At 39.4% G+C, this 461,937-nt stretch overlaps 3 protein-coding genes and 1 pseudogene across 10 annotated transcripts; 3 read left to right on the top strand and 1 right to left on the bottom strand.

Annotated features, from left to right (window-relative positions):
- The first annotated feature begins 40,517 nt into the window (after positions 1-40,517).
- On the top strand, positions 40,518-172,829 carry HRH1 (histamine receptor H1). Of its 2 annotated transcripts, XM_056804661.1 has the most exons (5): positions 40,518-40,735; positions 41,839-41,934; positions 132,219-132,327; positions 160,471-160,567; positions 168,385-172,829. In XM_056804661.1, the coding sequence occupies exon 5, from the start codon at positions 168,426-168,428 to the stop codon at positions 169,920-169,922; it is 1,497 nt and encodes a 498-aa protein (XP_056660639.1). In that variant the 5' UTR covers positions 40,518-40,735; positions 41,839-41,934; positions 132,219-132,327; positions 160,471-160,567; positions 168,385-168,425; the 3' UTR covers positions 169,923-172,829. The 2 variants fall into 2 exon arrangements, with proteins under 2 accessions (XP_056660639.1, XP_007500288.2); XM_007500226.3 differs by lacking the exon at positions 160,471-160,567 and having other exon boundaries at positions 40,524-40,735.
- A 9,878-nt stretch (positions 172,830-182,707) lies between these two features.
- Positions 182,708-199,616, top strand: LOC100617481 (zinc finger protein 420-like). Its single transcript, XM_007500233.3, has 5 exons — positions 182,708-182,864; positions 187,227-187,353; positions 188,007-188,102; positions 194,040-194,146; positions 194,827-199,616. Exons 1-5 carry the CDS (start codon positions 182,751-182,753, stop codon positions 196,690-196,692), a joined length of 2,310 nt encoding a protein of 769 aa, XP_007500295.2. The 5' UTR covers positions 182,708-182,750; the 3' UTR covers positions 196,693-199,616.
- Positions 199,617-223,770: 24,154 nt separating this feature from the next.
- ATG7 (autophagy related 7) lies at positions 223,771-459,372 on the top strand. 7 transcript variants are annotated; one of them, XM_056804664.1, is made up of 21 exons: positions 223,771-223,899; positions 237,281-237,347; positions 238,146-238,341; positions 238,886-238,940; positions 246,700-246,817; positions 248,596-248,673; positions 257,559-257,675; positions 259,319-259,468; positions 267,345-267,433; positions 270,130-270,251; positions 277,572-277,662; positions 277,795-277,939; positions 279,255-279,413; positions 284,863-285,057; positions 290,006-290,206; positions 290,706-290,821; positions 292,618-292,693; positions 306,422-306,502; positions 332,344-332,466; positions 366,085-366,161; positions 457,847-459,372. In XM_056804664.1, the coding sequence occupies exons 3-20, from the start codon at positions 238,164-238,166 to the stop codon at positions 366,145-366,147; spliced, it is 2,157 nt and encodes a 718-aa protein (XP_056660642.1). In that variant the 5' UTR covers positions 223,771-223,899; positions 237,281-237,347; positions 238,146-238,163; the 3' UTR covers positions 366,148-366,161; positions 457,847-459,372. The 7 variants fall into 7 exon arrangements, with proteins under 7 accessions (XP_056660642.1, XP_056660641.1, XP_056660643.1 ...); XM_056804663.1 differs by having other exon boundaries at positions 238,149-238,341; XM_056804665.1 differs by lacking the exon at positions 366,085-366,161 and having other exon boundaries at positions 223,773-223,899; positions 238,149-238,341.
- Positions 282,769-284,015, bottom strand: LOC130455361 (solute carrier family 25 member 16-like; annotated as a pseudogene).
- Positions 459,373-461,937: the final 2,565 nt, after the last annotated feature.

Here is a 461,937-nt window from a genome sequence, read left to right on the forward strand (position 1 = left end):
AAGGCATGGAAATGGAGCTATGTGTGGGAAAGGGAGCAAGAGACAGCCCCAGGATTCTAACCTACATCCTCTGACTTCAATCCTGCACCATTGTAGCAGTGATCTGGAAAGGTTTAAGAAGCAAAAATCTCTGAGTCAGAAAGTATTGTCCTCTGGAAGAGGTCTGGGACCCCAGAATGAACCCTTAAAGCACTAAGGTGACTCATTGAATCCTTACTCGGAAGTCAAAAGCAACAAATCATTGCATCCACACCAAAGCTACTCAGGGTGCTTCTGCCCCACCCCACCCCTATTCCCACCCCCATTCATTATCTAAATGGAAATAAACATCAGAGTGAAGGATGGAGGCTGGTGGATGTTGTTATGGCAACTGATGAGCCTTTTTGTATCTGAAGGCAACTAGGATTCTTTGAAAGAGGAAGAAGTTTCTAATTCATTAAAGGAAAACCAGGAGGAGAGGAAGGGAAGAAATGAGAGGGGGGAAATGCCAGGGACTCAGGGAGCAAGAAATCAAGGGGTTAGACCAAATGAAAACTAACTCTCTGCCAGAGGTGATTCCCCCCTCCCTGATCCATGAATTACCTATCAGCTGGCTCTTTCAGTAAGTAAGCAGCCCTTAAAAATTCAGATCTTAACCTCAGTTTTAGGGAGAAGGGAAATGAAGGATGGGGTGAGAGATCCAACCAAATGGGGTTCCTTGTTGTTCTGGCCACATAACATTCCATTTTCTCTCACATTCAGAACACTTCCTCCTCACCCCAGCCTCTTGGAACTCCTAGCTGCCTTCAAGGGGCAACTCAAATTTACCTCTTAGAAGAGACTTTTCCTGCTCCTCCAAGTTGTTGGTACTCCCTGAAAAAAAAAAGCACATTGATTAATTGATTGACTTACTGGTCATATCTCCCATTACTCTCTGGTCTTCTATTCCTTAGAAGAGGCAGGAGGGAATTATGGGTTAGAGACTAAGAATTCTGTTAGAGTAGGATGCATCACAGACTCCTTTAGGGTGAGGTTTTTTTTGTTACCATTTTATTTTCATTTCATATACATAACATAATATAATATGTAACAATAATATAATACATATAATTTGTCATACATATGTAACAAATTATAATAAATATGCTTATCCAAGAGAAACAAATTGTCACATTAGTTATGTCCAAAACCTATGTCTCACTCTTTTTTTGTCCCTTCCTCACAGCCCTCCCCAAGAAGACAGGTGATATGATATAAGTTGTACATATGTTATTATATTTTATATACATATTATATATATATTATTGTATATTATTTATATATAATTATATATAATACATATTATAATATATATTATAACATATTTCTCTGTTAGTCATGTTATGAAACAGCATGAATTCTTAAATGCAATCTCTCTTAACTCAAATACTGTCCCTCTTAATTTTTTCCTATTTATCTTCCATTTTGCTTGTTTTGTAGTATTTGTTTGCATGTTGTCTCCTCCATTAGATTATAAGCTCTTGAGCTCTTGAATTATCTTTGTCTCTTTTTTGAAAACCCAGAGTACTTGGCACAGTGCCTGGAAAAGAGTAGGTGCTTAATAAATGTTTATTGATTGATTTCATTGAATGATTAATTAAAAATAAAATATTTAAGGTTAAAAAGGAAACCAATCATATTGAAATACAATTATCAAAAAAAATTTTCATTCAAATTTAAGGACCCCAGGTTAAGAGAGTATTAGAGAGTGGGGTGTATAGCATTGTCCCTTTTTTTCTGATATGCCTACCTGTAGGCAATGTGTTTCCAAGCCAAACCCAGGGGAAGGATGCACTTAAGGGACAGCAGTGACTGATCCTAAGCAGCAGCGGGCACCAGAAGAATGGCACAGCATAGTATGATATTGGAGCAGAGGCACCAAGCCCCAAGACAAGGGTCATTCAGGGAGTGTTTGGGAAGATAAATATTTCACCAGGGAAACAGCATTGAGGTCAAAGTACACTAAACTAAGTCACAGGAGACTTGAATTCTAGTTTTGGCTCTGTTACTAACTGCTTGTATAACTTTGAATAGGTCTTGCCTTTTGGGGGCTCTCACTTCCCTCATTTTCAATATTTTACAACATCTCTAAGAACTGAGATTCTAAGAGAGTTGAAACCTCGACTTGAACTAGGGTTCAATAAAATAAATCACTATTCCAGGTCACAGAGGGTCTGAAGGTAGATTTGAACTCATGAAGATGAGTCTTCCTGATTCTGGGCCTGGCACTCTAAGCCATGTAGCTGCCCTAGTACTAGAGATACAAAAACTTAAAAGAATCAGTAACTAACTTCAAGGAGCTTTCATTCCATAGGAATGGACAAATGTAATGCCAAAAAATATCCAATCTGCAAATAAAATCACTGAGGCAGATCCCTGAGCCAATAATTGCTTATTAAAGGGACTTGGACCCCTTCAACAAATAGGATCCCAGAACTTCCTCATGATCTGACAACCCTCCATGCTCCAGAATACAAGTTTTATAACTCTCAGATCTCAGACAGTTCAGACATGTATCACAAAACACAAAATCTCATTGGTGGTCCCACAGTCACACTGAGGTTCACATAGTAAAGAGTTATTAAATCCTTGGGTAACAGGCTGGTAGATCTCCACTCCAATGATTGACTAATGGGCTTTCAATTGTTCCGATAATTTTAAATGCAGAACAGCCAGAATCCCACCCAAGTATTGGGCAATGGAGTTCTAAAATAAGTAGAGGACCTTATGTAGGGATTTTCCACCCCATCAGAACATAGCTATGATGCAGTATTCAGATGGCCAAGGGTGGAGATCAAAGGATCTTCTTTGCTTACTGACACTTACTAATCAGGTCACATGGACGGAGGTCAAGTAATTAGGACATTTTTGTTGTCAGGAAAGGACATTCTGACAATTTAAAAATCTAACAGAAAACATTCTATAAGTTTAAAGTCTAATGCAAAGAAGAATCCATTTAACCTGCTCTAATTACTCTTAATTATGTATTAGAATTAGTTGATTATCCTTGTCCAGCTGTATATTAATGTCTGTTAATATAAAAGAAATAATTACTATCCCTATAGAACAGTGATGGTGAACCTTTTAGAGACCAAGTGCCCAAACTGCACCCTCACATCTCATGTGAGCTGCCCCCTTACTCCAGACAAGGGAGGAAATCACTTTCATTAGGCTTCTGGGCAGAGGGGCAAGTGAAGTGAAAAATGTCCTCAAATACAGTGGAGAGGGGGTAGGGAGCAGCCCCCTTCAGCCACATGCCATAGGTCTGCTGACCCAGCTATAGAATCACATTAGGTCAAAGGGTATTGCTAAGGACTTAGCATAGGGTTAAAATCATTGATTTAGGATGACCAGGGATCTACTCAAATAAAATAGTGGTCGAATTATTTCTCACGTTCATGAGGATGGAGCATGTTTAATAAAAAGGGAAGGACCCAAAAAGTTAGAGAGTTTATGATTTGATGATGTAGGAAACCTACCAATTGAGAAGGAAGAAAATATAAGTCATTATACATAGGAAGTCATACAGGACCTTTCCACATTAGCCATGTTGGAGAGCAGGGGGATAAGAAAATTAAAGAGAAAAGATTTCTAAAGATAGATACCATTTAGAATTTACAGGAATTATTGTATTGATCAGAGTTACTAAGTCATTTGAAATTAATTATTGTTACAATATTGCTGTTTCAATGTAACAATGCTGTTCAGTGATCCCCTGATTCTTTTCACTTACTTTGACTCTGTTCACATAGATCTTCCCAGCTTTTTTGAAACCTTCCATCATTTCTTATTGCACCATCATATACCGTAACTTATTCAGTCATTCCCCAATTGTTGGGCATCCCCAGTTCTAATTCTTTGCCAACCCAAAAAGAGCTACTAAAATATTTTTGTATGAATCAAACCTTTTCCATTTTCTTTTATCTCTTCCCAATTCAGTCCTAGGTGTTAATGGATCAAAGGGTATGCATAGTTTCATAGCCCTTTGGGCATAATTTCAAATTGTTCTCCAGACTGGTTAGGACAATTCACAGCTCCATCAACAGTACCTTAAGGGGTTTTTTTTCTACACTATTTTTTATATTTTTACATTTTTCTACATTCCTTCTAGCTTTTGTCATTTTCCTTTTCCATCATCTTAGGCTATCTACTGAATGTGAAGTGATACCTCAGAGTTGTTGGGGTGGAGGAGTTGGGAGATCTGGACAGTTAGGTGGGTTTTTTAATTTAAATGTATTTATCTGTTTGTTACATTAAAATATCTGGGCAACTCCCTCCCTTCCTTACCCTCATTTGGAGAAGGCATCAACTGACAAAAAGATATATGTATATAAAAAATTCTCTCTTGGTTATTTATCAATTACTTCTCTGAAGGTAGACCTACATAAGTCATTCTTCAAATAATATTTCTTTTGCTACATATAATATTCTCTTGGTCTATTCATTTCATTCTTCATAATTTCAAATATGTCTTTCCATGTTTTCTTGAATTTACATGCTCATCATTTCTTACAACGGAGTAGTATTCCATCACAATCACATGTCACACCTCAGTTAGCCATTCCCCAATTAATGGGCATCCCTTAAATTTCCAGTTCTTTGCCACCACAAAGACAGCTGCTGTAAATATTGTAGAACATAAAGGTTCTTTTCCTTTTCTCCTAATCTCCTTGGTAAATAAACCTAAGGATGATGTTGCAAGTAAAATTGCAAAATGACATTAAAATGACAAAAATCATTTGACTATATCACTAACTACAGAAAAAGCTTTTGACAAAATACAACTCAGTTCTATTAAAAGCACTTGAAAGTATAATGGATTTTTCCTTAGAATGGTAAGTAAGTATATACCCAAAATCATCAGCAAACATTATCTGTAACAAAGATAAATTAGAAGCCTTCCCTATAAGATCAAGAGTGAAACGAAGATACACATTATCATCAATATTATTTAGTATTGTATTAGAAATGTTAGCAATAGTGATGAGAAGAAAAAGAAATTGATTGAACCAGAAATGACAAAGAAGTGATAAAATTATCTTTTTATTGACAATATGATGATATATATGCTTGTTATAATTTTCATTTCTCTAATTATTATTGATTTAGAATATTTTATATTATTATTGATAACTTTTCTAAAAACTACTTATTCATATCATTTGACCTTTTATCAATGAAGGAATGGCTCCAATTTTATAAAGTTGGCTTAGTTCTCTAAATAGTTGAGAAGTAAGACTTTTATAAATTTTGATTTAAATTTTTTCCCAGTTTCCCATTTTCCTTCTAATTTTGGCTGCATTTGTTTTGTTCTTCTAATACCCCTATTTGACTTTTTAAATTTTTTTCCTCTTTTTTTATCTATTTCTTTAGCTCTTCTAGGAATTCTTGTTGAGTTTGTGTCCAATCTATATTTTTCTTTGAGGCTTTGCTTGTAAATTTTTTTTTATGGTAGTGTTTTTTTTTAATCCTTACTTCCCATTTTAGAATCAATACTATATATTGGTTCTTAAAAAAAATTTACCTTCTCTCTTAGAATCAATACTGTGTATTGATTGGTTCCTCAGCAGAAGAGTTGTAAGGGCTAGGCAATGGAGATTTAGTGACTTGCCCAGAATCACATAACTAAGTAGTGTCTGAGGCTGCATTTGAACCCAATAGCTTCCCCTTGTAAATGTTTTAAAGTTACTATCTTTTTCTGAGTTTATGTCTTGAACTTCCCCATAATCATAGAAAATTTTTATGATAAGGTTTTTGTTTTGTTTTGTTTTGTTTCATTTTCCAGCCTATTTCTTGACTTTGGACATTATATTAGAATTAGTCTCTGCCCACCTGGGAGTAGGTAGGATGACTAGCCTCAGCTTCAGATGATTAGTGTGTAAATTGAATCTGTTACTCTAAAAACTACTGGATACCCAGCAAAACTATGATTCCCAGAACCCCACTCACTTCCTGTATACATGCTGACAAAGACAGGATATAAATTGGGTGGAGGTTCATCTCTCTCGATTTTTTCCTTCCTGTCACAGCTTCAATGGAGTAGGGATTTTTGAGCAGGTAGAAAACTTAAATCCCGTGTTTCTATTTTGTCATATAATACTTAATTAAATAATACTTGCAGTATTGCACATTAACTTAACTCCTACATTAGCCTTCAGCTATACTTTTGATACTTCCAAAGTGGTATGATCTAGGGAAAGGTCTGAGCTCTTGCCTCCTGGCTTGCACTCCGGTCCTTAATCATGTAGAGCACCTTCTCCCTCATAGTCCACACTGGAGAATTATGACTCAGAACTGAGCAATAGACTACGGAACTGCCAAATAGCACCCAATCTTTTACCTAATGCTAGAACAAAGAACCCTTTCTCTGGCCAGGGATTTAGTCTCCTTACTGCTCCTTTGTGATGGGCACTTCTGGGTCTCCTATTACTGCTCCTGTTGCTGCAGTCCTGCAAAAGCCTATACATACTGCTTCCTAGCCCCATAATCCTCCACTCCTGGCCAGCTGACTCAATGAAAAAAAAAAGGAAAAAAGAAACAACCTCTCTTTCTGCCTTTCTAAGCTTCTCTAGACTAGGAAAAAAAAAATCACTCCCTGGGAATTTTGTTGGTTCTTCACTTCAGAATTTGATTTGGTGTTTTCTGTAGTACTCCACCTGTGTCATGCTTTAATTCTCCCTATGGTGAATCCAAGTTCATTGGTCTCCGGACAGATCTGAACTCAGTTTTAACTGACACTAAGCCTAGCATTCTAACCACCATTAACCTAGCTGCCCAGCAGACCTATCTATTCAATGAATTGGATCACAGCTTTTCGGTTTCACAGAAGGGATAAGAAACTCTCAGGGAGGTTCAAGGATAGATCCCTAAGGGAGATGGAAGCTGAATAGGGAGCATGAGGTGGTGGAAAGAGCACCAAAGATTAGTGAGATTTGAGTCCTAGACCCAGATCCATTATTTACTAGCTATGTTCTGGATAAATTATTTCACTTCTTTAAGCCTTAGTTTCCTTATCTGTAAAATAACGAGATTAATATGTTTGCTACCTCCCTCATAGGATGACTAAGGGGGTCAAATGAAATTATAAATATCCATCATTTTTTCCACTAAAATGCTGTATAAATATGAACTAGGGTTATTATTTGCTCTTCGTGTTTATCCCTCAATTCCTTTCTTCTTACTTTTTTCCTGAATCTTCCCCAAGTTGCCACCCAGGTCCTCTCTAGCTTTTTCTCCCCAGAGAACCCCATTATAGTGAGGTCTTCAGTATGGTTTCTATGCTATTCATCCAACTCATGCACCCATATCTCTTCCTTCTTCCCACCTCACTGAGCCCCTTTCACTGCATCTTCAGTCTAAGCAGAGAAATGCCCCCAAAGTTCAATCCTGACTACCATAGAACCTCAAAGGAAAATATTCTTTAGTGTTCTAGAACCTCTGCTCAGAGCCCAGAATCCTTAATAACTGTCTCTACTAGAGGTAAGTCAGCATTTTCCCCCTGACCTCTCCAAAACCCAGATCAGTCTTTAGTAAAATGGGAAAGATAAGACACGACTCATTAAGAACATCAAAAGAATTTGGTACACAGAAGATGGATCTCTTCTGATATAAACTTGGAAGTGATCATCACAAGAGATCCATCAGCAGGTAAGAGAAAAAGCAATTGCCTTAGGTAAATAAATTCAAATAAACAAGCATTTATTATGCATCTGCCATCTACTAGGCACTCTGGTATTCTTGGGGCCATAACTAGTCATTTTTGTTCCTGGAGCAAGTTGGAGAAGAAGACAGGCTCAATCAACTAAGTTATGGCTGCCAAGGAGAGAAAGCATGTGTAGGACATCACCAAGTTATGAAGCTACAAAAGGAGCAGGAAAGTGACTGTCACTATTATGAGGGTGAGGCCAGGTAAAGACAGAATTGCACCTTAGGATGGAGCTATTCTAAATTTCCTTCTCAAGCAAAGCCCATCACCTTGGTTATGGTTCTTCAAGAAGCAGGAATTTACTTTAAAAAGATGTCAACTGGGGGACAGCTGGGTAGCTCAGTGAATTGAGAGCCAGGCCTAGAGACAGGAGGTCCTGGGTCCTCTGGCCTCAGACACTTCCTAGCTGGGTGACCCTGGGCAAGTCACTTAACCCCCTCTGCTTAGCCCTTACTACTCTTCTGCCTTGGAACCAATATACAGTATTGAGTCTAAGATGGAAGGCAAGCATTTGGAAAAGTAAAAATTAAATCAAACAAAATAAAAAGATATCAGTCCCTTCTATTTCAAGGATAGATGTGTATTTCACATGGTGGTTATGGAGGAAACACTTTGTAAAACTTAAATCAGTTGTATAAATGTGAATCATTGTTTGCCAAGTCAAATACTTGTTGGAAATCAACAGACAACAGAAACAGTGGGTCTTCTATTCGCTATGGCTGAGAAGATAACACTTGATCTCCTTGCCAAGTGGAAAGACACAGCAGCCAAGGACAACATTGCTTTAAAAGTACAAGCTCATTTGCAAAACATTACAAAAGCAGATGAATTCAGATTACGAGAAATATCACTTCACAAAACAGCAGAAAGCAGTAGAGGGGAAAATGAGCCTGTAGAGAGCTTGGCATGGGACCCAACGAATGCAGATCATTCCAAAAACACTTGTCCCTTTTGTAATCTACTAAATTCTATCTTCCTAATCCTCTTTTCTTAAAAGGATAAGAGAAACCTGGGCAGCGATGGTATTGGAATCCAGTTCTGAGTCTTAGCTCTGGGGCTTTTTCAGGATATCATATCACCAAGCAGGCAGGTGAAAGTATTGGGATGACTCAAGCAATCTCTCTTAGGTGCATCCTATTACCTAAAGTCCCTTTCAAATAAGATAACCGACTACAGGGGTGGAGGGGATATGACTGAGGAGAGACTCGAAAAGAACACTCTGGTGCAAATGCCAACAACATGGAAATGGGTTTGAATCAAAAACACTTGTGATACCCAGTGGAATTGCACATCGGCTACGGGATAGATGGGGGTGGGGGAGGAAAAGGATCTTTGTCTCCAATGAATAATGCTCAGAAATGACCAAATAAAATGTTAAAAAAAAAAAGAATATCAAATAAGATAACCTGTAAGCTCTGAGCACAGTGCCTGACACATAGTAGGTGCTAAATATATGCTGGTTCCTTTGTTCTCTCCCCTGCTTGTTCTGTCCCCTCTCTATCTCTAAGTAAAATTTCTTTTCCTCAGTGCCAACCACCACCATTTTGTTCTCTTTTCCTTTCTTTACTTCTCTTTTTCCTCAAGCCAGTTAAATGCTGGACCAAATCATGGCCAATAAGCATTAGAACATTGCCAATGGCATCCTGGATTGGAAGAAAAGAGAGTCACAAATTAAGATGTGAAATTAGAATTAATTCCCTCAATCTACAAAACTCTATCAAGTACTCAGAAATGCCCTTTGGAATCTCCTCAAAAGCTTCCTTCTACCTCCTCCTCTTAAACAATCTCTTTCTCTATATTATAGCTTTTCTAACCAAATGCTCTAATGGGAAGAGCAATGGATTGCAAGTCATGTGATCTGGATTCAAATCGCAGTTTTCATACCTTAGACAAGTCACACAGTTTCCTACTCTGTAAAATAAGGTGGTCAGACTAAATTGTCTCTAAATTAATGTCTATTCAAAATTCGTCTGATCAAATATGATAGATTTTTTGTTTCTGCTTGAGGCAGATGATGTGATATCTATGTGGCAGACACTTGAAATTAAAAGCATAACCCAAATAATGTATGATATCATTTCCAGGGAAAATGTGTTCTGAGATACTAAAAGTAACTTATAAATGATTTGGGGGAACACGGGGTTTTCAAATAGTTTGAGACAGTATGTACTTTGAAATCCAAGAGTCCCTGACCTCTCCTTTGAGCATTCAGCTAAATTGCTGTGGATGAGGTGACCCAATGAGAGACATAATAAAAACTCACAACTTGGTAATACTTTAATGTACTTTCCTCTCAGGAGTTTTCTGCTGACTATAGTACATGGATCTAAAACATTGAAGAGGTGAGGAAACTGGGATTCGGAAAGTTTGAGGAACTTATTCAGGCTCACACAACTATAAGGGATTAGTCAATCAATCCATCAACCAGCATTTATTAGCTCCTACCAAGTGTCAAGTATTTTATTTCCCATCATGCCACAGTATTCCAGATTTCTCTAATATGCCCCCAGAAATGTCTTCATCTTTCTTTTTGCTTATACTTGTATCCCCAGAGTTTATCCCAGTACCTGGCACATAGAAAATGCTTAATAATTGCCTGTTGGCTGCCTGGGGAGAGAACCCAACAAATGAAACAATTCCTAATAAGTAATGGAGTCTGATGGAAAGTCAGGTCTCTCTTACTCACGTTCATTTCTCTTCCTGCTCTACCTCTTTGCTACTTGCTTTCTTGTGGTACCTTTTTTAAATGTTGTCCTTACTTTACCCTTCCTCATTCCCCCCAACCCCCCATGAAGAGCTACCTAGTTCCTCATTTTAGCTTCATCATAATCTGAGAGAAAGAGAAGGGCAGAGGTTGCAAAGTCATAGGGGAAGGAGCAGATATAGTCCTTGGCACATAGTTGCAAATTTGTGAATGTTTTTCTCAATTGAATTTATCTTCAAAATCATCTAATCCAACCTCCTTGTTTTACCAGGGACTAAACTGAGACACTTGCCCAAGATCACAAAAATGCAAGTGTTAAAAATGGATCTAGACCCACATCCTGTGATCCAAAATCCACTATTTTTCCTTCTCAAAGTCCCCATCCTCATTTGTTTTCATCTTTACCTTCTTTCTTAGAATCAATACTAAGTATCAGTTCCAAGGCAGAAAAGCTGTGAGGGCTAGCAATGGGGGTTAAGTGACTTGTCCAGGGTCACACAACTTGTGGGCACATTTGAACCCAGGACCCACCATCTCCAGGCCTGGATCTCTATCCACTGAGCCACATAGCTGCCCCTCCCTATCCTCATTTGCTAGATGGGGGTTGTCAGATACTTAGAAACTAATTTTCTCAAATATCCTTAATGACAGTGACTCATAATTCAAGAATCTTCACCCTATGTCTCATGTGGGACTTGTATAAGATATGTAGATATAGACATATACATATATATATATATATGGAGAGAGAGAGAGACAGAGAGAGACAGAGAGAGAGAGAGAGAGAGAGAGAGAGAGAGAGAGAGAGAGAGAGAGAGAGAGAGAGAGAGAGAGAGAGAAATTGGGATTTTTGTTTCAAGGATTACTAAAAGCTGAAAATGAGATTTGCATATCAACAATCAATGTCTCCCAACCTCTCAATATTGCTTGAAATTCCATTTCTTAGATTCCTTTTTTAATCCTTACCTTAGAACCTTAGAACCAAGTATCAGTTCCAAGGCAGAAAAGCAGAAAGAGCTAGGCAATGGGGGTTGACTTACCCAGGGTCATTTAGCTAGGAAGTGTCTAAGCCTGAATTTGAACCTACCATCTCCAAGCCTGGCTCCCTATCCACCAAGGCACTTAGCTGCCTCCCTTCCTTAGATTCTGGAGGATTTTATCCTTGTCAGGATACAAATATAGCCCCCTGACACTCACACACACACACACACATACACTTAAAGCTGTTATCATTCATTTTTGTCTTAGTGTGAATGACTTTTAAAGCCCTGTCCCTAAAAGAGCCCAGAGTCCCGGTGAAAGTTTGGATGTTGGAAAAGGGAAAAGTCCAAGATTATTGGAAGTCTGAGGACGGTAGGAAATTAAGAAAGACTCCATTCCAGGAAACAGTCTTAGTCAATATGCAAAGTGTTGTTTCTGGCGCTGCTCTCTAAACTATGTAAAACCATCCTTCCCTCACCCTATGCCTCAGCATTCCCACATAGTTAGTAAGTTTGATTGATAAGAGAACTCTGTGCCAAATGACATTCTTTCAGGGCACATTCTTCTCTACTCCCTCCAGCTAAGTGTTCCTTCATTATTAGTAATAGCCAAGTAGAAAATATGGAGTGCTTTCTTCCCCATATCATTTTCTATCTTTGTATCCCCAGTCTCTAGCACATTGTAGGTTCTCAGTAAATTATTTTGGAATGATTTCAAGATTAAATTCATCCATACAGAACACTGGCTGATCCCATATCCTGATAAAGTGCTGGCTGAACTTTGCCTAAACTTATCTACCCCCTAAAAGGGTAAGAAGCTATGGTTTGGGATCTTCTGAGAGGTCACAGAACACCAATATAGGCCTGCAGGCACTGATATATACTCATTTACTAACCATGAGACTTTGAACAAATTGCTCAACCTCCCTCGACCTCAGTTTCCTCATTCGTAAAATGAGAGTGTTCCACTAGAGGGAGTCATGCCCTCAGGTCCCTTCCAGCTTTAAATCTATAATTTCTCAACTTGGGAACTACAGACCCTATGGGAAGTCCATTAGTCAGACCACCTATGGTATACAGAGCACTTTTGGGACTTAAAGGAAAGAGAAAGTCTAGTTCCCAATTAACAAGAAGAGAAAGGCAAGCCCCTTCTCTCTAGAGAAGTATTCAATCAAAGAAGATGGCTTCTGCAGGCAGGTCCACACTACAGAAACATATTAAAATATACATGATATTAATGATCCTTGACATCTTTGGGGCACTTTATGGTTTACAAAATGCTTTCACATCCATTATCTCATTTGATCCTCAAAATCTCTCCAAGTATTCTCCAGGGTAAGAACTTGCAGACATGTGTCCAGCTACTAAGAGGAGGGGTGTCTGGCTTTTTCTCTTGATAGATAGTTCTATCCATCTAAGAATCCCATGAGACATAAACAGATACAGTGATAGCTAGCAATGCCAACAATTGGCATGAAATATGGAGACAATAAGTGCTATGGAAGTTCAGAGGAAGGAGAGAGGTCACTGAAATCTCAGAAGGTTTCAAAGATGAGAGGGGGCTAGATAGTACTAGGCTTTGATCATGATGACAACTAGTAACATTTATATAGTATTCTAAGATTTATGAAGATTTACGAAGTACCTTATGCAAGTTATCTAATTTGTTTCTCATCCAATCCTGTGAGTTGGGTGCTATTCTTATCCTTATTTTATAGATGAGGCACCGAGACTGAAAGAAGGTGAGTAACTTCCCTAGAGTCACACAGATGAACCTTATATTTAATTTTAATATTTTAGTTTAATAAGAAGCCATTGAAGTTTATTGATCAGAGAACTGGCATAGTCAGACCTAAGCTTTTGAAAAATCATTTTGGCACCTGAGTGGAGGATAAATTGAAGTGGGAAAAAAGTTGATTCAGCAAAACCAATGGGAAAGATAAGTCAACAATATAAAAGAAGGCTCAAAATCACCAATACAAAGAAAAATCAAATGAAAACTATCCTGAGGTCCTTCCCCATACCCAGTAAACTGGCAAAGATGACAAAAGATGGGAATAATAAGGATTGTAGGGATTGCAGAAAGATAGAAACACGTATATATTAATGATATAAATCTGAGTTGGCACAACCATTCGGGAAAGCAACTTAAAATTATTCAGAAAATCAATGGATAAATGAATGAAGCCTTTATTAAGTGCTTCCCATGTGCTAAGTGCTAACGATACAAACAGAAAAGTTAGACAATCCCTACTCTCGAGGAGTTCATGTGTTAGTTAGGTAGACAATACCTATGGAAGGTTTTCCAAATCACATAAAAAGGTCACATTGTCCTAAGGGTTTGGTGACAAACTTTTCTTTAAAGTCGTTTCCACTAAACAAAATCACATCAACTTCTGATGTTGATCTATTTGACAATGGACTACAGTCACTGATATTACAAAGGTTTTGGGGTTTGGTATCCTGGGCCATCTCCAGCAAGGAGATGAGGATGGGGAGTGCTGGGTTATCTCCCTCAGGGGAGATGGTGATCAAAGTGGTGGTGACTAGTTCTGCCTGGAATAAACTGCTTCCTGTTTCTCCCCCAGATGCCTTGCTGTTTTGGCCAGACTGTCTTGTTTATCCTATGAATGGCAATTGGTTGGCAGTTTATGGGGATGGCTGGCTCCTTGTCCACAGGAGTTGTTTCTCTAAATGAGGGTCTCAAGGGCTGTAATAGAGGCAGGACTGATAATTGGAGCGGGGGGAGTACTGATTATATTAATTATTATAAAAATGGCTAACTTTATATAGTATTTTAAGGTTTGCAAAGAGTTTTACTTGTGTTATTTAATTTTATTTCTACAACATTAGAAGGTAAGTGTTATTATCCCCATTTGACAGAAGGAAAAACTGAGGCAGACAGACTTGAGGTGACTTGCCCAGTGACTGAAGTCAGATTCTAACTCATCTTTCTGACTCTCATAGTCTATCTATTACACCATCTATTTGCCTTAAAAAACAACTATACACATTAATCCAAGGGAATCATGATTAGGCATATACCCAATGAGATCATTCATAAGAAAAAAGGTTCCATCTATTTAAAAATATTAATAAAAGTCCATTTGTGGTGGCAAAGAACTGGAAAAAAAGTAGATGCCCATCAACTGATCAATAGCTAAGCAGATCATGATACATAAATGTATCCGATTACTATTACTCTGCTGTAAAAAAAATGGATTTGAATAATTCAGAGAAGCAGAGAAAGGTTTAAATGAACCCATGCAAAAGAAAATAAACAGAGCCCTGGAAACAATGCCTATAATGGCTACAATAATGTAAATGGGAAGAAAACATCCCCAAAACAACCAAAAATTCATGTTGCAAAATTATGAATAACAAAGTCGACTCCAAAGAGGAGATAAGTAAAGATTTTCACCTTATTCCTTTACAGATATGCAATATTCCACTAAATGTTCTCCACCTCTGCATAGACATTACATATAACATCATTTTTCTTTCAATGTGTTCATTGGTTTTACTGATTTTTTTCTCTTCTTTCTCTTTTAAAAAATGTTGTTACAAGGGATGGCTATCTGAGAGGGATAGAGGAATGGAAGGAAAATTAACATTATATAAAAAATAAAAGCCCTATTAAAAAGTATATTTTTAAAAGAAGATTATTATAACAGTCTATGAGGGAGATGACAAGCTCCTGAACTAGGGTAGTGTCTGTATAAATGGATAAGAGGTAGTATATTGGAGAAATACTATTAAGGCAAAAATTACTAGATTTGGTACCTAACTGGATATGTGGGTTGACATCTAGGATGACATTGAGGCTGCCAGTCTGGGTAACTGGAAGGATAGTGTTGGTACCCTTAACAGCAATAGGAAAGTTTAGACTCTAGCCCAAGCAAAGTCTTTGGAAATTTTGGAGAAGGTCAGAGGAGGGTCAAAATAAGGACTGTGTGCAAGGAAAGTATGGTACAAGAATAAAGGCAAAAGGAACTGGGATCATTTCAATGAAAGAGTTAGTTTGAGTTGACCACAAAGACTTCAAAAACTTACCCATCTCTTCTATTTTATTCTCCATTTCCTTTCTATGGAAATGGAAGAAAGGACTGAAAAATTGAAAAGAAGAACTGCAGAGTCAGAAGATTTAACAAAATTCAGTTCAGCAAACACATTGAGCATTTAGTATATTCAAAATACTGAGAGAAACAACCATCATATCCTATATTTACAACCAAAGCCTCCAAGTAAAATGACGTGCAGAGTGAGAAGACATTTTTTATGGAATTCAATCCAATAAATATTTTGGCCTTGCATTCTAGCCAGGAGGAATACAAAAATTATAAATAATATTATCTTTACTCCCAAGGAACTTTCCAGCTAATGGTGGGAATGAAAAGAGAGAAAATGTACACATTAACCCTGTCTTCAAGTGCTCCTTCTCAGTGCCCCCAAAGATCTTTGAGTTCATAGAGAACAAATTCTGTCCTGGGGGCCAGATTTCAGAGGGTGTGGATTTCTCAAGGGGAAAAAAAACTACTAAATTAAGTAGGCATGACTCATGTCTATGGTTTCCCCAAAAGTGATTGACCAATACCCCAAATTCTATGAGTATCAACTATGAGACCCCTTTTTATTTTATCCACCATGGAGAATAAATAAAATTCACAAGAAATATAAACACATACAGAAAATGTAATACACTAAATAGTCCATTAGCCTCTCCCTACCCCAGAGGAATTGTCAAACAAATACTCCTCACTCACCTAAGATCTGTAATGTCTGAGCAATTCACAACACTGTCATGGAGAGTTGGCAAGTTACATATTTCTTGCCCTGCTGTGACATGGCTCTGGTCTTCCAAGTGCTGAAAAGTTCTCATTCACCTCCAATTTGCATATTATTGAGGCAATTTTCCTTTGCAGGACCAGTGCCTAACTCGAAAACTTTCAAATTCTCAAATTCAAGGGATTACCTATGAAATCACTGAGGCTGGAAATGTCCTTTCTTGATTTTCTCTCCTTTATGCTCAGAAAAGAAATAAAGGGAAAAGGTAGCCAGGAAACAGAGGCCCAAGAACTCCACACTCAAGATTGTTTCAATAAGCATAGGTCACCCATCGAACTACCAAAAAACTTTTTTACTGAATTAGAAAAAACATAACAAAGTTCATTTGGAAGAACAAAAGATCAAGGATTTCAAGGGAAATAATGAAAAAAAGTGAAGGAAGGTGGCTAGCAGTACCAGATCTCAAACTGGTGGTGATCATCAGTGGTCATCAAAACAATATGGTACTCATTAAGAGACTGAAGGGAGGATCAGTGGAATAGACTTGGGGTAAATGACCTAAGCAAGACAGCCTATGACAAACCCAAAGACTCCAGCTTTTCGGACAAAAATCCACTATTTGATAAAATCTGCTGGGAAAATTGGAAGACAGTGTGGGAGAGATTAGGTTTGGATCAACATCTCACACCCTACACCAAGATAAACTCAGAATGGGTGAATGACTTGAATATAAAGAAGGAAACTATAAATAAAGTGAACACAGAATAGTATACATGTCAGATCTTTGGAAAAGGAAAGATTTTAAGGCCAAGCAAGAGTTAGAAAAAATCACAAAATGTAAAATAAATAATTTTGATTACATTAAATTAAAAAGGTTTTGTACAATCAATAAGCATAGGTCAATCACTATTCACTTCTGAGATCCACCATTTTCTGCCCCTTGGAGGGATAGAGTGAAGAATCCCCACGCCCTACCCACTTTCTTGTGCTGTGGTTTTTCCATCCGATGAAAAGAAAGCCCCCAAAATAGAACGGGCAAAAGATCAGTAATTTTACAACCCATTTTCATAGATCAAAGAGGGGGGAAATCCTTTCACTTTTGAGCCTCAGCTAACTAAAAAATTGGGATACAGGCTCATTCTCTAGGGACCAATCAGGGGAATTTTCTGTATCCTTTCTACAAAAAGCATGCTGACTTCCATGAGGGACCCTTTCCAACAAAGATCCTTACCTTGTAATCTCATCAAGTTGATGGGAACTCTCCCAATCACTCCATTTCATACAAGCAAAGCAAGTTTGATCTAAGGTAGAATGCAATAAGGACAAAGGAGGAATTTAGATAGATTAAAACAAGGAATGTGACAGTACTTTCAGCTAAAAGGTACAGGGAGAAGGAGGAAGAAATAAGAATAGGTTTCATGAATGAGAAATCACTTAAGCTGGACTTTAAAGGATGATAGATTTAGAACTGGAAGGGAACTTGGAAGTCCAACCACCTCATTCTACAGATAAGGAAACTGATGCCCAGAGAAGGTAAACAAATAACCCAAAGTTACTCAGGTGGTAAATGATAAAGTCTTATGGATCCAAATCAACTAATTTTTATAAAATATCATGCTACTAAATCTCAGCAGACAGCTTTAGAGAGGGTACAGCATGGAACACTAGATTTAGAATTAAAAGTTAGAAAATTTGAGACGTACTGACTGTCATTTAATAACTTGAGCAAAGAGGAGCTTAATTTCTTAACCTATACACATGTAGGGAGGCAGAATAAATGAGCTCTAATGTCATTTACTAGTTCATTTATTTATTCCCTTTGGGTCTCAGTATCTTCATTTGCTAAATAAGGGAGCTGTGCCATAAACCCAAAGATCCCAGCTTTTGGGACAAAAATCCACTATTCGATAAAAACTGCTGGGAAAATTGGAAGACAGTGTGGGAGAGACTAGGAATAGATCAACACCTCACACCCTACACCAAGATAAATTCAAAATGGGTGAGTGACTTAAACATAAAGAAGGAAACCATAAGTAAATTGGGTAAACACAGAATAGTATACATGTCAGACCTTTGGGAGGGGAAAGGCTTTAAAACCAAGCAAGATATAGAAAGAATCACAAAATGTAAAATAAATAATTTTGACTACATCAAACTAAAAAGCTTTTGTACAAACAAAACCAATATAACTAAAATCAGAAGGGAAACAACAAATTGGGAAAAAATCTTCATAGAAACCTCTGACAAAGGTTTAATTACTCATATTTATAAAGAGCTAAATCAATTGTACACAAAATCAAGCCATTCTCCAATTGATAAATGGGCAAGGGAAATGGATAGGCAGTTCTCAGATAAAGAAATCAAAACTATTAACAAGCACATGAAGAAGTGTTCTACATCTCTTATAATCAGAGAGATGCAAATCAAAACAACTCTGAGGTATCACCTCACACCTAGCAGATTGGCTAACATAACAGCAAAGGAAAGTAATGAATGCTGGAGGGGATGTGGCAAAGTAGGGACATTAATTCATTGCTGGTGGAGTTGTGAATTGATCCAACCATTCTGGAGGGCAATTTGGAACTATGCCCAAAATGTGACAAAAGAATGTCTACCCTTTGACCCAGCCATAGCACTGCTGGGTCTGTACCCCAAAGAGATAATGGACACAAAGACTTGTACAAAAATATTCATAGCTGCGCTCTTTGTGGTGGCCCAAAACTGGAAAACGAGGGGATGCCCATCAATTGGGGAATGGCTGAACAAACTGTGGTATATGTTGGTGATGGAGTACTATTGTGCTAAAAGGAATAATAAAGTGGAGAAGTTCCATGGAGACTGGAACAACCTCCAGGAAGTGATGCAGAGCGAGAGGAGCAGAACCAGGAGAACATTGTACACAGAGACTAATACACTGTGGTATCATCGAACGTAATGGACTTCTCCATTAGTGGTGGTGTAATGTCCCTGAACAACTTGCAGGGACCCAGGAGAAAAAAACACCATTCATAAGCAAAGGATAAACTATGGGAGTGGAAACACCGAGAAAAAGCAACTGCCTGAATACAGAGGTTGAGGGGACATGACAGAGGATAGACTCTAAATGAACACTCTAATGCAAATACTATCAACAAAGCAATGGGTTCAAATCAAGAAAACATCTAATGCCCAGTGGACTTACGCGTCGGCTATGGGGGGTGGGGGGGGGAGGAAAAGAAAATGATCTATGTCTTTAACGAATAATGCTTGGAAATGACCAAATAAAATATATTAAAAAAAAAAATAAGGGAGCTGTGCCAAATGACTTCTAAGTCTCCCTCCAGCTCTTAATCTCTGACCCTAATTAGTGACCTCTAAAGTCTTTAAGACTTCTATGAGTCCCTCTGATTGGTGAGTTTGTCCCTTAAATCTCTATTTGTGAAAGCACCTCCACTAGCCATCTTTACTCTATCCTTTCTCAGCCATGAAGTTACAGAAAACTTCTCAATCTCTACCCTAGAGTAAGTACTTTCCTCCTAAAGATCATTTCCACCAATTCTAAAGTTCTAGGATTCAATTGGACAAAGTTGAGAGAATGACAGTAGAAGAAATTAAGCTATCAAGGAAGAAAAAAGAGCAAGAGCTAAAGCATACATCAAGGAAAGCAGATTGGGTTCAGTGAACTGGAAGCAGAACTGAAGGAATGGGAGTTAATTTTGAAAAAGTAAGTTTGGGGCAGTTGGGTGGCTCAGTGGATAGAGAGCCAGACCCTATCAGTCAGGAGTCCAAGCAATAAAAGCTCATTGAAGGTAAGGACTCTTTTCATTCTAGTTTATTTTTGTTTTTTGTTGTTGTTTTTTTTTATGTTCCTAAGGCCTACCACAGTGCCTGGTATATAATAGGCACTTAAAAGATGTTTATTTAATTGAATTGAGTTATAGAATCTGGCCTGAGATACTTCCTAGCTGTGTGACCCTGGGAAAACCACACGACCCCAATTGCCTAGCCCTTACTGATCTTCTGCATTGGAATTGATACTTAGCATGGATTCTAAGATAGAAGGTAAGACTTTTTACAAAGAAAAGAAAAAAGTTAAGTGAGAGTCAAATCAAAAGGATTGGAGAGGGTCAAATACCAATTCAAGGAGGCTGGATTTTAATACTTTCCCTGCCATGGATTAGCTGTGTGATAATGGGCAGCTTACTTTATATCCCTAAGCCTCATATATAAAATGAGGAGGTTGGACTATATAATCTCTAAGGTCCCATCCAGCTCCAACATTGTGATTCTATAATTTCAGTGGGTAATGTCTGCCCTGACCCTGTCCTGGATTCAAGGATCCTTGTGACCGAGAAGGAAAGGAGAAGAAGACATAGGCAGCACTTTCAAAATTCTAGGAAAGCCCTTCAGTGCCTGATGTTTGAATTCACAAGCCATTGTGAGAAACTTATATTATGGTAAGATTCCCCTTGCAAAGGACAAGATCTTATTCTATTTGGGTTGAGCAAGCTTGATTGCCAGGAAATGAAGAATAGAGTCAACCTCAAATGGCCATTGATCGATGACATAAAAAGTCCCTTGAGCTCAAATCATCTATTGGGTTTTTATGGGTAACCCAGGAGCTTATGACAATGCCTTCTTGAGATGAGCCAGGGCTTGATCAAATTCAACATTCTTCTTCAATCTTTGACTTAGAAGCCTCCACAATCTGATCCTAATTAATCTTCCTAATTAATTTTATCTGACTACTATCCAACACAGCTCCAATCAGTCAGGAGTCAAAACAATAAAAGCTCATTGAAGGTAAAGACTCTTTTCATTCTCATTTATTGTTTTAATGTCCCTAAAGCCTACCACAGTGCCTGGTGTATAGTAGGCACTTAAAAAATGTTTACTTAATGAACTGAGTTGTAGAATCATAGTCATAGTTTATGAGAGTTGAGACCTGAGAAAATCAAATGTCAAGGTTGGAAGAGACTATATTGCATAATGTCAGTGCTAGTAGGAACCTTAAAACAAATTTTCAGAGAAAAAAAACTTAAACTTTTAGCAATTAAAGATACCTAAAAGTATTAAATATAGAAGCTAGAAGTGGCTTTAGTCTATTCCAGTTCCAGAATGTTGCTGGCCACATCCCCAGTCCTCCTTCAAGGATGAGAGCACTGAGGATCTCACTTGTAGCAAATATGGAAAATTTTCCAATGGTGTTTATGTTTTCCCCAAGATTTAAAGATGATTCTTTAAGATCCAAGGGTAAGCTGATCTCCCTCCTAGGAGAAAAATAATTTTTAACTTGAGGAAGGTCTCTCCATTCTCTAAGTTATCAAGGAAAATGATTTTTTCCTTGAGATAAAAAAGAACAATAAGAGAGCTTTAATGTAAAAAAAGGGAATAAAAAGGAACTGGGATTTATTTTTGTGGGGAAACTATAATGTGACAGAAGAAAAAAGAAGGTGAAAGGGCCAAAGACAATTTGAAGCTAAGCAATAGATATGAAGGTATTCCCCAAATGGCAGGAACTATATAGAACTTCTGAGGAGGAAAAAGCTTCTCAACTATCAAAGAATGATGACATGGATTCACACGTGATGTTAGGGAAGAGACATTCCTATAAGGGTAAGAGGAATAGTGGTGGTTAGTGATTTTTTGATAAAGGATACTGACAGCTCTTCTTGCACCTGCTAATAATTGAGCACTTTACCACCTCAAAGGGACCCAGAACTAGGATGTGACAAACAACCTAAGACTTGTCAAACCACACGAGTTCTCCCCACTCTTAATGATTCTCATAAGCATAGACAATATTGACAAAAGGAATCTGAAAAGAATTACTAAAGATTACAAGTGGTGAGCAAGAAACTGAGGACCTTTGGGAAGCAGGTAGTGTTCTCATCACTACTTTCAATTAAAAGCAATGGCGTCTAAAGAGAAGGATAGAACTCAATCAAGGGAATTTCATTCAACTGAATCATCTCAGGAGGCATCCTCAAATGTATATCCTTTTTGAATATTCTTCTCCTGTTATGGCTAAGTAAATATCCTTTTGTCAACTTATTTATGTAAATAAAAATTTAAAAATATATTTTATAAAATTATATTAGTAAGATTATTTTATTTATATAAAAGAGAGAGATTGGAAGTAAACAGCTGGACACAAAGAAGGCATCTAAGAACAAATTTTGGATTTCTGGTCCATAGATTTAATAATAGGAATGACATTGTCTTGGTCAGTGGTGGAATGCAGGTAAGAAGAGTTGTCAAGAATGTATTTGACTATAGTATGATTAAACTTAATCCAAGGGGATTTAAATTGAAAATGAAAGGGGCAGGAAGGGGCTGGGAGTGGAGAAGCCAGTTGAGAATACTCCCAACACATCTACCAATCTTGAAACCACAGAGAATATCTACACTTCAAGAAAACACCTCATAATTCACAGAAGACAAAAACCAAGTAAGGAGAAAGCAAATGCATAAAGTAAGGGTAACATTTAAGATGAATGAGACAATTCAAAGAGATTCATAGTTATCACTGATATGGACTGAAACTCATCACTAGGATGTGGTTCTGCAAGTATATACCTTACTATAAATAAATAAGACAGGTAAAAAGGGGGAGAGTTGGGCTGGAGTTTCATTATAGATTAAATGTACATACTCTTTCTTTGTGAGAAAAGTCCAAGCACCATAGAGGGTGGTGAGCATTTGAGTAAATGCAGAAATAAATAAATAAAATAAATATATATTTAAATATATATATAATACATATAAAAATAAATATATAAAAAATAAAAAAATAAAAAAGCAGAAATAGAAGCAATATAATCATTGGCATAGACATTCCATTAGGATGTGAACTCCATAAAGGTAGACGGTTTCATTTTTATCTATGTATTATCAGATCTAGCATAATGCCTGACACATAGAATACATAATATATTTTTGTTGAATTGGAATTTGCCACAGACTATCTAGATAGAAAAGGATGATAGAAAAGGAGTTTGAGAAACAAATCCCAAGCTACCCATGGAGGCATGGTATCCATAGTGACAACACTGGCATAGGGAATTCCTAATAGAAGATCTCTCTCCAACAATGCAAATGGGCTGTTTATCTAGAGATTATTGTTTTAGAGAATTGCTTGAGACACTAAGAGGTTAGGTGATTTGACCATAGTCACATGGCTAATATATGTTGGAAGAAACACCTCAACTCTGGTCTTCTTGCCTCTATGCCACATTGCCTATCAACAGAAGTGAAAGGGTATTTCAATTATCTGACATCTGATGAAGGTCTCTGCTAAGAGCAGAGCAGCTAAAAACTTCTTGACTTCTGATAATGATAATTGTATCCTTCAAAAAGCAGAAGAACAATCAAAGGGAACCTCTCTTTTGGATCTGATTCTCATCAACCAGGAAAAACTGGTTGCCGGGATGAAAGTGTTAGAAAAGAATGTCCCATGTCAGCATTTGTGATAAAGAAGAAAAGTATTATATATACCCAAGATTCTGGAAGAGATTTCAAAGCATTCAGAGTAAGTTTAGGTAAAATGGAAACTTACAAACTAAAATTATACAGAAGATGTCTAGAATATAATATTAAAGGAATGATTAGTGAGTATCTGAAATGGAAGCAATCATCACATAAAGCCAGCATCACTTCTACAAAAAGAGGCTATGCCAAATCAGCTTCTTTTCCTTTTATGATAGGTTTACCAGCTTGGTAGTTTAGTGATTATTAGATTTAAGCAAAACATTTGGTGAAGTTTCCTGTCTTATTGGGAGGAGGGTTTGAACATTTGAGTCAGTTCTCATGTAACAGACTTAGAAACTGAATTCCCAGATTCAATAAGCCATAATCATTTGATAAATAAAGGCATGTTTATTGAATTTTCAGATCAGACAAAGCTGGGAGGGGTAGTTAACACATAATCAGTCCTAAATCAAAATGATCTGTAAGACTAGAGTAGCTGGATCATATATATAATAAGGATAAGCTCAAAGGTAATAAAGGTAAAACTTTGTTCTTAGGTGTTCAGGCAGGAATTGAGTTCCAGAGATGCCTTCCAAATTGGTTGTAATTTGGGGGATGCTACAATAATCCAACATTCTCATTTGACAGAGATTTATCCTTGGAGTATGTCAAATGTTTCTTTCCCATCTCACTGGACATTGCTCCTTTACCCTGAAATCTAGACAAACCTCTTCTTTGATGTTCCTCATCTTTGACATTCCATCTCTGGCATTTATGTCACAGTGGCTATCTCCCATTCCTGGAAGAGTACTCCCTCTCTCGTTACCTCTGTCCCATGGAAACCATCCCTCTCTATTTATGATACTGTTCAAGGGACTATCTATACATGAAGCTCTTCCTGATTCACCCAACTGTTAATGCCCTCCTTTCCAAACTATCTTGTTCTGAATTATTCTCTGTGTGTAGGAGGCTACACAAAGTAATTAAATACAATATGGGTGCATATATATATATATATACATACTTTGTATTTCTGTTGCATATATTTTTATTGTATTCCTTTTTGTCTCTCCCATTAGAATATTAGTGTTTCAAATTAGGATTGTTTCATTCTTTATATTTGTGTCTTCAGTGCCTAGTACATAATGGATTCTTTAAAAAAAAAAAAACTTTATCTTCCATCTTAGAATCAATACTCTGTATTGGTTCCAAGGCAAAAGAGTAGTAAAGACTAGGCAATGGGGGTTAAGTGACTTGCCCAGGGTCACATAGCTAGGAAGCATATGAGGTAAGATTTTAACCAAGGACTTCTCTTCTCTAGGCCTAGCTTTCATTCCACTGAGCCATTTAGCTGCCCCTTATAATAGATTCTTCATAAATATTTGATTGATTGGTTTAATAACTCATTTTCTGCCACTAGAGGTCCTTCTCCCCACCTTTCCATCACCTGAGACTGAGATCCACCTCCTCCATTTATCTTCCCTATCAGTCCACAACAATCTCTCTTCCATGAATTTACTCATTTAGTACTTAATCATATAGTGTTATTTAAGTTTTTGATGTGCGTGTGTTTTATGCCTAAGCAAGTAAATGAAGAAGTGGGTAGAATGAGAGAGTGCTAGACTTGGAGTCTGGAAGACCTTGGTTTAAATCCTGCCTCAAAACACTTACTTGCCTTTTGACCTTGGAAAAGTCACTTGACCTCTCTTAGCTTCACTTTCCTTATCTGTAAAGTAGAGATGGTAATAATAATAATAGCTCCTACTTCAAAGGGTTTTGAAGACAAAGGAGATAACATGTTTAAAAAGGAAACATCTTGTAAATCCTAAAACTCTACATAAATTCTAAATATTATTTTCCAATCCAATCTAAAAGTCTCTTGAGGTCTGAGATCATGTTTTACATGTCCCAGCACCACCACCCCCCCAGAACCCCAAGGACAGGACTAGACTCAGAATAGATATTCTAAGATTTGTTAATTGATTGATTGGTTGGTTGATTGAAGAGACCTTTTTATTTTTTTGTCCATGAACCAACAACATCAGGTCTAAAGGATAATGAGATTGAAAAAAGGGCCAATATAAGAACCAGAGATAGAGCTAAGTGATTATTTAATCCAGTTCCCATATTTTACAATTGATAAAACTGAAGCTCATGAAGGACAACTGGTCCAAGAAAGTAAAAAGACAGTTCAAGAGGATTTTTGGAACAAATGTATAACCCTTGTGTTAAACTGATGTATCCAAGTAATAAAAGAATAACAATAATAATAATGATGAGTAATATATTTTAAGGTGTGCAAAGTGCTTTCCCATCCATTATTTCACCTAAAATTGATTCTCCCTCACCTCATATTCTTCCCATTTCCCTCTCTGAAAGAACCATTCCTTATGCTTATAATAGAAGGATTGAGAAGGGAACAGGGGGAATGGAAGGAGAGAGGGAAATGGGGAAAGAGAGGGCAAGAAGAGATTCTTCTTCCCCTTTCTTTTCTGGGAAAGAGGTAGCTATGAACCTTCAGTGTGGCTTCTCATTGCAGCCCCCTGGATCTCTCTTTCTTATATTACATGCTCTCAGTTCTTAAACTTTTTGATCTCAGGGTACCTTTATACTCTTAAAAATTATGGAGGACCTCAATAGAAAAAAAGAACTGAACTAAAATAAATAATAAAGATAAATAAATAGAAAAAGGAACTTTTGTTTATATGGATTATATCTATGATGTTTACCATATTCTAACTTAAACTGGTAAAATTTTTAGATATGAATTCCTTGAAAATTAAAATAACAAATCCATTACATGCCAACAGAGATGACACATTTATATGAGAAATAACTAGGTTTTCCAAAACAAAGAAATTAGTCAGAAGTGTTGTTGTTTTACATATTTTTGCAAATTTATTTGATGTATGGCTTAATGAAAGACAGCTAGATTGTCCTGTCTCTTCATTTAACCTATTGAAAGATATGGTTTTGGCTGAAATATATTTTAAAAATCTGATCTTTAGCAGGGAACAATTTGAAATGGAAGGAGTATTTTAATAACTAAATAACCTCTTAGTGTTATTAGGAAAATAGTTTTAATCTTATGAACCCCCTGAAAATCTATCAATGATCTTTCCCCCATCTTGAGAATGTCACCCTATAACAACAGCAAAAAATTTTAAAGAAAATAATTACACAAAAGAAGTTAATACTTTTTAAAATCTGGCATTATATATAATCTTTCATATCATTGGGCTCCCTTCATCCCTCAATACACACACAACACCTTAGCAAAGAAGCAGGAAGAAGTATCTTTAGATAGCTCTTTTCTGGGGCAAAATTTGTTCTTTTTTTAGTTCAGATTTTATTTGTTACATTAAATTTCATTTTCGCCTCCCTTTGTCCCTTCCTCACACTAAAGAAGTCATCATTTCACACATACACACACGCATACACATATATGTATATGACTATACATAACTATATCATGAATGTTTCTATTCATCAGTTCTTCCTCTGGAGGAGGACTGGTAATTTTGTTCTTTTGTTCAGCATTCATATTCTATTGTTTCATGGTGGTTCTTTCCATTTGCAATGTTACCATCATGGTGCTTATTACCTTCCTGGCTCCACTTCACTCTGTATCAGTTGTATGTCTTTCCATGCTTCTCCATATTCATCATTGGAGTCATTTTTTTATATCAGTAATATTCTATTACATTCCTGTTCCAAATTTTATTTAGCTATTTCCCAGTTGATGGGCATCTACTTTGTTTCCTTCACTACTATAAAAAAAAATGCTGCTATAAATATCTTGGTGGATATGAATCTTTTCTTTTACTCAACTACCAGGAAATCCTAATCTATTAACTCATTTTACCAAGTGGGAAGGCAAGAGTTCTTAAAACTGAGGTCTAGGAACCTGTTTTTTTTTATTATTTTTTTGGATATCCTTATTTCAATATAATTTGTTTTCTTTGTAATCTTTATTTTTTGCACTTAAAACCATTATTCTAAGAATCCATGGGCTTCTCAAGACTGTCATGACACACATACAAAAGAGTTAAGAATTCCTGATATAAGAGGACAGGGACAAAGTATTTTCTACTCTTACTCCAGCTCTCATCTAGAAAGTCGTAAAAGTAAAGCTTTTGTCTCAGTGGAAGGAAGGGAGGACCAGAGCATAAGACATCATGAGCATCAGGAAAAGATTAGCAATCAGAAGAAATAGCGCTTCTACTTGGTAAGCCAATTAGAATAGCCTTTTAATGTGTCTGTACATGCAGAATATGTATGTATATCCATGAATGGGACACTTTCTTCCCATTCAAGCTTTCTAGTTCCCCTTTATGAGCTTTCTTGTCCACTACTAGAATGAAAATTCCTCAAGGTAGGAATTGCCTTAGGGGCTTGTATTTGTAGCTTCAGTGCTTTGCACTGTGCCTAGGACATAGTAGTTACTAAATAAATGCTTTATCTCCCTCTCTATCTATCTGTAAGTATATGTATTTGTATATCTCTGGGCCTCCATGTGCACATGTATACAATCCATCATTATCCTGGAGGGGGAGTTTGATCTCTGACCTGTCTTGGGTGTGGATTCACCAATGTGGCATAGATTCAAATCCTATACACCAAGTATTTATTAAACATAATATATGCCAGAACCCCGAAAGACAAAATGAAAAGCCATCCCTCCCCTTCAAATATATATATATATATATATATATATATATATGAAAACAGCTAGTTATTTACCTGCTTATCTGATAAGACTGAGAACTCTGGAAACTCCGACTTTCCACGGGAACTCAAACTCTGGAATTTCCAGTCTAGGTGAGAAAGGAGAGCAATTCAGATACCATGAACAGTCTAGACAAAAAAAGCAAGGACTGCTGTTGAGTCCAGATATCTGGGTTCATACTCTGCTCAACAGCTGTTTCCCAAGGCAAGGCATAACTTCTCTGAACCCCAGTTTCCCCACTTGTAAAATAAGGGAATTGTATCCCATTATCCCTAAGGTCCCTTGTAGCTCTGATAGTCTATGTATCATTCTACAATTCCTTGGAGAGGTTCATGATACAGGACAACTGTATCCCCTTCTCACCCACTCCCCATCCTCCTCCCCAAATACACAAGATAACAGCAGAGCCAGAAGTCAGTGTCACATTACTCTGTATCAAGACAACCTCTGTACTTGTCAGAATCTTATACAATCACAGCTTCCTGCAGCTTAGTGTGGATCCCATTCATTCAGACACCAGTGAGGAAGGAATTTTCTGGCAATCATCCATGATCATTAAGTCTTATTTTCTCTTGAAAACCAAGTATGTACTTCCTCTCTCTCTCTCTCTCTCTCTCTCTCTCTCTCTCTCTCTCTCTCTCTCTCTCTCTCTCTCTGTGTGTGTGTGTGTGTGTGTGTCTTCCTCCTTCCCTCCCTCCCCACTCTGTCTCTGTCTATCTGTCTATCTGTCTGTCTGTCTGCCTCTCTCTCTCTCTCTCTCACACACACACACACACACTCACTCATTCAAAAATTACCTGTCTGGTCCTACCTTCGTGACAAAATGAATGCTATCATCATAAATCTAAGTGTTTTATAATCAACATGTGAATCATTCAACCTATGTCTGTGACAATCAGCATTCATCATTCACTTTCAGTAAATCATATTCCCACAGGCAGTCTCAATTCTGTCCAATTAAGAGCTACAATATTAGAGCTGGAAGACACCTCAAAACTCATCTAGTTCAATGCCTTCAGTTAATAGGTGGGGAAACTGAGACCTATGTTGATGAAAAGACTTTGCAAAGGTCCCACATTCAGTAATCCAGTTTGATTCAACAAATATTTAAGCATTTATTTCTTGTAAGGTACTGATTGCCTGTGTTTATATCTGGTGTGTGGATCTCTGGGTAAAGAATTCACTCTGCCAGAACAGATCAGAACCTGCTTTGTAATTTATAATCTTCAAAAGTCGCTTCAAAAGTAACTGAGAATAAGTGGTTTGCCAAGGATCAGGCTTGCCAGCATATATAAAAGATAGGACTCAAACACAAGTCTTCCTGACTGGGAAGCCAACAGTCCATTTACTAAGCCATGCTGACTCTTGGGCACTAAAGATAGAAAAGCAATTGTTTAAATGATCTCTTTGCCTTTAAGAAGCCATAGTCTTCTAACTACTGGTAAGGCTTGGTCAAGCCCAGTTCTCCTCATTTCCACCAGCATTGTCTATGCTTTGTATTATACCACAATGCCTCTTTTCGGATGTTTAGATATACATAATCCTATATTCAAATAGGCCCCAGAGTCTACAAAGAGACATATGTACACATTCAGAAGCATGCATGCATCCATGCATACATGCATACATAAAAACAAACTGTATAGCTACATGTATTATCTAAGCCCTGAAGCCCATTGATATGGAACCATACTCCCTGGTAGACCTCAATGCTCCTTGAGGGATGGGGCAAAGTTCCTACCCTTGATCTTAGACAAAAGGCTAGTTGATGAGATCAGGAGAGATATTATCTTTTTAATCTCTTCAGGTTCTTCTGGCCTCCAACATCTAGAGTGAAGTCATGGGGAATTCCAAGCTCTATTTAGGATCATGAAAAGAGAAATATTCTGGGAAGAAGCTGACATATAGAACTTCAATCACATCCTTATTCTCAGCTTGCTACACGAAAGACTTCAGGGAATTTTCTCCTTGAATGCAATCTAGGACTCTTTCTCTTGGTTGAGCTCAGTTAACTCAGACAGACCTCATTTATCCTGAACCATTTGTAATATATAATTATATCTATATTTTTTCCTGATTTCTGTTTTGCTATTGACTTGAATAAATAAGTTTTGTTTCTATTTGCTATGTATGGTCATTACGGTACTGATATTTGGTGAGAAGAAAGTCAAGCTTTGAATATAAAACTTAGGAACCCCTTTTTCCATTCATGAATAGCAACCAGGAGCCTAATTTAAAACCTAAAAATTGCATCCACTTGACTAATAAAATGTAAGGAAGTTGATAAATATAATTCTAGCCTGACATCCCCTCTCTCTGAGTAATTGGCATCTTTCTCCTCCCCCATGAGGAATTAAAGTCTCCCTTGGGGAAGTGGAGGGAGGAGCTGCTAAAAATTATTCTTGCCTCCTTGTGACACTTACATACATATATAAACATGATACCCTATGTTACAGATGCATATCTGACCATTAACAATTACATATCCAGATATAGATGCACACATGAACACAAACACACAGTGGTTCATCCATAGGCAGATAAACTCAGAGACTAAATGAGACTTGGTTGGTGGCAGAGATGGAATGTAAGTGTGGAAGGGGAGTGAGTTATTGTTATATATTAGATAGGAAATATTTAATGAGCAGAGATGTCAGTAAGAAGATTTATGGAATGAGCAGAAAATGAGTAGTATGTGAAAATAATTATTCCTTCTCAGACTTTTAATTCAATTCAATAAGTATGCATTAATTGTTTACTATGTGGCAGGCACTGTCTTGAATGATGCTAGGGATACAAAATTGGAAGAAAAAAGAAGAAAGAAACCTTCCCTACTCTCAAGGAATTTTCATTCTCTAGAAAAAATAAATATACATAAATAAGTAAAATCAAAACATTCACAAAGTGAATACAAGTTCTTCTCAAGGTGAGGGGGAAAGTATTAACAACTGAGGAGCTCAAAAATCTTTATGTAGGAGGTTGCAAAAGATTTCAAGGAGAGGTGAGGAGGGAAAGCATTCCAGGTATGGGGGACATATGGTATAGTTTCAGAGACCAGCTGCAGTACAAACACATAATTCCAAGGCTAAAACAGATTTTAGAGATAATTTAGTCCAATTCCTTAATTTTGCAAAGAGGAGAAGTTTTTTCTATATTATTCCACTATATAAATGGCCCAAGTAGTCCACAGACTCCTCTACCTCTCACCTCCTGTGTGAATTTTAGATTTTCTCCATTTTGCTTAGTCTTAGAATTTTAGCAACCAGGAATGTATACACCCCTACTTAAGGATTAAGTGTTGAGGAGGATGGCCTATGACCAACATGTGCTAGCAAGTGACAAATAAGAAACAACTGACAGACCCCCCCCCCCCCCGGCCCCCCGGCTGTCCAAAGTCAAGCTAAAGCTACCATTGGTATTTGTGAGACACAGGAAGTGATGTAAAAATGGTCTATATATTTCATGTCACTTCCTCTCTCTGGGCTCTCTCTCGCCCTCTCAGAGATATTGGGTTTTTTCCACGTTGAGAGCTCATGGTGGCATCCTTGGCATCTTGGCGGATTTTGGCGTTTGTGGCTTGGTGGTGAGGTGACTGATTCCTCCTTTCCTAGGCCTCTAAACTCCTATCTGGCTTGCCAGAGCAGTCCAATTCCTTTTCCTCTCTCTCTTCTTAGTTTCTGCCTATTATTGTAATTAAACCACTATAAAAATCCCAAACTGACTTGAGTATTTTATTGGGATTGAATTTTAATCCCTGGCGACCACTAGTATAAAATATTCAGTCAACAACCTTAATTTTTACCCATTACGCCTGAAGCCCTAAAAAGACAATCTCTTAATCACTGATTTTTCTCGAACTCAATAAATTTCGTTATTTCCTTGAAAAATACTCTTCATTTTAAACCAGAGTTTTATTCTTTCAGTTTAATTTTTTCTGGCAAGTTATATCCTCTCTGATTCTCCCTTAAATAGATTTCACGTCATCACCTCCTAAACAAACACTTATAATTCAAAGAAGGGGTTAGGCTGACTGCCCAAGGTCCAACAATTCAGAGTTCAATCAGGACAAAGGCTTGGGAAGATCTATTTTAATAAATCTCAACAACACACTTGCCACTTGGCTTCTTTTTTCCACCCTAAAATAACTTCATTCTTATTCACAAAGCCTTACATAGAAGGAAAACCATCTACCCTGACTTCTCCACTGTGAGAGATGAGAGACATTATCCTCTACTGGAAAGAATTTTAGATTTAGAGGCAGAGGACCTGGGTTTCAATCCCAGCTCTTCACTTACTACCTGTGTAATTTTGGGCAAGAGACTTCATTTCTTCATCTGTAAAATGAGAGGGTTGGACTGGGTGATCTCTAAGGTTCTTTTCATCTCTAAAAGTGTATGATTTTATACCTAATCTGATCATAGCCTGGGGAAGTGGGGCACTTAGATTTTTTTTTTTTAATAAAACCCTTACCTTCCATCTTGGAGTCAATACTGTGTATTGGCTCCAAGGTAGAAGAGTGGTAAGGGCTAGGCAATGGGGGTCAAGTGACTTGCCCAGGGTCACACAGCTGGGAAGTGTCTGAGGTCAGATTTGAACCTAGGACCTCCCGTCTCTAGGGCTAGCTCTCAATCCACTGAGCTATCGAGCTGTGCCTGGGGTACTTGGATTTTGTTTGGAAGAACCTTAAAGTTTACTTAGTCTAACACCTTTATTTTCCAGAGAAGAAAATTGAGGACCAAAGATAAGTGGTCCAGGGGAGTGAAGGGCCTTGTCCCAAGTTACACTGGTAATAGATATCAGTGGCAAGATTTGAACCAAAGTCTTCTGATTCCAGTCTGTAAGTTAATAGGGGAGACTCTGACAGAAGTGCCACCCACACACACCCAGTCATGGAAAATGTCTCTCTCCTCTCTGCCTGTCCTGGTACCTAAAATTCTACCATTTAGAACCTTATTCCTTTTTAGTTTAGGCAGTTAGGTAGTGCAGTGGATAGAGTGCCAGACCTGGAGTCAGAAAGACACATCTTCCTGAGTTCAAATCTGGGCTCATTCTTAAAAACTGTGTGGCCCTAAATAAGTCATTTAATCCTATTTACCTCAGTTTCTTCACCGATAAAATGAGTTAGAGAAGGAAATGGTAAACTATTATAGCATCTTTGCCAAGAAAGCCTCAAATGGAGTCAAGACTGAAAATAATTGAACAATCTTTTTGGTTTGGAAGTATTTTCAGTATTTCTGAATTCCCAATTAAAAGAGAATTTGCCTCTTTGAAAGAGAACCATTTTTCAAATTGTCACCCTCTCCTTAAAGGGGATTAGTGGAATACAAGATCTCTGAAGAATCAACATGGCATTTGACAAAAAAAAAATGGAGGGACATGTGGTGAGCCTGGATAAGCTAAACCATTTTGCCAACTTGAACATTAAAAAATGACATAAAGGATAGCAAAATGTGGATGATGAATGGGAATGGTGGAGTCAGTGATAGTACTACTGTCTCCCTCTCTGGTCAAACTATATTTGGCTCCATAGGTTCACTTAGACTATCCCCTCATCCCTGTAATTCAATTTCACTTCAGAATCTCTTGTTTCCTTCAACATTCCACTCAAATGCCATCTTTAATATACTTTTCTGATCTACCTAATTTATAATTTCTTCCCCATCTATCTCCCACTCAACCACTAAACACACACACACACACACACAGACACACACACACACACACAAGCAAAATTACCTTGTATTGAGTGTGTGTGTGTGTGTGTGTGTGTGTGTGTGTGTGTGTGTGTGTGTGTGTGGTTTCCACCCAAAAGAAAGTAAGCTCCTTGAGGTCAGAGGCTTTCGTTTTTGTTTTTGTGTCCCTGTGGCTTAAAAAAATGCTGTGCATACAATAGGTACTGTAGCAAGGGAAAATAAAACTTATGCAAGGAATGCCTGACAGGACATGAGACTCAGAATTCTCCCAGGGCTGTCAGGATGCTAAACTGTTGAAGAGGCAGCTCCCCAATGGACACTTTGGACCTGAGAGAAGGAGGAGAGAGGTGTAATTTTGAATCATCTTGAGCCCAGGCCTTGAGGATCTTCTAGCTGTGGTGAAAGAATAACTCCAGTCTTCCTGGTGGACAATCAGACTGGGGAATAGACCACCACTCTTGTGGGACATCTGAAGACATCAGCTGGACTCCTGTTTCTGACTCATCAAGGACTCTTTGTGAGAAACTGATCTCATCCCCTGATGGACTTGGTTTTAGATAACTTAGGGTTTAGTTTAGAGTAAGCCAGATAGGGTTTCTATAGTGGGTTAAAGAATTTAGATTTCCCCTTTTCCCCTTTCCCTTTCCTTCATCTCTTCTATGTTAAAATAAATTCTATATATTTAGATGTTTATTCCTCTGTATTACTTTCTTTCCCCCTATCCAAATTATTTTTCCTTTTAACAGCACTTACTAAATGCTTATTGATTCATTGATACATTTTTTGAATTTTCAGCGAGCTAAATATAGCAAAAACAAGTACTAGACTTGGGACTAGACTAGAATGTACTGGTTTACTCCTTTGTTCAGGATCCTTCTGTAAGGCATTCCAACTCTTAGGGCCATAATCTATTCATCTGCAGAAAGGGATTAATAATGACTGCAATATCTACGTCACAAATGTGTTATGAGACAAGGGTTTAGGGAACTTAAGAAGCATTATACACCTGTGAGCTCTCACTGCTGTTGTTAATGAATTCCCAACAAAAATGGACAAAGAAGCCAAGGTGAGATAATAAATTACCCCGTTTCCTTGGTTACACAACTTCAATTCTCTTCAGTAGGCCATAATGCAAAGTCAAGTTTGTTTAACGGTTTATCATCTTTGTGATTTCCTGTAGATGGTCAGCATCTCTGTTGACAGCCACAAGCCCTGTGTCAACTTCCTCACTGTATGATACAGGCTCTCCCATCTCTCAGCTAAGTACCCTCTTGTGGTCCCAGAAGAGGACTTAAACCATCCCAGCTGACTTCCAGGATTTCTGACATAATATTTTCAAACATTAAGAGTCCATCCATTTGGTTTCCTTAGAGGTGGGTTATTGTCAGAGCCCAAAAGGGAGCAACTTATGCTCGGGAAGTGAAACCTTTGAGAGGCATCCTAAAGAACAGATATATCTTGCTGAATTGCATAAAGATCAAAAAAAAAAAAGAGGGGTGGGGGTAATCAAAAAATCTAGACAAGTAACTTCTGAATCTTTTTTTTCACTTCTGTAATCTCTCCACAGCTGCACATTAGAAATTAGCTTCCCTTAAACTTTATAATGCTTATGATGCATGTGTCTAGAGTAGTTCAGGCAATTCCCAAGACTGAATTAAGGAATTCAAGTATCAGAGAGATGGCTAGATAAAGAGAAAGATAGAGAGATGGATAGATAGAAAGATGATAGAATGATAGAAATTGACAAATGGATAAAGTGATGGATAGACAGAAAGATGATAGATAATAGGATAAATATATATGTATATATATACATATATATATATATATATATAGAGAGAGAGAGAGAGAGAGAGAGAGAGAGAGAGAGAGATGAAAGAATGATAACTAGGAGAGCTGGGGATGTAAATATTACAAAACAAAGTGCATCCAGAGGGCTCAGAGAAGAAAGGGGGCCTTGAGATGGGAGATCCTGGGTTCAATTCTGCTCTCAGATACTCCCTAGCTATGTGACCCTGGGCAAGTCACTTAACCCCCATTGCCTAGCCTTTATTGCTTCTTTACCTTAGAAACCATGATTAGTATTGATTCTAAAACAGAAAGTAAGGGGTTGTTTTTTAAAGGCAAAATTAAATTCTAATGGGGAGAAACAACCCAAAAGGGAAAGAGAAGGAAAAGTCCAGAGAGAATCCAGGTATGAGTGAGTTAAAGCACAACTGGAGTCTTTCCTAAAATGGAGGCCATGGAGGAGTTAGTCACCAAGTGAGAGAGGAGGGCCTCTGAGTGGAAGTTTTCAGGGTGGCAGCGCAGCAATTGAGAAGGAAGTAGAGTTCATTATGAAAACCCAAGATTAAGAAACCTCGTATTTCTTGGGAATGTGGACTTAGGGACAATATTAATGACTATTCATGAAGTGTTATGGTTTAATGTTTATATTCACAACTAAGGGTAATGATTTATCAGGATTGCTAAGAATCCAGAGAAGGAATGGGAATTACTCAGCTTCTAGAAATCCTGGAATTCATTTTGGGAATGAACCCAAACAACAAACAAAGCCTTTTAGGTTACTTAGGCTTTTGAAAACCCTGAGTAGTCATTGCTAATATTCAACCATCTTGGACATTACTCTGCCTGTTAAAATCTACAATTGGGTGGGGGGGGGGGGGCAGCTGGGTAGTTCAGGCGATTGGAAGCAAGACCTAGAGACAGGATGTCTTAGGTTCAAATCTGTCCTCAGACACTTCCTAGCTGAGTGACCCTGGGCAAGTCACTTAACCCCCATTGCCTAGCCCTTACCATTCATTCTTCTGCCTCAGAAATAATACATAGTATAGATTCTAAGAAGGTAAGGGTTTAAAAAAATGTTTTTAAATCTACAATCCAACCAAACTGGCCTTTCTCTGCCTCTCTGCTCCATCCTCCATCTCTGTGCCTTTGCACTGGCGATCCCATATGCATGGAATACACTCACTCCTCACTTTGACTTTACAGATTCCTTCTCTTCCTTGAGGATGAAGTTCAAGTACCATCTTCCTGATCCCTTCAACTTCCATTAACCTCCCTCCTAAATTCCTTTGTATGTATTTATATTTATTCAGACTTGAAGCTTGATGAGTCCCAAAAAAGTTTGGAAGAAGGCGAGACCTCTCCCATTCATGCAGGGAAGGGCATTCATCTCCAAAGGAGAGAGTTTCATTCCAATGGTCTCTGGGGCTAGGGTTACAAATAAAATGGATAAATAGAGTCCAAGGTGGCTTGAAGGAAGACAGAATAGACATCTCTACCGCTCTTTTTCCCCTATCCTCCAAGGGAGACTTTGAGTTTTGCCAGAAAGTTATAGAGCTAGGATTATATCTTCTCCCTTAAATGTTATTTGTTTAGTGGACATGATCAGTTCATTCTAACTTCTGATCTTTCTGTCTCATTATTATTGAAAGGAAGGGAGACACCCCCCCCCCTCCAAGTTTATATCCAAGGTTTGACCTTGGATATAATAAAATATCAGTTCCACAATGAACACACAAAATGAATAGCAAAGAAAACCCTTTTATCCAATTAAGTAGAAAAATAGATATCAGAGGAGGTATATATAAGAGAATGTATACCCGACAATACTGAATGAAGGTTCTCTCCCCTTGGGAGAGAGATAAATCAGCCCAACCAACCAGAGATTTACCTTGATCTCATCTAAGGAGAGACTCTGAAGTCTCGAGCATAGCAAGTTAGGGATAAGGACAAGATGGAAAACTGTTAGTCCTTCTCACAATTGGTATCTTTCCAGAGTCTTTTCCTTCAGCAACTTGAAGTGAGGTTGACCTTTTCCATCTTCTCTCTCAAAAACCCTATTAACAACTAAAAGCTTGAAGGCCTAAAATTTGAAGAAAACCAGAGGACTGACAAAGGTTAGAATTCTAGATCTATAACCACCCCACATGTGTAGAGCATTCATCTCCACCAATGAGATGTCCTAGACCAATGGGCTTTGGAACAAGAATTACATATATTTAAGCTGTATATATGCATATGTATTTGCTTTTTCCCCCCCATTCAATTGTTTCCTGGTCAAGAGAGACTATTTGAATCTTTGTACTTATATTCCTAACACCTAGTAGAGTTTAGCATACAGTAAATGCTTAATAAATATTTGTCAATTCATTACACCTGGCTGAAGTGCCATCAGACTAAGTCCCCCCTTAGTCCCCACTTTTATATTAACACTCCAGTGTGTATCTGTCTTTTCCTATGAATTAAGGTGTCACTGCTTAAGTCTGAACATCAATAGCCATACCTTGAGGACCAATTTGAAATAGAATTTCTCCTTATATTTGTCCATCTGGTCATCCTTCTGAGTTCTGGATATAATGAAAGTCACAATTTTTTTTAGATTATTCCACAGAGCATCAGAGTTTGGAGGTGGGAAGATTTTTTCCTCCCTGATTTTAGGTTTATATCTCTCCTCCACTTCCTCAATTTAATGCAACAATTCAGCAAGCATTTATGCCAGGTACTGTAGTACATGCTGAAGATAGGAAAACAAAAATGAAACAGTCCTTGTCTTACAAGATTATATATTCTTCTGGCACAATACAACATGTAAATAAATGCAAAGTAATTTGGGGGTGGGGGTGAAGGTATCTCTAATAATTAAGGTAATCAGGAAAGGACTTAAGTAGAGGATAGCTAAGCCTTGAAGGGAATTGGGAATTCCAAGAGGTAGAGACAAGCAAGGAGGATATCCCAGATGGCTAATGGTATGCTCAAAGGAACAGGGGGGGCAGATGAATGAATGAACCAGATGAAGCATTTATTATGTGTTTACTATGTGCAAAGCACCACACTAAGCACTGAGGCACACACAAATAGAAAAGTCACAGTCCTTGCTCTCCAGGAACTTACATCCTAATGGGGGAAGACAACATATATGGAAGGTTTCAGCTGTCAGTTAGATGGAAAGCTCTCAAGATTCTTATATCCTTGATGGCAAAACAGATGTTAATGTCACTTCTTTAATGTCATTTCCACTAATAAGATCAAATCAGTGTCTGATGTTGACTGATATGACAGTGTAAAGGACTTTGGTAGCAAGATCTTTCCTTTCTGAGTGTTCAAACTGTGGCAATAGCACCTGCTGGTGTGGTTTCCAAGCTACATCTCCACATCAATGACTGAGGACACTGGGCTGGAAGCATTATTCTTCTCAAGGCTCTCAGGTTCAGAGTCCTGGTTTGTCTCCAGAGTTCAAGAGGAAATGCTGGTCAAGGCGCTGGTGATGATTTGACTTGCCTGGCATTTGCTGTCTCTTTTCTCTCCCTCAGGGTGCCATGCTACTTTAGGTAGGCTGGCTTGCCTGCCCTGTATGTGGCAGTGGGTTCCTGACAGTAAAGATTCTAAGCCAGGCCCCACATATCTCCATCTCACAGTCTAAGAATTAATTGGAAGTTAAGGTTACTTGAGTCCTGAGCAAGTTCCTAAAGGTTTCTGACTAAGGGTGACCATGGAAACCAGACTAAAGGGGGAGTACAGTGACTTCTCTGGAGTGTTCCAGAGAGGGGGAGGAGCCTTCTTCTCCCTATAGTTATTCTTCCCCACATTTTTTTCAAATAAAAACCAACATGATAAAAGGAATCAATCAGCCAAAGGAGGGGGGGGATATTTAAGTCGGAAAAGCCCCCAAGGATCCCTTAGGTTCATAGGATTTCAGGGTGAAAAGGAACCATTGGGATCATTTTATACAATCCCCTAATTTAAGGATGAAAAAAGTGAGGCAATCTTCCCTCTTCCCCACCCCACCCTCAGGTTAAATGACTGGCTTTAATTAAGTAGGAGGCAGAATTTGAACCTATTTCCTTTAACTTCAAATCCAGGGTTCATCTTACTATATCACAGCCAGCCCCCTCATCAACCACTTAGGCAAAGTGCAAATTTCCTCTCCCATCCCAGGCAGGAGTCAGGAACTCAGGGCCTCTTTCAGGAGCCAGGCCTTGCCATTCCTGAACAGCTCTATCTGTTAGATACTGCTTCCCACTCAAGGATGGAGAGCTAAAGAGAGACTGCCAAGGGTCGAGGAGTCCAAGCCTCTTCTTCCTACTCTTCGTTCCCATCCTGCCTTTTGCCCATTCTCTACTTCATGCTTTTTCCTCCTCAGTCCTCTCTATACCGCTTTCCTTTCTCTCCTCTCCCCCTCCCACTCCCATCCCCAGCCCGGTCCCTGCTACTCCTCCTCAGCTCCCCATTGTCCTCCTGCTCCCTACTCTCTCCACCCCACTTCCAGGCTCTTAACCAACAAGGCTCGCCAAAGGCGAAATTATAGACGATGAGCCGTACCCCTCCATCCCCAGGACCCCAACCCTATGAAGAGTCTGGTGTCTGGTGAGGGCATCACCGTCCGCTTCCCTCTGCCTGGGGCCCCGCCCATCCCGGCCTAGGACCCCGCCCCTTTCTGCCTGGGCCCCTCCTCTCCTTCTGGGGCCGCGTCCCTCCCGTCAGGTTGCCTGCGCACCCAGTCAACCCGCTCCCGGTGCCCAGCTCCCGGTTCGGGCTCTGCGCGCTGGAGTCTCTTTGGTCCAGTCCGGCGCTGTCCTTGTCAGCCGTGGGGACGGAGCAAACAGCCGAAGGAGACACGGTCAAGCTTGGAAACTTTTGCGGGGGCCCTGGGCGGCCCAGGTCTTTCTGGTGAGTCCCGCCACCGAGGGATCCAAGGCTTAGCTTCCCTCCCGCCGCCCAGGCAGGAGCGAAGGCATTTGGGGAGGGAAGGATGAGCAGTCGCCTGCCTTAGGGTATCGGGGCTCCTTGGGGGAGCATTACGAACGCGTCCGCCGCACGTCTCCCTTTCAAACAAACACACAAACCCCTCCACCCCTCTCTTTGGACTCCATCCAGGGTTCCGCACGCCCAGCAGCTCACTGACCAGCTCCCGGAGGGGTCTCCACACTGGCGTGGTGGACCGAGCCCGGGAAGCGAGGAGCGGGGACCGGGAAGATAGGGGAACTACTGTCTTAGCTGTGGGTGGCGGGGCCTCCGGGTAGCCCCTGGGAGGACCCCGGGGAGTTGTAGCTCCTCTACGGGGTCCCCCGAGCCCTAGACTGCGGAAGGAGGAAAAAAAGGGCGCCAACGACTGGCTGTGGTGCCTGTTCAGGAGAAAGCCATCCTGGACGCGGCGGTTCCCTGCCGGAGTCAATGTGAGAAGCGCAGGACGCGCGGCTTGAGCAGAGGTCTTGGCAGTCAGCGCCTGGGCACCTGTGGATTCATCTAGTCGGAGATCTCAGAGAGCCAGGTCACAAATCTCAAAGGTCCTGCCTGCCTATCCTTTGGGCTCCTTAAGAAGGTTGGAAGTAAGAGTGATGGCAGAAGGGTCCCTCGTGGACCGCCAGGACCCTGAATTCCAAGGAGCTCAGTAGTCAGTAGGGGGGGGCGGGGGGGGGGGGGCGAGGGGAGAGGGGAACAGGGCAGTGTTGGATGTGAGCAGGGACCAAGTAGTAGTAAGAAGAACTGACTCTATAGCACTTGAGACACTTTGCATATATAGAAAAAGATGGGCAGCTCCAAGATAACAGTGAAGGCAGAGAAGGGAAAGAAGGGGAGGTAGATGGAAACTGCAGCCTACCTGGCTGTAGTCCTAGGGAGAATATTGAGGGTATTGAGGTCTTTTCGGCAGAGGGGGACCGAGACTGACCATGATCCCTTGGAATATGGGTTATTGCATGTTTTGAATGCTCAACAAATATTTGTTAAGTAAGTGCATAGCAGTAGTTTTATTCTAGTCTCTTTTATGGCAGGATCTGAGAAGCTTGAGGAGGGGCTTAAGCCGGAAAGGCAAAAAATTGGAAAAAGAATTGTGAGGATACCTGTTCTGGATTTTCTTTGGGACCCTGGTAAGTCACTTCAGAAGTCCACCTGTTTCCACTTTGTGAAAGTAGGGTGGGATTTAAGAATTGAGCCACTCACCTGTTGAATGTCATTTGAGAGTGACTATGAAAGCCCTTTTGAGAGTATAGTAGGATACCCATGTAGGCAGCAGAATGGTGGCAGCGTTGTGTTGCTGTGCTGGTGAGAAAGGATACTTCCCCCTCTCAAGCTCCCCCACCTCCAACTATTCCTTTCTAGATCCTCCTCTCACTCTAACCCTCTGGAAGAATGGTTTTCCATTCAAATAAGCCAGAGAAGACTATGAAGAGGGGGGAAATGATCAAGAAGACACAGCTCATACCACTCATCATTAGTTAGTCAACAAAGTATATAAATGCTTGAGATAAGCCCCTAGCACTATGCTCAGCTTTATAATAAAAGGAAAGAAAAAAAAGCAAACAAAACCGAGTCCAAAACAAAACCAAAATAATAAAACCCAACAACACCAATTCCTGATCTCAAGAGATGTATGGATTTATGTATGTATATGAAGGTAATCCAAAAGAAGAAGATATCTGCTGGGGGATGAGGCACAGAGCAGAAAAGGCTGTATTTGTTTCTTGTTTTTTTAAGGTTGTATTTGAGCTGAGTCTTGAAGGGAGACAGAAAAACTAAGAAAAGGAGGTAAGAGGGCAAAGCTACCCAGAAATGGGGGACAGGCTCTCCCTCCCCCTCCACTCAAACTGCTGATTTATTGCCTAAAAATATCCTGGTCCACATTTTCTTCCTCCCAATCTAGGAAGTCATAAAAATGAAATACTGATTCTCTTAAGGTTGTTCCAGTTCCTCACCCCCAAACAGTCAAAAATCTCTTGCATGAATATACATATTAAAGTTTTAAAAAAATTTATTTATCTCATACATACATATTCTCTATATATTGTCATCAGTTGAATTTGTGCAAGGAAACATAGATCAACAATGCAATTGTTAATCACATTTATCTTAACTGGTTTTAAAACAAAAGGAAAACAAAGCAAACAAATGTTTAAGGAACAGATTTGAGGGAACAGTCACATATGATCAATTACACAGTTCCTGACCTACAACCAGCTACTGAGTTCTCTCTCTCCCCTATTCCTCTACCCCTCTTGCCCTCCTTTCCTCTCTCTGTGTGTCTATCTGTCTGTCTGTCTCTCCCCCTCCCCACTTTATTGGCATAATGCCAGTCCTCATTATAATGACCACCAATGTTGATGGCGCCTCTGTCACCTAAGCCATATACACCATGATTCTCAATCTCCAGAACAACTTGCCCCCACCATGTATACACATTGGTTTATGGCTTCTGGTTTTCTTTTACCTTTGGATAGGATACTTAGTCACAGTCTAGTCTTGTCTAGGTCAAGACTAACTCTCTAAAGAGCAGAACATACCAGTGGGTATTGACCTACAAAATCCTGTGACATTCCTCCCCAGAGTTATAAGTTTTGTAGGTCCTTGCAAAATCAGTCAAACTACACTTGAAATGTCTAATTACACATCACAACATTGACATAAAAAACAGAACAAAGATGATTAACTCAGCATCTCAGATAATCATTTCAGGATACTGTTGACAGAAAATGCCTATCATCTGTGTATATACAATAGATGATGACAGTGTAAAGCATCACTTTACAAACTACTTCAGTGACTACAGATCAAAATCATGTGCAGAAAATAGTATGGTACATAGTGGTGTATGCATACCTGTAGAATGCAAGAAAATACAAAACAAAGACATAACAATACAACTACAAAATAACAAACTGTGTAAACAGCATATAAGGGCAAAAAAGTTTTATATAGCTAAAAGATAAGTATATCAGTGGCAAATACTAACACAGAATCAAGTAAACATGAATAAGAAAAACATACTCAAAGCATGTACTAATTTGCATGTACATTAATGAACATATGCAGTTAAACACAGGACACATAATACATGGATAAACATTAGCACCGTCATCTGGTTACATTTGTAAACACCTCTCCAGTTTCCTCTATAATACTATAAATTAATGTAGTCACTGGTCAACTAGACTATCTAATAAAATTATCAAATAAAAAATCAAATAGACTGTGTTAACCTGTCTGTTCCTATAGCTAAATTACTTGATGACACAGGTTTTCCTCATCAGAAAGTAAATCAAACCAATCTTCATCAGAACTACAGACCCAGGAGCAGCTAGGCAACATAGTGACTAGAGCACCCGGCTTGGAGTCTAGAGGACTTAGGTTCAAATCTGACCTGACACTTCCTATTTGTGTGTCCCTGGCCAAGTCACTTTACCCCAATAACCTAGCCCTTACCTCTCTTCTGGGTAACATTCCTGGTAGAGTGGAGACCATGTATTAGGAATGTTATATGTTGACTCCCCTGAGATTTTTGGTTTTATCTCTGTCTGGAAAATATTCAGCAATTGTGCATTGGAAATGCTTAGCCCTTGAGGATGTCAAGGTATAGTTCTAGATTTCTTGATGCCAGCCAAAACTAACATCTCTTTAAGAAGTGAGTGTACTTTCAAAGGTCCTGGCTTGTGTCCCCTCTATCCCATGTATGTCATATTTTTTATAGCTGTTTGAATGTTGTCTCTCCCAATTAGACTGTGAGCCCTTTGAGAGCAGAGATTGGCTTTTGCCTGTTTTTTCCATATGCCCAGCAGTTAGCACAGAGTCTGGCACATAATATAAACTTAATAAATGCTCTTTTGCTGACTGACTGACTGACTGACACCTAATCGTGGAGGGAAGTCTGTAAAGTGAAAGGTACTTTGCCAATGCCATTCAGCAACCATGTAAGCTTTCTGGATTCTGGCTGGCTATGTTGAGTATACCTTGCAAGGTGGTCTAGATTCCCTTGATCACCTCCTCATCTTCAGTAAGTAAATGTCCAGACCAGGTTGCAGATACCCTCTCCTATGATAGTGGTTTTTTTTTTTAATTTTTGAATGACTCAGTAGATCAGATAATTACCAGAGTATTGACTGATTAACCATCTTGCTATGAGTTACTTTTCAATTTTTCAATTCTTTAACACTTCTTTGCAATACATTTATAATGTCTTTATTTTTGTTCTGTGTCCATTTCTAAAATCAAGAGATTCCACCCTGTACGAGGCTTGTAGGTCTAAAAAAAAAATCATTGAATTTTTCAAGCATTTTTTATCCCAAGTGACCAATATATTATTGCATAATGATACCAGAATGCAGCAATATACAAATATGATACAAACAATGCTCTAAGCAAAGTGACGCATCTCTTGCTCTCCCTGCCTCTGTCTCTCTGTTTCTCTCTGTCTCTATCTCTCCCCATCTCTGTCTCTATCCCCCCTCCCACTCTATGTTGTTTTTCTCATTTCCTTTGGTTTGGGTACATGTGAAGATGCAATTGTCAACCATATATATTTTAGAAAATAGATTTTAAAAGGGAACACAACAAGCAAACCTTTTTTTTTTCCTAATTGGAGATTTGGGGAATGAGCACATATTTCTGAGGGAAGGTAAAGGAAAGAATAGAGGGAAGACAGGCAGGAGAAATCCCGAGCTTTGAACTTAGAAATTTAAACAGCCTCAGCAAATGCAGTCTACAGCATGACTGGCACGTGGCTTGATCAACAGTTCCCATCTCATACATAACCTGGCATTCTCCTCTCATTTCCAAGGATGCAGCTGGTCTCCAGCACAGCTGCCCCAAGTGGCCATGTCTGTGACCATAGCAATGGGAGTTCCTCCATTTCCCCTCCCCAAGGCACCACTACTCCTGTCTCACTCTCAGCTTCCCATGTAGCACTTGCATTATTCTGTGACTTTTACCCTTCGTTTCACTCAAGATAGGAAGCCTAGCAGTCATTGTCTGTTGAAGGCTAATTCCCTTAGGGACAAGGAGAGGAAGTGGGAGTGTTTTTATACCTGACAGTGGGCACTGACCTCTGGCATCATGTTCTATGTAAATGACAAAGCTTCGTACCAAAATAGCTTCCACCCTTCCATGCTGGTTCCTTGCCGAGTAACTGGCATGCAGTCAGTGGCAGATGGCTGGCCCCTGTCACTCACTCAGTTGGAGCCAGCCAGTGGATCATTGGACTCTCACTGACTGTGCTGAGAAAGAACATGATCCCTGGGCTCTTCCACGAAGACTCTGTGCTATGGAGCATGTCTCCTACATGGCGTGGAAGACTTATTAAACACAGGAAAATCCTTGGTAATCTTGGATAAATAAAGGACAGAAATACCCTAAAATGGATTCAAACTGAGAATCTTGATTTTTCTCAATGCTTTTTCTAATTATAGAGGGAAAAAAGTTGAAGGAGGTGGGGATCAGTTGGTTAATCAGTAGAACTGTTAATAGACTAGGCTCCTCTGAGTCCAGAAAACATCTGAAGGAGCTGTCAATTTTCATGATTCAGAACCCGAAGTGATGGGAATGGCATATTAAGTGATCTGACAGATAAGCATTATGAAGAGAAGATTAGGAGTTTCTCTAACTTTCCCTTCCCTCTCCTCTGGATCTGAGATAGGAAGAATTTATTTTTTTTAAACAATATTTTATTTGGTCATTTCAAAACATTATTCATTGGAGACAAAGATCATTTTCTTTTCCTCCCCCCACCCCCAGCCAATGCGTGATTCCACTGGGTTTCACATGTGTTCTTGATTCGAACCCATTTCCATGTTGTTGGTATTTGCATTAGGTGTTCATTTAGAGTCTCTCCTCAGACATGTCCCCTCAACCCCTGTAGTCAAGCAGTTGCTTTTCCTCAGTGTTTTTACTCCCACAGTTTGTCCTCTGCTTATGGATAGTGTTTTTTAGATCCCAGCACATTGTTCAGGGACACTGCATTGACACTAATGGAGAAATCCATTACCTTCGATTGTACCACAGTGTATTAGTCTCTGTGTACAATGTTCTCCTGGTTCTGCTCCTTTCGCTCTGCATCACTTCCTGGAGGTTGTTCCAGTCTCCATGGAATTCCTCCACTTTGTTATTCCTTTTTGCACAATAGTATTTCATCACCAACATATACCACAATTTGTTCAGCCATTCCCCAAGGAAGAATTTCTTATTACTCAAGGCACTCCCCCTGCCTCAAATAAGACTCCAGCTTTTTCTTCTTGTCCATCTATTATAGCTCTGCTATTGAAAAATTACATCTAACTTAATCCCTTCATGATATAAATTCAATATACTTTTCTTTTGCACGAGTAAAGAGAACACAGCTGGTCTCCATCAAGTTGGGTGGTGGTTCATGTGCATTGTTTCCATGCAGGAACTTGGCTCGGGGTCAGGCTGCTCTAAGAATCAGAGTTGTGCTGGAGTTTCAAGAGGCTCTTGGGAACCTATTGTTAAAATTTCAATATGAGTATCCATACCTCAGAAATCGGTAAATTCTCTAAATCAGGGCGTAATTTATTTTTTTGTTGATTGTCTAGACTTAAGAAAGTGACAGTTATAGCAATGTTAAAAATTCAAATTAAGCTTAAAAGTATTCTTTTCTTGGAGAGCTAATTGTTAAACATTTACCATACCCCTGACCAAGCTGGTTAATGGGGTCAACTACTAAGGGGATCTGAAATATGAGAAATCTCCAAGTTCCTCTTCCAAATCTGAATGCTAGAGATCAGCCTGCTGTGATGGAAAGAACATTGGGTTTGCATGTAAACAGCCCAACTTTGGATCCCAACTCTGCAACAAGGCAGTCTGTTTCCTTATGTTTCTGTTTCTTCATCTTAAAATGAAGGGATCTGATTGGCTGCTCCAAACCTGGAGCCTGGTTCAGGCCCTCAACTGAAGAGATATTGAACAGATGAACTAACCCTTTGAAGAAACACCTAGACCCAGGGTCTACTGCCACAAATCTTTGTTCCCCTCCACTGATTTAGAGAAGAGGCCAACAAATACATGGGGAGAAAATAGTTTCACCAGCTAACATACACATATTTGTTATTTGGTCATAAAGTCATGTCAAATTCTTCTTGACCCCATGGACCATAGCAGGCAAGGTCCTTCTGTCCTCCACTATCTCCCAAAGTCTATCTAAGCTCATATTCATTGCTTCCCCAATACTTTCTCTCCATCTCATCCTCTTCCCTCCCTTTCTCCTTTTGCATTTAGTCTTTCCTAACATCAGGGTCTTTTTCAGTGAGTCCTGTCTTCTCATTATGTGGCCAAACTAGATAAACTTCAGCTTTCAGTGAATATATACACATAAATATACATATATTTCATATTTATTTATTATTTCTATATTATATATATATATATCCATAAGTGCCCCATGTTCAAATTTTTAACTTAAAATGCCCTCTCTCAACCTCAGTTGTTAAATAGGGATCATAATAGCACCTACCTCCCAGAGTCTTGTAGGATTAAATGAAATAATATCTATAAAGTGCTTAGCATAGCATCAGCACACAGTAGATGCTTAATAAATGCTTATTCCCTTCCTCTTTCCATGTCCAAACTTACAAAAGAATGGGACTGCTCGTGCCCATTTACACAGACACTCTGCTAACTGCCCACCTACATCTTTCTCCCTTCAAGGGTGCCCTGGATGTCAGTTTTAACCTGGTGTCACTTAAAGAATTAATAATAATAACAGATTGAAATTATGTAGCACTTTATGATTTGCAAAGCATTTAACATTATCTAATTTGATGAAACAACCCTGTAATGTAGTTGCTTACTGTTTTTTAGTATCATTAAAAATAAAGATATCATTATCCTTATTTTGCAGGTGAGAAAACTGAGTCTTAGAGAAGTAAGTGACTTACCTAAAGTCACACAGTTAGTATCAAAGGAAGGATTCAAACTCAGGTCTGATTCCAAGTCTAACATTATATCCACAATGCCTTTATATAAATACTACAGAATCATAGCTGGGTAGCACAGAAGATAAAGAACCAGATCTGGATCCAGAAAGACCTCAGTTCAAATCTGGCTTTGGATACTTCCTAGCTGTGTGACTCTGGGCAAGCCACTTAACTCCAATTGCCTAGCCATTGCCCTCCTGTCTTAGAATTGATACTAAGGGGGACAGCTGGGTAGCTGGGTGGATTGAGAGCCAGGCCTAGAGATAGGAGGTCCTAGGTTCAAATCTGGCCTCAGACACTTCCCAGCTGTGTGACCCTGGGCAAGTCACTTGACCCCCATTGCCTAGCCCTTACCATTCTTCTGCCTTGGAACCAATACACAGTATGAATTCTAAGCTGGAAGGTAAGGGCTAAAAAACAAACAAACATGTATAGCATTCCATTAACCTTAAAGTGCTCTATAAGTGTCAGTGTTCATTATAAGATAAGGGTTTTTTAAAAAAGAGTTTATACTAAAACAGAAGGTAAGGTTAAAAAAAAAAACATACTCCGTGACCCTGGGCAAGTCACTTGACCCCCATTGCTTAGCCCTTACCACTCTTCTATCTTAAAACCAATACCCAGTATTGATTCTAAGATGGAAGGAAAGGGTTTAAAAAAAACACATAAACATTACAGAGATTGGATATGAGGGAGGAAAAGAGGGGAGACAAGAGATGAATCTGCAGTCAGTCACCTGAGTTCAACTCCTGATTTGCTACTTACAGGATAACATAAACAGTGTGTTTGTAAACCTTAAAGCCTTTGGACAGCTAAAATAATAATAGCTCTTATTATTATTGTTATTATATGGTAACTTTGGGCAAATTATTTAACCTCTCAGGGCCCTAGTTTCTTCCTTTGGAAAAGGAGAGGATTGCACTAAATGATCTATGAAGTCCTTTGCAACTCTCTTACCGAGAACCTAGTAGATATCTCCAGGAACCTACATCCCAGGGATGGTCCAGAGCCCCGAAGCATTAAAGCAATAACCAGGCACCTGGAATTAATCACCTCCCACTGTCCTACAGTAAGAAGAACACGGGATCTGGAATCCCCAAACCTGCATTCAGATCCCAGCTCTGCTCTCCCACTTGTTAGCCCATGAGTGTGGGTCTCTAAGCCTGTCTCCTCATCTAGAAAATGCAAAGAATGATATCTGAATGATCTGCCTCCCATGACTGTGGTGAAGACCAGGTGTGACAAAGCACATAAAGAACAGCTTTTTCAAATATTAAAATTCTCTGTAAATGTAAATTGTTGCTTTTGTGCTATTTCCCCCAAGAAGCTTTATCTCTGAAACACATTAGACTGAGTGTCATCTAAGGCTCCAGTCACCTGCCATTTTCCCTTCTCATCAAGTCCCAGCACATTTCCGAATCTCCATCCTTAATTATAACAAAGCTCTTCCTCTATTTATAAGTGACTCACTTCTGCTAGGGACCGTTAATGGTGATGGAGAATTCTAACTCACACTCATTAGGAACAATAAAGCTGATGGTCTAGAGGGCCAGGACATCTTGCCTCTTTATCCATTCATCTCCTGAGTTGTAATTCTCTGTATTTAATGCACAAAGGTCACATTGGGCAGGCTCGGATTGAGGCTGACAGCACCCAATTTGTACCTGGAGCTTGAATGGCTTTGAACGTGCTCCTGACAGAATTTGTTAGAAACCATTTCATCAAAGGAGAATGAAAGCAAAATGCATTTGGTATCAGACTGGGCCTGGAGAAGAAATGGGGAGATAGATGACTGGCTCTTTGTAATCTAGGACACAAATTTTTCCCACCTGTTCCTAAAAAAAAGACAATTTAAGGTTGTCTTTCAGGTGGATTTAGAAAATTCGTCAGCTGGTGTGATGATATATTAAAGCACTTTGCAGACCTTAAATAGTTATATAAATGTGGGTTGTTTTTATTGTTATATCTTCCTAGGTGTTAAGTGGCTGATGGAGAACAAAGAGACTTAAAGACTGGTGGGAGTAGATTAAGCAGGAGGGATATCTAGTTTGGGTGGGTCAGCTCAATGGAGATGGAGTGAGGCCCGGAGACCAGAAATCCTGGGTTCAAATCTAGTCTCAAATACTTCCTAGCTTTGTGGTGCCGTTCAAGTAACTTAACCTCAATTGATCACTTAACCCCAAATGCCTAGCCCTTGCTGCTCTCCTGCCTTAGAAACAATACACAGTATAGATTCTAAGATGGAAGATAAGGGTGAAAAAATAAAAGAATATAAGTTTTTTGAGGACAGGAGAGCTGTTTTTTGCTTTTTATTTGTATCCCTACCACTTAGCACAATGCTTGGCACATAAAAGGCACTTAATAAATGCTCAAGGATTGCCTGGTTGATTGGGGAAGTCGCATAAACTCTCAGTGCTCCCCTGGAAAACTCTCAAAAAGAAACCAAAAAACCTGAAATGCTGAGCAGGCACCAGATTGCATCAGTAGGGGAGAGTTTCCTAACTAGAAGTTTCCTGAGCCAATGAAATCACAATCAGTTAAACAAAAATTAAAACAAGCAAAAAGCAGGAAAAAAACACAAAGCATTTTATTAATAACAATTTAATGAAGTAAATAGTGGATTTTGCAGATGAGGAAACCGAGGCTCAGAGGTGAAGTGACTTACCTAGGGTCACACAGCCAATAAATGTCAGAACCAGAACGTGATTAAGGTAGCTTCCTGACTCCAAGACTAGAATTATACCCCTCCTTTATACACAGACCCATCCATCACTGGGCACTCCTAATGGAGCTATTACCAGACTTCAAGGCAGTTTTGCAAATTCAAGGACTTCACTACAACAAAACAAAGAAGAGGAATTATGATCCCTGATGATTCCTGACAGAACAGAAGAACATACACTCAAGGGAAATTGTCCCAGGAATGTACATACAGACTGACTGTCACAGCTCTACTATTTCCCACCTCGTGTCTCTATCTGCCTCTTTCTTCCCCCCATCTCTCCCTCCCTCCCCCCCCCCCCCCCCCCCCCGTCCTCCATGGGATTCTAACTCATAGGCTTATTGTAAGGATCAAATAAGGTTCTGTGAAAGAAAGTCTTCTAAAAGTAGCTGAGAGTATTATTATTCTTATCAGCATTAGTGAAAATAATGTCTTCTGTTAGTTGAGACTCCCAAGAAAGATCACTTCCTCTAACTCTAGCTTACTATGGAGGTTGGATTCCTGACCTACAATGTTTTTGGGAAAGAGAGCTTTCACTTTGATCTTTAATGTAACCAGTCATACCAGTGAAATCCTACAGAGAGGAAATTTTGACTCGGTTTCCTATTAAAGAACTCTAGCAGTGAACTGGGCTGCCATATTAGATACTAAGCTCCTCATCACTGTAAGGACTTGAGCAAAAGTTCGATTTTTTTAAATTAATCAATTTTTTTCAATAATCAAGGATTGCAAAAGAAGGAGAATTGGATAAGATGGCCTAATAACTTTTAAGTTCTGGGATTTCATGAGCTGACTGGAATTGAGTACTGTTTACTTCCTCTTTTGAATGGCAGTGTACCTGAGTTCACTCCTTGAATGCTGACACTGGACATAGGCTCTAGCTTGATGCAAATATTATCAGGAGATAGTTACATATATCCTGGCTTGTGTAGTTTCAGGTGACTAATTATCATTACTTTTTCTGCTGGCTATTGTCCTCCTCCTGCCTTGACCCTTGTATTTTAATGAGCAAAAATTGTATTTAAATGTTACTTAGTCATGGAAATGTATTTTCTAAATCAAAATAATAAAAGTTAGCAGTCCTTCACTTCACCTTAGATGCAGAGCCTCAAAAAAAGGCTGCAAAGTTGGTCAACACATCAAGAATCTATAGAAATAGCATTCCCAAAGTTCTATGGGAAGTCTCTTCATCGGGAAGGAGGATCAGAAGCAATGTGCCTTCACTCATAGACTTCTGTGGTCAGAAGAGCTATCGACCTTATTGGGAGACTCAGTGACCATCTCTTTAGCCACTGGTCCCTAGACCACATTGTAAAGAAACCAATTGCAAAGCATACTTTAATATTCCAGGGATATCATTATAATGGGACTTCCATCTACCAACACGGATCGAGGTTCTCTCCACACCTTAGCTAATAGTCTTCATGAATTGCTTCAACTTTAAAAAGTCATCATTTAATGACCAACTTTCTGCTGATGATGAGAAAAGGAAGCTTGTGCATGTGACCTTAGTTTTCTCAGTAAAGCTAGAGATGGCTTCTGAATGACTTGAGGAGAGAAAAAGTTTGGCATAGGTTTTGTGAGATAGGGAATCAAATAGGGATAAAAGGATCCCTTTGCTAGATAACGAGAGCCTTACTGAAGCTGGATAACATGAATTCATCATCACTAGATTTTTCAAAGATGGGCCTTTCTTGCCAGGGCCAGACCCCCTCTACGCCCCCTCTTCTTCACTCATTCATCTTCAGTCATCCCCATTTTCTCTTGAATCTTCGATCTCTCTTATCATCTGGTGCCTTCCCTATTGCCTTCAAACCTGCTCAAGTCTCCACCATTCTTAAAAAAAACTTTCCCTAGGCTCCCCCAACCCCTTCAACTAGTATCCTATATGTTTCTATTTCTCAGGCAAACTTCTCGGACAAGACTGCTTATATTGTTGCCTGTACTTTTTCTTCTCTCACTCACTTCTTCTAATTCTTTGCATTCTGACTTTGGATTAAAACTGCTCTCTCCAAAGTTACCCATGATATCTTCATGCCAGATCTGATATCCTTTTCTCAGCCTTGATCCTTCTTGACTTCTCTGGTGCTTTTGCACTGTCCTCTCTTCCTAGTCCTCTCAGGAGGCACAATAAAGATAACGAGCTAACAAAAAAAGTGGTTTGATGGGTAGGAGAAAAACCAAGAAAGAAGAGTGTCACAAAAACTCCATTGTGAGTGTCCCCCAAAACTTTGTTCTGAACTGCCTTCAGATCTTTTCACTCTCTCAGTGACACCATCAGCTCTCATGAATTAAATTATCATTTCTATGCCAGTGATTTCCAGATCTCTGTGTTCAGCCAGTTTCTTTCCTGAGCATCAGAGCCATATTACCAAATTTTGCATTTCAAACTGGATGTTCTGGATACATCTCAAACTCAATGTGTCAAACACTGAACTGAATCACCACCACCACCACCCACCAACCTTCCCTCTTATGAACTTCCTTATTTCTGTCAAAGGTACCCCTGGCTTTTTAGACTCTCGGGTTCATAATTCTGGCATTATCCTTTTCTCTTCACTCTTACTCAGCTCCTATTACCATTCAGTTTTCAAATCTTGCAATTTTTATCTTCATGTCATATACATACATATAATATAGTAACACAATAATATAATATTTGTTATAAATATATAACAAATTAGAATAACTATGCCTAACCAAAAGAAACAAATTCTCACATTAGCTATATCAAAAAATCTATGTCTGATTCTTTTGTTTTCCTCCTCCCTCCCATCCCTCCCCAAGAAGACAGATAGTATGATATATGTTGTACATATATTATCATATAATACATATTTCTCTGTTGACCATGTTGTGAAACAAGACACATAATGCTTACACTAGAGAAAAATTCATGGAGGAACTGAAGTGAATTGACCTGGATCCTTGCCTTGTTGATAATAGTTGAGTCTTTCACAGTTGATCATCATACATTATTATCATTACTGTATACAACTTTCTCCTGGTCCTGCTTACTTTACTTTTCATCACTTCATATAAATCTTTTCAGGGTTGGTTTTTTTTTTGCAATAATCTTATTTGTCATTTCTTATGATACAATAGTATTCAATTACAGTCACAGACCACAAATTTTTTCAGCCATTCCCCAATTGATGGACATCTCTTCAGTTTCCAGTTCTTTGCCACCATAAAAAGTGCTGTAATAAATATTTATAAATTTATAAATAAACATTCTGCTTGGTTTTTAAAGCCCTTCACCACTTGGCTCTAACCTATCTTTCTATTCCATCTTGCAATATGGAATCCAGTCAAACTAGCCTTCTCTCTTCTTCTCTCACATGCAACATACATAGATCTCTCATGTCTTTGTGCTGCCCGTGCTACATGCCTGAAAACTCCCCCCTTAACACTACCTCAGAAATCCCTCTCTTCCTTCAGGATGCAACTCAAACGTCACTTCTTCATAAAGCCTTTCCTGCTTTGCTCTCCTAATTGCTAGAACCTTCCTTCTCAAACCTCCTTGAATTTAACTACTTTGCATTTATCATTTTTATATTTATTCTGTAGTATATGTGTATATACTTATATGCTTGTCTCTCCTGTTAGAATATAAGCTCCTTGAGAATAGGAATTCTTTTATTCTTTGCACTTATATCCCCACCTAGCACAGTGCTTGACACATTATAGCATTTATTAAAGCTCGTTGATTGACTGATGAACCCTTCTGATACTTAGAGATTTTCTCAGTTGGACCTGGCTGTGCTTGCATTCCTCTGCATTAGCCTTTGAGAGCCACACCATAAAGTGACTTCGCAATAGATCTGTACAGAGAAAGATAAGAAGATGTTTTAGTTACTGATGAAAAGTAGAGTGGTCAGAACCTAGAAAACAACATACTCAGTGATGGGAACAATGTAAATGGAAAAGAAACCTGACACTAATCATAATAGCCAAGCTTGGCCCTAAAGAAAAAAGGAAAGAATATATGGCACTCCTTTCTTGGAAGAAGTGGGGGCCTTTAGATGTGGAACATTATGTATCCTATCAAATTCAGGTGATGTAGTGGTTACTTTTGCTGAACCAGATGTCCTCTCTCTTTTTATATTTTGTGTTTTAAGGGATGACTCCCTGAATTGGGAAAGGATTATATTCAGAAATAAAAGTGATAAAAAAACAACAACTTTTCAAAAGACAATTTTAACACTATAGTGTAAAGTAATGTAAATTGATTAATTGTCAAGAAACAAAATGTTCATGGTCCCTGGCCCACCTCCCTCCACTCCCTACATAGTTATGTTGAATATGAGCCAGGAGGCAGTTCCTTCCTCTGAAGCAATAACTCAGTATCTTTTAGTGAGGGAAGCTAAAATAATAAAAAAAATTAAACCTGCTTAAGGGGGAAGCTGGGTGGCTCAGTGGATTGAGAGTCAGGCCTAGAGATAGCTGTGTGACCCTGGGCAAGTCACTTACCCTCCATTGCCTAGTCCTTACCACTCTTCTGCCTTGAAATTAATACATACTATTGATTCTAAGATAGAAGGTAAGGACTGTTTTTACAAAAGAAGCATTCTTGCCCTCAGGGGAAGCAACCATTCTGGTTTTAGATCCCCCAAACTGAATGGAAACTGAACTAGGTCACTTCAAAAGTACTACAATATTAAGAACTAATTTTGTCAAAGTCACTAGGGAGACATTGGGGAAACTTGACATGCTCCCTGTCTCACCCCACAAGAACCCTACGCCACCATTGGGAAGATGCTGTGGGCATAGATTACTATAATACAAGTTAGATTATAATACTTTACAAGCAAAGGAGAGATCCAAATAGAGTGGTGTAAGAGATTTCAAGATGGAACCCACATTCACATTGGTCCTCTCCATCATCCTGTTGCAAACTCTTATCACCTTCTCCCAAGACTAGAACAATAGCCAATTGGTTGGGTTCCCTCCCTCAAGTTTCTCCTAATTCTAATCCATTCTCCATCCTGCCCAAGTGTTCTTCCTAAAGCACAGATCTGGCTGTCATTTCTGGTGAAACTCTGTTATACAGTCTGGGATCAAATTTAAAATCCTCTATTTGAAATTTAAAACCTTTTACAAGTTGCCTGCTTGCTATTTTTCCAGTCCCATCACATTTTATTTAGCTCCTGTGACAGTGACCTTCCTGTGTTCCTCACACAACAATCCATCTCTCAATTCTATACCTTCCTTTTGTAAACCTTTACATTATGTCTTAGAAACAGCATTAAGTACTGGTTTCAAGACAGAAGAGCTAGGCAGTACAGGTTAAAGTGACCTGCCCAGGGTCACACAGCTAGGTGTTGTCTCAAGTCAGATTTGAACCCATGACTTCCTCTCCCCAGACCTGGCTCTCTATCCACTGAGCCACCTAATTGCCCCAACTGTGTGCCTGGCTGCTGCCTATGCCCAGATGTGCTCCTCTTCACCTCTGACTCCTGAATTCCCTGACTTCCTTCCACACCTAACTCAAATCTCACCTCTGTCAAGTTGCCTTTCCTAGTTTCCTGGTCCTCCTCAATCCCCCTGTTGCTACTACTGCCTCTTTCTGCAATTGCTTTGCATTTACACTGTATATCTTGTGTGTGTGTGTGTATGTGTGTGTGTGTGTATGTATGTATGTTATCTCCCCCATTAAAATGTGAACTCCTTGAGAGAAGATGTCCATGCTGTTGCCTTTAATGGCATTCCCAGCATTTGTTTAGCACAGGATTGACCAACTGGAGCAGCAGCTAGGGGGCTCAGTAAATAGAGAACCAAGTCCAGAGATGGGAGGTCCTGGGTTCAAATTTAGAGTAGACACTTCCTAGCTGTGTGACGCTGGGCAAGTCTCTTAATTGCAATTGCCTAGTCCTTACTGCTCTTCTGCTTTGGAGCTAATCCTTAGAATCACTTCTAAGACAGAAAGTGAGGGGGCTTGTTGTGTTTTTAATATAGGCATCCCTTCCACCTTGGGACTTTTTCCATCACAATTTCTGTATATCACAGGTTAGCATAAGAAATTAAATGGGAAATTGGAGAGAGTTTTACAGAAACTGCAGATGGTGGGCAAAGGGCAGAAGACAACAGAAAAGTTTAGAAGCTATATAGCCTTTGACCAGATACTTAACCCAAATTTCAAAATTAAATACTATACCCATCCCATAAAAGAAAAAGAAAAAAGTCAGACTCCTTTGGTATGAAGGGAGGGACAAAGAATTTTACAAGGATTTTCCAGATTGCAGGAATACCACACTCCTAACACCCCACAATACAGAAGGAATATCTCTACTTAAGGACCAACTGATTGACTTGACAATCAAGAAGCCACTCAAAGCTGTAGCAATCAGGACATGCTTCTTGGAGGAGGTACTGCCAGAACTGAGCCTTATCAGAAATGAAACAATTCAACAGAGATGTGTGGGAAGGCCATTCCATTCGTGGGAGATGATGCAAAGTCACAGAAATGGGAAAGATCAGGGAATGCTGAATAGACCAATTTGTCTAAAGCATTATATGTGCCTGTGTCTGTGTGTTCATAAGTGTAGAGTGCTTGAAGAACTAATGAACTTCATTTTATTAGGTAGGAGGTATGATAGAAAGCATCTGGTCCTGGAGTCAGAGGACTTGGACTCAAATTCTGCCTCTTATCATGGGCAAATTACTTTGATTTCATGGGCCTCAGTTTCCTCAGCTATAAAAATAAGATCCTGGACTAGATGGTGTCCAAGGTCTCTTCCTCCTCTAGAACTATGTTCCTATGATCTTATAATAGATATTTACTAGAATTAAGAGACAGCATCATGCCTAGGATAATCACTAGATTTGACATCAAGGGAGCTGAGTTCAGATCTTGTTTCTGCCTCTTATCTGTATAAGACTTCATTTTCATCATATGTCAAATCAGGGGACTGAAGTAGATGTCCTCTAACATCATATCAAGCTCTAAGATCATATGAAATTTTGAGTGAGGGAGTGAGATGGTTAGAACTGCACATTAGGAAGATTATTCCATCAGTGATGGAAATTCAGTTTTTCACCTCAAGGGCATGCACAGATTAAGTGACTAGTGGGACAAGAAGTTGAAAGCAGTTACTGGGCTTTTTTCCTCTTTAATAATATTTTCTTTTTTCCCAATTACATGTAAGAAGAGTTTTTTAGTCTGAGTTTTCTAACATTTTGCATTCTCTCCCTCCTTCTCTCCCCTCCCTCCTCTCTGAATTAAGCGATTTTATGTTGGTTATATGTGTGCTATCATACAAAACATATTTCCATATTTGTCATGTTGTAGAACAAGACCCATTAAAAAAACACATGAAGAAAATAAAGTGAAAATGTTATACTTCAATCTCCATTCAGTCTCCTTCAGTTCTTTTTCTGGAGGCAGATAGAATTTTTCATCACGAGTTCTTTTGGATTGTCTAGGGTTGCTGAGAATAGCTAAGTCATTCAGTTATCCATTATATAGTATTTCTATTACTGTGTACAATGTTCTCCTGGTTCTGCTCACTTCACTCTGCATCAGTTCTTGTAAGTCTTTCCAGGATTTTCTGAAAGCATCCTGCTCATCATTTCTTATAGCACAATAGTATTCACAATCAATCACATACCACAATTTGTTTAGCCATTCCATAATTGATTGTCATTCCCTCAGTTTCCAAATTCATTACTACCACTGAAAGGGCTGCTATAAATATTTTCATGCAAATAAGCCCTTTTGCCTTTTTTTAAAAGTCTCTTTTGGATATAGATCTAGTAGTGGTATTGCTAGATCAAATGGTAGGATTAATTTTATAGTCCTTTGGGCATAGTTCCAAATTGCTCTCCAGGATGGTTAAATCAGTTCACAACTCCACTAACAATGCATTAGAGTTCCAACTTTCCCACATCTCTAACATTTATTATTTTCCTTTTCTGTCATATTAGCCTATCTAATATGTGTGAAGTGGTACCTCAGAGTTGTTTTAATTTGCATTTCCCTAATCCATAATGAGCTGAAGCATTTTTTTTCTATATGGCTTTAGATAACTTTGCTTTCTTCATCTGAAAATGCCAATGTATATCCTTTTACCTTGATCAACTGGAGAATGATTTGTAGCCTTATAAATTTGACTCAATTCTCTATATATTTGGGAAATGAAGCCTTTGTTAGTCACTTGGTATAAAAATTTTTCCCAGTTTTCTGTTTTTCTTCTAATCATGTCTGCATTGGTCTTGTTGGGCAAAATCAAAAACCTTTTAAAATTAATGTAATAAAAATTATCCATCTTATATCTCATAATGCTCTCTATCTCTTATTTGGTCGTAAATTCTATCCTTATCCATAAATCTGACAAGTAAACTATTCCATGCTTTCCTAATTTGCTTATGGTAGTACCCATTATGTCTAAATCATTTTGACCTTGTCTTGGTATATGTTGTGAGATGTTGGTCTATACCTAGTTTCTACCATACTGGTTTCCAATTTTTCCAAAAGTTTTGATCACATAGTGAGTTCTTGTCTCAAAAGCTTGGATATTTGAGTTTAATCAGACACTAGATATAGCTTACAATGGCCATTTCCCACTGTGTATTGTGTACCTAATGTATTCCATTGATCCCCTGTTCTATTTCTTAGTCAGCACCAGATTGTTTTGATGATAAGAAAGCAGTTACTGATAAAGGAGGCTTCATTCCTTTTGAATTGACTATAATTCATTTGTTTGGGACTCAGTCTTCATTCTAAGATAAGAGTCTTTGGAAAACCAGGTTTTCCTTTCATGATTTGTCAGCTCTGTGTAACTTTGGAACATTTGTGTTTGGATGTATGTGTTTAACCAAAGTCAAGATCTCTCATTTTTCACTCTCACAGTCGTAAAAAGAACTATAACACAGAGTCACTTGCACATTCTGACATTCAGATCCTGCCTAAATTTCACTTCCACTTCTTGATCTGGTACATTTATCACCTATTACAAAAAGCTTAAAGCATAGTAATGATGATGATGACAAGGATAATGACAACAATTATGATTATAGTGGTATGAATAACATTTCTATTACACTTGAAGATTTGCAAAGTACTCTATATGTGTTTTCTCATTTGATCCACCCTGGCAGATAAATACAATTATTATCCCTCTTTTACAGATGAGTAGGCTGGAGCTGAAAAAAAAAATTAAACAACTTTCTCAAGGGTCATACTGCTAATAAATATACAAGATAAGATTCAAACTTAGGTCCTTCTGGATACAAGTCTGACACCATACCTCAAACATTTGCTATATAAATATTAGCTGCAATTATAATTCTGTGAACTTATGTTTAATTGTAGTTCCTCTATTGGACCCAGGAATTGGACTAGAAATAGGGAAACAATAATAATAATGGAGGAAAGAAATAGTCTAGGTTATTAATTTATCAATCCCAGGATTGGAAAGGTACATGGCATTTACAGTGTCTCCTGGTGAGGAAAAAGCTCTCAGTTCCATGATTGGTGGGTATTGGAAGGGAGGTGCTTGGAATCTTGCCAGCCAAACCCACATAGGTACCAATGGCTTTGCCAGCAATAGCAGCAGAAGTGCTGAGAAGATGGGCCCAGTGCCATCATTATTCTGGGAGCCTCAGACACTTCCAGAGTTCATTCCAATGCAAAATAATCACCCTGTGGCTCCGTTGGCACTCTATCCTTCCTTATTTCTGAAGTTCTGGCTCAGATTCTTGGAAATGAATGAACTTGAATGGGTCTTTATGCTTGGGTTCCTTTCCAACAAGAGCTACCTGCTCAATGATATCCAGAAAATTCCTTCAATAGAGACAATTAGAATCAGATATTAGACAGGGAGAAAGATTTCTGTAGTCTCAGAAGACAGAACTGTGACATCAGGTTAAAGTTATAGAGGTACTTAGTTCAGATTACTATTAGAAAGAACTTTCTAACAGTTCAAACTATCCAAAAATGAAATGGACTTCCTCAAAAGATAATAAGCTCCTCTTCAGTGGAGGTATTCAACTGGTGACTGAGTAACCAATCTGTTGGGACCATTGTCAAGGAAATAAATACTTTGGATTAGAGTGAGACACACTCTTATGTGATATCGAGGACCCTTCCTACTGTTAAGCAGAATCAAGCAACAGGTAGAATGAGAGTTGAAGAGTCCAGAGACCTAGGAGAAAATCCTGCCTCTTCCACTTAGCAGTGTGACTTCTTAGGATCTCACTTTCCTCATCAACCAAGTGAAGTGTTTAGACTAGATGATGGCCAAGATCCCTTCCAATTCCAAACTATGATCCTATAAACTTTAAGATTCTGTAATTCTGGTTAGTAATCCTACTTGGATACCAAACCAGCATGAGTCACAGGATTTGGTTTCTTTTATAAGGCTTAGAGACAGAGCTTGGCAGTTCCTTAAACCACAGAAAATTCAGTGCATCATAATTGTAGTCCAACAGGACAGCTTTGGCACTCAGATTTATAACATAAGGTTTTACTGGCATTCAGAATCACCCTGGCATCTTTATATTTTGGCTGATTTCTCCCTCTACAGATTTTTTTTTGTTTAAAATGTTTTATTGAAAACTTTCTTTTGACATCATTATCACTTCTCAATAAGCTGTTCCCAGTATAGAATGCTACCTTGTAACAAAGAAGTAAAGTTAAGCAAAATACACCAACATGCTGACTCTGTTTAGAAGTGTATGCCTGGATCTGCGCCTGTAGTTCACCACCTCCTTTCTAAGAGGAGGGAGCTATGTCCTTTGAGGAGACTCTTAATTGATCATTGCATCAGCCTTCATGTCAATGTTCTTTACTGTTGTCCTTTCTTTTTTTGTTGTCATCATATATTGGTTTTAAATGTTTTCTTCCTTTGCCTTGTGTCTTCCTGCACTGCTCTGAATTCTCCATAATCATTTATTATAGCCCGGTAATGTTCCAGAGAAGTTAGGTGATGTAGCGGATAAAGTGCTGGGTTTGGAGGCAGGAAGACCTGAGTTCAAATGAGGTCTCAGACGTTTACTAGTACATGACCCTGGGCAAGTCACTCAGTTTCAGTTTGCCTGAGTTTCCTCATCTGTAATATGAGCTAAAGAAGGAACTGGCGAACCACTCCAGTGCCTCTGCCAGAAAAGCCCCAAATGGGGTCATGAAGAGTCAGACATGACTGAAATGACCAAATAACAACCACAAAAGTAATATTCTATTACATTCAAAGACCATAATATGTTAAGCCGGTACTTATTAGAGATCTATCAGGGGCTAGGAACTGTGCTAGGTGCTGGAGATAGATACACAAAGAATGAACTAATCCCTGATAGAATGTAAGAAGCTCATATTCCATTGGGGGAAATAATAAATACATATATAAAAATATTCAGAGTAAACATAAACAAAATAACTACAAGGTAATTACGGAAAAAGAAAGGCGCTAGCATTTGGAGGGACCAAGAAAGGCTTTGTTTAATCCACTCCAGTGGTTCCTCTTTAGTAGTTAGTAAGCCCCTTGGTGGTCCAATCAATGGTCCAAGGCATTAGTGCCAAAAGTTCTTGAATGGTTTCTAAAGTGGTAAATAATTGCCCAATTTTGTTACAAATATCTTTTTCCTCTATGAAAACAGGCACATATGTTTGGAGCATTATGGATTTGTTTCTGCCGTAATTCAAAATCCTCATTATTATGGACACAATAATTTTGGTGTTCATGCAGCAGTTACATCAGTCTTTGACTGTTTCTGACTAAATACAATGTGTTCTTGCAAGTTTTCAATCAAATTGTTTTCATGCCACCACAAGGGTTTGACACTGACATTGATTGCAATGATGTTCGCAATATCTTCATTTGCATTCTGTACATTGCATGTATGTAGGAGAATCTCCTTCATTCCCCTCTGTTTCTCTGTAATCGAGCCTCGTCAGCTGGGTGATCTCATGATGAAGATGTTATAAACATTTATGTTCTTGTGACACAAATGTCAAGCTATTTGAAAATTATGATCACCAGGAATGCACATTATAAGTCATTTTGAAACCACTATAGATCATCACAAACATTCTGCAGAAACAAATCTTATATTGCCTGTCATTGTAGTCTTAAGGTTGTTTTCCAATTTAAACTTATCTTTTGCTTATGTTAACCCTACTTCCCTATAGCATATTTTCAAATGAATTGGCTGACAGGGCTGATCAGTGTCTCTGTAGAATTTCTGTGCAAGTGTAGCTGGGAAGTCATTGGTAGAAAAGAAGATAGTTATATAGTTATATCTAAAGACATTATTTTCTCCCAAAGTTTAGCTCACATATATAAACCTTGTTAAAAATGAATTACTGTGTACAACTGAAACTTTAAAGCCATTTATCATTTAATGCCATGCTTGCCTTTAACCAAGAGAAAAACTAATATTTTTATATCCTAGCTGGCTATTCATTTTCATCAATTAAATGGCTAAAAAAATGTAAAATGAATTTATATTTCAGCAAGAAAGCTTGCAAAATCTCACCATTTTCCACCACATAGTTGTGTGAGCACACATTTTAATTTTATTCTTATTCAAAATAAAAATATAAAAATAAATTCAAAGCAAAATCAAATTTGAGACTATTTGGTGTTGAGCCAAATGGAGCAAACCTTTGTTCTAATAAAAACATCAACATTGAAATTAAATTTACATGTGATTATTATATTAAGCATCTCTCAAGTTGCAACTTATTTCATTACAAATGCTATTTATATTCAACATAATTTGTAAATAAAAAATTTATTCCAGATAGTAGTAAGCTTATAACACAGTAGTAAGCATAGGAAGTCTTGCTAAGTTACTTCCTTCAGGTCTTAGAAAATGTCCTACATAAAATATTCATAATTATTTTATAATTATATATTTAGAATTTTGTATTTAGAACTCTCATAATTAGTGGTCAAATAATTTTTATTGTAATAATTATATAATGCAAATGTTAATTTTGAGCTTTTGGTATGTGAGATTTAAAATGGTTGAGGTCTTAAACTGTAGTGAGTTAAAATAGTGGAAGATACAAATTGTGATAGATATAAGGGAGGGTGAATAAATTTGACCGCAGAAAATATGTTTCACTACAATGTCTTGGTTTTTAAATCAAATATAAGGTGGTCGCCAGGGAAATATTCCCAATTATTCAAATACCCAAGTCAACTGGGTTTTATAGAGATTTTAATTAACAATACAATGAGTAATCAAAGAAAGAGAGAGAGAGTAAGAAAGGAATAAGTATGAAGGGCCTCAAGCCAATATGGCCTAGACCTGAGTCTTAAGAGAGAAATCAGTCAGTTTTTTAACACTCACCACAAGGTCTGACTAAACAAGGATTCTAGTAACACCAGGCCAGTTCCATCTCAGCTGACTTCACCAGAGAGCCTTCCAGCCAGACACTGTTCCAATGGGCCTCTCTCCAGAGCCTCCAGAGGGACAGAGTCCCCTTAGAGGAGCTCCAGGGAGACCTCCTTAGAGATTGTCCTCCAAGAGTTTCCCTTCTCCAGAGCCTCTCTCAAGAGATTCTTCCCAAGCGGTCCTCATCAGAGATCCACCAAAAAGAATTCTCCAAAGGATATATCCTCAAGAGATTCTGCTTTTTCTTATATAGGGGTTTTTCTCCCATGTCACCTCCCCTAAGTCCCTACATCTACCAATCACTGTAGATGCCTTCCAAAGGACTGCCCATCTAAATTCCTGCTAAGTCGACCAATCTCCTCAGTAAGTCTGAATCAGAAAAAACACAGCTGAGTCAACTAATCTCATTAAGACAAAACTTGCCCTTTTAGGTACCTAGCATCTCATTGTATGAATTCTAAAAACAGGCCTGGCTCAAAGAACTCCTTGCCCCACCATAAGCATGGATCCAAGTACTTTCTTTGTTTAGCAAGGAGTTTTCTGCCCTAAAGCAGTCTTAAGTACGGGTGGAGTAGAGGTCCTCCCATTTCTGATCCTGGTGAGTTCTCACATCAAAATGGGGAAAGTTTCTCAGTAGGGAATTTGTTCCAATTAAGAATTCCCTGATGGGGAAATTTTTAACATTCACAAGTCTGAGAGATTTCAAGATTTACAGGTAGCAAAGTTCCTGATCATATGATAAATACTTAATAAATAAATCTAAGAGAAGAATATGAATAGTAACTTAAATTACTTTGGGGTTTCACAACACATTTTTGTTGCCGTCATTGCAAGAAGTCCATGGAATAAAAAACCACTGAGAACTACTGATCAACTCTAAGGTCCTCCTCCTATTCAATTGCTGCCCCATTTCATTGTCCAGCCATAACTGTCTAAAATGTGCATTCTTGTAATCTGTACAGTATGTGTGGGTTGTTGTTGTTGTTGTGGTTGTTTTTTTAATCCACTGTTTTTTTCCATTGTGGATGGCTAGACTAAAATCTTTGAAATAAATATGGATTTCATGGAGGAGGCTTTTGTTAGGGTTGGATGAGATGCTCGCTGTAATTAATACAGTATTCTCTGTGCCTTGGAGCATTTAGGGAACTTTGCCTTAGTGGGGAATCCTTCTATTTAGTCTGTGAACAAGGCATCCTCTGTGACACCAGCCAACACCTTCAGTGAGCAGATGTCTCCCTGCTTTATACTTCACTTGCTATTGGGACTCACAAGATATTTAAATGACAATAAAAAGCAGACCATGTGGTTGCATCTGTTATGAAACCCTGTATGACTTTAATAGATGCATGAGGGGCAGGAGCAGAGAGTTGGAGAGTTAGATGACTCAGATAGAAAGCCAGGCATGGAGATGGGAGGTCCTGGGTTTTAATGTGACCTTAAACACTTCCTAGCTGGATGTCCTGGGCAAGTCACTTAACCCCCATTGCCTAGCCCTACACAATATTGATTCTAAGATAGGAGATAAGAGAAGGTAAGGGTTTTAAATTTTTTTTAATTCATGGGAGACTCCTTGTTGGAGTGACAGCATTTAAAGCTGTGTTTTTCCTACCAAAGCAGATGTTTAAAAAAAAATCAGCAACCAAACAAACAAAATACTGCTTTGTCATCTTCATCTGTAATGCGTTGCCAGTAATGTCTCTCTTCTTTTTTAAACCTTTATCTTCTCTCTTAGAATTGATGCTAAGATTTGGTTCCAAGGCAGAAAAACAGTAAGAGCTAGGCAGTTGGGGTTAAATGACTTGCCCAAGGTCACACAGCTAGGAAGTGTCTGAGGCCAGATTTGAAGCCAAAAACTCCAGTCTCCAGATCTGTCTCTAGCTCCTGAACCACCTAGCTAGCCCCCTGACTTGGGGGGGGAGGGGCAATAATCTCCACATCTTTGGGACTTTTGCCTTCCATCTCTCTCTGATTGGTTAGAATGTAAATTCCTTGAGGGAAGAAACTATTAAATTTTTGTCCTTCTATCTCCAGAGCCTGAGATAGGACATGGCTCTCACTAAATGATTGTTGGTTGATTGGCTAAATTCAAGTGTTTGCTACATGATGTGGTTTCTGGGATCTTTCTGCCTCCTCAATGTAGTAACTTTGGTTTAAGTTCTAAGAAATAATACTTTTAGTTTTTGTCCATTTCTCCAAGTCGATTAAAGAGGTCATGAGAGAAATGCTGACTTCTCATCTTCCATCTTTCTTTCTTGTAATTTGATTATTGAGAGTCAGAGAGAAGTGGCATATTCCCAAGAGGAGTTTGCCACAGCCCTCTTAGGCAATTCATCTTCTTTTATCTCTATACATCAACTGTGTGTGTGTGTGTGTGTGTGTGTAATTGGACTGGAAGAGGAAAATTGAGTAACCACATTGGGTGTATCCAAGAATAAAGCTGATGGTTAAATCAGAATATAAGAACCTCACTCCCTTCATCTTTAAAATGGGGACAATAGTACCTGTAAACGCCTATTCCACAAGATTTGGGGAGGTTCAAATGTGATCATAGCCTCCCTCCTCTTGCTACAACTATTACAATGTTTGTTTTTTAACCCCTACCTTCTGTCTTAGAATCACTACTGTGTGTTCATTCCAAGGCAGAAGAGCATTAAGGGCTAGGGAACAGGGGCTAAGGGACTTACCCAGGACCACACAATTAGGAAGTGTCTAAGGCCAGATCTGAACCCAGAACTTCTCATTTCTAGGCCTGGCTCTCAATCCACTGAGGTGCCCCTGGTTGCAACATTTTAAAGCTCAAGTTGTACAGAATTCCCCTGCAGAGCCCTGTCCATATGCATTTCAGAGTTTTAAAAGCTGTATTTGATTCTGAGGGAAATGCAGAGTGGGACCCAAACATTCAGGGGGTATAAAAAAGGAGGAAGAAAACCAGAATATTCAGGTAGAAGGAACTGCAGAGATTGACACAGATCTGTGAGTGCAGTCTCTTTCTCCCAAGGAATTCTACCTGTGTCTATTTAGTTTTAGCTTTTTGCAGAAAGCGAGGATAATTGGGATTTACTTACCTTAGTCTGGAACATCCATCTCCCTTTGTCCACCTCAATGTAAAACGTCACAGCCCCAAAACTCTGCAGGTTATCCAGTGATTAGGCTCTTCTCAATGTCGAGCTGACTTCCTGGGAGCAATTACATCAGTAGACAAAGACCGAGACCCAGCAGGTAGCAGTGAGGCAGACCAAGATGCACACATCTTTTATCCTTCTTATGCAGGAGTTTGTCTGTTATTCAGTAAACCTTGTGCTTAGATCAAGTGAGTGTGAGGTTTTGTCTCTTCCTGGAAACTTTGCCTGGCACATAGTAGGTGCTTAATAAATGTAATTGATGGATTGGTTGATAAGGAATGACTTTGTAAATGCAGGCTTTTAATTTTTGTTAAGCCACTGTTCTTGTCACATAGCTCTCTGTTTTGTGCCCAATCGAGTCCCATGTTACAACAAAGCCTCCAGTGTGTAGTAGTAACACACCATCAACACATACCAAGGAAAAATTAATTTAGAATTCTGCCAAGGGAATTTTACCAGATGAGATCGTTTTGTCATGTTGTAGTCCCACCTGGCTATGACTGTGCGGCTGTTGTTACTTCACTGATCACTTCTGAATATATCATTCTTTGAAGAGATATTTTTATAACAGTCAAGGGATGTGTGTGTGTGTGTGTGTTTGTATGTACACTCTCTTTTCAAACCTTGCCCAGGATATACAACTCAATCCAGCTCTGGGTTGTTTCTCTCAGCACCAAATTCAGCCTTAAAACTGAAATCTATAGGGATAAGGCACTGCAGGGGATAAAAATAAATATCTATGATTTTTTTTAAAAATTGCTGTGGCCACTATAGTAAGAGGAGGGAGACGACTATTGTATCTGAACTTGACAAAACTCCTGGGAGACGGGAATTTACAGGTAATGTCGCTCCATTTTAAAGATGAAGGAAGTGAGGTTCTTATCAGTTCAAGGACACAACTAGTAAGTGTCTGAATTGGAATTTGAGCTCACATGTTTCCAAATCCGAATCCAGCACCCTGCTCATTGTCACACTGCCTTTCTAAGAGGTCTTTGATGACTATTAATAGAAAATATCTCCCAGAGAGATCTTTATGGGGGGGGTGGTGGAGAACTAATGTGAGATCTTAAGACTGATACATAAAGTTCTAGTTTCAGACCCTCACATCCTTAGCAGAGGGCTGCTTTGCATGTAATAAGAGCTTGATAAATGCTTTATGCATTCATTCATTCATTCACTCAAGTATGGCTCTCCACGATTCAGCCCCAGCCTATTGTTCCAGCTTTATTCCTTTACATGGACACGATGCTATGCCCCCCACTGTACTTCTTACTGTTGCTAGAACAGTCCTAAATTTGACAGCAGGAGATCTGGAAACAAATCTGTGCTCTGCTGCGTATCGCCTGTGAAACAAGTTCTGCCTTCAAGGAGATGACAGTCTACTGGAGAAAGAGAATACATCTTTATATATATATATTTATATATTTATTTATTTATTTATATATATATATATTTATCTATATATATTTATAATATATGTATATTTATATATTTATAAATATATATTTATATATTTATTAAATATATATATATTTATATATGTAAATATATATATATAGCTCCTCTGATGTGCTGATATTGGAGCCTCCATTGGCCAGGCCCCCATTACACAGACATATGAAAGCAGTGACATGGTGATTTTGAGAGGGAGAACGGTTAGGTAGAGTCTCATGTAAAGAGTGGCACTTGGGCCAAACCTTAAACAGAAACTGGGGCTTTGGAGAGACCCTGCCCATTCCCTGATAGTAGACTCAGTCCCCAACAATACATTCACCTCCCCCCTCATAATATGCAGCCCTCCTAAATGCAGACCAGATTTCTAAGTGCCCTTCTAAATGTAAATGTTTAAATTATATGCCTTGGAATTTTTTTTTTTTACATCTGCACCTTTCCTCAGATTGGTTCTTCCACCTAAATTACCTCCTCCTTCATTTCTTCTCATAAAAATGTTATCCTTCCTTCAAGGCTCAACTCAAATGCCACCTCCCACATGAAGGCTTCCGGGATATCCCTCCTTATCTTCCACAAGCTAGAAATTTATTTCCCCCATATGATCTCATGGTCCTTTGTACTGATTTTATGGACATATTCTCATTTATGTTGGATTTATCTTTCTAAGGGTTTATGATCACTGCTAGATTGTAGCCCCTTAAAGATAGTGACCTATCGCTTATCTATCTTCTTATCTCTCCCCAGTGCCCAGAACAACAGCAAATGTTTGTTGTTGAAAGTTTTTGGACAGGGCAGCTAGGTATCTCAATGGATAGAGAGCCAGACCTGGAGATAAGAAATCCAAAATTCAAATCTAGCCTCAGACACTTCCTATTTGTGTGACCGTGGGCAAGTCACTTAACCCTAGTTGCCTAGCCCTTGGTCTTCTGTCTTGTTTTGGAATCAATATTGAATATTGATTCTAAGACAGAAGGTTGGGGTTTAAAAAAAGAAAGAAAAAAGTTGTTGGGTGAATTATAAGCTCCCTGAAGGCAAGGATGACATTTTATTCATTTCTCTATCTCCCTTAGCTCCTACCATAATGCTTTGTACATATAAGTGTTAAATCAATTTTATAAGAATGAATGAGTGTTCATTGGAGGAAGCTGGTAATCTCTCATTTCATCTATTGCTATGAAGACTGAATAGCTATGATATTAACTTAAACATTTGTTCAGTCATTTTTCAGTTGTATATGACTCTTCATGACCCTATTTGGGATTTTCTTGGCAAAGATACTGGAATGGTTTGCCCCATTTTACAGATGAAGAAACCGAGGCAAACAGAGAGTCCTCCTGACTCTAGACCTCGCCCTCTATCCACTGTGCCACCAAGCTGCCCTATGACAGATAGAGCTAAAAATATGTCCCAGAACTGTTCAGTCACTGGTCTATTTCCCAGGACCTAAATTGAACTAAGCAAAAAGACAATGGGGTTCATTCTTCATTGCACACTGATTTCCATCCTCAGATATTAGCCCCCTTCTCCAGGCTCTTCATGGTCACTCCCAGTTGCTGTCTTCATCTTCTTCCTAGGACCCAACCCTATGTCTCATGGTCGGGCCAAATGTTATAGGTTGCAATCCCCATCTCCAATCTCAACTCCCAGCCAGCCTCATTTATGTCCATTCTATTCCTTTCTCTGTTTCCTATGGTCAGTCTCCATTCCTCTGTCCTTCCTCAGTGCCCAGTTCCAACCCAAACCATCTTTCTATCCCTAGTTCTTACCCTAATCTTCTTGGAATCCTGAACTCCCTTCAAGGCTGTTTTAGTACCTTTGACTTTCTTCCTGATCCCTCTGGTTATTAGTATTTGCCTCTCCAAACTTACTTCATCTTTACTGTGAGTATATTTTGTATTCCCTCATATGTGTGCATTGTATTCCTCCCCCTCCCCAGTAGAATATAAGCAATCCCCTTGAAGACAGAGACTCTATTTTCTTTTTTGTCTTTGTATCACTAGCACCCAACACAGTGCTTGGCACAAAGGAAACACATAACAAATACTTATAGAATAACAGATCTAGAACCAGAAGGGGGATCTGAGAGGCCAAAGGGACTATTCTGATAACTTTTATTTTGAAAAAAAAAAAAACTGTGAGTAACTTGCTCAAGGACACTAGATTTGAACCCAGATCCTCAGACTCTGGATCCAGAACACTTTGTCCACTGGACCACACTGCCTCCTTATTCATTTCAAAGGAGATTCCTGTTATAAGATTTATGGTCCTCTAGTTGGGACCTAACACCAATAGGGAAGCCAAGAGTTTAGAGAAAGAGAAAGAGAAGCAGGTAGCAGCATGGGCAAGGTGCCATCTCCTCCTTCTCTAAGCCAGTCTTTGCCATTCATTAGTGCTGCAGAAAAAGAATCAGATAGCTGAAGTGAGAGCTTATGCTAGGAGAGAGAAGAGGAGATGAGACAGTTAATGGAACAAAGAGGGATGCTTTGCTCATAGTTATAGGCACCAATGACGACATGAGCACTTGATTATGCCAAACCAAAGCAAGACCGGCTTCTTCATGAGTGACTCATTTGCTTATATGCCAGAGTCCCTCAGAGAACACTCTTTTTTTAGGGAATACCCAGAAATTGAAACCTTTTTTCTTATTCCCCAGAAGATGATGATGGCTCCTCTGAATCCTTAGATTCTCTGGACTTCTCCCAGGAAAAAGAGAAGCCCTTTCTTTCTATTCTATTATTTTATCCAAAATCCTTTATGACTTAATTCTCCTTTGGAATTATATCCAGCTGAGTGACCTCATTATCTCCTCTGAGATTAAACAGAAAAGGTCTAATCCTTCTTTCATGTGACTCTTCTCGATAAACCTGGTGATGCCATTAGGTTCCCCCCTAAATTTTCTCTTCCCAAAACTAACTATTCCCAGTTCCTTAGACCAGTCTTTATATGGCATGACTTAAAAACTCATCACCATCCTGATCCTGGGGATTCAGAGCTGGAAAGGGCTCTAAGGGCTCTAGAAATCAGAAAATGGTTGATTTTGAGTTGTAAAAATCCTTAGAGGATATATCCTCCATTGAGAAAACTAGGTAGCAAGCATAGTGGATAAGTCACTGTAATTGGAGTCAGGAAGACCTGAGTTCAAATATGGCCTCAGGTATTTATTGCCTGTGTTAGCTTCAGCAAATCACTCAGCTGGCTTTTGGCCTCAGTTTCCTCACCTGTAAAATGGAGATAATAACAGCACCTACCATATAGGGTGCTAAGGATCAAATAAGATATTTGGTGGTATTTTTTAAAGCACTTAGAAGAGTCTGTCACATAGTAGGCAATAATATATCCCTTCCCTACTCATATTCTTTGTTGTTCATTTGGTTCAATCATATCTGACTCTCTGTGACCCCATTTGGGGTTTTCTTTTTTTTTAATCCTTACCTTCTGTCTTAGAATCAATGCCATTTCCAATTCATTTTACAGATGAGGAAACTGAAGCAAATGGGATTAAGTGACTTGCTTAGAATTGACAACTAGTTTCAGAGGCCTGATTTGAACTTAGGAAGTTGAATCTTCCTTGATTCAGTTCTAAGACTGAAGAGTGGTAAGGGCTAGGCAATGGGGGTCAAGGGACTTGCCCAGGGTCATACAGCTAGGAAGTATCTGAGGCCAAATTTGAACCCAGGATCTCCTGTCTCTGAGCCTGGTTCTCAATCCACTCAGCCACCCAGCTGCCCCCCCCCCAATTTTTAGTTTTCTTGACAAAGTCATTTGCCATTTCCTTGTCCAGCTCATTTTATAGATGAGGAAACTGAGGCCAACAGCATTAAGTGACTTGCCTAATAGGGTCCCACAACTAGTAAAAGTCTAAGGCCATATTTATTTGTTGCACCATTCTTTTTATGCCACTTAGTTGCCCCATTTTACTGAATAGAAAACTGAGGCCCAAAGAGGAAAAATGTCTTACTCATCCCAAAGTTACCTAGGCAGTTAGTGGTAGAGCCAGAATCCTAGGTTCTCACCTCCAAATTCAGATCTTTCCATGGTATATAATCAAGTCCTCAGAATTGAGTTGGAGTTGCTGAGGACTCCACAGACTCCCAGTCCTGGGGAGCTTCCTGAGAAATAGAGAAGTAGCTCCCTTCCACCTTTAGGTCAAAAGGTATCTCTTAGTCACCTCTCACTCATAGTCTTCAACAAGTAGCATCCTTGGCACTATCCTAAGCACTATGAAGGTGTCCAGAATAAATAGCATTGGACCAGGAGTTCATAGGATTATGCTGAGATCCTGGAGACTTAGTTTAAGTCTAAACTGTGGCAATTCCTAGCTGTATGACCTTGGATAAGTCACCTCCTTACTTGCAATCTGCTTTTTCATGTGTAATAAGTGGTGTTTAAGCAAGATGATTCCTAAATTCTCTTCCAGATTGAAGCATATGGCATATAGCAGGTCCTTAATAAATGTCTGTTTCCTTCCTTCCTTCTTTCTAGAAATAGAACTCACAATTCTTCTGAACTGAAATTTGTAACAATAGTATTTACACAGCAGTTGACAGTTTGCAAAGTGCTTTATAAATCTGATCTTATTCGATCTTACAATAACCCTGTGAGGTAGGTGCTGTTATGATCCCAATTTTACAACTGAGGAAAAAGAGCCAAAAGAGGTTATAAGTAACTTGCCCAAGGTCACACGAGCAGTGTCTGAGGCCAGATTTGAAGTCAAGTCTTCCTCATTCCAAGTTCAGTGTTCTACTCACTGTCTCTGTTTAGTCATTTCCGTCATGTCTGACTCTCCATGACCCCACTTTGGGGTTTTCTTGGCAAAGATACTGGAGCAGTTGGCCATTTCCAGTTCATTTTACAGATGAGGAAACTGAAGCAAATGGGATTAAGTAACATTCCCAAAGTTGACAACTAGTGTCAGAGGCCAGATTTGAACTCATGAAGTTGAATCTTCCTTGATTCCAAGCCCTTGATTCACTGGGTCACTTAGCTCACCCCCTACCTCCTTCTAATCTAGTTGGAGAGAAAACAACAATGAAGTCCAAAACAATATGTAATTGGCTCCTAATTGTAAGGTACTAACCAAGTGAGGATTTTGGACTAGATGATCTTTGATGTCTTTTCCATCTCAAAATCCCACGATCTTCTAAATCCTTTAGAAGTTCGAAGAAAGGGAACCCAAAGAGGGCTAGAATAGTCAAGGAATGCTTCATAGAGGAGGCAGAATTTAAGTTGTACCTTGAAGAATGGGGTAGGATTGTAGTAGGCAATGAGAATGGCTTGCACCGTTGGCACAAATTTCATTTTGTATTTCCAATGTAGGGGAAAGGAATATGCTTCCAATGAAGTATGAAGTTGGGAAATAAGAGATTTAGAGATAGTCACCATGGGAGCAGCAAGACAAGTGTTTTCTTCTCCTGTTCAGCTTCTGGAGAAAACCAATGGAATCAAGAATCTGCCTGCTCTGTAGACCAGCTCAGTGTGCCAAAGGCATCTTCAATGAACTGGTCCTCACCTGAGGCATTGAAATTAATTTGCTCATCAACTTGGCAAAATAACTTTGAACTTATTTCCCCTGAAACTTGAGAGCAGGAATTTTACCTGACTAGAGAGCAGACCATCCATTGAGCACCCACTGATGCTTCATTGTGACCAAGAAGTAATCTTGGGGGTTTATAAGCCATGTAAGCAACATACAAGGTTGAGCAAGTCTTACCAAGGAGGAACAACTTCATATTTTTCACCTGAGGTGCAGCTTGCTTAGGTTCTGAGAAGTATCATCCCTCTGTTAATTTTTTCCAATTAATCTACTTATTGGCACATAATTGTATGTTGTTTACTCCATCTTATTATGAACTTCTCAAAAGTCCAAATAAATTCAAATACAGTAGGTGTTTAATAAATGTTTAATTGCTGACCAACTACCAGTTTTGCCCAAAGGCAAAGCAATGAATTTTTTTGGCCATTGCAGCCCTAAAAGGCTATCTCCTAAGTCCATGTTGGCAAACCTTTGGCACACATGCCAGAGGAGGCTTCTCCCTTCCCCCTCTCCACTTGTGCCTGGAGACATTTCTCACATGACCTTCCCCTCTTCCCAGTAGCCCAATGGGAATGCTTCCTCCCTCCCCTGTCTGGGGTAAGGCAGGGAGGCTCACATGCAGCATGAGAGTTGTAGTTTGGGCACTCAGTCTCTAAAAGGTTTGTCATCATTGTCCCAAGTTGTAAAAGGATGGCAATTCACATCATCAATATAGGTAACATGAATTGATGAAAGTATTACTTTGATTGATGAAAGTAGAATGTATTAGAATATCAAAAATAGAAAATAGCTCTCCATTAGTGGCCGTGTAATGTCCCTGAACAATTTGCAGGGATCTAGGAGAGAAAAGCACTATTCATAAGCAAAGGATAAACTGTGGGAGTAGAAACACTGAGGAAAAGCAACTGCCTGAATACAGCGGTTGAGGGGACATGACAGAGGAGAGACTCTAAATGAACACTCTAATGCAAATATTATCAACATAGCAATGGGTTCAAATCAAGAAAACATGTAATGCCCAGTGGATTTACGCGTCGGCTATGGGGGGTGGGGGGGAGGAAAAGAAAATGATCTTTGTCTTTAATGAATAATGCATGGAAATGATCAAATAAAATATAAAATATTTAAAAAAATCTAGGAAAACTAGAATGGCTGAACAGAAATTAGATTTAGACTAACAACTTACACTATATTTTTCAATAAGTTCCAAATGGGAACATGATCATGAATATAAACTTGAGCAGAAAGGAGGGGAATACCTTCACAACTATGGATAGGAGAATAGTTTGTTATCAAACAAGAAATAAAGATGATTATAAAAACCAAAAAAAAATAGAAAATAGCATGAATTGGGGGTTTAAACAGAAATTCTCTCTCCTAAAATTTAAGGCTCACCTAAATAATAAATGAATAACATTTGTGTCTTGGATTCCTTTGGCAGTCTAGGAAAGCCTACAGAGCCCTTTTCAGACTAATATTCTTAAATGTTTAAAATAAAACATCCAGGATCACAAAGGAAATCAATTATATTGAAATACAATCAAAATATACAACCAAAATACACATTTCCTAAAAAATCACCACCACTGACCTAATCTAAGAAGAAACCAAAAGTTTAGCACCATTGGATCACAATGCATTTAAATTTCTAATTTCTCCATTTTCTCAGTTTACTACAATTTCAACCTCCTAGATTGCAACAGTTTTGAGATGGGAACAGATAGCTGAGACTCGTGAGCTGATATAGGAATGAACTAGAATGAAAAATCAAACCAGAGACATTTTGCTTTGGAGAAAGAGGACTGGTTCTTCCTATCTTGCCCAGGCTAGAAGTACTCACTGTATCTGTTTAATCATTTCTGTTGTGTCTGACTCTCCATGACCTCACTTTGGGATTTTCTTGGCCAAGATACTGGAGTGGTTGGCCATTTCCAGTTCATTTTACAGATGAGGAAACTGAAGCAAATGGGATTAAGTAACTTTCCCAGAGTTGACAACTAGTGTCAGAGGCCAGATTTGAACTCATGAAGTTGACCACTCCCAGGCCCAATCCCAAGACTGGTCAACCCTAAACCTTTAACTGACCCAGACCAATTTGCCCTTCCTTTGGGCAGCCTGGTGGCTCTCCACTCCCAGGGGGTTCATCATATTGATGCTAATAAAGACATTCAATTTGCTGTAATCTAATTGCAGCTTAGAACTACTGAACTCAAGTGATCCATCAGCCTCAGTTTCCCCATTTGCAAACACTACAGGGATGGACACCACAACCAGCTTGTTGTTGTTGTTTATAAAGTCAATCATTAGGAAGTATTTCTGCTTTTCCTCAAAAACAACTGATACCTTCTTTACAACAGTAGCAGCCAGAATATAAAGGAATTCTCTTGAGAATGAAGACAATAGTGGCCAATCTCCAGAAGTACAGTGGCCAGACAGAAATGTAAATAAAATCAGGGGAAGGCTGTATCTAAATGTGAGAAGTCCCACTATGTGGCCCAAGACCACTAAGTGATGTAGTGGAGTGAGTAAGAATCATTTGAATTCCTAAGTTCAAATCTGATCTCAGACACTAGCTGTCTGACCTGGACAAGTAACTTATCCTCTGTTTGCCTCAGTTTCCTCAAATTAAAATAACTACAATACTAGCACCTACTCTACAGAGTTGTGAGAAGCCAATGAGACAATATTTGTAAAAAGAGCTTAGCACAGTGGGTGGCACATGATAGACTCTTTAATAATGTTTCTTTTCCTTAGAATACAGCACTTAATTCATGGGGAACCAAAAGGATGACTGTGCCTAAGGATGAAGCTCAAAAGGGCCTCAAATTTTATAGGAAACAATTAGTACTATTCAATTATGAAAAAAGAACATTTGGGTTTTTTCTCTTAGTCTTAATATCAACTGCCACATTGCATGAAAGCTAGATTTTTGGCTCAATAATTCGCCCATTTAAAAAAAGCCTTGGTTAATTTTGTTTAAACCAACAAAAGATGTTTATTCTTAATGCCCTATTTGTTTTAATCTTCTGCTTTTTGTGTGTTTGTTCTTGTCTTGAGGCAAAAATTGGGGAAGTGATTCCAGCCTCCAAAAAAAAGAGCTAAAAAAAGGAATCAGGAGATGTGAGTGCAAATGTTAGCTTGGACACTTGGACACAATTTGGGTGTTCATGAACAAAGGACTTGACCCTTACTGCTCTTCTGCCTTAGAACCAATAAAAAGTATTGATTCTAAGATGGAAAGTAAAGGTTTTAAAAAAAGTAAAAATCCACAAAGCACTGAAGTTCTCTTACCCTCAAAGCGTGATGGAGAAGAATATAATGGGCTATAAATAAAGAATTTTACCATGGATAGAGCAGCTAGAAAGTGCAGCAGAGCACTAGGGTTGGAATTGGGAGAGCCTTGGTTCAAATTTGGCCTTAACTACTTCCTAGTTGCATGACCCTGGGTGAGTTACTTTACTCGAACTGCCTAGCCCTTGCCACTCTTTTTGTCTTAGAATTGATCCTAAGACATAGAATAAGAATTGATCCTAAGACATAGAATAAAGGTTTAAAAAAAAGAATTATGCCACAGAATCAGCATAAAAGATGTTGTCAAATAAATGTATAAGTGAAAAAGGATGAGCAGGCTATGTGGTTAGATTGTGAGATAACCAATGGATCCCCCATTTGTTCTACTGGTGCTTTGTGATGGCAAAAATAATTTTTAAAAGGTTTATTAGAGTGTACACCCTGGGATGAACTTTTAAAAGAAAACAGATGAGAGTTGGGCAGGATGTTATATTTACCATCATTACTGGATATACCCAAATAGATAAGATCACAGCTTCATTGAAATATGAGAGTAAACGTAAAGTCTTCCTTCATGGGTTCAAAAAAACAACTGCCCAAGTAGAGAATGTGGGAAGTGTGGTTAGGCAAAAGTTCATTGAAAAATATCTGACAGTTTAAATGGACTGTACACCCAATATGAGTCAGTGGCATGACAGAGAAGTCAAGAAAGCCCCTGCCCCATTAGGCTGTCTTAAAAGAATCACAGAGTCCAGAATGAATGTGATGGTAAGTAAATCTATTGTGCCTAGACAGACCACAGTGAGAGTAGTAGGCTTATTTCTGGGCACCATATTGTAGGAAGGATATTGACAAAACTTTCATGGTGTAGTGGCAAAAGCATTGGATTTTGTCATCTATAAAATGTAATTGGAGGAGACAATCTTTACAGTCACTTCTAGAATTAAATCTTGCGATCCTACTTAGAACAAATCCAGAGGTGGATGGCCAAAATGGCAAGTACATGAATTCAATTCACGCCAAACGACTTAGTTGAAGAACCTAGGAATATTTAGACTGAAGGAGGGAAGGGTTTGGAAACAGTATGTGTGATAGCTAACTCTTTGGTTACTCAAAAATTTGTCATGCGTGATATTGATTAAATTTGTTCTACTTGGCCCCAGTGGACAGAACGAGGAGCAGAAAGTCAGGTTTCAGTTTTCAATAAGGATTAACTTTTTAATGCTCTAAACTGGCTAGGAGAAGAACGGGCCATCCAGAATGAGATGAAATTGCCTATCATTGGAAACTTCATTCAGAGGCATGTAGGTGGCTCAGTGGATTGAAAGCCAGACCTAAAAAAATGGGAGGTCCTGAGTTCAAATGTGGCCTCAGAAACTTCCTAGGTGTGGGCAAGTCACTTAACCCCCATTGCCTAACCCTTGCCACTCTTCTGCCTTGGAACCAGTACTTAATATTGATTCTAAGACAGAAGGTAAGGGTTTTGTTTTGTTTTTTAAAGAAAGACTGGATGGCCATTTGCTAGGGATGTAAATAGACAACGTTTTGGTTGACCTCTGAATTTCTCAGTTTAATATTCAATGTGAAGCTCATCTCTTTTTGTTTTTCAAACCAGATGACAGTCACCTCTTCCTCCCCCACTGACTGCCTCCTTGAGTCACTACCCAGCTACTGGGAACCCAGGAGCCTTAGCTAAAGCATGAGCTCAAAGAAGTTGCCATGATTCTTTCTCTCCTTCTATAGGCTTTGCCTATACCCCTGCTCTCCAGGAAGGAACTACCCTAAGTCTCTTCTGGAGAATCAAAATTCTAAATTATCCCAAAAAGAAAAGGGGTTGCGAAATCTCTCCTTGTTCCTTCTCAGCTCTGACGTCTAGTGCCTAGAGAGAACACTGTTCTTTGGGAAATCTATGATTGTTCTCACTCTGTGCCTTAGGAATGATTCAGGTTTTGCCTGATTACTCAAGTGTGCTATTTGAGATTTTCTGTGGGGTGTCTGAGTGCAGAGGATGGAGAAGAAGAGATAGACCCCTGCTGTATCTGCTACCTGCACAGGCTTGTTTGAAAAATAGAGACACAGACGTGAGCAGCATGAATAAATAGCAGAGGAAACCTGGTGAGCAAAGTCATTCTGCAAGCCTTTCCTTCAGTAAGAACAAATTAACCACAGCCAATGGACAGGAACCATTTAGTCCAACCTCTAGCCACACCAAGAATTTGTCACTTGAGTACTTCTGATTCCACAGCTTCTGAAACAAGCCATTCCACTGGTAGATGTCATCCCTGTGGATTCTTTACCTCCTGATAATGATATTTCCATGGTCTTCTTCACTAGGTGTTCAAGGCCCTCCACAACATGGCACCATCTGACATTTGCAGCCTTATCTCATACAGCTGACCTCCACAAACTCTGCTTTTATTTCAGCCAAACTAGGCTGAGCCCTAATAGGCTTTTTAATCCTTATCTTCCATCTTAGAATCTATATTGTGGTTTGGTTCCAAGGTGGAAGAGCGATAAGGGCTGGGCAATGGGGGTTAAGTGACTTGCCCAGGGTCATGCAGCTAAGAAGAGTCTGAGATCAGATTTGAACCCAGGACCTCCTGTCTCTAGGTGCCCCCAGGTGCAGTACTTTCTTGCCCCCATCTCTTTGTTGACATTCTTCCCAATACCAAGAATGTCCCTCTACCACCAAAGCTGACATGTAAATTATTATTAATAAATGGAGAAAACATGTATTAAGTACTACTGTAGGCCAGGTGTGAATCTAAATGCTAATTAAGTGCTGAATTGTAGTAGTCCTTGCTCTCAAGGACCTCACATTCTAATTGGGGAGATAACACATGGGGAAAGATTTAGGGAGGGAGAATGGCAAAGCCTGGTGATCCCTAGGATTCTGCAGAAGGGCAAAGGGTGAATGCATCATCAAATCAGATGGTGATGCCAGAGGTCTAGAGTGCATAGTGTCAGGCCAAATGGAAAGACCCAGCAGATGGTAACACCTAGAAGTCTTTGGGGCAGATGGTAACACCCATCCTTCCACCCCAATAGAAGGATTCTAATTTGTGCTCATCTACCTTCCACCCCAATAGAAGGATTCTAATTTGTGCTCATCTACCTTCCACCCCAATAGAAGGATTCTAATTTGTGCTCATCTAAGTGGTATGAACAACTAAGACTGCCCCACAGTTGGAGATGGAAGACTGGAGGGGCTTACCCCATAACCTTTGAGAACAGATAATGTTCTATGAATTAAGAGAGAAATTAGCATCAGCTTGAGGTGAGAGAGTTCAGAGGATCAAGGAAAGTTTCACAGAAGACCTTGAAAAACTGGAAAATAAATGGAAAGAGTGATGGATTTAGAGTCCCAGATCAGGGGTTCAAATCCTGCCTCTGCTCCTTACTTGTGTAATTCTCCTCTCTCCAAACTTAATCTCCCCTTCTGTCAAATGAAAAGTTTTCAATCAGTAGTTCCCAGCATTCCATTTGATTTAAAGGGCCAAATTTCTTACAGAGTGCTGAAAGGACTTCTTTTCAACAACCCTAGGCATTTGGGAGTGCAGATATTGTTCCTAGAACCATAGAGCTCAAGCTGGAAGGGTTGTCAGAGGCCATCTAGCTCAGCCTCTTCACAGAAAGTGTCTGAGGCATGATGTAAATGAACCCATGGGTCTCTTGACTCTTGAGTCTAGCAAGGAGGCGATTATAACAAGTGGGTGGAGAGGTTGCCGGGAAGCAGGCAGAGAATGTGAGGCAAAGAAGGGGTTCTGGGTACTGATAATGTGAATTTTTATACAACTGCATATCCACTGAATACCAGCTGGACATGGGATATTTATAGAAGGGAACTGACATTTAATTTAAACAATTCTTTTCTTAGGAACTTAGCTCACTTGTCAGTAAATTCTGTTGCTGACATTTCCTCTCAATTTATGATGCCTGCCTCTGCTTTTCAGCATTTTTCAGAAAGTATGTTTTTTATTAAGTTGGGCAGGGGGGAAGAAGTGCATGCTGGCATGATTGCATGCCATGATTCTACTCTTTGACCATTGGCACAAGCACAAGATGAAACATTAAAGAGAGAAAACTATTTTGAAATGATCGGAATCTGTCAGTGTTCCTCTTCTTCCTGCTATTGTAATTTTGACTGAATCATAGGATCCATCTATTCTTAGGATTTTGAGTTAGGAGGGACCTCAAAGGCCTCCTGGTCCAACCCCCTGATTTTATAAGGAAGGAATTGAAGTTTAGACAAGTTAAGTAATTTAAGTAATACAAGGAGTAAGCATCAAAGCTGGGATTTGGACCTGCTTGCACTATTCTCTAATGTTTCTCCAATGTCAAGTAGAGAATGCAACTGGCTATCAACGTCCATGTGCCATTGCCAGAAGGTCAGGTGGTGAGTATTTTTAAAATGTTTCTTATAGTAAATTGAAAAATGCCAAAGGTATTGTATTTGGGCAGCTAAGGGGCACAGTGAATAGAGTCCCAGACCTGGCCTCAAGAAGACCTGATTTAAAATTCATCCTCAATACTTACTAGCTACATGACCCTGGACAGGATACTTTACCCTGTTTGCCTCAGTTTCCTCATTTGTAAAATGAACTGAAGGAGGAAATGTGTGACCCTGGGCAAGTCACTTAACTCTGGTTACCTCGGTTTCCTCATCTGTAAAATAAGCTGAAGAAGGAAATGGCAAACCACTCCAGAATCTCTGACTAGAAAACCCCAAATGGAGTTGGACATGAACTTTAAAGACTGAACAACAAAAACCAGGGCATTATATCATGTTGGGCATTCAGGATCAATAGGTGTTAAAGGATTGTGGGTTCCATTTGTTCCAGTGGAGGGCAGGGTGGTGCAATGCAAAATGTGCTGACTTTGGAATCAGCAGATTTGAATTCAGGTCCTAGTTTTACCACTCATTACCTTTATGATCTTGGCTAATCTCTTCACTTCTCTAGAACTCAGTTTCCTCCCATTAGTAAAATGAAAAGATTGGAATAGGGGACCCTAAAGTTCTTTCTGGGGCTAAATTAATGATCCTAAGCTTGAGGTGGCATATATGTATATTTAAATATGCATATATTAGAGCAGTTGGTCTCTTGGTCCATAATAAAGGTTTGGTCTATTTTGGTGATTTTTCTGGCTTAAGAACTTGTTAATAAAGGGGAAGCTAGATCATTTAATGGCTAGAGAAACAGACCTGGAAATGGGAGATCCTGTATTCAAATTTGACCTCAGACACTTCCTAGCTGTGTGTTCCTGGGCAAGTCACTTAATTCCCATTGCCTTACTGATCTTCTGCATTGGAACCAATACATAGTATGGAAGTTAAGGGTGAAAGAAAGAGACAGAGAAAGAGAGGAGGGGGGAAGGAAGGAAGGAAGGAAGGAAGGAAGGAAGGAAGGAAGGAAGGAAGGAAGGAAGGAAGGAAGGAAGGAAGGAAGGAAGGAAGGAAGGAAGGAAGGAAGGAAGGAAGGAAGGAAGGAAGGGAGGGAGGGAGGAAGGGAGGAAGGAAGGAAGGAAGGAAGGAGGGAAGGAAGGAAGGAAGGAAGGGAGGAAGGGAGGAAGGAAGGAAGGAAGGAAGGAAGGAGGGAAGGAAGGAAGGAAGGAAGGAAGAAGGGAGGGAGGGAAGGAAGGAAGGAAGGAAGGAAGGAAGGAAGGAAGGAAGGAAGGAAGGAAGGAAGGAAGGAAGGAGGGAAGGAAGGAAGGAGGGAAGGAAGGAGGGAAGGAAGGAAGAAAGAACTAGGATGGGACTAGGATGGGACTAGGATGGATAGAAGAATTAGGACTCAAAAATAGCTCATACTGGAGCCATGGGCTTGAGTCTATATTTGTTGCTATTAAATTTCATCTACTTAGACTCAAAAAAAAAAATCAGTTGCCTAAGAATAGGATAAGGGCAGTGGGCAGATGAGAAGTGGCTAGACAGCAATTCATATGATAAAAACCTCAAACTTTTGTATTCTCCAAATTCAGTATGAGTTTATCATAACTACCAAATTATCTAATGTCTTTTTTTTGCCAGACTTGAATTATATTGTTGTATAAGTATATTGGGAAAAGATCCTGGTTAGAAAATTTCTCCTGCCAAATTTATCTTCAACTAAAGCCTTTTTTATCTTAACTCTTACTTTCTGTCTTAGTAACTAACAACTCTTAAGATAGAAAGGCAAGGGCTAGGCTAGGTAAGCAGGATTAAGTGACTTGCCCAAGGTCACATAGCAATGAAATGTCTGAGCTCAGATTTGAACCCAGGTCCTCTGACTTCAGGCTTGGTGCTCTAGTAGCTGGGCCACTGAGAAGCCCACTTTGGGCACAAAGTGACACAACAAGTACATGTTAGAGGAAGGACTTAAAACCAGGTCTTTTTGATTCCAAAACCACTCTCTGCCCTATATTGGAGGGTTCTGAACTTTATTACATCTGGAATATTGTGGCTAGTTCTGGGTACCATATTTTAGAGGAGATATGACAACATTGGAATTCATTGGGGAAGAGAGAACATGCAGCCCTTCCACTTAATCTCCCTGGGCTCAGTTTCCTTAACTATTAAATGAGGGAATTAGAAAAGATGATCTCTAAGGTTCCTCCAAGCTCTAATACTGTGATCTTATCTAGAAATTATATGAAGGAACAGGAGATGGGATTTTCCTAGAGGAAACTGAGGAACTATCTTCAGATATTCAAAGAGTTTTCACATAGAAAATGCCTTATTTGGGGCAGCTAGGTGGCTCAGTCTATAGAGAGCCAGCCCTGAAGAGTGGAGGTTATGGGTATAAATATGGCCTCAGACATTTCCAAGCTATGTGACCCTCAGCAAATCACTTAACCCCAGTCGCCGAGCCCTTACTGTTCTTCTGCCTTAGAATCAGTTTCAGTTCTAAGACAAAAGCTAAGGATTTATTATAAAATAAAATAAAATTTCTTATTCTACTTAACCAGTTCTCTATTCACTATGCCAAGCTGTCACTCCCCTTGCACATAGTAGACACTTACTAAATACTTGTCATAATGAATCACGTCATCTCTGTCAGCCTTAGTTTCCTCAACTGTAAAATGGGGATAATAATGGTACCTCCACCCCTTAAGCTATTGCGAGAATCAAATGAGATAATATTTATAAAACATTTAGCTCATTGTTTGGTTCACCATAGTAACATAATAAAGATTTATTCCCTCTTCTTCCCTTTCCAATGAATTGGGTGTGAGCACTTATTGTCACCATCAACACGAACATTATTATTCCATCATCATTTATGGTTCCTTTCTCAAAATAATTATCTCTTTCTCTCCCTTTGAAAATGGCTTTCAGAGCCCATTTATAGACCTCAGCAAAAAATCAGTCTTATTTCACAGACAAAGCTTGATTTGGACTACAAATGGGATTTTTTGGATTAATCATCCAGCTTATACACCAGAGGTAGTTCTGAATGGTTTTCAGCTATTTATAGAAATCAGTTCCATGGATAAAAAGAAGCATCTAGGTAGCATAATAGATGGAGAACTGGCTTGAAATCAGGGAGACCTAACATCAAATCCTGACTCAGACATTCACTAGTAATGAGACCTTGGGTAAGTCAATTGACCTCTCTCAGTTTTTTCACTACAAGATGGTGATAATAAATGTTCCTACCTGTCAGAGTTTTGGGGAGGATTAGATGCTATGATATATGTAAGTTGTTTCACAAATCTAAATGTTAACTGTTATTGTTTATATGTATGTATGTATGTATTGGGGGGCAACTAGGTAGCTGAGAGTCAGTCCCAGAAACTGGTCCTGGGTTAAAATCTGACCTCAGACACTCCCTAGCTGTGTGACCCTGGGCAAGTCATTTAATTCCCATTGCCTAGCCCTTACCACTCTTCTTCCTTGGAACCAATACAATATTCATTCTAAGGCAAAAGGTAAGGGGTGTGTGTGTGTGTGTGTGTGTGTGTGTGTGTGTGTGTGATCCTTGAATGCTTGAGGATGCTCTGGATTTTCAATGGACTTCTCATAGAGGAGCTCCCAGATTATGTTGAACCTTAAAGACAGTCCGCCAGTGATATAGAGGAATAATCATAGGTATAGAATGAGAAGGTTCTTTTGGACATCTGATCTATGTTGCTCATTTTTTAAATGAGGAAACTGAGGTTAAATGGTTTATTGAGGGTCACGCAAAGAGAATCAGAGGAGTTTGAACTCCAGGTCCCACGAGTCCCTATTTAGAGCTCTTCCCATTACACCATGCTGGGATAGCATTCATTTGAATGTATAAGAGCTGGTACATTTTTTTTTTGAAACTGACAAATTACTGAGTGGTCACACCTTTCTGACCTCTAATTACATCAGTCATCAGTGATTTGGCTCTAAACACCCCAGAGCATAACTGGGTACTCATTAAATCAAAGGCACAGAATATTCTTTAAGAGTCAGGGAGGTCAGTGCTTACCTTGCAAAGGCTGGGAAACATCCCAGAAGACCAGGAGCTGGTGCCTAACACAGTTTCTTTTTCCTTAATGCCAACCGCTTCCACATGGAGAAGACTGTATCAAGGTTAACCCTAGACGCTTTAGCCATAATTAAGTAGGCGTTACTTCGGTGACTCCAATGTTATCCTTGGAACAGCTCCGATTTTCCAAACTCAGTATCTAGGTTGACCATGAGAGTCAATAGTTGGACTAAATGTTGAACTCTTCTTTTGTAACGTCAATGCTATTTATTATTGGTTCAAAACTGGAAGGGGTGCTTGAAGGTCATTTAGTCTAACTCCCTCATTTGACAAAAAAGGAAAATGTGAAACAGAGAAATACTGCATTTTTCTTCACATATCATCAATAGGATCAAAGACTTGGAGCATTATAAGCATAGGATCATTGGAGTTGAAAGGTGCCATTATTGAAATTAAGGTAAACTGAGGTTCAAAGTTCCAAGTTCATTTTATTGGTAAGGCAAACACTTATCAATAAATAGGTTTTCTCAGTTCTTCAACAAACCAAAAGGTCATGAATTGAGGTAAACTAGCCTCGGAACAACAAACAGGATGCATCATAGACGGAAAACTTTGATTGGTTGCAAAATCTAGAGTACTGAAGATGATTGAAAACAATATGATTGTATGGAGCATAGAATGCAAGACTAGCAACAAACCCTCCTTCCATCTTGTCATTGGTGATGCCCACCTGCATGGCAAATTAGTATCACAGACACTATCAAACCAGACTTTCTTTAAGGACAGCCAGTGTTGCAGAGATAGTAGACTTCTTGATTCCCACCTACATTTCACAAAACTTGTTAGTGAGATAGCAGATCCCCCTTAATTGTACATAGGTATGCAAGACTCTTTAGTAAAATAGTGTCTCCCTCCTTAATTGTACAAGGGCAGCTGAACTTTTAAACTTAACTCAGAAAGGGAAAATGAACTTCTCAATCTAACTCAAGACAAAGAAATGTGATATAAGCAATTTTACAACATGGTGGTGATGATGTAGAATAGAATTAATTACAAAATGAAATCAGAATTAATTTGATATTCCTAGAGGGTCTTCAGAGATCATCTGTTTCAATGCCTTCACTTTACAGATAAGGAAACTGAGATACAAAGAGGTTAGGTGACTTGTCAAAGGTCACATAGGAAGGAAGAGACAGAACCATTTGATCCCAGGTCATGGACCCACAGAATCAGACTGAAAGTTGGAAGAAACTACAGCCCTCTAGTCCAACCAATATGCAAGCAAAATCCACCCCTTACAATGTACTAGGCATTAGCCTCTGCTTAAAGACATCAAAGGAGGGATAAGGAACCTCCTATCTTTTGAGACTGGTCCTTGGGCTTTAAGACAGCTCTAATTCTGGGGAACATTTTTGTTTTGTTTTATTTTACAGCTATTAAGCCTATGTGGGCTTCTTTGTAACTTCCAGCTCATTACTCATGGTTCTGTCTCTAGGATCAAGCAGAACAAACCTCAATACCTCATCTACATTAACAATTCTTGAATGAAGATGGCTCCACCCACCAACAAGTCTGCCTTTTGCAAGCCTAAGCATGACCTCACATGTCATGAACTTAAGACTCTTCAGTACTGGTTGCCCTCCTCCAGACACTCTCCAATTTTTCAATCTCCATCTTAAATAATAATACCCAGAATTGAACACAATCCCCCAGGTAAGGTCTGAAGTGGGCAGCATATAATGGACTATCAACTGAGAACTCTACCCCCTTGACGGTAGCTAGGCAGCTCAGGAAATTGAAAGCCAGTCCTGGAAATGAAAGGTTGTGAGTTCAAATCTGGCCTCAGATACTCAGACCCTGGGCAAGTCACTTAACCCCCACTGTCTAGTCCTTACCACTCTTCTGCCTTAGTACCAATAAATAGTATTGATTCTAAAATGGAAAGTAAGGGTTTAAAAAAAATTCAATTCAGCTCAATGTCAATTTAGCTTTTGGGGTGAAGAAGGAGATGCTACATCAGGCTGATGACTCTATCCAACATGCCATCTACAGAATGCCCAGATCTTTTTTCAGAATAACAATTCTCTTTTCATGCCTTCTCCATTTTATACTTGTGAAATTGTTTTTTTTTTGTTGTTGTTGTTCCCAAGTGTATTTTCCTATCAAAGTTCACTTTAATCTGGTTTAATCAGTCACAGTCTTTTTGGTTCCAGACTCTGTTATCCAGTGTTTTAGCTATCTCTCCCAGTTTTGTTTCATCTGCAGATTTGATGAGCTTAACACCTATACCCTATCCAAGTGATAATGACTTAGGGCCAATCACACATCCTTGGACTCTTCCCCTGCAGACCTCCTGTCATGTTGACACCCAGTTAACAACTACTCTTTAAGGTCTAGTTTGAGTGTTTTTCGCTTATTTGTTTTGTAAACCCATACCTTCCATGTTAGAATCAATACTGTATAATGGTTCCAATGCAGAACAGTGCTAAGGGATAAGCAATGGAGGCTAAGTAACTTGCCCAGGGTCACATAACAGGAAGTATCTGAGGTCAGATTTGAACTTAGGACCTCCCATCTCTATACTTGGCTCTCAATCCACTAAGCCACCTGAATGCCCCCGGGTCCAATTTGTAACCATTTCTAAGTTCATCTAATTGCCTTAATATTCAATAATAATTGATAAATTATTGATTAAGCTCATATTATGTACCAAGTATTGACTAAGTACTGGAGATACACATACCATAAAAAAGCCAATACCTTCCCTCAAGGGGTCTACAATCTAATGGAGGAATGAAACACATAATAGGAATCTGAAAAGAGGGAAAGAGGCCTGCCCTCCAGTGATAGGGTCCCATCAGAAGAGCAGAAAGCACTGATGTGTCAATCTTGGAGCATAATCATATTTTTCTAATTATGAATTTTCTGGGGAAAGAATGCATGATGGGGGAGTCCAGAAAAGTCCAAAAGCTATGTAACTTGTAGAAAATGGAGAAAAAAACTGGGCTGAGCCACTTTTTTGGATAGAAAACCTGGAGCCCATGGTCCAGTCCTCCAGTACTATCTTTTAATTAATTTGTCTTCATTTTCTCCTCAAAAGTAATGAGATATCTTGTTGAAAACATTGTCAAAATCAAGGCAATCTTTATCCACAATGTGGCCTTCATTTATTGGCATGGTGCTTCAGTTAAAAACAGAATTGAGATTAGTCAAATATGGCCTGATGTTGATGAAGATGACTTTTGGTAATCACCACTTCCCTTTTTAGATGTTGGACAAATATTCTTTAATGGCCACTTTGAGACTTTTCCCAGGGACAGAAGGCAAGCTAACTAGCTATACTTTGCACGCTCTCTCCACTTCTCTTTTTGAAAATCAGGACACCATATCCAATCTTGTGATACTCTATCAAATATCACTGAAAGTAACCTCAGCAATCACATCCACAAACTAATTTTTTTCAAGACCAAAGATTCACTAGGGTGTTATAGAGGCAATGGAGGCATGCATGAAAGACAGGACGATTTTTACAAATAATTTTGGAAATGATTTAAAGGATAATGAGGTTAATAAAGAAAATAATGATGGGAAAATTAAGAATTTGACTAGATTACAACAGTAAGAAGCAGAATACAATAAAAATCAAGTATCCTTGTTTCCATTAAGTGATATCCCTGTTGTAACTGATGATGAAATGTACAAAGTCAAAACTCACAAATTGTTTACACCAGAGTATTAGGAATTGATTAAACGTAGGACCCCATCATTTACAAAAGAATCTAATAAGGTTGTAAGGGAATTTCAAAGGGCTATCGACATTTTTGACCCTGATTATGGTGATTTTTATTTATTGATGAAAGAATTATTAACAAAAAGGGAAAGAAAGATGTTTATTGATGAGACAAAAAATGATCCATTATTGACCCCATGGCAAGAAACTTTTCAAGGAGTTGTAAGAATTAAAATAGTTGAGGCCATAAACTGTAATGATTAAAATAGTGGAAGACTTAAATTGTGGCAGATAAAAGAGTGGATTGTAAATTGTGACCACAGAAGCTATGTTTTCAAGACAGTGTCTTGTTTTTAAAATCAAATATATAAGGTGGTCACCAGGGAAATATTCCCAATTATGAAATATATCCAATCAGCTGGGTTTTATAGGGATTTTAATTAATACAATGAGGAATTAAAGAAAGAGAGAAAGAGAGAAAAAGGAAATAATGAGAAAAGGATAGGCCAGCCCAGGGCAGCCCTGGCCAACCCAGGCCTAAGCCTTAAGAGAAAGATCAGTCATTCTTTAATCACTTACCACAAGATTTGTCCAAGCAAGAATATAGACACCAGTTCAGCCAGTCAGCCTTCTGCAGGGAGAGATTCCTCTGACTGTCACCAGCTCAATCCTGAATCTGAATGTCCTAGAATGTCTATCTGAGCTCCTATTTAAAGGGAATTTTCTCCTATGTCTCCTCCCCTAAGTTCTCACCTCTACCAATCACAGTAGACATTTTTCAAAGGACAGACCATTCTTAGTTCACACCTAAGAAGACTAATCTTTTGAGTAATTTACACCTGAGTAGACTAGAATCTCTGAGTAAGTTTTTACCTCTTTGCTCCTTGTAAGTTCACAAGTTGTCTGACCTTTATAGGTACTTAGCACCCCTTTGTATTAGTTCTAAAAATAGGCATGGCTTAAGAACTTTTTTGTCTTACTATAAGTATGGGTTTAAGTACTTTTCATTGTTCAGCAAAGAGTTTACAACTTTATATTCCCCTAGGGCATGCTTAAGTATGGTGAAGTAGAGTTCTCACATACCTGATCAAGTACCTTCACTGCCCAAATGGGGAATGGTCCCAATGGGGAATGGTCCCAATGGGGAATGGTCTTAACCCAACCTTATGAAGTAGGGTCTGGGAATTTTTTAAGGTTTACAATCCTAACCTTATGAAGTAGGGTCTGAGAAATTTTAAGGTTCACAATGTGGACATGAATAATAAAGCTGATTATTAATTGATGAAAGAGGCAAGAAAGTCAGTTATAGATGTGATAAAGAGACAAACTAAAAGACCTAATACCGCATCTAAATTTGAGAATATCAAACAAAAAATAAATGAAACACCTACAAATTTTCTGGAGAGAATTACAGAAGCAACAGAAATTTTATTAAGTATGAATGTTTTAGAAGAAGGCACAATTGCTCATATTAAGACAATATTTGTAAGAAATGCAATCCCTAAAATTAAATCATTCTTTAGGAATAATTGCCCTGATTGGTAAGAAATGGAACTAGAAGAATTAAGGAGAAAGGCAATATATTTGTGTATAGACAATGAGGATAAATATGATGAAAGGGACACTGTAATAAAGGATTTTAAAAAATAAATTGAGGGATGCAGAAAATAAAGCAAGGGACAGAGAAATAAAGGAAGTAAAGAATGTGGCAGCTCTAAGATCTGTGCAACTGAGCAACCAATACAAGCTTAGGGAAAAGAGATCTGGACCACAGAGGTATTTCTTGTGTAATTGTGTTGGACATTTTGTCAGGGACTGTAGGTTGAGAGGGCAATTTTCCAGACAATTAAATAGAAATGGAGGGTATGATAGACAGAATAATTGGAATAATAATAATTATAATAATTGGAACAATTACCAAAGGAGAAATATTGTTAACACTTGCCAAAATACTTGCTGTCAGGGGGCTCAAGTACCAAATTTAAACACTATTCAGGAGGGGGTTAAATCTGGAGCAAGGCCCAAATACAGTCAAGTAGTTAAGGGTGATCAGAAGAAAGGGGCATGTTCATTATGAAGGTGTAACCAGAGTTCTTCTCTATTTGAACAATCAAGGGAAAATGGAGATGAGGTTAATTAAGTTATAAATGAAGTGATTGAAACAAAGTATGATGTAATTTGTATTAATAATTGTGAGGAAAAAGAAAATTATAATGTAAAATTAGTAGAAAATTTTAGTGATTGTGAAATAATGGGAAATAGTGAAGAATTTAAATTGGATAAAGATAATGTGATTGTAAATTAAAGCAATGATACCAGGCTAGATGTTATAAGGACCAATGAGAGTAGTGGAAAAGCTGATGATGGTGTTAAAGATGTGAAATCCTGGGAATATTATGCAATTGAAGCAGATGTAAATTTGGATGGACAGGAAATGGCTGAGCTTTGTACTGATGTTACTGTGCTAGTACCAGTATTGGAAACATCTCAACTACCTAATAGTACAGAAACATATGTGTCTGTAACTATTGGAGATCAGATTTATGATCTTCTGGTTGATACTGGAGTCAGTAAATCAGTTATGCAAAGTCTTCCTAAGAATTGTAGAGCTGTTGGTACAATGGAAGTTATAAGAACTACTGGTAAAACACAAAAAGTAGCAAAACTACAACCAAAAATTATTACTTTAGGTCCATTATCTGTGAAACATGCATTTCTTTGTATGCCAGACTGTCCAATAAATCTTTTAGGTAGAGATTTATTATGTAAATTAAAAACAACAATCTAATGTACTAATACTGGTGATATCTCATTACATCTACCAGAAGAATCTCTGAAAGCTTTTCCATTGCTATTCTTAGATCCAGTCAGTACAGAGGGTGACTGAGATTCAAACTATCCTATACCTGAGGATATCCCTGAAGATCTTTGGTCAAAGTCTTCCACAGATGTAGGTCTATTAAAAATCAGATATTCCAGTAAGGATGAGGACTAAGCAAGGACCAGTTCCTTGTATACCTCAATATTCCTTGACTAAAGAAGCAATTTAGGGTATAAAACCAATCATTGAATCCCTAATCCAACAAGGGATCATAATACCTTGCTTCTCAGAATTCAATACCCCTATTCTTTCAATCAAAAAGCCAAAGTTAGATCAAAATGGCAAAGTGGTATATCATTTTATATAGGATTTAAGAGCAGCCAAAGATTATGTAATCAAAACTCATCCTATTGTACCAAGTCCAGCTGCTGTAATTTCTTCCATTCCAAGTCAGGCAAGATATTTCACTGTGGTAGATTTATGCTCAGTGTTTTTCTCGATACCAATTCACGAGGATTCTCAAAAGATCTTTGCTTGGGAAAAAACTCAGTGGACATGGACTTGTCTTCCACAAGGAATCCACTGATTTGCTGAGCCAATTTACACAAATTCTAAATAGCAATCTAAAAACTATAATGTTTAAAGAAAGTAAATTGGTGCATTTTGTGAATGATATTCTCCTTGCACCCCCAAATGCTAAAGTATGTCTGAGAGAGAGCAAAATTCTTTTGTTAGAATTATATAAGCATGGGTATAAAATCTCCAAGGCAAAATTATAGTGGGTTTTGCCTCAAGTGTAACATCTTGGTTTTGTGTTATCAGAGGGTTCCAGAAGTATCACACAGAAAAGAATAGCAGATATCCAGAAACTGAGTGCTCCCAAGATCAAAAAGCAACTCAGAGCTGTTCTTGGAACAACTGGTTTCTGTAGACAATGGATACCTGGATATAATGAATTAATAAAATGTCTAACAGATTTAACCAGGAATATAGAACAGAACCTCTGGAACTAAATCCTGAACATCTGCAAGCTTAAGTAAGCTTAAAGAAGCCATTTTATCTGCTCCAGATTTGGGTATCCCTGACTATACAAAACCATTCCAACTGTTTATCAATGAAACTAAAGGTATTGCTTCTGGAGTACTGACACAGACTTTAGGACAAAGTTATCATCCAATTGGATATTATAGTTGTCAACTTGATCCAATAGCTTCTGGTACAATTCCTTTTCTAAGGGGTGTAGCAGCTGCTATAGTGTTAGTCCAGAAGTCAGAAGATTTAGTTTTGGGATGTCCATTGACTGTGTATTGTTCACATCAAATAGAAGCACTAATGAGGAAATTCCGTATTCAAGCTTATTCAGATCAATGAATTTCTAAGTATGAAATTATTCTCCTGGGTAGTGAGAATATCCAGTTGAGGAGGTGTAGTGTATTAAATCCAGCTACACTTCTTCCTGATTTGTCAAAGAACAGTGAACCATTACATGAGTGTGTAGAAGTAGTAGATCTAGCGGATATGCCTAGGATGAATTTGAAAGACACTCCTATTGAAAATCCAGACTTGGTATTATTTACAGATGGTTCTTCATATTTGTGTAATAGAATTCTATATACAAATGCTGCAGTAGTCACTGAATTTGAGATACTGTGGTATGGCTCATTACCTAGTAACCTTAGTGCTCAAGGGGCAGAGTTAGTAGTATTGAAACAAGCATGTCTTCTAGCTGATGGTAAAAGTGCAAATATTTTTACAGAGTCGCGTTATGCATTTTCTGTATGTCAGGCTACAGGGAAGATCTGGAAACAACAAGGTTTTATTACTGCATCAGGAAAACCAATTGCCTGTGCAGAAATAATAACTGACTTGTTGGATGCTATCCAAAAACCTAAACAGCTAGTGGTGATCCTTTGTAGAAGTCATACTTGTGGCAGAGATTCAGTCTCTAAAGGAAATCATAGAGCCGATATAACTGCTAAATTTGAAGCTCCAGTATATGTAATGAATTTGTCAACTATTGAATCTGATGATTTGGAAAGAGCTTATGTAGACTCAGAAATTCAGGAGTGGAAGGAAAAATTTGGAGCAAGGAAAGAACATGGAATATGGGTTGCAGATACTGGAAAACTGCTGTTACCAAAAGATTTATATACCTATTTGTGTCAAGCCATTCACACAAAAGATCATTTTGGTCCTCAAGCTGTAGTAGACTCTGTAAAAAGGCAATGGGTAGCACTGGGAATAAGTACTGTTGCAAATAAAATCTGTACAAGTTGTTACAAAAATTCAACCAAGGTGCATTCAGAAAGAAAGGTTTGGGTGGTAGACCTTTAGCATATTGTTCATTTGAGAGTTTGCAAATTGATTACATTGGCATGCCAAAAGGTGGAAGATACAAGTTTTGTCTGGTAATTATGGACAGGTTAACAAAATGGCCTGAAGGTTTTCCATCTAATATTAGTACAGCCAGCTTTGTGGTAAAAGCGTTGCTTAAGGAAATTGTTCCTAGATTTGGTGTACCACTTACCATAGATTCTGATAAAGGATCTCATTTCATTCAAGATATCCTGAAAAGAGTCTATGAGAACCTAGGAATAACCTAAATATCATGTTCCTTATCACCCACAAAGCTCAGGTCAAGTGGAATCCTGGCTCTGCAACTTCTTGCATTTTTGCAAACCCCTTACTACAAGGGTCAGGGAACTTGAATTCATCAAGGGCATCTAGGTGCTTTATTAATACTCTTATTTATCTTTGGCATTAAATTACCATTAGTCATTTTTGTTCCATAACTTCCCATGTAAATGTCATTCTCCTTTGCAGAGAAATACAAACGATATGAGTTGAACAGCCCTGCCTTCTCTCCAGTGCCTGTGTTTATCATTCATATACCCCAGACAAAGGCTTAAAGGCTTCAGCCCAATTTTTCTCATCTCATCAATGCCCTCTGCCTTTTGGTCCCCCTTTCTCCCCTATATAGCTATAAATAACTCTTTTTGTTTTCTATAGCTTACCATTTTATTTGAACCTACATTGTTTGGTAAGCTCCCTGTGGAACCATATTGGTTTCTTCAAATCATCTCATTTTTCCTCTTTATTGGAATTGTTCCCCTTCATGTCTTTGGAATTTCATTCTTGAGCATTTTCCATCTTTTCCTGAAGCATTTTTACTCCTTGGTATCCATTTGATCTTTTCTTGAATACGTTGACATATACTTTCTCAATCTAAGGTTCATGTCAGCCTATACCTGGATTTCCTCTCCCTTTCTGGCATAAACTCTAGGATGGAGTCTTCATTCCCCACCTACTCACACAAGATATCATTATTTCTACCTCAGCAACCAGAGCTATATAGAACAGGTGAGAACAAGTATTTGTTAGCTTGGTCCTTGTGTCCCAAAGAAAAATGGGCAACTAAAAAGGAGTGCTCTTTGTCTAATGAATTTATTGAACTGACAGGGGTCAGTTGGGGTGTCCATGACAGTTCCACATACCCAGCCTCTTCCCTGAATAATGTTAGAAATCAAAGGGTGGTCTTGACTGGCATGGAATCTGGATACAGAGATGATAGAAAGTAATGACTCATGCTTTTACATTCCCAATAAAGAAATAATTGGGGAAAAAATACAGATCCAGAATAGAATTTCCCATTGATGGTTCCTCTCCTTTTTTTAACCCTTTCCTTTTGTCTAAGTATAAGTTCTATGTCAGAAGAACTACAAGAACTAGATAATCAGGGTTAAGCAGCTTGCCCTGGGTCACATAGTTAGGAAGTGTCTAAGGCCATATTCATACCCAGATCCTCCTGACTCTGGATCTAGCTCTCTATCCACTGTGCTACCTCACTGCCCCAATTCCTCTACTTTTTAAAGGATGGACTTATCAGCTAAACATTATTCCAGAAGTCATCTCATCTACCTGTCAGAGGGTAGAGAAAGAACCCAAAAAATGTCTGGATAATTGAAGTGCCCCCCTACTCCCCTCACTAGTATATCATGTTTCTATGTTAGGCTCGTCATGTTTCCCAAACTTATCTATTTCTTCTTTCTGTCCAAATGCTCTGTAGCATACTCAAATTAAAAGATTGCTTCTTTTTTTTTTCCTTTCTTTGACCTTCACCCAAATTCTCTCTTCTATGCTTCCTCCCACGTTCCCAGATTTTCTCATGTGAGTAGACTTTATTAACACAACACAACCAAACCTGCCTGTTACCTACCATTTCTTTTGAATAATATATATCTGTCCCAAGCCATAATTCAATCATGATTTTCATCCCACCAAATGTCAGTGATACTCATAAGGCCAAACTTACCCAGTTCCTCTTGTTCATTGCCTAATCTCTTACCACATGCAGATTGACACTTGAAGCCATAGATTTTACTAGTTTTACTACTGACTCTTTGATCTTGCCTCCTATGAATTTCTGGGTATCTCACTTCCCTCTTCTAAAATGAGGATGTTGGACTAGATGGGCTCCAAGGTCCCTTCTTCCTCCAAGGCTATAATCCTTCTGCCCTCCTCCTAAGTATAATTACATGAGCATCCTGTTCTGTAAATCAGGTCAACTACAAGCCTAAACCTGCCCATTTTGACCATGGGTCAAACACTGTGCTAAGCACTGGATGCTAAGCTCTGAATATCTCAGACATGAACTAGTTGGATGTGTGGTATAGTAGGAAGAGTATTGGATTTGGTGTTAGAAGCCCTGGGTTTGAATTCAAATTTTGCTCTCTGCTGTGTAACCTTTGGCAGATCACCAAAGTTGCCTGAAATGCAGTCTCTTCCTCATTTGTAAAATAAAAGAGGTGGACAAATTGATCTCTAAGCTTTAAATCCTATTACCTTATATCTAGTCACATGCTGCCCTGACAGATAATAAAGGACCCACTGACCCAATGTTGAGTGTCTGACTTCTGCTCTACTACTTCTTGCAGAAGAAGGAGAGGGAGCAGCAAGGTGTAACAGAAAGAGTACTAGTCTTAGAGTCAGAACTTAACTGCTTTCTGCCTCAGTTTCCCCAAATGTAAATGGAGATGATAATCACACTGTCTTCAGGGATGTTCTGGAGCCAAGAGCTGAGAGTAAAATTTTCAGCATAAGCATTTACACCTCATAAGTGGACAAAGACTACAAATTAAGACTTGAGTTATTGTTTGAAATGCCTACACTTAATAAAGTAAGGGGGGAAATGTGAATAATGCATATTTAACTTAAAGTATGTTATGGGCACATTTTTCCAGATCTTGATTGTTAACCACTTACCAACACATCCTTGATTACTTAACCCCAAAGAGTTCATGGAGAGAAAATATTTTGCAAATCTTACAGTAGTATGGAAATGTGAGTTGCTATTTAAAGAAATAATCTTTAGAATAAGAGATTCAGAATTTGTTTTCTTAGCTACCGCTCTGCTAGGCTGTGAGTGATGCTAAAAAAATAACCATCATCACTCAGCCACCCCTTAGAAAACCTCTCCCTATCCTTGAAGAAATTATAATCTAATTGAAGAGGTAGTATGGAGATCACTTTGTCCACCCCTTTTATTTTACAACTTCAGTAGCAACTCAAGACAATAGAGGATATGATGTTATATTGAAATGCACTGATTATGTTGAAAAATTGAGTGACATGAATTATGATCATAATGGGAATTCATAGGAGGAAAGGATTATAGAGGATTCAAATAGTTAAGAAGGCTTCTTGGAAGAAGTAGGACTTGAGTTGGATTCTGAAGAATGGTAGGACTGGGTTAAACAGTCCATTCAAATCAATAAAACTTTATGAATGTACCTGTAATGTACCAGGAACTAGTCTAAGCCCTGGTGATACAAAAAGAGGCAAAAGCTTCTTCCCTCAAGAAGCTTACTGGAGGAGACAATGTATAAATAAATATATTCAAAGCAAGCTATATATAGGATAAATAGGAAATAGTTAGCAGAAGGAAGGCACTGAAATTAAAGAGCAATTGGGGAAGGCTTCCTATAGAAGGTGGGATTTTAGCTGGAACTGAAAGGAAGCCAGGAAAGTAAGTAGTCAGAGCAGAGAAGACAGCATTCAGGCATGGGAGACAGCCAGAGAGAATATCTGGGGCCAAGAGATGGACTGTCTTATTTGTGGAACAATTTGGAGGCCCATATTACGAGATCTGAGACCGTGTAATGGTGAATAAAGTATAAGAAACCTAGACAGGTAAGAGAGGTCTGGGTTATGAAGGGCTTTGAATGCCAAACAAAGAAAGTTGTTTGCATTCTCTCCCAGAGGCAATATGGAACCACTAAAGTTTATTTGGTGGGGAAGGAAGGAGCAAGAAACACACACAGAACCATGGTGAGACCTCACTTTAGTAAAATCACTTTAGTGACTTGTAAAACCCAGTTGAATTGCACAATGGCTATGGGAGAGGGGAAGGAGGAGGGGAGAGAAAGAACATGAATCATGTAACCATGGAAAAATATTCTAAATTAATTAATTAAATTAAAAAAAAATTAAATCACTTTAGTGGACAATAAAAATTAGAGTACGGAGAGTTCTGAGGCAGGTGGACCCACCAGCAGGCTATTGCAATAATCCAGATGAGAAGTCTGTACCAGAGTGGGGACAGTGTCAGAGAAGAGAAGGGGAATGTATTGAAGAGATGATGCAACGCTGAAATCAACAGGCCTTGGTAGCAGCTTGGCTATGGAGAGTGAAAGACGCTGAAGAATCCAGGATGACTTCTAGGATTTGTGCCTGAGGGACTGGGAGGATGCGTTGCCCTCCACAGTAATAGGGAAGGTAGGAAGGTTTGTAGATTGTCCTCTACAGTAATAGGGAAAGGAAGAAGGGCTTAAGGACAAAATTAATGAATTCTGTTTTGGACTGATTAAAAACCCTACCTAAGTAGAGAGAGACCATCAAAGTGTAAAAGAGGAAGTGAAGATAGAGCACATGGGGGTTAGTGAGACTACTGTTGGGATAGAAACAGTGGAATCAAGATTAAAAGAAAAGATGGAGATTAGTTTCCTGAATGAATAAAGCTACCCTGACCTTCAAGAAAGTGGATTCTCTCTGGATAGATCCCAAACCCTTCCTAGAAATGTACATATAAGCACAGATCATAGATTCATAGATTTTTCCTCTAAGAAAGGAACTTAGAAGCCATTTAGGCCATCTTCCTCTTTCTCCATTTTAAGATGAATAAACCAAAGCATGGAGAGTTTAGAGTCTTTATTGTGTGCACTTGGCTTCCAGTGTTTACCCCCTATTTTAGTTTTAGTTTTAAAACTCTTAGCTTCCATCTTAGACTCCATACTGTCTTGGGGGGGGGGGGAGGCAATTGGGTGGCTCAGTGGATTAAGAGTCAGGCTTAGAGATGGGAGGTCCTGGGTTCAAATATGTGACCCTGAGCAAGTCACTTAACCCCCATTGCCTAGTCCTTACCACTCTTCTGCCTTGGAACAAATACACAGTATTTTTTTAAACCCTTACCTTGGGGGCAGCTGGGTAGCTCAGTGGATTGAGAGTCAGGCCCAGATATGGGAGGTCCTGGGTTCAAATCTGGCCTCAACCACTTCCTAGCTGTGTAACCCTGAGCAAGTCACTTAACCCCTGTTGCCTAATCCTTACTACTCTTCTGCTTTTTTCTTTCTTTTTTTTTAAACCCTTTCTTTCCATCTTAGAATCAATACTATGTATTGGTTCCAAGGCAGAAGAGCAGTAAGAGCTAGGCAATGGGGGTCAAGTGACTTGCCCAAGATCACACAGCTAGAAAGTGGCTGAGGCCAGATTCGAACTAAAATCTTCTTGCCTTCAGAACTGGTGCTCTATCCCCTGTGCCACCTAGCTGCTGATCATGTATAGAGAAGAAACAAAACAAATTTAGGGCAAATAGTTACAGAAAGTCCTTTTTAAATGGGAGTTAATCAGGGAAAGCTTCTTGGAAATGCCTTTTCATCTCATACAATAAACCAAGGGAAATACCACTTGTGTTAGTCAGCTGCCTGCTACATCCATCTTAACCATTTGCCAACATCAGGAGGTACCATTGCATGTTCTGGGGGAAAGCCTGGCAGGAAAACATCAGGATAACTGTCCCTGGAAGAACAGAACTAAAGATAGATTTCTCTTTCCCTTTCACCAGATGAGTGAGACAGCTTCTTTACACCAATCATTGATGCCCTTATTCTGGCAGCCGCAATCTTCCCCAAAGGATCTTTGGTGGCACTCAGAGAACCCGAGTAAAAGGTTGCCAGGAAGGAGAGGAAGGCAGAAAGCCCTCTTGCCCACTCTGGCATCTCTCCCCCCTTCCTAGACCCTTCTTGCTTTTCTCACAGATTAAATTGGTTGTCGTTTTATTGTTTTTTCAGTCATAGCTAATATGTATCTGAGATCATATTTGAACTTAGGTCTCCCTCACTCCAACAGTATTCTATTCACTACATCTAGATGCCTTCCCTACTAACATGATTAGCTTGGGGCAGTGAGATGGCTCAGTGGATTGAGAGCCAGGTCCAGAGATGGGAAGTCTTGGGTTCAAATTCAGCCTCAGAAATTTCCTATCTGGTGACCCTGGGCAAATCACTTAACCCCCATTGTTTAGCCCTTACCTCTCTTGTGCCTCAGAATCAATACTTACTATTGATTCTAAGATAGAAGGTAAAAGTTTTTTTAAAGGACAATTAGCTAATAATTTTAGATAGTATCCCTCTCAAAAGTGTTTCCGTTTAAGAAGAGGTTCCCAAACATGGAAAAATAGGGAAGGGGGAGGAGTGTGAAATGAGACTCAAAGAAAGAAATCTCTCATGGTGGAATTCCAAGAAGGAGACAATGAAATATTTTGGAGCCAGGATCCCTTCAAATTAGACTGAATTAACTGCCTATTCTATATATATACATGAATCTAGCCCAGTAGTTAGTAGTAATCTACTCTACCTATAGTTTCCACTGAGTCCACTACTGTGTGTCATTAGTAAATGTTTATTTCATGGAATTGGCTTAGATCCACATTTTCACAGGCTGAACAATCAGCCTTAGTGAGTTGATGGTCCCTGAAGGCCAGTCTGGCTAGCAATTACAAAAATCTATTTTTCTCAAGAATTTGTTCTTGAAGCCCACCTTGAACCACACCTCCTACTTTGCTAAACCAAATCTAAGTGAGTAGTGACCATAACAACAAGAATTGTGTGTGTGTGTTTATTGTTTCACTTTGTTCCCTGACTCTTGACAAGAATTTCCTTATTCTTATTCCCCAAACAGAAGCTCTGCTAATGAATTTCCTCCCATCACAGGATCTCAGGCCATTTTAAAGTCCCATTAGCTTCTCTTCAGGGTTAGTGTCTATAACTCATTCCACTTACTGAAGAGCTCCATCTTTCTGGCATCTTTCTAAAGGCCCCCCATGGGAATTCTCCACCCTCTTGGTTTGGAAAGCAAATCCTTGGATCTTCTTAAACCAATTGTCTGGATGTCCTGCCAGATCAAAAGGAAAGGGGACAATAGCCAGGCTCATAAAGTGGTATATTTAGAGCTAGAAAGGACCTTGAATGCCACCAAGTCCAACCCCTCATTTTGCAAATTAGGAAAATGAGGTGCAAGGAAGGTAATTGACTTGCCCGATGTCACACAGCTAATGATGGTTTCAAGTAGGATTTGAACCCAGGTTTTCCTACTCCAAGACTATTGATCTTAGGTCTATATGTAGACATGAAGGATCTACACATAGACCTGAAGTCAATATACCAAAGGGATTAGCATTCTTGTACATTCCAATAGAATTTGAAGGTAGGGACTATCGTTTGATTTCTGTCTTTGTATCCCTTTTGCTTAGCAGAGCACTTTGAATATATAAAGCTCTTAATAATTGTTGGAAGCAATTCATAATGGAGATTCCAAGTTTCCAATGCAATTTTATTTTTCTGTTGAAATTTGGTGATGTTTGTCGTTTGTAAAAATAGAAAATTATAGTTTTTTTTAATCTTCTGGGGAAAAATTTCTCTTGACTAGAATGTTTGGGAAATTAACAATGTTTTCAAGTGATGAACAGTTAATCATTGACCCTTTGGTACCAAGAAGAAATCCAACCAATGCAATCTAAGCAGAATTTAATAAGCACTTGCAATGTGTCAGATGCTGTGCTAGGTTCTGGGGATGCAAAGACAAGATCTAAAGTCCCTTCCCTGGGGCAGCTAGATGGCTTAGGCCTGAAGGTAGGAGGTCCTGGATTAAATTTGGCCTCAGACACTTCCTAGCTATGTGGTTCTGGGCAAATCACTTGACCCCAGTGGCCTACCCCTTGCTGCTTTTCTGCCTTAGAGCCAGTACTTAGTATTGATTTCAAGATAAAAGGTAAGGGTTTAAAAAAAAGCCCCTTCCAATAAGGAGTTTGTTTTCTACTAGGAGATGCCACATGTATAGACAGGTATAAATACAATGTGATTGTAAGAGGGAGAAAATATAGTTAGAGGATCTAGCAGTTCATCAGAGCCTTGACGGAAGCACATAAAATTCCAAGAGGCAGAGAAGAAGAGGGATTCTGTCCCAGGCAAGCAGGTGGGAATAGAGAGAATAGCTAGTGGGTCAGATTGGCTAGGAAATAGAGTTGGTGAAGGGAAGTGATATGAAATCAGGTAGAAAGACTAAAGTGGAGGCAGATTGTAAAGAGCTTTTAATCTCATGCTGAGAAGCTTGTCTTTTTGTCATAGAAGAAACCAGGAAGGTTTAAAAAAAGCCCTTACCTTCCATCCTAGAATCAATATTATATATTTATTCCAAGGCAGAATAATGGTAAGGACTAGGCAATGGCGGGTAAGTGACTTGCCCAGGGTCATGCTGCTAGGAAGTGTCTGAGGTCACATTTGAACCCACGACCTCCTGTCTCTAGGCTGGATCTCAAACCACTGGGCTGCCTAGCTGCCCCCTGAAATCAAGAAGGTTATTAACAGGGGAAGGTCCGCAGAGCCACCTCACTCCCCATCACTCTAGCTGTAACTTGTTGTGCTGTACCATAAAGAACAGTATTAATCTGAATGTATAAAAGGTTAAAAAGAAGCCAGTTTTTAAAAATTAAATTTTATTATCAAGCATTTATTCCTCCTCAAAACAAAAAAGATAGTTTAGCAAAACAACTTTGATGACATATACATCTCAGACCTTTTACATACACACACACACACACACACACACACACACACACATCCCCACCAGCACCACCACAATGCAAACACATTCCCTGAAGGCTGAAGCACAGGTTTAATTGAGAGCAATGTGAAAATTCAAGAGCCAAAGCCCAGTTTTACTAAGTAGTCCCTGAGTACTGAGCACCTTTTCAACAAAGCTAAGAACACGATGTGGGTGCCTGAAGAGGTAGCAGGGCCCAGTGGATAGAGCACTTGACCAGGTCAGGAAGACCCAGGTTCAAATGCTCTAGTGCTCTTGAGTTTGTTTGTTGTACGCCCTTACATTCTTTCTTGGAATCAGTGTTCTAAAGCAGAAGAGTGGTAAAGACTAGGCAATTGAGATTACGTGACTTGGCCAAGGTTGCCCAGCTAAGAAGTGTCTGAGGTCAGATTTGGATCCAGGACCTCCTATTTCCAAGCCTGGCTCTCTATTCCCTGAGCCACCTAGCTCACCCTAGTCTAATGCTCGTGTAACAAACTGTGGTTCAGACAGATATACTAATCTAATTCCTTGAATGCAAAGCTGGAAAGAAAGACTGTGGAAAAGGGTATGGAAGCTTTTTGTGGAAATGATGAACTTTTATTACCCTCTCAGGCTCCCAAGACCATGAAAAATCCAGTCAGTTGTGTTCCATTCCAAAAGGTTTTGCCTTGATCCACCAAGAGAAATGCCTTAGTACTACTAAGCATTAGTGATTTCATTGTACCTTGGACAGCTGCCACGAGTAACCAAGGAACCAATTACTTACTGTCCTTGGCCAGGAAAAGGGAGAGAGGGAAGATGCAACTGTCCATCTACTTATAAATACCTTTGACATTCTAGGCAACATGCCAGGCTCTATAGATACAAATGCAAAAAATAAGATAACTACTCTCAAGGAGCTTACATTCTAATGGGGAGACAGCATATTGTAAGGAAGTTTAGGCAAAGAAAAATACCTCAATCAAACAGAATTTTAAAAAATAATAATTTTGAGTTCATAGAATCACAGTTTTTGAGTAGGAAGGGATCTCAACACTTATCTAGTTGAACTCACACACTCATAGAATCTGTACTGTAATACACCTGAGGGGTCATCCAACTTCTTTTCCAAGGAAGAACACCTCTAGGTAGCAACCCATTTCACTTTTCGACAGCTCTAATTCAAAGGAAGTTTCCCCTGATATCAAGTCTATTTGTTCCATTTTGCAACCTCCATTCATGGCATCTAGCTTATTGGGCACTTACTATGCGCTCCCCAGTTGTTGTTGTTGTTGAATAATCATTTTTGAGCCATGCCCAACTCTTCATGACCCCATTTGGGGTTTTCCTGACAAAGAAACTGGAGTGGTTGCCATTTCCTTTCTCAGCTCATTTTATAAATGAGGAAACCAAAGCCAACAAGGACAAATGACTTGCCCATGGTCGCACATTTATTAAATGTCTGAAGCTAAATTTGAATTCAGAAACATGAATCCTCCTGACTTTAGGCCTGGTGCTATATCCACTGTTCTACCCAGCCACCAAACACTAACTTTCTCTAAATAGTGAATTCTCTCTTAGATTTCTTAAGGCTGACTCCCATGTGACCAGAAGCATCTTGCTTTCCTCAGGGAGAACCCTGTGCCATGGAGTAGATCAAGTTGATCCCAATCTGTATCTCTGAAAACATTCATATGCTAAGACAGAGAAAGGATTCTGTCAGAACCACTTCATTTAGTTCACAAGCAAATATTTATTATTTGCATCATACCTAGGCACTGGGGGTCACAGAGTTTAGCTGAAAAAAATTGTCCCTGCAATCATGAAGCTTCTACATTCTAGTAGGGGGATAGGATGAAAACACAGGTAAGTAGAATGCCCAGTATTACCTGGTAAATTCATTACAGGTATAAAACAGAGTGCTATTCCGACTAGCTCTCTTTGACTGTGGGATTTGTCTGCTCAGTTCAATAGCCCTCAGCGCTTAGATGTATAATTGAGAGTGAATGTTAGATCAGGAAGAGAATACAAAAGAGAGAAAGGAATCATAGAACATGGAAAGCTAAAACTAAAATGGTCCTAAGAACAGAGATGATCCAAGCTAAAAGGGACCTTAGAAATCAGACACTTCCTTTTACACAGGAGAAATGTGAAACCTAGAGAGATGGCTTGACCAACATCACACAGACATCCATGAGTAAGAGGCTGGAGGATAAAATGAGAGTCAGTATTGGATAGAAGAATGAATGTGGTATGGGGGAAAAAGAATTGAAATTGGAGTCAAAAGATCTGGATTCAAATTCTGGCTCTGATACTTATTCACTGTATGAATTTGAACAAGTCACCTTTACTTTCCTGCTCCTTACTTTCCTTATCTGTATATAGAAATTAGGCAGCTAGATGATCCAATAGATAAAGTACCCAGCCTGGAGCATGGAAGATCTGTGTTCAAATCTGACTTCAGACACTTACTAGATGTGTGACCATGGACTAGTCATTTCACCTGATTTGCCTCAGTTTCCTCATCTGTAAAATGAGCTGGAGAAGGAAATGGCAAACCACTCCAGTGTCTTTGCCAAGAAAACTCCAAATGGGATCACAAAGAGTCAAACATGACTGATTGACTTAAGAAAAAAACATAGAAATTTGGTCCACATACCTCCACCCATCCATGAAGTTCCTAGAATAAGTAAACAACATTATTGAAGTATATAATATTTTTAAAATAAGCAAATAAATAATAAAAATAAATAGAAGTTCAGGATACTCTGTAGGTCACTATGTACTCAAAATCATATTATTAAAGCCCGTACCATGGTAGTTAACTTTTTTCCCTAATCAGCCAAAGAATGCAGTTCAAAGCAAAGACAACTAGGTATTATAGTAAACCAGACACTAAACTCAAGGTCAGGAAGTCTTGACCTTTCAAATCCTACTTTAACAGGTATGAAACTTACTGATTTAGATGAATTACTTCCTTGTGTATAAAATGTGGATGATACTAGAACCTACCTATCTCACTGAATTTTTGTGCAGACCAAATGAAATAATGTATGTAAAGTGCTTTAAAATCTCATAACCTATGTGAAGCACCATATAAATGTTGGCTATTTTTTTATTGTTCAAAGCATTCCGTTTTATTTTTTATTTTAATTTTATTTAGTCAATTTAGAACATTATTCCTTGGTTACAAGAATCATATTCTTTCCCTCCCTCCCCTCCCCTCACCCTTCCTGTAGCTAACACACAATTCCACTGGGTATTACATGTGTCTTTGATCAGAACCTATTTCCATGTTGTTGATGTTTGGCTATTATTATTATTAATGAAATCGCATATTTCAGAAAAGTTCTAGGAAAACATCCTTTCCCTCATAAGTAGGGATCCACTATCCCACCATCATTGGAGAAAGTGAGCATCAAAGAGACCATACTATGTAGGGTCATACAGGTGTCAATAGTATACACCCATTCTTCTGATGCCAATGTCTTCTGGTGATACCATCCCATTGTTCACATTAGGCTATTTGACACTGGATGACACTGGTCTGCTTGGCTTTACCAGCTTCTGGACTTCGTCTAGAGCCCCCTGCTGGCTTGTCTTTTCCTCTGAATAGAGAAAGCAGTCCTCTATTCCAGATAACTACCTCACTTAGTATAAGACATTTCCAAGATGCTCTCTGACTTAGGCGGCTTCTGAAGCTGGGCAAAAGGTAGGTAAGCTAAGGAGGCAAGATCAGTTTTTTGTACCTGCCTAGATTTTATTCCTGATGTTATTATGCCTATTTTCCACCTTTAGTGTTATATTTTGGCCAATGAAAAATTCTCTGAGGCTTTCCTTATAAAATGGAGTGAGGAAAGGAGGGTTGAAATATCTGGTCTCTATGGACCTTTCCAGTGCTAAATCCTTAATTCTGCATCACAGCAAACAGCAGAAAAGACGGTCCTGTGGGAATCAGTTTAAAAAAAAACTTGTGAGGGAGTGAGAGCCCCAGAAAATTTTGCATTTTGCTGAGGGCCCAGCCCAGACTAAATGTGACTCTAGGTAATTGATGAAAAGAGGCCAACCCACCTGCAAGACACCCAGAGAATACATTCCATCTCCTGTTGTTTACTTCCAGAGAAAGTGTTGCTGGCTGAGTGAAGGAAGCTGAGCTCATGATTAACAAACCATTTTATGTAAATATAGTGAGTTTCCACCCTGGAGAGGTTCTTTCCAGGAGCCAAAGGCTGCCTGGCTCCTTGCCACAGGTCTGGCACTGAAGTGGAAGTTAAGAAATGCTTCAATCAGAGAGAGCTTCTGCAGTGTATTGGAGAAAAAACTTGATTTAGGGTCAGAAGAACTGAGTTCAAGGTCTAGCTCCAAAATTCACTATCTTTGAACCCAGAGAAAATTCACATAGCATCTCTGAGTCTCTGTTTCTTCACTTGTAAAATAAGATGAATAAATACATGATCTCCCTCACGTGGTTTTTGTGAGAACTTAGAATACTACAAGAATGTACTTATTATTATTTTTTTAATCTGATCTATTGAAGGCTAGGATATTGGTAGAACTCAACAGGCATGAGTTAACCCCACACACACTAGCCTAGAGGAAGTTGGAGTGCAGACCTGGGACAGTTTGAGTGAATTTAGGACTTTGGAGGGAGCTCTTGAGAATCCAGAGAACCTCCTTGTCAGTGACCTTTATTGGATTTTATCTTTCTGAACTGTTTTAAAACATGTTGAGAATTAGTTCTCCATGCAGCTGTTTTTTTTAGTAAAAGGCTAGACCTTTGTGCTCTGATTGATCCATTATACCAGCTGCAGAATAGAGACCTGAACAAAATCTGTGATTTCTATGGGGTAGGAGAAAACCCCTCCACCAAGCAGATCAGCACCCGCTATATAATATATGATCTTAGCGAGAGCTGTAGGGACCCTGAAAAGTTAAAAAACTTTTTTCCAGAATCACATCACTGCTATGTTCATGAACTGTCGGGTCTTCTAACTCTGAGATTGTCTCCCTAGCCATGCCACCACTCTGCTGCAAACATAGTATTAATGATGATGAGGGTCACCTCACAGACCATTTCCTGCTTCTTAAAACTTTTTTAAAAAACTCATTGTATTATATATAAATACCAAATGGATCATAAAACAGGGAAATACATACCCACCAAAAATATATTTGTCTTTGGGCTGTCATGGGAGGTGTACTGTTCAGAGTCCAAATTAAAGAATAATCTCATGTACAATGGGAGGTTTGTCACACCTTCTCATATGATGCAGAATTACAGGATTTAGCACTAGAAAGGTCCTTGGAGACCACATAGTTCAACTCTCCTTTCCCCACTCCATTTTACAAAGAGAGAGCCAGAGAAATTGTCACTGGCCAAAATATGATAAGAATGCTGGAAAATATGCATAATATCATGAAATCGGGCCCCAGGTAACTACAGAGCCTTCCAAATGAATGACCTAAAGAGGTCAGTCGATTAATAAGCATTTATTAAGTATCAGTGACATGCCCAGTACTCTGCTAGCTGGTGGAGCTATAAGTAGAAAGGAAGAAACGTTCTCTACACAGAAGGAGCTTTCATTCTAATGGGCTGTGGTCAAGCAAAGTATCCACACAGGATAAGCCCAGGTAGATAAAGAATGTCATTTGCCTGGACCACCCTTAGAGTGCACATATCTTGGACAGACACCAGGTGCAGATGGACAATGGCCTGGCCCAGAATTGACTGAGAGAAGAATGGATTGCCTGACATTTGGGAAATGATGCAATGATTTTTTAAAAGTTTAGTTATTTAATTAATTAATTTAGAAGATTTTTCCATGATTCCATGATTCACGTTCTTTCCCTCTCCTCCACTTACTCCCCTACCGTATCTGATGCACAATTCCACTGGGTTTTACATGTGTCATTGATCAAGACCTATTTCCATATTATTAATATTCGCACCAGGGTGATTGGTTAGAGTCTACAACCCCAATCATATTCCTGATGCAATGATTTTAATGACCTCAAGTATCTCTCGGAAACAAACGCCTTTCTTCTGAACAGCATTCTTCTTATAAAACAACAGAACTCCAAACCATGAAATAATGCCATCTATGAATAATTCAAGACAAGAATTGACTCAAAGGGCAATGGAGACTCCTGGCAAGCATAAGCCAGACAACAGGCAGGATATTACCAGTGAAGAACTTGCATCAGAAGTAATACCAAAGACATTATCAGAGAAATTGGCAAGGGCTAACCTGTATAGAGTTTATCTACTTCATTAGCCCAGGTTCCTCTCAACTCAAAAGTTCTGTGAAAATTCTGCCTTCTTGCATGTTGTATGAGACCCCTTGAAAAGGATTAATGAGAGGATAGAAATAGAAAAGACCCAAGAGAACATGAAGGCAGAGGGTCATGGGGAAGGATTACCCACATCTTGAGATCACAGTTAAATTGAAATATCTAGCCTGCTGTCTGTCTGTCTGTCTCTCTCTCTAATAACCCTGACCTATTATGGAACCAATACTGTATTGTTGGAGGGTGATTTAGGGATGGAGCCAGATGGATAGGTTTGGGCTGGTATCAGAAGATTAGCAGGTTTGGGAAGGCCAACAAACCCAGCCAGGCAGAGCCTGACTCTAAGATGATACACACAGACCCACTCAAATAAAATGGGAAGTAGGTTTAATAAAAGAAATAAGGTAGAAGGGTAGGGATAGCCTATAACTAATTTCTTAACTAATACCCAGAATTTAATATCTCTTCCCAGAGATTTCTTCAGAGTGATTTTTCCCTACTCTAATCCTCCCTAACTGCCTAAATCCCCAGTTCCTGATCTTGGCTAAATTAAACTAACCCCCCCCCCCCTTAGCTGGTTTTAAGGAAAGGGTCTGTGTAAGTCTGATAGGGCCCAGGGAAGGTCCTAGATCCAAAAGGACCCAGGACTTATCTCACAATCAGCCTCTGAGACTGGTCTGAGACCAGCTTTGAATCCAGAACCTCCAGTCTCTAGACCTGGCTCTCAATCCACTGAGCCACCTACCTACCTCCAGCTTGGGTTCAATTTTGATACATACTGGCTGTGAGACCTTGGATCAATCACTTCTCTATAGGAAACCCTGAAGTCCTTGTAAAAGAGATGCTTCTCTCTAATTGCATTCTCACAACTTTATTATGTAAAGTATAATGAGGTTTCCTCACACTTCCATCTTCCTTATTTCAGTAATGTCTCCTTGGAAGATATACCTACATGAAACCAAATTCTGTGCCAAAGCAGCACAAGGGAGTTCTTGTGAAAGTACGGTATATTCATCTCCAAGAAACTCATCACACAGAGCAATCCCTGCCCTGAAAGAGCTTACATTCCACTGGTTAATGACTCAGGAATAATAATGCTATTGTTTCAAGTAAGGTAGGAACCCTCCAACTGGAAAGACCCCTCCAATTACTTCTGCATCTCCAACTGGAGGGCTTGGAGGAAGGAGCAGAAAACTCTTCTTATAGCTTCCCTTTTAGAGAAGACTCAAAATCCCAACCAGCTCTTCTTCATTTTCCATCAATTTCTCTGCTAAATTTCAACTCCATCATCATTGTGGCCCCTCTGTCATCTTCCCCTTTTCAGTTTCCTTTTCATGTATTTTCTTTCATTAGGTGTCAAGCTTCTTGAAGATAGGAACAGTCTTTCTCATTTGTATCTACAGCATTTAGCATGGTGCCTGGTACACAGTAGGTGCTTAATAATTTCCCCCATTAGATTGTAAGCTCCTTGAGGGTAGTAATTGCCTTTTGTTTTCCTCTTTGTATCACTAGCACTTAAGAGGGAAGCAGCTAGGTGATACAGTGGATAAGAGTGCTGGCCTTGGAGCCAGAAACACCTGAGTTCAAATCTAGCTTTAGACACTTGCTAGCTGTGTGACCCTGGGCAAGTCACTTAACACTTTTTGCCTCAGTTTCTTCATCTGTAAAAAGAGCTGAAGAAGGAAAGGGCAAACTACTCCGGTATCTTTGCCAAGAAAATCCCCAGAGATCTCAAAGAGTCATACATGACTGAAACAGAACTAAACAACACTTAGGAAAATGCCTGGATCATAATAGGTGCGTAATTAATATTTATTATATAGTATTGTGTTCACCCACCCCACCTTCCTCCTAAATCTATCCTCCTCAGATTTCTGCTGAATCTTTGATCTGAGATTCTGAAAAGTCTCTTGCTTCCCAGGTTGTCAGATAATTCAAGGCATCATTTCATTCAGTTCAAATCAACAACTACTCACTATGGGCCAGTCAGTCCACTAAAGGACTGATCCATCCACTAAAGAACTAAAAGAGAGGAGATACAAAGACAAAAGTCCTGAGACAACCCTTGCCCTGAAAGTGTTTACATTCCCTTGGTTGTTGACTCAGGAATAAAAATGCTATTGTTTCTGGGAAGGTAGGAAAGGATACTGGTACTCATTTCTCTATCCTAATTGTGTGACCTTGGTCAAGTCTTTTTACCTCCACAGCAAAGTTGTTTCATCTGTAAAGCAGAAGTTTGAAAGGATGGATGAATTAAATTAAATGTTCCTTAAGGTGACTTCATAGACTTGAATCTATGATCCCATGAGTCTGTGAGGTTTTCTACTGCAGGAGTCTGTGTGCAGCCTCATATCTTCATTCTCTCTCTGGTTTTTATTTGGAAGGTTCTATTGGCAGACTTTTATAAGCATTATGAAATTTGTATACAAAGGTGTGTCTAGTCCCAGAGTCCTATTCCTGGGCTGGGGCAGGGACCTGGAGCCAAGGAGGCAGAACAACTTTAAATTAAGTTATTTTTACTAGCCTGGACTTTCTGCAGCAAATAAAGATTTCTGTGCTATTTTAAAAGGCACCAACATAATTGTTTCAGCCAATCAAAAATATTTACTCCCTTGTAAGTCTGATTTCAAATAGACTATAGGTGGGTCCAAAATTAAATAGGAAGTGGAGAGCCAGGTGGCTTGCTTTGGGGAAGTTGCAAAGTTCACTTAGTAGCCTCGAACTTCTCCCTCAAACGAAAGTTGCTTTTTTAATACTAATTTTCTGTGCTTTCCACTCCCCCAGCACATTGAATGTGTGCCAACTCCTGCCCCAACCCCTCAACTTATGGGAGAGCTCGTAGCATATGCTAGGCAGGCATGGATGTGTTGAAGTGTATATCAATCATTGACCAGAATGCCCACATTTAAGATGAGAGAGAGAGAGAGAGAGAGAGAGAGACAGAGAGAGAGAGAGAGAGAGAGAGACAGAGAGAGAGAGAGAGAGAGAGAGACAGAGAGACAGAGAGACAGAGAGAGAGACAGAGACAGAGAGAGAGACAGAGAGACAGAGAGAGAGAGACAGAGACAGAGAGAGAGAGAGAGAGAGAGAGAGAGAGAGAGAGAGAGAGAGAGACAGAGACAGAGACAGAGACAGAGACAGAGAGAGAGACAGAGAGAGACAGAGAGAGAGAGAGACAGAGAGCCGGAGAGCACTTTCTGGCTCACACTGCAATATAATTGTTTTTAAGGAAAAGATTCTTTGATTCCAAGAGTCTGTGAAAATCACCTTGAAGAGATCCAAATTAAAGTAAGTCAGGCAGGAGGTTCTTTGGAGAACACATTTGAATAGCATCTATTTTCCAGAATAGCTGAGCAAAAGTAGAAGATATTCTCCAAAACTCAAAGCCCTTATCCAAAGTTTGCTATGGGACCTTAAATGAGTCATTTCCTTTTCTGGGCCCATTTTTTTCCCTCTGTAACATGAGGGAGCTAGATAAGAAGACTGCTAAGATCCCTTCCAGCATTAGCAATCTGGGAATCTAAGACTGAATATTCTTCAGATCTGTATCTAGATCACATGGTGGGTAGATGAGGGTTTGTGTGTCCCCTCCTTTCTGTTCCTATAACCCCTACCACAGATCCTTAATATATTCTTCCTGAATTAGTGCAATAATCTTCTAGCCTTGCCTCTGCCAAAGTTTATCCTTTGTGTGTATATGCTACATATAGATAGTTTTGGGTTAATATATAGCTGTTTAAACATGTTCCCTCCTACTGAATTGTAAATTCCTTGAGGTCAAAAACTATTTCTGCATTTTTTTGTTACCCTCGCACTTAGAAAAGTGCCTGTCATATACTGGGCATTTAATAAATGCTTGTTGGTTGAGTCTGTAAGCATGGGTCTGATCACATTTCTGGTCATATTTCTCTACTCAAAAACTTTCAATGACTCCCTTTGGTCTATCAAATAAAGTTCAGATATCTTTTCCTGGTATTCAAGGTCCTTCAGAACTTGGAGCCTCACTTAGTCTTGTATTGCTCTCCTAAAAGCAGTCAGCACTTCACCCAAACTCCTCCTTACCCCACAAACACATTCCTTGACCCCATTTCTATTATGTCTCTCCTCCTTTTAACACGTCGGTTTATTTATTGTTATTGTTGTTGTTGTTTCAGTCATGACCAACTCTTCATTATCCCATTTGGGGTTGTCTTGACTGTTGTTGTTTAGTCATTTTGGCCATCTCTGACTCTGCAAACCCATTTGGGGTATTCTTGACAAAGATACTGGAGAGGTTTGCCATTTCCTTCTCCAGTTCATTTTACAGATTGGAAAGGACCCTGAGCAAGTCATCTAACCTGTTGGCCTCAGGATCCTCCTTTGTAAAATGAGCTGGAGAAGGAAATGGCAAATCACTCCAGTGTCTCGTCCAGGAAAACCCCCAAATGGGGTCACAGAGATAGACATGACTAAAACAACTCAACAGCAGTAACAATCCATTTACATACTGCCACCTCCACCCAGATTGTAAACTCCTTAAGGGAAAGGATTGTTCATTTTGGTCTCAATTACCTTGATCCCAATTACAGTGGTTTATGATATTTGGCTTCTGGAGAGTCAATAAGTTGTCTTTTGGACAGTCAGACCATGGAGTCCATTAAAACAGCTGTATGACCTGATGCAAATCACGTGGCCTCCATAGGACAGTTTACATATCAGTAATGTTACCTTGCTTCATGAGAGTGAAAGAAAGGATATGTTTGAAATCTAAATACAATCATGCAAAGGCAGGATCATCATTCTGGGCACTGTGTCTGTGTATCTATCATATCTGTGTCCTTTAGCATGCTGGAAAGAGCACTGAATTTGTAACAAATAAAGATAACAGTTCAAATCACATTTCAGATATTTGCTAACCGTCAAGTAACTTTATATAGGACACTTATTGTCAATGCTTCAGTTTCCTTTTCTCTAAAATAAAGATGATGCCATTCTCAAATACAAGAGAAGAGAATCATAGTTTAGAAATAAAAGGGAACTTAGTGTGGCACCTGGGTGGCTCAGAGGATTGAGAGCCAGGCTTAGAGATAGGAGGTCCTAGGTTTAAATCTGGCCTCAGACACTTCCTAGGCAAGTCACTTAACCCCCATTGCCTAGCCCTTCCTGTTCTGCTTTACAATCAAAACATAGTATTGATTATAAGATGGAGGGTAAGGGTTTTTTTTTAATTAAATTAAAAAAATTTTAAAGGACCTTAGGAGCCATCGAATATGTTCACAATACACCTCACAGATAAGGAAACTGAGGCCCAATGAACCCAAAACTTGCCAACAGCCACATCACCAGTATGTATCAAAAGCAAGATTTGAATCTAAGTCTTTCTTACTCAGAGGCCAGCTCTCCATTTACTCTATGTACCTTATTCAAAGTTTGTATGCTGACCACATTACTCTGAACATAGCAGGTACTTTAAAATGTTTCCTCTTACCTTCCTCATTTCTAAGCATTTTCACAAAATTAGAATTAATATGATGGGATTATCCCTCCCTATTGGAGGTAGAGGGATGACTTGCTGAAATAGAGTCTCCTACAGTAGACTGGAGAATTAGAAGAATTGACACAACTATAAAGCTGATTTCCGTAAAAACAGACATATTCAGATAACAGAAAAGATCCACTGGCTTCAGCCATCTCAGTAATGAACCTGGAGTTCTCATCTGCTCACATTGACACAATTATTATCTGTCAGTTAAATGGCAGTCAATTCACTGTAGAATCTACATCACAAGGAACTATGCAGATAAAGTAATAAAAGCCAAAGCTATTTTAAAAATATTTCATCTAGAATATGGATCTGGGTACATCTGAATTGGATTTTATATTTATAAAATGTTATTGTGTTAACTGAGACCCTCACTTAAAAGATGGTGAGACTCAAAGAGGACAAGCAACTTGTCTAGTGGGGTCACACAGCTCCAATGTCAAAGCCTGAAGTAGAATCCAAGATTCATGGTCCAGAAATTCAACTTCTGTGCCCTTGAAATTCATAATAATTGAAACTATATAGCTTTAAGTTTGCAAAGCTTTTGTTCCCTCCAAAGAAAAAGGATGTCTACATTTTAGGAGAACTTCAGTGTCTGAGAAAGGAGTAAGTTAGCAAGCTGTCTAGGTGGCATGAGAATTGAAAGTGTAAATGGCAAAACAGCCAAGGACTATGAAGTAGAGAGCTTTAAATGGTGTGTGGCAGGGTGGGAAGCCAGGTTCTCCTAGACTCAAGCAGGGAAGTAAGGCATAGATGGGAGTGGAGAGACAGAAGTACAATATAAGCAACTTTAAATGCATTGTGTCATAGAGTTTTCACAATCACTTCATAAGGTGGGGACTCTAAACATTACACAACCAAGAAAAGATATTCAAAGTGTTTTTCCATTGGCACCTTGAAGTGTCAGAAGTGGGATTTAAACCTAGGTCTTCTTGACTCCCAGTCTAGGATAATATCCACCATGCCAAGCTGACTCTTCTTATTTAAGCACTTTATAAACCAGTAGGAGGAAATGCAGGGATGATTTGATTTGCTATTCTCCATTAGAAAGTGACAAATAAAAACTTTGCTTACTCCCTAATGTCAAAGATATTCAGTCATAAGTATTCATGCATTTTATTTGGTAATGTTTGCCTCAGTACAACTTGAAAGTGCTTTTGCAAAGCAGACAGCCTGGAATGAGGAGAAATTGGAAGGGGATGCAAAGAGGCATATCTAGATTGTATAAAGAAAGACTTCTGAAGAATTGGAACTGTCCAACATGGAATGGGCTGCTTTGGGAGATAGCAAGTTCTCCTTTCCAGGATGTCTTCAAGCAGTAATTAAATGAAGTCTTTAAAAAGAGGATTCTTGGTAAGATAAACCATTTGAGGGCAGAGACTGTCTCATTTTTACTTCCCAAAAATATGCCCTCTCAAAGAGACTCTATTGGAAAACCACTCGAGAACAGTGCCAGACATGTAATGTTGAGTCGTTTCAGTAAAACCCAACTCTGTAGCCCCAGTGGGATTTTCTTGGCAAAGATAATGACGTAGTTTGCCATTTCTTTCTCCAGTTCATTTTATAGATTAGGAAACTGAGGCAAACAGGGTGAGGTGGCTTACCAGGATCATATAGCTAGTAAGTGTTTGAGGCTGGATTTAAACTCATGAAGATGAGTCTTGCTGATTTCAAGCCCAGTACTTTATCCAACAGGGCACCTAACTGCCCACCTGACACGTAGTAGCTGTTAAATAAATGCTAATTTTTTTTCATATTACATGTCAGTTCAATTTTCAATAATCCTTTTCTGACATTTTGCAATCCATGTTCTCTCTCTCCCTTCCACCTCTGACCCTCCCCCAAGGCAGCAGGTAATATTATTTTATTACATATATGTTATATATAATATTATTATATTATCATATTTTCCATGTTCATCGTGTTCCAAAGAAAAATACATATTACTTACACAAGAGAAAAATTCATGAAGAAAATAAAATGAAGAATGGCATGCTTCAATCTTCATTCAGAATTCACCAGTTCCTTCTAGATATCCTTTTTTGACGTGTCCCTTTGAATTGTCCTGCATCCTTGCCCTGCTGATAATAGTAAAGTCATTCACAGTTGATCGTGATACTTTATTGCTGTTACTGAGTATAATGTTCTCCTGGTCCTTCTTACTAGACTTTGCATCATTTCATTTAAGTCTTTCCAGGTTTTTGGGGTTTTTTTGTAATCATCTTCTTTGTCATTTCTTGTGCCACAATACTTTATTTATGCCATTGCAATCATATACAAAAACTTAAACCATTCCTTGATTGATGGACATCCCTTCTGTTTCCAGTTCTTTGATACCACAAAAAGAGCTGCTATATATATTTTTGTACAAGGGAGTCCTTTTCCTCCATCTTTGATCTCTTTGGGATAGACCTAGCAGTAGTGTTGCTAGTTCAAAGTGTATGCATAGTTTTATGCATACTTTGGAAATGGTTCCAAATTGCTTTCCAGAATGGTTATATCAATTCACAACTCCACCAACAGTGTATTAGTGTTTCAGTTTTTCCAAATCCCATTCAACATTTATCATTTTCCTTTGTTGTCATCTTAGTCTGGTGGGTGTGAAACAGTACCTCAGAGTTGGTTTTGTTTGCATTCTCTAATTAATAGTGCTTTATAAATAAATGCTTATTTGTTGACTTGGTTGAGCTAGACAGTCTCTTGAGGGTCTCTCCAACTCTGAGATTCTGTGATTCTGGAACGAAGCAGCTATTCTGAGCCCATTGGGGCTGCTTAGCAAAGCACTTTGTCCACACAGGTAGGATAGAATGAATGTCAGAACTTCTCTTGAATGAATCATCTGCACTCCACCCCAGCATCCCTTTGGATCAAAATGACCTGGATCCAACTCACTGAATAAGTCAAAGCTTATAGTGGAGGAGAGGCAAAGTCTGAATTTAGAAGAATTTTTTTTAATGCTCTGATGTTCTTATAAACAGATTCTTCTTTGTAAAAGCACATTTGGAAATAAAAAACAACAGTGTCAGCAACAAGAGACCCTATGGTTACATGTATTTCTACAAGTACACTATTCACTCAACAAGCATTAATTAGGTGCCAACTGTGTACAATGAACAAAGCACAGTGCTAGTCCAAGGACACAGAAATAAAACTGAAACAGTCCCTACTCTTATAGAGCCCCTATTATACCAAGTGTTAGGAGGAGGAAAAAGAGGGAAGAGGCTTGTCAACATTTTAATAAATATAAAAATGTAAAGAGTTAAACTAATTGTACAAAATATCAAGCCATTCTCCAGTTGATAAATGGGCAAGGGACATGAATAGGCAATTTTCAGTTAAAGAAATCAAAACTATCAATAAGCACATGAAAAAGTGTTCTAAATCTCTTATAATCAAAGAAATGCAAATCAAAACACCTCTGAGGTATCACCTCCCACCTAGCAGATTGGCTAACATGACAGCAAAGGAAAATAAAGAATGCTGGAGGGGATGTGGCAAAGTAGGGACACTAATGCATTACTGGTGGAGTTGTGAATTGATCCAACCATTCTGGAGGGCAATTTGGAACTATGCCCAAAGGGCGCTAAAAGACTGTCTGCCCTTTGATCCAGCCATAGCACTGCTGGGTTTGTACCCCAAAGAGATAATAAGGAAAAATACTTGTACAAGAATATTCATAGCTGCGCTCTTTCTGGTCATGAAACAATTGGAAAATGAGGGGATGCCCTTCAATTGGGGAATGGCTGAACAAATTGTGCTATATGTTGGTGATGGAATACTATTGTGCTCAAAGGAATAATGAACTGGAGGGATTTCCATGTGAACTGGAACAACCTCCAGGAAGTGATGCAGAGTGAGAGAAGCAGAACCAGGAGAACATTGTACACAGAGACTGATACACTGTGGTACAATCAAACGTAATGGACTTCTCCATCAGTGGCAATGCAGTGATCCTGAACAACTTTGAGGGATTTATGAGAAAGAATACTATACACATTCAGAGGAAAAGCTGTGGGAGTAGAAACACAGAAGAAAAACAACTGCTTGATTACATGAGTTGAAGGGATATGGCTGGGGATGTAGACTCTAAATGATCATCCTAATGCAAACATCAACAACATGTAAATAGGTTCTGATCAAGGACACATGTAATACCCAGTGAAACTGCATGTTGCCTGCGGGAAGGGTGGGGAAAGGAGAGGGAGGGAAATAATATGATTCTTGTAATCAAGAAATAATGTTATAAATTGACTAAATAAATTAATTTAAATTTTAAAAAAATAAATAGAAACATATGGTGTAGCCAGGTGACTCAGTGGATAAAGAGCAAGACCTGGAGACAGAAAGTCCTGGGTTCAAATCTGATATCTGACACCTCTAGCTATGTGACCCTGGGCAAGTCACTTAACCCCAATTGCCTTACCCTTACTGCTTTTCTGCCTAAGAATTGATGCTTAATATAAATTCTATAGACAAAATATAAGGGTTGAAAAAAAGAAATATAAACATACTTATGTATGTATACATATATGCATCATATATGTACATACATATATACATGTATGTGTGTATATATAATTTGAGGAGGGGAAGAAAACCAGTTACTGGGAGATTAAGTAAATCCTCCATCATAGGTGGTGCCTGAGTTGAAAAAGGAAGCTGATTCCAAGAGCAGAGGAGAGAAGGAAAACCATTCCAGACACGAGATATGGTCTATGTAAAGATCTTGGAGTCAGAAATGGAATTCCAAGCTCAAGCCTGGTTGAACTGGAATGGACTGTGTAATAGGAAATGTCTAGAAAGGTAGAATGGAGTCATCCGATGAAGGGCTGCAAAATGCCAAACTTAGGAGTTTGTGGTTTATCCTTGAAGCAATGAGGAGCTACTGACAATTCTTAAGTTAGGGGAGTGACATGCGCTTTATGAATTTCATCTTACAAGCTACGAAGAGAATGGATTATAGAGGGAGGAAACTAGAAACAGGGAAGGCTTTTAGGAACCTCTTGCTCTTGTTCAGGGGGGGAGAAGATAAGAGAACAACCAGGAGGACGTTTGAGAATAAAGAGATGCAAGAGATATTATGGAGGTAGAACTGGCAATTTAGACTTGACAACTTGCTGATATGGGAGAATAGAGATGGCAAAGGAAAGGGAAGGATAGAGTTTTCATGATAGGAAATTGGGAAAATCATAGAATGATAGGATTTAGAGTTGGAAGTCAGATTAGAGTTTATTTATTCCAATGCTGTTTTTATTGATAAGGAAATATGATCTGGGTTCAAGTCCTAACCCTGGGATTTCCTCATCTGGAATCCAAAAAATGGGATTAATAATTCCTGTTCTGGGGGCAACAAGATAACTCAGTGGATTGAGAGCCAGGCTTAGACACAGGAGATTCTGGGTTCAAATTGGCATCAGATACTTCCCAGCTTCCGGGCAAGTAACTTAACCCCCATTGCCTAGCCCTTACCACTCTTCTACCTTGGAACCAATACACAGTATTGATTCTAAGATGGAAGGTAAAGGTTTAAAAAACAATAATAATAATAATGCCTGTCCCCTATATCCCAGAGAAGTCAGTGATAAAAAGGAAGAGCACATACATACCAAAGTAGTTATATAAAACTCTCAGATATTTTTCAGCTGAGTTTTCATCCCTCCTTGTACCTGAAAAACTGATTTTTCTTTCATTCTAAGTGTAAAATTTTAACATTTACTTCTTCTAGTTGTCATCGTATTTGATTTGGCTCAACCTCCTAGCTTGGCAAATCCCAGAAAGAAAGGGCTAGAGAGACCTCCATTGGTACCTCATTTTCTCTGAGAACACCCAAACAGTTCTCATCCCCTGAGGTTTCTGTGACCTCAGTTACATCACCATTCAAATCCTGAGAGCCCGAGAGATGCATTCTCACTTAGTCATAGAATGTCAGAAGGAACCTTAGAAAAAATGTAATCAAACTACCTCATTTCTCAGAGTAGGACTAAGAAGCCCAAACAGAGCAAGTAACTTGCCAGGAATCAAATAGCAGATGCAGGACTGGTTACTCCCAATCTAGTGCTCTTTCTATAATACCAACAGCCCAGACTGGCCTTCAAATACAACATGGCATCCATTAATGGTTTCCAATGTGATCTTACAACTTTGTTGGCCAATCTTGAGCACAGGCAGCTTCAGATCACTAGTTCCTACAACTTCTATACCCTGCATATAATTACTAGCCCCACAAGCTACAACTCATCCCACCTCCTACATGCTTGCCACCTACCCCATCTCCCATTTGTTTGGGGGACTGACCTCAGCCTCAGTCATTTGAATCAAGCCCAAAGCACTGGGTTAGTTATTCCACAGAGTGAGTCTGAAGCCAGGAAATCAGTCTCCTGGTAATGAACAGGTAAACTGAAAAGTAAAAAAAATCTGAGCTTAATAAGGTTTAAGAATCCCAAAATCAGAAAACATTCAAGCAAATAGTTAACACTGGACAGTTTTGGCAGCCAGTGGCAGAGAAAATGAGGTTCAAGGATAGGGAAATTTTTGGTCTCTGGAGGAACTTGGTTAATAGGCACATGGAAGCAAAATCTAATATTTGTCACGTGGGAATAAGGCAGGAACCCAGGAGCTAGGTAATAATAATTCACATTTTTATAGAACTTTAAGCTTTGCAGAGCTATTTTCTCATGCTATGTCAGTAAAATAATGCAAGTACTATTATTCCCATTTTACAGACAAGGAAATTGAGGCTCTGAGATTCTCCGTGATTCCATGACTGATGAGGCAGAACGCAAAGTCAGGGTTCCTAACACCAAGTCTAGCAACATGCTACCACCCCACAGAGCTATAAGGTTCTAGTAAATGGAGAGCAGGAAGACTCAAGGTTAGAACAAGAGAAGAAATGATATTGGCTCATTCATTCACAAATTATTAGAGCTGGAAGGAAGTTTAAAGATCATGTATAAAATCTAATCACCTCTTCTTTTAACATTATTAATTTCTGATTATATCTTCTTCCCCCAACCCTGACATTGAACACTCTCTAAGACCAAAGAAAGCCAATTAAACAAAAACAATACAGGAGCTTCTGCTGGCAGTGTATGCATCCCTCTTTCCCCATAGTTCCTCACCTCTCTGCCAGGAAGAGAGAGTTCTGTTTCATCATCCTTTCTCCAGGACCAAGAGCCCAACTTCCTTTTATTGATCATATCATGTCTATATTATTGCCATTGTGTTTGTTGTTCTCCTGTTTCTGTTTATTCTTGGTATCAATTCATCTAAATCTTCCCTTTTTTCTCTGAATTCCTCATTTGTCTTTTCTTATTATAAGATGATACTCTTCATGACTCAGGACCTAGGAAATAGTATGTATTTAATAAATGATTATTGATTGGTTTATTGATCAATCATTCTCTAATCAATAGTTTTTCACTTTGCCACTACAAAAAAGAATGCTGCTAAGTATTTTGCTATTTTATGGACCTTCTTATCTGGATTTGACCTCCTTAGCAATGAATGCTCTCTTTCACAGAGGAGGAAACTGAGGGCTAGAGAAATTAAGAGATTTGCCCAAATTAAGATAGTTAAAGAAATGGGACTGAACCAAGATTTTCTAACTCCTAAGCCTATGATCTTTTCATTGCATTGTTCTTACTCAGGTTTGACTTGATAAGTGACTGACCTGGAAAGGCTCTTGATGTTCCTCTGATCCAGAACCTGGACTGATCCTAGATTCTGGGCAAGTGAAGGTTAAATGGATCTATCAGAGGAAAATGGGAGAAACAGGAAACCAAGGCAGCCCCATTACAAACAAGAGAATTAGCATCAAATATTGTGAACCTTTGGAGCTTCTAGGTGGCACCATAATGGATAAAGAGCCAGGCCTGGAGTCAAAAAGACTCGTTTTCCTGAGTTCCAACTCTGGCCTCAGATGCTTCCTAGCTAGGTGACCCTGGACAAGTCAGTTAACCCCTCATTTCCTCTGTAAAATGAGCCAGAGGAGGAAATGTCAAAGTACTCTAATATCTTTGCCAAGAAACCTCTAAATGAGGTCATGAAGAGTCAGACACAGTTGAAACAACTAAACAATAATTGTGAACCCTGGGTTCAATTCAGTTCTTGTAAGCCTGGAGCTATATATATCACATGAAAATTCAAAGGTTTGGTAACAGTTCATTAGCAGAGGCAGCTGGGTGGTCCAGGGATCAAAAGGTAAGCTGTTTTTAAAGTTAATTAGCATATGGTAAATTGTTCATTGTTTAAAAAAAAAAACTTAATATACAATGAACAGAGGGGACATTTTCATTTTAGGAGAAGTGACCACATCAGAAACATAAAAGATTATTTGGGTTCAGATCCAGCAGGAACTTTTGGAAATCATCCAGTCCTGAGGTTCATTTCTTTTCAATCAATCAATTTCAATCTGGTTTTTTTCAATCAATCAATCAATCTCAATAAACAGTTAAGAACACACTGTTTTCCATGCACCAGGATGGGGGTAATATCAGAGGAAAGAAGGGGATGTTTTATAAAGATGATGCAAAGATGGAATCGACAGACCTTGATAACAGGTTGGATATGAGGGGTGAGAGAGAGTGAGGAATCCTGGATGATGCCTAGGCTGTAGGTCTGAGGGCCTGAAAGGATATGTTACCCCTTACAGTAATAAGGAAGGTGGGCTGGAAAGGTTTAGCAGAGTCTAGTGAAGCTTACAGATCCCTCACCAGAAAAAAAAATTTCTTGGTCCTAGGTTCAAATCTGGCCTCAGAAGCTTCCCAGTTGTGTGACCCTGGGCAAGTCACTTGACCTCCAGTGCCTAGCCCTTACTGCTCTTCTGCCTTGGAACCAATGCACAGTATTGATTCCAAGATGGAAAGTAAGGGTTTTTTTTTAATTTTTCTTAAATTTTTGCATAATAGTATGTGTATAATCCAAATCAAATTGCTTACTCTCCTTGGGAGCAGGGAGGGAAAGGAGAGGAGACAATTTGGATATTATAATTTCAGAAAACAGATGTTGAAAATGATTGGGAAAATAAAATAGCAAAAAGAAATAAAAGAAAAATGTTCTTAAATGCATAAAATAAAATACATAAGATTACAGAGGAAATTAATTCTATTGAAATGCAGTTACCAAAATATTTTTCAAATAACTTCACAGACCCCAAGTGAAGAATCTCTGATTGAATCCAAACCTGTATTTTTACAGAAAAGGCTAGAAAGGTTTAGCAACTAGTTCAGAGTGATAAAGCAGTCAGAGCTGAGATTAAAAGCAAGTTTTCTATGGTTCGATGGGGATATGATTGGGGATGTAGACTCAAAATGATCACTCTATTGCAAATATTAATAATATGGAAATAGGTCTTGATCAATGACACATGTAAAACCCAGTGGAAGTGTTCTTTGGCTAAGGGAAGGGGAAGGGAAGAAGGTAGGGAAAGAGCATGAATCATTTAACCATGGGAAAATATTCTAAATTAATTAATTAAACTTTAAGAAAAAATTTTAAAAAGTTTTCTGGGGGAACTAGTTGGCTCAGTAAATAGTAAGCCACCCCTGGAGATTGGAGGTCCTGGGTTCAAATTTGACCTCAGACACTTCCTAGTTGTATGACCTGGGCAAGCACTTAGCCCCCATTGCCTAGCCCTTACCAATCTTCTCCCTTGAAACCAATACACAGTATTGTTTCTAAAATGGAAGGTAAGGATTTTTTTTAAGTCTTTCCTCCAACCCCTTTTTCTCCTCTAGAGAAAAAAAAATCAACATTAATGGCTCCTTTTCAATGCAACCATCTTCAGTTAGATTTTAATGTTTAGCTCAGCCCTTCATAAACCAAAACCTCCATGTGGATATTATAGAAACAATAAACAACTGGGAATAGTGTTTGCTAAATGATTCCTGGAAGAAAATACTACCAAAGCTGCTTTGTGCCCCAAAGTGCTGCCATATTTAGTCATGTGTACTTATCCAAGCCCCTATCCCCAGAGAAATGTCTGGACCATCCCCAACATTTGTCGACCAGGAAATATCCCTCCCCTTGTGCCAGGAGATGGCCAAGATTTTCTGCTCTAACAAAGCTCGAAGTCAATATCCACTCATTAGACTGTGACAGATTTTAAACTAGGATTGAGAATAAATTATGACTTTTTTATGACCTCTAAAAGTGCTCAGGATGGGGAATAGAGGTGGGAAGGAAGATGGAGGCAAACAACCAGGGCTCCCTTTATTGCTGGTGGGTTGGTTTTTTGTTTTTCGGTTTTTTAAGGAAACTGTTTAGGTGAACAGCCAAAGCTTTATATCTGTCCAATTAATGGCAGAATTAAGATTTCATGAGGTGGTTTTTGTGTTTCCATGTTTTCTTGTAAGATATCACATGTATTTCTCCAGGTCTAAATGTGTATAGTTTAAGAGCATTACAGTCCCCAGTGCTCCCACAAATGAGGTCTCCAAATTGGGAGCCGAAGCCTGACCCCAAAGCATGTGTCATCAGCCAGTCTAAGAGTGGGAAGATGGAGAAATTGTATCACACCCTCCCTGCAATAGCCAATCCTGAAGATTTTCTCTAACACAACCATACCTACCCTTATCCATCAATTATCTCCCACTCCACTCTTCCCTATATATTGCAACCTCCCAATCTGCTTTCCTTTCTTAATCAGGAACAAGACTCTCAGGGCAGTTAATAACCTAATTATCATCTAGATAGCCAAGACAGCATCTGTACATGTTTCATTGGGTAATTACACCCAATTTCTTTCTACCATATCAGCCCTTATTCCCTGTTGAGAGTGGGCTTTGGGCTCTAAAGGAGTGACTAATGCCTAAGAACCCTGCTCTCCCTTTCACCTTGGGGTGGGATGAATTGGACAGAATGATCAGATAAGTTTTTAATTTTTAAAACTATTTTCCATGTTTCCATGATTCATGTTCTCTACTCCTTTCCCTCCCCCTCCCATACTTATTTCCATATTATTTATTTTTTCAACAGAGCAATCTTTTAAAACCAAACCCCAAATCATATATCCATATAAACAAGTAATAAGTCATATGTTTTTCTTCTGCATTTCTACTCCCACAGTTCTTTTTCTTGATGTGGATCGCTTCTTTCTCCTAAATCCCTCAGGATTGTCCTGGATCATTGCATGGCTACTAGTAGCAAAGTTAATTACATTTGATTGTCCCACAGTGTTTCAATCTCTATGTACAACATTCTCCTGGTTCTGCTCATTTCACTCTGCATCAGTTCATGGAGGTTCTTGCAGTTTATGTAGAAATCCTCCAGTTCATCATTCCTTATAGCACAGCAGTATTCCATCACCATCAGATACCACAATTTGTTCAGCCATTCCCCAATCAAGTGACATCCCTTCATTTTCCAATTTTTGCCACCACAAAGAGTGCAGCTATGAATATTTTTGTACAACCCTTTTTTATTATCTCTTTGGGGAATAAACCCATTAGTGGTAGGGTAGGATGAAAGGGCAGGCAGTCTTTTAGCACCCTTTGGGCATAATTCCAAATCACCTTCCAGAATGGTTGGATCAATTCACAACTCCACCAGAATGACCAGATATTGATAGGTTATATACCTCATTATATTATTTTCCCCCAAATTCATCCCTCTTCCAGTTATTGTTGTTCTATTGTCTCAATCATGTCTGACTCTTCCTAACCTCATTTAGGGTTTTCTTGGTAAAGGTACTGGGGTGGTTTGGCATTTCCTTCTGCAACTCATTTGATAGATGAGGAATCTGAGGCAAACAGGATTAAGTGACTTGCCCAGGGTCCCACAACTAGTAAGTGTCTGAAACCAGATTTGAATTCTGGTCTTCCTGACTCCAGGTGCTATACCTCCACAATATCGCTACCATTTTTCTCTTTCCCTCTACTCAGGCAGCTGCTCTTGTGTTATAACCCACATTGAGGCCCTCATTATCTCTTGCCTGAATTATTGCAATAAACCTTTTGATTTGATTCCCACCTTTCTGCCAAAGTAACATTATCAAAGTATTGATTTGAATATGTAACTCCCCTGCTCAGAATGCACCAGGGGCTCCCTCTTGCCTCATATCAAAGACAAACTCCTCTTTTTGACATTTGAAACCCTTCACAGTTTGTTTCTGGCCTATTTTTCCAGGTCAATCATGCATTATTTCCTTTTGGGTGCTCTGCCTTCATTGCAAACTGCCCCTCTTCCAGTTCCTCATTCCCAGAATGCCCTAGAACAGTAGTTCTCAAAGTGTGGTACAAGGATACCTAGCCTTCCCTGAGGCCCTTTCAGGGGTCCATGAGATAAAAAATATTCTCATAATAATATTAAGATGTTTTCATTTCTAATACTGTAAATATCAATAACTATAAATCACATAAGCAAAAGCTCTAGGGGGAAGTAACTTAAGAACGTAAAAGGGTCCTGCAATAAAAATCTTTGAGAAACCAACATGAGAATATATTCTAGAATACACTCCTTTACCTTAGCCTCTTAGAATCCCTGGAGGGCTTCCTTCAGAGGCAACTCCTATATGAGGTCTCTCCCATCCCCTCCTTCGTGCTGCAGGTATCTTCCCTCTACCCCCAAAATATATTGACTGCATAAATTATATGTTTGCTTTTATATATGTATGAGTTTCCCCAGATAGAAAGAAAATTCCAAAAAAACAGCGATTTGTTATTATTTTTATTTTTAATCATTGTATCCCCATTGTATCCATTGTATCCTCATCACTGGGAAACAACTAAACAAGTTGTAGTTGTTTGTTTGTTTTAAACTCTTATGTGCTGATAGGAACATGGAGAAACAAGCCTAATACTACATTGCTAGAGCAGCTGTGGGTTATTTTTTTCTTTTTGGAAAACAATGAAAATATACATTAAGAGCTGAAAAGCTGTTCATGCTCATTGACCTAGAGATCCCATTACTAGGGCTAGGCCCTAAGGAAATTATCAAGAGGATAAAAAACTATGGATGTATGACAATATTCATGGAAACTTTACTGTGACAAAATAGCTGGAAATAACACAAATGCAATGAATGGGAGAGATGGCAGAATAGATTGTGATATTTGAATAGAATGAAATGTATTATGCAACTGAAATGGCAAATATTGGAAATATAAAGAAAGTAAGGGAAATATAGGAAGAGATGAAAAGAAAATAAGAATAATGCATTCCATGATTACATTAAAAAAATAACCACAAAATCAAGAGAAAAAAGTATCCAAGTAAAACAAATCCAAAGGGAGATGTTTATATTAGCACACAAATTGTAAATAATGTATAGTTCACAGTTCTGCACGTAATTTTTTAATACATATGTTTAAATGTTTGGCAGTGGAGGTGGTTACTAAGTATAAAATAAAAAGAAAAAACCCAGCTCAGGTGCTAAAAAAAAAAACAAAAACAGCCTTTTCTTTCTTAGAATCAATACTGTATATTGGTTCCAAGGTAGAAAAGAGACAAGGGCTAAGGCTGTGAGGATTAAGTGACTTGCCCAGGAGCACATAGTGCAAGTTATAGTTATTGATTGCAATGGGATATTTTTATGCTATAAGAAATGATGAGTAGGATGTTTTCAGAAAAACCTGGAAAGACCTACATGAACTGATGCAAGTGAAATGAGCAGAACCAGAACATTGCATATAATAACAGCAATACTATACAATGATCAACTGTGAAAGACAGCTATTCTCAACAATACTAGGATACCTCCAAGGGACTCATAATAACAAATGCTATCACCTCTAGAGAAAAAAAACTGATGGAGTCTGCATGCAGATTGAAGCATAGTATTTTTCACTTTATTTTTTCATGTTTTTTATATGTATCTTCTTCCTCAACATGATCAACATGGAAATATATTTTTATCACATATATGTTATATGACATTGCTTACCATTTCAGGAGGGGGAGAATTTGAAATTTAAATTTTTAGAAAATGAATATAAAAATTATTTTACATATAATTAGGAAAAATAAAATGTTGAAACAGGAGACAAAAAAAATAAACTTCCATCATTCCTCTAAGAAAAAAATCATCATATCCTCAGTCCATCCAGAACCCAAAACAGTACCTAGAACACATAAGGTCTGTGATAAATGCTTGATGGTTGATTGATTATGTACTATGAGCAAGATAATCTGCTGTGGCTAAAGAGGAAAAAAATATTGATATCTCCCATGTACTCCTCTATTAGACTGTAAACTCTTTGAGAGCAAGGACTCTAATTTTTGCCTTTCTCAGTATACCCAGGGCTTAGCAAAGAGCCTGGTACATGGTAGATGTTTAATAAATGTTTGATAATAGTAATATTGCACTAAACTGTGGGAATTCAAAGAGACAAAAAAAAGTCCCTGCCCTGAAAGAGCTTACAGTTTAAAGGGAGAATAACATGCAAACAAATATATACCAAGCAAGCTACATACAGGATACATGGGAAATTATCAAAAGAACGGAAAGCACTGGAAGGAAAAGGGATTGTGGGAGGTTTCCTATAGAAGTGGGTTTTAGCTGGGACTTAAAGGAAGCCAGGAAGGTCAGTATTAGGAGCAGACAAGGGACAGCATTCCAGACATGAGAGTCACTTAACCTTTCTGTGCCTTAAGCAATTCCCTAGGACTTGCCTCTCAAGTCATAGACAAGCTGTGTGATTGGTGGAGAGAGTTCCCGGACTGGGTGATCCCCATGCAAATTTGTAAATATAGTCCAAGTAACCCTCTTCCCCTTCCCTGAGTGTCTCCTTCCTTTGAACTCTCTTCAGTAGTCCTTTGAACAAATCCTACTAGTGGACTTATCTTCCATAAAGTTTATTTTTTATGTCCCCTAAAATATTTTGGTTTCCAGAATGGAGTGGGGTGTGTCTTCCTTATTCCTGCAACCCCAATGCTGCTTTTTATTGGGCATGAAGAAATATTTGCCTCATTGAAGTATATATACTAACAGAGAACAGTAGTGTCAAGAGACCTGCTCCAGGACAAAGCAAGGAAATTGGCCAATGTTAGTCTTCGAAGACTACCATATTTCCTTCCTGAATCCCTCCAATGCAACTGAAAAAAGCATCAGCTCTGGAATTAGAACTTGGCTTTAAATTCTGCCACTGTTGCTTGTTACCTATGTGACCTTACGCATATCCCTAAACTTCAATTTTCTCATCTACAAAATGAGGAGATTGGACTAGTGGATAGCTATGTGACCCTGGACAAGCCTCTTCACCCTGTTTGCCTCAGTTTCCTCACCTGAAAAATGAGCTGGACAAGGAAATGACAAACCACTCCAATGTCTTTGCCAAGAAAATTCCAAATGGGGTCATAGTCAGACATGACTAAAAAATGACAACAAAAAAGCCTCCCTTGGCACTAATATTCTCTATGTTATGTTCAAAAGCACTTGCAGTTCTAACATCCTGTTTCAAAATCCCTTCCAACTCCAGAGTTCTCAAGCCCCTTCTGACTATAACCTTCCATATTCATGTTGTCAAGTCCCCCTTAGCTGAACATCCTTTTGTTCTAAGATCCGGTATCTTGACAGAGCCAATGGTAAAACCAAATATAGAATCAGGAGACCTCGGTTATCAAGAAGTGATAGAGTGAATAATAGCAGTTCGTATTGTTCTGCCTCTTTAAGATTTGCAAATCACTTTCCACATATCGCCTCATTTGATCCCCACCATCCTATCAGGAAGGTATTCTGATTATTCTCTTTTTATGGATGAGAAAACTAAGACTGAGAACTATTTTGTCCAGTTTCTAAATGGGTAAGACAGGATTTGAACTTGGGTCTTCCCAACTCCAAGTCTGGCAGTGTATAAGCTGTGCCTCTGTCCAACTTGCTAGGGTGATGATGGCATCATTGGTGTCAGCAAAGACTTCTACTATGTGGTGGTGGTATGTTGAGTGATTGAGAGTGTGTGTGTGTGTGTGTGTGTAGTTCTCTTCTTCATAGTATAAGGCCCTGGAGCATTTGTACTCTGGTTGGTGCCTCAGCAAATATAATTAACTCAGTGTTCCTCTGGATGAGTTCCAGTCTAATCTTTCAGGACTTGCTCCTCTTAAGGCTCGACAGTCACTGATTCTGAATACACCCCTGCCTTCTCTTCTTCTCAGGCAGCTGAAGTGCCGCTTATCAACAGTCACACAGAAGTGCTGCTCATTAAACATAGACAGAACTGGGTGACGAAGGAAAAATAGCCTAGAAGACTCTGGTTGTGTCCAGGTAGGGAGAACAACGGATGGAAAATGTTCACTTGAGGATTTTTGTTTGTCTTAATCCCATTTTATTAAATTGACCAATCAGTCAATCCCTGAGAGTAATCCATTAAGTTCTTCAAAATGATCAGACAGAAAAAGAGTTGATTGAATAGTTGTATATAGGGTTAGCTGGGTGGTTCCCTAGATAGAGAGCCAGGCCTAAGATGGGAGGTCCTGGGATCAAATCTGGCCTCAGATACTTCCTAACTGTGTAACCTTGGACAGGTCACTTAACCCCAATTGCCTCAAATTGCCTAGCCTTTACACTCTTCTGCCCTGGAACCAATACTTAGTATCTGTTCTAAGAGAAAAGGTAAGAGTTTAAAAAAATAGTTGTGCAGGAGCAAAACTGTATGGTATCATGATCATTGGAGAGCTGAGATCCTTCCCAAAATAATGGCCCCAAAGAGGGAGTCACCAGTTGGTACAGGTTTCCTGGGGTAGATATGCAGGAAATTGTAGCAGTTCACCCCTATCTAGGGACAAGGGAAACAGAACGTACAGAATGGCTTAGAAGAGAGCATGCTCAGTCTTGCGCATGGCTAGGAAAGCCTCTGACACTTGACCCCAGCTTCCCCCAGGTTAAGCGGGAAAACAGGTTTCTTTGTGTTCACCTGGCTAAGAGAAACCACACCTATACCTTGTCGTTAACCAATGATAATCATCCCTATGTATCATGTATATTTGCATATCAAAGACATTAAAAGGAGCCACAGCAATCTCCACCCCTCTCTTGGATCTCAGCTCTCACTGATGCCTGTCCTTGCTGGAGCTTGGCCTCTGGCCAAGCTCCATCTTTAATTCCTTTCCTTCTCTATCTCTCTCACCTGGGACCTAGCCTTCAGCCAGGCACTTTCTTTTCTCTATCATGTCTCCAACCTGTGTGGTATTAAATTTGAATCACTGGACGGGATTAGCCTTTTGGAAAGACGTCCACTGATTGGGGTTCTGCTGTGGCTCCAATATAATCAATAAGGCCTGGTTTCTGACTCATTTCTGCCACCTCATATCTCTAACTTGACTCCACCACGCCCCTCGCGGTATCCAAAATTCTATCCTTCCTCTATCTTCCTACCTTAGGGCTTCTTGTGGGTTCGGGAAGCCTTAGAAATCAAGAGAAGTTGAAGACCACATAGATCTGAGAGTGAAGTATACAAGGCAGAATATATTAAATGGCATTGAAGGTTGGGGAATGAAAACTGACTTGGAGCTGCCAGCGAAGATTTCCTAGAGAAGGTAGTGTTTGAGTTGGAGTCTGAGGATGGAAGATAACTGAAAAAGATGGTGGAGGATATTCTAGACAAGGGAAACTGATCAGTGAAGACCACAAATGTATCTGGAGAATGAGTCAACCAACATACATGAACCAAAGTGTTTCTGCTTTTCTGCTTTGTATCATCAGCACTTAGCACAGTGCCTGGCACACAGTAGGCACTTAATGTCTATTGCCTGATTGATTGACATGTGTAGGGAAGTAATATGTGGATAAGCCTCAAACAGGAAGTTAGGAATATTGGACTTGACACCACTGAATGTTTTTGAGCAGCGGACTGATTGATGTTAGCAAAACAAATTCCAGGAAGCTTCATCTGACCACATTCTGCAGAATGAGTTGAAGTGAAGAGAACCTGGAAACAGAAAGGCCAATGATGGTGCTGATGAATTATATAGGGAATGGTTGGGCATGTTGGCACACAGCTGTATTCTCTCTGACTGGAAGAGGTGAATCACTCCAGTTCAGGCATTCTGATCTGTAGTAATAGAGGAGGGAGACAGACACAAAGAAGAGAGAGACAAAGACAGAGATAATGGTGTGCCTCACACAGTTGCAAAGCTCTCTAATGGAATCTCTTGGGTTACGGCTGTCACTGTTAGTATCTTCACCCTGTTGGGCTACCAGGGACCATGGTTTATTATTGTATTTCCCCTATCACTTAGTAAACAGTGTTCTTTATCCAGGAGGCACTTAGTGATAGGTAGCTGGCAGCTAGGAGCCACCATAATACATAGAATGCACAACCTGGAGTCAGGAAGACTTCATGAGTTCAAATCTGACCTCAGACACTTATTAGCTGTGTGACCCTGGGCAAGTCACTTAACCCTGGACAAGTTTCCTTATCTGTGAAATGAACTGGAAAAGGTAATGGCAAACTACTTCAGTATCTTTGCAAAGAGAACTCCAAATGAGGTCATTAAACTTAGACACAATGGAAACAAAAAGCATTTAGTGAGCCCCTAAGATTTGCAAAGGGTTTTGCATAGGTTTCCTCATTTGAGCCTCACAAGAAACAGGTGAGGTGGGCTCCTTTATTGTCCCCATTTTACAGATAAGCAAACTGAGGCAGATAATGGATAAATGACTTGCTCAGTGTTACAGAGTTATTAGTAAATGTCTGAGTCAGGATTCTGTTTGTTTCATGTGTTTATTTTCATCAAAGGCAGGAAGACCTCCTGAATGTTGCCACTAACTCCCATAGAATTTTACTTCTTGGTTCTTAAAATAATGAGATTAACCTCGATAGTATCTAAAGTGCTACCCAGCTCTAACATTCTAGGTGGATGGGATCTGGATGGTGTTTAATGAAGGAGGTAGCTTTCTCTAGGCTCATTTTAGCCTGGTTTCTCCCCTTTCTAGTATATGCAGAATACTTCAGGCTGACCACTTTTGACCTTAGGTACCTTTGGCTATCTTGACCAAAGGACAGAAAAGAAAGATTATTCTTGAGACGGCCAGGCTGCAATTCAAGGGAACCAAATGTCAGGACCTGTGTCTCCTTTCATCTCCAAAAATAAAATTCTCTACTGTATCCCTGCCAGGCTCCCTCATTATACTGGCATCACATTTAGTCTTATAGACCTCCTATCCCTTCTATGCTATGGTAACAGAGAGCCAAACACTGGGATTAGTTATTATGCTCCATTAAGGCTAATTAAGATGCAAATTAGTGCAGCTAATGAAGAAGCTAATTTGGAGGCAATTTCACCAGTGACTACTGACTGTCATCATCAACCTAAGTGGGTGAGGTTGCAAGTGGTTAACATTCACCCGGAAAATGGCAGCCTTAACTCCATGTTTGGAAAACTGGCCTCAGAGTCAACAAGTCCTGAGTTCAAGTTCTGTCTCTAACATATGATGGCTGTATGACTCTGGGGGATCCACTTAACCTCTTAATGCCTAGGCATCTCTCCAAAACTGTAAGTTGCAGACCAATTGCCAATATGCTTTGGAAGAGGGAGTTTCCTTACTGGGAGATCCCTATAGCAATGAAACCATTGGTTCAGTCTAAAGGAGAATGAGCCCTCCAGAAAGCTGCCATAGTCACCACCTTCGAGTCCAAAGACAGAGCCAGAGCACACAGCTGCCATCCCATTGCCATCATTAACTAGCAAAGGTGATCTGTTGGGAAGAGCATGAGCCGGGACACAAAGAAGAAGAGAAATCAAGAGACTTGAATTTATAAGCCTTCTTGGCCAGTAATTCCCCTCCTTTTCCCTCTCTACAAAATGAGGACATTATACTGCATCAGGGGTGCTTATCCTGAAGTCCTTCAATGTTAACTAAATCCTCCCTTTATCAGAAGGCCTTTTTGGAAGGCAGTTAGTGACCTGGAGCCAGGAGATCCTGGGTTCAAATCTAGCCTCAGATACTTCTTAGCTGTGTGACCCTGAGCAAGTCACTTAACCCCAATTGCCTAGACCTTACCACTCTTCGGTATTAGACTAAGGAAGAAGGTAAGGGTTAAAAAAAAAGAAGAAAAAGAAGCTTTTTTCTCAAAAACTAATGTTTCTCTCTGTTGATTATCTCTAACCAGATCTTATTTGAATGTTGTCTCCTCCTTTAGATGATGAACTCCTTGAGAATAAGGGCTGTATTTTTGTTTGGTTTTGATGTTTTGCCTTTCTTTGTACCCCCAGAATTTGGCAGAATGCTGTAAATAGGAGGCACTTTGGGGTCTATGTTTTTTGTTTTTTTAATATTCTGATAAGTGTATTTCAGTATAATTGGCTTCTTTTGTCATCCTCTGGATTTAATTTTATGCATTTAAAACCATTATTCTGGGGGGGGGGGCAGCTAGGTGGCACAGTGGATAAAGTGCCAGGACTGGAGTCAAGAGAAGCCAAGTTCAAACGTAGCCTCAAAACCTTCCCTGCTGTGTGTCTCTGGGCAAGTCATTTAACCCTCTTTGCCTGGCCCTTGCTCTACTGTCTTAGATTTGTTACTAAGAAAGTAGGGGTTAAAAATTAAATGAAACTATGATTCTGAGAAGGGATCCATAGGCATCACTAAATAGCCCAAGGGGGCCAGAGCACAAAAAAAGGTTTAAAACCCTGCCCGAGATGCTGTCCAAAGTCAGTTCAAAATCTAATGTTTTAGAATTCAGAGAAAGGTGCCTTCCTTCCCTCTCAAGTTCATAATCTTAAAAATAGGAGCGAGACAAGATTTGGGATTTTACACATATGTGTGGATACATACATACATACATGTGTGCACCAACCCCAACATGCCTACCATTTGCCACACACTGCTGAGCTCTGAAGATAGAAAGAAAGGTATATGTGTGTTCATGTGTATAAATGTGTAATTTAGATATAATACATATCTATTTGGACATATTATATTATGTATGTATTGTGTACATATATTATATGTATATACAAATATAAACATATGTTTAGATATATGTGCATATATAATCTATGCCTATATAATAATGCACATATATGTGACTGAGAGATTAAGTGACTGTGTGTTTTAATGTATTTATGCATACAAGTATGGGTGAAGGGGGAGGAAGGAGAGAGACAGAGGGGAGGAGACAAAGACAGAGAGAGAGAGAGAGAGAAGGGGGAGGAAAGAGATAGGGGGAGAGAGAGAGAGAGAGAGAGAGAGAGAGAGAGAGAGAGAGAGAGAGAGAGAGAGAGAGAGAGAGAGAGAGAGAGAGAGAGAGAGAGAGAGGAGAGAGGGAGAGAGGGAGAGGGAGGGAGAGAGAAAGAGAGGGAAGAGAGAGAGAGAGAGAGAGAGAGAGAGAGAGAGAGAGAGAGAGAGAGGGAGGGAGAGAGAAAGAGAGGGAGAGAGGGAGAGAGAGAGAGAGAGGGAGGGAGGGAGAGAGGGAGAGAGAGAGAGAGAGGGAGGGAGGGAGAGAGGGAGAGAGAGAGAGAGAGAGAGAGAGAGAGAGAGAGAGAGAGAGAGAGAGAGAGAGAGAGAATGAATCATGAAGAGCTGAGCTCAAATTCAACCTCGGATACTTACTAACTTTGTGACTCTGAACAAGTCACTTAATATGTCTGCCTCAGTTTTGTCATCTATAAAATGGGAATAATAATAACACTTATCTCTCAAGATTGTTTTTAGGATTAAAGGTAATGATACTGCAGAGGATTTCACAAGCCTTAAAATACTATATAAGTGATCTATTATATATATATATATATTTTTTTTTTTTTAATCTTACCTTCTGTCTTGGAGTCAATACTGAGTATTGACTCCAAGGCAGAAGAGTGGTAAGGGCTAGGCAATGGGGGTTAAGTGACTTGCCCAGGGTCACACAGCTAGGAAGTGTCTGAGATCAAATTTGAACCCAAGACCTCCCATCTCTAGGCCTGGCTCTCAATCCACTGAGCCACCCAGCTGCCCCCTATATAATCTTTATAATTATGTTGCATTAACGTATATATGAATATGTCGTGTGTGTGTCTTAAGAGCACAGATTCAGCGGCACACAAATGCATGAGAGCAGAGCACGTTGGTAGCGTGGTAGCTGACTCCTTGAGCCTCCAGAGTCTTCTTCCAGCTCAGAGATCACATTTTCCTTCCTGGTCTTGTTTTCCTTCCAAAATGAGGCATCAGTGACACTCAGTGTATGATGGTGATTCTACAAGTTTCTGCTGATCTTTTGGCATTTGGGGGGTTTTATGTGGCCAGCATCATCTTAGCCACCCAATTTTCTGCCTCCTCCATAAAAAGAATCATCAGTGCGCTGCTATGGAAAAAAGGCTTGGCGCTAGAATCGGAGATCTTGGGTCCAAATGGAGCCTCTTCCCCTGATAAGCTGCCCACAGGGTGAGCTGCAGCCAGTTCTTTAGCTGATTATTACATTTTGTAAACTATGCAAATTAGGGCTTGATTTATTATCTTGTTGATTGCCTAGACTTAAGAAAGTGATGGAGAAAATGTTAATAATGCAAATTAAACAGGAGTTTGTTGTGAACACTTTTTTTTTCAGAGCTGGTTGTTACCCATTTGTCAGCCTGTCTACTCTGTAGGAGTGACCTTGGGCAAGCCCTTTCACCTCCCTGGGCCTCTGTTTCCTCATCTGTAAAATGAGGGGGTGGGACTAGATTACCTCTGAGATCTCTTCCAACTCTAGAACAGCAGTTCTATGATCCTTTAATCCTGAGCGTCTCAAACTAGAATTTCTGCTAACAGAGTACTTTGGGAGTTCTTGTCATTGGTCTCTATCTTAATCAACTTCATGATTGAAGATAAATAAAAGCAAATTAGGACCAAGTCTAAAGCACTGCTACTCTCGACTCAGTCAAGATCTGTAATTAAATATAACCATGAATTTAATGTTGACACAGAGCTGAAATCCCAAATAGGCTTCCAGGGAACATGCCTGAGGGCCTCTCTTTTCAGAATGGCGCTAGCTGTTATGGGAAGATAACAAAGGCAGGCACAATAATGCTGCCATTTCCCATTTCTTTTCCTTTTCATGATAAAATGAATGTTATCCAGACCCCCCCAAAAAAGCCAGATGTTATATACTGACGTATGTAGCAATAACTCATTTCTGGGAAACTAGCCCATTTGCAAATTTAGCATCAGTAATTTATCAAAACAAGTAGAAAAGCTTAATTATGACTTAGAAACTAATATATTCTTCAATGGATCCATAAAATGGATTAAATTCAAAAAGTTAAAACAAATCTCAAAATGTGCTGTTTTTTAAAGCCAGTTAATAAGGGAGCATCCAGGTGGCTCATTGGATAGAGAGCCAGGCCCAGGAACAAGAGGTCTTTGGTTCAGATACTATAAATATTAATAAACAGTATTAATTCTAAGACAGAAAGCATGGGTTTTTTTGTTGTTTTTTTAAACAATATTTTATTTGGTCATTTCCAAACATTATTCATTAGAGACAAAGATCATTTTCTTTTCCTCCCCCCCCTTCCCACCACCTCTCCCATAGTTGACGCGTGATTCCACTGGGTATCACATGTGTTCTTGATTTGAACCCATTGTCATGTTGTTAGTATTTGCATTAGAGTGTTCGTTTAGAGTCTCTCCTCTGTCATGTCCCCTCAACCCCTGTAGTCAAGCAGTTGCTTTTCCTCGGTGTTTTTACTCCCACAGTTTGTCCTCTGCTTGTGGATAGTGTTTTTCTCCTAGATCCCTGCAGATTGTTCAGGATCACTGCATTGACACTAATGGAGAAGTCCATTACATTCGATTGTACCACAGTGTATCAGTCTCTGTGTACAATGTTCTCCTGGTTCTGCTCCTCTCGCTCTGCATCACTTCCTGGAGGTTGTTCCAGTCTTCATGGAATTCCTCCACTTTATTATTCCTTTTAGCACAATAGTATTCCATCACCAACATATACCACAGTTTGTTCAGCCATTCCCCAATTGATGGGCATCCCCTCGTTTTCCAGTTTTGGGCCACCACAAAGAGTGCAGCTATGAATATTCTTGTACAAGTCTTTTTCCCCATTATCTCTTTGGGGTATGTAGCAGTCCACACCTAGCTATGGACAAGGGAGACAGTTAGAATGTACAGAGTGGCTTAGAAGAGAGCATGCTCAGTCTTGCCCATGGCTAGTAAAGCCTCTGACCCTTGATCCCAGCTTCCCCCAGGTTAGGCACGAAACTTAGATCCCTTTGTCTGATCCACACTGGGGATAAACCACAGCTATACCTTGTCATAATTTACAATTACCCAATGGCAATATACTATGTAATTCATCAATATGTATTGGGTACATTTACATGTCAAAGACATTAAAAGGAGCCACAGCAGCCACCTCCCTCTCTTGGATCTCACCTCTCACCTATGTCTGTCTTTGCTGAAGCTTGGGCCAAGCTCCATCTTTAATTTCTTTCCTTCTCTATCTCTCTCACCTGGGACCTGGCCTTGGGCCAGGCACTTTCTTTTCCAATGCTAATACCTAGCTCTTTCTAATTCATCCTATTACCTGCACCCTAGTCTCTCATACATAAGGTTCAGACTTGGCAAATAGTCTGAGGAACCTAGGCTGCTCTCTCAGCTAGCTATATCATTTCTCATGACCTGTGTGGTGTTAAATTTGGGACTACTGGATGGTTCTTGTCCTTTGAGATGTTCAGTGGTCGGAGTTCTGCTGTGGCTCAATCAAAATCAATACGCTTGGTTTCTGACTCAATTCTTCCATCTCCTGGCTCCTTCACACCCACAGTGGAATTTCAAACTACTATCCTTTCTCTCTCTTTTCTTGTGGCACTGGAAGGTGAGGCCGCAGGGTACAAACCCAGCAGTGCTATGGCTGGATCAAAGGGCAGACAGTCTTTTAGCGCCCTTTGGGCATAGTTCCAAATTGCCCTCCAGAATGGTTGGATCAATTCACAACTCCACCAACAATGAATTAATGTCCCCACTTTGCCACATCCCCTCCAGCATTCATTACTTTCCTTTGCTGTCATGGTAGCCAATCTGCTAGGTGGGAGGTGATACCTCAGAGTTGTTCTGATTTTCATCTCTCTGATTATGAGAGATTTAGAACACTTTTTCATGTGCTTATTAATAGTTTTTGATTTCTTTATCTGAAAACTGCCTATCCATTTCCCTTGCCCATTTATCCATTGGAGAATGGCTTGATTTTTTGTACAATTGATTTAGCTCTTTGTAAATTTGAGCAATTAAACCTCTGTCAGAGGTTTTTATGAAGATTGTTTCCCAATTTGTTGCTTCCCTTCTGATTTTAGTTACATTGGTTTTGTTTGTACAAAAGCTTTTTAATTTGATGTAGTCAAAATTATTTATTTTACATTTTGTGTGTCTTTCTAAGTCTTGCTTGGTTTTAGTCTTTCCCTTCCCAAAGGTCTGACATGTATACTATTCTGTGTTTGCCTAATTTACTTATAGTTTCCTTCTTTATGTTCAAGTCATTCACCCATTTTGAATTTATCTTGGTGTAGGGTGTGAGGTGTTGATCCAAACCTAATCTCTCCCACACTGTCTTCCAGTTTTCCCAGCAGTTTTTATCGAATAGTGGATTTTTGTCCCAAAAGCTGGGATAGAAAGCATGGTTTTTAAGAAGGAAGGAAGCCGGCCACTTACTTTCTGTTCCAGCCTCAGATCGCTTACCTTTTAGCTCCTATGGGATAAGGAGCCATCCAAACCAACTGTTTTTGGTTTTTTTTGGCACCTACTATGTACAATACATGGCACTCCATACAAAGGATGCCAAAACTAAATGGTAAACCTTGTCCTCATGCAGCTTCTTGCAGCAATAGCAGATAAATAGAGATAGATTTGAAAGATCATGAGATCATCAATCTATAGATTTACAATCAGAGGGTTCCAGGGTTAGGGAATCCAGAGGATTTAGAGATGGAATTTAATGAGGAACAAATCAGGAAACAGCTAGGTGGCCTAGTGGGTAGAAAGATCTTAACTTGAGTTCAAATCCAAGAAACTTAAATGTGTGGCTCCTCCTGTTCGCCTCAGTTTCCTCATCTGAAAATGGGAAATAATAATAATAGAACTTACCTCCTAGTGCTGTTTTGAGTATCAAGTGAGGCAATATGTATAAAGCATTTTGTAAACCTTAGTGGGTGATATCATTATTACTATGCAGTATACCTGAGTTGAGCCTTGAAGGAAGACAGTGTAAATAGGAGGGACTGGCCAATGAGCCCCTCCTTATGAGCATCTGTGTGCTTCCTAATGCCATCCCCAGGTGGAGTTCAGAGAATGAGCTAATATGGTTTCCAGTCTGATTACCACTTAGGAGAAGAAGAATGTTTTGGTTGACTAGGGAACTAAGACCGAGATGCTTATAAAAGGCAATGACAGCAATGGTTTGGACCATCTTTCCTGAGGCTTCTTTGGAGTAGAGCAGAGTCCATGAGAAGAGAAAGGTCTTGAGCCTTGATCTTCCCCACTTGGCCATAGCAACATGGCACCTGTTCCTTTGTCTTGTGTATTTGTTCTTTCCTGATCTTGGGTGAAGAAATGTGGGACCAAGCCGTAATCTGGAGGCCTGGGAACTCTGAGATTTGCCATTTCCCAGAAAAGGTATGGGAGACAGAAGAGATCTCACTTCCCTTTTGTTTCTGAATCTCCATCTCCTGGTTTTGCATTGATCTTCCCTTTTATAGAAGACCCACAGGGTGTGACTTAGTTTCTTCAGCCAATTTGAAAGCTCTTCCTGGAAGATCCCTCCAGGAAGGTCTTTTCACACTTGATCTAAAGTCCTTGAGTGATGGCAGTTTGTTCTCCCCTCCTTAAGGTATTAAAGCTTCTTTTCTCAGAAATGACTTAGTTGTTATGCTCCATTAACACCCAACCCTTAAAGACGTCTTAAGAAACAACAAGAAAGTTCTTTGCCAATACTGGAGGCAGTCCTTGCAGAAGCAGAAAGACAAGAAATTAAATACTAAATTTTTGAAAGGTCAAATGGATCAGTAAAAGGAATTATTTGAAATTTGGAAAAACTCAGCCCCATGTGTAAAGGCTTTAAATCACAATCTAAGGGGGCAGCTGGGTGGCTGAGTGGATAGAGAGCCAAGCCTAGAGATGGGAGGTCCTGGGTTCAAACACTTCCTAGTTGTGTGACCTGGGGAAAGTCACTTAACCCCTGCCCTAGCCCTTACCACTCTTCTGCTTTAGATCTGGTTCAAAGACAGAAGGTAAGGGTTAAAAACAAAACAAAACAACAACAAAAAAGATGACAAGCTGTGATCCTGAGGGTGACATTTTCAGACCTTAGGAAATTTACTTTGGCAGCTATGTGCAGAATGGATTGCAAAGAGGAGAGATTGGAAGTTGAGGGACAAATTAGGAAGCTGAGACACGACTGCAGGATGTAGAAGAGGGAGTGGCTGCTGTCTCCATGTCTGCAGTCTCCAAAGTCTCCCTGGCCGTTGTTCAACTGTATGCCCTATGCTTGGACTTAACATCAATCAACAGGGCAACTCCCCACACTCACTCTATACCTACATGCTGTGCCATGCAGTAAAGCGCCTGGTGTTACTCTCGTTAATAGGTGAGACAAGTTTTGCCCCTAACTTTGGTTGTTGAGTCATTTCAGTCTGAGTCTTTGTGACCCCATTTAAGGTTTTCTTGGCAAAGATAATAGAGTAGTTGGACATTTCCTTCTCCATCTCATTTGTCAGAGGAAACTGAGGCAAACAGGGCAAAGTGCCTTGCGTAGGCTCATAAAACTAGTATCAGAGGCTAAATTTGAACACAAGTTTCCTTGACTCAAGGCCCACCACTCTGTCTACTAGTAGAATAAGAATGGGATTATCCTTCACACACACACACTCACATCTTCTCCACAGCATAAACACCAAAGCACTGGCTGCCTGTAACTAACTGAATCTGAGCATCATTTACTTCCCTGAAACTCAGTTTCCTCATCTGTCAAAAGAGAAAGATGAAGTAAATTATCTCTGAGCTTCTTTCCACTTCAAATAATCTATTAATGGATTCTTTTTATATTTCAATCTTGAAGTATATCTTAAGTTATGATGTTCTTTTTTAAGCCAGGTAAATAAAAATCATGAAATAAGCTTGTTTTCCATTTTTAAAGGATTATAGATGATTCTTTAGTTTCCAAGTCTAATAATAAAAGTATGTTACCATAGTTTTGAGGAGATTTCTTTTATTAGAAAAGGCATTACAGCCTTTGAAGAAAGGCTGCCACCAGATTAATTCCTCAAGATCTCTTGACTAGAGGGTCATAATTTTTGTTTTGTGACGGTTCATTCAGACACAAATCTCTACCATAAAACCATTTCTTTTTGCCTGCCACCTAGTGTCTAGTCATTTTCTTTCAGATTTGCTTTTTTTCACAGAGTAGTTGCCCTTTGAACTGACTTCTGGGCAGCCTGCAGCCCCTACTATGTACCCTAGAGCCCCTTCAGGAAAAGTTCCAGGCCTGGGTGCACTGTTCTGTCCCCAAAGCCCTGTGAGAGAAACTGTCTTCAGATTCAGCCAGTCCTAGAGATCTGCAGCATAGTTGGGAATAGATTGATTTTAGAAAATCCAGGAAAAACATAAAACCAGCTCAACTCCTCAGCAATTCCCCTAAAATGGGAGTGGCCTTATCTTCTCCCCACATCCCCATCTTCTCCACAGCATACACACCAAAGCAGCTCTTCACTTCTGAGATAGTCCCAAGCCAGTCCTGAACAACAAAAGAGAAGCTGGAAATCCAAGGAGCAAATTAGGGGACAGAATGAGTTAATGCAGAAAGAGTGACTGATTCCAAGTGGTCAGTATCAAAGTTATGGGGTTGGTGGTTTCAGGAGGTCCCCTTGCTCAAAAACCAGAGGTCCTTGCCACCATGTTTAGTTACATTCTTAGAATGAAGCCTCTTGAGGGTAGGCACTATTTAGGACAGAAGCTCTTAACCTGAGGTCATACACATATATATGTATCATGTATGTACATGTGTATTTGTGCACATGTGCATGGATTTATTATGTGTATACCTATATATGCATATATTGATAACATCCCATATAATTGGTTTTCTTTGTAATTCTCTGTATTTTATTTTAGGCATTTAAAATCATTCTGCAGCCATGTAGATGGCTCAGTAGATTGAATTCCAGACCTAGAGATGGGAGGTCCTAAGTTCAAATCTGGGCTCAGATACTTCCTAGCTGTGTGACCCTGGCCAAGTCACTTCACCCCCCATTGCCTAATCCTTGCCACTTTTCTGCCTTGGAACAAAAATACAGTATTGAATCTAAAATAGAAGGTAAAGGTTTTTTTTTTTTAATAAAATCAAAGCATTCTTCTAAGGAAAGGTTCATAGGCTTCATCAGACTGCCAAAGAGGATCATTTAATGTCATGTGTAAAGTACAGCAGCTAGTGTCTTTCCCCATGAAAAAGTGTATTGTAGTTATTTCTATGTGTTTTGTAAACCATTACTCATGTACATGTCATCTTTCCAATCAAATGTAAATTTCTTGAGGATAAAGATTGTTTCATTTTTGTCTTCATATTCCTGTCTTCTGGCACAAAGGAAGTGATTAATAAACGATAGGTGGCACAGTGCATAGAGTGCTAAGCCTGGTGGCAAGAAGACCTGAGTTCAAATCTGCCCTCAGACATTTCCTAGCTGGGTGACTAAGCAAATCACTTCATCCTATTTGCTTGTTTCCTCATCTGTAAAATGAGCTGGAGAAGGAAATAGCAAAACACTCTAACATCTTTGCCCAGAAAACCCCAAAAGGGGTCACAAAGAGTCAAACATAATTGAAATGACTCAACAACAATGACTGATTTCTTACTTAATGATTTTCCCAGGGTCAGATAGCTAAGCAGCAGAGACAAGCCTCGATCTCAGATCTCATGATACCTAATTCAACTCTTTCTCTCTGCCCAATGCTTCATCCTGCACTATTTTCTTGCTATAGGAAGAAATCCAACCTGGTTTCAGAAGGCTAACTTAGCCAAAGAATTGGCTGCTCACAGAAAATCTTATAAAATAGAGGATGATATGGCTGGGAGGCAGTCAAGAAGGAAACTGCCTGCCTGAGGGAAAGGAGGGTTGAGTTTATATACATTTACAGGCAAAGAAGGCTATGTGACAAGCGAGGAGTTTACAGAAAACTGGGGAGGAGGGTATCTAAAGTTTGAGTAATAGATTGTCAGTGAGAAATGTAGTAGACATCTGCTGATGTGTGAGGGGACCATATCACAAATGTATGGGACATGCGTGCCATCTTTGTTTCTTGCAGACTTCAATGTTTACACAGCTCTCTCTTAAATGTATCCAGGTCAGGGTTTTCTGGTCACATCACATTCTTGAGGTCAGGGGCTAAGCTGTTTCTCATGTATCCCTTAGAACTTTGGGGGTATAGATTTTCTTAGGGATCCTGCATCCCATTGCATCCTCACTATAAAATCCAGAGTTCAGAATATCTCAATACCTGCGGTTGGGGGTGGGGGGGCAGGAAGGAAAGAGCCAGACAGAAAGATTAAGACTGAGAGAGAAGAGACTGAGGGATTAAGAGAAGGAAAGAGAAATGTTGAGAGAGAGAGACAGAAACTCAGAGCAGCTAGGTGGCTCAGTGGATTAAGAGCCAGATTTGGAGATGGGAAGTCATAGGTTCAAAAATGGCTTCAGATACTTCCAAGTTGTGTGACCTTGGGCGATTCACTTAGCCTCATTTGCCTAGCCCATATCACTCTTCTACCTTAGAACCTATGCTTTGTAGTTATTCTAAGAAAGAAAGAAGGTGGGGGTTTAAAAAGAGAGAGACAGAGACTGATAGGGAAAGAGGAAGAGATTAAGACCAGGAGAGAAGAAACAGAATAAGAGAGAAAATGAGAGAAATTTTGAGAGAGACAGAGGCTGATAGGAATATTGAGAGGTTAAGAAAGAGAAGAGACCAGAGGTTTAAGAGAGGGAAAGAGAATTTTTGAGAAAGATGAAGACTGGTGGGAATATACATATACATATATATGTATATATACACATATATGGAGAGAGACAGAAAGAGATTAAGACAGAGAGAAAAGAAAGAGGGATTAAAAGAGGGAAAGAGAAATTTTGAGAGAGATAAAGACTAATAAGAATATTGAGAGAGACAGAAAAAGAGAGACAGACAGATGGAGATAGACAGAGAGAAGAGAGGAATTCAGACAAAGACTGATTAGAATTTAGAGAGACAGAGACAGAGAGATTAAGACAGAGAGAAGAGACAGATTAAGAAAGGGAAAGAAATTTTGAGAGAGATAGAGACTGATAAGAATATTGGGGAGGGGGGAGTGTGATTTAAGACTGAGAGAGAAAAGACTGACAGGTTAAGAGAGACAGAAACAGATGGAGACAGAGAGAGACCTCTAGCTACAGGTCCTTTGTGCAGTATTTTAGCCTTGGAGATAAGAAATAAGTTTTTTGTTCCTGTCATGCTGTCTACGTGTGTGTGCATGTGTGAGAAAGGGTGTGGGTGGGTGACAGTTCTTTCCTCAGATCAGAGGAGGGTGGAAATGTATTCTAGAAGAGGATGTGTCATTTTCAAATGGATTATTTTCCAGCCTGGACACAATTTTCATTTCTCTCTAGTGACTCATGTAAGATGTTGCCTTTAGTTAGTTCTCTGCCTCTTATTGGCTCCTTTGGGCATGTTTTCTGGAGGTAGCTGAGACTCCGCAAAGTAACACAAAGTGTTAAGTCATTCTTTTTCAAGTCTGATCTGCTGGCTTCAAGGAGGCAATTATCAAAAAGCCCCCCAATTTGACTGCCTACCATGGTTACTGATACAGCATATGACTCGAAAGTGTTATGCCAGGTCTTGCAATATCTATTGTCAGGATGTATTTCTCCCTGTCATCTTGCTCAGAGGTCATTTCATCATGAAAAGGTTTCTATGCAGTTTTCACACAGTAACATCCTCTGTGGGTCCAACCCTATGCTGGGGCTTTGAATGGTACAAAGAATTCAATAGCATGGAACTTGCCTTTCCACATTTTATAACATTTTATACAGTTAAAGAAAAGTTGAGCCATATACCTACCTCTTGCCTCTTAGAATCCCTAATCCTCTTTCAAGACTCAACTAAAAGCACTGCCTCCTACATGAAGTCTTTCCTCATTCCTACTCCCAGCATGTCCCAGTGTCCCCCTGTGCTGCCAGTATGCCTCCAAAGACCCCATTGGGGCACCTGGATGGCCCCAGTTATAGCTGATGTCCCATGGAGGCCAATGTTTTCCCATCCTCTCACACACAGGTTGCCATCAGACTCCATCCAAGGATACCTAGAAGGTAGCTACCAGAACTGACGCCCAACAGGACCCCACTTTTCCCAAAACACCCCCAGAACCTACTAAATCTTCCTGCCAATGGCCCATTTGCCTTTTCTCTTGCTGGCAGGACATTGAACACACACTGCCACCCTTGCCAAATGGAACCCCAAATCTTCTTTCCACCCTAACCCATTCTCACCTTCTTGATAGTGGTAGACCAGGGTAGATTCCCCAAGCATCCTAAGGATTCCTAGGCTTCAACATCATCTCTATAGCTACATCCTTATGACCTCTATGCCCTTCCATCACCCTATAGCTAAATTCTCTTATACTATTGCCTTCCCTATATTAGAGTGTGAATTCCCTGAGGGATGGAATTTCTATTTCTTTTTTTTTTCACTTTAAACATTATTTTATTTGGTCATTTCCAAACATTATTCATTGGAAACAAAGATCATTTTCTTTTCCTCCCCCCCCCACCCCCTTCCTACCACCTCTCCCATAGCTGGCGCACGATTCCACTGGGTATCACTTGTGTTCTTGGTTCAAACCCATTTCCATGTTGTTGGTATTTGCATTAGAGTGTTCAATTGGAGTCTCTCCTCAGTCGTATCCCCTTCCCCCCCTGTGGTCAAGCAGTTGCTTTTCCTCGGTGTTTTTACTCCCATAGTTGGAATTTCTATTTCTATCCCCAGCACTTAGCTTAGTACATTGTAAGCACTTAATAAAATGCTTTTTCTTTTTTCATTCATTCATCACCTAACTTCTAATGCCTCCTCCCTCAGAAAGTTGTCTATCTTGGGCTATCTGTCCCTGATAGAAAGCAAGCTTTTTGAGGGCTAAAACTGTTTCCATTTTATCTTCACTGCCTGGCACAACAAAGGTATTTAATAAATTTAATAATAAAATAAATAAAATTTTGAAAAATATTGCTTGTGCTTAAATGCACATGAGAACTAAAATAATATCAGAAATGCTATGGTCATTACATAAACTTCTTACTCTGTTCTCATCTCTGGGGAAGATTAAAAATAAGTAAGATTGAGTTCCTACCCTCAAGCTGCTTAGAGCTTATGAGGGGCTTTCTTAATTCCCTCTATTATTATTGTCTTGCTTCGAGGCTTACAAAACAACTATAGGCATTGTCATTTTTAGGCATTACAAATGAGGACATTAAACCTAGAGAGGAAAAATGACTTATCAACTATCTCATAGCTGGCAAGTTTCAGGATTCAAGGCCAAGTCTCTGTCAACTGCATGTCCAGTAGTCTTCCCATTCTACCACATCTCAAGAGATATCAAAGGGGGGGGGGGGACTTTTTATTGCAAAATAGACCTTAAGTCAGAGGTTCTTAACCTGAGGTCCATGAAGTATTTTTTTAAAATATCTTGATAACTATATTTCAATATAATTGGTTTCCCTTGTAGTCCTATATGTTTTATTTTAGTTTATGCATTTAAAAATATTCTAAAAAATTTAAAAATATTAAAAACTTTTTAATTATTAAGAGAAGGATTAAAAGGCATCACCAAAATGCCAGGAGGGGTCCTTAACACAAAGAAGTGGAAGAAACCCTGCTCTGTGTATGAAAAAAAGAAAGATCCAAGTGATAAGAGTGTTCAGAGGGCAAAGATGTTGCCTCTGGTCTAGAAGGTAATCCATGTTTTGAGTTTCATGGACTTTCAAATGATTGTGAACCAGAATGCCAAGAAGGCTTTTTGGAAGAGCTAAGACTTGTTGTTTAGCTATTTCACTCAGGTCCTCATGACCTCATTTGGGGGTTTTCTTGGCAAAGATTCTGGAATGGTTTGCCATTTCCTTCTCTAGATCATTTTTCCAGATGAGGAAACTGATGCAAAGAGGGCTAAGTGATTTCTTTACTTGTTTTGTCAGGTTTTGCAGGAGCTATTGTTATTGTTGATAAGTGTCTAAAGTCCGATTTGAACTCAGGTCTTCCTGGCTCTAGACTTCTATCCACTATGCTACCTAGCTCTCCCAAGACTTGAGACTTGAGTTCCACCTTAAAAGAAGAATGGGTTATGAAGCTATTCTTCTTGGCCATCATTGGGTGACTGCAGTTCTAAGTGCATGAGAACCTGCTTTTGCACCCAATTCCACATTGTTAAGAAAGCAAAGCCGTAAGTAGGATGGACTACTGGAGCTTTGCCCAGAGGTCTTCAGTCCAGCGGACACCAGCAGCATCTTTATCTGGATGAAATAATAGAGCTCAGCAAATACTGTGAATGGGACCTTGCCCTACTCTGCTTATCTAAATTGAATTAACATGGTTCTATGCCACTTGCCTGGAGCACAATTTATGAACATTGCCCCAGGTCCCAATATTCCTGGTTTCTGGATCTATCTGTAGATCAGAAGAGGCAGAGACATGGGACCTACCATCATGTCCTAGTCTAAGCTAGCCTGTGTTGAGAATTCATCCTGAGTTTGGGGCTGTGTTCAAGGCAGCCTCAGCTTCTCAATGTGCCCATCCTTTGAGCCCTCATTGGCTCAGACAGGCTGTTTTCCTGCCTCTTACCAGCTCTGAGGTTAAAGAGCACACTTACACAGCCAAGTCCCTCTTGGAGCAACCACCCCATAAGATTGCCCAGCCAAAGTGGAGCCTATCTGTAGAAGAAGTGCCACTCTGGGGTCAGAAAGGGGAAGAGCAGAAGCAGCGACCACAAAGGAAACAGTTGCCATAGCAACCATTGCAGGGCATTTATCCACTGATGCAGGATTCTTCTAAATTGCCCATCACATGAAAAAGCCCCACACAGTCAGGCTGGAGATGGTAAATCACGGATCCATTTGTAGTGAGGGACTGAATATGATTGTTCTCATTTGTGTAAGATTCATTTCCATTGGTCTATAAACTGTGTGTTTCAGAAAACATTCCAGAAGTATATATCCCTGGGGCCATTATGCATTGATGCATTTGGCTCCTCCAAAAGACTTCTGTCTTGGAGTCAAAAAGATCTGGGCTCGGGGGCAACTGAGTAGCTCAGTGGATAGAGAGCCAGGCCTAGAGATGGAAGGTTCTGGGTTCAAAGATGACCTCAGACACTTCTTAGCTGTGTGACCCTGGGTAAGTTATTTCCATTCTTCTGCCTTGGAACCAATACATAGCATTGATTCTAAGATGGAAGGTGAGGGTTTAAAAATTTTTAATTAAAAATTTAAAAAAAAAAACAGAATCTAAGGCAGGATTCAAACTCAGGTCTTCCTCACTCCTGAGTCCAGCATTCTATCCCCTACCCAACAAATCTACCTCTAGACACATACCAGTGGTGTGATTCTGGGTAAGTTACCTAACCTCTTAATGCCCTCAGACAACTCTCTTAGAGGCTAGTAGCAATCAGCAATGGTGGAGGAATTTTTCTCACTATGAGTTCTCTGTGCCAATAAAACCATTGATTCTGTACAAAACACACACACACACACACACACACACACACAATTATCTCCTTCTGACTCTATCTTATATATCTTCATTGTAAATGAAGGCATTTATGGCTATAAGAACATATTGAATAAGCTAATGAAACTGCTAACTAGCACAATGGACAGAGCACCAAGCCTGAAATTGGGAGGACCTGGGTTCAAGTCTGGCCTCAAACACTTCCTAGCTATGTAACTCTGGGCTAGTCACTTAACCCTAATTGTCTAACTCTTACTTTACAAGAACTGATACTAAGATAGAAGGTAAGGATTAAAACAACAACAACAACAACAACAAAAAGTAAGCCATAATCAGACAAGGAAAGTTTAGACCTAGAGATGAAGGGAAATCCTAAGATGCAGCAGAAAAAAAGCAATGAATCAGAAAGGAAAAAAACTAATTATTGATTTGGTTAAGGAAAGAAGTAAAAGGTAACCTGTTTGGCAGGTAAGAGATCTCTGAGTACTGAAAAAGACTATTTAGTTTCCAAAGAGTGTGTGGGGTGGGAGAAGGGGGTGTCAAAGGATGGGACTAGATGCTTTAACTGTTCTGAGTTTATATATGAGGATGTTTACTTAGCAGGAAAGGAATTCTGCCTCCTGAGGAGGAGAATTTATGACCTAGAGTATAAGAGCTAAATTTCTCCAGAGAAGAGTTCCCAAGTCCTTCCCCATCTCCTCCCCTTATACCCATTCTAATTAAACCTTTGAACCAAACGAGGGACAAAAAACAAAACAAAACCAAAAACCAGAGAGCCCTGGGCCCTTTACCACAGGATGCAAAGTATCTTGGCAGGATCAGCCCTTGATGACTGATCTTCTTGGACTGCGCACAGAGTATGTGTTCTTGCCAAAAGTCCCTGGAAATTCCTGAGGGTCTCCCTAACCAAACATGAGCCCAGAGGGTCATTTCAGGAAGCAGAGGGAAGGAGAGGAGTAGAATGACCTATCCATCTCAGCACATACCCTCAAAGAGATGAAAATCTGACCTAGCCACACAACTGAGAGAGCAAATTGATTTTTGTAGAGAGGCCCAGGAGGGTGGAAACAATGGTGTTTTAATTCCCCTCTTCTTGTGCTGTTGACTCTATATTGTGCTTGCCTGCTGTTATCTCTATGGCATTGTTCTATGCTTCTAAAATATTAAATTTTGGTAGTGTCCCCAGGGGTTAGCAGAGTTCCTGGCATTACCATAGTTAAAACAACCATAACAACTAGTCATGTTTTGAGGTTTACAAAGCACTTTATAAATACTTTGTTGGTCTACAATAATCCTGGGAAGTAGATGCTTTTACTATCAACATTTTATAGATGGGGAAACTGAGACAAGCCAAGGTTAAGTGACTTGCTCTGAGTCACACAGCTAGGAAATATCTGATGCTAGATTTGAACTCATGTCTTCCTGACTGTCCAGTGAATACCTACCTATCATATAAGCACCTAATAAAATGCTTGTTAATTTGTGTTGATTAATTAGTTGGTAGCCTAGATACACTTTTTGTAACCCTTTGAATATCTAGCTTTCCAAGGACATTTAAGTGTTTGGTTTACAAATTAAACAAAGAAGCTAAAAGCAAAAAGTTAAGCTACTAGGGTCACTGTTCTTTGTGGGGTTGGGAGGGGAGGGAGGAGGAGAAAGTATCTCTAAAATGGATATGTATATCAACTTGGAAATTATTTGAATTCTAAAAATTAATACCTATCTCAAGCATGTGTCAACTACATAAAGGGAGTACATCTATTCAGGATACCCTGCCATTTGTGGAGAGGTGCTGATGAGTCCTAGAGAGGTTCTGAAATAGAAAAATTCACAAAAATCTGTTTTTGATCCCAAATAGTTCAAGGCGACTGCCTGCCTCATAAGGATATTGGATTCAGGACTTCCTTCATGCAGTCTGAATTCAGCTACCACAATAGCCACCAGTGAAAGGTTGGGGGTCAAGTCACAGATGGCATCCAAAGATTAGAAGGGAGGGAAGAATAAAAAAACCACATCTCTATGAAGATCTCACTTTTTCAGTGTTCTTTCAATTCTGAAGACTTCTGGGAAGAACTTTAACATTTCAGAACCATCCAATGTCAGAGCAGAAAGGGAAGGCAGATTTCATCTACAACTGACCCAAACATTCTAAAGATAAATACAGATTACATCCTTGATTTGGCATTTAAGGCCCATCATAATATACCTTTCTGCCTTGATTTCCTATCACAGTGAGGTCCAGAGAAGATGCTATCTTGTCATCATCTCCTCCTCTGTCTTCTTCTCCTACTCTTCCCAGAGCCTTGCTATGAGTTAATGACAGAATATATTTGCAAATGGAATGGGCATATTTGGGAATATGCTATATTAGAATAGAATAATAGGATACATGGAAATATAATCCAAGCCTATTGAATCTGATGCAAAGTGACCCTCTGGCTTTAAATTTTATGATGATATATATAATTTTATAATATAAATTTTATAATCTCATAAAAAATATTGGGCCTAGGACTTCCTTTATACAATCTGAATTCAGTGCCATCAATGAAAGGTTGGGAATGAGTCTCTGATAGCTTCAGAGATTAGAAGGGAGGGAAGAGTCAAAAACCAGAGACCCATGGGTCTTAACAAAGATATGTGAACAGCATAGTCATTTTCCATTTATATTCTTAATGATGAGTTGATTGTTTTTGCAAGCAGAGAAGTGGCTTCCCACGTGTAACTGCAAAATCCCAGTAGCTACTTGGAATTTTTAACTAAAATTAGTAGAACCTAATGGCATTTATTATTCATTCATTTATTCAACTTTCATAGTGAGTTTCCTCCTAGGATTTCACAGCACAGTTTAAACCATTTCTAATGAATAAGCATATTAGTAAGTTCTCATAGTGAAAAACAGCCAGACTTTAAAAACATAGAAAAGAATATCCATGGAGAAAAACAGGAATTGAAAAAATGTCTTGAGAAACATTTATCAAGAGGAAGAAGCTTTAGCAACTTCCGACCCTGTGAAGATCGAATGAGATAATATCTGTAAAGCACTTAGCACAGTGCCTAGCACAGAACAGGTGCTTAATAAATGTTTATTCCCTCCTTCCTTCCCCTCCCTCATAACCAAAGTTGTGGGCTCTTGGCATACAAAGATACTAGACCCAAACTTATTCAGAAGCACCTGTATAAACAGGGTGACACACACCATGGAATCCTGAATATTAGAAAAAGTATTAGAAAGTATCCCTTTGTCCAAAGATTTATTCATTGCCTTTTATGAGCAAAGCGGTATGTTTAGCCCTGGGAATACAAAGACAAAACAAACAGACAGCTCCTGACCTCAAGCAGCTTTCATTCTATTATAGCCTATACCCAGAGAAGTAAGTATCCTTTTAGGAATATGGTACCTGAAATTGCTCCATTAAAGTTCATAGCCTGGGACACAGAATTAGAGCCAGAATTCAATACAACAAATAGATATTAAACACCTGCTATATCCAAGAAGCAGCTAGGCAATATAGTGGATAGAGGGACAGCCTTTGGAGTTAGGAAGACTCATCTTCCCAAGTTCAGATCCCTCTTCAGATACTTCCTAGCTGTGTGGCCCTGAGCAAGTCACTTCACACTGGTCCCCACCCCACCAGAGAGTTTCTAATCTAATAAGGAACATATGACAACTATTCCATTAGGTATGAGGTGGGATGTGATAAAAGCAAAGAATATATAATGTAGACAAAATACCCTAAAGGATGCACAGAAGGAGAGAGGACCATTTGTTGCAAGGTGGGTTGGAATCGAGGAAGATCTTGGTGAGGAGAGGGGGGCACCTGAGCTGGCCTTGAAGGAAGAGAAAGAGTCAAAGAGATGGAGATTTGGAAAGAGCACATTCCAGACATGAGAGACAACCTATACAAATGCTGGAAGGTCAGGATGAGGTCCAGGAAAAGTAGCTCTGGTTTACCTAAAAAGCAAGGTGTATTAAAGGATGTGATGTGTCAGAAATGTGGGTTGTGGTGGTCCTAAACTGGCAAACTAAGGAGCTGGTATTTTGTGGACAATGGGATGCCCCTTCAAAGCTTTTGAGCAGGGGAGTAGTAGTGTGGTCAAGCTTGTTATTAAGAAATGTTATTTTAGGAGAATAGATTACAGAGATACACTGAAGACAAGAAGACAAGCTAGAAGGCTATTACAATAGTCCAAGGTACAGACCAGGCAGGGTGAATAGAGAGGAAGGGAGAGAGATTTGGGAATGAAGAGATGTGATTTTTTTTTATAAGCATTGTAAAAATGCACAGAAGAGATTAGAAGGAAGTTCAAGGGCAGCTGGGAAGCACAACAGATAGAGAGCCAGGTCTGGAGTTTTGACGTCCTGGGTTCAAATTTGGCCTCAGACACCAGACACGGAAAAAAGAGAAGGAAGAGACAATGATGACATAGACAATCAAGAAAGTATTATTACCGAGTTAACTTTTATACATATCTTTTAAAATATGTGCACATAATACAACTTCCCAATTTCTTATTACAATCTGCTTTTTGTAATATAGAGATGATTGTGTTTGTAGATGCTTGCCAGGGTTAGAATTTTAAAAAGAAAAGAAAAAATACATAGCAGAAATCTAATCAATAGGATTTGGCAATTAATTGACAATTGGGTCAAGCAAAAGAGGATGAGTCAAAGGTGATTCTGAAGATGAAATTGATGTAAACTCAGAAAGCCTGGGATAAAGTCTTAGATCACATATTTCCCCTTTTTCAAAATGGCGGTACTTGCCCCACCAATTTCAGAGAGTCATTGTGAGTCATTTACATTATAAGTAACAAAGTACTACACAAAGGTAAGATATTACAATTAGTAAAGTTTTATAATCAGTTGGTTAATAATCCTGCAGTAAACAGACCTGGTCAAACCCCATCTAAAATGTTTTTTTATTTTAGAGTGGGGAAAGTTCCCCCAAACCCTTACTTTTTTGACTTATAATCAATGCTACTAAGTATTGGTTCCAAGTGAAGGCAAGGGCTAGGAAATGGGGGCTAAATGATTTGGCCAGGGCCACACAGCTGGGAAGTTCAAATTTGAACACAGAACCTCTCATCTCCAGGTCTGGCTCTCTATCCACTGAGCAACCTAGCTGTCTCTCCATTTGAAGTACTGCAGCCAATTCTGGGTCCTACCTTAGGAAGAACACTGAAAAACTGTAGGCTGGTCTAAAGAAAAAAATTGGGGTGGAAAAAGAATCGGAAACCAAGTTGGTGGAATTAAGGATGTTTAGTTTAGGTAAGAGAAGACTTTAGGGGCAGTTGATAGCTATCTCTGCTCAACCTATTTGAACACAGTGAAAAATGTCATGTGAAAGAGTGATTAGATTTGTTTTCCTTGGTCCCAGAGGGCAGAGCTAAGATCACCAAATGAAAATACAGCTTTTAGGTCCATTTTTCTCTCCCAGAATCTCTCTTTATTCATACCGCCATGGACCCTCATCATCCTTTACCTGGATTATTGCAATAATTCTATAATTAGTCTAGCTAGTAATAAAATGACTCTTTCCTCTCCAAGTTTTTCTAATGTATAGATCTGACCTTGTTGTTCCCTTACTCAATAAACTGACATGGCTCCCTATCCTTCTCTGTTCCTAACAAGTTAGGGTAAAACTTTGGCCCTGAATGTATGATCTGAGAGGCTTTTACATTTTGTGTGTTTATTTATAAACAAATCAAATCTAGTGTCCTAAAACATAGCCCCTATCCTAACAATCTTCTTTCTTCTTGTAGGCAGGATTGTCCCTCCACCTAGATTAGATAGAATCACTCCAAGTTCCTTTGTTAGACTTTTAACACCCTTCACAAAATGGCCCCAGTATACTTTTCCAGCCTCATTCATTACACATTCCTCCTCTTCTCATACTCTCCAGCCGTACCAAATTTGTCTATTGCTGTTCCTCATACACACAATGCTCCATCTCTTCTCTCCACACCTTTGCATTATTGGCTCTCCCCATGCCCAGAATGCACTTCCTCACATCCTCCTCTTAGAATCCTTTATCTTCTTCAAGACTCATCCCAAGCTCCTTCTTTTACATGAAACTCTTACTGATCCCTCTGGCTGTTGGAGCCTTCCTCCCCCTAAAACTACCTTGTATGTATTCTGTACAAAAACAAAAATAAAGTGGTTCCTGCCCTCAAGGAGCTTATATTCTATCAGAGAGACAAAATATACGTATATTGTGTGCAGATTTGATTCTTAAGACAACTCTGGGAGGTAGCTGCTATTATTTCCCCCATTTCATAGTTGAGGAAACTTGGACAGACAGAGATTAAATGGCTTGTCCAGAGTCATAAAAAGTGTTTGAGATTGTATTTGAACTAAGGTCTATCCTGATTCCAGTCCGAAGACACTATTCACTGGACAACTTATTTGCCCTAGCAAAGCAGGGATAAAATGTAACAGGAGTAGTATAAAGTTATACCTCAAGAACCCTCGAGATGTATAGACCTTAACTGAGAGAGGTAGAGAATTCTCCTGAGTGGGAGATACTTAATAAGAAAATACAGAATAAGAAAAGTGATTGGCTACCTATCTGGACTAGGTGAGAGACAGTCTTGCATGTAGGAAGAAAGAGGGTAATTAAAATAGGAGCTATATCCTATTGTACTAGATTTGACTTGTAAAAATAAACACACAGAGAAGAAACAGAAAGGCCCATCATATCTCCCATCTAAGGCCAAAATTTTACCCTAACTTGAGAAAGGAGCAGAGAAGGATTAATGTGCATTTCTCAACAGTGTGCTCTTTGACCTGCCTGGCCTTCAGACTCCCAATTCTAGATAAGTAGAGAAAAAATATAATCTTTTTTTTTTTTTAGGCTCACTAGACTTTGAATCACTACTTAGGTTTTCTTTGTAGGGATTCCCAATTAACATTTTATTTTTAAATGTTCTTCTAGTGATGTCATTTGCTTTTATATCTCATTCATTTCCAAATGTATCCCACAATCCATCCCCCACCCACATCAAGCCATCTCTTATAACAAAGAATAAAAATAATTAACAAGGAGGAGAAAGTATTTCAGCAAAATTATGCAGTATTCCACAAGCCTAGTTTCCATCATTGTAAGGTGCATTTTTTCATCTCCTCTCCAAGATCATTATAATTTTGTGGTATGTCATTTCATTTTTTATCTTTTTGTTTGAATAGTTGCAGTGATTGTATATACTGTTTCCCTGGTTTCCCAGTGCTTACCATAGGGCCTTCCCATGCTTCTCTCAATTCATCATATTCATATAGAGTAATATTCCATTACATTTATGTATCACAATTTATTTATCCATTCTCAAATCAATGAGCATCTTCTTTGTTTCTAGTTCCGTGCCACTGCATAAATAGAGCTATAAATACTATGGGGCACATGGACATTTTCTTTCTTTTTCACTTCACTGGCATAGATGCCTAAGAATGGGACCTCTGGGTCAAAGGGTACCTTTTTAGGTGACTACATTTTGAAATTGTTTTCTAGAATGATTATATCAATTCACAGTTCCAGGAACACTGTATTAGTGAGCCTAGCTTCCTACAGCTCCTCCAGCATTGGCTATTTTTATCTTTTGTTATTTTTGTTATTCAATTAGCATTTTAACAGAAACCAGAGATATGATTGGCAGGGCTCTCTTGGGGGGAAAAAAAAAAGAAAGGTAGCAAAAGAGGCAGGAGTCTTTATAGGTGTTGGAGAAATAGGAAGTTCTTAATAGTACTATTAAAAACCCAACGTCAAGGGGCAGATAAGTGGCTTAGTGGATGGAGAGCCAGGCCTGGAGATCAGAGGTCCTGGTTTCAAATATGGCCTCAGACATAAATCACTTAATTCCAATTGCCTAGCTTTTACTACTCTTCTACCTTGTAACCCATACTCAATGTTGATTTTTAGACAAAAGGTAAGGATTTTTTTAATGTTAATTAAATAAATGACAGACCCATCAAGGGCTTCTCTTTAGGTGGGCATGATTTACAATCCGTAATATCAGTTTCAAAAGTTAGAAACCTTCCTAAAACATTCTAATTTCTCTTAATTCAGGAACCCATTATAGATTAAAAAGCAGTATAATGCATTTGAATAAAGAAGATTTGGGTTGAAATCTCACCTCAGATACTTATTAGCTGTGTGACCCTGGGAAAATCACTTATTCTCTGTTTGCCTCAGTTTCTTCATCTGTAAAATGAGGGGGATGGAATTGATGGTCTCTAAGATATCTTCCAGCTCTAAATCAGTGATCCTATTATTTACAATGTTGTAGTTTTATTGAAACACTTTATCTTTTCATTTTGAAGAACTGACCACCTCGAATGACACTTTTCACAAAATTTTAACTACTCATTTGGTGCCACAAAAATTCCTTTTATTTGTCCAACATTTTTCTCTTTTCACTTTCAACAAGCACTTGGATTCTAGGATTAGATAAACAATTCCATGTTCACCCTATCTGTGCCCTTCATAGTTTGGACATTTCAGTTCCATCAGTATTCCTCAAATCAACAAGTATTTATTGTCCTTGCTAGGTGTAAGGTGCATGATGCCAGATGTTCCATGTGCAAGACAAAGATTAAACCATTTCTTTCCTCAATGATCTTACATCCTATTAGAATAACAATAGTAATGAAGATAGCTAGAATTTATTTAGCACCGTAAGGTTTGTGAAACTCTTTACAAATATTATCTCATTTGTTTCTCACAGCTGCCCCAAGAGGTCAATGCTATTATTATTCCTATTTCATAGAAGAAGAAACTGAGGCAGACAAAGGTTAAGTGACTTGCTTAGGATCTCACAACTGGTAAGTATCTAAGGCCATATTTGAATACACATCTTGATATCCAATGGCCACCTAAAGCGATACAACAAGGCTATACATAAGGAAATACAAAATATATGCCGAATCATTTCTGGGGGAGAAAGTAGCAACAGCTCAGAAGAATCAAGAAAAATCTCACCTAGGAAGTGGCACTTGAAATGAGCTTTGAGGGAAGCTAGGAATTCCAAGAGATGGAGTAAGGAAAGAAGCATGGAAACTGGCCAGTGCATGGTTTGTCATATTGGGGCACAGCGAGAAAGTATGCAAAAGAAGGGGGGAGTCTTGTGTGGTCAGCAAGGAAAGTTAGCTTGGTATCTCATAGGGATGGGCTTTAAATGTGAGCCTCTATCAGCCTTCATTTTCTAGACTGGAATAATTTATATAATCTTGAAAACTCCTTGAGGGCTGGGACTATCTTTTGTTTCTTTTCATATTAGCACCATGCCTGGCACATAGTACGTAGTTATGAAGTGTTTATAGAGGGGCAGCTAGGTGGCTTAATGGATAGAGCACCAGGCCTGGAGACAAGAGGTCCTAGGTTCAAATCTGGCCTCAGACATTTCCTAGTTTTGTGACCCTGGGCAAGTCATTTAACCTTCATTGACTAGCCCTTAGCAATCTTCTGCCTTAGAACCAATATCTAGTATCGATTCTAAGATGGAAGGGCAGAGAGGTTTTTTTTAACCTGTTTATTGATTGATTATTTAATCTTTCACATTTACTGATTGGCTCCTTCATGGTAGGTCCTGTACAAGATGCAAACATGAATAATACTTGCCCTTAAATAATTTATAGTTTCATTGGGAAGGTGACACATACACAAATGATTTTAATAAAGGGCAGAATGTGATAGAAGAGGAAAAAAATCACTCCTGGAAATCATGGGAGCTTTCATGAAGGAGATAGTGAGTTTTGTTTTGAGTAGGATTTTGACATGCTTCCTCTCACTGCCATCTCTCATTGCCTTTGTTATCTTAAGTTACTCTTCTTAGACAGTGGAATATAAAAGAGTGCCAGAATGGTACTCAAAGAACCCAAGTTCAAATATTGGCTCTACCTTATACTCTACTCTTTGTGTCATCTTGAGCAATTTTACATCACATTCCTGTTCCCTTTCATGTAAAATTAGAAGATTTGCCTGGATGACCTATAAGATCTCTTAATCAAAGATGACATATTGTCACTATGAGAGATGGTTACCTTCTCTACCCATCTCTTACCTTTCTTGAAGATCTGGTGGCCAGAACAACACCCAGAATGCCAGGTGAATAAATCCAAGTAACATTCCTGGCCCATACACTCCCTGCCCTATCTTCTTTGGCTAGGCTCTAGCTCTTTGCTGTGAGAGTAGCTTTCTTAGTTTCTGTTTTGCTTGTTTGAATGACTAACACTCAAATCCACATGACCCCCCACATTGGAGAATCAGACCTTTGCCTCTCTAGGTGGTTAGTTAGCAACTCACTCTTTGTCCTGGGAGCTCAAAGGCTGAGATGGGTGGACTTATGGTGAGTCACGTGGCCCCATCCCAGAAGAACCCTGGCTAAGGTTATAGCATTCTTCTTTGTGTGAGGTCTCATTTTTCCCTCTGGAGCACCAGACCCTTAGTTGGCCAGAAGCAAAGAGGAGCTAGCAAATCACACAAGCAGCTATGCTCGCCAGATGTTGGGAGGAGAATCATTACCAAGAAAGCCCTTTTCCTCTTCATCCAAGACCCAAGACAGTCAGTAATGATGATCATGGTCCAAGGCAGCCCTCAAGAAGCTAAAACAGACCACCCAGGCAGAAAGCACCTGCTTCCCACCTCCACATGCAACAGGCATCTTTTCCCTGGAAAAATCATAGAGGCAAGAATTTTTCCTATAAAGTTCACATTTCCTGTCTCTGGAAATCTTTATCATCATCATTCTCTTTCTTAATCACCATCCCTTATATCCATAAAAGTCCCTTATCAATTTCTTTTTTCTTTTTAAACCCTTACCTTCTGCCTTAGAACCAATACTGGGTATTGGTTCTAAGACAGAAGAGCAGTAAGGGCTAGGCAATGGGGCTTAAGTGACTTGTCCAAGGTCAAACAGCTAGGAAGTGTCTGAAGCCAAATTTGAACCCAGGACCTCCCATCTCTAGGTCTGATTCTCAATCCACTCTGCCACCCAGATGCCCCCATCTTTACCAATTTCAAAACCCAATAATATCCACTAATGACATTGAATTTCACAACCACCCTGTGAGATAGACAGGATAGACACAATTATGCCCACTTGAGCCTCAGAGAAATGTCCATGACGATGCAGATAATAAGCAACAAAATGAAAACAAGAGCCTCATTTTCTTAACTCTCAGTCCATGGCATGCTCAAGGTCCAGGCAAATGCAAAGTAAAATTTTTATTCCAGTAGATACAAGATACAAATCTATGAGTCAAGTTGGTCAGTCATTCAACCAGTCATTTATTAAATGTCTACTATGTGCAAGGCACTGTGGTAAGTCCTAGGAATATAAAGAAAGCCAATAAAACTGAACAGTCCACTCTCAATGTGCATACAGTCTAATGGTACATAGCCTAGCTTGGTCCAATAAAAAGGACAGGGGTAATATTTGAATCCTATCCACCAATTTCTTTTTTTATTAACTCTTACCTTATCTTAGAATCAATATTAAATGTTGGTTCTAAGGAAGAAGAGCTATAAGGGCGAGACACTTGAGTTTGTGCCTTGTCCAAGGTCACACAATTAGGAAGTGTCTTGGGCCAAATTTGAACCCAATCTCCAGGCCTGGCTCTCTATTCATAAAGCCACCCAGCTGCCCCCTCTGACCTTCTTATTTCGATGTCAGATTGATTCCATGGAAGACTCAAGCTGGGATATACTGGTAAATGCTTACCTAAACCTGTTCTCAAAATGAAAAAAATATGCATAGCATACTTTTAAGTTTTATATTTATCTATATAATTAACATGTTCCCCATCCCTTTCTTAATTCTAAACAATCAATAAAATGATCAGAACTTGATATGTGATATTAGCTGACTTCCCAGGCATGAATGAATGAATATTCAACTAGAAAATTGTACATTCAGCTCTGGAGAGCTCTGAAGGTTGACTGTAGCACATCTCTAGCCTTGGGACTTTCTTTCTGACTTCTATATGGACTTTGGGAAGGAAATTCCTTTGAAAAAGATTGAATTGCTTACGAGCTCCAGGAGGGGGGAAGGGAAGGGTGGGAAGGAGGCAATTTGGATCATATAACTTTGGAAAAGCTATGTGGAAATTTGTTGTTATATGTAATTGGTAAAATAAAATAACTTTATAATAAAATAAAATAACTGGGGACAGGAATAAGAGGAGTGGAGGTCTGGTGGGCAAACAATAATGGGTCAACCAGTTACACTAAGGGCCTAGAATAATTTGGCAGCGAGAAAGGAGACAAAGGCAACAGTTCTTACCTACTAAGTAGCTGATTATTAAAGTTTCAGGGTAAGCATTTACATCCCAGAAATTAACAAATGCTACAAATCAATTGATTTATTAGAATTTTTTATTGTCTAGACTTAAGGAAATGATGGATAAAATGTTAATAATGCAGATTAAGCTTAAAAGTGTGTCATGTGTGCATTTTTTTCTAGTGATTACAAAACAAGCATTAACCGAGCTAGTTTCAAGCCAAGTCAACAAGCATTTATTAAGTCCTACTGTGTACTAGGCACTAGGCTAAGTGCTGAGAATACAAAAAGGCAAAAGGCAGTCCCTGCTTTCAAAAGCTCACAATCCAGTGGGGAAAATAAGATGTAAATAACTACATACAAACAAGATATTGTCATTCATTCATTTCAGAACTGTCTGACTCTTTGAGACCCCATTTGGGGTTTTCTTAGCAAAGATACTAAAATGGTTTGCCATTTCTTTCTCCAGCTCATTTTATAAATGTGGAAACTGAGGCATACGGGGTTACACAACTAGTAAATGTTTAAGGCCAGATTTGAACTTAAGAAATTGAGTTTTCCTGTTTTATGCACTATGGCGTCTACCTAGCTGTCCTCAACAAGATATAGTCAGGACAAATTAGAGAGAATCACTGAGCAAAGCCAATAACTGAATTAACAGGGGATCCAGAAAGGCTTCTTTAAAAGGTAGGATTTTATCCAAGGCTAGAAAGGAAGTCAAGGAAACCAGTTCTTAGATGGAACCCTCTGGTCAAAATTTCTGCTTATTTAATGACAGGATGGTGTAATTTAAAAAAATAATAATGAATGAAGGGGACAGCAAACCAGATCTATAGTTAAGAATCTGAACCTAATTTATGATGTCCCATAAGGAACTTGGAATTTTACCTAGTAAAGACTTAGAGGTACCATGATAACAGTTTTCAAGTATTTGATGAGTTATCATATAGAGGAGGGTGTAGACCATGTCTAGAAGTTATTGTGAAGGCAAATTTCAGCTAAATATAAAGAAATTATAATTAGAGCTGTCAAAAATGGAATTAGCAGCCCGGTGAGATATCATTAACTGTCACTCTAGGCATTCAAGGGGAGGTTGTCTGTTTTATGTGTATCACTGATAAAGTCATGTGTATTAGGCTGTGTGTTATGCTGCCTGAGGTCTTGGGACTAGGCACTGATGGCTCAGTGTCTCAAGGTCAGTAGCTTCTGCATCTTTCTTTAACAAGCCTGCTCTCCCAGTGGTTGCTAGACCACAATAATATTTCACCATGGAGGAAAAAAAACAGTACAAAAATAAGAAGTTCCTTCATCATAGTACTTTCTGGTTTACAAAGGGCTTTGGTTTCTGACACAACCCTATGAGGAAGGTAGTACAGTTATAATTCTTCTCATTTGAGGAAGGTGGAGCTAAAAGGGCTTGAGAAATTTGCTAACAGCTACCTGGAATACTATCCCTCACTTATTCTTTATAGGCACAGCAAAGTTAAACTTGGAGTCAAGAAGACCTGGATTCAAATCCAGCCTCAGGTGTATACTAGCTGGGTGATCCTGGGCAAGTCATTTAACTTTGGTCTGCCTCAGTTTCCTCAGCTATAAAATGGGGACAATAATATCATCTTCCTCTCAGAGTTGTTGAGGGATAAAATGAGATATTTGTAAAGCATTTTGCAAATTTTAAAGCACTGAATACCAGCAGTTATTGCTGGTAATACATGTCCAAGGTCACATAGTTTATTAATAAGGAAAAGAGCCTTTTGGTCATTAAGTTTACGGAGGCAATAGATTAAACTATTTGAAAAGGACTGTTCTTATCTATGACCAGAAATAATGTGAGGGACTCTGGATAGACTTCTGTGTCCAGAGTTGTCTCTGTTCTTGGAATACTCTCAGATTCCACTATAAGGACTTTATTCCTTTAGATTTGTAAAGCTTTTCAGATTTCTGGAGTTTTTTTTTTTTCTAAAAAAAATATGTCACCCTAGGAGGAGTGACAGATTTATCATTAATGTCATCAGTCTGGTACTACAGGCTCCAGAAAAGGCTAGACCACATTGGAGGAGGTTTAATGAGAGAAGGAAGCCTTGGAAATTCCTAGGAAGGAGTCGCTAACATGCTGGGATCCCCTTTGGAAAATTTGGGGGTAGGTAAGCTGCCAAGAGGAGGTTAGGCAGAAGACGATGTCAGACATCAATCAGCCAATAAGCATTTACAGTATATGTCTCTGCTATGTGCCGGCTGTTGTGCCAAGACTCAAAACTGTCTGGCCAGAAGGCCCAGGTACAATTTAAAACTACAGATCCTGGTGGTTTTCCACACCCTCCAAGTTCCCAGCCTCTGTCCTTAGGTGTGGGTTCTTAAGGAGTCAGAAACCAGGGAGAGAAGGGGCACATAGAGGAGTAGCCTTGAATGCAAACTATTTTGCTCTTTTGGGGTTCCCTGAGACTGAGGAGTGATAAACGGATCATTAAAAAAAGAATAAAAAGCAGGCTGTAGGAATGAGATGGGAGGGATGGAGGGGGAATCAGAATTTGAACTCAGGTCTTTCTATTTCCAAGTCCAAGATTCTATCCATTATGCAACCTAGCTGCCTGGAGGTCTAGTGAGATGAAGTCAATTTACCCATGGTCACATTATTAGGAAGGATCAGATCTAGACATTATAGAGGGAGCTCTTGTAGAGACCCACATGAGAGACAGCCTCTGAGGTTGTTCCCAATTCTGAGATTCTATAATTGGATGACATCCAACAAAGTCCTGTGGCAGTGGGACCTAAGATTAGCTTTAGAATAGACAGATCCAGGAATTAGGAAAGATAACTAAAAGGGAAGTAGCCTTCTTTTTCCAAGGACTAGTAGTATTAGCATTGGCTAGAAAGCCCCACCTGGGTATGTGAAAGGTGTAACAAGCCCATCCAGCTTCCCCCTCCTTTAGTCCTGCTTTTCTGTCGTCTAGCCCTAGGACAAACGTCATTCTGCCCCTGTTCTACCACCCAGCCATTGCAGAATATCTCACTGAAGACACAGCCCCGGGGAACACTCCCACAAAGGGGGTGCTAGGAGCAGTATCAAGATTCTGCAAATTAGCCTGAGAACTCCTCAGACTGGTAGGAGGAAAACCTAGAGAGAGAGAATATCTCAGGAGACAGTCATTGTGAGAAAAAGTCAGGATGGATGAGAATTTAGAAAAGCCCACTGGTTTTAGACACTTAAAGGTCACTGTTAATAGACTAATGAAATTTAGATCTTATAAGCCACCTGAGATCCTCTTAGAGGCTGAGTGATTCTCATCAGTCACACCAGCCAATAAGAACTGGGATTTGAATCCAGGTCCTATGAGGATCTTCCTCTCAGGGAAAGCAAGTGATTGGTGGAAATGGAATCTTTTTTTTTTTTTAAACCCTTACCTTCTGTCTTGGAGTCAATATTGTGAATTGGCACCAAGGCAGAAGAGTGGTAAGAGTTAGCCAATGGGGTCAAGTGACTTGCCCAGGGTCACACAGCTGGGAAGTGTCTGAGACCAGATTTGAACCTAGACCTCCTGTCTCTAGGCCTGGTTCTCAATCCACTGAGCTACCCAGCTGCCCCCAAAATGAAATCTTGATTGAAAGGGGTTGAAGAATAACAAGGTAAGAAAGAAGAGAGTAGTTGGGTCTAGATGTATAGCTTTTTCTAGGGGGTTGGCTATATGAAAGGAAGGAGAAATAGAGGATGATCATTTGAAGGAATGATAAAGATGAAATGAAATTTTGACTGAAACAACTCAACAATTTTTTGCCCATCCAAATTCCTGGACCCCCTGAAATCTATCTACTAGTCAAGAATCACTAAGCTAATCCCATTTGTTAAAATGAGAAAATCAAATTAGATAATATTTATAAAGCACTTAGCACAGTGCCCATCACTGTACGCTAAGAAAAGCATATTCCTTTTTTCACATTCTTTTTTTTAACCTTTCATCTTCCTTCTTTGTATCATTTCTAAGAGAAAAGAGTGGCAAGGGCTAAGCAATCGAGGTTAAATGACTTGCCCAAGGTCACATATCCAGAAACTATCTGAGGTCACATTTGAACCCAGGACCTCCCATCTCCAAACCTAGCATTCTATGTGCTTTGACACTCAGCTATCCCTGCTCCCCCTTCATTTTATAGCTGAGGAGGCTAAAGTGATATAATTTGTCTCAGATTTCATGAAGGCAGAGTGTGAACCAGTTAAGAGATCCCTAACCCCAGTTATAGATGATCTCTGTTCTAGATGAGCACCTCTTTCCATCAAAGCAGACAGTGATGCCTGAGGACAAGTGCCAATCCTAAAACCTCAGCTGTACCCCAAAGCACTTACTGAAACCACTCTCTATCTCCTTCCAGGGAGAATCACCAGGAGAAGCGAGAGTTTCCTCCGGTGCCTGATGACTCCTCCCCCCTCCTCCTGTCTCCAAGAAGGAACCATGTGTGAGGTCAACAGGACGGCTGATGCTAACAAGCCCCATCTGGTGCCCTTGGTGGTGGTACTGAGCAGCATCTCCCTCGTCACGGTGGGGCTCAACCTCCTTGTGCTCTACGCAGTGAGGACAGAGAAGAAACTGCACACTGTGGGCAACCTGTACATCGTCAGCCTCTCCGTGGCTGATCTGATCGTGGGCGCAGCTGTCATGCCCCTGAATATCGTGTACCTCTTTAAACCCCTAAAACGGCCCCTCTGCCTCTTCTGGCTCTCTATGGACTATGTAGCAAGCACAGCTTCCATCTTTAGTGTCTTTATTCTGTGCATTGACCGCTACCGCTCTGTCCAGCAGCCTCTCAAATACCTGAGGTATCGCACCAAGACCAGAGCGACCGTCACCATCTTGATCACCTGGTTCCTGGCCTCCCTCTGGATCATCCCAATTCTGGGCTGGAAAAGGTTTTGGTCAGGTAATGACCAAAGCAAGCTATCTAATGACAGTGACACCGGGGACAAGTGTGAGACAGACTTCTACAAAGTCACTTGGTTCAAGGTGATGACTGCCATCATCAACTTCTACCTGCCCACCTTGCTGATGCTCTTCTTCTATTCTAAGATTTATAGGGCTGTTCGGCAACACTGCCAACACAGAGAACTCATCAATGGGTCTTTCCCATCTTTCTCAGGTGGCACCGTGGATCACAGAAAACACAAGATCTGCCTCCCAAAGCCGGAGAAAAATGCCAGGCTGGAGCCTCTGAAAAGGAAGCCAGAAGGCTCCTACTATCACGTTAGTAGCAACACCTCCATGAAGACCCAGGACCCAGCAATGGAGTTGCCTCCAGAGAAGAACACTCCTAAAAGTTCTGAAGAAGAGGATGAGGAGGTGATGGTAGAAGAGCACTTCTTCCCTACTGACATTGTGCAGACTCAGGATGGGACAGAGGAGGCCAGAAGATATATATCCATCCACCAGAACCAGCCAGAACCCAAGGAGCTGCTCCCAGCCACTCAATGTGCCAGTGAGACCTCTGAGGAGACCATATGTGCTGAGGCACCTTCCCGCTCAAGAGACTCCAGTGCTGCTACTGACTTAGCCACCAGCATGTCTGCTGAAGACCAAGCCAAGGACAAAGCAACCTTTGGCCTCGATTACCTGACATTCACCTGGAAGAGGTTTCGCTCCCATTCCAGGCAATACATAAAGGGTTTGCACATGAACCGGGAGCGGAAAGCTGCCAAACAGCTGGGCTGCATCATGGCAGCCTTCATTCTCTGCTGGATCCCGTACTTTATCTTTTTCATGGTCATCGCTTATTGTGCAAAATGCTGCAATGACCACGTCCAGATGTTTACCATGTGGCTGGGCTACATCAACTCTACCCTGAACCCCCTCATTTACCCGCTGTGCAATGAGAACTTCAAGAAGGCTTTCAAAAAGATTTTCCGAATTGGCTCCTAAAGGGAAACTTCTGGGGTGGGGTGTAGAGATGAAAATGACTTCAAAGAAAGAAAGAAATGAGGGCAGAGGGACTACTTGCATTTCCAGAATTCCCTGACATTCCAGGGTTTAAAGAAAGTCTTGGAAATCCCTTATTCCTCGCTGGAGTTAGTGAAGATGGTGGTGGCTGAAATTGGATTAGAGCGGAATTGAAAACAGAGTCAGAAAAGTTCACAGCTTTTCAAGCAGAGCCAGTGCTAGGATTTTGATTATGGCTCTGATCTTTGGCATGTAGACTAAATGCCTTCAGGTTTCTATGGGCTCACATCCAAGTGAAAAGATGGGCAAGACCCTCGAGGAGCACCGAGATGTATATCGATAGGCTCAGGGAGTGACTGTGATCCCAGACATTGAGTGTTAGTTAACACAAACATGCTGGAACTTGTATAGCTGCATGAGAACTGTCGCTTCACCATGGAAGGTGATATATTTATCCTCAAGAGGCTACAATGGTTCAGACATTTTAGGGACTCCCCTTGGGGAATTGCTGGATGACCCCTACATTTTCCAGCTCTAAATCTCTCATCTTCTTTGACTAGTTTACAAGCCACGCCAAAAAATAAAAAATAAAATAAATAGTAGTGTGACTTTAACATTCCATGTAGCTTTCAGTCCTCTCACCCCACTCTTGCCCCTTTCCCAAATAAAATACCAGGATTCTCCAGCTTGGTTCCAGAATTGACTCCAAATGGCTTTTCACTGCTTCCAAAAATAAAATCTACCTTCTAAGGATAATAATATGATAATAATTGACAGTTCTTTGGACCTTTGAAGGTTACAAAGCACTTTACATGTGCTAATTCATTCTCTTTGAGAAAGGTACTAAAGGTATTATTATTCTTTTTTACACAGAGGAAATTGAGGTTAAATGACTCACCCAGAGTCATAGAGCTCTAAATATCAGAGGCAGAATTTAAACCCCAGGCTTTTTGAACCTAAGTCCAGCCTGCTGTCCACTCTACTCCCAGTTCTCAAGGAAAGAAGATTTGCCACCCTTGAAAGGATCTCAAAGTGCCACCAGCTCAGAAGGGCATTCCAGAGGAGTCCCCATGATATTTTGAAGGATGGTAGCCTCATTGCAATAAATGTGTAACCTCCCAAGGAGACTACTTTAAAGGGGGCAACAATCCCCGTGAGTGGATTAGTACTAGTCTATTTGTTTAAAAAAACCTATCATGTTTTACTATATTCCTTTCAGTTAGTGAGGCCATCGTGAACACTGTTAAATGCCTATTATGTGCCCCGCACTGTGATAAAGGCTAGGGATTCAAACAAAGGATATGACAGTCCCTGTTCACAATCTAATAGAGAAAATAGCACAGAAATAACTCTATAAAAAGATATTACGATGGGATAAATAAGAGACAATCAATAGAGGGAGGGCACTAGAATTAATAGGAATTGGAAAGGGCTTCCTGCAGAAGGTGAGATTTTAGTTGGAACACAAAAGGAAGTCAGGGAAGCCAGGAGGCAGAGCTGAAGACAGAGAGTGTTCCCAGGCATGGCGGGCAGCTAGAGCCTGATGCTGAGAGATGGCTTTGTAGCAATACCTCACATCAAGAAATAGAGGAGTGAAGATTTAGAACTGAAAGGGACCTTGTCATCTAATCTAATACCATCATTTTACAGATGAGGAAACTAAGGTCCAGAGCCATAATCTGACTTTAAGAGTCAGTAGAATCAAGATTCAAATCCAGATCCTCTAACGACAAATCCAGGACTCTTTCCACCGTCCCACTAAAGAAATGAGTGGAGGCAAGAGTGGTAGAATGGTTGAATTTTGAGGCAGAGGACCTGGATTCAAAGCCTGATTCTCTTCCTTAATAGCTAGTTAGCATTTATATTGGGCTCTAATGTTTGCAAAGCAGTTTATGAGATATCTCATATGATCCTCAGAACAATCCTGCAAGGTAGGTGCTATTATTATCTTCATTTTATAGATGAGGAAACAGGCTTAGAGCAGTGACTTAAGTAAGGATTAGAGAAGTGACTTAAATAACTAAGTTAAATGAGGTTTAGAGATAACATGAGTTAAGTAAGGTTTAGAAAAGTGACTTAAGTAACTGAGTTAAACAAGGCTTAAAAAGGTAACTTAAGATCATACTGCTAGCAATTGACTGAGGTTTCAGGTCTTGTCTTGAAGTCTGGCTTTCTTGAAGTCTACCCACTATACCATGTCACCGAACATGTGAAAGTCATTTAGCCTCATTCAGCCTTGGTTTCCTCATCTGTAAGATGGGACAAAGAGAGGATAAACTAGATGATCTCTAAAATTCTTTACAGCTCTAAATCTGATACTATGACTTTTTTAGAGTTCTTATCAAGGTAGGGTAATGGATAAAGGGCCAGCCTGGCAGTCAGGAAAATCCAGGTTCAAAACCTGCCTCTGATACATAGTGGGTATGTGAAACTGGGCAAATCACTTAACCTTTTGGTGTCCCAGAAAACAAATGGCTGATCTGCATCAATGCAGGAAGATTTCCTTTACTGATTAATTCATGGGGCTAAAATATGCCCTTTTCCCCACCCTGCCCCCCAAAAGTTGCTGTCCAGATGTGATTTCTCATCAGAAAGTTAATGTTAGGATGGAATAATGTACCCTCAAAAAAGAAGTCATCTGCAAAATTGTGTGTATCATTTCTTGTGCTTGTGCTTTGGTGCTTAGGATGCAGTATTTATATAGTTTAAATATGAAGTTTGAGCTGTCTTTGTCATCATCCCTATTTATTTGTTGATATTTAGCTGAATCTACCTTGTACTTCTGAGGGACCTCATAATGCCCTGCCAAATGCTACAGGGTTCGTCTGGTTTCATTTGTAAAGTTCATTTAGAAAAGGAATTATTTTTTATTAAAAACAAACAAACAAATCTCTCATTTCTACTGTTTTCTTTGTGTCCAACCCCAAATATATTTTCCCTCAAAACTATTGCCTGTTGAGAATTCACGGAGTTTAAGACCCCCAGCACCTTGTTCTGGAAGCTGCAATAAGCTTTTTCCCCAGGGCACTAAGGGGCTCCAAAAAAAGTCTCTCTCTAAAGAGAGAGTTCTGATTCCCAGACACCAAGAAGCATCCAAAAGAAATACATTCAGTCACTGTTCTATCAACTGACTCACTCACTGTACCATTTTTTTCTGTTCAACAAATAGTTATTAAGTACCTACTGTGTGCAAAGGCCTTTTAAGGTCTTGGGAAGGTAAGAAGAGATACAAATGATTTCAGCAGGTATCCTACTGTAACAAGCAAGTGTGCTGCAGAGCAAGTTTGTCTGGGCACTTACTCTTTTTCACTCCCTCCTCCCAACAGCAAAGAGAAAGATCTGGTTCATATGTTTCATATAGTACAGATTCTCTTGCCATTCTTAGAGATCTAGAGATCAAGAGCTGGGACTTTCCCTTTTTTCTCTATTTCTACTCCACTTCTGACCTGGAAAAGGTCTTAAAAGCCTGGAAAGGGAGAGAGGGGGAAGGTTTTGAAGGGTTCTCAAAGCCAAAAAGATCATTTTATATTTGATCCTAGAGGTAATGGTAAGTCACTGGAGATGATCAGCCCTTTGCCTTAGAAAGACAGCTACAACATATCTCTTTCATGGACTAAGGATGAATTGGTCCTACTTCACTTTTCTCATGTCTCTCTCTCTGTCTCTCTGCCTCCCTTTTTCTCTCCTTCCCTCTCTCCCTCCCTCTCTCTCTGTCTCTGACTCTCTTTCTGTTTCTGTCTCTCTTCCTCGCTCTCTTTTTTCTCCCTCTCATTCTCTCTCCCCACTCTTTGTCTCTCCCACCTCTTTTAAAAGCTTATTAATAAAAATTATTCATAAAAAATCTCACTATAAGATCCTCTTACCCTAATGCTCATGGAACACTTGCTTAAGGATGTTTTTTAGTAGATTTTGAACAGAGATTAGATTTAGATCTCTGACCTGATTAAATTTGATGAATTTCCAATTAAACATTGTTGTCCTCCATTTGCCCTTTCCCAGCATAGAATAAATATAAAGATATTCAGAACAAAAGAACTATGCTTGCTTTCAGATTTTTTTTAAATGTGAATATTGAGAAAAAATATTTAAGTGCTTTTTATCATCAAGAAACAAATAGATAGCTGGGAAAGAGTGAAGTAAAACATCATAGCTTTTCGTCAGTTTTTAAAGAGGCAATTGCACTGGGCACCTTTAGTCCAAGTTCTTTGCTCCACTGAAAAGTACCTAGTATTAGGGTCCACATTGCAAGAAAAGAAACCAGATGGAGTTACTTCTGCTGTGCCTACTTCAAATTAAATCAAGAAGGATTGTCTAAATGCCTACTCTATCCCAGACACTGTGGCAAGTCCTAGGAATAAAACAAAAACAGAAAAATACCTGCCCTCAAGAGGCTTACATTTTAATTCAGACAATATGCAAACAACTACAGGTAAACCAAAATGGCATAAACAGGATAAATTGATGATAAAGTACCAGTATTTTGGTGAACTGGGAAAGTCTTATTTATAAGACTCAGAGGAAGCTAGGAAAAGAGGATGAAGAGGGTGATAATTCTGGGCATGGGGGAAGAGTCAGTGAAAAATGCATCTTTAAAAAATGGAGTGTCTTGTGTAAGAAATCACCAAAAGACTGGTGTTGCTGGATCAAAGAATACAAGGAAGGAAGGAAGATATAAAAAGACTGGAAAGGGAGGGTAGGGGCTGGTTTTGAAGGGTTTTCAAAGTCAAAAATTCTTTTATATTTGATCCTAGATGTAATGGAGAGCCACTGGAAATGACCAGACCTTGCTTTAGAAAGCATTCAGATGGCCAAGTGGAGGAGAGACTTGAACCAAACAAAGAAGAAGATCATTGCAATGGTCCATTGATGAGAAGATCAAAGCCCATGCCTCATAGGATGATGGCGGTGGCAGAGGAAAGAAGAGCATCTATAGGAAAAGCTGTGAAGGCAGCATGGGCAAGACTGGACAATAGATTGGCTAGGGGAGGTGAGAGAGAGATGTCAGAGTTCTGAGAGGAGGAAGGCAGTGCCCTGCCAAGTATTGGAGGAGTATGAAAGAAGGGAAGGAGGGCTACAAGAACATTCACTTCTCAGTTCTAATTCTACTCTCTGCCTCCACATATCCATATTCCCTTGCTCTTTTCTGGAGTGATTCAATTCTAATCCAGTAGAATTCCACCTCTATACCGAGTCCCCAAGAAAGACCTGGTCTATGCCAAGAGGGGGACACTGTGCCTATAGGACTGCAACTCCCAGGATTCTCAGGGTTTCCAATTCCTCCCTCTTACCCACAGGGAGATAAGTCTGAATGCATCAGAATACATGATTACACAATAAGCTCTGTGGCTTCTGAATCACAAAACTTAAAGTCTAGTAAGAGAGAAATTGCATGCACAAATTACCATAGTATAAATATATAATAACTACATTAGACACATACCAAAAAAGAGCTGGGAGAATTCAGAAGTGGACAAACTTCCAACTGGCTAGAGAAATCAGGGGTAGTTTTAGGGAAGCTGTGACACTTGAAGTTGGGAAGAATCTTGCTTTTGTAGAGCAAGGCATCCTAGTTATCGGTCTCTGTAAAATCAGAAGTCCAGAGGTTATATAAATCAAGAAGCATTTACTAATTAAGCACCTACTGTGTGCCAGGCTTTGTGTTCTGGCTACAAATCTAAAAGCAAGAGAGACTATTTGTAGAAACTTGTATTACAGACAAGTGTGTGCACACATTTTATACACATGCATATATATTATATAATAGCTAGCATTTACATAGTGCCTACTATGTGCTAAGCACTTCACAAACTTTATTTCATTTGATTCTCACAATAGCTCTGGGAGAGAGGTGTGATCATTATTGCTATTTTACAGGTGAAGAAACTGAGGTCAATAGGGTTAAGTGACTTGCCCAGAGTCACACAGTGTCTGGGGCTGGATTTGAACTTGGATCTTTCTGCCTCCAGATTCATCATTGTAAGCACTATGCCACCTAGCTGATATATACATATATATAAGCACAAGCATCTAGATGATATATATATATATATCATATGCATATTTTTTGTGTGTGTACAAAATAAATATGCAGTGATTTCTTCCTTCTCCCCTTCTCCATCACTTTGAGTCCTGACATTCTCTAAATCTATTTTTCTGTTTCTTTCTTCATACGAGAGACGCTTGGAAAGCCTGACCAATTGCAAAGTAAGAATAGGAATGTGTATAAAAAGGCAACTGGCCAGAGACACAAGATCCCTGGGCTTCCAGCAATCTCCTGACAAGTTGTTCTTTACTAGCCAAGAACAGCAGCCTCGCTCCTAGAGTCAGGCAGGCAGAGGGAACAAGTGCAAAGAAAACTGCCCTTGACCCTGGCCTAAATTAATCTTGCACTGCATTCTGGGAAATGAAGAATTTGGCAATATCTGCCAAGGGTAGAAAACCTAGCAGCCAAGCTCTCCGATCTGCCAACTGCATGCAGAGGCCCCACACAAAGATGCTTCCATGAAAAGACTCCGGAAGCCCTAGACTTGCTTCTTTTGCCCCATCAGCCTCTGCTGGTTGATGGGTCGCTACTGCCCTCCCTGAGATGCGACTCTTTCTGGAACTGCAGCCCTACAAAAACCTCCCCAGAAAGGAATTTGAGCCCTGATCCTTCGTCCTGGGCTACCTGAATTCCATCTGCTGGTTGCTCCAAGGAGCCGTTTCCCCCAGAGGCACCAGTCTCAGAGGTGCAAAGTTGTCTAGATGCAAAGAAAATCAGAACTGAAAAATACCTTACAGTTCATTGAGTCCAAACCCCTCGTTTTACAGAGGAAGCAATTAAAGTTCAGAGAGGGAAGAGATTTGCCCAAGACCACACAGCAAATGAGTGGTGGGCTTGGGACCCAGGACTCAAGTCTCCTGACCCCTAAGTACTAGAAGTCCCCAGAACAGAATTTTTATAATGAAGGGACTGGTCAAAGAGGATCCAGGCCTTAGAACACGGTTGTATTTGCCCTTCCAGAGGCAGAAGTAAGGGACTAGAACATTCCGGACCTGTGCGTCATCTAATGCAAAGACATAAGGATAAGAGTATCATGTGTGAGGACGTGCCTGGAGGCCAGAGTTGGTGGAAAGTGGAGTGCATGAAGGGGAGGAAGGTCTATCACAGGCTCCTGGATAGACATGGGTTGGATATATAGGTAGTGAATGGCAGAGCTGGGATTTGAAACCAGGTTCTGACCACTCTTCACTGCATCATGTTATCTCTCCCAAGGCAAGTGCTGAGGGAGGAAATATCAACCCTTGTTAAACAAGACACAACGAGGAGACTGCAGCTCATAACTGGGCAGCTAGGTAGGTCAGTGGATAGAGTACAGGACCTAGAATCCAGATGGCTCCTCTTCCTGAGTTCACATCTGACCTCAGACACTTACTAACTGTATGATCCTGGGCAAGTCACTTAATCTCATTTGCCTCAGTTTCCTTATCTGTCAAATGAGCTGGAGAAGAAAATGACCAAAACCTCCAGCATCTTAGCCATGTGACATTTGGCAAGTTACTTCACCCTGTTTGCCTCAGTTTCCTCATCTGTCAAATGAACCGAAGAAGGAAATGGCAAACCACTCCAGTTTCCTTGCCAAGAAAACCCCAAAGGAATCCCAAAGAGTTAGATACCACCAAAACAACTGAAAAACAAAATGCTCAGAACCTCAGGAGGTCACTAAGTAGTAATTTTGCCATTATACATTCAATAAACTTTCTATTTCTTCCTTCTTCAGCAGGATGACTGATGCATTCATTCATCTATTATATGGTTTGGGAATGGTGTACAAGCTCTCATTCAATGGTCAATTGTCAAAGTCTAGCCTCAAAATCCTACATTAACTTCTGCTAAGAGATAGGCGATAATAGAAGGAGATTAAATTAGTATTTGTTGATGATTACTGTGACAAACTCCGGAGTCTCTTCATTTTCCTTTTCACAATGAAAAGGTCTCTGAGGTACCTTGTCACCTATGCCAACCAGGTGGCACAGTGAATGGAGTACTGGAAGCCCTGGGTTCAAATGTGAGCTCAGATTCTTGTTAGCTGTGAAACTCTGGGCAAATCCCTTCACCGTTGTCTGCCTCAATTTCCCCATTTGTATAATGAAGATAATCAAAGCACTTGCCTCCCAAGGTTGTCATGAAGCTTGTTTCCTTCCTTTCTCTGTGCAAACAGCCCTCTATTCTTGCTCTCAAGATAATAGAGATGTGAGACCCATATTCTGTGTGTATATTGGTCCTGAAGAATAGGTGGATACATGGTGACATTGCAGAGATAATTATCAACGCTATGAGGCTAGTTTCCCTGCTTGAAGCTGGCTATCATTGTATTCATGTACTAATAAAATAACCAGAGAATGTGGTCAACCCTTTGGCCACCAGAGGGCATTCAGCGTTCAAATAGACTGTGGTACCCTCTACCTCAACCCCAGGACCAACCACAACATACAAGCTCTTCACGCTGAGGCACAAGCCCCAATCCAATCTTCGCCTATCCCATATCTCACTGTCTTCTCCACAAGAATAATAGGAGATACTTACCAAAATGCTTTCCTAAAACCAAAGTAAGCTATATCCATGGCATTCCCTTTATCTACTAGTTTTGTACTCTGTAAAAAATAGAACTCTTTCATGGCTCTTGGTAATTTCATTCTCCCTAGACGTCCAACAACCATCTCTTTAATGATATTTTAGTAATTTCCCAGAGATTTAAGACAAACTCATTGACCCATAATGACTTTTTAAAAAAACTGGAACATTTGCCCTTCCTCAGTCCTATGGGACGCCTCCTATTTTCCATGATCTTTTGGATATCATTGAGGGTAGCTTAGCAATCATGTATGCTATTTCTTTCTTGTTGTTCTTGTTCAGTCATTCAGGCATATGAGACTCTTCATGACCCTATTCGGGATGTTCTTGGCAAAGATACTGAAGCGGATTGCCATTTCCTTCTTCAACTTGTTTTACAGATGAGGAAACTGAGGCTAGTAAGTGTCTGTGGCACGATTTAAAATCGAGAATGAGACTTCCTGACTAGGACCAATGTTCTATGCACTATACCCACAGCTGCCCTCTTTTGAGGCTACTTGAATTCATAAGGGGTAAATAAGTACTCTCTTACAATATCCTGACTTGTTGGGTAGCATTTAGTACAGTGCCTGGCATATAGCAGGTTCTTAATAAATGTGACTTCCCTGATTGATTGACTGGGTATAAACTGTAAAGATTAAAATTTAGGAATATGGGGAGACTGAGGCAGGTAGAAATTAGTTTCTCTCTGCAAGGAGTATTATATTTTTTAGAGGTTTATTAAGGATTAAAGAATATACAAGTAAGAAACATGTGCCTAGGCCAGAGGCCTAGACAAAATAACCTCACATCACAGAAGAGACGCGTCTGCTCCAAAACGGAAGTCCAAAAAGAGCCCCAAAAACCTTTGCCACCAGCTTAAATCCTTCCTCGATCTTGGCCCACCTCAGAATTCCCGTGAGATTACAAAGCATTTTGGGGAAGGGGAGCAAAGGCTTGTGGGGATTGTAGTCCTGTATTCAAGTCTATTTTTTACAAAACTCTCTAGTATCAATTTTGTTTATTGAAGAGATAAGTCCAGGTTGCTTTTGCTTCAGGACTCAGTTCCTTCTCTCCTGGAAAACTTCAAGATTACACAGATTTCTCTCAAGGGAACTTGATTCATGTTTCTTCTATGCCCTATCCTGGCCCTGTGCTTCTGCCCCTGATAAGTGATATATCTGATATATCTTCTCTTCTTGTTCTTCTGCAACTACTTCTCAACCCTGTAGGAGCTCTATGTCTCTCTATGTCCTTAGCTAATTCTGTCTTACTCTAATTCTGTTTTCTAGTAAATGCTTAGTCAAAGGCTAGCTTAAATGTGTAAACATCATCAAGGTAGTGTTACATCAGTGAGCCTCATTGCTTTTGTAATTCTGCAGCCATAGACTTGATTATCACTGCCAATATGAGGGTCCCTTGGTCTCTGGAGTGATTTCTAAAATAAATGGTCTCAGAGGCTGAGAACAAAGACATAAGTCAAGGGATCCATGTCTAAGTGATCTCACAACTTCTCAGAGAATTCACATTGTCCAGATAATTCTAAGAGGGAAAAAGAGGCTTTACCTTAGTCCTCTCTTGCCTCCTCTGAATTCCTGGTCATGCTCATTACAATGATATAGAATAACTGGAGATCTTGGGAAAGTCAATCTTGTTCATTCCTGAGTACAAGCTCTAAGATGCCTAGACTTGGACCCATTGCCTGACCAGAAAATTTCATGTTTATAGGCACATGTGCCTGACCCTTGCACAATGTTTCTGAGCACTTCCCTAAAGAGAAGGAAAGGGGAAAGATACATGGGGAAATTGAGACAATAAAAATAAAAGTATCAAGAAATTTTTAGTTAAAAAAAATAAAGAAATTGTAAGAATCCAATTCTTCCCAACAACTAAAGTCCTCCTGGTCTGAACTTCTCAGTCACTGTCAGGGCTACCACCATCCCTCCAGTCACCCAGATGTGCAAGCTCTTATCATTCTTCTATATCTTATAAACTGAGGCACTACCTTTATATAAATATAGTGCTTGGGTCTCTCTTTACCCCAGGGGATCTGTGTCAAACACAGACTTCTGCAGGCCCCAAGTCCCTTTGTTCTCAAGAGGAAGATCACCTGAGAGACACTATGAGAAAGAGCCCTATGAGACATCAGTTTCTCTTTCCACAAGGAAAAGAATACCCAAGAGATTCAATGTGTTTAAAAAAAAAAAGTAATCAATGAAATGTGAAAGACTGCTACTCTCTGCAATACAATGATCCAAGACAATTCTGAAGGACTTAAGATAAAAAATGCCATCCATATCCAGAGAAAAACTGTTGGGAGTCAAAAATTAAAGCACATGATTTTTCACTGGTTTTTATTTTGGAGTTTTGGTTTTATATAAGTATTCTCTTACATTAAGGACTACTATGGAAGTATTTTTTACATGATAATACATATATAATCCAGATCAAATTGCTTACCATCTCCAGGAAGGGGGAGGGAAGGGAAGGAGAGAGACAATTTACATCTTATAATTTTAGAAACTGTATGTTGAAATTTATTATTACATGTAATTGGGAAAATAAAATCTTTGAATAATTTTTTTAAATCGATAATCCCTATTAAGCAAAGATTCACGTGAACACATGGAGCAATTTAGCCTAATGCTAAAGCTCAAATCTTAAGATGGCAAGCAGCTGCAGAAATATTTTTCTAACAAAGGTAGTTGGGAAAAGAAGTTAGAGGGGGCAGATCCAGGGAGGAATCTGGGCATGGTATGGAGGTGATAGATTGCTGGAGACAAGGGGAAGGGGGGAGGTGAGTAGCACCAAGGACAAAACCTCTTTGGAACATGTTTTCCGTGCTGAAGCATAGACAAAGAAGTATGAAGTAATTCAGACTCAAGGTTTCAGCAACACAATGACCCACTGAGTCTTAAGACCAGGTATCCCATAAATTTGAATCTAAGTTAACAATTAAACAGTTAAAAATAACTTAGAGGGGGGCAGCTGGGTGGCTTGGTGAATTGAAAGCCAGGCCTAGGGACATGAGGTCCTGGGTTTAAATGTGGTCTCAGACACTTCCTAGCTGTGTCACCGTGGGCAAGTCGCTTAATCTACATTGCCCTAGACCTTACCACTCTTCTGCCCTGAAACTAACGCACTGGATTGATTCTCATTTAACAAAACAAAATAAACTTAAACTGACAGAAATCTGCTGATTTTCTGTGGGACACAGAATGGTCTCATGGGACTCAGGTCACTCAATTATCCCATCCCAGGGACTGAGAGCTGGTATGAGATGGTTTCCGGTCACTGACCCAGCTAAGGTTATTCCTGGTGTTAAACTGGAAAAAAACACAGAACTAGTAAGTAGTCAGAAAAATCACTCTTTAATTAGGGAAAGGAATTTAGTGCTAAAATTAGTCCACCTCGCAGAACTGTGTGCTATAAACCCACGCAGAGTCCCCAGACTGGCAGCTCCTGTCACTAAACTCCTGGGAGTGCCACTGCAGGAGATGACAACTCCAAGAATCCAAAGAATTTGGAGGATCTACATACTATTTGGGGATCCAGGGACAGGGAAAGATGATTGACTGACATTACCATAGCTACAAGGAAATGGGAGTGTTCAAACTACACTGACCGATACAATGAAGCTTGGGAGAGGAAGCTAGAAGCTAGGTGTCAGGGAATGGACTATTTCCAATGGGTACTAAAAAGATGGTCTTCTTGGGAAAGCGGCTCTGATACAATGGGAAAAGCTACTGGGATAAAGGATATTTTCTCATTTGATTAAAATGTCTTAACTACATACATCTAGCTAAGTCCATTAAATATCGTAAGGTCTGTTGTTCAGTCTGAAATTGCTAGTCTGAGACCCTGACCCTAACCCTAACCCCAGCCGGCCCCTACCCATTTGTCCCCAAGGTGGGCACTGAGTGTGCACATTAATGCTTGGATGAGACAGGACTTTTAAGGAGCAGGGGAGTTGGTTAAGGGACAAGTTCTGGCTAAGGAGGACACCTTCGCTCAAAGAGCCTCTGAGGCTCCAGGAGTCTTTGCACTCCCAAGCTGAAGCACAAAAGTCTGTCCGAGCCTCCCAACTACATTTCCCAAAAAGCTTTGCCCGCTGGGACGGATGTGAGTGCTATTTACCCAGGCGCAGAAGTAGTTGTGCGCAATGCCGGCAGGAGGGAGGGACCTAAAAGGATGGAGGGAGGAAGGCGCCCGCTCACATGATTTCCGCTTCCTCCTCCCTTTCCTCGTGCTGCTTCTGGGTCCTCCGATTCGTTTCTGAGCTCGGGGAGATGCCAAGGAAGATAAGGGCGAAGCCGCGGCTGAGCTGGGAGGTTAGCGGCCCGCTTGCGTCCCGTCCTGGCCCGAACCTCCTTGTGTCTACCCTTACCTTTCTGTCCCATCGCTTCCTTCCATTTTGGAAAAGTGGGGGCTTTCCCTCTCCCATCGCCTAGGTTTTTACCCCCCTTCTCCCACCCGTTCCTCCCCTTACTTCTTCTCCCCCACCCCCTTCTCTCCGTCCCCTTCTATCCCTTCTTCTCCCTTCCCTCCTCTCCTCCCCTTAGAGCTGGAAAGGACCTTAAGAGTCTGCTCTACTTTACAGATGAGGAGAGGTTCAAGGACTTGACCCAGGTCATACAGCTTATGGGGAATCTAAGGCGTGACTTGAACCTAACGTAATCGTGTATGCTCATTTCTTCATCCAAATTCCTGATTGCACCTTCATCCCTTCACTTGACACAGTTCATCATCTAATATTCCTTGATCAGGAATTTTGCTGTGCTTCAGCTATCTGTTCTCCACTCATGTAGACTTCCATTTGTGGCTGTGTTTTGATTTTATCCTCCTCCCCAGCCCAACCCAGTAGTTAGCCATTGTTAACTGCCCATTACCATCAAATCAAGTCAGCAAACATTTGTTAAGCACCTACTATGTTCCTGGCACACAGGGCGAAAGATTAGGAAAAACAGCCCTTATTCTCAGGAAGCTCATCAACAAAATGGAGGAGACATGTAAAGGTCTTAGAGCAAAAAGATATAAGGTAGGGCCTCCTTATCCATAGTTTTGCTTTTTAGGGTTTCAGTTATCTATGGAAGTCCAGGGCCTCAAAGCAATGAAAGTCTGACTGGCCATGATCCTCTTTTGGAGAAGGTCTCTGGCTTTCATTTTCACTTTTCTAACTTTTTGGTGGGGGAGGGACAAGGGAAGCTGCTGAGCACTCCTGCAGAGGGGCAGGAGCTAGAAGGGAGAAAGAGTTCCAGTGGGCACACAGGAGTCAGCAGGTGCTGCTAATAACTGCAGTTTGAGCTATCCTTGGCAGGTCTGGGAATGTATCCCCTGCAGATCCGGCCACCCTACATATAAAGGATAGATTGGGGATAATCTCCAATGGAAGGCCCTAAGATTAAGGAGGCCTGAGAAATACTTTTTGCAGAAGAGACTTTAAGAAAACCAGTGAAGTCAGAAGGCAGACATGAGGAGGAAGAGTCTTCCAGGCATGGGGAACTGCTTGAGCAAAGACCTACCTCAAGAGGTAGAGTGTTGTATTTAAAGAGCAGGAAGAAGGCCAGTGAAGCTGCATCAGAGTGTGTGACCTGGAGTGAGGGCTAAGGAGACTGAAAGTTATGAAGGGGTAGAAAAGCCAAACAGGATTTTATATTTGATCCTGCCTGTGATTACATAAGGGTGTGTTTATATATATATATATATATATATATATATATATATATATATATATATATATATATATATTTACATGGCCAACTTGTACTTCGGGCAGAGCAGTTTGACAGTAAAGCATGGCCTAGATTGAAGAGAGACTTTCAGTAGACCAACTGACCAATAGGATATTGCAGAGTAGGCCAGGTGTGAGGTGATGAGGGCCTACAGCAGAATGGTGGCAATATCAGAGGAAAAAAGAGACTATGAGAGAGGCTACCAAGGTAGAAATAACAGAACTTGGCAACTGAGTAGAAATGAAGGTGGGAGGGAGGTGAAAGTGAAGAGTTTAATATAACACCCAGGTTACAAGCCTAAGTAATAAGGAATAGAAATTTGTATATAAGTAAGTTATTAATAAGAATAAATAATAAAATTAGAAAGAGGAGGAAATATAATATTTTCAGTTTTGGATATGTTGGGTATAAGGTTTTTACAGAATGTTCAGTTTGAGATGTCCCAAGGGCAGTTGGAGATGCAAGACTGGTGATCTGGAGTTTAGAACTGTATAAATAGATCAGTCTTTTGCATAGAAATGATAATTGAATCTATGAGAGCTAATGAGATTCCTAAGCAAAGTATTACAGAATGGGGATCATACACTTGTTCTGTGTAGCCTGTATGTTTTTGTATGATCCATAACCTAAGAATGGTTTTTACATTTTTAAATAAGGTTATTTATGTCTTAAAATATAATAAACCATTCTTAGCTCACCTACTGAACAAAAACAGGATTCAGCCTTTAGCCATGGTTTTCTGACTTCTGATATAGATGGAGAACAGAAGAAGGATCAGGACAGAGTTTGGGGGATACTCATGGGCAGCAGGTCTAACCAGGATGAGAATGCAGAAAAGAAGACAGAAGATAGGTAGGAAAAGAATCAGGATAGGAGAATGTCTTGAAAACTTGGGGAAGAGAGTACCAAAGAGAAGAGGGTGCCAAGTACCAAGACAGGCTGCCAAGAAGTCAAGGATGAGAATTGGGGGGAAGGGTATTCAATTTGGCAATTAAAAGATCACTGGTAACTTTTGAGAGTGCCATTTCAGTTGAATCATGCATTTTGAAGCCAGACTGCAGAGAATTAAGAAAGAGAAAAGGAAATTTTCCCCTTAACCTATCTTAGTCCTTGATTATTCCTACCATAAGCCTCCTCTTCTCCTCACTAGTCTGTGTTTTCCCTCTTAAAACCCCACCCATGTCCCACTATCAATGTCCCTTCTAGGAACATAATTTCTATAGAACTGAGAAAATAAAAGCCATGAAATTTGAGGAAATAAATTCCTATTCTCTTTACCTCAAAGGTCCTTGACACCATCACTTTCTATTCCATTCTCCCACTCTGACAAACCTTCAACATATACACTTGATCCAGTCCCTTCCTATCTTTAGCAAATTGCATCCTCAGTCATCCTATCTTAACTTTTTTTTATGATTTCTTCATTGCTGAATCTAATGGCCTTTTCATAATCCTTATCCTTTTTGACCTCTCTGCAGCCTTAGCCACTGGTCTTTGCCATCTTCCTTCCTAGGAATGCTGCCTTCTGGTTCTCCTGCCTATCTGAACATTGCTTCTCTGTTTCTTTTGCTAGATCTTCATCAAGGTCACACCCCCTAACCAGGATTGTCCCCCAAGACTCTTATCTCCACCCTTTTCCTCTTTGTCTTCAGGATTATATCATTTGGTGAGCTCATCATCTCTCATGGATTCATTTATTGCAATTATTATCTCTCTGAATATTAATTCCCAGATCTACATATCCAATCTTAGTCTGTCTTCTGATGTTCAGCCAACATTACAAACTGTCTCTTGGATATCTCCCTCTTGGTGCCCTATAATTATGCATTTCAAATTCAACATGTCCAAAATAAGAATGCATTATAATTCCTGCCTTCCCTTCCTCTCTTCTCTTCTTCCTTGTTACTGTTGAGGTCCTTAACATCCCCTCAGTCTATAAGGTTTGAAACTTCAATGTCATTGTTTCAGTTACTCCATGTATCCATTCTTTTATAAAATCTTGTTTCTAATTTCAGAGATCTCTTCTCTGTACATATGCCCCCTTTCCTCCATGCACAAATCCACAGTCCACATCAGGACATCATCACCCTTTGCCTAGACTATTCTAATAGACTTCTAAGTTGTCTCCCTGCTTCACATCTCTCCTCCCATTATGATCCATCCTTCACTTAGCAGCCAAAATGATTTTCTCAAATCCTAGGTTTGACCATGCCACCATTGGAACTCATTCAGTGAATTTCAGTGGCTCCCTATTACCTATGGCAGTGATGGTGAATATTTAAGAGACTGTGTGCTCTGCCCTCCCCCTCCCAGAGACCAAGTGCTACTCCCCACCACCAGTGCCTTACCCCACACAAGGAGGGAGGAAGCACTCCACTGGGCTGCTGGGCAGAGGGTTGGGTGAAGTAAGGAATTTCCCCAGGCATGGTGGAGAGGAGGAGGGGAGCGGCTCAGCCTGAGCCCCTCTGCCTTTCTAGTAACGAACTCTGGCAGGCAACAGTACTCATACCCACAGAGAGGGCTCTGCTTGCTGTCTGTGGCACAGATGCCATAAGTTCACCACCTTGGACCCATGGGATCAGATATAAAGTTTTTTGTTTAGCCTTTACTCTAAGGTTGCCTCTCATCTACACTGCATATATCTTATGTGTACTTAGTTATTTTCACTTTAAAGTCCTTCACAACCTGGCTCCTACCAGTTGGTCTGATGTTATACCTTGCTTCTCCTCACATAGTTTAAGATCCAGAAATGCCTATGAAAGCAAAAGGCTACATAAACATGAGCTCTTATAATTGTGTTGTTAGATGATTCAAAATCTATTACAAACCAAGACATGGAATAGATATACCATAGGCATTTCTTATAGAACATTCCGAAACCTGAAAGCCAGTCCTGCCAGTTCTCCCAGGTTCATAGGAGGGATGATACCTGGTTTAGCACATATGTTTTTGGTATTTCAGCAATCAGTGACCTTCAAGGATGTGGCTGTGGACTTCACTCAGGAAGAATGGGATTACTTGGATCCTTCTCAAAAAGAGTTGTATAGGGAAGTGATGCAGGAGAACTATAAAAACCTGGTCTGCTTAGGTAAGGACAGATTATTCCTCCTGTAAATCAAAATCAGTGTTGGAAACTTTGTCTTCATTCTTTAGCAAACCGTATAGGGTATCTAGTGTATTAAGTACTCATTGCCAGGCATATAGACCTGAGATTACTACTGGTTTTGTGTCTAAGAGATAAAATATTTTTGCTACCAGTTTCCAGATGAGAAGTTTGTGCTTTTTATTGCTCTCAACTTGATTGTGTTTCCCCTGAAGTTCATGAAATCATAGTTTTAGGGCTGGGCACATGATCACACATGAGGCAGCTGGGACTCCAAGGCATTAAGTTACTTGGCCAAGGTCTCACAAATAGTCATTAACAGATCTGAACCCAGGTCCTTGGGATGACAAATCCAGTGCTTATCCTATAAGATCTGATTGCCCCAGGCCCAAGGTTCTTCTTTAAAGACCCACTATACACACATAAAAACATGAAAAGGGTCTAATCTTTTTTTCCTGAGCCTGAACCCAGTTTTTGGTTCATTCTTCCCATACTTACTAGGAAAACAATATAAAGCATATTTGAGGGGTCCTTTGTACAAGCATCTGGACTATGCCTACTTTTCCCCAAAGAGAGAGGTACTAAGTTCAAATTCTGAGATTCTTTGTCACCAGTACTTTCCTGTTTCCAATGAGCAGGACTTGCAGTTTCCCAGCCAGATGTCATTTACCATCTAGAACAAGGGAGAGTGCCATGGAGGGCAGAAGAAGGAATTCTAAGATGGAGTTGCCCAGGTGAGTGAATAAAAATTAGATTGCAAGCAACAGCTTAGCTTCATTAGTTACTTAAGATTGATTCAAATCAAACTAAACTTTTTTTTATAGGGCTTATAGTGTCATTACATTTTTATAGGGTTTTTATTTCATTGATGAATATATGCCTCTCCTTTTCCTATCCAGTGAAGTGAATTCCTATCCAGTGAATCCCACAAATATTAAGTAGCTGATATATGCTAAATGTGGTGCTAGGTATTAGGGATAGACAAAAATGAAATTATTTCTGCCCTCTCAAGAAGAGCTTACTTTTTAAAAGTTTTATTGCTATTTGTTATTATTAAATCTTCAAAAGGTGCTTCAATGGTTAGAGTATGTCAATATAATAAAAATGTTGATACTACCTATATGAATTTACAGATTGAGTACTTTACCAATGTAGTAGTTAAAAATTTAGTTTCTCTGCTAGAAGTATTATATAGAGATTAAGAAAATACAAGTAAGAAAGCACGTGCCTAGGAGGGCCGAAAGGCCCGTTCAATTTCACTTATATTATGAGAGACATGTCTGCTTGGAAGCGGAAGCGGAAGTAGGAAGAGAGCTCAGTAGGCTTTTACAGCCAGTTATATAGAAATTTTGATCTCGCCCAGGTGAAAATCTTAGTGAGATTAGAGGGCATCCTGGGAATTAGAGTAAGGACTTCTGAGGATTGAAGTCTGGGGTTCAAATCTTCATTTTTACACCAATCAGACTACCCATGGCTGTCTTTATAGGACTATACAAAATAATAAAATTTTCAGAGAGTAAAAAGACCTAGAATCTGAAGGAAAATAATAGGAATATAGAAATAGTAGGAATGAAGGAGAAGCAGCACATGTAGATCTCAAAACAGGCTATTTTTTCCTAATTTTTTTCCATTATGTTTCTTTTTTGTATTTAAATCTTTAGTCTATTTGGAACTTAGAGTGCTGCTCTAATGAGAGGTGTGGCTTTAATCCATTTGTATTCAAATTGTTATTCATTTTTCACAAGCATTTTTATTAAAAAACAAAACAAAACACTTTTTTTGCTCAGTATTGTGGAATCTTTGATTTATCAAATAGCAATCTGTTATTTTGTTTTGCAGTCAAATTCCAAAGTATCTCTTCTATGGAACAGATCTCTTTCTAGTTTTCAATCAGAACTAGGTAATTTTGATAGCTGATGCTTTATGGTTTTCTTGTTAGGTCAACTGATATTTGGAGATTCACCATTTATCTCATTTTCTTCCATAGTGTCTCTTGCTGTTCTCATCTGTTTGCTCTTTTGTTATGACTATAATTAAGCTGATAATATATTGATAATAGGTATTGATGGACAGTTGGTAATACAAAGCTGTTATAGTAAACTAAAGCTAACAGGGTTAAACTATTTTAGTAGATCGTGGATAGAGAGCTGGAAGCAGTTTGGTACAATCCTTATTTATTTATAGTAGAGATGTGATAGTAACAGGAGTTAGGAATAGAATAGGAACTAGGATACTATGTTATATCTTATTTTTAATCCTTATACTAAAAACCTCTAAATAAACCCCTCAAAATCTAACTGCTTTCTTTGCAGTGTCTTCTTATCTGCCAGAGCAGACCTCCTTAAACTACTCTTAGCTATCTTAAATAATATTTCTCTAACTAACCAATCTATGCTAATCTATGAACCTTAATTTGATAATGAACTCCTTAAAGTAATATGTGAAAAACCAAAAGCTGCCTGAAGTCAACTGTCAGATATAACTGTCAGAATTTCTTAATAGAGAGACACGGACGCTGGTCTTGCTCCCAAGACAGAGAGAGTGGGCAGAGCCACCTCTAACACCTCCTTCTTCCTTCAGGAGAAAAACTCTCAGTAAACACACTCTTTCTCAGCTTCATATGTGTTCATCAAACTTCTCAAAGGTAACTATCTCACAAGTCACTAACAGATCTTTGTCATCTGAGAGAATGATCCAGCAACCTGCTTCCAAGGAAGTCAGAGAGACAGGAACCAGAATTCACAGAATTCTCTTTTATGATAGACTTCTTAAAGAGCTGGAGGCAAGATCTGTCTGCTCTGTTTCTTAAAGGAGATAGCATGACATTAATAAAAATTTCTGCTCTTAATGAGACAATGAACCTAATAAAAATCCTTATAACAACATAAATTATTACTTTATCTAGTTCAATGAAGAATCCCATTGATAGTTGAATAGTATTACACTGAAACTGTTAACTTGGATCATATTATAATCTTTATTGGCTATACCTGGATATGGTCATTGAGTATTTCTTGTTATTTCCTGCTAGTCTTCTGTTAGAATCATTTTATAGCTGCTTTTAGATGGATCTTCTGCAGGTCTAATTAGAGAAATGCCAAATTAATTGATTTATTTGTCATTGTTTCTTTTTCTATAAATTTCTTTTTAGATTGTAGAAAATAAAATATAGAAATGTTGAGGATTTTAAATGCTTAACTTTTATCTTGCTATCTTGCTGAACCATTTATTTTTGTTGTTGTTAAATCTCTTGAATTTTATTTTATATGTACTTAAAATCAATATATAATTATATCACCTACAAATACATTTTACAGCTTTACTTAAGCTTTTCCCTTAATATTCTTGTTATAGCAAGTCTTTCTAAAACTACATAGAATAGAAATGATGAATTTCAATAATTCTACTTTTATTCTTCTTCAACTCAATATTTTACCAAGCTCATTCTATGGGTAAAACTGAAAATTTGAAGACAAAAATGAAACAGGCCCTGCCTTCCAGAAGCTTATATTGATTGTCCTGGGGATAGAATATGTATTCTTACTAGAAAGGTTCTAATAGTTTTCCATTACTGGTCATATTCTAGCTTTTGTTTTTAAATCAATCAACTCCTATACTTTTTACTGTTTGTAATATAAATTAGAGCTATATTTTATCAGAAGTCTATTCTGTAACCAGTGATAGAATTTTTGGACTTATGGGTTTTCTTAGATATATCTTCTTTGATACAAATACTTAATGTATGTGTTTCTAATGTGTTATTTGAATTTTACTTTTTTTATTCATTAAGTAATAAATTGTCAAACATTTATAAATTGTAAATAAATAAATATAAAAATATAAATAAGTTATCAAACATTGTATGTGACACCAGAGATACAAAGACAAACTGGAAATGGTCCTTGGCCTCAAGGTGCTTATAGTCTAGTGAGAGGAAACACCTTGCATGTATGGACAAACATACAGAAGAAATACCAGGTGATCTTTAGGGGGAAAGAGTGGCTTCTAGGGTGTCATTTGATCTAAGCCTTGAAGAAAACTAGGATTTTGAGAAATAGAGTCACAGACAGACAAACTCACAGGCGTGAGGAATGGTTCATGCAGAAGCATAAGAAATGGCATGCCTGATGTTGGGGAACAGTGAGAAGACTAGTTTGGCTAGACCACACTGTGTAAAGGGCAATCGTGTAAAGTCAGGCAAAGGTAGGTAGGGACCAGATGTAAATGGCTTTGAAAAGGAGTTTATATTTGATCCTGAAAGTGACAGGGAGTCAACTCATTGAGTAGAGGAGTGATGTGGTCAGACCTGTACTTTGGGAAAATCCCTTTTTGACAATTTAGGGGGAAGAAACTCAAAGTAGGGCAAACAGGAGACTATCGCAATAGTTTGGTAAGAGGTGACGAGGGCCTGATCTAGAGTGCTGACTGTGAGTAGAGAGAAGGGGATGGGTTTGAGAAATTTTGTCGAGTATAAGGGATTATTAAATCTAGGGGTTTGACTAAGTCTGAGAATTCTAGAATAATCTTGTGGTTGCCAATTTAAAATATTATAGCTCAAGTGAAAATGACTTTTAATAGCTTTTATTTACAAAAAGAGTGGAAAGAGTGAAAGTAGAGAAATACAAAAAGAGGGTAGAGAAGATGTCTAATCTATCACACTAAATTTTGCTCTGGTGCTTGGCTCAGCCCGACAGGGCTTGTTAACCCTTGGCCAGAGGGCCTAGAGTTCCACCCATGCAGACTCCTTCAAGAAAGGAAGACCTCCAAAACTAATCTCACTCCAGACACCAGGAAAGGAAGGCCAGCTACTCACTCACCCAAGAGGCAGTCCAAGTCCCAAGTTACCTCCAAGAGGTAGGTCACCAGTTGAAGACGACTACCGAAGACAACCTCCAGAAGACTGCTTGCAGAAGACTTTCTCCAGCTGAAGAAGTTCAGGGCTTTTATAGTAATTTCTTGTCCCTTCCCCTCTTCACAGGGGCCAATCATAGCTTCCAAATTGCCTAGCACTGCCCCTGGGGGGGGGGGGGTGGCACAGTGTCTGTGAGATTCACACCTCTTGGCTTTTGAAGGTGTAAACTCTTATCAAAAGTATTCACAAGTTCCTGACTGATTGAGTTAAAAGAGTGGAGGTCTCTAAGTAAGTGACTTGTAAATTCTCTTACTTGATGGCTAACAAAGTGTTAAGTAGGGGTGTTTTCAGTTTTGGTTGATCAATTTAAAAGTTGCTGATGCTAGACAAAGTCTGATTCATACTTCATAATCCCCCTGTAATGTAATTCTTTGGGAGACTTGTCTTCCCAATGAATCATTTAACATAACCAGCTTATATTTCTAAAGATCTTCTAGCTACAGGTACATACAATATTGTGCTTTTCTAAGAGGAAACTATTATAGTTAGAGATTAGAGGGAAATAGAAGAAAGAGAGAGCAAAACCAATGTTTGCTAGGTGCATTGACAAAAAAACAATTGGGGGCAGTCCCCTTTGGCATAAGAGTTTACATTCAGAATAAATGTATTCAACCCACTTCAGTTCAATCAGTTACACTCCAAAATTCATTCTGGATCTTTTGATGCAGTGGAGGTTTGTTTCTTCATGGCACTTTCTCCAAACAGTTCATTTTCTTGATTCAAGGAGTTGTCAAGCTTTTCCCAAAATGTTTTCTCAAAAAAAATGTTTTTAAATCTTGGGTTTCATGAGAATTATACAAGAGGAAGAAATGGCATTGTACTAGATAAGTGAAGTGAATGAGAGCAAGGCACAGAGTTTGTCAACACTGGTGAATAGGATGATAGTGATGGTATCCACAAAGATAAACACTGGTGAATAGGATGATAGTGATGGTGTCCACAAAAATGGTATCCACATTTAGGGGTGAGTTTCTGAGGAAAGCTGCCAATTTCAGTTTTGGACATGGTGAGTTTGAGATGTTAATGAGACACAGAATTGGAAATGTCAGTCCATGAGCATACTGCTATGTGCCAGATAGATAGAAAGAGCTGGGAATATAGAAAAGGGCAAAAACTGTCCCTGCCCAAATGGGGCACATTTTGATGAGAGAGAAATGATTGAAAATAAGTTCAAACAAGATATAAACAGGGTAAATGGAGGGATATCTTAGAGAAAAGATAATATCTGATAAGGAGACTAGAAAAAGCTAGAATATGGAACTTGAGCTGAATCTTGAAGGAAGCCAAAGAAAATAAGAGACAGAGGTAAGGAGGGAGAACCTTCCAGGGATGGGGGACAGACAATTCAAAAGCAATGAGACAGGATTTGAAGTATAATTTTTGAGGAATGTCAAGTAGGCCAGTATGTCTGGAACATAGAATGAATGGAGGGAAGTTAAGTATAGGAAGGCTTTATGGAGGGACCAGGTCATACAGTGCTTTAATTGCCAAAGAGGATGTTATATTTAAGCCTAGAGTTAACAAGATAAAACTGAAACTTGTTGAGTGGTGGAGAGGTGATATAGTAAAAAACCTATGCTTTAGGCAATCAGTGTGTGTGATTGTTTTTATAAATTGTAAATAACTTCATATATGAGTATTATTTTTTCTTCTGGTGTTTAAAGTTTTCTAGTCATTTTTCTCTTAATGAAGACAGGAATAAGTATAAGAATATAATAAGAAAGTATAGAAGGCTTAAAATTTAATTTTTTTCTTTCAGTTTTAATTACCAAACCTGAAACAAAGAGATCACCTCCTAATCTGGGTATTTACATACAACAGTCAGCCCAAGAAGGGTTCATAAGGCATGATCATTATTCCTCCAAGGTGAGTAGAGCCCAGGAATATGATACCAGGTTAGAGGGGCACCAGAGTAATGAGGATAAAAATTGGGGCCGAGTAAAAATAAAACAAAGAAATATGCCTAATAAAGTGGAAGGCCATGAGTATAATAAATATGTCCAAAGTTGCAACCAAGAAGCAGTCTTTTTTTCTCAACACCAAGTTTCTGTATAAGACAAGCCCCATATAGATATACATAAGAATTTTTTAAAAATCCTCTTTGAACATATTCTATTATATTTACTTGGGTCAGAATATAATTTGATATTACATATATATATATATATATATATATATATATCTCAAAAGAGGATTTTTTAAAAAATTCTTATGTTCTGCCTTAGAATCAATACTATTTTTTGGTTCCAAGGCAGAAGAGTGATAAGGGCTAGGCAATGGGGGTTAAATGCCTTGTCCAGGGTCACACAGCTAAGTAGTATCTGAGACCAGATTTGAACCTGGAACCTCCCATTTCTAGGCCTGACTCTCAGTCCACTGAGCTACCTAGCTGCCCCCTCAAAGAGGATATTTTCCAAGATTAATGCAGATGATAACTATTTCAGAGATAATTTAAATCTCACTGAAAATCAAAGAGTATATATTGGAGATAAATCACATAATGAATATAGGAAAACCTTCAACCACTGTTCATTAATTACCATCAGAAAATTTCTACTGAAGAGAAATCCCATAAATGTAGTGAATGTGGGAAGACCTTTGGTAATAAGTCAGCGCTTTCTCAACATCAGCTTGTTCATACTGGAGAAAAACCTTATGAATGCATTGAATGTGGGAAGGCCTTTTCCCGGAAGGCAGGATTTATTCAACATCAGCGTATTCATACTGGTGAGAAAACATATCAGTGTGTTGAATGTGGAAAATCCTTCTCTTGGAATGGAGAACTTACTCAGCATCAGCGTATTCATACTGGAGAAAAACCTTATGAATGTAATGAATGTGAGAAGACTTTCCGACAGAGCACACAGCTTACTCAACATCAGCATGTTCATACTGGAGAGAAACCTTATAAATGTAATGAATGTGGGAAGGCCTTTCGTCTGAGCACACAGCTTACCAGACATCATACAATTCACACTGGAGAGAAACCTTATGAATGCAATGAATGTGGAAAGGCCTTCCGCCAGGGCACACAGCTTACTCAACATCAATGTATTCATACGGGAGAGAAACCTCATAAGTGCAATGAATGTGGAAAGGCCTTCCTTCAGAACATGCAGCTTACTATACATCAGAAGAGTCATGCTAGAGAAGAATCTTATGAATGTAGAAAATGCGGGAAGACCTTCTCCCAAAAGGCAGAATTTACTCTACATAAATGTATTCATTTAGGAAAGAAATCTTATGAATGCAATGAATGTGGGAAGGCCTTTCACCTGAACACTCTACTTACACAGCATCTGTATGTTCATAGTGGTGAGAAACCTTTTGAATGTAATAAATGTAGGAAGTCCTTCCACCGAAGAGCATTGCTTATTCAACATCAACGTATTCATACTAGAGAGAAACTTTATGAATGTGTCAAATGTAGAAAGACGTTCTCTTGGAGTGGAGAACTTGTACAGCACCAGTGTATTCATACTGGAGAGAAACCTTACAAATGTAACGAATGTGGGAAGGCCTTCCAAGAGAGCACTCAGCTTAGTCAACATCAGCATATTCATACTGGACAGAAACCTTATGAATGTAATGAATGTGGGAAGACCTTCCGCCTGAGCACAATGCTTAATCAACATCAGAGAATTCATACAGGAGAGAAACCTTATGAATGCATTACGTGTGGGAAAACCTTCCAACAGAGCACACAGCTTGCTAGGCATCAGAAAATTCATACTGGAGAGAGATCTTATGAATGTGGTGAATGTGAGAAAGCATTCTCTCAGAAGGCAGAACTTGCTATACATAAACGTATTCATACTGGAGAGAAACCTTATGAATGTAATGAATGTGGAAAGGCCTTCCGCCTGAGCACACTGTTGAATCGGCATCAGCGTATTCACACTGGAGAAAAACCTTATGAATGCAGTGAGTGCAGGAAGACCTTCCGCCTGAGCACACAGCTTATTAGACATAAGAGAATTCATACTGGAGAGAAACCCTATAAATGTAATGAATGTGGAAAGGCCTTCCGTCTGAGAGTACTACTTATTCAGCATCATAATATCCATACAGGAAAGAAACCTTATGAATGTAATGAATGCGGGAAGGCCTTCCGACAAAGAACACTGCTCACTAGACATCAGAGAATTCATACAGGGGAAAAACCTTATGAGTGCAATGAATGTGGGAAGACTTTCAGCCAGAGTGCACATCTTGCCCAACATCAGACAATTCATACTGGGGAGAAACCTTATGAATGTAAGGAATGTGGAAAAGCCTTCCGCCTGAATGCATTGCTTATTCAACATCACCATGTTCACACTGGAGAGAAACCTCATAAATGCAATGAATGTGGAAAGGCTTTTCATAAGAGCATGCAGCTTAGTAGACATCAGTGCCCAGGAAGAAATTAATGAATATAATAATCACAGGTAGCCCTGTAATAGTCTATCATCTCTTACCACATGATTCATACTAAAATAAACCGTATGAATGTTAACAAGGGGAAAAGACTTTCATTTGAGCAAATATCTTCATCAATGTAATAGAATTTATATTGAAGGTAAACTATATGAATGCTGTAACACTTTCATCTATAACACATACACCTGAAGCCTCTCTAACCTCTTCAAGGAGTGGGTTTCTCAAATGTATAATATGTCTCTGCTATATAAGAATCTGGCCCCACTTGTCAGTCAGACACAGATCCCTTTTATTGGAAAAGAAATGCCATTTATTTATATTGGGTTATGTCACTGTGATCTTGAATGTCCTAAAGGAATCCTTGGTGTCAACAAGAAGATTAGCACTATGGATCTGGCATATATTATGTATGTATGTATGTTTATACTTGACCAAAAAAGATAGAGTGGTAGCACTGATTGGGTCCAGCTCTATATTATTTAATCTCTTGACTGTACTGAAGGTACCAAATTGAGTCAACACCTTTGAAGAAGTTTGTCTCTTCTGTAGAAATTTTCAGGAACATAATGGCCAGAGGTGGCAAAAAGTAACAAAGAAACACTGAGATTCCACCTCAAAAGCAGATATAAAGAATTAAAATTTTAGTGACTCTTTAATGCCTAAATAATAACAGGATCCTCTGAGGAAGAAATTTGGCATAGAGCTGATGTGTTCTCATTGCAGAAGTAGGATGAGGGAGGAAGATATGATCAAAGAGCAAGGAACCCTGACCTCCTCAGTGACTCCTGACTTTTTCAAGAATGGTCTTGAAAAGTTGCCTCATATGAGATGGAAAACATCAAAAACTAGTTGAAAGAACTATAAAGTCAAAATTTTAATGGAGTCCTACAAAAAGTAGTCCTCTAAAAGAAGATTGAAAGGGACAAATGAGGTGGCTTAGTAGATACAGGGAGCCAGTCCTGAAGACAGGAGATCCTGGGTCCAAATATGGCTTCATACACTTCCTAGCTGTGTGATCCTGGGCACTAAACTCCAGTTGCCTGCCTCCTCTTTTTCTAATGCCTTGGAACTGATACTATTCATTTTAAGACAATGTAAGGAGTTGATTTTTTTTTAAAGAAGATTGAAGATTGGAGAATGCATGTACTGTTGAACTTCAAAGGGAAAAAAGAGAAGTAAAATGGATCAGCAAGCAATATCATGAGCTCAAGATGCTCAGAATGTGGCAGTTAATATCAGAACTTTGCAAAGAACTATGCCATCATTGCTAAATCTCTCAATTATCTGGTTGGGCTTATAGTTAAGATGAATAGAGAGGACCAAAAATATCACAATGTGGCAACATTTATTTGGATCTTGTTGGGATGAGAAATATGAGCAGACATTCAAAAACTTAGTTATGATTCATACCCTGATCTTTGCATTTGCAAATCCAAGGAAATTCTTTTGAGTTACATAATGATGCCACCCTGAAAGTCTAGGGAATCATTTTAATCCAGGTGAGCAGTTGTAACCAGAGCCAATTGTATATGTCAATTTAGGATTTACTGACACTGGGATGTACTTATCTATAAACCAGAATTCTTGGCTATGAAGTGATTTGGGGAGCCCCATTGCCCCCCCCCCCAAAAATCCATTACCTTGTATTTTTATAAATGCTAAGAAGGACATGCCTACCAGGAAGACAGACTGGACTAAAGATCATTGGCTCCATCTACCTATCCACTTTCATCAAATGATGTTCCCTGAATGGATTTTATGGACTTTATCTAGCCACCAGGGTCTCAGTGGTTGTTGCAAGCAATGTCCTTATACCACCACCTTACATATCTGATTTCAAAGAGTGTCAGCTGACAAAGACCAAAAAGAGTAGAAAGAGGCTTAACTCTTAGATTTATGAGGCTGGCTTAGATGTCTGTGAGTTTCATTCAAAAAAGCCATGAAATAATTTCTGAGGCAAGGAACCAAGAAGTCTGAGTCATTCTCATCTTGCCTGGAAAAGAAGTCTGCATGGTCCTGCATTTCATTGAAGAACCAGGAGTTGGACAACAGGAATAATATATACAACAAAGACTAAGTCAGTTAGGGGAACAGTTATGGGCCGAGTTCATACTTCATCCAAGAGTTCACTTTGTTCACGAAAAGTAGTGATTAAGTCTTCCTTTGACTTTTTCCATTCTGTTAGTGAGTAGATTGCTGGTTGCCAAGTCTAGAAAAGTTATCTTCTTCACTTCCTGCCCATATTATTATGACAACCTCTTAATTGGTCTTCCTGTCTTAAAACTTTCCCCATCCCAGTCCATATTATGCATTGCTGCCAAAATAATTTTCCTAAAGGGCAAAGCTAGCCATATAACTCTCCTACATTATCAATTCCTTTGGCTTCCTATTGTGTCTAACATAAAAAATAAACCCTTCTGTTTAGCTAGTAAAGCCCTTCATGCCCTGTACTCAACCTGTATTTCCAACCTTACTGAATATTCCTTTCCCTCTGTACTGTGTGCTCTAGCCAATCTGATCTTCTCTTGCTTGCTCACAGCCTTGCATCACCATTCTCCATACCTTTTGCACCTGTCATTCCCCATACATGGAATTCACTTTCTCCTTAGCTTTGTCTGCCCCAAAGTACCTGTCTAACTATAAAGTTCAACTCAAGTAACATATGGTCCCCAAAACCTTTCCTGAATCCTCCAATTGCAGTCTCCCCCCATCAAACTAATTGTATTTAACCACTTTGCATGTGTATATCATTTCTTAACTTTATCCTGTATATGTATTTTTTGTTTGTTGTCTATTCTATTATAATATAAATTCACTAGGAATAAGGATTGTTTTATTCCTTGTGCTTGTATTCCTAGGATCTAGCACAGTGCTTGTTACATAGCAGTTTAATAAATGGTTATTGATCAATGGATTAGATTGAGATTCCTTTTTTGTAGAATGGGGATAATAAAAATACCTACCTCAGTTGTGAGGAGCAAATGAAATGATATTATAGATCATCACAAATTTAAGATACAGTATTGTGTATGTAAGCTATTATGTTTACAAGAGAAAATGTCCACATCCTATCTGTACATTTAGGGATCCTTAGCCGTCCTAGTACACCATATAAGCAGTATGAGACAGTGACCTTCCAGGAGTCATGAGATAGTTGGACCCAGTGCCTGAAACAGGAATAAGGCAGCAGAGTCTATAAGTAAGCTACAGGCACTTGTCCATTTCCCTCAGAGATCTATACTTCCACTTCCTCTGGGCAATGGGAGATAGTGTTAGTGATGTGGACTAAAATGTCCCACAAACCCTGCCAAATAGCTGTACACAATCAAAAGAACAAAGGAACAATAACTAGTTGATTAGAACAAGGCCTCCTTTCATATAAGACAGATGAGTTGCTTAGATTCACAGTAATGAGAGGAACTCCTCATAACGATCTTTAGAGATAACCTAGGTCATTGGTTGGCTTCTCTGAGCAGCAGGTACAGGCAGTTCAGTTTCCCAATCACAGGGGACTAGATTCAAATAATTCTTAATTTCCACACATTGCCTTCCTTGAAATCTGCATAGAAAAGAACAAAACTTGACCTAACTTTGCCCCAGGGTATTTAACATATCATTAGCATCCCATTTACATTGCAATTTGATCCTCCAAGTGGGCAAACAGAAGGAACCATGGGTAAAGCCACACAAACCAAAGTGGACCATGGGTAAAGCAGTATCAGTTCCTCAGAGACACAGAGCAACAACTGCCAAACAAATGATCCCTTCCTTAGTAAGTAAGCAAAATAAAAAACATTCCTGAGAACTTCTATCCACTTCTTCTCTCTCTTACTCTTACCTTTACTTACCTTACTTTAATTACTAGATGAACTACTTTGTTATCATAGTCTCTTATAAAAAATCTTGTTTTCTCAAAATGGATTCAGTTTGAGCCATCAATCAGTTCTTTGGATGTGACTCAATCACCTTAACCACAGGATGAACAAATGACCCAAATGGAGCATTTAAGGACTTCAGGAATCTGATAAGGATGAATATTCATGGCTGGTACCAAACCACAGTTCTGCTTAACTCAGACATTTTTAAGCACCTCTTATATGCAAAGAGCTCTAGGAGATGCTAGGGATATAAACCAAATATGACGGGCAGTTAGGTAGTACAGTAGATAGAGTGCTAGGTCTGGAGGCAGGAGGACCTGGGTTCAAATCTGAATGCAGACACTTTCTGTGTGACAATGAACAAGTTGGTTTGTCCCAATTGCCTAGCCCAGTGATGATAAACCTTTTAGAGATTGAGTGCCTAAATTTCAATTCTCATGCCATATGTGAGTTCCCCCTTACCCTAGATAGGGTAAGGAGGAAGCACTCCCATTGGGCTGCTAGGCAGAGGGGTGAGTAAAGTGAAGAATGTCCTCAGGCATGGAAGGGAACAGCCCCCCTCTGGCATGTGTGCCATAGGTTTGCAAACACAGGCCTAGTCTTGCCACTTTTTCTCTTAGAATTGATACTAAGACAGAAATTAGGGGTTTAAAATATATATATATATTAAGCCAGGTCCAGAGACAGGAGGTCCTGGGTTCAAATGTAGCCTCAAGACACTTGTAGCTGTATTACCCAGGGTAAGTTACTTAACCCCCATTGCCTAGCCCTTACCACTCTTCTGCCTTGGAACCAAAACATAGTATTGATTCCAAAATGGAAGGTAAGGATTTAAATATATTTTTTAATTCTTAAAAAAATTATATGTATATGAAACAGTCCTTAATCTCAAAGGGATTCCTCTGCCGAGGATATTCAACTTGCAGAAAGACAAGTAACACAAAATATAGACTTTAAAGAGGTGGGGGGGAGGGGGAATACTTTCAAGTTGGTTGGCCTGAAGAAATTTAAAGGAGTAATATAAAATAACTAAAAATTTAAGTGATGCCAGACTGTAGAGAAGGCCACAATGCTTCACTGAAGAATTTTTATTAAGAAAATGACAACATTCAGAATTGTGAATTAGGAATTTCAATTTAGCTACTACATAGCGGATGGTATGGAAAGAGATGGAGCCAATTATGTATAAGGTTGAGTCACCTAAGGAACTATTTCAGTGGCACCTTATGAGTGATGAAAAGAGATCTGGTGGTAGTCTCGACAAGTCCTGGCAATTGATGGAATGGGGTAGGGGTAGAGAAGGGAGAAAAAAAAGTTAGTTATTACTTAAAAGGTTACAAGCCCTGATTGACTGAAAGGGTGGTAGCACTTAAGGGTAACTTAAACAGGCCCTGTGAAGTGCTTAGAACTTAGTTGAACATCAAAGATCCCCAAAGTCATCCACTGCATCTGTAAAAATTAAATTATAATCTCTAATAATAAAATATTATGTTTTAGGAGGTTTATTTAATGATCATTAGAAATCAAGGAATAAAGAGGATACAAAATAAAAACCACGTGCCCATAGCTGGTTAGCCATTTTCAGCCATCCCCACTCACCACCATCACTGCTGATTGTTGCCCAAAAAGAGGACATGGGAGGAGTTAAATACCAGTAACATGATCCCACCAACATGGAGACACAGGAGAGATTATAGGGAATTTTGGAAAATACTAAGGACTTTTGAAGAATGAAGTCAAAGGTTCAAAATCTCCATTTATACACATCCCAGACCATCTCCAGTTGTCCTGAATTTGTGTTGTACTGGACTTGAATTACTAGACATGAGAGTGAGGTTGGCAACTTTGTTGAACTCTCCCTGATGTCACTGGCCCTTTTTGAGAAACAAAAGACAAACAGTAACGACATATCTCAGAAGTGTTTGCCTGGGGAGTGTAAAGGTTAAATTTAGTGGTTAGACTTAAACTATATGAAATAACATAGTCACCAAAATTATTATATCTCAAGTCAGAAGTTTATTTTCCAAAATAGAGGGGAAACAATAAAGTAGAGAAATGTGAGAGAGGTTAGAGAAAATACCTATACTATTCTCAGCTAGGAGGGCTGGTAGTAAATAACTAAGAGGCCTCCTTCACGATAGAAGCTAGTCTCTTAGGAATCTTGGAAAGGTGTCATCCCTTTTCACTCACCCAACAAAGTAGTCCAGGAGTCAGAGTCTAAGTTGAAGTCACGATCCACTCCACAGTCTCCAGTGAAGTTCCCTCAAAGACTATCTCTAGGTAACACTCTCCACAAGACTCAACTTTGCAAGACTGACTCACCTGAAGGATTTTATGGCTTTTATGGTGGTTTCCTGTCCCTGCCCCTCTTCATAGCTTACAAATAGTCTAGCACTGCCCAGGGGGAAGTGTTTGTGGGAACCAGTTTGCACCTTCTGGAGAGGTGAATACTCATTGAAAGGGTTCAGTTTCTGAAGGTGTGAATTCTTAAAAGAATTCAAAAGTTTCTGACTGTTTTGAGTTAGAAAAAAGGGTGGAGCTCTCCAAATATTTTGCTGACTTCTCACCTAGCACTAAGTATGGTGTGAATTCACTAAGTGATTTGTGAGCTCCTCCACCTGGTTCAAGCTTGTGTTGATTCAATCAAAGGGTAGACAACTGTAAGGATAATTTTAGGGTTGTGACCTAATCTAAGTTAATTTTGTTCACCAGGGAATATCCCAAATAAAATACCCAAGTCAGCTGGAAATTTATGGTGATTTTAATTAATATGGAGGAAAGAAATTAAGGAGAAGGGAGAGGGAAAAGGTGTAGGATTTCTCCCACCTGGTCTGTGCCAGGGGGAAGATTAGAGGCTTTCTCTAAGAGGATAGTGTTGGGAAGGTAAAGGAGAAAGAATCAGCCTAAACTCCAAAAGAGCTCAGCTAAGATGTCTGAACCTGAACTAGTTACTCAGCTTCTCCCAGTATAGTATCAAGGAAAACTCACCGCCAAACTGGACAATATCTGCCGCCACGCCAAGATACTGAAATGCTCAGCACGCTACCAGCCAGAGCCACCTCTCCAGGGAAAGAGCCCAGAGAGAGGAAGTGAAGTGAAATATATAGACAGTTTTACATCACTTTCCTGCATCTCACATGTACCGATGGTAGCTTAAGCTTGACTTAGGACAGCCCAGGGGTCTGTCAGTTGTTTCTGATTTGTCATTTGCTAGCACATGTCTATCATAGGCCATCCTCCTAGATACTTAATCCTTAAGTATGGGTGTAGACATTCCTGATTTTGTTAGACTAAGTAGGGTGGAGTAACCTAAAGTTCACACAAAGGAGAGTTAATCCTGTCTTCACAATCTAGTGAGGAACTGTAAGATTAAACATTGATATCCAACTATTCCAAGTATAATTTTTTTTTTTATAAACCCTTACCTTCTGTCTTGGAGTCAATATTGTGTATTGGCTCCAAGGCAGAAGAGTGGTAAGGGCTAGGCAATGGGGGTCAAGTGACTTGCCCAGGGTCACACAGCTGGAAAGTGTCTGAGGTCAGATTTGAACCCAGGACTTCCCATCTCTAGGCCTGGCTCTCAATCCACTGAGCTAACCAGTTGCCCCCAAGTATTTTTTATAAGATTTAATAATAATAATAGCTTGAAGCAAAGGAAAGAATAGCCTCAGTAAAGAGAAAGCTTCCCAGACCACACACCCGGGAGAACACGCAGAGCTCCCAGAGATGCCCCTAGGACGAGGTTTTTAGCAAATATATTTCCCAAAATGTCAGGATGCAAAGTCAGGACATAACTTAAAAGGATGCTGGGTAAATGTATTTCAGGTGTATCAAATTTCTATTTGCACAGTACTTAAGTTAGTTTTAAGCAAAGTTTTAACTCCCAACTAGGCAGAGAGAATAAAGGATTCCCTTTTCACAAGTGTAAACTCAAAATAGACAAAGGGAACCAAGAATTTCCTTTCAGTAGCTCTCTGTGAACTTCTCCCCAACTTTTGGCAAGGCCTGCATGACCCACTTTCCCTCCACCTCTGATTTTTCCAAAACTTCAACCCTCCCTCTACCTTCACTGGGGAAGCCCCCGGATGTAGGGTTCACAAGGTCTGGGCTCAAAAGTTGAGTCAGCCATTGTAAATACCTGTAGGGTACTGGACAACCCCCTGGGGACTCAGTTTCCTCCTGTATCAACTCAGGATTGGAACCTGCTCTGGGATGGTGTGACTCCTGCCTAATAATGATAAAGTTATTGGGAGCTAAAAGTACCGTATTCCCATCTAGGTAGGCAAACAGTTTAACCTTATTGAATTTCTAATGATTTCTCTTATTTACCTTTTTATGCTTCTCTTGATTCTTGTATTTGACAGTAAAATTTTCAGTTAACCTCTGGTCTTTTCATCAGGAATATTCAAAAGTCCACTATTTCATTGAATGTCCATTTTTTTTACCCTGAAGGATTATACCCAGGCCCTCTGATCCTTTAATGTAGAAGCTGCTAGGTCTTGTATTATCCTGACTGTGGCTACAGAATATGTAAATTGTTTCTTTTTGGCTGCTCTTGCAGTATTTTCTCCCTGACCTGGCTGTTCTAGAATTTGGCTATGATGTTCCTAGGAGTTATCCTTTTAGGATCTCTTTCAGGAGGTGATTAGTGGATTCTTTTCATTTCTATTTTACCCTCTGGTTCTAGAATATCAGGGCAGTTTTCTTTGTAATTTCTTGAAAGACAATGTCTAAGTTCTTCTTTTGATCTTATCTTTCAAGTAATCTCATAATTCTTAAATTAGCTTTCCTGGATCTATTTTTTCAAGTCAGTTGTTTTTCCAATGAGATATATTTACATTTTCTTCCATTTTTTTCATTCTTTTGACTTTTAGTGTTTCTTGCTGTCTCATTAGCTTCCACTTGCCCAATTCTAATTTTTAAGACCTGATTTTCTTGAATGAACTTTTGTACCTCTGTTTTCATTTGACCAATCCTACTATTTAAGTTCTTTTTAGTGAATTTTTGTATATCTTTTTCCTTTTGGTCAATTCTGCTTTTTAAGGAGTTCTTCTCAGTACATTTCTTTCAGTAGATCTTTTACCAATTGATCTATTCTGTTTTTTAAAGTATTGTTTTCTTCAGTACTTTTTGTGACTTCTTTACCAAGCTTCATTATTTTCCTGTAATCATGCTCATTTCTTTTCCCAGTTTTTCTTCTATCTCTTATATTTAATTTTTAAAATATTTTTTGAGCTCCCCTAGGAATTCTTTTTTGGGCTTGAGACCAATCCATATTTTTTCTTGGAGGCTTTGGATACAGCAATATTGACTTTGTTATCTTCTTCTGAGGTGGTATTTTGGTCTCTATTGTCACCAAAATAACTTTCTGTTTTAAGTTCCTTTGTTTGTTGTTTGCTCATTTTCTAGCTTTTTTCTTTTATTAAAAAAACAAAAAACAAAAAACAAAACCTGTTACAGGTAGCCTCTATTCCTGTGATTAAGGGGGCACTGTCTTAAACTTCAAATTCTTTGTGCAGCTACCTTCAGATCTAGCCCTGGGGATCTATAAGTTTTCAGCTCTTCCAAATTGTTTCAATGTAAGAAGTGCAATTAATACTCTCCTAGACTGTGCTCTGGTTTATGAGCAACCACAAGCACTCTTTCCACCTTGGAACTGTGACCAAGTTTCCTTGCTCCCCGGTGTCCACAAGTGCTGGTGTACGTTAGTGTTTCTTTTCACCCTGGGACTGTAGCCTGGATCTGATTAAGGGCAACACTACAGAGTTCTGCACCCAGAGCTAGCCAAGGGATCCTTCTAATCTCCTTCTGACCAGTTGCCCTATCCCCTTACTTCCTGTGGCTGAGAATTCCAAAACTGTTGCTGCTGATTTGGCTACACCAAGGCCTGTTCTGGTTTGCTGAGGTGGGGCCTTCCTTGGTATCTTTCTTTGAACTCTGCTTGAGCCACAGACCTCTTCTGCTGACCTGAGTCGTCTTGGTCTGAAAAATTGCTTCACCCCATCCTTTTGTGGGTTCTTTCATTACAGAATTTGTTTTGAGACATTATATTAAAGTTGTATTAAAGTGAAATTAAAACTTTGGTCCTTAATTTACATAGAGTTTATTAATATTTACTTGAAATAGAGAGCATAGAGATAGAGGGAGATTTAACACTATTCTAATCTCACCATGTTGGCGCTTCTTCACATGGATACCTATCTCAGTCACTGTCCTTTCACCACCACATTCAAGGGAATAGAGAGAGTGTACTTCCTTGTCTCAAACCTTTTAATCTCCCCCTTTCCTTCCCGATCAAACTCAATCATCTCCAGATCAAGTACATAGGTCACAATCTCCTGACTTATGTTGGGGCTCACTCACATGACACAAAGGTAGCATTTTGGGGACACAAATAAGACCCCAGGGGATTCCCTTCGTACAATTCCCCCTTTGATTTTTTTGGGAGATCCACATGTTAAAATCTCCTTATTCAGGTTTTCTGGAAGATAACAAACAGGTCAGGTCTCCCCAGTGAATCATTATACATATGTAGCTTATACCTTTAAAGCTTCTCTTACTAGAGAGCTATATACTATATATATATAACTATATACTAGAGGTATATAAAATATTGCACTTTACAAAGAGGGAATCACAACAATTTGGGGATAAGAGAGAAAGAAAAGAAAAAGAAAACAAAAAGGATTGATACACTGACAAAAAAGCCAATTCTGTAGCTATGTTGGAAGGGTTGGAATAGGAAGAAACTTGAAGCAGGAAGGCCACATAGGAGGCTGTTGTAAGCACAGATGATGAGACTATGAATAATGTTAGCAGCTGTGTGGCTGGAGAGAAGCTAGCATTCATGAGAGATGAGAAAATGGAAATGACTATGTTTAGTCACACTAAGTGAGAGGAGTGGATAATATGGAGGTTGTGAACCTGGGGGAATGAAAGGATGATAGGAAAGGAAATTTCAGATAATGTATAGGTTCAAGGTAAAAGGTAGAAAGTTCCATTTTGAACATGTTGAGTTTGAGATGCCTATGAGACATCCAATTCTAAATATCAATTAGGCAGCTGGTGATATAAGACTGGAATGAAGAAAAGAGCCCAGAGCTAGAAGAGCAGAGTTCCAAAAGTCTTTAAGCTTAAAACTGCAGGAAGACTTAAAGGACCCTTTGTATACAAATGTGAGGATCTTGTGCCTGGAGATGAAGTCAAAGACACTTAATGAATTCATCACATGAGAAATTGTTTAGAAAAAAAATAGTGACCCAGGGCAGAGCCTTGAGTTAAACCTATAGTTAGTAGGCATGCTGTGCACAATGATCCATCAAAGATGACTGAGAAGGGCAGTCAGTCAGTCATATAGGCAGGAGTATTAAGGGAGTCCTGGGTTGTGAAATCCCAAGAAGAGACATGTCAAATAGTGCCAGCTTCTGTAATGAGGTCATGAATGAGGATTGAGTCATTAATTTTAGCAATTAAGGTCATCAATCATTTTGCAGAGAGCAATTTCATTTGAATGTTGAAGTTAGCAAACCACATGGCAAAAGAGAGTAAAAAATGTGGAAACAGTTACTCTAGAAGGTTTTTTCTAGAGGTTGGCAAAGAAGGAGGTAGGATGATTGATGTTATATTATTAAAATTAATCTTGGAGATATTTAAGTATAATTATTTATTAGTAAAGGAGAAAGAGAGCATCCTTTGACTACAATAGTCCCCCCCAGCCATGTAGCTTCTTCAGTCCAAGATTTGGTCTGTATTATGGGCAGCGCCATGGGAAAGATAAGATCAGAGACTGCCATGCGGAGAGAAGGGAATTTTTGCTCTGCATGGTGATGCCCACACCAGGAAAGACCTCAAACTCCCACTTGACCCATCTCTTATACAGCCAATGGCATTATACCTACTTTCTGATTGGGCAATCTGAATTACAAGTTCTAATGCCCAGGCATGTAACCACACTGCATCACCCACCATGCAGGACTTCTGCTAATTCATTCCAGAAGTCAGGGCTGTGGTCTCCCCCTCCCATGATTTGGTGTTCTTTCTTAATGCTAATGTGCCAGATAATGGCTTATCTTTTGTGTTAATTTAACACATGGAATAGATGGTTTTTGAAGGAAGGGAGAAATGAACAAGTTGTGAAGCAGGGGAAAATGGAATTAAAGATTAGAAAATGGGTGATTATGGAGACAATCACTATGTGGACAAGTGATAGGATCAAGGTACATGTCAAAAGGATAGCTGTAGCTGTATCTCAGCATCAGAGACTGCAGGAAAGAAATGAAAATTGAGAAAGAATTATGAGATTCAGAGAAAGGAGGGCAAATTGCTGCAGACAAGGTGACAAAAGGGAGCTCATGATGAATGGCCCCTTTTACCAGTAAACTATGAGTAAGGTCCTCAACTAAAAGGGTAGGAGTTTGTGGTGGTAAGGCAGGCCTTAGGAGTGAAGAGAAGTTTTAAGCACAACTACTATAGTGAACATGATAGGGAATCAATAAAGGACTGTCTTCCTATAGTGAGAGCCTAGGAGAGACTAAATGACAAATTTGTATAGAACGCAGTTTGGGTGTGTGGCATCCAGTTGGAATCATAATAGAAATAAAAACAACTGAAACCACAGAATTGTTAGATGCAAAAGATGCTTTTAACCAAAACACTAGAAGCCATAAAATAGTATAGCCATTATACTATACAATATACATTAAAAACTATATCTCTTAAAGCAAATGATAGAAATAGGGAAATGGTAAAATGTGAGCTATCCCTGAGAATAGGCACTAGTAACAATATGCCTAGTGTTTGGTACTTAATAGCTTCTTGGCAAATACTTGTTGGATGAATGATAAACTAGAAGTTTTCCAAAAATATATTGGGAGAAAGAGAATGCTTCTTTCCACTATAAAAAGGAGATTAAATGATTAAATCCATTTTTTTTAGATGACAAGCAAATCGTAATTTATTTATAAAACTCCAGATAATAAGCAAAGAAAATTAAGACAACTTTAGGAAAGTAGCACAATAAAAAAGAAATCATTAAAATTCAAACATTTCTTTATAGCTATAACAATTAAATCAGAAATCATACAATTTCTTTCAAAATAGCTATAAAATGCAAAAAATATCTAGAAATCAACTCTATCAAGACACATTTAAAGTATGAAAGTTTAATTACAGCACATCCTTTACCAAAATAAGACAGAGGGATATTAATTGTTCATGACTAAAATACAAAACGATATAAGAAAAATCAAACTACCTAAATTAATTTACAGATTTTGTTTTATGCCAGTCAGTTAGCAAAGAGTTACTTCATAAGAGCTAGACAAGTTATTTGGAAGGAAAAAAATTGCCTAAAATCTAAAGGAAGGGGATAGCTTGTTGGATCAGTGAATAGAGGAGGTTCTGGGTTCAAATTTGTACTTAGATATTTCCTAGCTGTGTGACCCTGGACAAGTCACTTAACGCCCACTTGCCTATCTCTTACTGTTCTCCTGCCTTGAAACCAATAATCAGTATCTAATATATGTGTGTGTGTATGTATATATATGAAATATATTGCTTAATCTTAAGGAAAATACTGAACAATTTTGAACAATTCTAGCTCAAAATTTGGCCCGGTTTAAAATATAAAAAAGACAATCAGTGCCATGTGCTAGAAATATACTCAGTCTACAAGTGTATAAATCCACGTACTTAAATAGCTTGGAGAAGAACTCTTGTCAAAAACAGGATGTGACAAAGAGACTCTAGCATGTGTACCTGACTGGTCTGGACCTATGCACTACATTTCCCACAAAGCCTTCCCAACATCTGTAGACTCTGATTGGGGCTTCGTTTCTGTTACCATGGAAACTCAGATAGCCAGCAGATAGCCAGAAACAAGATCTCTGATGTCACTTCCTTTTCCTCTACCTTCTGCATCCTTCTTGCTCCCAGATTCTTTCTGAACTCAGAGTCTATGGACCATTGTGAATCTCCTTGGATGGGGGAAGGGGGAGGAGTTGCAGTGTGATCTAGAGTCAGGAAGTTCAAATCCAGCCTCAATATGTGGGTGACATGGGGACAAATCACTTCCTTCTGTCTACCTCAGTATCCTCAGCTGTAAAATGGAGAAGCACCCACCTCTTTGGGTTCAGAAGATCCAATCTTCATCACTCAACAGACTTTGGGCTTCTTCACTCTTGCAAATTGGGGCACTTAGGTCCCTTCTGCTCTAAAGTGACTAGTTTCTAATAATAAAATTATGCAGGACTTCAGATTTCCAAAGCATTTTATAATATTTCGTTTGATCCTGGTGTAATCTTCTAAGGTAGATCCTTTTATTATCCTTATTTTGCATATGATGAAACTGAGGCTGAAAAATTACAGAAGGTCATAGAATGAGGAAAGATCTGAGGCAGAATTTGAACTCGGATCACATGGATTCCAAATCTAGCCTTCCACCAGTTTACTTAGCTTCCTGGCTTGTTCCTTTTTCTCTACTTCTCCCCCCCATCCCTTTTCTCACCTTTCACTCCCTCAGGTCAAGTTAAAGTGCCACCCTCTAGATGAAGTCTCTCCTTTTTCCAAGTGTTAGTTGCCTTTCCCCAAATTAACTTATATATACATATGCATATACGTAGTAGACTATTTTGTATGGCCTAAGAAGTTTTATATTTGTATTTTTATCCCCTGGGACAAGTACAATGCCTGGCATATTAATAGGTATTTGATAAATACCTTTTCATTGGTTGATCAGTTTCTTCCTTTCCGTCTTCATATCCTCCTATACTTCTCCTTTACCAAGGCCCCCAACAACATGTCTACCTCTCTACTATTCATTTGTCAAATCCTGTAGATTCTTCCTGAGGATGAACTCAATTGAACTATAATAGCCATTTCTAAAAAACCCTCAGGGGGCAATTGGGTAGCTCAGTGGATTGAGAGCCAGACCTAGAGATGGGAGGTCCTGGGTTCAAATGTGACCTGAGACACTTCCTAGCTGTGTGACCTTGAGCAAGTCACTTAACCCCCATTGCCTAGTCCTTACCACTCTTCTGCCTTTGAACCAATACACAGTATTGATTCTAAGGTGGAAGGTGAGGGTTATAAAAAAAAAAACAAATAAAAATACCCACAAATTTTATACCTTTTGTTTTTAAATCATCAAAATTTCTCCTTCCACTATCACTTTTATTATTTTTGGACAGCCAAAACATAAACACTGAATATTTCTTCAACGACTGTGAAATTAGAATGTATTACCCTATAAAACTATGATCCCCAGCAAAAACTATGATTCCTAGAACCCTTCTCACTTCCTGTCCGTACTTGCTGACATAGACAGGATAAATTGGGTAGAATTCCTGGTCTAGCTCTCTTTCCTTACTGTTGGCGATTTTGGTGGAGCTGGGATTTTTGAGCAGGTAGAAAACTTAGTCAAGTGGTTTTATTTTGTCAGATAATAAACTTTAAAAATATAATACTTGAAGTATTAGATATTAATTTAACTCTTATACTACTTAAGTTGCTCTTTACTATTTAAAGGAGCACTTTGTAATGGAATCTATTGTTAAACTGAAAAAAAAAACACAAAACTATTAAGTAGTCAGAAAAAACCAAGTCTAATCAGGAAAGGGATAAGTCCAATGTTTGGCCCTTTACTGAGAGTCCCATGCCAAAACTTTTAAAGGGTCTATACCCTGGGACTCTGGGGACATTATCCCTGGGAGTGCCACCATGCTAGATGATGACTCCAAAGAGCCATTAAAGTTGGGAAGCTTAAATACCTTTCTAGGGGAACATAAGGACTGAGGATGGGAGGGATAGTTGATTGGCTTTACAATAGTAATAAAGGAAAATGAGGAGTCCCAGGCAGGAATAACAGTGAGGGGCTGATGCTTTTACTAGAGACACAAAAGGGAAAGGTCCAGCCCAGGGCTGGGCTACCTAGGTAAAGGACTTTGATGTAAAACCTTTGGGACAAAAGAGATAGTAGTAGTAGTAGTCTCTCAGTAACCGAGAATGACAGTCAAAGACACTTGTGCGTGAAGGTGATTTAAGTGGAAAAGTCAATGCACAGAGACAGTCCCACTCTCAGTGTTGGAAGCCTGGGTCCAGTGGCACGAAAAGTCTTTACATCTAGAGACTTCCTCAGCTGCATTGGATGGCCGTGTTGTCTTTTGTGCTCCAACACGCCCTAAGCACTCCACAGTGCTTTGCTGCGTCGCCCTCTCAGCCGTTGAACCTTCTTATTGGTTTCTTCCGCCTGTTCCGCCGAAGCAGTCTTCACATGCTGGGTGAGCAAAGCCCTAGTTCACCAGGTGTCTAGGACGACCGATGGCTACCCTCAAAAGGTTTAGCCGGCCTGTCGAAGCTTGCCCGGGGTGTGGCCGCTGCCGCATGCTAGCAGCTATTGGGAGCCACAAGTGAGAGCTGGGTGTTAGGTGAGGGTCAGAGGCTGGAGAGCTGCCCTAGGAGGGCACAACAAGCCCTCCATACCAGAGATACTACCCCTCCCTGAGCACACCATACACCCCAAAAGAGATATTTAACACCTAATGGGATTAGCCCTCCCCACTTAAACTACTTTAAAGTCTATTGTTAGTCTGAGACTCCTGAAATTGGATTTTCCTCTGGGAGAAACTTTAATGTGACAAGGTCAACCTTGGGGTTTTCACTTTTAAACTAAGTAAAATGGGGGTCATTAAATCTTTCTAGGCTACAAGTTTGGGAACTTCTAGGTTCTACATTGACATTATATATTTTATGTGCTTTGGTAGATTAATCCCCAAATATTCTGTGCATTTTATTGTTCTGAATGGCATTACTCTGTTCTTCTTGGGTGATATTATATATACTATATTATTATATTAATATATATTATGTACACATATAATATATATTATATATACTGTTGATGGGAGGGACAGGTGACAGTAATTTGTAGCCTTCAATTTTACAGAAGCTCTTGTCTCGAGTATCTTTGTTCATTCTCTAGGATTTTCTAAATAAACCACAATGTCATTAACAAATAGGGACAGTGAAGTGGGGCCATGATGGCAGAGAAGGTACACAAACCTACCTGATCTCTACCAAATTACCATCCAAAAACCTGTGATATAATGCCTCAGAAAGAATTCTGGATCAACATAACCCACAAAAAGACAAGGTGAAGTAATTTTTCAGTCCAAAACAACCTAGAAGGCTGGCACTGAGGATATAGTAGATGGTCCACAGCTTTCAGCCAGTAAGAGGGTTTGGACAACTGCTCAGAAAGATATTACAGGGGTCAATTTGCTGACCCTGGGTGCAAGGCTCTTATTGCATTGCTCATATGTAGATCTAGCAAATAGTCCTGGGGTATACTCTCATATGGAGGAGGAACACTAGCAGACAAGTAGGAGCAGGGGACTCAAGCCATTGTTCCAAGGTGGAAAAGAGTGCTTGTGGCTAACCCCATACCAGAGAACAGATCTGGAGAGTATTAAACCCACCTTGAAAGAACTGAAAGCTGATAGATTGCCAGAACCAGCTCTGAAGGTAGTTGCACAAAGAACCTGAAACTCCGAATAGGGCTCTCTCCACAAAACCCAACTCTGTTTTCTTCTCTGAGACTAGATTGTTTAAGATCGGTTTTGTCATTGATTCCAAGAGGGTAGAGAAGGGTTTAAGAAAAACAAACTTTTGTCTTTTGTGAGTTTCATTATGAAGGTATTTCTCCACTGTTGGTTTATCTGCTTTGTCAATATATATCTATGCATAGGAGATTCTGATTTTGTTGTGATGTCACCTTGTTTATTTGCTCTTTTGTTCATTTAATTTTGTGACCTCTCCTTTTTAATCAAGTTGACTGACAATTTGTCCATTTTAAAACATCTTTCTTAAAAAACAGATTTTAGTTTAAATCATAATTTCTATAGTCTTTGGTTTCCAGTTTCTCTTTTTCTCCCTTAATTTCTCTAATACAAGTCTCTTTTTCAAGATTTATAAGGAACTGATTCAAATGTGGCCTTTTCCCAATATATAAATGTTCTTTTAAAAGAATTCTAAGTTATCAGCAATCATATGAAAATGTTTTAAATTATATGTGTATATATATATATATGAAAATATATATATATATAGTAGTCTCTTGGTGATCAAGAATGACTATTGTCTTTGTGCAGTTTCATCTACGGTGTACCCTCATGTGGCTTTGGAGTCCAAAGGCTGAGGTGCACAGTTTGTGGCACATGGGGCCTGGGACGCCAGTTGTTACGGGAGGTGTGGTTGTGGCCTGGTGTCGGGGTTCACGCGCAGCGGCAAGACGTCGACGTCGCTCATCTTCAAAGGTGGTGGCGGCATGGTGAATGTGGGTTCGCCAGCTGCTTCTGTCAGAGGCAGCGAGTTCTAGTTGCTTTGGTGTAATGCCAGCCCACTTCAGGTTTGACTTTAGCTGATCCTTGAATCTTTTCTTTGGTCGGCCTTGTTTCCTGAGTCCAGCTGACAGTTCACCATAGAATACCTGTCTTGGTATTCGCTGTGGGTCCATGCGGATGACGTGTCCAGACCATCGTAGCTGGGTTTTGAGGACCAGGACTTCGATGCTGATGGAGTTGGCTCTGTCGAGGACTTCCTGATTGGTGATTCGGTCCTGCCATCGGATCCTCATGATTGACCAGAGAGAGCGTTGGTGGAATTGCTCCAGCTGTTTCATGTGCTTCCGGTACAGTGTCCATGTCTCGCACCCGTACAGGAGCGAGCTGAGGACCACTGCGTTGTACACTTTGAGCTTCGTCGCAGTGCTTACACCGCTGTGTTGGAGGACTTTGGAGCGCAGACGCCCAAGTGCCTGGCTGGCCTTTTGGATCCTGGCATTAATCTCGTGGTCTAGTTACTAAATTACAGAAATACAAATTAAAGAACTTTATGGTTCTATTTGACCTCTTTCAGATTGCAAAATTGAGAAAAGAGGAAAATATTTATGTTGGAGGGGCTGTAAGAAAACAAGTAACTGCTTACTATTGTTATTGCAACTATGTATTGGTCTAACCATTCTGGAAAGCAATTTGGAACTCTGCCCAGAAAATTATCAAATCATAGTGGACCTTTTCTCAGGTCATCTATAGTTAATCATCATTGTTGCAGCTCTGCTTTCTGCTTTGATTCTAGGCAAAGAAAACTTTCCTTCTTATTTTGTAAGTATGGAAAAAACAAGATTCCTTTAATAGTCATTAAAGACATTTGATTAATTAGACATTAAAGACCTTATATAAAAACTTCCTAATCCTCTTTCATGGTGACTGTAGGGCCACTTTGTGTCTCCTTACTCACTAATTCTCAGCAGGGAAGCCCAGAATTAAAAGTATAGTGCTGCAACTGTGTAATTAGAATCTGTTACCCTTAAAACAACAACAACAACAACAACAAACTATGATTCTCAGCAACCCACTCTCTTCCTGTTGTTAGGTGCTGATGGTAGACAGCATATAAACTCTGTGGAGTTCCATCTCTTATTCTTTTGTCTTCCTGTAGTGGCTTTGGTGGAATGTGCTTTTTGAGCAGGTAGAAAAACTTAGTCACGTGGTTCTATTTTGTTAAATAATAAACTTTATAAAATATTGGACATTATTTTAAGTATTGGACATTAATTTAAAGCCTATATAAGAACATAGTGAGCAAAATTTACTAATCTTTTTCTGATAATTTATTCACTTGGAAAAATAGGAAAGATTCATGCATCATCAAGATAAATTAAGAAAAATTAATTTTGCAGTTGTTTAAAATAAGTTACAAAATTAAAGAATCAAAAGTTAGAGTTAGAAAAGACTTCCTAATCACCCTAGTTTAACCCATACCTGAAAATGAATCCCCTCTATCTATTCCCAAGAAGTCAAGTCCCTGCTGTAAACCTTAAAATTTCTTAGATTTATAAATGTTGGAAATTTCACCATTGGGAAATTTCATACTTGAAAAATTTCCTACTGATAGTCTATTGGAATGTGAACCCCCCCTTGGCATGGGAGGGTCCTTTTCCTCCCTACATAAGATTACTTTAGGACAGAAACCTTTTGCTGAACAATGGAAAGGGCTTTGACCTATGCTTAAGCATAGAACAGGAAGTTCTTTGATTCATGATTGATTTTAGAATTGATACAATAGAGATACTTGGAATGCCAGAACCAGGTCTTGGAACTTCCAATCTCCACCCTACTCAGGGTAACAGGATTTAGGAAGGGCTGCAGCAAAGGATCAAGATTTAATTATTTGAGAATATGACCTTCAACAGACATGTGCAAAGCCACAGACCTCACAGGGAAGACATGGACAGTGATTGGTAGATGTGAGAACTGAGGGGAGGGAACTTGGATGGTTTCCTTAAAGATAGTGGGGTCTGAGGACTAGGGAGGTTTGAGAGGTTTTGCTCTGAGGAGGTTTTGCTCTGAGCGAGGTGGCTCTGAAGGAGGACTGAGGAGGTTGCTCTGTGGGAGGACCAGGAGAGAAGGCTGGCTCTGAAGGAGGAGAATGCTCTGGAAACATTTCTTGAAAGGAGGCTCTCTTGAAGGTGGAGCCTGAGGTTGGCATGAGAAGCCTTACCTAGAGAGATCTTGGTGAGTGATAAAACCAACTGACTGATTTATTCATTCTTATTCCTTTCTTCCTTTCTCTCATTTTCTATTGATTAATAAGTGTATTATAAATTAAATTTCTCTATAAAACCCAGTTGGCTTGGGCATATTCATAAATTGGGAATATATTCCCTGGCGACCATCTTATATTTATATAAACCCAAGACACAGTAGAAAACATATTTCAGCGGTCATAATTGTTATATATTTCCCTTGCTCCCAAAACATTTTAATTATCACAGTTTATGGCTCCCACTCTCTTATCTACAACTATTTAACACTCAAAACTATTTTAAATCTAACACTGCTCTCAAAAACCAGGGAAAATAAAACAAAATAGAGTCAGAGTCCAGGAATTCAAGTCTTCCTGGATTGGTTCATGCCAACAACCCTTTGACCAAGAGTTAATGACATGGATTTGTGACTACACAGAGATGGTAAACTAAGAAAATGTAGAAGATTCATCATTTAAAGCACACAAAAAAAGTGAGTCTTGTCTCTATTTAGTTTTACATTCACCAGCAAGAAACTGAAGGGATCATAGCCATTTCTTTTGTTTTTGATAAGATCAATCCCAATGCAGAGGCCAAATAATGAAACAAACGGCATTTATGCTTGGCCCAGATCTTTAGAGGCATAACCACCACAGATTTTTCCCAACAACTTTTCTATTATCAGACTGGCCAATGGCAGCTAGGTAGCCTACTAGATAAAGCACCAGGCCTGGAGTCAGGAGGACCTGGATTCAAATCTGTCCTCAGACACTTCCTAACTCTGTATCCCTGGGCAAGCCACTTAAACCCAATTGCTTGGCCCATGCTGCTCTTCTGACATAGGACTGATACTAAGCATTATATTTTTTTTTTTAAAGATTGGACAAGCAAGAGGACCACAGGCATGGGGGTGTATTTAAAGGAGGCCTGAGTCAGAAGGAAATTAGAAGGGTCTTGAAGACCATTCCAAGCAGTGGAAGAGTCCCTCTATTCTTTTTCCTCTCTCTAAATGTATTATAGGATCCCAGAGCAGAGAATATTGCACTGGATTGGGACAGAGCTATGAAGCCTTACATAAGACTTTTCAGGTGTGATAATAAACTTGTAAAAGAAATAGCTCATCCCTTGGAGACCTGGTTGAACACTTGGATTAACATAAAGGCCACAATAGAAAAAGGTTAGAGAGGAAAGCAAAAGGAGTGAAGTCGGGAAAAATAACTATATATAACATAAAAGAGCAAGTTAGTCTTTGTAGACAATTGCAGACGATTCTCTTTACAGCTGCAGTATTTCTCTTTATGTCTTTAGAATTTTATTCTCAAGAACTTTCCTTTTCTCTTAGGCTGGTTTCCCTATACATTGTTGTCTTTTGGGTCTTTATCCTTTCTCTGAACTCTTTGTTTTCTCCAAATCTAGGATGCCTGTAAGGCTCTGGCATTTTCTCCATCATAAATTTTAAAATGAAGTGGTCACTCCTACCCAAATTTCCCATAAATCAGTTCTAAGCTATTAATCAGTTCTTCCTTTTTGGTGAGTCAAATTAAAAATAGAATTCTCTTACATTGGTTGTTTAAGGATGAAAATGTTATTTTAAAAAGTTTAAAAAAATTATTAGCTACTCTTCTTTTGGCAGAGGAAGAGCACTAGTAAATGTCCAGATAATTGAAGGCCCCCCCACCCCCCAGTCAATCCTATATCTTTCCAGGATTAAAATTTGGCATCTGTTTTGCTAGGGATGGCATCAGTCTACTTTGGACTATATACTCTAAGAGGTCCTAAACAAAGCTTCATACTCTGAAGAAAGCTAAGCCAAGATGACATTTTCTTGCAGGGATGGGTAAAGTCCCAGTAATTCTATAGGCATAAGATACAAGCAGCTAGAGGTTCCTATGGTTTGAGGTTAGAAAGACAAAGAAAATAAATAAAGAATAGGTGAAGGGACAGGTTCCTATCCCTTCTGACTAAGGAAGTCTCTATTCTGTTCCTCACCAGCTCTATGATCACATGGAGGTCATTTCACCAATTCAGGCCTTGGTTCCCTTATCTATAAAAGGGTTAGGGAGTGGGAGGTAGACTAGATGATCTCTAAGATCCTTCTATGGATCAATATAGTTAAAAAGAATTCATGGTTACAATGAGATTAAAAGGATAAGGAAAGAGAAGAGATAAGGGAATAATAAATGGGGGAAAATGCCACCAAGGTTTAAGAAAAGCTTCTGGTCCTACAGGAAACATTCTTTGAAACATTACTCCCTCCACCCAACCACCCCACCCCACTCCCTGGCACATTCTGGCCAAGTCATCTCTAGGGTTTGCAGGGTTCTGGAGAGAATCCTGCTTCTCTTCCCCAGAGTTGGGAAACAATTTTGAAGAGTTCTCTTGGTTATAATGGTCTCTTGGTTATCAGAAAGAAGCAAAGGTCTTGAATGACTGTCAATTCCTTAAATGGAATAAATAACTCAGTTAATAAATTCAAATTAAAACCTAGATGTGTATATATACATATGTATGTATAAATATATAGATATAGATAAGCATAGGCACACAGAGAAAGGAAAAGACAGAAGGAATTATATATACATATGTATGTATGGAGGAGGGGGAAGGGAAAGAAGAAAGGCAGAGACTAATAAAGGAGGAAGAGGGAGAGATAGAAGAAAGACATGCAGATACACACACAAAAGAGACAGAAATTATGTAAAGATGAAATTACACACATAAGGGAAAACCTCTTTTTTCTTTTCAAAAAATCAAAATGAAATCCCCCATAAAACCTGTTGATTCTTCAGTCCTCCAAAGTGGTCAAACCTACCTAATGCCGCTATCCAGGCAAGCCTTTCCCCCAGTGATCCTAAAGATTCCAGGCCTGGCTGCTTCTTTGTGTTCTTTACTTCCTTCAGAGCTCCTCTTCCTCCTTTGATGCTGACATTTCTTTATTTTCCCTCTGCTAGCCCATGGGCATTGATCCTTCATGCTACAAGAATAATCTGGGCTCTTGGCTGTGACTCATTCTGGAGGGAAAGAGCATGTGTGAAGTTCACATTTTTTGGTTAAGTAGTTGAAGTGTGACAGAATAGAGGAAAGCTTCCTACTCCCAGAGAAGCTGGGCAAAAAGGAGAACAGGGGAAAAAATGGAGAAAGTGAGAAATGTCATCATTACAGATGCCAAGCTGGAGAAAAGCTTACTTGGATTTCCTCAGTGATTAATGGGAAAGTGAGATCCTTTGAAATTTCCTGGAATACAGTTATGATACCCAAGTCACCAGGATCCTTGGCTGCCCTTCTATTAAGAGTGATTTGGGTGTGTGTGTGTGTGGGGGGGGGGAACAGCTGAATAGCTCAGTGGATTGAGAGCCAGTCCCAGAGATGGGAGGTCATAGGTTCAAATCTGGGCTCAGGCACTTCCTAGCGGTGTGACCTTGGGCAAGTCACTTGGCCCCTATTGCCTATCCCTGACCACTCCTCTGCCTTAGAACCAATACATAGTATTGGTTAGATAAGGGTTGGAAAAAAAAAAAGAGTGATATATGTTTAAAATCTTTCTCACATTCATAGGTGTTATAACCATGAGATTTCTCTCAAGTACACAGAACTCTGCCAGGAGACTTTACCACTTTAATTTATGTAGTTTCCCAATTTCTTACATAGAATAAGGTCTTACCCCTAGCCAGAGCATTTATTGTATTCTACTCCAGTATGAATTCTTTGATGGATATGAAGGATGACCTGCAGTTGAAAATGATATGAAATGAAGCCTTCCTTATATAATTCTTCCCTAGTATGAAGAATATTCTCTGATGTTTAGTAAGCCCTAAAACTCTGGTGGTTCTCACTCTTATTCTTAACTTTTCTCTCTAATAAGAATTTTATGATATGAGGTTGGAAGGTCTTCCCATAGGTATAAAATTTTATAGTACATATGCATTCTCATTTTGGTTTATCTAATATCAAGTAAGTTGTATATTCAGGTAAATCCTCCATATGTAATACCTTCTTAATGTTTCTCTGCAGTATGCATTCTATCAGAGCAAAGAAGTTCCTCCTTTTGGGAGAATATCTTACTACTTTCATGAAGTTTCAGATATATAAGGTTTCTATTTAGTGTGAATTCTCTGAAATTCAGTCTGCACATTAGCTGTACTCTAGCACAAACAAACTTACTAATGTTAAACAATGTGTTTACCATTCAAGATGACAATGATCATTCATTATGTTCCAATTCTTTGTGGAATTATGTTATTGTTATTTTCCTCTCTACTGTGAATTCTTTGAGCTATATGCTCAGACAGAAAGCTCTCTCACATTCATGATATTCATAAGGTTTCTTTCCAATATGAATTGTTTAACATCAAATAAGTTCTCCCCTCAGTGGGGAAAGCCTTCCCACATTCATGATATAATGTTTTTCTCCTCTGTGAATACTCTCTCTTTTTAAAAAAACTCATACCTTCTGTCTTAGAATCCATACTGAGTATTGTAAGGGGTAAATTTAGGGTTGAGACTGAATATAAATTTAGTTGGTCGCCAGTGATTTAATTCAATCCCAATAAAAATACTCGTCAGTTTGGGAATTTCGTGGTGGTTTAATTAATATACAGGGAAGGGATTAAGAAGAAGGGAGAGGGGAAAAGGATATAAGATTTCTCCAGCCTAGTCAGAGCCAGGGGGAGTTCAGAGACCTTCCAGCCACAAGGCCTCCTCCGAGATGAGGGGCCTCCTAGTAGGATGGCGTTTTAGCAGAGTTAAAGGAAAAAAAGGGAATCAGCCTAAACTCTGAGAGAGCTCAGGAAAGAGGCCTCACCTGACCCATGCCAAGACGCCAAGTCACCAAAACGCTGCCATGAGCCAAACCACTAGTCGAACCCAATGTCTCCAAGAGAGAGACCCCAAGCTCAATTCCTCCCCCGCCAAAGAGAGCAGCAAGAGGAAGTCACACAAATATATACACTTTTTTTTTTTTACATCACTTCCTGTGTCTCACATGTACCAGTGGTAGCTTAAGCTTGACTTAGGACAGCTCCTGGGATCTGTCAGTTGTTTCTGATTTGTCATTTGCTAGCACATATCTGTCATAGGCCATCCTTCTCAACACTTAATCTTTAAGTAGGGGTATAGACATTCCTAGTTGCTAGACTAAGCAGAGTGGAGTAAATCTAAAATTCACTGTATCAGTTCTAAGACCTACTAGACAATAAAGGCTAAGTGACTTGCCTAGAATGACACAGCTAGGAAGTGGTTGAGGCCAGATTTGAACTCAGAAAACCTCTTGTCTCCAGGCCAGGCTCTCACTCCACTGCCCATTTTTTATCATTCTAATTTTGCTGCTGTACACTTTCTTCACTGTTATTTTAAAAATTAATTCAAAGTGAGGACACAAAACAAATTACTGAAATTAACAACCTTTCAAGCTATTTACCAACAAAAACTTAAGGAAAGAAAATTCCATGAAAAATAACATCCAAGTATTTTATGTATTTTGTAATTAACTTTTTAAAAACTCAGGAAGAAGGTATGTAAATGTAATTATAAAACACTTTTTACACAAATGAACAACTTAAATGGAAATTCATTGTTCACAAATAGGTTAATGTCAATATAATAAAAATAATAATGCTACCTAATTTAATTTGTAGTTTTAAGTTATATCAGTCAATGGATTATTGTTTAGAACTAGACAATATTCATTTGAAGGAACAATATAAGAGTGAAGGGAGTGTAGAGCATTACCAGGGCTCAACTATATCATAAGCCTTGTCAACATGGAAATATAGAAATCCCCAGTTTACTTAGTTTAAAGGTAGAAACCCCAGGTTTTGACCTTGTCACAGGAGAGGTTTCTTCTCCCAGAGGGAAGGTCCCTTTTCACCAGACAATAGACATCCTGGTAATTTGGGTGGGGGCAGCTAATCCCATCCAATATTAAGTATCTCCTTTGTCCCTATGGTTTCTCCCTGCTAAAAGGTCCATTACCAAGGCAGCCCAGCCCTGGGCTGGGTTTTTTCCTTTTGTGTCCATTGTAGGGCATCAGCCCCTCACTGTCATTCCTGTCTGGAACTCCTCATTTTCTTTTCTTACCCTTGTGAAGTCAATCAATTGTCCCTCTCACTCTAAGACCCCAGGTCATCTAGAGTGGTATATAGGTTCCCCAAATTCTTTTGTTCCTCGGAGTTGTCATCTAGGGTTGTGGCACTCCCTAGGGATAACATCCCCAGAGTCCAGGGTTTGCACCCTGAAAAGGTTGTGGCGCCGACTCTGAGTAAAGGGCCAAATTGGACTTATCCCTATCCTGATTAAAGACTTGATTTTTCTGACTAAATAGTTCTGTGCTATTTCCAAGTTAACAGCCTCAAAACTATTTTAAAAATGTAAATTAGATGAGTATAAACTACACAAGTTGCAAAAGCTGTCAAACGTGGTAGCATAGTATTTGTTAAACTCAAGAACACAAACTACTAGGGAAAAGATTCTTTTCCACAGTGATACAAGTAGAAATTAGGTACGTTTGATACATTTCATTCAAGGCCTGGTCTCTTGTGATTGGCTCGGTGGGATCAACCACGCCCATACACTGCTAAGCCACACCCGCTTCCCCTATAGGCTCCAGTCCACTTCTTCCTTTGCTCTTCTCCACCACGCCCATTTTTCCTCTACAGCATGCGCGTTCATCTTTCTGCATAGGCCCCGCCCCAGTGGTCGGGATGGGGCAACGTCATCAGGGAGCGCGGGGAAGAGGCGCTGCGGTAAGCAAGTCGCCGGCTGGCCCCTGCCGGGGGTTTCCTAGGGAGAGTCGGGGGTCGCAGCTGCGTCTGTGACGGTGACAGTTAGAGACCGAAGGGCAGCCTTCGTGTTCGGGCTTCCAGGCCCAGAGGGTGATACTGGGGTCCGGGTGGAGTCTTCGCCGGGGGTATCGGTCGCCCTCGGCCCCGATTTGTCACGCGTTACCGCGGGCGGCGGACAGAGGCGGTGGCCTGATCCGTCTCGGCCCGCAGCTTCCCGAGCCCCAGGACTAGCTCCTGGAGGAGCCCGCCCCCCGGAGCCCAAAGGGCTCGGAGTTATGTTACTCCAGCCCTTCTCATCGTACAGACGGGGAAACAGGGTCCCAGGGTCCCAGGGTCCAAGGAGCAGAGCCGGGCAGAACCCGGGCTCGCAGGCACTTTCCGTGGCTCCTTCATCTTCTATTCAAAGTAGTTTTCCTCTCTTCCCCTCAACCTAGAATCGGAACTCTGGAATGAATTTATTTGACATTCGTGTAGCCCCAGCTGGGGTATATGTAGATAGCTGGGCGAGACTGAAGAAGAAACGAGGGTCCATTCTCAGACTTTATTCACAGAAACATGATCAGTTCTTTGTAGGGGAGCGATCCGAAGAGTTTACTTAACTTTGACGAAGCCGTGGGAAGTTGGAAACTTTGTTTGGGGCTTTGACTTTTTTCCATGGAGAAAGGGGGAGCATACTTATTGTGAATTTCCCATTGTCAATGATATGAGAATGACTTATTGGGTTCCTAGTTTTTAGTCAAGCCATCTTGTTGTGGGGGAGCCTCTCTTTAAAGAGAATCTGAAAGAGTAGCAAACGTTCACTTTCCTGTAACTTCATCCCTTGGTTTAGGAAATTCCCCTTACACTTCATATTTGAAGGAATAAATTCAAGAGGGGAGAGAGAACACTAATTGTAGCCTCGGTGGGAGAGAGGCAGAATTAAAGAGGGAGTACATTCCAGACATGAGGGAATCACCTGTACAAAGGTAGCAGTTCTTATATGGAGAAATAGCCAGCAGGAAAGTTTGATTATGTGAAGTAGTATGAAATAAGACCAGGATAGATGAGGGCAAGATTTTGGAATGGTTTTTCAGTGCCAGGCAGAGGAATTTGTGTTTTATCCTTTTCATTGGTATGGAGTGGCACATAGTAGGTGCTTAATAGATACTTATTGATTGACTGGGGTCAAATCTGTTTTTTAGGACTATCAGTTTCAGAGTTGTGTGGAGGGCAGATTGGAGAGGAGGAACAATTTCAAGTAAGAGTGCCAAGGATCAGAGAGATGATGTGGGCATGAACTAGGGAAGAAGTTGTAACATGGAGAGAAAGGAGTAAATGTAAAGAGCTATATAGGTAGAATTTATTACTGATTAGACCATTACTAGTGGCCACTGATTACATATGGAAGAGAGAGAAGAGTTACTTATCTAGGCTTCTGAATCTGGATGATTGGAAGGAAGGTAGTGAATGCCTTTAATAAATACAGAGGAATTTTGGAGAAATGAAGTTTGTTTTGGGACATGACTGAGTTGTCTTTAGAATATTCATATGTACATGTATGCACACGAACACTAGCTAAGTTTTACATAGTGCTAACTATATGCAAGGCACTTAAATTATTTCATTTGGAACAAATATCTCATTTGATCCTCACAACTCTGGGAGGTAATTATTTCCATTTTTTAGTTGTTGAGGAAACTGAGGTAAATGGGGTTAAGTGTCTCATCCCAGGTCATACAGCTAGTAAATGTCAGAGGTAATATTTGAATTCAGGAAGATGAGTCTTGACTTCAGGTCTGGTGCTTTATCCACTCCCAGCTGCCTCTTATTGATATATCCTGTCAGTTAGAGTATAGGTGGAGAAGAAAAGGTGGGACAGCATTTTTGATGATAGCCATAATTAGTGGGTAGGAGTAGTAGGATGATCCAACAAAGGAGAATGAGAGCGAATCATCAGGAAGGTGAACTAAGTACAGTAAAATGGAAACTAAAGTGCCAAAAGAGCTTCTAGGAGGAAGGGGGTGGTTGACTGGTTCAGTCAACAGAAAGATTAAAAAATGAAGACAGAAAAGACTCTTGGATTTATTTAACAGTTAAGAGACCATTCTTATCCTTGGAGAGAGCAGTTTTATTCCAGTGGTGGAAGTTGGGAGCCATATTATAAGGGTTTAGAAAAAAGGAGGAAGTGAATAGGTAGGGGTAGTGAATATAGACAATCATTTCTAGGAATTTGATAGTGAAAGAACCAGTAGAAGGAAAAAAGAGGAAAGGAAGAGGGAGAACAAAAGTGGAAATGGATGAAGAGGAAGATAAAAGCTTGAGGGAATGTGAATCAAGTGTATTTTTTTATTAGGGGAGGGAGACAGGCATATCTTAAGCATGTGGAAGAAGCCACTGTATAAGAGATTTAAGATGAGAGAAGGGTATGATTGATATAGAGGGCAAGTTCTTAAAGAGTCTATGAGATGGCATCAGGAGCATAGAATATCAATGGCCTTGGTAAGGCAAAAATTTATGTCTTCATCAGAAACCAGAAAAAGTGGGGAGAGAACTGAAGATGATAAAGAGACATTTTACTCAATAGAGTTGGGAAGAAGATGGAGTCTGATGGATGACCTGTTTTTATTTTTTAAATATTTTTAAAATTAAATTTGTTTAATTAATTTAGAATATTCTTCCATGGTTACATGATTCATGTTCTTTCTCTCCCTTTCCCCCTCCCGGAGCCAACGAGCAATTCCACTGGATTTTTACATATATTATTGTTCAAAACCTACTTCTATATTATTACTATTTGCAATAGAGCGATCATTTAAAGTCAATATCTCCAATCACATCCCTATCGAACCATGTGATCAGTCTTATGTTTTTCTTCTGTGTTTCTACTCCCACAGTTCTTTCTCTGGATATGGATAGTGTTCTTTCTTATAAGTCCCTCAGAATTGGGATGACTTGTTTTTAAAGCAATGCAGAAGACAGTCCTTTTCAAAAAATGATTTATTTTATTTCCTTTTATTTTTTCCCCCATATGAAGATACTTCTTCCTACCTTGTCCCCCATCCCACCCTCCCATTTGAGAAAGCTAGAAAAACAAAATCTATTACCAACATGTATGTATGGTTAAGCAAATTCTTGCATTGGCCTGGTCCAAAAAAAATTTGCTCCAACTGGCACTATGAGTTCATCACCTCCAAAGTTTGTTGTTCTATAATATTTTTTAAAACCCATACCTTTTGTCTTAGAATTAATGCTTAGTATACATTTTAAAATAGAAGAGAGAGGTAAGGCTCAGCAATAGAGGTTAAGTGACTTGCCCAGGTCACACAGCTAGGACATGTTGAGGCTAGATTTGAACCTGGGTCTGCCTGAGCCACCTATCATGCCCACTTATAATACTGTTTTGTTTGTATGAATTTTCCTGATTCTAATTACTTCACACTCATTAGTTCATGCAGGTCTTCACAGGTTTCTCTGAAATCATTCCCTTCATTATTTCTTATATAATTTATTCTATCATTCCCTAATTGATGGGTACTCCCTCAGTTTTCAGTTCTTTGTCACTAAAAATAGAATTGTCATAACTATTTTTTTATATTGGCAATTTTTTCTCTCTCTTTGCTCTCTTAGGTATATAGACTTAATAGTGCCATTTCTGGGTCAAAGGATTCTTAATTTAATTTAAGTGCCTTTTGGGCACACTTCCAAGTTGCTTTCCAGAAGGACTGGACCAGGTCACAGCTCCACCAACAGAACATTAATGTACTTGTTTTTGCTCAGCCTCTCTTAACTTTAGTCATTTTCTTTTTTGTAAACTGCCAGTCTGATGGGTGTGTGAGGTGTATAGAAAGGGACATAGGAAGAAATATAGGAGAAAGTGGTGAAGGTGGTTTGAGGAGAGGCCAAGCAAGGTTAGATATCATCACTGTGAAGAGTATATGGCCATTGAAGGAAGAAGCAAATGATTGCTACACAGCAGTGCAAGCCAACTTAGATGAGTAGTTAACTCAGTTTTCAGCAGGCTGGTAACCCAGGCTTTGGATTGGACAAGACATAACTAGAAATAGAACAAGGGAACAAGGGATTTAAAAATAACTGATGGTATATAGCCAAATTGGTCAGCCTTGGGGTAAAAACTAAGGTCACAGGTGATGTACTGGCATAACAAAGATGGCTTGAGGAGTTGGAAGAGGTTAAGGGGGTTGGCAGAACTTTGAGTTCTAGAGATCTTAGAGGCAGAAAAGTATAAATGGTACTCTTAGCCCATTCCTTTAAGTGGCTGAGATGGAGTAGAAAAAAAGGTCATGGGAATTTAGTAGAGTGATGAACTGGAATGACAGTATGCCTGAGAGAAAAGTCCCTGAGTATGAGAGCATGGATTAGAGGGTCTGAGCCAAGGAGGAGACTGGCTAAAGGAAAAAAATGACCTGGAAGCCAATATTACTGACAAGAATTTGGATCTGTGTTATCAAGAAGAATAATATGAACTTCAAAGTCAAGGCATAGTCTGGAAGAGGAAGGAGCAAGAAGGACTCCCTCAGGCCTAGGGTGGTGGAGGACATGAAAGAAGCACATGAGGGCTCACTTTGTTAGCACCCAACACTAAAACTAGAACATTACAGGGAGTTTGATTACATGCCAAAGTGTCCTGCACATTTGTGAAGCCTTCCATATTTTCATGTAGAATGAGATGCTTTTTTAATGTTGATTTTTTTGTTTTTGTTTTTTGCTTGACTACTTTTTTGTTACAAGGGGGAAGTTGGTGGATAGTGAAAAAAAAAGCAGAGATCATCAATGAAACACAAGCAGAAGGAAGTTCAGAACTGGACAAAGGAAGAAGGCAGTTTTCCTTTGTTAAATTCTACATATACTTTTAAAATTCATAACAAGTTCAGTTTCATACACAGTCATCATCTGTTCTTTATATTTAAATGGTCATATTTGTTCATGTTTTTAATAAAAAATGCTTTTTTAAAAGTCCTGAAGATGGTGGCCCACAATGTTAGATCCTCTGGAGAGCCCCATTAGCAAGAAGATGGATCTTCATTAGCAAGAAGATGGAAATAGAATAGGGGATTCCAGCAAATTCAGTGGAAATGAGGACAGAGAATTATATAGACTGTGTAGAGGTAAGATAGAGAGAAGGGACATGAATTTTCTTTCCAGCCACTGACCATGAATAGTAAAATAAAGAGAATAGAAATTGGGACTGTTTCTGACATAGCATAGAAAATAAAAAGTTAAAGGGGTCAGACACTCTTCAGGGTCTCGTACTGATTGGACTGGGATCATTGTGGGCCCCTGAAAAGAATATTGGATTTGTAGTCAAGACCAAGATAAGAATCAAGATTTTGCCACCTGAGATGAGTTTTGGAACATCAGTTTCTTGATCTGTTTCAAAAAAGAAAAAGGGGATTCCTACTGGTACCATTTGCCCCTCAGTGTCATTAAGGAAATACTTGTTACTATAAAGTGTTTTAGCTTTTATGTGTCTAGGTAGAAATGTAATTTTAAAAAGGAAACTCAAGTCTCTGGAACCTTTTTTTTTTTCTCACTGATGGCTTGTGGGCTTATATTTTGAAAGGTCTTCCAAAGAAACGGGTTTTTTTTCTGGTGGGACAGATATTTTAAACACCTTTTAGTGAACTTGAAAATAATTTTTTAAGTCACTAAACTGAAAACATGAAACAGAAACATTTATAGTGGAAAGTGGGAGATTGGGAGGCAGAAGACAGTTTGGAATACTATCTCTGTCAGCTCTTTCACTTTGGCCAAGTCAGTTCTTGTTTCTAGGCCTTAGTTTTCACATCTGTAAGATGAGTGGGCTGGACTATATTATCTCTATACATCCAGATCCTTTTCAGCTCTAAAATCTGTATCATTTTTCTGCCAGATAGATACTGGCCACAATTGATAGAGAGATCATTTCTTTCTCTTAGGCACCCCATCTCTACTTCATAGGATTGCTTTCATTTTGTCTTCCCTAGCCCCCTCGCTGGGTGAGTCATGGCTTATTTTAAAGGATATTCTCTGGTCCCAGGTCTTTTCAGCTCAGCAGCTGTACACATGAGATCTTCAGAAGCCTTCTCTATGTATTCCATATTTTATACAGCACAAACCTACCAGGTGCTTGCTATGTGTAAAGTGTAGGCACATATCTCATTGCCTCTGATTTCAAGGGATCTAAAATCTTGAAGCTTTAATGAATTAAGCTGGGAGGGTGGGGGTAGTAAAGAAGTCGATTTGGAAACTTTTTACCTATACACTTGTTACATTCTAATGTGTGTTACTTCTGTCTCTATATGTGTCTTATTTCTATCAGCCAGAGTCTCTAAGGCCCTTGAAGTTAGGGATTTTGTCTTATTTTGTTACCTCACAGCATCTAGTACACTTCATTACACGGAGGTGTCAGTCACTCAGTCAATAAACATTTGGTAAACACCTTGCTGTGTGCCAAATACCATGCCAAAAACTAGGGTGCAGAGGGAGAGAAAAGAGACCTCCTACTCACAAAGTGATCATACGCTAATGCAAACAACTATACAAGTTATAGGCAAGATTCTGAGATTGTTATTTCAAATAAGGTCATTTTAAAGTACTTAGCCCCTGCTTGGTGCATACTATGCACAATATAAATGTTAATTATTAGTAGTATTAAGAAAAAATGGAAATAATCAATGGAAGAAGAACACCAGAATTGAGGGATTAAGAAAGACTTTTGGCGAAGGGTGGATTTTAGCCAAGACTTAAAGGCATCTAGGGAAACCAGGAGGTGGAGGTGTGGGAGAACATTCCAGTAGAGGGACAGGTCCAAAGTCAGGAAATGGAATGGCTTATTTGAGGAATCACAAGATTAGTGTCTGAGTATATGGCAAGATGTTAGTTGTAAGAAAACTGGAAAAGTGGTCAGGGAGGACAGGTCATGAAGGACTTTGAATGTTAAACTGATGATTTTGTTTTTGATCCTGGAGATGATAGGGAGCCACTGAGCTTTACAGGCAGAGAGGAGGAGGTGATATGTTCAGATCTACACCTTAGGAAGATCATTTTGGCAATTGAGGGGAGGACAAACTGACTTAGGGAGAATGCATAATTATATGATGATGATTGTTAAAAGGAAGAGAGGGTTTCATTCTTCCTTGGCATGACTTCCGTTCTGCTTTCCTCTAGTGGGTAGTTGCTGTCATAGTCCTTGGCACAGTGTATCATACCCACGAGGGAGGAGGAATTAGGGGATAGGAGGAGCATAGGATAGATACAAATGGGACACTTCAAGCCTGACTAAATCTTGGAAAAAGAAGTGACTTCAACAGGTAGAAATACAGAATGTCTATTCTAGGTATGGGACCAGCATGGGTAAAAGGACAAGGATGAGAAAGTGCAAGTAAGACCAGAGAATAGAAAGTTCAATTTGGCTGAATCTTAGAGTATGTAGAGGGTTGTAGTATGAAAGAAGTTTTAGTTTTTATTCTGTGAGCAGTGAGGAACCAGTGAAGGTTTTTGAGAAGAGTAGTGTGTTGGGAAAATGATTGGACATCTGGGGTGAAGAGTGGTTAGAGAAAGGAAAGGATGAAGACCAGTTGGTTGTCTTTTCCAATAAATTAAAATGAGGAGAGATGAAGGATTGAAGTGGCAATGGAAAGAACACTGTTGGAAAGAATAAACTCAGTAGAGCTTGTCAACTGATTGGATTATGGCAAATAAGAACAGGAAGATTAAAAAATATCTCTAAGGTTAGAGCTTAGATGCCTGGACCCTGGGGGTGCTTTTAACAAAAGCAGAGAAGCTAGAGAATGGGGCAGGTCTTGGGGAGTCTCATAAGGAGTTCAGTTTTATTTGAGATATCTATAGCGTATCCACATGGAGATCTCTTACATTACCTAAACAGTTTGAAAAAATTATGATATTTCTGCCAATTTCATTGAAGTAGTGGATCCATGTGATTTAAGAGAAGGCTTGGTTTCCTCAAAGGACAAAGATTTCTTAAGGTTGTTGTTCATTTTGTACTAAATGTTCTGAAGCATTTCCCCAAATCCACAAGGGTCCTTGTTTTATCTAATCCCATTAGAATCCTGCTGAGGAGAATTAAGAAGATAGATCTTTGCTACCAGAAACTCTTCAGAGTCAAAGTTATACATTTCTTTCCATTGATACTAGATAAAAAGAAGTTTGTCTTGTCCAATATTTGGCTTCCCCCCCTTACACACACATGCTTCTTATTTCATCTAGCTTCTTTTTAACCTATCATTTACCTTACATGTATTAAAAAATTTAAGAGATGGGCAAATTTTCCAGGAGAAAAGATTCATTCTCACCTAAGTATATTTTGTGACATAAACTAATTTAAATTGCCTTGTTTTCTACCTTCCACAAGCCCCTCACATTTCAAGGATCTGTGATCCAAGGGTGAGAGCCTCTGCTTTTTTCAAGGTTGTAAGGCAGGAATAAGACTGTGGAGCCAGTCAGCAAGGGCCTATGCTTTGATTCTTGCATCCATGCTCTTTAGTCACATTTCTAAGCAGTGTTGAGGTTTACAAAGCATCTCCTTCCCTTACAACAGCCCTGTGAACTAGGAAATAGAAACAGTTCCTTTCACTCATGGCCACCCAGATAATCAGCATTTATTGAGAATAATATCTCTCCTGGAGTGTTCCCCTCCTAGTTTCAAGTATGATTGCTAAATTAAAACAACAAACCCCAGCCATTCTGTGATACATTGGTAAGAGGAAGCTGATATCTGTAATAAAATACACATCAGGCTGCTTTAGTCTGAGCTGACTAGCAACTGCAGTCCCAAGGTGGTTTTGGTTATGTGGCCCATGGGGAGTCTCAGGAAACGTCAGAGCTGTGAAAATATATATTTTGGGCTTTAGGAATGGTGTTTTCATAGGTTGTTGTAGATATTCCATAAACATCAACTGATTTTCTTTGAAATTTGCTTTGGTACTTCAAAAGTCATCATCTGTAGAGTATCATTGTTACTGTATAAATGCACCCCAACTTTGCATCTTTTGTCCTGTATAATAGGGTTCTAGAATTTAGGCATCCCTCAGGAATTTGGTGCTATTCTAGATATCCTTAGATCTATTTCTCCCTCTCCCAGTCCTGCCAATTGTAAACCTTAAAATTTCTCAGACTTATGAATGTTGGAAATTTCCCCATTGGGGAATCTTCTACTTAAAAAAATTCCCTAGCAGATAGTGAGAATTCTACTTGAATGTGAAAACTCCTTGCCTTGGGAATATCTCTACTCCACCCTACATAAGACTGCTTTAGAACAGAAAACTCCTTGCTGAACAATGAAAGTGCTTTGACCCATGCTTATGGAAAGGACAGGAAGTTCGAGTCATGCCTGTTTTTAAAATTGATACAATGGGATGCTAGGTGCCCATATAGGTGGGGCAACTTGTAAACTACTTAAACCTAAAAGGGTGATAAATTATTCAGAGGTTTTTTCTTAATGAAATTTGTCGACACAGCAGCATTTTTTTCTGACTTACTAAAGAGATTAAAACTACTCAGCTGTGAATTCAAAATGGGTGGTCCTTTAGAAACATCTACAGTGATTGGTAGATGTAAGGACTTAGTGGAGGTGACAGAGGAAATTTTTGCCCTTAAAAATAAGAGCTTGGATCTCATTCAGGGATCTCGATTTCTGATTCTCATTCTGGAGGATCTCATTCTGAGAGACTCATTTCCTTGAGTACTGATGCTTGAGGGCTCTTTCCTTGGAGATAGATCTCTTTGAGGAGAAGTGCTCTTGGAGGAAATCTCATTCTGAAGGAGAGCTCCTTGAGGAGCTCCTCTGAGGGGCTCTGTCCCTCTGGGGTAGGAGCTCTGGAGGCTCTTGAGAGAGGCCCTTTGAAACAATCTCTGGCTGGAAGACTCTTTGAGGAAGGATGCTGGCCTGGTGTCACTAGTATCCTTGTTTAGTCAGACCTTGTGGTGAGTGTTAAAAAACTGACTGATTTCTCTTTTAAGACTCAGGTCTAGGCCATATTGGCTTGAGGCCCTTCATACTTATTCCTTTCTTACTCTCTCTCTCTCTCTCTTTGATTACTCATTGTATTGTTAATTAAAATCTCTATAAAACCCAATTGACTTGGGTATTTGAATAATTGGGAATATTTCCCTGGCGACCATCTTATATTTGATTTTAAAACCCAAGACACTGTAGTGAAACATATTTCTGCGGTCAAATTTACTCACCCTCCCTTATATCTATCACAATTTATATCTTCCACCATTTTAATTCACTACAGTTTAAGACCTCAACCATTTTAAATCTCACACAAAGACATGTCAGTCCCCAAACAAAGTTATCAGCTATTTGTATGTACAGAGAAATAGGAAAAAAACACTATTTTTCTGAGGAACATGGAAGTTCATTGGGTAATCTTTAACTTTTTCCCTTATTACCAGTCTCATTTATTATAAGACCAGAAAAGGCAACACTAATACGAAGATATATTGCTACAAAAGCATTATGAAAACAAAGACACTTAGTGTTTTCATTCTTATGTGAAATTTGGATCAAATAGATCAATGGATCTATTTGAATAGATTTGGGTTGGATGTATGGATATTACTATTTGAACAGATTTAACATTGAATTCTCTGGTTCTAGGCAGAGTATAGTTTGATCATTATAACTTTTGAATATTCCCTCAAATTTAACCTATTTCCCATTTACAGTCATTTTTACCTTTTTTACCTTGTGATTCATAACTTACCTTTAGTTTTTCTTTTCTGTAGCAGCACTGAAAATGCACATGCATATTAAGTATCTTAATAAAACTTTAACTTCATATTTGTGTTGTTCTTCTACCTGTATACTTTGATCTCTCATTGAGGCACAGAGATGATAATAGAGTTCAAACTCTGCCAGATCCGTACCGAGAATTTGAATATGGGCTGGGTGGAGTGGCCAGTGGAAAGAATGTTGGGCTTGGAGTCAGGAGGACTTGAGTTCAAATCCAACCTCAGAAACTTCTTGGCTGTGTGACCTTGGGTAAGCCATTTAACATGTTTGCCTATGGATCTCTCATCCATTGGAGAAGGAAATGGCAAACTACTCTAGTATCTTTCCCAAGAAAACCTCATGGAAGAAGTTCATGGAGTCACAAAGGGTCTGTGATCATGTCACTCCCAACTAAATAACAATAAATTCCAGTGGTTCCATATTGCCTCCAAGATTTATAAGCCTTAAAGGCTGAAAACTGCTCTAAGACTTTTTCAGAATCCTGTATAAATTCCTCTGTTGGCTTTTAAAACCCTTTAAAGTCTAGCCTTAATCCATGTCTCTGGCCTTATATATATGGTCTTATATATTACTCCCCTTTATGCACTCTGTAGCCCAGTTAAATTGGCCTTCTTGCTGTTCCTAATTATCATGCTTTTTTCTTGGCTATCCCCCTGGCTGAAATACACTCCATCTTCACCTTTGCTTCTTAGAATCCTTTATCTCCTTCAAAGCTTAGTTCAAAAGCCCCCTACCTACTACTTTAGATCTTTCTTGATCTCTCTTCCTCCCCTCTACCTCTTCATTACATTGTCTTTATTTTGAATATAGTTCTACATAGCCTCTCTCCCTATGCTATGTAATTTTCAAATCAGAGACTGGCATAGTGCTTGACACAAAATTGGCGCTGACCAAATGTGAGCTGATGGATCAGTAGAGAGATTCCCCACACCTACAAAGTCATAGACTTTTGAAGTACTTATGTTGTTGTCTGTGTCTGTCCTTGTACAGCTTGTCTACTTTAAAAAAAAAATAAGGCACTCAAGAGTAGAGACCTCCTATAGCCTGAATTTCCCAGCATACCAGTAAGCCAATACATAAAGCAAATCCACACCATACCCTCAGATCAGGAGCCTTACTTAAAAAAAAAAAAGAAGATGCCAGCAATAATGGCATGAAGATAGGTCATCTATAAATAACTCGGTTCCTAGGATCTTATTAGAAGAATAGATTTAGAGCTGGAAACAACCTCAGAAGCATATAGTCTGGTGGCCTTCATTTTACAGATGAGGAAACTGAGGCCTAAACACATTGTCTTGTCCAAAATCATACTAGTTCTAAGTGACAGAACCAGGTTTTTAATGTATGTTTTTACTCAAAAGGCCCCCTGATCACTGTCTTTCAGTTTTTTCTCTCTGGATTAGGAAAGTATCCACATAATGTTAGGTATATGTATTCCTTAGTGATACTGATGGACTTTGTGTTGACACATTTGGATTCATAATGCCCAGGCATTTATAACGTGGTCTCACTGTTTGCCTAAGGCCCTCTAGCAATTTCAGAACTAGTAAATAGTGGTTTCCTCCACTAAGCACATTTGCTTGTGAAATGATCTTGTCCTGTTTATAATTTCTCAACAGCTATGTTTTAAACATTTTTAAAAAATCACTTATGTAAGAGATTTTCTTATTAGGGAAGTGTAGTCTTCTATGTGGTTTCCTTAATTCATATTCTTCCCAACTGTAGTGTTTTGTTGAGTCGTAAGTGTATTTTTGTTTTTCCTTTTTTGACGTCTCAGCATTAGTAAAATTGAATGGTCAGTGGTTATCAAACGAATGGAAAATTATTACCAACAGTTGGAGTTTGAGTATGTATGCTGGGTGTGTGTATGTGGTGGTTGGAGGGGTGCTGATTATCCCTGGTGAGGAGGGATTTTTATGTATCCCTTTTGTGTCTTCCTGTTTTTCTGTTTTGCAGATTTCCTGCTTCTTCTTTTGATAACCGCTATTGTTTTCTTATTCTTTGGAAGCCATTACACTTGAAAGATCTTAGCAGTCATTACCCTCAAAGGTCTTAGTTAGCTATGTGATATTGGATATCAGCCTTGGCCTGGAGTTAAGAAAGCCTCAGATACTTACTAGTTTTGTGCCCTTGAACATATAAACTCTGCTTCAGTTTCCTCAATTATAAAATAAGAGAGACAATAATACCTACCTCTCAAGGTGGTTGTGAGGATTAAATGTGATAATATTTGTAAAGTACTTAGTCTAGTGCCTGGCACATAGGAGGCACTGCATAAATGCTAGCTATTATTATTTTATTATTAACTTGTGTTTATGATGATTTTTTTCAGTAAATTCATATATATGTCCTTAAGTTCCTTACCTTATAAGAAGAATAACTTATATTTATATACCGTTTATCCTATATTGCTTTAAGGTATCTAAAGTTCTTAGAAATATAAATAATATTTAATGAATACTTGGAAGAGGATGAAGGTAGTAATTGAAAAGTGGGACGAATATAAGAGAATACTTAGTCATTTCAGTTATGTTTGACTCCCTGTGACCCCATTTGTGGTTTACTTGACAAGATACTGAAATAGTTTGCCATTTCCTTCTCCAGCTCATTTTACAGATGAGGAAACTGAGGCAAACAGAAGTTAAGTGACTTTTCCAGGATCACCCAACTAGTAAGTGTCTGAGGCCAGATTTGAACTTGAGAAGATGAATCTTCTTGATTTCAGGCCTGGCTGTCTTCATTTGTTGTGCCATCTCTCTGCCCCTAGAAGAGAGAAAGCTTTAGCTTGAAAATTGGGTTCTCATCCTGAGGATAGACAGATATTTTATGCATCCAGGCCCACCTTTTCCTGTAGGAACATTCCTAAGAAATGTCCTTTAGAGTCAAGACTGTCTCATTTTTGTATTTGTATACTTAGCAGTGTCTAGCCCAGTGCCTGGCATGTTATGGATGTCCAATAAAAGACCTTAGACTTGGAAAGGCACATGACCTTTGAGGTGGAAAAGAGCCTAGTCCAAGGGTTCTTTACCATTTTCTGTCTTGGGCCCATAGACCTCTTCTTAGAAGATTATTTTCAGATACATAAAATTGAAAAACATTAAATAGGATTACAAAGGAAACCAATTATATTAAAATATAGTTATGAAAATATTAAAAAATCATGAAGCTCAGAACACTTGGAGGCCAAACCTCATATTGCACAGGTGGGAAACTTGGGTCCAGAGAAGCTAAGGTTATCCAGGCAAAAAGGAGCAGAGTCAGGATTTGAACTAGGGTCTTCTGACTTTGGATCGTGTGTTCTTCCCACAATATCATGCTTCCTCTTCTTATAAATGCTTATTCATTGATTGATTGCTTTGGATACAAGTTTAGTGTTTTTTTTTTTTAATAAGCATTTGGGCTGATCAAGTAGATTTCTGAGGCTGTTTGTCATAAAAATTGCATTTTTTTTGTATGTACTTCTCAAAAGCAGATCTATGAATAAAGAATGGCAACAGCTTCTGTTGAGATACGTGGTACCCCAGGCCCTGGAATCTCCAAGTTGCAGTTTGCTCCATTCAGTAGCGCCTTAGATGCTGGATTCTGGCATGAATTGACTCAGAAAAAGCTTAATGAGTATCGCCTGGATGAAGCACCAAAGGACATTAAGGGTTATTATTATAATGGTAAGCTATTCTACATTTCTTTATCATGGCCTATTTTTCTCCAGGTATATAGTCAAATTTTGTTTATGTTTGAATCGGGTCTAGTTTATGATTTAGAAATTTGACTTATGATCCTCAGTTTCTTCTCTTATGCCCTGTTTTTTTTTTTAATAAAACTCATTTTCATCTCTCTTCCTTAATACAAAGTAAAAGTAAAAACAAAACCCAAGACATTTGCCTTTCTTAATTAAAAGTGGAGAAGAGATTGCCTGATTTGAGATGTAAGGCTTTTAAAAATGTTATTGGTTGGTTTTACTTATCTATGAAATCTTGATACAGCCTTCTCAGACATCCTTGTTATGAACTGTCCAGGGTTAATAACATAGCACTGACTCACTTAAGAAGAGGTGAGTGGAGGGAGTAAGCATTTATGTAGCATATACTATGTGCCAGACACTAGGCTAAGCATTTTACAAATGGTGACTCATTTGAGAAAGGAGGATGCTTATCCACAAGCTCACTTGGATGAATGCCCAATTACTGATTTGTTCTTGTTTCTGACCAGGTGATTCAGCTGGCCTGCCAGCACGTTTGACTTTGGAGTTCAGTGCTTTTGATATGTGAGTATATGGTCAGGATCTGAGCTAAAGAATTTGGTTTGCCTTTAATGATGTAGAGTCTGTCATTATGGTAGGTGCACCAGCCACACAGGCAAGTGGTCAGCCCCTTCTAGTGTGGGACTATGGGACTTTACACTTGTCTGTGAGGACCAGGCACTTGGTAAGTGCTCAATAAGCATGCAGTTAATTAAAACTTGGACTTTCCTCCAAATTTTGTTTTCAGCTTGATGTTGGGTCTTTGTGTTTGTGCCCATTAACTGGGTCCTTCAGTTTCTTTTACTGTCAACAAACACTGTTCAAAATTGACTGAGAATCAGCTGTGTGCTGGTCCCTAGGGTGAATGCACAGAAATGTCTGACACAGTTTTTGCCCTCCTGGAGCTTATTGCATAGTTGGGGGGATAAAGCTCAGAGAAATGAAAAAGTTTAAAAGCATTTCAAAATAAAAGCACAAGAAATGTCACAAAGCAGGATATAACCAATAAGAATTAGGAGTTCAAAAGAGGGAGGGAAGAATCACTGTGGGCAGAGAGAGGTAAGGAAAGGTTTAAAGAGGAGAAAGGATTTGCTCCTAGAATGTGAAGGAGGGACAGGCTCTAGAGAGACAGAGAGGAGGAGGACAGCATTCTAGACAGGGAATAACTTTAGCACTAATAAAAAGACAGTCATGGTCAAGGTAGGGTCAGGGGGAAGGATCAATAGGTCAATCCAGATGGGTTTCGATGAAAAAGAGTTGAAGAAAAAGTGCATCAAAATACCAAGTGAAAAGCTTGAAAAATATCCGTTGGAGAGGAGGGAGCTCCTTGAGCCAGGGAATGATATGATGAAAGTAGAATTTTAAGATGTATCTGATAGTAGCTGTATGAAGGATGAGTTAGGGAAGAGAGGAAATAAGAATAGATTAGCCTTACAAAATATTTTCTTCACAAAACCTTTTTGAGGTCTATATAGTATAGGTGTTATTCTGCCCTCTTTTATTGATAAAGAGAATCTTAGAGAGGAATGCTAATTTCTTAACATCAGGGAGCAGCAAGTGGCCTGGCCAGGATTTAAATTCATGTCTGCTGGAACCCTATCCCATGCCCTTTCTATTACACTGGCTTCTTTTGGATGCTGAAAATGAGTCAGGCTATTATTCCAGGCCAGTGGTAAGAAAAGAGCTCAAATGAGGTTTGTGATTATGGGGAAGACCCAGTAATTCCAAAATCCCAAGCCCAGTTACTTGGGGAAATGGCATTACTCTGAGCAGAAATGCGAAATTCAGTAGGCAGAGATAATTTTGAGAGCAAGTTGAAAAAATAATTTTTAGACATAATTAGTTAAGAGGTAATATCCAGGTAGAAATGGCCACCAAGCAGCTGGAAATGTGAAACCTTAGATTGGGAGGAAGTTGAGAGATATAAATGTAGATTTTAAGAATTTCCTATATAGGGGTTAAAGATAATACTGAGGCCATAATTATGAAGTAGATTAGATCTCTGGAGAAGATATTAGAACGGGAAGAGTCGAGGGTCAAGAACTAAGCTTTATGGAATGTTCCTGGTTGTTCAAGGTGAGGAAGAAAGGGAGCCAAAGAAGGAACAATCACAGTCAGGAGAACCAGTTATAGGAGCTCAGGAAGTAAGAGAGGCTCAAGGGGAAGATGGGCATCAGTGTTATACAATGTAGCCATGGCAGGGAGAATAAGAGATAGAAAAGGTATTGAATTTTGTAATTTGAAAGTTACTAGTAACCATACTTGGTGAGTATGGGGTCATTGGATTGGGTAAAAGCTAGATTGTCATAGATTTAACAGAGAGAATAGATAGGGAAAATATAGAGGCAACAGGTATGAACCATTTAATAAGTTTAAGAATTTAAGTTTCCAGCAGTGACTGGAAGAATCTTTATCACCATGTTTTTTTAATATCTGAGCAGAGTTTTGCCTAATGAATTTGTTGAGAGCATGTAGTTAGAGATTGTTAAGGAGCATCTATTTTTTGTAAACCATTTTTGAACATAGGGCCTCAGTAAAGGAATTTTGATGGAAATCTCCAGCTTTTTTTTGCCTCTCAAAATCATGATTTTTTTCTTTTTCCCCAATCAAGTTGCAAAATTTAGAAGCATAACTAAACTGAAGGGGATGTTTGTCATCATTAGTATTATTAAATGTATTTTTGTATCCTTTGTTGCCTTTCAGGATTTCCAGAGCATCTTGTTCTATTATAAATTTCTTGTGATATCTTGCCAAAATTAAATTAAATTCTAGTGCTCTCTCCTTCATCAAGCACGGATTCATTATTAATTTACTTTTATAGTAATTAAGAAACAGTGAGGAACAGCCAACAGACTTATAAGTCGGAATAAACTGTCATTAAATGATGGGCAAAGTCCAGAACATGAAGTCTAGTACATGCTTATCTAAATTAAATCTCGCCTAGCTCCTTTCATTTAGAATCTTGTCTTGAAGTTTGTTTGTTTTTTTAAATTCCACTTTGTCAGAAGCTTATTTTCTTTCATAACTTGTCAAAATTTCTTTTCTGTTGAGCAATGGTTTTAGGATAGAATGGGTCAATAAAGTTTCTTTGAACTTAGATATGTGACCTACCTCCATCCCTTATTGTAAAACTTGAGCATCCCAAGTGATGGTGATCAGGGAATGATGAAGGGAAGGAATTGCCTGTTATTATGCATTGGGATTTTGTGATGTTCCTTGTATTTTCAGTGCTGGTGGTTTTCTCATTAGTTTAAAGTAACATTTCATTTATCTGAAGGTTATTTGCTTGGCAACTTTAAGTCTGAAAATAAGCAAAAAGGGCCCCTGAGGATCTAGTCCTTTCAATGAACCTTGTGCCTTCCACTCAGGAAAGAGCTTCCTTACATTCTCACTCAAAACATATGTTTTTATTTTAGACACAAAACTAAAAGCTTCAGTTATCTTATTTCTTAACCAAGAGCAGATCAGAAATAGTAATTTGGAAAGAAACTCTATAAAGAAGTACGTTAACACTATCAAGAAGTGATCTAGCCTGACAAGAAAGGAGAGAGAGAAATTGGATGAAGTATAGCCATGTGGTATCATGCAGTTTATGGAGCCATTCCACACACATTGATAGCCACTCATCCTAGCATTATTGTATTATAATAAGGTACAAAGATCATTGGTGTTGTGATGACCCTGAAGCCCCAAGAACACCAAATGCTGTTCAGTTTACTCTTTCAAAAGACGGAGAAGTTTAAGCTACTTTTTAGTAAAGTTTTTATTCAAAATGATTGGAATCAGTTTGGGTACTTAAAGGGGTAAATTTTATGAAGCTGGAACATTCTTCTTCATTACATCCCAGCTGATTCCCTGGCAGTGCCCAAACTGAGTGAGGGATGAGTGTAGCTCAAGCAGAGGCAAGAGTTCTCAATTTCATATCTTACACCTCAGTGTTTTCCCAAGTCACTGCTAGACATGCAGATGGGTGCTCCAGGTTCTGACTTTGGTTCTCTTGATAATTGTGTCACCTGGGACAAATAATTTAACTTTTCTAAAACTTCATTTTCTTCATCTATCAGTCTCTTTCCATCTCTAAGACTTCTTTCTGTCCTTTCAGGGGGTTCTAAGGATTAGTGAGAGGGTCTCAGAAAATCCGTAGGGCTTCTTAGACAAACTCTATCTAGTTATTCCTGTAGTAATGTCTGTACTCCCATAGAGATACTTTCTTGAAATGTCCATTTGTAGAGTCAGTACTCATTGATAGTAATCAAAGGTATCACCAGCCTTTGTTGAATTCTATTGATCTATTTTGAACTGCTCTTAGATGTCAGATACCTGTGAAATACCTAAATTTGTATAGTTTGTCATGAACATTGACTTTCTAAATTTTATTTATTTATTTATTGTCCAAGAGATTGGACAAGCTGACTTTTGTAAGGTCTTCCAACTACAACATTCCATGATTCTAAATATTTGTTTTCTTTGTATTCAGTGCTGTGGGGATTAAAAAAGAAGGAATAATGTGTAGAATAAAGTGCCCTGGAAAGAGCTCTCCTCCCTCTTCCATTAAATTCTGCCCTATTATTTAAAACTCAGCCCAAGTGCCACTTCTTCCAGAAGCCTACCCTGCTCCTCTGGTTGATGATTGTCTCAGAATTTAAATAAGCTACATTTTTTCATCTATCTCTCAGGTGCTTTTGTGGAATATTGTATTTTCTAGTTACTTGCTTTTGGCTTATTTACGTCCTATTCTACAAGTTTCTTAAAGGCAGAAACTATGGCTTATTTAAACATTATATTTCCTTCAGAAACTGCACAGAATTGAATTACACTTTAGATGGTTCATTGGATTAGAGTAATTGGAGAATACTTTGGGGCAGGGACCATATATTTATTTTATATCCCCTGTGGTACCTAATGTGGTGCCTAGCATATAATGGTGATATTTCCATCTCACTCTATAAATAATCAGTATGATGGGAAAAGTGAGAAGAAGGAAGTCTTCACTTACCAACTATTCTCCCTCTAGAGAATTTTTTATCAGTTTTCCAATGCTAATATTCTCCTTCATTTTTATTGCCCCTTTGAATCTGTGAAATCTTTAAGGGCAACCTCTGTTCTCTAAGGAACCGTGGTATTGTGTCACACATATGTATTTATAGAATGAACAGGCACTGCATACTTTGTGTTGGTTTGAATCAACCAGAAGGTATCTAGTAAACAACAATCCCATGCTCTGTACTATGTCAGGAGTAGAGGATAAAAAAGTTTATAGCACATAATTCATGACCCCAAGAAACTTACAGTTCAGATGGAAACCAGACTAATAGTTATGAAATAGCTTTCTTAAAAATAAAATTAATTAATTAATTAATTTAAAGCATTTTCCCTTGGTTACATGAGTTATATAGTCTTTCAGTTCCCTTCTCCCTCCCCCATCCTGGAGCCAACAGGCAATTATGAAATCTTTTAAAGAAACCCACAAGGTAGCATATAATAAAGTGCTGGATTATATATTCCAAATTTTTACTACCTTTGAAGGTCAGAAGGATGAGAATAAAGTTTGGACTAGTGAGAGAAAGCATAATGAAGTGTAAGGATAAGGGTGATAGATAAAGAATGAAAAAGGATGGTGTATTAGGAAGGTGAATGGGAAACAAAGACATAAAGGTGGTCATAAGCATGATGAATGGAGGGAGGCCACTAGTCTCAGAGCAGAGAGTATATGTAAATTCTTGGAAGAATACCTTTTCTGACATTCATAGTAGATCATGAGAGCTAGCATGGGGCAGTGGATAGAGGGTTGGACTTTGGAGTCAGTATACTAATTGATCCTAGAATCATGGGCATGCCACTCAGACCAGAGAGCGAGGGTCCTTAATCCTTTGGGTGTCTAGATATATTTTAGGGGTTTGGCAACTTGTCTGGGAAAAAAATTACATCTTTATTTTTACTCACCTCTAATTGAAATTTAGTATTTTCTTTATTAATAACATTCTGTGAGTATGTCCATTGGTTTTACCAAAGGGGTCCATGAAACTAAAAAGGTTAAGAACCCCTGCTTAAAACTTCACCTATAACATGAAGAAAATAATACTCAGACTGCCTGTATCACAGATTTGTTTTAAGGAAAGCATTTTGGAATTCAGATAGTGTTAATAGAAATGTGAATAGTTATGTTGACATGCAGATATATACTCAAGAACTATATTTTTCTTCATGCTCTCAGTTTTTTTTAGGAATATTATTTTGGGGGGCTCTTGTTATTTCATTAATAACTCATTCTAGATTCAAATAGTACTTTATTTTACAACCATTTATGCATTTTCTTATATTATTGGGTATTATGTTTTCCATGTTTATGTCTTATTCCTTTGGCTACCAACTAACATATACATGCAGGCTATAGTAGTACAGCTCCTTATTTTCTTTCACCTGGATTTCATCAAAAATCTACTAATTTCTCTTTCAGCTTCAGTTTCACCCGGCTCCAGTTTGCATCATATTGCTGCTAAACTGGCATTCTTCTGACCAGATCTGAGGTTTCAGTGGCTCCCTCTTGCCACATAAAATTCAAGCTTCTCTTTTTGGCTTTCAAAACCAAGCTTCTATGCTTACTCATTCTTCTTTTTTTGTTACCATTTTTATTTTTAAGACATATAACATAATACATTATATGATATAGCAATAATATATTTGATTATTATAAATATGTAACAAATTATAATAAATGTTTATCCAAAAGAAACAAAAATCTCACATTAGCTATATCCAAATTCGATGTCAAATTCTCTTTTTTCCCTCCCTTTTTTCTTTCTCCCCAACCTTGAAATCCTTCCTTCTTTCTCCTCACTACTAACTCTTCTTTTTTTTTTTTACATAATTTTTTTACTTGGTCAATTTCAAACATTATTCCTTGGTTACAAAAATCATTTTCTATTCCTCCCTCCCCTTCCCCCCGTCCTGTAGCCGATGCATAATTCCACTGGGTATTGCATATGTCCTTCATCAGAACCCCTTTCCATGTTGTTGGTATTTGCACTAGGATGTTCATTTAGAGTCTACATCCCCAACCATATCCCCTCAACCCATGTCATTAAGCAGTTGTTTTTCTTTGGTGTTTTTACTCTTACAGTTTTTCCTCTAAATGTGGATAGTGTTTTTTCTCTTACATTCCTTCAGGTTGTTCAGGATAAATACATTGCCACTAATGGAGGAGTCCATTACATTCGATTGCACCACAGTGTATCAGTCTCTGTGACAAGGTGCTCCTTTCACTCTGCATCACTTCATAGAGGTTGTTCCAGTTCACATGGAATTCCTCCACTTTATTATTCCTTTGGGCACAATAGTATTCCATCACCAACATATACCACAATTTGTTCAGCCATTCCCCAATTGAAGGGCATCCCCTCATTTTCCAGTTTTTTGCCACCACAAAGAGCGCAGCTATGAATATTCTTGTACAAGTTTTTTTCCTTATTATCTCTTTGGGGTACAAACCCAGCAGTGCTATGGCTGGATCAAAGGGCAGACAGTCTTTTAGTGCCCTTTGGGTAGAGTTCAAAATTGCCCTCCAGAATGGTTGGATCAGTTCACAACTCCACCAGCAGTGAATTAGTGTCCCTACTTTGCCACATCCCCTCCAGCATTCATTACTAGCCAATCTGCTAGATGTGAGGTGATACCTCAGAGTTGTTTTGATTTGCATCTCTCTGATTATAAGAGATTTAGAGCACTTTTTCATGTGCTTATTAATAGTTTTGATTTCTTTATCTGAAAACTGCCTATTCATGTCCCTTGCCCATTTATCAATCGGAGAATGGCTTGATTTTTTGTACAATTGATTTAGCTCTTTATAAATTTGAGTAATTAGACCTTTCTCAGAGGTTTTTGTTATGAAGATTGTTTCCCAGTTATTTCCCTTCTGATTTTAGTTACATTGGTTTTGTTTGTACAAAACCTTTTTAATTTGATGTAGTCAAAATTATTTATTTTACATTTTGTGACTCTTTCTAAGTCTTGCTTGGTTTTAAAATCTTTCCTTTCCCAAAGATCTGACAAGTATACTATTCTGTGTTCACCTAATTTACTTATAGTTTCCTTCTTTATGTTCAAGTCATTCACCCATTCTGAGTTTATCTTGGTGTAGGGTGTGGGGTGTTGATCCAAACCTACTCTCTCCCACACTGTCTTCCAATTTTCCCAGCAGTTTTTAAAGAATATTATTCATAATGATTTTTATGCTCATTTACTATGAATGATGGACTTGTGTAGTAACCTTTTGTCTTTTCTCTAGAAATGCTCCTACTCCAGCCCACTGCTGTCCAGCCATTGGAACTTTATTTAACACGAACACCCTCGAGTCCTTTAAAACTGCAGATAAGAAGTTGCTTTTGGAAAAAGCAGCAAAGGAGGTTAGATATAAAGGAGGATATCTGTCATATTTTTCTTAAGTATTTCTTTAACCTGGTATCTGTTGAATTTTAAACTCAAATGAATAGGTCTGCCTGACCTCAACAAGTGCTTTGAACATAATAAGCACTCAGAAAGTATTTGTTGAATTTATTTGAATGCATTAATTCTTCAGTTATTCTTCTAGCCCCAGTTCTAGTATGGTGGGTTGATAGAGGTAGAAGAGAGAGCACCAGTGTCCCTGGGGAGTTCAGAAATTGATTGGAAGGAAATTGTCCAATGAGACATGCTCTTCTACAAGTTGGATCTTTCTTGGAATCTTAGGACCAATATCTAAGACACACTGATTCTATACCTGCTTAGATTTGGACTCTTGTCTTGTGTGTCCCTCAAAGAGAGTGAATTGGATTTCTCTTAAGAAAGGGGACTTCCTGGAGGCAGCTGGGTAGCTCAGTGAATTGAGAGCCAGGCCTAGACATGGGAGGTCCTAGGTTCAAATCTGGCCTCAGACACTTCCCAGCTGTGTGACCCTGGGCAAGTCACTTGACCCCCATTGCCTAGCCCTTACCACTCTTTTGCCTTGGAGCCAATATACAATATTGACTCCAAGTTTAAAAAAAAAGAAAGAAATAGGACTTCTCTGCAGACAGCCAGTTTTCTAAGAAAAACTTGATGAATCCATTTAGTACAAAAACAGATGGAAGCATAATTTATTATTGTAGGAATTTTCCCTAAACGAGGAAGGAAATAGGATCTGTAAGCTTTTCTCTGTTTGGATGCTTGTTTTTCTTCTGAGATGGGGAAAGTATTATGATATATAGTGGAGTTACATCATATAAGGATTTGATTTACTCAAATTCAACTTGATCCAGCAAAGAAAAAAAAAACAATTTAAATCTGCCTGCTCTTTTATTGACTCAGCATATGTCCTAGAGTGTACTCTGACAGATAAATAGCAAGTCTCTGGGTTTTCCTAATGGTCAAGGCAAGCATCTCTTGATTCTTGGGACTTGCCTACTTATAAAGAGGGGAGGCTTATTTGAATGCTTAGCCAGATTATTTCTGCCCCAGAGCTCAACCCATTATTGAATAGATTATTTCACCAGTGTAGAGGGCCTGGTGAGTCTTTGGAGTTGATTCTAGTCTGCAGACCACTGAAGAGGAGGGAAAAGTGACAGGCTTACGGTCATAGTAGTATTTAGTGGAATACTGGGCCTGGCCAGTTATTTCTCTGGAATTATGACCTTTTCTGATGCTGTTGTCCCCCCCACCCCCCATCCCCCCCACCCCCGTACCTCAAGCAGTGCTTGTAAGCTCCTTGATGAGGGCAATGATTTTTGTTCCCTCGTTCCCTTATGGTATAGTGGACACTTATTAACAAGAGCTTTTTGAACTCTAAACCAGTTCCTTTTTTTAAAAAAATAAACCCTTACCTTCCATCTTAGAATTAATACTGTGTACTGGTTCTAAGGCAGAAGAGTGGTAAGGGCTAGGCAGTGGGGGTTAAGTGACTTGCCCAAGGTCACACAACTAGGAAGTATCTGAGGCCAGATTTAAATCGAGGATTTCCAATCTCCAGACTTGATGCTTTATCCCCTGAGCCACCTCACTGCTACTTAAGCCAGTTCCTTAGCAGAGCTATCAGTTGAGATTTAGGACCTCAGATAAACCCATAGCCCCACTTACTCTTTTGTTGGTTAGTTTTGTATGTGACACAAGAACTCAAATCTTGGAGACACTTGCTTCTTCCTTCCACTGACCCTTTCCTTTCTTGCCACAGGTTTGGGAATCAATAAAATCAGGCGCTGCTCTTGAGAACCCTGTACTCCTTAACAAGTTCCTGCTCTTGACGTTTTCTGTAAGTAAATGCATCCCTACGGCTTTGGGGACAAGGAAAATTATAAGAACAAAAATTATGACTGATTTGCAGTGTAAAAGGCCCAACTGAAGCTTTAGTGCCAGAGTGTTTGAACCTCTACTGCCTCTTCCTGTTGGCACACATTTTGACTGTGTCCCCTGAAGAGGAGCTGTAGGATAATAAGATACAGTTTACTGATTAACTTTTATTTTGACAATACCTAGAATCATATGCATGCTGTTGGTGGGTGGCCAAGAAATCACAAATATGCACCTAGTTTGCATTTTTGTATTCTTTCATAGCATTTTTGTTAATGCAATTTATGCAGAATTGGTTGTTAGGCACTTCAACACAGGAGAGAATGGAATTCACATGAGCTTGATCCATGGCCAGGAGATTTGCAGGGTCAAGGAAAATTATGCCTTGTGTTCTTGTTTTGAACATTTTGATTCAGTCTGAAAGCAACAAATAGTTTTTAGATGTGCATTTGAACAAAGAATTAGCTCTGCATTTAACATTAATGATTATTTTATGAAGAAAGAAGTAGGTAATGTGATATAGTGAATAGAGAGTTGGCCTCCAATCAGGAAAACCTGGGTTTAGGTCATGCCTTGGGCATATTCTAGCTGTGACATCCTAGATAAGTCTCTTAACTTTTTTCAGTGACAGAGGCAGTTTTTTGAGCCCATAAAGGTTTAAAAGGTGTGGATCTACATTGGTTTGCTTGTTTTTCCAGCCTACTTCTTAATTTTGGATTTTGTTAATGTTTAGCTCTATTTTTCTTTTCCTTCCTTCCTTCCTTCCTTCCTTCCTTCCTTCCTTCCTTCCTTCCTTCCTTCCTTCCTTCCTTCCTTCCTTCCTTCCTCCCTCCCTCTCTCCCTCCCTCCCTCCCTCCTTCCATATTAGAGTCAATACTGACTATTGGTTCTAAGGCAGAAGAGTGGTAAGGGCTAGACAATGGGAGTTAAGTGACTTGCCCAGGGTCATACAGCTAGGAAATGTCTGAGTTCAGATTTGAACCCAGGACCTTCTGTCTCTGGGCCTGTCTCTCAATCCACTGAGCCACCCAGTTGCCCCCCTCTATGTTTTTCTAGTGGAGGGGTTTCTGACCTGAACTTCTTTGCTTTTGGGTTCTTCTGCTGCTTTCCTAGCTCAGTCTCGGGGCCTGCAAGTTTTCATTGCTTCTAAAACATTGTGTGATCCAGCAAGAGATCTGTTTGTTTTTGCCTTCTTGGTTGAAGCCCTACAAGTTCTTAACTCATCTTTGGGTTTGTATGTGGTAGAGTTTCAGTAGATTGCTGCTAGACTTAGTCATTGTGAGCCTGCTGGAGGGTTCTACAGATTCAAAGCAATCAAACTGCTAGTTCCGCTTTGGTCTGAGATACCCTCCCCCTGTTATTATCCTGCAGGCTTCTGTGCTGGGCTGAAGGGTGAAGCTGCTTCTGCTTTGCTCCTGGACTCAGAAGTACATAGCTATGTTTTGGAACTTCTTCAATGGGACTAGGACCCCACTTTTCTCCTCTTCCCTCTGGATCTGTGACCAAGAACAGAGTAATGGGCTATAGAGCTGCCAGAAGCCCAAAGTTTTTTGTGAGGAAAACCCAAGGAGTGCTGGCAGTTGTGAAATAGACTCTCTGAGGGTCTTGGGGCTGATAGCACTCTGACTTGCATGTTGGGGAAAGGGGAAAAGGGAGAAATTCACAACCATTTGACCTAGAATGCTCTAGGAACTTCTAAAGACTGCAGCACTAAGGATTGCTACATGGGATTGATGGAGGGGGGAAGGAGTAGTGTAAAAGCCATCTGCCAGTGACTAAGAAAGAGGTCAAAACCATAGAGGACTCCATCCAAATGTTGGGGAACATGAAGCCCAGCCCTTCCTCTAAATCCTAAATTAGAAATGGAGGCTGTAGAAAGTGCTGCTGACAGTGAAGAGATACTGTGGGTCAAGAGATGCTCAAGAGGCACACTTAAAAGAGAAGAGCTCTACAAGTATCATCAGAGCTTCAAGAACAAACCCTTGGCTACAAGATCTCCCAAGAGTCTGGATGAAATGAAGCAAGAGATTAAAACAAGAAGGAAATTACGGAAAGAATTGGAAGAGGAATAATTAGCTTAGATCAGAAGCTAGAAAATCTCTAAGTAGTAGATTCCTGAACAGTAGAATGGAGCAAATAGAAGACAATTACTCCACTAGGCAACAAGAAATATTAGGAAAAAAATCAAAAGACTGAAAAAAAATAGATGAAAATGTTAGCTATGCACTGTCAGAAACAACTGATCTGAAGATCCATGTTGAGGAGACATCACTTAAGGTTTATTGTACTCCTTGAGAATTATGGTAAAAGAAAAAATCCTGGCTACTGCATTTAAATAAATGATGGAAGAAAACGGACCAGATCTATTAGATTCAGAGAACAAAATAAATAGTAGAAATAGCCTACTGGTCACTTGAAAGAAACCCAAATTGAAAACTCCCAGGAATATTTTAGGCAGAAAGAAAAAAATAAAAATACTGTGGAACCATAGTTAGGATCTCATAAAATGTAGCTACTACCCATTACCTATTAAAGATAAATACTGTATCATTGTTTAGCCCCTTCCAATGTCTCAAACAATGATACAGTATTTATCTTTAATAGGAGGAGAAGAGACAAGTATCCACTAGAGATCAAGGATCACAGAGGAAATTAAGACAAACATGGGACTTGGAAGCAAGTCTGCACCTCCCACCCACTCCTCCAAATCACAATATGACCATAGGAATTGGAACTGGAAAGGATCTTAGAGGTACCTTAGTGCCATGTTGGAGAGCCTATGGCACACATGGCGGAGGGGGCTGCTCCTTTCCCCCTCTCCACATGCTCCTGAGGATATTTCTCCCATCACCCACTCCTTTGCCCAGTAGTCCAATAGGAGCACTTCCTCCCTCCCCTGTCTGGGGTAAGGGAGCAGCTCACATTCAGTTTGGGCACTCAGTCTCTAAAAGTTTCACCATCACTACCCTAGTCCAACCTTCTCATTACAGATGAGGAAATTTGGGCTTAGAGTAAGGAAGTGATTCTATCTACCCAGGGTCCCATAGGTAGGAACAGGGCTGAAGATCAAAACCCAGGCCTTTTGACAGCCACTATTTCTATGAAAAAAAAAAAAACTGTCTCATTTGACTTTGTATTGTAATTATTTGTGTATTGGTCATATCCACTTTCTGGACTTTTTCTGTGAGCCAGCAACTATTATCTTATCTAGAATTTTTAGCTCCCTCAGCTCCTAGCATGTTATATATATTTGGTATATGATAAATAATTGTCTAATTTCAACTTGAGGGTTCTAAAATATTTCTCAATAAAGATTTTTTCTGTTGAATTGTTTTTTTCTACTTTGCAGAAGAATTCTGTTTTTAACTAGGTATCTTTCAGCATTGTTTTAATTGTTAATACCCTAAATATTTTAATATCTTCAGGCATTAAGTTCCTGAATGTTTGGCCTAACTGAGTTGGATTGTGGAACCAAGTTGGTGGGGTTTTTTGCTTTGTTTTTTATTCGTGAAACAGAACATTAGGAAATTCAACCCTTGTGATTTTTAAAGATCATCAGATGAGGATCCTAGGACATTGCAAAATCCTTGGTCTTTAATTTGTAACCTTTCTTAAGATGGGAAGTATAGCAAGATGTTTTGTTTTTTTCTTAAGGGAAGCACATGACTTGCCATATGTGTTGACATTTAAGTTATTATAGGATATATAATGACAAGCCCCTAATTTTTCATGCTTCGAAAATAATCATATTATTAATGCAAAAGACACCAAGTACTGGTATGATAATACTGCTGCTACAAATCTTTACTACTTCTTCGCATACTGTCTCCTTGTTGACTCTCAGTACAATCAGTTTCAATTAGCTGCCCCTTATGGTTATTAGCTGCCCCATGTGTTTTGCTAATGATTGATACCTTACCCTATCTGATTGAGTCATCATCATCATCATCAGTGTTTTATTCCAGATATGCCTAGAGAGAATAATTACATTATTTCTAGTAAACTTTTTCTTTGCCTGCTGTTCTATTGTTTTAGTATCTTTTAGAGCTGAACTCCCATTGAAATGGCATCAAAATGACTCTGTTTCTTGTTTCTTGCTTCAGTCTCTGAGCAGTTGGATGGGGCAGCATGTTGAGAAGTGCTTGAGGGGAACCCCAAAGAGAAGGCTTTGCAAGGAGAAGGCCTAGTGGGGAGGTGTGGCCTTGGAAGAGGTCTGTAAATGCAAGCTTTGTAGAGGTGGTTAGGAACAGCTATAGATGGAAGATAGGATGACAAAATATGAATCTTGGAGTGAGCTCATAAAAAGTTTGTGCAAAAGAAATCATGGAAGGCAGGTGGTGATGAGGTGTATAAAATATTCAGTTATTTGTCTTGGGAGATTATCATAATCTGATGGTACTGTGAAGGGTTAAAATTTTTGGGTAAGAGTTTGAAAAAAGGACGGAGAACAAGTTGATAAAACACCAACCCTTAGTTTATTCTGAGAAGTTCAGATAGGAAATAGGAGGGAGGAAAGTGAGATTATCACTCTAATATCTTATAACTATGCCTGAAATCCAAATCTTATACTAAAATTTCTAAGAAACCCTAAATCTAAAATGCCTCAAGGGCAGGATCTTCTTGCCTGGCAAAGGAGGCCTAATCTTTCTACTCTGACTACCTAAGATTATGTTCACTATCTAACTGCCTAAACTAATTAATCAATAAGCATTAATCACCAACAACCTCCTTAAAGTAGTTCTTCCTCAACTGTCAAGAGTGAAACTTCCTGACACAGAGACACAGACAGACTCCTGCTATTTCAAAGTTCTGAGGAGAAAAAAACCCAGACAGTTTCTGCTCCCTCAAAGCTCTGAGGAGAAAAAAAACCCAGAGACAGTTTCTGCTCCCTCAAAATTCTGAAGGGAAAAAGTCTTAACTGTCATCTCATTCCTTCCTTATATACTTTCCTCATCTCCTAGGTGACAGAATCTTCACAAAAGTCTATCAGAGTTGTTCTCAGCTGTGAAACTCTTACTTAGAAATTCTGCTTTTAAAGAGAAAGAATAAGATTAAGAAACTCCCTCTAAAAGTACCAAAGGTTATAGGATCATAGATTTAGAGCTGGAAGAGATGTTAAAGATCTATGCAACATCTGAAGCCAGCAATGGAGGCAGAGGTTGCTAAGAGCTTTTGAAAGTCATCTGTCAAACTGTAGGAAAAGAAGATCTAGACAAGTATTCTAAAGTTCCTATGTATCCTAGATCCCTTTGACAATCTGATGCCTATGGATTCCTCTTAGGAATAATGCATAAAAAACAATATATAAGATTGTAAAGGAAACCAATTACATATGTACACATATACATTTTTACATATATTTTTTAAATAAAGGAAGCCAGTTATATTGAAATACAGTTATCAAAATATTTTAAAAACAAGTTCACCGACTCCAGATTATAAGCCTTTGCAATAGAGGAAAAATCTAAAACTAAGTAATGATCACTACAAGGAGCTTTAAAGAGAATTGAATCTTAAGCAGAGACCTATATACCTTTGGACCAAAAGGAGGAGTCTTTATAACTTAGTCTAATCCTGATCTCATTTGAGCACAGCATGAATATCAACAATTCTTTTTTAAAATTTCCATATTCATTTTTGTGAGTAATCTTGTCAAATCAAAACACCACAACATAAACTCAAATAAACAATTGAAAAAATCACCTGCTTTCCTTTGCATTCTGACTCCACTAGTTCTTTCTCTGGAGGTGGATAGCATTCTTTGTCATAAGTTCCTCAGAATTGTCCTGGATCATTGTATTGCTGATAGTAACTAAGTCTATCACAGTTGGTCAGTCCACAGTATTGCTGTTACTGTGTACAGTTGGAAACCAAATACATTGAAATATAGTTGTTGAATTTTTTTTTAAATCACAAAACCCAGATTAAGTACCTCCGGTCCAGACCAATAACACTATATACCAACCATGCTTCTTGAGAAGACTTCATGGCCTCTGGGATAAGAATCAATAATATTAGAGCATGAGAGAGAGTATCTGAGGACAGGGATTCTTTGGAAGTTACTCCCTAGTTTGTATTTTGAGATTACTTCTTGTAATCGCTTATGTCATCCCTTGCTGCTCAGGGAATCTGTGTTTTTTTGCTTTTCTAAGCCTTTTCACTTTAGGAGTATACTTCAGTTCCTTTTGCCTTCTATATTCTGTAGCATTGGCTCTTACCAGGGGTCTAAGGAATGGAAAGATCAATAAAGAATAGGACTCCAGTCCATCTTTCTTGTCTTTTTTGGAGATATGAGAATATTCAAGAGGAGATGGCTTATTACATAATCTTGATTACAAATGTCAGAGCCTGGATTGTGCTGTAGAATATGTGAATACTTGCCTCCTGTTGATATGTTGGAATAATACCTCTTCCACTCTTGAATCCAGTTGGGAAACTGGGATGGCACTGTGATTTAATTTTGTCTTGAGAAGAATTTGCTTAGATATAAAGCTGTCAGCCTCATTCAACAACTCACCAAATATATCTGCAGTATGTTTGCTTTGACTGCTTAATTGCTAGGTGATAGCAGCCAGGGTAGTTCTGGCTCCACATTTTAGCTTCCTGGTAATTCTTTAGTTGTTCCTTAGCAGAGGGTTCTGGGTTCAAGGTTTTCCTTGATTACAGGTATGACTCAGCCAAGCCATCAGTCTACTTGCCTTCTCCAGCATCAGCTCTATCTTGACTCAGATCTCAGAAATACATCATTTACAGTTGGAACTTCATTTGGGTCTTAGCTTCATCTTTGAACCTTTGCCAAGCTGACAACCCACCCAGCTTGTTTCCATGTCTCCTTTTTGCCCTCCCCGTCTCACCCACATACATACTCAGTGAAGGTAACTGATAAATTACTTTAATTCAATGGGAAAAAAATTAATCTCAGGTTCTTGTTTCTTCTTTTAGTTGGTGCCTGCTTTGGCTGTCAAAGGGGCAGACAAATCACTTCCTTAATTTCAGTTTAGTTTTGCCCTTGTCAAAAGGTACTTTCCTTTGAAGGTACTGATGACAGGCCGCAGTTAGAGGTGAAGAAATCAATCACTAGGCTGTCTTATCTGGACATAGATTGAGGCTTTAAAAACTCCCAAAATTCAATCTGGTCTGCTTTGTTGCTAAGCAAATTTCATTATGAATATTAGCCTAAAATAAGATGAGGCATCAATTTTAGATTTGTTTAGCACTCAAGTTATGCAACTATAGATATAATCCTTAGGGAAGTGAATTCTATTTTTTGAGACAAAATTTTAATTGCAGTTGCCTTCATTTTGTGATCTACCTATTAAAGAAACTCTACAAAGCGTATTTCTCTATAGCTTGGAATTTGGTACAAAACCAGTCTATTTTCTATTTTATTCATGCCTTAGATACTATGCTTGGGGCTGAGGATACAAAAATGAAACGTTTGTCTTTGAGTAGCTTACAATCCACTAGTAGCAGGATCTCTCTCTCTCTCTCTTTCTCTCTGTGCACACAAAGAGAAGTAAATACACAGTTCTTTGAGGAAGTAGAGAATACTTAATATCTGAAAGAATGAGGGAGATTTACTTACTAAAGATACCAAAGGAAACTCCTAGTACAATAGTTTCACATATAAGGCATTTCAAGGACCATTATTTTAACAGCAATATCACTTTAGGGAGAGCTAGATAACTTAGTGGATTTAGAGCCAAACCTAGAGATTGGAGGTCCTGGGTTCAAATAGGGCCTCAGATACTTTCTAGTTTGTGTCCCTGGTGAAGTCATTTTACCCCTATTACCTAACCCTACTGCTCTTCTGTTTTGGAACTAATGTTCTGTATTGATTCTAAGATGGAAGGTAAGAATTTTTTTTAAAAATCACTTTATTTTGTATTGAAGAACAGTATGAATTCTTAAATTATTGAGTCATGCCTAACCAATGCAGCGATAGAGCGATATCTGAAACCAGAAAGACCTGAGTTCAAATATTGTTTTGGACACTTTCTTAGCTATGTGAGTCTTGGCAAGGTCTGCCTCAGTTTTCTCATTTGTAAAATAGAAATATAGCATGTTCCTCCCAGGATTATTGTGAAGATAAAATGGGATCATATTTATAAAATGTTTTGCAAACTTAAAGAGCTATGTAAATACTAGCTATTATTATCCTTTTTTTTTAAAACCTTACCTTCCATCATGGAATCTGTACTGTATATTGGTTCCAAGGCAAAAGAGTGGTAAGGGCTAGGTAATGGGGGTTAAGTGACTTGCCCAGGGTCACACAGCTAGGAAATGTCTGAGGCCAGATTTGAACCTAGGACCTCTTGTCTCTAGGCCTGATTCTCAATCCACTGAGCCACCCAGCTGCCCCCTATTATTATCTCTTATAATTGCTTCCATCAATGGCTTTATAAAGGTTATTATCTTAAAATAAAGCTCAAAGATTTGAATTCTTATGTAAAATTTGTTCAAAACAGATAGTCTGAGGGGTGACAGATAGACTGACCAAAATTTCTACATTTCTTTGTAGTTTTTTCCCCTGGTCATTAAAAAAATTGACTTGAAGAAGTTAAATTTCCAATATAATGATTCTCTGTGACCTCATTTGGGATTTTCTTGGCAAAGATACTGGAGTAGTTTGCCATTTTCTTCTCCAGCTCATTTTATAGATGAGGAAACTGAGACAAATCAGGTTGAGATTTACCCAGCATCACACAGCTAGTAAGTGTTAAAAATCAGCTTTGAACTCAGAAAATGAGCCTTCCTGACTCCAGGCCCAGTACTCTATTACTATCCCATCTAGCTGCCAAGAGCACTGTGTTATTAATGTTCTAATACCTTGTTCTATTTCTCTAGGATCTAAAGAAATACTACTTCTACTACTGGTTTTGCTACCCTGCCCTCTGCCTTCCTGAGGGTGTACCCCTCCTTCAGGAACCAGTGCGTTTGGATCAAAGGTTTTCTCCAAGCCAGGTAACAAAACAAAACAAAACAAAACAGAACAAAAAGGGAAATATGGGCTATGAGCTATTATTGCACAATCTGTGCTCTCTGGACACAAAAGGGTAAGGAGGCAAACAGACACATTTCTGGGTGAAGAAGATGTTAATTATGGTCCTGTGGAGGTTGATGGTCTAAGTTTCTTTATAAATGATTTAGTGATGATGGTGCTGTCACATAACAACCTGGGGAGTTCACTATTCACTAAAGTTTTTTGTGGTGTGAGATTCTGAGTCAACAGGAGCAAGTCATACAGTGATAATGGGAGACAGTTGTAGTGGTACTAAAGGAGTAAACTTCAGTGTAGTTAATATAAGGTTTGGGGAAAAGTTATCAATTATGGCCCAGGAAAGAGTTTTATTTTGCAGCCATTTAAACTTTTTTTTCCATACTTATTGATTATTCTTTGCACTTTTATTTTCTGCTTCCTTTACTATAGGCATGTTACTGTAATTTTTAAACATTTTATTGACAACTGTAAGAAAGGGAGCACGGTAAAGTGGATAGATTGCTAGATTTAGAATCAGGGAGTCCTGGCTTCAGCTTCTGCTTGGGGTTATGTGTTTCTGCACAAATCATCTAACTTCTCTGGTTCTGCTTCCTCATCTGTAAAATGAGGGAGCTGGACTAGATGATTTTTGACATCCCTTACAGCCCTAAATGTATTATACATGAGGATCCTTTTATGTTTTTCACCATAGTCATATTCTATCCCTTTCCTCCATGCAATCCCTACATTGAACCCATCCTTGGCACAAACAAAAACAGCTTTAAGCACAAGTGACTGATCCATTTCTTGGAGCTATCAACCCAACATGGCAGCTAAGAAAACCAACAGAAAGTTGGGTGACATCACTAGAAACACAACAGAAAACATCTTTCACTTAGACCAAGTCATAGTGCTCCCACATTTGAAATACTGTCTTGAGTTATATAGTCTTTGGATTTCAAGGAAGACAGTTAAAACAATAGAATGGAGGGACTTCCTTTGGAGGAAATTCTAGTCCCTAAAGACAAAGATCACAGGAGGAGGTTGTAAAGATGTATAAAATTGTGAAGAATATTAACAGTCTGAACATAGACTTGTTCACCAAATGCAATCATGGAATACTAGAACCTAGCACTGACATATTTGAACTTAAAGTAATTCGTTCTGTGATTGATGAAAGGGATTTGACAGAGAAAATTTGGCAAGTTCATTCCCTCAAAATGTATAGAGCTAGAAAATAGAAAAAATTTAAAAGGTTTGAAGTAAAGTTCATGGATGCTATCTCTATAATGGTTTGTGAAAGGACCGTAATGGTGTTCAGGGTACAGTCCTAAGCTTTTGAACTTGGCATTAGAGGGGACAGCATACTCCCTTGGGTATCACTATCCTCCTTGAAGAAACTTTCTTTCTTGTCTGAGTTAGGGATTGAAAAATGTCAGTTGGAATATTTTCCTGATCTTTAGAGCACTGATCAATAGATTCTTGTCACATTTCAGTTGTAGCAGTTCAGATCCCTATAGGGGTATGATAGGCTGTTTCCAAGGATTAATTTTAAGTTTCTTTTTAATTTGTATCAAACTCCATGATTTTCTCCAAAGAGTTGAGTAATAATGTTTTCGGTTTTCAGATTCAAGCCCTTGAATGTGCGTATGATAATCTTTGCCAGGCAGAAGGAGTCACAGCACTGCCTTACTTTTTAATTAAATATGATGTAAACTCTGTCCTGATCTCCTTGCTTAAACACTGCAACGATTTCTTCCAAGATCAAAGGAAAAAGGTGAGAACAACTTTATGTGTGATTGTGATCTTGGGGTTGGGGAACCTTTGGTTTTATATCATGTGATAAACTATAAGTAAAATACAAACTCATTTAGATTTATTAATTTAAAAAAATATATCTAAAACATTTCTGTGTGCCTTTCATTTGTCCCCTTTTTAACTTTCCTATTTCTGATAATAGTGATATCATTCCCCTAGTCCCACAGGCTTGAAATCCCAGTAATTTTTTAATCTCTTCTCCCTTGTTCCCTTTGTCCATACAAATCAATCACCAGTTCTTGTCAGTTTTTTCTATTTAAATCCTTGTAATTTCCTCATTCACAATGTTTAAATGTTCTTTCTCACTGTCTCTTCCTTCCCTCTTTCTCCTTTATACTTTGCCGCCCGATGAATTTTACTACACTATCACTTATTTGGGTTACTTTCCTACCCAGAAATCTTCTGTGTCTCTCCAGTGAAATCTAGCCTCCTTAGCTGGGCATTTTATGGCCTTCCACATTGTTTCTACCTACCACTCCTACCTGATTTCTCTCTCACTACTCTTCTGTGTGAATGCTTTGTTTCTACTAAACTTGTCTGCTTATCAACCACAAACACTTCTCAAACTTTCCCACTTCAGTGCCTTTTCTGATACCTTTCTCTCTGCCTAGAATGCTCTCCACTCTTATTTCTGCCCATCCTTTGAAGCCTAGACTAACTTCTTCCTCCATTAAGTCTTCACTGATCCCCCTACCCAGAATTATCTCTAACTCCTCTGAACTTGTAAAGAAAAGACAATTTTCCCAGGCAAGGAAAAGAGTGACTGAAAATCTGGAATTTCACCTGGAGCTTGCAAATATGTGTGATCAAATGGAAGCTAATTCCTAGAAGAATTGTTCCTGTTTAGGGGCCTGAATCCTGTCATGCTTGTCTCTTATCCTTTAAATTATGCTGGTTGTAGAATGCCTTTGTTATTTGTGTATAATTAGCTTTCCAACTACAATGGAAACTCTGGGGGAGCAAGAGCCATCTCTTATTCTTCTTTGAGTCTGCACAGAACTGAGCATAGTACCTTCCTTATAGTAGGTCCAGACATTTCATTCAACTATTAAGCATCACATATATACATATATTTGTGTAATATTTATATGTATGTGTACATATGCTCATATATTCAGATCCAAATGTATTTTTAAATTATTATTATTATTATTATGAGATTGGATCTCCTTATATTACCCAGGCTGGAAGTACAGTGACTACTCACAGGCCAAACCATTCTAATCCTCATCATGGAAACTTTAACCTGTTTCATTTTTAAACCTGGCCCTGTTCATTCTTCCTTAGGCAGCCTGATAACCTTCTGCTCCTTGAGGCTCACCATACTGGTAAGGACACCTAGTTTTAGTCTTACTGTAGCTTGGATCTCCCATACTCAAAGTGATCCACCAGCCTCAGTCTCCCCAGCAGCAGGGACCATGCCTGATCAGTAAGCATTTTAGAGGCCATTGGAAATTATCAGTAATATGCCAAGTTCTATATCAGAAAAGAGATTATCAATTAAAAACATTACTTGATAAGAGTTTTGAAGTTGTGGGAGAAAGCGAGACAATTTGGATACTGGCAGATAGACCAGAACTAAAAGAAAGGAAGTCAAGTCATGTTAGAATCAAATTAGTTTTTAGACTGTCCTACTTCATGTGTTTTTTTAAATCTTATATTTTAGAAAGATCAGAATTAGCCCCTGTGTTTTTATAGCCAACTGTTCATATACTGAACAATGATAACACTATGTTCTGTTAGCACTGAGTTTGTTTTCTCTTAGCCATTTGGGGTTTTGGGGTTTTGTTTTGTTCAGTTTTTTGAGGAGGGCAGAAAAGACAAATAACTGGATCTATGATTTTTATTGGTTTTAAAAAATTCTCTCAACCAGTGCATATTGACACCTTCTTTATAGTTTATAATCCTAGAGAATTGCCTGGGGGCACTGAAGTTTAAGTTAAGTCATGTAACCAGTATGTCTTAAAAGTAGAATTTGAACCCATGTTTTTGGATTCCTTTTCCATTACCTTACTCCTATGTCAATATTAGAATGGAAAATATAATTTTTTAATACCCTTACTTTCTATCTTAGAATTAATTCTAAATACTGCTTCCAAGGCAAAAGAGCAGTGAGGGCCAAGCAACTGGAGCTAAATGATTTGCAGGGTCACATGACTAGGAAATATCTGAATCAGATTTGAACCCAGATCCTCCCGTCTGGGAGGACCCAGATCTTCTAGCCTGGCTTTATCCATTGAGCCATCTTGCTCTCCCTACATAGTCCTTTTTAGTAAAAGCAAACCAGATTCTCTTTTGTTATTTTTTCTACACCTCCACAGGTATTTTTATTACTTTACCTTTTTATTAGCCAGTTAAGGAAGTACAGCTTTTGGGGAATTCTGCTTCTTTTATGTCAAATTTAATGGGTCACTCTTTCTCCCAGGCCCCAAAGATAATGTAGGACTTATGAAAAGGCAGGCATCTTTGCATGTGTTACACTCCTGTAGCCCCAGCTCCTGGGAAAGCTAAGTTTGAATTGAGTTTGGGACTTCTAAACTGTAGCAAGACGAATGCTGATCAGTGTTTGTTGTGAGTCCAGTAGCAATATGGTGAGCTCCTAAGAGCAGAGGGTCACCAAGCTACCTGTGAAATGGTACATTGACCAAAGTTGGAAAAACAGAGCAGGGTAAAGTTTCTATGCCAGTCAGTATTGGGCTGGGCCTGTGAGAGCAGCTGCTGCACTTCCAATATGGACAAGTAAAGAGTTTCCAGATCTTAAATAAATAAATTAAAAGAATTGGACTTGGTGGACTCATTGTGTCAAATTTAGGGAAATGTGGAAACATAGCATGCATTGAATTCCACATCATTGAAGGAAATGGCTACATTGATTTCCTTCAATATGTTCAGATTGCCTTAAAGTTGTTATATTTTTTAAACTAAAATTATTTTAACGAGAAACTGTATTAAAAAAAGTTTAAACTGATAAGGGAATTTAAAGGAAATAATAAGTACATCATAAGAACTCATTTCTAACATTTTTCTACTTGAGATTTTTCTACTTGACATATGAGAGCATTTATCCTTAGTGAAAGGAATGGGAAGCAAGACCTGGTTCTACTTTTATTTTATTTCTCAAGGGGGAGGCAGGCACTATATAGTACAATGGAAAGAGTGCTGAGTTTGGAGTTAGGGTACCAGAGGTCAAGTCCTAGACTTTGCTATACTTTGATGGAGAAACTGAAGGCCAGAGAGTTTGAGTGACTTGCTCCAGATCCCATAGGTCACTTCCAAGATAAGTGATCTTTCCCATAGGTACCCTTTGGCTCCTGAGTGGGAGATAACTCTAAAAGGCTGCTTTCTAGGGGTAAAATGATTGTGCTTAGATGTTAGGGAGTAACCTTGGTGGCCTTGGGCAAGTCATTTAGCCCCCATGGGATTCAGTTTCTTCATCTATAAAATGAGGGCGTTAGACTAGAAGACTTTCAAGGTTCCTTTCACTCTAGGTTTTTGATTGGGTGAAGAAGTATGGGAAAGGACCACCTGGATTTCTCTAAGTAGAAGTTGTCACTTGGAGAACTAAGATTTCTACCTATCATGATGATATGAATACAGACTAGAGCTCCTCTCCTGACATATTTTACATGTGCTGCCCTGTAGGGTCTACCATCATAGGGTATCTTCATTTGGAAGCACATCTGTTTACAGGGAACACCAGTGAATCAGGCAGGGCTCATTGAGTGCCTTGTGTCACTGAGTACAGTGATAGGGATGGAGGGAAGTATGAGGGCCATACTCATCCCTTCCTCCCAGTGCTTTCTTCTAGTTAGAGAGGAGAGAATCACTGTGGGAACAATGACAAGTGATATACAACTAGGGCACTCTTTTGGCCAAATTATAGGGTGTGTCTGGCCTCTGCCCTCCCTCCCTCAGATGTCCCAATCCATCAGACCTTTAACTATCACCAGGATGAAGTGAATTATAGAGGCAGGCCTAAAAGGGAAGAGTTGTGAAAACTGAAGCTTGAAGCTTGCTAGGAATACACAGGAGAGGAGCAGAGGAGAATCTTTTTGGTGGTGGACTGATTACACAGATATGCCTATGGCCAGGAGTGCTTGGCATGGATTCTTCTATCATAGCTTGTTCTAATCATTTCCCTCAGTGTCACATCTGGCTACAGAGGAACCCTGGAGTCAGAAGGCTGTCTCCTCTGCTCCCACATTTACATATTTGGGGTCTCAAGGAAATTACTTAATCCACCTAACCTTTTAATGTTGATAGGAAGATCTTTGTAAACTAAAATTTTGTGGTCAAGACAAGCATTTGTTAAGGGCTTAATGTTCAAGGCCCAGTTCCAAGCCCTAGGAATAGGAATATAAGGAATAAGAATCAACCCTTGCCCTCAAAGACTTCAGTATTACTGAGGGAAGATTACCCAAAAGGTGGATGAAGAAAGAGAAGGAAGATGAAGTGAGCATGAGGAGGCCTCTGAACAAAGGGATCCTTCTAGGTGAGAAGTCAGCTGAGCTGTGGTGGCATAGTTGAGATTAGCTGAGCCCCCAAAAAAGACTGTATAATGTTGGATATTATAGCACTTAGAAAGGTGTGTAGCTATTAGTTTTTCTGTTTCAATTCCTCTCCCCTAGGGGTAATTCTGTACATAATTGAATGTAAAGAGATTTAAACTAAAAGCATTTTTAATACCGGAAGGAAGGAAAGACAAGAATTTTGTTTCAAACAAATAATTAAAATGAATAAATACATACCTGGGAAGAATAAATCTCTCTGCCTCCTAGAGTGGTTGTAGGGAAACATTTTAAAAACAACCAGCCATATAAATGTGAGATGATTTCTATTTCTTAGTTCAGAGAGATAAAAGTGGGAGGAACCAACCCGAATTTATTAGAGTAGATGTTAAAAACTTGGGTATCCAAGTTTTAAACTTAAAGTTTTAACCCTTCACAAAGAACTAGAAAACTCTTGAGACTAGGTTTCTTAAAATTGGGATATACAAGGAGGAGATTTTTCCAAACAAGAAGGAAATGGTAGGGGGAGAAATACTAGGGTGTCTATTTGTCAAGGCAATGGGAGCTATACAACCACAAAACACTCTTTACACAAAAAAGATGAGAAGTATTGATTGTTCATGAGTAGTCCAAGCCAATATGATAAAATGACATTAATGTGCTTATTCAGTACTATACCAATCGTACAACCAATGGTTTACTTTATTGAGCAAGAAAAAATAAAAATATTGTAATTAATATTGCAAAAGCAAAACATTTTTAAAAACTTTAAGATTTCTGATCAGTGGAATGACCTACCATGATTCCAGATGATTCATAATGAAACATTTTACCCAGCTTGGGACAGAGAGGTGATAGATTCAGAGCAAAGATACACATACATAGATATTCACACATATACATACATACATACACATAGACAGCTGAATACTTCAAATATGGCAGAATTTTAAAAAAATACATATATAACATACATATTTGTGACATTTGACTATTTTTGTAGCAGGGGGGTTTATTTTTCTTGTTTTCTCAATGGTGGGGAAAGGTAAGAGGGAGAAGGTAGATTTTGATTAACTAAAAAAAAATTAAAAACACAAAACTAGGTGTAAATGAAGTAGATTAATGTAATTTATTTGGAAAAGGAATAATTACCTCAAATGTAGGTAAAAACTTCACTGTCCTGAAAATATGGCTGCAAAAGTGAATCATGGGGCAGCTAGGTAACTCAGTGGATAAAGAGAAAGATCTAGAAATGGGAGGTCCAAGTTCAAATTTGGCCTCATGCACTTCTTTGCTTTTGACCCTGGGAGAGTCACTTGACCCCCTATTACTTAACCCTTATTGCTCTTCTGCCTTGGAACCAATACACAGAACTGATACTCTTGATTGAGTCTAAGATGGAAGGTGAGGGTTTAAAAAAAAAAAAGTGTGTGTGTGTGGGAACCATGTTTTCTTATCCCTTTGCATTACAAAATAGAATTATATTCCTCAGGGGAAAAAATGACCTAAACACAGAGTAAAAATTACACTTGCTGGTGCACTAATACCTTTGAAAAAAAAGCAGTAATAACCTAATAAAGACACCTAATGATATCCTTTCAGTACAGAGTAAATGTTTACTATATGCCTAGGCCAAGATCCATGGGGATGCAAAGAATTCTGCGTTGGAAGTGATCCCTCTGAGCTACTGTAGCCCATTACCATTTTGTGTCTCCTATATCTTTAATAGATAATCAAGTCCTAGAAAATCTATCTAAACTTTGAACCTCTCCAGGCTAGCACATTGATCTGCACATGGTAAAGCACTGAATACTTAGGATTTTGTGATCACATGTTGACTATTATGATACAAATAGTGTCTGTCTTATATTTTAATAATTTCTGTTCATGCCTTATAGTATATTGTAATTTCCTTGAAGGCAGAGACCTTCTCTTACTCATTTCCCCCCCTGCAACTTCAACCACAGTACCCTTTGCTCTCTATTGTCATAGGAATAAATGGACATAGTTCATACTTTAGCGAGTTTATAATCTAGTGATATTTAGGTCTGAGTAACTCTTCAGGGACAGGAATTAAGTCCATCTCCAATTTAATAAGGGAAGGGAGGAAGCATTTATTAACCACCTTCTTTGCATAAGGTTAAGCACTTTATAGATATCTTATTTGATCTTCACAACAACCTGGGGAGGTTGGTGCTATTATTATTCCCATTAGATAGTTGGAAATGGAGGGAGACAGAAGATAAGTAACTTCCCATAAATGTCTGAGACTGAATTTGATATCAGGTTTCCTTGACTCCAGGCCCAGTGCAGTGTTCTATCTACCCCATAACTGCCTCTGGATTATAAGAAAATAGATTTAGGATTAGAGATAATAGAATTTGAGCTGGAAAAGACCATGGTACTCAACTTGTCCAACTCCTTCATTTTAGGTAGATGACAATGTTTGGCCCAAGTTGAGTGGTTTGCCCTGGCTCTCCTAGGTAATAGGAAAGACCACGTTAGTAATTGAATCCAGGTCCTCTGACTCAACCCAGCAATCATTCCTCTCTACCATGTTGTTTCCCTAATAATGATCTGTGCATATGGTCTCCCCACTTGCTGTCTAAACAACTAATATGGTCTCACCTTCTCTGACCTTGTCCTGGCTGCTCCTTAGACAATAGACACAAGCTGCCTCTGAGCTCGTGTTCCTTCTGGTATAGTAGCAGAGCCAGAGATGGTGTTCTGGTAGAAGAACCTTCCAGAACCCATGATCACTTCCATACCACGATGGCTTGCACCAGAGAAGGACTTTAAAAGAATCATCTTAGTGCTTAGAATAAACTATAAAGCACAAACACTCTGTTGGGAAGTGTATTCCTTTGTAGCTAGGTCTCCTGGAGAGGGGGAATGTGTACATAAAGAAACTTCTAGGTCTGTCCCAAGTCAGTTCAATATTTTAGTCATTTGTTAACCTTTTGTTTCCCACTACTTAGATTGGTCAAGGTGTTATTTAATTTTGGACTATTGGCACATATTGCAAACTCTCCACTCTTGGCTTGATCTTATTAGAGGCAGGTTTCAAAGGCCCTTCTTGGGCTTCTCTTCTTGAGACTTGAGTATCATTTATATAATTTCCCCAAATGTACATTTAAGTGTAGATGAAACTTGTCTTGCCAAGTGGGTGGATGTTTTATTCTGGCCTCATTTCCTTGGCCCTTTCCCAAGTGTCTTATTTTTACTACTTCCCAGCAGGGTCAAAACAAGAAAATAGGGCATTGGCATCTGCTGTACTGTGTATCTTAAATGATACTTGACCTACTCAGAGTTTTCTTCTTTTCACAGATTACAATTGGAGTATATGATCCCTGTAATTTAGCACAATATCCTGGATGGCCGTTGAGGAATTTATTGGTGCTGGCAGCATACAGATGGTATTGGCTCTGTGTGTGTGTGTGTGTGTGTGTGTGTGTGCACGCGCGCATGTGTGTACACATGTGTATGCAAGTGTGCACTGTGGGCTTATATGCATAGGTAATTGGAGTTGAGAGTAGTTGTTTATTCAACTTTTGTTTTTTCAAAAATTGTTTTCACTTCTGCCATTTTAAATTGGAGGCTTTGGGCAATTTAATCACCTTTGAAGATTTTATCTGGTCTATAGGTGCCAAAGCTGGTCATATGTCATTTAATGTTTGAATTAAAAATGCCAAAGGGCCATATGGAAATGGGCAGGGCCCTTAATTTACAATCCTTATCTTTATGCCAGATGGATAAAGATATGCGACATGGGCAGGGGCCATTGGTGGGTTCCCGTTCCATCATTTTTATAGACATTTCTGGGTGGAAGGGTATGTGATCAGAAAATTTGAGGTTACATTCATTGCTAGAGGTTAGAAGTGGTCTGCCATAAGTTTTTACTATCATTCTCTTCTTCCACCCACAATAAAAAAGAGAAATTTCAGGTTAGATACAGTATTATTGTGACCAGGTGTTTTTCTTTCATTTTTATTGGATTTCATTTGTTTTTATATCACCTTTACTTCCCAGTATATTTCTTCCTTCCCCACCCAGAGAACCATACCTTTTAACAAAGAATAAAAAAGGGGGAAGAAAAGCACTTAGCAAAATTAGCCAATACATTGAGTCAGTCTGAAATTATAGGCAGTATTCCGTATCCATGTTTCATTCTTATTCCCTTCCAAAAAGAAAGAAGGGAAGCTCATTACCTTGTTTTCTTATTGGCCCCAAGTTTGATCACTATAATTAGATTGTTTTAGTTTTGATTTGTTGTTATTTTTAATACCCAATAGCTGGTATTTATATAGTACTTTAAAATGTTCAAGATGCTTTACAAATACCTCATTTTATCTTCACAACAGCCCTGGGATGTAAACATTATTATCCTCACTTTACAAATAGAAAAGTTGAGGGAGAAAGAAGTAATTAATTTCTTTCTTCTCCCAAGTTTGTTTTTTTTAATCTTACCTTCTGTCATAGAATCAGTACTTTGTGTTGGTTCTAAGAAGAGCAGTAAGGGCTAAGAAAAGGGAGTTAAGTGACTTGCATAGGGTCACAAAGCCAGGAAGTGTCTGAGGTCAGATTTGAATCCAGGACTTCACAATTCCAGACCTGGCTCTCAATCTACTGAGCTACCCAACTGCCCTCTTCTACCAGGTTTTAAAGGAAGAACATGCACATTTAATGTCTTTCAGATAAGGAAAAAGTGGCATTTGACTGTAATGAAATATTTTTAAGCACCATGAAATGCCTTAGAAGATGCTTTCTTTGTCTTTTTACACAAGCCATTCTTTTTTTCTATTAATACCAATCTGTGTCGTAAAGGGCTTTCCCTTGACTCTTTGCCTGACCTTGCCTTGTAAAAATTCAAGTGTGTGTGTGTGTGTGTGTGTGTGTGTGTGTGTGTGTGTGTGCATGCACATGCATATATGTATATATCCCGTAAGGGTTAAATTAGAGGTTTTGCCAAAATAAGAGTGCAGTTTTTAATAATTTAAGTTTTAATGAGAATATAGTAGAGTTGTAAATTAATATTATCCCTTTAAGCCAGAGAAAAGAAAACTTCTAGGAGCTTTTAACAATTAACAATTTAGTTTAATTAAAATAGAGATAGTAAAAGAATATAATAAAATGAATATAGTAAAGGAGGGAAATATAGGAAAGAACTATAGAAAGAAATTTCCTAATGTCTATACTAGTTATCCTATAACTATCTATAACTGCCTATAATTACTATCTAAAACTGCCTATATTTACCTATAACTGCCTATAACTCCCGTAATAACAACCACCCCATAAAGTTCCAACCCAATCTAGCTTAATCAAAACCAACCCAATCAGTGTTTAATCTAACCCCAATTAGGTCTGTCAATGAAGACCAGTGGGGGAAAAAACCTAACAGCCCAAACCAAAAGCCAAAAACCCAAAAGGCAAGAAGCCCTCTAAAGGCTAAAGCCAAAAGCCTTCTCAGTAAACTCAAGCCCACCTTTATATTTCAGCAACTAAACACCAGCCACGAACTAATCACTAACCCACACCACCAACAACCAACCCCCAATGACCAACTCACACCCAGTAGCCAACTTCCCAGCAACTGCCAGCCCTAACTGTCAGCAGCTGCCTCCTTTTATAACCTTTTCCTACATCACTTCCTGTCTCATGTTTCCTCCTTCCTGTCTCTATGGTTTCTCCTTCCTGTCACTGTAAACTGGTTAATCCCTACATATCTCTATGTTAAGACAACTTCCAGGTTACCTATTAAATTAAAAAAAGAAATAATGAATTCCTTTTTATAATACGTATGTATATGTATATATGTGTGTGTATGTATATATATATATGTATATATATATTGTGTGTGTGTTTACATATACTTGATTGTATTATTTAAAACTCATATGCTCAAAACCCTTATCAGCTCATTTTTCTCCTCCTTGAGTACTTGGAAGCAAGCAGAAATGAAAACATTTAACTTTCCAGAAGGTTAGGGCTGTTTGCAAGTGAAGATATCTGCGTGTCAGTAATACTAAAGTGTACCATGTTGTTGAATTCTCTCCTCACTTTTCAGAGGCTCTGATCTGATTTCTTTTTCTGGGGGCGGGGACAACAATAGGAGTGACCGTTTCCAGTCAATTGAAGTTCTCTGCTTCCGAGACCGGACACTGCAAGGGGTAAGGGACATCACCCACAGCATCATCTTTGAAGTCCGACTTCCAGAACTATCATATAATTCAGGTAATTGCTCACCATAGGCTCCTTGTCTTTAAAACAGAGGTTGATTAGTACTGGTTTTGCTTCCTTTTCCTCTTCTGTAATCATGAAAATGACAGAAATCAAGACCTTTCCACTTCTTTGTTGGCAAGAACAGCTGCTTTGAGCCCAACACATCTGCTGTTCAGAAGAAAGCAAATGGAAAGCATCCTTAGGAAATGAAGAAAATTGTTATAAGTCATAAGTTTTTAAAAAAAAAAAGAACCACAAAGCTTTTATTCCTTTCTGTGGCTCATGCAAGATATCTTCTCTTAAAGGAAACTAACTGATGCTTTGGGTCTTTTTAATCTTTGTTCATCTGGAAGGATGGAGGAGTCTATCTTATGTAACAAGGATTAAGGGCTGAACCTTTGATTTTGTTAAAGAGGATGAGGAATTCCTAGGTGAGAACATTCCCTCTGCCAGTGAAGTCCAGCACTTTCTTTCCAACTTCTACGCTTAGAGTTGCCAGACAGGTAGGAGACTCAGTGCCTTGGTTAGCGTCCCTGCTGGTCTGTGTCAAAAATAGGATATAAACCCAAATCTTCCTGGCTTCAAGTACAGACCTCTCTCTGATGTACTACAACTGCTTCCTAGTGATAAGCCTTCCTAAGATAGGAAGAGTACTTCTGAAAGTGATGCTTTCTTCCTTTACCTCTCTGTCCAATATGTTTTAGGTCTAGAGACCTGGGGTTGGCAAGGAGTAAAGGCATGTCTGAATGATTCTGGGTCATTTTGCCAGGCAGGAACAGTCACTAAGGATATTTTGTGGGATGTTCTGTGCTGCCATGTGGATAAGCATCTCCAAGTAAATCAGCTTTGACAGAAAGATGGATGGGGTACTCTGTAGACTTGGTCACTTCCCAGGTACTCTTTAGATCTGAGTCTTTGGAAGCTTTCTTCTTTCTTGTTTAGCACCCAAGTGCCCTCTTCTGGCATTATATAGAGTGGCATGTATTTTTCATGCAGTTACTTGATACAAGATTTCTCCTGGTAAACCAAAGGTTGGTAACCTTTTAAGAGAGAAGAGCCATTTTGGTTACATTTTGGAACCATATATGGTTCTTTAAAGGTTTTTTTTTTTTTCAAAGCCTTTTCTTTATCTAGTAAAGCATAAGAACAAGCCTTGTGATTGGTATAGGGAGCTCCAGCTTGAGAAAACTTCATCTACCAATTCAGGATACCACTATCTCTGCAACCAAGAGTCCCAGAGACTGGCAACTGGAGGAGGGGGGCAGCTAGATGGCCCACTGGGTTGAAAGTCAGGTCTAGAGACGGGAGGTTCTAAGTTCAAATCTGATCTTGGATCCTTTTTAGCTATGAGACCCTGGATAAGTCATTCCTCTCTCTCTCTCTCATACACACACACACACACACACACACACACACACACACACACACACACACACATGCATGCATGCATGCATCCATTGCCTAGGCCTTGCCCCTGTTCTGCTTTGGAACCATTACACAATATTGATTCTAAGACAGAAAGTAAGGATTTAAAAAAGTCATTTGGAAATATTTAATAAGATAAATAAAAGTACAATAAAACATAAACTGTGTTACATTTTGTTTCTTTATTTTTAAAAATCCTCACTTTCTATCTTAGTATTAGTTCTAAGACAGAAGAACTGCAAGAGCTAGAGCAATTGAGTTAATTGATTTGCCCAGGGTCACAGAGGTAGGAAGTGTCCAAGCCCAGTTGGAATCTAGGTCTTCCTGATACCTGTCCTGGCTCTCCTTCCACCGTGTTACCTAGCTGCCCTTAATCATGTTACATTTAAAAAATAAACCAGTAGGCACCTGTAGGGTTTCTTATCCTTAATAGTCCCGTGTCTATTTAAATTTGATCCTTCTAGATTTAGGACTCTGAAGAGTTCAACACCTTGCTCATTGGAGATCGTCTTTGAAGAGTCATTATATATATGTGCTTATGAATATGTATGTATGTCTATGTGTGCATATATATATATATGGATTTGAATTGATGCCAGGGAGATTTATATTAGCCTTATTGGTCCTGGTTCATACTTTTGAAAATTATTTATTATATTCCAAGTTAATATAATTCAAAAGAAACACTGAATGATATTCGTGTGTGGAAGGCCCTTGTTAGAAATGGAGGGGTAAAAATGAAGGAATCCTATAGCCTTTTCTTTCCCATTTGCCCATTAATACGAATTGATCACATTCCATAATTGTCTTATTGTAAGGCAGGGACATTGACTCTGAACTTGGATTCAAATCTCCCTTCTGATGACTGACTGCCTTTGTAACACTGGAGGAGGCTGAACTAGATGTCCTCTGAGACTCATTCTGGTTCTCCATTTCTGACCCTATGGGTCAGGGGAGACTCTATGACACAGCAACTTTGGTTTTGAAGCCTTATCCTGCATCTTTTCACTTGTTTAATTTTGGGCAAGTCACTTAACTTCTTTGAGACTCCATTTCCTTCTTTGTAAACAAAGGGCTTGGAGTAGATAGTCTTGGAGGCCTCTTCTAGTTCTGGCCCTATAATCCTGTGACCCAAAAAACCAGGAGGTTTTAGGTGAGGTTAAATGTGTTTTTTAGCTCCACAGCCCAACCTGTGCCAGTAGAATGCAGAAGAAAACATGACAGAAGGAAGGGGGAAAGGTTGCTGAATGAGGGTGGTGCCCAAGTAGAAGAGGCCCATTTTGGGGCTCTGCAATTGGGAACTCTGTATTTTCAGGAGGGAAGGGTAGGAAACATGATGATTTTCTCTCCTTGATGAAATGAGTCAACATCAATTGTGGTCTCATTTGGTTATAAATGAGCAATTTCTGATGACTGGCATTCAAAACATTGCTTTGGGTAAAAGACATCTTTGGTATGTCTATTTGGAAATAGAGCTCATATTTTTTATAAACACTTAGAATACCTCTGATGCTGGTTTTCAATATGAGCAGAGTCCCTCCATGTGGAGATAATTCCAAGCTGTGGTTCTTTATTTTTAAAAAGAATTTTCATTAAGTTAGTAGGCATTTATTAAGCCCTTTTTATGTGCCAGGCCCTGTGCTAAGTGTTCACTACACAGAGGAATGCAGAAAATAATCTGTCTTCAAGAAACTTACATTCAGTAGAGGAGATAGCATATAAAGGAACAGGTGCCTCCAAGACATCTTGTGGAAGGAAAGTAATGTTTGAGTTGAAAGCTCTAGTAGTGGGGTGATGGGGGAAAGCCTCCTGCAGATGCTGACAATTCAGCTGAGCCTTGGGAGAAGCCAGAGATTCTGAGATGTGGAGCTAAGCAGAGTGACTGTGCCAGGCATGGGTCATAGCCAGTGTCAAGGTACAGAGATAGATGAAGCATTGTGTTCAAGAATCAGCAATTAGGCCAAGGTAGCCAAAGCATAAGGAAACTGGAAAATCAGGAAGGTTCCAGAGGGTGAAGGATTTTAAATGCCAAACAGAAAGATTTAGATCTGATCCTAGAGGTAATACAGTGTCCCCTGGAGCTTATTGAACAGGAGGGTTATGTGGTCAGACATTAGGAAACTCACTTGGGGAGTTGAAGGGATGATGTATTGAATTACGGAGAGACCTATGCAGTGAGACCAGTTAGAAGACTGTTGCATTAGTTTAGGTGAGAGGTGATGAGGATCTGGACTAGGGGGTCAGCTATATAAGTGGAGAGAAGGGGAAATTTAACAGAAATTTTGAGGATGGAAACAACAGTATTTGGCAAGAGGTTAGATATATGCATTGAGTAAGAGTGCAGAGTTATAGATGACAGCGAAGTTTGGAATATGTATTATAGGGACAGAAGGTGGTGCTCTTGAGAGTAATAGAAAACTTTGGAAGAGAGGAGGGTTTGAGGAAAAAAATAATGGATTCTGCCTTACATATGTTGAGCTTGAGGTGCCTACAGGATATCCAGTAGACTTTTAGTGACTTAGGAAAGAGAAATGGGTTAGATATATAGATCTGAGAATCATCTGCATAGAGATGATCATTGAACCCATGGAAACTGAAGAGATTACCTTGAGAGAAGGGGGCCCTGGACAAAGTGTGGTGACTGTAACATGGGAGAAGATCCATCAAAGGAGATGGAAAAGAAAGGGTCAGGCATGTAATCTTTGACATCTGAGACCTCTGGTAACTGTCAAATGGTGAAGTCAGCAGCCAGATTGCAAAGAGTTTATGAAAAAAATGTCGCTTTGAATTTATTTTTATTCTAAACTAAAATAAACATTTCCATATAGATAGTAGAATGGAAATAGAGGATTGTGAAATTGTGAATTTCCATTATGAACACTTTGTTTTTGCTTTTTAATATATAAATAAATAGTATTATCTTATTTTCAAAATTATCTTGCCTGTCTGTGATTTCTTCTGGCCTTCCTTTTGTTTTCTTCTATGCATTTAAAAAATGCTTTAGTGATTCTCTGAATTGTGATTTTCTTTTTGGGATGGGTAATAAGGTACAATCCTATTCTTACTTCTTTTGCTTCAATCTCTCCCCATCCTCATTGGAAAAAAAGTGAAACATCTCATAACAAATAATCTAGAAAAAAACATTCCCACATTGGTATGTTCTGGAAATATTCTGCATCTTGAGTCCATCCCCTCTCTCTTAGAATGTGGAAAAACCAAGATAATGGAAAATGGTCACTTACTAGCAAATAGAGGAGAAAGAAGTGGAAACAGTGTCAGATTCTATATTCTTAGGCTCAAAGATCACTGCAGATGATGGTTGCAGCCATGAAATTAAGATGCTTGCCCCTTAGGAAGAAAGCTATGTCAGATCTGGACAACATATTAAAAATCAGAGACATTGGGGGCAGCTGGGTAGCTCAGTGGATTGAGAGTTAGCCCTAGAGACGGGAGGTCCTAGGTTCAAATCTGACCTCAGACACTTCCCAGCTGTGTGACCCTGGGCAAGTCACTTGACCCCCATTGCCTAGCCCTTACCACTCTTCTGCCTTGGAGCCAATACACAGTATTGACTCCAAGACGGAAGGTAAGGGTTTAAAAAAAAAAATCAGAGACATCATCTTGCTTACAAAGCTCTGTTCAGTCATAGTTATGGTATTTTCAATAGCAATGTATGACTATGAGAGTTGGATGGAAAGCAGAATGCTGCAGAACTGATGCTTTCAAATTGTGGTACTAGAGAAGACTTTTTAGAGTCCCTCAAACAGCAGGGAGATCCGACCATTAAATACTTAAAGTAATTAATTCAAACTCCTGTTTGGAAGGTCAAATGCTGACACTTAAAGACTGGACACATGATGAGAAGACAGGACTCATTGGAAAAGACCTGAAGGCAAAAAGAGAAGGGAACGGCAGAGAATAAGATGAATAGATAGTGTTATAGAAATAGCAAAGAGGAACTTGGACAGACTAGGAAGATAGTGAAGGATAGAAGGGCCTAGTATACTGAGATCTATGGAGTCACAAAAGCTAAACAACAAAAATCATGTTTTCTTAAAAAATCCCCTGGAATCATGATGACTTGTCATTTTAGATGGTAAGTCTTCAAGATGGTTAGCTGAGAAAAGGAAGAAAAATTCAAAAAGAGCACCAGTAGTGATGATATGGTCTATGTTTGTTTTTTGAGTATGGCAGAGATAAATGTTTTTGCAATTAGTAAAGAACCAGCGAATAGGGAGAATCTGAAGAGAAAGGGTAAATGGGAATAATAGTAGGGGCAATCTGCTAGAGAAAACCTCCTTATTTTATTTTATTTTTAAACCCTCACCTTCCATCTTAGAACCAATACTATATATTGGTTCCAAGGTAGAAGAGCAGTAAGGACTAGGCAATGGGGGTTAGGTGACTTGCCCAGGGTCATACAGGTAGGGAGTGTCTAGGGCCCAATTTGAACCTAGTACCTCCCATCTCTAGGTCTGGCTCTCAATCCACTGAGCCACCCAGCTGCCTCCAGAAAACCTCTTTATTAAAAGTGACTGAATTGAAGGAAGATGTAGTCAGGTAAGATGTTTGAGGAATGTGAAATAAGGAGAAAAGAGGGAACTTTTGGAGAATAGCTTTATTTTTTTTCAATGAAGTATGCAGCCAAGATGGCAAAAAAAGTTGGTACTGTGGGAAGCTTGAAATGCCAACATTTGGAAGAAACTTCTGTGGGAAGGAGAACCAAGAAGGATTACCTTGTTTTCTGTGCTTTACCAAGAATACTGCATATTTAAGGATAAGCATATTGGAAAAAGTCCAATAATATGAATTGATATGACTCCATTATTTTTCCAGAAAAGGTATTTTAAATTCTTGCCTTCTTTGGGAATCAAGCCAGATATGTTATTTCTTTTCTTTTTTTTTAGATATATTATTTCCATTTTAAATATTCAATACTAGAAATAGAACTAAGCCAGGAAAAAAAAATAATTACAGCTTAGCTCTCAATGTGACTGAACATTTACTGAGTCACCTCTTTGCTGAAAATTTATAGATGTCCCCAAAGCAGGAAGCATATGGCTTCCCAAGACACTTGGATAGACTCATGGTTTCAAATAGTGTCCCAGTTATGAGAGAGAAATTTTTGTGGTGCAGCAATACTATTATTGCCATGTTTGAAGTCAGTGTAATACAATCTACCATTATCCCAGGGTCTTAAATCCCAGCTTCGACATTTTACTGTCTGTGTGACCTTGAAGAAGTCATTTGACCTCTCTAGGCTTCAATTTTTTTATTTATTAAAGTAAGCTCTGGATGGCTTTTGAGGTCACTTACAGCTTTAAATTTTGTTACCCAGAAGTTAATAGTATTAGATGCCATCTCACTTTTTAAAAACAGGTCAAAGGTACTATAAATAAAAAAAGTGAAATGCTTATTCAGAAAGGATAAATAAAATCAATAATATAGACCAGAGTATAGTAGTGTAGCTACATAAGACTATTAAACACAAAGATTTTTGGGAAATTCCTCTAGAGGAGGAGTAGCTGGGGTCTTGAGGATAAGGTATGACACCTCCTAAAATCCATTCATAAGGCAGATAAGACCACAGTGCATGGAGTCCATAGGGTTTCCAGGGTATTGAGAACTGAACTGTCTTCTGTTTTTCTTTCTTTTTACTTTCCTCTTGCTGGCCCATATTCCCTTAGCTCTCTCAAGTAGAGGTGGTTGCCCAGCATGGCTTTTGATTAAGTAGAATTCTTTAAAAACATAAGAAAATAGAAACACTTTATTTGGATGCGAATTTGCTTTTACCAGGCTCCTGAAAGAGAATGTGTGCTACATCATGTATTTAGTCTCTTAAAAGGGGAAATCTGTGGCCCCATTGTTTTACTCTTCATCTTTTCGTCAATGATTTTGATTTTACAGATTGCCCAAAAGCCGTTGGTTGGGAAAAGAACCAAAAAGGAGGCATGGGCCCAAGGATGGTGAACCTTAGTGAATGTATGGATCCCAAAAGGTACACTTTCTTTCTTTTTTTTTTTAAGATTGTTATCTTTTTGGACTTTCTGGGCCACAGTCTTGGCATACATCATGAATGCTTCTGGGAAACATGTCCTATTATCCTCATCTGTTACTCTTCATTATCCAGGCTGGCTGAGTCGTCTGTGGATCTGAATCTTAGATTGATGTGTTGGCGGTTGGTGCCTACTTTGGATTTGGACAAAGTTGTGTCTGTTAAGTGTTTGCTACTTGGAGCTGGTACACTGGGCTGCAATGTAGCCAGGACATTAATGGTAGGTGTGGAGTAGCCAATGGAAATTACTGTTTGCCTGTTAAGCTAGAGTCCCTCCTTTTGTGTTTAATTAAGTTTCTGTTGTCTTCACTCTTCTGGATTAATCATGTAAATCATGTGACATTCTAGTTAAGTGCTGAGTCAATATAATTAAATTTTGGCTACTGTATATGGCTTAGTCGTAACATGTTTTTAAACATATCTGCTTTTTTTCCCCCACTGCCCAGCACATTCCCACACTGCTTTCCCCCTTGGCCTAGTTAGTGTATATTTAAGGAATGCAAAAGTCCTTCAAATAGAAATATTATAGAACCAAATTCTTTGGAATTAGCCATGTTACTGTTCTCTTCCATGGAGAAATAATGATGGAAATAAAATTTAAAAGCTGAATTGACAGATGTATTTTATTCCAGGCTTTTAGTAATCTGGATCTTGAGCTATCAGTTTTGATTCAAATACCATTCTTTTTTTCAAAGCCCATTTCCAGATCCTCATTGATCTGGCAGCATGAGATCAATCACCTTGGTTGAAAAGTCTAGGGATCATTGGTTTTTTGTTGTTGTTTTTAGAATTCTTGTTTTCTGTTTTTTAATTCAAAGATATTTTATTTTCCCAATTACATGTAATAATTTCTAACATACATTTTCTGAAATTATAAGATCCAAATTATCTCCCTCCCTCCTTTCCTTGCCCCCTCCCAAAGATTTGATCTAGGTTATATAGGTTATACATGTATATTATGCAAAGTGCATATTCATATTGATCAATGTTGTAAGAGAATACTCACATAAAACAAAACAAGGGGTCATTCTTGAGTGTTGTCCTCCACCCTTCATGCTAACATCAAATACTGCCAAGAAGGGCCACCACATGCTGATTGGCAATCAGGCACAAAGTCTGACTTTATTCTTGTATGAGGACAGAATCAGTTTAAACTTTGAAGTTGCCTGATGCAGAAGAGCATTAAGGGCTAGGCAGTGGGCGTTAAGTGACTTGCCCAGGGACACCCAGCCAGGAAGTGTCAGAGGCCAGATTTGAACCCAGGATGTCCTGTCTCCAGGCCTGACTCTCCATTCACTGAGCTACCTAGAGCGCCCTCCTCCCCTATGCTGTTTCTGATTCTCATTAAAGGAGGTACTAGATACAGGACAAATTCAGATTTTTCACAAAGTATGTCAGGTTTCTCTCAGGCCAGAGTGAGAAACGTTCTTAACCCTTCCTTTACTTGGAAGCCCCTGGGTGGGCCCCCTGGACCCTCCAGAGCCCCTCATGGGCCGGCTAGTTCAGAACCAACCTTTGTCCCTCACTTCCCACAGGGCTGGGGTGTCCGGCACATCACCTTTGTGGACAATGCCAAGATCTCATATTCAAACCCCGTCCGTCAGCCCCTCTATGAATTTGAAGACTGCTTAGGAGGAGGAAAGCCCAAGGCCCTGGCTGCAGCCGATAGGCTGCAAAAGATCTTCCCAGGAGTGGTAAGTAAAGGTCTTCGAGTTGCTTCTTTGCTTCCCCAAGTGCATGCATGTAGGGGAGAGTGGAAGGACCTCCTTGCGTGCTCATGTTCTTGCAGTTGTTTTGTGTCGGGTCTTTCACTATGGAGGGAGTGCATTCTGCTATCAAAGTGACACTGGCAGGGCCACTCAGGGCCTCCTGAAGATTCTGATATAGCGTGGAGTCATAGTGGGGGACCTGAGGCCATCTCCCCACTTGGGGCTGAGACCTGGAATGCTGAGGCCAGTTTCTCTCCTCTCTGTTCATGGGGCCATCGCGTCTTTCTATTCAGCAGAAGGCCATAAGAGAAAGGACCCTTTGGGATTGTTCTGGGTGGGAATGTGCTCAGTGCATGGTCTTTTGCAAGCTCCTGAGCCCAGTCTGCCTTTTCTAGCCTTCAGTTTCCCTCTCTGTCATCATTGAGGTAGGTCCTCGTCGCACTCCCCCATGTACCCCAGGTTTGCAGAGCACTTGACAGCCCTTTTCTTTTCTTGTCCTCACCTCACCTCTGCCAGGCAGGCGTTCTTCTTAGCTCTTTCTATAAGTGAGCAAAAAAAAAATGATCTCTAAGAGGCCTTCCAGCTTCCATCCCTCAAGCCAAAGCCTTCCACTTTGATACAGTTTTTTTGGGAAATGCTGCCTCTGCATTTCTGTTTATTTTTTAAGTCCACTAAGAAGAGAATTAATCCAGTTTAATAATTATTTGCTGAGCAACTCCCCTATGCCCAGCCATGAGACAAATGCTGATGGGAATATAGAAGGTGGCAGTCGAGACATCCTTAGCCTTGAGGAGCTCGGGCTAAAGCAATTATAGCCTCTGGTGCCAATTGGCCTGGGAAGGGGAGATCCAGGCCTACGACTGGACCTGTGCAATGTGGTGGTCACTGTAGGACCTAGAACAGGCTCCTTTCTGCACTTCTGTTTCCTGATTGGAAATTGAGGACCTTGGACTAGATTATCCTTCCAGCACTGGTGCCCTGGGGTTCTTTTTTAAACCTTCATCTTCTGTCTTAGAATCAGTACTCTATATTGGTTCCAAGGCAGAAGAGCAGTAAGGGCTGGGGAGTGGAGGTAAAGTGACTTGCCCAGGGTCACACAACTAGGAAGTGTCTGAAGCCAAGTTTGAACACAGGACCTCTTGACTCTAACCTGCCTCCCTATCTACTGAGCTACCTTGCTTCCCTGCTTTATACTTCTAAAACATTTTAGGCTGTGAAGGGTTTGGTAGGATTTTGAACAAAAGTTAGGATAGCATTTAGGTAAAACACAAAACAGTTTAATTTGAGGAAACTTTGGATAGGAAATAGAAAGAGGAAAGTGAGAGAACTCTTATACCTATACCTAAGATCCTAATCCTAACTAAAATTTCTAAAAAACCCTAAATCCGTCTGCCTCCCAGGGCAGTTTCTTTTGCCAGGCCAAGCCTGCCCTACCTACCTACTCTGTTTGTCTAAGAATTTACTCACTATCTTAACTACTTATCTAAGTTAATCAATAAGCATTAATCACCTTCCACCTCCTTAAATCCATTTTCTCTTTACCTGCTGTCAGTTATTTTTCCAACTGCCAGTTTGTCTCAGGGACACAGACAGACACTCCTGCTATCCAGGGAACCCAGAGACAAAAGCCCTTTCTAACTGCCTGCAACTCACCTACCAACTCTCAGCCAGTCTCCTAACTGTCATCAACTGCCAGCCTGCACAGCAGGGGGCTCTTACTCTAAAATCTTTTTGCTCCTTTGCCTCTTAAGAGAAAAAGAGATTAAGAAAACTCTTAACAGTTCTTTTTTACATTTTTTACTTTGCTTACATCATTTCCCCCTTGCCAGAACTCCATCTGACTTCTGCTTCCCCAATCATTTTTTTTTTCACATTCAAAATTTTATTTTAAAATGACATTTTTAACCCATGGTTCATTGTATTGATTTAGACAAGATATCAGTCACCACCACCTCCAACTTTGCTACTACCAAAGCATCACCCTTTCAGTACTGACTTGTCCCAAGATGAGCAAGATAAAATTTCAGCATAAATTCTTGCTACAATAATCACAAATTATTAAATCCAGTGAAAAACCAAAATGAATTCAGTTCATTTAAAAATCCAGCATAATTTTAAATTAAATCTAGCATAAGCCTGTGATTTCTCATGCTATGATTACTAATAAAAGCTTGGAAGAACATGATAAAACTCAGAAAACTATGAATAGACACCAATGTATCTTTCACTAGTTTCTCTTGGACCCTTTATTTTAATGAAATTGATTAACTTAATAAAACAACCAGTCAGCCTAAGGATATGTTTCATATCAAGAAATCACAAATTATGACATCAAAAAACTAAAGGAAGCATTTCTGGTTTTGGGCTTAAAAAAAAAATCAAGTAGTCAAGAACCAGAGATTGCCATGACAGAGTAATTTTCCATTTCCAGTAATTCCCCTCCCCTCCACACTGTAACTCTATGTGTTGTTTAAAAAAAAAAAGAAAAAAAGGGAAGGAAATGTACCTCAAGAGAAGGATTGGGTCTTTGGTATGGAGAGGGGGAAGGAGAGAACTCCCTACTTTACCACAAAGCAGGGTACAGGGGATTCAGCAGATGTAATAGATTGGCTCAGAGAGAGGAGAGGGGGTATTGAAGGTTTTCTCCCTTCTGCCTTCCCTCCTTAGTTAAAGCTGCTCTCCTCAATTCGCTCTTGTCCCTCTTGTCCCCCCTCCACTACTCGAGACCAAAAGGTCTCCCCTTGATCAGTTTGCTCACACTCAGCTTGGGGAACAGATAACTTTTTTTTTTTTTTGGAACAGATAACTTTTAATGTTAACTCAATCAGGTAATACAAAAAGAATAACGGGCAGGGGAGATTGGGAAAAGGAAAGTGGGGAAAGATGGTACCTGTCTATCTAAACCCTTTTCCTCCCTCCTCAATTTTGGGGGGAACTCGGGCCTTGGCAGCCTGAGCCCCCCTGGAGAAAAAGTCAGGTTGACTCACCCCTGGGCAGCAGGAGTTGAGGTAAAGTCTGTTCAGGTTTCTCTTCAGAAAGTCCCTTTAATTGGGAAGTGTTGGGGGAAAAGATTTCCAGTTACCAGCAGGAAAAATGGGTAACCCTCAGGAGAAAGTCTTTATCCACCTTCTCTCTTGGATGTCTCAAGACGGAGAGACCCTCACTGCTCTTCCAGCCAGTCTTCTCTCCTCAGGAAATTCACTCCTGGGGCCCCTCCCCTGTTGAGGTGATCAATTTCATATACTCTTCAGTCTGGCACTTTTTCTCTAGTGCCAGCCTCTATCACAGTGTGCACACGCACATGCATGCATCCCTGCACAATCTTATAGAATACATGAATTTAGTTCAGTTGCCAGAATCGCTTCATGAATTCATAGGTTGTAAACGCCACAGCTTATAAGGGAATGCAGTAAATCTAGTTCAGAAACAGGCCCCGATACAGTCCTGTGAATTCCATGGTGTCTTCAACATTGTAAAGCACATTTCAGAATCTGGGAGATCAGTCCCCAATTGCATTGGAAGATGAGTTACATCAAGTGGATAATATATTGTCTGTGTTATTGCTCCAGCAATGCCACCACAAAGCAAGTTAATGCGTGTTTTTAAAACTAAGACATTAGGGTTGTCTAATGAAGGTCTTCCAAGCAAAGTAGGAGTGTGAGAGAGACCAATGTTCTTTAAGGTACCTAAAGTAAAAAAACAAACAAACAAAAAAAAAACTCCTGCATAGGGAGCCATTCCTATAATAGTAGGCATCGATCCTCTGTAAAACTCACAAAAGCCACCTTCCTTTGCATAATATGTTTTGAATGCATGAAAAATTCTTGTGTATGTGTGTTCTCCTTTCACCTGGAATGCCAGGCGAACTCTAACCACATTAAGTGGTTAAGTACAAATGACCACTGCTGTGCCTGCCATGGAGCCAGTCATTAGCCAATGTACATGTCCAGAAATCCCATGTTTGGTGTTAATTAACTTTTTATAATTGCACCATATGGGAAGAATCTAATCATTATTGCTCTATTTCCTTTATACAATCCAAGAGACCCTTTTTTTGGGGGCAGCACACAAGGCAGAAAATATTCCTAAATGTTTGTAATGGTGATTATGTGCCTGTTATAGTATCTTGACTCCCAGCTCTGCTCCTCTGGCCCCAGATACATTTTTAAATTTTAGAATAAAGACAGCTCACAAAGCTCTCAGGGAGCCTCCTTCACTATAATTTATTGGCATCATGCCAATGGATGTAGAGAGATTGTGTGCCCCCTTCATTCAGAGCCAGGACACATGTGTGTGAGGTCCATTTGGGAGCCATCCAATTCTACCAGGACTACCAATAGCCCCAGATTTTGGTGTCTAAGTTGTTATATGCCCAGGGATTGGACAGAGGCCCCTGGGCTCCTTATATGTGCCCTTTTAGGGGAAGTAGCCCTGAGTGACTTTGGAATAGGTTGGTCAGAAGTAAGCCATAGAGAAAAATCTCATGTGATATTTTTCCTTCAGTGCTTAGTGACCATGTCAGATTCTCTGGCTATTTTTCCCTATATGTTACATTTCCTTCTTCCTTTCAGGAGAGTGAGCCTCCATTTCGGACCCCCAACTTTTGTAGGCTCTACCTAGTCTTGTTGGCCCAAACACTCAGATTCTACCTTTGCCTTACCACTCCCAGAAATTATCTTTCTCTCCAGAATTCCTGTAGCATCTGTTATCTGTACCCCTTCCATATCACTTATTCAGAGTCTTGTACGGTGCCATTATCATTGTTTAATATTTTACCTATTTTTTAAAACTTCTATCTTCCTTCTTAGCATCAATACTCAGTATCTTTTCCAAGGCAAAAGAGTGATAAGGGCTAAACAATTGGGGTTAAGTGACTTGCCCTATTTCTGCCTATGGGTTCCTTTTCCTTATTCCTTTTAGAAGAAAGAGTCTGGTCGACTAGGACTAGGAAGTATCTAAGGTTAGATTTGAACTCAGGTCCTCCTGTCTCTTCAGCCTGGCTCTCTATGTACTGAGCCACCTAGCTCCCCCTATTCTAACTCTCTGATTCTATGGGTTGGAAATAGTCTTAGGCATGATTTAGGAAGTGTCATGACCTAGCATTTCAGAATAATTTGAATACCCTCCCAAACCCTTTATAGTCCTCATTTTTCTTAATGACTGAATACTTGAATTGTAAAGAGAGTGGGTTCAGGGAGGAGTGCTAGGGTACCAAAGATAAGCTTCACATGTGTCATTGTTTTACCAAGAAAGTAGCAAAGCTCCACACTATCTAGGGCATAGCATGAGGAGAGTATCCCTGTGCCTCTCTTGGGCCATCATCCTGTGCTACTAGTGAGGGTTAGGGGAGCAAGGCAGACCCACAGAAGTATCTTTGGGCAGAAGTCTTCTTGTATTTGCTTCAGACATAAAATGCTTTTGGGTGTTCCCTTAGAATGCTGCAGGATTTAACATGAGTATCCCCATGCCGGGGCATCCCGTGAACTTTTCCAATGTCACCATGGAACAAGCCCAAAAAGATGTGGAACAACTTGAGAAGCTCATCGGGGACCATGATGTGATTTTCCTTTTGATGGACACAAGGGAAAGCCGATGGCTTCCTGCCGTCATTGCAGCAAGCAAGAGGAAGGTATGGTATGTGCCACATATGGCATGATGACAGAGTGCCTTGCTCTTTACTCCCCACTCCACTCTGCATTCTGGCCTCTTTTCTTTAAAAAACAAAACAAAACAAACCCACGTATAAATACTCTGCTCATTTAATTTGTGTATAGGTACGCCCCAACTTACAACTAGGTTCTGATCCAACAGTTTGCAGGTCACTTTTTAAAAATTCAGAACACATTTTCTTATAGAAGCTATGTTATGAATGGTGAATAGGCTCCCAGAATAGCTTATAAAGTCTATTTAACCCATAATTTGTCAAACTAGAACATTCTTAGTCATGCAGAACCATCTAGCACTTATAACAGTTTCCATGTGAAAACTCATTTCATTTTCCAAAAAACACCGGAAAACGGGTCCCCAATTCCTCCCAGGTCCTTCCCAGCAGTGTTATCCCCCTCAAATTGTAAGATTCCAGGGACAACTGCAAAAGAGAGGAATCTCGGTTGAAGGGAGAAGAGCCCTGATTAGGGTTTATAATTGAGGGTTGGCTTTATTTGTATCATTTACCTCTAGCTGTATTTTTTTTTCATAGTTTGTCTTAGATTAGGAGGTTCCACAAAACAGAGCCCATTGCCATCTCTGCATTACATGACTGGCATGTGGCTTCTTCTTTTTTTATTTAGAATATTTTTCCAGGGTTACATCATTCATGATTCTTTCCCCATTCCCTTCCCCCACCCAAAGCCAATAAGCAGTTCCCATTGGGTTATATATGTATCTTTGTTCAGAACCTGTATATTTCCATGTAATTTATACTTGCAATAGAGTGATTCTTTAACATCAGAACCCTAATCACATCCCTATCACACCACATGGTTGATCGTATATTTTTCTAATGCATTTCTGCTCCCACAGTTCTTTCTCTGAATGTGGATAGTGTTCTTTCTCCTAAGTTCCTCTGGATTGTCCTGGGTCATTGCATTGCTGCTAATAGAGAAGTCCATTACATTTGATTGTGCCACAAGTCACTCTCCTGGTTCTGCTCCTTTCACTCTGCATCAATTCCTTGAGGTCATTCCAGTTCACATGGAATTTCTCCAGTTCATTATTCATTTCAGCACAATAGTATTCCATCACCAACATATACCACAATTTGTTCAGCCATTCCCCAATTGAAGGGCATCCTCTCATTTTCCAATTTTTTGCCACCACAAAGAGCGCAGCTATGAATATTTTTGTACAAGTCTTTTTCCTTATCTCTTTGGGGTACAAACCCAGCAGTGGTATGGCTGGATCAAAGGGTTTTTGTGGGTTTTTGATTAAAAGATTTGAGGAGAATGAAGTTTAAATAGGTGGCTGAATATTGGGTTACCAGGAGGATCTTTCAAGGGTGGCATAGTTTTGTTAAATTCACTCATTAGATCTTAGCAGTTCTCTGTTTTTGAAGGATTTGAAGTGATACCACACAAGGAATTTTGAAAGTCAGCAGCTTTTAAAAATAAGTAATGACCTATCCTCTACCCCTGAAATTAGTAGAGAATGGAAGCACTATGAAAAGGTTTTAAAGAGTTCTTTTGAGAAGTGAAGAAAGAAAAATAAAGAAAAAGGGAGTGACAGAATGAGGAGGCTTGTGAATGGGCAGTAATTAGGAAGCTGAGGTTTTTACAGATTTTGGTCTCAGCCATTTGGCCATTCTATCCATCTCTTTGCTCATGACCCTTGGACCCAGGGCCAACTGAGCCTCTCTTGGCCTCTCATGGACCTCTTAGTTTGGAAACACTATTTCATTACTTTTGTCAGGGTAGCTGCTGTGTTCTAGAGCTAATCACTTCAGTTCTGTGCATTGGGATTCCACACAGTTCTATGGGTCCAAAGTTCCGTTTAACTTCGCTATTTATTACTGACTATCACAGGTCTTGGCACCTATAGTGTGAGCAAAGACATTCTTAATAAACCAAGATCTGGTCATTTGTTTCAGTAACAATAATAAGGATGTTGACTTTATGTTAAAATCTGATCATCCAAAGGAAATTAGAATTCAACATTGTTTCTGCTTTGGAAAATTATTTTCTCACCTGGAAACTGAAGCCTTGGGGTGGGGAGGAAATGAGGGTAAATTCTGCCCTCATTGCTTTGTGGGGTGAATACAGATTCACTCTTACAGCTCAGAGGCTAATTTAGTGCAGATTAAAAAAAAAAAGTATACGAAAGATGATAACTAAGTGTTTTAACAAGATTACAAGCTTTCCCTGCCAGTAGCTTTCTTCACTTGCCACCTGTGTAAAACTGGTAAGCCTAGCCTCTTTCAGGAAGGGCTGTTCTCTTCAGAACAAGCAGCCACCTGGGCCTGCCCTAACACCCTTCAAGCCACAGATTGGGCAGTCACCTTGACATTGTCTTTATCTTAATCCTTTGAAAAACCTGCTCTTCAGGTTAATGGAGGGTTCCATCAGTAGAGGAGCTAAGCATTTCTTTCCATGTATCCCTCCTCCCTACATGATCCACCCAGACTCTGTAGTCTGGTGTTCAGTGATCCACGAGGATTTGGCCCCAGTGCCCCAAAGACCTTATTTCTTCACAACCTACATACCCCTAGCCCAAGCTTAGCTGCTCTGTTTCCCTCTGAACGGGCCTTGTTTATTCGGGTTCCATTCTCCTCCCATTGTTTCCTACCCCAGAAACATCCCTGACTTTCCTCCTTGGCTCTCAAATCCCTAATTGCCCTTCAAGACCCATCTTCTCTAGGAACCAAACCTCTAAAAACAGCCTCTCCAGGAGGGCCCTTGCCTCTTCTGAATTTCTCTACTTGCTACAGGTTGTCTTGGCAGTGTTTGGTACCCTTGCCTGGGAACGAACACACACACACACACACACACACACACACACACACACACACACACACACACACACGGATATGACTAGATTACAGACCCCTTGAGGGCAGGGCTGGGACTTACTCTTCTTTCAGTTATCCAGATCACTTTGCACACACGCTCACTAGAGATGACCCATTCCCCTGTTGCCCCCTCTTTCCCCATTGTGTCCTTACAGTGATTTTTCCAAGTGAGTCTTGTGGTGTCCTTACCCTCCACCCAACCTCATATTCAGAGTTCTTCCTTTCCAGATATGTTTGGGTTTTTTACTCAGCACTACCAATTCATGTTGTTTACTGTCAAAAGAAATAAAAATGGTGACTTTGCACTCAGTAAATGAGTTTTCAGGCAGAGCAAGTTCTGGCTGCTGCCATAAAAGCTATCCTTAGGAGTATATTTCTGCTCCTCTTTCTTGTGGCTAATGGACTTTCAGGGGATTTGAAGCTTCAAAAATAGGAGAATGGATGGCTGAAGGATTGCATCATCCAAAGTGAGGGTTAAGCAGTTTTCTTGGTAAGTGAGTAAAATGGAGGCTCTGCCCTCTGAAACATTCCTATCTAAGACAGCCCTTCTGTAAGCACACATATAAAAGCTATAATAGCCCCTAGAAAGAGAAAGCAAGGAAGGGGAGTATTTATTCTTTGTGGAAAGAGGGGGCAAAAAGAATAATTCTGCATGGAAATGAGATGGGCTTGCTAAGAAGTCACCATTTGGTTTATTTAAATATCATCTAGGACCCCCTTGGCTAACTGTGTGATGCTTCTGAGAGCCAGGAGGCTAGAGCTGGTCATCAGGCAGCCTCCTTTCTAACCTAAACAATGTTTGGCTATATTGAGACTAAAGAGAATAAGTAAATTATCAGTGAAAAAGGCTTTCTTGTATTATGTGAACAAGATAAACTCTCGGGACACCTTGTAGGCTTAGTCTGAAGCTTCATGCAAATATTTCTAAAACAGAACAAATCTGATGGAATACAGCCTGTGATGTGGCATTTAGAAGGTAGAAATACCCAGATATGACTTCTATAAAGAGCATTTTTAATCTCTTAAGATCTTCTCTAAATTTATATAAGATCCATCTGCTTAAATGTATTTTATTCACTCAACAAACTAGTATTAATCTTCTATCTTTCAATTTCATATCATCTCTCTTGACACTCAGAACAACCCTTGAATTAGGGGGTGTTATTGTCCCTATTTTATAGACAGTGAAACTGAAGCTGATTGTATTGCCTTCTTACTCTCCCAGGCTGCCAGGATAGTGGATAGAGAGCCAGGTTTGAAAACTAAAAGACTTGAGTTCCAGTCCTACCTCTGTTACCATTCTAGTTTTGTCACTCGCCAAGTTACTTAACCTCTCAGGGCCCCATTACAGAGAGAGTCCCAGCCTGCATTGGTAGAGGGCCTATAGAAATAAGTGAAAGCACAAGCTCAGGCTCAATACCTATCAACCAGAAAACATTTATTAAGTGCTCACCATGTGTAGACATGGGAGTTAAGAATTAAGGATACAAAGAAAAATAGAAAACAATCCTTGTTCTCACATTCCAGTGAGGGTAATGAGTGCATCGGTGTATGCATACAAAATGCACATAGAAGAAACAGTAGAGAACATTTGAGGGGAGGCCTCCTGGAGAAGGTGGCCCTAGAGCTGAGTTTCCAAGGGAGACAGAGGCACTCAGAGAAGTGGAGGAGGGTATGAAAGAGCATTGGGAGCAGCATATGGGTGATGGCCAGGGAAAAGGCAGCAGGAGCAGTGAGCAGGCCCATGTGGCTGCCAGTGCCTGGGAGGGCGTCATGGGTAAGGGACCAGGTAGGAGATGAAGGAAGCATTTAGAGTTGGTGCTAGAGGCAATTAGGAATGCCTGGAACTTATTGAGGAAGGGGCAGAACTGGTGGACTGGCTTTAGGGCAGTCCCTGAGGTAGCTGTGAGGAAGCTGCAAACCACTTAAAAGACCCCTGCAGAAGTTGAGCCAGTGATGCTGATTGAGGCTCCCAGACCTTTGCTGGGTACTGTGCCCCAGACTCAGCACTTGCTTCTAGGAGCCTCTCCTAAACATGTCCATGATGTTTTTCCCTCTCTCTGGAAACCATTAGTTGGTCATCAATGCTGCTTTGGGATTTGACACGTTCGTCGTCATGAGACATGGACTGAAGAAGGCCAGACAACAGGGAGCTGGGGACCTGCATCCTGGCCACATCAATGCCTCAGCTGACCTCGGATCATCCCTCTTTTCTAACATCCCTGGCTACAAACTTGGCTGCTATTTCTGCAATGACGTTGTGGCACCAGGGGATGTAAGTAGACCTTTTCCTTTCGGCCTGTTTCATATGACCAGATCTCCTCTCATCCATGTCAACATAGTTTTGACCTTTTACAAATAATTATGTCTGGCTTGGTGTCACCCCATCCTGTTCCTGCAGAGGCAGCACGGACCTGTCAATGAAATCTTGTACAAAACCAATATTAACACTCAGACAAGCTATCTAAATAAAAAATGATCAGGAAGCTCTTGGAACATTCTTTTTTGGCGTGGGCTTTAGTGATAGAACCTTTGTTTGAGAGGAAGGAGCCCTGAATTCTGAAAAAGTTCTCCTTCTAACTGGCTGTCAGGGGAATGTTGGGAGGATGAAAGGAACTGAAGGCACCTTGAAGATCACTACTTTGTTCTGTCATGTAAAAGTCAGTGATATTTGAGAAGCTCCTCTTTATGTCACCTGCCTCAATCTATTGGCTAGGGATTAGGAGGAATAGAACTCTCCTCACTATGTAACAAACTTTGATATTTGTTGATAGTCAACCAGAGATCGTACCCTGGACCAGCAGTGCACTGTGAGCCGGCCAGGCCTGGCCATGATCGCAGGTTCCCTGGCAGTAGAGCTGATGGTTTCAGTCTTACAGCATCCAGAAGGGTGAGTGAGCTTTTCTGTAGACAAGGGTTTTGTAGACAAGTTTCCCTTTAGCCTAGGAGGGAGAGGGCCTGGTTTTTGTTAGCCTGACTTTTCTAAAAGTTTTCTTAATCCTTACATTCTGTACTCGAGAAATCCACTCTGACTTCTCTCCCAAGAGAAGAGATTTGGAAACCCTGGGATCAACAAGAATATATGCTATTGTGTCAATGTTGCCAATATTAAGCACCTCAAGTGCTCCTATAAAACTCAAGGGTGAAGGAATAGCTGGGCTGAAAGATTGTTGTTCATGTTTGCCTGGGATTTGTTAGTAGCCTACCTATAAAGGATGCAGATCCTTTATCAGTCCTTCCTAAAATTAAAAAAAATGTGATAATATTGTTTTAACTTCAGACCATTTGGAGGCCTCCAGGGGTTGTAATTTTTTTATTAGTGTCTGTTGATTGAGAAAATACATGGTGACAGAGAGCTACTTTGTATTTAATAATGCTTTATTTTACAAATGAACTTGTATTTTATTAATTACAATAGCATTTACATATTTTGAAGTCTGGCAATAGATGATATAACATATCTATACACACATATTAAAGATATTTATCATCTTCCCAAGGTATGTTTCCTTTTTAATGGATATTTTTTTAATATAACTATCTGGCCCCTGGGGTTCCATAACCTCTAGGTTGAGAATCCTTGGTGTGTGTTTTACTGTCCAAGGACAATATCATGTTTAAGTAGTGCTTGGTCAGCCCATCTATGATCTGTCAGAGAGAATCTGCCTGAACTCAAAAGAAAAACTGCAGCTTCAGGCTTAGGAACAATAAAATAAAATGAAGTGTGATTTATTATCATGCATTGCATTCTATCACTGCATTGTTTTTAAATCTCTGTAAAGATTTTCTTAACACATGGGCAAAGACTGGCCTCCCATATCACAGATAGACAAAGCAGATTGCATTTGAGCCAACACTCATAATTGGGCCATAGACTATGATGAGTGAATTATAGGAAAAACAAATCTTCATAATATTTTACCCCAATTTTTATGAAAGTCCCTGAAAATAAACAAGTATTCTATGATTGAGGTGCAGGTCAGAGCTTTTTCAAACAGCTAAAAAGAATGGATTAGTTCTAATTCTTATTAAACACTAACAAAAAAAAATCAGGATGAGTGCAGAAACTATTCAGTAGGCAATGGTTGAAAGGGTTGGAGGGGTTCAGGTCAGTGAGTAGCTTTTCTCTGTCTCAATCTTTTTAGTTTTTTTTTTAATCATTTATTCCTCAGCCCAAGCTGAGTCTGTGACAGCTTCCTGATTGAGAGTATTTTGATTTGAGAGGACACTGTTAGTTTATTCCCCTATTAGTCTGACCATCTCCAGATGATGTTTTCTGTTGGTCATGAGTAAAGCAAAGGTCCTTTGATACATTTCTTTAGTGGCATAAGCCATGTGCCATATTTTTTAGGAAGGAATGATTCAGGGTTTCTGCCTACTTGGTGTCCACAAATCTATTTCTTTTTCCTCTGGGGAGTATTTATTTTATCAGTCTATGAAATGGGGGATTGAAAAATCCTTTCAGCAGTAGACTTCTCTTTGGGGTCTATTTATGCTGTGTTTTAAGAAAGATGATGTTTTAAACAAGGCCATTTGACTGGGGAGGAATGAGTTCTTCCCTGCTGCATATAAAGATCCTCATGGTCACCCTTTAAAAGTCACATGACTCACCTTTTGGATCATCTTCACATCTGTTAAGTATAAACTGGTACCGTTTGAGTGGCTCTGATTATTTCTTTTTCCCAGGGGCTATGCTGTTGCTAGTAGCAGTGATGACCGCATGAATGAACCTCCCACTTCACTTGGGCTTGTGCCTCATCAGGTTAGTGATTTGGAAATAAAGTAAAAATGTTGGACCTGAGCCCAGTGATGCAAGGGAAAGGCGATTTGGGTCATTTCCAGCAATTCACTTTGGCCCAGCCCAAACTCTAAGACCAATTATTGTCCCTTGAGGGTGGGAGTGGAGAATTGCCCCAGACCTCCAGGGAAAGGGAATTTATGACCACCTAGAAGGTCTACTTTAGATAAAGAATTCATGGGAATCATAAAAAAAATCACTTAGGTAATTCACCTAGTATTTAGCATATTGACTCACTTATCAAATATAAAATTATTTTGAGCAGAGCCTAACTTTTTCTGAAAGTGTAAACACTAAGAAGTCTATGGTATGACTGAAAAGTCCCTATGGCTTTGTAGAAAGTAGGCTTGGAAGGGTCTTGTAAGTGTAGCCTTTTGTAGGGCAAAATAGAAAATTTCAGTAAATGTTGTATTATCTTTTCTGTTGTCCCTTCTGCTATGTTTAAAGTAAAAAATTTCCCTTGATTTTTGTGAATCACATCTGGATTCAGTATTTTTTCAAATAAAATTTTATTGATATCTTTTTAATACCACCTCTTCTTCCTGTTGTATCACATTCCCTCCTTGAGCTCCATCTTCCATAACAAAAAATTTAAAAAAAGGAAAAGAAAAGTTCTGCAAAACTAACAGATATAGAGAAAAAGAATTCATCATTATAAGCAATATTACATACCCAAACCCCCACCTCTGGTACATTTTTATCTCTTTTTTGAGACCACATTTGATCATCATCATTTTATAGCACTCAGTTTTGATTAGGGTTCGATTTTTCTTTATTTTTTGTATTCTTTCCATTTCCATTATTGTATATATTGTTTTCCTGATTCTGTTTACTTAAGGGTTCAATATTAAATCTTTTCATTTCCTCTGAATCCATTTGTAAGTAAAATTGCTAAAATAGGTCAGACCCCTTGATCCATTCCACTCCAGAGCAGCTATCCCAAGGTACCTTTTTATTACCTTTATTATAGCCATTATATATGTATTATTCTTCTAATTTTGTTTACATTGCATATGTCTGATCATGTCTCTCTAAATTCTTCATATTTTTGGTTTCTTGCAGAGGTATACCATCTCATTTCATTCATCTGTCTCATTTTGTTAAATCTTTGCCCAGTCTTAGTGTACTCATCCTGTTGGTAGCTTTTTGTCACCACAAAAAGTGCTGCTTTGAATTTTTGTTATATATGAATTCTTTTGTTTTGTCCTGTAGTGGAGTTGCTGGGTCAAAATTAGTAACTTTTCTCAAATAATTCCAAATCCTTTTCCAGGAAGGTTGGATCCAATTCACAGTTCCATCAACAACAAATAGAGACAGGAAGCAAGATTAGAGAGAAGGAGTGACTTGATGAGGGTTTATTCATGAGGAATAGAAGCTGAGTTGCCTATTTCAGACAAATTTGGTTTATATATACACCACATTGCCTCATACAGGGTTGGCTTTGTTTAATAGCAAGAAGCTAATCCTATCAAATTTCTTCTGCAAACATATATTTCAGTAGGACAAACTAGATACTATAATTAACATTTAAGTAGGTGAGCAGATAAGGCATTGACCCATACTCCAAGGTCTTATTTCAAGCCACCTTGCTTATTTTGACATGCATTATTTCCCCTTGTTGGTGACCTTGAGAGATGTGCCCACATCTTTCCTTTCCATCTTTCCCACATTTCCTAACTGCAAATGACCTTGATTAAATTTTCAATCATAGTCCAACACTAGTTTCCTCCTTTCTGTATTTTATGTTAAGTTACTATAATTATGGTTTTTTCATGGCCTAGCTCAGAAGGGAGAAATCAGTGTATCATATCAAAATTTAAGAATCCTTATTTTCAAAGCATTATAGCAGCTAGTCTTACTCAGTGTTATTTGTCCCATTTTGCTCCATAGTGATTTGCCATTCATTTACTCCCCCTCGTTTCTCCCTTTCTTGTTTCTGAAAGATTATTTTAGTAGTTGGTCATCACTTCATTTGGCCTTTTTAAAGACTGAAGACAAGCAGCCATATATGGAGAGGGTTGTAGCACTTGTGTAATTGCTTGCTTATGTTATTGAAAGATTTGAGCTTTTATTTTTAGCCTTGTTCTAAAAGGAAAGTCTACAAAGAACCTTATAAATTAATCAAGTTTTTGTGTCTTCATTTAGGACTTAGAATTTTTTTTAAGTAGAGTTCATCAGTTTATGCAATTACTGTGATTAGAGGAACATCATTTCCACAATAACACTGAGCTGTGTTGCAATATTTTGATCCAAGCTCAATACTTTTTTTCTACTTTCCCTGGGTCTTTGGGACAAATGATTTCCTGTTAGAGAGGTACTTATTATCTTCTCGTCATGTACTTTATGTACAATATGGCCATGGATACAGTATAAACAGCTTTGGTTCTTGGGCCTCATTTGTCTTTTTTCTTGAAAGATTGTTGATTGTGTTCTGTGGGATGGGATGTTTTATAAATAGGATCTTCTCGAGCTGAATGTTACAAGGGCCCCAATGGCTCATTGTGTAATTTGGGCAAAGTTTCTTAGTTTCTCTAGGCAATAATTCTTCCATATTATTAACAATAGCTTATGTTTGTGTAATGCTTTATAGGTCACAAAGAGCCTTCAAAGAATTGTCTCATTTCATCTCCATAATATCACTTGGAGAGTAGTTAGTTAGGGCAGGGATTGTTATGCCCATTTTCTAACTGAGAAAGTTGAAGATCATACAGATACAAAATAGGAGAACCAGGACTTGAACTTACGTCTTCTAGTTCCTTAGTTTTCCCACCATGCCATGCTGCCTTTGGGACTTAATATAAAAAGAAATGGATTCATTTGTAGATTGGTCAAATGGGGAGAGTTTTCATTTAGGCTCCTAATTTAATGAAGTTAATTTATATTATTTTTTCTTTTATTGAGTAGCAAAGCAGTTAAATCAAGAAAAAAGAAATGCACTGCTCCTTAGACTTTGCTCCTCTTACATAGGCATTAGATTCTTTACATAGGCACTAACAGAGAGATTATTTTCTACCTAATCCTTTCTTTAGGATAATTAAACATGCCAACCCTTATAAAACAAAAAATTCTTGTTTCCAAAATGTTGTCTTGTTCTGGTTCTTGGGCTATGGCTGGCTTCCTGGAGACCAGAACATGCTTTTCATAACTTTAGTGAGAATTTGTAACCCAAATGTTAGAATGTTTGCTGATGAATTGCTCTGGATACTCATGGAAGTCAAGTTACAGATACGTGTTCTGGCACCTTTGTAGGCTATTGAAGGATCCTAAATGTTACTTGGAGGAGTAGCTCTTACACATGTAGTTTCTTGCAGTCATCTGTGAGAGGAATACTAAGGGCCTAAACAAGGATAATAGAATTGAGTAGGAGGGAGCAGAGAGAAGGACAAAACTCAGCAACCAACCAGATATGGGAGAAGAAGAAAAGGAAGAGTCAAAGATGACTCCTAAATTTTTGATACTTGGTACCTGGGAAGATGGTGCTATCAACAGATGTTATGGGTGAGGAAAAAAAGAAGAAACTGTATATTAGAATAAAGCTTGGATATCCCCTCTCCATCACATATAGGTACAGCATGACACCAGCCAAAGAGGGCTGAGATTGGAATCAAGCTGGGTTTGAATCTCAGCTTGATCTGAGACCCTGGACAAATTCCTTATATTCTCTGGACTTCAGTTTCCTCATCCATACAAGGAAAGAGTTGGACTAGTTGACCACGCAGGTCCCTTCCAACTCAACATCATAATGCCCATGATTCTGTGAGGCAATGGATAGATAAATGGTTATAAAAGACATAAACAGACAGTTTTTGAAGAAACATAAATTGTTAATCATTTGATAAATTGTTCAAACCCTCCCAATTACAGAAATACACACTAAAACAACTTTTAAAATACCATCTGACATTCATAAAATTAGTACTATGGTAAAATTCCATTATAGTAGGCTCTGGAGAAACAGGCGAGCTGTTACATTGTTGGTGATGCAGTGAATTGATGCAATCTTTCTGGAGGGCTCTGGCAATATGCAGTCAGTTACAAAACATAGTCCCTTTGACCCAGTGGTCCTACAACCAGGACTATCTTCTAGACTTTGCAGTATCTTCTCACTTTATTAAGAAGGGGAAAAGTCCAAGTATCTCAGGAGTATTGTTAAACTCAAATGAGTTATTTTAAAATAAAACACCTTAACTTCTGTCTTAGAATCAAGACTATATGTTGGTTCCAAGGCAGAAGAGCAGTAAAGACCAGGCATTTAGAGTTGTGTCTTTCCCAGGATCACAAAGCTAGGAAGTATCTGAGGCAAGATTTGCACCCAGGACCTTCTGACTCCAGGCTTGGCTCTCTATCCACTGAGCTACCTGGCTGCTCCAGCAATGGACTGAAGTAGGTGATTGCTAAAATCCATTCTGGTTCTAAATTCTGCGAACATATTTTTGATTAAAAATGATGAATATGAAATATTAGACCTGCATGAAGTGGTATAGATGGAAGAGAACAGAGTCAGAAAAAGACGTACATATAATAAAGCTTTATTCTGTATAAAACATTATAAAAAAGCATCGAACTATACCAAACAAAGCTCAATAAAAAAAGAAAATTTTTCTAAATTCACAGATAGAAAGGAGACAGAGCAAATGAGATTTCTTATTAAAGTTTCTATTTTTCTTCTGGTATAGTTTCAGTTTTAAAACTGCTTAGTTTTATTTTAGGCATAATTTCTCACCCCCCCCCCCCATTTTGTTCATTTTTGTTAGTAGTTGTTCATTTTATGACAAAAATGTTTTTTGGGGGGGGGTGGTATTTAGGCCAGAGGGCTGTCTGATATAACTGGAACTAGACAGGAAGAACTTTTTGTTCCTACTTCCTAGAAGGAACTGCGAGACAAAGATCTATAGGCTAGACTAGGATGGGACTAGAAAGAATTAAGTTCTAACTGAAATTCCAAAACTAATTATAAGACTTCAAGCAAGCTATTTAAACTTTCTGCTCCTCGGTTTCCCAGGCAGTAAAATATGAGAATTAGCTAGATGACCTCCGTCTCATTCCGTTCTTTGATTCAGTGGATTTAGTTCAAAGGCTTAGCTCATTCTTGGAAAACAGAGAAAAGCCATAGCTGATAAGCAGGGTCTAGTTTCTGAGATCGAGGATGGGGAGTGGGGTGGTGGGGGGGTGTAATTACCAAGGAACTAGGGAATCTCTCAGCTGGACCAGGAGGGATTTTGCATGGAATCTGAGGGCAGTGACTTTTGTTTTTGTTTTTGCATCTTCAGTGCCTAGTAGGGTTCCTAGTGCATAGGAAGCACACAATAAATATTTTGAAATAGAATATAGAAGATTCATCACGGCTGTTTTTTAGTTTTAACTTTAAAACAACCTACAAAAATAAAAATGTTGATTCTCCCAATAAAACCTTTAAATCTAAACTGTTTACATTCTCCTAGGTAGTAAGTTAGCAAGAAATTACCTTTATTAATTTATTCTGTAACCAGTTTGTAATCCGTTTGTATATCTACAAAGGAGTGTTCCTTTTCTTATGTTTTATATATGTAGTTATCTACTTGTATTCTTATCTTTCTGACTTGTTTTGTATCACTCCAAGTCCTTTGATATTTCTTTGCATAGCTTATATTTGTATTTATTATGACACAATGGCATTCTCTTAAATTAACATAGCATAATTTATCTGACTATTCTCTAGTCACCAGACATAGATTGTTTGCAATGTTTCAGTTTCCCAGATAAAGCATCTGAAAAAGTTTCTGTGCAGATGCTTCTTTCCCCCATTTGATTATATTCCTATCTGCATAATGACAACAAATAGTTATAATATGCTTTAAACTTTGCAAAGCATTTTAAATTTAACTACAACAATTCTGTGATTATCCCCATTTTACAGATGAGGAAACTGAGGCTGAGGTTGACTCTTAGTCTGTTGCAATGGAATCACTGAATCAGAGAGCACAGTTAGCTTTGTGCCAGATCATTCTTTAAAAAAGTTTGTTCCAATCCATGTTTCCACTAGTTGTCTAATAGAGGACCTACTTCCCCTAGATGAAGATTTCTGAGGTCCTTTCTATTTTAAAATCCTTGAGCCTTTGACTTCTTAATTATTTTTTAATTCACTCAAGAAAAGGGATACTTACCTCCTAAAGTAGTCCAAGGCTTATGGAGTCCTAGCAAAATTCATTAGGGGTACCTAGGAGAGGAGATTGGGGAGACCACTGAGAAGGAAGAAGGGTTCTGTTGATCAGCTTGTGAAGGCAAGGGCTTCTGTATACATCAGGAAATATCCCTAAAGGATCTATGCATGACTTTTCCAGTTAGGAAAATTGATATATTGCAAGAATCCAAACACTTTGTGTGATTAGCTGATAAAACAATCCTGGCTAAAATGTGAGATCCCACTTATTCTCATAAGAAAGAAGTTGGAAAACTGAATTGAAATTCAGAATGGAGGTGAGCAGGAGTTTGTTGGGATAGAACTAACTGAAAGAATGCCAAAGTCAAGGACTGACTTAATTCTCTTAACTTTTCTTGAAATGATAGGTGAGGCCCAAAGCCAACTGGATCTTGGCTTTTCTCTCCATTACTGATTTAGTGCTTTGTGGAACAGTGATCCGAACTGGTGCTGTTTTGTGAAGGAGGGAGCCCTGTGGTTTGCTTGTGATTGCACAATAGCAAACTTTTCCATTTTGGCCTTAAACTTAATTAAAACCCCTTTTTTCAGCCAAGATTCATCTTACATTGGGGGTTGGTTTGTATTAATGTGAACTCTAGGCCCCCAGAAATATTATCATATCTCCAAGAAATTACTGTAAAGTTAAGTCAGTAGGTTACAGGTGTGTGTGTATGTGTATGCACACACATGCATGCTCATATACACATGTATATACCTGCTTATGTAATTTTATTTTTTTTCTCTTGAATTTTAAGTTGCTTCAAGAGGTAGCCATGGACTTTGGTCTTAAACTGATAGCTCTAGTTGTCATAGCTGTAAATGCTGCCTAATCAGGTATAAAAAGTCGGAGGATTAATTATATTTTTTCTCATTTTTTTTATTAATTGATAATCAAAAGTACTTGGAACCTGTTCGGGTACTGATATTTCTTTTCTTTAGCTGCCCCTTCCTTTTTAAAACATTTTGGGGGGGCAAAAAGAGTTAAATGATATTCCCAGAGTCTACCCAGCTAGTAAGGATCTCAGGGCAGAATTGAACTCAGTTCTTCCTGATTCCAGGCCTGGTACTCTATTCACTGTGCCAACTGGCTTCCCCACATTTCATTTCTTCTTTCACTTTATTTCTCTTCATTTTGCTTTCTTTTCTCCCTTCTCTCTGCACCCATCCTACTCTCTGTCAGACAGGCAGAACAGGCAATAGTTAGTGTTCTGGAAACTGAGGCTGAGCCAGAGTGACTCACCCTTCTCCTCTGGCATGAGGGGAGCCTTGGCTCTGATGCTTGAGCCTGAGGTTTCTAACACTTGGCCTAGCACTTGCCCCACTGCACAGATGGGTAAACTCTGACCTGATCTTCTATTGGGAACCTGATGAAGCCACGAGCTTGGAGGTGTAGAGGAAAGGAGGTGATTTGGATCTGGATGCTCCTTGGGATTCTATGATCCCCATCTCTCGAGGCATCCTTTCCTCCTTTTCCTTCAACTCTCTTTTGATGGTTCTTTATCTATATCAGTTAGCACTGTGATTTTTGTAGCCTCTATGGACTTAATTATAATTCCCATACAGAGAGCTAGGATGTGTTTGAGTCTAGCCCCCGTCTCTCTCCGGGGCTTCATCCCCACATTATTACCTGCTGGTTGGACATTGGATCTCCCAGACATCTCAAACTCAGCACATCTGAAAGACGTGTTTCTCTGAAATTCTCCCTTCCTCCAGGTGTCCTTTCATATCCCTCCTCTTACCACCCTGATGTGATCTTTAACCCTTTACTCTCCTTCAACTGACACATCCATTCAGTTACCAGATGTTGTCGTTTGTTCTTCCAGAAGAAGTCTGTCCCATCCCACCCCTTTCTCTCTCACTGCATAGCTACTGCCTTAGTTCAGGCCCTCGTTCCCCCTTGCCTGGACTATTATAATAGACTGTTGATTAGTTTCCTTACTTACTCTAGCCCATTCTCCATTTAGCTAGCAAAATGATTTTCCTAAAGTACAGGTCTGACCATGACACTCTTCTAATTTACCGAACTCTGATGTCCCCAATTTGCCTTAAGGATTAAACAAATACCTCTGTGTGGAATTGAGAACTCTTCACAACCTGGTCCTAAACTGCTTTTCGGCTGATAAGTGATTATACGTGAGACTCTGTGGTCTAGCCAAAATGGCCTTTGCTATCCTTTACACACCATGTGCCATCTCAGCTCGGAGCCTTTGCAGTGGCTGCCCCTTGGGCCTAAAATCAAGTATTTCTTTTCACTTGTGCCATTTTGATTACTTATATCCCTCAAGACTCATCTCAATGAACACCTCTGTGAGACCTTTTATGATTTCTCCTCCCACACAGCTTTTTGTGCCCTCCCTCCCAAAATTACTATAGTCTCTATATCCTTATTTATGTGCCATGACTGATCCACTTTACTCTGACTGAATGATTAATTTGGGGACTTGCTGTAAGAAGGAAGTGGGCTTTGAACTGCACCAAGATAATTCCTTCCATGTATGACGTAAAAGAGAGAGCCTTCAGTCCTAGATCTGACTCTGCCATTAAGGACATTAAGTAATGTTGGGCAATTCCCTTAATGTCTCTGAACCTCAGTTTTCTATCTGTAAATGAGGGCAATGGAAGGGATGACCTCTGTGGTCTTTTCCTGGCTTACGTTCTGGGGGTGGACAATACATAAAGAACCATCCACTTTTTTTTCTCTTTTGTCTACTCTTAACTATTGACTTGCCTGACTTTACTGAGGAGGAGAAATAAGGAGGCACAAAGGTGGGGGATAGGTAAGCATAGGAGAGCTAAAGGAAAAATTGGATCCTTTTTTGAAATACTTTTCTTTAGGGGCTATGGATTTCCATTTATTTATTTATTTATTTACTTACTTATTCTTTGTAAAAAACCCTTACCTTTCCTCTTGGAGTCAGTAGGACTAGGCAGTGAGGGTTAAGTGACTTGCCCAGGTTCACACAGCTGGGAAGTGTCTGAGGCCAGATTTGAACCTAGGACATCCCATCTCTAGGCCTGACTCTCAATCCATTGAGCTACCCAGCTGCCCCCTGGATTTCCATTTAAATGGGGACACATCTATGTGGTATAATGTTTAAAGCACTGGACCTGGAGTCAAAAAGACTTGAGTTCAAATACAGCCTCAGATGTTTTCTAGTTGTGTGCCCTTGGGTAAGTCACTTGACCTCTATTTGCTTGTTTGCTCAACTGCAAAATGAAGATGATAATAATACCTACCTTCCCGGGTGGTTGGGAGCAAAAATGAGATAATATTTATTAAGTACTTAGCACAGTACCTAATATATAGTAGGCACTACTTATAGGCTATTACTATTACCATTATAAAGTTTCTTAAACTTGCACACAGGACAGCTGGCAAAGCATAGAGATACCTTCCGAATGTTGTTAATTGGTTTGGTGAAACGCTCATTAGGTGAAGTAAGGAGCAGGTTCCTAGGAACAGTGCACAGTGACTGAATGTTGTGCGAGGTTTCCCATTGGGATGAAGTTAGTTTATGGCAGTGTTATTTGGAATGGGCCTTTAGGTGGCTTTGCTTGAAGTTAAAACTTGTGCATCACCTTGCGAAGCATTCCTAAAGGTGCTAAGAACCTGTTAAGATTCTGTAGACCACAGGTTCTTGACAGTTCTCTTGGATGGAGAAAAAATCTTTATTTCAATAATTGGTTTCCATTATAGTACTCTATATTTTATTTTTTTAACTTTATTGTTATTTTTTAAATTTTCTAATCAGCAAAAAAAAGTTTTCTTTCTCTACTCTTCTCCACTGGAAAGAAAACAAAACTAATCTTCGACAAAAAAGACAAATAAAACCCTTGTAACAAATTTTTATAGTCAAGCAAAACAAATTCTACCATTAAACATGTCTAAAAAAATCTGTCTCATTCTGTACCCCGAGTCTGTATTTTATTTTATGCTTCAAAAAATCTCATTCTGAGAAGGGGTCCATAGCTTTGTGAGGAGTGGATGCCATAAACTAGGTTCCGAAGTCCCGTCCTACAAAGGGTTGCTGCTGTCTGTGGGTTCTCTGGAGAGGAGCTGTGCTTGGCTAAAGAAGGACTCAGAGACATACTTGGCAACCCACTCCTACATGCTCCTTAATTTCTTTATTTCTGAGTACCAAGTTAAGGGAAATCATGCAGTGAAAGACACCAAAGATTTAAAGGATGGGGAAGACGTGAATGGGAGAAAACATGAAAGGAAAATTTGAATTGTAGACTGTAGACAAGAAACTTGTTGTATGTAGATGTTAGAAATGCATTTGTCTCCCCTTTGATCTGAACCATAGCAAAACCTGGGTACCTGAGACATCCAAGAGGACTAATGCTTTACAGGTTTACACCTTTTCTCAGCTTTGTGAATCTCAGTGTCCTTCCCTTTGTTGTTAAACTCTGTTACTTCTGAGAATTAGTCACCACTTCGTAATAAAGCCCTTCTGCAGGGCACTGAGTTTGTACAGAAACGACCTAACAAGAATATTCTCCCCTCTTTTGCTCTTACCCTCTCTCTTTCCCTCTCTTCTTCCCATTTCCCCCTTCTCTTTCTCCATTTCCCCTTCTCTTCTCTCCCTCCTTCTTGCTCTTTTCTGCTCTCCCCCTCTTTTGTCTCTCTGGCTCATCTTACCCCTTTCTACTCCCCTCACTTTTCTCTTCTCTTGCTCTCTCTTACGTCCCCCTCCTGTGGTCCAACCTGAACTGTTTTAGCAGAGGCATCTCAGGATCCTCCATACATACAAAAAGCGGTAAGCTTTTGGAGATTAAACCATTCATGATGACTATGTCTGATTTTTAATTAAAGTGAAATACAGCACGCTTTGCTACAGAAGATAAAGCCTCCTGAAAGTAAATATAAAAGGCTATTAAGACTCTTAATTGAGGCACAGGGGATACTAACTAATCTTTCAATACCAACATTCTTTTACATCCTTACCTGCCAAATCCTTTCATGAGATTAATATTTCTGTGGGCCACTTAGATTCTTATTTAATCTTTAAGTAAATGTTTTATCAGTGCTCTTTTTAACATTGCTGTCAGTTCCCCGTCTACAAGAATCCTCCTAACCTTTCTTTGGAACAAATATGTGTTCACAAAACTCAGCAGTTCATTGGTGGAGCTGACCACGAATGCCTCCTTCTGCATCTGCAGCCTCCCCACTCTGCCAAGAGGAGGGAAATGTGCCCCATTCTCAGTCCCCATTGCCTTGAGCAGAGCTCTCATGTCTTTCAGTTTTGTTTTCCTTTACGTGATTGTGGCCTTTGTGTAAACAGTTCTTCTGGCTCTGCTCTGAGGCACTGAGGCCTGAACATAATGTTTCTGCCTTGCCCTTCTTCTTCTGGCAACACCAGGGATCTGGTGTTGGCATCAGGAAATGGCCCGTGTGGTGCTGAGATGTGAAACTGAGTGACTGTCTCATTTCCAAAGATGAATGAGCATCATTTCTAATTAATCAGTGGTTATTTCTAAAAGCTACAAACTCCATTTTAGATTAAAATTGTGATTTATTACATGGTGCCAACTATATTAAAATGTTGTGATAATCACTTTTGTCAAGTATATCCTTCCAAATAGTGAGTTCACCACAAGTCATAGAATGCTTTGATATTTGCAATAAGCAAACTCATAGACTTAAAAAGAAATTTTTTTAACCCTTCACTTCTGTCTTAGAATCAATATGAGTATTGGTTCCAAAGCAGAAATGGTGTAAAGGCTAGGTAGTGTTAAGGTACTTGCCCAGGGTCACACAGATAGGAAGTGTTTGAGGCCAGAATTGACCTGAAGTAGCTCCCGACTCTAGATCTGACACCCTATCCACTAAGCCTTCTAGTTTCAACTTGGTGGTTAACAATAATAATAGCTAACATTTATAAGGATTTTTAAATTTATGGATAAATCACTTTACAGATATTTTATCCTCACAAAAAACCTGTTGTGGTTCTCATTTTACAGAGGAGAAAATAGGAGTGACTTAGCCAGCATTATGCAACTAATAACTGTCTGAGTTTGAATTTGAACTCGGGTTTTCTTGTCTCCTGGATCTAGAGCTCTATTCACTATGCCACCTAGCTGCCAAAAAGAACATTAGAGATCACCACCTATTCCAACCGCTTCGTTTTACAGATTAGGAAATGGCAATATGTAATTAGCCAAACTCAGAAGTGAGGCAGGTGCTGGTCCATTGGGGAAGGCACTTTCTGTTTCTTTTTGCCTTTTTTAAAAGTTTAGTACGTTCCTGTTGACCAGCTCTAAAAAAAAATTGTTAGTATTAAAGTATAAAAAAGCTTCAGAATTTTGCAGCTTTCTTACTTATAATTGTGCATTTTTTTTATACCTTTACCTTCTGTCTTAGAATCAATACTGGATATTGGTTCTAAGGCAGAAGAGTTGTAAGGGGTAGGCAATAGGGGCTAAATGACTTGCCCAGGGTCACACAGCTGGGAAGTGTCTGAGGCCAGATTTGAACCCAAAACCTCCAGTCTCTGGGCCTGGTTCTCAATCTACTGAGCCACCCAGCTGTCCCCAATAGTGTATTTTTTAAAAAAAGACTTTATTGATATCTTTTGATTTTACATATCCAATGTTGTCCCTTTCTCAGTCCTTCCCTGAGAGCTATTTTTATAATAAAAGGCAAAAAGAGAGAAAATAATAGCCATCAAAGCTAGCCAATAATTAAGATTATTGACATTATATCCAGCTTTCCAAATTTATATTCCCCACTCATACCCTCTGCCTGCCCATGAAAAAGGATGCTTTCTCATACTGTATGGCACATAGAATGGTTGAGCACATGACATCTGGCAATATTAATTGATTTTTTAAGAGGGAAGTATTCAGTGGTCAAAATCACAAGTGTTGGATTCTTAGCTGGTGGGCCACATGCAGCCCAGGACCCTTCAGGGTGTGACTTGAACCAGATTAAAATGTAATTAGAAAACATATAACAGAAGAAAAAATACAATAAAACAGATAAGGTTATGTTTTAAAACAAATTTTACATTGACAAACAAATCAATTTTCAGCAAAGGGTTCCTTACCTACAGTTTCGTGCCCACTTTCCCTCTCTATTTGAGTTTGACACCACTGGCCTAAATCACTTTTTGTAGTCATTACATTTTCAAACTCATTTGTATTGGATTCCCCCTTTTACACTCTTTTCCCCTCAAATCAATTGCAGGCAAGAGTTTTGTACTCCAGGTGGTGCTGTTCCCTTATTTATCAGCAACAGCTTGCATTTAAGCACTTTGCTGAGTATCTGCTTTATATTAAGTCAAAGACATACAGAAGAAAACTTAAAGGTAGAAAAATATCAAGGTCACCAAACTGCCACCCCCAAAGGGATTACAGTACAGTGCTCTGAATTCACCTTTGTTTTCTAAGGGATTTAATGTGAGGCTGGGCTGCCACATGTGGCCAATTCCCCTCCTTGGGCAAACATGAAACTTGGATTTGGGGGATATGTTCATTGTGGTCTCAAGTGAATTTTTCCTGTTTTGTTTCAGATCCGTGGGTTTCTGTCAAGGTTTGATCACGTCCTTCCAGTCAGCCTGGCCTTTGACAAGTGTACTGCTTGTTCTTCCAAAGTAAGTCATTTGGTATCTAGTCCACTTTATTGACCATGTACAGTGACTTTTACTTGATTCTCATTTCACCCCTAAATATCACAAGAGACATGAAGCCAGATGTGCAGGGGCTTTGGATGGGGAAGGGGGAGAGCAGGCTGGCGGTATCTGGAAGCACTGGGGCCTGGGATCTTCTCTTTTTCCATCTCTTTAAGCTCTTTGACCAACACTGTTCTTGCCAAAAAAGAAACCAGCCTATGCAGACTTGGTTTATGGTGTCTGAATATAAGACTATTTCCTATCTTAGATCTCTTTCAGTTATTGGAGCCCAGCAATTTTATTCCTGGCATCAGATTCTCTAGCCTGACTTCTTCCCCCTTGGTCTGACTACCCCCAGGTCTGTTGTATGTATTCCTCAAGGGATGGGGTACCTATACAGTTTCCCCCCTAGTTGGCTTTGTGTAGTAAATGAAAAGTAAACAAAGATTACAGTTCTGGGAGGCAGCCAATAAAAGGGCCCTTTGGCTTTGATCTTTCAAAAAAGACTCTTAAAAATAGAGCTGGGATGTTGTTCACGGTCATGGAAACTGACTGATGTATTTTTAGAACATAGTTATGGCAGGTTTTAAAAATAAATAGTCTTTAAGATACCGTCTCTTTTATTTTTACACCCATACATATTCCATACATGAGTACCTTTTGGGCACCTTTTCAGACAATCTACCACTGAGTGATTTCAATAGTACCTTTTTGGATTGATGGTCCTTGATGGATCCAGATCTTTACATTGGAGCTGTATCTGAAATTGGGCTTTGTTGGTGATTTGGGAATTGTTGGCCATGCCCACCTGCCCCTGGATTCTAGTTGTATTTGGGGGGATTTGGGGAAGAGTAGAGGTTGGATTTCAAAGACAATTCACATTCTTTAATCTGGAATCTTCTCTGCCAAATTCTTGGGCCCTAAGTGTGAGGCAGTCTCCTGATGGATTTCTAGGGAAAGTTTGTAGCTTTACTGCTAGTTTAATAAACATATGGCAATTTTGGTGCCAAGGAATTCACGTTAGGATTCTTCTTCCTGCTTCTCCCCAGGCTCTCGTGCTTTGTTACTGTGTTCTACTTAACTTGGATGCTGTGTTTTTAAGATCTGAGCCATTGACAAGCATTGGTTAGGGCTGATTGGATGCCATTCACTTTGCTGAGTTCTAGGAATACAAAGGAAGGCAAAAAAAAAAACAATTCCTTCCCTTGAGGAAGATTATCCTAATGGGGAAAACAGCACAGAAATATCTCAGTACATACATTATCCATATGTAGAGCAGATACAAAGTCATCACCGAGGACAAGGTGATTAAGGGGTCTGGGAAAGAGCTCCTTTCCTCAAGCAAGTAGAATTTGAGCTGAGTCTTGAAGGGATCCAGGGAAGTTAAGAGGCAGAGAGAAGAGGGAAAACATAGCAGGGAGGAAAATTGCAAAGTCAGAGTGGCGAGATAGATACTCTGTACACAGAACAAGGAGGCCAGGGTAGCTGGGTCCTAGAGTTTACAGAGGGGAGTCTAGTGCTGTAAGATGACTGAAAAGATAGGATGGGGCCAGGCCATGAGGAACTTTAAATGCTGGGGGATGAGGTGAAGGTGGAGATGGTGGGGACTTATATTTAACTTAACATCTACTATGTGCCAAGCATTGTGCTAAGCACTTTAGAAATGCTATCTCCATTTGATCCAGAAGACTCTGCTGGATCCTGGAGGCAATAGGGAGCTATGGATTTTGTTCGGGGTTCCAGGGGGGCATGCCACCTTGGCCATAGAGAGGAAGATAGATTGGAATGAGGAGAGTCTATTTTTTTATTTTCTTTTTTTTTCTTTTTTTTTTTAAATATATTTTATTTGATCATTTCCAAGCATTATTCGTTAAAGACATAGATCATTTTCTTTTCCTCCCCCCCACCCCCCATAGCCGACGCGTAAGTCCACTGGGCATTAGATGTTTTCTTGATTTGAACCCATTGCTTTGTTGATAGTATTTGCATTAGAGTGTTCATTTAAAGTCTATCCTCTGTCATGTCCCCTCAACCTCTGTATTCAGGCAGTTGCTTTTTCTCGGTGTTTCCACTCCCATAGTTTATCCTTTGCTTATGAATGGTGTTTTTTTTCTCCTGGATCCCTGAAAGTTGTTCAGGGACATTACACCGCCCCTAATGTAGAAGTCCATTACGTTCGATTATACCACAGTGTATTAGTCTCTGTGTACAATGTTCTCCTGGTTCTGCTCCTCTCGCTCTGCATCACTTCCTGGAGGTTGTTCCAGTCTCCATGGAACTTCTCCACTTTATTATTCCTTTGAGCACAATAGTATTCCATCACCAACATATACCACAGTTTGTTCAGCCATTCCCCAATTGATGGGCATCCCCTCGTTTTCCAGTTTTGGGCCACCACAAAGAGCGCAGCTATGAATATTTTTGTACAAGTCTTTGTGTCCATTATCTCTTTGGGGTACAGACCCAGCAGTGCTATGGCTGGGTCAAAGGGTAGATATTCTTTTGTTGCTCTTTGGGCATAGTTCCAAATTGCCCTCCAGAATGGTTGGATCAGTTCACAACTCCACCAGCAATGAATTAATGTCCCTACTTTGCCACAGCCCCTCCAGCATTCATTACTTTCCTTTGCTGTTATGTTAGCCAATCTGCTAGGTGTGAGGTGATACCTCAGAGTTGTTTTGATTTGCATCTCTTTGATTATAAGAGATGTAGAACACTTCTTCATGTGCTTGTTAATAGTTTTGATTTCTTTATCTGAGAACTGCCTATCCATTTCCCTTGCCCGGAATGAGGAGAGTCTAAAGAGGCAAGGGAGCCATTTACCAGGTGGAAGTTGATAAGGCCCTGAACTAAAGTGGTAGCTATGTCAGTAGAGATTTGTAGGTAGTTGTGATGGGCTGCTAGCAAATGTTTAACAGTTTTTCTGAAAGGAAAATTTTTTCTGTCTTTTGGTTTTATATTGTGGTTATTTCAACTTCCATTCTGGATTGAACCCACTCTTGTATTAAGAAAAATAATTAACCAAAAACACCTGACACAGTGACCACATGGGGCAGTATATACAGTATGCAGTGCCTCTGCTGTGAGAGGTAAAAGAGATCTCAGTATCCATTCTCTGGCACCTCTATTGATTTTCAATTTATTCAATTGTCCTTTTTCTGAAAGTGACTTTTTAATTTATGTGGTTGCATATTGTCTTGCTTGTTTTGCTCTTCATCAGTTTATGCCTTTCTTTCCTCATGTCTCTGAATTCTTCAATTCATCACATCTTACTGTATGATATTCCATTGTATTTATATGCCACAGGTTTTTTTAGTCATATCTCAAGTGATGAGTACCCATTTTATTTTTCATTCGTAGTCACCACCAAGAATACTATGAACATTGATTCAAACCCCATATGTATTATACCTTATTTCTAATTTTGCTTTTCAGTAGCTTCTTCAAAGTAGCTTTTATACTCTCCCAGCTTAGGACTCCACGAGTGTCTACGTGCACTTTTGCCTGTAAAAATACAGGCTTTTGGATTACCTGCTTTTAGAGGAACACATCTTGCTTTCTTTGAATGGCTGAGCTAATAGGTTACAAAAGAGATTAATCGCATTAATTTTCATAATGAAATGTGCCAGAAGGGTTAGAAATTTACCTAGTCTTAAATAGCTCTTCCTGTACAGTGAAAGATAGTTGAGTTATGTAAAAATAGGATGAAAACACTCTCACATTTTTTTACTTGTTATACTTCTAGTAATGTTTGTCCCTTTAGTTTTTAACAAAAGAATCCAAAATGATACCTCTCAACAGAGAGCTGATGAGATGAGTTCTAGTCTTGAAACAGAGAAGCATTCTTTCTATCTCTCACACTTATGGTAGTCAGCATTAAATTAAATACAGGTATCACTTTTTTGCTTCTAACAAAATGCTTTCCTCTTGGTGGTCATTCTAAAAGAGGCCTGTTTTACATAAACATGCTTGACGATTTAATACAAACTGACTTGGATTTTAGCAACTCTGCTATTCCCATAGAGATCGCTTTTCATGTGGTTGGGGTATTAAGTTTCTTTTGTGCTGAAAAGATTGCTTCATTGGTGCACGTATTTCCTTACAGTAGAAAAAGAGTTTATTTACTTGGCCAACTTATTCTTTATTAGCTTAGGAGAATGTCATTCCATATTATCTGCAAACCTGATACAAGTACTCTGACCTGACAAATCTAATTATATTTCCTTCATTCTACAGGATGTAAATTTTTCTTTGTATATATCACCATTTTTTTCATACCAATTCATGTCATACATAGTTTGCATTGTTTTAGGAGGATTCTTCTAAGCTAAAAATGCCCGTTTTAAAATCTCCCATGAAATAACTTTTTGCTTTGGCCATTTTCTTTTTATCTGCAACTCTGTAGTAGAAGAAAACCTCACTTCTTGATTAAGCTATTAGTATGGGTAAAGAAAGGGCATCTCTAGGACAGGCTGCCAACTCATGTGCTAGAGTTTCTGTTTTTACTCATTGCTCTAATTGTGATGAGAATGATACATTTTTTCTTGGGTTCATTCCCCACCCCCACCCCCTTTCTTTTTGAGTCTATGGTTTGGATTGGAGGCATTCTTATCCCATTTGCTCCTGACTGACTTGTTGACAGTTCATGTTGGCTTCTCAATTCTGAGGATCCTGGAGGTGGTGGTCAGGAGTGGGTGTGTTCTATATCAATGCTTGTGTGGGGCCTCTCTGAATATTTTGAAGTTGACCTTCCATTCATAATTCCAGAGGGCTTCGAATTTCCATTCAACTCTCCTTGAGTAAACATCTACTATGAGCCAAAGATAGAACAAAGATAGTAATGAATCATTGCCTGTCCTCAAGGAGCTTCTGTTCTATCTGAGCAACTTGTAGCAATATATGCAAAATAAATGCAAGGCCATTATTTTGAGGCCAGGGCCCTAGCAGCTGGAGAGATGAGGAAAGGCCTCATGCAGAAGATGGAACTTGAGCACAGTTTTGAAGGAAACAAGGGATCTGTGATAAAAAAAAAACAAAACTTTTATTGTCTATGAGGCTTTTAGGGTCCAGAAAAGGAACCTAAGGTCACCTAGTATAATGCTGCAAGTTGTTACTACTGAGATGTAAAAGTCTGAAGCCAATAATCCCATGTGGAATTCTTTATTAACATAATGTTGCTAACATTTCCTCCTCACCTAAATTTTCCTTTAAATACTTTTTTTTCACAACTTTGTTTCATATGTCCATATTTTAAACCAGCAATTTCAGCCTTCATGCTATAAAAAGTAAAGTAAGGCAACTTTAAGTGATATATCCAACAAGAAACTAATTTCTGAGACCCAGGAACCCATCCAGAAACTTTTTCCACAGATCGTTAGAGTTTAGCGGAGAAGTGTCTCAGAGGAATTTGCCTGAGAAGTGTTTCTGTTATTGTTGCACAACTTTTCCACTCTAACCTTTGTCTGTGATATGGAAGGAACAGCCTGTTAAGAAGGGAGTTGCTGGTCTTCATTTGCATCTCACCTGGGACTTGCCTGTTTACTCCACAGATAGAGCAGGAGAAACTGAGAAACCCAATCTCAAGACTTTAATAAGTGATTAACAGTCTTAATAATATGCCTGTTCAGCTCTTGGGCTTCCCATAAGATTGACTTTTCTGTGACAGGCTCAGTGGGTTGCAATTAAAATTGTTTGATGGAGGTTGGTTAACTAGCTCTTTGGGGGGTAAATGCCAGCCTGGAACTGACTGATAATTTTTATTCTTATATTGGTCATGACTTGTCTGTACTTTTATCATTTGGTCTTTATTTAACAAATGAAGTCATCAGCAACTTCACCCTTTTCCTGTCTCCTTTTGTGGCCACTTAATAAATGTAGGGCCATAATTTTGTTTTGTCAATTAAAATCTCCCCTTCAAAACCACTGTCCCATGACACCAGTAAGAACAATTCTCATTTCTCCAACACTTAAAAGTTTTGAAGTTCCTTCTTCTCCATAGCCCTGTGAGGTAGAGTGCTGGTATTAGCACTTTCAGACTTAGGTTGCAGGGGCCCTGGAGATAAGCAACTCAAACCTTGATTTGACAGGCTGTTAACAAGCAGTCCTAGGAAGGTTGACACATATACTTGTGCAGAGATGGAGGGAAAGGGGCTCTCTCACTTATTGCCTTTTCAAATTCAGGGTGTTCCTTGAGCTTGAATCCTGTGTACTTTATGTAATGCTTAAAGCTGTGATGGTTAGTTAGAAATTCCATGTAAAACCTTTCTTCCTTCATGCAGTTCCAGAGAGCTTCCATGTTCCCTAACACCACACAAAGAAAGTATGAAGCGATGGGAAGAAGTGTCAAGAAGTCTGGGTTCTGGTCCTTGTAATACCTGCATGAACCAGTAACTTTGTTTCCCTCGTCTGCCAAATGGGGGAGATTGTACTGCATGGGCTCTGAGGCCCCTTATGGCACTAACTTTGCTATGCAACTTTTCTTTTTCATTTTATTTAAAATGAGCTCAGAGAAGTAATCATCCTGTTCATATGGCTTAACTCTTAACCATTTGAAAATATTGACCAAATCTTACTCTGAAGATCTACACAAATGTGCCAGGAATTTTTGAATGCTACTTCTTTGTGGCAAATATTACTCAAAATCTGGAAAAGGCCAGTTCTTAGTGCTATATTTCAGAAAGGTCATAAATCTCTGATCTGGAAAATGATGAGTAACTCCCAAGGTCCCCTTATACTATCTCTTTTCTCCAGAGGGGCCTCCAGCCTTCTATTTTAAAGTGTGATGCATTCCATATGTGTGGTGGGATGGTACTAGCAGCATATAGCTACTCTTTCTCAGCAGCCCATAATTGCCTGGTCTCCAGAACTGCCTAATCACCCAAAGGAGAGAGCCTGTCTTTGGAGAGCCATTATTGGGAGTTAAAAGCCCCAACTGAGAGACTCAAGATTTTTATACTCTTGGCTTCTACCTTCTTGAAATATTTAAGCAAATAAATGCTACGTTGTTCTTTGCTCACTTTTTTTCCCCCAGGAAAGGAAAATGATGTGGACTGATATGTATCAAGACTCCTGTGACATCATCAAGCCCCTAGAAAGTAACATTGATGAAAAGAAGAGGGCCAGTATCAAGTCACAGGAGGATGACATTGAGGGTACTTTGTCAAAAAACAATCATAGAACTTTAAATTTATGGCAAGCTAGGTAGGAAGGGGAGAGTCGAGCACAATGCCCAGAGATACTTTAACTTAAATGGGAGCAAAAACTTTCAGAGAGCTCCCTTTTGGAGCAGTTTCTGACTTGGATGCCAGTCCTAGGCACAGAAAAGAATCAACAGATTTCTAAATGATTACAATTGGTTTTTTGGTTTCTACTCTCTTCTTCCCTTTCCAATTCATTCTCCACATTCTGCCATATTGAGCATTCTAATACATAGATCCCAACATGTCACTACCCTTTTGTGGTTTTTTGTTTTGTTTTGTTTTGTTTTTTTAAGTTATCCCCTAATATTGTGATATCACTTCCTAGGGTTGTTGTGAGGATCAAATGGAGTAATATTTGTAAAGTACTTAGCACAGAGCCTGGCACATTTTATGTCCTTAATAAATGCTTATTCCTTCTAAAGTGAAATGGATTAGGTGTTGGTAGACCTAGCTGTTTGCCCTTGGGCACATCACTTAGTTTCTCTCCTGCATAGGACTCGGGTTCCTTAGTTGTAAACCAGGGCAGATGACGCTTCCACCTTCTACCATGTAAGATTGTTAGGAACTCTCCAAGTGCTCTAGAAATGTGGGTTGTTTTTATTACATTATCTCATTTGATTATCATCACTATCCTTGGGAGAGAGGAAGCACCTGTTAGCCCCCAGTTTACAAATCAGAGAACTGTCGCTCACAGCTGTAGTGATTGGCATAAGGACACTGATAACTGATAATTGGCACAGCTTAGAATCCTTGTCTTCTAATTTTTAGCATAGTAACGTTTCTGTTGTGGCAGGCAGACTGCTAGAAAGGGAGCTGTGAGCCTGGGCAGAGACTAGTCTGAGATTCCAGATAGCTTGTTGGGCAAGAAGGATTCTGCCCTGCTCTTTCTTGCCCCGTCACATAATGCTCTTTGACTTAGCTATTTGGTACTTATTCTGCATTTTGAGTCCTGGAGGCCTATCAGAAACTTAAATCCCTATGTATCTCTTCAGTGGCCTTCGTTTAATCTTCTGAGTTTTCCAATCCATAACTCATCACGTTTCATCACTCAAAGAGCATCAATGTTGAAAATGGCCTTTGTTTCCATCATCCATCCTCTCATCTTTAATATAAAGTTGGACAAATTTATAGCACTTGTCAGTCTATTTACATATATTGAACAGATTATGTAAGTGGTCAGTAACTCAGGCCCAGAATTGAACAGGGGAAGGAGAGTTACTTGGAATGCCTTTGGAAAATTGTAAAGTTCTTTTTAGTGATAAGCCTCAAACAAAGGCTTAACTATTTGCTTATTTTTTGTTTCTTTTTTTACACCAAAGTTGAATGAAAGGTGAGTGAGAAAGGTTATTAAGCATGTACAATGTGTCAAACACTGTATGAAATTCTGTAGATGCAAGGAAAGAGAGACGAATTCTTGCTTTCATGGAGCTTATATTCTAATTGGGAAAGACAACCCATAGAAGAACATTCAGCTGCAGAGCAGCTTATGGATGCACTCATTGGGAAGATGTCAAGGCCTAAGAGTCCTTAGGGCAAATGAGAGTATGTGCCCTGGAGGGAAGGGATCCTGGAGAGGAGCAGCCTAGCACCAGGGGAAATAGAGCAAGGATTCTTCTTTCCTTGGGTAGAGGTGGGAATAGGAGAGAAGTGCCCATCCTGGAGGGGAAAAGAGGCCATTGACAGGGAGGACAGGGGTTGGCCTCAGGCCAACTTGGTTGGTTCTACTTGATCTACTTAGCTGTTTTGTACTGAAGTTACATATTTTATCTTATCCTTTTATTCCATGAAAGCAGAGCATAATATTTTACATGAATTTTGTCCCGTCAGCCCATAGAACACTGTTGTATATACAATAGGTGCTTAGGAAATGTTTTATGAATTGAGTAGCTGGGAAATCTCTGCATCATATTGAACTCTCAGGGATCTATGCAGATGCTTCTGTCGTCTCAGATATTGGCTTGCAAAAAAGTGGGTTGTCAGCTGGTGCCAGGAAATTTTTAATATTAGACGCATAGAGTTTCATTGTTAAAATAATTGTTTTAGCAGAATTTGATCATGGGAGTTACTTGCCACTGAGTAGTATGGAGGTGTGATTTCCTATTCATTCATTGCTTTGTAGTTTATTGGATATTCTTTTTTTAGTTTTTCCATTCTTGGTTTTGTTTGACTCTTTCTACATTTTGCCATTGTATTTGTAAAGATTATTTCTAAAGAAGGAATCCTTAGGAATAACAAGCCTTTGAGTTTTAGTGGAGAAAACTGGCTTAAAATTTTATGAAAGGGCACTTTCTAGCATTCAGCTTTTGCAGAGATATTTTGTGATTTCTTCCCTTTTTTCCCCAAAGAGTCTTCCACTTGCTTGTTCAGGTATTTTAAAATTTATTTTAAAAATTACTTACATCATTGACTTCTTATTGTAGAGGATACAAAGAACATCCCGTTCTCTAAGTTGATGCCCTTTTAACTTGTTTACTTAATATTTTGTGTGGTAATAATGATTAAATTGTAGAATGAATGGCTAGTCTCCTTAGTTTAAGTAATTCTAGCACTATAAAAAGTTTATTTAATTATTTTAATAAAGATGATGAGACTGGAGGTTACCTTTTCCCTAGGACATCATATTGTTGGTAAATGTAAAATAAGTCCCTTTGTCTAATTTGTAGCTTGTAACAGGCATAAATGACCAAATCTTTATAAATGGTACCACAACTTCAGTGATGGTACAAATTTTGAAGACTGGCAAAACACTTGTTGCTACCTTCTCTAATCTAGAGAAACTAGGAAAGCCTTTCTCAACAATTAAAGTTATTAGAAATGGACTAAGAGGGGTAGCTGAGTGGCTCATTGGAGAGTGCCAGGCCTGGAGTCAGGAGAGCCTAGATTGAAATCTGGCCTCAGATACTTCCTTGTTGGATGACCCTGGGCAAGTCACTTAACCCCAATTGCCTAGCCTTTACCATTATTCTACCTTGGAACTGATATTTAGAATATTTCATATCAATTCTAGGACAGAAGATAAGAGTTTGTATTAAGAAAGTGAAATGAACTATGTAAGAAAAAACTCTTCTTATAGATATTAAATAAGGGTGAAGGGGGAGGGGGAGACACTGATGGGCATCTCAAGATTTAGTGTAGCTAAAGGAAGAAAGGAGTGAACTAGGCTGTTCCAGGAGACAGTGGGTCCTGTGTCACTGGAGGCTGTGTTAGACAAGGGTTTCTTGAATTCATTTTGTATCTTTTTGGATTGGGTGGCTACTAAGGTCTCCTTCATCTCTGGCATTATGCAATTCTCTAATTTGTCTTGAAAGTATATTGGATTCATTAAAAAACATACTGAGCCATGAAAATTCCTCATGGAAACAAATGTATAGCTGTGGCTGCTCCGAAGGGTACAGCGTTCATTTGGATTTTATGATTTTTGTAAGGAGAGGAAAACATTCCTTTGACTTTCTCCTAGGTGAGAAGGCATCATGTAGTAAATGGTGTATGGTATGATGTAGTGGTAGATAGTAAATAAGTCATGGTAGTAAAGACCTGAGACTCAATAGCACAGCTAGGTGGGTAATGAAGCATGGCCAGCTGCAAGAAGGAATTTGCCAGTGAGAAGAGGGGGGCTATCATGGTGGAGGGATATTCCAGGATAGGAAAGCTTTTGAGTCATGGTGGCAAAGGCCAGAGAAGGGGAATAGCAAGTAGACAAGTATGATTGCAAACTGAAGCTCATGAAGGAGATGGTTTTGAAAGAATGCCAATTTGTAAATGAGAACCCCACTAGTGAGGGCTTTCAGTGCTAGGCTGAGGAGGTCGTGTTTTATCTTAGAGATAGCAGGTACCCACTAGAATTTCTTGTGCAAAAAGTGATGTGATTTTTTTAGCACTAGTAAAATCCATTCTCTTTAGAATCACCAAATAGATAGAAAATTCAAGAATAGAACTCAGGACATATTGAAACCCATATTAAATCTTTGGCAAGCGAATGTGCTCAGTGAGATATAAAAATGGAGAGCACACATTTAAGCCCATGAAAGCTTTTCTCCTCAAGGAACCTACAAAAGACATATGAGACATTGACACAGCTAAGATGACACTTACACAGGAGGAGCATGAGCAAAGATCTTTAAGAGATACAAGGGAAACGTCATGGTGCCCAACATATTGTAAGCACTTAATAAATGTTTTTTGATTGATTGCCACGTAACTGTCCCCAGAATGACTATTCTTTTCTAGTTCTTTGGACTCTTCCTGGCTGATCTCTCCCTAATAGTTTCTACATTTTACTTTTGCACTGGTTAGCTCTATTTTAGACATATCTATCTGGCAATAGTGTGGTAGAGAAGGCAGGAACACCAGTTAGGAGGCGAGAGGCCAGAATGAGGACTGTAGAGAGAGAAGGGAGTTGGAAAAAATGAGAGATGTGGAGGGAGAATTGACAAGATTTAGAAACAGATTGTATAAAGAGGATGAGAGAGATTGAGAAGTCAAGGATGACTCAGGTAGTGATTCGGAGGGGTTAGCTGAAGGGTAGTATTCAAAACAGATAAAGGGGAGTTAGGAAGAGAAGAATGGTTTGTGGGATGAGTTCTGTTTCAGATGTATTAAGTTTGAGGTGTCCAAAGACAACAAACTGTGGCTTAATCTCCTCAGGCACTGTTGTAGTCATTTATTTCTTTTGAAAATATTTTATAGGTACTTTTCCAGGATTCCTTATAAGTTTTCTGCAAAGTAGTTTGTCAGTGAGCTTCTTTCATTATTCAGGGGAGAATATAAGATTCAGGGAAATAACACATGCCCCAGACTTCCAGTACCTTTTTAGTTGCTATATTTAACTTGGTCAGTGTTCTGGTAGATTAGTCTCTCTCTCTCTCTCTCTCTATATATATATATATATATTTTTTTTTTTTTAATTTAATGCACAATGCCTTGGGGGGTGGAAGGTAGATACTAACAACTGTAAGAAACAAGAAAGGCCTCTGAGCTGAGCCTTGAAGGGACTTAGGGATGCCAATATACAGAGGTGAGAAGTAAGAGTATTCTGGGCCGGGGGTTGGGGGATGGGGATAGTTTGTACAAAGGCATTGAGGTGGGATGTCCTATATCAAGTGTCATTTGGTTGGAATGTAGAGGATACTTGCCTTCAATAGTTATGCTTGGGAACTTCAGTACTTATCCTAGAGGGGATCCACAATCTGTCATCAACATGACTTTTTCCTTTGATGGTGCCATTTACAAACCTTTGATGTCATCTCATCCTATTCCTTTTGCATTCATATCTTCCTGTACATTTTCCCTAGAACATCTATCCAATATCCTGGAGAACTTCCTGTTTGGGACTTTTTTTTTTTAAACCCCATACCTTCTATCTTAGACTCAGTACTATTTGATAAGACAAAAGAGTGGTAAGGGCTAGGCAATGGGAGTTAAGTGACTTGCCCAGGGTCACACAGCTGGGAAGTACCTGAGGCCAGATTTGATCCCAGGACCTTTGCCTGACCCTCCATCCACTAAGCCACCTAGCTGCCTCCCTGCCTTTTCCCTGTAAGGTCTTTTTATCAGTATAGCACTTGGTGTTATTCCTTGCTATTACCATGTGACCCTCAGCCTGTCTTTCTACTACATGGGTGTGAACTTTGCATTAATGTCTGCAAAGAGAGGATGAAAAAGGAACAGAACATGAAACTAAGGTGGGAAGAAAAAGATTTTACAATTTTCAAATTATGAAATAGTTTGGTGGCACATTACTTCTGTACATGGCTATTATTTGACTTCTAGGATATAGCATCTTGAAGGGAATGGATAAAACCAGGCATGACCTGGACAGATTGTAGACCCCATAGATCTAGATCCAGATATAGTTGTAGACATACATACACACAAACACATATATGTCTATATCCATACATACACATGGATTATAAGAATATATATGGAATATATAGAGAAAATCATAACTCTATCCTAGAGTTAGAAGAACTGAAACTATATCTCTTTAGGGACCTGCTCTGAGCAACCAGAGAATTCTGGAACTAGATGGTACTCCTATCAACCATTTGTAGTGATGGGTCCTTAACTTGTTCCAAAGAAAACTCAGTATTGGGTAAAACTTTATGAGGAGTACTTGTTCCATAGGAACAACCTATAAACCTTATGAATTGGCTCTTGCAAATTGTTTTGAAGAGGCTGGGATAGCTTGGGCAGGACATACATATAGGTGCTATGTTATAATAATCGTGCAGTCTTATAGTAGAATTTAGTGACAGTATATTTATAGGTTATTGCCAAACCAGGTAAGTTAGGACAAATGTAGTGTTTCACCAGCCCTTGGTGTCCTTTTCTATTGTGTTGTCACTATAATTTCATTGCTCCAACTGAATAGTGTTTTCCTTCCGCCCAAGTAAGTTCCTCCTTTGGGATCATACTGTGCATTACCAAGTGGAGATCCAGCTACAGGTTGGGCCTTAGATAAAACTAGGAAGCATGCCAAGTTTGTCTCGTATGCCCATCTGTTACCTCTTCTTGCACCTCCCTCCCCCAGGAGCCTGGAGCATTTGTGCAGCCCTGAGATTATACAGATCTCGCCTCTAAGGCTCCTCACCCAGGCCTCCTCCTCCTCTTCCTCTAGTGGGCAAGGATCAGCCACTTGAGTTGATCTTAGAGAGCTATTGGAAATAAGAAGAGCTCTGTGGATGTTTTGTACAGTAGCCACATCACTGGAATGGGCATCCAGTGCCCAGTGTGACTGTTTGGGAGCTTTAAATACCATTGGCATAAACACATGGTGGTGTGATTAGAACACGATTAGTTCTCTGACAAAAATATTGTAGTCTGAGCTCTTTGAAGTGATCACACTGGAGATTGTTCCTCTATTCCAAGAGGTTGGTGCTGCCCTCATTTATATCTGGTCTCTTTGTCAGAGAAGCTTTCTCATTATGTTAAAGAGGATATCTTCACCTTTGGGTGTCCTGGAGCCCTTGGGCAGTCAATGAGGTCTCTGGAGCCCTGCTCAGAATGATGCTTCTAAATGCATAAAATAGTATATATGTGGCTACAGAGGAAACCAAGCATGTTGGAGTATTTTTTTTAAATGAAGGAAATAAGTTCACTGGCACCAAGTGAAGAATCCCTTCTTCAAAGCCCCTCTTCCCTAAGTATGGAGCTCCTTCAAGACAATCTAGTCTTAGCCCTCTCTGTTCTCCACACCTGCTCCCCTAGGACCCAGTACATAGTAGATGTTCAGGAAGTGTTTGTTGACCCAGAAGGACTCTTTTCTCCTGGTAGAATTTCAGGCCCTGTGACCAGCTTCTGGGGTGGGAAGAGTATTTCTTGTTGAAAGGAACTGACTTCCTGATTCCTACCTGATTTCTCCAATCTCAATGGGGAGCCTTTGAACAGGGACCCTGAAAGGCAGGCCTAGAGCCACATAAGGTTTACCAGGAGCAGCAGAGGGTGGTAGAGAGCCTCTTGAGGCCTGGCAGTTTCATCTGGGATCAGCATGCAATGCTTCTGGGTTAAGAACAGCTCTCCTGCCGGGGGAGCTGGGGCCCAGCCAGGATGGGCACTAGGGGCCTGAGGGAACAGATCTAGAGAAACAGGTTGGGAAATATCCAGAATCTCAAGCTGGGGTATCATAGAGGAAGCTGAGGCAGGATGTCAGAGGGCACCTAGTTTAGGAGTTAGAGCGAAGCAGTGACCTTTGAAAGGCTTCCACGGGCCATAGGACCCTGGCCCTTAGGATACCTGTCTAGGATTTGATGCCTGCCCACTTACTTATATCAATAGCAGTTCATTTTTCATTTTAGTAGATCCTTAACTTGAGAAAAGTATTGTTTTGAAGAGGCTGGGATAGGTTGGGCAGGGCATACAGCTGCTAAGATCCTAAGACAATGGTCTGTAAAACAAATGCAAATGCTTCTGTTTTGCATTTACTGAGTTATGAAAATGCGACCGGAATTCTGTGGGTTTGCGAGAAAGGACAGTTTGCCTGCTGTCCACTCCATTGTACAGCAGATAGAAGTGTGAATGAAATCACCATGCATGAAGTCATTCTGGATTAGAATGCAGTCCAGGTGGTTTTCCAGAAACCACCATAGAAAGAGTGGGACCAGTGCATTCCAGGAACCCAGGAATGAGCAATGGCATCATTTTTTGGCTGGCTCCCAGATCACAGGGAAGCCCACATGTGCAGGCTGTCTCCCCAGCTTCCTGTGGTTTCCCATTGAATGGGAAGCCCTCAGAGCAAAAGCAGCCTCTCACAGAGGACCCCAGATGACAAGTGTATGATCCAGCTTGGACAAGGACTAAGATTCTACTTCTTTAAAGCTCCACTCTGGGATGCTTTTAAAAGAAGGTAACTCATTTTGAAAAAGATGTGTGTGAAAGTTATCTCTTGAGATGTATTCCTAGTAGAATGGCAACTTCAGAAGTGTCTTGGTTGTACTGAGTGACCCTCAGACCAGTCTTAAATGACTCATTACTGAAATAGGACATAAAAGCACAGCATTGGAGTGATTAAAGTAGGAGCTGGGGGAGAGGGAGGAAGGAAGATAATGGGAATAGTTGTTGTGAGATAGACTATGATTGAGAAGGACACTCATGAAGCTATTTCTCACCCTCCATTATTCACATATGTCAAAGATAGCAGCATGTGGGTTCATTTTCATTGGCTTGGTGCCACTTTTCCCAAAGTAGGAAAGCTAAGTGGGGCAGTGGTAGAATACAGGACCTGGAGTCAGGAAGGCCAGAATTCAAATGTTGTCTCAGACAGAGGCCAGACTTTCTAGTTTTATGACCTCTAGACATATCTCAACCTCTGTCTACATCAGTTTCCTCATCTGTAAAATGAAAATAATAATAGCATCTACCTCCCAGGCTTGTTGTGAGGACAAATGAGGTGTTATTATTACTGTTATCAGAGCCTCTTAGGCAAGTGTAGTGAACCATCTGCCTCTAGATTGTAAGGCTTTTTACCTGGTAGTTTTCATAATTTCATAAATGTTAACTCTAGAAGGAACCTTAGTTAGACATCACCTAGTTGAACACTATTATTTTACCAATAGGAATGTGACAACTTATAGAGTCAAAGAATTTTAGAGCTGGATTATTTTGACTTTATCTACCTTATATCCCTTCTCCAGTAAAGGATGCCCATCAAGGAAATCCAACTCTTCCTTTAAGTCCCTATTTAAATGCCGCCTTCACCATGAATTTTTCTATAATCCTCCAGGTGGTGTTGTCCTTGGACCCTGATTAGCACCTTCAAACCTATTTTTACTACTTATGATCACTTTAGTGATCATCTGTTACAAGGCCCTCATTTTATAGATGAGTAACTGAGACCTAGAAAAGCCCAACTTTATATTCTCCTTATACTTTAATACTTTACTACATCTGTCACCTCATCAATGGAGGTATTCCATGCCCTACCACAAAAAAATGGTACAGATTTACAGATTCATCCTTGCCATCTTATAGAACTCTTGCTCATGTTCCCTGAGAAATCCCCCATAGAGAGTACATCCTCTTTGAAGAACTTTTTTCTTGCCCTCTTTGATATTACATGGATTCTTGATGTGACTCACCCACTCACCTTTCTGGTCATCCATCTCTTTTGGTTTAATGTACAGTAGTTTGTCTATAGTAACAGGGTTTTCTTCCTTCTATAGTTTATTGATATTTAGATGAATTGCTCACATCTAGAATACATCTAGTGAGTATATATTAGTGTTATAGAAACTGTAATTCTTTATGCCCTATTCTGTACCCACAGCAAAAGTCAAAGAGGGTAGCACACAGGAAAGAGAAATTTGGTGTTTTGGGTGGGACAGATCTGGTAGTATTAGAGATGATCATAAAATCTTAAATTTGAACTTTTAAAAATCTCACAAGTTCATGTGAAAAAGAATTTTTTAATAGACTTTAAATGGATTTCAGATAGGTCAACATGAGTCAACATTATGATGTGACCATAGGTTGCACTAATAGAAGCCTGGTATCTAGTAAAAGAGAAGTGATCACATAGATATTCTTTGTTCTTATAAGGCCATAGCTAGAGAACTAGGTTCAGTTTTGCTTGCCATATTTTAAAAGGGGTATTGGCATTCTATCTTGTTTTGAGAGGAAGGCAATGAGGATGGTGAGTAGACTAAAAAGCAAGCCATATGAGAATAGTTGAAGGAACTAAGGTTCTTTAATTGAGAAGCAAAGACTTGGGAGGCATATGTTGTTCATTCGTGACCAACTCTTCATGGCCCCATGGACCAATAATGTCCATGGGGTTTTCTTGGCAAAGCTAATAGAGTGGTTTGCCATTTCCTTCTCCAGTGAATTAAGGCAAACAGAGGTTAAATGACTTTCCCATAAGTCACAGAGCTAGTAAGTGTCAGAGGCTGAATTTGAGCTCAGGACTTCTAGACTCCAGACTCTATCCCCCGAGCCACTTAGAATATTTACCTATCTTCAAATATTTAAAGGACTGATATATAGAAGAGGGATTAGACTTGTTCTCTGTGCCTTGAGATCTGAACTAGGAACATAAGGCAAACATCGGCTTAATATAAGGAAAAACTCCTAAACAATTAAAATTGTCCATAAGTAGAATGGGCTGTATTGGAATCTGGAGGGTTTCCCATTGCTGGAGGTCTTCCTATGGAGGCTGGATGACCATTTGTCTGCAATAATTATAGAGGAGATTCTTGTTTAGTTATGTAGAGGCCTAGATGACCTCTGAAGTCTCTGCCAGCTCGGAGATTCTGTGACTGGCTGTCTGAGTGTTAAATGAAAACACATTTTCCTGTGCATCCCCAGTGCCTGGCACATAGTAAGTATTTAATAAATGTTCGTTGTTTCCTTGATTGCTTGATGCTCTGTGCAGAAGTTTGGGCTCAGAATTATATTCAATTGAGCATTTTGCTGTATACTGCCATTGTTTTCTATTTGTTTCAAGTATGTGAGTCTTGTGTCCCCAATTAGATTTTCTTTTCCATAAAGACAAGAAGGGCTTCTACTTCCCAAAGTGTTCGGCACAAAGAAGAGTGTGGGGAAAGGACTCAATAAAAATTTGCTTTTTTGAAATGGTTGTTTCTATGTAGTATTTGGAAATAGTAGATTAAAAAAAAAGCTTTTAAAGGCAATGTGTTTAATAAATTAGGACCTTAATATTCAAAGTCTTCTATATCATCTTTTTATAAAATCTGTTTTTGAAAGATGGCATTGTGACTGAGCTGCTTTTCCAGTGTATAGGTATAACTGATGGGTGACCAGTGGTGTTTGTGCAGTGACACTTTTATTCTAAGACTATCTTTTGGTTTTGTGACTGGGGCTGCTGCTTTTAGAGCTCATGCTCAAGCTGTTTTGCCTCCTGGAAAGATGGTGGAAGGAGTATGGGATTCATGTCGTGGCTCTGCCTTTTACTATTTAGGTAACACTGGGCCATCTCATTTAGCCGCTGTGGCCCTTGGTTTCCTCACTTGTAAATTGGACTGGATTATCTCTAAGGTCCTTTCCAGATGTTAAATTCTAATAGAGAATAGGGCTTCAGCTTTTTGTTTAAAATGAGTCACCCTGCCCCTATCCTGTTATCCCAGGCTTGATGCTACTTTCTAGCCATTCATTTTCTTCTGTATTTGAGGTTCTACTTCATTATATCCTGATACTGGTAACATTTCAATTGCCCATGCTCTTTGTAACTGCTCTGACTCGCCATTTCAGCTGCTGTTTGAGTAGCTTTCTTTTACTTGTTCTTTGTACATGTACAACTTAGAATGAACCAGTCTGGCTGGTTGTAATTATCCTATTTCTTTGTAGAATTCTGATGTCGGTATGTGAAAGTATGGGAATTTAGGATTGTTTATAAATACTTGTTATTATAAGTATTTGCAAATACATAAATTAAAATTGTAGAAAGTCAAGTCTCATTCAAAATTGAAATATTATGCTGAATTTTAAGCTTTTGGAAGTTGTGATCTGAAGTCTCTATTACATCCTGTAAGAGATATTTGTGCCTTGTTTTGTGTTTGGATGTCTCAAAGTTATGTGCACTTTCTGTCGTATGGCCTTAGGCAAAGAACAAAAAACTTATCTGTTTTCTACTACAGCATGCCAATAATTATCCTGGAAAACACTATAGTTTTTACTGTTGCATATCATGAACCCCAATCTGGCCTTCCCTATTAAAGAGAATGGGCTTATAAATTCTATATTGTGGTTCCAACAAGCATATGAATAACAACAGACCTGATTAGGATGATAACTGTATAAATCATGTGATACTATGGTTCTCTACTTTATTCTTTATCTCTTTTTTTATATAACTTACATATGCCATGCATCCCAGAGAACCATAACTAAAAGCTATTGGGCATCTGGTTGGAATTTAAAAATAAGATGAACTCTCGATTATGCAAGACACTGAGAAATGGAGCATTTGCCCCCCCAGCTTCCCTTCAGCAACTAAATTTACCAGGGAGTGGGACCAGAGTCTAACCAATTTGGACAGAAAGGAACCTACAGAAAGGAGCCTTTGCTTTCATCATCCGGACCACATGGTTAAAGGAGTGGTGCCAGGGGTGGGGGAGGGGGGACACAAAAAAGCGATTCTATATTTTCTCATTCACTTACTTAACAAGAGTGAATACTAGCCTTAATTTTTCCTTGTTGATCACTTTCAGTTCTCCAGCCTTCCATATTTCGTTTATGATCCTCACTCTTAATAGTTACACTCTTCTATCAGCCCTTGTTTTTTCCTATGATTCCTTTTTAAGTTCAACCTTGTTTCTTGTCCCTTTCTAGTCGTATAACTGCTCCGGGCCTCTGTTCCTCATCTGTAAAATGAAGGAGTCATATTGTAAGGCCTCTAAGGTCTTACCTAGTTCCAAATTTGTGATCTTAAATATTTCTATGTTAATGTAATCTTAACTGGACCCTGCACAAGGGTACACTCCTTTTATGCCTCCTAATAAGTTTAGTATCTCCCTCATGGCAGTAGTTTTCCTAAACTTTTTCATTCTTCCTCAAATTTCCCAGAGTTCTTCTGCCTCCACCCTTTCAGCTGAAGACCTTCTCTCATATTTCACTAAGAAAATTGAATCTATTTTCTGATAACTCTCCTTTTTTTCCTCATCTTACATCACTCAGATACTTTCTGCAACTATTTCCTCCTTCACCTCTGTTTCACACGAAGAGATGGATTTTCTCTTTATTAAGGCAAACCGCTCTATATGCACAGGTGATCTCATTCCAGCCTGTTTTCTGCAGATTATCCACTACTGTTTCAATAATATTTAATCACTTACTGGCCTATTGGCTTCTTTCCTACTGCCTGTACACTTACTCATGTCTTCTGCATCTTCAAAAAAGCCTCACTAGATCCTTCTGTCCCTGCTAGTTATTGTCATATTTCTCCTGCATTCCTTGAGAAGCCCATCTGCAATCACTACTTCTGCTTTTTCCCCCTTGATCTCAGAGAAGAAAGTGACCTTATCAGAGTTAAAAGTCAAAGACAAAGCTTGCAGAAAGGTCAAAGAAGAATAAAGACTGAGAAAAAGCTATTAGATCTGGAAATTAAAAGATCATTAATAACTTGAGAGAGAATAGTTTCAGTTGAATTTGGAAGTTGGAAGCCAGGCTGAAGAGAAGTGATGGTCATTTCAAGGACTTTACTCAGAAAAAGGAAAAGTATCGAATGGTAGGTAGTAGGGGCAAATGGATGAATCAAGTGAGGGCTTTTTGAGGATGTGGGAGACATGTGCATATTGATAGACAAGGGATTGGTGGTAGTAGATAGGGAGAGATTAAAGATAAGTGACAGAAGGGGCATAGTCTGTTGGGGAATGGGATCATTTGCGTATGTAGAAAGGTTGGTTGTGGCAAAGAAAAGGGCCACCTATTTCTTGAGAGATAGGTAAAGGAGGAGATAGATGTTAGAAGGCATCTAAGCAAAGTAAGATGAGGAAAGAAAGAGAAGAGAGAGCTCTCATCAAGTAGCTTCACTTTTTTTTTTAGTGTGAAATATGAGGTCAGGTTCTCAGTTGAAAGGGTTGGGGGATTGAGATCTGGGGGAGGTTTGAGGAGTGATGAAAAGGTTTGAACAAGCCAATGTGGTGAGTGAGAGAGTCAATTAGGGAGGTGTAAAAGGATTCCCTTGCTGCAGTGAGGGCTTAGTCCAGGTTATGAAATATAAATTTGTTGTGGATCCAATTAGCACAGTCTGGAGTTTTCTTCAGCTTTGTTCAGCAGCTTATGAGTAGGAACAAAGGCAATGGGTATTGAAGAGTTCTCCCAGACCAAGACTTGGCAGGACAAGACTGAAAATAGGATAAAGGGATAAGGGAAAGTATAGTGTTGAACCAATTCATCAGGTAGGCAAGATGGGCAAGGAAGGAGAGCATAGCCTATCTGGGGATGATGGCCTAAAGAAAAATGGGGGATGGAGGGAATAGAGGTTACAATGGAGGGGCAAGTGAAATGATAATAGATTGTGATCAGAGAAGGGAATGTGAATGTGGATGTGGAAGTGATATATTTTTAAGGTCAAGGGTCAGGAAGTCACAGGGAGTGAGTAAGTTGAGGAAATGGGAGGTTAAGATGTTTGATCCCCTCTCATATAAGGACAGGTGTAAGGAATGACAGAAAGACTGTAAGCCAGACACTGAAATCATTAAGGAAAGAAGTGGAGAGTCCTTGAGGCTGGTGGACTACAACTACCTGAATTTTGATTGGGTGGTAGAGACAAATTAAGAGAACATCAAAGGAAGTCAAGATCAAGTCTTTCTTCTGGGAAATAGTGAGTAGGATGTAGGGACAGACAATGAAGAGAGTTGGATTAATGGCAACTGGGGGGTTCAGAATCACTGAAATGGGGAAGACAGTAGGAGTTAATCACTGAGGATATTTGGAGGATAAAATTTAATTTACATAAAACTAATTTTATAACCATAAATTGTTACATTTACCAAAGGAAATGAAATGTTACTTATTTGGAATAGCTTACTCAGAATTTGTGCAAATACATATTTATTTTAGTTATATTAGTGGCAGAACCAGGCCCGAAACCCCCATTTTCTGGACTTCTGTTGTTGTTTTCTAATATACCACATTGATACTTGAGTTGACCTTTAAAAGAGTTATCTGATTTGAACTGATAAGTGAGAGATGGGGACTCCATTTTAGGTAGAGGAATAGCATAAACACTCAAGGGTGGGAATGTTTTTAAAATGCTTTGGCTGGAGTACAGAGGTAGTAAAAGATATGATGAGACAATAATCAATTAATGGAGGATAGTAAATGTCAGTTTGAGAAATATGGACTTACTATAATAAATATTAGAGAATTACTGAAGGTTCTTGAGAAAGGGGAGTCATGACAAATTCAGGTTGAACACCTGTTATGTTAAAAGCTTAATATTTGAAGAAGCTTTCTTTTGAAGAAGATGTAGCCATTATCCAGGCTATGTATACAGCTGTGCCCTGTTTAAAGGAAAGCGAGCCTTACAAATTGAATAAAGCAATAAAGTTATTATTCACATTGTAAAAGGAAACAATTATTCATACAACCAAGGGTGCCCCTGAAAGTTTACTCTATATAGGAAGCTAATATTTCTACAATGAATGTAAAATATGGTTCAATTTATCAAAATTGATTTGGGGCACATTTTTCAGGATCATATTTGTTGTACATAATGAAGGATTCTTTTTATGTGAAGTGCACTTTCAAAAGAATTCATTAGATTTTACCTATATTTATCCTATCCATTTGAAGAGAAAAATTTTTTGAATGTTTTGTTTTCCTTTTCTCTATTTGGGAATGTTAAATTATTGTGAAAGAAATAATTTGTTCATTTATAAGCTGCTTATACCTTGTTAATTAGATTAGCTTCACAGCATATAAAGGGAATACCAGAAAATGCATGATGAAATGTGCCTTCAGAAGATTATTTTTCCAAAATTAATTTTTTAGGAAACTCATGACTTAGCTAGTACTGTTGATAATGTTTCAGCACTTGACTTTCTGTAGGGCTTGATTATGAATAAATCATGTACTTCCCCCTTTTGTAGTTTTTGCTTTTTCCTACATCTGATTTCTATTACTGAGAGGTTCTTTCTAGCACTGCATTGAAAAGTCAAAAGTTCAGTCAAGATCCCCAAAGCCTCACCTCTGGAACTGCTCAGTGTTTTTGGATTTTTCTCCCCCTTCTTCTTTCTCACTATTAATTGGAAACCTTGGCATGCAGGAACTCATTGTGCTAGGCAGAGAACATTTTGGCTTCATGGTTTACTGAGGATTAAAGATTCCTTTACTCTTAACCTTGCAATAATAGTCAGCTAGAAAAAGGAAACTTATTTTATTTTGTATTTATTTTTCCTGAGTCTAGGAAAAATAATTCTTTCCTGGGAATTACCCCTTGTTTTTTCAGCCATTATCTTACTTCTCAAACTGAATCACTGTGGCTAATAGGTAGCCAACATTTAGAAGGCTAAAAGTGAAAAAGGACAAAGGACCTTTAGTAATACACAATCTGATTAGTGGAAACTTTTAGAAAGCATCAAGGATGGGCTTTCAGTGATAAATAGGAGCATGAATGTTAGAGCACAGGGAATTTTCTCTTCCAAAAAGATTAATATGCAAACAATATGGAATAGGTGCTCAATAAATACTTGAATTGGGTTGGAAAAATATTCTTATCCTAGTCTCTTCTCTGAATGTTTTGGAATGTAGGTACTAATACATATTAGGCAATTCTATTTCTTTCTCCTAAATTCAAACCTGATTAGGCTTCAGATTCTTGCCTTAATCTTAGTTACCTGAAAAGTCAACTCATTCCTAGCTTCTTAAAGAATTTAGCTTGTTTTTCCTCCTATCTAAGGCCTTTCTGGATACCCATTGGATCCAGTGCTTTCTACCCCTCAGAATTACTTTATTATTATGTCATATTATTTTCATGTACTTCATATTTACTTATCTGTGTATAACTTACATGCTTTTCTTAGGGATTCAAGTCCATAGAAGCCAAGGACTTTTTTTGTCTTTGTCTCAGCTCCTAATACAGTGCCTTATATGTAGTAGGTGCTTAATAAATATTTTTATTTGAATATGAATTAGTATATTTTGTAGGGAGAGCTCAGAGAACTGGCTAGAATGCTGGCTTTGGCATGGCCCTTAATGACTCTTTCAAGCCACTTCATTTCTAAGAGCCCCAGGCAGCTCTTTTGGGACTTGAACATCTGGAGTTCAAATGCTGAAATCACATATATCCACATTGTATATTCATAGTATTTATTGAAAGTTTTTGCATTCAATAGGAGTTATTTCAAAATCAACAGCATTCCCAAAAGGAGGAATAAGTATAAGGAAGATAAATATTGGGTTAGTTGCTATTGGGCATTCCTCTGTTTCTGGAGCATAAGGTAAATTCCTTTTTCTAACTTGCCAGTAGCCAGCCTGTTCTACTAAAGATTCTCTATTTCTGGATGGTTCTCTTCCCTTATAACTTTTTAATGGCATAGCTTTAATATTTAAGTCACATATCCATGAGCTTATATGTGATGTATGGTAAAAGAAGCTGGTCTAAACCTAATTTCTGCCAACACACCCATAGAGATCATAGCTTTATGATTATAAGAGGTAACTTAGTGTGCTGGATTTGGAGTTTTGCTTCTTACTATTTGACCTTGAGCATTTAAAGCCACTTAAACTCCATGGGCCTCGGTTCCTCAACTATAAACTAAGGAAGTGACCTCTGGGATCCATTCCAGCCTTAAATGTATGATCCCATATGTATAGGCTTCAAGTTGATACCCTGGCTTTGTTTGGGATTCTTGGAAATTCTATAATAGCCTATATTCTGAGGTGCCTGTTTAGGATTTGAATTTTTATCCACGGTAGCAATGACAGAATCCTTGTGTTCCAGAGTCACCTACCTGAAGATCAAGAGCTGTGGAACTGGACACTCTTGTAGGAAAATCATGCTTTGTAAAGTGTTTACACATTTCATTTATTTATAAAGATTTAAAAGAGGCTTGGCACTGACTGATAAAGAAAATCCAGAAGCAGATATTTAGGCAGCACCTAATCACTACTTGATGCAAGGAAAAGGTTAGGTTTACATCAGAATTACTTGAAATACTGATTTATAAAATTGATGGACTATTAAGTATCTATTTTATTCAAGATTCTTAGAGGCAGGTGTTGTGGTTTTTTTTTTTTTTTTTGCTTCTCTTTGTATCACCAGTGCTTAGCAGAGTGTCTGATCACGCATAGTAGGCAACTGACTACAAAGTCTTGTGCTACTAGCTACTAGTGAGGACAAGAATTGATATGGGAATAAAGAAGTGTGGCATAAGCCAAGTGAATTTGTATGAAATAGTCCAGAGGAGAGGTGTCTGTACTTTGTTCACCTGGCAGGTGTGGTTGGATACCTTATGAAGTCAAAGTGGGAAATAACAATTCTCCCCTAATGAATGTTTTCTCCTTAAAAAAAATTAAACAGAGCCCAGAGCCCTTCATGCCCTTTTTACCAGATTCTATTGTAGTTTTGCCTCATTTCTATAACTACAGCATTTTGGGCAGGGGTTTGTTGGATTCTAAGTCTATAATATGTTTTATAAATCTTTTTCCTAAAAAATTGTTTTACAGGTCCTTGATCAATATGAGAAAGAAGGATTTAATTTCCTGGCAAAAGTGTTTAATTCTTCACATTCCTTTTTAGAAGACTTGACTGGACTTACTTTGTTACATCAAGAGACTCAAGCTGCTGAGGTAAGAAGAAAACAAAGTTTCTTATGTTAAGGACTATCATGTTTAAAGTCTATTTGCAGTAATAATCAAATATATAGAAAAGGGAGAGAGTCATCATATTGTGTTGGAGTAAATGCTATTGTCTAAGTAAGTCTAGAGGTCATTAGCTAGCTCTCAGAAACTTTCTTACATCAATGTTACTCACTAAATAACTTGTACTAAACACCACTGATAACTCCTAGTAATTATCAACTCAGAAAGTATCTTTGTACCTCAATGGAGATGTGCCAGTTACTATGGAAGTCACCTCCAACAAGATCATGTATGATCTTGGTCTATGAATCAGTTTCATGATGGAGACATTGGACCTGATCATACTAAAAACAGAAAGTGAATTTTTTTTGAGGCAGATTATTCTGAAAGAATTCTCTCTCTGCCTCTCAAATAAAATCTGCATTCTGCCTTCTTAGGTTGATTTTAAAGGATAACGAGACCCCCTTTATCAGTGGTCTCTCTTATGTCAGCCTAAAAACGTTATCCTTTTTCTAACAAGGCATTTATTCCTTTTTCATTGATTCTTTGAGGGCTCTAGAGTGGGGATCTTTCTCCTTGTTTGTGTCAGGGACTCTTTGGGAAGCAGCCTGGAGCTAAGAAAGAAGCCTCAAGATCTCTTCTCGGAGTCATGCTTTTTAAAGTCCTAAGATAAAAAGGATTCTAAAAAGAAATTAATTATATTTAAATACATTTATTACTATATTAAAAAATTAAAATAAAACAAGTTTGCAGAGCCTGATTAAGAAGCCCCACTCTAAAAGATAAGATGCCTGTTAACTTGGTATGTGTTTGAAGCACTGACAGCATCTGTTCTGTACGGTTCTCTTTGTTCACTAGCAGAATATTTGTGGAAAATCATAACCTTATGGATAGACCCAGAGCAAGTGGAGAGGGAATGGGGCTGGAAATGACTTTTTTTAAAGCCCATTTTTGCAAGATGGACTGTTTATTTTGCTTTCCTGAATGACCATTGTTACAATACAAGTAACTGGCTAGAGGTAGATTTATGGCCAACTCAGCGTTAATCTGGTTAGTTGGACAAGTGGAGAGTTTCTATAAATAGAAATATGGGAATAAATCATTTTTCTTTGCTAAGCTGTTGATAAAATTGTTAAAATGAAAAATGAGGAACCTTTGGAATTATGATAAGCTATATAAACAGAACCTCGACTACTTGTACACTGGGCTGAATGGACAAGATAGAAGCATTTGCCAAATTTCCACTTGTCCTACTTGATTATAGAACATCAGTTCTAGGGTCACATCCATTACACCTGAGCTTAGCAACTAGATGCAATGATCCAAGATAGAAGGTCAGGTTGGAAGATCAGTCAGTAAGCCCTAATAGAATTAATATCCATGAAATCCAGGGGCCTTACAATATTATATATCTTTGGGTTGCAGTTTTGCTTTAGAATACTCACAAAATTCCTTAGTATTTTAGTGACTGTAGTCTTTTGAAGTTACTGAAGAATTGCCATTGAATGGTCAGGGATATCCCTGCTTTTTCTGGGGTCCTTCAGGTGAGGGTCCATGCCACTATTTTGATGAGAGATGCTTTCCCTTTTGCTTGGCTCTGTTCCATAGTATGTAAATAGAGTATAGAACTGTACAGCTATGCCAAGAAAACGTGATTATTCTTTTATTTAGCTGGAAGCAGCTCAAGCATTTTACTTAATAAGTTGGCTGGGTGAATTTCAGCATAAATCTTGAGCTCACATTTCAGCCTTTCAAACAGGGCTAATGTTAGTGACCCAGAACTGAGAATACCTACAAGTTCCTGAGCCTACCTTGGAAATGAGCAGTGAAGCCAGAGGGAGGTAATGGAGGGTGTGAAGCTCCCTTCCTATGGTCTCACTGAGGCTTCTCATTTAACTGTCAAGCATTAGCCATCTATTCAGTCCTTTGATCCAGAGAAATAGCGTGACTCTAGAGCAAAGGAAAGAAGTTGCTGTAAACAAATTGGAGAACTAAATTCCTCTCATACTGAAATCCTTATTTTCATTGTCTACAAATTTGGGAAGTTTTCCTGAACTTGTCCCTCTTTACTACATTCAGAGATGTGTGGAAGCTAGTTCATACTAGCTCCCAATAACTGATTCAGTATAAGGACTTATACCTGAGAAACTAGCAAAAGCATGGCTTGATTTATTATTTTATTGTTTGGTTTGAACATAAAAGTGCATTGTGTATACATTTTTTTTTTATTTTTATGGAGAGCTGGCTATTAAACATTGACCAACACACCCTTACCTACATTCGTAATTCTGGAGTCCATTAAGAACCATCAGCCACGGGAGAAGGTCCAGTCATTGTTTTTGTCACATAAAAAATTGCCTTTTATTTGGTAACAGTAACAAAATTCCATTGTTCTTCCATGGTATCTTGATATTTTACCACAGTATTCTAATAACTTACTTATCACATTCTATCATATTCTCCAGACAGCCTTGGGAAGAAAGCATGGAAAAATAACTATTTCCATAAAGAGAGTACTTTGTTTTCTAGCTTCAATTCACAATGTATCCACAGATAATCACAAATGAAAATTCCAAATTCTATCTTTCAGAATTTCAGAGTCCTAACTAACTTAGTGATTTGATTCAGTAAAAGTTAATTATCTATAATAATAATAATAATAATACCACCAAATCATAGATATTTCTATCATTCTTTAAGGTTTGTGAAGTGTTTGATATCTATTATTTCATTGGAACCTTCCCACAACTCTGTAATATAGATACTACAGGTTTCATTAACCCCATTTTGCAGATGAGGAAACTGACTCATCCCAATAATGTCAGGACTGAAATCTGAGCTTAGAGCTTCCTGGCCAGTATTTCACCTCTCTTCACTTACTAAATAAATGCCTTCTTCATTAAATAATTTAGTTTCGGCTAAATGTTTTAACCCACCACACTTCATTGTAAAAAAATTTTACCATTACTATACATTGATATAGTTTGTTGCATGTAGAGGTCCTAGTTTCCAAATCTGCTTCTGATGCTATACAGTCACTGCCTATGTGACTCGAATGAGCCACTTAACATCAGACACATTTTCTTCATCTTTAATATAAAGGGATTAGAATAAATGACCTGTGGGATTTCTTTCAGCTCTAGACCCGTGATCCCAGAAATAGCTACTTTATTTTCACAGAAATCAAGATAGCTATCCAAAGAGTCAAGAATTCCAATTAAATCCAACTATTTTTCTATGCTATTGAGAGATATTAGGGTACATGGATGAAGATCTAGCCTTAAAGTAAGGAGGATCTTGGTTCTAGTCTCACTTTTGGTACATGTTTGCTCTTTGTTCTAGAGCAAATTTCTCAACCTCTTAGGGCCACAGACAACTCTCTGAGACTATAAATTGTGGAAAAGGTTCTGATCTGTATTGGTTGAGGAAGTGAAGGTCAGTTCTATCCCCATTGAGAACTCTGCCTGCCTCTGTTTATACCAGTGGGCTTTTCATGATGTCAGCAATTGTCATCGATGGATTCCCCATTCAATGTTCAGGGAGACAAATTAGTGTGTGTGCCCAAGTCCACTCATCTTTGAGGATATGTAGAAGGACCTATTTAACATGGAACTCCAGCCCCAAGATTCATCCTGTAAAATATGTCATTTTTATTTGTCATTTGAATTGTCATCTGTGTAAGATGAGGCATTGTAAAGGTAATGTTAGTTGGTATTAGGGCAACAGCCTTTAAGACCCAAGACCTTATTTAAAGACAAAGACCTTTCTTGAAGGGAATTTGAGCAGAGAAACTCTGCAGATGAGGGATTTCTGCATAATTCCTTACCTTCCTCATCTCTTTATTGTAGCATGACCTGAACCCTAGCTAAAAGAATCAAATTCCTTTGCCCAGTTACAGGTCATACACAGGATAATAATTTTAATTAATCCTATCTTAATACCAAGATTGTCTCACTCTGTTTCCCTCAGAATTTCAAACCCCAATCCTAGCTTGTTACCAAAACCTGTGGGTCCACAGGGTGTAGCCTAACAGTAAATGCTGGTAAAAACTGACCCCCCCCCCCAAGCTTCTATAGAAAATTTAAGTTGAGTTTATTCCACTGTCTGTAGCCAAGCCTAGAAATAAGTAATAATGTTCTTCAATTCCCTTCTTTTGGATGCCAGAAAGGGTCACATGGACAAAGAAACAGCACCAAAAAAGGGCACTTCACTGTCTATTGCTTCATTAGATGGAATGAGTCATTCATTCAGTTGTTCTGTGGTTTCTAGACTCTTCAATTCTATGTCTCTTAATATTAAGTACCTGCAATATCAAAGCCATGTTAGGCATCTAAGAGATGGATAAGACTCAGTGTGCCTTCTCATGACATTGATTATCACCTTCCTTAGGAAACAGATGAACAACAAAAAAATAGGTAACAATAACCAATGGTAGTGGTAACTGTCAAATGTGGCACTATTTTTGCAACTTGGTGGTGATTTGGACTCCTTTCTCTTTTGCCTCTGCATCAGCCAGCTAAAAAAAGTCCTTTTGATTCCACTTTCGAGGACCTCTTTCCCTGAACCATTGCAGTTGCCTACTAATAGGTCTTCCCACTTCTCTTTTTTCTCCAAAACCTTTACCATCTTCCAGAGTTACCCCTTAATAGCCTCCCTATTTATTGCTGAGTCAAGTTTAAACGCCTTAGTCCGACATGTGAGTTCTAGTCCTAATTGATCCATTCTTTCCTTCTGAATCCTATTTCGTGTTGTTCCCTCTTCTCTTCTCTTCTGAGCAAGGTAAACGATACCCCTTTTTGTTTTTCTTTTTCTTTGTGTGGTTCTCACTGCTTGAAATACGCTTCCCTTCCTTCCGCTCTCTCTCTTTCTTTCACCTGCTGAATTCATATCTATCTTTTAAAGCCCAGTTCAAATGTCCCTCTTCCAGGAAGCCTTCCCAGCCCCTCTTAGTCAACAATGACCATTCCTTCCTTGGAATGTCAAACTTCACTTTTTTTAAACTGTACTTACATACCTGGGAGTTCTTTGTTTTCTTAGTAAACTTTTATCAATACTCCCTCTCAAGTTTCAGTGTCCCTTACATTGTTTGCATCTTTTTTTTCCTTCTTAAAGTTGGCACCCTTGGGGCTTATTGAATGGAATATGTCTGGCCTGTGTATCCTACCCTACTGACTCAGGGTCTATCATTCTTCCTGCGTAAGTGTGCTGCTGCACACAGAGGAACAGGGCTGATATTGTGGTTCTGAGGAATGATAGCGAATTTGATTCATCTTCTGCTAGCCTCAGGAGTCTAGAAAATAAATGCCCTTTTCTCTCATAGCATTAAAAGTCATATGAAAAGCATTATGGTCATGTGATATGACTAAATTGGCATGGCAGTTTACTGTTCAGCAAAGTAAATAACACAATTAACAAGTGTTTCTGCTGGACTTTTTGCAATTACACTGAGTTTTGGCCTCTCCCACTCACAGCTGGTTTTGATTTAGTTCCTGTGGAACCATTTTTTTTTGTTTTGTTTTTTAACAACAGTCAGATATTGATATACAACTTCATCAAGACCTTCTGATGACAAATATGCCTTTGGATGCTAGTTGAAGCTGTGGGAAACTCCCACATGAGCACTTAGGGCCCATTTCTATCAGAGAAAGATCATTTTGGAACCTGACAGATCTGCTTGGGAATCAGGCTTACTTATCCCAAAGCCTCTGCCCAACCACGAGCATTTGACTGCACCTTACCTTGATTTTTCTTATTAGACATCTCTTGAAAATAGAACTGTGGCCATTGCCTGTTTGGCCATTGCCTGTTTCATAAATGAGAAAAGACAGGCAAGATGCCACATGTTTCTTAGCTTGAGAATTAGATGCTGGTCAGCAGTATCCTAGTTAAGACTCATCCTGAAAAATGTGACACTTTTTATTTGCTCTTGGGCATATGATCTGCATAAGAGGAGGCATTGTAGAGATAATGTAAATTGGTTTTAGGGCTTCAGTGTTTAAAACCCAAGAGCTTATTTGAAGACAAAGGCCTTTCTTTGATGGGAATTTGGCCAGAGAAACCCTCTCTCCAGATGAAGGATTCCCAACTTCATGATCAACTTGAAAATCCTATAAGAGATTGGGAGAAAGAAAGAGGAGACCTAAAATCTAAAAGCCAAGCCAGAATAAAAAAAGATTATATGGATACAACATGACTATGAATTAATAAGACTTGTTTTTTACAAACACATACAAGTGAAAGTTTCAATGTAAACAATTTCAACATTTAAGAGCCAATGTTCCAGGTACCTCAGGAGATTGGAAACTTGTGCCAGAGATGTTGCTATCATTGCTTCTCTTTGGATATTGTCCACAAAGCCACACCAGCAAATCCACCTTGTTATTTTGTGGTCACACTTCTTTGTGAACCTCCACACTACTGCCCAGTGTGGCCAATCTCCTCACTCACCAGACTGGATTCTACATGATATCTTTCTAATTCAAAGGCCAATTTGAGTCAACTCACCTGAAAAATCTACTAATGCCCCCCAAAAGAGGATCCTGTGTGTATGTGCTGACGTAATCATCCCTTCTCTTATTTTGTGTTTTACATGGTTCTCTCACATTCTCATCTCATTTGATAATATTCTGAAAAAAAATAAATAAATTCCTGTGAATACTGGAAAACAGTAGGCTGGGCTTCGCTGCATGGTTCCATCATTTTGATGCCTTCCTGTATACATGCTGCTTAGAGAAGGGCTGCTTAGATTTTTGTATCACAACCTCCTGTGACAGATTGGTAAAGTCTATGGAACTCTTCTTAAAACAGTGTCATAAAATACATAGGATTACAGTGGAAACCAATTAATTGTTTGAAATTTTTTTTAATTTGCTTAGTTAACTTTTCTCTATATTTGTCTGTATTTCCAAACATTTCGTTTTATTCTTCCATTTTCCCCCAAAGATTTTAAAAGTATTTTTCTTCCAGTTACTTTTTTCCTTCTATACAGCCTCATGTGTATATGCCATTATTTATCTTTGTGCATGTAACTTCCTTGTCATAGATTTCTACAATGAAAACACAGTCCCACCAGGCTATTATACATGTTTCCATTTTAAACTTAATGACTGCATTTAATTATCTGGGTGACTCCTTAGGTTGAAAGAGTAATTAATTTGCTCGGTTTTTATTAGGTTAATTTGTATTTCGCTCACATCCCCTAGCCTCTAAATACTGTCTAGGGTAGGTGCAATAATCATATTTCAAACACGGTTTTCCTTTCAAATAAACATCTCAATCTAAAGTCATATTGAACCTTATACAAAGGCAAAGTAAAATGAATAGTGGTGGGTAGCTTCAGAAAAATTTAAAAAGTAACAAGAAAAAATTAGGAGAGGGAATGCATGAAATATCCACAAAACACTGGGTTGTTTTTTTTAAAGAATAGAAACTTGAAGATGTTATCTTTAAAGGGTTGGTACTAAACCAAAGGATTAAAAATATCAATTTAGATGTTAAGAGCTAGGGGCAGATAGGAGTAACTTAAACCTCATTTCTTTCCCCTGTATTTTTGATGAACAGTTTAAAATGAAAAGATCTATGTAAGACTGGTCTCCTTCCCTTTAATAAACTGCCTAACAGAATCAGATATAGGCCCTATATGGTCTCTGCCATGAGGGATCCAGGTTTTTTCTCCACCATCAACAAGCCTCTATCAGTAATTTACTTTGTATTAGGCACTGTGCTGGATTCTAGGTCCACAAAGATGGAAGACTGAAACAATCCCTGCTCTTAGGGAGCTCCCAGTCCACCAGGGAGCTTTGGGGATCAAGGAAATCTGCCTAGGGTGGCACCAAAAGGAAGGGAGGGACTTTGTGAGGCTTCAGAGGGAAGGAAGCAGGCCCCAGACATGGGGAGCAGCCAGTGGACAAGACAGTGGAAAGTGGGGGAAGCCCTGAATTCCTACCAGATCAGTCAGGTAAGTGGAGGCATTTAACCTGGAGAAGACGTGGGGCGTTTGCAGCCATATTTGCAAGGCAGGCTGAGGTCCTGGGAATTGGACTTACTCTGCTTGGCCCCAGGGATCAGCACTAAGAGAGTTCTAAATGGGGAGTCATTTGGGGAGGTACCACAGGTCTTATACAGACCTGACACATGTAGTGATTGTTCTTGTTCATATATGTCTCAGACTAGGTGGCTCTGAGGACCAATTTTTAAAATGTTTAAATTACTTATACTAAAATTTTGCAACAGAATTATCAATCTTAAGTTATATTTCATAGGATCAGATTTAGAGGCTGTTGAGTATAATCCTCTAATTTTACAAATGAGGACACTGAGTCTTTGATAGGTTAAGTGACTTGCATAGTCATGAAGCTGGTTAGTGTCTGGGGCAGGATTTGAACTCAGATCTTCCTGACTTCAAGTCCCAGAGCTCTCTTCACTATCCTGATTTACTTTACACCCAGGAGCTCTCCAAGTCTAGTCCTATCCTTTAGAAAGCAGGCGGGTTGGAGGAGATCTAATTAGCTACCATTGAGAAGCCTGGAGAGGTGACTCCCACAATGAGCATTTGGTCTAAATCTCTCTGGGTCTCCCTTATGCTTGTGTAAATGGGGCAGAATGGGTCATTTTTAAAACTCTTACATTCTAATTCTGAAGAGTGTCAAGGGCTAGGCAGTCAGGATTACGTGACTTGCTCAGAAAAGTCCAGCCAGGACGTGGGAGGCCAGCCGGGAACCCAAGACCTCCTGACTCCAGGCTGGCTCTATCCACTGAGCTACCTCAGCTGTCCCTTGGAATGAGGCATTACTCAGCCTTGTGTCGTCGGAGCCGCTCGCCCAGCACTCGGGACGGAGCTGGCATTTCATGTGTCTGTAGCCCGGCATCCACTGGCCCAGAGCGTAAGGAGTAAAGGGCAAAGCCGGGATTCAGACGGGGTGCTCCGCTCAGGATCGGGGGCTTGGGCCAAACAGCTTCGTAAAGCTGGAGTGGCAGCCATTCCCTGCCACGTGCGGAGGCAGTTCGGAGGCTTCTGCACAGCTCTGGCCAGGAGGGAGCCACTGTGACGAAGGCGATGGGCTTCCTGAGGCGAGCAGGCACCACGAGCACAGCCAGGTACTTGTATGGAATTGGAAGGAAGCCTGGGCCACCTACCGAGTACTCCCGCCATTGCCCTTTGTGTACACAGCCACGAACCCAAGTAAACGAAAGGGGCCGTGTGTACATGTAGCTGCATGGGGGTGCGGGCTAGCCAGCACCTTGCTAGATATGGTGCACTTATTCCCGCTTCATCTAGGTCAGGTTTTAAAATATATAATTCTGTACGGTGCAGTTAAATTTATCCCGGCACACTATTGGCTGATGGAGTGAAAGGCGACCAATCACAGTGCTGTGTTCTGTATCCTGGGTGCTGATTGGCTCAGTGACTGGAAGTTAATAAGTGTGTGGAAAAGATTTTATAGGAGAGTGGGAAGGGTTTGTAAAGTCTCAAAATAGATATCAATAACAAAATAAATATAACCACAACTAAAGGGATTTTCGCCTATCATGGGGGTCTCTGGAACATAACTCCCACGTTAGGTGAGGGATCCCTGTACACACCTTTATACTACCCTGTGGCTCCTGGAGCATTAAGAAGAGTTTAGTGTGTAGTCTTCATGCCCACGGTGGATAGATAGCTCAGAGAACTTAAACATATATCCTTTGAGATAAAAAATGATACCAATAGAAAACTTATCAGTAGAACAAGTAAATGAGGGTATTTTCTAAATTACCTAATAAGGAGTGAGGAACTCAGAGTAGGGAATTAGGAATGGGAAGCAGAGAAACAGGGACTTTACCTTAATGCTCTCATCCTAGCACGTGATGAAAAAGAAGGCTGGAGCCATTCCAACCAAACTGGTTTTTACCCATCATAACTCCTTTGTCTAGTTCAGGTAAGAGTGACCTTTATCTGATGACTGTCCCACCACCACCTCTTTCAGCCCTGTTGGTAGATTTTTCTTCTCATGGACCCCAATTATGGTTTATGTTCTAATCTCCTTTTTCTTCCTCCTCTCCTTACTAGTGTATTTTTTTTTTAATTGTCTCTCTTCTTTCCCTTTTGAAAACCTTCAGTGCATAACCAGTTAATCCCCAGGTCCTCTTTCTCTTAATCAAGTCCTTCAGTGTCCTTTGAAGTCTTTAAGATTCTGAAGGGACGTTTATTTCTTCTCCCCCTACCAGAATGTTGGCCCTGCATTGTCATATAGTCCTGGCTGACCAGTTATTACACTAAATTTACCTTCCTATGTCTTATGTTTGTATTTTAGAGTTCCTACTTGACTCTTATCTTTTCATCAGGAATCTTGAAAATCTCCTCTTTAACATTCCATTGTCTTTCTTTTAGAATTATGCTCACTTTTTCAGGATGTTATTCTTGGTTATAAGCCTGTATCTTTTGTTTTTTGGAATAGTGTATTCCAAGGTCTTCTCTCATTTCAAGGAGAAGCTTCCAAATCTTGTGTGATTCTATCTGTGGTTCCTTGTTGCTTTACTTCCTTATTTCTAGTTGCTTGCAATATTTTTCCTTTTGATATGGAAATTTTTTATTTTGGCCATGACATTCCTAGCAGTTTTTTAAATTGGGATTTCTTTCTGGAGGTGATTGGTGGAGTCTTTCTTCCTTAAGAGATATAGATAACTATGATCTAACAAATGTAATATCTAGACTTTTTTTTAAAAGTCATAGTTTTTAGGGAATCCAATCTTAAATCCTCTCCTTTTTAGACACATTACATTTTTTTAATCTTTTGGTTTCTTTTTGACTGCCACTTGCTATCTTATGGAATCTTTGATCTCTGTTTGGCCTATTCTAATTTTCAGGAAGCCATTTACTTTGTTTGATAAGATTCATCACTTGTGTTCTAACCTATTTATTCTCCCTCCTATTCTTTCCCATAGATCTTTTATTTTAATTTTTATCTCCTGCCTCATTTCTTTGAAGTATTTATATAGTACTTGTGGAAATCCATTTTTCTCTCAAGAGTTTCTGCTTATATCTATTATGTAGCAATTGTTTTCTTCATTGGATTCTTGGGTATATCTCTATATGTACAATAATTCTTTACACTTATTAGTGTCATATTTAATCTTATCTTCAGCTTTAGTTCCTAAGCTGGGGCTTTGTGTCAAAATTAGACTCTGGCTCCTCCTTAGTTTTAGGTGGAGGCATTGACCCTAATCCTAGGTCTACTGGCTTCCTTTACAGACCTCTCCCTACATAATTTTATTTGATAGGCAAGATTTATTATGGGAGAACAGCATCACGAGGCAAATCAATTGAGCAAAAAAGTAAACATGTTATGTTTTAACTATTTTATGTGAAGCAGCTGATAGCTTAGAGTTCCTTTTTAGGATACCAGCATGGTATAGGCAGGGCAGAGCTATAATTGTGGTAGGATGATTCATCCCAGGTACAAAATTTAGAGGGTACTGACCACCCAGTACTAGACTAGCCTTTTGCCTTCTGCCCCGTCAGTGGTATCCTACACCTACTTTCTATGACTGAGTTTATCTCAGAAGTAAGGTACTTCACTGTCCCACCACTCTCTTCAGGGCCATACCTCTAGTTTCCATTCCCCATTTTCTTCTGTAATAATAGCCATTCCTTTTAATAGTGTAGAAACCTTTTAGTCTCTTGAAGTGGGCATCTTCCACTCTGGTGACCATACTGCTGATGATTTGAATCTTCTCAACCTAAGCACAAAAATTCTAGTTATAGTTCTGATGATGGAGAATTTTATAATGGTATAAAACTGAGGTGCAAGAGGAAAGCTCTTAAGATTTTTTTAATTGAGTTATAAAGATATACATTAAGGAACAACCCTTTCATGCCCTAGTTTATATAATTCTTACATATGTGCTGTGTTTCGTACATTTAGACTAATCTCAATGTACCTAGATGCTTTTTTTTTGTTTTGGTAAAAATAGAATTTATTTTTATATAGTTTTAAATGTTATAGAAGGAAGGCACCTCCATACTTTCATTCACAGAAGAAACTTGGAATAAACATTAGAAATTCAGTTCAGTAGCTAATTTGCTTCCAGTAGTAATTGTATTATACTGATAATCTACCATGACAAAGCAGATACACATTAGAGGAAAATATTAAGAAATTGAAAAGAAGCTGTACAATGGATGCCACAAGTGTCAGAATCCCAGCCATGCTGAAGCACAAACTCAGTTAGTTAGCCATGGAACACTTCCCATGTCTTATAGCCCATCTCTATCCAGCTAAGCCAAGCCAAGCCACGCCAGGCATTTCATTGAAAAGGCTAAGGACAAGCTGTCCTCCGCAACACAGGGATTGGATTAAATCAATTGCCTCAAAGTGTCTAGGCAGTAAGCAAGGAAGCAAGGAAGACTTACTGCTGACATGAACTTCTGGCTCAAGATGCTTTCCAGGAATTGTCCTGTTCCAAACAAAAAACCACTTATTGCCAGGTCATCCTTTGGAAAAGCAGCCTCTAGGCAGCTTTGTGGATGGCTCATGATATTGATTGAAGGACTGTAGGCTTAATTGTAATATATGCTGCTTCTTAGAACTAGAAGGGGATAAACTGTGGGAGTAAAAACACCGATGAAAAGCAACTGCCTGACTACAGGGGTTGAGGGGACATGACAGAGGAGAGACTCTAAACGAACACTCTAATGCAAATACTAACAACAGGGAAATGGGTTCGAGTCAAGAACACATGTGATAACCAGTGGAATCGTGCATCGGCTATGGGAGAGGGAAAGGTGGTGGGAGGGGGGGCGGGGAGGAAAAGAAAATGATCTTTGTTTCCAGTGAATAATGTTTGGAAATGACCAAATAAAATAATGTTTAAAATTAAAAAAAAAAAAAAAGAACTAGAAGGGGTTTCAAAATGGTCTGATCCAACCCCTCTCCCTCTTCTATCAGAGAGGGGTAGTGTTTCTATTTTATTATTTTAGCTCACTTTTATGTCATGCCTTATGGTTTATTACAACCCTGTGAAAGTAAGTAGTGATGAGAATATATGATTTGTAGCAATCCTGTGAAATAAGTAATGAAAGGGGTATTATCCCCATTTTGTTGATGAAACAACTGAGACCCAGAGGAAATGTTATTTGCTAATTGTCACAGAACTAGTAAGTCTTAGAAGTAGAAGTAGAGGGATCAAAACCTAGGCTTCCCAACTTCTGGCAGGGTATTCTTTTCATTATAGACAAAATGATGGATGCTGTTGGAGCAGCCCACAATCTCTCCTGACTGTCTAGGCTTTCAAATATTTAAAGAAGCTCAGGAGTAAAAATAACCAGGAATAAAAATGGTAGTTCAGATCCATTCAGTTCAACAAATACTAATTAAGCACCTCTTTTATTTAAAGGCATTGTTCCAATCCTGTGTACACAGAGAGGAAAAAAACAAACAAACTAAGCAATGCCCTCTGCCCCTACAAAGTGCACATTATCCCAGTTATCATCTCCAGTTCTTTAAAAAAAAAAAAAGCCTAAAAGTTCAAACAATTGAAGTGAAAGTTTTTGTCTTATCGAAAGTTGATCAATATAAATAAATGTTTTGTATTTAGATTACAAAGCCTCTTCAATCAGAACCACTGACTGAGGTTGGCAGAACAAGTACTATCATTCCCATTTCACAGATGGTGTAGCCAGAAGTCTGAGAGAATGATTACCCCAAATGAGGCATACAACTTGAGCCTGTAAGTGACCAAGCCAAGACATTCTACTACATTAGTAGTTGCCAGTGCTTATTTTTCCAGTAATCCCTTTCAACAAAAACAAATGTGTTGTGAGACCCTGGGTAACTTCATGTACTACTCATAATATTCTTTTGGATTTATTCATTAAATACAGTAACTTGAATAATATTTGTCCTCAAAAAGCTCCAAATTAAATTTCATATGATATAATAATTGAAATTATATCATGTAAAATTTTATTCTATCTATAATTATAAACGCTCTAGATATAAATTCTAAGTATAAAATATGTTTTATGTAGGGCATCCTGTAAACATTTAAAGTTATACAGCAAATCCTCAGATACTATCATATGGACAACTTCATATTAAATTTCTTTATTTCACAGATTTTTAATATAAATAATATTTTAGTGAAATTAGTTAAAATTTGAAAGATGTTTGATAATATAATAATCATATATGAACTTAATTTCAGCACTGGACTTTTTATTTAAAAGATTTGCTATATTTGCAGTTTTAAATCTGATTCTCATCGTCTTTAAAAAATTTTTAAGGGGGCAGCTGGGTAGCTCAGTGGATTGAGAGCTAGCCCTAGAGATGGGAGGTCCTAGGTTCAAATCTGGCCTCAGCCACTTCCTAGCTGTGTGACCCTGGGCAAGTCACTTGACCCCCATTGCCTAGCCCTTACTACTCTTCTGCCTTGGAGCCAATACACAGCATTGACTCCAAGACAGAAGGTAAGGGTTTAAAAAAAAATTTTTTTTTTTTAATTTAAAACAAAAACATGTTTGTTCTCATCAACATGTAATGGAAAATGGTAGAAGGATTTTGTAAGCTCTCTTGTTGAGAAAATTAATTTCAAAAAATGTTTAGCTAGAAATGTATACAGTTATCAATTAAAAATAATATTTATGATCCAAAATCCGTTAGTATAGCAATTAAATTTTCTTTTTCATCTATTGTCTACTCAACATCCAGATACATAAAAGGCATCAAATGAGTTACAAATCAAATTTAATTTATTGGCAATTTTAGGAAAATATTCTTGAAGAGTTACTTCTAAAAATTTCAAATGATCACTAATAGGGTTTTTTGGGGGAAATCTGACCAAAGATAGTTCATTTTCTAAAAGAAATAATGATTTTAATGTCACAGAACATTCAGTTTTGTTCTCAAGTGTGTGGTTCCAAAATCTTAGTTTCTTAATCATGCTTTTTATTTTGTCTTGAACACTGAATTCATTTATATTTGTTATTGTAATATTGTGATGAGTTCATTATTTTTTGAAGAGATATCTGCCAAGTATGCTTATCTTTGTAGCTTTGTCCTTTCACTTACACATTCCCTTAATGATGAAAAGCCAGATCAGGAAGAAGACCACTGACCCTGCTCTGAATTCCAATGGATGTGAAATGACAACTATGCCTTGGGAAAGGCCATCTAATGTCTCTCTGTATTAGAAGGCTTCCTGCCCATGTTTCTGTATAAGGTAGTCAACTTCTGAGAGTGAGGAAGTCTTGATTTTTATACAATTTATCCTTCAGTAACATCATATAACATGCTTTCAAGTTGTTATGGCATTCTTTGATGTCAACATTTGTTTGTATACACCTGCAGTGCATACAGACTAATCTCAATTTTTTAAACTATTCAAACAATACACAAAAAGTTCCCACTCATTAATTTTGCACTATCTGTGTATATTCTACAGAGCATCAATTGATTGCTTTTCCTTCAAAGTATAAATTAATTATCTTAAAAATATCTTCCCCAGTTTACTTCATGTTAACTCACAAGAAAGCATAATATTCTCTTTCCACTTTCCCATTATGTACATCTTAAAAAAAATAATTTAGGGGGCAGCTGGGTAGCCCAGTGGATGGAGAGCTAGGGATGGGAGGTCCTAGGTTCAAATGTGGCCTCAGACACTACCCAGCGGTGTGATCCTAGGCAAGTCACTTAACCCCCATTGCCTAGCCCTTACCACTCTTCTACCTTGGAACCAATACACAGTATTGATTCCAATATGGAAGGAGAGGGTTTAAAATATTATTAATAATAATAATAATAGTTTGATTATGAACAGCATTTGTTTCATCAGATTGCAGAGTGTAAATGTCACTTTTTAAAATTCTTTCTACAATAATTGATTCAACATAATCAAGTAGATGTTGCTGAGGAGACACTATATTATTAGATACAAGTATTTCTAACTTAGTAATAAAATCATCTCCAAACAAATAATTGTTTTGGCTCATGGAAAAATTTTTCCACCATCACATTAGCTTTCACATTCTTTTTTCAACTTGACAACTTGCTAAATCTGAAACTTGTTTTTTACTGTTTTCAAATCTTGTTCTTTGTACTTAAAAGAAAAATCGTTATTGACAGTGCTTCCATGTTGATTGTAAATGTCAGGACAAAAGAAAAGGTTTTAAGTAGTTATTTGTACAAACTTCTCCACAAATTATGGCATTGTAGTTGTGGAAATTCATTACCTCCAAGAAATGGAAAATCAATTTTAATACATTTTTCATTCTTTCCCTTTCCTGTTGTAATAAATATATATTTCAAACATCTTCATATATTATTTCACAATTGTCACATATCAGATGACTTTGATTTGAAAGGCAGAAAAAAATAGTCATCACTGGCTTCCTCAAAATTAAGCTCAGCCTCCACTTCCCAAAGGCGTTTTCTTTATACTGCCTCCTCCCCAATTGTTAATGCTTTCTCTCCTCTTGAAATTATTTTGTGCTTCTTTGTAAATACTTTGTGCTTATTGATCTCTATTGAAACCCATTCCATTAGAATGTAAGCTTCCCATGAGCCAAAACTCTTTGCTTCTTTCTTTGTTTTAAGCCCTAAAGGTACTTAAAATTAAATTCCAGGTTCTTAAATTTTTTAAATGGTATTTCATCAGTAAAAAGTTGATTTGTATGTGTATCCCCACGCGCGCGCGCACACACACACACACACACACACACACACACATTCTGTGCTGAGTGCTTCGCCTCTCTATCAGAAGATGGGTAGCACATTTTATCATTAAATCCCTAGAGTTGCTAATTCTTTTCAGTGTTGTTTTACCATTTTGATGTCTATAAATTGTTCTCCTGGTACTGTTCACTTCACTCTGTATCAATTTATATAAGTCTTCCCAGGTTTCTATGAAACCTTCCTAATGTCTTACAGCACAATAGTATTTTATCACGTATGTACCATAATTTCTTCAGTTGCTCCCCAATTTATAGTCACTGCTTCAGAGTCCTGTACTTTGCTAGCTCAAAAAAAAACCCCAAAAATATTTTAATGTGTTCTTAAAAAAAAAAACACCTTACCTTTTGTCTTAGAATCCATACTAAGTATTGGTTCCAGGACAGAAGAGCAGTAAGGGCTAGACAATGGGGCTAAGTGATCTGCCCATGGTCACACAGCTAGGAATTGCCTGAGGCTAGATTTGAACCCAGGACCTCCTATCTCCAGACCTGGCACTTTATCCACTGTGCTATCTAGCTGTCCCAATATTTTCATATATTCTTAGGGTTTGCTTTTCTTAGGACTAACATGTCCTAATGAAGTGTCCAAGATCAGATTTGAAGCCAGGACCTCCCATCTCAAGGCCAGGCTCTCAATCCATTGTCCAGCTGATTTAGGAACGTTATCTCTCTCTGTGGGGAATTGTGAGCTATACTTCTAGGAGCACCAAGCCACAAAGGACCTAGGATTGCCATCCTTCATGGAATCTGCCCTGTGAGTTGAAGGCCACTCCATGAATATTCTAGGGTGGAATTTAGCTGTACCTTTTTCTTATATCCAAGTCCTATCTGGGCTGCACTTTAATGGGTTGTTGGAAGAGAAGGAGAGTACTTTGGACTCTGCATACTGACCCAGAATTTTTTATCAGAATCTGAGAGAGCACACTACCATCGTACCAGTCCAGCTCAAATTTTCCCCAGAATGATGTTGGTCAAACACCGTGTAGTTGCCTGAACACATTCCTTTATTCGCTAGGACAGAAAAAGAAGCATGTTGATAAACTCGGGCTTATAATGAACACAATGAACTGTACAATGCAGACCCAGCACAAATGAACAGTTGTCGGGTATATGGGCCCCTGTGGGTTATTTGACTGGGCAAAGAAAGAAAAGGAAAAGGAGTTGGTCGCTGCTGAACAAATTGCTACCAGATGTAGCTTTCAATAAACACGTACAGTTGCTCCTTGCCCAAAGGTGCTGTGAATCTCTTGAGGCAACATAACATTTAGCAAATCCTTTGCCTGTTCAGATGGGTCTGGGTGTGCCACTTAAAAGGATAGATCTCTCCCCCGCCTCCTGGGCTTCAATATTGAATATGGTAGCTTTTAACGTGCATGATCTTCCTTCCCCAGGAGGGAATAACCCCTTTCCTCACATGTTTTTAATCTGGGTGAAATCTGTTACAGTGAGGCAGTCGATCAGTGGTACCAAGAACCTAAGCTCAGGAATAGCCAGTAGATAAAAATGTCGCCAAACAGAAACATCCCCAGACAGAAAGAGGCAGTCTGAGGGAGTTCTATGAGGGAGGAGGGTCTGGGAAGCAAGGTGAGCGAGCAGGAGGCAGCTTTAGAAGCTGCTGCCTTTTCCTCCTTCTTCAGGCTGTTTATATTCCCTACCTTCTAAATAGCTGGTGCTTAATTCATCAGGATTATGAGAGGAACATTTTGGCCACAGTTTGTATGTATATATGTTATCTATTTATATTATATGTTTAGAGTATATATATATACATATACTAACTTACTCTGTTGGTAAGTGCCTATGGCTACTCCTAAAGAGCACACCTTAGAACTTGAAAATTCTTACGGACCCTGCGTGTTAAACAAAAGCCATTCGACTGTGCCATGTATCTCAGACAGCTGGTGTTCATAAGATAGAAGAAACAAAAGAGGAGGAGGAGCACCTCAGTTTTTCCATTGAAGGGATGGATACAGACTTGATGCTTCTAAATTTATTGTGATTCTGTAGGTCATGATTAGCTTCTGCCACCCTCCATTGGATCTAGCCATAGTCACTGAGCATATTTCCCACACAGAACAGCTGTTTTCTATTGATTGATAAAGTGCATCATTGAAATATAGATTAGGAAAATCTTTAGAGACCATCTAGACTTCCTCCTTCTTTTTTGAGATGAAGTTAAGCAAGGCTGCACAGGAAGTAGCACATCTAGGATGAGAGCCCAGTCCTCTGACTCCATGTACGACTAGGGAGGCTCTTTGTTGGATCTGAGAGGTACAAAGAGAAGTAAGAGTTGTGACAACTCATGTGTACAAGTGTACATACACATACTTGGGCCTGAGCAAATACAATTGTATAATGTGTGGGTGCCTATTGTTATAGTTTTCCAAAATACTTTTTTCATCACAACCCTAAGTACTATTTCTTGCAGGTACCATGTGTTTTAATAGCTTGAAACTGCACTAAGACTTTTGGGACACTCAGTATTATCCTCATTTTACAGATGAAAACACTGAGGTTCAAAAAAGTATAACCAAACTCTCAAGGAAAATAAGATGTATAGATATAAGAAAATAATAAGAAATAAGTAAATGCCAATGAGAGATATAGGTAAATGTTAAAGATGTTTATCATCCAAATGCCTTCTGCCATTATGTCTTCCTTTCCTGCAGTCTCACATAAAGAATTGATCCTTATCACCAAGGAAAGAACCTCCACTCTTTCCTTTCTGTTCTCTCTGGCAGATTGACCCTTTATCATCCCTACTCTTACTTGTCTTCAACATCTCCCTATCTGTTGGCTGCTTTCTACTGCCTACAAACCTATCCATGTCTCCACACCCTCAAAAAACCCATACTTGATCTGTCCTTTCCTACTCACTATCATCCTATTGATCTTCTCCATTTTGTGGCTAGATTTCATGAAAAGACTATCTACAACTGATGCCTCCCTTTCCTTTTCTTCTGTCTCTACAACATGGTCTCCCACCTTTTTCAACCCAATCTGCTCTCTTCAGAGTTGCTAATGATCTCACAGTTGTCAAATCCCAGGCCCTTCTCTCAATTCTCATCCTTCTCAAACTATTTGCCATTTCTGATACTATTAATCCTTTTCTTGACCCTCTCTTCCTTCTACATTTTCACAACTCTGCTGATTCCTATTTCTCCACATGCTTGTCTGACTATTCTTTCTCCGTCTCCTTTGCTGTATCTATATGCAGGACAGACCTGTTTCCTGTGGGAGTCCTATAGGGTTCTGTTCTGGGCTTTCTTCTCTTCTCTCTCTACATTAATTTATTGAGTGGTCTTATCAGCTCCTATGAATTCAGCTGTCATCTCTGTGTAAGTGATTCTCAGATTTACTTTGTCATTCCTAACCTCTTTCCTGACCTCCAGTCTTGCATTTCCAACTGCCTATTAGATATCTCTGTTCCAAAAACATCTTAAATATAGTATGTCCAGTATTAAACTCATCCTCTCCCACCCACTCCACAAAGCCTCCTCCTTCCCAATGTTCCTGTTACTGTTGTCCTCTCAGTTATCCAGGCTTACAGCCTGGATGGCATATTCCTCATTCACATTCACCTCCCAGGCCCTAATCCTATTGATTTTACCTTTTTGTTTAGACTTCCTTCTTTGCTGACATTGCCAACAACCTGGTACAGGCCCTTATCATCTCATGCCTGGACTATTACAGTAACCTACTTCGCTGATGACCCCCACTGCAGTCTGTCCTCCATGCAGTTGTCAGAGTGATCTCCCCATTGGAGCAGATTTGACCATGTTTCTTGCCTATTTAGTAAACTCTAGTGGTTCTCTAAATCTTCCACCATCAAATATCAAATCCTCCAGGACTCAAAGCCCTTTATAATCTGCTCTTCAATCTTCCTAGGTTTCTTATGCCTTACTTACCTCTATGTACTCTGTGATCCAGTCACACTGTCTTCCTTGGTGTTCTTCACTCAAGGCACTACCATCTCCCTCTTCTGGACCGTTTCACTTCACTGCCTATCCCTAATGCCTGGAATTCTCTTCCCCCCTCATCTCTAACTTCCCTGGCTTCTTTCAATTCCCAGCTAAAATCTCATCTTCTGCAAAAAGCCTTTCCTGATGCCTCCTGATTCTAGCAACTTCTCTCTATTGATTACTTTGGGTACATATTTCATTGTATATATAGCTATTTGCATGTTGTCTCTCCTATTAAGACTGAGAGCTTCTCAAGAGCAGGGACTTTCTTTTTCCTTTCTCTGCCTTCCATCTGCTTAACTTAGGACTTAGTACACAATAGACATTTAATAAATGCTTATTGATTGACTAACTCAGTTAGAGGGCTTGTCAGAATAAAAAGATTATTCCACTAGGAGTCCTGACTTTGCTACTTAAAATTTGTGTGTGTGACCTTGGACAAGTTATTTCATTTCTTTGTGCCTTAGTTTCTTTATAAGTAAACTGAGGACACTGAACAAGATGACCTCTCAGTTCTCTTCCTCAGGATTGAAACTAAGGTAGAACTTAAAGAACATTTTGGGATGTTCGAACAGAGTTGGGAAAGAGTGGGAGATATCCTGAGCAAAAGACAGTAGAGTCTTCTGGGTGTCCAGTGAGGAGGCTAGTATGTGATTATATGAACAGAAAGTTCATATTAGGGAAGTAGAGGAAGAAAAGCCTGGAGTGGTAGGAAGAATATAAGTCTTCAGCCTTCCTGGGAGAAAGTGTTCTTGAGGGAATTTCTGCCTTTCTTCCTATTGATCTTTATTTTTCTGAGATATAAGGACTTAAATTCTACTAAATAACCCTGGAAAAGAGCAGAGAAAGCTTTGAGTTTTTGACCCTTTAACTTTGGGTTTAATTTGGACTCTGAAAGCTCAAACCAACTTTTCATGAAAGTTCTAAGTAATGTGAGGGTTTATTAACCCGGCTGAAGGGTAGACTTCATTTTGAGTATAAAGAATTATGAGTTTAATGGCCTTCTTACAGGGCTATCAGTTATGAGCACCCAGCCCAAGTGATTATTGAAACAACAAAATAGAGATTCATTCATCCTCGAAGTGGAAAGAACCTTCCATGTCATCTAGTTCTATCTCCCACACTGTGTAGGATTCCTTTCATCACCATCTCGAGGAGATGACCTTTCTATCTTCTGCTTAAACGTATCCCACAAAAAGAAGTGCAAAATTCCCAAAGCAGAACCTTTATTTGTTGAACAGCTTTTTCTGTTGTTAGAAAGTTCTAGTCAAAGTCTGCTTCTCTGTAAGTCCTGCCCTATGGTCCTAGGTCTTCCCTTTTGGAGGATTATGGAACGAGTCTCCTTCCACTGGATGTTACCTCTTCAGTCTTGCACCCGACAAGATAAGGCCTCTGAGCTCCTCCAACCATTCATTGTCAGCATCCAGACTCCTTCCTAAGCTCTCATAGAGTCTTACTTTAAAACTGAGGAGTAATCCAAATACACTTTTAAGTTTTTATTTAGGGGGAGTGGAGAAGAAGTTCAGTCTTACTATATTTTCAAGAGAACTGTGGCAAAATGTGGCGAATTATTAAGAAAAAAGGGCAAGAAATTAAAAATGAAATAAAAATGTCAGTAAGCCACAGGAAGCCTGGAGACTATTTTAAAACACCAGATTAGAAGTCTAGGAAAAATGCATACCATGGTTAATAATTTTTTTTTAAATTTAAGACCTACACAGTCCCTTTACCCCCCGACCCCCAAGCCCTACAGGCATCTTTTTTTGTTGTTGTTTAAATGAAAAGACTTCCTGAATAAGAACAGAGTAGCTCTCAAAATGAGGCAGGTCAGGTACAGTCTAGAAATTAAGTGGTCTAAAAATTCTCAAATGTACTTTGCAAAGGACTTCAAAGAAAGCCTTTAAATGCATCAAAACCAAAAGGTCTTCTTGAGGCTTATTGGAATCACTGAAAGATCTTGGACTCAGGTACAAAAAGTGATTCATTTGATCCTTTGCCTTGTCCTTACTGAGAAAGATGTGAAGAGTAGTATCTTTCAAAATGGGCAGGCCACAGAAGTACTGGACCAGCCAGAGATAAACATACAGAATATTCTTGGCCTAATTGACACATTATGTACAAATAATCAAGTCTTCAGGACCAGGAAAGACCAGGACTAGGTAGCATCCACTTGGAAGTTTTGAAAGAATTCAAAGAAGACTAAAGTCAATCAGGATATAATCCGTAGTTACAGATGGCCACTAATGCACAGAACGAGTTTACTGCCATCAAGTAAAAATCATTTATGAAGTACCTTTGGTATTCCAGGCATTGTGCTTCATCCTGAGAATACAAGGGCAAAAATGAAACAATCTCTTCCTTCAAGGAATTTTCATTCTTTCATCCATTAAAAAAAAGGGTCCCAGAGGAAATCTTAGAAGTCTTTTATACAGCAGGCACTAAATATATCTCACATGTATATATTGGTACCTATAGGAAATGGCAAGTGAATGCTATAGCCAATATTGTGTTACTGTTTCCATTACCCACACTGGTTACTGAAAGGCATTGAGGATAGGAAGGTCAAGTAGAAAGGGCACTGTCCTTGGGAGTCTTGAAAGGCCTGGTTTTGGATCTTACCTTTGCTGTTTACTGGTGTGGGCAAGTTGTTTGGGCTCTCATCTATAAAATGGGTTAATAACCCTTCTAGTACATCCCTCATAGGGATGTTAAGAGCCAACCAAGTGCTTTGTAAAACTCTTACAATAAAGAGCAATAAAGTCCTAAATAAATGTTAACTGTGTAATCAAATATAACCTAGTGAGGGAGAGGGGCAATCATGCCTGACTACACTAATAGAGTTCCATAAGGTAATAAATGAACCTCTAGAGAACAGGGAACTGGGTAGTGTTATTTTAAACTTTCAAAAAGCCTTTGACAAGGTTTCACACCCAAGGATAATAGAGAAATTGGGGAGAATTGTTTGCCATGAGTGGAAAATTGACTTAGAAGAAAGAAACAAGGGTTAGAGAATAATTGACCACTTCTCTGTTGAAGGAAGATTTGCAAGGGATTGATGGGTGGAATGAGCTGGAAAGAGAGATTACACAGTGAAACCTCCAAGCTTGCAGATTCAGGCAGTCAATAAACATTTATTAAGCACCTACCATATACCAGGTATTAGGCCAATCTCCAGAGATACAAAGAAAGGTAAAAGTCAGTCCCTGCCCTTCAGGATCTCATAATCTAATGGGAGAAACACCATGTAAGTAACTATGTACAAACAAGCAATATATATACAACATCAACAGGAAATAATCAAAAGAGGAAAGGAGCTAGAATTAAGAGGGAATGGGGAAAGACTTCCTTTGGAAGATGGGATTTCACCTGGGATTTATAAGAAGCCAGAGAAGCCAGAAGGGTAAGATGAAGAAAGAGTATATTCAGTGATTGGGACAAAGCCAGAGAAAATGCCCAGATGTTAGGCTGTTCCAGGTAATAAAGTACAAGTCAACAGAAGTAATCTAACACGTTTGGAGAATAATGGTTTCTGAGCTATTGTTGACATTTAAAGAATATATTGGAAATAAAATGCCAACCATCTCATCATTATACAAAATATGGTATTTTCATGAAGGCAGATTTGGAGTCAGAGTAGATGAGTTTGAATTCTGTCTCTGCTGTTTACAGTCTATGTGACCATGGGCACATCCCTGAACCTTTGCCCAGAGCCTCCTTTTCCTCTCCCAGAAAATGAGTTAGACTAAATGACCTTTAAGATCCCTTTAAGCTCTAAGTATATGATCCCACACTCTGTACATCTGGAATATTTTATCCATTTCTATTTACCTCACAACAGGTTAACCTGATTTTAGAAGGCCCTCATGAGGACAACTAAAATGATAACTTACAGTTGTATGAGATCTCCTTATATTTTATAAAGCACTCTTCTGTATAAAAATGAGTTCTCAGATTTTACCCTTAAAAACAGCTTTCTAGAAAAGGCAAGGAAATCAATATTCCCATTTTAAAGCTGAGAAAACTAAGTGATGTTCATGTTAATGATGCACCACAGAGCATACCTTCAACAACAATAAGAGGCCTGTTGGGGTATAGTCTTCCTTGCCCTGTGGAAATATTCTAACAAGCACTTACCATTTCAGCTGGCTGATCATTGGCAGGTGGAAAGTTGTGCCCACTGATTTCTGACTTTTTCTTTCCAAGGGCACGTGAGGAAAACTTTGAGGTTGTCCAAAGAATAGTTCTCTTGCTCGCTCACATTTCCCCCATGTGTGTTTTTCCCTAAATCTACCAATAGCAACATTCCCCTGTGTTGTTTAATGAGAGAGAGGGCAGCTAGGGAAAGGGCTGGGGAGGCAGTAATCGATTGAAGAGATACTGTAAGTACTGCAGCTGTTTGGGCGAACTCTTCTTATTTCAGTGAAGTTTCAAACTCTTTGTCTTCTAGGTGGGGTAAATTCATTCAGTTCTCCCATGAGTCATTCTACCCACAAACAATCTCTCTCACAGTAGTAGCACTTGTGAAAACAGACACTGGAGCACACACATTGTGTGAGTTGGCAGTCCCAAAGCCCTTAACTGGGTGGGCGAAACATGGCTAACTCTCCCTGAGTCCACATGCGTATCAGGACCTACAAAGGTCGAGTCCTCAATCTGTGACAAGGGAGGTGTCCAGTGTCCAAGCCGCAGGCAGTGTGGAGAGGCCTGGCATCAGTTGAAGCCAGCTGGTAACTCACTTTAAAAAAAAAGAAAAGGATAGATCAAGTGACTCTAAAATCATTTAATCCAGATGAAATCCATCCATCTCAGTTATGAGCTCCCCAAAGAGCCCTTATTAAGCAGCCTTCATAAAGTTCTTGTGCAGTTTCAAAACTTTAAACTTTAATTGTTTCTGTTATCTGTATCATAGGAAGAATCTATTATCTTTTCCTGGGGAATGTTTTCTTCAAAGCTGATGTGAACTCTTAATTCTACATCCCACATCTCACACTCTGTGACCAATGGCAAGTCATTTAACCTCTGAACCTCAGCTTCCTAATTTGTATACTGGGAATAATCATGCCTGTATTACCTGCCTTAAGAGGTTGTGGTGATGCTTACCGGAGATAATAAAGTGCTTTGTAAGCCTTAAAGCACTATGTAAAGGTTAGTTATTACTACTTTTATTGTCACGAGGCTCCAGTTTAACCCTATAGACTTCATTAGGTATTTTTTGTTACAGGAGCCCAAATAAGAATACATGGTATGTAATTATGTAATATAGCTGCCTTAATCTCAGGTAAGTATGCTTTTGAATGTCAATTACAGGTAGATTCTATCATGCCTAAAGCTAATTAAAATTTAAGTGTTTTCAAGGATTTTATAAAGTCTGCATGTTTCTTGGTGTTTTCCATAGCCCCTAGCTTAGTGCTGTGTACACTTGAAGTGCTTAAGAAATATTTATCATTTGAATAAAAAATTTTTATGTCTTTAAAAATATAAGACTATTGAGTGGCTCAGTGGATTGAGAACCAGGCCCAGAGACAAGAGGTCCTGGGTTCAAATCTGGCCTCAGACACTTCCCAGCTGTGTGAACCCTGGGCAAGTCACTTAACCCCCATTGCCTAGCCCTTACCACTCTTCTGCCTTGGAATCAATGCCTAGTATTGATTACAAGACAGAAGGAGAAGGTAAGGGTTTATATATATATATATATATGGTGAGAATCACTATTAATGGTCAATGTGGCTATTGTTGCTCTTTCCACCCCCTTACCAGAATCAACAGAGACTAAGCCTGGGAAGAACTAAGCCACCCCCCTCTGCCATCCCTGCGATCACACATTCTCATTTTCACTCCATTTTCCCTATACTTTCCCACTCTTGCTCTGAACACAGTAATCAGATCAGTGCCATCTTTGTCTCTGAAATTGATATGTTCATGGATTTTCTTATTTTTCTTCTCTCTATCTTTATGATTTCCTAGACTATAATTACATCCTCAGGCTCCACTTCCTATATATGTTGTTCCTATATATGTTGTTTCCCCAGTTAGACTATAATCTGCTTGAGGGCAGAGACTGTTTTACTTCATTTACTTTGTTATGTTTCCTTTGATATTTCCTGAAGGTTTTTCAGAAAATTTCCTTCCTACCTTTCACCCAGGGAAGGGAGTTAAGAAAGAAGATGGCTCTGAACCTCTGGTCTTTGAATTTTAGTGCTGTCTTGTCTGTAATGGCTTTGGTTAATTGCCCTCCCATGCCTGTTTCTTAGACACTTTCTAGAGACTGCCGCCCTAATCTGCAAGGACCTTGTGAGAATTAACTGTCAAAGATCAGGTGTAATTGGAAAAAGATTGATGGAAAGGATCATTGTGATCAATTTAGTCTGCCCCCTTTTAATTGTCCCTTTCCTTTGGTTGCTAGCTTGTTGACTGATCTGACCAGCTCAAGGCCTTCTTTGTGTAGTTATATATGTTTGGAAGTTACTGCAAAGTCATAATTCAGAATAATGTTCAGAAAGATAACCCAAACTGTTGAAAACATGAATTATAAGAATCTAACTTTTATTACACGCATGTATAATAATGTTACAAGATAGGATATAAATCATATCCAATAAGGAGAATAAGTCAAGTTAATGAAAAAAAAATATCATTCATTGCAGTCCTACTTGAAAGAATATATAGAATAGTTCTTGAGTATAAGCACAACTTGTCGCCCCCAGAAGTGGAACATGGGCTGAAGACTTAGACCCTTAGTTCGAAAAAAGCTAATGATTTTAGACATGATTTTGTTTACTCGCCTAGTAAAATGCTGAAAATTTATGAAAGAGGAAATCTTTGTTATTCTAGGCACAGCAAATTCCATCAATAAAAACAAACATTCCAATCTCCAAACATCTGAAACTCTAAAGTCCTATTCTTTACAGTTTGCTTTTAAAATGTGCATATTAACTTTACCAGTTCAGTTCCTCAGACATTTATTAAGTGTTGACCATGTAATAAGGCCTTATGGCAAAAAGTAGAGCTAACAAACATGAACAGTTCTCACCATCAAGTACCTTACATTCTGCAGGAGAACTGTACAGTTACTCAAGAATCATTTGGTTCAAGATCTACTTACTATCTGTACCATTTCTTCTATTTCTGTCTCAAACTTTATTGTACAATTATTTATTTACCATAGTTTTATACCATGCCTTCTAAACAAGTTTGTAAGCTCTTTGAGGGCAGTGTCCTGTCATAAACCAAAGTTTATATGTCTTTGTGTTATCCATCAAGGTCCCTTGCACATTGAAAATGATCAAGGCACCTTGATTTGATTTGACTCTAGGATTGGTAATCATGTAAGAAAAAGTTTCAATTAGTAGATATACTTCAAGAGAGGAGATTTTTATGTTTGTTACAGAAAAGAATAACTGGAACCTATGAAATTCTGACCCTTTTCAGAATTTTGTCCTGCTCTGATGCCATCTTTTCCTAATTTCTCTCCTTCCATTCGTCTCCACTGATACACAACCACCCAGAGCCCTGATGGTATTGACCTTAGAATTTAGAAAAGTTCACCACACAATGTTTGTCTTCCCCCAGGTGACTATGTATACTGCTAGTATATATGTTAAAGAAAAGATCCCTTAGTATAGCATGATTCTGAAATAGCAAGAGTTCCGTATCTCTCTCTCCCTAGTGATTAAACTTCCAGGAAACAACCATTATTTAATGCACCTACTGTTTGCCAGGCACTGTGCTCAGTACTAGGAATACATAGAAAAACAAAAGATATTCCTGATCTTCAAGGAGCATGCATTCTCATGGAGAAGATAGCATGTAAATAAACAGACACATAGAAAATATATACAGAGTAAATGAGGGTAATCTGACCTAGGAAAAGCTTCCTAAAGAAGGTAGGATTTGAACCTTGAAGGATATTAGGGAACTAAGAAGTGGAGGTGAGGGAGGTGGAGTATTTTAGGCATGGAGGACATCCAGTATAATGATCAGCATTTTACAGTAAGGGTGGAGAATTATGTTGGAAGAACTGTAAGTAGCTCACCCATTGTACCTGAAGCACAGTGTGTGTGGAGTGGGGAAGTAAGCTGTTAGAAGGTTGAAAAGGTAGGAAACAGTCAGGCTATAAAGAGTTTTAAATGCCAGAATACTCTATATTTGACCCAAGAAGTAATTGGGAAGTCAATGGAGCTTATTGGAAGGAGATGGGGAGGTGACACAGAAGGAAAATCTCTTTGGCAGATGGAGGATAGATTGGGGTGGGAGATCATTTAGTCGCTTGCATTAGTTTAGGTGAGAGGTAAAGAGGGCTATGAGGATAACTAAGGTGATCACTGTGTAACCTGAGAGAAGGAAATGGGTATGAGGGTTGTAAAGTTAGAAACAATGAGATTTGGCAGTGGGCTGGATATGAGGGTTGAATAAGAGTGAGTGGTGGAGGATGACGCCCGGATGTGCTGGAAGATGGGGGTGTCCTCCACAGGGATAGGGAAATTTGTAAGGAAGAAGGTTTGATAGAAAAGGATTTTGTTTTGAATATGTTGGGGATGATGCCAGTGAATAGCTCTAAGTCAATAAATCTCTGATGATGATAAGCTGTCCCTTTGAAGTGAAAGATCCAGCTCAGCTTTTGATACTCAAGAAGGTAAAAATTGGTAGAGAGCAGAACTTTCTATTCTGAATAGGAGATGCTGTATGAAAGTCCTCTGGCCATGTGGCCTGGACAGGGCATAGATCTCCCACAAGAGTGCTTAGAGCATTGCTTGAATAGATATATTAAGTGCTCCAGTAAATGCTGTTTAAGTAAAATAATTTATTGTTTTATTGTTTCCCATGTGGGAATAGGCAGAATAACATTTGCAACAGGGATTTGTAGAATCCATCCTGCAGAACCTTTCTTTTTGAGGCCCTATTTATTCAGTGGTTTACTAATTGAGGGTATATATAGCAAACAAAGTGAGGTATGATAAAAAGAGCATTATTGGTCTACTAGCAATTTGATCTCCAGTGCTGCTATTTACTTACTTTATATGATCCTGGCCAAGTCACTGATCTCTCTATGTATCAATTTCCTTATCTGTAAAATGGGGCTAATAATACTTGCCTCTGAAAGTAAGGAGAATGTTTTGTAAGCTCAATAAATGTGAATTATTATTATTGTTGTTGTTATGATGCCACCTTCAAGTTCATTTCTTAACTTTGTAGTTGACTTATTCTTATTTGTGAAGATGTATTTTTACAACAGATATTCATTGCAGACCTGAAGTCTTCCCTGATGCTTAGGTGTAGTGCCTCAAGAATTTTCCTTTGTCAAAATTAATTTCTCCAAACGGGTTCACTTCTGTTCACGAGTCAGCTCAAATCAGCAAACACCTTCCCCATGGCAGACCTGGCCTCACAGTGGGCACAAGCTGAAAATGTTCACTGATGTTAATGCATTTGAATATCTTCAGAAATTCCCTAGAGTAAAGTCAGAACTAGGTGTATCCAGATAAGCCATGGATCTTTCTCTCTCAATGGAGATATTTTGTTTGTTTACAAATACAAACCTGAGAACTGGGAAAGAAGATATTCATTATTGGGAAAACTCTTACTTCTAAGGAACTTCACAATGAAACTAAGCCTGTGCTTTGGGTGACCCCTCTGTTGTCTTTTTGTAATTCTTCTCACTTGCCGTGTACTTTGTATTCCAGAGTCAGGGATCCAGGCACCAGTGACTTATAAGATATTTTTATTGTCTTTTTTTTTCTCTTTTTCTAAGTTTGCTCTCTGGTCTAGTATTCCTGAGGCAAGCACATCTTAAAGAATCACATGCTATACCATGCTTATAAAATTTAGTTCTGTTTATGTCTGAATCTTAATCGGTAGATCTAGTTTGGATGGAGAATCTGAAGTGCTCAGACTTCACCCTTAATGTGGAACACTAATTAATATTCCAGGCACAGAAAGAAGCACTGAGAACATTCAGTCTATTGTTACTATAGCAAGACACTACTCCAGACATCACAAGACTAGTTCTATAAGGAAGCACCATTACAGTGGACTAAAAATCTTGCCAGGGTCTCGAAGGATTTATGAGCTTTTTGTTGTTGTTGTTCTGGGTAAAACATAAAAATGCTTTTTCTCATTTAACTGTGCAAACTCATCAAGCAAGCTGAGAAAACTCCTCAGCAAACTCCAGGATGCTTAGTTGCTGAGAATGAATTGGGTATTGTGTTCGAGTTGCATTGAGTAGGCCCAGAGCATTTGTTTGGCAGAAAACCATCATGACTACTCACTTCCGTTCATTTTCTGAGTTAGTTAAATGACTGCCTGTTCACTAGTGAAAAAAAAGACAAATTTAACCTCTGGAGGAGTCAGAATGGTTGGTTGTTCGATTTCCTAGTTTAGTAAAAGAGACTGAGACCTTCCCATCTCAATTCTTTATCTTCTAGCATTTTTCTAAAATGTGAGCAAAGCAATGTTTTTTCTCACTTTTAAAAAGGAATTCCATTCATTCATTTTTTTCCAGACTTTCATGTTTCTCTGAAGAAATTCTCCCCTTTTCACATATGATATTGATAAGCAGCATGATGTGGTAGAGTCAGGAGTCAGGAAAAGATGGATTCAAATATTACCTCTCAGATGCTTTCCAGCTATGTGACTCTCAGCAAATCTCCTTAACCACTTTCTGCCTCCATTATGTCATTTTGAGGAATTGAACTCATTGGACTCTAAGGCCCCTACAGTCTCTAAATCTATGATCCATTATATTTTACAAGGTGTTTTTTTTTTAACCTTTCTTGTACATCTCTGCTAAATTTATAGCACAGCAACTGAATGAGAAATTGACAATATTTGATGATTGAATGATGTTTGAGTCTGAAAATATCTCTGTTCTTACTGTTATTTACCAAAAAGGAAACTGTTGCTTAGTAAGCTTGTAAAAGCAAGATTTGGCCTTTGACAGGAGGAGATTCGAGGTCAGTAGTATGACTCAGGATTTCAGCTTGCAAAGAACATGACTTTCAAGTCCCATTTATCTTAGAGGTATGACTGGACAAAACTCAAAAAGCTCTTAGGTTTCACTTTGCCTAGGAAGGTTCTTAGCAAATTATTTTTAACCATTTGGATTTAGTACAAGTTCATATTTGAAATCCAAAAAGCCTCTGCATTAACAGAAAACAGGGACTAGAGTCAAGTCTCACTAAGCAGGGATTCTTTGCAAGGTGTAACTTCCAGATCATTAAGAAATCCTAATAGCTTTTTAAACATCGACTGTTATTTGAACCCAATTGTACCCTGCAGAAAGATTAGCGACCATGACGAGAAAGAGGGCCTCCAAGAGCACTATCCTGCACTCAAATCCAGTAATCAGTTAAGTCCTGATAATCACTTGAAATAGAGAAGAGCATCAGAGGTCTTAAGACTAAACCAGGGGTTCAACTTGGGCCCTACTTTGGACCTAGACCAATGTGCTGGTATAGGGATTTTGTGAACAAGAATAGCTCCAAAAGAACAATGAATAGACTAGCCACAGCTATGAAAATGAAGGAAACTGTCCATGGCAACATAAATTGAATTGTACAATATACAATACTACTTTGTTGTAATTTAAATGCATCACTTTCATTTTTTGCTTTAAAAATAATGATTTTATATCACCTCCATTTCCAAATATATCCCTCTTCTCTTCTCTATCCAGTGTATCCCTTGTCACAAAGAAAAAGAAAGGGAAAAAAAGCAAGTGGTTCAGCAAAACTAATGAGCACATCCATTGATTCTGAGAGAATATGCAGTGTTCTGTATCCATCATCCCTCACCTTTGCAGAGTGGGTGGGAGGCACATGATCTCTCTTTCCTGGGGCTGAGACCATTATAATTACATTGTTCAGGGTTTAAAAAATTATTCTTTTAATTCATTGTAAGTTATTAAGCATTTTGTTTTTCTGATTCTGCTTACTTCATTCTGTATCAGTTCATCCAACTCTTCTCATGTTTCTCTGAATTCTTCATATGCATTATTTATTACAATGGAGTAATATTCCATTTATTCACATACAAATTTTTAACATAATCAGTGAGTGCCAACTCTGTTTCCAGTGCTGTTGCAAGTAGATAGAAACCAATAAGTTACATTTCTGCAGCCTTCCCAAAGTTCAAGTTGCCAGTCAGAGGTCATGATACCTGACAACATGCATGCTCACAATTATATAGTTGGGGTACTCAGAATTTTATGTAATGGTACTTTCGCATCACTAAGATATTCTTTACAAAAAAGATGTTACAGACTACACAGTATCCTGAAAAATTAATGATGAAATAACATAATGATGAAATAAAAATTAATGAACTTTTAAAGAGAATTCTTGACATTCATGTTCAGATTATTTTCTGTATTTGTTTTCTGATATTTGCAAACTCTGCAAGTTTGCATCTCTGTAGCTCTGGCATAAAACATTGTGTGGGTAGAAGATGGAAATGTTGAAAAAGTGAGTGTCTGCCTGATCTTGTTAGGTTCTTCTGTCTGTCTCTTTCCTTCTAAAGTTTTCTCATGATTGGGTACAATTAAACCAGGCTACAGGTCATCACACTATTACATACTGTCAGCAAAAGATGGTTGGCGAACAAATTTATGGAGAGGTGAAACTCTATAAACATCATAAACCCGCTGATCTGTGGACTGAGTATTTCTTCATGCAATAAAATGTCCCTTGGATATTCCTATGAACACGGAGCTGTTGCTGTGGTTCATCTAACCATTGTGAGTGTCCATAGCCTGAGGAAGGACAAGAGCTATGCTTTGCATATTCAAGTATTTTCAAATTCATCCCCCAACCCAGGCCTATTCTGTTTCACCCTGTACTAATTTCTCCAAGGTCTTGAGCCAGCAAGCCTGTGTTAATCTGCACATTTTAAGTACCCGATGAATTGCTTCTGCTTTCTTTTGACAGCTGTGTTTATTTTTAGAGCTCAGGCACATATAAAGAGATCTACACAGTGAGAAGCACTGGAAATTACTGGCAAACCTAAAGCCGCGTTTGGGTGTGAGTATGTCTGTGTATTTCTTACAAGCATGAAATACTGTCAACAGAGTGTCAGGTTGACTGCACGTGGCCTCTATCAGAAGCATTGTCTATACAGCATTGTGTTGGCTTTCGTCATGCTCTTGACCTACCTTACCGATCAGTCAATTAACCAGTATTGTGAGTTTAGCAGTGTTGTGCCTGGTGCAGTTGGGGATACAGAAATAGTATTTTTTAAATTATAGTCTCATGGAGGGGGTGGGGGTGAGGGTGGATAAGGCAGGTACACATGTCCAAATGGAAAGTGAACCAGAAGTGAAGACACCCAGGGGAAATCATTTACCATTGTGAACCTGCTTCCTTGTGTGTAGAAGCAGCAATTTGGATTAGATAATCTCTAATTTCTGTGACTATAATGCAGGTGCAATTATTGAGTCACTGTCAGAGATATTCAAAATTGATGGAAGATAGGCTGGAGATGGTGGGAGAGTGCAGCTCTGATTTTTTTTTTTAAGGAAAGAGGACAGAATCTGCATACTCTAGATTAGTAAATTTGAATATTCTTGCCCATATCATTAAAGAGATGGTAGGAGGCAGCTAGGTGGCTCAATGGGCAGAGAGCTGTGGGAAGTCCTAGGTTCAAATTTGGCCTCAGACCTATTTCCTAGTTGTGTAACCCTGGGCAAGACACTTAACTTCCAAATGCCTCATTCTTACCACTCTTCTGCATTGGGATACTTAGTATTAGTTCCAAGACTTTTTTTAATAACTTGTTTTTTTAATAAATAAATAAGGCTATAGTTAGTGAATATCTAGAAGAGGGATTTTTTATTGCAAAAAGCCATCATGGATTTTTTTAAGAACAGGTAATGCATATTAACTTTGTTTCTTTTTTTGAGTCCATATCAGCATCCATGTCTAATGAAGCTAATAGATCATGGGCATACTGTTCATACAGTTTCCCTTGATTTTTAACAAAACATTTTTATGAAACATCATATATTAATCTTTAGATTTTACTTAATTTTGACTTAATAATGAAATAAAAAACATTTGAAATGAAATAATGAAAATCCACTTTCTCCTTCATCCACCCTTCCCAGCTAAAAGAGAAAGGGGGGGGGAAGCCCTTGTAACAAATATGTATAATCAAACAAAACCAATTCCCACATTGGCTTTGTCCAAAACAACAACAACAACAACAACAACAAACAGTTTCATTTTCTTCTTGAGTCCATCACCACTCTGTCTGGAGTGGAGAGGATGTTCCATGAGTTCTCTGGAGTCTTGGCTGGATATTGCATGGATCACAATTCCCAAGAATTTCAAAATTGTTTATTTTTACAATATTGTTGTTATTGTATAAATTGTTCTCCTGGATCTGCTTACTTCAGTCTGAATCAATTTATTAAAGTCTTCCCAGATTTCTCTGAAACTATCCCAGTCAACATTTATTGCAGATCATATAATCCTAAGGAAAATATGAAGAGATGTGGACTAGGTAATGGTACAGTTAGCTAGATTTGGGCCTGGTCAAAGAGTTGGATTCAAAGAGTAAGTGATTAATTGTTCAATGTTATCTTGATATGAGGTTTCCAAGGGAGTGCTTTAGTGATGTGCACTTGATCCTGTGCTATTTAACATTCTCATAAAGACTTGGAAAATGCTTATCAAGTTTACAGATGATAAATAAGCAGTTAGGTATCTCAAGAGATCAACGAATCTGAAGTCAGAAAGACCCAAGTTTAAATCCCATTTCATACAATTAATTAGTTGTCTGACCCTGGGCAATTCATTTGACCTCTCCCAGCCTCCATTTCCTCATCTGTAAAATGGAGATATTAAAAGCACCTACCTCACAAGGTCATTGTGAAGATCAAACTAGATAACAAGCATGAAGCATTTTATAAACCATAAAAGTTCTCCTAAGTGTTAGATATGGTGATACAAAGCTGGGAGGGATAGCTAACACATTCGTTGGCAGAACTGGAGTCCAGAAAATTGTTGGCAGGCTAGAACATTGGGCTCAGTCTACTAACATGAAATTCAATAGGGATAAATGTAAAGTTTTATGTTTGTATTTTGTGGCTCAAAGGTAACTTCATCTTATCTCACTAGTTCTTATCACTGTCTTCTTTAAAAATTTTTTTTCAAAATTCACTTTTATTTTCAGTTTTCAAGTAAAACCATTACGAATATAAATCTTTGTGTAAAACAAATTTCCACATTAGCCTTGTTCTAAGGGTGGGGTGTGAGGACAAGAAAAAGAAAGAAATAGAAGATATACTTCGTTCTGCACTCTGGGAATCCATCACTTCTCTCTCTGGAGGTAGATTGCATGTTTCAACATGAGTCTTTTGGGATTATAGTTGGTCATTGTGTTTATCAGAGTTAAGTCTTTCAAAGTTGATTATTTTGCAATATTGCTATTACTGTACAAATTGTTCTCCTGGTTCTGCTGCTTATCACCACCTTCTAAAGGGCTATACAGCTTATTCCTGGATTTATGAGTGCAAAAGGAGTTAAATGAGTTGTCAAAGATCAAGTGGTAAATTGGACCAGAATCACTCCATCATTATGAAAATCACATATCCCAATAATTCATGCTTAGTTACAAAGCCTCCCCTATCCCACCTTATATGGAGCTGGGATACGTAGCTGCCTACAGTTACCTTCTGACAATCACCTGCCCCCAAAATATCTTTGTCACTGACTTTCTATTCTGTTGGAAATTTTACCCCTGAAGAGTTATTCTTTGAGATTGGGAATCAATCAGTTGGTCAGCAAGTACTTCATAGAGTACTTACTGGCTGCGAGCTACGTGCTAGCGAAATATAGACAAAAGTAAAAGATTTCCTTTTCCTCCAGGAACTTGTGTGTGTGTGTGTGTGTGTGTGTGAGTGTGTGTGTGTGTGTGTGTGTGCATGCGCATGCATACACGGGCTCACAAAGTATATATATGCAAAGTATAAAGCATATATCATAATAGCCTTGCAGTGGAAGTCACTAGAGCCCAAGTGGACAAGAAAGGCCTTTGCTCAAGACAGTGCTTAAGCTGAGTCTTGAAAGAAACTAGGGATTTTCAAGAGGCTGAGGTGAGGTGAAAGCATTTCAAGCATGGGGGAGGGGGGGTCAGTCAGTACAAAGGCATGGAGATGAGAAATAGAGTGTAGTCTGTGAGTCTGAACATATAGGCTAATGTAGATGGACCATAGAGTTCATGGCAGAATTTTCCAGAAAGCTGGAAATGTATACTGAGCCCAGTTTGTGAAGAGCTTTAAACATCAAGTAGTTTATAGTAGAACCTGGAGACTATAAAGAGCTCCTGGAATAGGGGGTGATAAGGCCAGGCCTACATTTGAGGAAAATCACTGCGGCATCTTTGTAGAAGGATTGAAGTGGAGAGATACTTGAGAAAGTATCAGTGAGGAGGCTATTCTAATAATCAAGGCAAGAGCTAATATAGACCTAACTTAGGCCTGTGACTGAATGAATGGACAGAAGTAGACAGAGATGAGAGATGTGGAGATAGAAATGACAAAATTTAGCAACTGTTTGGATATGTGAAGTGAGTAAGAATGAGGAATCCAGAATGACACTGAAATTGAAAACTTAGATTACTAAATGATGGTAGTTTCCTCTATAGTAATAGGAATGTTTAGAAGAGGGATGGGTTTGGAGAAGGTTCCCCAAGGTATCTGTTCTGGACATGTAGATTTTGTGCTCTAAAGAAAATTATTTAGTCACTTTTCTTCTTTTAAAATCCTCATAAGGGGGAGGGAGGGATGCTGAGTAGTTCAGTGGATAGAAAGCCAGACCTAGAGATGGGAGGTCCTGGGTTCAAATGTGGCTTCAGATACTTCCTAGCTGTGTGACTGGGCAAGTGACTTAACCTCCATTGCCTAGCCCTTCTACTTTGGGACTGATACATAGTATTGGTTCTAAGGTGTAAGGTAAGAGTTATAAAATAAAATAAAATTTACATAAGCAAAAGCTTCCACTCAATCAAAGTTAGGGTAACTGTAATATACGAGCCCTCACATCATTCTCTCTTCTTTTTTAAGGAGCTCAGTATGGTGTTCCATATCTTCCTCTCTTTCCAAATTGTTTCCTCATACTAGGATAGTTTAATATTCCTGTAACTGTTCTCTCAAACTCCCTGAACTTCTCATTTCCCCAACCTCTCAAAACTCATGTGATTGATTACTTCAGTTCATCTCAAATACATATAAAGATAGTCATACATTGGGTCATTCCAAGAGTCCACTTTCCTAGTTAAACATTTCAGATATTTCTCTATCTGACCATATTCTCCTATTATTTCATTTCTCCCTTTGCTTCATCCTTCTTACACCTGTACTCTTTTAGGACATTAGCCTTAACTTTCATTTCATTCTACTTTTTCCATTTTAAATCCAATAGTTAGTCATCTCATTGCTACTCTGTTCTGTGCTCTTGATTCCCATGCCCTTTGTCCTGTTGCTTCTCTTTCCATACCTCAGCTCTGGATTGCTCCTACCATCTCACGTCTCTGTTCCTACTCATAAGCCACTGAAAATGCTAGAGGGAATCCTGCAATCCTACTGACTATTAGAAACTCTCAGAAAAACCTGGAAAGCTCTACCCAAACTGAAGCAGGGTGAAGTAAGAAGAACCAGGAGAACATTGTACATCATGACAGCATTAAATGTCATCCATTTCCAGAGAAAGAAATGATGGAGTCTGAATCCAGAACAAAGCAAAACTTTTTCACTTTATTAATTTTTTGTTTGAGCTTTCCTCCATGAAAGGATGAATGTGGAGAAAAATTTTTACATGATTGCACATGTAAAATCTATATCAGATTGTTTGCCATTTCAGTGGGAGGCAGAAAGGGAGAGAATTTTAGATTCAAAATTCTTCTAAGAATTTTAGAAACTTTTTAAATGTTATTGGGTGAAAAATTAAATTTAAAACATTTGTCCTAAGCTGTAACTACAGCTGAAAAATCTCTTCCATTTTCCTCTAATTTTCTCATAATGTCATGGTTTGTATTTAGGTCAAATATCTATTTAGAACTTGCTATGGTATATATGATGTAAAACAATGGTATAATCCTAACATCTGCCAAGAAAGAAATTAAGATCTTAAACATTAGTAAAGAGGAGCTGAAATTATCCCTGTTTACAAGCAATATGACAGACGATATGGTCAACTTAGAAATCCCAGGGAAATAGAAAGAATTACTAGTCAGTCAACAAGAATTCATTAAGCATCAACCATATTCCAGGCAGTATGCTAAATATTGAGGATACAGGAAAAGAAAAGAACACAGTCCCTGCCTTAAGGAGCTCATATTCTAATGAGGAGGTTAAACTTATACATAACTAGATATATACAGAGTAAATGGAAGGTAATCTCCGAGGGAGTAAATCTAATAGGAGATAAGGGGCCTGGGAAAGGTCTCCTGCAGAAGAATTGAACTGAATCTGGAAAGAAGCCAGGGAAGTCAGGAGGAGAATGGAGGGAGGCCGTCATGGGTTCTGGGATTGGTCAGTGAAAAGGCACAGAGTTGGGAGATAGAGTATTGTGTCAGTGTAGCTGGGTTGTAATGTATGTGGAGGGCAATAAAGACTGGAAAAATAGAAAGGCCCCTGATTGTGTAAGGGCATTAAATGACAGACTTAATTTTTTATCTTAAAAATAATGGAGAATCTCTAGTGGAGCTTTTTAAGCAGGGGTCTGAAATAGTCAGACCTGTGCTTTAACACTTTCAAAGGTGAATGGAGGAGAATGGATTGGAATGGGGAAAAGACTTAAGACAGGAAGATCAATCAGAAGGCTATTGCAGTAATCCATTCATGAGGTGATGAGAGCTAACACAATGGTGGTGACTGTAAGAGTAGACAGAAGAGGGCATCTATTAAACATTTTGTGAAACTAGAAATAAGACTTGTCCACTGCTTGGATATATGGAGTGAGTGTAAGAGATAAGTCCAGGATGCTACCAAGATACTAAGCTCATTTGACTGGAAGAGTGGTGATGTCATCAACATTAATTAGAAATTTTGGTAGAGAAGAGATTTTGTAGGAAAAGAGAATGATTTCTGCCTTGATTATTTTGATGATTACAATTTTAGAGTATATTTTAAATCTAGTATAGCTAGGCTTCCTTCATTAAGTCCCTTAATATTTTTGAATTTTGTTCTTCCAGATTAATTTTTAAAATTATTTTTCTAGTTCTAGGAAATAGTTTTGGAGTACTTTGATTGGTGTGGCACAGAATAGGCAAATTAATTTAGGTAGGATTATCATTTTTATTATATTGGCTCAGCCTATCCATAAGCAATTAATATTTTTCCAGTTGTTTAGGTCTTACTTTATTTGTGGGGGAAAGGGTTTTGAAATAGTGTTCATATAGTTGCTGGGTTTATTTTTATTGTAGACAGCCTTCACAAAGAGTTGATCCCCAAAGGGAAGAAGAAATATGGGAAATTAAGTAGCAAAAATAGACGGGCCAAATACGAATTTAGTGGGAATGGGAAATACAAACATAAAAATGTTTGTAGAGAATAAGGAAGCATCCAGTGGAGAAGGAAAGATTGAAGATAAATATGAGGATGATAGAAAGGGTAATCTGCTGGAGAGGATAAGATATACTAGGAACAAAGCTAAGATATCAGAGTAATGTGAGGAGGAAAGAAGGGATAAAGAGAGATTCACCATAGTAGCAAGATACAAAACTAATCCACAAACATGATCAACATTTTTATATGTCAATAACATAGGTAAGGCCAAGCAGAATAGAAAAAGAAATCTCATTCAAAATAGCTTCACAATGCATAAAACATTTGGGATTCAATCTATAGTCATTTAAGATACAAAAATAAAGGAAATCTTAGATAATCATAGAGCTATTTCATGTTGGACTACACCAATATAATAAAAATGAAGATACTTCCTAAGTTAATTTAGTTTTTGTGCTTTCCTAATCAAACTACCAAGGGAATATCTTATAAAGGTAGACAAAATAATAGTATAATAGCAGTATTCGTGTGGTGGAAAAAATAGCTAAAACATTGAGGAAAACAATTTTTAACTATAAAAATGTATTGTGAATAAATAATCATCAAAATTGCAAAGTAGGAAAGTAAACTAATGAATCAAACTAGATAAGCAAAAAACAAAAGGTTCAGCTTAGTGTTTGATAAACCCAAGAACATAAACTACTTGAAGGACTCCCTTTTTAATAAGAATTAATGGGAAAGTTGGAAGTTTGAGTTTGTTTTCTGGTCAACCTGCAACATGCATATGAAGGCCTTCCATCCTTTGAAAATGACTTCCAATTATCAGTGACAAAAAGCATATGTGTTGGAAACTAAAAGAACTTCTGTGTATTACTTTCTTCTATCAAACAGATACTATAACTAGAAAACATTGCATGTATTCCTTTTATACATTATCTCTCCTCTAACCTCTTTGCTACTACAAGTTTCTTGATGCAAATATTTTCCTTTACCAAAGACATTTTTTTTTTTATCATTTTGGGTGAGTTCTACCATCTTTACAGCTAAGCCTAATAGAAAGGATTTATTCCCTGTCCCTCTATTTGGGGCAAGATTAGCTTGCATTGGGCTTGAGATAATTCTGACTTTGGCACGGAGGAGGGAGGTTTGAGTTGGAATTTACTTTCTAAGATCCCATTGGAGATTCTGAAATATTCTGGGAGAGTTGATAGAGAGGGAGGGATGTGAGGAGTGCTTGGCGAGGGTCTATGCTAAACTACATATAAGACCTTAAACCTTCCTCTAACTTGAAGAGTTTTTTGAACAAGAACTAACCTGAGCTGAAAGAAAACCTTTCATATAATTTGTTTTTCTCTGATAATCTTTTATATCATCATTTCTATGCTTCTCCATAGTTTCTCCTAAGTCCTTGGGTTGTGAACGGAGAATCTAACAAAGCTACAATACTATGGGTATTTACATTGTTCTGCAACATTCCCAGAACCCTTTCTCAACACCTGTGCACCCTATTCACTAGGGACAAGAGGAAAACTGATGGTTAACCCAACTGTTGGTCCAACCCATGGGAATAGTATTTCTTTCTCTTGAGAAGGGTTGATCCTCTTAATTTTTTTCTGACCTTCACTTCAGCAAAACTTGGAGGATCCTGTTTGTCTTTGGCGAGTGTGTGCTTTAGTTCATAGAAAACTGCTACAAGTTCTAGGAATTCCAGCCTTAATTTGTTAGCCAAATTCTCCTTGCGTAAACACTAGCAGTGGCTGCCAGTTGATCTGAGTTTTATGGTCTGTGTTTTTTTTTTCCTGATGAGAACTACTGTTCACTAGAGCTGAGATCATCACAATCATTTCAATTAGGACTTTGTGTGAGATTTTAATTGCACTTCCCAAAGATAGGCCAGACCTACCAAACTGAGAATGAAAAAAAAAATATGGAGGCCCAATGAAAGAAAATAACTCCTAGTAATAAAATGAATGTGAATGGTAACTAGCTTTATTTTCAGCGATATTTTACAATTCAAATGAAAAGCTATTCCAGTATACTTTATTTTAGCCCTGTATTTTTGTCCAAAATGAAAATCAGATGTTTTTCTTCTTTTCATTTTTCCAAAGCAAATGGGTACAAACACTTACTTAATATAATTTACTGTAGTTTTTTTAAAGAACATTTACTTTACTTTCTTTTATGCTTGCAATAACTTTTGATCAAAACATGACTACACTCCCTTGTTTAATTTTGAGCATCTGGATTAAAGGCCTGTCTTAATCTTAAATACAGATTATGGTTCTCTTTCTCTTTAAACATTCTGCCATAAAACCTTGGCATGTTTCCAGTTTTCTTCATTAAAGCTCCCTTTATTACAGCATTTTAGGATAACAGCCATTAAATGATTGTTATGCACAGTGGGTACTTGATTATAATTATTTAACTGGCAATCAGTTATTGCAGCAGTTTGGTAGGTAGTATAATTAAAAGGGAACATGTTTGGACCTGCTGGGATCCTTCAGAATTTCTACTTTGATTGAGGGTGAGGGGAGGAGGTAGGGCCACATGAACAATAAGAACCAAGCTTTTCTGTGAATGGAAGCTTTTCTTCTTCTCCAGACTGGTTCTTGTCCTCCTTTGTTCCATAAGGTGGATCTAAAATGGAGCAAGAGAAGGGTGTGCACTAAGACCCAATACCTCAAAGTTTGAAATCAGTAGATACATGTCATTTGCCTAGAAGCATTGACTGAGTGAATTGAATTTATTAATGTTACATTAAAAGCATGTGGTTATTTTTCCAACTTCCAATTTATATATTTAAATAAAGCTTCACTTATGTTATATTAATTAAAACATATAATGCTAAAAAACAGAATTGAAATAAAGAGAAAACAGCTTGATCCTTTGTAATCATAAACATCCAATAAGTCAAAGCAGCAGTATCAGGCGCTGTAGTAGGAATATAATTTCCAAGTCAATAACAATCTATGAATATACAAATCTAAAATGAGGCCACTTGCAAAATGTCCTTTAGTTTCTTTTTCTGCAGTAGGTCCCTACTTTTCTTCCAGAAACATCCTAGCATTGTAAGAATGAGCTCCAAAATGACACGCCTCCCAGCAGTAATTTTCATACTTTCCAAGGGGCTGTCAGCCCTTCAGTGGGATAATTTTGCTGCCCCCCAGATTTTGGCCTCTGATAAAGTGTTAACATGACCACCATGTCTACTTTGTCCTTCAAGGACCCCAGTAAAAATGCCTTATGAGATAAAAGGGAGTGTAGTTTGAACCCCCTGCTTTATAAGATCAAACCACTCACCACAGCTTTGGATGGCACATCTCCATTTCCCTTTTGGTTTGGTTTGATTTGCACACTTGAATTTATGAGGGAAGAGGCAAGACAATCTGCCTTAGATAACTAAGATGTCCCTGAAAAGGAAAGCAAAGCATGGGTCGAAATTTTGGAAGAAACGCCACACACCAAACATGAGCTAATCATTATCCTTTGTTGGGGGGTAAATTGTGAATCACACCATTTATTAAGCAAATAAGGAAGACAACCATGATCTGCAAGTTCTCACTTGAATAAAAATAATGGAATTCATAATTTCCTGTCTTTCATCATTAACCAGAGTGTACAAATGATTTGATATAGGTATGTGTCACTGAAATACTGAAGATTTTCATAATACTCCAAATGACCATAAAGAGAACACTACCTTAATACTAAAAATATATATCTTCTTTTAAAAATTTTGAATATATATATATATGTTTATCCTTTTTAAGACTGTAGATTTTGGTAACTCTAGAAGGACTTTTCTTGTGAATCTAATCTTCTCAATGGCAAGCTTCAGCTTGGCCTTTGCCAGGAGTTTATTTCATATCTACTGGGTGCCAGCTTTATTTTCACATATGCGAAATAACCTTTTGGCACATTACAAACGAACACTGACACCAGAGAGAAGGCCTGTTCTTTTTAAAGTGAACTAGGTAGGTTAAGAATTAATCTTTTCTTTTTTAGCAGTGTGCATTTTAAATTAAATAAATGTTGCAAGAGATTATAGTATTTGTGTGAATTGCAAGAAGTAAAAGTTCATGGCTATGAGATATTTTTGTTTTACAAAGCTGTACTTGGAAAAGCAGACCACTGTGTGATAGCCCAGCTTAATATATGGTACCTGATATGCCAATATGAAAACCAAGGACCACAAAACCAATCCCAAAGCCCAGGCATTTATCAGTCCCCTCTCCTGCAAAAAAAAGCAACTTTTCCCCAAGCACAAGTTAGCTAGACCATCCACATCTTTTCAGCAGGATGTCTTCTAGAGCGAAACTCTTGGGTTTTATTAGGATAAACTAACACAGAGTGAAATGTGTTCAAAATGGTTCTTAAGGAAGGCAGGTGAAAGCTATTTGACAAACCATCAAAATATGTGTTAAATCGGGGGCAGCTGGGTGGCTCAGTGGATTGAGAGCCATGCCTAGAGATGGGAGGTCCTAGATTCAAATCTGGCCTCAGACACTTCCCAGCTGTGTGACCCTGGGCAAGTCACTTGACCCCCATTGCCTAGCCCTTACCACTCTTCTGCCTTGGAGCCAATACACAGTATTGACTCCAAGATGGAAGGTAAGGGTAAAAAAAACAAAAAAATGTGTTAAATCATAAAGACAATAGTCTTTCAGGGAAGGATGTTGAGTCAAAGGAATCAGAGGCAGAATCTGGGCACCATTCATCATTGCTGCAGACATAACTGTGGGACCACTTTTCTAAAGGGTAATCAGGTATTTTATGTTCTCCTGAGAAGAGTAAAAATCCCATACCTTCTACTGAGGCCTTGGATGTATTTACCAGATTGCTCACCAAGTGAGTATTTAGGCATATAATATCTGCTTCCCCCAATTTCTGAAACAGCCACAAGAAAATATCCAGAAGAGGCCATTTGACCTGATCTGGCCTTGCCCAGAAAGCTCGTAGGGAAACACTCACCCTCTCCTCGGGCTTGGCCCATTCTGAACATCTCTAAAGGCTCTGCTTACTGAGGCTCCTCAGGAAATTTCCAGTGCAGGGTCTCTGCCAAGTTATACAAGTTTATTAAAGAAGGTTCTTCAATGAGAACACCAAGTCACTGTCTGTTTAGTGACAGTCCAGCTCCCTAACCCTCAACCAATATTTTAATTTTTCTACCTGAATACAGGAGATCTTAGAAAAAAACAAACATGGGTGCTGTTGATAATAGGAATTAGTTTCCCACAGAAATTTATATTGAACATATTTTGTTCATAGCAGGGACCTAGGCCGAAGCACCATTACTCTAGCCATCGAAGCATCGAATCTTAAAGCGAACACGTTAATATCTCATTTGATGGAAATAAATTTTGTAATCGCTTTCCTCTGCTTCAGGAATTAACCCTGATATCACCCCTATAAACACCATGTGACTGATAGGGACTTAATGACTACTTTATGGGTATAGTCTCTGATGTAGGATATATTAAATAATGACATCTTTCTGCTAAAGAGCAGGTAGTGAAGTTTAAGGCTGTAAGGACGTGGGCTCTAACAGAGCCTCCTCTCATACTCATTCCTTGTGTGACCTTGAGGAAATCAGTCTCTCGGAGCCTTCATTTCCAAAAACATTTATGAAATGAGAAGGCACAGACTAAATGATTTCTAAAATCCTGTGCATCTCTACAGATCTAGGATTCTGTGCTAACACAACCAATGTAAAGTAAACAAGTTTGTGGTAGAAATTACTAAATGAATAAATATGTCCACTTGCATTTGTATACATATCCGTTAGTTAGACACTAAAGTTAAAGGGGTCAAATGCTTTCAAGTAGAATAGACTTAATACAAATGAGAGAAAAGGTGGCAAGTCTGAGGAATAAGATACTTAGGTCTGAATGTTAAAGGATATTTGAAAGGCAATAAACTAAAACACCATGAGACACTGAGAACTATGTTTCCACAGCTGCAGCTGGAGCAGGGCCGTGAGGCCCAGAGGCCAGTCGCTTTTCCTTCACATAACATCAATATATTCATATCATGAACTTTCAACTTTTAAGAGGAAAAGAAGAACAAGAGGCAGAAATCATTGAAAGAGGAAGAATCCAAGACGTAGGGAGAGCCAAAGAGAAACCAAGTACCACTGCCACTTTATTTAGTGGTCATAGACCCTATCCATAATTACTTGTTTCTTTACTTGAAAATATTTGAATACTTTATTCAAAGAATTCTATATCTAGAGCTAGAAGGAACCTCAGAAGCCATTCTATATGTACCGCTCATTGTACAAATGAGTAAAATGAAGCCAGGAGGCTAACTGACTTGCTCATGGTCATCTATGTAGGAAGCACCAAGTGCCATGCCCACACACCCCCACCAAAAACCATGTGCCATGCCCTTCCTTCCCCCCCCAAGTTCCAGGTGCACCCCACCCCTCTTACCCCACACTGGGAAGGTAGTAAGCGCTCCCATTAGGCTACTGGATGGAGGGGAGGGTGAAGTGAGGAATGTCCTCAGTGAGTATAGAGAGGAGATGGGGAGTGACCCAAGTGCTCTGCTCCCCTCCGGCTCTTTCACCTGTGAGCTCCCCACCTTACCCCCTCTGAACTCCCATTGAGCTTCTGGGCAGAGAGGTGGGTGATATGAAAAAAGTATCTTTAGGCATGGTGGAGAGGGAGAGGGAAGCAGCTCCACTTGAGTTCCTCTGCCTTTCTAGTGACAACCTGGGAGGGGGGGAGGGGGAGGCACATGCCCATAGCAAGCCATAGGTTTGCCATTACTGGCCTAGACCTGGAATTCATATCTTGATTTCCATCATGGCATCAATAGGCATCCTGCCTATGACTTCCATTCTTGGCACTATATCTAATTTGTTCAGTAGATGCCCTTCCATCAAGTCTAGCCAAAACCTACAACTCATCAGGCTAAATAATTGGCTTATTTTCCTTCAAGGATGACCAGAAGTAGCAGTAAAGTTGGTCAATTTCTGAGACTCCATATTCTTTCCAAAATAGTGACCATCTATTAATAAACATCTGCTGTTGTTCACAATTCTTACCATACATGCATCAAGAATGAAAGGTGGTGGCCAGAGTTGGCCTGAACACCTGGGCTTTTTAAGAGTAAAGAGAATGGAAAACTCTCGATTTAGAATAATGCCAGAGCTTTAATAACCTGAATGAACCTCAGGTCTTGGCAAAATGTAGATTAAAGGCAAGAAAGAAGCTTTTTAAAATTCCCTAACACATGAATTTTGCTTTCTTCAGAAGATATACCTAATGGCCTTTTGGATAAATCATATTTTTTTTAAATCCAGATCACAGTTTGGAATTACTCTTGAATTTCAAAACATGGTGTGTTCATGTTCATTGTCATTGTTCCTAGATTATTGCCTGATAATGGCATTATTTTACAGGAAGGTATACAGAAATCTCCATTGTGTTTCTGAGTACTGTACTTAAATCCTAAACATTTAAAAGCAGAGCTTTTGTCTGTTTATCTTACAGTAAAAATATCCACATGAAGCTATTATTGTATTGACTTTGGTGCCAAACAGGAAATCCAAGGATTCATACATGTAATCTGCTTTAATGCAGAGTGCATGATGTGTTTTCTACAAACTAGTTCCATGTCCAGCCTAGATAGAAGTCTTTATTTCTCTGTTCTGTATGGTAGAATATAATCGACAAACAGCAATTTATATCTAATGATAGAGTTACTATCATTCTGGCTTCTCTTCAGACTGCATTAAAAATATGGTGTTTTTGATTTAACTTCTCTGTGAATGCTACGAGGGGGTAACTTCCCAAGCTACATAGACTGGCTTCAGAGGAAAGAAAGGGAAAAATGAGGCCAGCAAAAAAAAAAGAAATAACATTGTAAAAGATTATTAATAATTGCAAACAACTCAATATATGGACCGATTCCACTATTATGCTCTTCTGGATGCTTTTTAGAACATTCCTGGTAAATGACCCTGGGTATTCGGAGGTTAGGCCAATAGAGAACAAATTCTAGCAGGCCCAACCTAATAAGAATAATTTTGAGCACAGACCCAGGAAAGCACTATTATCTAGGTGGTTGTCTGAGGATGAATCTAGCCTTTGGGGAAACTCGTCAATACTGGAATTGGCTACCACTAGGTGAAAATATATTTATTTTTTCTAGAGCAATTTTTGCTGATTGCCAAGTAATGTTGAGGTTGGGGAGTGGGGAGAGAACCTATATCAGTGAAGGGAATAACATCATTGACGAAATCATATTTCCTCCTAATCCAATAAGCATTTATTAAGTTCTTACTCTATGTAAGGCACAATGCTAAGGACTTGGATACAAAGACAAAACAAAAAATAGTACATATATATGCACCATGTTACATTCTGAAAGCATATGAAGACATCTAAGACACTACCTCTCCTCTGGGAGTCTATAATCTAGTTCAGGGAATAGGGTCAGAGGATGGACAATTCCTTTAGCCTGGAGTGTGAGGGAAAGAGTTAGACCTGATGTAATGGAGTCAAAGGAACTGAATTCAGATCCACACTCTACATGTTTGACCATGGGCAACGTTTTCTCATGTGTAAAATGAAGAAGGAGTTGGAGTAGGTAATAGCTAGCATTTGTATAGCACTAAAAGTTTGCAAGTGCTTTTCAAATGTCTCATTTTATCTTCACGACAACCCTGTGAGCTATTGTGCCCATTTTACAGATGAAGAAATTGATGGAAGAGAAGTTAAATATGTTGCCCTGAGTCACGCAGCTAGTAAGTGTCTGAGTTAGATTTGAACTCAAGTCTAACTGATTACAGTTCTGTCAATCTATATGCTGCACTACCTACCTCTAATTAGATGATTGCTTCCAAGTACAAATCCTAAGAGGGAAGTCATTCCAGGTCAGAAGAATAGCAGTAGTAAAGTTTTATAAATGGAGGGGGTGGAGGGGGAACCATGGCATGCTTTAGATGAAATGCAGGTCAAGCAGAATGGTGAGACACTGTGTGTATGTCTTTCTGCCCTACTGACTCTGCATTAAAATCATTGGGGAGGGAGAGATGGAAAAGAAATGTCCTGCTCGAGAGGTTTGTCCACCCTTTTCTCCTCCCTGCACATCTCTGGAACTCTCACCTTCCTGGCAGAGAGTCATTTTATAATGATAATTATCACATCATCTGAGTTCTATTAAGATTTTCAATAACCAACTAATCAGGTGAAATCAGCCTTAGCTGCTTATGTTATCATATTTTTTTTTTATATTTTAAGAGATTTATTAAATGATCATTAGAAATCAAGGAATATAGAGGATACAAAATAAAGGCCACATGCCCATGGCTGATCAGCCAGTTCAAACACCCACCTTACCACCACCAAGCTTGGGACCAGAAATAAAATGGTGGGACCTTCCACGTCCCTGCCTAATTTCCCCTATCTACAGGAAGTATGTAATGACAGGAAGTCAGTGGGCTCCTGGGAAATATAGTTCTTTTTTAGGGTAACAGATTTTCAATTATACAGTATGAGAAACATCTCAAAAAATAGAAATTTTAAGACTTGGTAGTTGGTTGGGGGAAAAGAAGTGGAGGAGAGGAAGACCTCAGAAACAACTTTAAGTTTCGAAGTCTGGCAGACTGTAAATGATAGTGGTGGTGGAGAAAGGAAAGTTGGTTGGGCAGAAGATTCTATTTCTTGAGGGAAGGTGCATTTGGTTTGACACAGTTTCAGGTGTGATATGCAATTTTTATAAAATAAAAGAGGTCATAAAATAATCTGGTTTGTAGCTGATGAAAATGAGCAGCTTAATTCTGATCTAGACTCATAATCTATTTGTATGTTTGGCCAGAAAATATCTTAACTCTATGTGATCTTTGAAGGCTTTGAAGATCTCTTAAAGTAAGCCGTTAAAGGTTGGCATCATGCTGTTCATCACCTGAATTTATCCTGTAGAAGCCATTGTTCCTACTCCTGGGCTTGGAGATCATTTCTCTGACCTTATTCTTCTTCCCATTAGCTAGCCACTGTCCTTGCTAAGATTTCCCTTCTTCACTTTATCCTAGGTGACTCAGTGACTGAGTCCTGGGACTCTAGATATTAGTCAAGCTGTATCCTCAGGATTTATTTTAGGATAATAATTATCCTTCAGGACTTTTATTTCAAGGTATTTTCCATCAGAGCCACCCTATGAAGAAGGGATCTTTGTCCATTTCACAGATGAGGCAAACTAACTTTCCCAAAGTTCAAGTGGCTTGATAAAAATCATTTAATAAGCATGGAAAATAGGGCAGCTTTGTGACAAGGAAGGTCATTGGTGGGAAGTTGTTATCACTTAAATGAACTCAAAGTGCATTTCACACAGAAAGGGCTTGGCATTAGCACAGCCAAATCAAACAGGATATAGCATTCTCTCCAAGTCTTTCCACTGGACCATGCCTGCTGCCTCTCCTTATGGCTGACACTTCTAGGTCATGTCCTAATCCATGAGCTTCACTAGTCACTGATGTGGAAGGTTTGGGATGGGAGGTGAAGATTTGTTTTTGGAGACTTTAGGGAGGATTCATCAGCTGGTGTGAGAACAGTGGGAGAATGTTTACTCTCACAGCAACACAAAGGCCAGCCCAGAGCTGTTTTCCTAAGCGTATTTGATGGTGAGAGGACTAGCTCTTCTCTGGGCATCCTTGGGGCGGCTGCATTTTTTCCCACCCTATTGACTTCCAAAAGCTGCTTAGGGCATCTTCCTTCACCAGTAGCCATGTAAGCTGTTAGCTAAGAGCAAATGCATTTTTCCACTGAAAATATTCATATATTACCATCACACTTTAACGTCTACAGAAGTGCTTTCCTTACAACTCTGGGAGAGAAACAGCATATTAGAATCCCATTTTGTAGATCAGGAATAAGACTCAGATTAGTTTCAGTGACCTTATTGTGGTTTGATGTTGTTCAGTTGTGTCCAACTCTAAATGACCCCATGGACGCACCCCACTGCTGTCTTGGCAAAGATACTGGAGTGATTTGCCATTTCCTTCCCCAAAAGATTAAGTAAACAGTTAGTGACTTGCCCAGGATCACACAGCTACTAAGTGTCTGAGGATGGATTTGAACTCATGTCTTCCTGACTCCAGACCCAGAGCACTATCTACCAATCCACCCAGCTACCTTCTGCTGGTAAAACACTCAAAGCCAAGATGTGAACCAACTCTTCCCACTATACCAAACTGCCTCTTTGTACCCAGCAACATTCCGTTTGGAATGGCATATCCAGAGTGTTCAATGGGGAGAGACATCTCTGTAAATTTCCTCTAGAGCAGCACAGGAAAAATCATTCAGGATGATGTTTGGGTTTAAAATAAGACAAACTCAAAATCAACAACAACAAACCTACCCCTTAGCACTTTTTCTCCTTCTTTGTCCTGGAGTTCCATTTTTTTTTTTAAATATATTTTATTTGATCATTTCCAAGCATTATTCGTTAAAGACATAGATCATTTTCTTTTCCTCCCCCCCACCCCCCATAGCCGACGCGTAAGTCCACTGGGCATTAGATGTTTTCTTGATTTGAACCCATTGCTTTGTTGATAGTATTTGCATTAGAGTGTTCATTTAGAGTTTATCCTCTGTCATGTCCCCTCAACCTCTGTATTCAGGCAGTTGCTTTTTCTCGGTGTTTCCACTCCCATAGTTTATCCTTTGCTTATGAATGGTGTTTTTTTCTCCTGGATCCCTGCAAGTTGTTCAGGGACATTACACCGCCACTAATGGAGAAGTCCATTACGTTCGATTATACCACAGTGTATTAGTCTCTGTGTACAATGTTCTCCTGGTTCTGCTCCTCTCGCTCTGCATCACTTCCTGGAGGTTGTTCCAGTCTCCATGGAACTTCTGGAGTTCCATTTTGCATGTGTTTAATGCTTTCAAGTTCTAAGAGGTGATCTTTTTCTCCCAATAAAAGTTTAACAGTGGTTTCCTTTCCATATTTTTTTATCCTGTCATTTTTTAATATGCTTATGTGGTTTGAATGCACATTATGCAGAAATTGTGCAGAAATTGAGATGCCAACGTCACCCAAATAGCCACTTAACTTTTATTTAAAAATTTGGCTTGTGTACCGTTGTCATTGGGAGAACTTTGATCTTAGCTTCCCAGAAGTCTGTGCTGGTCCTAACGTCTCTTATATGTGATCAGAGTTACAGTGACGGTATTTTACAAAAGCCCAAATCAGTTTCTCATGTGTTAAGACAGCTTGAGATGAATTACTAAAGCCTTAGACTTAATACCTTGTGTCAGTGCGCACACACAGGATAGACTTACTATGTCTGGTAGAGTCCAGGCTTCATGGATTCTTATTTCAATGGTCACTACTCTCATTCTTCTAAGAACTTGATAGTTCAAAGAGTAATGGATGAGCAAAAAGACCTGGGCTGAGATTGCGATTCTGGACCTTAACAGCTGGGTCACTTTGGGTCAGCCCCCAAATGCCTCTGAACTTCTGTTCCGTTATAGTTCATGGGGATAGCATGACTTGTATGACCTTCCCTACAGTAGTGAGAAAAGTTGTCTAAATCCTAAAGCTCCTATGATTATGTTTTCTTTCCAAGATCTCTCCTTAGTTCTTAAGCCATGATCTTCAGGCACAATTTCCTTCTAACAAACTGATTTCAGTTTAGCCCAATGAAAGAGAATTTCTTTAATAGCAGTCTTCAAAATTTTTAATTGAGGTAATGTTCTTGTCACTGTGGTTTTATGATTCCAGCCCAGATACATAGTGTGGGATCCATTTATAATTGCATTGTCATATAGCTGCCACATATAAGCTATTATATTAGGCTTTAATTTATATAGCTATAGTTTTGAGAGAGTTGATTTAACCCATGCTATAACTGAACCCTCTGACTTAGGTTCCTGGCCATCCTTCCTAAATTGCTGATAGCATTGTGCCATTCTTCTGCTCCATAGCCTCTCAGAGTTCTCCAGAATAAGGTTCAAACATCTTATTCCAGCCTCTTTTGAATCTGGTACCTACAGCATGATGTACAGGAGAGGCCAAATTGGGAATCAGATAATTAAGACCTGTTATGAATGAAAATTAATCTTGGAGACTATACTAGGTTTATAAGTGTTTATTAGTAAAGAAAAAGAAAATAAGGTTTCCAGCCTTTCTAACTTAAAGTAAGATTGTATCCCAGATTCCAGCCCAGTGCAGACCCCTCCACACTGTACTTGCCCGACATGGCTACATAGATAAGCTGGCACCAGAATGGCTCAGAGAATGGCTGAGAGCAAGATCAGGGAGCTAAGAAACTTGTGAGCTTCCCACAGTGGCTTTTCAAGCCTCATCCAAGCCCTTCCCCTGGATTCTTCCATTGGCTCTGGCCACCACATGACATATCTTGGCCTCCTGACCTCTACGGTGACAGCACAGCACCACGCTGGCAGACACATGACTCTTTGACTCCTCTGTCAATCCACCTGGCATAAGTCTTCCAGGATTGGACTGAGTTGGAAGTCCTCCAGATATTTAATTCACACAAACCCTGACTTTGATGCTTAATGTCTATGATACTATTGGTTTTAGAGTAAGAGGAACTGAACTCCGCTCCCACCTCTGACCTTTACAACTTCATTCATGTGCCTTGAAAAGGTCACTTAAGATTCTTGAGCCTTAATTTCCTCATTTATGATGTGAACATATTGGACCAGATAACTCCTAAGATTCTTTTTCAGTTTGAATCTATAAAATTTGGAAAAACAAAAGTTCTGGAATGTCGAGGGAGATAATGAAAAGAATAAAGGATGAAAGAGAATAGTATTTCCAGACCTCAGACCATTTTATAAAATAGCTGTATCAAAACCATCTGGTATTGGTTAAAAAATAAAAAGGTAGATTAGTAGAACCAACAAGGGAGAATCAGAAACAATGGAATCCAATAACCCAGTATTTGATAAACTGGAAAATATAAATCACTCAGGAAAGAACTCTCTAGGTAACTAAAAACTGCTGGGAAATTTGGAAAGTAGTAGGCTGGCAGAAATTAGGCTTAGAGGGGGCAGCTAGGTGACTCAGTAGATTGAGAGTCAGGCCTAGAGACGGGAGGTCCTGGGTTCAAATCTGGCCTCAGACACTTCTCAGATGTGTGACCCTAGGCGGATCACTTAACCCCCGTTGCCCAGTCCTTACAGCTCTTCTGCCTTGGAGCCAATACACAGTGTTGACTCCAAGATGGAAGGTAAGGGTTTAAAAAAAAATTACCCTTAGATCAACACTTTATATCATATTCCATAATGAATTCTAATTAGATAAGTGACTTTAAGATTAAAGATTATAATATAAAAAATTAGAAGAGAAGCACATCTTCTGCCTCTTGCAGAAAGGAAAAGAGATGTATTCTTAACCTAACAAGAGATAGAAGCAATTGCAGAAGATAAAGTAGATAACTTTGATTACATTAATCTGAAAAGTTTCTGCACAAACCAAATTAGTGTAACTGAGGGAAGAAAGGATATAGTCTAATGGAGGAAAATCTTTATATCAAGTTTGGTATTCAGGATACTTAAATGATTAACAAATACACACACGTATCTATAGCTATATTTCCAAATCTCTAATGGTTAAAGGATATGAACAGTTCTCAAAAAAAAAAGACTCAAACTGTAACAAGTATATAAAAGAATGCTAACTAATAATAAGTCAAATGTGAACCAAAACAATCCTGAAGTTTCATCATATACTCTGTAAAGTGGCTAAGATGCCAAAAGAAAGCAAGTAGTCAGTGTTGTAGGAGGGGTTGGGGGAAGACAGACACCAGTGCATGGTTGTTGAAGCTATAAAGCAGTTTGAATATTTTGAAAAACAATTTGGAATTTACCAAATAGGTCCATGCCCTTTGTCCCAAAGATTCCACAATTAGGCTTATAACCTAAGGAAACCATTGATAAGAAAAAGTGTGTGTGTGTGTGTGAGTGTGTGTATCAATATATGTTATTGTTTAGTTATTTTTCAGTCATTCTTCACGACCCCATTTGGGGTTTTCCAGATATTGGAGTGGTTTGCCATTTCTTTCTCCAGCTTATTTTATAGATGAGGAAACTGAAGCAAACTTGATTAAGTGACTTGCCCAGGGTCACACAGCTAGTAAGTGTCTGAGGCTAGATTTGAACTCAGGAAGATGAATCTTTTAGACTCTAAGCCCAGTGCACCGCCTGCTGTCCCTGTGCCTGTGTGTATGTGCACGCGCACATGTACATGTACATACAAACACATATCAGTACTTTTTGAGACAGCAAAGAATTAGAAACAAAGTAGATGCTCATTGATCGTAGATGGCTAAATAAATTGTAACACACGATAATGTAATATTATGCTGTGAGAAATTACTTTTATGAAGAAGAGAAGCATAGAAAGATTTCCATAAATTGATGCAGAGTAAAGTTAGTAGCACCAGGAAAACAGTACCTTCAATGGCTTAAAACAATGTAAATGGAAAGAATAACCACAAAAAAGGAAAAATCAATGTCAAGGTTGCAAAATTTTAAAGAACAAGCATGATTTTAAAGAAGACATAGGAAAAGATACCTCTACCCCTTTGCAAAGGTGAGAGGTATGTATTTTCAGACTTTTAAAAATATATTAATCAGTTATACTGATTTCCCCCTGTTCTTTTTCTTTTTGTCTTTTAAAAAATTATTATATAAGATGGCTCTCTGACAGGGAATAGTGAAGTGAGATATTGGAAGAAAGTTTAGTGATGTAAAAAGAAGCAAAATATATCCAAAAAAACCCTTTATGATAAGAAAAAAAAGGCATTTGTAAAAGTGGTGTTATTGTACTGAATGTTCCTCTCAATCCCCTTCCAGCTCTAAAGCCTATATTTCTATGTTTTCTTGTTCCTATCCATCCGTGCCTCCCTCAATCCTTTAGAAATCCTCAACAATAGGTATAAGTATAACCCAGTGGAAATGCTTATTGCATCTGGGAGAGGAGAGGGGAGGGAAAGAAAATGAAATATGTAAACATGGGAAAATATTTTAAAAATTAAAAAAAAAAAACATTTTTAAAGGAAAGAAATCCTCAGCAACAACTAAGCTTTGCTGGGCTCCATATTTCTCATCTATAAAATAAATAACTTGAACTATAATTGCCTATTTTACTGACATTCTGTAATTCCTGACTTTGTGCCTTTGCTTATGTTATTCCTTCTGCCTAGAAGACCCACTTGCCCTCTTCCATATTTCCAAATTCTCCCATCCTTCAAAATCCTTCATGAGTCCTTCTTCCAACAAATCCTTTCTAAATCTTACTCTTCCTTCCTTGAACAGCTTTTGCAATTATCTATATTATATACATTTATATTCTATACTTTGTCTTACCTTTTTGTCCATTTATTCATCAAACACTTATTATGTGACTAATTAGTGGTGTATTGTGGCACTTTGTGTAGGATTCCCCAAATAGAATGTGAGCCACATAGTTTAATTGTCTCAGTTTCTCTCTGTTTAAATATCAAATTCTGGGGCAGTTGGGTAGCTCAGTGGATTGAGATGGGAGGTCCTATGTTCAAATGTGATCTCAGTCACTTCCCAGCTGTGTGACTGAGCAAGTCACTAATCCCCATTGCCTAGACCTCACTACTCTTCTGCCTTAGAATCAATGCAGAAGGTAAGGGTTTTAAAAAAATTATCAGCTTCGGCATTTATATATCAGTTTTTTTTACATTTTTTATATATTTTTATACTTTTTTAATATTTTATTTATATATCGGTATTTTATATCAGTTCGGTATTTCAATCCCTATGTACCCTGGCTTCAGCCCAGCCAGCCAGCCTTCTAATATATTTCTTCTTTCACTCACTTTTTGCTTCGGCCAAACTAGTTTTGCTTCAACTCTTATCTCTAGCCTTTTATGTGGACTGTCCCTATACTTTCTTGGTCCCGCCTCTCAGTTTTCTTCAAAACCCAAACCAAGTGCCACCTTTTTCATGAAGCCTTTCCTCTCAAAAAATTACTTTCTATCTTTATTTTGAATATATTTTCTAGATGATGAAATGTAAACGTGGGATTTCTCCCAGGAGAATGTAAGCTCCTTGAGGAGCAAAGACTATTTCCCTTTTGTCTTTATAGCCCTAGGACCTAGCACCTGGTAAGCACTTAATACCTGTAATTGATTGATAGAGCCCTTACTCCTCTTTCCCATCAGCACTTAGGATAGTGAATTGCTCTCTAGTGGGTGTTCAATAAATACCTATTGAATGAATGAACCACCTAATTATTGATGCTAGTGCAGAAGCTTATTAGAACCTCTAGTTTTCCTTGGGTCAGCTTTATTAAGTCACGGTCCCAGAATCCTACCTTGTGTAGATAGGGGGACAATCTGCCCAAAATGCTGGAGATAAGAGATGAAGAGAATTGCAAATTGCAACTCACTTGTGCCTTATCATCCTGTGTAGGTCTTACCTAAGTTACTCTGTAATTCCTTTCAAGAGGACTTATCCCCCTACTGAGTTGGCAGCCTTCTTCTAGATCTTTTAGTACTTTGTGGATAGAAGGGCAGCATCTAGAGAGTTTCTTATCCCTTCCCTGTTGCTACATCACTGCCCACCTCCTTTTCTGGTTGTAGATGGCCTTGATGTCTAGTAAAGGAGTCACTATTGTAGTAGCCAACTTACTCCCACTGGGTCCAGATAGATCATGGACCAGATGAGGAACAGTTTGAGCAGAGGCAGGGTGGCCCTCTACTGGGGATGTTGTAAGGAGCCTTGGAAATTAAGTAGTGGGCCGAACTAAATGGCTTCTTCAGCCCCTTCCAACATGAGATTCTGTGATTCTATAACAAGACTAGGGCGTAAACACTGAATATGATCTCTTGCATATTGGGGGTAGAGACGAATGTCTTTTAATAATGTCTACCCCCAACAGAAAAAATACTGAATTAAATACGCTGAGTTGGGGGGAAAGATGGAGAAGAGAAAGGGTGGATTCACATGCCGTGTGCTGGGTTTAGTTTCACAATTATGCCATAATTGAATAAATTAAATCAGATGCCTCAAGGGCACTGCTTAGGAAATCCCCTCTCCCATGGCTTGTTTGTAGCACTCTCGCTGAAGAGTTCCCGGCCTCTGACGTTAATCTTTTCAAGATCCAGCAGCACTCTTCTGCATTCACGCTGTTCCCTGCTATGACAACCCTTTGCACGTAGCACCACTTTGGCATTGGCCCCGGGGGAGGTTATGAGGGTGTTTTCAAACTTATGTTGACTACAGTGGGCATGTGGGATGGCCTGCAGAGGAGAAAAAGGAATAGGTTTCCTGTTTTCACTATGACTCAGACCTCAGGGAGAGATTTTCTTTGGAAAAGCCTAGATAAATAGCTTGTTTACCTTTGCACCGGAAAGAATCACCTACTGCCTCTCTACCACTTCCCACCACCCCCAGGCTAAAGTTGGAGTCAGGAAATAAAGAGTCATCCAGTGTCTAATGTGTTGTACAAATAGCAGAGCTGCTGGAATAGGTGATGGTCTGTGTGGTCTAATTTGAAGGTCCCCAGGAAGAGCCAGAAATAGTATTCCCACTTCCCATTACAGTTTCTGAAATTCAACCATTAGAGATTCATTCTTTTTGGTTCCTTTCTATTGGGTTCTGTTTAAAAAGTGCAATTACTTTGCTCTTAGGCTAGGGGAAAGAGTCGGGGGAAGAGAGGGAAAGAATATGATTCTTGTAACCAAGGAATAATGTTCTAAATTGACTAATTAAATAACATTTTTTAAAAGTGCAATTAGTCTTGGGAAGGTTAACAAATTGATCCCAAAATGTTAATGCTTCATAGGCTCTCTGCTAGAGATAGAAGTAACCTTATAAGTGATATTGTAAAATCCCCTCCTTTTGTACACATTCAGTGACTTGCTCTAGTTCCCCCAGCTAGTTAGTGTTCAAGGCTAATCTCTTGTCAGGAAGAGCAGGCTCTTTGTGCTAAGGCCTCCTTGCTGCTTTCTTAGCAGAAATGAAAATGCTGACACAAAGCATCTTAGAGCCTAATGGGCATAGATAGAAAGAGAGAAAGCAGGTCAGAAAAGGCCGGGGTGGCACAGTTACTCAAAAAATTGATTTTGTTTTCAGAATTTTGTCTCAAGCAGTGATCCAAGACTATTCCAAAGTGCTTATGATGGAAAATGCAACTTGCTTCCAAGAGAAAAAGCTGATAAGCTCTGAGCACAGATTGAGGCAAACTTCTTCACTTTATTTACCTTCTTTTTGTGTATGTGTTTTCTGATTGCAACATGGCTAAAAGGGAAGCATGTTTTGCACGACTATACATGTATAAACTATTTCTTATTGCCTACCTTTTCAAAGGGTGGCAGAGAGGGAGAAAATTTGGAAATCAGAATTTTTTAAAATGAATGTGAAAAAAATGTCATGTCCTTCAGAAATATTTAATGAAACAAATAAAAATATTTTTAAAAGAATTTTGCCCCAGGCTATTTTCCAGATAAGGAAAATGGTTCCTAAAAGGTGTTACGTTGTACAAGATCACCAAGAATCAACAAAGAAGCCATGCTAGAACCCTGATATCCTTATCCTTAGTCTAGTAGTTGTTTTGTTTGTTTGTTTCCCATTACACCTGTCCTGCCTTTCATTGGTCCAGGCTTCTTTTCTATGCCTCCCACAGTATCTGTTGACATAATAATTGCTCAGTAAAAGTGGGGTGAAAGTATCTACATGAATCCCAAGGTTCTGGCAACCAGAAAGAAACAAAAATGTTCTCTAAGATATTGAAATAGATGTAACAAAGTCATTATCTTCAACACGGATGCACTAAAGCTCTCTGTTTTACTCATAAGACAGTTTTTTATGCTCTCAGCCTAATTACTGTTATTTCACGTACAGTCCTAATAAGCTAGGATAGCTAGTTTCCTACTCTACAAAAAGTTGGAAGCAATAAATTAGGGATGTTGCTAGATACAATCAACATGAAGTGCCCACCAATCACAAGGCACAAGAGACAAGAGAACCATTAAAAAAACAAGAGACTTAGATACCCAAATAAAGCGCAGCAAGCTAGAATGGATATTGTGGAAACAAAAAACCTACTGCATACCTCAGGAGACTGTAGAGACCTCATTGTATTATTTCTGGCCTTCCCTGTACAATAATTAATACTTACTGTTATGATCTTGACTCAATGAAATGTAGTATTCTACGTCTTAATAGGGCAGTTAATGGGAAACAATGTGTACACCCCTAAGTTTATATGAAATACAAACAAGGCAATTTCATCTAGCAGATGAGGGAATCAGAAAAGGCTTCATGTAGGAGGTAGAACCTGAACTAAGCTTTGAGGGAAGCAAGAGATTTCTAAAAGATATAAGTGAGAAGGGAAAGTGGGTAGATCAGAGCTATGGTTAAGGAATATCATTTTGGTAGCCATGTAGAGGATGGAGCAGTGACTAAAAACAGGAAAGCCAATTAGTAAGTTATTGCCATAATCCAAGCAAAAAGAAAGGAAAGGAAGGATGCGAAGGGAAGGGATTGCTGTGTGAGTGGGGATAATGGTATAGATGGCATATATATTCACAGGATTGTATATCTGGAAGTATAAGAAACCTTAACTAGAGACCATTGAATCCAAAGTTCTCATTTTACAAATGAGGAAACTAAGGCTCAGGGAGGGTGAAATGACTTTCTTGAGGTAATATAAGTAGTAAGTGGCCAAGCTAAGATTGGAATTTCAGTTCTCATTATCATTATCCCTTGGCAGCCAATTGGACATTGAAAATGAAGGAAGAAAGAAGAGTTAAGGAAGATGCCAAGATTGTAAATCTAAGTGACTAGAAGGAGATTACCTCAGTAGAAATAAGGAAGTTCAGAAGAGGAGTAAGTTGAGAGTGAGAGTGGTGACAAAAATGAGTTCCGTTTTGTTAATGTTGAGTTTGAGATACCTGGAGAACATCTAATACAATTAAAAGCAATCATTTAAGTTAACTTTTAAAACTATTAAAGCTTTAAAACTGGACAACGACTTCTGAGGCAACCTGTGTATGCTTAATAAAATAATCTTAGAGTACAGGGGGGAAAAAGGGAACTACAAAGTACTTCTTAGAAAGATTTTCATTTAAAAAAAAGGTTAATTTTTCTTCCCACAAACCCTAATTGGTTATAATTTTTATTGCATCATGATCTGAAAAAGTTACATTTTTTATTTCCTCCCTTCTGCATTTGGTTGTGAAGGTTTTGTGCCCTATTATAGGTCAATTTTTGTATATGTATCATATGCTGCTGGGAAAAAAAAGATATATTTTTTTTTACCCCTATTCAATTTTCTCCAGATATCTATTAAATCTAACTTTTCTAAAATTTCATTCACTTCCTTTACTTCTTATTTATTTTTTGGTTAGATTTATCTACTTCTAGTAGGGGAAGGTTAGAGTCCCCCACTAGTATAGTTTTACTGTCCTCCTACTGTTTTATTTGCTCCTTAAGCTCCTTTAGTTTCTCCTTTAAAAATCTGGATGCTATACCATTTGGTACATATATTTTAAGTATTTCTATTACTTCGTTGTGTAGACTATCTTTTGTGAAGACATAATTACTTTCCTTATCTCTTTTAGTCAGATCTATTTTTGCTTTAACTGTGTCTGAGATCATGATTACTATTCCTGCTTTTTTGTCTCAATTGAAGCCCAATAGATTCTGCTCCCGCCTCTTAAACTTTACTTATGTGTGTCTACCTGCTTCAAATGTGTTTATTTCTGGTTTTTAATCCACTCTGTTGTCTGCTTCCATTTTATGGGTGAGTTCATCCCATTTACATTCATAGTTATAATTACCATCTGTATATTCCCATCCATCTTGATTTCTTCTTTTAATCCTGCCCTTTCTCCTTTCACTCTTTCCCTTCACACACCAGTGTTTTGCTTTTAATCACCCCTTCCTTTTGTAACAATTAAAATTAGTTTCTCTGCTAAAAGTATTATCTTTTTAGAGGTTTATTAAAGATTAAGAAATAAAGAAAATACAAATAAGAAAGCATGTGCAACCTACATCTTGCCTGCCTAGTCGAGAGCCGCATGTGCATAGAAGTGGAAGCCGAGCGGGTGAGCAGGCGCTACAGTCAGTTTAAATACCCATTTTGTTCTCGGTCCAGGTGGGTATCTCAGGTGGGATTTGGGGGAATTCTGGGAACTACCAAGGACTTCTGGGAATTGCAGTCTGGAGTTCAAATCTCCATTTTTACATTTCACCGTTTGATACTTTTGGGAAAAGTTTCCCCAAAAGGATCATAAAAACATAATCTACTTAAAGAGTACAACAATTTGAGGATAAGAGGGAAAAAGAACAAAACCAATAATTGCTAGATGCATTGACAAAAAGCCATTTAGGGGGCAGTCTCCTTTGGCATGAAAGTATAGATACAAATAAATGTTCAATCAACCACACCTAAAGTTCATCCTTGATTTTCTCGTGCAGCTTGTGGTCTGGAGGCATCTTTATGGTGTCTTATCCAAACAGTTCAGTTTCTGGATTCATAGAGGTAGCATGTTTCTTAACCTAAAATTCTTCTCAAAAGGAATTTAAACTTTGCAATTAAAATAATAATATTTTTACATTTACCCGTGAAGAGGGTGATTGAAAAACACAGGATCACTTGGGGATGCATGGCTGAGTTATGAGGTATATGAATCATTTGGTAAGAGAAATTAAAAAGACATCAGAAAAATCCAAATAAAAAAGAAAATTTCTAGATGAAAATATAGACTATCAAAGTCTTATGTGTAAAAATTCCAAGTAAAGGAAAAGTAAATCTATAACAGGTCCTTGAATCAGGGCCCAATGAAAATGATCTAAGCAATGATGCATTTACCCAGTCAGTAGCCAGTTTGCCACACTGTGAAAGACAGAAAAGGGACTAGATTGTAGGAGCCAAGTAGGAGCCAAGTTTGGGATAGTCGTCTGTAAATATTTTCACAAAGAGTGTGGATACAAGGAAGGCCTATGTCTTAACGTATGTTAAGCATTGCAACCTTGAGTCGTCACACTAGGTTCAAGTCCTTTGTATTAGCTTGGAAGTGCATCAATCCTTCCTTGATTGGTTTCTCTTTGGCCCTGTGTAATGGCTCTTTTGTATATCTTGTCCTGAATTCAGACAGAATCATTAAGCATATATAATTCTTGTGTTTTTTTTTTAAATAATTAGTGGCATTATTTTTATGGTCTCAAGCTTTTGGGGCATGCTTTGACATTATAGCAAATGTATTTTAAACTTATATTATTGCAAAATCAAAAAGTTAAAGAAAACTTTAATACTGGTGACATGTGCTTCAAATATAAAAAGGAGAGAAAAAATACTGAAATAGTATATTGCACATGCAAGAAAAATATAATAATAGAGTTTTAAAAATTCAAAACTGTTGCTTATATTCATTGACACACTGTGTCAGCTAAGAAAATATAGAATACAACGCTTTCTCACCAAAAATGAGATCCATTTCCTCATCATATTTGGCCATGATCCACTGTGAGTACAAGTGAATGAATTTTACAAGGTTAACAGTTTTTTGTTTTTTTATAAAGAACAGTAGTACAAATATATAGGTAACAATATCCCCAAAATTCTCAATAGCCCAATTAGTTACAATAACAAACAAACACTATCATTTTTACATAAGTTACTGTATGGCATTTTTAAAAGTCTATAAACTGATGGATATTTGTCACAATTTTTACAAACATAGCAAATCTTTCAACCCTGGTAAACATATTTTTAAATAAAGTAAAACTTATTTCAGGTTTTGAACATCATCAAGAATTCTAGATCATTCTGGTGGAAGTAAAGTGAGCTGAAGTGTTATAAATGAGAGATGCTCCTTTTTTTCTTTTTCTTTTTCTTTTTTTTTTTTGGAGGCTTCTAGGGCTACAATGCCCTGGGATTAACTTCCCAATTTCCATTCACATTTTTATAAATGTGGGAATTGGGAATATAATTGGTTTTCACTTCAGCTTCTAAAATGGGCCTTACCTCTTGTTAGGGGCAGGTAAAATGACCAGAGATTGTTAAGAAAAATTCTAAAAATTATGTCTAAAGAACCATTAAAATCAATTTGAGATATTTAGCTCATTAAATTTTCCAAAGGTTGTTATAGCAATTTTCTGATGGAGTCCATCTATCCTTTATGTGACAATTTACAAAGTCAAAAATAGAAAAACTGTTTTTATATGGGCCTACTCAATAATGTTTGTTCAGTATGGATATAGGGGGAAAGCAACAGAATATAACAGTAGTTAAAACCCAGTACATTAAATTGATTCAGTGTAACAGAATAGTATTGAATGCAGTAATATATGAATTTAAAATCACAAAGTTAAACCTTAAACAAAACAATCAGTAAAATGCAATGGAATACAGAGATTTTTTTAAATAAAACATTGGATTCTGAAATACCTTAAAAATATAACCTCTAATGTCTTTAAAGTTCCTTGGTTTTTTATCTATTTAGATGCCTATTGTCAGAAGGCAGAAGAGTGGGAAGGGCTAGGCAATGGGGGTTAAATGACCTGTCCATGGCCATACCACCAGGAAGTGTCTGAGGCCAGATTTCAGCCCAGGACCTCCCACCTCTAGGTCTTCTATTTTTCTTCTATTTTATCATTCATGATTTTGTTTTGATGTTTCTTGATGTCTCATTAAATCATTAGCTTCTATTTGCTCAGTTCTAATTTTTAAAGAATCAGTTTCTTCCATGACCTTTTAATCATCCTTTCTTTTCCATTTGGTTCATTCTATTTTTCATGAAACTCTTTTCTTCATTGGATTTTTTTGCCTCTTTTTCCAATAGGTCAGTTCTGTTTTTTACATGGTTATTTTCTTTTTTCATTACTTTCATTTCTTTTTTCCCATTTTTCTTTGACCTGACTTATTTGATTATATAATTCCTTTTTGAGTGATCACTTTCTATTTTTCTTTGATGTTTGCAAGTGGTTGCTTAGGTCTCACCATCCCCCAATTGACTCTGAGTTTCACTCTTTGTTTCCATAAAAATTTCTAGGGTTAGGTGTTTCTTTTGCTGTTTGCTCATTTTCCCAGCCTTTATTTATTTGTTTGTTTGTTTTTCCTGTGGAATGGAAATTCTGAAAGCTGATGGCTCTATCCCTTCTTCTGTAGACTTTCCAGGTTCTGCATTGTGAGTTGTTTTACCCTAGTCTAGGTCTTCACCACAGTGCAGGTTTGAAAGGGCCAATTGCTATGGACTTCTAGGCTTCACTGCCAAGACTTCAAGAGGAGGGACTGGAGTGTGGGGTACTCTGTTTTTGCCATATCCAGGGTCCTGGGATACTGAAGTTGACCTATGCCCAGGCTCATAACTTGGCACAATGTTTGGCCAGCACTCCTCTGTATGTAGTTTTGCTTCTGGTTTCACCTTATCACATGAAAATCAGCTCTCTCTGTCTATCTTTCATGTTGTATTCAGCAGGAGAACTCCCTCACTCTGTCTTGCTGTTGGTTTTTGACTCCTACTGTTTTGTTTCACTTTTTAAAAATTGGTTTGGAAGTGGTTTCAGCTTTCAGTACTACTAAGTCACCATCTTGGCTCTGCCTCCTCACTGATAAAAAAAAAAGGTTAATAGTTTTTAAAAGTTTGGACACTTTCTACAATAAAATATAAGAAATTTTAGTTAAGCACCTACTCTGTGCCAAGCAATCCCTGTAATATGTACTAGGGTAGATAAAGATAAGATATTGTTCTTGTTCAAGGACCTTGATGTCTGGTAGAGGAATAAGACAGGTAACCTGTCAATATTATACTTTAAAGGGTAAGTTTTAGTTACTTGGAAAACTTCTTTATGTTGAAAACTAACTTCAATCTGGGTGCAGTCCAAAAAATAAAGTGTTATGGGGATCCATATTAGCCAATAGGATTTACTGAGTATTAAACATATATTTTAAAATTTTATTTAGAATATTTTCCATGGTTACATGATTCATGATTCTTTTCCCCTTCCCTTCCCCCTCCCAAAGCTGACAAGCAATCCCACTGAGTTATACGTGTATCATTGTTCAAAGCCTATTTCAGTGTTACTCACATTTGCAGTAGAGTGACCTTTTAACAGCAAAACCCTAATCATGTCCCCATTGAACCACAGTTCAATCATATGTTTTCCTTCTTTGTTTCTGTTCCTACAGTTCTTTCTCCTAAGTTCCTCTGAATTGTCCTGTATCATTGCATTGCTACTAACAGAAAAGTCCATTACATTTGATTGTGCCATAATGTATCAGTCTCTGTGTACAATGTTCTCCTGGTTCTGCTCCTTTCACTATGCCTCAATTCCTAGAGGTCTTTCCAATTCACATAGAAATCCTCCAACTCATCATTCCTTTCAGCACAATAGTATTCCATCCTCATTGGATACCACAGTTTGTTCAGCCATTCCCCAATCGAGGGACACCCCCTTATTTTCCAATTTTTTTGCCACTACAAAGAGCATGGCTATGAATATTTTTGATACAGGTATTTTTTCCTTATCATCTCTTTGGGGTACAAACCCAGCAGTGCTATGACTGGATCAAAGGATAGACAGTGTTTTAAAGCCCTTTGGGCATGACTCCAAATTGCCCTCCAGAATGGTTGGACCAGTTCACAACTCCACCAGCAGTGTTTTGTTTTACCACATCCTCTCCAACATTTATTACTTTATTTTATTGTCATATTGACCAATCTCCTAGGTATAAGGTGGTACCTCAGAGTTGTTTTAATTTGCATTTCTCTAATCAGGAGGGATTTAGAATGTGCTTATTGATAGTTATGATTTCATCATGTGTAAACTGCCTATTCATGTCTCTTGGCCATTTGTTGATTGGAGAATAACTTGATTTTTTTTGTAAATTTGACTTAGTTCTTTATATATTTGGGAAATTAAACCTTCATTTTGTTATAAAGATATTTTCCCAGTTTGTTGCTTTCCTTCTAATTTTGGTCTCATTGGTTTTTTTTTTAAATAGAAAAACTTCTTAATTTGATATCATTGTAGTCATTCATTTTACATTTTGCAATATTCTCTATCTATTGCTTAGTCTTAAATTCCTATCTTTCCCACAGATCTGACAGGTATACTATTCTATTCCCCTAATTTATATATGATTTCACTCTTTATATTTAAGTCATTTACCCATTTTGAATTTATCTTGGTAGAGAGTGTAAGATGTTGCTATAAACCTAATTTTTCCCATACCGTTTTCCAGTTTTCCCAGCAATTTTTGTCAAATAGTGAGTTCTTGTCTCAAAAGCTGGAATCTTAATAGATTTAATAACCTTAGCTCTGCATAGAATTTTATTATAAAGGAAATTGAAATTTTGGTTCCTATGTTGAGCTGTTTCCTAATTTAATTGAAAAGAGGGACGGGAAGAAGGTTATGGGTCAGAATCAGAAAATATTAGAGCTGGAAGAACCCTAAGAAATTTGAGTCTCAAAACTGAAAGGGGTTTTACAGATAATGGAATGTCAGCACTAAAAGGAATCTTTGAATTTTGAATGTCAGAGCTGGAAGTGGTCTTAGAGATCAGAGGATTTAGTCAAAGCCTTTCATTTTACATAGGAGGAAAGTAGAACCCCAAAAGCTATTTCAGCTTACAACTAAAGTTGTCTGGCTTGTTAAGTCTCCTGACCCCCTGGCTTTGTAAAAAATACATAATAAAATGTTGAACTTATCTATAAAAGCACTTGTAGCTGTAGTGGCAGGAGTGAGGAAAGGGCCACACAAAATCTTAACCTCATCAATGTACAGTTGGGGACTGTAGACGTTATCTAGTCATTTTGTATTTTATCAGAAATTAAGTTACTTGGCCCAGGCTTATATATAGAAAATTGTATCACTGGAATATGATCTCAGGTCCTTTTCTCAGAGAGTAGTGTTGTATTCTTTCTGCTGCACCAGGGTAATTAAATAGAATTTGGATGTTTGGAAAGCCTGTGAAGAGATGCTTATTTTGATTGGCGCTATAATGAGAAAACATTGATTTAAAGCACTGGTCTACAGAAACATAGTGCAGCAAGACAGGAAAACAATAAAACATTTACATAAGATGCTTTCTGACTCTTGATTCCTTCAGCCTGGGTATGATTCCCCTTCCTTTGTGCCACCAAAGAAATGTACTCTCTATAAAATGACCTTTTTGCATAAGAACCTTGAAATGAAGTTTAAACTTAAGGTCAGTGAGCAGGGCAGTAAGAAGGAAAAGCTGTTTACCCAGATGTATTGGCTTTCTTTTGGCCAGGGGCTATGGGCTAGGGACCTCTAACTCCTCCTGAGAAATGACTTAAGCACCACACTTAGAGTCAGGGGACCTGGGCTGCAGTCCCAACTCGACTACTAGACTTTTAAGATGTCCTGGGGCAAAATCAGTCCCTTCTTTGGGTCAAAATACCAAATGAAGGGGTTGCAATGGATGACCTATAAGGTCCCTTATAACTGAGGTGCTTTAATCACTAACCCAATCCCCATTCTCACTGGGTCCTCAGAAGGTCATTGTTTACTTCTCCCTTCGGAGTTCTGGAAGTAATTCTTATGGTTTAGAATATGTTTTTAAGTTTGATCTTTATTATCATATTAAATATTCTTCCCTATTGGTCATTATTATAAGAGCACACTCACACAAAACCGAAACCCCAACTAAAATCATTAGAATTAGAAGTAATATATATCTTACAAATCCCCACTTGTATCTTTCTTTCATTGATTATCAGTTAATTTCAAATAGCCAGTGGGACTTGATCAGCTTTTAGAAATGAATATTTACTAAGGCAGCATAATAAGAATAGTTGGCATGAAACAGCCTTTCCCCCAACAAGGGGCATGCTCTCTCACAAGCATATACAGAATCGAGGAGAAAATAGGCTTTGGCTTAAAATAAATGTGGCAAAAGAGGTAATCCAGAGCTCCTGGAAGTTTTTTTTTTTTTTATTGCAAAGTGCTTTTTTCTTCTTCATTAGACCTCAATATTCCCCCATAGTGCCTTTCTGCTGGTTTCTTAGTAGTCTTAATGGGAAGTTCAAAATCTTCTATCCTTTCAAAGTTCACAAAGTCATCCTCTAGTCAAATTGGGGAGGGAACAAAGGATCTCTACTCCCTACCCCCAAAGCAAGTCTTTTTTAGGGGCTTGACTGAAATTTCATCTACCACTGAGCTAGCCTGCAAGCAAATCCCTAGATTCCAAACTGGCTTGCTGTTTTGTCCAAGACCCACAGGGTATGACTGAGTCTCTTCAGCCAGTCTCAATGCACTTCATCTGTAGCCTCAATCAGTTTCCTCCAGTGCTCTGTACTCTTTCCTACTCTTGCCTTGATTAAAGATTTTTCTAATTAAGTTTAACGTCTTTGATCATTTTCATTGAAGTGGGCTCAATGGATTAAAATAATCAACATAAGTAGGTGCAATATTCATTGATTTGATTCTCACAATTACAAAGATGAGTAAAATAAAGTATCATAATAGCGATTGTTAGCACCCTATTGATCGAACTAGATGGAGTGTTAGAACTTGGTTCTCCCTGCATTTGAATGGATAGCACTGAAGATTTTTAGGTGGAACACTTTAGGGGCATTTCTTTTCCCACTTCCTATATTATTCTTTGATTTGCTGGGTTGTTAGTTCATTGAATGAATTTCTAGTCTCTTTCTGTTTCAATATTTTGGTAATTGATAAAAGCTGGTCATTAAGGAGAAACCTGTTAGTTTATCGTCCCAGTAGACTTTATGCAGCTATATTGGACAGTGTTCCCTGTAGTGAGAACTCTGGACACTTTTCTGTTCCAGTCTTATGGCACTGGACTTAGATGATGCTGCTTTGGAGAGATGAGCACATGCTTTGAAATCTCTCAGGCTAAAGTAGAGCAATGAGAAATCTAGGAGGATAGCAAAAAACAGAGCTTACTATGTCAAGTTTGAATAGAAAATAATTGAGTGAGCATTCAAAGGACAGACTTGATTATTTATTCTTTTTCTGTCTCTGTTCATTTTGTTTTCATAGAGTCAAACCACAAATAAATAGCAGTAGTCACGTTTTCTCTACCCATAGAGTTGTGTCTTTAGTGATATCAAAACAGAGGAAAATGGGGAACTGGAGCACAATATGAGCATAATCAAATGTCCTCCCTTGTGCTGCCCTTTGTTCTCTTTTGTGGCAAAAGAAAGGACTTTGAGAGATGAATAAAAAAAATGCTACAAAGAGCCATTTCAGATATCTCTGGACTTTCAAATTGGATCATCCTGGCATTGTAGATGCTTGTAAAGCCAGTATAAAAGAATTCTTTGTATTAAATGTAGTGTTTCAATTTAGCAAACATCTTAAGTACCTACTGTGTGCTAAATCTGGGTAGTCAGAGACAAAAACACCCTCAACCAGCTAATATCCCACTAGAGGGAAATAATTCCATACACAAATAATCAGATATTAGGAAAATTGAGATGTGAGAAAACACTAACACCATGGGGAAGAGGGGTGGCATTGCTATCTGGGAGTGTTTCATGGATAAAATGATACATGAATTAAGACCTGAAGAGTTCTAAAAAGTAGATATTAAAGATTAAATACATTTCAGACCTGGGAAGCAGTCTGCAATTCCACAGAGGCAGGATATGGAAATATTAAGTTTAGGTTGTGGCCAGGAGATTAGATTGGCAAGAATAGAGTGTGTAGAAAATGAGGTATAATAAACCTGTAAGGTAGGCAGGATCCTCATTGGAAAGTACTTTAAGTTGTTGTGGTTTATTCTGTAGACTAGAGAGGTTCACTAAAGATGCTAGATCAGAGGACTGACACTGATATATACCTAATGAGAAATAATTTAGCAGATAAGTAGAAAAGAGAGAAAAGAAGTAGTATAGGGATAAATCGGACCATTTTGTAGTAACTCAGACAAAAGAAGATGATAGAAGTATGTAAGTTCATCTGTAGGCACACTGAAAAGATCCTCAGGACCTAAATAGAAGACAGACTGACATATCTTTCATCTTTCTCCTGCATGGTTTTAATTTCCTCCTCTGGGTCTCTATATTTTGAGAGATCTTTGTATTTTCATTCTATATAGTTTGGAGATTGTTGTTGTTAATACTGCTACAACTACTAACTGCTATATACTTTTATTACAACAACAACAACAACAACAACAACAACAACAACAACAACAACTACTACTACTACTACTACTACTACTACTACTACTACTACTACTACTACTACTACTACTACTACTACTACTACTACTACTACTACTACTACAGCTTCTGGAACTCCCCTTTATATATTACTTTACAGTTTACAAGATGATTTCCTCCCAGTCATGTAGGATAAGAATTATTACCCCAGTTTTGCAGATAAGGCAAATGGAGGTTTTACAGAAGCTGATTTCCCCATAGATAAACAGCTAGGTAGTATCATGATCAGGAAACAGATCTAGTAACTTCAAATCCAGTCTTCTTTCTATTATGCCACATTATTTCTCCAGTTTAATAAATATATTTAAGGGCTATTTATAGTAATTCTATTTTACTGCTTTTTATTGCTGTCTTTCAGTTCTTCAATGAGCATTTCTTAAATAATTATTCTATGTTAGGGACTGTGCTAAGCACAACCGATTCAACATGGGTACTAAAAAGTTTGCTTCCCTCGTTTTTTTTTTAAACCCTTACCTTCCATCTTGGAGTCAATACTGTGTATTGGTTCTAAGGCAGAAGAGTGGTAAGGGCTAGGCAATGGGGGTCAAGTGACTTGTCTAGGGTCACACAGCTGGAAAGTGTCTGAGGCCAAATTTGAACCTAGGAACTCCCATCTCTAGGCCTGGTTCTCAATGCACTGAGCCACCCAGCTGCGCCCCCTCATTTGTGATACTGATTAATTTTCTTGTATTGTAGTCAAACTGGATGCTAAATATTTAAGATTTGTTAACAAATCTATAAACATTTATTAAGCATTTATTCTGTGCTAGTCCCTATGAATTAAAAGAAAGCCAAAAGCACTCCTCTCTGTCCCTGCCCTCAAGAAGTTTCCCTTCTTTTTTTGGCGGGGGGAGGGGGAGAATAGCATATAAATAGTTAGGGAGATAGATGAAAGGTCATTTCAAGAGGAAGGCAATGCCAACAAGGGGGAGTAGGAAAGGGTTCACAAAGAGGGTGGCACTTGAGCTAAATCTGAGAAGAAGTCAAGGAAACTAAGAGACAGAGATGAAGAAGCAGAGCATTCCAGATCTTCTGCCATGGAATCAATACTAAGTATCAGTTCTAAGGCAGAAGAGTGGTAAGGGTAGGTAGTTGGAGTTAAGTGACTTACCTAGGGTCACACAGGGAAGTATCTAAAGCTAGATTTCCACCCAGGTCTCTCTGATTTCAAACCTAACCCTAACCACTGAACAATCTAACTGCCACTTATTTTATTTATCCAACAAGCATTTGGTAGCTACTGAAAATATATGAAGACAAGAATAATGTGGTTAGAATTATGTTTTAAGATTATTTTGGCAGCTATATGAAGGATGAATGAGAAAAGAAAGACTGGAAACAGAAACACTAATTAAGGATTTATTATAATATTCCAGGCATGAGATGATGAGGATCTCAACTATGATGATGAGGCATGAGATGATGAGGATTGTTGCCATTGAAGAGTAGGGGATGGAAGATGACTCAGATTAGAAACCTGGGTTAATAGAAGGATGGTGGTTTCCTCAGCAGTGTGAGACAGAGACTGAGAGATGTCCTATTTAGGGAAGAAGACAATTTATTAAATACCTACTATGTTCAAGGAACTGTGTCAGGTGCTAGGGATACAAAGGCAAAAATGAGGTGGTCCCTGCTCTTATGGAGCTTATATTCTTCTGAGACGCTGGTCCTTCTAGGTAGTATACTTCCACGTGTTAGTGATTGGTGATTGATTGTATCCTGATCATTTGGAATGAAATTTTTCTTTGAAATATAGTACCCAATATTTTATAGTACTTGCAGGTTCATAAAGCATTTATCCATATATCATTGGACGGCCACCAAATCTTATGATAAAGCTACTTCTCTAGTTTATAGTCGAGGAAACTGAGTCTTAAAAGCAGCTAAAGGACCCACCAATGATTTTTGTAATAAGAAAAGTAGAGTTTTGAGGCCACAATATTTCCCTGGGGAACATATCAACAATATAATGTGACTCACCAGGAAAATATGAATCAATTAGCTATAATTCATTTTAAAGCCAACTTTTTAGAACTCCATCTGTTTCATAAAGTGTGGTTCACCTGCATGTAAAGCTTGGATCATATCCTTACCAACAGCACCCTTAACTTGGGTTAACTTTGAAGTGTCTTTTTATAATCTCCTTCACAAATCAAATAGCCAGTACCACATACTTGAGGGGATTATGCCCAAAGTCTTGTGATTCAGCACAAGGATTTTGATAGCAATCTTAGATATATGATAAAAATGGGTTTAGATTTACCAGAGGCTATTTTTATAAGTGAAGCTTTCTAAGTTCATTTTCCTTGAAACCAGGGTGACTTCTTACTTTGTGATCCCTTTTTATCCATCTCTCATAAAAGTTCTTTTCTTTATTATACCTGTAAAAGGAACTTTCTCTTCCTCCTTTCCTTTTCTGAACCTCTCTTATCTATTAAAAAAAAATAGAGACGAGACTTCACTGCTTCTCCTAGGCTAGAAGTGTAGCAGCCACTCGTGGACCCAGTCCCACTGCTGATAACACAGAATCCTTGCCTGCTCTGCCTTCATTCAGTCCTTGCTGGGCTCACCCCTCCTCAGGCAGCCTGGTGGCCTCTGCACCCAGAATTAGTATAGACACCCAGTCAGCTTAAGCTATAGTAACAGCACAGAACTTCCAAATTCAAACAATCTCCAGCTTCAGCTTCCCTAGGACCAAGAACCACAGTCATGTGCTGCTCTACCTGACCTTATCTCCTTTTTCTGAAAACATGGAGAGACTTTTACAAACTGCCACTCGCCTCCCTCATCTTTTATCGACCAAAATGAATTATGGGTCACAGCTAGCAGAATTACTAGTTGGAGGAGAGTAGCAAGCTCTGTCTCCCCTCCTTACTGGGAAAAAGAGAAGGCAAGCAGGCTGCTCAGCCCAGCGGCCATCCTTGTGCACTCTTCAGGCCCAGAGAATCTCAGTGTAGTCCCAGCTCAAGCCTTTATGGCTCATCATTGTGAAGACTCTTCTACAACTTTGGATGGATGGTCTTTGGGAGTTTCTGTAGCCAAAAAGTTATAGCACTGGGGCATCTGGTGGTGAGAGGCAGGCCTAGAGTGGAAGGTCCTAGATTCAGATCTGGCATCAGACACTCCCGAGCTGTGGGACTTTGGGCAAGTCACTTAACCACCCCCATTGCCTGTTCTTCTGCCTTGGAACCAATGCACAGTATTGATCCTAAGATAGAAGGTCAGAGTTTAAAAAAAAGTCATAGCATTGTGTGGTGCTTAGCAAGTTCTCTCTCGTCATTTAGTCTGTTGGGGGTACTGAAAGCCTTTCAAGCTGGGTTTCATATCTGGCAGGTTGTGCTCCACTGGCAATAAATACAGTTTTATATCAGTTCCTTAATACTATTACTACTTCTTTAAAATCCTTTCATGTTGTTTTTTTAAGCCTTACCATCTGTCTTAGAATCAATGCAGAAGAGCGATAAGGATAATTAGTAAAGGGACGCATAGCTAGGAAGTCTTTGAGATCAGATTCTTAATCCAGTAAGTCATCTAGTTGCCCCATTTACGTGTAATAATAATTCAATAATACAGTTTTGTTATTGTCATTTCAGTCATATACTGGAATGGTTTGCCATTTCCTTCTCCAGTTCATTTTATAAATGAAGAGACTGAGACAAACAGGGTTAAATGACTTTCCCAGGATCACACATCTAGAAGTATCTGAGGCTGGATTTGAACTCAGATCTTCCAGATTCCAGACCCAGCACTCTATCCAGCAATAACACTAATAGGGCTGTATCCAAAGAGATCATAGAAAGAAGAAAAGATCCTATGTCAACAAAGCTATTGATAGAAGCTCTTTTTTGTGATGGCAAAGAACTGGAAATGAAAGAGGTTTCTGGTAATTGGGGGATACCTGGACAAATTATGATATGTGTATGTAATAAATATAATATTACTGTAAGAAATGATGAGTGAAAGAGATGGTTTCAGAGAAATTTGTGACGATTTGTGTAAACTGAGGTAAATTGAAGTAAGCAGAACTAGAAAAACAAAGTTTATACAATAATATAAAAATGAACAATTCTGAGATTGAAGAATTATCATCAACAAAGTGATCAGTTATGATTTCAGGGGACTGTTGATAAAAGGAGTTACCCACCTCCTGTCAGAGAAATGTGCTAATGGGCACCACAAGTCATATTTTTTTATCATGGCCAATGTAAGTATTTGTTTTGTTTTGTAAGTATTTGGTACAAAGGTGTTTTTTTTTCCTTTTTTTTCCCCAGTGGACGAAAAGGTGGGAGTAGGGGTATGGAAATGGGAAAATAAAATTTAATTTGAAAAAATCATACAAGCTTACTTCCAATCAGAAATGGTACATTAGAGTAAGATTTTAATGGTAGTAACAATACTCTCATCTCTTTGGTTTGTTACAAAGTGCTTTCTTCCCAACAACCCTGTGCCTTAAATACTGTCAACATTATTATATCCATTTTACAGATAGAGAAACTGATATTCAGAGAGTAGTACAGGTTGTTGAATGGCTAGTGAATTGCAAAGCTTTATGTGACCTAGGTCCTCTGACCCCAATTCTACTGTTTCTTTCTATTTCCACTAGAACTTGAATGAATATTAGAGATTATTTAAACCAACTGCTGTATTTTGCATATCAATCAATCCATAAGCATTAATAAGTACCTGCAAACACTCTTAGGAAAGGAGGAAGATAAAGGTCCTATTCCAAGTAGGGATTTACTAAGCACTGGACAAGTCTAATAAAACTAGAAAGTTGGATTAGGGTCAGGTTTTTTAATAGTTCTACAATAACAAACAGAATTGTTTATATTTTATTTTAGAGGCAAGAGAAAACCACTCAAGTTGTTTTTTTTTTTTAATAATATTTTTTAAATTAACAAATCTGTTTTCTTTCTGTTTTACTTCCCACTCATTGGGGGAAGGGGAGAAGAGAAGACAAATAAATTCTTTGTAAGAAATACACAAACAAAATTAACTTTCTCATTGGTCATGTTAGAAAAATGTCTCATTTATGGAAGTTTATTGGATATGGAAGGAGGTGACATAGTCAGACAGAGCCTTTCTCCAGGGAAATCATTTTAGCAACCACATGGAAGATCAATTGGACAGGGCAAAGACAGGACAGAGGGACTAGTTAGAAGGCTGTTTCAGGAGTCCAGACAGGACATGATAAGAGTCTACACTACAGTGGAGGATGTGTGAGTTGAGAAAAGGAGATGTATGCAGGAGATGGTATAGTTCTATTTGGGATGTATTGAGTGGGAGATGCCTATAGGACATCCGGTTTGAAGTATCCACTAGGCAATTGACAGCTAGAGCTCAGTAGAGAGCTTATATATAGGTTCTATAGATCTGGATATCATTTACCTAGGTTGTAGATCAGAGATTTTAGAGCTTAAATGGAACTCTGTCATCTAGTCCAGTTCCCTTTGATGGAGTCACTGAGTATAGAAAGGCCCCACATTTAAAAGAAGTGATATTGATGATGGATAATAAATCACCAAAGGAGGTTGATAAAGAATATTCAGATAGGCAGGAGGAGAACAAGGGGAGGGCAGTAATCATAAAAACCATAAGTCTGGGTCAGCAATGTCCAGTGCTGCAGAGAGGTCAAGAACCACAAAGATTGAGAAAAGGCCATTAGATTGGCAGTTGAGGTCATCAATAACTTTGGGAGAGTTGATGTCAGAAGTCAGAAAGGTTAAATGTTATACTCTCAATCACACAGTCAATGAGTGAGAAAAAAAAATTAGGATACAAGAATATTCCATTATATTTACATACTTCATGTAACCACCATTCTCTCAGTGGTCACCTACTTTGTTTCCACTTCTTAGTTACAAAAAAATTAATGCTAAAAATATTTTTGTGTATACAGGACCTTCATTTCTATCTTGGCCCTCCTTGGAGGATGTGCTATGAGCTTTCTGGGTCAAAGGACAGACATTTTAGTCATTTTCAAAGTTTCATCTCAAATTATATCCATATTGATTAAGTCATAGCTACACTAACAGTATATTACTGTGGCCTTCTTTCCACAATCTCTACAATACTATCTCCACTTTTTGTCATGTTTGCCAGTCTGCTAGGTATGAGGCGAAATGTTAAAAATATTTTGCTTTGCATTTCTTTGATTACTAGTTATTAAAACAATCTTTTACTTGGTTGTTAGTTTACTGTTCTTTTGAGAACTGAATATCTTTTCTGACCACTTGTATCTTTTAGGGAATCCTTCTTGGTCTTATGCTTCACCTTCCTTTGTTTGACTAATAATTTTTCTTTTCTTTTCTTTTCTTTTTTTTTAAATTTTTAACCCATACCTTCCGTCTTGGAATCAAAGAGCGGTAAGGGCTAGGCAATGGGGGTCAAGTGACTTGCCTAGGGTCACATAGCGGGGAAGTGTCTGGGGTCAGATTTGAACCTAGGACCTACTGTCTCTAGGCCTGGCTCTCAATTCACTGTGCTACCCAGCTGCCCCCAAATTTTTCATTTCTTAATGTTATTGGAATTCAACAAACTATGAAAAGAAAATATAGCAGTTTTTAGATTTGAGTATTTGAGTTGGTCTTTAGAGGGAAGCGCCATATTGAATATTACTCTTTTTAAAAGACTTTTCATTGCCTTCTGGCACAGCCTGCTTATACATGAAATTAACACAGTTGTTTTCCCGCTTTACATCATCCCTTTAAAGGACATCAAGGCTGGAGCCTCTTTTCCCAGAATGCTGGCAATAAAGACAAAATCAAGACACTTCCCAGCTCATTCTGTGACCCCAGCAGGGCCAGCTCAGCACTACAGACTTCAAGCTGAGATTACCCATTAAAAAAGGTCATCAAGGACATTTGACAATGTCAGGTTCTCCATAAGAAGTAATTATAACAATTCAGACTGGTCCAAAAGCCAGAGAATCAGAGGATTCCATGCTAAAGAAAGTGAGCTTCCCCTGCCTCCCCCTTTTCACCCTAGACTTTTAAAGAGAAACCTAATTAACTTCGGATATATGCATTTTGAATCCTTTTCCGTGAGCTGCCCATTGGACTTTGCAGTCTCTGAACAGCAGCTCCCAACAAACAAGTCACTCATCACTTCCTGTGCTTGTCTGCAAGAACCCCTCTATTATTTTCCCAATAGGCTAAAGTGGCACGTTCCACTCTAAAATGAGAGGTGACAGCCTATTTCAGAAAACACCACTGCCTTTTGTTCACCCAGCTTGCAACTCATGTGTCATAGTTGAGCTGACTCAATTGTGATGCTGCCATTTAAATCACTGGCTGTTAGCATGTCCAAGAGCTTTGCCAGCACATAATTATCCTCTTTGTTGTTCAAGGTAGACTCTCGGAAATGCATGTTTTCAGGATGGCCAAGCTTTCCGAGGTGAACACTGGCTTTTGAGCCATGCCATAAAACTGATTGACGCATGTAACAAATCCCTATCAAGCACTCATCGGGAGGCGTTCTTACACCCCAAGAGAGGTTTGCAAAGTGTATCCTTCTGCTTGTTACCTGGAGCCGTTACAGTAACACGTGTACCTTGACATAACGCAGAATGAATACCTACATGCCATAAAGAGTGAAATTTTCTGGCATTCCAAATGTGAACTTAGAAAAAGTCGGACTTGCTACATTCCTCCTCTCCTCTCCCTTCCTCCCTTAGTGGTACACTGCAGCAGCTTCCTGCCTCATCTGGCCTTCCTTCGGCTTCCAAGCGATGGGCTCAGGTTTGGCCCTATAGGAGCAAACCACCCAGCTGGGTAGAAAAAATACCTGTTACTTAACTAATGTGCAGTGAGCGGCGCAGACTAGGTGTGTTTCAAGGGTTCAGAGAGGCAGGAATCTCAGGTAGAATGAAGGAAGAGAAGGACTTTAGGGGAAGGAAACACTCAGACTGAGCCTGAGGGCATGAATGAATATGTGGAAGAAATGGAAAGGTTCTGGTTCAGTGTTCTGGCAGGATCCGGCTCACAGCCCATGACCCTCTGCTAGCAGTGGTGGGCAGAGCAGTGCTACAGTTTACTGTTGTTCCTTTGTTCTTTAGGACCTTTAGCTAGAGAAAAGGCTAATGTCATAAATGAGCAATTTATAATAAATGAGAAATGGCCTATTTGCACCGTGTCAGGCAAGAACTGCCAAATTTTTATAAAGTTTAGAACCCAGTGATAGAGCATTTAAAAAATGGGGCAGCTAGGTGGCCTAGTGTATTGAGAACCAGGCCTAGAGACAGGAGGTCCTAGGTTCTAATATGCCCTCGGTCATACATAGCTGTATGACCTTGGTCATGTCACTTAACCCCCATTGCCTAACCCTTGCCGCATTTCTGCCTTAAAACCAATATATAGTATTAATTCCAAGATGGAAGGTAAGGGTTTAAAAAAAATAAACTGTAATTTTTTGGAATTAAATTGAATTAACACAGTGACTTGAAAAACAAATAAAAGAAATATTTTCATTAATAGAAAGGTATAGGCAGGCACACAGATTATATTCTAGATTCTAATTTGTTTTATTCAATGTTTCTGCTTCAGAGATCTGAGTTTTACTTTAAGTTTTACTTAGTGAAAAAACTGCCCCAGTAAGTTGTTAATATTTGAAAATACACTGGAAGCTGAAGCACTTTCTTTAAAAAAAAAAAAACTAAGAAAGAAACAAGCACTTATTAAATTCCTACTGGGTGTCAGGCACTATGGTAAGTTCTTCACAAATATTATTTCATTTGATCCTCACAACCATAGGAGATAGATGCTTTCATTATCACGCCTACTTTATAATTGAGGAAACTGAGGCCAAGAGAAATTAAGTGACTTGCCCAGGGTCACACAGCTTGTACATGTCTGAGGCAGAATTTTAACTCAGGTCTTCCTGATTCTTGGTCCAATACTCTGTACCACCTAGCTGCCTAAGGGGAAAAAGAAAAAGAAAAAAGGAATAATGCCATAACTTTTTCTGTTACCCCCCAAAAAATCCATTCATAGTTGGGCTATAAAAAGCAATTAATCAGAGAGGCAAAATGGAACAGTAGAAGCAATGCTTTTTTAGAGTTGGAAGACCTCGGTTTGAATCCCCGCTCTTCTACCTTTGCGACTATGCTCAAGTTACTAAACCCCTCTTGGCCTCAATTCTTCATCTGTAAAGTAAGGGTTTTGTACTATATGGCCTCTGAGGTTCCTTCCAGCTGTTACTGTATGATTCCGTGAATCAGTGATGCTTTGTGCTCAACGATATTTTGAATAATAATAATAGTATCAAGAGGGAGCATTTATATAACACTTTAAGATTTGCAAAGCCTGTTGCACATGTGATCTTATTTGATCTTCACAGCGGCCCTATGAAATCAATGCTAGTATTACTCACATTTACAGATGAGGAAACTGAGCCTGAGAGAAGTGACTTGCCCTAAGTATCTGAAGTAGGATTCACACTCAGTTCTTCCTGACTCCCAAGTATAACACTATCCACTGTATGTAGAGAGGTCATTTTGATTGACAGCTATCACTGTATGATGGCCGTCTCAAAAGACAAAAATAGTTTCTTCTCCACTGCTCCTGAAGAATAGTTCTCTTCAGTTCATAGTCAGATTTGAAGCTTTGCTCTGTAAGAGCCTTTTTTGTTCTTTCCTTCCCCTCCGTCTACTCTCCCAATCCCCAAGCTGACTCCCACTCTGCAATAATGGATAATTTCCCCACATTTCTGAATATCAGTAGCTTAATGGCTATTTGAAGTTCTGCTAGTCCCAGAAGCTGGGCCAGCCTACTATTTAAGTAAATAAATGGTCTTTTTTTGTTTAGCCCTTTATAAACTCGTCTCAAAGGGGGTAAACTGGTATTACAAAAGTAAATAAATATGGAAGCCAACCCTGTCCTGTTAAGATCAATTAAAGGCCAAATGTTTGGTCTGACTATCTATTGCGTTGGATTATCCTTGCCAATTGTTCCATTGGTGCAGATAAAAGGTGAATTAACTGTAGCTTTCTTTGAAGGTGCTTCCTAATGAATAACTTTAAAGGTTTCTGTATTTTGCAAAGATGATATGTTTGACTGGGGAATTCCCACAAAAACTCATGGCTTTTTGAGCATGTCAAAATAGCAAAAGATGAACCACATGACATTCATGGTTCTTCTTGGCTTCCCAAATGAATCACTAAAGGTTTGGTTAGAGGTAGCCACTGCTATGTTTCTGGAGGAGAAACTACTTGCTGATATGATAGAGAAAGAGAAAAGATGGGAATTTGTTATTCAGTCATTTGAGTCAAGATCTGTTTATGATCCATCCACTCTCCCTGACCACATTTGTGTTTTCTTGGCAAAGATCCTGGAGTGATTTGCCATTTCCTATGAGGTCTAGTGGACAGAGTGCCAGGCCTGGGCTTAGGAGGACATGGGTTCAAATATGACCTCAGACACTTCCTAGTTGTGTGACCCTGGGCAGGTCACTCATCCCCATTTGCCTAGCCTTTTCCCTTGTGTCTTAAGAGTTTTTAAAAAAATAATCCAACATATAATTTTCAAGACTATTTTACTTGTGTTTCTGATTCCATCTTGTCTTTCTTCTGTTCTCTTGTGTGTGTGTGTGTGTGTGTGTGTGTGTGTGTGTGTGTGTAGAAGCCCTATCCCTAATGCTCTTTATACTCTTTTCTGCCTCCTCCAAATTGATAAAAGGGAAAAGCAAAACCTGTCTCTTTAAGCTGATAAGGGATTGAATGTACTGAGCTGGAAACCATGAAAAAAAGGTCTGTTATTCTGCATTTTGGAGAAAAGCCTGCTAGAAACAATGTTTAATTAAGTTATTCTAGTACTAAGCCAATTTTGGGAATACAATGTATCATCTTCCCTCAAAAAAGACAAAATTGCAAAAAAAGAGAAAACATACTTCTTGAGAAGAAAAAGAAAAATTAGTAAAGTGCATCAATACATCTGGAAACTCTAAAAGTAGATGGGATATACAACGTTTGCAGATCTCCTTATTCTGACAAGGGGTGGGATAAGAGGCCTTTTTTTTTATCTCTTCTTGCAAGCTTTGCTTATTCTTCATCATTTTGCAGCATTTGCTTTTGATGTTTTTGGAAGTTCTGTTTATGTTGCTGTAGTATATAGAGTGATCTCTTGGTTCTTTCTACCTACTTCACTGTGCATCAGTTCATGCATATCTTTTTATGCTTCTCTGCAGTCATCACCTTCCTCATTGCATAGAGGATAGTAATATTCCCTTAACCCTAATCTGAATTCCTCCTTAAACTTTTACCCAGTTTTCAGTGGGGGGAAGGGAAGGACTTAGGGCAGAATTTTATTTTCTAATAAGTTTGATTAAAGACTAAGTCTTCATGCTGTTAAGTCTAGGAAAGGTATTAGAATAGAGAATTACTTATTTCTTGATATTTCTAAAAGAGGAAGGGGGACGTTTTAATGTGCTTCTCCATGGCCTTTGTTGCTGTTGTTCATCCTTTATTTTTGAAAAGAACCAATGACTTCACAGGATGACATTATGATTGATTTGTAAATTAAATTTAAGTGAGTCACAGCTGCCTCACTTTCTCTCCCAGAGTCATCAAAGTCCAGGAGCAAGACAAATGGCAATGGCCTGGGATGACAGTGGCCTCTTTAGTGTCTTACCAAGCTCTAGACACTTCATAGCCCCTGCAGATCCCTTGTAACAAATTGTTCTCAACTGCCTTTTTCACTAGGGGAATTCTTCACATACTTGGAGTAGAAATTCCATCCAAGTTATGGATAAATTTAAAGCCTGTTAGTTATCCTCAACCTATTTCTGCTTACCTGCTGCGACAGTTTTACCAAGCCATCCACTGTGTATGCCATAGGTGAGAGTTGGGTGAAAGGTAGACACCAAAAGTAAATGAGGCAATGGAAAGAAGTTCATAGAGTATATGTAGGAAAGGACTTAAGACACCATTTAGTCCGACCTAGACCAGAAAGGCCACCCTCTATAGAACGTCTATTCTCTGCTTAAAGCCCTCTCATCAGAGAACCTGAGTTCAAATCTCTGCTTTTCCCATTTAATTTCTGTGTGTTCACGGATGACCATTAGACTTTCTAGGCCTTAGTTTCCTCATCTGTAAAATGAAGGGATTGGGGATAGATTTCAAAGGCTCTTTCCAGCCTGATTTCTATGACCCTATGATTATTATACACTTAGGGATAGAATGATGTAAGTGAAGATAACAGAACCCTGATCAAATGCCGTAATCAACATTGGCATCAGAGGATGTAAGTTGGAAAATGCTGCAATGGTTTAATTGGATCATGAAGGTTCCAGGATAATTTCAGTAAGCAGTCGATCAATAAGCATTTATTTTGATAGAGATGTGGAATAAGGGATGGGAATAACAAGTGCATAACAAGAATATAAAAGGCATACACAAAGTCATTAGTGGGAGATAATGGGATAATAATGGTTCAATTTGTCTAGAACATAAAGGGAAATAGTGGGAAACTGGGGGAACCTTTGATTATGGCATACCTTCAGGACTAGATCAGGAGTCTGAATTTTATATGATAAGCATTAAGAAACCATATTAAGGTTTTGAGTTGATGAATGACAAGATTAGACCATTGCATAAGGGAAAATTATTCTGGCAACATGGTAAACGTACCTTTTCACTGTCACATTGATCATTTTGAAAATAATTTCATGATTAAGATAACTGAATCTTGGTGGGGAGGATAGGTGGAATCCTTCACCTAAAATATTCTATCTCAGTGGCCCATACCATAGAAGACTCATCTATTCTCCCCATTTTCCAAACAAGTTTAAAGAAAGAGAGGTTTTTGTTTTTGTTTTTGACCGCCATCTCAAGGGTCCGAATATCAGGCAATGAATTCTATGTTTAGGCAGAGATGAAATGCATGGGAGATGTTTGACTTAGAGTAATGGGAAAACCTGCTCTGGTTGCTCCACTGGGAGCACTCAGTTGACTAGCCTTTAAGAGGGAGGGAGAAATAAAACATTATTTACAGTATTGCCCTAGCACTGATTTCCTTTCACATGCTATAAAGGAAGTGTTCTGGTGATATTGGCAGGGAGCAGGCAACAAAGGCTTTAAGATGTCAGCTCTGGAAACAAACCTTCACCTTGTGATGTTAGAATAATTATACTGAACTTGATCTGTAATTACTTCCAAAACAACAGTTACTAAATCCAGCTGACTTGGAGTGGGGGGAGAGTAGATGGAAAGAAGAAATAAGGATGGGTTTGGATTGGACAAAGAACTTTAGTTCCCACTGTCTGGTCCTGATTGCAGGAAGCCTTGTTCTGTAGGCCCCTCCTTCTCTAACCTTTCACTTCCCCCTTTCTTCCCTGTAGCCATAAGCACTCTGTCGTGTTGACACTAGCAGTAGGAACACTGTGATTTAAAATGGAGTTAAAAGAACTACTTTTATCATCTCTAGCAGCCTCAGGCCAAAACCGACATTGTTAAAAGTCTGAAAAGTCCCAATGGGACCCCTTCCTATCAAAGGCATCACCAAGCAAAAGACCTTGCCAGCCTCTTCACTTCCTCCTGTGATCCCTCACCTGGGGGTTCCCCCTCCATCAGTAGCTCAGCTGAATTCAATCACAGCTCTCCATCATCTGCCTTTTAGTCCTTGTGGCTATCACTACCCCTCTTGCATTCCAGTCAAACTGACCTCCCAGCTGTCCCCTTACACAACAGATTCCACGTCCATTCTATGGCTGCCAATGGCTAGGATGCTCACCCTTCTCACGTCAGCCTTGGGAAACCCCTGGCTTCCTTCTAGCCAGGACTTAGGTGCCACTTTTTAAACCCAATCCCTCCGGTGATTAGGACTCTCTCTTTCTGAACTTTGTTTTGGGTTGTTTTGAATGTACCTCGAATTTACTCCTGTGCACATTGTATCCCCTTTAGTAGTCATGCAGGTTCCTCTAAGGCAGCAACCGTTCACTTTGGTCTCTTTCCATCTCTAGTGGCTAGTGGTAGGTGCTCAACCATTATTTGTAGAACTGAATAAACATTTACTAAAGTTTGCTATGTTCAAGACACTATGTTAGTGGTGGAGATGCAAAGATGAAAACTGCCAACGTGAGTCTCAAAGGAGACAGGATGTGCCCAGCAAGGTCTAATCCTAACACAAAGTGTTATTCACAAAGAAGATACTCAAGACAAGGGACTGTTGGACAATTTGAGTCATAGGCGAGCTCTTTTAGCTAGGGGGATCCAGGAAATCTTTATGAAATGGGTGAACCAAGCTTTAAAGAAGAATGAGTTTAGCTGGCAGTGATGAGAAAAGAAGGTTGGTATCCCAGGCATGAGAGATGCAGCAACACCAGAAGGTGCAGAACAAGGTAGAGACAGCACGAGGCTAGTTTGGCTAGAACATACAGCCTATGAAGTAGAAAAATATGAAATAAGGCTGGAACAGTGGGGTATAGTCAGAATGTGGTGGGCCCAGGGCTGAAATTAGGACAGAGGGACCAAGCAGTAATTCTTCCTAGACCCCAATCTGTGGAAGAGGAATCAAATTCTGTGCTATTACCAATGAAGATTGGTATTTGAATTCTGAAAATTTGCTTTCTGCTTCCTCCTTCCAGTGAGTTAAATCCTGTACAGAACAAAACAAAACCCAAACAGTGGCATTTGTTGTATTTTTCTCTGCAAAGCAGGATTCTAATAAAGGAAGTAAAGGCTGCTGTTTATGATCATACTAATAAATGCCATGCATTCCAGGTCTGTAGCAGATTCCCCAGTGTCCCTTCACCTTCTAGTTAAATTTTGTTTCCTAAGGATAATTAAGAGCATGTCTTTCTGCCAAGAGCAAATAGAAAGGAACTTTTGGGATTATATACTCTGCCCAGCTCAGGCAGGATCATTATGAAATTAGGGGCCATTCATTTATCCACCCAAATCATACACTACTCTTCTCTTTGCAAAATTAGAGGGCTTTCTGGTTCCTCCTCATCTGAGTATTTGACCTTGCATATAAGTCGGCGCCTCAGTAAATATTTGTGGGTTGGCTGATTTGACTTCCTTATTATGATCAGTACTAAATTAAATGCCAACCCAGATCCTGGGATTCAAATGCCACCCAACCTGAGTGAATGTGTGTGGGGAAGGGGATGTGGCAACTTGATCTTTTAATATGGAACACAAAATTCACCTTCCAACTCATAACATTTTTGATAAATTGCCATTGTTTTCTTTTAGGCAAATTACTCGATGCCCTCAGTTTCAGGATTTCAGGATTTGATGTGGTATTCATGTTGTATTGTATTTTTTAAATTTTATTAAATATTTCCCAATCACATTTTAATCTTGCTCAGATGTACTCAGGAGTTTTGTGGGCCACTTGCAGCAGACAACCACAAGTTTGACACATACCCTCCCATATTAGAGGGTGAGGTGAATGGACCTATACTTTTTATATACAAGATCTTCATAAGTATTTTTTAACCCTTCCCTTACTTTTTAAAATCAATCATGTATATTGGTTCCAAAACAGTAGAATGTTAATATATGCTAGTAGAATGTCAGTAGAATGCTGAGCAGTGGGAGTTAAGGGACTTGACTAGGGTCACATAGCTAGGAAGTGGCTGAGGTCACATTTGAACCCAGGACCTCCTGTCTCTAGATCTGGCTGTCAGTCCAGTGAGTCAACCAGCTGCCTCTTCATAAGTATTTAATATAGTTAAGATAGACACAATTATTTATCGAGAATCTATGGACAAACAAGCAAAATACAAAATCAAACATTTATCAAGCTTTAGAAGGTACATAGTTCAGATAAAACCTTCTCACTACCTTTGAGAATGTTCTTCCTATGTTGAGCATGTTGAGTTTGACCACATCCCACCATCAGTACTCTAACATTGTATTTATTCCCCCATTTGAACCCCTAGACGGAGTTTTAGCCAACACTTTCTGTCTAATGTCTGCACAGGAGAGTTGAAAATCTAGCTCACTTGTGGCTTTCTGAGGTAGTATTTTTTTTTTCAGAATTGGAAATGTAATGTCATGAGTCGAATCTCAAGTTCTAAAGTGCAATTAAATTTCATTTCCTTGTCCAGGGACACCAAACAAAAGAATTTACGACTTTGCTCCATGCAAAGATGCCCAAGGGAATCGATTTGTGACTTGTCAGATGTTCTCTCCCCGTCCCCAGTCATTTTGAATTATTAATTATTAAACTCTTTCCCGTTTATATTTGTTCTAAGACCAGGTTCCCTATTCTGATCTTTTAATACAGACGCCATAATGCTTGTCTGGGGGGCAGAGTAGAGATTAGAGGCATGGAATAATTCCTGAGATGAAAGGGAGTATGAAGAGTTTGGAGCTAACTAGAGGGAATTAATCTGGCTTTTGTACCAAAAATTTTGTACCTATTAAGGATTTTTGATAGCTGTGCAATTTGCTATTTTAGAAGGTGTTTAACCCAAGCATCACAGAATTCTTGTTCACGTTTGGTTCATATTGGTTGATCATGGATATGTGAAACAGTTTGGCTGTGGCTGCTTTAAATTATTCTGAGTACCTCTGTTTACTCATGTTAGTGTTTAGGTTCTGGGGTAGATCTCTCTTTTTTTGTGTGGCTGTGCAAATGTTAACACGAAGACTTAAATTCATGGAATAAGCTACTGTTTCAATAAGTTATAGGCTTCATTTCCTTCTCTATTCAATAATCATCTCCTCTCTACTTTTGCACCTCCCCCAATTCCTCCATTACCAAGTTTGGACCCAGCATCCATGATTATATCGCCTCTGCCATTTTTCCTGCTAACCCTCTATCTCTATAATCTTATAGACCCTAATGCCCCTCCCCGGGTACCACTCCTTTTGTAGATTGTTCATTGCCTTCTTCTTGAGTACTGTTTTTGATTTTACTCCTAAGTACTGCAGTAGGAAAAGTTCCAAAACTGGAGTCAGGAGGACTTGAGTTCAAATTCCGCTTCTGGCACTTTTTAAGTCTTAGACTCTGGGCAAAGTCACTTAAATTTTTTCAGCCTCACCTTCCTCGTCTGTAAAATGGGGATAATAAAAGCATCCACCTCTCTGGCTTGATATGAAGATTAAATGAGATATTTGCAGCATACTTTGCAAACTCTTAAAGCATTCTAATAAAGGCTGTCTACTAAATGTAATTATTATGTTTTTAGCACAATGTTCAACACATAGTAGGAACTGAATAAATTCTTTTTCATTCATTCATGATTGTTAATGACATAATAATTTATCTAAATCAGATGTAGTACGGTATATGAGATGGAAAGCAGGTCTTAAAATCAGGAAAAGCTAGGTTCTGGTGCTCCTAACACGTCCTGGCTTCCTGAACCCAAGAAAGTCATTTAATCCCTCAGTGCCCAGGGCAACTCTACAAAACTGTGTGCATAGATCTGCACTAAGTGATGCAGTTGTTCTTCTGGTGCTCCTGACATCAGTGAAATCTCACATATAGTAAAAATAGAATAAAAATAATAATACTTTAAAATTACATCAACGTGAGTTGACTTTAAATATGAGGACATGAAAGAGTTAACTGAGACGGGACCTTATTGGCCAACATATCTGGGGAAAATTCAAGCCCATTTTCATCTGTACATAGCTGCTAATGGCCTTAATTAAAGCGGACTACTACGGAAAACAATAAACACAAACAGGACTCCAATTCATGCCTTTGCTTATTATTCCTCACTACCAAGACACTTAGCTGGTGGTTGACTGCAATAATTAGAAAATTCTCTAATTACCATTCTGTTAGAGGTTCTATTGTATGTGAATTTAATAGCTGGTGCTTTCCTGACTACTGTCTTTATGTGAAAATATTTATTGAGGTTTGGTCTTTACTAGAACAAGCTAAACTTACCACACATACTCATAAAATTCTGGCTAGTTAGAGGAGACCCCAGTAGAGACTAAAAAATAATTACAAAAGAAGCACAAACTTAACATTAATGAAGAAATGAATTTGCTAATAACGGTTCTCCATTCATATGCTGTTAGCCCAGTTTATGCTTGATATATGTGTATTTGTATTTGTATTGTACATACATTGTATACATGTATACATACAGAGAGGGATGCCTTGTTTTGTTGTTCAGTCATTTCAGTCTCATCCTGCTTTTTATAACCCCATCTGGGGTTTTCGTGGCAAAGATATTAGAGAACTTTGCCATTTCCTTCCCCAGCTCATTTTTCAAATGAAGAAACTGAAGCACATAAAATTAAGTGACTTGCCCAGGGTCACACAACTAGTAAGTGTATGCAGCTGGATTTGAGCTGAAGTCTTTCTGAATGCTTTCCTTATAGTATTCTCCCCACTTGGAATGGCCTCCCTTCATCCCTCTGCCTGTTTAAATCCTGAACGATTCTAGAAGGCCTAACTCTAGTCTCACCTCTTCCATGAAGCTTGCCCTAAGCACTAAAGCCTTTCTCTGAATTTACTCACATTATTTATTATACAATATAAAATGTGATGAAAATCTGTCTTCCATTGTCTGCTAATTGACTCCTTATAAACCCAGTGAAGATAATGATCCCATCTTCTATTTCTTCCATATGCTTCCACAGGACTGTTTACATATGAGACCCTCATTTGAAATGATTCTCGTTGCTTTGTTGACAGATTCTGCTTACAGCTCTTGTGCTCTGTATCCTCTGTTTGGTTTGTAGGTGCGTGCTGCCCATTCTAAATCAGTGGGCCTAATATGATAGGATCAGGTAATCTTAGAGCTGAGAAGACTTTCACAGACCATCTGGTTTGGCTCCCCAAGATGGGGCAGCAGAGACTTACCTGTGATTACACAAGCTAAGGAATGGCCAAAGGAAGACTCCGGCCCAGATCTCCTGACTCAGTCTGATGCTCTCCCCATGCTCCTTGCTCTCCTGTTTGTACTAAGTCCAAATTATCAAATGTTGCTATGTGCAAGACCCTGTTGGGAATAGAGAGAGGTATTACGTGTTATAGTTCCTGCCTTCAGAGAGCTCCAATTAAGGTAGGGAGACCAGGTGTGAGAGAAGACGTAATAAGGCAGTAGATGCCTAACTACCTGCCCAGTGCTACGAAAAGGGTGTCAGCATTCAAGGTTGGAGGGGGGCTCATTTCAGGCATGGGAACATTTGATCGGAACCCTAAAGGTTGGATAGGATATAGTTTATCAGAAGCTCATCAGAGTGACTAGAGGGGAGGCAAGGGACACAACTACTAGCTTTAGGGACCGTGTGTAGAGCATTCTGGCTAGAGAAAGATTTAGAAAATGGCCCTTCAAAGGAATTAGTCCAAGCCCCTCATTTTACAGATGCCTAGAGGGGTAAAGTGGTCACTCACAGTTACCTAGAGAGTAGATTCAGCATCTAAGGCAAAACTCCAACTCAAGCAAGTCTTAGCTGCAAGTCTAGGGGGTTTTCCATTCTTCTTCTACCCTCCTGAGTTGGGGAAGATTCAGAACTAAAGATGAAGAAGTTCCAGAGCAGAAGAGCGGTAAGGCCTAGGCAAATGACGTTAAGAGACTTGCCCAGGGTCACACAATCAGGAAGTGACTGAGGTCACATTTGAACCCAGGTCCTCCTGACTCTAGGCCTGGTTCTCTATTCACTAAACGACCTAGCTTCCCTTTATTTATTTTTTTTAAAAACATGTTTCCATTTTTCCCCTTGACTCCATTTTCTGTCAAGCATGTGTGTGTGTGTGTGTGTGTGTGTGTGTGTGTGTGTGTGTGTGTATGCAATAGCTGATGATGACTTTCTCTTTTGGCTGGAGGGTAGTGAGTTAAAAGCCAGTCTTGAGAACTGGATGACCTATTAAGAAAGACACTGCAGAAATATGTTGTAATATGCTTCCCACCTTAGCAGACATGACTAAACAAACTTTGTCTACTTTGAACAATTAATCTGTTTGTCAGCTCAGCTTGCTGCGAGAGCAGAGCCCCTTGCAAGCGGCAGCACGTTGAACCCTGAAAAGACAACTGGGGTATCCGGGGCCTGGTTTCATTCCATTGACCATGGTACTAGTCTATGTGTAAAAGTCTTCGAAAGTGCAGTTTTCGAAAGTCTGACCTTTGTAATCTAAAGAAAGGCTTGCGTCAAGTCTTTGCAGAAATGGAGCTTCCAAACTCCCCTTGATTAGTTTCCTAAGAGAGAAACCTTAATTCTGAACTGTGAGGCAATCTTTGTTTGTCTTGAAAACAGAAATGTCAGAAAACCCCAAATGCTTTCATCAACATGCAGCTTGCCAGGTCTTCAGGTCTACCTCATATCAACTACTCAGGGAACGGTCAGTCTGTGCCTTTTTACAAAGTTACAAATGTACATCACCACTCAGCTTCTTCATCTATAAAATGGATGATTTCCAAGGTTCCTTCCAGCTCTCCATCCATGATTCTACGTATGCCTTCTGAGGATGGAGCAAGGACTGGAAACCATAGAATCAGTTGAAAGACTTAGGGATGTCTAGCCTGGAGAGGAAGTGACCAAGATGGCCCTTTTCAAATATTTGAAGGTAAATGAACTTGGGCCCCAAAGGCAGGAAACAGGAAGGCAGCTTTAAACTCAATAAAAGGAAGACTTCAATTACAATTAGAGCTATCCAAAGATGGAATGAGCAGATAGATCTAGTCAATAGAGAGTTCCATTCAATGAACTTGTTTAAGTAAAATCTTACCAGCTAGAGAAACTTGGGAAGATCTAGAGTAGGAGAGGATTATAAGCTACATAGACTGGGAAGTTTGTCCTGATGTGAGTAGGAAGATTACATTTGAGGGAGTAATGGGAAATAAAGCCCATGAAGTGGGGTAGAGCCAGCTCAACGGACTTAGATGCACATGATTGGGTGTTTGGCTCCCAAGTGGCTGAGGAGAGAGCCACTGTGTGGTCCGGCTGACTGAAACATGCCCCATCTTGGAGAGGTTACCCTTCTACCTTCTTGTAAAATCATTTAAACATTTGTTGGGATAAAGCAAATCTCATTAAACCCAAAGAACTATGGAATGACTTCTGAAAGCCTGGATATTGCTTTTGAGGAGACTGTACTGCAGGGAGAAGATGCTTTTGTGAAGGCCATTAAACTAACCTGGAAGTGGATTAAGCCTCAGAGAATACTCACTTGTCATTACTAACATCAAGAGAATAGAAAGTCCCTTTCCAATACCAAACTGACCAGTCAAGCCAAAAGTCTTTGAGTACCTGTGGATACCCACTCTCGTATCGACATGGCACCTGTAGAGAGACATTAGACGTGTCCCCTGCTCTAAAAAACCACAATCTAAATGAGAGAACTCATATGTATGCACATACAAAGATATTTATAATATGTATTATAATTTTATTTACATAACCAAACTGTTAGTTAGGCCGCAAACACATTGCCTAGATGGTAGGTACTGAAAAGCTTAGAGCAAGTAAGTATTGCAATAGCTGCTGCAGTCCAAAGAAAACTTCAGAGCAGTCCTGGGGCTGGATTGGGGGCAGCACAACAGGCATGCATGACGTGACCTTCTGTTGTGTCTTTTAGCCTGGCATCTGCAGCAGCAAAACAATTCTTGCCCCTAGGGAGCTTACTTTCTAGTGAGAGAAGGCTAAGATTCAGCTAGTTGGAAAGAATCAGGCCATTTTGAGGCCATTTTGAGTGAAAGGGCTGAGGGAGGAGAGCAGATCCATTTAGCTGCTTTGGAGGGTTCGTGTGGGACAATAGAAGGAGAGGACACAGTGACTGTTGTTGTCCATCCTGGAATCCATGAACTGAAATTATGGTTTTGTATAAATATGAACTGCTTACTTCCCAGAGAAGTTGAGAGAGACGTTTGTTTGGCAAGTTATCTCATGGATGCCCCATTGTGTTGTTTATCCTCTCGGTCTCCCCTCAGTCCTCCCTTTCATCATCACTCTGGATGTTAGTTTAAATTCAGCAAGACCAATGCCAATCAAAACAAGGAAAATTATCTTTGCGGTTATGTATACTGAACACATTGCCCAGAGTGATTTTATTCTGTCTAGCTTGAAACGATCATTATGAAGGGCAAAATGATTTTTTTCAGGGTGATTTTTAGAGGCTGTAGTCATATGTTAGCCAGCTTTGTGGGATGCTAGCTGATGGGGACTGAAGCTACTCACTAGCTGAACTTGCATTTCCCTTCAACTAGAGCAGCATCAAGAAGGCTTCAGGGCAAAGCTATAGTCTTGGTCTCCCCAGACATACCTTAAGCCCTCCTGTTACCCTGTGGAAGCAGAAATTCTCCTGTGATGTGCTGGCCGATTCTCCTGCCATTCAGAACACCCTAAGCAGGTGAAAGAGCCTCATACCACAGGACCAGGCCCCACAGGCCTGCAGTCACCTACCAAAAACAGTCTTTGGACCTCACGTTTTAGGACCTATTGCTTAAACATAGAAAAACTAGAAGACTAAATCACTTCTAAGATAACCAAACTTGTATTATATTAGTCATGTGGAAAAAAGCAAAAAGTTTACAGCTTTCTTCCTTTTTCCAGATTAGTCAAATAAACAAACCACATTGAAGGCGGTTCTTCAAGACTGGGTTTTCCCCCTCAAGGTTTGTATGACCATACAGGAAAAAAGTCAAGAATGACCACTTCTCAGAGACCTGGGCACATCTGTCCTGGAAAAGTACTGATGAGGGGAAGGAAATATACCGTGTTTGTATGCTTTGAATAATTTTCCTGTTTGTACAGGACAGAGGCAGCTTGGTATATTGGATAGAAGGCTGCCTGTGGGATCAGTAAGTCCTCAGTTCAAGTCCTGACTCTCAGACATACTGATTGTGTAGCCCAGGACAAGTCATTTAACCTCTCAGTTGCCCAAGACAGCCTCTTAAGGCTATAATTAAAGATGTCATAGGTCTGGATTATTGGGATTTCTACACAGAAAGTTCCCCACATCAGTGAAATAGTGGAGTTGAAGAGACAGAGACAGAGAAACCCAGAGAGAGGGGGAGGGAAAAAAGGAAGGGGACCCTCTATCAGCTACTCTTTAATGCTCTTAGAGGTGAGGCTTGTATGTGAGAAGGAAGCTCTGGTGTTTAGTCAGAAGTGAAGGAAAAGATTTCGGACGGCATTGCCATTGCATTACATGACTGCTAAGCAGCCGATGGCTCTTTCGTGGCATCATGAAGACACTCAACTTACCAAAATAAGCCATCTCTCCATAGGTTTGGGGAGAGGTTGCCAAGGTAAAGAAAGGCATGATCAGTGCCGCCACTGAAGGCTCTTTGGCTTGGAAAGAAGTTTTCCACAGTCAGTCTGTACATCTTTGTTACTCAGCCTAATCCTACATTGGCTTAAATCTCAGCCACTTTCACTGGAGAAGAAATCTTCCCGAGCCAAAGTGCCACAGCCTTCACTGAAATGACATTCTTCATTTCCGTCAACAGGAGCAAACGACATGTGGCAAGTCAGGCATACACACAGGCAGGGTATTTAACACTTACTGTGTATTGCATGTAATTTTTACCGTGTTAGCAAATAAGGTAGTTTATCCTGCATTGTCTGGCGTCACCTTTCAGTGGCAACAAATGGCAAATGAGGTATTGATTTATAGACCATAGAATACGAGCTGGGAAGAAATGCTCTTGATGATTTATATGGTGCTTTAAGATTTATAAAATGGTTTACAAATATTTCATTTTATCTTCACAACCTGGAAAGGTAGGTGCTATTATTATTATTTTTTTAGGTTTTAAAACATTATTTTATTTGGTCATTTTCATACATTGTTCATTGGAAACAGATCATTTTCTTTTCCTCTCCCCCCCACCACCCCCCCCACGCCACCCCTTCCCTAGCCAATGTGCGGTAGGTGCTATTATTATTTCCATTTTGCTGGTGAAAAAACTGAGGCAGACAGGTGAGCCAGGGTCACACAGCTAGTAGATATCTGGGGATGGATTTGAACTCTAGTCTTCCTCACTCCAGACCCAGTATCCTACCCACTGAACCACCTAGCTACCTTAGAAGTAAGTCACCTCATTTTATCTATAGAGAAACTGAGGCTTAGAGGATTAAGTGGCTCTAAGTCACACTGGCAGGAGGTGGCAGAGCCAGGACTTGAACTCAGAGTCTCCATGTGTCCTCTCTACTGAATTTCATTAACACTCACTTCTTTTTGATTGATGGGCAAAGCAAAATTGGTATTTTAGTACACAAAGGACTCTATTCACTGAGCAACTGAGGCTCCAGGGGATAGCAATCAAAATGTTTGGCACTCTTGTAATAAAAGGCTAAAGAAATTTAGATGATTTAGCTAAATGAATTGTGATTACTTAATTCTACAGAAGCAGAGGTAGGATAACCATGAAGGAGTCATTCATTGAGTTAGAGTTTGAACTAAGTGCCCTTTTTTTAAACCCTACCTTGTCTTAGAATCAATATTAAGTATCTGTTCCAAGACAGTAAGGACTAGGCAATACAGGTTAAGTAACTTGCCCTGGATCATACAGCTAGAAAGTGTCTAAGGTCAGATTTGAATCCAGAACCTCCCATCTCCAGATCTGGAGCACTTAGGTGCCCTTGAACTAAATAACTTCTAAGGGCTCTTCCAGCTCCAAAATTTTGTCACTGTGTCACTTAGATGGTGCCATATCTGTGGAGGCAATAATTGACTTTACTCAAGCAAAAGATAGGACCAGCAACATGGGATTAACAAGATTTACTACATTAGACTTTAGAATCTTCCTTGTTTTGTTTTGTTTTTTTTAATCATTTTTTTCTCCTTCCTTTCTATGGTAAAGGATATGCTTCTCAGTGTTTCTGCCTCTTCTGTCTGCCCTACCCAGGCCTAGACTTGTCAGTTATCCAAAATCTTTTTGTATCTTCAGTCTTTCCTTTCCCCCTGGAGCCTTCCCAGGTACCTAAAAGCATGCCCCTGCTTTCCCAACTTAAAAAACAACAATCTTGTGCCCTTGAGCTACTGTCCCCTCTCTTGCCTTCCATCTTTACAGTTTTGGAAGAGGAGTCTTACACCCAGGCCCTTTCCATTCTAATCACCAAACCCAAAGACCTTTTCTCAGTTTTCTTTGTTTCATTTGTCATTCCCCCTGGAAATTCTTTCCTCCCTTGGTTTCTACAACCCTAGAACTATCCTCTATCTCTTCCTGCTTGTCAAAACCCTTATTTATTGATTTGTCTAACAAACGTTTCTTGAATGTGTGTTGTAGTCAACGTACTGTGCTAGGCACCGTCAGAGCACTGCCCTCCAGAAACTCACAACTTAGTGGGATAAAACAAGTAAACAGATGTTATGTGGGACCTTAAGAGGGCTCCCAGCAGCATGCTATGAGGTTCAGAATCTGGAAGGGCTTACTGGGGAAGTGAACATTTGAGCTTAGCCTAGAAGGATGAATATTTGAGCCAAGGAACTTGGACTTATTTTACAAGGCAACATAGACTCACAGAAGGCTGTGAAGCAGGGAGGTTCTATATGGTGGCAGATCTTCTTCCTTCAGTGGCCCTGAGGCCTTATCAGTCTGGTTATTCCCACCAGTGGTTGAGCTAACAGCTGTCCACACCACCTCCTCCTAGTTATCTTTTACCTGTGTAGGTTCTCCCATAAATCTTCCATAGAGGAAGTAGCCAATGCCCTGGAGGTCTCACCTAAACAAGGTCTTTTAACTGGGCAATAGTTTAAAATATCAAAAAGAATCAAAGGAAAATTTCATTACCCATAAATAAAATGTGCAGTGGGTTGAGAAAAGATAAGACTGTATTAGCAAGATAAGGGCTGTATCTCCCCAGTGTTTGCTCATAAATGCTGAACCTCAGGGAAAACTCATTTGAAAGCATTTTTATGACAGAAAGGTATTCTGTTCTAATGAAGAATCTTCTCTGGGTAAATGGAGTGAATTCAGGAATTGCAGAAAGTGGAAGTGCAGAACTTGCAAAAATAAAATTTGTGTTCTCAGTGGGAAGATGGGCCAGTTGACCTCAGAGATGCCTCTAGTTTTCTTTCCCTTATTCTAAGATTAAACTGACAGGGATGTGCTGAAGTAAGTCGGTTAGAAGGCCGCTGTATTCATTCAGGAAAGAGGCAGTGAAGTAATAAACTAGAGTGGAGGGTGTGGGATCCGAGATTTATAGTGGAAAGAAAGACACTGGTGGCAATCTTGTCTAACTTCTTCATTCTAGAACTGAGGAAATAGACTCATCCCAACTAGCAGGAACAAATGGGCCTGCTTCTACTTCTGTCCTACCCAGGGATTCTGCTACAGCTACCCTGGCCTGCTTTTTGCTTCCCAGATGTACCCTTTGGACACACACCATGCTTGTTTCACCTGCCCCTACAGTACTGAATTGACACTGACTGGTCAAGCCCAGTGAACAAGCATTAATTAAGTATCTTTGTGTCAGGCCCTGTGCATGGTGCTGGGGATACAAGAAGGACAAAAACATTCTCTGCCCTCAAGGAGCAGCATCAGCTATGGATATTTACGGAGACTTATACCAACATGGTAACAGCCCCAGTACGCCTCTTTAAGGTCTTCAAAACACTTGCTTCCCAGTAACGCTAGAAGAGGGGCAAGACAAATAGAACTCTGGCTAGTAACCTATGAAGAAACCAAGAGTCAGACACATAGAGTCAGGCCTGGAGACAGGGTGTCCTGGGTTCAAATTTGGCCTCAGACACTTCCTAGCTAGGTGCCCCTGGGCAAGTCATTTAACCCCCATTGCCTAGCCTTTACTGCTCTTCTGCCTTAAAACTGAATCCAAAACAAAAGATTAGGATTTCACAAGAAAAAAGAAAGGGCCACATCGCAAGAGACTTACTCTGGGTCACATGGTGAGGCAGGGTTAGAGCCAAAGCATGAATTCAATTCTTCTGATCCCAAGACCCTCCCCTCACTGCCTTTCATGCTGTTTATGAAATGCGGAAATATTAGGATCGCTCTCTAAACCCCTGGTTGTTCTCTCTGCTCATTTCGCTTCACTTTAAATGCATAAAGAATCCACTCTCTCTAAAGGAAGACAAGAAATGCTTTGAGAAGACACAATATTTTTCTAGCTGTTAAGAGATGTCTTCTAAGGGTTGTTCTCACTTCCTGCTTTCCAAGGAGTCCCAGAGGCTGATTACATGCTCATTCTTCTGCAGCCCATTTAAATTCCCTCCTGCCTAAGGATTCAGAGCAGCTTCTCACCCCCACCCTCATAGTGAAATGAATAAGTTCTTTTCAGGGTTCCTATTGATCCCATAAAAATGACTCTCATAGCTTGTCCTCAGCAGGATGCAAGTGATTCCATATGGGGCTTTGGTGGGGGATTGGAGGGAGTCCTCAGACCCAAAGCCACTGGGTCTTCTGGGGGTGGGGAAGGAGAGCCCCGAACTTTGAACATAGCTGGTCTGCCGGGGTGGGGGCCATTGTTCCTCAGGGTTTGTCTAGGAGCAGGAGAAATGGCTCATTTAGTCAGGAGAGTAGGTGCCGTCCAATCCCTGGTGGATGATCTCACTGAGTCATTTAGGAGCTTTCTGTCGAAGGGGTGAGGAGGTAGACTGGTGGTAATGGGAAGGAGCCAGTGTGAGTTAGAAATAGAAATCCCTCCAGAGCTCTCTAACCCAAACCCCCTCCCCCCCCCCCCCCCCAAGTGAGATTTAGTTTGGATAGGGAAAGTCAGATCATCGAGAAAGAAGCTGCTCGGCTGTCTGGGGAAACAACCTGGGAGTGAATTTAAAAGTAAGAGAGAGGGAGATGCAGCTTTACAACAACTGTCTCTTCCTTAAAACCCTCCAGGTGGTACATTTAACCCTTCATAAAGGTGTGATGAATGGAAAGCGGATCAAGATAGATGGAGAGCCAGGAGCGCTGCTCCCCTCTCACAGCTGCGTCCTTTGGTATCCCCTCAACACCTAGCAATGTCAAGTATATAGTGAGCATTGATTGGCTAGCCAGGCCGCACTTCTTTTTCCTGGGAGAATGATGCCAAAGCAGCCTCTTCCCTTCAGTCTGTATTCCAGGCTATTTCAGGGACTTGGTGGGGGTGGGAAACAGGAGAAGCAAATCAGCACATTTCGTGAGAAAAAGGCCCAAGTTTCAGGCAAACCTGAGGGAGGTGTTTGTGTTCCTTCCATGGAGGTTGCTGCCCTCTTATTTTCCAGGTAAATGTTTGTGTGTGCATAGTCAATAGAAAGATTCCATGGAGAAGCCATACGCCTCACTCCTGCATCCTTGGATTTGCCTAATTCTAGGTTTCTGATTCATCCGAAGAGGCTCAACAGGGCAACTATACTGGGAGTTAAGAGGTCTGAGTAGTATGAACAGTAGATTTTTATAGCTTGAAGTCACCATAGAGACCATATAAGTCAACCTCCTCATATGTTTTTTAAACCCTGACCCTCCGTCTTGGAGTCAATACTGTGTATTGGTACCAAGGCAGAAGAGTGATAAGGACTAGGCAATGGGGGTCAAGTAACTTGCCCAGGGTCACACAGCTAGGAAGTATCTGAGGCCAGATTTGAACCCGGGACCTCCCGTCTCTAGGCCTGGCTCTCAGTCCACTGAGCTACCCAGCTGCCCCCTCTTCATATTTTTATACAACCTGCAGAGGTAGATTTGCCCAAGGTCAAAAGAATGCAATGCCTTAATATTTCTGAGCCTCAGTTTACTCCTCTATAAATTGAGGAGTTTGAACCAGTTGCTTTCTAAGGCCCATTCCAAAGTAATGGTGTCTCTTAATGCCTTTCTTTCCAAAGAGTTCTTTATCCTTTGAATTTTCATCCCCATTTTATAGATGAGAATACGGATGAAATGGACCTCCCTTCTACTTTTATAAGTAAAGGGATAAGACCAGGGTTATATTCAATAGTATGCTGGGAAATATTTAACAACAGGCTCTGTGGGGGGAAATTACATACAGCATACTTTGAAGTTTGATCTGCATTATTAAGAGTTTCTCCATCTCTTTCTTCAATCTAGACAGTCAACAAAACAATAAATCAAGACCAGATCTGAATCCCTTCCCACTCTCCGTCTCCCTTCCTTTCTCTCCCCCTTCTATCACATGGAAACTAGGCAGAGATTAGAAATGGAAGGATGGAAAGAGATTATCTTTCTGAGAGTAGGAAGCAGGGGATAATTATTGACACATGGAGAAACTGAAGTCTGGAATATAGGCTTTAAAATAGAAGAGATAGAGAACTGACCCTTAGCCATAACTAGATCTGCAGTCCTTTCTGCCACCCAAGCATTGAATCCTTTGTTCTCTTTGAGAGCTGAAAGAGCCCTCAAAAATCATCTAGTGTCCCTATGCTCTTCTTCCTGACCCCCTCCTCGCTTTTCACAGTGGAGATAGCTGAAGCCCATAAGAGGAGAAATGACTTAGCCAAGATCACACAGAAAGTGAAGAATATAAAATCTTGGAAACTAGGCCTCTTCACCCTTAGTCCAGAGCTTTTCCTGAAATACCAGGTTGCTTTTGATCTGAGGCAGGATCCTAGAAAGGTAGTGACTACCAAGAGATGAAGGGAATTGGGGGATGGGTAGAGGAAATGCCAGGTCTGCCAGATGTGAGACTTCAAATTACTTTTAATATAGTGTTAAGGGAAGTTAGAGTTTCATGTTCCCTTAGGAGATATAAGAATTCCAAGATTGACTGATAATGTCACTCTGCTTTATGGGAACTGGACTTGAGAATTATGAAGTTTCTAGATGATAGAGAGCCAGCTCCTCTCAGCAGGCAAGCCTCAAATATTAAATGTCAGTTCAGAATTCCATGGTCTCTAGGTATTGATTCACATGGGAATCTATTATTCTAGAAAAAGACATTAATCAGTTGCATGATAGTCTTTTCTTCCCTGAGCTCAAGAAACATCCAGAGTAGCCCTTTCAACAATTATGTGATGTTAGCTGCTTAAAAGAATGGTTGCCCATGACGGAACCAGCTCAAAATCCAGGCAGCACAAAAATGGAAGAGTATTGGAATAGGTGATCTCCGGGAAAGTGGCCTCTCTTTGTGAGGCCACTGCTAGGGGTACTGTTGAAGGTGAAGGATGGATAGTTAGGTAGAAGGACGGACAGACAGGCAGGCAGACAGACTGACAGAGAGATAGAAAGTTAATCTCTTGCTATGTGCCAAGCACTGTTCTAAGTACTCAAGATACAAGTATGTGATATAGGCCAAGTTGGTCACATTCTAACAGAAGAAGATTCCACCCAAAGGAAAGCTGGAAGTGAGATAGGACATGCTCAAAGCAGCATGGCATGGAGATTCGCTAGGAAGTAATATGAAGGCTGGTTCCCTAGAAAATAAGCTTGTCTCTCAGAGTCTGGTGACAGCGGGTAGGGTGGGGTGCTTTAGCAATGGAGATAATGGTAATAGCTGAGGTAACTTGGTGAAGAGGTGGTTGGGAAGGACAAAGATTTCCAGAGCACTACCGAGAAAAGCTGATGTGAAAACAGAGAAGCTGTGCATTGAACAAAGAAATTGGGACATTGAATGGAGTGGTGAGTAAAAAGGAAGTCTTGTTAAGTTGGGGAACTGCTCTTACTTGGCTTAGTTGGGGAAGACTTATTAGCAAAAATGAGAGATTACAGGAGCTTTGGAAAAATAAGGAGAGAGAAGAAGCAGTTTTCCGGTTCCCGAACACGTGTTTATCTAAATTGATCTGTGATTTCATCACTTCAGAAATTCCCTTTCTAACAATGTAGGTGAAAAACTATTCATGTCTACCCATTCTGTAGGGCTCTCGTTCATGTTCACCCTATGATATTGCCCCAGCCCTTCTCCTGGCTTCTGGGGGGTGGGGGGTATCAACAGGAAAGCATTCTTCCTGGTTATCTGCCATCTCTCTTTCATTACGTGACCCCCCCCCCCAATCTTCTGTTTTTATATAATTTCTTGATCTCTTTTACTCCTGGTCCTTCTTTGAAGTTCCTCATAGGTTATATGTTTTATATGTTGCAGTTTGCTCACCATGCACCTCCACTTACCTTTTATGCAACATACATTTTCAGTGCTTTGGAAACAGTGGTGGTTCATGTCTGACAGCTACATAACAAAACTTTTTTGTTGTTGTTGTTTAAAATGTTGATATTAAAATGAGTTTTTGCTTTTGTGGGAAGATTGGGGTTTTTTGAATTTTCCCAAAGGCGATGTCGTATGTTCTTCTGGTTCTGTTCAACTGTGAGCCCAATTTGTTGTCTATCTGCACTGTGTCCCAGATATACATACTATATAGATTTTTCCATCCAAATGAATGTTGAAATCTGGGCAATAAACATTTCTATCTATGTCTTTTCTTTGTCCATGGTCAGATCAAATTCCTTTGAGTAATTACAGCTGTCTTCCAAGATGCTCTGCAGTTGTCTGCGGCTTAATGCCACTAATACAGTATCATTGACAAATAGGAGCAAGAAGAAGGAAGGACCTCACCATTCACAGGGAAATCCCTCTTCAACCCGGACTCTGGTACTCCTTCATCAGTCACAGTCCTCTATTTTGTGTCTTTCTAGATGCTTGTGATCAGAGTTATTGAATAGTTATTGTTCTATCTTTCGTGGAATCTTTAAGTGAATTTGACTTATGGATTGGAAACACTGTGTTGTGAAAAATCACTACACATCCCCTCCGCCCTGTGTCACCAGACTCTACTGGGTGAGCTTGTCTTCCTAGGAACCAGGTCTTTGTGTACACCATTTCCTGGCCATCTCCGTGCCATGCTGCTTTAGGCATATCTCAGGTGGAATCTTCCTCCTTAGAATGCAAGCACCTTAAGGACAGGGACTATCTTGCATTTTGTTCCACTGGACTAGCTGCTTTTTCATCATTATCAAACTACAATTATGCACACCATGATCTTCTGTTCTCTCCATATTTCAAATAATTGTATTCCCAAGTTCTTAAGTAGTGTAGTTAATCAGTTGGTCAGCATATAGTTACCAAGAAGCTGCTAACTGCTGAACATCCCAGTGCGCATTTCTGTATGGAAGATCATCAAAGTGCTAATCTCTTGCTTTCCAAGGAAACACTTTGGGGTTTACTCCAAGCATCTTTGGCTCCATCAACCTCCTGCTTTTGACAACTGTAGCATAGTGTCATGGAAAGGAATTTTAAGATAGAAGGCACCAGGGTTCAAATCCCAACGCTTCTACTTATTTACTTGAATGACCTGAGGCTAATGACTTTACCTCTCTGGCTCTCAGTTCCTTCATTTAGAAAATGAAGAGGATTTGATTGGATAGTCCTGTCCAGCTCTGAATCCCATGATTCTATGACTGCCTACTCCCAGAGAGGAGACTATATATAAAGTAGCTCATTTGAAGTTCATATTGTAATAAATACATTATTAAAGCATTTTGCTTATCGAAATAGTTATCTGTTCTGAGAATCCAGGTCATTTGCATTTGAATTATTTTAAGTTTCAAAAAAACAGCTTTTCTCAATAAGAAATCTGTAAGGTTTGTTGTTGTTGGGTGTTTTTTTTTACATGTCATCCAAAGTGCCCACTAGATTTGCATTCAAGCTATGCCCTCCCTGTTCTCCTTTCCTAGTTTCACCCTCAGAGGCTTTGAGGCAGAGACCAAGCATGGAAAATATCTACCTTTAAAGGGGCTTTTTTTTTTCCTTCAAAAAATTTTCTAAGGAACTCAAAATAAGCGGCTCCATAATGGAAACCATTTTGCAACCTTCAGTACAGTCATTTATCTCAATAACCATTTCATTTCAAATGTGGGCAAAACATATAAATCATATCTTAAAAGTATGTTGGTGCCACAAAAATTATCCAGTATTCTTACCACCTAATTTAAAAAATATGTTTTGAAGACTGGAAGAAGGAAAACAAGTCTGGAGTCTGGCCTCCCTCTTTCCACACATCCCTTTCCTGTGATTTGTCCAGAAATAAATCTACACTCTTCATACCGAGAAGAGAATGAGAATCACTTGATATCACATCCTTTTAGTACCCATTCAAGTGCTGTTTTGAGACCTTTCTACTTCTCATGTCATTTTATAGTCAGAATGTTAGAGCCCAAATAACCCATCTGGCCACTGAGTGATGACCAGAACTCCTTGGTACCCTGGGAGTTATATGAGAAAGGTTTGGGTGACCTGACGACTCTGAGAGTGAGTGCTGTTCACTTTGTGTCATTCATTTCCAGGGGGAACGAGGCTAAATAGAGACAGGGTCTCAAGCCACCTTTTCCTAGCCAAATTAAACGGGGCAATGGAGACAGACAGCAAAGCAGGGCAGGGAGGTTGATGAAAGCTCAAAGTGAGAGAGTTGTCACAGCTAGAAGCAATTCCCACTTGTGCTTCACCTGTCATTTTGAAGAATTCAGGTTTGAATTGGACCCCACAGCCTGAAAAAGAAGCAACCGTACTCTTTCCCAGCCAACAGACCACCACCATACGACTAGTAATAAGTTGGCACTACTACCATTGACAATGCACACAATATGTGCCAGGCTCCGTTTGGGCAGATATTTTAAATCATAATGACTTGGAAAGGAAAAAAAGTTGCCCCAGATGGTATGCTAAAAGAGTATGAAGGCTACATAACCCCACTTTCCATAGTGTGGTGGTGTGGAAATAATAGTGAATTTGGAATCAGAGGGCTTGGGTTTGAATCCTGGACCTGTCATTTACTCTTCTTATGACACAGACAGGTAACTTCTTTGTGCTTCCTTGCCTATAAAATGAGGGCTTGGATTCAGTGACCTTGAAAGTCTTCCTACTTCTAAATCTATGAATATATGAATCTAACAATTCTGAAGTGAAATGGAGCAAGGGTGGCCCAAGGGCACATCTGTTTTACCCAGGTCCTGGGGTTACAGCTCCATCCCCTCTGCTCCCCTTTGTCATGTTCCTGAAAAGCTCTTCAGATACCACGTCTATAGGACAGTCTCTCCAATCCCATTTGGGCTTCTCTTCCTAGCTTTTGCTTTCAGACATGGAGTTCCATCCATGGTGGATAAAGTAAAAAGCTGTAGACTTGCTGGGCAAAGTATCAGGGCTTGATGCATTAGGCCATCTTGCTCCTTTGGGTTTAGGTTTAGAGGCAATGATGCCCCTCCAAACCCACCCCTGTCTCCTTCTGCTTCCCCAGCCAGAGCCTGTCATTGCAAACTTGAAAAGAAGCTTAGGTAGCTGTGGCAGTGCTTTTCAGTGCTCCTCTGCTATTGCCACGCAGTCCCAAGAGTCTGGAGAGAAGTCAGGGTAGCATCTGGTGTTAGCCCTGAGCCCCCAGGGTCATCATTGCTTCCCTGTTATGCCTTTCATTGTCTGAACTGAGCTGCAAATCCAAGTACTGTGAAGTCATTACAAGGAATAACCACAACTTCCTTTCCTGGGCAGGGACAGCCAGTCTCAAATGCTGCTGCCTTCAGACATTTTCTCTTTTCATTTAGTTGGCTGTTTGTCATTCTTTGTGGAAGTCGTCTGCTAGGCTGCAGATGTTCTGGCTGGGCCAATTCTCTCTTGTAAGACTCCACCGTTGTTCATGATCTCTAAAGCTGTATTGAGTATCGCAGAGGCATTGCCCACGTGATTCTGGGGTTTATGTCTTTGGGAGTTGGAATGATTCAAGACTGATTAAAAACAAACTTCTTTGTCACAACATTCCAGAGCTGGAGCCTCAAAAGGTTATTTGGTCTGGTTTCTGGACTTTCAAACAGGTGAATGTCCAAACCAAACATCAATAATCATCCCAAAGTTAGAGGCCATTGAAGCTGCCTCTTCTCCCTACTCCCTTAGACACAGCCTGTCACTATCTCCTCCTTCACCCCTGTCTCACATCAAGAATTTGCCTTACTCCTTACCAAGGCCACGTCCTCTACTTGCACAAGCAATTTCATTCCATCTCCTCCAACAGACTGTCCTCTCTGTCCCCTCCACTCTCTCCCTTATCTGCAGTCTCTCCCTGGTCTACTGACTCCTTCTGTACTGCCTACAAACATGCCCACATCTCCTCCATTCTCCGAAAAGCCTCACTTGATTCTTCTACCCACACTAACTATCATCTTTTATCTCTGTTTTCCCTTTGTGGCAAACTCCTTGAAAAGGCCTTCTATAATGGGTGCCTCCACTTTCTCTCCTCTCACTATCTTTTTAATTCTTTACAGTCTGACTTCTAATCTTGCCATTCCACTGAAACTACCGTTTCCAAAATTACTATTGATCTCTTAATTGCCAATCCAGTGGCCTTATCTCAATCCTCGTTCTCCTTGACCTCTCTGCAGCCTTTGACACTGTTGAGCATACCCTTCTCCTTGATATTCTCTTCTCTCTAGGATTTTGGGGCCCAACTTTCTCCTGATCAGATCCTGCTCCTCCTCAGGCTCTTTTGCTGGATCTTCATCCAGGTATATACTTCCCTTGGTGATCTCAGCAGCTCCCTTGGATTTAATTATCATCTCTATGCTGATGATTCTTATGCCTACTTATCTTGTCCTACCTTCTCTTCTCTTCTCCAAGCTTGCCTCTCAAACTGCCCTTTAGACTTCTTAAATTGGATGTCCAGTAGACATTTTAAATGTAGTATGTCAAAAATGGAATCTTTCTCTCTAAGCCCTGCCTCACTTCACTATTACTGTCAAGAATAAAATTATCCCCCCAGTCCCTCAGGCAGGCAATCTCAGGGTCATCCTCAACTCCTCACCCTCTCTCACACCTATTTTCAAGCCGTTGTTAAGGCCTGTTGATATCACATTTGGAACATCTCCCCTTTTCTTCTCTGACATTGCCCACCTTATGAGATATGCCCTCATCACCACATGCTTGAACTATTTGAAAAGCTTACTAGTGGCACTGGCCTCTTTGCTATTCCTCAAACAAGACACTCCATCTCTCAGCTCCAGGCATGTTTTCTGATGTCCTCCATGGCTGGAATTCTTTCCCTTCTTATCACCAGCTACTGGCTCCCCTGGTTTCCCTCAGGTTCCAACTAAAATCCTATCTTCTACAGGAAGGCTTTCCCAACTCTTAATTCTCGGGCTTTTTCTCTGTTTATTAATTCCCATTTATCTCATACATACTTTGTTTATAGATTGTGAATGCTTTATGGATAAGGAGTATCTTTTGCCTCTTTCTGTATCCTCAGCCCTCAACACAGTACCTGACATAATTAACTTTCCTAAATGTTTATTGATTGATTGATCAATCTGTTGTGATGTCAAGATTGAAACACTTGACCTTTCACAGAAGTGGGGTTGGGTGAGGGGGAAGGCAGAGGAAGGGTTAGGAGGCAGGAAAGATCTATGTTAACACTCCTGAACAGGGGCAGGAAAGTAAAGCACGTCTGCAAGTAGTGAGTGTGCCAACTCTCATGAGCAATGATTTTAAGATGTGAGGAAAAATACAAAATTAGGTAAGATCAAATGGGGGAGAGAGACAAAAATTAACCTGTGTGCCAAAGTAGGAGTCAGCAAACTGCTGGTGCTCATACTCTGCTTTCATAGAACAGAGGTAATATTCTTTCTTCTGAGTCTTCAAGCAGCCTATCAACAAGTAGTATACGTTAAACTTTTACAAACCAGGTACCATATTAAGTGCAGGGAATAATAAAGCAAAAGTCTTTGCCATCAACAAACGTACTTTCTGACATTCTAATAAACATCCTGCACATATATAAATAGATACAGAAAATCTACAAAATGAAAACAAGTTAATTTTTAGAGGGAATGCATCAGCATCTAGAGGATTTAGAAAAGCTTCAGGTGGTACCTAACCTGAGTCTTGAAGGACACCAGAGATTCCTTTCTCAGAAAGTAAAAATTTTCAAGTAAATTTTCAAGTAAAGAATGCCTTCTGGACAAAGAAAATGAGCCCAGGCAAAGACAGAATCAGGAGATAAAATATCATGTAAATGGAACAACAAGTAGGCCAGAATGGCCAGACTAGAAGAGTTTGTGAAAGAGAAGTCTAGGGCAGTGATGGCAAACCTTTCAGAGACCAAGGGTCCAAACTGCATGGAGAGGAAGAGGGGAACAACCCTGCCCCACATCTCTCTGGCTTTCTAATGGCAAACTCTGTGCTGGAGCAACAACAGGCATTGCCCACAGAGAGGACTTTGAGTGCCCATTCCAGCACACGTGCTATAGGTTTGCCAATATGGGCCTATAGGAACACTGGAAAGACTGAAAGAGACCAGTTTGGAAGATCTTTAGTGTTAGAGGAGTTTTCTGGAAGTAATCAGGACCCACTAGAATTCATTGAGTGCTGATGTGGTCAGACTTGAGCTTTTGTAAAATCACTTTGTTGAGGATAGATTAGGATTGAGAGAGACTGCACCTGTGAATAATGAGGGAATAAATCAGATGATGGCCTTAAGAGCAGAAAGACTGAGAGATGTTTTGGAGATGGAAAGGACAATATCTGGTAACCATTTGAATATGTGAAAATGAGAAGTTGAATATGATACAAATGATGATTCAAATACAGGTTACAAACCTGGGTGATTAGAAGGCTGGTTAATGCACTCAACAGTAATAGGGAGTTTGGACAGGAGAGGATTTAGGGCAGTGATAGGCAACCTTTTGAGCTTGGCGTGTCAAAATTTGCCAAAAAACTAAGCATAACTCAGGTGGTGTGTCACTTTGATAAAAAACAAACAAACAAACAAACCATAATTTGCGATATTTATAGTTTAAATAACAAAAATGTATAATTGTAATATATAACTATTTCATAAACCAAAAACTAATTATTTAACTTACCTGCTTAGTGACTTCTTTGTTCATCTGTCAGTCGGTTTCTTTTGTTGGTCTTGATATTTAACTTGTGTGGGGTACTGTGAATAGATAAGTGAGGGGGAAGGGGAAATTATTTAACTAATCTGCCTATTAGTGACTTTTTTGTTGCTGAATTTCATTGGCTAAATCTTCAGTTGAAGGTTGGTATTTTATACACTTCAAGCCCAAGCAAGCGCTAGTAACTTCATCTGTCAATCTGTTTCTTTTATTGGTTTTATATTATTTAACGCTGAGAATAAGGTCTCACAAAAGCATGTAGAGGGAAAAATTGTGAATAAAGCCATTGCTATATTTTTCAGGCTGCTAAAAGTGTCTGGTAATTGGTTCCAGGCACTCCTCTGTTGCATGGAGGCCGAAGCCCTGCCCCACCCCACCCCCCTTTCCATCCAGCTGGCTCAGGATGTTGTGAGAATAGTGGCTGCAGCCCACACACTCCTCCTCCCTGCCCCCCAGGAAGCCTCACACACCCCAGCTACCTGGAACTCACACACACACATCCCCCACCCCCAGGCCAGCTTGTGGAGCAACCCTCCTCCCCAGGTGGGCCCCAAGGTCCACTGAGCCTGCATGCAGTCATGTGTTATTGAAAATGGCTATACATGTCAGTGATGGCATGTGTGTCATAGGTTCACCATCATGGATTTAGGGAGAAAGATAATGTTTGGGACTTGTTGGAATTGAGATGGGTGAAAAATCAAAGCTGGTTATATACAACAGAGATATGATGATTAAACTCATGAGAGGTGATGAGTTCACTGAGAGAGCACGGAGAGAAAAGAGAAAAGGACTGAGCTTAGCGGAATACCCAGTTCATTGGACTGGCAAAATTGATGAACCAGAAAAAGAAACATGAGAATGTGTGATCAGATAGGTAAATGGAGAAGCAGGAGAGAAGAGTGTCGCACAAACCTAAGGAAGAAAGATATTTAAGAGAAGACAATGTACTGTAAAATGCTCCAGAGAGACCAAAAAAGATGGAAGTGAGGATTGAAAAGAGACTGTTAGACTTAGCAATTAAGAAATTGTTGGTAATTTTGGAAAGAAAAGTTCACTTGAGTGATGAAGTCAGAAGCCAAATTGCAGAAAGCTCAGAAGAAAATGAGAGGAGAGGAAATGGAGGCACCGAGTCATCATGGCATAGGAGGTAGAGAGTTATTCTCAAAGTCAATATTAGACCTAGATTCAAAACCTGCTTCTAAATGGCTATGTGACTTTGGACAAATAATGTTTCAGGGAAGGTGTATTCCTTTGTTGGTAGAAGAAGTTTCATTATCTGAGAGTTCCCTATACTCAAAAGACCAGTCCCTATCTCTGATCCTTGGCTGAGAACAAGGAGAGAGATCTCTGGGACAGCAATTAGAAAGAATGGTGGTATCTGGAAGCCAAGAGAGGGGAGAAGCACTCAACAAAGATCTCACAACATTCCCTTCCAACAAACTTTTTGCTTCAAATCAAATTCTGGAGTGGTAGTACCAACAAAAGGTCAAAGTGAGACATTCTTCCATCCCAAAACAATATAGGAGATTGGAAAGAGAGGTCTGTGACATGGGAGAGGAGACCATTTGTATGAAACACCATTGGAATGAGGTGGTAATGAAAGAAGCAGCAGCAGCTTTGGGAACTCTCAAGCAAAAGATGGTAAAGAGACCTGATAGTTGATCAGAAAGAGATTTCAAGGGTACTCCTCCACTAGCACTAGTAGCGGGAACAGACACTGTTTGGTAACTCCATTATCTTTACCTATTTCTGGGTCATAATTCAAGGAGAGGGGCACTTTCATTCAAGAGAGAGTAGAAGCTCTTAGGGACAGAATCACTTTTGGCCCTGAGGGATCATAGATCCTGAGGAACATTGTTGATTACAATCTTAAGTCTTGTCCCTTTTTGAGTAAGGACCAAAGAGAAGACTAAGAAAACAGTGATCACAGCTCTCCCTAGGTCATATCACCTTGAATGCACCAAAAATTTCCAAATCTCCAGAATTAGCTCTGCAAACAACATTACCAAAAAAAAAAAATACTTATATTTAAAACAGAGCCCTGCCTTCCCCTCACCCTGCCAATTCTAAATCAAGAAATAGGATGGGGAAATGAACAAACAACAACAAAAAAAGAACGATATAAAAAGCTACTGTAGTAACAGGGAAATCTTATAGATATATAAGAAACAAACCCAAAAGAAAACAATGAAGTCAAAAGAGCTACAAACAAAGACTAATGGAGGGAAATGTGAATTGGATACAAACTCAAAAATTCTTGGAATTGCTAAAAAGTGGTTTTCAAAATCAAATAAGGATGGTTGAGGGAAACTTAGGTAAAGAAATGGAAGCAAATGAAAAAAAGTTATGAAAAGACAATTAGGACAACCCTTAAGTCCTGGGTTTAAATGTGGCCTCCAGAAACTTCCTAGCTGGGTGACCCTGGGTAAATCACTTAACTCCCATTGCCTCACCTTTACCACTCTTCTGTTTTGGAACCAGTACGCAGTATTGATTCTAAGATGGAGGGTAAGAGTTGTTTGTATGTTTGTTTGTTTGATTTAAAGACAATTAACAGCTTGATAAAAGATGCACAAAAAAAAATCTGAAGAAAATAACTTAAAAAGCTGAACGGGGCAAATGTAAAATTAAATATAAAAATTCACTGATGTAAAGAACTCCTTAAAAATTAAAACTGACCAAATGTAAGAAAAATGATTTCTTAAAAATTAGAATTGGACAAGTGATAGCTAGTGACTTTATGAGATTTCAAGAAACAATAAATCAAAGTCAAAAGATTAGAAAAAAAATGTGAAATATCTCATAGGAAAGACAACTGACCCAGAAAATAGATCAAGGAAAGATAAGTTAAGAATTATTAATTTGCCTTACAGCCATGATAAAAAAAAAAGAGCCTAGATTTTATATTTCAAGAAATAATTAAGCAAACTTCCCAGATAGTCTCAAACAATAGGGTAAAATAGAAACCGAAAAAATCCACTGATTACCATGTGAAAGAGACTCTAAGATGAAAATTCCAAGTAACATGCTAGCCACATTCCAGAGCTCCTAGCTCAGAAAATATTTCAAGGCAGCAAGAAAGAAACTATTCAAATGCTGCAGTATCTCATGAGTTAGCAAGTACCACATTAAAGGAGCAGAGAGCTTTGAATATGATATTCTGAAAGGGAAGGGAGCTGGGATTGCAACCAAGAATAACCTAGCTAGCAAAACTAAGTATAAGCTTTCAAAGTGGGGGGAAAAATGGAAATTAAATTAAATCAAGGCCTGTCAAGCATTCCTGATGAAAAGACCAAAACTGAATAGAAAATTTGACTTTCAAATACAAGACTCAAGAGAAGCATAAACATGAAAGAGAAATCATAAAGGACTCCGTAAGGTTAAATTGTGTACTTCTGTATATTAGAAGATGATACATGTATCTTCTCCCCCCCAAAAAAATCCAAACCCTTACCTTCTGACTTCAGATTGATATTGGGTATTGATTTTAAGGCAGGAGAGTGATAATGGATAAGCAACTGGGGTTAAGTGACTTGCCCAGGGTTATGCAGCTAGGAAGTAACAGATCAGATTTGAACCCGGGTCCTTTAGACTCCAGCTCTAATTCTCTATCTACTGTGCTACATAGAAAAACAGTACAGGAGTGAGTTGATTATGCCTCAGTGATTTCCAAAATTGATGGGTAAGGAAAATAAACTAGATAGAGGAGATTATAAGGAAGTAAAAGAGATATTCTTGATTTTACAAACTTTTAAAACTTTTACAAAACAAAACTATTAGCCAAAATTAGAAGGAAAACAAGAAATTGGGGAAAGTTTTTGCAACAAATTTCTATGATATAAAGGCCTCATTTCATAAAAATAAGAGCCATTCTCCAGTTGATAAATGGTTAAAGGTTATGAACAGGCAATTTTCAGAAGAAACCAAAGTTATTAATAGTCACATGAAAAAATGTTCTAAATCACTGCTGATTTAAACTGCAATATAAAGCAACTCTGAAGCATCATCTCTCTGGCTAAAGTGACAAGAAAAGGAAACTGACAGATATTGGAGAGGATGTGGAAAACTGGGACACTGATTCTGGAGAATAGTTTGGATGAGTGCTAAAGGACTATAACACCATGCATACCTTTTGACCAGCACAACACTACTACTAAGTCTGTATCCCAGAAAGATCAAAGAAAAGTGAAAAGGACCTATTTGTACAAAAATATGTGTGGCAAATATTTTTTGGGTGGCAAAGAACCAGAAATCAAGGGCATACCCAATCAGTTGGGGAATGACTGAACAAGTTGTGGTAGATGATTGTCATGAAATACTATCGTGCTATAAGAAATGACAAGCAGGGTTGTTTTAGAGAAACCTGGGAAAACTTCTATGAAGGGAGCAGAGCCAGAACATTATAGATAGTAAAGGCAATATTGTCAGGATGATCAGCTGTGAACGACTTAGCTGCTCTAATAAGACAATTCCAAGGGACCCATGATGGAAAATGCTATCTACCTTCAAAGAGAAAACTAACAAACTCTTGAGTGCACATTGAAGTAAACTTTTTTTACTTTCTTTATTTTTATTGTTTTATTTTGTTTGTGTTTTCTTTTGTGGCATGGCTAATATGGAAATGTGTTTGGCATGATCTCACAAATATAAGCATCAAAGTTGCCTTCTTAAGGAGGGGGAGAAAATTTGGGACTTAAATTTTGTAAATGATTGTTAAATTTGTTTCCCCTCTAACAGGGAAATATGTGATGAAATAAATAATTTTTTAAAAGGGAATGGTAGGATCTAGAGAGGGCTGTTTGGGTAGGGGAGACCTGAGCATGTTTGTAGAGAGCAGGGAAAGACCTAGTAATTAGGGAGAAATTAAAGATTGTGAAAGGGTGGAGATGATCTTGTGGGCAGTCAGCTGAAGAACATGGAAAGTTGTAGGATAAAGGGCACCTTTAGAAGGGTTTAATCTTCACTTGTTGCTCCATCTCCTGTTTCCTACACCATAGCCCATTCAGATTTTTCAGTCACTTCTGCAAAGAAAATAACAGAAGGCCAAACTTCCATCAGTCATTTTTGTTCCATTAGCAGTTCAGAAGGAGAAGTTTGTTAAATGCTGATCAGAATCCATAAACTAAAATGAGATTATTAGATCATCTATAGATGTTAGTTAATCTTGTCCTCCCTTTCCTCCATTATTAAAGTTGATTCTGTTCACCTAAGAGTAACTTTTTAAAAAATCTATTTAGGAGAAAAGGTGTAATTAAATTAAATCTCTTTGGAAATAGGTGTAGGAAAAGATAAGTTTGTATGTGTCAGTGCACACATTCTGTGGCAGTGGCATGATTCCCAGTGGGGGGGGGGGGGTCCTCATGAATATTCACCCAGCACTGAGAGGCTTTAGCCCGGGACATTTGATTCCTTTTCTGTTGGTTGAACCCTGCCTATCAGAGACCCTCCCATATGGCCCAGAGGCTGTAAGGCAGCAAAGTAGTCAGAGCCCAGAATCTAGAGTCATGGGTCTGAATTCCAGCTCTGCTTCTTACCTTTGTGTGCATAGGCACACAAGTTGAGTGTCCAGGACCTAAAATAGGGGGTTAGACTAGATATTCTCCGAGGCCCTTCAAGCTGTAATCCCCATGATTCTTTAAGGGGAAGGAGATGATTCCGAGATGCTCCTTCCCAAAGGAAAGACAATACCAAAAAATGCACAAATTCTACTGAATGTCTGCAAAATGGCACCTGGCTCCCTCTTTCCACTTCCCTTCAGTACCCAAGGAACCATAAGCAAATGTTAGTCATTGCCTTCAAGGTCATAGGAACAAGTGGTACAGAGGGACAGGAACTTCCATGGAGCATGGGCTTTTTCTTCCTCAACACTACTCCATACACTCTCTCTCCAGACCATTATCAGGCCTGGTATCCCTGCTTGATTCCATTTGTTTGGGTTTGAAATTTACATCCAGCAAATATTTTTATCCACAAGGATTTAACACATAGTACTCAACAAATACAGCTTCTAGTGTCATAGAATTTGGGGGCTGGAGGGGACCCCCGAAACCATCTCATCTTAGGCTTTGGAATTAATATAGATCATAGATTTAGGGCTGAAAGGGATCATCTAGTCTAGCCCCTTAATTTTACAAATGAAGAAACTGAGACCCAGAGAGGTTAATATTGTTAAGATCCACCTAGATCACAAGTAGCAGTCAGGCTTTGAACAGAGTGCCTCTCACCCCAAACTCAGTCCTCTTTCCCATACATCACAGTTCCTTTAGCCTTCTCATTTTATTTTTCCTGTACCTCCCATTTTATAGATGAAGAGAGTGAGGCTGAGAGGAGTGAATTGACTTGTCCAAAGTAATGTAGAGAGTTAGTGGTAAAAGTGGGATTTAAATCCAACTCCACTGCCCTGGGTTCCCTTATACTGTACCACTCTAACTGGAAAATACTTGCAAACTTGTATTCTTTCTATGATGGGATGGCCAGGAGGTGTGAAAGTGACCCCAAATTAACCATAATAATAACTTCCATTATTCTAGGGGTGAGGGAATTGAAGGTAGGGCATTGTTGCAAGAAGAAGAAGGAAAGTATTTAATGTCCTCCTAATAGAAAAGTATTCAATAACCCTTCTTTGGCCCAGGGACTGCCCCAGGAACACATAAATTGTTGCATCACCTTCCTGTTATGCAGAAAAGTAATACTGTCAATTAAAATGAGAGGAAGTGGATATGACCCTGCGCTCCAGAATAGAATTTCTTTGCATTTGAAATTTAAGAACCCCCAAATTTCAGTACCCCCAAATTTCAGTTAAGCATGAAGTAAGAACTAAAAGATAGCAGGTGTGTTCAGATAATGGGCTTGGAGCTTGAGAACTGTGTGAGCTTTGACAGCTGGATCATTCATGGCCTCTGTAGGGACCTCCCCCCTTATTATCAGGCCCTGTATCTCAAGTGCATTATCCCAGGTGTGCTTGAGGATAAAAGGAAGCTCAAAACACCAATCCAGTTTCCCAGGTTTAATCCCTGATCAGGTATCTTTGTGAAACAAACGATGAGATCTGATGAGAGACGGGAGGCCTCATATCCTGTTTTTGCAGTTGTTTTAGCAGGGGACAAGGGGAGTGCCAGGAGGAGGTTACAGTCTCTAACTCCTTGCTAAAGGGAGTTTCAGGATAACACAGGAAACTCCAGATCTCCCGGTAGCCAGTTCTGTTATCAATGGCAAGCAGAGTTCAGAACCAGCCCAGCTAACTAGAATCCACAGTCTTGATTTCACCACTCCCATCCTCTGGTTTGCCCCACCTGCCTGCCTTTCAGTGGGGCTGGCAAGGAAGGCTGTCTTGTTTGCTTTTATCCTGTTAATGGTACCAGCCTACTCTTCACACTAGTGGTCCTGAGTGTTCAAGAATTAGTCCCTCTGTAATGTCATGGAAGCCAGTGGTGGGAACTGGGGGAAAAAACCAGGAAAGAGCCACTTCCCTGCTCTCCCTTTGCAGAACATCTCTGGAGCACTTTTCCAAATACATGTGGTTAGGAAACCCAACCATCTCCCCAGTTCTCCTGTGTATGCTGTCCTGGTCTAACCATGTTTCATGTGGCCGTGGCTTAGAGCCCCATTCTAGACGTGCCACTCTGACTCACTTGCCCAGTTTCTACAATATAACAGCTTGTCTCTACAGCCCTTGAAAATGTACACAGTGCTTTTTTACATAGCATGTCTATGAGGGAGTGAGAAAGATGATCGTTCTCATTTTCCTAGGAGGACATTGAGTGTCAGACAAAAGATCTGAATTGCCCCAAGTCACACCCCTAGATCAGTAGCACCAGAATTCAAGCTCAGGTCTCTGAATCCCAAATTCATCACTGTTTCCACAGCACAAGCCCACCTTCTCCTCTGTTTGCCTTTGTTCCTTCCCATTTCAGTGCAGTTTGCCCAATCTCTAGGCCTAAGCCAAGAGCCACATCTCTGAAAAAGTCTAGTTTTCCCAGACCAGACTGCTCTTCCATAGCATTCTAAGGTGTAGTGCACAATCTAACATTTGATTTATCTTCCCTGGCATTTTTCTCTAAAATTTCTCATTTAAATTAGTGGTTTTCTGTGTGGTCAGTGGACCTCTGGGATCTCTGAGAACTTTGCAGGGAGATGGTCTGCAAGGCCAAAACTATTTCCCCAATAATTCCAAACTATCATTTGCCTATTCAAATATTTCTCCTTTTCCAACTATATAACTGTGTAAAACTGGATTATCTTCATATTCTTTAACCAAAACAACAACACAACATATTAAATCAGAAGCAGCTATGAGAATCTAGCGATCTTCTATTTATTCAGACATTAGAGACTTGCAAAAATGTGTTTAAAAATATGCCATTCTTCCCATTAATTTTTGAAAGTATATTCATAAAAATAATATTTATGTTTACATGTACTGGGCATATTCTTTTAAATGAATTAATGAAGGAGTATTTTTAATATATCAGTATTAATTTCTAATAAGACCAATATCACCAGAGATGGCATTAACAAATGAAAGATTGTTGAAGTTCCTAATAATTTTTAAGAGTATAAGGGGGTCCTTAGACTAAAAAATTTACAGACTACTGAGGGAGATGATTTCCAAGGTCCCTGCTGGCTCTCAACTTCCATGAAGCAATGATTCTCTGTGTGTTAGGCATAGATCCCTAGGCACATTAATAAGAGTCTCCTCGTGGGTAGAAATTACATGTCCTTTCCTTTCCTTGTACCCACTCAGCCTGTTTCCCACAGCACCCAGAAAGCACCCATTCTCAAATAGCTGGCCTTTAGAGAAGAAAGAATACTTCCATTCTACCATCTCAGGAACTGTGGGCAAACTTGGGGGAAAATGATCAGGGCTGTCATGTGACAAAAAGACTCCTCAGGTTGGCCTGACTTCTTTTCCCCTGCAAATGAACTGCAGAATATTGTCCAGGGACGTTGGTGGGGCAGCTTCTTTCAGAATCACGCCGCATGATGTTGAAATGCTCATAGCCAGGCATTTCTTGGGGACCTGCTGCTGTACCCCTTGCACACACCAGACCTTCCACCTTTTGTGTTCCTAGTGCCCAGCACAGTGCTTTCTTTACACTTGGCAAATGCTAAAGTGATGTTCATCAGACGGCTGTTGAGTGAGCCCACAGTGAACATTACAAGAGTGTAAGGGTCAAGTTGTGAGTTCCTGACAGTAAGTGCTGCAAGAGTTCAAAGGAGTAGATGATGAGTCAGATCTGGATGGTCAGAAAGGTCTCACGGAAGAATGGTGACTTGACTTGGGCCTTAAAGGATGGGAGAGGTTAACAGAAAGCAGCTTTACAGACATTGACTTCTAATTGTGTGTTTGTTACCCCGATCACTGTTCCCTGGGTCACTTCTATTAGAAGGAGCCCCAGAATACGATGACCCTATTGGAGAGACCATAAGGAGAAGTTAGAACTTTCACTGAGCAAAACTGGGCAGACTGTCACTGCTCTTGACTGTAGGGTCTTGAGTTTGCCATCTCTTCCATTAAATAGATTTGTGGCTCTGCTCGATCACCTCTCAGAGAGGAATGGACGGAAGTTTAAAAAGCCTCCTGTAGTAAACATTTTTGCGCCTGGCTTTTACTCATGGTAATTCCAAGTATCCAATTTTTGAGTGTAGAAGCCCACCATACACACCCCGTTTCTCTCCCTGGAGAGTGCCCTGCCCTTCCTCTTCTCGCTATCCCCAAAGTTCAGCTGTGTTGTGGATGAATTTGACCCATCGGATGGTAAAGGAAGTTCTCACCCCACCTTGAACAGCTGCCTCTGCCATCAGGAAGAAGGCTGGGTTCATAACTGGAAATGCTGCCCGGAGAGGTGCATCTCACATTGGCCTTCCTGCCCCAAAGGGTGGCAGTGGCGGATGTCCTTTTGTGCCGTAACGCTCAAAGTGTCTGAGTTGGACTGCAGGATCTCGGCAGGAAGTCGTTTTCCACTCTTAGGTACAAACTAGACTGAGTACTAGTGAGTTGATTAGGCCATCACCACTCATGGCCATTTAGAAGAATAGTCTCCTACGAGGATGTTTCAGAGCATGGCAAATTTTTCATTAGAATAGGAAAGGAATGAGATGTCATAGTGAGGAAGGGTTACCAGAAGCCCAAGTACAATGAGTGAGAGCCAGGCACCCAAGAAGGGGTGAAAGCAAGTAAAAGGGGCCCAGAAAGGAAGAATGGAGGATTAGAGTGTTGCAGCTGGGCAGGGAGCAGAGATACTGAATTGCTGTTGCTTTTATTTTACAAAGAAGGGTAGCGAAGCCCTGAAAGTAGAAGTTACTTTGCTGGAGGTCACACTGCACCCAAATCCCACGTGTTTTTTCGCTTTTCCATAACGCAGGACAAATGCTTGTCTTGTTGGCTTCTTGGCCACCTCTACAAGCCACTAGTGTGGTTCCCTTCTCTGTAGTTCTCCAGGAGGTGCAGGCAGTGTTTCTTATCAATGGATGTCTCCCCACTTAGTCTCACCAGGTAACCATTAACCTGGGTTCTGAGCTTGCCCTTACCTCGCCCATGAGGGGGCTCTTAGATGCAGCACAGCACCCAAATATGGGCTGAGCCATTCATTCACTGTTCCTCGGGTTATGACATTGGAAAGTACAAACGTGCTCATAGTAAATGGGCCTTCGTGCCCAGCAAGAATCTGGCTCCATCCTGCCAGGCTATGAACTTGACAGGGGCTCTTCCCTAACTACATGCACCAGATGTAATAACAAAACAAGTTGGCATCGTGCTTCAAGATTTTCGAAGGGCTTTACTGGCATCATCTTATTTGGTCTCCCTTGACATCAGCCCTGTAAGATGGAGGTAGTACACACCTCCTCATCCCCATTTTATAGAAGACAAAACTCTGGTGACATGATGCAGCCTAACAATGGCTGACCCCAGCTGATCTGGCCAGTGCTCCCTCTGTTCCCTGCAGACTTCCCCCTAAGGCCAGCTCTATCCTGACTTAAAAATCTGGCAGAATTTGTCCCAGGTGACCCCTGCATCCCTTTTCAACACCTCAGAGTTGTCTTGGTAGTCCAGTTTACCTTTGCTGACTCTCATCTGGAGAGGGAAGTTGATAACTGCCTCATAGTGAAGAGTGCTGGCCATCAGGAGACCTAGATTCTTCTCCTACCTCCACCAGGAATTCCCTGCATGACTTTCACAGTCCTCTCTGGGCCTCAGTTTCCCTGTCTGTAAAATGAGAAGTATTAACCAGGTGATACTTCTCAAAGTCACCGTTTGTATTCTAGGAAATTAGAACAATCCCTTTCAGGGGCATTTATGCTTTAAAACAGGATCCAGGTAAGGGCAGCAAAATGTGCTTAACCAAAGGAAGAAGTTTACCTTAATTTTTAAACAGTGAATTAAGCCCTTACTCTGTCCACAGCATCCTGTGAAATATTAGGGGATTGATATAAAGTTGGGTCTGGATCTGCCTCCTGGAGCACACAGTCTCGAAAAAGGGAGACACAACATAGATAGCTTTCATCTGCAATTGCTCAGGACAGACCTCTGAGAAGTACAAACAAGATGCCAAGCACTAAACTGGTAATGGGAGGGTTTCAGGCTTCAGTGCCAAGTCAGTGGGCAGGGGCTGTCCTGGTATCCTGTGAGTCACATCCTATAGGCTCCCTTCCTCTCCCTCCTTCTTACCGTGTTTGAGGAATAAATGAAGAGGCTCCGGGCAGCTGCCACAGAGGAACAGGGTATCTTGGGCTCGGCCCCAGTGCCCTCGAGCCACTGGCCCACCCCACATGCCATCCAGGCCACGGAGCCTGATGAGCATCAACCCATCTCAGAGGCAGGGAGTTTGGTGTCAGCCTGTCTTCGAGTGCAGTTACCCACATCTCTCACCTAATGGGCAGCCTCCCCAGCTGACTTTGGGGGACACCAGTACTTCTCCACCCTCCAGGCACAGTGGCCCAATCCAGGGTGCTACAGGCAGAGGTTCTTCAGTCTGTGCCTGTCACTCACACATATATCAGAGAAACAAACAAGGCCAGAGCTCCAAGGGACCCCAAGGGTCATTCAGATAGACTGGGAAGAACATTCGATTTAAAGTCAGAAGACTAGGCTTGAATCTTAGCTCTGCAAGTTGCCAAAATTCTGTATGCCTCAGTTTCCCCAATTTAAAGAAATGTCTGTTAAGCATTAGGCCACAGCAATGAAAAAATAATAGTCTTTCATTAACTTAAGCAGTCAAGTGTAATGGATAGAGTCCTAGACCTAGAGACAGGAAGACCTGAATTCAAATCCTGCTTCCTATCCTTACTAGCTATATGATCCTGGACAAGTCAGTCTCCATTTCCTCATGTGCAGAATGGAAATAATAATAGTACCTATGCCACAAGGCTTTGTGTGAGGATAAAAATGGGATGATAATGTACTTTTGCAAACATTAAAATAATATAAATGCTAACTATGTTTACGACAATAACAAGTATTATTATGAAGCTAATAAGGAGAACAAATGCAGAGATAAAATAATCCAAGTAATAGAGGCAAAAGAAATCTGGGCTAACTTCTATGAGAAATGTGAAGAGTGATTAGTCCGTGGAGGAGATGATATTTCGGACAAGGACAGACTTCAACAAATGGCCATTGAAAACGGGGAGGTGGCATCTTCCAAGGTTGAGGAATGATGTAGGGCAAAAGGCTGAGATGGAAAAGGGGCCTTGGAGAATGAGCCATCTTCTGACTAGAGCAGAGTCCTAGCAGCTCAGAGACCTGTAGTTTGGACCTCATTTGACAGCCAAAGATGGGGAGGCAGGAGAGAGGCACGACACAGGGGGGAGACTGTGGCCTGGGTCTTCTGCCTGGCTCGTTCCAGCAGACCCTCTGCTCTCCCCAGAGAATTCCTAACGGGCTATTTGCTCATGAGAGAAAAGACAGAAGTGGCAGGTAGTCTAGATCGAAAGAGAGATGTGCTTCATTCCTCTATTAAGATAGATTTGAAAGACCAGCCCAGGGGGTTGTGTTTACCTTGGCACAGCCTCAGTCCCTTACCCAAGGCAGCAAGGTGGAAATGCGTGTGCAAACAGACTGTTCCATTCACATTCATGCTATGTTGCAACCCATTCTCAGAATCCTGAAGAGCTGTATACGCAGTCAGTGAACAGACCTCCAGAGAATTGGGGACACAGTGAGGCCTGGAGGTTTCAGAGGTCCAGCAGGGCCGGGCTCAAATAACCAATCTCTCGGAGTGGAGGCATTGCAAATCCTAGTAAAAAGGTTCCCTTCGCTGCGCTCTTTGGCAGGGCTGTCCTTGGGTCAGTGGGCAGTCCTGCAGGATACGGGCACGGTGGTCAAGGTCTCTGCTGCTGACCGTGGGCCCTGCTCAGGCCAGGTTCCTCAGCTCTACTTTTTCAAGTTGGAAGGGCCCTTGCTGCTGTTGTTCGGTCGTGTCCAACCCTTCATGACTCCGTGGGGTTTTCTTAGCAAGGACACGAGAGTGGTTTGCCATTTCCTTTTCCAGTGGATCCAGGGGACTCCTTTTGGAAGAGCCCTCAGAGGTCATCTGCTTGAGCCTTCTCATTTCACACATATGGGCAGTGACATTCAGACAGGCAGTGACTCGCCTGAGGCTGGCAGAAGCCGAGATGGACCCCAGGCCTCTTGCCTCCAAATCCGGGGTGCTTTCCGCCACACAGACTGCCTCTCCCCTAATGGCTGTCTAAATGCAAGCCGTGGCTTCTCCTCTATAAAATGTGCGGGGCTTGACCTAGGGACTCACAAGGGCCTGTCCATCCAAAGGTCAGGAAACTGGGCATCACCGAGGGAACAGGCATTTCCTGTTGCCTGGACCTCTCAGGCAGTTCCAGTGGAGGCCAAGTTCTTTCAAGAGAGTGAGACCCCTCCAGGTCTTTGTTCTCCCACGTTCAGTTACTATGGCTGACCCCTTGTGCTCTGTTCATTTGGGCCAGGGCCCACGACAAGGTCTCCCTCCCCAACCCTGCAACGTTCCTCAGAACCACAGCTTCTCCAGGAAAGGGCCAGTTTGGGCTGGCTCTAGAGAAGGGGTTTTTTAACCTGCGCTCCACAGGCCCCACTCGTAGAAAGATTTGAGGAGCATCTGTAAGCTTACTGAACTCTAACGGACATTTACATTGCCTTTGACTATGAACTTTCAAAACCTGATTCTCAGGAGTCCCGAGACTTCATCACACTGCCCAAGGGGTCCACAGCACATATAAGGCACAGAACCCCTGGGCTCTGAGCAACCTCTGGGGCACGTCATTTACGACTACACTTCCTGGGGCTGCTCCAGATGGCTCCGGGCCAGTGCCGGGGACCTGCCTGGGACTCTCCCAGCCAAACCAAGAGCCCCTTTCAGATGGGGCTTGTTCCAGGTTACTGGAGGCACACTCCGAGGGAAACAGGAGAAAGAATCAAGGTTTGTCTGTCACCTAAAGACTCAAGACTGCTCAAGGCTCTTCCCACCTTGGTCCCCTAGAGGCTTTATTACCATAGGCATGCTTGACCCCAGTGACCATGGAGAAAGATGGAGGTCAGAAAGGAAATCTTTTATTTATTTTCTTTGGAGAGGTTCAAAGTTTTTAGGTTTTTTATATATTTTTACTTTTCAATGATTACACGATTCATGTTCTTTCCCTCCCCCCTCCTGGAGCGGACCAGCAATTCCACTGGGTTGTACATGTATCATTATTCATTCTATGTCCCTATCATTCATTTTTGTAACAGAGCAGTCTTTTAAAACCAAACCCCAAATCATGTATCCATATAAACAGGTGATAAATCAGATATTTTTCTTCTGCATTTCTACTCCCACAGTCCTCTCTCAGTGTGGATAGCACTCTTTTTGCTAAGTCCTTCAGGATTGTTCTGGCTCATTGCATGTCTGCTAGTAGAGAAGTTCATTACATTTGATTGCACCACAGTGTATCAGTCTCTGTATACAATGTTCTCCTGGTTCTGCTCCTCTCGCTCTGCATCACTTCCTGGAGGTTGTTCCAGTCTCCATGGAATTCCTCCACTTTATTATTCCTTTTAGCACAATAGTATTCCATCACCAACAGATACCACAATTTGCTCAGCCATTCCCCAATTGATGGGCATCCCCTCGTTTTACAATTTTTGGCCACCACAAAGAGCGCAGCTATGAATATTCTTGTACAAGTCTTTTTCCTTATTATCACTTTGGGGTACAGACCCAGCAGTGCTATGGCTGGATCAAAGGGCAGACAGTGTTTTAGCGCAAAAATTGCCCTCCAGAATGGTTGGATCAATTCACAATCCCACCAGCAATGCATCAGTGTCCCCACTTTGCTGCAACCCCTCCAGCATTCATTACTTTCCTTTGCTGACATGTTAGCCAATCTGCTAGGTGGGAGGAGTTGTATTGATTTGCATCTCTCTGATTATAAGAGATAAGTAGAGCACTTTTTCATGTGCTTATTAATAGCTTTGATTTCTTTATCTAAAAATTGCTTGCTTTAGTTTTGAAATGGAATATGATCCAGGGCAGCTCAGTGGCCCAATGGATAAAGTGCTAGGAGAAAGACCTGAGTTCAAATGTGGCCTCAGATACTGCCTGCCTTCAAGACCCTGAACAAGTCACTTCACCCTCATTGCCTAGTCCTTATCGCCCTTCTGCCTTAGGGCTGATACTAAAACAGAAAGGAAGCGTTTCCTCCAAATAAATAGACAATCCATCTGGACTCTCGGAGCCTTCATTCCAGTCTAGGATGCTCATAGTTCATTTTTATGTGACTCGATAGCTTACAAAGCACTTTCCTCCCAACAATAGGGAGTAAAGGCCATTAGATTGATACGGAGTGGTCGAGTCCCCCGTGACCAGAGCCTGGACAGGGAACTTGGCTCTCCGGCCTTCTGACCCCAGGGCCATTGTTCTGACCCCAGGGCCATTGTTCCTTCCTCGCACAGGAAGGTGCTGCATTCAGCCACATGTACTAAAGGGCCTCTTGGACAGAACATGAGCAGAGATGGAGAAATAGTGGTTCCAAGAAGGAAAAAAGTGCTGAGGCCGCAGAGTCAAGGAAGGCTGCCTAGGGGAGGAAGGGAGGGCATTCCAGACAGTGCCTGTGACGATCTGGGAAGCAGAAGGGGCAAAGTCCCGGACAGGAAGCAGGTAGCACGCAGTCACCTTCCCTCCCACACCCCCAGGACCTTCTTGGCTCCTATTTGGTTTAATTTCTTGCTCTTTTAGGATCTGCTTTGCTCCCCTTTTTATTTTTTTAAGTGAGACTGGATTTTTTTTTCCTTTAGATATCCAAAAATCCCATTTAGAATCCAAGACTTGCTTGTTGAATCGACTCAGAAGCCAGTGGTTTTCCCTAAGCTAAGTAACCCTTTGCTGCTGTCTTCTCCTTGCAGATCTGGGACATGAGTGACGATGACACCATCTGAAGCAGGGACCGACTCCTGGTGGCCTCCAGCCACCCAAAGTGTCCACTAGCCACCACCTCCCTGCCTGGCCTGCTTCTCCTCCAGCCCCAGCTGGTGTCTGCAGTCGATGCGCCCTCTGGGCCTCAAGCTAGACTGCGGCTCTGGGAGCACGGATTCTGCCCACCTCTGCGTCCTGACTTCCTCTGGAGACGAGGTTTTTGCAGACAAATGCTTGCTCCTTGTGTATCTTCTGCGCCGTGACTCATGGGTCACGCACATACCTGCTCCACGTAATAGGCAGTTTCCATTTTTCTCCTTCACTCTTCCCATCTGTCCTGGGCTGTTTTGCTTTGGAATTTCTGCGACGTACCGCTTTGATCCCCTCCCTCAAACTTCCCTTGGTCCTTCGCCTTGGGAAAAGTTGCTATCCAAAGTGCCGGGGATCCCCCGGGCGGGGAGAACCCGTTACTCTGCAGGAGCAAAACAGCCCTGGCCTATGGTCTGCCCGTCTCTGGTTTGCAGCATTAAGAAAAGGCCTGGACAGAAACAGAAATAGATCCCTTTGTGCATTGTGACCCCCTTCAAAGAATGCTGCCCCGCCCCCGCCTCATTCCTTCCCTTTAGCAAACGCGGGTGTCCGTGATGCCAGCTGGGAAGAGAATGTTCACACCATACTCTTGTTCCTTGTAGAAGACCGGGGGGAGGGTGGGGACCCCCCAAGCAGGCAAGGAGGTACAGAAGCCCACCCGCCTCCCTCTTCTCCTGGACCAGGAGTGCTAGTGTTCTCCCAGACCCCCTGGGTTTGGCGTACAGTGCCCAGAACCAGGCGATTGTGTTCCAGGAGACCAGGGGCCTTTCCCCGAGGGCCCTCGGAGCCCACCCTGGGCCAAAAGCACAGCAATAACACTTTTCCCCAATAGGGCCTTCTTGCCCCTCATCTCTGGCCATGTGTAAGGCACAGCACCCAATGCCCTAAGAGGGCAAGATGGGGACGGAAAGCCATTTCTGCCAGTATCTCGAGCTTGGCTCAGCGACAAGCTTGCCAACAGGGAGCCAGTTCCCCCGTGGGCAGTCCCAGACCGTGACCTGGCCTGCTCTCCTCTCCCTCCATTCCAAGGCAGTAAAGGCCAGACACAAACCTGTGGCATTCCATAGCACAGTCCTCACCAGCAAGCTCTGATCATAGCAAGCCCTCATCCCTCAGTTTCCTAATCTGTGAAATGAAGGGGCTGAGCTTGGCGAGCTAGTTCTAAAGTCCCGTCCAGCTCCAGCAGTCCTTGTGGCCAGTATAACCGGCCTTGGGCTTCTGGCCTGTGGGCAGGCTCACCCAGTGAGAGGGAAGCCCACGGACGTCAACTTCGGGTGCTTTCGTCCCCGAGCCCTGCTCCAGAGAAGCAACCTAGCCTGGCACTGGGTAAGGACGGGGCCTGGGGAGGGCAGGGCAGGGCACTGCCACCCCGTGCAATGAAAGCCATACGAAAGGGTGCAAATGGGGATTAAAGTGAGCTAGCAGAGCCCTGTGTGCTGGTTTCATTCATTGCTGGCCCAGCTGGCATTCTCGCCTCCTCGCTTCTCTCGGGGGCTGTGTGTTTCCAGGTATCCTTGCAGGCTTTGGGGACTCAACGGCCCAGATCCCGTCACCCCACGCCCGCCTCTCCCTTCCCAACCCAGCCAGCCGTCCACCTACCTTCCCCTTCTCTGGGGACATGGAGATGCTTCTCCCGTAGCTGGACTTGTTTCTCTCTAAAAACTCACTTCTTGATCAAGGTGGCTTCCTCAGAAGGATCGGACACCCCAGGGAGGCCTCCCCTTCTCGTAACATATTTGTGGGAAGACTGCATGTCCCCTGGGGTGATGCCCGTGAGCCCACTCCCCAAAGACCCAAGGCGGGGGGAAAGGGAAGCCTCCGACATGGGGGGGTCTCTGCTCAAAGGAGATCCTCGTCTGATGCCTTTTGAGGTGCTCAGCCACAAGAATGCTGCCCGTGGTGCCAGGGGGCCTCCTACCAAGGGATCAGGGTGGAACAAGTACAGGATGGGCTTTTCCTCCTGAAATTGTTTTCAAATGACAGCCGTCAGATTGCATCGCCGCCCTCGGCCAACAGTGAGGCAAATCCTTGGGGCCCCGGAAGCCCACCTGCACCTAGAATGACCTCTCCTACCTGCCCCAGCCAGCACTGTCAGGTAGCCTTGGAGCTTCCCTCAGCGGCACAGGGGACACTGGCCACAGGCATGACTGGGGTCAGGATGACGTCTTTCAGGACCGACTCAAGAAAGGAGGGAAAGACAAGCGCTTTTATCAGTGGGGCTGTCAGCTCGCCAGTGTTTGCCCAGCCCCGATGTCTCATCTGGCCTCCCATTCGCCCTAGGACATAGAGGCTCTCGTTATCCCCCGTCAGCCCCAGAGGAGGCGAGGCGGGCAGCAGTGACTTGCCCGGGCTGGCACAGGAAGTGTCTGAATCCCATCTCCAACAGTCTTCCCGACCCAAGCCCAGCATCTACCCCCTGCAGGACCCAGCTGCTGCCCCCCAGCATTCGCAACGCGAGGAGGGGAGCTGGGGTTTTCTTGTCTTTTGGTTTCCATAAAGCACCAGCCAGACGACTCCAGAAGAGGCATTAGCGTTTGCTGCTAACTGGCCGTTGATCCAGTACATATGCAGATGCCCTTTGTCCTCCATGTATTCCCATCCCAGGGCATCGGAGATCAGGGCATCCCAGGGGCACGGCACCTGGGTCAGGGGACCCACAGTCCTACGCCATCTTCCGGGCAATGTTTTGAATGACGATGGTGGTAGTGGTGGTGAAAAGCCCCAGAGGAAGCTTGGGTAACCCTGTGGCCCATTTGTGCCCTGCAAGATCTTGGATCTAGGCACGTAGGAAAAGGATTTTGTAAACACTGTAAAACAGAGAGGCAAAGGAAAGTCCTCTGAGGAGCAGCCAGTCAACAGAGAAGCCCAGCTAACCCAGAGAAGACAAAGGAATGTCACCCTCCTGCTAGGCTGGAGGCCCCAAGGGGGCCCACACCATCGGTGTCAAGAGCCCAGCCAGGCCGAAGCTCGGTGAATTGGCCCCTGGATGACCCAGCTCATCCTGCCCAGACTTGGTCCTCTGACTGCCATGGGCCAAATCAAGTATCAGGACATTATCAATGCTAGAAACGCCATCCTCAGGCTCATTTCTGTGGCCATCAGAGCATCGTCATTTCATTAAGAAACGATGTCTATTTTAGAAGTGTGGGGTGGCTCCGATGCTTCCTCACCTTCATTCTAGTGGGAAAGCCCCCTGTTGCCCCCTCATACCACCACCTTTCTCGGGCACCTCGAAAGAATTCTATTCCATACTCTCAACCCAAGGAATCTTGGACCCCTGGGATCTAAGGCAAACTCCTACCCTGCCGCGCTCATGAACTGGCTTGGGAGAATGGGGGGGTGGCGGGGGGGGGGGGGGGGAGTGGGCAGCCTTCAGGCCAAGGCACGAGGGACACCCAGTTGGGTGGCTGCTCTCATGGTTCAGACTCCAACTTATGTCAGTGTGGCTCCAATGCCACCAATATATTCTGGGGTTTTCACTTTTTTCTGATGGGCAGATCCAATTGGTAGGGTATTGGTTACTGCAAAGTGATGGCTGTATCAAAATTCTTTTTAGGAGGATTAAAAAGGTCAGGAGTGATGTAGGCTGCCATCAAATCTGGACCAACAATGCCCATTACCTGGGAAGTCATTGAGGGCGCCCCCTTGGCATGGTTGTACACCAGCCTGAGCCCTTTTGTATGGCATTCGTGGATCCATCACTTAGCCCAGTGCTTGACACATCCTAAGTGCTTAGTAAATAAATACCTTCCCCAGCTATTGGTCTATCCAAAGGCAGCACCACGCCTCCCTTCCAAGCCTTTGGTTGGAGCCATAAGAATAAGGTTTGCAGAGCCTGGGTGGGGACTAGGGAGTTCTTCAAGGTCTTCTCTATGTCATGGACCCCTCTGGCAGGCTGGTGAGGGCAACAATAAACCTCCAAAGAATGTTTTTAAATGCACAAAAGGGAAACCAATGCAATGGACACAGCTATCAAAACATTAAAAAACAA

This window comes from Monodelphis domestica, chromosome 7 (genome assembly GCF_027887165.1).
Source record: "Monodelphis domestica isolate mMonDom1 chromosome 7, mMonDom1.pri, whole genome shotgun sequence".
In the NCBI taxonomy this organism is placed as follows: domain Eukaryota; kingdom Metazoa; phylum Chordata; class Mammalia; order Didelphimorphia; family Didelphidae; genus Monodelphis; species Monodelphis domestica.

Excerpts from the sequence above, each read along its gene's own strand:
- ATG7 (XM_056804664.1), top strand. The coding sequence starts at position 238,164 with ATGGCAACAGCTTCTGTTGAGATACGTGGTACCCCAGGCCCTGGAATC. Across the intron at positions 238,342-238,885 it reads TAAGGGTTATTATTATAATG|GTGATTCAGCTGGCCTGCCA; the intron begins GTAAGCTATTCT and ends GTTTCTGACCAG. Across the intron at positions 292,694-306,421 it reads TTGGGCTTGTGCCTCATCAG|ATCCGTGGGTTTCTGTCAAG; the intron begins GTTAGTGATTTG and ends GTTTTGTTTCAG.
- HRH1 (XM_056804661.1), top strand. The coding sequence starts at position 168,426 with ATGACTCCTCCCCCCTCCTCCTGTCTCCAAGAAGGAACCATGTGTGAG.
- LOC100617481 (XM_007500233.3), top strand. The coding sequence starts at position 182,751 with ATGATTTCCGCTTCCTCCTCCCTTTCCTCGTGCTGCTTCTGGGTCCTC. Across the intron at positions 187,354-188,006 it reads TAAAAACCTGGTCTGCTTAG|GACTTGCAGTTTCCCAGCCA; the intron begins GTAAGGACAGAT and ends TCCAATGAGCAG. Across the intron at positions 188,103-194,039 it reads TCTAAGATGGAGTTGCCCAG|TTTTAATTACCAAACCTGAA; the intron begins GTGAGTGAATAA and ends TTTTTCTTTCAG.